General features: G+C 46.5%; 14 protein-coding genes, 4 long non-coding RNA genes and 2 pseudogenes across 27 annotated transcripts; 11 read left to right on the top strand and 9 right to left on the bottom strand.

Annotated features, from left to right (window-relative positions):
• Window positions 1-23525: 23525 nt before the first annotated feature.
• On the bottom strand, window positions 23526-52707 carry SLC2A1 (solute carrier family 2 member 1). Its single transcript, XM_003989965.6, has 10 exons — window positions 52495-52707; window positions 39845-39940; window positions 28768-28928; window positions 28379-28619; window positions 27609-27771; window positions 27327-27514; window positions 26978-27082; window positions 26419-26520; window positions 25006-25209; window positions 23526-24614 (listed from the first exon to the last, which is right to left on the bottom strand). Exons 1-10 carry the CDS (start codon window positions 52510-52512, stop codon window positions 24414-24416), a joined length of 1479 nt encoding a protein of 492 aa, XP_003990014.1. The 5' UTR covers window positions 52513-52707; the 3' UTR covers window positions 23526-24413.
• A 130-nt stretch (window positions 52708-52837) lies between these two features.
• LOC101095998 lies at window positions 52838-69296 on the top strand. 2 transcript variants are annotated; one of them, XR_006584220.1, is made up of 3 exons: window positions 52838-53451; window positions 61902-62035; window positions 67492-69296. It is a non-coding gene; the product is annotated as an uncharacterized LOC101095998 (long non-coding RNA). The 2 variants fall into 2 exon arrangements; XR_006584219.1 differs by lacking the exon at window positions 61902-62035.
• Window positions 69297-81244: 11948 nt separating this feature from the next.
• LOC123379582 lies at window positions 81245-90974 on the top strand. Its single transcript, XR_006584221.1, has 3 exons — window positions 81245-86765; window positions 87829-87912; window positions 90824-90974. It is a non-coding gene; the product is annotated as an uncharacterized LOC123379582 (long non-coding RNA).
• Window positions 90975-172251: 81277 nt separating this feature from the next.
• LOC111561629 (L-amino-acid oxidase-like) lies at window positions 172252-195518 on the bottom strand. Its single transcript, XM_045033595.1, has 8 exons — window positions 195401-195518; window positions 179165-179269; window positions 176657-176871; window positions 176057-176169; window positions 174835-175036; window positions 174247-174315; window positions 173904-174040; window positions 172252-173485 (listed from the first exon to the last, which is right to left on the bottom strand). The coding sequence occupies exons 1-8, from the start codon at window positions 195516-195518 to the stop codon at window positions 172510-172512; spliced, it is 1935 nt and encodes a 644-aa protein (XP_044889530.1). The 3' UTR covers window positions 172252-172509.
• A 320-nt stretch (window positions 195519-195838) lies between these two features.
• Window positions 195839-197490, top strand: LOC123379079 (olfactory receptor 2A12-like; the record flags this gene model as incomplete). Its single annotated transcript, XM_045033596.1, is given in 1 exon segment — window positions 195839-197490. A coding segment is annotated over 1 exon segment (981 nt), but the record flags the coding sequence as incomplete, so codon positions are not given.
• A 605-nt stretch (window positions 197491-198095) lies between these two features.
• LOC111561721 (putative olfactory receptor 2B3) lies at window positions 198096-307961 on the bottom strand. Of its 2 annotated transcripts, XM_045035654.1 has the most exons (3): window positions 307792-307961; window positions 222818-223059; window positions 198096-209419 (listed from the first exon to the last, which is right to left on the bottom strand). In XM_045035654.1, exon 3 carries the CDS (start codon window positions 203700-203702, stop codon window positions 202755-202757), a length of 948 nt encoding a protein of 315 aa, XP_044891589.1. In that variant the 5' UTR covers window positions 203703-209419; window positions 222818-223059; window positions 307792-307961; the 3' UTR covers window positions 198096-202754. The 2 variants fall into 2 exon arrangements, with proteins under 2 accessions (XP_044891589.1, XP_044891590.1); XM_045035655.1 differs by lacking the exons at window positions 222818-223059; window positions 307792-307961 and adding an exon at window positions 209991-210335.
• Window positions 215002-217329, bottom strand: LOC111561947 (annotated as a pseudogene).
• On the bottom strand, window positions 232548-235153 carry LOC101101149 (olfactory receptor 2A12-like). The gene has a single exon (XM_019836826.2). It carries the CDS (start codon window positions 235117-235119, stop codon window positions 234142-234144), a length of 978 nt encoding a protein of 325 aa, XP_019692385.2. The 5' UTR covers window positions 235120-235153; the 3' UTR covers window positions 232548-234141.
• On the top strand, window positions 248890-257415 carry LOC123379583. Its single transcript, XR_006584222.1, has 3 exons — window positions 248890-248976; window positions 255448-255812; window positions 257035-257415. It is a non-coding gene; the product is annotated as an uncharacterized LOC123379583 (long non-coding RNA).
• LOC101095757 (olfactory receptor 2A12-like) lies at window positions 249736-250875 on the top strand. Its single transcript, XM_003989967.3, has one exon. It carries the CDS (start codon window positions 249736-249738, stop codon window positions 250681-250683), a length of 948 nt encoding a protein of 315 aa, XP_003990016.1. The 3' UTR covers window positions 250684-250875.
• On the top strand, window positions 268212-270192 carry LOC111556297 (olfactory receptor 2G3-like). The gene has a single exon (XM_023258581.2). The coding sequence runs from the start codon at window positions 268518-268520 to the stop codon at window positions 269454-269456; it is 939 nt and encodes a 312-aa protein (XP_023114349.1). The 5' UTR covers window positions 268212-268517; the 3' UTR covers window positions 269457-270192.
• On the bottom strand, window positions 278157-280792 carry LOC101101398 (olfactory receptor 2A12-like). The gene has a single exon (XM_003989986.3). The coding sequence runs from the start codon at window positions 280775-280777 to the stop codon at window positions 279791-279793; it is 987 nt and encodes a 328-aa protein (XP_003990035.2). The 5' UTR covers window positions 280778-280792; the 3' UTR covers window positions 278157-279790.
• On the top strand, window positions 298967-323346 carry FAM183A (family with sequence similarity 183 member A). Of its 3 annotated transcripts, XM_045035656.1 has the most exons (8): window positions 298970-299578; window positions 305694-305872; window positions 307060-307158; window positions 307752-307877; window positions 308013-308226; window positions 311483-311542; window positions 313427-313530; window positions 323154-323346. In XM_045035656.1, exons 5-8 carry the CDS (start codon window positions 308097-308099, stop codon window positions 323262-323264), a joined length of 405 nt encoding a protein of 134 aa, XP_044891591.1. In that variant the 5' UTR covers window positions 298970-299578; window positions 305694-305872; window positions 307060-307158; window positions 307752-307877; window positions 308013-308096; the 3' UTR covers window positions 323265-323346. The 3 variants fall into 3 exon arrangements, with proteins under 3 accessions (XP_019692390.2, XP_044891591.1, XP_011282981.1); XM_019836831.3 differs by lacking the exons at window positions 307060-307158; window positions 323154-323346 and adding an exon at window positions 320915-321584 and having other exon boundaries at window positions 298967-299578; XM_011284679.4 differs by lacking the exon at window positions 307060-307158.
• Window positions 323347-328202: 4856 nt separating this feature from the next.
• EBNA1BP2 (EBNA1 binding protein 2) lies at window positions 328203-335943 on the bottom strand. Its single transcript, XM_003989970.5, has 9 exons — window positions 335807-335943; window positions 335640-335723; window positions 335271-335440; window positions 334287-334410; window positions 332926-333015; window positions 331180-331255; window positions 330852-330945; window positions 328789-328951; window positions 328203-328653 (listed from the first exon to the last, which is right to left on the bottom strand). Exons 1-9 carry the CDS (start codon window positions 335870-335872, stop codon window positions 328603-328605), a joined length of 918 nt encoding a protein of 305 aa, XP_003990019.1. The 5' UTR covers window positions 335873-335943; the 3' UTR covers window positions 328203-328602.
• On the top strand, window positions 335871-415548 carry CFAP57 (cilia and flagella associated protein 57). 3 transcript variants are annotated; one of them, XM_011284678.4, is made up of 24 exons: window positions 335871-336213; window positions 336484-336660; window positions 340715-341031; window positions 342637-342923; window positions 344794-345001; window positions 348060-348212; window positions 355579-355718; window positions 356487-356652; window positions 357381-357494; window positions 362915-363127; window positions 364931-365104; window positions 368965-369126; window positions 373129-373284; window positions 374453-374546; window positions 375170-375360; window positions 378968-379141; window positions 380050-380208; window positions 382372-382515; window positions 386972-387088; window positions 388438-388572; window positions 388655-388798; window positions 395913-396045; window positions 405973-406196; window positions 415415-415548. In XM_011284678.4, exons 1-23 carry the CDS (start codon window positions 335871-335873, stop codon window positions 406185-406187), a joined length of 4116 nt encoding a protein of 1371 aa, XP_011282980.4. In that variant the 3' UTR covers window positions 406188-406196; window positions 415415-415548. The 3 variants fall into 3 exon arrangements, with proteins under 3 accessions (XP_011282980.4, XP_023114353.2, XP_019692387.3); XM_023258585.2 differs by lacking the exon at window positions 415415-415548 and adding an exon at window positions 410152-411190 and having other exon boundaries at window positions 340715-341073; XM_019836828.3 differs by lacking the exon at window positions 415415-415548 and having other exon boundaries at window positions 340715-341073; window positions 405973-406354.
• Window positions 415549-417528: 1980 nt separating this feature from the next.
• On the top strand, window positions 417529-418774 carry TMEM125 (transmembrane protein 125). The gene has a single exon (XM_019836832.3). It carries the CDS (start codon window positions 417529-417531, stop codon window positions 418186-418188), a length of 660 nt encoding a protein of 219 aa, XP_019692391.3. The 3' UTR covers window positions 418189-418774.
• Window positions 418775-428393: 9619 nt separating this feature from the next.
• Window positions 428394-432270, bottom strand: CC1H1orf210 (chromosome C1 C1orf210 homolog). Of its 4 annotated transcripts, none has more exons than XM_019836834.3 (4): window positions 431903-432270; window positions 430313-430482; window positions 429407-429524; window positions 428394-429285 (listed from the first exon to the last, which is right to left on the bottom strand). In XM_019836834.3, the coding sequence occupies exons 3-4, from the start codon at window positions 429423-429425 to the stop codon at window positions 428966-428968; spliced, it is 339 nt and encodes a 112-aa protein (XP_019692393.2). In that variant the 5' UTR covers window positions 429426-429524; window positions 430313-430482; window positions 431903-432270; the 3' UTR covers window positions 428394-428965. The 4 variants fall into 4 exon arrangements, with proteins under 4 accessions (XP_019692393.2, XP_019692394.2, XP_003990037.3 ...); XM_019836835.3 differs by having other exon boundaries at window positions 431809-432270; XM_003989988.6 differs by having other exon boundaries at window positions 430389-430482; window positions 431903-432269.
• Window positions 432271-434246: 1976 nt separating this feature from the next.
• Window positions 434247-437717, bottom strand: LOC109503093. Its single transcript, XR_002745003.2, has 3 exons — window positions 437571-437717; window positions 437298-437375; window positions 434247-434516 (listed from the first exon to the last, which is right to left on the bottom strand). It is a non-coding gene; the product is annotated as an uncharacterized LOC109503093 (long non-coding RNA).
• A 6340-nt stretch (window positions 437718-444057) lies between these two features.
• LOC101096747 lies at window positions 444058-444841 on the top strand (annotated as a pseudogene).
• A 9756-nt stretch (window positions 444842-454597) lies between these two features.
• Window positions 454598-474795, top strand: TIE1 (tyrosine kinase with immunoglobulin like and EGF like domains 1). The gene is made up of 23 exons (XM_023258586.2): window positions 454598-454755; window positions 456966-457277; window positions 457375-457485; window positions 458859-459014; window positions 459159-459290; window positions 459443-459583; window positions 459772-459900; window positions 460687-460832; window positions 461072-461216; window positions 463558-463716; window positions 463862-463999; window positions 464200-464496; window positions 465073-465363; window positions 465611-465801; window positions 468316-468526; window positions 468689-468799; window positions 468997-469187; window positions 470159-470272; window positions 470375-470445; window positions 471614-471654; window positions 471744-471840; window positions 471925-472024; window positions 474298-474795. Exons 1-23 carry the CDS (start codon window positions 454698-454700, stop codon window positions 474367-474369), a joined length of 3414 nt encoding a protein of 1137 aa, XP_023114354.2. The 5' UTR covers window positions 454598-454697; the 3' UTR covers window positions 474370-474795.
• Window positions 474796-478391: the final 3596 nt, after the last annotated feature.

Raw genomic sequence — 478391 nt, forward strand, 5'->3', positions numbered from 1 at the left:
TGGGGAAAAACTGAGAGCTTTCCCCCTAAGTTCAGGAATATGACAGGGATGTCCGCCCTTACCACTGTTGTTCAACATAGTACTGGAAGTCCTAACCTCAGCAATCAGACAACAAAAAGAAATAAAAGGCATATAAATTGGCAAGGAAGAAGTCAAACTTTCACTCTTCTCAGGTGACATGATACTCTTTGTGGAAAACCTGAAAGACTCCACCAAAAAAACTGCTAGAACTGATACATGAATTCAGCAAAGTCACAGGGATATAAAATCAATGTACAGAAATCAGTTACATTTCTATACATCAGTAATGAAGCAGCAGAAAGAGAAATTGATCCCATTTACAAATGCATCAAAACCCATAAGATACCTAGGAATAAACCTAACCAAAGAAGTAAAAGATTTGTATGTTGAAAACTATAGAAAACTTATGAAAGAAACTGAAGAAGACATGAAGAAATGGAAAAATATTCCATGCTCATGGATTAGAAGAACAAATATTGTTAAAATGTCTATACTACCCAAAGCAATCTACACATTCAATGCAATCCATATCAAAATAACACCAGCATTCTTCACAGAGCTAGAACAAACAATTCTAAAATTTGTATGGAACCAGAAAAGATCCCAGATAGCCAAAATAATGTTAAAAAAGAAAATCAAAACTGGAGGCATCACAATTCTGAACTGTATTACAAAGCTGTAATCATCAAGACGGTATGGTACTGGCACAAAAACAGACACATAGATCAATGGAACAGAATAGAGAACCCAGAAATGAGCCCATAAATGTATGGCCAACTGATCTTCGACAAAGCAGGAAAGGGCATCTGATGTAAATAAGACAGTCTCTTCAGCATATGGTGCTGGGAAAACTGGACAGCGACATGCAGAAGAATGAACCTGGACCACTTTCTTACACCATACACAAAAATAAATTCAAAATGGATGGAAGACCTAAATATGAGACCGGAAACCATCAAAATCCTAGAGGAGAAAACAGGCAGCAAACTTTCTGACCTTGCCCACAGGAACTTCTTACTAAACATGCCTCCAGAGGCAAGGAAAACAAAAGCAAAAATGAACTATTGGGGGTCATGTGGGTGGCTCAGTCAAATAAGCATCTGACTCTTGGTTTTGGTTCAGGTCATGATCGCATGGTTTTGTGAGTTCAAGTCCCACATCAGGCTCTGTGCTGATAGTGTGGGGCCTGCTTGGGGATTCTCTCTCTCTCCTCTCTCTCCCTCCCTCTTTCTTTGCCCCTCCCCCACTCATGCTGTCTCTACCTCTCTCAGAAATAAATAAATAAACTTTAAAAAATCTTTTTAATAAACTATTGGGACCTCATCAAGATAAAAAGCTTCTGTACAGCAAAGGAAACAATCAACAAAACTAAAAGGCAACTAATGGAATGGGAGAAGATATTTGCAAATGATGTATCAGATAAAGGTTAGTATCTGAAATCTATAAAGAACTTATCAACTCAATACCCAAAAAACAAATAATCCAGTAAAGAAATGGGCAGAAGACATGAATGGACACTTTCCCAAAGAAGACATTCAGATGACTAACAGACACATGAAAAGATGCTCAACATCACTCATCATCAGGGAAATAGAAACCAAAACCACAATGAAATACCACGTCACACCTGTCAAGATGGCTAAAATTAACAACACAGGAAACAACAGATGTCAGCAAGGATGCAGAGAAAAAGGAACACTTTTGTACAGCTGGTGGGAATGCAAACTGGTGCAGCCACTCTGGAAAACAGTATGGAGGTTCCTCAAAAAATTAAAAATAGAACTACCTTGGGGCACCTGGGTGGCTCAGTTGGTTGAGTGTTCAACTTCGGCTCAGGTCATGATCTTGTGGTTTGTGGGTTCAAGCCCTGCGTCAGGCTCTGTGCTGATGTCTCAGAGCCTGGAGCCTCCTGCAGATTCTGAGTCTCCTGCTCTCTCTCTGCCCCTCCTCTGCTCGCTCTCTCTCCCTCTCTGTCAAAATAAACATTTAAAAAAGGGTCACATAATGATGAGTTACAATTTATCCAAGATATATAATAATTCTGAAGCTATGGACACCCAATAAAACTTCAAAAGTTAGAAGTGACCTTGTTACTTCTAGGTGAAAGTTCTAAAAGTCTGTATGTGTTGCTATGTGCTCTCTTTTCCCTCTGCCATAGCAATTAGGACTGTCCTAGATAGTGCCTTCTCCATTAGCCTGGGTCCCAGCATGAGGATGATGATAATACTTTTAGCCAATTCATGATGGACATGGAGCATGAGCAAAAAATAAATCTTTAATAAGTTGTTTTTGACAGCCTTATTGAGCTATAGTCGACACACAATGAATTAAACATATTTAAAGGGTCCAGTCTGATCAATTTTGACATAGGCATACACCTAGAGAGCCATCACCACAATCAAGATAATGAACATATGAGTTCCAGTCCAAGATGGCTACATAGGAAGACCCTGAACTCACCTCTCCCACAACACACCAAATCTACACCTATTTACAGAGCAATCCCTCCTCAAGGAAGAACTGAGAGCTGACCAAACAGTGTCTGCACAGCAAAGGGTAGAGAGACCACACTGAGAGAGGCAAGAAAGACAGAGACATAGTAACAAAGGAAATCCCCACTCCCAACTACTAGAATCTGAAAGATTCAGCCCTAGAACTGCGCCAAATGGCAGGAAGAGCTGCTGGAACTCTCCAGGTTGTGGGCAGTGAGCTGGATCTGGGTGCCTTGCTGGCCTGCTTGCCCACACCAATCCTGGACCCCTAGGGCACAGAAAAAAAAAGCTGTGGGTTTAAGATAGTAACTAGAATATAAAAGATCCAGGCTTAGAACCTTACCAGGCAGCAGGAGAGCTGCTGGAACTCTCTCTGTGTCGAGTGGTGAGTGCTATGGTTTATCTTCCCCTTCTACCTTGCTGGTGGGGATGGGAGTAGGGTCCAGGCACCTTAGGCAGCCTACCATCTCAGCAAGCACTGGGCCCCTAGTCCACACCAGCCCCAGATGTCCAACCAAGGCAACCCTAGCACAGTGCACACTGGGACACCCCTGGTCAGCACTCACTGTGGTTCCAGCTGCCTTGCTGAGGTGACAAAGGTGTAAAGCACCCTGGAACACTCCAAGCCCGCACCACTTTGGTTCCAAATGACTTGACAGGGCACCCCTGGAGCACAGTGTCCAGGCCTACACCTGTCTCAGTTCCAGCCTCCCTGTCAGGGGCCCCCTGTGCAGAGCATCCTGAGACACCCCCAGTTTGCACCCACTTTAGCTTCAGCTGTCCTCCCAGTGTGCCCACAATGCAGAGGAGCCCTGGGATAGCCTCAGCCCGCACTCACTTCAGTTCTGGCTATCCCACCAGGTTGGCCCCAGCATAGAGCGCTCTGGGACCCCCCAACCCACACCAGCCACAGCTCCAGCCAGCCAAAGTCATCAGTCACACACATTCTACATAGGGGATGACCATACATAAGGTCATTCCTTTCAGTTAAGGAAGTAGCTGTTCCACCTAATTCATAGAAACAAACACAGAAAGTCAAACAAGATGAAGAGACAGGAATATGTTCCAAACAAAAGAACAAGACAAACCTCAGAAAAAGAATGAAATGAAATGGAGATAAGCAATCCACCTGATAAAGAGCTGAAGGCAATCATCATAAAGATGTTCACCAGATTGGAGAGAAGAGTAGAACTTAGTGAGAACTTCAACAAAAAGATAGAAAATATTAAAAAGAACCCATCAGAGTTGAAAGTACAATAACTTAAGACTACATGACAGGGAATCAATAGTAGATGTGAGGTGCAGAAGAACGGGTTAGTGATCTGGAAGATGGTATTGCAGAGCACCCAAGATGAACAGAAAAAAAAAGAAAATAAAAGAAAGAAAAACAATGAGGATAGGTTAAGGGAGGTCTTGGACAACATCAAGCCAATGAATGTTCACATTATAGGGGTTCCAGAAAGAGAAGACAGAGAGAATGTGGCAGAAAACTTATTTGAAGAAAAAATAGCTGAAAACTTCCATAACCCGGGGAAGAAAACAGACATCCAAGATCAGGAAGCACAGAAAATTCCAAACAAGATGAACCCAAGGAGATCCATGCCACCACACATAATAATTAAAATGCCAAAGACTAATAATATTGAAAACCTTTTTATGTGCTTATTTGGCATCCATATCTCATCTTTGGTGAAGTGTCTGTTCAAACATTTCCCTATTTTTTTTATTGGGTTGTTTGTTTTCTTTTTCAACTGGAAACTTATGGTCTTTGAAAGATACTGTTAAAGAATGAAAAGATGAGCAGGGGCTGGGGCTGGGATGTGATTAGAAACAGTAGCACAAGGAGATTTTTGTGGCAAAGGAATAGTTCTGTGTCTTGATTGTGGTGGTTGTTACACAAATATGCACATGTGATAAAATAACACGTCTATACACCTACATCATACTAATGTTATGTTCCTGGTTTCGATAGTGTGTAATAATAATGTAAGCTATGATTGTGAGGTAGCAGAAAACATATATATTAGTCTGCCCCAGTTCTTGGCACAGAACTCCTAAAACTCTTGTAATTCCCTAAGTGATAAGAGCACTAGGAACATCTTTTGTTCTAATATTTGTTCTTTGGCCCTGGTTTCTGACACAGAGTTCCTAAGTCTCTGGGAATTTCTTTGTTCTAGGTGACTCTTGATGGGCCCTTGGATGAGGGCTGGTCACCAGAAAGACCAAGCCATGACTGGAAGCTTGGAATTTTCAGCCCCACCCACCCCCATTTTCTAGAGAGGAGAGAGGGGCTGGAAATGGGCTTAATAATTGATCATGCCTACGTGAGAAAGCCTGTATAAGAATCCCGATAGTCTGGGGTTCAGAGAGCATCCAGGTTGGTGAACATATCCGTATATTCGGGGAAGGGGGTGATGTACCCCTACTCCACGAGGACAGAAGACCCTGTGCTCAGTATTCTCTCGGCCCTTGCCCTATATATCTTTTCTGGCTGTTCATCTGTATCCCTTATCACATCCTTTAATAAACTGGTAAACGTAAGTGTTTCCCTGAGTGTTCTGTTCTGGTAAATAATTTAATCTGAGGGAGAGGAGGTCATGGGAACCTCTGATTTATAGTGAAGTCAGACACAAGTTGTGGGTAACTTGGGGACTTATTACTACTTGCAATTGGCATCTAAAGTAGGGGGCAGTCTTGTGGGACTGAACCCCTAACCTGTGGAATGTGCTATCTATAGGTAGATAATGTTAGAATTGAGTTAAATTGTGGGTCACCTCGCTGGTGTCATGAATAATGGCTGCTTGTCGGGAACCCCCCCCCCCCACATCTGGTGCCAGAAGTGTTGTGGATATGGTGGTGGTGTGAGATTAATGGGGAAATGCAGGTTTCCAACTCAGTAACCATTGAGGGAAACTGGTTGGAGCTGATATAAGGTCTCTCTGTACTATCTTTGAAAATACCTGTGAATGTAAAATTATTTCAAAACAAAAAACTAAAAAGCAAAAGACAGACATTCTAAAATAAATGGTGTTTGGATAATTGATTATCCATTAGGGAGAAAGTAAAATTGGATCCCTATCTTACAATATACATAAAGTCAATTCCTAGAGTTTTAAAGACCTTGATACAAACAGAAAATTATTAGAGAACATACAGGACTGACTTTGTGACTACAAGATATTTCTTTCTCTTTTTTTAAAATTTATTTCCAAGTTAGTTAACATACAGTGTAGTGTCGGCTTTAGAAGTAGAAGCATTCATCTCATACATATGACAGTGTTCATCCCCAAAAGTGCCCTCCTTAATGCCTGTCACCCATTTAACCCAGCCCTCCAGCAACCCTCAGTTTGTTTTCTGCATTTAAGAGTCTCTTATGGTTTGCCTCCCTCTCTGTTTTTATCTTATTTTTCCTTCCCTTCCCCTATGTTCATCTACTGAGTTTCTCAAATTACACGTATGAGTTAAATCATATGGTATGTCTTTCTCTGTCTTATTTCGCTTAGCATAATACCCTCCAGTTCCATCCATGTTGTTTCAAATGGCAAGATTTCATTATTTTTCATTGCTGAGTAGTATTCCATTGTGTATATATACACATCTTCTTAATCCATTCATCAGTTGATGGACATTTGGGCTCTTTCCACACTTTGGCTATTGTTAATAGCGCTGCTGTAAACATTGTGGTGCATGTGCCCCTTCAAATCAGCATTTTTTAATCCTTTGGATAAATTCCTCATAGTGCAATTTGCTGGGTAGGTCTATTTTTAATTTTTTGAGGAACATCCATAATGTTTTCCAGAGTGGACCAGTTTGTTCCCACCAGCAGTGCAAAAGAGATCTCCTTTCTCTGCATCCTCGCCAACATCTGTTGTTTCCTGTGTTGTTAATTTTAGCCATTCTGACAGGTGTAAGGTGGTATCTCATCATGGTTTTGATTTGTATTTTCCTGATGATGAGTGATGTTGAGCATCTTTTCATGTGCCTGTTAGCCATCTAGATGTCTTCTTTGGAAAAGTGTCTATCAATGTCTTTTGCCCATTTCTTCACTGGATTATTTGTTTTTTGGGTGTTGAGTTTGATAGTTCTTTATAGATTTTGGATACTAACCTTTATCTGATATGTCATTTGCAAATATCTTCTCCTATTCTGCCAGTTGCCTTTTAGTTTTGCGGTTTCCCTCACTATGCTGAAGCTTTTTATCTTGATGAAGTCCCAATAGTTCATTTTTGCTTTTGTTTCTCTTGCCTCCAGAGACACGTTCAGTAAAAAGTTGCTGCAGCCTAGGTCAAAGAGGTTGCTGCCTGTTTTCTCCTCTAGGATTTTGATGGTTTCCTGTCTCACATTTAGGTCTTTCATCCATTTTGAATTTATTTTTGTGTATGGTGTAAGAAAGTGGTCCAGTTTCGTTCTTCTGCATGTTGCTGTCCAGTTCTCTCAACACCATTTGCTTAAGAGACTGTCTTTTTTCCATTGGATACCCCTCCCTGCCTTGTCAAAGATTAGTTGGCCATACATTTGTGGGCCCATTTCTGGACTCTGGATTCTATTCCATCGATCTATGTGTCTGTTTTTGTGCTAATGTCATACTGTCTTGATGATTACAGCTTTGTAGTTCAGGTTAAAGTCTGGGATTCTGATGCCTCCAGCTTTGTTTTTCTTTTTCAATATTACTTTGGCTATTCGGGGTCTTTTGTGGTTTGATAGGAAAATATTTCTTAATTTGTTCAAAAAAGAAAAAGAAGGGGCACCTGGGCGACTCCGTCGGTTGAGGATCTGACTTCGGCTCAGGTAATGATCTCATAGTTTGTGAGTTCGAGCCCCGTGTCAGGCCTGTGGAGTCTGCTTCAAGATTCTGTGTCTCCCTCTCTCTGCCCCTCCCCTGCTCACACTCTGTCTCTGTCTCTCTCTCTCAAAAATAAATAAACATTAAAAAAATTTTTTTAAAGAAAAAGAATTAACATATTTAACTATATGAACATTAGACATTTATAGTCACATAAAGAGAGTGAAAAGATAAGCTACAAACTGAGAGAATAACTGCAACACATAAAAGTAAGTATAATTTAATATCTACAATATATGTCTATAAATCAACAAGACAACTCAATTAACAAAATGGACGAAGAAATGAACAGTGCTTTCACTCCAGAGAAAGCATAAGTAATCCATAAACATATGAACGAAATGCCAGGTTCACTTGAAATCTGGGATATGTAAGTTGAAATCACAATAAAATCCAATTTCACAACCACCAAATGTAACCGTTGAATAATACCAAATATCAGCTAGAATATATACAGCAGTGGGAGATTTTATATTGTTGCTGACAGTAGTATAAATTGGAAAAGTCCCACTACCTTAAAAAGTTGATCATGCATGTACCCTACAAGCTAGCAGTTCTACTAGGTATATATCCTAGGAAAACTTGCACGTGCACACCAAGAGACATGTAGAAAAATGTTTATAGTGGCATTGTCCATAAGAACAAAACAAAACAAACAAAAATAACAAAACTGACTGGTTTTATGGTTTTGAGATTTACCTATGTCATTACAAGAAGCTGTATTCTTTGATTTTTACTGCTCTCTTGTGTGAATACTACTGTATTAGGGAAATGCTATGACTTGTTTAATCTATTCTCTTCTTATAAAGCACTAAAGCCAGACTGTCTTGCTAAACTTTCAAGGTACAGATAATTCTTCTCCATATGCATATTATTCCAAAGGGGATAAATTATCCAACTTATTTTTAAGAGGTTAATGTATTCCTGATAACCATTTAAGGGCAGTAGAATGGATAATCTCATTTATAAATATGGATGCAAAAATTCTAATCCAACAGCAAATTTTAACATAAGGCATTACAACCAAAGTACAGCTTATTCCAGGAATTTAAGGATTTTTTGAATATTAGAAACCATCTCTGCTTTTGGCTTCCTAACCTAGTCCCACTACTTCTGAGGCAATGGCACGGGCGAGGAGAACCATCCAGGCAGTCAGCCACTACAATTACTCTGGGAGTAATTGGGACCAGGGAGTGAATGTCTGGGGCTCATTCATACAGAAAGGCTAGTAATTCCAACACACAGATAAAACAGATATGCAAGTGCAAGATTTACTAACTTACACTGACTAGACTGAAGTCACCAGTAGAAGTGGCTGTTTCATGGATCCAGAACCCAGAAGCTCTCTTGAGTATAAAGGCTCAAGATAATATTTTCTTTCATGACATCACGTGTCTTCTGCGCAAATCCCTTGTGCCTCTCCAGACCTTCCCCCCCTGAGGTAGAGCTAACTTCTCTAATTTCCATTTACTTCCTTTGCACATGGTATTATTGCCTCAGTAGATCACTACTTTACAGTCATCAGCGTAATGGATGGATTCAGGTGAGGATCATCAATGATCGCTAAAACCATTGGGTGAAAGATTGCTGCACAATAGGTTATTTAAACAGTTGCAAAGTATAACTCCATAGGTTACTTGATTAACTACAAAGAGATAAAAGTACCCTTAAAATGGAGATCTGACGAACATCACCTGAACCAAATGATCAAACTTACTATCACCAATTAGAGACAAAATGACATTACATGCTTCCTAACATGATGTAACGGGAAGTACACATCACGTATGTAGTATTTTTTTTGCCAGGAATGATTAACCTGAATCTAATAGTGGCGGGAAAGGGACCAAATCTAGATTGTGGGACATTCGAAAAGACAACTTCCCTGGACTCTTCAAAATAGTAGAGTCAAGAAGGACTATCCATATGACGTGTGCATGTGTACCATATGTGTGTGTGTGTGTGTGTGTGTGTGTGTGTGTGTGTGTGTGTGTGTGAGATTCAATATAAAGATGAAAGGATACTAAAAAAGGCTTGAGGGGCACCTGGGTGGCTCACTCAGTTCAGTGACCGGCTCTTGACCTTGGCTCAGGTCATGATCTCACAGTTCGTGGAATTGAACTCTGCATCGGACTCTGCACTGACAGCGTGGAGCCTGCGTGGGATTCTGTCTCCCTCTCTCTCTGTCCCTCCTCTGCTTATGCTCTCTTTCTCTCTCTCAAAAATAAAATAAACAAACAAAAATAAATAAACAAAAAAAGGCTTGACAACTCAGTGCAATATGGAATCCTTACTTGGAGTTTAGATCAAATAACAAAAATGTTGTAAAGGAAACATGGAGGACAACTGATGAAAATTTTAATGTTATTGTATATGAGATATTATATTCATGTTACATTTTTGGATGTGATAGTGGTGTTGCAGATATTTAGAAGAATGTTCATTTTCTTAAAGAGTTATATGCTGAAATATTGAGGCATAAAATGTCTCAATGTCTGGAACTTTCAAATGGTCCAGCAAAAAAGAAAAAATTACATAGATGGATACTTAGATAAGTAAAATGTGGCCAAATGGTGATAGTTGGTGAATCTAGGTGTTGGATAAATTAGGTGTTGGATTAATTCATTATGCTATAATTTTACCTTTCCTGGGGATTATTTTTCAAAATAAAAATTTTGCAGGAAAGTAAAAACAAAAATCTAGAAAATGCACCTAATGTGTTTTACAGAAGCAAGAGCAGCAAAGGATAAAGGAAATGCAGTACATCCATTACTAAAGCTTTAATTCTAATTGGTTAATCACCCACTGTGTTCTTGAAACCCTAACTTTTGTCATCCCCCAAATGGAAACATTCCTTAATTTTTGCTTGTTTCTCTTCTCTCTCTTCATAAGGTCTGACTGATCTGAACAGTTTCTCCTGAATTTACTGCCTTAGTTTTATTTTTTCTAGTTAACCGTATGTCTTTCTCTCCTCCTGTACATTATGTAAATTCCTGCAGGAGTGCTGACAATACTGACTCCATCTTTGGCCTGCATCTTGTTCATGCTTGCGCAATGACCTCCCTGGAGGCTAGGCGTTCCAGGCCCCATGGAGGCTAATGTATGCCCTGATATTCCCTAAAGTGGTGGACAGGAGGCGCCACGTTAGATAACTCGTAAAGATTTTGGGGCGCACAGATGGTGACCTTTAGATAGCACCGCCTTTTGACCTCACCACAATGCCCCTTGTTCTAGAAGAGCTGTGGGTTAAGATCCAGATTAGGGGGGAAATAGCTGCATGATGTTTGGATTGTCTGTTCTCCCCATTTCCTTGTCAGTAAGTTACCCTGGATAAAACTCTGTATAAACAGTAGGGAGTGGTTTGCATTGTTTTTTCCATCTCAAAGTGCTTTTTCAGTTTAAATACTTAACTGACTCTCCTCCACCTCATAACAATTTCCCTTCCTAATATCCCCTCCTTTGATCAATGCTGTCCTTTCAACAAATGGAATTCACCTTAATAGATTAAAGGAGGAAGACCATATGATCATCTCCCTTGATGCAAGGAAAACATGCAATAAAATTCAGTGCCTCCTAAAAAATGAGAAAACTTCCTTTTTAAAACAACAAAAAAAGCATCTATAGCAACATCTCTATCAAAACTCGTACTCGTAAATATCATTATGCTTCTAAACTTTAGAAGCATTTCCTTTAACATTGGTAACTAAGCAGGCCAATAAGATGGGGTACTTCTATCACCATTAATGCTCAATATGATAATGGAGGTGCTGACCAATACAGTAAGACCAGAAAATGAAGGCAGATGTATAAGGATTGGAAAGGAAGAGATTTAACTGCAGATTATCTCACCATTTGCATAAAAAATAAGAATAGCTAACATTTACTGAGCACTTAATATGTGCAGGTTCTGTTCAGTAAGCATTACATGTATAATGCCATTTAATCCTACTTTTTAAAAAACCCTAGGAGGTGGTCATAGTTATTGTCCCAATCTTACAGCTGGTGACACTAGGGCAGAGAAGGTAAGAAATTGACTTAAGACAACCAAGCAGTCTAATCCTAGGGCCTTAAGTTTTAACCACATTCTATATTATAACTTTACTGTCATTGATGCAACTTGCTTCAGCAAAGAGAGGAGTGAGAAGATCTGATGTAAGAAAATTAACGTGTCTTTAGAGCTGGAGGAGAAGCCATAAGAATGGTTCTCAACTTTGCATATTAGAATCACTTGGGAAGCTTTCTGAAAAACCCAAATGCCCACACTGCCCCAGACCGATTACATCGCAATCCTGGAAGAAGGGTGGAAAGGCCTCAGTTTCTAAAGAACAACATAATTAAAAGTGCTCTTAAGAGCACTCAAGAATTCACTCAAATTGTGATAGAAGTTTCCTTTCTTGCAACCTGGGTGAAGTTGCAAACTTCAGTCAGATGAATTACAGAAGAGTGTAATTTGAACCCAGGAGAAGGGTATAGACAAGAAGTTTCCTGTAGTTACGGTGACTATAAGAAGGGGTCACTGCATCCACAGGTGGCTCAGGTAGAATCACCTTGGAAGCCTGCAGAGCTCAGGTCCTGCTTCCCAGTGTTGAATCTCTTGCTGATAATGACCTGTGTTAATAAATTGTCAACCCAATAGCCTCTGCTTGTTTAAGATGTCAACTTCAGCCTTCCTGAGAAGATAACTATATCAGAGCCATGAACTGTTGAGCTGGTCACCTCAAGGTGGCCTCCCCTAGACGGTAACTCTATCATGGCTGTGAATTGTTGACCCAGTAATGTGATCTCCCTGGAGATGCTAGAACTTCTTTCTTAGTGATTAAGTAGCTTTCAAACCTGAAAAGGCTTAAAGTTAAATATAGTGATGACAGAGGCACCTGGGTGGTTCAGTTGGTTAAGTGACTGACTGTTGATTTCGGCTCAGTCATGATCTCACTGTTTTGTGAGTTCAAGCCCTGCGTTGGCTCCCCAGTGACAGTATGGAGCCTGCTTGGAATTCTCCATCTCCCTTTCTGCCCTTCCCCTGCTCACATACCTGTATGCACTCTCTCTCTCTCAAAATAAACATTAAAAAAATAATAAAAATATAGAGATGATAAATCAAATCTATCATATTCATACTTTTGTGTTTAAAATATATGTCTGTGTTATAATTTTGAATAATAATAATATAATTCGTCATATTGACGAATCTGGTAGATTAGTCTGTGAGGTGTAAGAAAATGTAATTAAGTTTGGAAATAGTATTGGAATACCTCACAATTATATCTACTAGATTTGTGTTACATGTACATACATAAAACAAATTTTTGTCAACTACTTGGGAAAGATTTGCTCATTAGGGATGGTAACTAAATGAAAATAGAATATATGAGATCTATAAATTTAGTTTAAAATGCTTAATTGGGGGGCACCTGGCAGCTCAGTTGTTAGAGCATGTGACTCTTGATCTCGGGGTTGTGGATTTGAAACCCAAATTGGGTGTAGAGAATATTTAAAAATAAAATCTGTAAAAAAAAATGTTAAAGGAATTACATTTTATAAGTTTTAAAAATGGGATTAATTTTTTAAGAGTTTAGATTTTTCTGCCTGTTACTTGAACAATATTAAAAGATCCCCTTAAACCTAATTAATATTTGTATATAAGTATACAAAACTTACAAATAGAATAGTATAGCTGTAAACTAAACATTTAAAGCTTAAATAAAACCAAAGTTTTGAATTTGTAAATGAATAAAGTTAATATTAACATAAAACCAAAGATGCTATAAACAGTCTTTTCTGTTCACAAAAATCTGTCCTCAGACATGAAAAAAAAAAACCACACTGATGCTATTATTATCTGGACTTAACCAGTGAAGAAGCTGAAGCTCAGAAAGGTTAAGACAGCAATCAACTCTATGCATGTCTGGCTCTAAAGCCTGGGCTTTTTTTTTTTTTTTAATTTTTTTAATTTTTTAAATGTCTATTTTTGAGAGAGAGCAAGTGGGGGAGGGGGAGAGAGAGAGACACACAGACACAGAATCCAAAGCAGGCTCCAGGCTCCGAGCTGTCAGCACAGAGCCCGATGCAGGGCTAGAACTCACAGACCATGAGATCATTACCTGAGCCTAAGTTAAAAGCTTAACTGAGTGAGCCCCCCAGGCACCCCTAAAGCCTGTGCTTCTAACCAGTTTACATGTGGCTTCCATGAGTGACCAACCCCCTAAAAAGTCAGGTGACTTTGGATCAATTAAATAAAATCTTTTGAAGTGACTTAATGTTTGCTTACGTGCATTATAGATTGACTTTATAGCAAAGCAGGCAATTTTAGCTCAAGGAAAGAGAATTTATTGGCTTATATAACTGAAAAGTCCAGCTTCTGACAGGGTTGCTAGAGACTCCAATCCTGCTTCTTTCTGCCCATCTATCTATATTAACTCCATTTAGAGACAGGCTTTCTTTCCCCTTTTGGTGCAAGATGACTGGACCTTTCCTCTGGGCTCAAGCACAGCTAAAAAACATGTGACTGCCTCTCCCAAATGTTCCCCTCAAGGAGTCATTACATCTCATTAACTCTGGGTAGCTTATGGGTCTATTCACGAACCAATCACTGTGTCTGGCAAATGTGATGCTTTAATTGGCCATGCCTGTGATTGACCCCAGAATTTGAGGTAGAGTCAACTCCATCACAAACACACAGGTTTGAAGTAGGGATTGTGCAGTGTGTGTGGGACAATATCAGACGGACCAACATATGCATTGTGGACATCCCAGAAGGGGGAGAGAAAAAGAAAGGGACAGAGAGAATATCTGAAGAAACAATGCTGAAAACTTCCCAAATCTGATGAAAGATATGAATATAAACACCTAAGAAGCTCCATGAACTCCAAGTAAGATGAACTCAAAGAGACTCACATTGAGACACATTATGACCAAACTTTGAAAAGAAAGACAAAGAGAGAATCATAAAAGCAGCAAGAGAGAAACAAATCATCAAACACAAGGGATCCTCAATAAGATCATAAGCAAATTTCTCATCAGAAACTTTGCAGGCCGGAAGGCAGCGAACCAACATATTCAATGTTCAAAGAACAAAAACTGCCAGCTAGAATCTATATGTGACAAAAATGTCTTCAAAAGGGAAGGAGAAATTAAGGCATTCTCTGATAAACAAAAGCTGAAGGAATTTGTGGCCACTCGATCTGATCTGCAAGAAATGCTCAAGGGAGTCTGGAGAGGTGAAATTAAAGGACACTAGACAGTGACTTGAAGCTATATACAGAAATAGAAATCTCAATAGAAGTAAATACATGGTAACTACAAAAGCTAGTATTATTGTAACAGTGGTTTGTAACTTTTCTGCACTTGGTGTTTTCTACTGCAGTAAAGGGAATAATATTTTAAAGAAAAAAAAAACCCTAATTATTGGTTTAAAATGTGTTATGTGTTACCATAACTTTGCTTTATAACTCCAAATTTGGTTTTTGACATAATTTAAGAGACTAATTAATTTAATTTTTTTAATGTTTATTTCTGAGAGAGAGAGAGAGAGACAGAGTGTGAGTGGGGGAGGGGCAGAGAGAGGGAGAGGGAGACACAGAATGTGAAGAGGCTCCAGGCTCTGAGCTGTCAGCACAGAGCCTGATGCGGGGCTTGAACTCACCAAATGCGAGATCATGACCTGAGCTGACGTCGGACGCTTAACCGACTGAGCCACCCAGGTGCCCCAGGAAACTAGTGAATTTAAAAGAATTATTAGTTTATGTTTTGAGGCACATGATGTATAAAGGTGTAGTTTTGCAGCATCAACAACCAAAAGGGTGGGGACAGAACTGAAAAGGAATAGGTTTTGTTTTGTTTTGTTTTTTTAAGAATGTGTATTTATTTACTTTGAGAGACAGAGAGCTTGAGCAGGGGAGGGGCAGAGAGGGAGGGAGAGAGAGAATCCCAAGCAGGCTCTGCACTGTCAGCACAGAGCCTGATATGGGGCTCAAACTCACAAAGCATGAGGTCATGACCTGAGCCAAAATCAAGAGTTGGACACTTAGCCAACTGAGCCACCCAGGCTCCCCAAGGAACAGATTTTTTGTATCTTATTGAAGTTAAATTCTTATAAATTCAAATTAGAGTGGTATAACTTTAGGATGTTAAGTGCAATCCCCATGGTAATCACAAAGAAAACAGCCACAGAAAAATCACAAACAAAAGGAAAAGAGAAAGGAATTTAAACATTTTACTACAAAACAAAAACAAAAACAAAACAAAAAACTGAACACAAAAGAAGACAGTAATGCAGAAAACATGAGACAAAAAAAGCTATGGGGTATATAGAAAATAAATAGCAAAATGACACAAGTAAATCCATTTTTATTAGTAATTACATGTAAATGGGTTAAATTCTCCAATCAAAAGACAGACTGGCAGGATGGATCCAACTAGATGCTGTCTACCAAAGACTCACTTTATTTATTATTTTTTTTGGGGGGGGGTTATTTATTGGGGCACCTGGGTGGCTCAGTTGGTTAAGCAACGGGGTCTTGATTTGGTTCAGGTCATGATCTCACAGTTTGTGAGATTGAGCCCCGGGGCAGGGTCTGTGCTGACAGCACAGAGCCTGCTTGGGATTCTCCCTCCCTCTCTCTCTCTCTCTCTGCCCCACCCCGCTCACTTCCAGGAGCTCTTTCTCTCTGTCTCTCTCTCAAAATAAATAAATAAACATTTTATTAAGTTTATTTATTTTGAGAGAGAGACAGAGAGCATGCACATACATGCATGAGTAGGGGAAGGGACAGAGAGAAAGAGAGAGAGAAAATCCTAAGCAGGCTCTACACTGTCAGCACAGAGTCCGGTGCAGGGCTCAATCTCACGACATATGAGATCATGACCTGATCCGAAATCAAGAGCTGGATGCTTAGCTGACTGAGCCACCCAGGTGCCCCCAAAGACACACTTTAGATCCAAAGACAGATAGATTGAAAGTGAAAAGATACAAGTATGTAGTCCATACAAATAGTAACCAAAGGGGAGTAATGATAGCTCTCCTAATATCAGCAAAATAGACTTTAAAACAAAAAAGTTTACAGATTACTAGGGGCATGAGCAGGAGGTAAGCATGTTAGAAAAAGCAGGCCATAGAGTACAGAGCCTTAAATGACAGGTTGGGTATTCTTTCTGCAATGTGCAGTCAACAAGGCTATCCAGGACTAAGGACTGATAATCCCAGATCTGAGTGAGAAGAACTGAAACAGTGAAGAGTATGGAGGAAGTGAACTTGGTTGAGGAGGTATTTCAGTTTACTCAGAGAACAATAAATGTTTTCCCATAAATGACTTGGCTTGAAATATCCCTTACTGAGCTAGCCTCTGAAGATACATCCCAAAGAGTCAGATGTGATTTTTGAAAGTATAAAATGAAAGACTAAAGCCTGCCTAAGCTCCAGCACCTATCGCCCAAAGAATAAAAGAACAATTTTATAGATTTTTGGCCCAGTTGCTTTGGATCTATGTGGTTTTTAAGAAATCCAGCATAAGTTGGCTATATAATAATAGTTATTATAGTAACCATTTAATGAACACTTGCTGTGAGCCAGGTACTGTAAGTCTCTTCTCATCCAATACTCACAATGACCCTGTGATGATATACGTTCAGTTATCCTCTTTTCATACTTGAAAAAACTGAGTCTAAGAGCAGCCACAGAACCAATATGCAGCATTACTCAAAGTTCTGCGCTTCCTATTTCCAAATCATGTTCTCAGCCACCACACTTCACATACATAAGCAGTTGCACTTGGTGAACAGCATATGGCACTGCCCCCGGGATTATGGGCTCACAAAAGAACTGCTTGACTTTTCTTTTTTAATGTTTTATTTATTTTTGAGGGGGGGAGGGGAAGAGAGAGAAGGGGACAAAAGATCTGAAACGGTGAGCTCATGTGGGGCTTGAACTCATGAACGGTGAGACCATGACCTGAGCCAAAGTCGGATGCTCAACTGACTGAGCCACCCAAGAGACCCAAGAACTGCTTGACTTCCTTAGGCCTCAATTTGTTCAGCAATAAATGGAAATAAAAACTGCTTCTTTATTGAGCAGGGTGATGGAAGATAAGACCAGTTTTCCCTCTTGATTGGATTTTAGAGGAAGCAGATGGAAATAGGAGGCCAGTTAAGAGGGTGTAGTTACACTGGCACCCAACTGCAGTCACCTCATCTAGACAATGGGCATAATAATAGTAATATCTACTCCCTAGGGGGTTATAAAGATCCAATGTATTAATAGAGGTCATAGATTTAGAACAGTGCTTGAGAAATAGTACTCATTATCTAGACGCCAGCTGCTATTGGTATTAAAGATAGAAACTAGGCCACCAGGGATCCTTGTGGCTGTAAATATATGTAACCTCCAAGCAGACAGAGAAGCCCACACTCACTTTGGCTGCCTCTCAGTTGGCATTTAGCTTGGAGGATTAGCTAGCTATAATCTTGGCTAATAGAAAGAGGAACACAAAGACATGACATGGATGGAGACAGAAAGTGTTGAAAAACTAGTTCCTATTTTTTATCATTTCTCTGGTCAAGCACTACATGAGGAACATACCACTGGGTCTTGTCTAATCCTCACAGATCTCCAAGGTCAGTATTCTTACCTGTGTCCTTTGTCTTAGCTTCCAACTCCCACCTCTGTAAAAAGACAATAAAAAGTGATGAGGAGCTGTGTCTGGGCAATATGCCCCATGAGCCTGTACTCCTGGCCCCTATCTTCATGCTTCTTGAGGATCTGCCACTAAGAACCAGATGTCAAGGCCAGGTGCCAACAAAGCTATGGTGTGGAGGGACTGGGACACACTGTAGATTACATCACAATCTGCACTAAAGCATGTGGAAATAAATGATAAGCTCAAAATACTTTGATATGCCTTGTTTAAAATTAGAGTAAACCCTAGGCTACAAGTATCAATGATACTTCCTGAGAAACTTTGAGGGCAGCCTATTGGCACAAGCACTTTTGAAATACAAAACACTAAAAGACCTTCTATCCTCTGCTTAGAAAGAAAGGCGGGGGGGCGGCGCCTGGGTGGCTCAGTTGGTTAAGCATCTGACTCTTGATTTTGGCTTAGATCATGATCTTGTGATTTGTGAGTTCTAGCCCCATGTCAGGCTCTATAAGTCTGCTTGGGATCCTTTCTCTTCTCCTCCCCAACTTGTGCACATGCGCACGCTCTGTCTCTCAAAATAAATAAATAAAGCTTAAGAAAGAAAGTAAGGAAAGAAGAAAGAGGAAGGGAGGGAGGGAGGAGGGAGGAAGGAAGGAAGGAAGAGGAGAGGTAAGAGAATATTTACCTATAAGTTTTTATAAAGTTTAATTAAATCTATCCTTACTCTTTATACTTATTTCTACCAGAGACAGCAATTGAATTCTGAAGCCTCCTTACTAGGAAAGGCAATGAAATTCTTGTAATGGTCAGAGGTTTGTTTTCATAATTATCTTTCATACAACTCTATTTTTATTATAGAAAACTACATATGTAGAAATGTGGAGAATTAATTGTATTGGTCCCCTCAGAGTTGTAAAATATGCCACAGGAGTTTGGATTTGCTCACCAACCCTGTGATAACTAACATGCTGACCATAACCACTGATCATAAATAACAGAAAATATGAAAATTGTGAAGTCTCTTCTTACATTTAAAAACAAAACAAAAAAGTTTTCATATGGTCTAAAGGCCCTGTGTGATATAAACACCCTTTCACATTTCTGACCTCATCTACTTGTTACCCTGGTCCCAGCTGCCCCAGCCTCCTTGCTAGTCCTCCAACACATGAGCATGGTCTCACCTTTGCACCTTAGAGCTTACTGTACCCTTGACTGACAAGGTTTTTTTCCCTCAGACGTGTGTATGATTTGCTTCCTCGCTTCACTCCAGTCTGTACTGAAATATTGCTCCCTCGGGGAAGACTTCAGGTTATCTCGTCTAAAACTGACCTATCCGCACATGCCCTCACAATCCATCAGCCTCTCTCCCAGAGTGCCTTTTACCCCACAACACAAATCACCATCTGATACATTTTTATTGATTGCTCACACTCCTGCCCCCGGCCCCCCGTTCCAGCCCCAGAATGTAAGCTCCTTGAAAGACTATCTTTCTTATCCCCAGCACTGGAATAATGCCGGACACCCAGTAGTTGGCCAGTAAATGAATGAAGCAAAATGAAAGAAAAACTCTGAGTCCCAAGACAGGAAACAGCTTGCACTGGGAATCCATCACCAGGTGGTTAACAAGATGCTGACCGTCAGAGCCAGAGATGACCTTGAGAATGGAAGCGACCCCTGGGAAATCACAGAAATCTCAGGGGTAAGTACCAGACTTTCTGAATAGAGTGGAAGGGAGAATATGGACTAATTCTAACTGATGCCAGCTTTATACATATCTTATTTCATGTTAATATCACAGGCGAGGAAACTGAAGATCAGAAAAGGGAAGTGATTTCTCCAGGGTTATTCCACCAAGTAACATGTTCTTTCCAAGACACCACACAGCTTAAGAAAAAGCTTGGCAAAGAGTGTATGCTCAGTTAAGTAACAGTTGAAGGAATGAATGGATGCTTTGTAGAGAAAGTGACAGTTAAACGGCCTTATAGAGAGAGCAAAGGCAGACCAGGAGAAAGAAGGAGATTGAACAAAAAGTTTTGGGTTAGTTAGGTGAGGAGCTGTCCAGGGAACACTGAGCACATCACTGTGGCTGGATCCTAGAGTGCTGAAGGAGTGTGTTGGGAGATAAGGGCTCCAAAGACCAGAATGTGAAAGATCTTCACTACTAAGTTAAGGAATTTGGGCTTTATCATGAGATAGTGGGGAGCATTAAACCCTAGGATAATGTCGTCAGACGCTGCTTTAGGAAGGTCATTCTGGGATGCCAGTGACAGGGTAACCAAACAGATTTGTTGTAATAGTCCCAGTGAAGGATTATCTCCAAAACAATCTATTCTCTCTGAACCCCTGAGAGGTTGAGGTTAAAACCTGCCCCAAGTGTTCACACAACAGCCACTAGTTGGCAGCAGTGTCCCAAGGAGCAGCTTCTCCCCGGACTGTGATGGGATAAGCCACCCGGTGGACAACTGGAGTAGGTGGGAAGGAGAGAACCCAAAGCCCCTAAGGCAAGGAGTATGTAAAGGTCAAAGGACAGAGTAATCAATGCCTAGAGGATGGTTCAGGTGAGGTGGTGGGGAGGAGGCAGTGGTGAAAGATGAGGCTGCCTGTGAGTGCTAGAAACTGATCCTGAATGGTCTTGAATTTCTGGACTAAGGAAGCTGGGCATTATCCAAAGGGAATTGAGGACCCAGGGAAGGTTTTAAGTAGGAGAGAGAGATGACCAGATGTGCATTTTATAAAGATTTGCAAGGGTGCCTAGCTGGCTCAGTCAGTAGAGCGTGAAACTCTTGATCTTGGGGTTGTGAGTTCAAGCCCCACATTGGGCGTAGAGACTACTTAAAAATAAAATCAGAAAAGAGAAAGAAAGAAAGAAAGAAAGAAAGAAAGAAAGAAAGAAAGAAAGAAAGAAAGAAAGAAAGAAAGAAAGAAAGAAAGAAAGAAAGAAAGAAAGAAAGAAAGAAAGATTTGAGAATAAGGGAAGGCAGAAAGCAGAGAGAACAGTGAGGAAGTGCTGCACTGATCCCTGGAGAGAGATGAGTGGCCCGCAGCCTGCAATAAACAGAACGGGTCAAATCTGTAGGTGACTTAGGAAATCAAAATCATAAGATGAGAAAGGGGGTACTGAACATACTGTTTTGACAGGAGAGAATGAACATTCTTTCCCCCTTATACATACGGTGAATTGTTGGATTTTCTGCCTAAAACTGCCCTGGAAAAAAAAAAAATCAGATTGTGGAACGTCACTGAATCTAAATTCTAGCTCATTTGGTCGCCTGACCAAATTGTGTGGTGAGATCTGAGGCCAAAGGAATGGCTCAGCAGTTGCCTCCCCAGTCTGGTGTTGGGACAGCCAACTCCCATGTAGCTGATGGAGGAAATACAGGATGCTGCGGGGTCCAGCGGGGTAACCTGATCCAGGTGTCCAGGGAGAGGAGGCTTTTGAGCAGAGGATATCCGACGAAGGAGCTCACAAACTGTCAGCGAACTTAGCTAAGCCCTGGAAAAGAAGGTGGCCGGGAGCACTCTCGTTACCTATTTACTCCTTTTCGTCAGAATGTGTAGCCGTCCCCTTATGGGCGATAGGAATCCCAGGTGGCCTAGGTTCTCCAGGTGCCGGTGCTAAGGTTCAGCGCAAAGGCACCTCCCAGAAGGCAGACCTACAAGACGCTACAGGCTCGCCGCCGGAGAAGCCAGGCTGTGATTGGTGGTGGCCTGGGGCCCGCCTCCCCGCCAGCCAACAGTGCGGCCTGATTGGCGGAGGTACTGCGTAGCCTCACCCCTCCCGCGAGGCGACCAAGGGAGCGACCGCCAGACAAGGTCCTGGAGCACCGCTGGTGGGGTCTGGGGAGGACGGCCTGTCGCCCTGGCCGTGGTGGACGCCAGGAGAAAAGGCGTCGAGGGAACGGAAGCTGTGCCTCCCACAGCATTGTGGGCCACGGCTGGGGCGGGACTGGGCGACGGGCGCCTGCGCGCACTGCGCACTTTGGGAAATGGCCGGCGCCAGGCATATAGGGGCAACCTAGTGCGGTTAGGGAACCGGGGAGGGGGTTCTCGGGCCTTTTCACACCCGGGTCTGGAGCCCTGGGCCGGGGCGGGGCTGGGGTGCTGTGGGCTGTGCCCCACTTCGGAGCCCGGGGCTCGTGGGCGCCAAGGAGCGGCGCGGTCTCTGCACGCCATGGTCTTTGCATCCTCGAGCTCCGGCCCTGGGTACGCCCCTTCCGCCCCAACCCAGCCCTGGTCTGTTAACTTGCATCCAGCGCAGCAGCCGCCGAGTGCCGCCATGAGCTTTTAAGAGCCTGGATGGAACTCACTCCTGGCATTCTGGACCCCTAACTCTCCTCTTTACACTGCCCCTTCGGGTGCCTCCTCGAAGTTTACAAAGATATCTTGCTTTCAGCGTTAGATTTTTGGAGACACACAAGGCTTTCTGCATCCCACGCAACCCATCACGTGGCCTCAACCCTTCGCGCTTTAAGCCTTCAGGCTCAGGCAGGGCATTTACTCTGAATCGCACCCCTCATTTGTGAGATGGGGATGGATAGATAACGCCTCAGATTCTTTGTAACTAATAACATACATAGACACTTCCATTTACTAAGTTCCATTTCCCTTCTCACTCCCTCCTTACAATCAATCACTCTTGGTGCCAAGGAAATTTTAGTTTTGCCTGACTGCAGTTATAAAGGCTTCTACAGGCAGATTCCCCCGATTTTCTCCTGAGTCTCTAGGGACAAATACCCTTAGTGCTTTATTTCATCAACTATTTTCCAAGCGCCTGCTGTGTGCCAAGCCTGCCTTTAGTGCTGAAGACACAGATGAACCAAATTTGACTTTCTATGACATTGATACAAGGGGAAAATTAGGAGTTGTAGATAAAGGGTGCAAGAGTACAGTGCCATAGGAAAGGAACAGAGGAGGCCCTTGAAATTCCTGGGTGGGAAAGGGGGTGAGAAGTCTTTTGAGAGGCCCCAGTAGCATGTAAGCTGGATCAGAGGGGTCATTTCCTAGTTTAAAGGTTAGAGGAAATCAGTTATGGGGTAGGGGTTGTGTAGTGTAATTGTTAAAAGTAGGGGTTCTAGCATGACTTACTTGGAGGTTTCAGGCACATAACCTCTGAGCCTTTCAAAGGCAGACATGGTACCTACCTCACATTCAAGATAATGTGTATCAAGGCTTGAGCATCAAGGTTAGCACATAGCTGTCATTTTTTGAATACCAACTATCATGTGAAGGAAAATAGGAATGTCTTGGATGCTAAGATATTTAGATTTTCTCTGGGGAATAGGGATTAGACAGATTTTTAAGCAATGGAGGGTCTCCCATCCAAGTACTAACCAGGCCCGACTCTGCTTAGCTTCTGGAGATCAGAGGAGCTCAGATGCCGTCAAGGTAGTATGACCCTAGACTAAGCAATAGTGGGTGTTCATTCCTTGGAAGGGACTGGGTTTCAAGTCACAAAGTTCAAAGTCACTATAGCCATTATTTCGCTCCCGTTCCATCTCATTCTCCCTACCCTTAACGCACAAGCATTTCAAAACCATGTTTCTAAAAACCAGCCATTTATATCTGTTTAGGTAAGTTACAGAGGAAGTAAGGTGGTGTATTTACAAGTTGGTTTGTCCAGATATACTATAACTTAGTGTCTGTATTTAATATTGACAACCAAAAAATATATATAAATATCTTCCATCTATACACAGCAGGGCAGGAGTGTCCATGTCTTCTTGAGCAGTGAGTTCTCAGTCTCCTATGGCCCTCCTCTCATGGTGATCGTCTGGCCCTCAGTGCAAAGGAGACTAGAAGCTGGCAGCCCAGTCTGGCCCTTCCCCTCTCCTCCCTGCACTCCAGTGCTCCCAACTGGTCTCAGGCAAGGCAAGATTACTTTGAGTGGTTGGGCAGGAAGGGATGGGTATGGGCGAACCCTAGTGGAGCCTAACCATTAGGGTAGGGAGATCCAGGCCTCAGAAGAGAGCGGCCACAGCTACCTCTTGGGGTAGAAGCCTCATAGTTCGTTGTTTGATTAGTATGTCCTTGGTCATAGGTCCAGCCCTACAGATTAGCGTGGCAAAGAAGGCAAGTGTCTAGGCAGGACTTGGTCCCCACCTTCAGGTACTGAGCCATTCAGAGTGAAGTCTGGGTGTAGGTACAGGAGACTCTGGCTGATAAAAAAATAATAACAAAATCAGTAATAAAAAAAATTATAAAACCTGTTGCTTGTCTGAATAGATCTGAGCAACAGTCTTGTTTTTGTTAAAATCCTGGAGCCATTAAAGTCCTAATATTCTTCTGGACATCACTGTTGGCTGAAGAAAGGAGCCCCAGGCCCGGCTCTGCTAAAATCCATCAGTTTGAAAGTCTCATCCAGCTGCCTGTGCTCCGAGAGATCCTTGGGGCTGCTGGGAGCAGGCCGGGCTGGTGGTGTGGGGCACCTCACACTTGGGAATCGGCCCCCAGGGGGTGAAACAGCTCCTCGGGTGTCTTGTCACTTTGACCGGCTCCTCCCTGCCGGAAGCCAGAAGCAATCTCATCGAAGGTCCGGCCTTTCGTCTCGGGAACTTTGAAGTAGGTGAAGATGAAGAACAGAACCAGGAGTACGGTGAAGATGATGAAAACATATGGACCACACAGTTGCTGAAAGACACACACATACACTTGGTTGGAGTACTGACCCTACATCCTGACTGTAGGACCCTGACTTATAGGACTTGATCTTTGATCTGAAAAAGGGAACAGCTACTCACGGCCCAGGCATGCTGGGATGATTAAATGAGACTGCCTGCACCTGGCATGTGATGGGCTCCAGGGAGCAGGGTCCCACCGTAGAGCAGAATAGAGACAATTTAAAGCTAAGGAAAGAACCCTGGAATTGAGGTGTTTTTAGCTGTGTGACCTGGGCTTCTGAACCTCAATTTCCTCCTCAGCAGGATTCCAATGAGAACAGCTGGGAGAGCATTTTGCAGAGCAGCACAGGGTCCTGCATGCAGGAGAGCAATGGTGAGCAGGGACAGTGCAGGGTTCTCACCTCTACATACTGGAAGCACATGCCCACAATGAAATTGGAGGTCCAGTTGGAGAAGCCAGCAACAGCAATAGCAGCTGGGCGAGGACCCTGGCTGAAGAGTTCAGCCACAATGAACCATGGGATAGGGCCAGGGCCCACTTCAAAGAAGGCCACGAAGCCAAAGATGGCCACGATGCTGAGATAGGACATCCAGGGCAGCTGTTCCTGTTGAGGACAACAGAAGGGTGGAAAGTTAGATTAGGTTGTTATGGATCCTCAGAGGAAACCAAAACTGCAGAGGTAGCCCAGGGCAGGGCTAAGAGTCCTAGGCTGGGAGGCAGTCCTGGGGGCTGATCCTGGATTTGCCACATAGCTTAGGTTCCCTCCACTGGGTCTCTGCTTCCTCATCTGAACAAAATGATCTAAGTCCTGCAGGATGGCTGTGAGCTCAAGCCTACCCTCTGGGAATGGTAATGCGGTGTGCACATGGAAGGTGCTAAGAAGAGGTCCCTGTGGTCCCCTGGCTCTAGATGCAGAGCAGTCCGCCTGAAGCAGAATGCTGTGGAAGAGCATTCCTAGGGCTAAGTGTTAAAGAGTTTGTAAGGTGCCCAGCTCAGGGCCAGCAGAGTAGGCCCAAAGCATGTGGTCCTATATCCTCATTCTCTTCGAGGAGGCCACAGCAGAAAAGGTATAGGCTTTGGGTCTGATCCCAGATCTGCCACACATCACCTGCTGCGTGCTGGACCTCTCAGCTATCACCAGACTTTCTATGCTCTGGTTAAGTTGTAAAATGAGCATACTGTTGCTTCCTTGCCCAGAGGGTAGACAAAGGAGGGTTCGTGCATGTGAAGTGCCTGGCACAGGGTTACCACAGTGGTTACAGTCACAGGCTCGGGGCCAGCAGACCTGGGGTCGATTCCTGGCTTTGTCCTTTATCTGCTGAGTTACTAACCTCAGCAGGACTAGAATTCCTCACTTGTGAAATGGGAATACTAACTACACCTGGCAGGGGTGAGAACTGAGAAAAGGCATGTTTCCATGTCTTGGTGGTAAGGAGGGGAATACTTTCTAGGGCTGTTCTAAAGATGAACTAAGGTCAGTTGAAGACTTTGGAAGGCTTAGTACTAGGCAGAGCAATTCCTGGGGAAAGGGGCCTTAGGTCCTGGGGCCAGAGGTGCTGTGGTGAGAAAGCACGGAACAGGGAGGAGCCAGTTCAAGACAGGATGTGAGTGGGTAGGAGACAATCTAGGGAGCCAGAAGGCCATACCCAGGCCCATGGGGCTGGGGAGAAGGGGGCAGAACTAGGGAGAAGGCAGCCCCTACCTGGTCTCTGGATGCTTCTGGCCAGACTGGGGCTGACACAGTCACTCGGATCAGAAGCTGTCGTGAGCTTTCCCACCAACCCCTGCTGTCTCCCAGAGCGGAGCAACTCACCAGCAGTGCCAGCGCGATGGTCATGAGCACAGCACAGCCTGCCATGCCAGCCAGGCCTATGAGGTGCAGGGTCCGCCGGCCGGCTCGTTCCACCACAAACAGCTGTGGGCAGAGACAGAGTCAGTGCCACCCCCTCCTAGTGCCTCTCTGACCACGCCCGCCCCCCATCTAGAGGCTCGTCCCAAGTGTTGAGAAAGCCAAACAGCACTGCCTCCTCCGTGGGGCTCAGCTTAAGGACCACATAGGATCTGAGGGGCAGAGAGCTGACTCCAGGCAGCAGGACAGGGGGTGAGAGCCAGCCCCAGAGAGCCAGACAGCGGAGCATCCTGGCTGTGACTTTGGGCAAGCCGCTGCCCTTCTCTGAGCATCAGTGTCATGGGCTGTTTGATATGAGTAATGAACTTGACAGGTTTGTGAGGATGAGACGACACAGCACTCAGGAAGAACCTGACACACTGCTTGGCTTGCAGTAAATGCTGCCGTTCGGTCACAAGGCCCTGGGGCCACCCTGAGCTGGACCCTGGCAGCTGACCGGCGGTGGGCAATGACGCAGACTCACCGACACGACAGTGAAGGCTGTGTTGACGATGCCGGAGCCAATGGTGGCATATACAGGCTGCTGCACCCCCGCCTTCTCGAAGATACTTGTGGAGTAATAGAAAACCTAAGGGACAGAGAATTTGTTGGGACTTGGCCAGGTGCCGTGGCTCTTTCCCCACCTCCGTCGCCGTGGGTGTGGGACACGGGTGAGTGTAGAATGAAGGGGACATGTCTGGGTTTTGGTTCTGAAGGAAAGCTGCTCCATTGGAAGGGGCTTGTCTGTTTTAAGTTTGGGATCTGTTCACAGCACACACTTGACCACGGGGTTTGGCTGGGCCCAAAGGAAAGGGTGGGTGAGGGGCACTCACAGCGTTGATGCCCGACAGCTGCTGGGACAGCTGCAGGACCACGGCGATGAGGATGGGCTGGCGGTAGGCGGGCGAGCGGAACAGCTCCAGGATGGTGACCTTCTTCTCCCGCATCATCTGCCGACTCTCCTCCTTCATCTCCTGCAGGTCGCGGGTCACGTCAGCCGTCCCGCGCAGCTTCTTCAGCACTGGGGGGACCGGAGGGAAGGTGGGGGTGGCTCAGAGCAGGAAGGAGGCCGGGGCGGGAGGGGGGCTGGGGAGAGGGCAGAGCCCCGCCCTTACCGCTCTTGGCCCGGTTCTCCTCGTTGCGGTTGATGAGCAGGAAGCGGGGGCTCTCGGGGCAGAAGGGCAGCAGGACGCACTGCAGCAGCGCCGGGACGAAGATGACGCTCAGCAGCAGGGGCCACAGCTCCTCACTGCCCATGATGGAGTCCAGGCCAAACACCTGCGGGCAGCAGGGGTGGGGAAAGCCGCCCTGAGCGCCCTAGCCCCGCCCCCACACGGGCCCCGCCCCACCCAGTGGCCTCCGTGTCAGCGGCCGCTTAACCCCAGTGTCCTCATTTGTCACATGAAGAAAGGAGGACCGACCTCACAGCATAAGTGGGAGGACAAATGGCACATGGCATAGGGGCTGTCACTCTGCGGCGGGACAATTTTGGGGAGGGGAAAGGGAAAGCCTTCTAGAGAGAGGGTAGTGTATACAAGGAAGGCCTCAAGGCCTGCAGGCAGCAGAGAACCTGGCATGTGGAGGTCCCAGGGGGCTTCCCTGTGGCTGGCTCCCCAGGGGAAGGACAGGTCACGAGGCTGGGACCAGAAGGGCCAAGTTATCTGGGACTTGCGCTCACACCAGGGAGGCCTTGGCGGAACTGTGAGTGACAAGAGTGCTCTCTGGGGCCTGTGTCTACTAGGGTGTGTGCACGAGGCTATCCCTTGCTGCGGGGCTGTGGAAGGCTGGGTGACAACTCTGATCAGGGTGTCATCTGGACACAGGAGAGCCACCAAAGCTGTGGGGTGGGGGCAGTGCTGGGCAAGGAGACCCAGCCCCAGCTTACCTGGGCGATGAGGATGCCAACAACGATGCCCAGCTGGTGCAGGGTGCCCAGGGCCCCACGGAGGGCCGTAGGGGACACCTCCCCCACATACATGGGGACGAAGCCTGTGGTCAGGCCACAGTACACACCGATGATGAAGCGGCCCAGGATCAGCATCTCAAAGGACTTGGCCAGTTTCGAGAAGCCCATGAGCATAGAGGACAGGACGGCCAGCAGGTTTATTATCAGCATTGAGTTCCGTCTGGGGGTGGGGTCACAGGTCAGGTGGGTGCCTGGATCTCCCCAGATTCCCAGGGGCTAGGTCATAGGCAACACCCTGAACAGGCAGGGACGTCTCCCCCACTCCCATCTGGTATGCCCTGGCCAGGGCCAGGACCCCTTCTGCTCACCGGCCAAAGCGGTTAACAAAAAGGCCCACAGAGAAGGAGCCAATCATGCCTCCTACAGAGAAGATGGCCACGGAGAGGGACCACAGCGTGGTGAGCGTGGTAGGCAAGATGCTCTCCCCATAGCGGTGGATCCAAGTCTGGTTGTAGAACTCTTCAATCACCTGCAGTGGGGGAAGCAGCCTGTTGAGTCGGCCGGGACCCAGCCTCCTTTTCTCCTTGCACTGCACTGCCCCCTCAAAGAGGGCCCAGCACCCGGCCAGACCCCAAACTCATTGCATGTCATTGAGCCAAGTCCCTCCCTTTTGTGGGCCTTAGTTTCCCCAGGTGAGAAACAAGGGGATGGGCTCCATCTCCAGAGTGGCACCAGCTCTCCTGCTTCCCCCAGGTGTGGTTTCCAGTGCTCTATGGTTTCATATGTTCCACAGAACTTGCTGGAGTGGACAGCAAATGACCAATGGTGGAACTTCAGGCGCAGAGCAGAGACAGGTTCAGGGAGAAAGTGCTTCTTCCCACTTGCCCCTTTTCTCTTCAAAGTGCCTAAGGTGCTAGGCTCTGGCCACCTGGGCCCTGTCCCCAAACCCCTGCTGGGAAGGAAATACAGCTGGACAGATGGTTCCACGTTTCAGACGCTCTGGGATGAAGGGAAGGCTCATGGACTTCACGCTCAGGGCCTGTTGTGACCAACCTGCACATAAGACATGCTCCAGAGACTTGTGCAAATTGCTTTCTGACCCCCAGGCCCAGCTATTTGTGGGAGTTACACCCTGAAGGACCCATGGCCTCCTCCCCTCTCCAGGGTGCCGAGCTGGGAGGCATGGGGAAAGCTAAGGACAAGGAAGCAGTTCCAGGAACTGGAAACACCTGTCCTAGAGGCCTGCCCACTACCCCCGCCCCCGCCCAATGGAGGGCCTTACCTGATCCACCGGTTCTGCCTGAGCACGTTCACCCTACTCTAAGGCAACACAGACACACACCCAGTGCCACGGGACTGGCCAGACCCACCCAGCCACATGCGTAGCTGGGCACAGGCCCAACATACCCAGAAACAGCTTTCTGTGTACATGCACCATCACACACACATACTAGTGCTCACACGATCTGAATATTCCTGGCTTCAGCCAGTCACAAACCTGGATGTCCCTCTTTCCCTTCAACCACCTGCAGCTCAAACTTGCGTAGCTAGCCCATCCTGGCACCCCTCTGCACATGCATGCTGCAAGTTCATGTGCACGCAGCAGTATGCAGCCTCTTACACAACCTGCATGCCACTGCCCTTGAACCTCTCTAATCCTCCCAAGCCCCAGGGGTCTAGCAGAAAGGATGCGGTGGGTAAGCCATAATTGCCAAGGGGAGAACGAGGCTCTTGGTCCCAGGAATGCTCATCGAGTATGCTGGGCCTGGCCGCACAGTTGCAACGGGTCCTTGGCCTCTACCTTCTTCCTGCCCTGCTGCCATGATCTGTCCCAAGTCTGGAGACACCTGACAGAGGCCGGGCTCTAGGGGGTGAGGACAGATTGACACAGGAATGGGGAGAGGAGGAAGGCAGACCTAAAGATCTTATATCCCAAGGAAGCCAGACAGAGTGTAGGGGTTAGGAACCTGGATAACAATTGAGTTCAGATCCCAGCTCCACCATTTATCTCAACTGGGACCGAGGGCAAATTATTTCATCTCAAATGGCGACATCAGCAATATCTATTTCATCATGCTGCAGGGGAGTAATGAAACGTAGAGTGCTTACATGGGTCCTGGCACGTTCACTGAGCCAAGGGACCCCACCATGTTCTGGTACTGACCCAAGGGCAGTCAGACCACTGACAAAGTACAACCAACCCTGCATCCCATCATTCAAAATCAAGGCTCCTGCCAGGTATCAGTCTGACCTCCCCACCTAACACCATCTCTACCTTTGCTCTTGGCCTCATTTTCACGCTCTTCATGGTTACTCTGCCTTGAAGGCCCATCCTGCCTTACCATGCTGAAACCTTTTGAGATCCAGCTCAAAGGCTCCCAGGAGTGTGTCCTCCCTGAGCGCAGGGACCCTAGTGGATTCACACTGGGACCTGTCCCAGAGCTGGTGCCAGGGATGCCTGGTGAGTGAATGAAGAGAGGGCCTTAGGCTCTCCTCCTGGGAGCCCCTGCTTCTGCTGGGGGCAGAAAGAAGGCCGATTTTAACAAAACAAAACAAAGTGCTGTGTTCTTCAAGGGATAAAACCAACCCCAGAGGAGGACTGGTTGGGAGCAGTAATGGTCCATTTATCAGGCCCTGCAGAGAACAAGCTGTCCTGGATAAGGGGACTGTCCAGATAAGTGACGCTTGCCCCACTAAGGACCCGTCATCAGGGTGGAAATCTTTCTCCCTTCGTCACTCTCGCTCTGCTGCCCTTGGGGCTCTCCACGGGGGCAGGAAGAGGTGTTTGCCCCAGATGGCCTTTAATTGATGCATTCTGTAGCTCTCAGGGTCTTCCTCCACACCCCTGTGGTTCAGATGCTGTCTCAAGAGAAGTCTCCACATCCAATTTAAATTTTGCCAAGAAGTCAGCTAATGGAATTGCCTGAATTGTGTGCAGAGTCAACAAGGGCTGAGTAAGGGCTTTCTACCTAAAGGAGCTTAAAGATGTGAGGCTGAGGTTTCTGTTCTGGCTGCTCGGGTCTTTAACCCTCTTCTTGGGGCTGGCTGGAGATGTTGAGGCAGCCAGTAAGAGGACCACAATCCCAGAGGTTCCCTTCCCCCAGCGAAGTGTGCTGCTTGTGGTAACAAGTGAGAGGGACCAAACCTTGTTGAGAGGTAGCTCCTCAATGGCTCATGAGCTCCCCTGCTACTCAGATCAGACCTCTTTATGGGCATGCATAACGGGGAATAGCCAGCCCCCTTCACCTTCACCTTGGCCTCAGGCTCATCCTTTCCACCCCCAGCAGCACTTCCTGGCCAAGCTGAGGCTGCACAGTGAGTTCCTGCCTTCTGATCTGGGGGTCTATGCCCCACGTGGAGCTGAACTGGCCCTTGGCCCAGGAAAGGCAGGGAGTCCCTGGAGAATGGGGAAGAACCCTACGTGGGGACAAGTTCTGGGGTCACCATCCACCGAGTCCCTGCCCTCAACATCCACCCTAGCACTGGCTGAGTGCCCCTAAGCAAAGAAGAGCCTTCTTCCTCCGAAGGATCCCACAGACCCAGTCTCCACTACACAGTCACCGGCAGCCTCCGCAACCCTGGCTCATGTTTGAGGCCTGGCTGGTGCTTCTGAAAGCTCCCACTCCCGTGCTCCCTCCCACCTCACATGCTTTTCACGAGGCTGGAAGACCCTTGATCCTGCCACCGCCCCACATCCAATCAGTCACTAGGTCCCGGTCAGTTTGCCCTCTTCATCTATCCTATTCTCTGCCTGTACAGCACCTGCCCTAGGTCTCACCCGGATTCTCCTCCTGACTCCTCCCATCCACCCAACTGATTCTGCCTCCCGTGATTAATTACTCTCCATGGAGCCCTGCACAGCAAATGCATCAGGTTTAGCCAGATCTGTCTATATCTCTGCTCCCTTCCCAACCTATTCCCAACCTCTCTACCCACCGAGGGTCTGTGTGAGTGCATGCATGCTGGGCAGAAGTGGGGGTGCTCCTAGTCAGCTTGAGGGGGGACTGCCATGGCATCAGACTCTCAGGAGTTGAGGGCTATGAAGGATCTCTGTCCAATCACCCCACATTGACCCTAGAGGGCAGATGCCTGCTTAGTGACACTGTAGGAGCCAGCGTGGTGAAGCGACCTCCTCTGGGCTGCTGAGATCCCTTAGACTGGATGGTTCCCAGTAAAACCTATTCCTCATCCCAGCAGTTCCCGAGAGGGTGGCAGTGGCGGGAGGCTTGCATCATATCTGACTCCTTGGGAATCCCCCCTCCTCCCTCTCCCCACCCGGGCAACTGTGGGAGAAGGACCACACGTCTGCCTGTCTGCAGAGGAAGTTCTGACTTCCTCTGTGTCTGGGCAGTGTCTGTAGTGAGGGCCTGGGCATGAGGCACAGTCTGCTGCCCAGCATACAGAATAAGCGGTTACTTAAGTCACTGTTGTTCTTTCAAGGAGAGAAGCTGCCATCTTCAGAGGAGCATTAAGGACAGACAGGGTTTTCCATTTTTAAAGTGCCCGAAGATATAGCATTATCCTAAGGAATTTATAGTGCAAGAAAGACCTGAAGGATCTAGGGCCCTGCCTCAAGGAGTCTTTCTTCAGACCCTGCCTGGCTGCCCCACTCATAGAGAAACCCAGCAGGTCTGCAGAGCCCCAGGGCACAGCCTTCACCTCGGGGAAGAAAAGCTTTCTAGGCTTCAGAGGAGGAGACTGTCTACCTTACAGGTAGTGAGTTCCCTGTCAGCAGGGAGCATACAAGTCAAAGTTTAGGGCAAAGATTGCTAAACATTTTATGTAAAAGGCTTGACAGAAAATATTAGGGTCTGCTGACCACATATGGCCACAGTTGCTTATTTTTTTTCCCCTGTCTCAATGTAACATAATTTTCTCCCCCCTTAAAAAACGTAAAAACCATTCTTAGCACATGAGCCATACAAAATCAGCTGCTAGCTGGACCTGGCCTCCCTGCCAAGCCTTGATCTAGAATTCTAGATTACTGCCAAGAGAAGGGGTATGCTTCAGAACCCCCGGCCGATCTCAACATCCTTCCGTATAGACTCCTCCAACCCAGGATCTTCTAGATCATCCTGTGAGGGAGAGTTAGAGCTCCCACCTCAGCTTCTCTTCTCTCTCCCAGATGTTACTGGGGGGCGAAAGGGTTAAAGAGCCACCTAAGCTCTGAGCTCCAGTTAGAAAGAGGAAAGGGCCAGCTTGTCCAGTTCAGTCCCTCAGCCCGGCCTTGACCACGATTTCCTATTCCCTGCTATCCCCTCCCCCACAGCTACCCTCCCTCAGCCCAGAGTTTATGTCTCCATAGCAATTTCAGCCACACCCCAGGGTCAGCTGAGAGTTCAGAGCAGATGCTACAGGTGGTGTTAGACAGATAGCTCCACCTGCTGGGTCCCCTGGGGCCCCTCCTTGGAGCCTGGGGAAGAGGCCCAGGCAGCCAGACGGAACTGGAAGCTGGGCCCCAAGCCCACAGGAGAGGTTCCTACCACCCATGCTGCTTCTCCAGAACAGCCCTGGCATGGTTTCTCTCTAAACCCAGGCCAGGCCTTCACCCTGGCCTCCTCACTGGTCCCTGATCTCCAGAGTCTCCCCTGCTGGCAGAGAGATCTTCATGTCCCTGCAGGAGCCCTGCTCCCAGCCCTTCTTGGCTCCCCACTGCCCCCTCCCACCCCCACACAGTGACTCCCCCATACCACCCAGGCACCCCACATTGCTGCAATTTCGCTTGTGCTGCTCCTCTGCCTTCTCCCTGGCGAGTTTCAGAGAATACACAAACACTCCTCTGGAGAGCCTTCCTGAAAGTACCCCTCCTTCTCACTGCAGTGGCTCTCAAACATGGGCAGTGTGGCTTCGCAGAGGACATCTGGCTACGTCGGGACATTTTTGGTTGTCGCGCTGGCAAGGATGCTGCTAAACATCCTACAATGCATGGGACAGCCTCCCACGGCACCAAAGAACTATCTGGCCCCAAAGGTGAATGTTGAGAAGAACCCTGCTCTGTGGGCCAGGTACCTTCTCCCTCTCCCTTCTCCACTCCCAGAGCCTGCCCATGCTTCCATCCATGCTTCTGTCCGTTGTTGCCCCAAGAGCTAACTACAGGGAAACATGTGCTCCCTCTAGACTACATTTCAACACGGGAGACATCCGATTCATCTGTGTCACTAGGTCCCAGCACAGGGCTAGGGGTAGAAAGAGTGGTCATTAATTGATAAACAAGCCATGAATTCGAGGGGCTTAAGCGATGATGTAGCTATGACAGAGCTGTAATGGTGTAAGAAAATTGTGCAACCATGTGTGGGAAACCGTTGAGATGTCTGTACGTGACTGAGCTTGACTCGGCCTGGAAGTCAGAGTAAGAGGGGGCAGCTGGGTAGCAGTTATAGGTGTGTGAAAGGGTGTTTCAGTGCCCATCTGACTGTAGTATAATTGCCATTCCTTCTACGGTGGTCAAGGATGCAGACTGGAGCCAGACTCCCTGGATTCCAGTCCCAGCTCTGCCACTTCCTGGCTGTGTGTCCTTGGTTTAGTTAGTCGCTTAACATCTTTGTGTCCCAGTTTCTTATAAAACAGGGATTACAGTGCGTACCTAACGAGGTGATTATAAGAAACAATCGAATTCTGATTTCTGTGCACTTACACAGTAAGCTGTAAGGGTCTGTATTAGTGGAGATGGGTGAAGGCCAGAGGGAACACAGAACTCTCTGGATCTTGACAGAGATAAGGAGAGGCTACCCGGAGCCTGGAGCCCAGTGCAGCCCCAGCGGGCAGAAGTCTGGGCTGAGAAGTGGGCCTCTAGTACTTTCGCTCACAAGCCGGGTCATCTCAGGCAGACTCCGCCTGCTTGCCAGGCCAAGTTCCTCCTTTGTCAAATAAGGAATGCTAAACCAGTGGACCATCAGGCCCCTTCCAGCTCTAACTCTGGCTTCTGAGGATGCTTCATTCTGAGACATGCCTGACACCGTCCCTTGGCCAGGAACTCATGGTTTCTAAATGGCCTTTAGTCATCTCTATTGGCAACTCGGCCATTTGGGGGAAGGGAGAGGCCGTTCTCTCCACCCGGTATGGTGGTCAGGATGCCTTGTTCATTTATTTGCTGTCTCTGTGGCTGGGCTTCCCTCCTCCTTCCTCCCCAGAAGGCAGGAGGCCTGGCAGGGGCGTCACAGGGATGTGGTTATCACTCCCTGGTGAAGCCTGGAGGCCAGCCGTAGCTCAGCCTCTCACTTTCCAGGTGACCTCATCAGCCTAGTTTCCTCCTTTATAAGAAGGCAAGATAACCCAGCCCCACCCACCTTGTGGGGTGGCCATGAGGAGACGATTTATGGGGAGGTGCTCTGTAAACATTTAACATAATGTTATGATTAATTAACCACTTCCAGGAGGAAGCCCTTTGGGGCCTTTTTTATGGAGGAGCCCCAGCTTCTGGCATCCTCACCATTAGTGAGGTGCAGGCTCCTCAGGAAAGCAGGCCGACCCGGCCAGCCCAGGGCAGCTTCCTAACAGTCCTAAACAGACAGGGGCTGTCGGTGTGTGGGCGCAACACTTCTGCCACCGCATGTCCCCAGTGCCTGGGCCACCTGCCCCTTGAAAGGCTGCCCCCTCCCCCTCTGCATAAGCCTGCCTTCCTCTTTCTTCAGTGGCACCCAGAAGCTCTCCATTAACTATGTTCTGGATCTTCCCAGGGGTCTCCCCTAGTGCGCAGACCTTGGCACAGCTCCACCCCTGCCCCACCTCCTACTGTCTGGGATAGAGCCTGTAGACCTTGTGGAGCGAAAGTGTCCACAGGGCTGAGGCAGGGCTGAGTCACTGTGCTCGTCACCCTTACCCTGTGTCATCCTATCCCCTCTTCGCAGCTTAAGTTTATCACATTGAACCCGCCCCTGCCTGGAAGGACTATGACCAGGCTTTCGAGAAGTGTCTGCAACACGGGGAGCCCGAGCGCACACCCTGGAAACACCACTCCATTTCAGTGTGTGCACAATCAACTGTGGCCACTCCGGGCCTCGCTGCCTGGCTCCTGAAGTGATCTCTGGACAGGTGTTCACAAATGCTCCCAGAAATGCCCTCTGTGCCGCCCACCAGGCCTGCTAGACGCCCCGGTCAGCTGCCCCTCCCATCCTTCTCAGCTGTTCTCCCCTTCCGTCTGTCTCTGATTAGGCGGGAGGCACCGAGAACCCGAGAACTTCACTGTGGGTTTGTCCGCATCTACAGCCTCAGAAGAGGCTCCCCGCCCAGTGCCACCCTGGTGCCTCTGCTCCAGCAGCCCCTGAGTCCTGAGACCTCTCCCAGCTCACCCTCACCCCCTCTGGTGATTCCTTACAGCGCAGCGCATTTAAAAATGAAGTCTTCGCATGGGAAAAAGCATCCCAGCCAGATGACCCCTGCAACCACCACCCCCTTTTCTTCTTTCTCCACTAAGTCTCTTGGAAGAGCCATCTCTAATCTTTCCCATGCCCTCCTCCCTCCTCAACCTGCTGGAGGGAGGTTTCTACCCACATGGCTTCACCCAGTCAAACTTTGGTCACCACAGGGTCACCATCCAGTCTTTGGCATTCAGCAATATGGGGCTGACTTGTCCAGGTTAACCTCTGGGGCACCTGACAGCCAGCACTCCTTCTTCACCTCATCCATCACCTCCTACTTGACTCTTCCTTCTCTTTTCATTCCAGTCTCTCCAGGACATCTTCCTCTCCTGCTATTTGGATACCAGTGACCAGCGCTCAGGTTTTCTCCAGCTGACCACATGCCCGAGAAACAGACCCCCATGTCCAAGTGCTTCCTGTACATCCCCAAATGTGTCACCTCAGTTCTGACATGTCCCACAGGCACCTATCAATTATTCCTCCCATACCTGCTCCTCCAGATCCCATATTGCCCAAGCCAGAAACCTAGAAGCCATTTTTTTTTAATGTTTTTTTATTGAGAGAGCATGGAAGGGGGAGAGGGGCAGAGACAGAGGGAGAGAATCCCAAGCAGGCTTCGCACCATCAGTGTGGAGCCTGATGTGGGGCTTGATCTCACGAACTGTGAGATCATGACCTGAGCTACAATCAAGAGTCAGGCACTTAACTGAGAGTCACCCAAGTGCCCCTAGAAGCCCCCTTTTTTTTTTTTTAACGTTTTATTTATTTTTGAGACAGAGAGGGACAGAGCATGAACGGGGGAGGGTCAGAGAGAGGGAGACACAGAATCTGCAACAGGCTCCAGGCTCTGAGCTGTCAGCACAGAGCCCGACACGGGGCTCGAACTCATGGACCGCGAGATCATGACCTGAGCTGAAGTTGGCCGGTCAACCGACTGAGCCACCCAGGCGCCCCTAGAAGCCCTTTTTAAACCCCACTCTTATCCTCACACTGAACTGATGACCAAACCCTGCCCATGCTTCCTGCATGGTGTTTGTTTTCCTATCCCTATTCCAAAGCAGCTTTCTTGCTATTTCCTGGTCTCTCATTTCCCATTCTCAGATCCCTCCCACCGCCCAGATGCCCGAATCCTTTCCCTAAAATGCAAATCTGATCATATCTGTCCTCTACAATGAGTCCCTATTGTCCTCACTCTGAAGTCCCTACTCTTAGCTTGGCCGACTCTTTGGTGCCTACGTGCCCGTCCTGATGGTGCCCTGCCATGCCAGTGGCTGAGATTTTGTAGATGAAATCTACCCACGACGCCCTTTGTAGTCAGGCCTGGGCTTACCTGTTGGCCTCCCCAGCCTTCTTTCTCCTCCCACTCACCCTACAGACACACGAGCCTCTCTCCTCTGCATACCAATCCCTGTTCTGTTTCTGGAAAACACTTCTTCTATCCTGATCTTAGAGTCCTCGTTCTCTCATTAATTCACTAGGTGATAGGTCGAGACATCACTTAATCCAGGAGCTCTGGACTTTGGACACACATTAGGATCAGCAGGGGAGCATTAAACGTTCCATACCCAAACAGCATCCCAGATCAATTACATCAGAATCGGGAGTGTCAGGAGCGTCCAGGACACCACAAGTGCAGAACTCAACCTCCCTCTAAGACTGCAGGATTTCCATCTGTAGATTCCCAAAGGGAGTCAGTGTCGAGGCACGCACCTTGGCAAGAGTTGCTCAGAGCACTTAGCTAAAGCAGGGCTTGGTGCTGTTCCAAGCATGGGAGCCATTTCAGACGAGTTTGGAAAAGTCCCGTCACCTCCGCTGCAGCTGAGCATGACTCAGCAGGCCAGGCCTTCCTGGTGACCTGCTCCCGGGCATCAGGCGTGGCCCCTCACAGCCACCCTCTGCCTATTTGGAGGAGGACAGCTCTGACTCCCAAGACTCCCAGTTCCCCCAGACAGGCCACTGGGCCTCGGGACCCAGCCACACTCACTCTCTAGCCTCCCCTTCTGCACGATGAATGTGGTCCCGACAGGACTGTCCACTCTCATTTCGTCCTCCCCAGGAAGGTACAGATTTTCCAACTGACGTGGCAACTGATCAAGAAGATAGCCTGTGGTGGTGGAAACCGAGTCTGGCTTCCGGAGCCACCATTCACTAGCTATGTGACCTTGAGCCTGTTGGTCATTTCATCTGTCCAGGGCCTCAGTCTTTGGGTCTATGAAATGGGGACTCACCACCCAACCTCATAAACATATGCAAAAGGGCTGGTATAGAGAAAGGACTCCTTATAGTATCCTGTCCTGCCCCTTGACCCCTTTCATCTTCTCTCCTTCCTGAAGCAGGTGGGCTGAGCTGGGGTGATCACGGGGGACCCTCCCAGTCCTGACATTCAAGGAACAAGTGAGGACGGATCTGGGATGTGCTGCGAGAAGAAGGAAGCAAGCCTTCCTTCCAGCAGACCCCTAATCCCTCTGGTTCCCTAGGATAAGACACCATTTTTGATGTGACTGGCGCTGGGCCTCCAGGGGAAGGAGGCTGTTTCCACGTGGAACAGGATGCTTTACGAGGGAGGGTGGTAGAAGCACCTGGTCTGGAGGGCTCCATGGCAGACTAGGGTTGGATACCAGCTCCATCCCTGCCTAGTTGGGGGGATACTGGGCAGGTTTCCTTTCTCTGGCCACTCTTCCCACCTGCAGGAGGGGAGCACTAGCCGATTGTTGCCTGCCTGCCTTATAGAGCACTGTGAGCAGCAAGTGAGGTAAGCACCACAAAGCCCTATGTAATCCCAGAGTGTTATGTAAATGGAGCATCATCACACCAAGCATTGTTTTGATTATTAGAAATGTCCGTGTGGGTGCGAGGTTGGTCAAAATGACTTATAAAGACCCCATGATTCTGCAGCCCTGAGATTCCAAGGCCAAAGCCAAGGGTTTTTAACCATTTCGGGGCCAGAATAATTGGCTGGTGGGAGCAGATGGTGAATTGATGTGAACGACTGACACCCAACAGGCAGGGTGAGCATGTGGGATGTGGGGTGTGCAGTGTGCAGCAGAGCAAGCTGGTGTTGATAATCCAAGGAAGGCATGGCACTCACCTTCTGGGGGGCATTGATGACTCCAGTGTTGTAGCCGAACTGCAGGGAGCCGAGCACTGCCCCTCCCACGGCCAGCATGAGGCGGCCGGTCAGCTTCTGCAGAGAAAAAAAACCATACTGTGACAGGCATGTCTGGGCCCAGGTTACTACAGGGCAGGACATGGGCTGGTTCCCTCGTTCAGATATCTGGCCTGACTCCTGGCACCACACCAGCCCTTCTCCCAGGAAACTCGGCCACTTCCTGATCTCAGATGCCTGAACCAGCTCCGCTGACTTCTAGACACTGGGCCGGCCAGACTCATTCCTGGGGAGAGAGGGGAATTAGGGTCTTCTTTCTTTGCAGCCAGGTCTTGGCACTCCGGAGTCTCATTCCTCTGGTGGAGCCATGCCCTGGGTCCAGGTGGCTCTAGACTGTTTGGGAAGCCCAGGAATCAACTCTCCTAAACAATGGGGGCCAAATTATGTGGGAGGAGCTGCATAGGTAGGGGGAAGCACCCTAGATTTGGACCAGAGAGTGCTGGCTTCTGATTCTAGCCCCCCCTGCTACTTGTTCTGTGAATTCCAGCAGGCTGTCGCCCATCCTCACTCCTCCCTGGACCCTCGTTTGTTTCTGTGCAAGACGGGAACAGTCATGCCAGTCAGCATTGGAGGTGGGGTCTTGCCCCTTCCTCTCCTCTCCTCCCTCCATTGACGGGGCAGGAAACTGAATCCTGAGAGGCAGAGTAAGTCCCAAATTACTCAGGAGACTGCAAAGAGCCAGACTGGAGCTCAGGGCTCCTGACTCCCTATCTCGTGCCTTTCGTGGCAACCATCTGCAGACCATGAGCTTCCCAGGGTTATTTGGACATAGATGACAACAGCAAGGAATGTGCTTTGGAAAAGTACAGGACACCAGGCAAGTAAGAGTATTGGACCAAGGTCTTTCTTTCCTTCTTTCTTTCTTTCTTTCTTTCCTTCTTTCTTTCTTTCTCTTCTTTCTTTCATATTTATTTATTTAGAGAGAGACAGAGACAGTGTGTGAGAGAGGATGGGGGGGAGGGGGAGGGAGAGAGAGAGAGAGAGAGAGAGAGAGAGAGAGAGAGAGAGAGAGAGAGAGAATCCCGAGCAGGCTTCACACTCAGTGTGGATGGAGCCGGACACTGGGCTTGATCCCATGACCCTGAGGTCATGACCTGAGCCCAAATCAAGAGTCAAACATTTAACTGACTGAACCACCCAGGTGCCCGTGGCCAAGGTGTTTCAACGGGCAAAGGTCTGGGAGAGAAAAAGGGTGGTGGGTTTTTGTCCCATGGCAGCCTGGGGCATGAAGGCCACAGGCAGGGAAGAGGCCGGCAGGACAGCCCTAGGTGAGTAAGATGCCCTTGCTGGAGAAAGGGAGAGGACTCTTCTTTTCTGGTTTATAAAATGAAACAGCCAAGGGACACCTGGGTGGCTCAGTTGGTTGAGCACCTGACTGTTGACTTTGGCTTAGGTCACGATCTCAGGGTCGTGTAGGATTGAGCCCCATGTCAGGCTCCGTGCTGAGCATGGAGCCTGCTTGAGATTCATTCTCTCCCCCTCTCTCTGCCCCTTCCCTGTGCACCTGTGTGCTCTCTATCAAAAAATAAAAATAAAAGAAGATAAAATAAAGTAAGATAAATAAAATAAAATAAAATAAAATAAAATAAAATAAAATAAAATAAAGAAGCCAAAATGTGATGTGAGGCAGGCCCTTAATTGGTTGTGAAAGAATGGAACTGGGGGAGGGGCACCAAAGCAACTGGCATTCACTGTGGGCACCACACAGGGCTGGGGGCTGGGTGCTAGGGGGAAGGTTGGGAAGCACTGAGCCACACATGTGGAGGGGAGAGCTGCTTGGCCATGGCCTTCGGCCTCAGTTTCCCCACAGAATCCCGAAGCAGCCCTGACTTCAAGATCCTCACAGAGAGCACTGGGCTTATGGTTAATCAGACAGGTTTCTAGTATGGTCTTTTCATTCCCTAGAAGCTTTCAGGCCAACGATCGCAAAAGCCAAGGTTCTCACATCAGATGCGGAGAAGGAGAAAGAGGCTTTGGCTAGCACGAGTGCACAGGCTGCGTCCATTCTTCATCAGATGAGTGCTGAGACCACCTTCCCACTGGCCCACCTGGCCCCTTCCTGGCCCAACTCTGGACATCCCTCCTATGCTGGAGCTTCCCTCATGGCAGAGGCTGGGTGGAAGAGAGACTTTTCATTTTACCCCCTTTTGTGTGTTTTTGAATTTTGAACCATGCGAATGTGTCACCTACTCAGAAGAATTTTTTGTATAAGCCCGGTGGTTTCATATTACTTAGAACAAAGCATTTAGATAAAAATATAAGTGAAAAATAATACAGATGATAACGTGGATCTGGTAAGAGCCATGCTGGTAGCACAGGAATGAATGACGCTGCAGCAGGGGCTCCGTGAGAGCTAAGTCCTCGTATTACAGACCCTGTTTTCAATCTGGCTCTGATGTTCCAGGGGTGTCTGGGCCTCTGAAGTTGTTGCTCTTAGGGCCCTGTTGGGCAGCTGTGGCCTCTGGCAGTAGGGGCTACTGGGAGCCAAAGACAAACCCCTGGGCTGGAATTGCATGGGCAGGTCAAGGTCAAACTCTACTTTAGAAAACCAGCCTACCCACGCCCTGGGTTATATCCACAGCCACCCAGGCAGGCTGCTGCACTAGGACTAATGCTCAGTGGCCCATGCTCCAGGCCCTGGATGAAAGAGGCCCCTGTCCTGACATCAAGGAAGAGGTACCCCAGCAAGTGCAGAGGCCAGAGTGGTCTGAGTTTCAACAGGGGTTTGGGGGAAGGCATTGTGGGAGCCCTGGAGGGAGAGACTTCTAATTTTTGCCTGGGGACAATCGAAAGATAGGTTCCCAGGAGGTGACATTGGAGTTGGGCCGTGAAGGACATGCAGACAGTCTGCCAAGTGGGGAAGCAGCGGCAAGACTGCATTCCAGGTAGACAGAACAGTGTGTGCAGGGGAAAGAAGAGGGGCCTGATTCCACCGGATTAAACAGGGAGCGCTCCGTGCAGCTGGGTGCAGCTGGGTGCGAGATACAGGGGGAGGAGCATCACCCGCTCCTGGGTAGGCTGCCCCCACCACATCCAGCTTGATCACGGCTGTACTGAGAATCAGGAGACCTGGGCTGAAAGTCCAAGAACTGCTTCCCTTCACTTGGGAGTTGGGATATGTGGAGGCCTATGGGCCTCGGTTTCCTCACATAGGAAATGGGGATCGGAGTTCTTTCCCTCAGGAGTTGCTGTCAAGTTCTGTATCAGTGGCCATCATGGAGCCTGGCAGGGTTCACCTGACAAGCATTTGCTTGCTGAATCAGGGAAGAATGGGAAGCCACCCTCAACTGGGCCACCAGGGCACCATCTGTCCCCACCAGCTCTGTGGCTGCAACTGAAATGCCGTGATGGAATCATTCGTTCCATGTGATTCCACAGGTATTTATTTATGTACCAAGCTGATGAACTGCTTGGTGAAAACTTAAGAGAAGGGGAACAAAGCCCACAGCTGTGGCTTTCTTGTGAGGCCTTCTTTAGGAGTGGAGGAGCAACATATTTGGGATTTGTGACCCCCAGCAGTCCATCACCGCCCTGGGGCTGAGGCTACCTTCTAGAACATCCCACACTCTTCCAGGGTTTTTGCCCTTATGTCCTCTGCAGTCTCTAGCTGTGGCTTCTAGCAGTTGGGAATACCCATTTGCTGTTCACCCACCAGTCTGGGAACTCCCTAAAAATGGGACCTGGGTCTTACCCAGCTCTGCAGCCAGAGTGCCCAGGGTCAGGCATGGCACAGAACATTTGTAAAACAGACCACTTTGGAATTTAGCTCTCAGGCAAAACAGGCTCTACGTGTATCCACTTTGCCAGAACAGTACTCATCCTAACAGATTTTAACCCGGCCATTATCGAACCTCTGATGAGTACTGGAACATCAGCTCTGAGAGGCAGAGAAACAGGCTACCAGTAACTCACAACTCCCGGGACCAGAGAGGAAAGATCTCTGAAATTAGGCAGAGTACAAATCCTGACTCTCCTAGGAGCGCCATAGACCTCTCAGGTCAGCAAATGCCCAGGCTCAGAGTCTAGCACAGAGGAGGTCCTCACCCCCTCACCCTGACCAGCCCTATCCCAGTGTGAGGGTCCCAGGGCCCACTGAGGGTTCTCCCCCTCCCAGGGTGTCAGCCTCAGGACCTCTCCTCCTACATGCCGGGATGCTAAATGGCACTGGCCGTGTCGCATCACTTGCTAAGCATTGTGGCCTTTTGACCCATGCCTGTGTGCCCTTCCTCAGCACAGTGCTCCAGCCTTGGGCTTGGCCCTTGGTCAATATTGGCAGAGGGAGGGCATGTGGCTACTGCCATTCAGAGGCAGGGCCTTCTCTGCAGGAGGAGGGTCACAGTGCTGGCACGATCCAGACATTGCTCTCATCCTGGCCTCCTCCCACAGCTTCCCCATGGTTTTCGGAGGTGCACTGAAGCCTAGGACATGGGGAGCTTGTAACGGCTTGGTCCCCAGTTCTAAGGAGGGCGGGAGGGGTTGGTGAGGGAGGGGATTATGGAATCTGTAACAGCTCCTTTTTTATTTATTTTGTGTATGGTTCTGTTTGTTTTTAATTCTGGGCATTAAAAAAGAAGCCCAAGAGGGGCGCCTGGGTGGCTTGGTCGGTTAAGTGTCCGACTTCGGCTCAGGTCATGATCTCATGGTCTGTGAGTTCGAGCCCCGCGTCGGGCTCTGTGCTGACAGTTCGGAGCCTGGAGCCTGTTTCAGATTCTGTGTCTCCCTCTCTCTGCCCCTCCCCTGTTCATGCTCTGTCTCTCTCTGTCTCAAAAATAAATAAACGTTAAAAAAAAAAAAAATTAAAAAAAAAAAAAAAAAAAGAAGCCCAAGAAATTGCAGAATTCCTGTAACACTCTTATGCGACAGATGGGGAGCCTAAGGTCAGAGGGCAGAGGCCCAGGATAGTCAGAAAACAAAAGCCAGGGCTGGGACTTGAGTTCTTTGGATTCCTTGACTGGCAGTTTACTCTCTGACCTCTTCCATCCTGCCAAGTCTTTTCACAAAGAAGAGTGATGGGTTACCCCCTCCAAAGCCTAACCTTCAGGTGACCTCAGGCATTTACTCCTCTTGCCATTTCCTTCAACGCACCCCACGGTGGCCCTGGGGACAGAAAGTACTCATCAATCTTTAAAGCAGAGGGGAGAGGAGGGAGCTGCTGCATTTATCAGTACCGGCAGCACCAGTGAGGCCCTAGGCGCCATGCCAGGGGCTCACGGGTACTGATTTAAATCACCGTGAACACACGCTGGGGGAGAGATTACTGACTTCACAGATGAGAAAATGGGAGGCTCTGAGAGGAAAAAGTGGATAATCAGAAGGTCCTCGGCTTCTGTGAAGCTTCCAGCAGGAGGTCTCTGATGCCAAATCCTATGCCCTTCCTGCTCATGTCCTCCCCCACACCTTGCTTCCGGGTACTCTCCCTGAAGGAAACAAGGTTTCTACCTGGTGCTTTCTATGTAGGTCAAATTCTATTCTACAAACTTTTGGGCCTTGGCCAGTCTGAGCCAGGACAGCCCAGGCCAGAGCTCAGAAACCTTTGGCCACTTGGGTAGATTTTGCTCTAAGCCAAGGTTGGCAAACTATGGTCTGTTGGCTAAATCTAGCTTGCCAGCTAAGAACGAAGTTTACATTTTTTTTTTTATTTAAAAAAAAAATTTTTTTTTTCAACGTTTATTTATTTTTGCGACAGAGAGAGACAGAGCATGAACGGGGGTGGGGCAGAGAGAGAGAGGCAGACACAGAATCCGAAACAGGCTCCAGGCTCTGAGCCATCAGCCCAGAGCCTGACGCGGGGCTCGAACTCCCGGACCGCGAGATCGTGACCTGGCTGAAGTCGAATGCTTAACCAACTGCGCCACCCAGGCGCCCCCGAAGTTTACATTTTTAAGTGGCTGGGAAAAAAAAGACTAATATTTTGTGGTACATGAAAATGATACCAAATTCAAATTTCAGTGACCACTAAGAACATATTATTGGAACACAGTCACACTCATTGATTTATATATTGTTTATAGCTGCTTTTGCACTACAATGGCACACAGGGACCATATGGCCCACAGAGCAGAAAAAGTTCATCAATCTCTGCCTGAAGCCCTACGTCCTCTGAACGGCTATGTGCAAACCTAACACATGAACTGCACAGGATTTTCAAAGGCTTCCAGGTAAAACCGAATCATTCTCTCTAAAAAACCAAAAAGGGGTGTGTCCTAAAATGGGATGTTAAAAGCAAACAAGCAGGGTTGTGTGCATGGGCCTTGGTCAGGCCCTGGACATCTGCAGAAACCGACACCCCTGACAGGTACCCATTCAGTAGTGAGTCGGGCACCAATTCGACCTTGATGAAATTAATTTGGTAAAACCACGGGAATATGCAGAGGTCCCTGGCAGCAGACAAGTTCAAGTCCCAGCCCCGCCCCGCCCCCCCCCCCCCCCCCCCGCCCTCGCATGACCTTGAAAAAGCCCCTTCCCTTCAGACCTCTTTTTCTCCACAAGAAAGGTTTCCTAATAATACATTACTAAGGGAAGATCATACCTGTATGCACGTTCCCAACACTATTCTAGTTGATGGGGATTCGGCAATAAACTACACCAAACCCCTGCCTGCACGGAACTTGATATTTTAGTTGGGGGCGGGCAGGCAGAAAATAAATACCTAAAATACATCAGGCGGTGAGTGGTATGAAGAAAGAAAGTGACGGGAGTGCTATGGCTTAATCACAGTGGGATATGCCTGTAATGGAATATTATGCAGCTGTTGATGAAGGGAGTGTCAGGGCAGACTGTTAAGGGAAAAAGCAAGGTGAAAAATAATGTGTAGGATATACATTTTGTGTAAGGAAGGAGAAGAAAATGAACTTGTACAATGGCACTTGGCTTGTAGGGGCAGAGCAAATACACCTGTAAATATTTACCTCTGAGGGGTGGTGGGTGAACAGGATGGGCTGCTCAGAACTACGTAGAGAGTGCGATTCAATCACATAAAAGTCACATTTATGGGCACATATGTACACATGCCCAGAAAGAGGTCTGTGAGGGTAAACACCAAACCATTACAACTGGGAGACAACATTCACTCTTTTGCTTTGTATGACTGACTCCGCCAGTTCTGTAATTTTTTAAAATCCTCAACCTGACCCAGAGAGGTGGATATGACCCCCACTGCACTTGAGAAAACAAGCTCCAACAGGAGGTGTGTAGCTTGCTTGAGGTTAAATGGTAGAGCTGTTTCTGATGGATGCCTTCCTCTGCCCCCAGCCCGACTCCCAAATGACAGTGGTGGGCCAGCCCTGGGCTAGGAAATTTGGGCAGATGTCCTGTCCAGCTGAGGCCTCAGTAGCCAAAGGTTCCATAAGCTGGGTGTGGCAAGAGGTCTCTCCCCTTTCAGGATGCTGAAGCCCCCCCCAGGGAGGCGAAAGCCAGCAAGGTATTGGTGCCGAGGTCTTAGAGAGGGTGAACTCTGCCCTCATTCTGCCCTGAGTTCAAGGCCTGGGAGCCCTGCTCAGTTACTATAAAACCCCAACATTTATGCATTAGCTACTGCCTCCCTGGCTTGGTGGCCGGATGGCAGAGCCTTGGGCTCCACTCCACCCCTCCCACGGAGGGAGGTAACAATCAGAGGTTTGTTTTGGTGGCCAGGCTTGGGCCCGCCGGCCTGGTCACAGCCTCTGGGAGCCCACGAGGCCAACCAGGAGCCTTCTCAGTCTCCACCATCCCCGGGATGCCAGTTACCCAACTGAGTGGCTTTGTCACCTGCGTGCCCAGGAGTGAGGCGGGGGAAGGGTGAGGCTGCAGGTCCCAAGCCAATGCTGCACACTTCTCCCTTTGTTCCAGGCCTCCCCAGCTCTGCCAGCCCTGGGGGAGGGGGAACTGAATGCCTGTACCCTCGGAGCCAGAGAAGAGCTCTAGGCCCTACACCTCGTGACCAGGAGGCACTGGGTAAAGCTGAGCTCCCAGAAGTCACAAGCTGATTATGGAGGATTTGGGACTGACCCAGCTCTGGGGCAAGTAGAGTTGGGTCCCCAAATGGCTCAGCATGGGACAAGGATCATCATGGATATGTTTATACTGTCCGTGCACCCAAAATGACCCAACAAAAGGTCTTCCCACCTCAACAGCCTCCCCCTTGAGGTGGGGCACTTGGCCAGTTTCACCATATCTGCCACGGGGTAGCAGGCTCCATCTCCAGGGAAGGAAATCAAGGCTCTGAGGAAAGTCACTTCCCCAAGGTCGTGTTTTTGTGAGGACATGTTTTATTTCCATTCACAGAAGGGTTTCAGCTGTCAAGTTATGTCTAATCCAACTCTTATTTATTTATTTATTCGTTTGTTTAAAAAAAATTGGGGGGGGGGAGTGCCTGCTGGCTCAGTCGGTTTTACATAAATAAAAAAAATTAGCATTAAAAAAAAAGACTTTTTTTTTTCTAAGTTTATTTACTTAGCGCACGGTTAGAGAGAACAAGCTGGGGAGGGGTAGAGAGAGAAGGGGACAGAGGATCCAAAGCAAGTTCCTTGCTGACAGCAGAGAGCTCGATGCAAACCAGGAGATCATTACCTGAGTCAAAGTTGGATGATTAAATGACTGAGCCACCCAGGCACCCAAAAAAACTGTTCTTAAAAAATTTTTTTTAATGTTTTTAAATTTATTTTGAGAGAGAGAGAGAGAGCATGCTTGAGCATGGGGGAAGGGCAGAGAGAGGGAGACAGAGAATCCCAAGCAGGCTCCCCACTGTCAGCACAGAGCCCGATGAGGGGCTTGAACTCACAAACCATGAGATCATGACCTGAGCCAAAATCAAGAGTCAGACGCTTAACTGACTGAGCCACCCGGGTGCCCCTATCTAATCCACCTTTGAAACTCCTACTGCACCCAGAAGGAGCTTGGCAAGTCCTGGAGTGTGGGAATTCTTGTTCATCTGGGGTGAATGGAGGGTTGGCACAGAACACAAGGGTGTGGAAAAAGCATCTTTTTTTTTTAATACTGTGGAACGTCACAAGTTTTTTGTGACACCCTTATCTTGGACAAGTTTTTCCTTCTCAGGCCTCATTTTCCCCATCTGTCAAACGGAGGGCTGGGTCATGCACCTAAAAGTCCCTTCCTGCTCCAACTTTCCTTTATCCTCTCATGTCTTCCTAGAAAGGCTGGCAGCATGTTTTGCAGTAGGAGGCTCAGTGTGTGACCTTGGGAAAGTCACTTTTCATTGGACGGTGATGTCAACTGTGGCTCATATCTCCCTCACAGATGAGACAGACGAGACAACGCAGCCACATTAGCTGACCCATGTCTGGGCCCGGCACTTCTAGCCAGGTGCTACCTCTGCAACCTGGCTTCCCAACAAACCCTGTTGCAGAAGAATTGGTCAGTGGGATCTTTAATGATTTACCCAACCAACCAACACTCGTGGCCTGGGGATTCTGGGGCTCCCCAAAAGCTCACATTGTCAGAACGCCAGGCTTCTGGACAGAGGCCACCACCCAGGTACAGGTCACCTGGGACCAAGGTAAGTCTAATGCATCATAGGAGTCCAAAGAAGCAAGGAACATTTATGGAGCATCTATGGGGACAGACACATTTTTTTCTGAATTCTTACAGACACTCTAATAAAAAATTACATCACTCTGCAGATGAGGGAACTGAGCTAAACTGGAATTCAAAACCACATCCACGGGACTTCTAAAGTCTAAGCTCTTCATACCACTGAGGAGCTGAGGGGCCCTGCAGATGTCTGATTTCTCCTTCATCTGGAAGGCAAGATAGCAGAGATCCCGCAGAGACCCAGGGCACCACAGGGAACTAGCCAGGAATTCTTCGCAAAGGGCTGCATGAAATGTCCCAGGGGAGGGCTCACCTGCTGCCCAAGAGGGGGCATGAGTGAACCCTTGGCTGGGAGGGGAGGCATTCAACCTGTCCCCCCATTCAGTTAAGTTCAGCCCCATGCGCAGAGGACACGACAGAACACAGGGAAGTCAGTTGAATCTATTCTCAGTGCCTAGGAGATGAAGGGGAACACACAGGAAGAACTTCAGGGGCGCCTGGCTGGCTCTGTCGGTGGAACCTGAACTTTTGACCTTGGGGTTGTGAGTCTGAGCCCCACGGTGGGTGAAGAGGCTATTTAAAAAATTTTTAAAAATTAAAAAATTAAAAAACAAAAAAACACCAAAAACTTCAGAGTCAGACACGCCTGGTTTAAAAGACCTTGGGTAAGGGCCATAACCCTTCTAGGCCTCAGTCTTAACATCCTGCACAAAAAAGGGCTGTGCTTGCTGACCAAATCAGCAGTCTCCAAAGAAAAAAAGTTTTATTCCAGAATGTACACAAATGACCTATACGGGGTTTAGGAGGGGGAAAAAAGTGTGGTTTTTTACCATAATTGTCACCTGTGTCTTTTTAAATTTCTATTTTATGTAGTCATATAGTCTACTATCGTAACAGGGCTATATACACGAATTTTTAAATAAACCACCGAGAAGGAGGTGCTCCAAAATTATTTACTGATGGGCAGACAGTCAAGTTTGGAGCGTATTGCATGAAAAACACCTACCAGCTACAGCATTGAGAACCAGCTCATACAAGGCAGCCTTTGAGAGTTTAGGCAAACTCCCTTCAGCCCAAAATTCAAGAAAGGCTGTGGTGAAAGGGAGCAGTGGAGACTGAAAGCCCTTTCTGACCAGCCTGGGTTTAGATCCAGCCCCGCCATTTACTAACTGTGTGACTTCAGGAAAATTACCTCCCTTCTCTGAACTCCAGACCTGTGAACCAGCAGGGCTATATGGAGGGTCAGTGACACCATGGTATTTTAGCCAAGAGCCTAGTAAACTGTAAGTGGCTATTGATTTTCTCCTGCACTTTTCTGTCTCTGCTCAGAATGTTCATTTATCCACTCCACAAATAAACACCCAGGTCCTGCTGAACAGGACAGTTCTTACTGTTGAGGAAGTTAAAAAAAAAAAAAGCCATTCTCTTTTACAGAAGACAAACTGAGGCTCAGAGGGGTTAAGTGGCCTATCAGAGCCCTGAGATAAAACAGCAAGTATCTGGACTTGAAGGTCTCAAGCCCTCACCACCAGCTAAAACTCACTTCTTGTTTTATTTTTATGTTGTTATATTCATATCCGAGCATAATGGCTCACCCATGAATGTGGGGTTCCCGACTCAGGGTCTCAACTCAAGCCCAAGGGCCAGGGTGGGGTGACACAAGCTGTCTGGATTCAACAGGTATGAAGGAGATCGTCTGTACCCCTTGAGAGGACAGCCCAGCGTCAGGCGCCACTCTGCCCAGGCAAGACCCGCTGGGTCCCGCTCACACCTCCACAGCCCATAGGAAGGGCAGTGTAGAGTTCAGTCCTCTCCCCGCCTTCCAGACTTTTTAAAAAAAGGGGTGTGGGGGGACGGGGGGAGACACCCTCGTGCCTCCCCCTGCCAAGAAGCTGGGAAAATTCAAGAGGGAGCTCTTCAAATTAAAAAGTCACTTGAAAGTACCCTATACAAGGGGGAAGGGAGGGAAGAAACAATGCCCTGCACACAGGAGGAGATCAACAAATATTTGTTGAAAAGGAACCGTTCTGGGAAAGTCACAAAGATCCCCTGCAGGACAAGCCTCTTTACAGACGAAAAAAAGAGATCTTATCTAGGCAGTTGTTCGCCCCCCGAGGAAGAGACCACATCTCTTCAGAGTACGGAGTGCCCGCCGGACCCCGGGCTCCTGGCGTGCGCTCCTCTCTCTCCGTGGCGGCTAGGGACCCCTTCCCGGGCCGGTCCCCAGGGGCTCGCACTCTCCCGGGTGCTCTCTCGACCCGGCCCTCGCCAGCCCCGCCCGAGCAGGGAAACGTGCCACCTTGGAGCTCCTTTCCCCGGTACTTGGCAAAGCTTTGGGGCCTGCACTACGCCGAAAGAAGGGCCTCGGAGGCCGGCTTTCCTTCTCCGCCCTGGAGCCGGGCATCCTGGAGTTGAAGCCCCGGCCTGAGAAAAGTGCCCTCCGCCTCGGAACCTCGGAGGACTGGCTCCGGGACCGCGCGAGGCCGTGTCTAGCGCCAAGCAGCAGGCCGCGCGGAGTGTGGCCCCCCGGGAAAGGGGAGCACCGGCTCGGAGCTTGCCGAGTGGGGGCGGGTCCCGCCGCCTCCGCGCGCCGGGGCCGGGGCCGGGCCGGGGGCTCGGCTCGCTCAGCCAATGGGCGCCGCGCTCGAGCCCCCTCCCCCGCCTCGGGAGGAGTCGGCGCGGGGCCTCCGCCGGGGAGATCGTGAGCGACGTGCCGCGCCAGGGCCCTGGGTGCCTTGGCCCCGCCGGGCCGCGTGGACGGCGCGGCGCCCCCGGAAGGAAGCCAGATACTCAATGCGGGCGCCAACTACGCACGCGGCGCCCTCGCGCCCGCCACATCCCGAACCCATCCGCACCCGCATCCCCTGCCCCGGCAGAGCGCGGCGCTGCAGGCCAGCGCCGAGGAAGGCTCAGAGAGGCGCGCCGCCCTCCTCGGGCGCACAGCGCGGAGGGGCGGCGGGGGAGGTTCGGGAAGGCGGAGGGTCGGAGGGGTCTGCGCCTTTGTTCCGGGCGGGAAGGGCCCGCGCCGCGAGCGAGCGACTCACCTTGCTGCTAGGCTCCATGGCCGCTCTGCGCCGGAGGCTCTGGCAGCGCTGGGTGCGCGGGCGGTGACGGGCGGACGGGCGGCGCTCTCCGGTTCAGGCTTCTGCTCCGGTTCCGAGACTCCGACTGTGATTCCGGTCGTTTGGCCTCCTGCTCCCTGGCGAGCTCGTTCCCAAGACCCTCGGCCCACGACCTCCGCGCTAGCCGGGGCTACCTCTAGCTTCTTGCCTCGAGCGCGCGGACGGTAGAGTTTATAGGACCCCAGCCATTGGCTGGCGCTGCCGGTGTGTGTGGGGTGTGTGGGCAGAGCCTGGGGGCGGGGCCTGGGGCACGTCCGGGGCGGGGCTCGCGGGGAGGGGGCCAAGGGTGGGGGAGGGGTCGGGGGATGAGGGCTGGAAGGCGCCCTGTCCGCACCTCGCTCTGGCGGCGGATCTCTCCCGCTGCCCGTGCCCTGGGTCCCAGGAAGCGCCCTCGCTGTGTGACGCTAAACAAGTGTGCACACCTCTCTGAGCCTCAGGGACTTCTAGCAAAATGGTGGAGCTGGTACCCGGCTGTACGGCAAATTGGGAGCGGCGTAGGGTAGCGCTTAAGAGCGAGGACTCTGTGGAGTCCTTACTCCGCCGCCAGATAACTTCCGTAAACTAAGGATGATAATAGTGCCACCTCATAGGTTTGTTAAGATTAAGTGAGTTAATATTTATAAAGTGTTTAGAACAGTGCCTGTTTCGTGCTAAGTGCTATTTAAGTATTTGTTAGACTAACTACAGGAGGTCTCGCTCCGAGATTTTCTCCTAACCCCCGTCCACCCCCAACATTCCTGTTTGCCAGCCAAGCCTTGCTTTCGCACGGGCTGGGCCCTCTGCCTGAAAATCCATACCCACCTTTTCTCTGGGCTTTCGCATCATTCCTTTGTGAAGTCTTCTCTACTCCTGACAGGACATGTGAGTCTATGGCAACAGGTAAGTGTGAAAAATACGAACGCTAAGAGCACAGGAGGCCTTGGGTTTAAGCCAGCTCTATTGTATACCAGCCCTAGCATGATCCCAGGCAACGTGCTGGCCTTTGAGCCTCGGTTTTCTTACGGGTAAAACGGAATTAATACCACCTTCAACCTCATGTGCTGTCGTGAGAGTTATAATTTCCAGATAAGCCCATGAAGTACTCAGCGCTTGCTGACACACAGCAAGTCCTCCTTAGGGGTAGTGGTATTACTTCACCTTCTTTCCTCTTCTAAACTGTGTCTTACTTGAGACACAGTGAAGGCAAAGACCCCCAGTCCAAAGTCCCGAGGTTAGGCAGAGCGTCCCTTTTCCTGTGGAGAGGGACAGAGAGAGGTTACTTTCAGCTGGAAAGGAGCAGGCTGAGCTGACCACATGACTCCTGGACTCGTTTCTCTGGGCTGTGTGTCCACTGCTGCAGAGGGGGCACCCTGGCTGGGCCCGGAGCTCTGGAAGGGGGAGCAGGCCCCTTCTGGACACACACCTGCCGGCGGCTTCTATTTCTGTGGTCAACCAGCTGCTCAGCCTGGAAAACTTGGGGGTACCTCTTCTTCAGGTACCAGCGGCCACCAAGTCGTGTTGATTTCAATTTCTGTACCACCCCGTCCTCCTTCCCTCCCTGCTGTCTGCAGGGCCTCTGCTCCTCTGGTCTCACCTCCATTCCTGACCTTCACTGTCATGCCCTGTGTGACTGATGCTGCCGGAGAGGGAGCAAGGCCCAGCCTGCTTAGTTTACCAGCTCTGCCTCACCTCCACACCGGCATTTTCTACATCTCTACTCTTGCTCGGGTTGTTCCCTCTGCCCGATTCCCTCCACTTCCCCCCTCAGTGTGCCAGAATGCTTCAGACTGCACAAAGTACCTCTGGAATGGGGCTTCTGGAAAGTGTCCCAGAGTCCCCCAAGAGAGAATCTTTATCTTCTTTACCCTTGGGCCCGTCTTTCTTTCTTTCTTTCTTTCTTTCTTTCTTTCTTTCTTTCTTTCTTTCTTTCTTTCTTTCTTTCTTTCTCTTCCTCCTTCTTTCCTTCTTTCTTTCTTTAAGTTTATTTATTTTGAGAGAGAGGGAGAGAGTTCATGGGGCTCAAACTCATGAATCATGAGACCATGACCCGACCCAAAATCAGGAGTAGGTCGCTCAACTGACTGAGCCACCCAGGCACCCCATACCTTTGGTGTTTCTTAGTGTGCTGCTGGTCCTTCCTATCCTCCCCTAGATGGAGCACCCTGAGGACGGCTTCTGTGGTGGAGACACATGGTGAAGGAGTGAAGGCAGGTGATAATGAACGATCATATGAGTAGCTAGTCTGCCTGTTTCCTGCCAACGCTTCTAGTATTTCCTTAAGTACCTTTTTGGTTTTGCCACTTCCCTGCTCAAATTCTCCATAGCTCCTTGTTTCCAAGCACATTCAGTCTATTGTTCATGCCTCTTCCCAGCTGTGAGTATGTCTCACTCAGCCCATGGGTCACACTCACCATCAGGCTGCCTTTCCTTCTCTAGACCAGCCCTGTGTTGGTCACTTCCCCAGGGATAGACGCATATGTGTCTGTTGCTAGCTTTATGGAGCCCCTAAACTGGAAAGGATGGAAGAGGAGAAATGGACAGCAATAATACCAAGTTGAGTGTACAGGGATAAGAATGTGCATAGGAGCAGAACTTGTACCCCAGAAGAAGGAGAGGGAGTAGAGAGCTTCAGGGAAGGGAGGGGGCATGCTGAGCAGGGTTTAGAAGGCTGAACATGAGTTCACCAGGTGGATCATAGGGAAGGCCATTCTTGCAAGAGGGAAGAACATGTGCAAAGACAGCAGGTAGAGAGAGAGTAATTGCTAAAAGGAAGAAAGAATCTCTAGACCATACTCAGAGACTGATGGTGGACCCCTGGATTCAGACTCCTGAGTCCCAGTTCTGCAATTTATTTGCCAAACATCACTGAGCAAATCCCTTCTCTCTGAGCCTCAAGACTCATATCTGTAAAATAGGTATAACAATTTCCTCCTGGATCGGCCTGAGGAAAAATGGATATGTGTAAAAGTTTATCCAAATAAACAGTACTAATTAATAATGTCAAATCAAATCCCCTTCCCGTGGTCAGGGTAGCATTAGAAGACAAAGCAGAGTGGCCAGAAAAACAGCTTTACCTTCACCCCACTTCATCATACCTGCCCAAAGAGACCCCCCGTTATCTGCTTGAAATTCCATTTCTGGGTGTTCTCTCTCTGTAAAAGTTTTATGACCCCCCCTAGAGGCTGCCTTTTAGAGGTAAATTCATGAGAAGCTATTAACTGAATCAGAGGTTAGATTCTCAGGTGGGCTAGTTTATTTTGGGGGGTGGCTGAGTCCTGGAAAACAGGATTTAACTCCAACCAGAGAGGTAACACCAGAGAAAAAGCCTAAATGGCATCTGAGCCTGCAAGTTTGGGATGTGAGGGAAGAGAGAGCATGAGCAAATGCCAGGAAGGGGTCATGAAGGTGTAGCCTAAACCACAGACCCCTCCTAGGCAGCCCCTGTGGCTGCCACGTAGGGACTTGGGAGAGAGAGGAGATCAAGTTAGGGAGAACTGGAGCTATGGAAGAGCTGGGGTCATAAAGCCCCTCAAATGCCAGGGTATAGGAGTTAAGACTTTATTCAGTGAGCGTTGGGGAGCCATGGAGGGTTTTTGAGTAGGGGAAGGACCGAAGGAAATCTCAGCTTCCCCTCAAGCCTCCCCTACCCCAAGGCTTTAACGAAGGCTGAAAAGGAGGCTGTGGAGTCCTGGTGCTCAGCTTGGAGGGACTTAGGGCCCCCTCCACTCCCCCTCAACCCCAAGCTGTGCTCACACTGGCAGCTTTGTTCCCTGGAGGCTGCCTTTAGCTCTGGAAGGAACTCGACTTTTTCTGGGTCTGATTCCAAGCAGTTCCAGCCCCAGCCAGTCGGAGGAAGGGCTCTCTGGGACTGAAGGGGCGGTGCCAGGTGGCCCAGCGGCTGCTGGCGCCGGGGTGCGTGCTTGAGAGCACGCACGTGGGCTCGGGCGGAGCTGTGCAGGGCGGTCCTAGCGGCTCCCTAGCCTCGAGTGAGTAAGGAGGCCCGGGAAGAGGTTTTTTTTTTTTTTTTTTTTTTTTTTTTTTGCCTTTTGCCTTTAAAGGCAAGCGTCCCGGAGAAAAGGCGAAAAACCGTTGCTGAGTAAGCCTCCGCTGATGCAAGGGGGGCTGGCCCTGGCTGGGACCGGGGCGCCCCTAATCCTGAGTATGTTTTGCAACTCAAATCCTCCCAGGCTGCAGGTAAACACGGTGTTGGACTCCAGGAAGGCCTGATGGGCCAAGCAGGACAGTTTTCTGTTTAGTATTTTCATTCTAATTTGCACACCTGTTCAAACCACCCGCTGTCCGAGAACTTTTCAGTTTGCCTTCTTTATCCTTTCGTGCACCCTTCCCCGGATCTCTGCAAGCGTTCTCATCGGGGCAACCACCTGCTCGCTAATGCTGGAGGACAAAGAGGGAATATATATTCCTTCTCCATTCTCTCCTGAGCGCCAGGCTTGTCTGTACAGCTGCCTCCATGAGAGCCCTTTAAATGTTCTACAGGTACCTACCTGGCACTCACTTTAACTCTAAATCCATCTTCCCCCGCCACCCACCCCCACGGTCCCCACCTCAGAGATGGCTCCTCTATCCACCAGATTGCCTAAGCCAGAGATCTAGCATCTTCCTTGACTCCTCTTTCTCTCTCATTCCTAATACCCTGTCCTAAGAACCCTGTCCTTCCAAAATATCACTGGACTCCACCCCCTCCTCTTCGTCCCCGCTGGCCCTGAGCCAGCACAGTCTAGAACCCCCGTGTATCCATGCTCCCACTTGCCACCATAGTGGTCTCTCTAAAACGCCCAGCCACCGCATCCTTCCCTTGTTTAAACATCTTTCCCAGGCATGCCACACATGGCTACATCTCGCAGACATAATGTGGAGTGAAAGAAGCCATATGCAAAAGAGTGTGATTTCATGTGTACAAAATTCAGAAACAGGCAAAACTTACCTGAGGGATTAGAAGTCTGGATAATAGTTACCCTTGGAGGGAAGGCAGTGACTATGAGGGGAGCTGATATGAGCGCTGGGACTGGTTGGTATAAGGCAGGATCAACATTACTGACATTTTCCTTTTGCCCTGAGCTTTCATATGACTCAACACGGTACCATTACTAATCCCGTCTTCATATAAAATTTAGATATTTTGTCATCATGGATTTTTTTACATTAACTTTGAGTTTTTGAAAAATACCACATTGAAACATTGTTTATCTTGATGACTGAACTTTTTGACCCCTCCCCCCACCCCGCCTTAAATTTTACTGTGGAGGTGAGCGCCTCACTTGCTATATCCTAGCCCTGACCCGGCTGGGAATGTTTTGTAATCAGGGTGTTAGTTACAGGGTGTGTCCAGTTTGTAGAAATTCACCAAGCTGTATACACTTTCAATTTTTGCACTTTTCTGTATGTACATTATGCTTCTATTAATTTTTTTCCTTTTTTTACTTAACGAAGTAAGTCCATTTGCCCTAGCATCTGTAGCACCAAGAACAGTACCTGGCACATGCTGGAACTCAGTACATAGTTGTTGAAAGAATGGATACAATATTATTCCAGTTAACTTAATTCCCACAAGAACTTGATGAGATAAATATTTTTCTCTCCCATTTTCTTTTTTAAATTTTTTTTCATGTTCATTTTTGAGACAGAGAGAGCAGGAGAGGGGCAGAGAGAGAGGGAAACACAGAATCCAAAGCAGGCTCCAGGCTCTGAGCTGTCAGCACAGAGCCCAACATAGGGCTCGAACTCATGAACCGGGAGATCATGACCTGAGCCGAAGTCAGAGGCTTAACCGACTGAGACACCCAGGTGCCCCTCTCCCATTTGTAAAAGAGACAACCGAGATTCAGGGAAGTGAAGTAATTTGACCGAGATCAGGTAGTAAGTGTGAGTTCTAGCACCTTGATGAAAAAAGTAAAAAAAACTCTGACAAGCAGCACTTGTTCAGGTACTTGGCCTAACACCAGCACAAGCATGTACCTGGGTCTGGCTCTTATCAATTAGATTACAATGATTTGAGCCTTATCTTTCCCCAGGTAATGACCTCTTTGGGGCAGGGGCTCAGGCTTCTGTCTTCTCTCTGTCCAACTAGTTGCTTAGCACAAGGAAGAGGCTGTAAATGTTTAATAAATAAATGAAGCAAAGGATGAAAGAATGAATGAGTGAGGAGTCTGTCAGTGATATGTGGTGTGGAGAGCACAGGTATTGGAGACAGATCTGCTAGCTGTGTGTCTTTGGGCATATTACGTAGGCTTTCTGAGTCTCGATTTCCCCAACTGTAAAATGAGAGGAATATTAGTACGTACCTCAAAGACCGATTGAGAATAGGAAGTGAGAAAATGATTGTCGGGTGACTGGCATATAATCAATACTTGAAAAATGATAACTGTGTTTTACATCCTCAAAGCTGGATTTACGTCAGGGTGGCAGGAATCTACCTCTTTGGATTTCCACGTGTTGTTTTCTGGGGGTCTCTGGAGTTAGAAGGAGGGGACCTGATGCAGCCATGAGGGCTTTCCTCCTCAAGCCCACAGACAGGGAGAGCACTGGAACAGTCCTGAAGTTGGCCTTATGGCTCAGCTCCATCCGGCCAGTGGTACCATCTTTGACATGTTGTGTTCTCTCTGTGAGCCTCAGTTTTGTCTCTGTAAAATGGAGCTCAGAACAGTCTTGACTCTATGGGGGCCACTGAGGAGGGTTCATCAGCTTGTCCCTGGGCCTCGTGCCCAGTAGACTCTCTGTTAAGGTTGCTTCCGAGGAATTAATCTGGCACCCTAAGGTAGGACCAGCAAGAAGACTGGAGCGTCTCAGCGACCCTGAGAAGCCCAAGGACTGATGGGAAAAACAAACAGCCCGACCGGGGTCTCTTTTGTTCTTAGAGACTTGTTTCTCCTGAAAAATAACATTGCCCTTTATACTGATGCAACTTTTTTTAAGTGTGTAAGATACCTTCCCACGCATCATTCCTTGCATCCTCCTCACACCTTGTGCTGAGGGCAAGACTAGATTTATTCAGATTTCCGCAGCGCGGTTGAGGAGACCGAGACGCGCAGGAGTCAGACGCCACACCAGATCTGGTAGCAAATCGAAGGTATGAAACCTGGGCTTCTTAATGGCCGGATACCACCGTGCGGCGATTGGGATCCAGACAGCTCATTCCCTAAGCAAGCAGCCTCGACCCAGCAGGTGTCACGCTGTGCTCACCCCCCCTCCCCCAGCCCCCACCTGGATGCCACCTGGCAGTCACACGCACATTCATCAGGAGTTGCTGGCTGACTCACACCGTTTATACCAGAGCTGACTCATGCTTTAGAAGGGGGAGAGTGAAAACCAGTTGGGCGCCCAGAGAAACCCTCCCTTCCTCCATGAGGCTTGAAATGAATGCCCCAAATCCATGGAAGTTTAGTTCTAAAAAAAGGAAAAGTGTCGTGGGCTGGCTGGAGACAGAGGACTCAGAGAGGGTTGGTGGTTCCGCCATGCTGAGCTGTGTTACAGGTCTGCTGGGTGACTTCAGGCCAGTCACTGTCCCTTTCTAAGCCTCAGTCTCTTCCATTTTGTAACGAGGAGCTTGTAACAGGTACCCTCCAAGGCCCTCCTGACTCTGGGTTGAGAGGCCTTGTCATAAGAAAAAGTCATGTGTGGGGCGCCTGGGTGGCTCAGTCGGTTAAGGGTCCAACTCTTGATTTCGGCTCAGGTCATGATCTCACGGTTTGTGGATTCGACCCCTGCATCCGGCTCTGTGCTGACAGTGTAGAGCCTGCTTGGGATTCTCTCTCTCTCTCTCTCTCTCTCTGACCCTCCCCCCACTTGCTTTCTATCTTTCTCTCAAAATAAATAAACTTAAAAAAAAAAAGAAGTCATGTGTATGGACAATTTGCTGTGTGCCAGGCGCATGGCTAAGTGCTCAGCATGGAATTATCTTCTTTAATTCTTATAACCAATCCCAGACCCACTCCATTTCACAAAGAAGTTAACCAAGGTGCATTTCTTGAGTAATGTGCCCCAGGTCAAGCAAGTAAACAAGTGGCAGATCTGAGAACTGAACCCAGTCTGTTCCTAGAACTCTCATAAACTGTGCTACACCCATTCTGTTGATCTTGCTAGACCTCATTTTTCTCGTTAAAAAAAAAAAATCGTGGTAAAATATACACAACATGAAATTTACCATTTTAGCCACTTTTAAGGTACAGTCCGGTGGCATTAAGTGCAACCATCACCACCATCCATCCCCAGAACTTTTTCATCCTCCCGAAGTGAAACTCCTTACCCATTGAACAGTCACCCCCATCACCTTACCCCCAGCCCCTGGCAACCACCATATTACTTTGGGTCTCTATGAATCTGACTGGTCTGGGTACCTCATATAAATTTTTCTCATCTTTAAAATTATGATAATAAAAGTTAGGGTAATTTGTTCCTTCTCCCAGGGGAGCACTTGGCCCCAGTTCTTCCATTCAACAGCTGTGTGCCCTCAGGCAGTTTGCTTCATCTCTCTCTCTCTCTCTCTCTCTCTCTCTCTCTCTCTCTCTCTGAGTCTCCCGTTTCCACAACCCTAAAATTGGCCTAATGAGCCCTGACTTGTGGGGCTGTTAGCAGGATTCCAGGAGACCGTGAGTGAAGGTGTTCGGAGGGTGTGATGCCACTGCTAGGGCTTGTTATATGTACCTTCTTCCTGGAGCACTGGGACCGGGACCCTGGCTTAGATTTAGGGGTATGAGAGCTGGAAAGATGTTCAGGTTGCACATGTCAACCTATGTACAGATGAGAAGACTGAGGCCCAGAGAGGTAGAAATGACTTGTCCAGAGTCGTGCACAGAACTCCACGCATCTGTGGGCATCTATGCCCTGAACGCTGTGACCTGCAGATGGCAGGTGCCCAATAGATGTTTGCTGCTGAGGCTGGAAGGTGCAGGCCATGGCATAAAGAGAGGGCCTTGACTGCTCAGCTATGGAGCCCTGCCCTCAGGCAGCTTGCATTCCATCCTGTGTACCTGGTATTGGAAGGTGGCTGGTAGAGCCTTGCTTATAGCAGGTGCTGGGGCGATATTCTTCTATCTTGGCTTGTTCTTCTTTTCACTGGTTCCCAGAGGCCTGGGAGGTCCTCTGTGCCTGAGAGTCCCATCTTTCTTATACCCTTAGAGGAATCATTGTTGGGATTTTTTGGGTGCAAGTATCAACATATTTAAGCCAACTTCAACCAACAAAGGAGAATTTATTAAAGGATACAGAGGTGCCTCACAAACCAGGGGCAGAAAGGCAGTTGGATGCTGACAAAGCTGTGCCATCAGCGAGGAGGCTGCCACAGGGATGGTCTGTGTCACTCATCCCTGCTTTATTCTTCTTTCTCTGCCCAGACAGGCATGTCTCCACAAGGCAGATTATGCCAGAATATGCGTGGGACCATTTCAACGACCCTCAGGCTGATTTGACTGTCTCCTGGTCCTGATTCTAAGTTTGTAGACAAGAGAAGCATATCAGCCCAGTTTGGGTGAGATGTTTATCTTGGGTCTGATTGGCTATAGTCAGGTGATGGGGTCATAGAGCACATACCAGGCTGGCAGGGCTCACCTCTGTGTGGGGGTGGGGCGGAGGAAGATGTGTGATTCCTGATGGAGGCACACAGGCAAATATGTGCACCCATTAAAAATGTTGTTTAGGGGCGCCTGCATGGCTCAGTCGGTTAAGCGTCCGACTTCGGCTCAGGTCACGATCTCACGGTCCGTGGGTTCGAGCCCCGCGTCGGGCTCTGTGCTGACAGTTCAGAGCCTGGAGCCCGTTTCAGATTCTGTGTCTCCCTCTCTCTCTCTGCCCCTCCCCTGTTCATGCTCTGTCTCTCTCTGTCTCAAAAAAATAAATAGACGTTAAAAAAAATTTTAAAAAAGGGGCGCCTGGGTGGCGCAGTCGGTTAAGCGTCCGACTTCAGCCAGGTCACGATCCCCCGGTCCGTGAGTTCGAGCCCCGCGTCAGGCTCTGGGCTGATGGCTCGGAGCCTGGAACCTGTTTCCGATTCTGTGTCTCCCTCTCTCTCTGCCCCTCCCCCGTTCATGCTCTGTTTCTCTCTGTCCCAAAAAAAAAAAAAAAAAATTAAAAAAAAAATGTTGTTTAATGGACATATACCGTCATTGACATGGAAAGAAAGTCAAGAGGGTTTTTTTGGATGAACAAAACAGGTTACAGAACAAGCATGTTTATACCATTTTTAAAAGTAAACATCATATGTAATGTAAATGAATCTCTATACACAAATGTAGGCTAAATATTAATTGAAATGACGAGTAGTAGACTTAGGGGTAATTTTTATTTTCTTCTTTTGTAATATCTGCATTTTTCTGATTTTTTTCCCTAAAGAATGAATATCAGTTGAGTCATAATGAAGGTGCTCTTACTTCACAGGGCTGCAGTGTGTGCTAAGACATTTATTCACTTATTCCATAAATATTTACTAACCATCTCGTACGTGATGGTGTTTGCGAAAGCCATGCAGTGATGGGCCAGTGGTAGATACTCAATTAACTGGGCTCAGCCAAGGCTCTTCTGTCAGGTGGCACACACGGGAGCTGGGTGCTCGGTCACAGGTGCTCTGTTCTATGGGTCTACATACATTTCAAAAATCTAGGAAATGAAAACACTGGGGTGCTTCCACTATCTAAGCCACTCCAAGCTGAGTGGCTTTAGACAGCAATGATATATGATTTCTCCTGATTTTGTGGATTCAGCAATTCTGCTCCCTGTGGTGCAGCTGAATTTCCTCATGCAGGTGCATTCAGCGGGATACTTGGTGCGGGCCGGTCTCTGCACGTGGTGTCACACTCTCCTCTGTCTCCAGTAGCCTGGGCTTCCTTACATCCTTGTGTCTGGGGCTAACGGGGAGTATTCCAAGTGGGCAAACCCCAATGTGGGAAAACGTATCAAGCCTGCTCGTATCAATGCAAATTGTTCTGAATATAATTTGCTTTGTTGTCTAATCTATAAGGAGCACTTTCTCAGTAAGTGAATATTCTTCCCAGCTTGACTTTTAATGGTTGACTGATAGACTATCATTGGTTTAACCAATCTCCCATTGATAAATGTTTAGGTGGCTTTCATTTGAGGGCAGTTGTAAACAACTCTATGAAGACCAACTTTGTACCAAGAACTAGGTATGAATCCTTTCAAGAGAGGGATTATGAGGTCAAAGGACAGGAATTTTTAAAGCGTTGCCAAGTCACCCGTCAAAAAACATGGTATGCATTGCACTTCTACCAGTGTAAAGGGACCTGCCCTTCTCACAGTCCTCTGCCAATACTGGGTGTGGTCTGTCTTTTTTGTCTTTGTCCATTGGATCGGTGAAAAATAGTATCTCATCGTCTTCAGAAGAGAGAAAATTAAAAGTTGCCTCACCCAGAGGCTTAAGGAGAGTTCTTGTCATTTACTCAGAAGTGGCCCTTTAGGCCCTTTTGTGTCTAAAATCAGTGGACACAAAGCCAGTGCGATGCAATGTGTTTCTGTCCGCTGACTCAGGCTGTAAAAAGGAACACAGTGCTGACAGCTGAGCTCCTGACAGTGGAGATGAGGTCACTGTGTCCCCGCTGTGCGGTCGATCGGGACAAGTGCTCTGCTTTCCGGTCTGGTGTCTGCGGGTCTTCCGGTAGTCACAGGGCACATGGCCTCACCTGCCACGCTGCCACACCCATCTTGGGTCTGGCTCTTTCCCCTCTGACCCACTCTGGAGGGCCTGATAGTTAGGTCTGGACCTGGCTGGCTATGACTAATGAGAGTTGTAAGGAGAGGCATATAAAGCGGGACCCTGCGTCCTTGGCCTTGAACAGCCAGAGCCATTCCTCATGGCCTCAAAAACTCATGAACTGGGGGACACCTTCCTGTGTGGTAGCAAGTGTCCTGGACTTGAGCCAGCAAGCAATGGAGCCTTTCTGAGCCTCAATTTCTTCATCTAGAATCTTCATCTAGAATGTGGGGGTAATAGAGCTTTAAGGATTATGTTCTTTCTCTTGCCTGATACCTGTAACTTTCACGGGATCCTCCAAGGTTGGGAGTGTCCTGCCCACTTTACAGATGTGGCAAAATGAGGCCCAGAGAAGGGAAATAACTTGCCCCCAATCGTGCAGCTAATAAATAGCAGAACTGGAAACATGAGTGTGATTTTAAAACCCTGCTGTCACCCAGCTGGACCAGTAGAGCATTCTCAGTGGGTGGGATGGCTGGGCTGGGGACCCACCACGGAGAGCCAAGTTTACTGCTGGAGTTCTCCAAAAGGGTGCTTGACTTCACAGCTATGATTCTACTTTGTTCCACTCTTCCCTCAGAAGGAGGCAGGGCCCTTCACTTAGTAACTGCTACCATTTACCTAGGGAGGTATTACGCCTGTGTTAGGCGCCCTTTATATGTACCTACTGCCTTTCCGCGTTCAATTCCCATGGTGATTCTGTGCAAAGGTCTTCTTGTGATCCCATTCATTGGATGGGGTGCTGGGGCACAGGGAAGTTCAGTGACCTGCCAGGGCAACGGTGCTGAGTTGCATGCTCACTGGAGTGAGGTACTCGGGGCTGGACCACCACCAGTATTTGCAAAGCATCTTGTCCTCTGATCACCAGAGCCTCTTCTCAGCCCTGGAAGGCAACCACTGTTTGCCTTACAGATGGAGAAACTGAGGCCCAGGGAGGGGAGGAGGCTTGTTTCCTCTACAGACTCAGCCTACTCAGTCCAGATTGCTGTATGGGGAAGTAATGGAGAAAAACTTGCCAGCAATGAACGGACTTCAGCCTGCCAGCTGAAGTGGACTCAGCCAAGGCTGGGTGTTCCTTCCAGGGAACTCAAGGTGGGGCAGGATGAATGGGAATGAGCTTAGAGGGCAGGCCAGGCCAGAAGGAGGAGAGGGCTGGTCTCTGGGGGTGTCATGGGATGAGAAAGGGAGCCTAGAATGGGGCTTGGCCTATGGATTCCTTACCAGCATGTTTAAAAAGGGGCCATGTGGGAGTGTGGAGCTCGGGAATCAGGGCTCCTGGGTGTAAATAATGTGTGTGCTACTTATGGAAATGGGGAGTTTGGAAAAAAATTATTATATATATATAAAAAAAAAAAGTGGTGAGTTTGGGGGCAATATTTCCCTGAGCCTCAGTCCTTATTTGTAAAAGGGCTGAAGTGTGGTGGGTAAGACTGTGCAATCTGGCGCGATCTGGAGCAGTGCCTGGGGTAGATCCCGGCTCTGCCACTTCCAGGGTGACCCAGGGCAAGGGCGTTTGCCTCTCTGGGTCTCAGTTTCCTCATCTGTGTGATGGGCCTGCTAGTAATAGTACCCCCCTCACCTGGCTGTTGTGAGGATTTAATGGCTTCAAGCAGGCTTTTCCCCTAATCAGTCTTTGCTTCCACTGTCATCATCATTATGATCATCATTTACCTCCAAGGATGTTTGGAAGGATTTACCAAGGCTGCTGGTGCAAACTGGCGCAGCCTTTATTAGATAATTACTGAGCAGAGTGGCAGGTGTTGTGAAATTCACAGGAAGGAGATAAAAGTTCTGCCTGGCTGGGTAGGAGAAGGGTGTGGAAGGCTTCCTGGGGAAGTGGCGTTTTCTGGGCATGAAAGGATGTACAGAAGTTCCCCAGGTAGAGGAGGGGGCAGGTAGAGAGATGAATTTGAGGAAGGGATCAGCGGTGAGAGAGCCTGAGCGTGTCTGGGAACCACAGAGCTGTTTCATTAGTTCCTATGCCTGTCGTCCATGTGACAAAATCACCCAGAATACTTTAGAAAAACACGGATTTTTGTCGTTCAACCCAGCAATATGCTGAGTAGTAGGTGTCAGGTAGGACCTAGGAATCACTGTGGTTAAGGCTCCCTAGGAAATTCTGGTGCCCAACCAGGTATGAGAACCCCCTGCTCTGCGGAGGAGGCTATCTCTAAGCAGGGATAGGCCTCACTGAAATACCAATCCCAGACCTCTAAGATCTGAGCAGAAATCTTGAGAAGGTGGGGAGGTAATACAAGCAATCCCTGACTTGGACTCCTCACGCCCTCCCCCTCTCCAAGAGAGTCCCACATTCTGATGGCCACATTTGCCACCAGGGATAGACCCCGGAGATGCTCCTCCCCTGGCCCCAAGTAGGACAACTTTCCTTCCCTCTGTCCATTCATCCATCTGTCCGTTCACCAGACACAGTTCTTGAGCTCCCTCACATGTGCCAGGCAAGGTTTTGGGTCCTGGAGGTACAGTGGTGAATAAAGCAGACACTCTGCGTTCCCCCTACAGAACTTTCCATCAGCCCCGGCTCCCTTAGCTGGCAGAGCATGGTGTGCTTCGTCATCAGGAATGTGGCTAAGTACAAGAGAACTGGGACAGGAAACCCACCCGGGGGGCTCAGACAGAGACAGCAGCAGCGCCCAGTGGCCCAGCCTCCAGACTCCGTGGCTTCCTGATTCTTCTCTCCCACAGGCCCCACCTCCTCTCCCAGATGGCTCAGGCCTTGCCTGCCCAGCTCTCAGACTCTCCCCATGGTGCCTCTGCCAGGCAGTTCCTGGTGCCCAGGGGAGGGGTGAGCTGTGCCGCCTCCACCTCACCCCCCAGCCCACAAAGAAGCCAACAGCCTTCGGTGAGTCCTGAGCAACTCTTCTCAAGGGCAGGGTCAAGGAGCATTTCCTCACAGGGGTAGCAGAAATAACAAACACGAGGAAATGACAGGGATTCTGAGGATTTCAGAGCACGCAGCCTGGGTACAGGATGGACCCACGCAGAGAGATGGGGGGAGAACCTTGTTGCAACAACTTCCTTGCCCCCCGCCAGAGCCATCTCCTTGCGTCTTCGTGCCTTTATTCAGTCCTTCTGGTTCATCACAATCCCTTGCCTGCTCCAACCCCACCCAAGCTGTCACCAGTGTGCGTGCTGCGATGTCACTGTCCCACTCACTCACTCTGCCATTCATTCGTTTCTTCCCTCATTCATTAAACATATAGGTGCCACGTGCCAGACACAGGATGAAGCCTTAGGCAGATGAGAGCCTCTCGTGGAATTGCCAGCTGAGTGGGTAAACAAACAACAATGGGACAACGGTAATATAATGTGACTATTGCCACCATGGAGTTTTGTTCAGGGTGCCAAAAACCCAGGGAGGAACCAAAGGAAGGCTGATTCTTGGTGAAGGAACAGGAACTTAAAGAGAGTGTAGCATATGGTGGGAACAGCAAGCATCAAGGCAGTGAAAGATGGTTTGCAATGGCTAGAGCACAAGGAAGTCTCATGGGACAGAGGGAGTGGAGCCTGGAGAGGTCAGAGGGGTGGTCCATGGAGGGCCTTGAATGCTGGGCTAAGGAACTAGAACTTTCCACCATAGGCAATGGGGAGCCATTGGAGGATTGTGAGCTGGGGAGGGACATGGTCAGATTTGTGTCTTAGAATGACAACGTGTGGCAGCTGGTTTGGAGGGAATGGGCTGGAGCAGGAAAGGCCAGGCAGAGCAGCCAGGAGAGGACGAGACATAGTCCAGGTGGGAGAAGCCAAGGCCTAACTAGGGCAGGACAGGTGGGTGGCTCAGCAGGTGTGAGCACCTCTGGGCATAAGAACCGAGGTCAGCGTGGGGCAGACAGGCTGCAGAGCTGGCCCCATCAGGGCGACTGGGCGATTTCAGGGCTTGAGGTCAAAGACAGGCTGAGGCAGGTAGGAGCTCTAGGAACTCTTGGCCTTTGGGCTGGGGTAGGCTCAGGGTCAGCAGATGCAGCTGGGTCTGGGTCTAGAGATTTGGGAGGTCCACAGCAGGACTCCAGCCTGCATGCAGGAATCAGGGCAAAGTCCAGCCCCGGAAAAGAGTTCCCAGGAGCCAGGCAGGGTGTCAGAGCCCTGGTCCTGAAGGAAGAGGCTACAAGGCAAAGAGCAGAGGACTCCTGCCTCCAGTTCCTTTATGTCATGAACCACTTCCCTTCTATGGCTACCTGTGAAGATGGGCTGCGGAGGCACCTGGGGCTACTTTCTTGCTCATGCTTCGTCCGTCTTCAGATGAGGCTCCCCTCAGACTCATCTTGAGTCCAATGACCATCTGCCCCCATCCTGGGGAACCGAAGTCTGCATGGGGTCTGACCTGCCCCTGGCTCCAAGCTCTGGTGAGGATGGACTCGGGCATGGCTCCACCCGCAAAGCGTGCAGTTGGAATGCCACATTGACCGCCAGGAAGTTTCTTGTAAAGATATATACACTTACATTACAATCCAGCAGTCCCACTGGTAGGTATTTACCCAACATGGAGGAGAGAGTATGTTCACCCAAAGACTTGTAGGTAAAAGGCCATAACAGCTCTATTTGTCATAGCCAAAGACTGGAAACGATCTACATGCTCACTGACAGGTGACTAAAGAAACAAATTATACAATGGGGCACTACTCAGCAACGAAAAAGCATGAGCTAGTAATGCATGCAGCAACATGGACAAATGTCAAAGCCAGTTGAATGAAAGAAGCCAGAAAAGAGAGAGAGCATACATAACACGTGTGATTCCATTTTTATGAAATTCTCGGAAATGCAAACTAATCTGTGTTGACAGAAAGCAGACCCATGGTTATCTGGGATGGAGGGTGGCGGAGGGATGACAAGGAGGATGACCAAGGGGATGAAGACCTTTCGGAGGTGATAGATAATGTGCATTATCTTGGTGGTAGCGAGAGTTTCAAGTGCGTATACATGTGTCAAAACTTGTCAGATTGTATCATTTAAGCATGTGCTGTTTCTTGTACGTCGGTTATACCTCAATAAAGCTGTTTGAAAACTCTGATGCTGGTTATGCGCGTCCAGGCTGGTCCTTACACAGCATCCGTCACCGTGTCTTCCTCCCAACCACCAGGGCACAGCGAAAGGTTGCTGTGCACCAAACTCCGTGTCCTAAATACTTCCACTAAATATATGCAGTTTGGGGCGCCTGGGTGGCTCAGTCGTTTAAGCGTATGGCTCTTGATTTCAGCTCAGGTCATGATTTCATGGTTCGTGGGATCAAACCCCATGTCAGGCTCTGCACTAACGGTACGGAGCCTGCTTGGGATTCTCTGTCTCCCTCTCTTTTTACCCCTCCCCCACTCACACTATCTCTCTCAAAATAAATAAATAAACACTTAAAAAATGTATGAATGGAGTTTTCGCTTAAGCCTCACAACAGCCTTGTGAGGTGGCGCTGTTACTATGATCTCTGTTTTACATCTGAGGAAACTGAAGCTCAGAGAAGTTAAATCACTTCTCCAAGGAAATGTCATCTCACTGAATCCCAGCCCCAGCGTTTGCTCCTAACCTAATCCAAACTCTGTTTAATTTGTTCTTATGATTATGCAAACATTGTGATATTTGTGGAGAACAGCGTTGAAACATTTAAATTGTTTTCCATCTCTTGTATATCATTAAGTATCCTAGCACATCTCATAATATTTAGTTTTTCCATATTTTTATCCATATGAAGACAGTGTTTTTACTACCGTAATTCAATATGTGCATAAACATTTGTTCCCCCTCCCCCAACCCTGCATATTTACATGTGTTCTTATACTCCTCTGAGCAAAGAACACCAAGAAAAACAGTTTTTAGGTAGGTGATTTTGGGTTCTCAGGGAAAGTCCTGAAAAGTGGAATGCAAGACACAAAGTGTTATGCTTTTTCCTCCTTATCTGGGTCTAAAAAAACACAACTCAACCTTTTTCCTGCTCAGTCTAAGCTGGAGCCTTTTGGGAGCTCTAATCTAGACATCCTTGTGACAGTTCAAACACCCATTCTCCCTCTTTGCAGGAAGTTGCTCACTCCCCAGCACCAAGAAAAGGTTCTGATTGGTTTTAGCCAGTCCATATATCCACAGCCACTGTCCACGTTTGGCCCTAAAGCACATCAGAGCCAGTGAAAAGCAAGATTTCTTCTGTTACTCCTGAGAAGGAGAAGCGGCCTCTCTTCTCCATGGGTGCTACCAGGAGACCCCCCCTTTTATGGAACACTGCAGGGAGGCACAAGGAGGCTCTTGGCAGACTGGTGGTGGGTGGTGGGAAGTTTTCAAATGGCACTGCAGACAGAGGTCAGGGCAGAGAGATAGAGAGCACCCCCTTCCCCATTCTCGCTGATGTTTGAGCCACCGGAAGCCAACTAACAGATTCCTTCTGTTTAAACCAGTTTTCATTCATCCATTTATTTGAACAACATATACTAATCTCTCCCTATGTGTTAGATACACATGTAGGAGCAATAGGAGTTAGGTTTTCCATGACCAGAACCCTAAATATAATCTTAACCCAATCCTTAGTCATAAACTACAACTCTGATCCTTTTCTAGCGAAGAGCTTTTAATGGCAAGAAACAAAGGACGGAGGGGCATTAGTATGAGAGTATGTATGGTGCGCTAAGCGAAATCCCAGGAATATTCTTTTTTACTTTTTAAGTTAATTTATTTATTTTGAGAGGGAGAGAGTGTGCAAGTGGGGAATGGGCAGAGAGAAAGGGAGAAAGAGAGAGAGAATCCCAAGCAGGCTCCACACCAGCAGTGCAGAATCCGATGTAGGGATCGGACCCACAAACTGCAAGATCATGACCTGAGCTGAAGTCGGATGCTTAACTGACTGAACCACTCAGGTGCCCCCCACGAATATTCTTACAAAGATCCTACAGTGCTGGGCCTCAGGAGGTCCAGATGGAGGTAGGTCCCTAAAGATGAGGGATGTAGCCTCTGTCTAATCAGCGGAACTTCATGTCAGGGTCTAAATATCAATCATCTGCACTCACTAACAGAGATCCTGAAATGATTTGTTCTCTGGACGGTGATCCCTTTATAGATTTTTTTTTTGAAAGAGAGAGGGCGCAAGTGAGCAAGGGACAGAAAGAGAGAGAGGGAGAGAAGTGGGGCTCACCTGGGGCTCAAGCTCACCCAAAGCGGGACTCAAACTCATGAACCATGAGATCATGACCTGAGCCGAAGTCAGATGCTTAACCAAGTGAGCCACCCAGGCGCCCCCTTTATAGATCTTTAGTAGCAATCTCCACCGGACATATACTGTAACTCATATATATGATACTGGGCAAAAATAGTAAATCCTTTCAAATGTATAATATTAGAACTCCTTTCAAATTAAAAAATTTTGCTCATGAAAGTGCTCAGTGCCTTTCCCCTTTGGCTAAACTTCCTAAGATTTCATTTGTCCTACCTTGGTGCTCTGAGGCCCCTCCTACACTGCTGACCACAAGGCCAATCTTGAAGGTGGCTTTGTGTCTAAAAAGAAGCCTGTATTTTTAAAAAAATAGGTTTTATTTAGACACAAATTACATGCAATAAAATTCTCCAGTTTCTAGTGTAAAACATGATTGACAAATGTATAGTTGCATAGCCCCCATATATATAGATACACATATATCTATACCTCGATATATGTATTGAGATAGAAAGCATTTCTATCACCCTAAAAGTTCCCTGTACCCTTTGAAGTCAATCCCTTCCCCCTCCTCTCAGCCTCTGGCAACTACTGATCTGCTTTCTGTCATCATAATTGCGAATTTCCAGGATTTCTTATAAACGGAATCATCTAATATGCATTCTCTTGTGTCTGGCTTCCGTCAGCCAGCATAATGATTTTGAGATTCATCCATATTATTGTGTATATATCACAATAGCAGTAGTATGCTGAGTAAATTCCATTCTGTGGATATACGACAGACGGTTAACCCATTTACCAGCTAATTGGCATTTGGGTTCTCTTCAGCTTTTGGCTATGGTGAACAGAGTTGCCATGGACATTCACTTATATGTCCCTCGATAAATATCTCTCGGTAAATATCTCTTGGGCAAACATGTAGGAATGGGATGGCATGGGTGTAATGTAAGTGCATATTTATTTTACAAGGAACTGCCAGACTGTTTTCCAAAGTTGGACCATTTTTCATTCCCACCAGCATTATAGGGGAGTTACAGTTGTCCACATCCTCGTTAACATTGGTGTGGTCAATTTTTCTATTTTATTTTTTTATTTTTAGTCATTCTAGTGGATATGGAGTGGCATTTCATTGTGATTTAAGTTTGGGTTTCTCTGATGACTAATGATGTCAAGATATGAGTATCTCGTTGTGTGCGTTTTGGCTGTTTATGTATCTTCTTTGGTGAAGTGTCTAATCAAATCTTTTTTCCATTAAAATAGTTGGTTGCCTTCCTGCTTTGAGTTGTCAGAACTCTTTATGTATTCTGGCTGAAAGTCCCTTATCTGATACGTGTTTTGCAAATGCTTTCCGCATTTGTGCCTTGCCTTTGCCTTTTTAATGATGTCTCTTTTTTTTTTTTAATTTTTTTTTCAACGTTTATTTATTTTTGGGACAGAGAGAGACAGAGCATGAACGGGGGAAGGGCAAAGAGAGAGGGAGACACAGAATCGGAAACAGGCTCCAGGCTCTGAGCCATCAGCCCAGAGCCCGACGCGGGGCTGGAATTCACAGAACGGGAGATCGTGACCTGGCTGAAATCGGACGCTTAACCGACTGCGCCACCCAGGCGCCCCAATGATGTCTTTTAAAGAGTAGAAGTTTTTCATTTTCTTTTATGGTTTCTGACTTTTGTGTCCTATCTAAGAAACTTTTGCTTAGCTCAGGGTTTCTTAATTCCAGTACAATTGTTATTCTGGGTCAGATAATTCTTTGTAGGGGGAGGCTGTCTGTGTATCGCAGAATATTTAGTAGCTTTCCTGCCCTTTACCCACTAACTTAGTAGCATCACCCCTCCAGTTGTGACAACCAAAAATGTCTTCAGACATTGCCAAATGTTTCGGGGGTGGGGGGAGGGGAGCCTTTCCCAGGTTAAGAAACACTGACCTAAACCAACAAAAAAAATTATTTTCTTCTACATTCTCTTCTAGAAGCTGTATAGCATAAATTCTTACAATTTCTATGACCTATTTTGAGTTGATTCTTGCATTTGATGTGATGGTCGAGATTCATTTTGTTGCATGCAGATACTTAATTGTTTTAGCCCCATTTGTTGAAAAGGCCACCTATCCTTCCCCCATTGAATTATCTTGGCCCCTTTATAAAAAATTGATTGACTACGTTAGCTGTAGGTCTATTTCTGGACTCTCTGTTTATTCCACTGATTTTTATGTCTATCCTTACATCAATACTGCACTGTCTTGATTACTGTAGCTTTATATTAATCTTGAAATCAGGTAGTATAATACTGAAACTTTGTTCTTACTTTACAAAATTGTTTTGGTTGTCTTAAGACCTTCACATTTTTGTAACTTTGGAATCAACTTGTTAATTTCTACAAAAACATCTTGCTGGTGTTTTGATTGAGATTGTATTGAATCTATAGATCAGTCTAAGATCTATACAATACCATACAGGTATTCTCATCTACAAACATACTTTATCTTTGCACAGTTTTATTCACAGTGTTTTGTTGTTTTCAATGTACTGGTTGTGGTGGTTTTAAAAATATGCTTAGGGGTGCCCGGGGGGCTCAGTCAGTTAAGTGTCTGACTCTTGACTTCAGCTCAGGTCATGATCTCACGGTTCATTGGTTTGAGCCCTGCATTGGGCTCTGCATTGACAGTGTGAAGCCTACTTGGGATTCTCTCTTCCTCTCTCTGACCCTCTCCAGTACTCTTGCACACTCTCTTTCAAAATAAATAAATAAGCTTAAAAAAATAAAAAATTAAAATTGAAAATATGTTCAGAAATTATTTGATATACCTCCGTTTCAAAATTGGAGACTAATTCTCCCCTTGAGTAAGGGCTAGATGTGATGGCTTGACTTGTTCAAATGATACAATAAGGCAGAAGTGACAGTGTGGGGCTCTGGAGACTAGGTCATAAAAAAACACTGTGGCGTTCCAATTGGATTGCCCTTTCTCTCTTAGATCATTCACACTGGGAGAAGCCAGCTGGTATGTTGTAAGCAGCCCTATGGAGAGTTCCATGTGATGAGCAACAGAGGTTTCCTGCTAACAGCCACATCAGGCCTTCAGATGACCACAGCTCTGGCCAACATCTGGGTTGCAACCTACGAGAGACACTGAGCCAGAGCCATGCAGGTAAACTGCTTTTGAATTCCTGATCCATGGAAACTGCAGTAGCAAATGTTTCCTGTTTTAAGCTACTAAGTTTGGGATAATTTGTTACACAGCAGTAGATAACTAATACATACATCTTGCATTTATTCTGTTAAATGTATCACTATTTGATTTTTTGATGCAATTTTATTTTTTAGTTTTATGTATTTTTAAGATTTTATTTCTTTATTTTAATTTTTTAAATATTTATTTATTTTTGAGAGACACAGAGAGACGGACAGACAGAGCACAAGCAGGGGAGGGGCAGAGAGAGAAAGACAGAGGATACAAAACAGGCTCTGCACTGACAGCAGGGCTCAAACTCACAAACTGTGAGACATGACCTGAGCCAAAGTTAGGTGCTTAATCAACTGAGCCGCCCAGGAGCCCCTAAGATTTTATTTTTAAGTGTCTCTGTACCCAGTGTGGGGCGTGATTTTGCAACCTCAAGATCAAGAGTCACTCTACCGACTGAACCACCCAGGCACCCCTTGATGCAATTTTAAAAGATGTTTTATTTTAATTTTTTAAGTTTAATTATTTATTTTGAGAGAGATAGAGACAGTGTGAGTTGGGGAGGAGCAGAGAGAGGGAGAGAGAGAATCCCAAGCAGGATGCATGCTGTCAGCACAGTGCCTGACGCAGGGCTCGAACTCAAGAAACTGTGAGATCGTGACCTGAGCTGAAACCAAGAGTTGGACACTTAACCTACTGAGCCACCCAGGCACCCATAAAAGACATTTTAAAACTTTCAGTTTCCAGTGGCTTATTGCTAGTATATAGAAATTTGATTGAATTGAGAACATTGGCTTTGTATCCTGTGACCTTGCTAAACTCAGTGTTAGTAGCTTAGAAGTCTATAATTTTGATGTGTTCATAAACTGATGTGATAATCCTCAATTTCCGGTTGGTGAGCATGCTGCTCTCGCTTTCCAGCAGTACACTTTAAAAAAACCAAGTTCTTACTAATTTCGAGTCTCTGATCTCACCCTCTGACACTGGGAACCTTGAGGACCACCAGCAGCAAAAGTAGGAAATGGACTTTTACATTCACATCTCAATACTAACTCCACAACTCAATTACTATCCAACTTTGCTTCACTTCATTCTGCCTGCTATTAACTCCTTTCCTTTCCTTTCCTTTTTTAGCCACTGGCTTAAACAGGTTCAGATCTCTGGACTTCAACCTACCATAATTCCTTTGCCTCCATTTTCCTACCATGTTTCCCAGGGTTCCTCACTTCAAGTTCCCAAGTGTGACGATCTGGTTTGGCCTGTCTCAACTTTTCCCTCCATGTCATTGGTTGCCTGGCAGCCCTCTAGTCAGGTCCCCCTTCTTCCTTCCAGTTGTTTCTGTCCACCGGGTCAAAATTCCAGGGTGCAAGTGTATCCATTTGGGCGTTAGGACTGGGAACAGAGTGATCCCTTGAAAGGAGTGTGACGTGGTGGGTCCTGTGATGCAATGAAACCTCTCAGACAGACCTCCAACCCTAGGCCCTACCTCCTCCTAAACCTCGAGTGACCTTAACACTGCTTGTCACCCAATCCGTGAAAGAAATGCAAATCCCATTTATAGGATTAAACATTCTTTTTTTAAATGCTTTTTTAAACGTTTATTTCTTTTTGAGAGAAAGAGTGTGTATGTGTGTGGGGGTGGGGAGGGGCAGAGAAAGGGGGACAGAGGATCTGAAGCAGGCTGTGCTCTGTCAGCACAGCACCTGATGTGGGGCTTGAACTCACAAACCGGGAGGTCATGACCCGAGCTGAAGTCAGATGCCCAACTAACTGAGCCACCCAGGGACCTCTGAACATTCTTATGCTTAACATGCATTATCTTCATCCTCTCTCCCAAACCCTCCCACCCCTTTCCTTGCTTATTCACAACCAGAACTAAAAAGGCCCAGAAAAAGCATGCACTCCAATTCGTGAATCTGACAGGTGAGAGAACTGTGGCCCGGAGAGCTAAAGCGAACTTGCCCAAAGTTATATAGAGGCAAAATGAAACCATAGGCCTCCTGATTTTCCCAAGATCCCCTCTCCCCCACTAACCAGTACTTTACTCCTTCAGACATGCCCACCTCCTCCCACTCCCTCTGGGGTCTGATGGGGCAAGAAACTGGTACTACAGTCTAATGGAGGCAGGCAGGGCCAAGAAGCAGGTGGCAGTTAGGACCCAGCTTATGTTGTGGGTTATTAGGTGTCCCACCCTACCCAGGATCAGGCTCTAGATCTTAGTGAGTGAGTGCCTGGGGGTCTAGGTCCAGGTTTGGCTAGGAGATGAGAAGTACAGAGGCAGGGGGCTGGCTGAGTTGGAGCTAGAACCAATAGACCTGTGTTGGTTTCCTGCTGGTCCTATAATTACCACAAACTGGGGAGCTTGAAACAGTAGAAACGCATTCGTTCATGGCTCTGGAGGCCAGAAATCTGAAAGCAAGTCATGAGCAGGGCTCCCCTGCCCCCAGAGACTCTGTTCCTTGCCTTTCCAGCTTCTGGTGGCTGCAGATGTTCCTGGGCTTGTGGCCACATCACTTCAGGCTCTGCCCCCATCTTCACATCTCCTTCTCCTCTCCGTGAATGCAGGTCTTCACCTCTCTGTGTCCCTCTAACTCTTTCTTATAAGGACACTTGTGATGACTTTTAGGGCCCCCTGGACAATTGAGGAGAAGCTCTTCTTCTCAAAATCCTTAGCTTAATCATGTCTTTTGCCATATAAGTAAGGTAACACTCATAAGTTCCAAGGATTTGATGTGGATATCATTTGGGGCACCTTTTTCAGCTCACCACAGACCTCATTATCCTCCTTCCAATGGCCTCTGAGCTGGGGGATGGAGTGGCAGCCTTCCTTATTCCTCCTGGGAGTCGAGGGGAAACTGGAGGTAGCCAAGAGAGAGAATAGTTATGGCCCTCCTACTTATTAGACACTACATTAGCTTGGGCTGCTGTGATAAAATACCACAGACCGGGTAACTTAAACAACAGACATTTATTTTCTCACAGTCCTGGAGGCTGGGAGTCTGAGATTAGGGTGCCAGCGTAGTTGGTCTCTGGTGAGAGCCCTTTTCCTGGCTTGTAGACAGCCGCCTTCTTGCTGTGTCCCCACAAAGCCTTTCTTCCACATGGACATAGGGGGAAGGGAAGGAGAGGGAGAGAGAGAGAGAGTGAGCTCAATCTCTCTGGTGTCTTTTCTTTTTTTTATAAAAATTTTTTTCAACGTTTATTTATTTTGGGGACAGAGAGAGACAGAGCATGAACGGGGGAGGGGCAGAGAGAGAGGGAGACACAGAATCGGAAGCAGGCTCCAGGCTCTGAGCCATCAGCCCAGAGCCTGACACGGGGCTCGAACTCCCGGACCGCGAGATCGTGACCTGGCTGAAGTCGGACGCTTAACCGACTGCGCCACCCAGGCGCCCCTCTCTGGTGTCTTTTCTTATAAGGACACTAATTCTGTCAGATCAGGATAGACCCCTCATGACCTCATTCAACCTTAATGAATTCCTTCAAGGCCCCATCCCTAAATATAGCCATCCAGGGGGTTAAGCTTCAACGTATGAATTTGTAGGAAGGGATACAAACAGTCAGACAAGAATAGACCCTTATGTTTATGTTTTTATTGAATCATCTTAACTGGGAATTAGTATTCTATTGGACAGATGAGGAAACTGAGGCTCACAGATGAAGTAACTTGTCCGAGTCACTCACCCAGCTAATGAGTGTCAAAGCCGAGATTCCAAGCCAAGCCACGCTGATTCCATTGCCCTGGGCTCAACTGGAACTCCACGGTTAAGGCTTCAGCTCTGCCCTGCACTCACAGCATCACTGCCTCTTGTGAATAGTAAGGGAGATGATTCATTTTCAGAAACACCAAATAAAAGCTGTGCTGTCTAGTTAACACTAGGTTTACAACCTACTGGAAATATGTATAACACCCCCCGCCCCTCCACAGTGGAGTCCCAAACCCTTATACACTTCACTTCCTGGTTCTGCTTCCACTCTCCGTTTCCCGGGCTTATTTTCGAGGGCTTTGTAAGGAGCGTGTGCCAAAGAACAAAGGGAGGAGGGACTGAAAGTCTCTGCATCACCTCAGGGAATATACATTTCTTCCAATCAGACTACTTTTTGCCTTATATGGGCATAGACGATGTTGGGGGTGGGGCGCTAGGCTGTAGCCTCTGTAGTACTTAGCCAATGAGGAACCAGGGGAGGGACTTGCATACTCGGAGATAAATCGTCTGCTGTAACTGCCTCAAGTGTGCCTGTTCGTCAGACATCTGCTCTTACAAGAAGGTTGATTAAGGCCTTGCTTTACTGTGCTCCGAGTCTCCACGTCCTTCTTTTGATTGGGGTCCCTCCTTTGATTGGGTCGATGGACTTATTTCTAACACTCTGCTTTTATCTGAAGTACAAACTCAAGAGTTCACAGCTTCCTTAGCTTAGCATCTTCAGCCTTCAAGAAACCAATAAGCTCATAGCTCTCAGGTGTCTTGAGGAAGGTGATCACTGAAGGAGGAAGACAAGGGTCCGTGGGCTGGGCTTCCCTGTGTCTTGGCTTGCTTGAGCCCTGTGGGGGTGGGGTCTAGATGAGAACAACCTGGGGAGGGGCCAGGGAGAAAGCCCTCCTCCCCTGGGAGTGCAGAGACTTTAGTTGAGGTCCAAGCATGACAAAGCACCCACTCCATGGGTGATCTCTGGCAGTCTCTTTCACATTCTGGACCTCGATTTCTTCATCTTCCAAATGGGGGATTCAGTTCATTTATAAGATATGTTCAAGTCCTGAACCTCTGTGACTTCAAATACTGTCATCGGACCAAAGCCGTCCGGTGAACAGAATGCTGTCGCTCATCACTACCATTCAGTGAACATTTACTTCATTGCCATGTGCTTGCCCATGTGTTGGGCAATGCTGAACAATAGAGGGCATGCAGAGGGAGGGGAGACCCAATTCCTGGCCTTGGAGAATATTAGTGCAGGTAGAAAGGCAGATATAAAGGGAGGGGAGGGTAAGAAGGTATATAGTGTGCACAGGGCCCTGGTGCTGAGGAGGTTCCTGAGGGAGAGGGGCTCAGAAGGCAGAGTAGAGCTGCGAGAGACCCCACATTCAGTAAAGCAATGAAGGCATTGTTGTCTCCATTTTACAGTTAAGGAAACTAAAAGCTCCGAGAGAGAAATGGCTGCTAAGCCACACAGCTGGGAAGTGGTCAGGCCTGCCTCCATTTCGGGTCCTTGTCTTTTGGCACAGTTTGCCCTACACTATAGGTGACACCGGGACGGGGACAGAAAGGAATCTGACCCAGACACTGAAGATGCATGTGAAAAGTTCTCAGTCTGGGGAGATGGACAATCAACACGCAGCTCTAGATTTTCAGAAAGCACAGCTTGGCCACCTTGTGGATGTCAGGCCTTGGACCCAGGAGCAGAGGGACTGAATCAAAGTGTTTCCAGGCCCTTGGGGAGCTGTAGCCTGCTGGGGCGATGACACATTCCAGGGTCAGAGCGGTGACAATCCACAAAAAGTCTCAGCCTAGGTCTGCTGAGCGTTTTCAACGCAAAGAAATTTATGGCCTCGGACATTCATTTATTCATCCACTTATTCACCTACTCATTATTCCTTTCATTCGGTCACCGCATGGTACTGAGAGCTACCTATATATCTGTTTGGGGAGCCTGTCCTCCCTCTTTGGACACCAATCCCCAGGCCTGTGCCCCTGGGCTACAGTTTCAAGTCTGCATTTGTGTAACTTGTTGCTCAGTGCCTGGAGGGGGCAGGGCACGGGCCTGGTCTCCTGCCTCTCTGGTTGACCTAGGGGAGATTGAACCAGGCTAGTTGACCTCTCTGAAGCTTCTCTCTGCTGCTCCCAGAGCTCCCTCTCCAAGGCATGAGGACTCTAGGCCAGGTTGCAAGGGAGAGGTATTTGTGAGCACAAGGGCCCCACTCCCTAAATCTGCAGATCAGGTCCAAAGCAGAACTGGAGGGGGCAGATCACAGAGCTCGGCCCTGTTCGCCACTGTACTGATAAAGCAGAGGCAACCACTGCGCCTCCCCCCAAACGGTAGGGGCCCAGCCTTTCAGTTCCCAGCTCTCCCGCTGCCTACAAATCTATCCTGGGTGGTCCCCAGGCTTTGCATTTAGCTGTTTAGATGGGGGATGGGAGGTCCCTCCTCAGAGGCTTGGCCGGTGGGTGTGGTGGGGGAGGGCAGCCGCTCCCGGTCCAGAAAACATTCCCTCTCAGTGCTTTTGATCTCCTGTGAGCCAGGCCCCATTCTTTCTCCCTATCTGCCCCTGGATTGCCCTGCGCCGAGGACAAAGTGGTGGAGGAGTGGAGGCGAGTGCGGTGAGGGTGAATTGAAGAGATGATGCAAAGGATCGTTCTGGAGTTCATTCTCTAACCCTTCTCGACAGTCGGGTATCTCTTGAGTGGCTGGTGAGGGGCACGAACCGACGCGTGCATGTGTGAGATCAGGTGTGGACAAGGGTCTGTGGGACTACACACACGTGCACGCGCATACGTGGGTACCCGTGTGTTTGCGGGACTGTGAGCAAGCACGAGGGTAGCCTGTAGGCACGAGTGCCCGCAGTGGTGGTGCTGCGGCTGGCTTGAGAAGGCGTTGGTCTCCCCACTGACCTCCATCGGCGCCACCTCTCCCCCTCCCTTTGATGCGGACAGGACTGGACAATCTGTCATAAAGGGCCCCTTGGAGACCGGTCCATCTAGGTTGGCTCCTAGATAAGACATTCCGGAGCGCAGACTTGTGTACCCGGATGTCCTTGTACACCGAATTCCACTTAGAGGCCCGAGGCGGAGTCCTCGTCCTCACACGCGGGGTGGGGGTGTGGTCGGGGCACGCGTGAGTACAGGGGAGCCCTGCCCGCGCCTCTCCTGCAAATCCCGGGACTGTACATTTCACCACCTGCTGGACCCCCGCCCGGCCGCCGGCCTCGTCTCTGCGGGCCCCGGGGCAGCCCCTCTCTTTGTCTGGGTCCAGACAGGCCTCCTGTAGCACCCCGACCCCGCCGCCTGCCTCGGGTGCAAGAGACTGCCCCGCCCCCTTTCGGTCCGCGGGGCCCCGGAGGCGCGGGCGGCCGGGCAGGTAGCGGGCAGGCGCCGCCCCGCCCGACGACAGGGCGCAGGGTCACCTGCCTGGGCGCGCCAGCAGACGAGCGCTACGTGCGCTGGCCGCGGGCCGGGCGGGGGCGGGGGGCGCGGGAGCTGCCCGGTCGGGGGCTGACGGAGGCGGCCCTCGCCCCCTTAGTCTGCCCCTTCCCGAGCGCGCCCCGCTCCTGGCTGCCGCCGAGCTTCCCAATCGGGGTTCGGGCGACCCCTCTGCCCCCCCACCCCCGCCAAGCGCAGGGCCCGCCTTCCCCGCCCCGGCCACCTGACCGCCTTGCACCCCAAGGCCCAGTTCGAAGGCTGCTTCTGGGAAGCCGCCTCTGACTCCCGGTTTTAGTCACTGTCCTCGGGGCGCCCTCCAGCTCTGATCACTCGGGTCGAGGCTTGCTTCCCCTCAACATGCAGGGCGGGCCCGCACTGCCCGGCACCGGCCCCACCGCCACACTGCCGTCTGTCCTCGGAGCGGGAGTGAATGGGCGAAGGCAGAGAGGGGCCTGAAGGAAAGCCGGGCGGGGGCCACAGCTGGAGCCGATGTGGGAGCTTCCCTGTCAGTCCCGGCACCACCGACCCTAGGGACGCCTTGGGTGCTTCATTTACGTGAACTCAGCCAGGACCCCCTAGCCTTTGCTCAAGCTGTTCCTTCTGCCTGATACACTCTCTCTTCAGCCACAGGTGCACACTGGGTCCTGGGGATCGCTCCTGGGGAAGCCATGCCTGATCCTTGGGGCCTTGTGGTGATCTGTGCACCTGACTTCCCTGCCAGCTGTTTACGCATAATGTTGCATTTCCCCCTTTTTATGACCCTGCCAGATAGTGAGGTGACAGCCTTGGAGTGACTGACCTGGGGTGTGAGCTCTGTGCTAGAAAGACATCAAACATCAAAGAGACATCAAAAATAAGCTCTTTCTCCCACCTCACACTGTGGCCTTGCTCTCCCAGGCCGTCCTCTGGGGACAACTGTTTCTCTGAACTGCTCCCCACCTCCCCTCAATCCTCCCCCCTCTCAGGCCAGAACAGGGCAGGGCTGGGATTCTTGCTCCAGGGCTAGGTCAGTCTGGGTCCTCTGTGGCTTTGGGCCTCCTTGAGGAATTTCAGGGGTGAATGTGCAGGGTGTGGAGAGGGGTGAGGTGGGAGCTGCAAGAATGTGGGGCTCCCAGAGGGAAGGCCAGCAAAAGGTGGAGAGGGCGGTGCGAGTGGGCTTTCCTGGGAAAAGGCCCTGGGAAGCAAAGGCTACTTTGAATGACAAAGGTTCCCTGGGGAGCAGAGGAAGGCTCGGGAGGGTGGGAATGTGGGAGGAAGAGGCTCAGAAGGGCGGGGAGGAAGCTGCCCAAGGGCTTCCATCCGCAGCGGCCCTTTCAAGTCCTGCTAAACCCGTAACAATGAGAGGAACTGACCTGTGGACACCAGGGGCAAAGGATGATTAACGTAATTCACCGAGGAAATACAAAAACCTTATGAAAATGTCAGAAATCCCAAAGTACAAATGAAAAGGAGATTCCGGCTTTTCTTATCTATAGAATTGGTCAAGATAAAAATAATGAAAACACCAGATGCTGGTACGATGTGGGGGAAGCCAGGGCCTTTTTTTCTGCCGAGGAGGTAAATTGTAGTATTCTGCAGGATAATTTGACAGTACGTATGAAAACTTTTAGAAGAGTAATCCTTTGAGTTAGCAATTCTGCTTCCAGGACGTGCCCTAAAATCAAAGCTGATTTATCCCAGCCTTATTTGTAATTGGGGTAAATTGGAAGTCTTCTAAATTTTCAATGACAGGGACCTGGGTAGATAGACTGTGCAGCATTCGTAGAAGGAAGGCTGTGGGGAAATTAAATATCACACTCTTGAAGAATATTAAAGAGATGAGGAAACCTCAAGATATGCTGGTAAGTGAAAAGGGGAAGTTATAAAACAGCATGACTCCAATTTTATACGATGTGTATATAAATATGCATAATAGCTGCCACGTGTAGTGCTGGGCTGGGTGCTCTACCGTGTGCTAAGGACTTCACTCAGTCTTCCATTCAACCTTCCCAGCAACCTCGCAGAGGGAGATTCTACTAACTGCATGGGAAAAAAAACTGCGAGGAAATTAACCCAGATCGGAAAGCTGGTTTGTGCTTTACCCAACAGAGGTGGGAGGTCAGCAGAGAACTTTAAACAGGTGAGCAACAGGTGAACAAGAATATCATCTAGGTGGTTGAGGAAGATCATGGTGTAGCGGTTTGGATGAGGGACTGGAGAAGCCGAGAGGTAGGGAGACCTGGCCGGAGCCTGTTGCAGGATAAGGTAAATCTGGTTTTGATTCGTGTGAGGGTCGGAGGAAGAAAAGGTGCTCTGGAAAGGGTCTGGAGAGGGTCCAAGAGGCAGAAACCCGGGATGACCCATCTCAAAGAAGCCCAGGGAGGAGAGTGAAAAAGGGAATGTGAGGAATAGTACAAGAGTGCACGCTTCTACGTGGGGCCTTGTGGTGTCTCTGCCTGCACCCAGGTAGAGGATCCCCCAGAACCTCCCTGGGCTCCCTGCCTCCTTGCCTGGGGCTTCCGTGTGTTCTTTGGTAACCCCAAGGCCTCCCCTCCCCCACCTGAGGGGCATCGTCATTCTGCTTGCCCTCGAGCAGTATTTGGAGCTTCAGATGAGAGACCAGAGACAGTGCTTTATAAACCGTCCAATGTATAATCTCTGACTCAGGCTTTTTAAGTCTCAGGCTATTCCGAGGCTAGTTGGTAATGTTTTCTCTTGTCTTTGGTGGCTGCTTGGCTCACCCTTTTCTTCTCCGACCACATCTCTGTTCTGACTTGCTTCATAGCCTGCTGTGAGTCGGCAGCTGGCCCATCCCAAGAGTTGCTGTCAGCCATTCGGCCCTGATTTATTGAGGGTGACTCTGCCCTGGGGCCTGCTCTTTGCCCCACGGCTCCTCCCTTCACTCTCCTGCGTCTTGAAGGTCTTCTTCTCTATCATCTTTTCCCCCAAGAGACCCAAGTTTCTACCATAATTTCAAAGGGGAACAAAAATTCCTCTTCTACCTACTACTTCTCCAGCTCCCTGTCCTTTTGCATTCCTTCCTCACCAAGCTTCTCCAGTAATTATCTACCTTTTTTCATCTCCCTTTTGTCCTTTTTTTTTTTTTTTTTAAATCTTCTTTCTCTCTCTCTTTGTTTTCCCTCTTTGTCTCTTCATTCTTTGCAGTCAGGCCTCTGCTCCCGCCTATCCACTGAAATTCTTGTCATGATCGCTTTTGGGTTAAGTGCTAGCCCCCACAGGATATGTCCAAATCCTAACCCCTGGAACCTTTGAAGGTGAACATATTTGGAGAAAGGGTCTTTGCAGATGTAATTAAGTTAAGAATCTCAAGATGAGATCAGCCTCGATTTAGGGAGGGTGGCAGGTGTGTTTACAAGAGAAAGCCAGGGGGATCTGAGACTGACGCAAAGAGAGGATGATGGCTCTGAGACGCAGAGGCAGGGGCCATAGTAATGCAGCCACAGCCAAGAAACACTGAGGATTCCAGGATCCCCCTGAAGCAAGGAGAGAGGCCCAGAAGAATCCAACCCGCTGATATTTTTATTTCAGACTTCTGGGCCTCTAGAACTGTGAGATGATGCATTTCTATTAATTTAAGCCATAAGTTTGCTATGATTTATTACTGCTGTCCAAGAGACTAGTTCAGTAATAATACCAGCAGCCAACGTTTATGGAGTGCCTACCCTGTGCCTGGCACGGTTCTAAGTTTTACATGCATTATTTCATGTAATGCACGATTTACATGCATTGTTTCATTTAATTCCTACCACCAACCCAATGAAGTGGACATATACAAGCAATGTCAACAAAAGCAGGTTTGGGTTTTTGTTTTGTTTTGTTTTGTTTTTATTGAGGGTTTTTCATGTCTTTGGCATTTGAAAATTGAACCGTCCACCTGAGCGGCATGTTTCATTATTTTTCTCTTTTATGCGTGAGGAGCCTGTAGACCCAAAACTTAGGTAATTGCCCAAGGTTACACAATGAGTATGTAGTGGAGCCAGGATTCCAGCCCTGGTAACTCCTGTGGGTGCCTTTAACTGCTTTGCACTTCCCAGGCTGCTGGTAGAGAGAGATCCCACGAGGCCGATGGGCCGAGTGGCCCAGGGCTGGGTATTGCAATTGCAGGGCTGGAAGTGGCCAAGCGGCCGGTGAGTTTGGGGGAAAGACTGGGGCTAGGAGAGTAAGTCGGGCTGAAGGAGGAGGAGATGGGAGGTCTTGGTGACCTCAGAGAGCATAAGCCCCTGGAGCAACAGAGCAAGAGCCTCGTCTGTGGCCCCCCCCCTGGGGACTCTGGCTTTTAAGATCCCTGAGCCGGCGCAGTTCTGAGACATGATAGGTCTAGTTGTGGCCATGGGAGTAAGTGATCAAACATCAGTGGGGCGGCAGGGGGGACAGGAGGGGTGTGGGCAGGGAGATTGTCAGTCGACTCCACTTGGTCAAGGAACCTGAGAGACAAAGATCATACCATAACTGATTGACTGCTCTGGGAGTTCAAAGCCTTGAGCCAACACCACTCTTTGTTCTTATCATGAAACAAATGGAACCTGAGCTGGTTCTTGAAAAACAGATAGGAGATGACGAATGCAAAAGCCAGCAGGGCTTCTAGGTAACAGGCACAGCAAGAACAAAGACATGGAAGGCCAATGCACAGGGCATCTAGTTTAGAGTTTAAGTTGGCTCTAGTCAAGGGTGCATGAAAGGAGACGATGGGACTGAACTTTGAAAGTGTCCTAATTTGGGTACCCTGCAAAGCAGACACTGAATCCAAGATTTAGGTGCAGGTGCTAGATTTCACAAGGTGTCCTCAGGAAGCGTAGTGAAGGAGTGGAGAAGAGACAGAGAAGGGAGAAAAGTCAATAAAAGATGAGCAAGTTGCCTCTTAGGTAACTGGGGCTCAGTCCCACAGGGGACCCTCGGATAAACTATGTGGAACACACTGCAGAAAGTGTCCCACAGAAGGACAAGGAAGCTGGAATATTTGTCTACCCGATCCAGTCAGTCCTCCGATCCTGCTGCCACAGAAGGCTCTTGGACAGAGACCAGCCACTCTTGTTACCAGTCCACGGTGAGTTAAATACTAAAATTCTGAGTAAGCATTTAGAAACATTTTGCAGCAATTTGACATTGCTTTGACATCCAAGTGCAAAATATGAAAAAAATGGCTCTGAGATGTGTTGTCGATAATTCGAGAAACGTTGCTCTATTCAGTTATTTCTTGAAGAAAGGCATGAGCGAAGGAGACCATTGTGGCACCAGTGGGTCCTCCATAGGGAGGCCCAGGTGGGCAGAATGTCCATCCCACCACTTAGATGGTGGTTTTGTCACTCTGTCAGCCAAAGGAAGCCTTCCTAGGAACCCTACCTTTAGCATAGGCTGCTACAGGTGATATGTCTCTTCTGGCTACCAGAAGGTCAGACAACGAGGATCAGGCGCAAGCAGCTCCAGTGCTCAAGGGCTCTTTGGTTCTGTTCCAGCTGGAAACTTGCAGATTCTGCCCCAGGCCTGTGGGCCTCTAGCACCTAACCCTGTGCTTCTACCCAGTGCCCTGGAAGGAGGGTGATGGCTAACAGGAGCTGTCTTCGGGAAGCCACCCTAAGACCAGACAGTTTATTGCCACCTCCCATCTTGACAATGGATCCTTGAGTTGGAGCCAAGGATGTGGCATGATTCCTACTCTTGCCTCCCCCTTGGCTGGAAACTGTCTGTCTGATCCAGGGTCTTGGGTCAACAGAGCAGATCTAGGCACGAGTATTCCTCAAAGCCAAGATGACTCAGGTTATCAAGTGTGGGCCAAAGAAAAGGCCCAGAAGCTAGTTCAGTCCTTTAAGGGAGTTTAAAGATCCTCCACCCTGGCTATGTTTTCACTTACCTGTTCTGTCGTGCCTGGTGCAGTGAAAATAGCCCTGATACCCTGGGTTGAAGCTCAGTTCTGCTGTTTTGCTGAGTAATTTGGGGCTGTTCACAAAACCTTTCTGTATCTCAATTACCACACTTGGAAAAGGATAGAACACCCACTTCACAGGCTGATTCTGAGGATGAACTGAGATAATGCTATGGAGCACCTAGTATGCGTGGGCCCTTAGAGTATGGGAGTGGATATGAGAATGTATCCTTCCCCTTCCTGGCAGCTGGGGAAACTGATAAGAATTCTGGCTTGGAGTCAGACGGACAGGTTTTTGCTCAAGCTCAGTCATCTCCAGCGTGTACCATGGGTAAGTTTCTTAGCGTCTCTGAGCCATAATGATCTCATCTATAAAGAGCAAAATACCTACTTGCCAGGTCGTCGTGAGGATTAAATGCGACCAAATGTACAGAAGAACGTGGCACCCTGTAGATGCTCACTACATGCTCGTTAATTGAACACCTACTATTATTAGTAATGCTGGAGACTGAGTCCACTAGGTCAGGCACTGGGGATACAATGGTGGGCAAAGACCCACTCTCTTGCCTAGGAATTCATCGAGGGAAACGATATTATAAGGGAAACAGATAAACGTACAGATAATCAAGTCACAACCATGGCACTACAAAGAGAGCTATAGAGTGCTAAGTAAAGATATAACAAGATAATTTGACCAACTTTGGGAAGTCAAGGAGGGCTTCCCTGAGGAAGTGGTACTTGAGCCAAGTCTGCAGCATGAGTGGGAAGAACATTCCAGATGAAGAAAAAACATGTGCAAAGTCCTGTGATGGGGGTATCCTAGGAAGTTAAAGGGACTCAAAAGAAGCCAGTGTGGTAAGAGCCCAGGGGTGGAGGGAGCATGAGGTACAGTGGGGCTGGAGAGGAGAGGGGAAGTCAGACCTCACAGGCCTTGCAGTAGAGGTCGAAAATCCAAGAGAAAGGAGGGATAATAAGAAATACAAGGCTTCTGGGAAAGAGTGAAGGGAGGGCATCAAAACCCAGGAGGAAAAATTGACCTGTGATGAGAAAATCAGCTTCCATGTTGAAATAGAAGAAAAAAGAAAAGGATGGGTATAGAGGTGTGTGTGTGTGGGGGGGTGGGTAGAATATAAGGGATGGGGTTTTCTTTCTCTGTTAAGTAGAAGATAGAATCACCACTGAGAATGAAGGCAGAAGAAGCTGGCTTGAGGACTGTGGTGAAGGTGTGACAAGGCCATTGGAGGGTGGATGATTGCTGGTCAGTGTCCAAGGCCCTTTTGAGGTGAGGGTTCCAGAGTCTTGGGAAAGTCCTCTGCCCCATGGCATGTAGCTCTTAGCAGTGTTTGGCTGCCAGGCACAGCAAGCCACAGGAAGCAAATGGGGAGAGGTTTGCCCAATCAGTCTATCAAAAAAAAAAAAAAAAAAAAACAAACCAAGGGGGGGTTGGCAAGAGAATTCATGGCATTGGCAAGACTACCATTGAAAAGTTGGACCTTCACTCTGAGCTGCAGTAAAGGAAGACATGACCCACACCTGGTAGAATGGCCATCATCCAAAAGACAAGATATAGCAAGTGTTAGTGAGGATGTGGAGAAAAGGGAACATGTATCATTGTTGGTGGGAAATGTAGATTGGTGTAACCACTATGGAAAACAGTATGGATGTTCCTCAAAAAATTAAAAATAGGACTATCACATGACTCAGCAATCCCACTCTGGGTATATAGCCAAAGGAAATGAAAACAGGATCTTAAAAAGGTATGCACACTCCTGTGTTCATTGCAGCATTATTCACAATAGCCAAGATATGGAAACAACCTAAGTGTCCATCTATTGATGAATGGATAAAGATTTGGTATGTATACAATGCAATATTATTCAATAGTGAAAAAGAAGGAAATCCTGCCATTTGTGACAACATGGATGAACTGCGAGGGCATTATGCTAATGAAGCAAGTCAGAGAAAGACAAATACTGACAGTATCACATTGTATATGGGATCTAAAAACAAAACAAAACAAAAACCTGTTAAACTCATAGAAACAGAGAGTAGAGAGGGGTTGCCTGGGGGTGGGGGTGGGGGGAAAGACTTGAGAGAAAGAAGAGGGTTGATGGGCTAGAAGAAGATAGAGGGTCAGTGGCTGGAGAAGCCAGTGTGATGGACAGTTGGAGGCGACTAAGGTGGTACATGTGGTGAAAGAGTGGAGGCTGTAGTCAGTTGGATGTTCAAGTTGTGATTTTTGAGCTGGAGCCATTATGGTTGTTGGCAGGATCCAAGGTGGGGCTGTGGGAGGTGGTGAATGATGAAGTGGGTGAATATATTTGTGGGGTCACATGAACTGTTTTCTTTCTCCAGTTAGCCCAACAGCCTCTTTTTTCTCAACCTTTAGTTTACAACAACCTTGCCCCTTCCCTCTAGACTTCTTCAAGCTTCCTTCATGTTTCAACTCAGAATGTCCCTTCCACAAGGAAGCCTTCCCTAACTCTTACCCCAAGAGGGGACCCTGTGAGAATTAAACATCCTGTGAGGTGGAGAGATGCCACACCTTAATCACCTCAGCTGTGTTCCTGAATGTTCCCTGACTGGGTGGAAACCCCACAGCAGGCACTTGTTATTATTAGTCAGCAGAAATGACAGCTCCCATCCACTGAGTGCTTATCATATGTCAGGCTCTGCGCTGAGCTTTAACACACATTTCCCCCACTCATCCCCATTTCGCAATAATTTTCTGAGTAGGTGGGACCACCACACCCTCTTTTCCAGATGAAGAAGGCTATAAGAGGGCAGGGGACTTTCCCAGGGTGTATAAGCAAATAGTGGTTTGTCTCCTTTTTGTACTTCTAGTCCCAGAGCAAAGGGGAGCCATGGGTGAGCCACAACTCACCCTGCTCAACTTCAGTTATCTGTGTCATACTTGACCCTTTGCAAGGGGTTTGCATGGGCCTCAGCTTCTCCAGAAGTACAGAATCAGATATAGAAGGGCTTTCCATGGTGAACCTAGTTCAGCTGCCCTGTTCATGCTGAAAAACCTGTTATGGACTGAATGTTTGTCCCCCTCAAATTCATATGTTGAAGCCCTAACCTCACAATGTGATGGTATTTGGAGATGGGGTATTTGTGCCGTCATTAGGTTTAGATGAGGTCACAAAGGCAGGGCCTTCATGATGGGGATAGTGCCCTGATAAGAAGAGACACCAGATGGGTCTCTCTCTCTCTCTCTCTCTCCCCCTCCCCATGATCAGGCACCAAGGAAAGGCCATGTGAGAACACAGGAAAAAGGCAACTGTCTGCAAGCCAGGAAGAGTGATCTCACCAGAAACCACATTGGCTGCCATCTTGATCTTGGACTTCCCAGCTTCCAGAACTGTGATAAATAAAGCCACTCAGTCTGTGGTGTTTTGTTTTGGCAGCCGAAGCTGACAGATATAGCCCCTTTTCCATATCCTCTCAAAGTGCTCACCTCTTTCCCCTCATAACGGGGAGCTCACTGCTTCTCTGAGGCAGCCATCCATCTTGGAAGATCTGTGCCTGTTGGCAAGGTCTTCCGTTGTTGGGGAGGAAATCTGCCCACCACGGCTTCCATACAACAATCCCAGCTCTGTCTTCTGGACCCACCCAGAACAAGGCCATTCTCTCTTCCCCACCACCCCTTCAGATATTTGCAGGCAGGGACTGTGACCATCCCACCTACTGTAGGTCCCATGGGGACAGAGGCCATGTCTGTCCTGTTTATTTCTGTGTCCCCAGCACCTTGCACAACACTTGCTCCAGAGGAGGAGCCTTATACATATTTGTTAGTTGAATGAACAAAACTAGTTCTATCCGGGTTAAGTATTTCCAGTTCCTTTAACTGTACCTCCAAGAACCTGGTTTCAAATCTTCAGTCTCTTTCTTCACCATGTCATGCTACTTTTCCAGAAACTGAATTTTTATTCCTGTAGAAGAATGAGGTCTTGGCTCTTACAGCTTGATGAATTGTCAGACATTCCTCCTCTGTCTTCCCTTTTCCTGCGCTCTTCTGTCTTCTCTATCCTTCCAGGTTACACAGACTCCCCACAAGAGGACAGTGAATGTTGTAAAAAGCAAACAAAAGGGAAAGAAAAGCTGACACTTGTTAATGTTCAGTACGAGTCTTTCCTTGCCTAGGATAGGAGAGGCAGGGTGGTGCAGGCATTAGGGAACAGAGCTCTGAACCCAGTAGGACAGAGTGCAAATCTCAGTCTTGCTCGTTGCAGAGCTGTGTGATCTGGGGTAGGTGGCAACCTCTCTGAGCCTCGGACTCCTTATCAGTGAGACACCTACCTTTCGTCCCCACCTCAGGTGGAGAGTAAATGAGATCATCAATACCTGAGACAAATCCCTTAGCAGGTTGCTCAGCACATGGTGCTACAGAACATTGATGCTAATAGAGGATGTGGAGGAAGGCAGTGGGTCCTGCAGTGGAAGGGAGACATCGTCTCTGTTGGAAGGAGCTGGGTTCAAATCCCAGCTGACTTCCTGACTCACTGGGTCACCTTGGACAAGCGGTTTTCCCTCTCTGAGCCCCCATGTTCTCATCTGCAAAAATGGAGATGCAAGGCAGTTGGAAAGACTCAGTGAAAGGGTGGCATGAAAGTCCCCAGCATGGTGACAGATCCCCAAAAGAAGTTTGCTCTCTGCCCTTTCATGTATAGTGTGAGCTCCTGTGTCTCCCTCTCAGTTAGTCATTCAGAAGGAAAGGCTGATTCTCTTGAGTAGACCCACAGCCACATCGCTGTGGAGAAAAAAGTTCAGGTACACAGGGCTGCACAGGGCCAGTCCCCAGGTGTGCTGACACCCCCCCCCCCCCACTTCCAGATGTCTTCTTCATAGTAATATTGTTCTGGACCTGCTGAACTTGCTGTTGAACAGAACTTAGAGTGGTGCCTAACACCTGCACATATAAACACTTGACTATTTATTGAGTGAATAAATGAACAGTACGGAATGAAACCCAGGTTGTTGTTTTTGTTTTTGTTTTTTTTTTGACTGGTGGACCTAAGTCACTATTCATCCTGCATTTATGAATATATTTTAATTACAAAATAATACATTTTCATTCTGGAAAAAATAATTAGAAAATACAGTTGATCAAAAATAAAAAATAAGGGGGTGCCTGGGTGGCTCAGTCGGTTAGGCGTCCGACTTCAGCCAGGTCACGATCTCACGGTCCGTGGGTTCGAGCCCCGCGTCGGGCTCTGGGCTGATGGCTCGGAGCCTGGAGCCTGTTTCCGATTCTGTGTCTCCCTCTCTCTCTGCCCCTCCCCCATTCATGCTCTGTCTCTCTCTGTCTCAAAAATAAATAAACGTTAAAAAAAATTTATAAAAAAAATAAAAAAAGAAAAGAAAAAATAAGGGGCGCCTGGGTGGCTCAGTCAGTAGAGCATGAGACTCTTGATCTTGGGGTTGTGAGTTCAAGCCGCACATTTAGGCATAGAAATTGTTTAAAAAACATAACAATCCCATGCAACCCTCTTGTCCAGCCATAACCACTAGTGTTAACAATTTGCCATTAGATCCTTCTAGGCATCCCCCTAAATATCAGTCAAGGTATATGTTTTGGGAACTGGTTTTATTTTTCTTTTCATTTAATAATGCTGTGGATGTCTCTCCATGTCATTGAAAAATTTTCTAAGACCTTTTCATTCTTTTTTTTAACATTTGCTTTTGAGAGAGAGAGAGAAACAGAGCATGAGCAGGGGAGGGGCAGAGAGAGAGGGAGACACAGAATCCGAAGCAGGCTCTAGGCTCTGAGCTGTCAGCATAGAGCCCAATGCGGAGCTCAAACTCACGAACCGTGAGATCATGACCCGAGCTGAATTTGGATGCTTAACCAACTGAGCCATCCAGGTACCCCTCTAAGACATTTTTAGATTTTACTCTTCGCTATTTTATATTTTACTATTAAGCTATACAATAGATTTACTATTATATTATTTATACGTATTTATAATTCCATTGAATGAATGTTCCATAAACCTATCTTTTGTAATTTGAAAGACAAACATTAAAAAGTCCCTCTCGAGAATTGTGTCTGCAACTCTGTCCCCCGGTATTTGATCTGTTCTTAACAAGGCTGGAAGGGCACTAACCACTCGTGGATTATATGTTGCTAATATGTAAGCCCTATGGATCCATCCTGTAGGAGCTGAGGGGTGGGCGGTGTGTGTGGTGGAGAAAAGCAGGGCTCTGATGTCTGATGCCTGTGGCTGAATGCCCAGCTCTGCCACTCCTTAATTTCCCCATCTGCAAAATGGGGATAAGAAAAGTTCCCCTCATGGAGTCACTGAGAAGATGATATGACTTACTATATGAAAAGTGCATGGTTAGCAATCAATAAATGGCAGCTAGTATTATTAATATTGTAAGGAAGATATGTTTAGCCCCAATTTATAGGTGAGGAATCACATAGCAAAGAGCTGAAGTGACTTGCCCACTGACAAAACTTTAAGAGAATCTAAACGCTGTCTGGCTCCAAAGGGAACTAGAATTTGTTAAGTTTCTGTAATACACCACATTCTACAATAGGCGTAATTTTGGGTAGTGTCACCTTACACCATTTAAGACCTAGCAAATATGGGACATAGAATATGCTAAATCATACTTTTGTGTGGATATCGTTACCCTTACTTAGTGAAAGAAAAATTGAGACCCACAGATGTTGAGCGATTTTGCCCAAACTCAGAAATCAGCAAATAGTAGGGCTGGGATCGGAACCCTTCACGCGGTGGCTGCCTGTCTCTCAAGCGAGTCTCAGAAGTTAAATGGCTGGCTCACGGTGTCACCACAGTTTCTACTTTGTCATACTACCTCCCCAAACAGCCCTGTGGAATTTTCCAGGAATCTGGGGCTGGAGGTGACCTCCGTCTATGGTCATTAGATGCTGGAGGAAAATGACCAGGACAGCAATATCCTGACCGTCAAAGGATCACACTTGGTGCCCAGGGGGCCAAGTAGGTGAAATGCAAGAATCCCAGGCTGGAGATCAGAAGTCTGTGTCTGCAACCCCCTCCTTCCCTGCCTGCCCCTTCCTTCTCCCATCGGCCCTGGCAGGAAGGAGTTGTTGCCATTAGCTTCAGGAAGCAGCTCGCACAAAGAGACAGTGCCGCACCTTACCCTGACCCCTCCTTTCCCCTCTCCTCCAAATAGTGAAAGTCGGAGTCATAATAATTATCACGACAATACTTACCACGTAGGAAGGACTTTTCATACCTTTCTTCAGCTTGGCCCACCCAGGGTTTCCTGGCCTCCTCTCGTGGTGGGGACTCTCACAAATACAGCAGGTGCTGTTGGATCCCTGAGTCCATCTTCACGATCACCTCTGAGGTTGGTGGCTGTTGTCATTCCTGGGTGACAGAAGAGGAAGCAGGCTCAAAATGGGCAAATACTTTGCTTAAAGTCCTGCAGTGAAGGTGCCGGGACTGGACCCCAAGTCTGTCTGATTGCAGAGCCCTTGATCTTAATCAGTATCCTGGACTGCAGAGTCAATGTTGGTGCTGGGCACTCTGTGGCAAAGGGACCTGGGATGCTACCACTTTGTGAGTGTACTTGGGGGGAGACGGGGTCTGGAAGCAGCACCTGAAATACGATTCTGGGCTGGGCTTCTTCCTGGCTTCCCGTATGACTGTGATGTACCTCTCTGTGCCTTCAGAGACCTCAGTACTACAGGGTGAGGCTAAGAGGCCCGTGCCCCGGCTGGGCCATGTGAGAAGGAAAACAGGAGCAGGGGGAGCACCTCTGAGCGCCAGGGAGCCATCAGCAACCCCTTGGGCCCCACCTCCGGTCTGTGGCCTCCACTCTCTGTTTGAGGATTTATCTAAAATAAAGTCTACCTCTGCCCAAAGTTAAGCTGCAGTAAAACCCAACACTGGGGGAGGGGGAAATGAATATATGAACTATTTATTTTTTTAAAAAAGGGCACTGGAAGTGGGATCAGAAAGTCTGCGTTTTGGTCTGGACCTATCATTGCCAAGGTGTGGAGCGAAGTCCAGTTTCCTCCAGCTTGAGCAGGGCTCTGGGTCCAGTTCCATCTCCTCTTTGGGCTTGGTCTTGCGATCTGTGAGACGAGGGCGTCTTTCCAATGGTCTCTCTGACACTGGTGCACTCCTATGGTGTCTACCGTCAGATTCTTGTCCCGAAGCCCCCTAGGTTCACCTTACTGTCTGGGAAGGTGCAAGGGCCTGGGACTCCGGGTTCAGGTCTCAGGGAGGACACAGGGATGGGGGCGCAGGTGGGTAGAGGACGGGAAAGGGGCACAGTGCCATGAGGACAGACCGCTCCTGGCTTGGCCCCTGTGTCTCCCCCCTGCATGGTGTGGGGGGCCTGGCCTGAGATCAGAGGTCCACCCGCGTCAGCCCTGGCTGGGCCCTCGCGTCAGGAGGCGCCTTCTCAGCACAGAACAATGCGGGCCCTTTGAAGGGTTGGGCAGCAGGGGATGGGTGTTTCTCCAAACATAGGGCCTCCTTTGCAAAACAGGCTTTGATTCCCAGGCCCGGAGGCCCCAGGTGCCTGTTGGGCGGCAGGCGGGGGCTGGGGGCTTTGTTTGGCAGGAAGAGGGGACTTGGAGACTTGGGAACAAAGCCTGGGACACAGCTGGCCAGGGCTGAAGGCTGGCCTGGGCAGGCAGGTCAGGCTGGGATGCCAGTGGGGGCAGTGGTCCTTATGTCTCGGGTCAGCACCCCTCAGCCTGGCTCCCTTGCATGGTAGGTCCTGGCTCTCTCGAGTATGTGGAAGAGGCCATTGAACTCCAGGCTATCATGGTGGTCCACCAGCTCCCCATGTCCCTGCTCAGGAGCGAAGTAGGCAAAACTGAAGTCTAGGACACAGAATCCAAGAGGTGGGGAGGAAAGAGCACTAACCAGAGCCCGCTGGCCTGCACTCAAGTGCCTAGGTCACCAAGATGAATGATGGCTCTTACCTCCTGCCAGACTCCATGTAGGACACTTGACAGGCATGTGTCACTGATTTAACCCTTGTTTTCTCTCTTGACAATGGACTATAAGACCCCATAGGGCCTCTCTGGACTCCTCTCCTGTCACTCTCCCACTCACTTGCTCCACTCCAGCTACTCTGGCCTCCTTTCGGTCCAGAACATACCAGGCACACTCTTCTCTCCACATCAGCTGTTCTCATCACCCAGAATGCTCTGGCATGGCCAACCCTTCATTCCTTTACAGGGTGGCTCACATCCTATGCTCTCAGGGAAGCCCATCTTGAACACTCTCTGCAGGACATGCCTCCCAGCCTGCTCACCTTTTTTTTTTTTTTTTTTTGTCTTTCTTTCTTTTTTTAAAGTAAGCTCTACACCCAGCATGGGGCTTGAACTCACGATCAAGAATTGCATGCTTTACCGACTGAGCCGGGCAGGCATCCCCTAGCCTGCTCATCTATCATGACCCCTTAGCCTACTTTTTCTCTCCACACTGCTTTTCGTCTCCTGCTTTATGCTGGTTATTGACTCTCTCGACTAGATTGTAAGCTCCACTACGTCAGGCACTTTTGTCAATGTTATGCACTCAGGTACCTCAAGCATCTAGAATAGTAGCTGGTATGATTTAGACATTTGCAATGTTAACTTCATGTCAACTGTCTAGGTCAGGGTACCCAGTTGTTTAGTCAAACACTAGCCTAGATGTTTCTGTGAAGGTAGTTGTAGATATGAGTCATATTTATAATTAGTTAACTCTAAGTGAAGCAGGTTACCCTTCATAATGTGTAGGTGGGCCTCATCCAATCTGTTGAAGGCCTTAAGAGCAAAAACTGAAGTTTCCTGAAGAAGAAATTCTTTTCAAGACTGCCACATAGAAACCCTGCCTGAGTTTCTTGCCTGCTGGCCTGCTAAATTTAGACTCTAGATTGCAACATCAATTCTTACCTGAATTTCCAGGTACTTACCTGAACTTCCAGCCTGCCCTGTAGATTTCAGATTTGCCAGCTCCTTAAAATGAGGTGAATTTGCCAATTCCTTAAAATCTCTCTTGCTTTTTCTGTCTCTATATATTTATAAAACCTATTGGTTCCGTTTCTCTGGAGACCCCTGACTAATACAGCACTCAAGAAATACTAGAGTTGAGCCATAAGAAATTGCTGTCTTTGTGAGCTAAAAACAAAGGGGGGGTGGTAAACATCAGCAATTTCCTATGGCTCATTCTAAAATTTGTTGAATGAATAACTGAATGAACCATAAAGCCATCATGAGGTGGGCGTTATCTTACTGACAAGAAAACACAGACTCTAAGAGATAAAGCTGATTGCTAAGAAGGGCACAGCAAACAGTGGCGGGTCTGGGATTCGAACCTCAGACTGACTCCAAAGCTCCTAACAAATGCAGCAGCTTCTGCCTTCTCTAACCAAGCAGCCCACCACAGGGAGCCCAAGCAGAGCCTATCACCATTGAGAGCCTTAGTTTGAGAAGTCAATGAAACAGTGGCCCCGAGAGTGGGCCAGTTTAGAAGCTCTCCACCTGCAAGTTCTAAAGCCACCGTGAAGGTCACTGTACCAGCGTCGGCTCCCTTCATCTTGGGCATAGCTTGGGGCTGCCGGCGGCCTTCCTTGGTCCCAGGGTCTTTCCACGGCTGCTGATAGCCTCTCTCTAAGGGAGTCTGAAGAGAGACTGATAGAAAGGCATTCTTCATTGTCTCACCAAAAATGGAGGCATCCCGTGGGGAAGGCAGCATGGCATGCTGGAGTGTGGTGGTGAAGGTGGTCTTGGCGCCAGAGTACTTGGGTCTGAAACTTGGCTCTGCCACTTAGCAGCCAGGTGACTTTGGTCCACTGATTTAATGTGTCTGAGTCTCAGGCTCCCCATATATATAAAGTAGGATAATAATGCTTTGCCCCTAGCATTATTTCAAGCACTAAATGAGATAATGCATGTAATGTACTTGGAATTCTGAGAGCTCAGTAAACAGTAGTAGTTAGCATTATCACTTTTAGCAAATAATATCACCACAAAGTTTTAGATATTGCTGGAGGCAAAGAAGAGACGTTCACAGCATCTATGTTGGGGCCCTGATTACATCGCTTTGTCCCCTCCAAGATTCCCTCCCCCTCAGTGTGATGGGCCCTTGGAAGGCCTGACTGTCATAATTTACTGTGGTTTCGCCCTGGTGAGTTTATACCGTCCAGGTGTTACCCTCTGGGGGGTATTCCTTGTTTAGACCTGAGCTTTCATTCTGGCAGAAAGCCTTTGTCTGCTGTTTAAAAAAAAAAAAAAAACAAAAAAAAAAAACAACAAAAGCAAATCACCAGCACTTCAGTCTCCTGGAAATGACACCCCATGGCAGATAATTATAGTACCTTGCATTTTTCATATAAACTAGTGTTTATGTTAAAACTGTAAGGGAGGCGTGACAGTGACAGGTACCATAATCCTGAATTTCACTGCCAGAGGAGCTTAGGTGCAGAGGAGACTCAGCTTTTCCGAAATCATCGGTGGTCATGCCAAGCTGTAAGCTCCCCATGTGCTCCACTCCTTCTTAAGCGTGAAAACAGCTCACTCTGAGGGAATGCCGTATCCAGAGAGAGGGTGTAAGACAATTCTCCACTCTAAATGCATTCTATAACAAAAGCTTTATTACTGTTTCACATAGAGGTAAACAAATGCAGTATTTAGAAATAAAATGCACACACATTGGAAACAGCACGCTTAAATGGTTTTTAACCAATAATGGTATGAGATCAAAGAGGCTTAGACACCACATCTCGGGGGAGCTGTCCTGAACTTTGGCTTTCAGGATGACTTCCTTCCTGCTCCAGGGCTCAGCTCAGGTCGGTCCCTGCAGGGGAGCAAGAGCATCATTTTTCAGACGTTGGTAGACCCTCAGCATGGTCAGAGTTGCCTTCTCGCCCCAGCTCTTGGACTGTCTGGCTCTCACTGGTGTAGGAGGTTATCGGCACCAGAGCCTTCAACAGCCTCTTCCTGTTATCAGAGCCCAAGTGTCCAAGAAGGAGTCTGAACCTCCTGCTTCTTCCCATCCTGCTGGGATACAGTCTGTCCTTGGAGCGAGAGTAAACAGAGGAGGTGACAGTGTCAATAAATGTCTCCCGTGTGGCCTTGGCTAGCATACATGCCTTTCTACTAAGGGGCACAGGTAGATTTGTGTTCGTGGCCCTTCCTATGACACACACAAGAATAAATATTAAGACAGGAAATAGTAATACAAATAAAGAAAAGAACAAAGAGGAAAAGAATGTCCCTTTGTGGACTCTGAAAGAGATCTTAAACAGCTAGTTCTGGGTAATACAAAGTACTATCTTTTGAACCTTGTCACACCGTAGGCGATGAGTAGCAAATTTGGTTAAGAGCCAACATCACCCGAAACAACGAATTTCCCAGTCACTTACAAATATACAATGAGCATGTGTCAGTTAACTCATTCATTAACGAGAGAACAAGTAATATGGTACAACTGGTCCAAAGGATAATTAAAAGAAACTCACATTTACAGGTTATAAGAATGCTGTTGTATTAAAAAATATTTACAAAACTGGTCTATCCATGGGGCAATGATCAATTGTGTTGCACAGCTTCCAATTCATTTGATTTCTATGGAAAAGAAGAATTTGCATTATTATCAATTTCGCCCAATGTAGAGAGTTGTAAAATATCTTAAGGGTAATAAGATGTGAAGTTGGCCTGGAAGAGAACTCTAGACAGGGCACCCAGTCATCTTTTATGCCACGTCAATGCCTTTCTCACAATTTTTCCCGACACCAGAAAAATAAATTTGGCAAATACATCCAAAGAAGGTCATTAAAGACTTGGTTCTATTTGAATCAAAGTGGGAGGTGAATCACTGCAGAGTTCCATCTTTGTCTACATATGGATGATTCCAGAGAAGGCGGTATACTATCGAGGTAGGAAGCAGGAGATCTGGGTTAGGTCCAACCTCACCACTCTGTAGTTGGGTGGCCTTGGGCCACTCCCTTCTCTCTGATTTAATGACTTCTGACTTTCCCATGACTTCTGACTTGCAAAATGGGGCCAATAACAACGACATTACAGAGAGGAAAGAACTGTACCAAGCCTGGTGGATAGTGGGAACTCAGGGCACAGGGGCTTCCTTCTGGCTTCTTGAAACTATTCCCAGTGGCTACTCACGTGTGTCCATCTTTTCCAGGTGCAAACGCTGCCCATTTAAGCCACCTGGCACTTCTGAGTGTGAGATCCCAAGTGGATGGAGTTTTGTCTGTGTAGAACTTTGTAGGCACCGAGCAAACGCTGTGAGAAAGGTAGCCAAAGTCTTCTTCTCTTTGGAGGAAAATAGATCCTGACCCACGGTGTCACCAGAGGGCAGGTGTCTGGGAATGTAGGGAAGGGATGAAGTCAGTGAGCCCAGTGCAGAGCTAAGAAGAAATGTTGGTTAAGAGGAATAAGCCAGGGTTTCCTACCTTTCAGGGGATGGTAAGAGACCTCTTCAAAAATAGGATGAAAACCTTACACTCACTCCCCAGAAATAGGTATATAAGCTGGCAGGGGCTGTGGCAGATAGCTCAGAGGTGCTGGGCCTGGAATGGGCACCCTCTGCAGCTCCCTCCCTTGGTGAGTGTCTCTGACTTCAGAGGAACTGGGGCCAGCCTCACAGAGAGAATGGGAGCTCCAAAGTGAGAGGTGGCAGATCAAGCTCCTTCCTTGTCACCTAAGTGGTGGGAACAGGTGAGCTGCTGTGGCCTAGATGGGGCTCAGCCCCTTAGAGCCTTTCCTATCTTATCCGGGGTCCGGGGGGAGGGCTGCCCTAAGTCTCCATCACCCCAGTCTTTGAGTCCACACAACAGAGGACCAGTGTGGGGGTGGGGGGAGTTGATGGGGTGGGAGGACTTCCAAAGGGCAAGTATGGGGCCTTAACTCCCTCCCTCCATAGTTCATGGGCTCCCTCAGGAAGGTAAAGGATGTGGGCTTTGGAGCCGACTTGGGATTTATGTCAACTGTGGAGGTGCACCCTTCAGCTCTCCCAAAAAAGAACTCGCTGTTCAGCTGTGTGGTTATTTCCTAGGGCTGCCATAACAAAATACTACACACAGTGGCTTCTGTAACAGAAATTTATTTTCTCACAGTTCTGGAGCTGAAATCAAGGAGCCAGCAGGGCCATGCTCCCTCGGAAGGTGCCAGGGAAGGACCTGCTCCATGCCTCTCTCCTGGCTTCGGCTAGCCTCAGGCATTCCTTGGCTTGTAGATGCATGATTCCAATCATCTGTCTTCACATGGTGTCTCCCTGTGTGTCTCTGTCTTCAAGGACCTTCTTCTTATAAGAATACTACCCATGTTGGATTAGGGACCCAGTCTATTCCAATATGACCTCATCTTAATTAATGATATCTGCAAGAACACAATTTCCAAATAGGGTCACATTCAGAAGTACTGGGAGTTAGGACTTCAAAACATGTGGGTTTTTTTGAAGAGGAGGAGTGGGGAGACGTATTTCAATCCCTAACAAACTACCAGGAGTGAGGGTGTGGACCCCTCTTGCTGCAGTAACTTCAGGTAGCTGCGCTTTCCCCAGGCAGCTCTCAAGCAGCGGGACACAGGCTTTATCAGACCTGCATCACCACAAGACGGCCTCCTCCTGTTCCTCCCCCTTTGTCTTCCACAAGCATTTGCTCCCAATGAGCATTTGGTACTCCTAACTTCATCACTGTCTGCTTTTTGAAGGACCAAAACTGGCATAGGCGGTAAAATGAATTTATTTACTGGATCACTTGCTGCCCAGCTGGCAGTGAAGACCCCATCCCCAGGGGTGTGTGGGGCACAATAGTCCTTGGTGCAAGGTGGCAGCTCAGTTCCTAAATCCTTCACCATTAATGACTTGGAAGAATACTCAGAGGTGCGCACACCCTGGCCGTGGTGTTTGAAAAACACGGGGCATGGGCAATGGAATTAGCTGGCTGTATTAAATTGCATAAGTTATATTGGCCCTCCAAAGAGATAATGGAGAGTTGAGAGCACTCAAAAAACAATACCTAAGTGTGAGGAGGTTTTGGGGTGTTTTATAAATAAGCCTTTATCTCCCCAGAGGGAGAGCAGAAAAAAACCTGTTATCAAAATCAGGATTTAATGGTATGGAGCTTCAAAAATGATAAAATGTTCAGCTGAGGCAAATCGGCTATGCGAAGGCCAGGGTCCTGGTTGGGAGAACTTGGGACCTGTCACAGGATGAGGACACGTGGGATGGGGACACGTGTATAGAGGGTGATGACTCCTAGAAAAGCCAGGAGCTTTACAATTTATAAATTACAATTATTGTAAAACTAGCACAGTTAAGGTGCCAGCCAGAGGAGCTTGACTGCAGAGAGGTTTGGAGATGGTTAATAGAATAAAGTTATTCCTTTAGTCCTATTGCCCTTCAGGCAAGGTAGATCGGTAACCAGCAAAGGTGTCATTAAAAGAAAGCAAGAATGTTGAAGCAGGAGGTTTAGGCTGATTATCCCAATAAAATATCAGTTCTTTGCTCAAAGTTCTCGGACTTGATCCAGTTTTTGGGTCTTTGACTCAGTAGAAGAGAGAACTTGTTGACCAAAGAGGTGACTGGGTCTCCAGGAGAAAGGACTGTGCAAGAAGATGGCAAGCATTTCCTGTAAGAGTCTTCTCGGTCCTTCCCCAAAAACACTGATAGCCATTCACTCAGAAACTGTTTCTTGAGGAAATGGGAATGCCCAGACACTCCTAGGACTATTGGACCCAAGATCTGAGTTGACATTGATACCCAGAGACCTGAAGTGTCATTGTGGACCTACCTATGAGGGCCAGCTAATAATGCCTGGAGTCTTGTCCATTGGGAATGTGAGACCACTCAGTACTCACTTCTCTGATCTCTGAATTTATGTTGACATGGTTGGCAGATAGAGTGGTTCCTATATTGGGTCCTTGCCCTGTGAGGTAAGAGCTACCACACTGGAGAAGGCCATGTGGAAGCCTTTGAATCTGTCCCCCTCTCCCTCCTTCCCTGTCTGCTCTCTGTCCTCCACACTCTCATTCCCACCAAGATAGTAAATCAAGACCAACGTTGTATCCTGGGGGTGGCGGAGATGGCAATATTAATGCTACCATTAAGGATCTCAAGATGCCTGAGTGGTGGCCCCTATCATACCTCTGTTTAATTTATCAGTCTGGTACTTGCAGAAATCGGATGGATTCTCGAGTATGACCAGAGACAACCGAGAGCTCTATCAAACAGTAGCCTCAAATGCAGCTGCCGTGCTGACCCAGGGTCTTTGCTAGAGCGGATGAATATGGCTTCAGGCCCGTGGTGTGCCACGACTGACTTGGTAAATGTGTTATTTTTCATCCCAATCAGGGGACAAGATCAGGGGCTCCTGGGTGGCTCAGTCAGTTAAGTGTCTGACCTCGGCTCGGTTCATGGTCTTGCAGGTTCGTGGATTTGAGCGCCTCATCAGGCTCTCTGCTGTCAGCGCAGAGCCCCCTTCAGATCTTTCGCCTCCCTCTCTCTCTGCCCTTCCCCGCTTGAGCTCTCTCTCTCTCTCTCTCTCTTGCTGTGTGTCTCAAAAATAAATAAACACTAAAAAAATAATAAGGAAACAAGATCATAAAGAGTTCACATTCACATGGAGTGGACAATGATATGCATTCATAGGTTTCTCCCTGGGCTATGTTCATTTTCTTGCTCCTTGTCACAATCTATCCCAAAGTGTTGTGGACTACGTGCACATCCTGTAGAACATCACATTGATCCATGTCATTGATAACATCAAAAGCTAACCAGGAAGATGAACAAGAGGTGGCTAGCACACTGGAGGCCTTGATAAGACACATGTGCGCCAGAGGGTGGGAGATAAGCCCTTATAGATTTACAAGCCTGCCATGCCAGGAAAGATTTTAGAGGTCTGGAAGTCAGGGGCGTGTTGGGACATCCTCTGCAAGGCAAAAGACAGATAGCTGCATTTTGCTTTTGCCACCATAAAGAAGGAAGCATGTGCCGGTTTGACCTTTCTGGGTCTCAGAGGTACACATTCCATATTGAGACACAGGGCTCCAGTCCATATGTGGGTGACCAGCAAGGCTCCTGGGTTTTTTAAAAAAGTATTTTTAAATGTTTATTGATTTTGTATTGAGAGAGAGAGAGAGAGAGAGAGAGAGAGAGGCAGGGAGAGAGGGAGAGAGAGAATCCCAAGCAGGCTCTGTGCTGCCAGCGCAGAGTCCGATGTGGGGTTCAAACTCGTGAACTGTGAGGTCACAACAAAGAGTCGACGCTCAATCGACTGAGCCACCCAGGTGCCCCAAGAAAAAGGCTCCTAGTTTTGAGCGGGGCCCAGAGCAGGAAAGGGCTCTCCAGGAGGGCCAGGCTGTAGCGCAGGCAGTCAGTCTTGCCATTCAGGCCATGCGATCCACCAGATCCTGGAGTTGGAGGTGCCAGTGCAGAAAAAGATGTGGTGTGAAGTTTGTGGCAAGTCTGGGAAGGAGAATCACAATGGAGGCCCTGGGATGAGGAGTGAGGGCTGGCCAAGGTGATAGCCGTGGGCAGAGGGTAGGTGCTGCTGGGGTAGACTTAGGGATCATGGAGGAGGGACATGATGAGCACTAACTGATGCTCCAAGATCAGCTGCAGGGATGGGACCTGTAGTTTGTCCCACTAACCTCCCTGTTCCAAGTCTCTTCCCTGCAGGAGGAAATCCCACTGAAAGCCTGGAGAAGTGCATCCGTGTGGGGCACAGGTGGGCTGTGGGAGCCATGGAAGGGTACCACTCAGACCTCTGTTCAGTGAAGGGCTCACCGTTCAGCTGCAAAGGGTGCAGGAGATGACAGCTTTCAGCTGCAGAGCCTTCAGGCCAAGGTCATGCTCTCTGGGCATCTGGGTCCTAGAGATCTGGTCATTTTTGCCCAGTGTGGGCCTCTTCTAATGGGAAGTCTTTGCTCAGGGGCTCCCCACTGAGTTGGCTGGATTTTCTCAGTTTTGCATCACAGTCCGACAGCAGCCGGAGCAACTTTCCGTATCTGGAATCACAGCAGGTGACCCTGGGCTTTCAGTGTCCATTGGATGGATCCAGAAAGTGAGAGTCACTCAGAGGCCCCATTGGAAGGCCACACCTTCCCCCTGACAGCCTCTGGTAGTTGAAAGGGCACAGGCTTTCGAGTCAGACATACCTGGGTTCTAATCTTAGCCTCTCCACTGACTGGTCATGGAACTTTGGTCTCTGGGCTTCCCGAAGAGGCTTCATCTTTATCGTCTTTCTCTGAGTCCTCTCTCTTTCTCTTCTCCTTTCCCTCCATACTGCATGCCCAGCCAGAATCCTGCAGGAGCAGATTCTCTGCCAGAGGCTGCCAATGCCATTGAAGAAAAGTCTCCATTTCCCTCCTCAGGATCATAGCCTCCTTTAATTACCAGAAGGAGGCCAGGCACCCAGACATGTGAGCTGAAATTTAGCAAAGTTCCTTGAGTCCCACTTTGTACCGTGTCCCAAACTGGACCCTTACCCATAATAACCTTCACAAAAACCCAACGAGGCAGGCTCTGTTGTTATACCCGTTTGATAAGTAAGCAAACTGAGGCTCAGCAGAGAAGGCTGACTCGTAACTGGGTAAGCAGGGAGACAGGCCCACAATGAATTTGGCCCGTGCTGGCTTGCGGTGTCTAAATGCTGCAGGAGGCTGCTGCAGGGACTCTTGGGGTCAGGCAAGTCATGGGCAGACCCCGAAGACAGACTCCTTGGAGAGTTTGGGATTACCAGAGCTCTTTGGATAACAGCAAAAGTCATGATAACAATATCAGTTATGATTTGTTAAATCCTTACTACATGCCAGACATGGAGGGTTAACAAACATGATCTCATATAATCCTCCCAGCAATCTGAGAGGGCGGAATTCTTATCCACAATCCCCCATCCTGGCCGATGTGACTCCAAAGCTCACACACATTCCTTGATGCAGATCCTCATCTCCCCTCGATAATAATTTCTGGCCTTCACCCAGCAGACCATGTCTTGGCCAGGCCCCTGCCCTGCTCACCAGTCCTCCTTTACTCGGGCTCCTCAGGGCTCCTCAGAGCAACTCCGAGCCTTAGCACCCTTAGCACGAGGTTTGAGGCTTAGATCACAGAAAAGATAAGCCCTTCCTAGGTGTGGCTGCATCCCACCTCCCTGACACGCCGAGACTTACCGAGGATGGAAGAGACTTTCTAAACCCCATTCAGAACAAGAGAGAAAAAAGCAGGTGTGCTCTTGATGTTTATAGGACAGAACAGAACAGAACCCCAAGGACCCTGCCTTCTCCATTAAAGAGAAAGCTCTTTAAACCAGAGAAGTAAAACAATCCCTTCTGACTAACAGGAACCAAAGGCCAGGGGGGCGCTGAGACGGGGCTGCCCCCAACTGCCATTGCTCTGTTTGAGGCCTTCCAGGCAGAGATGGGTCATTCCGGGGGCCCTTCTGGGAAGGTGAGAGGTGTCAGGAAGAAAGCCAAAAACATGTTGCCTCTATTCGAGCATGGGAAAAATGGTGCATTGAGCTTATCATAATCCTAGGCAAAATTCCAGAAGTTCCTTTCCTAAGCAGGGATTACTGGGAGCCAAGACAGGTTCACTTAGGTCAAGGCATGTCTAACTTTCCAGATTTCCCCTGTAGGAAGGGTGACCAGAACATGTTGTGGGAAAAGGGCCGCAGATATAGGCTTTAAAAATAAGACTTTGCTGTTACAAGAACTGCATTGAGGAAGAAAGGAGGGAGTTCATCAGCCAGGGTCTGGAATCTACCACACCCCAACTCCCTACATATAAAAAATTATAGGCTTCCTTTTATAGCAGAGTAGACTCAAGAGCGATGCCAAAATTTGTCTTGTGGTCAGCAATGGAGGAGGAGTCTTGGGACACACAAGAGAGAGAAAGATGAGATGCCCTGAGGCCGTGGATGTTGGCAACAGACATCTGAGAAGGCTGATAGTATTAGTCCAATAAAGCACTTAAGATCTAGAAAGGCTGCAGAATTTGTCCAGGGGAATAACACATCAGGAATGTCTTAGACTACATGACACGAATTAAGGAAGGGCTGATTTCCTCATCAAGCGCCACTGGCACCAAGGTCAATTTTGCGATTGAAATGTCTTTTTTTGAAATGCCTCTCACATGTCTCTTTGAGGGTTAATGGAGACATATGGGTCAAATCAGGGTAGCGCAACCTTCACATGGTTGTTTGAACCCCTCTACTCAGGGGAGGAGGCATTAATTGATTCTGTTCGATGGGACCCTGCTGTTTTTATGACCCAGACTAGCAGCAATGTGGTCCTTCCACTAACAATCACTGGTGTCTGCTGAGGGTGTGCCCTGTTCAGAGGAAAAGAAAGTGTGTCTGATGTATGAGAGGAAAACCCTGCTGATGCCCCCTGGTCCAGAGATTGGTCCTATGCTACCCTCTACCTGCCTGCATGGCATGACCATTTCTATTCTGACAGCCATGGAGTGGAGAGGTTCAAAATTAATGCTCTGGAGTCAGACTGCCTTCCTCCCCCACCCCATCCTATTGCAACTTAGCTCTGCCACTTACTAGTTGGGCGACCTTAGGCAAGTCATTAATTTATCTGTCTCATTTTTTTCTTGAAAATGGAGACAGTGGTGATGCCTAATTCATGGGGTTGGAGCACTGACTTTCATTTTTTGACCTGTGACTCACAGTAAGAAATACATTTTGAAAGACCTAAATGTGAGACAGGAAACCATCAAAATCCTAGAGGAGAGCACAGGCAGCAACCTCTTTGACACTGGCTGTAGCAACTTCTTAGTAGACATGTCCCAGAGGCATAGGAAATAAAAGCAAAAATGAACTATTGGGACTTCATCAAGAAAAAAGCTTCTGCACAATGAAGGAAACAATCAACAAAACTAAAAGGCAACCTTCAGAATGGGAGAAGATTTTGCAAATGACAGATCCTATAAAGGGTTAGTGTCCAAAGTCTATAAAAAGAACTTATCAAACTCAACACCCAAAAACCAAATAATTCAGTTAAGAAATGGGCAGAAAACATGAATAGGCATTTTTCCAAAGAAGACATCCAGATGGCTAACAGACACATGAAAAACTGTTCAACATCACTCATCATCAGGGAAATACAAATGAAAACCATGATAAGATACCACCTCATAGCTGTCAGAATGGCTAAAATTAACAACACAGGAAACAACAGATGTTGGCAAGGATGAGGAGAAAGTGGAACCCTCTTACACTGTTGGTGGATATGCAAACTGGTGCAGCCACTCTAGAAAACAGTATGGAAGTTCCTCAAAAAATTAAAAATAGAACTACCCAGCAATTGCACTATGAGGAATTTATCCAAAGGATTCAAAACTCCTGATTCGAAGGGGCACATGCACCCCAAAGTTTATAGCAGTGCTAGCAGCAATAGCCAAATTATGGAGAGAGCCTAATGTCCACCAAATGAATGGATAAGGTGGTATATATAGTATATATATGTATATATACACAATGGAATATTACTCAGCCATCAAAAGAATGAAATCTTGACATTTGCAATGATGTGGATGGAGCTAGAGTATATGATGCTAAGCGAAGTAAGTCAGAGAAAGACAAATACCATATCATTTCATTCATATGTGGAATTTAAGAAATAAAATAGATGAACTAGGGGAAAGAAAAAAGAAAGAGAGGCAAACCATAAGAGAGACTCTTTTTTTGTTTGTTTAATATTTATTTATTTTTGACAGAGACAGGGTGTGAGCAGGGTAGGGGCAGGGAGAGAGAGAGAGAGAGAGAGAGAGAGAGAGAGAGAGAGAGAGACAGAATCTGAAGCAGGCTCCAGGGTCTGAGCTGTCAGCACAGAGCCTGATGCCAGGCTTGAGCTTGTGAACTGCAAGATCATGACCTGAGCTAAAGTTGGACACTTAACTGACTGAGCTTCCAGGCACCCCAAGAGAGACTTTTAATGATAGAGAACAAACTGAGGGTTGATGGAGGGGGGGTGGGGTGGGGAGAGAGGCTAAATGGGTGATGGGCATTTAGGAAGGCACTTGTTGGGATGAGCACTGGGTGTTATATGTTAGTGATGAGTCACTAAATTCTACTTCTGAAACTAACATTACACTGTATGTTAACTAACTAGAATATAAATAAAAACTTGAGACATTAAAAAAAAAAGAAAAGAAATACATTTTACATCAAGATCCAATATTGATAAACTACAGTGTTTTCTCTTCTGTTCTGTTTTGTTCTATACTTTCATTAAGCCAAATGATAGTTGAGAGCCATTAAATTGATTTTTACTACTTACATGGGTCACCGCCCACAGTTTGAAAAATGCTGGGTTAAGGGGCACCTGGGTGGTTCAGTGTCCGACTTCAGCTCAGGTCATGATCTTGCAGCTGGTGAGTTCAGGCCCCATGTCCTGCTCCATGCTGTCAGCTCAGAGACCACTTCAGATCCTCTTGTCCCCCTGTCTCTGCCCACCCCAATTTATGTGCATGCACTGCTCAGTGAGTGCTCTCTCCCTCTCAAGAATAAATAAAAACATTGAAAAAAGAAAAGAAATATCCATATTAAAAAAAAAAATGCTGGGTTAAGGTTTTTCCAGAGTATTGCGTTCAGTTCCAAAAGCTACAGTTTCCTTTACCCGTTTCACCTTTTAAGAAAACTATTTTCAAGCTAGAGGGTGTCCAGAAGAGAAGGATCAGGATTGTTCTTTATCTCCTTTCCTTTTCTGCCTTCAATCCACTCCTTCACTTGATTGTTTCTTCATTTATTCATCCATTTATCATAGGTTTAGTGCCTGTTTCATCTGGAAAAGAGACTCCAGAGAGAGGTTTGCCTGTAAATCATGGGAAGGAGGAGCTAGAAAGATTCCTTGCAGTGCCCTAGGCAGAACGGGGGCCTGTGGGAGAAAGGGACAGAGAATTCTGATCATCACATAGAAGAATTTTCCAGTCTTGGGTGCTGCTGGATGATGGGTCTGGCTGCCGGTGCTACTTCTCTTTGGCATTGAGCGATCACAAGTGGGAGAGGCATTGAGAGATCACAAGTGGGAGAAGGAAAGCCATGAAGAGGCTTTCACTATTGGGTGGAAGGTGGGCTGAAGTTGGTTCTTCACCCCACGGTCCCTTGAGCCTGGGGGCCTGCTTGAGTCACTGCAGGGGTTGCTATGGGAATGGGGAGGAAGAATCTAGCTGGGGTTCTGTGCCCCTACCTGACAACCAACTTTATTTCTGGTTTATACCATGGGATTCTCTATGTGGTTTATTTTGGAAGGGGGTATTGGAGACACGTTCCATTGATTTTTTTTTTTTTTTTAAGTTTAATCCTTAAGCCAGGAGCTCATTAAATCCTTGGGAGTCTTAGAAGCAATCATTTCTAGGATTCTGGGACTCAATTTTTTCCTTATGAAAACAAGTCCATTAAAATTACAGCATAAGCCTTTGTTTTGTACTCTTAAATCCAGATATAATTGAGAGCAAGAGTTAAAGAATTACAAGTGTGGCAGGATAATAGATTGAGATGTTATTTTGGGTTGGTGGTGTCTCTTCTCCCTGGGTCCCTCCCCATCCTGCCCCTCCTCCAGCCCAGCTGGAGAGCAGGGAGCCTCGTCTTTGTGTTCCTTTGCCTCAGGGGGTGTTGGTGAAGCCGGGGCTGAAATCAGAAGTCACCAGCAGACAACTGGTCTTTCAGGCTTTTTTGATTGAAAGCCTGAGTTTATTGAGGGGATTGTGCTGAAAGAAAAGGAGGAAGGAGAGGGGGATGGGTGGGTGGGTCCTGGAAGGAACTGGCAGAATTCCAGAGGCTGCTGTGTGGTTCCCTTGGGAGTTGGGACCTCAGGCTCCCACACTCCTTCCATCCACTGAAGCTGTCGGTATCTGGGCTAGTCTGCAGTGTTTCTTAAACATTAGTGTGCACATGAATCACCTGGGAATCTGGATAAAACGCAGATTCTGATGTGATAGGCCTGGGTGGGGGTCCTGAGATTCTGCATGTCCAGCAAGCTCCCCAGGGACTCTGATATTGCTGGCCTTCAGACCTCATTTTGAGTAGCTAGGAGCTCAAAGGGTCATTCTTTCTTCCTCCTCCTCCTCCCTCCTCCTCCTCCTCCTCTTCCTCTTCTTCCCCTTCTTCTTCTTCTTCCCCTTCTTCTTCTTCTTCCCCTTCTTCTTCTTCTTCTTCTTCTTCTTCTTCTTCTTCTTCTTCTTCTTCTTCTCCTCTTCTTCTTCTTTTCTGACACAACATAAGCCTTCCAGACTCTTGTGCATCCTCAGAACAGGGAAGACCCCCCCAATAATGGAACTGGAATTTTCCACCAGTGCAGCATAAAGGGATGCACAATTAGGTTTAATTTGATTTGAAAGAACTCACACACTTGAGCTTGTGATCGCAAATTCATAGCCACTGCCCAGGTTAAGCTGCATCTCTATGGGAATTCAAAGGTTATTAACCCCCTCTGTCTTTAGGGTTGGATTCACTAAGTGGAATTCAACTGCTTGCTCTCCCTTCCCAGGGTGAGAAATTCTCTGGGTATCCAGTCCTTTGTTTCAGTTTTCCTGGGAGTAGAGGCCACTTCTCCTCCCCTCCCTTTCCCAACCCCAGGGGGTTTAAATCCCTTTAACTATCTGTTTATCATCATTTCGTTGGGTGGAATTTTATCTGTCCCTATCTTGCCCCTGCCTGGAGGCACAAATCCTTCTGTCTGGGTCCTCCCCCAAGCTGGGGATCTGAGATAAACCTCGGAGTCACAAAGGAATGGAGTGGAATGCAGCCAGCTCCCTCCCCTCTTTCGTGGTCTCTCCTTTCGGGAAGTGGTGTTAGTGGCACCTGTGTTCACTTGTTCATCTCCACTTCCTTCACTTGCTTAAAGTCCTACCTGGGAATATGCATTATTTTGTAAAGCAAAAAAGACTAACCATTCCCTCCCTGAACTAGTTCCTGCCAACCTCAGGGAACAATTCTTAAATGGGGCATTTATTTATAAAAGGAGCTCCATTTATAAAAGGAGCAATTTTTTTTACTGTTTATTGATTTTTGAGAGACAATGTGCGCGAGCGCATGGGGGAGGGGCAGAGAGAGCAGGAGAGAGAGAATCCCAGGCAGGCTCTGTGCTGTCAGGGTAGAGCAAAGAGGAGCGATTTATAAATACTCTTTGCCCAGAAAGCACAGTACTTTGCATTGCGTGGCACATTTACATTTTTCAAAGGGATCTAGCATTAATTGAGCATCTATTTGTGCTAGGGACAATTACCCTTCCCAGCAACCCCTATGAGGAGGTATTAATACCCCCTCTCCCTTTATCCACAAATATTTAAGCGAAAGAGCCTTCCTGGTTCAAGCAAAAGCTATCCAAACAAAAGCAGAAATGTTATTTGCAAGAAAGAAAAATGAAATTTAGAGAAGCAGAAAGCTGGGACTCTGCTTCCTTGACCCATGGGGGACCCATGAGGGTTATTTCACCTCTCTCTGGCTAAAAGCAAAATGTGATAGATGGGAAGTGTGAGGTGGCAGTGGTGAAGAGAGGCTCAGTTCTCAGGGAGGTGGGGAAAGTGGGTTGGGCGAGTTTCTGAATGTGCCAGTGTGCTGGGTCTGGTTTCCAAAGAAGTGAGAGAGTTAGCACCAGGCTGTGCCCAAGCTTGGAAACTAGGTGACATGTTCTGCCCAGTACCTTTGGCACCAGGAGACCTGGAGTCTAACTTAGCAGTTCCACTCACCAACCAAGGGCCGGGACCTTCCAGGTGCTAAGCCTCAGTTTTCCCTTCAGGGAAGTGGAGTTGTTGGACTGCATCCTCTCCAAGGTCTGAGATGCTCTGATCTTCCAGCTTGAGAAGGGAAATGGCTCCCTTGCCTGAGAGGCTGTGACTTGTTTGCTTTATTGGAGGGGGTGGGGAGTGGGGAACACACATATACACACACATATACACACACATACACTGGGGTCGAACTGTGTTAGGTGCTGTGGATGCATCAGTGAGTGAGACGGTGCTTTGTCCTTGCCCTCGCTGAGCAGACAGAATGTCAGAAAAGGCAGACATACTTTTTACCAGTTACTGCTTCACTGAGGGTTAGAACAGAGACCAGAGTGATAAGAAGGAGCAGGCACGTGAAGGGGAGAAGAGAGTTCCAAGCAGAAGAAACAGCATGTGCAAAGGCCTTAGGCAGGGACAGGATTACTGTATTGCTGGGGACAGAAGGAAGCCTGGGTGACACCAGGGTGAGGGGAGATGGAAGGACAGTGATGCCTCTTTCATGGTCTGGGTCAGGCTACAGAGTTCTTTTGGAGACAAGAGATTGAACTAGGTGCCCCTCTGTTTCTTGTTCCTACCTACACACACACACACACACACACACACACATACCAACTTTGGGAAGCCTTGCATAGAGCTGGGTAGGGGCTTTGTGGTAGATCATTCAAGGCAGGAAAAACTCTGTTCTTCTCCCCCCACTCCCACCGGTGGGGGGACCTTGGGGTCTCGCCCAAGGAAAGGAAGCACTGCTTCCTGGTTTATGTTGAGATGGGAAAGACTTGCCCAAGAACAATGGCGTTTTCGTAAAACACCACTTTGTTCTGGTGAGACCAGGAGGGGGTTTCCTTCGGGACCTAGCCTGGTCCCATTGCCCTGGCCTGCCAACCACAACAGCCACATGTCATTCCCTCAGACCAGCCTTTCATCTGAGATACTTGCTCACGCACAGCCCTGACCTGCTTAACCCTTGAGACCCCACCCTGCCCAGGCAGCAGCATCTCAGGGCTACAGATCCCAGGACAGGCCGGCCAGGGGAGTCTCCTGGGGGAACCAGTGGATGACATGACAGTCCCTGATGTCCCATTTGAAGGGTCTTCTGGAAAAGGGCTCAGATTTGTCCTGGGAGTTTCTCAGCTCAAAAAACCTTCATAGCCCCAGGGTCAGAAGGACACCCCTCTTCAGGTGGGGAAACTGAGGCAGAGAAAAGGAAGTGTGATCACTGAGGCCACACAGATTGTTAGTGGTAGAGCCAGGGCTAGAATGCAGGGCTCTGACTCTCAGGCCAGCACTCTTCCCACATACTGTTCTGCTCTAGAGGAGCGGAACAAAAGTTGGGGAAGGAAAGGGATTAAGTCTACACTGGACAGACAGACAGATCTACAGGGGGCCAGAATGTCTGGAGGGAGATTCGGAGGGAAGAGCGTGTGTGATGTCGGGAGCTGGACTTCTTGATGTCACAGGCAGGAGGGGGTGACTCCTATAACCACTTCTGTGTTTTTCAGGCATGCATGGCTGTTCCTCTGCGAATCGCCAAATGAACCAATTTAGCGAAACAATCAAGTCTGTCCAGAGGAGGACATTAATGGGAAGTGAGTGGGCGTATAATTGTATAGTCAGAACAATAAGTTGGAAGAACTTTGCTTTTGCTTTTCTCCAACTGTTGTTTTCGCATGCTGCCTGGCATTAGAAGCTGGCTCAGGTAACCGGCGAAGTTTCTCATCCGAAGGAGGAGGTGGAGTGGTGGCGGTGACCGTGTTGGGGGTGATGACGTGTTCATGGCGTGGGGGTATTGCCGACAGCTCCGTGGCGGCTACAGGAATGGCGGTGTAGGTGTCGGTGGCGCCATGGTTAGCAGTATTGGTCGTAGTTAGGGTGACGGTGGTATTGTTTATAGTATGGTGGTAGTGATACCGGTGGGGAGGTGGGTTTTGCTGGTGTCCAGTTGAGCAGCGTTGATTGTAGTTATGGTAATGATGGGAGCAGTAATGGAGTAGCAAATTGCCAATCATCTTGGACGGTGGTGACAGTGATGATGGGGTTGGTATAAGGGTTGGTGTAGGAGTCGGTCAAAACGACTTCAGTGATGTTCTGTGTTGGCGTTGATGGTAGTGGCATTGGGGTCAGTGCTAGCGACAGCACCATTTTTGATGGCGTCGGGGACACCTTCCTGGCTCAGGTGGTGGGACCGATGGATGAAAGTGGTGGCCTGTGGGCGCTGGCATTAGTGGTGAATTTGCTAGTAGCCTTACTATCAGACTGATGGTAGTGGCGATAAAGGTGATGGTCACAGTGATACTGGCGGTCATAGGGACACGGGGATGATAACCAAGATGGTGGTGATCACACTGAGAGAGGGACGAGTTCAGGCAGAGACCCCAACATTACAGGAGCTCTCTGGAGCTGACAGTGTGCTGGACGTGGAAAGCCTCACTACGTTACCCCCAAACACTCCTTCCCATTTGCTGCCATCCTGGTGAGGATTAGTTCTCTGTGTAGGAGGAGATGGCTGCCTTTTGGGGGTCATGGGGGATGATGCTGGAAATAACTCTGTTGCTAGGCAAGTAGACAGGGAGGGAGGCTCAGGACTGCTGAGCTGGAGAGTGCTCTAGGGGGCAGGTCAGCAGGAAACAGGCATCTGAGGGCATGCCCGTGGTGGGGGCCACATCGGGCTGGCATGGAGGCAGCCGTGGTGGCCGTGCAGGGGCTCACGTAGCTGGCAGAGCAAGGTCTGTACTTCCTGCTGACTCAGCAGAGCAGGCTGGGACTGATTCTCCTGGACTAATGTGTCTTCTCCCCAGGATTAGCTCACTCAGCTCTGGCTGGGAAAGGGGGAGGGAGGCAGCCTCTCCCATCTCCCCAGGCTTAGGGGCCCTTGGGGAAGCTGTGGGCAGACGGTGAGGCCCCAACAGGGGGCTAGCAACAGACACTGTGTGCCCTTGACCTCATTCCCAATGGGCCCCCATTTGGCTGGCAGGGAGCCAGGCTCCACAAGCGTCAACGAATCTAACAGTCCTGTCCCTCCCCCCGAAACCCACTCCATATGGCTGGTTCACCCTGTGTTCCTGTCCCAGCTCTGCTATGAGAAAGGCAGCACAGCCTGGGAGTGGGGAGAGTAAGCTCTGGAGTCAGACCAGCTCGCCTCAATTTCCAAGTTTCCCCCACATTAACTGTGTGACTCTGGGCAGTCACTTCTGCTCTCTGTGTCTCAGGTCATCGTCTGTGAGACAGAGGCAATGGCTGCTGTGACATCAGATGCATTAAGGCAGATGAAATGCTTGAAGAGTTGGCATGGAGCGGGCATTCGGTTTGTTTGCTGAAATGACACTAACTTGAGTAACTTTAAGAGACTCTTAAGCTAAGTCTGTTTTCTCACCAGCAAAATTGGGGATAATCCTTAATGTACACACTTGATTGACAATCGAAGGGGATGTAATGGGGGAAAGGGTCCATACCAAATAGAACAGTAGTTGCTACTGTCCTTGCTGTTGCTAGTACAAGGGGTGCCCCAGCGTCCCTCTGGAGTAGGGGGCTCGTGTCACTCAGGATTCTGGATCCCTGGAGCCATGCTGTCCAGGGACCCAGGACCTGGTGCCAGTTCCTGCTGTCTCCTGACACTGGGCACAACCCTTCTCATGACGGGAGGGTGTGAAGAGATCAGCAGCCCCATTTCTAGCTTCTGCCCTTTCTTCTACCCCAACCCAGGACTCACGCCAAGGGTGGGGTGGAGAAAGGAAGAGAATGTTCTGGGAGAATCTTCCCATACTGAGGCTTCTGTGGAATCTTTTCTCATACCTTCATTCTTACCTCTCTTTCTCTTCCTTCCCTTCCTCATTCTCTCATTCATTCATTCATTTCCTCATTCATTCGTTCCTCTACAAGGCATGCAAGTCTCGGGGTCTGCCTGTGTCCCAGGGCAAAACTAGTTTAGGTTTTAATCAGGGCTTCGGTAAATAATTCTGAGATGGAGAGGGACAGAGAAAGAGAAAGCATCAAATGAAAATTAAACTTTTTTTTAATTAAGGAAAACTATCAACAGTGGTGCTGTTTAGATAGCATAACATCAACACCTAAATAAAAGAACGACTGTATCACTTGTTTATCTTCTCAACTGTAAAAGTGATAAAAACGTACACGCTCACAGATTATTTTATTCTGTTTGTTTGGACCTCGGGTGCATGGAGCTGGTTACTCATACTCCTCTCTGCTAATTTAATTTCCTCCCTTCTTCCCAGATCCCTATTCTCATTCCTTACTCCCTTCCTCAATCCAGGAATCTACTCCAATATGTTTTTTTTTTTTTTTTTTTTTTTGAAGAAACCTTTATGCCCAACTTGAGGCTTGAAGTCATGACCCGGAGATCAAGAGTCACATGCTCTACCACTGAGCTAGCCAGGCACCCCTCCGATATGATTTCTAAAAAAATATGTCCTTCAAAGAGGCTCGTCTTTATAAAGTATGCGTTTTGAGGGGTTAACCAAAAAAAAAAAACAAAAAAAAAAACACTATTGCACTATAAATGTTTCTGGTCCTACTCTTCTTAACACCGTGACTTTGAGGTCTGTCCATGTGACTGTGTGCACATTGTTCTGTCCCTTCCGGCTACTGTAGAGTCTTCCATTGCAAACATCCAACATGCTCCACTCATTCATTCCCCCACATGATAGACACACCCCACCACAGCCTCATAGCCTCACTGCAAACATTACATACAAAGCCCTCAGTTCTGAGCCTGCCCCGAGCTCCCGTTCGGCAAAGTCAGCGATAATTACTGGCATGTCATTATGGCTTCTATCAGTGCTTTAGGCAACATCATTTCTATAATATTTAATAATCAGTTGCACAAGTGCTTCTTTTTACCTCATCATGATGTGGCACAATTCACTCCCTCACATACCGCTGACGTTCGCCGTAATCCGTGTCCAGTACTGTGATGTGTGTTAGGGGAGGTGGGGAGGCTGTGTTGGATGCCTGGCCGCGTGTCCCTCTTTCCCTGTACAATGGGAGGGCTGCATCTGAACCCCAGGGGCTCCCCATGCCTGTCTGGACAGCCATGTGATCCGTGTCCTCAGGACTGAAAGGATGAATTTTACAAGGCCCGATGTCCTCAAGATGCTCACAGTCTAGGGAAACAGTTCAGGTCGGGTCAGGGGTGGGACACAAAGCAGTCAGTGATCAATTCCTTTCATAAAGGGAATGGGCGAGAAACAAGAGCCAACGTTTGCTGAGTTCTTATTGTGTGCCGGGCACCATTCTCAGTGGTCGGGTAGCCACAAAACAACTGTAGCAATATATTACTACCATTCCCATTCTTCAGGAAGGGAGACAGAGGTCCAGAGAGGTCAGTCACTTGCCTGCACTCACACAGTTTATAAACGGGATACCCAAGAACTGAAGTCAAGTGCCCGGGTTCATAATCACAATGCTAGGACCTCCAAAAGATGAGGGAGGTGAGGAGGTCAGATGTGATTGCAGAAGACCTCACACGCCAGCCAAGTGGCAAGGAGGAAGGCCCAGGAGGCCCCCTAGGAGAACCCAGGTGCCGTGAGGTGAGTGTGCAAGATCACGAGAGCGTGTGAGGGTATGTGTGTGGAAAGTGTCATATATGGGTGTGTATGAATGTGTGTGTGCATCAGTATGTGCACGTGGGTGTGCTTGAGTGCATGTGGGTGTGCCAGGTACACACATGTGTGCCACAGTGCAGGTCCCATTAGGACAGTGTGTGTGTGTGTGTGTGTGTGTGAGAGAGAGAGAGAGAGAGAGAGGGAGAGAGAGAGAGAGAGAGAGAGAGAGAGAGAGACTGTTGCAGGTAAGTGTGGGAATCTCTGGCTGTGCACGGGCTTCTGCATGTGGCCGGTGGGTGTAAATGTGGGCCTTGGCATTCCTGCCACCACGGGGCCCCAGGGAAGCTGTCAGAGCCCATCAGCCTGGACTGGTGTGAAGGGCCTGGTCTCGGCCTCAGAAGCTGGATGGGCACACATCAAAGGCAGCCTGAGCCTCGTACCAGTGGGGTGGAATAATTTAATGAGGGTCCAAGAGGGAGGCTGCCGTTGGTGAAGGGTAGGCGGGCATGCCAGCTTGTGCCCAGGGCAGCTCCCAGGCTCCACAGCCAAGCATCTGCGGTCTGCATATGTGTTGGGGAGGGGGGAGGCTGTGTTGGGTGCCTGGCCATGTTTCCCTCTTTCCCTGTATAATGGGAGAGCTGCATCTGAACCCCGGGGGCTCCCCATTCCTGTCTGGACAGCAATCTAGTCCCCAGGTATCCATGAAACTTCAGGAAAACAAGAACACCAAGTCAGGCATTTTCATCTCTAAGGCCCTTCTGGCGTTTCCATGAGATGGAGCATGAAGAATCATTCCTAGATCAACTATTCTAAGCCCCTCACCTTACAGAGAACTGTGTGTGTGTGTGTGTGTGTGTGTGTGTGTGTAGATGGATGTCCTTTGTGGGGAGAGAGAAATGTGGGGGATCCAATGTACTCAGTTTTCAATGTAAGATGTGGGTGGAAAAAGGAGGATTTGGGGTCAGGAGTAGGAAAGGGGGTGAGGATGAAGATTCATGTGAGGGCAGAGTGGCCCTTACCAGGCAACAGTTTCGTGATAGGCAAAGCAGAACGCTATCCTTGTCTCCAGGGTCTTGGGCAATACATACAGCTCTACTCTGTCCAATGATCATGGTGTGAAGGCTTTCTCCTAGGAGGCTTTTGTCACAAATGTCCTTCCATGGCAAGAACCTCCCTTGGGTCTTAGGCCCATCACACAGCCACGTTCAAACTCCTTAGCCCTCTATTCAAGGCTTCCTCCAAACTCTAGGATCTAGGTTCTAGACTTTAGGACCAAGGGCTGTGAATTCACGGTCTACCACCTGAAGCCAGCCTACAAAGGAGTTTTTGGTTTTTTTGTTTTTGTTTTTTGTTTTTGGCTGCCACAGATCGACAAATATTCTTGAGCATAAAGGTTTTGGCCACGGCATAGACTATGCTGTTAGACACAGGCCCCACTGGCCTCTATTCCTTACACCTACCCATTTCACTCATCTACATCACCTGCTTGGCACCTGAAAGCACTTGGACTTGGGACTCTTGAGCTTGTGCTCTTGGAGAGACAGGCTTGTGTATTTTATGTGTCACAATCCAGCACATAGTAGGTGCCTAATAAATGTTTGATAAATGGCTGACTCCAGTTTGCCCCATTTCTTGTATTTCCAGCCTACCCTCCAGCTCTCCACCTCAGCCCACACTTAAGCTGCTCTCTGTTCCCTGAAACACAATTTTCCCTCTGAAAAGCTTCTTGGTGAACTCTGACTTGCCATTCAAGACCCAGGTCGAGTGGCCTCATCTCTGGTCCAACTTGAGAACTTTCTGCCCTGTTCTGTCACCATGTCCATCCGTCTCTGTGTTACAGTCCCGAACCCTGCGTTGTAAATGCTTATTTATTTTTGAGAGAGAGAGAGAGAGAGAGGGAACATGAGGGGGAGGGGCAGAGAAAGGGGAGAGAGAGAATATGAAGTGGGCTCTGCTGACAGCAGAGAGCACAATGCAGGGCTTAAACCCACGAACTGTGAGATCATGACCTGAGCAGAAGTCGGACGTTTAACCAACTGAGCCACCCAGGCGCCTTCAACCCCTTCGTTGTAATTATTTGTTCACGTGTCTCCAGCACAGAGCATCTGTTATTATAGAGCTGTGACAGTTGTCACTGTTTATGGGCTAGATTTTGAGATTAGTTTGTATTTGATACATACGTTGGGTTTCAGTCACTGAGAAAGACTTAAATGGACCATCTCAGAGTGTCATTCTGAAGCCTGAGTCAGATGGCTCACTAGCTTTGGCAAATCCCATTAGCAGTTATGGGTGTTTTGCCCCCAGATCCTCATCTTCGGTGGGTGTGGGAAGAGGCCTTAGGACTCAGGGTCTGGTCCTTGGAGGGAGGAGAGTCCTCTATGCAGCTCCAGGCAGAAGACAAATACTAGCTCACAAGCCAGAACTAGTCCTGCCTCCAGCCTGGCCTGGCCACTCCTGGCCCCATGACTCGGCACTTTCTGGGGCTACCTGCTGGGTTTGGCCAAGGCGAGTTGCCTGGGCCTGTGGGAACCTGCTGGCAGAGCTGACTTCCCCAGGGCTGTGGAGTGTGATGCCAGGGCACACCCATGCAATGCCATGCTGGTTCCAGGGCTGCCCCTCCTAAAGGCTCCGTGTGTGGCTCCCGCCGAGGGTCCAGCCTTAGCTGTGCAGGGTTTCTGATCAGGGTCAACTGATCCCTTTTGCATCAGGATAGTGGGTACATGTGATTTGAGAGTGAGAGAGCATGGGCGTGTGTAAGTGTGTAGGTGTGTGTAAGTAGATATGTCGGTGTCAGGATCCTGTGAGAATGAATGTCCATGAATGTGCATTGTGTGCAGCTATATATGACAGGCGTGTGTGTGTGCGTGCATGCGATGAGTAGATGTGCAATGGCATGTGTGCAGACATACAAAACAAGAAAGATTGCGTGTGGGGTGTGAATAACCATCCATGGGTGCAAGTATATGTTTGCATTCGTGGGCTCGTATGTAAGAGTCTGTGGGTAAGCTGTGTGGCATGTGGCTGTGTATACAGGTGACTCTGTGTGACAATGGACATGTGAATTTCAGTCCTGATTCTGCAATGTCTTGAAAACTTAAATCAATCCCTTCCCCTCTCTCTTTCTGTAAAATGGAATGGCATAGACACAGTGATGTCTTAAGCTCCCTTCTAGCTCTCATAGTCAGTGACTGGCTTAGGGGTTGAGCACAAGTGTGGGAAAGTTGTGTGTGCCCTTGTGCAAGTGTGTGGATGTGTGAATGTGTGTACATGCGTGCATGCAAGGGCATTGCTTTGAATTCCGATTCCACGCTGAACAGATGTGTAGTTTCAGCTTAGCCCCTCCCCCTCTCTGGGCCTCAGTTTCCTCAGCTGCAGATAGAGCTAATGATTCCTATGAAACTTTTCTGAGGACTGAGAAATATTGTTTGCAAAGTGCCTAGTTCAACATCTGGCTCAGTTCCCTTTCTGAGAGGTATACGTGTGTGTGTATGTGCATATGTGGACATTCATGTGCACAGGCTCGACTGTACAGGTTGGCCCAGAGAGCGGGGTAATTGCTCTAGATCACTCCAGAAACTGGGGTTTCTGATTTCTCTCTGCTAGGTACACAGCCACCCGGGAGAGGTAGAACTGGGCAGTCAGTCTCCAGCTACCCGCCTGGGCTCACGTGGTCCGGAGGGCTCCCCACTGCCCCAGACTGCCTGTCACATGGGTGCAATGGCCTGGAAAGGAGGATTGGTGCGGGCAGGAGACAGGCTCCCAAATCCGCTTAGTGCCCACCCCACCAGCATATTAGAGACTAAAGAGATTCTTTTTCTTCTTAAAGGGTCAACTGCCAGCCTGGGATGGTGGCTGAACTGAGCACGAGACTTTGAGGTGTCAGAGTGGGGGCCAGGAGTAGACAAGACCCTGCCCTCAGAGAGTTCCCAGCCCAGTGGAGAAGTCAGACGGGGTCGGTGGCTTCCTGGCTTCTCAGGGCAGGAAGGGGTCATGCCCTGCACCTGAAAAAGCATTGGCTCAGGGGAGCAGGTTTTCTGGAAGGAAAGAGGCTTGAGGGCTTGGGAGAGGCTGGAGGGGATAAGGAGAGACTGGGACATTCCAGGCGGGAAGATGAGAGTGGACAAAAGTGTGAGGTACGAACAAGTACAGTGCATGCGCGCAAGTGTGCGTGCCTGTGTGTGTGGTGCACGGGGGAGGACCAGGGAGACGATGGTACAGGGCCCTTGGCGAATATCAAATACAATCCTTCCACCTTCTCCGTGAGGAAACTGAAGTTAGAGAAGGGAAGGGAGGTGCCTCTGGACAGAGTGAGGTCATGACTGATTCCCAGCTTGAGTCTAGGGTCTGCCTCCAATTCCCGGGTTCTAAGAGGGACGTCAAGCTGAGCTGCAGGGGCCTTCTCTTACTGGTCTCATAGGGGTCGCAGTGAGCTGGGGCTGAGACTTAGCAGTGATGTCTGCCTTCAGGCCAATGGGAGGGTCTGGGGCTGGCTCTTAGGTTCCTGTCTAGAGGCCCCAAACAAACCCAGAGCAGCTGGTGACACTGTACCTGATCTACCAGAGCAGGTCCCAGTGCCAGACACCCAGAGAAGATCCCCAGCTCTGGATCACATACACTGTCTGGGCTTCCAACCGCCATGCCAGAGAAAGCTCCAGCAATCTGACCTGGAGGAGACCACAGCTGGACTCTAAATACCGAGAAAAGATCCCAGCTCTTGTACCAGATGCATCTGGATCGGCTTCCACTGCAAACCTAGAACAGCCTGAGTATATTCTTACAGCTTGATCCAGAACCTCAGGAAAGATCCTGACATCCAGTTGAGAACACCCAGAGAGGGTCCCAACATCTAAACTCTGAACACTGAGGGAAGATTCCAACACCTGGACCAGATCACACCTGGATTGGCTTCCAAGTCAGACTCAGATCCAGAACACCCTCCTCATTGGATCCCTACAACTTGACCCCAGAGCTGGTCCCAAAATGGAACAGACTCACACAGGCCTCCCCTCGCCCCTATCCATCCTTGGTTGACCTCATCCTGAGAGACCTCCCAAGGGGCAAGGCTTTTTTTTTTTTTTTCCAGGGAAATCTGTGGTCCTGAGTCAGGACGCGTGGGTTGGAGAGGGGGGCTGGAGGCCAGCCCTCGCCTTTCTCGGGAAGGCTTGGCTGGTGGGCTTGGCAGGTGGAGAGGGAGGGGGAGGGTGGTGCGCGGCGGCCCCCTCCAGCTGGGGCGGAAACTGGGCGCCCTGGACGCCCTGCAGCTCCCGCGTCGGGCACCCCTAAACCGCCTTCGGGGCGCGGGGCCAGGAAATCTGGCGCCGGCCCTTGAAGCGGACCGAAGTCGAGCGGGGGCGGGGTGGCCGCTGGCACCGCAGCCGCGGAGCAACGTGATGGCGGGCCCGCCGCGGCCTCGGGTCCCCACCGGGACAAGGCTGCCTCTGTGCAGACGCAGCTGATCCCTGCTCTCGGGCGGCAAATCCCTTCCGGCTGACAGCCCTCGCCGGCTGGGGCCGGGAGGCGTGGGAACCGGGAGCAGGGCTGGGGGCTGGGGGCGAGGTGGGCGTGGAGGAGGGGAGCCCTAGGGCGGGAGGCCCCCGTGGAGACCCGTCTGCTCCCAACGTTGTTATTTCAGCCCTCAAGGTAGCAAGGGGTACTCCACTTCCCAGGTAGGGAACTTGAGGCTGAGGCAGGTTGAATCACTTAGACCCAAGTGGCACAGCCCATTTCCTAGTTAAAACCAGCCTTCCGAATTAGGCCCCATGATAAACTATATATATATATATATATATATAATTGAGGGCTAGGTGGCATTATGAGTCCCATTCATAAATGAGGGAACTGAGGCTCAAAGCGCTGACGCCACCTGGCCAACGTTCTCAGACAGGCTGGGACTGGAGCCCACCTCTGCCAACTTTGACCTGAGGCAGCGGGTGCATGCCATCACACCTGCCACCAGGTAGTCATGGAATATCCAGGGGGAGGCCCTGGCAAGGATGTAAGTCACCGGGTACATCTGGTCAAGGAGTTGTGTTGCTGGGTTCTTGAGAACCAGAGAAGGTCTGGAGTTAATCTCTTGGAGGCCAGATGTGGGGCTGGAGGGGCAGGGGTGGGGAGTGGGATACAGTGAGGGAGACAGGTGTGAGGGTGGAGGGGGCAGGTGGGCTGGAGAGCAGACTGGCGGGGAAACGAACCAGGGGAAGGGTCCTGGATGCCCCTCTGCTCTGCCTCTAGCAGCTGGGGACCCAGCTGGAATCTCAGAGGCTAGAGAAAGGGTCATGGCGGGGGTGGTGCTCCAGACCAGCCTCACCCAGGCCTCTGGGAACAGGGTGGGGATTGTCCAGTGAATTCTTTGGAATGAAAAAGTGGCGCCTTCTCAGTGCTGGGGGAGCCTGGCTGGCTCCTGGGTTTTGTCTAGTTCCTTCCCGCCTCCCAGGATTGGGGCAGCTCAGGTTTTTTCTCCCCTTTCTTGACCAACGTTTGACCTACACAGGCATTACGGGCGGGGAGGGCTGCTGAGGGAGAGGGGGGAGGATGACAGGGGCCTGAATGGGGGTTGGTGTCTGCTGAGTGTGCACGTGAGCCTCGGGGTGTGAATGCGACTGTGTGTATGCATAAGATGAATATCTCTGGATCACAGTCCTATTTGTGTGTGCCTTTGCAAATGGGTCTACGTGCCTGGCAGTGTGGGCGTAGTGTATCTGCACGTGTCATTTGTGTCTGGGCACCTTTGCCTCATCGGGATCTGCGTTATCTCTCTGGCCTGGAGTTTATGGCTCTACTGATAACTGTGACTCTTTGTCTGTGTCTGGGTCTCTGCCTCCCTCCCGCCCCAACAGAGCCCTGAATGCCACTTTGCTGCCTGAGTGTGCAGAGGAATGTGGGGGGCCAGGGGAGAGGGGAGCACATGCCCTGGGCTGCAGGCCTGCTGGTTATGGAAAACTACTGAGGGCCCGGCAGGCCAAGCCGCCAGGAGCCAGGCTCATTTGCCCTTCTAGACTCCTCCCACCCCTTTCTCTGTGGGGCTGAGGACCTGCTGAGATGGGTCCTCCATCAAGTGGAGAGCACGGCCTCCCTCTCACCACTCCCACTTCCCAGATGGCTAGACAGGCCTCTGCTGCTCCCTGGGCCTCAGCATCCCTGGGGGAATGAGAGGGGGTGGGATTATATGTCCTTTGAAGTCCTTCCCAGTTCTGACATTCTCTCCATTCTGTGAATGTTAAAGGGATTCAAAGAGAGCAATTTCACCTCCATTTCGGGGACCATGAGAACATAGGGCCTGTGCTGCTAGAGCAAGGAGAGCTCCTAACGATGATCTGGTCCTACCTCTCCATCTTGCGGATGGGAAAACTGGGGCCCAGGGCCAGGGCCAGGGGCCCAGACCCCCGTTACCTTCCAGAAGGGGAATGACCAAGTTGTCAGGCCTCCTGCTTCCCAGTCACTGGCCTTTCCCCCATCACGGCTGCTTTCTGGTCCAGCCTGCGCTGCATGGAGGAAGAGGCATTTAGGATCGCTTGGGAGGAGGGCTTGAGCCAACAGGCACCAGGCAGCAAGAAGGCATGGGTTAAAGTGTAAAAGTGGGCAGGTGAGGTATACAGTCAGGAGGGCAGGCGGGTACCCATTGGGCACAGTGGGTGATAGGACTGGAAAGGTGTCTGAGCTCTATAGGAGGGTCCTCGGAGGCTGGGGAGAAGGGTGTGGACTTCATCCTAGAAGTATCTCTGGCAAAAAGACAGGTTGAGGGGGCACCTGGGTGGTTCATTTGGTTGAGCGTCTGATTCTTGATTTCAGCTCAGGTCTTGATCTCAGGGTCATGTGTTCAAGCCTGTGCTGGGCATGAAGCCTACTTAAAAAAAAAAAAAAAGGCAAATTGGCAGCGTAGCAGAATGGTTAAGGGCTGATGCTCTGTGGTCAGGTCAGATCATCTGTATTCTAGTCCTAGTTTCAAGACGTTAGCAACTATAATTATATAACCAAAAAGGGTTGCTTAAACTCTCTATACCTCACTTTTCTGAGGAGATAATAATGGACATGGAGATAATAATAATACTTCCCTCATATGGCTGTTGTGAGGAATTCATGAATAAGTGATAATATAGGTAAAGCCCTCAATGCCTGACACATAGTAAGGCTCAATCATGGTTCTGATGATGCTGATGATGTAATCTATATTTCAGTCTAGGCTGCAGGGAGCGAGTGAAAGCAAGGAGACCAGTGGGCAGCCCATGGATGCCATGCGGATGAGAGGTATGAAGGTGTGTGATGATATCCCCTGAGTGGATAAGGGAAGGGGGCGGAGTGCTCAAAAGGTCTGGGGTGTTGCCGGAAGGTGGGCAGAACTCTCCCACTGAGTGGCTGTGGGGTGTGAGTGGGAGGCAGACTTTGAGAACGGCTTCACCAGTCATGGAAGATGTGCTAGGGTCCATGTCAGGGTTTGGAGAGGAGGGATGGATTCCAGAAGTACTTGTGAGGTGACTGACAAGGACCTGGGTGGTGGTGGGAGAGGGGATGGCAGTCTGGGCTGAGCACCCATGGGCAGACAACAGACGGGGACTGGGGTTGAGTGTGGGGTGGGCCTCTACAGGACTTGTTATCAGGCTCAGAGCTCAGGAGCCAGGTCTGGGCTGGTGATGGGAGTGAGAGCCATTCGATAGGCCCATGGTGTGGGCAAGGTCAACAAGGCAGGCTAGAGATAGAGGGAAGGGCCTTGGGAGCCAGGAGCCCCTTCTGAGAAGCAGAACCTTAGAGAAGCAGCAGCCAGAAGACTGAGGAAACCCCAGTCAGCCACGGTCAGAGGGGGCGAGGGAAGAGTGTGCTTCAAGGAGGAAGGCACAACCATGAGAGCCCCTTGCTGGGAAAACTGGGAGGGATTTGGAAAGAAGAGACAGAGCTGGAGAGAAAGTGCAGAGCCGTGGCTTTTGGCCATGAGGAGGCCACCAGTGACCTTTGTAGAGTCCAGGCTGGAGAACAGGGGGCAAAACCCAAGCTATGAGGAGGTGGGGGATTAGTGAGCGGAACTGGGGGAGTGGAGACAGAGGTGGGGGTCCCATCTGCCTGGAAGCTTGGCTGAGGTGAAGGGGGAACAACAGATGGCCTCCAGGCCGGAAGGTTCTAAGACTCAGGGTGAAGGGGAGACAGGAGTTACCTCCTTACTTTTCAGGTGGAGGAACTGAGTCTTAGGAGCGTTCCAGAGCTTGTGCAAAGTAACAAGAAATTAATGTGAAGGACAGCCTGAGATCTCTGACTCTTTATGTGGTAGTTTTTAAAATAGACACTTGAAACAGTGTAACACACACACACACACACACACACACACACACACACACATACACACACACACATTGTTTTCTGATCATAGAAGTAAAACATGCTTGTTGGATACATCCAGAAACACACACACACACACACACACACACACACACACACACAAGTGCAAGGGAAAAATGTAAAAAACACCTATAATTCCACCACTCAGAGACAAGCATTTTTCCCATTGTGTTATAACCTTCCACTTTTTTCTCTGCTGATATACATAAATACATACTAGGATCACGTACCTGCAGTTCTGTAGATCCCTTGTCTCATCTAGCAATATGCTTTTCCATAGTAATATATATTCCTTGAGAATTTTTTTTCTTTGTTCACAGTCTACTGAGGGAGACCAGACTCACGGACAGGATCCTATAGCAAGCAATCTAGAGCAGATTAACGAGGCAGTGTCTTTTCAGGGTGTCTGGGGGCCATGGCTGGAATGTTGGGGGTTGGGAGTGCAGTGGGTTGGCTCATGGGGTCCTGGATTAGTCACTGGTTCACTGGATAAACTATTTGTCCTCTCTGGGCCTCAGAATCCCAGAATCTCAGACAAGTCTCTTGAGGCCAGCTGCCACCACTTGAAAAGTGGTTGAGGGAGAGACATAGAAAATGAAACTGCTGTTACCGTCGTACTTCTGCAGGTCATTAAACCAACTGAGCCTCAGTTTCTTCATCTGAAAAGTGGGAATCATGTTTACCTACTCTGGCTGTAAGGAGTCTGGTGAGAATCAAATTAGATTAACTATTAAAATGCCTAGGAGTAACTAATATTTGGGCAATGTTGTGCTGTTTACCACATTATTTCACTTACCATTCCAGCAACCTATGAAGCAGGAACTATTTTTGTACCGTTTTTTTTAGCCGAGGAACCAGGACTTGGAGAGATGAGGTTACTTGTTCAAGGTCATAGGAAGTAACTGGTAGAGTTGAGATTCAAGCCCAGGTCTCCCTGTTACCAAAGCCATGGATCTTTGTACTGCACTGTTCTGACATGGGGCGTGCAGGCCTGACTGAGGAGAAGGAGAAAGACCGGCCACCGTTTGGTTTAACTGCTGTTGGCCAAGGCACCGCCATCTGTGGGGAGTGGTCGCCCTCTGGTGTTCTAAATGTGACATGTCTGGACAGACGAGAACTAGCAATCTGCCCGTCCCAGAACAGAAGTGGGGTAGGAGGAGCTCCCAATAACCCCAACTCATCCTTTCAGAGTTTGGGGGTTCAGGGAGAGTTAGGGCACATCTCACCTGACAGTTCACCGGGCGCAAACCTGGGCCGCAGACAGCACTGGGTAGAAACTCTGAAGGAAGAGGCACAACACTTGGTTGTATTTTGGTGGTAGCACTGGCCACACTTGGAAATACTGCTTTGACCCTTTTATCAGGTGACTCAGAAAATTCCAGTTTTGACTAGGACCTTGAGAAAAGAGGGCTCTGCAGTTGATCTGCCAGCTGCCCTGCCCCTCCAGCGATTTGACTAGCAGACATGATGGTGCCCAAAGTGTCTATGGAGAATGAGGACATTGGAGTCTTTGGTAAGCTCCAATAGACAGTCTTGGGCTGACTTCTAGGTTTTATTTTTTTTTTTAAGTTTATTTATTCCTTCATTTTGAGAGAGAAAACATGAGTGGGGGAGGCACAGAGAGAGGGGGAGAGAGAGAGAATCCCAAGCAGGCTCTGCACTGTCAGTTCAGAGCCTGATGTAGGGCTCGAACTCAAGAAACCGTGAGATCATGACCTGAGCTGAAACCAAGAGTCAGCTGCTTAACCCACTGAGCCACCCAGGTTCCCCCAGACTTCTAAGTTTTAAAGCAGGGCCAGAGAAATCCTCTTTATTTGAAAAAATATCTCCGGGGCACCTGGGTGGCTCAGTGGGTTAAGTGTCCAACTTTAGCTCAGGTCATGATCCCACGGTTCGTGGGGTCAAGCCCTGTGTTGGGCTCTGTGGTGACAGCTCAGAGCCTGGACCCTGTGTTGACAACTCAGAGCCTGGATCCTGCTTCGGATTCTGTCTCTCTCTCTCTCTCTCTCTGCCCCTCCACTGCTTGCACTCTGTCTCTGTTTCCCTCAAAAATAAACATTAAAAAAAAATAAAAATAATAAAAGTTTAAAAAAAAAAGAAAAGAAAAATATCTCCTGGTTTGCTTCTGAGCCTTGGTAGAGACCAAATGCCCAACCATGTGACACCAAGAGACTTTGTGATCATAGCTGCCTGTCATGAGCTGGTATTATTGGATCACTATGGATTCATTGAGGCATGAGGCTGGGTGGACACAGCAGCAATGCCCTGTATGACGAAAGTAGTCATTCGAAAGTCATGAATAAATTATAAGAACAAGTGTGTCAGACTCCCACGTCATTTCTCCATGCAATTCACTCTATGGCTTCGCCAAGTAGTCCCTATGACCAACTGATGGAGGATGAATAGATCTGAGCTTGGTTCACAGATAGTTGAGTGTGGTTTGCTGCTGCTAGAGAGGACTGTTCCTGAGGATAGACCCTGTTAGTGATGGTCCTGAAAGACATGAGTGAAGGAAAAGGTTCCCAATGAGTCAGTCCACTTGGTCATGGATTCCCCATCAAGGGAGAAATGGTCCAAGATACCTATACATATTAATTTCCCGTTCCATGATGAACGGCTCTTCCAATTGGTCAATGGCCAAGAAGGAACAAAGACTGAGAGTCTTGGGGGAAGAGTTATGTTAATGGGCTTATGGGAGTGGCCACAAAGCATGCAGATCTGTGACTTACATTAATGTCTAGAAGAGAGCAGTCACTTAGGACACTTAAAAAAAGCACACATGCCACTTTGGTCTCTCTCCTTGGCCATCCTAGAACTTGCTCAGTGAGTCCAAAGATAATGGCCATGGTGGCATGGATGAAAATTCTGCATGGGATCAACTACATTCACTCCCTGTCACTAAGAATGACTTAATGCTTGAACTTCTAACATCAAAGAATGATGCACAGCCCATGATATGGTACCGTTCTTCGGAGAGACCTTCCAGCAAGTAGCTGGCACACATTGGATGCCTTATACCTTGGATGAGGCCACAATTTCTTCTTGCTAGAATTGATAATTTGATAGATTTTCATTCTCTGACACATCACCTTTAACAGCACCATTACCTGACATCTTACAGAATGCCTGTCCATTGTCATGGCATATCTCATATATTGTCTCAAGTCAAGGGACCTGTTTCATGGCAAAGAACATTAGACAATGAACTGATCGCTACATGAGTCACTCATGCATCACTCATATGCAAGAAGTAGATATCCTCATATCGCAAAGTAGCCTGCCTGATGTAACAGTGAAACAACTAAGTGCAAGCTCCGCTAAAGCCCCAGCTTGGGGGCAGTATCTTATGGGTGTGTGTGTGTGTGTGTGTGTGTGTGTTGTATATGTGCTGAATCAATGGCTGTGTCCCTAAATCAGGAGAATATCCAGGTCCACAAACAAAGGGATAGAATTGGGATTAGCTCTCTCATTGTCAATCCTGGCGGCCTGCTTAAGAAATTTGTGCTTCCTCATTCCTGCAGATGGAGGCTCTACCAGGCATCCTGGTTTCTGGTTATGGCGGGAAAACACTTTCTCTAGAGGACGCAGTAAATTTTTTGTTGTCTTTGACGCTGTGACTCCTACTTAGCGGTTTTAGTTTCCTCATGCTGGTGGACCAATGGTGAAGAAAAGAGATCCCAAATAGGCAGTGGTAATTGCCCTGATTCACATTAGGACTTAGGGCTGTTAGTACACAATAGGGGAGGGAGCAATATATCTGGATGCCAGGAGATTCATGGGGGTATCTCTTGGTGCTTCAGTGCCCAGTGATAACCATGAATGGGCAATTGCAACAACCATGGCCTAAAAAAGACACAGCAACTAAGGGCTAAGACCCACTGGGGATGAAGCTCTGGGTCACCCCTCTAGGCAAGGAACTGAGACCAACCGAAGTGCTAGTTCAAAGTGAAGGAAATCCAGCATGGAGTGTGGAGGAGAATGGTGACGAACATCAATTATAGCCTGAGGGTCAGCCACAGGATCAGCCACAGCTTCAGTTGCGTGGACTGGATCTTGGGTTGTTAAGCCTATTTAAGTCATTGTAGGATATTGCAACTGGCCGTTATCCTGAAGCATTGAGCTTGCACTTCTTCTCTTAGGTAAGAGGGCTTCTTGTTGTCGTATGTGTTGCAAATCTCATAAGAGGGTGTGAATAGACATGAGTGATGCAAGATGTGCACATAAGCCCAATGTATGTGCCTTCCTAGATTTGCTCATGTGCCCTTCCTAGGCCCTAACCACTTACTCGATGGTGGGACTTGTCCCCTCTTGCCATGCCTCATCTCCTGACACTTCCAACTCTCTGGCCTCTTTTAGGCTTTCTCTTGCTGTCTGTTCCATCACTTGATCTGGGGGAAGCCTGCTACTGGAATGACACGAAGACAGTCAGGCAGCCCTATGGAGAGACCTAGGTGGTGAGGAACTGAGTTCTTCTGCCAAAGAAGAACCATGTGAAGGCACCACTGGAAGCCATCCTCTGGTCCCAGTCAAGCTTTCAGATAACTGCAGCTTTCCTTGACGTCTTGACTACAACCCGGAGAGACTGTGAGCCAGAGCCACCAGTAAGAAGCTCCAGAATGTGGGACCCACAGCAACCGAGATAGTGTTTGTCATTTTAAGCCAAAGTTTTGGTGGAATTTGTTTTTCAGCAGTAGATAACAAATACGGTATCTTTATGATATCCCCAATGATTCTTGATCTTGGCGTTAGTATTATTATTCCCATCTGCAAAATGGGGATAAAAATTGTGTCTCACTCATAGAGCTGTTTGTGAGGATGTAAAATGCTCAGAATGGTGCCAAGAACAGAGTGGGGATTCAATAGATATTAATAGTAGTAGGGGTAGTAGTAATTTCAAGATTCAAAATCCCAGCAAAGAGAATCTGATCAGCCTGGCTTGGGTTATGTGCCCTCTTCTTGGGCAAGGAAGCACAGGGCGCTTTGATTGAAAGCCCACTGAGTCTATATTTACTCAAAGGAAATGAAGATGTTGCTGCCAGATGAAGGGGCAAAGGTTGCTAGGCAAGCGAAAGCAACATAGGTTACAAAGGCTGTGCGTACTTTGAAGGTTCCTTACACATAAAGCCAAGTTGCTTTCCAAACATGTATCAATATCCGCTCCTGCCAGCAGCAGGAGAGCCTCCTTTTCACCCCATCTTTGCTAACATTGCTATTATCCTGAAGAAAAAAAGAGCCAGTTTAATGACTCTTATTGTTGCTTAAGTCTGCACTTCTTTACTAGTGAAGTTGAACATGTTTCCATGTTTCAATGGCCATTTGTATTACCTGTCTGGTGAATTAAGGAACACTCATCTAAAAAGTGCAATTTAGAATTATTTTTATAGATTTATGGGAATTATGCATGTGCTAATAGTATCTAGTTAGTTTTTAAACTTTTTGCTGACAGTGTTACATTTTCAACAAGGGAAATCGATCAAGCTTTTTATTTGTTCTCTTCTTTTATGCTTGGAAAGTCTATCACGTTCCAGAAGTTAGAGAACTATCTATCTACCTGTATTCTTTTGGTGAATGGTTATTTTATTATTTTCGTTTGATTTGAATTTATGATTTTGACATATGGTATGCAATGTGGGTCTTTAAACCAGATTATTTTATTTTATTTTTTTGTGGACTTACATGTTTTAATGTCTGCTGCCCTTCTCCCACCCTCACAAGTGGAAGGGTTTGGAAGATTACCACTCAAATGTATGTTCCCAAAGTTCTCTATGTTCGAGTTCCCACTCTGAAGCTTCACAACAACCAAAGTGAGGACAGAGTGGACAGTGGGGTGTGTGTTTAAGGCCACAGAGTTTTGAGTCCTCTGGGGAGTGGCAATAAGGTACAGGAGTTCTTCGTGGAAATGGGAAAGAAATAGTGATGGGCGGCAGAGGAAAAGGCATCTCCTTCTTGAAATCCTGGTGTGGAGGCCCAAGGTTTCTTGACTCCAGCTACCAATGCTGACAACTCCTTCAAAGAGAAGAACGCATCAGCCCCTTTGCCGTGTGCTGTCATCGGAGGGGCTGATTTTGCTGGCAGTCTTGGAGGGTGGGTGATAACCTGTAAGTTTAGCTGAAAGATAAACACCAGCTTCAACTTACACCTGAAAGCCCAGAAAGCAAAGGAGTGGTCATTATTTACCACCCATTTGCCACTGGCCCTCCAGAACAAAAACTTGTGTGCTTTTCACCTTCTGCTGGATTGCCACTGCATAGGAGTCCCCCACTCCCACCCAAATTGCAGTCTATTTAAGAGGATGGTAGCTAAGAGGAGAGGGACAAAGCTGAACAGTTACAACAGGTGGGTGCTCTCGAGGCTAAGGTGCAGTGAAAGAGAGAACCGTAACAAAAGACCAGCCAGAACTCCTAAGATGATGCAACTGACCCTGAAAAAGGCTTTCCAAAACCGTGGGACAGGATTTCTGAATTTAGAGACTTGGTAGGTTGGTTAAAAAGTATGGTTGGAACTGAGAACTGAATTACCATTCTGATTGTTTAAAAAAAAATCTTATAATCCAGTATAAAAATACAAAAGAAACAGAAATCTTGAGTGGAAAAAAGTAGTTGACTCAAATGATAGATCTAGGAGGCTGAGCATGCTAATAATAGGAATTACAGAGGGTAAAAAAGGGAAAATAGATGGAGAAGTAATAATTAAAGCACGAATAGAAAAATGCAGCTTTGTCCAGTTAAGTGTGGGCTAAATTTACCATTGAAAAGCCCACGCTAATTCCAGTTCCTTGGCCTACATGTGACAAACACACACGAGTGTATATAATTAAAAGAAAAAAAAAAAGAGGGCTTATAGATGAAAACTTCCTGGAGCAAAAGAAAGGTGAGCCTTCAGATTGAAAGAACTCAAATAATCCAAGGTACCATTTTTAAAAAAGGCAAAAAGTCACTTCCATGGAAGTTTCTAAACTTCGAAGATAAAGAGAAAATCTTATAAACAGAACAGGTTACCTACAGAGGGGGAAAAAGAATCTGACTAATGTTGGCTATTTCATTGACAACAATGAGGGATAAAAGAGAGTTGGTCAATGTCTACAGACTACTGAGCACAACAGATTGTGTGATCCAATAATCCTAAATCCAGCAAGGGCATAACTCAATTGACAGCACAAAAGAAAAACATATGAAGATTCAGAGAAACTACCACACATGGACTCCACCTAAGAAAAATATTTTATCAAATTGAAAATTGAATTAAAATAGAGATTCTCAAGATTAAAGAAGCTGTCTAGTACAGGAAATGGGGGTGAGCAACAAATCTGACAACATACATAATTAAAATTGAATGGATGATATAACATGTCTGGGAATCTCAAATATTACTTGTGAAGGATTCTTGAAACAGAAGACACATGATTAGGCAAAACCCACAATAGACTGTATTCTTAGAAATCATCTTACTACCTTGTGATTCTGCTTACTATTAGATCAGAATGGGAATAAAATGTATGTAATCAGATACGAGAATGAATGTGGGATGGCAAGACCTACAATAAAAGCAAATGTCTTTGAGGGAGCCTGGCTGGCTCAGTTGGAAGAGTGTGTGACTCTTGATGTCAGGGTCATCAGTTTGAGCCCCACATTGGGTGTAGAGATTACTTTAAAAAATAGATAAATAAACTTAAAAAAAAAAAGTTCAAATGTCTTTGTATAAAAGTCAAATATAGAACAACCAGACAGAAGATAAAGCAATAGAGGACTTCATAATAACCTAACTGGATCTAACAGGCATATATACAACACTCTACCCAACAAGAGTATACACATTCTTCTCAAGAGCACTTGGTGTATTTTCCAGGACAGACCATATTTTTGGGCCACAAATTGAGTCTCGATGGATTTTAAAAGATAGATATCATAGAAAGTGTCTTCTCTGACCATGATAAGATGAAGAACATTGATTCTTGATCCCAGCTCAGGTCTCCATCTCAGGGTCATGAGTTCAGCCTCATGTTGAGCCTACTTAAAAAAAAAATAACGGAAGTAAAACTTCGAAATTCACAACTTTGTGGAAATTAAACAACACACGCTTAAAGAACCAACAGAGCAAAAGAAATCATAGGGAAATTAGAAAATACTTACACATGAATGAAAACACAATATAACAAAAGTTAAGGGATGCAGCTAAAGCAGGGCAAAGGGGGAATTTTATAGCTATAAATGCCTACATTTAAAAACAAGAAAAGTCTCAATCAACAACCTTAAAAATTTACAACTTAAGGAACTAGAAAGAGAATAACAAACTAAACCCATATAGCTAGCACAAGGAAGAAGATAATAAAGATTAGAGCAGAGATAAACAAAATAGAGAACAGAAAAACGACAGAGAAAAAGGATGAAACCAAAAGTTGGTTCTCTGAAAAGATCAACAAAGTTGGCAAACTTTTTGCTGGATGGACTAAGAAAAAAAAGAAACTCAAAGTGTTAAAATCAGAAATGAAAGTGGGGACATTGCTACTTATTCTACAGAAACAAAAAAGTTTGTAAGAGGGAGAGAGAAAAAAATGAAGTTCAACACCAATATCTGGAAACGTTTGTATGAACAATTTGACCCTGACAAGTTAACTGGTCTTAGATTATCAGTGTCAATATTTAGTATAAAAAGTTTATGTATGGAATCAAACTTTGGAATTCTACCAAAAGAGGGTGTTTCTTTAAGCATTAGAAATATACCCAAAATCAAGGTGTCTGCAGAAGTGAATGGTGTGTTTTGTTTTGTTTCCTACAACTGGAACTAAAAAATTTTCTCCTAACTTTTAGTTTTGATATAATTTTGGACTTGCAATTTCAGAAAAGCTGGGACAGAGTTGTAGCAATAATACCAAGAATCAATTGTTTACACTTTGGGATTTCTCTATGTATATATATAAATTTTCTGAATTTTCAAGAGTAAGATGACACTTTACTCCTAAATATTTCCATGTATATATCCCCTGGACAAGAGCATTCTTTTAATAACTCATTATAATGATCAAAACCAGGAAATTAACACTGACACAATCCTATTTTCTAATTTATAGACTTTATTCAGATTTTGCCAATTGTCCCAATAGAGTCCTTTATAGCAAAAGGAAATCTTTGATCAGGCATTGATTCCAGTTGTCTCTTTAGACTGAGTTCATCAGTCTTTTTTTCTTCATGACATTGAAATTTTTGAAGGTATGGATGTATTGGTTTCCTCCCGATGCTGTGACAAATTATCACAAACTTGGTGGCTTAGAACAACACAAATTTATTATCCTATAGTTGGAGGTGGGACGTCCAAAGTGGGTCATGGACTAAAATGAATGTGTTAGCAGGACTATATTCTGTTTGGAGGCTCTAGAGGATAATCCATTTCCTTGCCTTTTCTAGCTTCTAGAAGTTACCTCCTTGACCCAAGGCTTCATTGCTCCATTTTCAGAGCCAACAATGTTGACTGAGACTTTCTTAAACTGTTAGAGCCATCTATCTGGTTCTTGCTTCCTGCCTTCTTCCACTTATAAAAATCCTTGTGAATACATTAGGCCCACCTGGATAATCCAGGATAATCTCCCTATCTCAAAGTCAGCTGATTAGAGAAACCTTAATTCCCTTTGACAGGTGACCTAACATAGTCACAGGTCCTGGGGATTAGGATTGGACATCTTTTGCCTACTGCAACAGGCCAGTTATTTTCAACAATGCCCCTTAATTTTGCTTTGTCTGATGTTTCCCCCGTGATTAGATTAATCTTTGGCACTTTTGGAAGAAATACCCCAGATGTATTTTAGTCAGTCAATCGTGTGTCTGGAAACTTTGCTGAATACTTGCATTGGTTTTAGTCTTTTGATTATTTTGACTTTTCTGTGTTTGTTCATATCACTTCTGGACAGTCACAGTATACCTATTCTCTTCACATTTCTATACTTATTTTTCTCATTATATTGACCGGGATCTCTAGTATTGTGTTAAATAGTAATTAGGATAGCAGGCATCCTTTCCTTTTCTTGATATTCCTGGGAATGCATCTAAAATCCTATGCTAAGTACAATATTTGCTATAGGTTTTTTTTTTTTTAATTTTTTTTTTCAACGTTTATTTATTTTTGGGACAGAGAGAGACAGAGCATGAATGGGGGAGGGGCAGAGAGAGAGGGAGACACAGAATCGGAAACAGGCTCCAGGCTCTGAGCCATCAACCCAGAGCCCGACGCGGGGCTCGAACTCACAGACCGCGAGATCGTGACCTGGCTGAAGTCGGACGCTTAACCGACTGCGCCACCCAGGCGCCCCTAGGTTTTTTTTTTTAAGCTTATTTATTTATTTTGAGAGAGAGAGAGAGAGCGAGAGCAGGATGTGAGCATGAGTGGGGGAGGGCAGAGACAGAGGGAGAGAGAGAATCCTAAGCAGGCTTCATGCTGTCAGCACAGAGCCCAACTGGGGGCTCCAGCTTATGAACTGTGAGATCATGACCTGAGCCGAAACCAAGAGTTGGACGCTTAATCAACTGAGCCACCCAGGGACCCCTGCTATAGGTTTTTTAATTTATAGATCTTATCAAATTAAGAAAAGTCCCTTCCATTTCTAACTTCCTCAAAGATTTCATTAAAAGGTGTTGAACTATGTAGGGTTTATCTCCTCTTCTTTGAAATGCATGTGTCTTGGGGCGCCTGGGTGGCTCAGTCAGTTAAGTGTCCGACTTTGGCTCAGGTCATGATCTCGTGGTCCGTGATTTCGAGCCCCGTGTTGGGCTCTGTGCTGATGGCTCAGAGCCTGGAGCCTGTTTCCGATTCTGTGTCTCCCTCTCTCTCTGACCCTCCCCCGTTCATGCTCTGTCTCTCTCTGTCTCAAAAATAAATAAATGTTGAAATGTATGTGTCTTACCAAGGCATTCAGAGTTCTTGTCAGTTTTCCCCGATTAGGTACTATTTTTTTTTAAGTTTATTTATTTTGAGGAAAAGAGTGCATGTGAGTGTGAGCAGGGGAGGGACAGAGAGAGAGGGAGACAGAGAACCCGAAACAGGCTGTGCACTATCAGGCCAGAGCCAGACCCAGAAGCCAAAGTCTGGAGCTTAACCGACTGAGTCACCCAGGGGTCCCCGCTCATTAGGTACTATTAACATGATGTTTATTACTAAAGTGATGTTTTGTAGGATGGTCGATCAGTCAGGGACCCTTTGGGTTTGATTGTAATTCAGGACAGAAAAATCAGGATAGCCTCAAAAAATGTGACTATGTAAGCATTCTTGATTCCTGAAAAAATATACTATCTCCAAATCCAGCTCAAGGTGGGTGTTCTTCTGTATTCCTGAGGCACTATATGCTCACTCCTATCTTGGGAATTATTGTAAGAGTTAAATTTAAATGAGACAAAGATACTCAAACTTTGTTTAAATCAGAAATCCTGTAGTGTCATTTTAACTTTTTACCTCTATGCATGTATGAGAAGAGAAAAATGCCAAAGATCCTCATCTGGATTAACCAGAGAAAGTCACAAATATTTATATCTTCCAGAAAATAGGGATGTCAACAATTATTAAGGAAGATGTCCAATCATTAAAAGTCTTTTAGAGATTATGGATTATTGTCATAGGACATACCAGCAATCTCAGAAGCTCCGATGTTTTAAAGGGCTATCTTGTTAGAAATAACATTTGCGAGAACAATTGTGTGGTGCACAATAAATAGTTTCTTTCCTTTTTTAAATGTTTATTTATTTTTGAGAGAGAGAGACAGAGACAGAGACAGAGACAGAAACAGAGACAGAAACAGAGCATGAGCCAGGGAGGAGCAGAGGGAAAGACACAGAATCCGAAGCAGGCTCCAGGCTCGGAGTTGTCAGCACAGAGCCGGATACAGGGCTCAAACTCAGGAACTGCAAGATCATGACCTGAGCCAAAGTTGGATGCTCAACCGACTGAGCCACCCAGGCGCCCCCAGAATAGTTTCTGCTTATCCACAGCTGTGAAGAAGAAAGGAACATTTTCTCTTCTTACCTACCTAAGAATTCTTTCGCCAGTAGTTAGAAGGACCTATAATTTGATGGTTTAAGCATTGAAATTCCATGAATTAGCAATGAAAAAAATCTAAACACAAAACTTACCGTATGGAATAGAAAAAGACTTATTAATACATAGAATGTGGGGCATATCATGGTTGGCATCTATTAATTTGATCCATATAGAATTGCTATTTTGTATGTAAAACCAGTCAAAGATTGGCAATTTCATAAGGTCCAATCTAACACACTCTGGGGTATGACTGATGAATTATTTGTCCACCAATCCTGCTGGACTGTGAGCCCTTGGAAGGCAGGAACTATTTCTTGTTTATCTTTGAATAAAGATAGTAGTAGCACATAGTAGGCGATCAATAAATGTTAGACTTTGGTTCTTTGGCTCTTTCCTTTAATAAATGAATCCATTGAGGACATCCTTGCTGTGTTGCCATTTATTTCTAAAGCTAAACTGGCTTTCCAGTAAACATGCAAACACAGGCTTTCAGATTCTCTTCTTTGACTGTCTTCCCAGAATGATCCGTTGGTAGAGGTTCAATCGCTACTTTCCAGTCCTGAATCACCATCAAAAATTTGCTGTTCATTTAAGGAACAGATGTTTACTGTATTACTTTATTAGAAACGAGCTCCTGGGAGGATTGCACTTTTAAATTATTAAACCTCTACTTTATTATTGATACTTTCTCTTCTGATTCTGCCACTCTCTAAATTGGAGGTCCTAGTACAACCTGATGCAGCCTCTCTCTATTACCTGGGAGTTTAGGCAGGACAAGACTCCAGTTCAGAGAGGTAACTAATGCCCTGGAAAGTGTCCCGTGCTTGGATGGACTCAGGAGTGGCTTCTCTTCTGGGTTTTATCATTGGCTAGCTGAGTGACTTTGGGCAAGTTAGCAACCCCATCTAGGCCTATTTCCTCAGCCAACAAAAGCTAATGGTCATGTCAGTAAAAGCTCCTTGCATGTGAAAATGCTCTAACAAGTGAGAGATTAGTAATACTAGCAGTAGGACAAAAAGGAATTTGGTCTCCATTCAGACCAGACTTCTGTGGTAGATAAGGGAATCTGAGAGGGGTCTAAGGCTGCAAAAGAATGAAACAGATGTGTGTTCTCCTTTGGCTTTAGCTTTGATGCTAATCATCCCAGCACCAATTTGCTTTTCCATCCTTCAGCTGCCCGTGGGCAAAATGGGGATGACAAGAGCCTTACAGTACCACTGGGAAAATCTCCACTAGAGATTTGTGCCCTGATGCTATAAGGTGTCCTACTGTATGCAATGAATTAATGTCTCTACTAGGCATCTAGACTGATCTTGGCTATGTGTCATCCTTGAGGGAATTGCAAAAAGAGTCCCTTGAAATCATTTTCTGCAGGGCTTAAAACTTCCACGGAACTCTAGCTGAGAAAGGAGCATGTGAAGGCTCTTAGTGTTCCATAAAATGCAATGGAAGAAACACATGGTGATTATAATGAAGTTACTGGAATGTCATTGAGCAGGACTGGGCAAGACGTTAGGTCCAGTAGCTGCTTCACGTTGGCTGCCGGGACCTTGGGGAGGCAGTGCTCCAATGGTCAGGCTCTGGTGTACCTCTGGGCCTTGAAGGCGGAACCCACATGAAGTCTGAGGGGTGGGGTGGGGGCGGTGATGCTCCTGGGTCTACGTCTCAGCACCCTGGCTTCTCCTCGGGAACTGTGGTAAGGACTACACCTCCCAGTTTACCGAGCAGCTTCTGGGGGAGGGAGGCCAAGTGAGTGAGGCCGGCAGGTGGCTGAGTTCTGGGGTCCCGTGTCCCAGAGTGCAGAGGGGGCATTGCAGAGCTGCCTGTTGGGGGGGGGGTGCCAGGAATATTTTTGGTAAGGAGGTGGGGAGATGTGACTGTATTTTCTAAAGCTATAAACTCTGTATAGATGTAAGATGATAGGGTTATTCTTTTGAGAATGCCATTACTTGATTTTCTTTTGCTAACTTGAGGTGACAACTGGGTCTTTGAGTCATTGTACAAATCACTGATATTTAATGATGAGTGTTTCTCTTTTCTAGGAGGAGTGGAAGTATGTACATCTTGCTTAGGGGCAACTTTGTAGGGATATGATGCCTGCAAATTATTGGAACATAGACTCTGTTGGTAAGAATTCATTTCCCTCTTGGGGCACCTGGGTGATTCAGTTGGTTGAGCGTCTGACCTCAGCTCAGATCATGATCTCATGGTTCCTGGCTTGCAGCCCCACATAGGGCTCTCTGCTGTCAGTGCAGAGTCCACTTTGGTTCCTCTCCCCACCCCCCTCTGCCCGCCCCCAAATAAACATTTAAAAAATAAAAAAAATCATTTCTCTAATTAGGAACTGTAAGATTTCTTATAAGTAGACTTCCATGAGACTGGGTTTATTGGTCCTTTAGAGCCTTAAAAACTGATATGAGAGAGGACCTTCTGAACCTGTCACTGACAGAAGAGTTTCAGTATCCTAAAGTACTTGTAATTTGCTTCTCATCTGCAGGCCTTGCTAGAAAGGAAGAGAGAAAACTGTCATCTAATAGGCAAATTATTTTTCACACATCTGTTAATAAGACCCATCATTTTTCCTGAACTGCCCTGACATTATTAAAATCATTTGTGCCCAGGGGTGGGGGCAGATGATTTATATCACTCTTGCTTTTCATAACAAGAATAGGCTAATGCTAGAATATCATTTAAATTAGACTGAGATCTTTTTGAAATTGGCTGAGGCACTTATTTAAATTGGCAAATGGTTTCCTTTTATAAGAGAATTATAAACAGTATCTTGATTGATGAATTCGCTAACTGTCCTTCCTGCCTTAGACATCCATTAGCTAAACTGTATAATAACACGTGCAAAGACACACCAATGTGCTTCTAATTTAAACCCTTTTTTGGTGCTAGGAAGGCCAGTGCAGAGATCTCATTTGGAGGTCTGAGATTTCCTTTAAGTGACTTCTTTGAAAGGCCTGTTTTAGTAGCTCGTTGCCTCTATTTAATTAGGAGAATTTCAGGATGGAGATTAAATCAATCTCAAAATGTGTTTTAAAACTTTTTCTCACGCTAACTTTTCTTTTAGTTTAATTAGTTTGATTCTTTTTCTTTAAAGATTTTTTCTAATATTTCATTTTTTTTTTTTTGAAAGAGAGAGAGAGAGACAGTGCGAGCAGGGAGGGGCAGAGAGAGAGGGAGACACAGAATCTGAAGCAGGCTCAATTCTCTGAGCTATCAACACAGAGGCTGACGCGGGGCTTGAACTCATGGGCTGTGAGATCATGACCTGAGCCACAGTTGGACACAGCCAACTGAGCCACCCAGGCGCCCCTAGCTTGGTTCTTCTGGGTGTCTATTTATTCTCTATACCTTAAGCTAAGTCTCTGAGCCTCTGATCTAAAGTTCTTTTATTATTTTTTTAATTTTAAAAAATATTTTATTTTTAACTCATCTCTACACCCAATGTAGGGCTTGAATTTACAACCCTGAGATCAAGAGCCACATACTCTACTAAGCCACCCAGGTGCCCCTAAAGTCCTTTTAAAAACTGTTGATTCTTTGCCTTTGCATTCACATAGATATCACCTTTCATTTATAGCAAATAACCTATTTTTTAAAGGAAAGTTTCTAGTCTTTTTGTATTTATCATGAAAACAACGAACTTTGCTTTCTTTAATCTCTCCTCTGAATAGTCAGCCTTCATCTATTCTCGTAGGACCCTGACCTGAAATGTCTCAGTTAATGTATAGGTCACAAGAGACTTTATCCAGAATGTTTGTACATGGCTGATCCTGAGTATGTAAGCCTTATCATAGTGAAATAATAACCAGTCCTCCTCTTCTGCAAAGACTTTGCTTGACTGGTGCTGAGTCAATGACTGCGTTTACCCAGGGGTCATCTAGGTCCAAGGCCTCAGGTGGTGGAATTCTGTGTCCCGGAGTTTGGGCTCAGTCCACACATCAGAAGGCAACACTGGAGAGTAAGTGTGGATGATCTGGGATGGGCTGCAAAGCTGGTGACTCTATATAATCTTTTTGGTGGTCCTAATGAATTGGACTGCAACTAAGAGCCAACTGTCAGATTTATGTGCACATTATTTTATGTAACACCAAGAAAAAAACCTGCCAATTAAACTGAAACACAGTGCTTTCCTATCACATTGAATTTTTGTTGAACAGCTATTGAAAGAGTTCTCTTAGATTTTTATTATGTATCACTCTTGTGCACCAGCTTGGTCAAGGAATCGATCCCTTGTCTTGATGTGGTCCCTCTTCCCATCTCTTTCCTGTCCTCCTTTGCTGTTTTAGGAAAAGATTTGGGTCATGCCAGCTCATAGCTAAGACTCAGATCTTATTCTGTGCTCAGGTAAAACAAACGGGGATCAAGAGGAAGTTAGGTTCACATCTCTTTTTGAACTTCTTCAGGTACTTTGGCATTTCCTATCCCATACACATCTCTGATTCCAGCAGATACCATTTATTCAGTCATCCATTCATCCTTCCTCCCATACACTCATCCATCCATCCATCCATCCATCCATCCATCCATCCATCCATCCTTCAAACATTCATGAAGAGTTAGGTCACTGAATTTAGTTCTGTGGATACAAAGAGGAATAAGTAATTCCCTTCCCTTCACAGAGTTTGTCCTGTACCAGGATCGTTCACTCTGCTCTTACATAGTGCCACAACTCACTTCACTTTTTGATGAAAGAGCAGAGGGGGAGTTTAGCTTGAACTCTGGAGTTGGATTTTCTGAAAGTTGAGGTGAAGTTCTTAGGTGATGAATGGGCTTCAATCTTTATATTCCTTGTGGATATTTTATGGAGGCAAGACAAGGCAAGAAGAGCCTTGGCAAGTCAAAGGTTCACCACTCTCGGTTTGTTTTACTTCACACTTCCCTCACAGTCTCTCTGAGAAGCTCAAGGCAGGACTTCAGCTATGGAAAAGAGTAAGATCCTTGAATTTTCATTCATCTTCCTGTTATAATAATGTTTAATATTTCAGTAGCATTTTGTCTATTGTTTTGAAGCCATATCTGCTAGGAACTAAGGCAGATGGCACACTTTACTATTCATGAAAATGCATATTTGGACAGTCCACTAAATACTATGCCACTTAAGCTGGGCGTTTAAAAATTAGTTTGACCTCTGGGCTCTGTGCTGACAGCTTGGAGCCCGGAGGCTGCTTTGGGTTCTGTGTCTCCCTCTCTCTCTGCCCTTTACCCGCTCACATTTTGTCTCTTTGTCTCAAAGATGAATAACATTAAAAAAAATTAGTTTGATCTACTTGCTTTTTTTCTTGTTTAGTAGGTGGATTTGACAGAATGGAGAAATGAAGAGATAAACATTTTTGAGGGGGAAGGTGAAATCCAGTTGCTCTGTCCTCATTAGAAAATGCTTTATACATGAGGTGGGTGTGGATGAGGATTTTGGAAGAAGTGGGAATTGAAATTTCCATTGCTGTGCCTCTTACCTTGGGCTGCCTTTGGTGTATCCCGAATAAAGTTTGCCTGCAGCCTAATGGCCAGCAGGCACTAACTTCCTAACCAAGAGTTTCATCGGATGAAAACCTGGAGAGTTTTTCCAACCTCTACGTTGGAGGGTTTGACTTAAGACAAATATGTGTGTTTTGAAAAAGTTCCCTGTGGACTGTAGGAATTCATCCTCACCCTCTGGCCCATGAGGTCATGGGCCTGGGGAAACCACTAATTTCTCTTTGCTCCAAACTCAGAAAGGGAGAAGAATAAATATATGGCACAGAAGTAGGACCAGAGCAGGGCTAATAGTGACTTTCAGGCTTCTTCCTTTTTGATTCTTATTCCTAGACTCAGAATCCACCCATCTAGGTGGCCCAGGTTCTGCATTGACTGGAGCATATTTAAGAGGTACTAATAAATACATTTTGCTTGCTTTGTATCTGGGTAGGGAAGCCTTTGGGATGGTTCCAAAAACATGGTTTTAAATGAATTCCAGTTTGGCGTATTTGTTTTTGCTTTGTTTCATTTTGTTTTTATATGTAATACTGCTAAAATGCTTGGGCTTGCTTAGCTTGGGTCAAGAACAACTTGTTGTTGTTGTTTTTTTCCCCCTCCCAGATCTAAAGGCCACCTTTCCAAATGATATCCATTCACCCGGCAAACATGTATTGAACACCCGCTGTTCAAAAGATAGACCAATTACTGTGCTAAAGGAACCATAGCTAGAGTTCTTTATAGATATGGGAACATACTTCTCAAATTTTGTGCAACTGAATCTTCAAAGATAGGCAGCAGTGTGCCATGGCACATCTTCCTGGGCAGAAAATATTTATTTAAGAAAACAGATTTATTAATGTCGATTTCAAACTTTGCACCAAATTCTAAGATAAAATAAAAGATTTTCATGAGAACTTTGTTTATAGCAGGTGCCTTCATCTTTTTCTCCAGACCCTTTGTAGGAGTCTGTGGACATGTACATTCTACAAGTATTTCAGTGGAAAACTTTGAGAAGCACTGAAGAGTGAGGTGGGGTTGGGGAGATGGTGGAGGAAGGAGAGAGAGAAACAGAAAGTGAGAGCAAGTGAAAGAAAGAGAGAGGGTTGATTTTTCAGACAATCTTGTTTTAATTCCTTACCCCCTTTGAATTTCCCATTAACAGTCTTCAGAACCTCAAACCTAATGCTAATCTTTGGTTGGAACAAGGGACAGATTCATGGCGCTTGCATTTCCCAGAGTTCCCATGAAGAGGAGATGCCAAACAGGATACACACAGGTGAGGCCAGTCAAGATAATTCCAAGTCAAGGTGTGTAACTCAGCTCATAAGCAGTCAGATGGTAACTCTAACGGTAGTTATATAACTTCTAGTTCTGTGATCCAGGGATCTTAGGCTACTTCTATAGTTAAAGTGTGATGAATTTAGATTTTTCTTTCTCAGTATCTTTTGATTGCTGCACTGTCCTTATCTTGTACCAATGGACTATGAGATAGGCAAACAATTTCCTATTTGAATGACATGCAAAATGCTTTCCCCCTTAGAACTTTATAGGGAAAGTTGGCCAAAGGCAAAGAATATCATATCCCAGCCCTATCTTCAAGTCCTTGGCCTCACTCCTGATGACCAGTAGTATGAAGTATCTGCTCTGTGTTTAGGGTGTCTCTAGCCCCCTGTCCCCAGTCAGCTCCAGAAGCTGACTTTATCTCTGGCTTCTGAAGTTTCTGTAAGAGGCGGTCAGGAAAGTTGGTCGAGTGAGAGTGGATGTGTATGTTACAGTAATAAAAAATGTCTATGTAGACAGCACGATTTCAGAGTTTTTTTGACTGCTTGGAAGGGTAAGCAAGTTTGATAACCTTTAGTGTATTCAGTTGACTAAAGTTTGGAGGAATCTCTTATTCCATCTACTTTTTTTTTTTTTTTTAAGTTCTTGGCAGTCTGTGTATCTAAAAATTTCCCTTCCTTATGGTCTTGATTTAGAAAGCAAATAGGGGTGCCTGAGTGGCTCAGTTGGCTAAGCGTCCAACTCTTGATTCAGCTCAGGTCAGGATCTCCCAGTTTCGCGGGCTCCAGCCCCGCATTGGGCTCTGTGCTTGATAGCGCAAAAGCTGCTTAGGATTCTCTCTCCTTCTCTCTGCCCCTCCCCCACTTGCGCTGTCTCTGTCTCTGTCTCTCTCAAAACAAAAATAAAACTGAAAAAAAAAATAAAAGAAAGCAAACATGACTGAGAAAATGTGTTTAAAGATAATTTCAGTTTTTACTTAGTTTTTACATAGCAGTGCATCACATAGTGTTGCGGGTGCTGGGGGTGTAATGGCGAGAAAAGCAACATGGCTCTTGCTTTCATACAGCTTACATTTTCGTTGGGGAAGATAGACATTATCTGAAGGTTCCCATCAGAAACAAGTCCAAATGTCTCAGGGAGAGTGTTTCATCCAAGACTAAATAGTGGTAATTTGAATCCCTTGGCAGGCATGACCTTTTTCGTCTCACCTCATCCCTGATCCCTAGATCCAGCACCAGAGCTTCCGGAAGGTTGTATACAATCAGACTTAACCCTTGTCTTTCCCCAGATGCAGGAATTCCATTTTCCAAAGCTACACTGTTCTCCAGGCTAGAACAATGGGGAGAATGCTGGATCTGGAGAGAGAGAGGTGGCCACCTCAAGGAAAATGTAACCAGGTAAGAGTACAAGCAGGGGGGAAAATGAACAAACATTTCTGATTTGTAAGATATGGTAAATAAAGGCAGTTTTGCCAGTGGCCTTCCATATGGATATCCAAATTCTTTAAAACCTAGCAGCTGGCCTTGGGGTTTTCTGATTATGATCTGCACCATGTAGCGTAACTTGGGAGAATAGCGTAAATGTTTGCTCCTTGGATATTTTAGAGCAAAACTTTGATGAAATAGGAATAGAACCCGGAAGCAGAGTGGTACTTAAAAATATAGGCTCTGGAGCCCGATTCCCGGATTTGAACCTTAGCTCCACTGATAAACTCTGTGATCCCCGGGCAAGTTATTTAACTTCTCTGTGCTTTAAGTTCATGTACAGAATGAAGATAATAGTGGGACTTATGTCACAGGGTTGTTGTAAGGATTAAATATCTTGCCCATTTTACTGATTTTTTGATGGACATTTTTCCATATGTTAGACCTTTGAAAATGGAGTATTTCTCGAAGTCGATGACAGACAGCTTGCAATCTTTCTTGGCCAGGTGGCAGTAGCGATAAAATCATTAACTGTGTATTTGCAAATATCAAAAACTTACACAACAAAACTTGCAGAATGGGTGTCAGTGGGTCAGAAGGTGATCTTGGAGATAATAGAGGAGTGCTATTTTAACTCCCAGGAAGGAAATGGTTGAGCCGAGGGGTGGGGAAGACCGTAAATAAAATGTCCTCAGCAGCATTCCTGAAGAGGGAGCCACAGTAAGCCAGGTACACATAAATACTTGTAAACCTCAAGTCAAAGCCCAGAACTTTTAGATCACATAGCATCCTTTAAGACATGCTGTATTTTAGTGCTCATAATGGCATGGAAGGCAATAAATTGTAAATTGCCTGTAGATATGTAAATTGACAACCCTGAGTCAAAATGTAATTCAGAAGAGTCAGACTCTGAACATAAAGAAGTTTTAGCATCACCTTTATGTATTTATTTCACTTACTCGCTTCACAAATTTATTTCCTTTTAATGTAGGCACAGGAGTAATATATACTAAAAATCAAAGAAAACTCTTTCAATACCTGTTCGATAAAAATTTAATGTGATAAGAAAGCATGGTATTATAACTTAAATGGTATAGCGTTTTCTCTCTTAGTGCATAAAATAATGATGCATCTTAGAACTGGCGGTATCTTAGATTTGATGAAATGCGGCAATATAAACAGAGCACCTAGAAAAGAGTATGGTACACAGTTAATACTAAAAAAGTGAGCTATTGTTATTATCATTGCATTTTAGTTCTGTTTCTGGAGGACAGGGAAGAGAGCTATTTTGGGGCGGGTGCGGTGGTTAGCTAAGGACAGACACGCCTGCGAGAATGCCACATACTGAAAAATCTCACACTGTGTAAAATCAGGCACTGAAAATAACAGTGTGGGAAAAAATTGTGTATGGAGAAGTGCAACATGTGCACAATAACAACATCCTTGCCCTAATGCTGGTCACGTGGGAGCTCCTTTGTGTTACGGGAACATGCTTTGGAGTGGAACGGAGTGAACTTGACATTTTCTCCTAGTCACCTTGCCAAATAAGTGCTATTCATATTTTATAGACCAGAAAATGAGTTGAGGGGCACTGGGGTGGCTCAGGCGTTTAAGCGTCCAACTTCTGCTCAGGTCATGATCTCGCAGTTTGTGGGTTCGAGTCCTGCGTTGGGGTCTCTGCTGTCAGTGCAGAGCCTGCTTCGGATCCTCTGTCCCCCTCTCTTTCTGCCCCCCTCTCTGCCCCTTCCCCGCTCATTCCCTCTCTCTCTCTCTCAAAAAGAAATAAACGTTAAAAAAGAAAATGAGTTGAGGATCAGAAATTTACTTTGGGTCATATGGTTGTAAGCGATGATGATGGTAGGAGTCAAAGCTAGGTCTTCCTAGCTCCCGAGCCCCTGCTTTTCACACTGACGTCACAAAGCCCACTTCAGCCAGATTCCCCCATTCCTCACGTTCACTTGTCCCATCCCAGAATAATTATACCCGTTGCTGGATGAACTCTTAGCCACATCTGCCTCGGGCTAGGTTTTAGAATGTGGCAAATAACCAGAAACAAAAGATAGTTGATTTTTCCTTGAGGTATTTTCTGAATTTGCTTGGTAAGTTCGGCTCTCAAATTTCTGCCTTTAGTTGGCAACTGAATTTCCTGAGATTGTAAGGTCAGCATCTGTCTCTAGGCCAAAAAGTGCCACGGGACCTACTGTAATTCAGAGGGTTAGGTTTGCAGTTCGTGTTTTGAAGCGCTTTCAAAATTTGACTAAGTTTTAGATAAACTGTCACCAGATGGCAGCAAAATGCCTTGGGCATATGATCCGAACTATGTAACATGTCCGACTGTTTATTCCCAGTCATTCACAGAATATTCCATTCATTTACAGAAACAACTGAGTCTAAACAAAATTATTGCCTACTATATATATATATATATATATATATATGTTATTTTCAGAGCAAGCTTTTCAAACAAATGACCAAACTATCACTCTCAGAGTGATTATATATATATATGTATATATATATATATATATATATATATATATATATATATATATATATATATAATTTTAGTTTTTTAAAATTTTACATCCAAATTAGTTAGCACATAGTGCAACAATGATTTCAGGAGTAGATTCCTTAATGCCCCTTACCCACTTAACCCATCCCCACCCCTACCCCCTCCAGTAACCCTCTGTTCTCCATATTTATGAGTCTCTTATGGTTTGTCCCCCTCCCTGTTTTTATATTATTTTTGTTTCCCTTCCCTATGTTCATCTGTTTTGTCTTTTAAAGTCCTCATATGAGTGAAGTCATATGATTTTTGTCTTTCTCTGACTAATTTCACTTAGCATAATACCCTCCAGTTCCATCCACGTAGTTGCAAATGGCAAGATTTCATTCTTTTTGATTGCCGAGTAATACTCTATTGTGTATATGTATATATATATATATACATATACATATATATATACATATATATATACATATATACATACATATATACATACATATATATATGTGTATATATATATATATATATATATATACACCACATTTTCTTTATCCATTCATCCATCGATGGACATTTGGGCTCTTTCCATACTTTGGCTATTGTTGATAGTGCTGCTATAAACATGGAGGTGCATGTGTCCCTTCGAAACAGCACACCTGTATCCCTTGGATAAATACCTAGTAGTGCAGTTGCTGGGTCATAGGGTAGTTCTATTTTTAGTTTTTTGAGGAACTTCTGTACCGTTTTCCGGAGTGGCTGCACCAACTTGCATTCCCACCAACAGTGCAAAAGAGATCCTCTTTCTCCTCATCCTCGCCCACATCTGTTGTTGCCAGAGTTGTTAACGTTAGCCATTCTGACAGGTGTAAGGTGTTATCTCATGATGGTTTTGATTTGTATTTCCCTGATGATGAATGATGTTGAGCATCCTTTCATGTGTCTATTAGCCATCTGGATGTCTTCTTTAGAGAAGTGTCTATTCATGTCTTTCGCCCATTTCTTCACTGGATTATTTGTTTTTTGGGTGTTGAGTTTGAGAAGTTCTTTATAGATTTTGGATACTAACCCTTTATCTGATATGTCGTTTGCAAATATCTTCTCTCATTCTGTCGGTTGCCTTTTAGTTTTGCTGATTGTTTCCTTCACTGTGCAGATTTTTATTTTGATGAGGTCCCAGCAGTTCATTTTTGCTTTTGTTTCCCTTGCCTCCAGAGATGTGTTGAGTAAGAAGTTGCTGCGGCCAAGATCAAAGAAGTTTTTGCCTGCTCTCTCCTGGAGGATTTTTATGGCTTCCTGTCTTACATTTAGGTCTTTCATCCATTGTGAGTTTATTTTTGTGTATGGTGTAAGAAAGTGGTCCAGGTTCATTTTTCTGCATGTTGCTGTCCAGTTTTCCCAGCACCACTTGCTGAAGAGATTGTGTTTATTCCATTAGATATTCTTTCCTGCTTTGTCAAAGATTAGTTGGCCATACGTTTGTGGGTCCATTTCTGGGTTCTCTATTCGGTTCCATTGATCTGAGTGTCTGTTCTTGTGCCAGTACCATACTGTCTTGACGATTACAGCTTTGTAGTATAGCTTGAAGTCTGGGATTGTGATGTCTCCTGCTTTGGATTTCTTTTTCAAAGTTGCTTTGGCTATTTGGGGTCTTTTCTGGTTCCATACAAATTTTAGGATTATTTGTTCTAGATCTGTGAAGAATGCTGGTGTTATTTTGATATGGATTGCTTTGAATATGTAGATTGCTTTGGGTAGTATCAACATTTTAACAATATTTGTTCTTCCTATCCAGGAGCATGGAATCTTTTTCCATTTTTTTGTGTCTTCTTCAATTTATTTCATAAGCTTTCTATAGTTTTCAGTGTATAGGTTTTTCACCTCTTTGGTTAGATTTATTCCTAGGTATTTTATGGTTTTTGGTGCAACTGTAAATGGGATCGATTCCTTGATTTCTCTTTCTGTCACTTCATTGTTGGTGTATAGGAATGCAACTGATTTCTGTGCATTGATTTTATATTCTGCCACTTTGCTGAATTCATGAATCAGTTCTAGCAGTTTTTTGGTGGAATCTTTATATAGAGTATCATGTCATCTGTGAAGAGTGAAAGTTTGACCTCCTCCTGGCTGATTTGGATGCCTTTTGTTTCTTTGTGTTGTCTGATTGCAGAGGTTAAGACTTTCAATACTATGTTGAATAATGGTGGTGAGAGTGGACATCCCTGTCTTGTTCCTGACCTTAGGGGGAAAGCTCTCAGTTTTTCCCTATTGAGGATGATATTAGCGTTGGGTTGTTCATATATGGCTTTTATGATCTCGAGGTATGCTCCTTCTATCCCTACTTTCTTGAGGGTTTTTATCCAGAAAGGATGCTGTATATTATCAAATGCTTTCTCTGCATCTATTGAGAGGATCATATGGTTCTTGTCCTTTCTTTTATTGATGTGATGAATCATGTTAATTGTTTTGCGGATATTGGACCAGGCTTGCATCCCAGGTATAAATCCCACTTGATCGTGGTGAATAATTTTTTTTAATGTATTGTTGGATCCAGTTGGCTAATATCTTCATCAGGGAAATTGGTCTATAGTTCTCCTTTTTAGTGGAGTCTCTGTCTGGTTTTGGAATCAAGGTAATCCTGGCTTCATAGAAAGAGTTTGGAAGTTTTCCTTCCATTTCTATTTTTTGGAACAGTTTCAAGAGAATAGGCATTAACTCTTCCTTAAATATTTGGTAGAATTCCCCTGGAAAGCCATCTGGCCCTGGACTCTTGTTTTTTTGGCAGATTTTTGATTACTAATTCGAGTTCCTTACTGGTTATGGGTCTGTTCAAATTTTCTATTTCTTCCTGTTTCAGTTTTGGTAGTGTATATGTTGCTAGGAATTTGTCCATTTCTTCCAGATTACCCATTTTATCGGCATGTAATTGCTTATAATATTCTCTTATTATTGTTTTATTTCTGTTGTGTTGGTTGTGATCTCTCCTCTTTCATTCTTGATTTTAGTTATTTGGGTCCTTTCCTTTTTCTTCTTGATCAAACTGGCTAGTGGTTTATCAATTTTGTTAATTCTTTCAAAGAACCAGCTTCTGGTTTCATTGATCTGTTCTACCTTTTTTTTTTTTTTTTCGTTTCAATAGCATTAATTTCTGCTCCAACCTTTATTATTTACTGTCTTCTGCTCGTTTTGGGTTTTATTTGCTGTTCTTTTTCCAGATCCTTAAGGTGTAAGGTTAGGTTGTGTATCTGAGATCTTTCTTCCTTCTTTAGGAAGTCCTGGATTGCTATATACTTTCCTCTTATGACTGCCTTTGCTGCGTCCCAGAGGTTTGGGGTTGTGGTGTTATCATTTTCATTGACTTCCATATACTTTTTAATTTCATCTTTAACTGCTTGGTTAGCCCATTCATTCTTTAGTAGGATGTTCTTCAGTTCTCCAAGTATTTGTTACCTTTCCAAATTTTTTCTTGTGGTTGATTTCAAGTTTCATAGCATTGTGGTCTGAAAATATGTACGGTATGATCTCGATCTTTTTGTACTTACTTAGGGCTGGGTTGTGTCCCAGTATATGGTCTATTCTGGAGAATGTTCCATGTGCACTGGAGAAGAATGTATATTCTGCTGCTTTAGGATGAAATGTTCTGAATATATCTATTAAGTCCATCTGGTCCAGTGTGTCATTCAAAGCCATTGTTTCCTTGTTGATTTTTTGATTAGATGATCTGTTCATTGCTGTGAGTGGGGTGTTGAAGTCTCTTACTATTATGGTATTACTATCGATGAGTTTCTTTATGTTTGTGATTAACTGATTTATATATTTGGGTGCTATCACATTTGGTGCATAAATGTTTACAATTGTTAGGTCTTCTTGGTGGATAGACCCCTTGATTATGATATAATGCCCTTCTGCATCTCTTGATACAGTCTTTATTTTAAAGTCTAGATTGTCTGATATAAGTATGGCTACTCTGGCTTTCTTTTGTCGATCATTAGCATGATCGATGGTTCTCCATCCCCTTATTTTCAGTCTGAAGGTGGTTTAGGTCTAAAGTGGGTCTCTTGTAAACAGCATATAGATGGATCTTGTTTTCTTATCCATTCTGTTACCCTATGTCTTTTAATTGGAGCATTGAGTCCATTGATGTTTAGAGTGAGTACTGAAAGATATGAATTTATTGCCATTATGATGCTTGTTGGGTTGGAGTTTTTGGTGGTGTTCTCTGGTCCTTTCTAATCGTTTGTTGCTTTTGGTATTTATTTATTGATATATATATTTTTTCATCTTTTCTCCACTCAGAAAGTCCCCCTTAAAATTTCTTGCAGTGCTGGCTTAGTGGTCACAAACTCCTTTAATTTTTGTTTGTCTGGGAAACTTTTTATCTTTCCTTCTATTTTGAATGACAGCTTTGCTGGATAAAGAAGTCTTGGCTGCATATTTTTCTGATTCAGCACACTGAATATATCCTGCCACTCCTTTCTGGCCTGCCAAGTTTCTGTAGATAGGTCTGCTGCAAACCTGATCTGTCTTCCCTTGTAGGTTAGGGACTTTTTTTCCCTTGCTGCTTTCATGATTCTCTCCTTGCGTGAGTATTTTGTGAATTTGACTATGATATGCCTTGTTGATGGTCGGTTTTTGTTGAATCTAATGGAGGTCCTCTGTGCCTCCTGGATTGTGATGTCTTTGTCTATCCCCAGGTTAGGAAAGTTTTCCACTATGATTTGCTCATATAACCCTTCTACCCCTATTTCTCTCTCTTCCTCTTCTGGGACCCCCTATGATTCTGATGTTCCTTTTTAATGAGTCACTGGTTTCTCTAATTCTTAAATTGTGCTCTTTTGCCTTAATCTCCCTCCTTCATTATTCTCTATAAATTTGTCCTGTATCTCGCTTATTCTCTGTTCTGCCTCATCCATCCTTGCCGCCACTGCATCCATCTGTGATTGCATCTCAGTTTTAGCATTTTTAATCTCATTCTATTTTTTACTTCTTTTATCTCTGCAGAAAGGGATTCTAATCTATTTTCGACTCCAGCTAGTATTCTTATCATTGTGATTCTAAATTCTGGTTCAGACATCTTGCTTGTATCTGTGTTGGTTAAATCCCTGGCTGTCGTTTCTTTGTGCTCTTTCTTTTAGGGTGAATTCCTTTGTTTTGTCATTTTGAATGGAGAAAAGGAATTAATGAGGTAGAAAAATAGAAATGAAAAAAATTAAAATAAAAAAAATTAAAATAAAAAGTTAAAATTAAAAATTAAACACGCACACACACAAATCGAATAGATGATGCTAGATCCTAGGTGTGTTTTAGTTGGAGTGCTGAAAGTGGTTTGACAGATTAGACAAAAAAAAAAAGGCGGGGGGGGGGGAGGAAATCATTTGAGAATTTGAAAAAATGAATACACTGAAGTAGACTAAAATGAGATGATGGGGGTAAAATAGAATTTGAAAAAATATACACAAAAGTAAAGAATATAGTAGAAAAAAATAAAGAAAATATTTTTAATAAAAATGAAAAATAAATACGAATTTTTTCATTTTCTGTATTTAAGGAAAAAGAAAAAAACGAAAAAGAAAAAAGATTAAAAAAGAAAAAAAGAAATCATTTGAAAATTTGAAAAAGTGACTACACTGTAGTAGACTAAAATAAAATGATGGAAGTAAAATAGAATTTGAAAAAATTTACATAAAAGCAAAAAATATAGTAATAAAAATTAAATAAAATATTTTTAATAGAAATTGAAAGTAAAAATGAAGTTTTTCTCTTTCTGCATTCAAGAAAAAGAAAAGAAACAAAAAGAAAAAAGAAAAAGAAAAAAAAAGGAAACTGTTTGAAATTTGAAAAGGTGAGTACACTGAAGTAGACTAAAATAAAATGATGGAAGTAAAGTAGAATTTGAAAAAATTTACACAAAAGTAAAAAATATAGTAATAAAAATTAAAGAAATATATTTTTAATAAAAATTGAAAATAAAAATGAATTTTTTTCTTTCTGTATTCAAGAAAAAGAATTGTAAAAGAGAAAAAGGAAGAAGAAAAAAAAATTGAATAGATAAACCTGCTAACAGATTGAAGTAGGACTGAAATTGCTTCGTTTTCCCCTAGAAGGCAGTCTATGTAGCTCTTTATAGTCTTTAAATTAAGCCGGCGGTGAGATGAAGAACCAAGTTGGCCCAGTTGGGCAGGGTTCAGTGTAACAGCTCCTCTCTCCACTAGATGGCGCTGCTAGCCTACTGGGGTGGATGGTTGCGGGGGTTTGTAGGTGCGTATGCGCATGTGCAGGTGCGTTGAAAATGGTACCACCCAGCCACCCAGTCTGTTCTCCCCGATCAGCAATCGCGCACCTCTCCTCCGTCTCCAGCTCTCGTCCACTACCTGCTAGTTCACTCTGTGACCGGGCCCCAGGCAGTACCTCTCTCCCAAGTTTTGTCTCAGATGCGGCTGTTTTCCCCGGCCCCTTACTTCCGGAAGACTGCGGATTGACCTGTTCCGCCCTTCTTCAAGGGTCTCACGGAGCAGTGGCGGAATGCTGGCCGCACCCAGGAAAGTTCTCGAGACTGTGCTGCTGCCGATGTCCAGAGACCGCGGCCAGGTGCCGGCCCGCCCCAGAAAAAGTTCGCGAGATAGTGTAGCAGCAGCATTTCAGGGATTATGGAAAATCACAACACACATCTGGCACCAGGCTTCACCCTCAATGACCTTGCCCCAGCACCAGCGAATGTGGCCATTCTCTGGGGTCTGCTGGGACCAAGTGGCCTCAACAGTCTCTACGAAATGTCCTTGGATGGAACTGCTTTTCCCGTGTGGCCTGAGAACCTCCCCACTCTGTTCCTGGGGATTCACCCTTCCCACCAGAGCACCGCCAGGTATGGAGCTATGGAGTTGCAGCCTTTGCGCTCCCCTTGTTTACAGTCTTAATGGAATTTAAACCCTCTCCTTTCTCCTTTCTCCCTTTTTAGTTTAGTCCCTATAGCTGTTCCCAATTTTCCACTTTCGCTCCAGCTGCTTTTGGGGAGGGTGCTTTTCCCGTATTCTCCCCACTGTCTCTGTCCTCTCTCCACACGCAAAAGTACCACCTGCTCTTGGTGGCTTCTCTCTTCCCAAGTTCACCTCTCTGCGCCGTGTACCTGCTGAGTTCTGTGGTTCAGGATGTGCAGATTGTTGCGTTAATCCTCAGATCAGTTTTCTAGGTGTGCAGGATGGCTTAGTGGTGGTCTGGCTGTATTTCGCGGACATGAGACACACAAAAAACGTCCATGCTGTTCTGCCATCTTGGCTCCCTCTCAGAGTGATTTATATACTGAAGGCATACTATGTGACAAGCATCTTGCTAAATACTATTACATAAATTGTTTTATGATTATAATATCATAATCACTATTTTATTGATGTGGATTCTGTGGCTTAGGCTTTCTTTTTTCTTTAAAGGATGAGGGAGGAAGAGAAAGAATTGTAAGCAGACTCCGTACTCAGCACAGAGCCCAAAGTGGGGCTTGATCCCATGACCCTAAGATCATGACTTGAGCCGAAGTCAAGAGTCAGACACTCAACTGACTAAGCCACTCAGATGCCTTGCTTAGGTTTTATATGTTATTTTTGTATCAGACCATCTCACTAAATACTTGGTTTTAAGACTTGTCCTGAAATTTTTCTATTAATTCTAACAGCTTTCCTAGTGATTGTCCTGCCTCAGATTTTTCTGTCTATTCAGATTATCTGAAAATAATCTGCAAGTAAGAGAGAGAGTTTTGCCTCTTCTTTTCTTTTCTTTTTTTATGTTTATTTATTTTTGAGAGAGAGAGAGAGAGAGCAGGGGAGGGGCAGAGAGAGAGGGAGACAGAGGATCCAAAGCAGACTCCATACAGACAGCAGAGGGCCCAATATGGGGCTTCAACCCATGAACTGTGAGATCACGACCTGAGCCGAACGCTGAGCCGCCTGAGCAGCCCAGGTGCCCCTTGTTTTTGTTCTTAGAGCGCAAAAGCGGGGGGAGAGAGAAAGAATGTTAAGCAGGCTCCATGTTCAGCATGGAGGATGTTCAACCAACATCCAGGTGCCCCCATGCCCATTGTTTTAAAATTTTTTTTACACTCTGTAGATTTACAAAGTCCAGTGAACTTTTGTTGATTTACATCGTCTCCACCACTTCTTTTTAGAATTTTATTTATCTTTTTAAACATACTTCTTTACTTTTTGTTTATTTATTTATTTTTAAACATTTTTTTATTTTTTTTATTTTTGAGAGAGACCAAGTGTGAGCGGGGCAGGGGCAGAGTGAGAGGGAGACACAGAATCCGAAGCAGACTCCAGGCTCTGAGCTGTCAGCACAGAGCCTGATGCGGAGCTCAAACTTACGAGCTGTGAGATTGTGACCTGAGCCGAAGTCGATGCCTAACCGACTAAGCCACCCAGGCGCCCCTCTTCTTTACTTTTTAAAAATGTTTATTTATTTTTCAGAGAGAGAGTGTGAGCGGGGGAGGGGCAGAGAAGGAATGGGATAGAGGATCCAAAGACAGAGGTTCTGCACTGACAGCAGTGAGCCTGATACGGGGCTTGAACTCACGAACCGTGAGATCATGCCCTGAGCCAAAGTCAGTTGCTCAACCAACTGAGCCACCCAGGTGCCCCCTTTTTAGACTTCTAAATTGTAGCTAGTCTGGAGAGCATGGTTTTGATTTGCATTTCCATGATGACTACTGTGGTTAAGGATGTTTTTGGAAAAACATGTTCATTGGAAAGGATGTTTATTGGAAAATTGTGTTTCTTTATGGTATGTCTGTTCAAGTCTCTTGCTGATGTTTCTACTGGGATTTCTTTCTCTAATCATTTGAATGAGTTCTTTATATATTTTAAATACAGATCCTTTGTTATATGTATTTCAACTATTATCTCCACTCTGACTTGCATTTTACCTATCTGAGGACGCCTTTTGATAAATAGACGTTCTTACATTTAATGCTGTCTAATTTATCAACAGTTAATGCTTTTCATTTTGTGATTTTGAAATCTTTCCTTACCCTTGTGAAATGCAGATATTCTCTTACGTTACCTTCTAAAAGCTTTGTAGTTTTGTCTGAAATTGATTTGTTGTGTATGATGTGTAGTAGGAGGCAAGTTATAGCTGCACGTATATCTATTTGTGTCAATTGCATTTATTGCAAAGACCATCCATTCTCCACTTCTCTACAGTCATAAATCAACTTTTCTAGGTATTCTACTTAACTTTGTTAGTCTGTTTGCCTGTTTTGGTGTCAGTCCCATGGAGTCTTAATTACCGTAGCTTTAGCTGAAGTCATAATATCTCACAGAGCAAGTCTGCTTCTTTTGTTCCTTTTCTTCAAGGATGTGTTGTTGGCTATTCCTGGCCCCGTGCAATTCCACACACATTTTGGCATCAGCTTGTCAAATTAATTACATGCACATGCATTTACATGCACACACTTTTGGAATTTGGATTTGGAGCCCATTAACTACAAATTAATTTGGGAGAAATGCTATTTTCAGAAAACTAAGTACATTTACATATCCCTCCATTTTTTCTAGGTCTTTTAAAACTTCTCTCAATAGTGTCTTACTCTTTCTGTGTAAGGGTCTTACACAATTTCTGTCAGATTTATTCCTAGATATTTGAAATTCAACTGTAAATTATATCTTAAAAAATCCCACCTTATAATTTTTTGCTGGTATAGAAATATGATTAGTTTTTGTGTATTGCCCTATTTTCAGCAACTCTGCTAATTCTTTTTTTCTACAGCATTTTAGAGGCATTTGGTAGCACCCTTTATTTTATTTTTTTAATTTTTAAAAAAATGTTTATTTATTTTTTATGTTGAGAGAGAGATTGAGAAAGAATCCCAAGCAGGCTCCACGCTGTAAGTGCAGAGCCCAATGAGGAGCTTGAACTCACAGACTGTGAGATTATGACCTGAGCTGAAATGAAGAGTTGGACATTTAACTGACTGAGCCACCCACGCACCCTTACAACTTTGCTAATTCTAATAATTTTTAGGCGTTTATTTCCTCGTGCGGTTTGTAAACAATGATGTAATATCACATAGACAGTGATATTATCTGTGAATACTAACAGTTCTATTTCCTCCTTACCAATTCTTATAGTGTACATCTATTTTTCTTATCTTATTGCACTAGCGAAGACAACTAGAACAATGTGAAGAGAATTGGTAATTGTAAGCATTTTTGTCATATCTCTGATCTTAGGGAGGTTACATCTAATATTCCGCCATGAAGTTTAATGTTTTTGATGGGCTTTTAGGGGCTACCCTTTGGCTTGAGGAAGTTTCCTTTAACCCATATTTGCTAAGAGGTTTTGTTTGTTTTTGTTTTTTCCTATCCATGGGAAATGGATTGCTAATACATCAATGATCTTTACATCTCTTTTCATAAGTGAGATTGATCCATAGCTTTTCTTTCTTCAACTTCCTTCTGGCTTTGGTAGAAAAGTAGACTGGCCACCTAAAATGAAATTTGAGAGCATTCCCTTTGAAAACATTTTTGGAATACTTTGCATAAAGTTGGGATCATATGTCACTTGAACATTTGGCAGAAGTTAGCCTTAAAATCATCAGGGCCTTTTTTTTTTCCCCCAGGGGAACATAAGTTGTTATAAACTATTCATTCTATGTATTTAAAGGTTATAGATCAATGTAGGTTTTTAAAATTCTTTTAATTCAGTTTTGGTAAATTATATTCTTATGAAATTGCCTGTTTCATCCAAATTATATTTTTATATAAATTCATTCTTTTGATCAATTATCTATTTTCAAATTTATTGGTATAAAGTTATTCATAGCATTCTCTTTGATTAAGAAAAACTTCTATCATATCTATAGTTATTACCCTTTTAAAAGTTCTATTATTTTTTTTCCTCCTCATTGTAATACAGTTTACATAGCACTGGAATTATCTGTTTCCTGAGGGTTTGGTAGAATTATGTGAAAACATCAGGGTCTGGTGCTCTTCTTTTTTTAAGTTAATTTATTTGAGAGTGAGAGAGATGTGAGGGGTGGGCAGAGAGAGAGAATTCCAAGCAGGCTCTGTACTGTTAGTGCAGAGCCTGATGTGGGTCTTGAACTCACCAACTGTGAGGTCATGACCTGAGCTGAAACCAAGAGTGGGACGCTTAACCAACTGAGCCACCCAGGCACCCCAGAGTTTGGTGCTCTTTGAGGGAGGGTTGGCCTTTTTACATCTTTATTTATCTTCATTATTGTGATTGTTCTGTTTGAACTTTCCTGTCTATTCTAAGGCCAGTTTTGTTAATATTCATTTTCTCAGAAAATAATCTATTATATTTAAGTATCATATTTACTTTCATATCACTGGGAAAAATAGTCTAGGTATGATTCTCTTAGTTATTCCATACTAGTGATATCCCCATTTTCATTTTTTATGTTATGCATTTGTGCTTCCTCCTATTTTTTATTGGATAGGTTAGCTAATAACTTATATTTGTTATTTTATTTTATTTTAAAATATTATTTATTTATGTATTTATGTATTTATTTATTTTGAGAGAGAGAAAGTGTGTGTGTATGAGCAGAAGAGGTGCAGAGAGAGAGAGAGAGGGAGAGAGAGAATCCCAAGTACGCTCCACACTGTCAATGCAGAGCCTGGTGTGGAGCTTGATCTCATGAGCCATGAGATTATGACCTGAGCTGAAATCATGAGTCGGACACTTAACTGGCTGAGCCACCCAGGTGCCCTTATATTTGTTATTTTAAAAAGCTCTTGTGTGTATTAATTTGTATTATTTTCTAATTAGTATATTCTCAATATCTTTAGTAAATCCTTCCTTCTGTTTTCCTTACATTTATTCTATTATTTTTATTCCTAATGTTTTAAGTTGGATGCCATCTTATGGTCACAAAATGGTTACTGGAACTCTAACCATCTCATCTGAGTTGTAGACAATAAGGGACAGAGCAAGAGACAAAGGGGGAGTCCTTTCCATCTTTCCATCTGAGTCATCCCCCTTTAAGGAGCTTTTTCTAGATGCTTTACCCAAAAACGTGGTTTAAATTTCATTGGTCATGATTATCTTCAAAAGTGGCTGGGAAAAGTGGGGTTTTAGCTGGGCACATTGACATTTAAATAGTATAGGGATCTGTTACTAATGAAGAAGGGGATAATAGATATGAGTGGGTAATCTGCTGCAGAGTTTTAAATCTGAAGTTCAGTAACTCTACTAAGCCTTTATCTCGGTATGGACTATACAGTGTTACTTCCTTTACTGGGACACAATATGTTTTTTTCTCAAATCACTTTCCTCTTGACTTACAGGTTATTTTTGTCCAGGGATTTGGCTCTATCTTAAAATGTTTTACATTAAGAATTGGTCACAATTATTATGGTCTTACACTGTTGGTGTTTGTTTCGATTTACCATATGTTTACAATATTATTTGCTCACTATTCCTTTTTCCCATGTAGGCTTTCACTTTTTATATCTTCCCTTCAGAAGATCCCTCAGTGAGGTTCTGTTCATTGGAAAGCCTGTCAGTTTTGTTGCATAGAAATATTTTTTTTTCACCCTTATTATTGAAAGATAGTTTTGCTGGTTCTAGAACTCTAGGCTGACTGTTACTTTCTCGAAGCACTTTGCAGGTGTTACTCCAGTGTGTTGTGGTCTTATTGTTGCTATTGAGAAGTCAGCTGTCAGTTTACTTACCAGTTCTTTGTAGGTGATCTTTCTTTTCTGGCTGCTTTTCACATGTTTGGTTTTTGGGTTCAGCAGTTTGACCACGATGTGTCCAGGAGTGTACTTCTTTTTACTTAGCCAGCTTGGGATTTCAACCCTTACTTGATCTCTTGTGTTGTGTGTTTCATCAATTCAGGACATTTTTCAGTTATTATTTCTCCAAGTATTGCCTTTCTCCCATCCTGTTCTTTCCTGCTATCCCAAATTAGTTTTATACTGGATATTCTCCCTTTATCCTACATGGCTGTTAAGTTCTTTTTCGTATTTTTTATCTTGTGTCATCTTTTAGCTCTTTTCTTCAGTTTGCTGATTATCTTTTCAAATCAGTCTAACCTCCTATTAAATCTATTACTTGTGTTTCTAATTTCATTTATGGTTTTCACTTCTAAAGTTCTCGTTAGTTATTTTTTTTTTTTTAATTTTTTTTTCAACGTTTATTTATTTTTGGGACAGAGAGAGACAGAGCATGAACGGGGGAGGGGCAGAGAGAGAGGGAGTCACAGAATCGGAAACAGGCTCCAGGCTCTGAGCCATCAGCCCAGAGCCCGACGCGGGGGTCGAACTCACGGACCGCGAGATCGTGACCTGGCTGAAGTCGGACGCTTAACCGACTGCGCCACCCAGGCGCCCCTCGTTAGTTATTTTTAAAATCAGACTAGCGGGGCACCTGGGTGGCTCAGATGAGTGTCTGACTTCAGCTCAGGTCATGATCTCATGGTTTGTGAGTCTGAGGCCCATGTTGGGTTCTCTGCTGTCAGTATAGAGCCTGCTTTGGATCCTCTGTCTCCCTCTCTCTGCTCCTCCCCGATTGCATGTGCTCTTTCTCAAAAATAAATACACATTAAAAAAAATCAGACTAGCAAATTTTTTATATTCTCTTTTCTTTGGTCACGGTTTCAATTTCTCTGGGCTTTTCAGTTTCCGTTTATTTATTTATTTATTTATTTAAATTTTTTTTTCAACGTTTATTTATTTTTGGGACAGAGAGAGACAGAGCATGAACAGGGGAGGGGCAGAGAGAGAGGGAGACACAGAATCGGAAACAGGCTCCAGGCTCTGAGCCATCAGCCCAGAGCCTGACGCGGGGCTCGAACTCACGGACCGCGAGATCGTGACCTGGCTGAAGTCGGATGCTTAACCGACTGCGCCACCCAGGCGCCCCTATTTATTTATTTAATGTTTATTTATTTATAGAGAAAGTTAGAGAGCAAGTGGGAGAGGGGCAGAGAAAGGGAGACAGAGAATCCCAAGCAGGCTCTGCACTAATAGTGGGGCTTGAACTCTTGATCTGTGAGATTATGACCTGAGCTGAAACCAAGAGTCAGATGCTTAATTGACTGAACCACCCAGGCACCCCATCAGTTTCCTTATTTTTAAAATGGGGTCTGGGCTCCATGTTCTTTAAGGACACTTGCAATCCATAAACACTCCCTGCCTTCCTCTTGGGGTGGAGTGTGGCATGCTGGTGTTGGTGGGCTATTAGGTCAGAGCTCTCCTGTTGAATTGTCCTCCTCTACTGAGTATCTCAGGAAGCCAGGTTGGTCTAGAAGTCCTAGTCTGGTGCCACCACCCATTGGGGAGCCAGCATTTCCATTGCACTGGTTGAGCCTGAAAAGCTTCAGTCCCAGCTACTTGCTGGGTGCAGAACAGCCTTGGGGGCAGTGGCTCACTCTCACTTCTCCACTTCCGTGCCCACAGGGTGCCAACATGGGACCATTTCCAATGAAAGCAATTTCCCAATCTTCCTAGTTACACAGCTGAGAGTGCTTTCTGAAGTCAATTTGCACCTCCTTGCAGTATCACCGGAGAGCTTGATTCCTTCTCTAGCCTTGGAGAGATGGGCAGGGGGCATACCCCTTGTGTTGAATAGAAACCCTTCAGACAGCCAGAGGCTCAAAAGAGAAGCAGCAGAATTCTGGTTCTTTTGAGTTAAGTGGTTTTAAAGACAACACTAGGTCTGACTCTGGCTTGTACTGGCCATTTAATTTACATGTTACACTAAAAAGTTAAATTTGTGTAGACATGCAGGGCACCAAGCAGACACGTCTGTTTATGTAATTTAGAACAAGACAACTTTTCTAGTTCTAATTCCTTTATTTGTAAATGGAGATGATGGTAGCGTCTACTTCATAGAGTTTTTTTGTGTGGGGGGATTTGGTTAAAAAATGAACGTATGGTTCTAGCTCTACACCTGCAAAGGGAGACTGAGTAATGAAAGCTCTTCTTATTATCATCTAGCCTGAGCTCTTCCGCCTGTATGCTGGGTCAGTCTCACTGTTGGGGCCTAAATTCCTTGTCTGTCAAGCAGGAAGACTAACAGTGATGAATACAGAATGGCTTGGGAAAGGAGGATGTAGAGGGGCTGAGTTGTAGCTCCTGGCAGGGTCCACTTTCTCTTCTTCCTCCACCCCTTCTGCTTCACCCTTTTTTCTTGGGGCCAATTAGTGGGTTCTTGGCACACAAGGGCCCAGCTCCAAGTTCCAGCCCTTCTTCTTCATCTGGAGCTCTGGCATCTGACCCTTGATGTCCTCACCAGATTCTAAGAAGATGCCTGGGGGCAGGAAGAGAAGATGTTGTGCCCAGGGACTCCAAGTGAGGAGGTTTTGTTCAAGATGCTCCATGCTCCCAAGTGAGCTTCAGCCTGAAAGTATCCAAAGTTAATCCTCCAAAGGGTGGTGTCTTTTGGGAAGGCAGGGGGCATGTTTTTACCTCTTAATAGTTATTGCAGTCATTCTCAACTGCTCTTTCTGTTAAGGCTTGTTACATATACTGTTACATATGCTCCCACTTCTGTGAGTGTTCTCAGATTTTGATAAATAAGATGAAAAAGACTCTTTACCAGAATTTGTAGCAGAGACCTGTAGAGAGGCTGTTGGTTTTATGAGCTGTAGCATCACTCTTTTTTCCCTTTTCAAGAAAGCATATAGGAAAGAAGATAAGGGAGTGTAACATTCTAGGGACAACATGTCACTCAGAGAGGGGGTTCTTCCCACGCTCATCTCGGCCTTTGTGGAGCTCCTGCTCCTTTGCCTGCCTCGGCATCTGCTGGTGTGGATTTTGCTCCATCTCCTTCAGCTAGTCATTCCTCTCTCCAGTTAGACCAGCGGCATTGTGCTGTGGAAGGAGCTAGACTTCAGAGTCAGGCAGCCCTGGCTGCAAATGCTCCCCACACCAGCCACTGTCAAACCTTCAGCAAATCCCTCAGCCCTGCTGAACCTTGGTGTCCTCATCTTTAAACTGGCAATAACTTCTCTCTTAGAGCATTAGAACGCAAGGACCTACTGCATGCATTCTGTACATAAAATCTCTAGGTGCCTTTTATGCATAATCTCTAATTCCTTCACCCATGATGTAGTGTCCAGCCAAGGCTTAGAGGGTTCAATGGCTAATGTAGTAGATAGAAGTGGTCTGTGCTCCATCATCCCTTTGAACCTCGTCTTGACTTCAGCCTTATGGCTGCCAGCATCAACACCTGCTTCCTATGCTTGGGGAACCCAGCATAATAAAGTTTGTTGGAAGGCAATGCCTCAACTCCCATCTCAGAAGCCAGAATGTTGTTGGTTATTTGCTTTCCCTGACACAAAGCCAGGGAGTGGGCACTGACCTAGACTCACCCAATTGGATGCTTCCTTCTGGAAATTTGAATCTGGGGGAAATGACACAAAGAAGCAGGGGGCAGTTGAGTTTTGGCAGCCACCATCCTGTGGCTGGTCACGACAGTCCCAGCAGCCACACCCAGTGTTCAGTGGCCACAGAGCTAGCTATCAGACTGCTCCCATGGCAGGAGCTTGGCTGTAGCTCAGGCCACCCAGTCTCCTTTGGCATCTGCCCACTTCCCTTCCTGTCGATTTTTAAAAATGTTTATTCATTTATTTTGAGAGAGAAAGAGAGCATGCATGTGCATGTGAGCAGGGGAGGAGCAGAGAGAGAGAGACAGAGAATCCCAAGCAGACTCCGCTCTGTCAGCACAGAGCCTGACTAGGGGCTTAAACCCGTGAACCGTGAGATCATGACCTGAGCCGAAGTCAAGAGTTGGACACTTGACCCACTGAGCTACCCAGGTGCCCTAGCCTTCTTATCAATTTTGTGAGCTTCTTGATACTTCTCTTCGAGTTCCTCTCCAACTTAAGTCACTCAGACTTGATTTCTGTTGTTTGTAATCAAGAACTCCATGTAGAAGCTGTGTGTCCCCAATGACAGTCCTCTGGTATCTCTGAATCTTTTCATTTTCTGCCTTATACTCCCATCCAAATGCTGGGAGTCATTCGCCTCTGCTCTGTGCCAGTCTCAACCTATCAATATTGACTAGAGATGCTAAGGGGCACTTACCTGGCACCCGTGAGCTTCCCACAGACATCTCCTCTTTCCAAACCAATGCTGTGACTGGACCTACCCTTGTGGTTCTTATGATTATAAGACACATTTCAGCAACCACCATCAGGAAACTTTGACAAAATATAGATTTATTACTTACAAGACCTGGAAATAACACAACACACCTGCGCCTGGGGTTCTGCTTTTATTGGGGTCGAGGGTGGGGACCAAAGGTTTCATAGGCACACTCTTTGTTGGTGAATTTATTTTTTTTTAAGTTTTATTTATTTATTTTGGAGAGAGAGAGAGAGAGAGAGAGAGAGAGAGAGAGAGAGCACAAGCGGTGAAGTGGTAGAGAGAGAGAGAGAGGGAGACACAGAATCCAAAGCAGGCTCCAGGCTCCAAGCCATCAGCACAGAGCCCCATGAGGGGCTTGAACCCATGAACCTTGAGATCATGACCTGAGCTGAAGTCAGACACTCAACCGACTAAGTCACCCCGGTGCCCCATGGTGAATTTAAAACACAAGAGCAGGAATTTTAAAGCTCAGGGAGATAACAGACAAGTGGCTACAATGGTTAGTTATCAAGCTCGGCCAAGATCTCTAAAAAAACGGAGGTGATCTGGCTCTTTATCTAGTGTGGTTGGCAATGTGTTTGTTCGAGATAGTCCTCTCTGAAGTGGATGTCTCAGCAATCAAAGCGTTAGTCAGGGACTTGCGTTACAAAAAAGAAAAATAAAACTGTCAGGGCTTATACGATAGATTCCAGGCAATTTTTATATCTCATGGGCAGAGGCTGTTATTTCTGGTATATCTGCTGCCCCATTTTTGCCTGTGCTCCTTCTTGACTATCTTCAGGATCCTGGTCTTCCACCAAGGGGATTCATGACGAGCTCTTCCCCAGGGCCCTTGCTATCCCTAGGTCCTGCCTTCTGCTCTTTTCTGTCTACACTTCATTGGGTCGGGATTCCTCCCCTCCTCTGAGAGTCTCAAGGAAGGCATGACCTTTGTCAAGAGATTAAGGGAGTTAACAAATACAAATGGTCCCGGAGGGTTTGGAAAGTGACTTCTCCTTTGACGGAGCCAAGTGCTAGGGACTGACTAGTTTACTCTGCTTCTGGCTCTTCATGTGTTTTGTGGCTGTTTCTGGTGAACCATCTCACCCTGGGAAGGCCTAACGTAGCTGATTGAAGCCAGCTCTGGTGTGGCTCAGCAGTACCCTTAGACCAACACTGGGGTCTGGAGGAGTTGCTGTTCGTAGTGTACATCTGTCATTTTTATCTGCCCCAAATACTCTTTTTAAGAGATGGTCCTTTTGGGGTGCCTGGGTAGCTCAATGGGTTAAGTGACGGACTTCAGCTCAGGTCATGGCCTCACGGTTCATGGTTTCAAGCCCTGCATCTGGCTCTCTGCTCTCAACGCAGAGCCCGCTTCAGATCCTCTGTCTCTGTCTCTCTCTCTCCGCTCCTCCCCTGCTTGAATTCTCTCTCAAAATAAATAAACATTTGAGAAAAAAAAAACACTTTCTTAAAAAAAAAAAAAAAAAGAGATAGCCCCTTGTCCCCTTCCACTGGTGGCTGGGACTGCTGGTCACAAGACCTACTTTCTATGCTGAGGAGTGGGCCCCTCATCCAGCAGGTGGACGGGTAGTGTGAAGATATTTCTGTGTAAGTGATGAATCATGGGAATCTGCTCCCAAAGTCAAGAGCACACTGTCTACACTGTATGTTAGCTAACTTGACCATAAATTATATTTTAAAAAATGCACTGGGAGAGAACAGCCCTTTCTTTTCCTTGGATGGCAACGTATAAAGATATAACCTTGGAGTTGCCTCTGACTGCATTGCTTGCCAGAAGAAAGAAGGAATTAGGGGCACCTAGGTGGCTCAGTTGGTTTAAGCGTCTGACTCTTGGATTTGGCTCAGGTCTGATCTCGAAGTTTCGTGAGTTTGAGCCCTGCATTGGGCTCTGCCCTGGCAGCACGGACCCTGCTTGGAATTCTCTCTCTCCCCTTCCCTCTGCCCCTCCTCTGCTCACACTGTCTATGTCTCTCTCAAAATAAGTAAATAAGCTTAAAAAAAAAAAGGAATAAGAAAGAAGGAAGCTGTATTAGATTCTTTGGGCTGCCATAACAAATTAGTACACAATTAGATGGCTTAAAATAGCGTAAATGTATTTTCTCGCAGTACTCACAGAAGTTCAAAATCAAAGTGACAGTAGGGCTGGTTCCTTCTGAGGCTTCTGAGGAAGAGTCTATGCTTGTCTCCTGGCTTTTAGGAGTGTCTGGCGATCTTTAGGAATCCTTGCTTCTAGATGCATTACTCCAACCTGCCTCCATCCTCACGTGGCTGTCTTCCTTCTGTGATGGTCTCTGTTCACATTTCCCTCTTCTTATGAGTACACCAGTTATTGGATTAGGGTATACCCTTATTCAGTATGACCTCATCTTTTTTTTAAATGTTTGTTTATTTTTGAGAGACAGAGAGAGATATAGTGCAAGCAGGGGAGGGGCAGAAAGGGAGACACAGAATCTGAAGCAGGCTCCAGGCTCTGAGCTGTCAGCACAGAGCCTGACCTGGGGCTTGAACTCACAAACCATGAAGTCATGACCTAACCCAAAGTCAGATGCTTAACCCACTGAGCCACCCAGGCACCCCACGTATGGCCTCATCTTGACTTGATTACATCTGCTAAGACCCTATTTCCAAATAAGGTCATATTCACAGGTTGGGGGGGTGGATGTGAATTTTGGGGGGCATTATTTAACTCAATACAGAAGCTAAGTTAGGAAAACAGGGTCGAGAGGTAGAAAGAGAGAGAAACTTAATGAAAAATTATCAATTCTTAAGCCCAACTGATCTGGATGAAGTGTACTTCACCTGAGACTTTAAAGATATGTAAGCTAAAACATTTCCTTTCCCTTAAACTAGTTAGTGTTTGGTTTCTAGCACTTGGAACTGAAAAAGTCCTGACTAATATAGGGGTGAATGAAAAACCAGAATAAAGCAAGCTGGGATTTTAACAATAGACTAGAATGCAGTAAGAAAATGTGTTTCCTCTCTCTATTCCCTTCCTTCCAAGCAATATGCCATCTCTAGACACAACACTCCCTATAGTACTTCATCACAATGGTCTTCAGAGTCCTCCAAGGTCACCCTGGTAGGAATGTTCTCCAGGGAAAGAGCTACCACGTTATTTACTTCTTCCCTTTGCCTGATCGGGCCCAAATAACCAAGAATTTGGGATAAAAAATGACCTAATCATTGGAGGTATGGGAACACAGGTAGGGGTTTTGATTCAATTGAATAATGCTGCTCATTCTTTGTTTTTTTTTTAAGTTTATTTATTTATTTTGAGAGAGAGAGAGAGAGTGAGTATGCATGGGGAAGGGTCAGAGAGAGAGAGAGAGAGAGAGAGAGAGAGAGAGAGAGAGAGAATCCCAAGCAAGCTCTGCACCGTCAGCACAGAGCCTGATTTCGGGCTCAAACTCATGAACCATGAGATCATGATCTGAGCTAAAATTGGACACTTAACCAACTGAGCCACCCAGGCAGCCCTGCTGTTCATTCTTTGTATCTGGCACTCAGCATAGTGCCTGGCACATGGTAGATGAGAAATAAATATTTAATCAGAGAGTGAGGGAAATAACGTATATTTAAGTGTCTATGGGAAATCCACTGAGGCATACACAATATAATCCCAGCTGTTGGGGGCTCTCAGTGTAGTTGGACAGATAATATGCCCTCACAAAGTCATTACATCATAGCATAAGAAGATCCATTGTCCAAATATTTGGGACTCTAGGGAGGAAGGGTGGAGGTTGAAAAGAGAGAGAAAGATCCCTAGGCTTTGGGTATGGCAGTTAAGGGAGGATTCAGGGAGAGGGAATAAGTTATTTGGGTCTGGAAGGACAGGGCAGGTGTTAGAGAAGAGCAGGGTGAGTATGGAGAACAAGCTTGGTGTCCTCTCAGAGGGATGTATAGGCTGACAGGCAGAGGTGGGGAGAGGGTCTGGTTGGTGATGGGGAGGTAAGGGTGGAGTGGAAAAGTCTGTGGGCCAGGAGGTGTCTCTAGGAAGCCAAGATCCTGCTCTTACAGGCTCAGAAAGAACTGAGAAGAGCCCTTATCTCTTCCATCCATGTAGACTCCATGTTGGGCCAGGATTTAAGCTCCCTCCTCGCCCTGCGGAGGCACACAATGATGGGGTTTGTGTGCATTGTGAAGTGTGTGTGACTAATCTGTGGTTTAATATTGCTGTGGTTCAGGGTTTGTCTGTTCCTTTAGAAGCTTCTAGTTGTATATGACAGAAATTAAGGCATTGTTGGAACCTTTCTCTTTCGCTTTTTATTATTATGCAGCTGGAGACAGTTTCCTCACAGCTAAGGGCAGATTCTAGCGCTCACCATCCTTGATTTACTCCTTACCCTCCATCTACTCTGATTCTGTTGCTTCCCTCCTCAAGGCCTGGCAGGGGAGAGAAGGGGGTGATTCTTTGTGGACTGGCCAACTGGATTCTTTGGCGCTTTTGGATTCTTGCTTGTGGGCCGGGGGACTAATGGTGACCTCTCTCTTGGGTCTCTGCCTCCAACTCCCACCTCCCAGCCCCTTTCCTGCCGGATTTCCTCAGGGATTTCTTTCAGGGTGAGAAATGATTCTGGGTATGAGTGAGGGTCTTCTGCCTTGCGGTGGCCTCCTCGTCCACGGCAGCCTGGATATTCCTGGCTGCCCGCAGGCCGGACTTGATAGCAGTGTCTATCCAGGCGTGGGGCATGGAGGTGTGCTCGCCTGCAAAGTGGATGCGGCCCTCAGGCTGGAAGAGCTGCAGCGAATAGTCCGTAAACTGGTAGGGTGTGAACTCAGCGAAGGCGCCCATGGTGAGGGGGTCCAGAGACCAGCGCTTGAGCACAGAGGAGGGGCACATGCGCCGCAATTCATCCTTGGGTATCTGGTGCACGGCCGCCAGGTCCTCCAGGACCACATCCTCCACCTGCTCGTGCGTCATGGATATGAAGAAGAGGGAGTCATCGTCCACGGTGTAGGAGGCCAGCAGGACGCCCTTGCCGCTGGGGAGGCTGTGGCTGGGGTAGTAGATGAAGCGCGAGGGCCGGTCGGTGACAGAGACCCCACCCCGGATGCCCTCCCTCTCCCAGAAGGGCTCCTTACAGGCCAGAACCACCTTGGTGGCGCTGGTGTAATGCACCACGCGGAGCGCTTCCACCTTGTCCGGAGAGAGCGGTGGCTTAAAGGTGATGAGGCGCGTGGCCTTGGCTGAGGCCGAGATAATGACGAAGTCCGCAGTGAGGTTGTGCTTCGTGGAGCTGGGCTCACCTGCCCGGTAGGAAACCTGGACCTCAGGCCCGTCCCTCACCACTGCCTCCACCTTGGAGCCCAAGTGGATGGTGCCAGGCTTCAGGCTGGTGCTGAGGGCCCTGGGGAGCTGGTCGAAGCCACCGGTGATCTCAGAAAAGCTGCAGGGGTGAGCGGAGGGCAGGGGTGAGTGTGTGGGCACCAGGCCCCCTTGCTGGGTTTCCGGCAGCCCTCCTGGTCTGAAAAGCAAGGAAACTGGCTTCCTGCAGCCTGTGCTGGATGCTTCCTTCCATGTCCTTACTAGTCTCTGTGAGGGAGGGATGATTGTTTAATTATACTTTGGAAAACCGAACCCTGTTGAAGAGGGACTGTCCCAGGATGACATACCCCGTCTAGACCCATAGCCTGTGGATTCAGTTACCATGCAGTCCTGTGTCCCAGAAGGAGTCCCAGAAACGTGGTTTTGGATTCTGGCTCCAGCCCTCACCCCACTTAAGTGAATTTGGATGAGTCATCGAACCCCTCTGAGCCTAAGCATCCTCTCCAGTAAAATGGCTCTGAATAATAGTATCGACCTTCTAGGTGATGAAAAGTGACAATTTTTGGAAAGTGCAGATAATTGTGTCTGGCACATAGTGACCTACTCAATAATCATAGTTCTGTTTCTCTGCTCTGGGGGTTGGAGGAGGGGCAGATTCCAGCCCTGGTCCCAATTGGCCTTACTCGTCCTTTTTGGAAAAGATGAAGTCTGTCCTCAGGGACTCTAGGAGGGACTTGTAGTATCCAGAATCCTCATTCATCACAGTCCCGATCATCTTTACTGCTCCTTGGCTCAGCTCCCCTTCTTTCAGCAAGTAAGCCTGTGGGAGGTAGGAGTGCCAGATGGAGGGCCCAGCATGTAGGAATGGGCTTCAGCAGGGGCCTAGGGCAGGCAGGGGGTGGGACTGGACTCCAGGGAGGTAATGTCTTTGGCAGTGGGAAGAGAGAGTCCTGGTCAGCAGAGAACAACCCTGGTGGGCTAGGCTGAGCACAGATCTCCTCTACCCCTAACCTTTGACTCACATACCTTGGTGGAGTAGGAATCATAAAAGGACACCAGGTGGCTGCAGTTGAAATTTTTCAGATTTTGTTTGAGCTGCAGAAGGGGAGGGAGGGGAAGAAGTTTAGATGTAAGTCATAGAGCAGTGGCAGGACTCCTGGGTTCTATTGGTGTCCCTTTGAAGAGGGTGGGGGCAAGGAGGTGGGGGATAGAAAGACTAGGGGAAGTGTGTTTCCAAGAGCTCCTAAATGCTCCTCTTTCCTCCCAAATCTCCCCTTCATTTAAAGACCTTTGGAGACTAATATTTAAGGGGAAAACATTCACTGCAATCCAAGAGAATTGATTCATTACTGAGTATTGGGTTATCTGGTGATTCCCTTTCCTTCCACTGTCATCATCAAGCAGTGGGCTGTTGGATCACCAAGTACAGGAGAGTAGATGGGTCTGGGCATTAGGGTTGGGGTGACAACATTCTTAGGGGATATTAGAGGAGGGACCAATCACAAGAGTGCCAGATAGGAACCAGGCTAGCTGGGTCCATCCACAACTTTCCAGGTGATCTTGGGCCAGAACTTGTTTTTTTCCCAACCCTGGGAGGGGTGAGGCAGAAGGCACCTTGGTGATGGACTGGTTGAAGAGATTAGTAGCACCCTTGCCCTTCTCCATTGGTTTCGTGGAGTAGCCTAGGAGCTCTGGGTTGTCCTTGACATCCCTGGTGCGATAACGTTGTCCGTTGATGAGGTACCAGGTGTTACCATCATATTCTATGAACTTGTTCATCTTCAGGCCAAGCTTCTTGATGTAGGTATGAACTAGCCTGGAGCAGATACAGGTATAACATGGCACCCATCCCAGGACCTCATTCCTGCTGGCCTCACTGTAGAAGCCATTTCCAGGAAAGCCAGTTTCTTCATGTGCCCAGAGAGATCTGACTGTTTCTTCCTAACCCTGCTTCCTCTTGCTGTGGTATTAACTCTTTTTCTTCTGTTTTTTTCTTCCCCCACAAGGAAGATCATGAGGAGGGAGTTCACCCATCACCCAATAAAGGCTCTTTAAGAAATCCCAGAGTACAAGACTTAAGGAGAGGCAAAGGCCTCTTGTTTCAGACAGTATTTGAAATCCCACCTTCCATTTCTAAGTTGAGGCCAAATCTAAAGACTCCTAGTTTAGGCTGGTTCATTTTGTTTTTGTTTTGGTGGTGTTTGGAGGGAAGTCTTGGGTTCAGTTTACACATAAGGCAAAAAAGAAGTCATATTTTTGGAGGTATGTCGACACCAGGTGAGGGATCTCTTTTGTCTTTAGAAGCCACAGAACCAGGGGCTGGGTTCTGCCCCAGGAGCCAGTTACAGTTTAGGGGTCGAGCATATGTTTTTGGGCCTGTTGCCTCCTTGATTTTGAGGAGGAGCTCTGTCACTTTCTCCTGGGAGAATCTTGGGTGTGTCACTTAATACCTCTGAGCCCCGTTTCTTGATTTGTAACCAGCGTGGTGCCTGGTACATAGAGGTGCTCAAGAAATGGCAGCTAATATGATTATTAAATATTACTAGTTTGTAGCTTAATGGGGTATAATGGACACATATGAAGCTACCCATATTCAAAGTACACAATTTGATGAATTAATGCTAACTATTATTATTAGTTTGGGACCTACCATTTTCTGTGTGACCCTGGTCTCTGGGCCTCAGCCTTCCATGTCAAGTGGGAGACCAATGTTAGTCTTGACTCCACCTGAGACCGTTGATGTGAGAGGCTCTGACCCTATGGCAGCAGCCCCCCTACCCAACCCCTACCTAATTCCTCTTGCTTGCCCTTCACCCACCCCTTCCTTGGCACTTACCTGTGGGACTTTGGGATTCGCATGGGCCCCAATTCATAGTACCAGCCCTCCTCCTCATTCCTGTATGTGACAACTCGACCCCCGATGTGGTGGCTGGCTTCCAGGATGGTTACCTGGAGTCCAGAGAAGTTGTTGCTGGAGTCATGCTTTCCCTTCTTCCACCCTGTACACCCATCCCCATCCTGCCACAGGCTCTAGTCTGGAATTCCTAGCAGTAGGTCCCTGCATGTGCAGGATAACCACACGGTGGGTTGGGGGTGGTGGTGGAGGAAGTTCTTCCGGGAGGGTCCTGAGTAATGTAAGTGGGGCAGAAGTGCTCCGTGGTGGCGGGGGACCAAGTGCCTCTTGGCCTGTTCTTGTTAGCATAACCCTTCTCCGCTTTTGCTTCTGTGAGAACACAGGTGTAACTAGGGTCAAATCTCAAGGGAGCCTGGGGTTTTGAGGAACCATAACTAAGAGCTAAGAGATCAGTGCATTATAAGCAGCCATCTAAGAGCTGACTGTAGCTTCTCCCTTTTTCCTTTTCCACCCAAGGAAGCAAAGTGATTCCCCTCCTCAGACCCCAGGCAAAGGATTGAAGCCCCTTCAAGACCTGCTCACCTGGTGGCCAGCATCTTGTAGGGCCTTGGCAGCTGCCAGGCCTGACATGCCAGCTCCCACTATTACCACACGCTTGGGCAGCGGGGAGGCGTGGAGCCCCTTCTGCGCCGTGACAAGGATGGACTCGTACTCGGGGTCCTGGAAGCACTTGACCAGGTCCTCAAAGTAGCCAAGGCAGCTGGGAGTAGCCAACAGCAGCCCCAGGATTAGGATTCCTGTGGTAGAGAGGGGAATTGGGGACTGCCTGTCTGGGGCCCGGGCTCCGCACCCTGCCCTACCCAGGATGAACTTGGCCGTATGAGCGCGTGCAGGTGGTGAGGTCAGGCAGCACCCGTCAGATATGTGGTTGTAAACATGCATATTTGTGATTGTGTCTGTGTGGGGGTGATTGTGTTGTGTGGGGTGTGGACGTATGTGCGAACCGTGCTGGTGTCAGCTGTGTGGTTGTAAATACAAATGCATGTGTTCACGTGTATGCATGTGATTGGAAACCCATGAGTGTGTGCAGAACCATCTATGAATGTGAATATGCCTGCTTCTGATGGTGGGTGTGTGTGTGAGCTTGTCTGTGATGGAAGTTGCAGTGATTGTAAGTTTGTGATCATTGCCCTGTATGACTGTGCGTTGTCAGTGATTTCATAGGAGGGGGTGTGTCTGTGGGACAGTGTGGGCACCTGAGCAAATGTGTGGATGAATCTGTATGGGAGAGCAAAGTGGGTGGGTGTGGTCTGGGTCTGAAGAGTGAGGAAGGCATATATGCATGTGCTTGAGTTTGTGAGGGAAATGGGTGCTGGCATTCTTGTGTGTGATGCTGTGAGTGCGTCTGAGCGTGAGGCTGGGTGGCAGAGCCGGAGGGTGTCTGTGTTCTTTGCGAATGTGTGCTTTTGTGAGAGGATGGGTATGTGTGAAAGTGGGAGGGTGTGAGGCATGGTTCTCTTCGGGTGGAACTGTGACCAGTTTCTCAGCGATATTACCAGTGCCCCGTGGACCTTGGCAGTCCTACTTCTCCTCTCCAGCCTGACAGTAGTTTTTCAAATCCCTCCACGTTTTCTAATGTGCAGCCAAGATTGGAAACTACAGTTAATATGTAACACACAATAAGTCCAGAGTGACGTGGTGGTTTTCGTCCCCCAAATTGACTGCTCTGATGCACAGAGAAATTCACCCAGGAGGGAGTCTCCAACGAGAGACTGTGTGGTTTCCTTGGTGTTACCTGCTCTGAAGGGGACCGTCCAGGAGTGCTGATGCAATGTGCCCCCCTGCACTAGCCCTAGGATTTTTGGGTGGATGAGAATGCCCTTAGTCCAGTCTTTGTACATGCGGGATACCCGAGATGCATAGAAGGCAAGGGATCTTCAGGTGCCAACCCCTGTAGAGACTACACGCAGGGGTGACTTCTGCAGGGGTGACTTCTCCGAAAAGAAGAGGGAGTAACCAGCCACCATGGTAGAGAACCCCAAGCCTCACCCCCTCTCCTCACCATCCAAGCCTACCTCAACCCCCCGAATCCATTTTCACCCCTGACAAACTCTCCCGTCTCTCTGAGCTACCGGCATTCCTGTCTCAGTCCCCATGTCCTTCCCTCTGAATGGACCCAACCCCTAAACTCATTACCTGGACCTGGACCCATTCTCTTGACTCACTTTCAACACCTGGACCTATGCATAGCCCCCCACGTAGCCCTGACCCATCTCAGTTCCCATGTCTTTTCCTATTGCATGGCCCCATGCTCAGACTCCCTCTCTGACCCATCTCAACCCCATCCCTCCATCTCCTTTCCCTGTTTCAGAGTCCAACACTTTCTCACTCAGGTGCCTCTGTCTCAGACTTAGAGGAGGGGCCCCACTTACCCCTCATCTTGGCCTTGGCCTTACAGCTCATGCTGAGCCCAGGGCAGCTCTCTCTCTCTTTATGAGGAGCCAGCTCCACCCCAGCAGTTGCTGGCCTCTTCCCACCGGCCTGCCCCTAGGGCTGAGCCAAGCAGAGAAGCCCAGCCCTCATGGTGAAAAGACCGTGGTGACTCGGCCCCATCCTTGGCCTCATCTTCTGCCTCCTGGCCTTTCCTTCCTCCTGGCCCATCTCTCCTCCTAGGGAAATACCCTTCTCCCAGCTCAGACCCCAGCACCTGGGTACTAGTTGGGAGAAGGGGCTGTGGGAGCCAGGTGAGCCATCCCCAACCTCCCAGGAATGGGTGAGGACTGGGGCTAAGTGTCTGGGCTGGTTTGGAAGGCCAGTGTCTGGGCTCCCAGCCCAGTCAAAGCTCCCAACTGCCTCCACTAGAGAATGTTTAGTTCCACCGCTGTCCCACCATGAGCTTTCTGCTCCACTGTGAGTTTGTCCAAGGTGGGGATTCTGGCCAGGAGCTCCCATGGAAGATGTGCCCTTCCTGCCCCTCTCAGGGGCTCCCCTGGCAGGCTGGGCAGATGTCTCTGAGCTGGCCCATTTGCAGTGGGGAGGGGTTTTCCCCCTCTTCCTCTGAGTCCTCTGGGGGCTTCCTTGGACACTCACTTCTCTGGCACTGGAATTCCTTCTCCTGGGGAATCAGGCCAGCTGGCTGTGGTACCAAGACTAGTTCTTTGTTCTCTGTGTATAGTGCAGGTGGAGATAGGCTGGCTGGCGAGACAAGTGGACAGGAAGCAACATGGGCCTGGGAACGGGGGAAGCAACATGGGGCTAGGGAGAGAGGGAGTCAGTGTCAGGGGCACAGGCCTCAGATTCTGGGAACCAGGGTGGCATAAGGGAAAGGGCACCAGCAATGGAATCCAACAGAACTGGGTGCAAATCTTGCTTTATTACATCATTGCTGTGTGGCTTGGGTCATAAGGCTTATGATACTTCTCTGAACCTGGATTTCTTTACCTGTAAAATGGGCCAATAATACCTTCTTCATAGGGTGCTTCAGGATTAAATGAGATGATGTGTGTGAAGAGCCTGGCATAGTACCTTGCACTCTCTAGGTCTCTAAACTGGCTTCCTTTTTTCCTTTTGGAGATAGGGTTTGATTTGACACCAGATCACACACAATCATAGTATCTTTAAAATGGAAGTAATTCCTCCACTACAGCGTCACTGGATGAACCAAATAAAATAACACATGGGGGTTACAGTGTGAATGGCTAGCCTTTAGGCATAGATCAAGGGCTCTCTCTCTCTCTCCTGCCTCTTATGTTTTGAAATAGCTTTGTTGAAATATGATTCACATACCGTACAATTCTTCCATTTAAAAAGAGAAATTCAATGGTTTTTAGTGTCTTTTCAGAGTTGTCTACTATCACCATAATCAATTTTAAAACATTTTCATCATTCCAGAATGAAATACAGTACCCATGAACCATCCCTCCCCATCCTTCTCATTGTCCCAGCCCTAGGCACCCTAGACATTACATATATCCAGAACAGGTATCATACGATATGTAGCCTTTTGTGACTGGCTCCTTTTGCTTGCATAATGTACTCAAGATTCACCCATGTTGTCACATGTATCCGTACTCCATCCTTTTTATGGCTGAACAATTTTCCATTTATGACTGAATATTTTATTTATATCATATTCGTTTATCCATGTATCAGCTGATGGCCATTTGGGTTTTTCCCACTTTGGGGCTACTCTAAACAATGCTAAACATTCTTTTATAAGATTTTATGTGGACATAGATTTTCATTTGTCTTAAGTATATATTTTGGAAAGGAATTGCTGGGTTATATGTTAACTCTATGTTTAACCTTTTGAGGAATTGCCAGACTGGTTTACAAAGCCTGCACCATTCTACTTTCCCACTAGCAACAAATGAGATCCCCAATTTCACCCCATCTTCAACAACACTTGTCACTATCTGTTTTTGATTGCAGCTGTCCTAGTGGGTGCGAAGTGGTATCTCATTGTGCTTTTGGTTTGTATTTCCCTGTTGACTAGAGATGTTAAACATCTTTTCATGAGCTTAATGAACATTTGTAGATATTCTTTGGAGAAATGTGCATTCAGATCATTTGCCTATTTTTACATTTGGTTATTTGTCTCTTTATTGTTGACTTGTAAGAGTTTTTTATATATTGTAGATACAAGTCTCTTACCAGATATATATACACATATGTTTGTAAATATTTTCTCCCATTCTGGAGATTTTCACTTTCTTGATGATGTTTTTTTAAGCATGGAATTTTAAATTTTTGATGAGGTTCACATCATTTATTTTTTCCTTTAATTGCTGTGCTTTGAGTATCATATCTAAAATCCTATTGCCAAATCCAAGATTATGAAGATTTGCCCCTATGTTTTTTCCCAGTGGTTTTATATTTTAAACTCTACTATTTTGATCATTGGTCCATTTTGAGATAATTTTTATATATGGTGTGAGGTAGGCTTCCAACTTTATTCTTTTGCATGAGACTATCCTGTTGTCCCAGCACTATTTGTTGGAAAGACTATTCTTCTCCCCTTTGAATGATTTTGACACTCTTGTGAAAAATCAGTTGACCATGTACATGTGGTTTTATTTCTGTACTGTCATACTGTCTTGATGACCATTTTGTAGTAAGTTTTGAAATTGGGAAGTGTGTCTTCCTACCTTGTTTTCCTTTTTTTTTAAGTTTATTTATTATTTTGAGAGAGAGAGCATGCACATGCGGGCAGGGAATGGGCAGAGAGAGGGAGAGGTAGGGAGAAAGAGAGAGAATCCCAAGCAGGCTCCACGGTGCCAGCACAGAGCCCGATGTGGTGCTCAAACCCACGAACCATGAGATAGTGACCAGAGCTGAAATCAAAGAGTCAGACGCTTAACCAACTGAGCCACGCTGGTGCCCCCCTACCTTGTTTTTCTTTTTAAAAATTTGTTTGCTATTACAAGTCCCTTGAATTTCCATATGAATTTTAGAATCAGCTTGTCAATTTCTACAAAGAAGTTGGCTGGGATTCTGGTAGGGATTGCATTGAATCCATAGATCACTTTGAGAAATATTACCATTTTAACAATATTATCTTCTGGTCCATAAAGGTAGGGTGTTTTCCCACTTATTTACATAGTCTTTAATTATTTCAACAATGTTTTGAAGTTCTTGGAGTATGATTTTTGTACTTTTAAAAAAATTTTTTAATGTTTATTTATTTTTGAGAGAGACAGAGACAGAATGCGAGTAGGTTAGAGGGAGAGAGAGAGGAAGACACAGAATCTGAAGCAGGCTCCAGGCTCTGAGCTGTCAGCACAGAGCCCGATGTGGGGCTCAAACTCACGAGCTGTGAGATCATGACCTGAGCTGAAGTCAGACGCTCAACTGACTGAGCCACCCAGGTGCCCCTGATTTTTGTACTTTTTAAAGAACTTTTTTCTTACTGAGATGAAGTTCATATAACATAAAATTAACTATTTTAAAGTGTACAATTCAGTGGCACATTTGCTATGTATTTATAGCACATTCACAGTATTGTGTAACTGCCACATTTATCAAGTTCCAAACATTTTCATCACCCCAAAGGAAAACCTTGCACCCATTAACTAGCCACTCCCCGTTCCTCCCTCCCTGCATTTTCTGACCACCAGCAATTTTCTTTCTTTGTGTAAGCTTTTATCTGTTCTGGATATTTCATATAAATGGAATAATACTGTGTGTAACTTTTTGTATTTGTCTTCTTTCACTTAACATAATGTTTTGGAAGTTCACCCACATGTAGAGCGTATTAGTACTTCATTACTTTTTATGGCTGAACAATATTGTATGTATAAACCATATTTTATTGATCCATTCATTGTTGTACATTTAGGTTGTTTCCACCATTTGGCTATTGTGAACAGTGCTGCTATGAACATTTGTTTGCAAGTATTTGAGCATTTGTTTTCAATCATTTCTGTTATTCTGTTCGTTTCCTGGGGCTGCCATCACAGATTAGCACAAGAGAAACTTACTCTCTCACAGTTGTAGAGACTACATTACAACAATGTGTTGTGTGGGCCATGCTCCTTGCAAAGGTTCCAGGGACGGATCCTTTCTTGCCTCTCCCAGCTTTTGGTGACCCCAGGTGTTCTTATGTTGGGGGCTGCCTAACTCTAATCTCTGCCTTCACGTGGTCTTCCTCTTCTGTGTCTGAGTGTCTCAAATCTCTTTCTGCCTTCTCTTATAAGGACATCATTGGATTTAGGTCCCACCTTAAACCAGGATGATCTTGTCTCAAGATCTTTCATTTAATTGTGTCTGAACAGACCATTTTCCCAAATAAGGTCACATTCACATGTTCCAGAGGTTAAAGCTTGAACATATCTTTTTTGGGACCACTATTCACCTCATCGCAGTTCACCTTTTGGCCCCTCTAAATTCATGTCTGTCTCACGTGCCAAACATATTTAGCCCCAAATCCCTCAGTCTCAATCCGTTACAGTATCATCTTACTCCAAGATCTCATCTAAATATTGTCAGCTCAAAGTCCCAAACCTGATGATCTAAATCATCTAAGTCAGGTACGGGGAAGACTCTGGGTATGATTCATCCTAGGACAAAATGCCTCTCCATCTGTGGTCATCAGAACCTGACAAGTCATATGCTTTCAAAATGCAAAGGTGAACAGGCATAGAGTAAACATGCCATTGAAAAAAGGAGAATGTGGAAGAAATAGAGATGTCACAGGAGCCAAGCAAGTTTGAAATCCAGCAGGGCAAATTCCATTAGGTTTCAAGGCTGGAGAACACCCTTCTGTGGCTGGATGCTCTGCCCTGCTACCTCACCACTCCATGCTTTGGGCCTGCAGCTCTGCCCTCTGCTTCTGCTACAGGCTCGGCCTCTGCCCTTGGAGTCATTCTTTCCTGAAGGGTAGCACATGTTTGAAGACACAAAAGGCATTCAACAGAGAGAGAGAGGAGAGCAGGTTCTATGACTGAGCCTAGGTGCACACCACCTTTAAGAGGTAGAGAGATGAGGGGAACTATAAAGGAGATTGAGCAGGGGAACCATAGAGGTAGGAGGAAAACACAGGAAGTGAGGTGTACTGGAATCCATGTGAAGAATGTGTTCAAGGAAGGAGTGATCGGTTGTATGAATGCTTTCCACTAGAGTGATGATTGAGAACTGATCGTTGGTTTAACAACAGGAGCCTGATTACAGTGGATTCAAAAGAGAAGGAGAGGAGGAATTTGGGACAGTGAGTATATCAGCTTTTTTTTTTTGGAGGAAATTTGGACAGGAGAGTAAAGGATAGCAGAAAAATAAGTAGGTACGTGCAGGATGACAGGATGAAGAGTCAGAAGAGGTTTTTTGGTTTGTTTATGTTTTTGTTTTGTTTTGAACAAATCTGATTCGCAAAGATAGTATAAAGAGTTCTCACATACCCCACACCCTGTTTCCCCTGTCACCAGCATCTTTCAGTAGTATGGTACGTTTGTTGCAATTACGAACCAGCACCAATACATTACTATTAACTGAAGTCCATACTTTATTTAGATTTCCTTAGGGTTCTTTCCCCCTCCAAATGACCCTTTTCTTTCCCAAGATCATTCAAGATATCACACACTTTGAGTTGTCGTGTCTCTCGGGCTCCTCTAAATCATAACTTACAGAACACAGGTGGGTGGGGGCAGCACCCTATAATCACCCTATGATCACTCAGGCTAGGTCAGATTAGTCTCTTCCCAGGTTTTGCCTCTAAATAAGTCATGAAAGGAATTCATTTTCACAGTTTTGTTGTTTTTAGAATGAAGGAAGAGGGACTTCAGACTTCTATATTTATGATTTTTGTGCTTATGTTCATTTGTGGGGTTAGTCAATGATTTTCTCTTCTTGCATTGCCGGCATTTAGTTTTGCTGTCAAGAGTAAATTCGCTTCATAAAATGAATTGGGTAAGTCTCCCTCTCTCCACTCTTTGAAACAGAGTGACAGAGATTCTGTCCTTGGAGTTTTGTCTAAACTGCCTGACTCGATGACTGTCCTGGGGGAACAGTGGTAAGGGCATAGAAGATAATCTGAGAATGGGTTAAGTAGGTGACGGGGATTAAAAAGCCTATAGTTTTGAGTGAAGCCCAGGACAAGATGAGGTTCTGCAGCAGGTCCAGGCTGCCATGCAAGCTGCTCTGCCATTTGAACCATATGGTTCAGCAGATCTAATGGTGCCCGAAGGGTCAGTAGCAGATAGAGATGTTGTTTGGAGCCTTAGGCCATGAAAGGTGAATCACAACACAGACCTGTAGGATTTTGGAGCAAAGCCTTGTTATCCTCTGAAGATAACTACTCTCCTTTTGAGAAGCAGCTTTTGACTTGCTGTTGGGCCCTAGTAGAAACTGAACACTTGATCATGAGTCACCAAATCACCATGTGGCCTAAATTCCCATTGTAAACTTGATGTTGTCTGACTTACCAAGTTAAAAGTTGTCATGTACAGTAACAATACATCATCAAACAGAAGTGAAATGTATGCAGTTGGACTCTAGCAGTCCCTGAAGGTGCAAGCCATTTGCACTAGGAAGTGGCCCAAATGCCTATGGTCTCACGGAGGTTCCCTGTGATTAATTGATAAGGAAGAGAACAGCCAAGCCCAGTTTACAGATGGGTCTGCATGATACACAGACACCACCTGAAAGTGGACAGCTGTACTACTCTAGCTCTTTTCTGGGACATCCCTGAAGGCCTGTGGTGGAAAGAAATACTCCTAGGGGGCAGAACATCAACAAAGCACTTCATTGTTTGTTTCATCTGGAAGGGAAAACAGCCAGAGGTAAGAATCTATATTAATTAATGGACTGTAACCAGTGGGTTGGCTAGGTGGCCAGGGACTTGGAAGACAGTTGGGGAAGTGATAAAGATAGTCCTCTTTCAAGTAACACAGAATATGATGATATTTGTGTCCTGTGTGAATGCTTACCAAAGGGTGCCTTCAGCAGAAGTGGATTTCAATAGTACAGTGGATGGAATGTGGATACCTGTCAGCCTCTTTCCCCAACCACCACTAGCATTGCCCAATGGGCTCATGAACAAAATGGCCGTGGTGGCAGGGATGGAGGATATGCCTGGGCTTAGCAACTTGGACTTTGACTCACCAAGGCCAGTGTGGCTGCAAATCAGGCTTGAAGTATCTTTTTCCTCCCTTCTCGCTAAAGAGTTGGTTGTTAGACTATTAACATCCTACCACTTGTTAACACCTAGACTTTCAGTTCGTGGCTGTGGGACATTTCTCATATTACTAAATCTCTGTGACTCAGTTTCCTCATTTGCAAAATCATGACGATAACACTATCTATTTCACAGGGATGTTTTGACTATTAAGAGTGTTATTATAAGGAAAGCATTTAGAAGAATACCAGGCACACAGGAAACAACCACCTAATAAGGCTTTGCTGTTATTACTATCATTACCATCATCATTATTATTATGTTTGTAATTACTGTTATTGCTATCCCTTTTGCTTGTCTGTGTGTCTGTGTATCCTTTCATTGGCTCACACAAGATTTATAGCCTTGGGGGATACAAACACCCCAGGATTCAAGATGCTGAAGGGATGCATGGTTGGGTCCCTGTGGGTGACTCATTATTGCTGATCAGATGGACAGCTCATTCTTCAACTACCCAAAGACAATGGAATGGGCCCATGGCCAAGAGGCAGGACGTCTGGGTTCTAGTCTCCTCCGCTTAGTCATATAGGCCTCTGAATTTCCTTTTCTGGGCTTAATTTTCCTGGCTGTAAAAGAGGAGTGGGGAGCTGGACATGCTGACCTTGAAGGCCAAATCTGACTCAGCAGTAAAGTGACCAAAACCACTATCAAAGACTCCCTCAGGACCTGGCCCATGACAAGTGCTCAGCAAGTGTCTATCACCATTTTTGTCATCATCTGTAAAAAGGGGACCATAACTCCTCCCTCACAGGATTGCTAGGAGGACCTGGTGAAAAAAATACATGTGAAAGTGCTCAGTAAACTGTAAAGTGCTGTGAGCCTGTCCCAAAGCACCATTAAGATAATCTTGATCATTAGAATCATCACCACCTCCTGCTATCCCTTCAGTTCCTTCCCTAGACACAAACCCAGAAAACTTTCTGGAGCACCTGTCTTAGCAAATGAGAGCCAATTCCCACAGGGTCCCTCCCAGAGGTCTTCTCCACCTGAGGCCAATTAGACAGCCCATGGGGTTAGCACTGCATGCCCTGCCTTGCCCTTCTCCAGAGCCCACCCCCTGCTCCTTGAGGCCTGTGGGCCCCTGGGTCCAGAATCAAGCATCCAGAGTACAGCCTTCCCTCTCGTGTCAACCCCCAGTTGGTCCCACCCCCACTGGTGGCCACAATCAGCTCTCAGGGCAGTAGACAGGATTTCAGTTAGAGGTCAGGTATAGACCTTAATTTGGACTGGAGTGCTGAAGCATGTGATACTATGGACACAGACCCAGCCCAGGAGGGTTTCCATGCTGGCTGCCCCATTGTCTAACTGCTTGGTCTTGGCCAAATCCCTCAGCGTTTCTGGGCCACATTTCATTTTCTGGGACATGGAGGGTAGGACCATGCTTGGCAGTCTTTAATTCTTCATTTGAAATATCAAGGTGGCCTGAGTTTCATCCTGTCTATAATCCTAGATTGCTTCTGACCTTGGGCAAGTTACTACACCTCCCTGGGCCTCAGTTTCCCCATCCATCCAATGGGGAGATAGGCCCTCACATGGATACCTATTCACAGCTGAAGTGAGGGTACATGACAAGGACAAGGAGAGTCAGGGCCTTGGCTCAGGGCAAGGGGCACGTACCTTTTGTGTCATGGTTCTGAGGAAGAGAATTGACGAGGTACATTTTTATTTTCCTGAGTTCTGGGCCCAAACTCTCGATTCCCCTGAATCTTTCAGCCCATCGGGCTGGGCTGGAGGAAGTGGGGGGATGTGGTTGGGTACAGGGGAAGACTCCCAGGGCAGTCCTCTGAGCCTGACACAGGGCTCAAACTCACAAACTGTGAGATCACGACCCGAGCCAAAACCAGAAGTCGGATGCTCAATCAACTGAGCCACCCAGACACCCCATCCCTTTTTTCTTCATTTTGTAAGTTGATCCACCCCCCCAAAATTATTGACATATAATTGACATATAACATTATGTAAGTTTAAGGTATATAGATGTGATGATTTGATACAGGTATATATTGTGAAATGTATATTGCAATTAAGTTAGTTAACAAATCCTCGCCTAATTACCATTTTGTTGTTGCTGTGAGAACATTACAGATCTACCCTCATAGCAGCTTTCAAGCATATGATACAGTAGGGCTAACTATAGTCACAGGCTATGCTTTAGATCCCTGGAACTTACGCATCTTATAACTAGAAATTTATACCCTTGATCAGCGTTTCTCCATTCCCCCCAACCCTCAGGCTCTAGCAACCATTCTTGGTTCTGAGTTCAGTGTTTTAATTTTTTTTTAATGTTTATTTACTTTTGAGAGAGAGAGAGAGAGAGAGAGAGCGAGCCCGAGTGCGGGAGGGGCAGAGAGAGAGGGAGACAGAATCTGAAGCAGGCTCCTGGCTCTGAGCTATTAGCACAGAGCCCGATGCAGGGCTTGAGCTCACTAATCATGAGATCATGACCTGAGCTGAAGTCGGACGCTCAACCAACTGAGCCACCCAGGCGCCCCTGAGTTCAGTGTTTTTAGATTCCACAAATGAGGAAGAGCATACAGTATTTGTCTTTGATTTATTTCAGTTAGCATAATAACCTCAAGGTCTGTTGCCCTTTGTTTTAGTGTAATTTACTTAATTGTTGTTTACATAGATTGACTTTAATAATGATCTTGTTTAACAACCAGCTTATGGCACTTCTGAAAATTCAAGTTGGTTCTGTAGCCTGGGGCTGACAGGAGGGGGTCTCCAAGCTCAACTGCCTCATTCCGAATAGCTGGGGAATAGGAGGCCTCGACAGGAGGCAGGTGCAAGAACTCATAGTCATGGAGGCATGGCCAGGACTTGTGCCTGGGTTTTCAACACATTATCTCATTTAATTCTCCCAGCCATCACAGAAGGTTGGGGATAGTAAGAAATTATTATGATTTTACAGAGGAAAAGGCTGAGGCAGAATAATAGCAAGTTTAAGAGGATAGGCACTAGAACTTAATAGATCCTGCTGTGAGTTCTGGTTCTGCACTTAGAGGATGTGAGCTTTTGGGCAAGTTCCTTACTCTGCTGGACTTCAACTTCTTTATATGTATTATGGAGCTGCTCCACTTACTTTCCAGATAGTGTTTGCCAGTATCTGAGAGTGTAGCTGAGTCTGAGGAAGAGCTGATGGTTGGGGGGAGACTTGGGATCATAGCTCTCCCCACCCTGCCCCTCCCAAGAAAACTTGAAGCACCCTGGGTGCTCCTAACCCCAGGAAGGCTCGGTTCAGGGACATACAGTAGAGCAAGCTCCAGAGATGCCACGCAGGAGGGAATGTGTCACCTCCCTGCCAGGCGTGACTAGAGGAAGGGGGAGGTTAGGAAGTAGACATAGGGATGGGATTGACCTTTATTAAGTGCTTCTTCTGTGCAAGACCTGATATAGGGTAGGGGCTTCATGGTCAACTCTTAATTATCATCAGAGAGGCTGAGTAACTTGTCCAAGGCGTTGGACTGGTGGGGGGTGGGGGAGGATTGTGATTTGCCCAAAGCGGCTCAGTAAGCAATAGAGATATGACTGAAACATGGTCTAATCGACAAGTTGGGGGAACAGGGGTTTGGGAATAAGAGGGGAATCAGAGTGAGGCCTTCAGTTCTTGGCATTTCTTCAAGGTGACTGGGTGCAATCCCTTCTCCCCTGGGCTGTTCATATCCTCCAGAAGGCTAGAAAAAGAAATAGGCAGATCACTACCTTTCCCCAACCTGGGTGTTGTTTGCTGCTGCTCTGTTCCCAAAGGCCTCTTCCTTGTAGGGTTCTTGTTAACAACATTCAGGGAATACCATCTTGGCATCCTCACCAGGGACAGGGTGGAGGCAGGAGGCAGAGGGATGGTCCTTCTCCACTTCTCCTAGGGAAAGCCTGGTGAGGAGGCAGACCTATAAAGCTTCAGCAGCTTGGTCTACTGATGGGAGCCTGGGATGGCCAAGGCTCCTTTTGTCTGTGCTCCAAGACGAGACAGGCAAGGCCTTCAGCCCTGGCCGGGTGCAGTGAGCTGCACAATGGAGAGAAGGCAGGGGGTTCAGCTTCCAGCCTCTCAGAAACCTAGCGCCTTTCTGGAGACTGGGTTGCCTGGAATCCTGGTACACTGGACTCAACCGCCCAGGGGGCTTCCTGTTCAGTCTCTTTTCCTCAAGATCAAGCGATAGCCTCTTTGTGACTTGTCTCAGGGGATACCAGAGGGGTGAGATGGTCGCTGGGCTTGGGGCTGTGGGCAGGATGCGGGCATCTGTAGGGGCTGGAGGTCAGAAGTAGCCAGGTCACCTAACCCCAGGTCCTCTCTGTACCTGCCCCCCAACATACCCCCAGAACCATTTCCTCATTTGCTGGTGTTGTTTCCTCACCACTTCATACCTCATTTCTCTTCCATTCCTTCCTTCTTCCTACACCCCCTTCTTTCTCTCACTTACTCATTTGATAAATATTTGTTCATTGTTCTCCTGTGTCAGGCCATGTTCTAGGGGCTAGAAAAAGTGCAATGAGGAATATAATTTCCTGAGCCCGAAGATCTTCAAGTCTGGCTGAGAGACACAACTGTGAAAGGACAATGATGGTTATCTTGGGAGAAGCCTTCAAGAATGGCAGGGCTTTCCATGATTACCAGGACCCACCCCCATGCTCTCCCCAGGCTTGGGTACTGCCTATTAAGACAGAGTCTGCTGGGCTGACAGAATTTTAGAAGACTTTAACTAAATGATGCTCCCATCCCATGGAAACCAAGTGTTTCTTCTCTCTACAAAGATTTACTAAATTCTAGAGTGGTAATACTTTCCAAAATCCTCTCCCATTGATTCCCTCTGCTTCCCACTCAGTCCTATGGCTCCTCATACCCAGATGATGACATAGATGGAGGGAGCTTTATCATGAGAGAGAGTTCATGGCTGCAACTTTAGCCCTTTGCCCTCGGAAGATTTTGATCTGGTCCTGTCTGGTGGCTGGCTATACCTCATCAGCCACGATTCCATAGTAGATCATGCCAAACCTCAAGATCAAATTGATGTGTAGATGGGAAAGTTTGTTCTTCACCCTTCCCACTTAGGGCCTGTTTGCTGGAAGTGGTGAAGTTAATAATTAAGAGTTGGCTCTGAAGCCACGTCACCTCCATTCAAACCCCAGGTCCACTGCACAAACCAAGTTATCTGGATTGAATCATTTACTCTCTCTGTGCCTTTATTTTTTCCTCTGTAAAATAGAGGTCACTGTACTTACCTCAGTGATTTGTTGTGAGGACAAGTTAGTGTAACAATTCCTAGCACACAGAAATTATTAATTAAATATTTTATATTATTGTTATTGAAAGGGACCTTATAAATTCTCCCACATATCCACACTTTATTACAGATATTCCAATTCAGTTAGTGGGAATTAACAGGAGAGGGAGAAAGATTTCCTCAAACTGCGTATCAGAACCCCCTAGAATTGCTAGGGTGATAACTCGTTGGTAAGCATAGGGGCCTGGGAGAAATAGAGGCAGCATCTAATCGAGGTTTTGGAGTGGGAGATGGTGGTGCGGGTCAGGGGAAGCTTCTGAGCTGAGCTGAGTCCTAATGCAGGAATGGACATTGGACATGCTACAGAGAGTGTCTGGGCAGCAGGGATGCAGCTGGGGTGCTCCTCCATGCTGAAGACCTTGGAGAAGGCATGAAAGTGTGACGGAGGTAGACACATACAGGAAATTGGGCATACCTGTATGGAGCCTATGCTAGTATGGAAGGCGATGGCATGGGGAGAGGGTTGGGTGCTGAGGCTAAAGAAGTCTGCAAGGGGGCAGATGTTCAGGAAGGGCACTGTGCATCTGTCTAAAGTGATGGGGCATGGGGAAACCTTAAAGGATTTTCAGGAGGGGAAAGACAGTGCTTCCTATTATATTTATTTTGAAATTGATTTCTGGCCAATTTTATGGTAATCAGAGAATATACTTGAAATGATTTCCATCCTTTGGATTTTTGGAGCTTACATTTATGGTGCAGCATATGGTCAATTTTGATAAATGTTTCATGAAGCTACACGTTTCTTTTGGTTAGTATTTGCATGGTATATATATTTTTTTCATTCTTTCTTCCTAGTGCATCTGTGTCCTTGTATTAAGATGTGTTTCTTTCCTCCATCCCAGCCTTATTGACATATAATTGACATAACATTGTGTAACTTTAAGGTGTACAATTCATTGATTTGATCCATTGAAATATTGTAAAATGATTAAGGTACATTTCTTGTAAGCAACATGTAGGTTTTTTTTTTTTTAAATTCAGTTTGAAAACAGGACTTTTATTAAAATATGTAGTCCTTTTGCATTTAACGTAACTACCGAAATATTTAAGTTCATATTTACCCTCTTTCCACTTCTTACCTTTAAAAAAAAAAAGATTTTATTTTTAAGTAATCTTTACACCCAATATGGAACTTGAACCCACAGCCCCAAGATCAAGACATTCTCCACCACCTGAGCCAGCCAGGTGCCCCTCCACTTATTTTGTATTTGGCCCACCTGTTTTCTGTTTGATTTTTCCCTCTCTCAAAAAAGCATTATTTTGGATTAGTAAACAATTTTTATTAGTCCATTTTCTACTACTTTAGGTAATGCATGATTTATTCTTTTAATGATTTTCATAGATACCACAACATGAATCTTGACTTATCAAAGTCTAACACAAATGATTAGTTTTACCAATTTTCCAATTATGTTAAATATTTAGAACTCTGACTTTCTTTACCCCCTCCATTTCTTATGTTATTGTTGTCATGATCTTTTTTTAAAAAAATCATTTTATTTTATTAATTAATTAACTTGAGAGAGAGAGAGTGTGTGTGTGAGTGGGGGAGGGGGCAGAGAGAGACAGAGAGACAGAGAGAGAGAGAGAGAGAGCGCGAGCAAATCTTCAGCAAGCTCCACTCAGCACAAAGCTGGAGCCGGGGCTCAATCCCATGATCCTGGGATTATGACCTGAGCAGAAATCAAGAGTTGGATGCTCAACACACTGAACCACCCGGGCGCCCCACTGTGAAATTTAAAAGGAATTGAAGACAAAGATCGTGACAGGGGTGCCCGGGTGGTGGGATTGGGCCCCGAGTCCAGCTCCATGCTGACGACAGCTCAGAGCCTGCTTGGGATTCTCTCTCCCCTTCTCTCTCTCCCCTCCCCCACATGTGCTCTCTCTCTCTCTTTCTCTCTCAAAATAAATAAATAAATATTAACAAAATAAATTCCACCAGACTTTATTATTGTTTTACATTCGTTATTAATTTATACTTACCCATTCCTTGAGGACTTGTCATTCTTTTTTGCATCTTCATGTTTCTGTCACTATCTTTCTACCTGAAGAATCTTATGTTTTGTTTGTCTGAAAAAGTTATTTCACATTTAAAATTTTTTAACTTTTTTCTTTTAACAATATTTATTCATGTATTTATGTATTTATTTATTTCTGAGATAGAGAGAGAGAAAGAGAGAATCTTAAGCAGACTCCACACTTGGCATGGAGTACGACACAGGGTTTGTTCTCACGACACTGGGATTATGACCTGAGCTGAAATCAAGAGTCAGATGCTCAACCAACCAAGCTACCCAGGTGCCCCCAATTTTTTATTTTTGAAAAATTTTTTTTGAACTAACTTTAAACTTACAGAAAAACTGAAAGGATACTATAAAGAAATCCTGTATGGCCCATATCCAGATTTATTAATTTTTAACAATTTGTCATATTGCTGTTATTATAATCTCGAGAACTATTTGAGAATAATTTGCAAATATCATGTTCCTTTAGCCCTTAATACTTCAGCGAATAGTTCCCGAGAATAAAAGAATACTCTCTTATACAGTAGCTGTCAAATTCAGGGAATTTAACATGACGCATTGATCTAATCCAATTTTATCAATTGTCACAATAATGTTATTTATGACATTCCTCCCTTCCAGGATTACTTCTTGCATTAATTGTTATGCTTTTTTTTTCAGGATCCTTCCTTCTATTATAGATTCTCAGCCTTTCTTTGTCTTTCATGATGTAGATATTTTTGAAGATTAAAAGCTAGTTATTTTATATAATATCCCTCAATTTAAGTTTCTTGGATGTTTCCTTATGATTAGATTCAGGTTTTGCATTTTGGGCTGAAATAATATATAGATGCTATATTGTTAGGATTTCAAATATGGAGACACATTGTGTCTACCTGTTCCTTTAAAAAAAATTTTTTTTTTAATGTCTATTCAGTTTTGAGAGACAGAGAGAGACAGAGTGCGAGCAGGGGAGGGGCAGACAGAGGGAGACACAAAATCTGGAGCAGGCTCCAGGCTCTGAGCTATCAGCCCAGAGCCCGACACAGGGCTCGAACCTATGAACCTGGAGATCATGACCTGAGCCGAAGTTAGACACTTAACTGAGCCACCAGGAGCCTCTCTACCTGTTCCTTATTGGTGATGTTAATTGTAATTAATCACTCGGTTAAGATATTGTCCAGTTTCTCCACTGATAGGTACTACTTTTTACTTCTGTAGTTAATAAATTCTTTATGGATAGATAGCTTTAACTGTGCAACATTCTATTTCTTATCATTCCAATTTTAGTATATGTGCTGCCGAAGCGAGCACTCTATTTCTTATCAGACTCACTTGCCATAGATTTAGCGTCTATACCAGTCAGGATGTCATCAGGAGACAGCACACCAGTAATGGGAACAGGGAAAATGTAATACAAAGAATTACTAACTAGTAAAAGGTGAGTAACTACTAAAAAGGATGAAAGACATCCAGAAGTATTAAGTGAAAAAAAAAAAAGCAGTTATTACCTCATGGCTCAAGGAGAGTACACACTGAAACATTGAAGGGACTAAGGATTTAGGACATCTCTCTCTCCCTCCCCCTTCTCCTGGCACCCCCACGCAGGTAAAAAAAAAAGGGGGGGGGGCACCTGAGTGGCTCAGTCGGTTGAGCATCTGACTCTTTTTTTTTTTTAATTTTTTAGCATTTATTTATTTTTGAGAGACAGAGACAGAGTGTGAGTGGGGGAGGGGGCAGAGAGAGAGGAAGACACAGAATCCGAAGCAGGTTCCAGGCTTCAAGCTATCAGCACAGAGCCTGACGCGGGGCTGGAACCCACGAACCTGAACCTGGAGATCATGACCTGAGCTGAAGTCAGATGCTTAACTGACTGAGCCACCCAGGTGCCCCAGCATCAGGCTTTTGGTATCGGCTCACGGCTAGTGGGAGCTAGCCCCGCATCAAGCTATGCACTCAAAGCGCGGAGGCTGCTTGGGATTCTCCCTCTCCCTCTCTCTCTCTGCCCTTTCTCTGCTCTCTCTCTCTCTCTCTCTCTCTCAAAATAAATAAAGTGTAAAAAAAAAAGTTAAAAAAAAAAAAAGAAAGTTTAAATTCAGACTTTTTCAAAGATAGTGTGGCTACCATAGGAATACACTCAGCTGCTGGTGGGCAGAGGCCAGAGTTTGCATAGAAATGACAACTGGGTGGGAAGAGTGTGGGCTGAATGTACGACTGTAGCTGGTCCGTTGAGGTCATTTGAAGTGCGTACTACTGGCCCTTCCACGCACCAGCCCACTGGCTCTCAAGCTGAGTGACTGAAGCCCCAACCAAAGTACTTTCCTAGGGTTAGCACATCACAGTGCCCCTCTAGCGCCCTCTATTGACAAAGCCTCACATTGACAGCTGGCAAAAGAAGTTTGCAGAGGAGAGGCTTGTAGCAGCTCTTCTAGACAAATGGTCTCTAAGGCGGAAAGGAACTTCACCTCTAAAGGTTTGGGAGCTGGGGCTGACATGGCGTAATTGATTGCTGCTAGACATGGATAACCAGTCTGTCTGCCGAAGGATGGGGAGTAAGACAGGGGAGATTGCATATGAGCACTTTACCATTTTTTATTTTGTTAAGGTGTTATGTCAGATGCTTCATGTATATTGCCTCAACTCCTCATAAGAACCAAGAGTTGAGTATTATTAGCTACATTATACAGTTGAGGAGATTGAGGCTCAGAGATGTTAAATAACCTGTTCAAGACAGTGGCTGAGTAATGAGGCCAGAATTAAAATCCCTGCCTCCAGAGCTGACATTCTTGCTAGACTACCACACTTTGGGTGACATTTAAATGTGTGGGATTCTCTTATAGACCCAACCATATGGACACCTCCAGGACAGAACCAAAGCTGGGTTTCTGAATTTATCCTGCTTGGCTTCTCTGGCGATCCCACGTTCAACAGGATCCTCTTCATTTCCTTCCTTCTCCTTTACCTGAGCTCAGTCCTGGGCAATGGACTCATCGTCGCCCTGATCTGCCTGGACATACAGCTTCACACACCCATGTACTTCTTCCTCTGCACCCTCTCCCTGCTAGATATGGGCTGTGTCACCACTACCATGCCCCAGATGTTGGTGCATCTCCTCGCTCGCTCTCAGACCATCTCCTTTGCCAGCTGTTGGCTGCAGATGTATGTGTTTGGTGCCTTGGGCCTAACTGAGTGTATTTTCTTCGTAGTCATGGCTTATGACTGATATGTGGCCATCTGCCACCCACTGCATTATACTGTCATCCTCAGCTGGGGACTGTGCATACGACTGGCAGCTAGGACCTGGGCCTGTGGTTTCTTCTTCTCTCTGATCCATACTTTCCTCACCATGAGGCTGCCATACTGTGGGCCCAACGTGGTCAACCACTACTTCTGTGAAGGCCCCTCAGTACGAAGCCTGGCTTGCATGGATACTCACCTTATTGAGATGGTAGACCTGGTCATCAGTGTCTTCATGGTTGTTGCCCCACTCTCCCTCATTCTGGCCTCCTACATCCGTATTGGCCAGACCATTATCAAGATCAAGTCTACACAGGGCCGCTGCAAGGCTTTCTCCACCTGTGCTTCCCATGTGACCGTGGTCACACTCTTCTATGCCCCAGCCACATACATCTATATGAGGCCCAACTCCAGCTATTCCCCTGAGCAAGACAAGCAGATCTCACTCTTTTATAATGTCTTCCCTGCCTTTCTCAACCCTGTGGTCTACAGTCTGAGGAACAAAGACATCAAGGGGGCTTTTCTCAAAGTGATGGGGTGGGGTAGGGTGCCCTGGTGAATTGGGAGACAGGAGAGGCCTGAGGTAGAATGTCCAATGCTAAAGAAAGGCACAGCATTTATAAGGTATGCAAACAACATTGTGCATTGGAACCAATATAGCACTTGGTCAGTGGAACAAATATGGTACGTGAAACCAACATGACAATCTTGATGAACTTGCTACATTGTGGTACAATGACAAACAGCTGCATAATCTTAGTGGCTTACAACAGCAGAAGTTCATTGATTGCTCATCTTCCATGTCAGTTGTATGTGGACTGTGGCCTTCTGCCATTGGATTCTTGGATTCAATCTGAAAAAGGAGGCTCTATCTGGAATATCCCATTCTTATGACAGAGAGAAAGGCACATAAAAACTCTTAAAGTTTCTGCTCAGAAGTGACACAGATCTCTTTGCTGATATCCTATTGGCCAAAGCAAATGATATGGTCAAGCCCAATAGGAAAAGGACAGGAAGTATCTTCTTCCTACAGAAAAGTAACATGTTATATGGCAATGGGTATGGATATATAATTCTTCTATAGTGAGAGTGGCAATAATGGGGGTGATAACATTATCTAACACAATGGCACTGGAATGAATAGAATACATGTAATCAACATGAAACATGGTAATTGTAGGTGACATGGTACATGGACATGGTAGAAGGCCAAGATGATGTAGACAATCAAAGTGGTACATGTAACCAATGAATATCTGTAGCCAACATTGAAAATTAAGCTAATGGAAATGGAACCAAGGCTGCCCACAGGCTTGACTTGGTGCATGGAATCAATGTGGTTCATGGGTCTGATGTGGTATACTCTGCATTGTGTTGTCGAAGGACAAAGTACCTGACATTAAGCGACTTGGGTTCTAGTCCTAATCTTATAACATGTTTTATGACTTTGGGCAATTCACTTTCTTTCTCTGGATCTTACCTTACTCATCTATAAAATAAGCATGTTAAATGTAGTGGTTTCTTTCTTGCTTTTCCTTCCTTCCTTCCTTCCTTCCTTCCTTCCTTCCTTCCTTCCTTTCTTCCTTCTTTCTTTCTTTCTTTCTTTCTTTCTTTTAGAAGGACAGAAAAACAGAGCACAAGCAGGGGAGGGGCAGGAAGAGAGGGAGACACAGAATCCCAAGCAGGCTTCAGACTCTGAGCTGTTAGCACAGAGCCTGACACAGGGCTTGAACCCATGAACCACGAGATCATGGCCTGAGCTGAAGTCGGACGCTCAACTGACTGAACCACCCAGGTGCCCCATATGTAATGGTTTCTAAGATCTCTGTGTCTCTAAAATTTTAGAAGAATAGAAGTTGCTGCCATTTGTAAACTATACATACATAGCAGTGACTCTCATTCTTTCAAGGAATCTAAATGACATATGAAGTTAAGAATCCTGGCAAAGGGCCTCAGAGTTAGCATGAACATCCAACTTCATTTCAGGTTTCATTGGTGGCTCAGAGGCCTCAGGGATGAGTTGATTCAGTTCCAGTATTTCGTGAGCATCCATTATAGTCCAGCCAGTGTCAGGCCTTGGGGAAACCAAGACAGGTATATGGAGAGATTTACAGTCATGTAATTACAATCCTTCTGGAACAACCCAAGAAGATGCCACAGTAACTCTGAAGGACCAAAGACTTCACAAGAGTGAGGTTCTCTCAATGGGTGCCAGACACAGAGGACCAGACTATACCTCACCCCACTCCTATCCACCACTGCATACCTCACCACTTTGTAAGCTCTCCAGAACTTGGAGTCAGGGAGAGAGGGATGGAAACCCCAAGAAGATTAGTATTATTTCTCCCACCACTGGGATGATAACTCAAAATGGAAACTAAACTCAGTTACTGAGAAATGAAGGTATAGTTATCTCAGGAAACAAGTAGCATTCTGTGATAGAGAAAAATGGAGGAGGAAAGCCTGCTTCCCAGGGCCTTACTTGGGAAGGAATTAAGGTTTAGCTGATACCTGAGGATGAGAAGAGTCACCCGTGCAAAGAGCCAAGAAAAGGCATTTCAGGCAAAGGGATGCCAGGTACAAAAGTCCCAGGTCAGGAAAGAACTTTGTATTTTCTGCAGAGCTGGAAGAAGGCCCATGTAGTCACAATAAAGTGAGCAGAAGAGGCAGAGATGACATTGAGAAGTAGGCAGAGGACAGTCCTAATGAGCCCTGTAGATAGTGTTTACTTTTTTGCTCAGTGCAGTGGGAATGCTTGGATTCTTACTGGGGAGCAGTGCAGGTTTAGGGATGATGAGCTCCAGTGTGAGTGTGGCTTGAGGTGACCAGAAAGGAGATGGGATAAAAGGTCATCAGGATGAGCATGTCTGAGAACTCACAGGCCAAGAGTGAGAACAAAGAACTCCCTTTTAGAGAGGTAAAGAGGGTGTGGCATCCCTAGGGAGAATTCCAGGTTGAGGATCCTGGGAGGGGAGGTTGCTGAATATGGGACTAAGATGGCAAAGAGAGGGAGAACTGGGGAAAGGGAGAAGTAGGGACTTGGGCAAGTGGGGAGATGAACAGAGTCTGGGAATAATAAATGACTAGAGAGTTCCTGGCTTCTGAGGTGATAGAGATTTCGTTTCTAGTACTTAAATGTGGAGTTGGGTGCTAGTATGGTCCTAAAGCATTTACTCAGAGGTGAAACAGGGCATTTGGGTGGGTGGGTACAGCTACACCAATAGGCTCCAGTACCTGGTATGACAAAGTTCCAGGCAGAGGGATTCAGGTAGAAAGTGAAGGGTCCCATGGATTATTAAGGTATTCCTTCCCCCATCTGGGGAGGGAGTAAGGAGCTATGTGGTTGGTGGAGAGGACTTGCTAACTGATGAGAGGTTCTTCTGGCCTTGTGGGGAAGCAGGCTGCCTCAATAATGGGGGAGAAGTCTTCCTGGCTGTTGGAGTTCCTTCTAGAAGGTGGGAAGTCCACCTAGTGGCTCTTCTACAACTAGATAGTCAGGGACCAGGGTAATGGAGAGATGAGTCTTGTGGCTAAAATGTGATAAGGTTTCATTAGTTTCTCTACTAGGACAGATTGCTACCATTCATAATTCAGGGTGATAGTAGATTTTATCTTAACAATGATGAACAACCTGTATTTTTAAGCATCAAGGCTGAGGGATGGGGTGGAGGAAAGGTGGGGACACAGTATTTTCAGAAGAATGGCTTGTGAGACATAATGAGGGTTTGGGTTGAAGAGCACTTAGTGAGGGAGACCCGGGCATGGCTTGTGAAGGTGATTATAGTGGATGGTGGCAGTGAATGGGGAGATGCCAAAAGATGTGACAAGGAAAGAAGCAAGAACACTTAATGGCTTGGGTGTGTTGGTAAAACAGAGAAATCAAGGAAGCTAGCAAGGTTTTAAGCCAGCTTTACCACTGTCTCTGCTTCCCTACAGTTTATTGATGGGAGCCAGCTGATTGCCAGCTGTCATTCCCAAATCCGTGGCACTGCAGGAAGAAGTCATGGCCCTTGTCCTGCTGGAATTTGTGGGCTACAAACCAGCACAGTTCATAGGAGGCATATACGTACTTAGGGGTGGGGTTAGAAATTACTGTTGTTCAATAATTTCTCTGTTAATTTGAGTCTCAATGGGGTGGTTTTTGTGGTTTTTACTCCCTTTCCTGCTGAGTTTCCTAGAATTTTCTCTAGAGGCAACACTCTCAGATGGGCTTTTGCCTAATCACCTGGAATATTTCCCACCCTGAGCTCTAAATTTCCTGTATCCCCCTTTCTTCCAGAACTCTACCCAGTTCTCTCTAATCCTTAATCCTACAACACTGTTCTCTGGCCTAATCGAACCTCATTGTCAAGCCGTCTCTTCCCATTGTACCAGTTATTATCTAGGCGGAAAGCCTGACCAATGCCCTTCATATCTCTGCAATTCATCCTTTGCTCCTGTGATTTGGGGGCTTGATGTGTCCTGTTAATCCTTCTATGTGGTACCTGCCTGCTCTCCCCCAATGCCCAGCATCTCTCCTCAAGCCCCCTTCCTTACTACTTTCCAAAACAGGTTCAGCAAATGTCCTATAAGCGACTGTGAAATGCAAGGCCAAATATTTTCCTTCCAAATTCAAGTTACAATCACCATAACTTCCATTAATACCACAATTACTATTACTTTCTTTGCTGAGTTCAAAGCACCTTCAATGACATCTGTTTGGATTGAATCTGTACCACTTTCATTGGAGCCTTCACTGTTTTATTGAGGACTATTAGTTAATGAAGGTTCAATAACTCTGAGGTTAAAGAGGCCTGATATTAATCACAAGGAGGCCTAATAGTTTTAAATTTCCTTTGTGTTTAAAGTGAGAATCTGACAATATTTTTCCATGGCATCATTTCATTGAATGCCTATCACTTGTATCCATTAGGCGATTTAGAATTTCAAATTCAAAGTCAAATTTGAAACAGAAAAGGCTGGGATAGTTCAATGGACTGTGGGAATTCAGAATCATGACAAGGATAAAATGAATGCCAGGAACTCCTGCCTCTTTTCCCCTTTTGTTCCCTGGTGGTAGAAAGAGTGAAGGCAAAATTTGGAGGAGATTTTGTGAAGGTTGTTAGAGGCTCTGTGTGAGAGCTTACCCCTCTGATTCCAGCTTCACTGGAGTGTTGCTTACCTTTCTTGGCACTGAAGTATTGTCTGCCTTTTTTTTTGTATGATAGGCACTGTGTGGTCAGTACAGTTTGTGAGATTCTGTGGAGCAACTTTTCTGTGCCTCTTCCAAGGTGCTGGGGACTCTAGGGGGCCACAGGTATGGGTGAAGGGGTCTGGCACTGGTAAGAGAAGTCAGCCCTACTCTGATCACTATATCCTGCTGCTATACCTGTCAGTATCTTCTTGAATCAAGTACTCTAGTAACACATTATTACTCAGTTTAGATTTGAACAAATGTTTATTTTAAAAGCTCTATCATGTGAGAATATCAGTGAAAGTATCTGAGGAGTTCTGGCTGTTTGTAATCAGGTCCTCTTCATTTGGTACCTTGAAAGGGTGTCATAATTTTTCTACAGTTTTGCCAGTTCAGAGTTCATAGGTTTCTTGGTGACAGACTCAAATTCACTAAATCCACACTAGAATGAGGTATACACAAATGCCAACTTATTCATTTATAATGTTAGCTATCCCTTTCCAGAGAGCAGAATGGCCCCTCTTTTGAAGCTGAAATGATCTCAATAGTTTGCTTGGTAATGGTGGTATTAGGAAAAAGAAGTAGAGCATGACAAGAAGAACGGCAGTGTTTATGTAAAGCATGCAATGCATCAAGCACTGTTTTGAGAACTTTACCTACATTAACTTCTCACAACAATCCTACAAGGTGATGGTTTGCTGCAAAGTATGAGCTCTGCCCCAGTATGGTATGGTTTGGGTGATGTTTCATCTGTATATCAAGAGACCCTCAAAATATCTCTTCACCACAGCAGGGGCTCGCTCTGTACCCTGGGACACGCACTCCCATGAAAGTGCTGGATAGACAATGACCAATTCCTGAATCCTGTTTCTAAGGTCACTTTTCCTTTCTCTTGAGACTATGTTTCTTTAGATCTGTTCGTACTCCTGATTGAGATAAAATAAAGTCACTCATATGGGTCCTGTTAGTCTTTGTGTCCTGGCTATCCTGAGTTGATTTAATAGGCTCAATCTTCATGAGCTCATTCATTCAATCATCAAATGTTAATGATACTTTGTGCCAGACCCTTTGCTGAGCCCTGGGAAACACATAAATCAGACATAGGTCCTGACTTGGCACCCTATCTACAGTTGGGTCTCTTGATGTTTGAGGATAGCTCACCTGCTGGAACCATCAACAGCTCCCACCCAGGCACCAACCTTACATATTATCTCCCATAACTCTCAGTCAGTGATTCATGCCTATCCATAGGGTGATGGGAGGGAATAGGGTGGAACATGTGGTTTCAGGTCTGGTTGTAGCCTTCTGTGCTCCAGTGGCCTCACTCAGAGGCCTTGCTTGAACCTGTTAACTTGAGGAAAGCCCTCTTCACATCTTTGTTTCTAAGGCTATAGATGATGGGATTGAGAAAGGCAGAGATAATATTGTAGAACAGAGCCAGTTTCTTGTCCCGCTCTGGGGAGGCATTGGCCCCGGGGTTCATGTACATAAACATGGCAGGTCCACAGAACATGGTGACCACAGTGATGTGGGAGGCACAGGTGGAGAAGGCCTTGAGTCGACCCTGAGCCGAGCGGATCTTCAAGATTGTGGCAAAGATGCGGACATAAGAAGCCAGAATGAAGGAGAGGGGAACCAGGAGAAGGATGAAGCCCAGGATAAAATCTACTTGGTCATTGAGGGATGTGTCTGCACAGGCCAGCTTCAGAACAGCAGGGACCTCACAGAAGAAGTGATTGATCTCATTGGGGCCACAGTAGGGCAGGCGCATTGTGAAGACAGTGTAGACTAGGGAACAGCTGATACCCCACAGTCCACAAAAGATGGCCATTGCCCCACACAGCCATGGGGTCATGATAACCTTGTATCTGAGTGGATAACAGATGGCCACATATCTATCATAGGCCATAACAGAGAACAGCCAGCCCTCAGTGATGCCCAACACCAGAAAGATGTACATCTGGGCCACACACCCAACATAGGAGATAGTTTTCTTCTGGCAGATCAGATGCACCAACATCTGAGGCACAGTAGTGGTGACATAGCTCATGTCCAGAATGGAGAGGACACTGAGGAAGAAGTACATGGGTGTGTGGAGGCGGGAGTCCAAGTGAATCAAGGTGACAATGAGTCCATTGCCCACAAGTGTAGAGAGGTAGAGAAAGAGGAAGATGTTGAAGAGGATTGTATTAATTTGGGAATCCCTGGAGAAGCCCAGAAGGATGAATTCAGACACAGAGCTGTGGTTGTCCCAGGGAAAGTTCTGCATTCTCCTTCAGCTGCAGAAAGAGAAATGAACTGACTAGTGGCCCAGTTTAGGATGCACATTCAGGTACAATGACCATTCAGTTGCTGGCAGCTGGTGTTTATTTGGATACTATTTGGGACTAATAGAAGTTCAAAGACTGAGGTCTAGTCAGAGTGAGGCCAAATTTGAGAAGGGGAGGGAAACTTTCATGGAATTTTCTGTTTCTCAGGCCCAAATTTTTTTCAAGACCACCAGGGTCTCATTTTATTCTATCAGCCCCAGCAAGGCCACCTGTTTTCTTGTCTTTCAGGAGCTACAATCACATAATGCGTTGCTTGGGGGCTCTTCTCCCCTAGTCCTGGCTATAGAGTGGGGTAATGGTCTGAAGCTTTCCCATCCCTCTCCTTGAAAAACAAACACTCAGAACCCTTTCCTTTGGTGCTTTAACCTTCTGATCATTACAGTATAGAGGAGGTGAGTCAGAAATGTGAGAAAGATATATAACTCCAGAAACATTAAAATGTTTAGAAAAATTTTACTCAGGTCTGTGTTTCTTGAATCTTTTGGGCCTCTGGAAGCTTCCTCACATCCAATTTTATTTTAGACAAAGTTTTTCACCACTCTGCTTCATCCTGGCCTTACCCACAAATGAAGGGAAGGGTCTTCCTGCTTCACCCTAAAACTATAATAGAGGTAGAATAATAGCTATCTTTTTTTGCTTAAAGGCAGCTTTGGCATCTCTTAATCCCTCCAACCTGGTAGGAATACCCTCCCAATGATAATATATCCCTTGGAGTCCTTTCCTTTTTGCAGCTGAGATTTATGACAGGAGGGGAGACCCATTTAAAGGCTGCATGAATTTAGTTTATATCTTAAAAATTAGGGCTGATTCCTTGTTTGTGATGCCATAGGAGGTGGTGTGTTCTAGTGGAGCATGGGATTTGGAATCAGAAGACTAGACTTCAAGTTCTTGATGCTTCAACTGTGCTTCTGCTCAAGTAATTTAATCTCCTTGAGCCCCATTTCCTTTTCTGTAAAATCTACATAAAATTTACCAGAAGAGATGTCATGAGAAGTAATACATAATAGGTGTGAAGTGCTTAGCTCTGTGATTAGCACATAGCAGGAGCTCAGTAATGTTAGTTCCCATCAAATCCCCTTCCTCATGGTATCATTCATCAAATGGTCAACAAACACTGATTGAGCACCTACTACCTATCAGGCTCTATTCTAAGAGCTGAAGAGACAAGGACAAATAAGGTCTATTCCTAATTCTCAAGGAGCTTACAGTCTGGTTAGAGAGATAGAAGAGTAGAGGCACAAACCACATCCCAATGTGCTTAGCACTATGATGGAAATATGGCTAGCAGTCAAAGCTCTGTGCTAAGCACCAGGGATACAGTAATAAAAATCTCTGCCCTCAAAACGCATGCACAGAAAGGAGACAGGTAAACAATAAATGACAGTCAAATGATAAGTGCTGATGGGAGTAAGTACAGAGTGTCACAGGAGCCTGGATAGGCTGTGCTTCCTTAAAGAAGCACCTAGGTAGCCTTTGGGAGCTAGACTTCTCCAAGAAGAGGACACATAATATGAAACTTAAAAGCTGAGCAAAAATTAGCTAAGCAAAGATCCTAAGGAAGAGTTTTGCAAGAAGATGGAGTTGCAGGTGCAAAGGACCATAACTAAGGGAGAGTTTTGTACAACCATGGAGCACAAGACATAAAATCTGAGGGTAGGATAGTCTTCACAGGGCAAGAGGGAAAAGAAAAGGGTATTGTGTACTTTAATAAGGAGCATGGAGTTGATCATTTAGGCCATGACAATTTGGAGATAAGTTTTAAGCAGAAAAGTAATTCATTGAGGCTTAGGTTTTAGAAATATCACTACTTGGGTGGAAGTTAGAAGAAGGCATTGGAGGAAGACCATTTGAGGGGTATGGGAAAAAGGCAGAAGCAGCATAGCATTATAGGCAATAAAGAAGAGAAGAGATATTAGAGAGCGGTGTGGGAAATTGAATCAACAGAACTTGGTAACTGAGGGGTACATAAGATGAGAAAGAGGGAGGGGACAAAGATGAGCTTGAGGTTTCAGGTTTGGGAACCATTACAAGACAAAACCTGGATGGAGGTGGAGGAGGGAGAGATGGCGTGAGGCAGGAAATGACTGGAAGGTAATGATTAACTATGTTACAGACATAGAGCTTGGAACATGAGGCATCCTTGAAGATCTGACTATCAAAGAATAGGTCAGATTGCCTTCAAACTCAGGAAGGATATCTAAGTGGAAGATAAAAATTGGGGAGGTAATCAAGGTACATAATGGATGAGAACTAACCAGGATAGTCTAGAGAAAGAGCAAAGAATCAAAATCTGCAGCCTGGGGCATGAACACAAGAGAGATCAGCAGTAGAAGAGCTGGGGCTTGAGCAAGAGCATCAGGGAGGCAGGAAACTTGGTTCCACCAACCAAGGAAGCTAACATCTCCAAAAGGGCCTATGGTGCCAGACACTACAGAGAGAGCAGGAGGAATAAAACTTTAAAAATATAATAATGTGGAAATTATTCTTGGCTTGAAAGTGGGAAATTTTGATGAAGTGATGAAAGTAAAAATCAGACACCAGTGGGTTTTGAAGAGTGAACTGGTCTGTAAAGTGGAGTAATGAAGAGATATCTAAGATTGGGATGGACAAAAGGTGGAAAGAGTGTTTTATTTGTGTTGCTGTTTTTTAAAGATATATACACGGGGTGGGGGGAAGCCAAAAGAGAGAGAGAAAGAGGTGATATTGCAAGGTCTCTGAGGAGGCAACAGCAACGGGACTAAGTGCCCAAGTCATGATAGGCAGCTTCAGGAAAAGTACAATGGAAGGAAAGGAGGTAAGAATGAGTTGTATACAGATCTTTTACTTGTGACCACCAGAAATTTCAAGATCACCTTCCCATGGACCAGTCGGTCTCATGGGTTCTTCCTTCACAGCCTCTCATGTAGATGGTGAGGAAGACAATCTGATCCAGTGGTTGACAGTAGAATTTCAAGTCTCAAATGGTAGAACAAGAAACTAATGTCAAGAAAAGAAATGTTATAGCGTAGAGCTAAAATCCTCTGTCCCTTCCTTGGATTCAAAAAGCCAACCACAACAGTTTAGGTGGAGTAGTAGTTCATTGGGCAATAACTGAGGACCGAAAGTGGATCAGTATAAGTAAACTTTCTAAAAAGTCATCATTGAGGTGACATCATTGAGAAAGGATGCTAACGGATGACACAAGGTGTCATGGAATGTGTCTGGGGTAGCCAGACTTCATGTAGGGCATCTTTTTCAATGGTGGGTCCACATTTTAAAGGGAGTGTGGATATGTTGAAATAGGTTATAAAGAAGGGTCTAGAAACCATATCATATGAAGAAGTGTTGGAGCAATTGGGTATGTTTACCATGTGGAATAAAAGGTGAAGGGCATTCTGGAAGCTGAGGGCCAACTCTCTGAAAGGTTTTCATGTGGAAGACAGATAAGACTTGTCCGGGGTGGTCTTAAGAAGTATAGTTGGGAGTTACACTAGGGAGACAAGATCCAATGTAATACAACCAGCTGACATTAGAGAGGCCAGTCCACAGATAGAATCAACTGTCCTGAAAGGTAGTGAACTTGCTCATCCTGTGAGAGGATCAAACAAAATGTCAAAATGCATTGTTACCAACCTGATGGTAGAGAAGGAGTGTCTCTGGTCTACTCTATTTGGAAGAGTTGAAGACCTTGACATCCCTCTGGCAGCTCCACCTGGACCTGATATCTGATGCCTGGACTATTGCAGTAGGCTTTCAATAGGCCTCCCATCCCCAGTCCTTGTTACATACTCAGTGACCAGAATATGGTACAGAATTGGAGAAAAGAGGAGTATAGAAGGGAAGAGAAAGAAAGGCCAGGAATAGATTAATGGGGGCTCCAAGCCCACTGTGAGCCTTCTCTCCAGCCACCCCAGGAGGTTTAATGACAGGATATCAGTATCCTGTTTGGAAGCAATCACCTCCCTCTCCTTCCCAAATAAGAGCATTTCAGATCTTCTCAGTTCTAACATCTCCCTCCAGCTCCCACCTTCTATAACTCATCACCCCCACTTTTATCTCTCCTACCAGGGCCTCATCCTAAATCCTCCATGGAGAGCCAACTGCTTCAGTTCTGTAGCAGCAGCCTTCACTTCCTTCCATCTCTCTCCCCCTCAACTGAGGAGCACACCCAAAAGACAAATAAGGAGGGAGAGGGAGAGAGAAAGACAAAGAGACTGATCACTGTACAGAGAGAAGTCAATGAACACAGGAGGACAGAGGTCAGGAAATCGAGCAGATGCCCAGGAGGACCTATGTGGATGGAAAGGAGGCAGGCAGGCATCCAGTGAGACAGGCAGGGACAAGTGAAAAGCATCAAGCAAGGATGCCCAGGGGTGGGACTGCATGGCTCAGGCCCCTGCCTCTGCCCCTTTACTCCTTACCTGTCACTGGGCTCAGTGTGGGATGAGCCAGGGGCTTGTTGGTTCCCTCTTTCATAATCTGCTCCTGATCCTCAGGGAAGACAAATCAGGTAGCTTCTTAATGAGCTTCTGTGCCGTGGGATTCTCCAGGCCCCATCACAGCCATCCCAAGCCCTGACCACACTTCACCTCCCCGGACTGGCACTCAAAGCCTACACGCCCAGGTCCCCTGATCCTCCCAGCTCAGCACCCCTCACTCCCCATGGGCTTCTTCTTACTCTGCCTCAGAGTCCAAGGGGACAGATGTGTGGGTGTCAATTACTGTAAGTGCATTGATTGAGAAGTACAAGAGGTGAAGGCCAAGCATGCAGACCAGGGAAGGCTTCCATGAGCCATAAAGAATCCACAGGTGTTTGAGGGAAAGGGGAATGACAGAGAAGAGCTCTGCTCTGCCCTCAGTCCCCAGGACCCTGATCCACTCTCTCCATCATGCCCTGCTGGATCCTGGCCTGTTTTGTGTTCTGACATCCTGTGGTCCCCAAAGACTGTGGCTCCCTGCACTGAAGATAATATACCAACAATTGTGAGATATTTCACAGAACCTGGCTCAGGATGAAACAACTGATAAATATTCCACATGGAAGCGAAGCCCTGAGCAGTCGGAAGGCCTGAGATCAAATCCTGGTTCTTCCACTTAGTAATAGTGTAGTATTAGACAAGATAGCAGCCTTCCTGTACCTCAGTTTCCTTACCAGTAAAATGAGGCAATAACAGTATAGGGTAGCTGTGGGAATTAAATATGATTGAGTATGAAACAGATGTAGTAAAATGTGCATATCATTTATGCTTGACATAGCTCCCCAGTATATATCAGATGGTTGATCTTCTTGTCCCACAAACGTATATTTTCATAATGAGACTTAGAGTGATGAGGGACCACAACGTGTCCTTCTCAGCCACCAGCTCTGCTTCTTGCCTGGGACAGGACACACAGCAGGTACCTCCTAACTGTGGTCAGAATCCATCCCCATCATAGATGGGAGAGACAGCCCCTTGGATGACATGAAGTGAGAAGTCTGAACTTACCTTCTTTGATTTGAAATCACCATCGCTGGAGTCAAACACTTGGGCTACTCAGAGATGGTAACGGAGTCATCTTATTTTCAAACTCTGGTTGGTGGCAACTGCCTAGAACACTGGATCGAGGCAGAAACTGAGTAACCTCAGGCTCATGGAGAAGGACTGCCATGCTCGTTCAGTAACACCTGCCATGAGCACTGGAGGGAGGTTAGCGGAACATGTAGGTGTTAATATGGTGTTTCAAAAGTCCCCTTGAAGTTTTCATCATCCCTTCTATTAGCATGTGCAATGCGACTCAGTAAAGTGTGTCCCCTACTTAACACTGCCTGTGTTCATCCAGGGGAACCCTCCACTGGCTTTCATCCTTCTATCTGCAAGCTCCCCCTTTAGTTTTGTTGAAGAGAAAGAAAAAGAAGGCATTGCGTTATATGAGACAGAGCAGAGGGAGGGGAAGAAAGCACTAATTTTTTTTTTTATATTGTCTTAAAGAAAAATCACCTTCTTGTGGCCCACTTCCCTGACAGTTACCACCCATTCATTTCTTTTCTCCCCTCTGGAGGAAGTCTCCTAGGGAGGGTGGTGTGCATTTCCTGTCCTACATTCTCTCCTAAATGCACCGCAGTCAGGTTTCACTGCCATCATGTCACTATGCCTGTTGGTTTAGCAGCAGCAGCCAAGAGGCCATCTCAGCTTCTAATCAAACAGAACCAAGATTTTCTTCCCTAGTGAAAGGAATTCCCCTTTGAGCACTAGAACTTCCAAACACACCAAACCCAAAGTTGCAGAGATAGAAAGCAGAGATTTCTCTGGAGTGTTAATTCATATATTAGAGAGAGGGACCACTCGCATCACACCTGGACCTGTGTGTCCCCTCAGAGGAAGATAATACCACATAATGATTGCTGGTTTAAGTCATAAACTGCACTCTTTATGATGGCATTACAACCTTACAGGATGTTGTCTCCCATGTGGCAAGATAACTGAGACTTCAGTAGGTAATTCCTTCGTCCTATTAGGCCCAGATATTTCTGGGTGTTTGGGCACAGTGGGTGGCCATTGAGTTCTGTCCGTGTAAGGCCACTGTTATACCTTTTTTTTAATGTTTAATTTTGAGAGAGAGAGAGAGAGGGAGAGGATGGGGTGGGGGGCAGGGAGACTGAGAGAAAAGGAGGGAGAGAATCCCGCACTGTCAGCACAGAGCCCCCATGGAGCCTGATGCGGGGCTTGAACCCACAAACTGCGAGATCATGACCTGAGCTGAAATCAAGAGTCGGATGCTTAAGTGACTGAGCCACCCAGGTGCCCCTGTCATACTTTTCTCTGAGGGAAAGTGTGTTTCCTGGTCAGAGATGATACTGCATGGAATACTATGGCAATGGATAAGACACTCTATAAGACCACTGATCGTGGGTTGTCAGACATGCTGCCGGCAGGAAACCTGAATATGAGACTATCCCTGGGACGACATATTGTACCCTCTTTGTGATGGAAAGGGTCTGATGTAATTTATGTGCCACCAGGTAGCTGGCAGCTACCCCGGGGAATGGTACCACATCAGAGGCTCAGCCTCTGTCTCTGCTGCTGGGGCCTGGCACACAGCAGTGGCAATGGCTGACTCAGCCTTGATGAGGCCGAGTTCACGTGGCTGAGTCCACACATATCCTCTGTCATGCTACAGTGGCTGCTTTGTAGAGCAAGCACTTGTATGGTTAGGGAAAGAGGCTGACTGATCTACAGGTGGATCATCTAGTCCACCTGATTATCGAGAGACACCCCGCAGTGGATGCTCACTGTGTTAGCACATGATTATCCTCATATTCTGGGTCTGTGAGAGGCATATCCACATAACCTCTTCTAGACCCCTCATCATGAATCCTCTAATCTTTTTCTTCCTGGCCAATCTTCCATCCCATTAGCAACCGCCCATGAAATAATGTATAGCCACACTTGAGGGCATCTATACACATACTGTGTGATTTCATTTCTGTACGATTCTTGAAATGATGAATTAAAGTGATAGAGAACAAATAGATAGGTAATGGGGTGAGAACTGTGGGGCGGGATGGCTACAAAGGGGTAATATGTGTGGCTTTGTGGAAATGGAATAGTCTGTGATAAAATATCATAGAACTCGTACTGATTTGCTAGGGCTGCCATAGGAAAACTCTGCAGATTGGAAGAGTTAAACAAAGGACATTTATTTTCTCACGGATTTGGAAGCTGAAAGTCCAAGGTCAAGTTATTTGGTCTCTCCCGAGGCCTCTCTCCTTGGCTTGTAGACAACTGCCTTCTTGCTGTGTTCCCACATGGTCTTCTCTCTGTGTGAGCATCCCTGGTGTCTCTTGTGTGTCTCAATTTCCTCTTTTTACTAGGGTGCCAGTCAGATTGGATGAAGACCCACCCATATGACATCATTCAACTTTAATGATCTCTTTAAAGGCTCTATCTCCAACTGTAGTTATATTGCAGATTAGGGCTTCAACATATGAATTTGGTGGAAGAAAGGGGAGACACAATTCAGTTTGTAACAAAACTACCCAAAAAACTGAAGGTATATAAAAAACTTGTGGAATCTGAATAATGTCTCTAGTTTAGTATTGTAACCAATGTTCGTTTCCTACTTTTGACAATGTACTATGATTATGTAAGATGTTATCATTGAGGGAAGCTGGAATTTTAAAGGGCACACCAGAATTTTATGTACTATTCTTGCAGCTCTTTGTGCATCTTAAATTATTTCAAATAAATTATTTTAAAAATAGCTCCTGTGCCCTGCCTGGTGGATACTGAATAGCTATGAGTCACCATGTGACTTGGCAAACAAAACAGCCCATAATAAATCGTGTTACCATACCCACTGAACCATCAATTTGGTCATGCACAGAGTTCCATTATATGGGTCATGTTTTAGTGTAATGTCTAAGAAATATTTACCTAACACTAGGTCATAAAGATTTTCTCTTATCTTTTTCTGAGAGTTTTATGGTTTCGCAGTTTGCATTTAGCTCTGTGATCAATTTTAAGTTAATTTTTGAATAAGGAAGAGGTTTAAATTGAGATTTATCTTTTTCTCTATACTTCCAATAGTTCCAACACCACGGGTTAAAAACACTATCCTACCAAGGGGTGCCTGGGTGGCTCAGTTGGTTATGCGTTTGACTCTTGGTTTCAGCTTAGGTCATGATCTCACAGTTCATAAGTTCAAGCCCCACATTGGGCTCCGTGCTGACAGTGCGGAGCCTGCTTGGGATTCTCTCTGTCTCCCTCTATCTCTGCCCCTCCCCTGCTCCCTTGCTCTCTCGCTCTCAAATTAAATAAATAAACATTAAAAAAAAACACTATCCTATCCTTTCTCTATCCAATTACTTTTTCCAGTTTCATTAAATATGAATAAATACTTTTAAATACTTTTGTGACCTTTTCTCAACTCTCTGATCTATTTCACTGATATTTGTGTCTATCTGTACGAATACCAATACTGCTGATTACAAGATCTATACAAGTCTTAGAATTGAATACAGGTTCTTCTACCTTTATTCCTTTTTTCCCCAAAATTGCTTTAATCTAGTTCATTTGCCTTTTTATATAAATTTTCAGATTTACTTGTTCATATCAACAAAAAATCCTGTTGGAATTTTTATAGGAATTGTATTAAACTGCAGAATAATTTGAGGGAGAATTGGCATCTTTGCTATGTTACATTTTTCAATCCAGGACCATGAAATGTCTCTCCATTTATTTACTTCTTTGATTCTTTTCATCAGTGTTTTACAGTTCAGCACAGATACTGTACATGTTTTGTTAATTTATACCTAAAAGTATTTAATTTTTAAGAAGCTATTGTAAATAACATTATATAATTTTAGTTTCCAATTGTTCATTGTTACTATATGGAAATATAATTGCTTCCTTTGTGTTAATCTTGCATTCTGTAATGTTGTAGCTGCCATTAATTAGTTCTAAGAGTTTTAATGTAGAATCCTCACCTTTTAAAAAATGTTTATTTATTTATTTTGAGAGAGAGAGAGCACACAGTGTGAGTGGGGGAGGGGCAGAGAAACAGGGATGGGGAGAATCCCAAGCAGGATCCTTGCTGTCAGTGCAGAACTCAACACAGGGCTCTATCCCACAAACCGTGAGATCATAACCTGAGCCAAAAATCAAGAGTGGGACACTTAGGGGCGCCTGGGTGGCTCAGTCGGTTAAGCTTCTGACTTCAGCTCAGGTCACGATCTCGCGGTCCGCGAGTTCGAGCCCCGCGTCGGGCTCTGGGCTGATGGCTCAGAGCCTGGAGCCTGCTTCCGATTCTGTGTCTCCCTCTCTCTCTGCCCCTCCCCCGTTCATGCTGTGTCTCTCTCTGTCTCAAAAATAAAATAAACGTTAAAAAAAAATAAAAAAAATAAAATAAAAAGAGTGGGACACTTAATCAACTGAGCCACCCAGGTGCCCCTTTGCCCTTTTTTTTTTTTTTTACACATAGGCAACTATATTATTTGTAAATGGAGGTAGTTTTACTTCTTCCATTCTTCTCTTCTCTTTTCTTACCTTATTACACTGGCTAGGACTTCCAGTACTATTTTGAATAGGAGTTATGAAAGCAAGCATCCTTATTTTGGCACTGGTTTTGGGGGGAAAGCACTTAGTCTTTCACCATTATGTATGATGTTAACTGCAGGGTTTTAGTTAAGTGTTTCTTGTCACAGAGAGTAAATTTCTTTTTACTCCCAATTTGCTGAGATTTCATCTTGCTTTTTTTTTTTCCAATTATGAATGAGAAAAAGGACATTCCAAGCCACATGCCTTGAGTCTTATGTAAATATATTTGAATGACATGTTAGTAGTTCTTGATGTCAGAGAGACTCAAGGCCAACATAAGGGTTAGACCCTTTAAGATCTCTCCCAGCTGAGTGTTCTGTTGTAGGGCAAAGGGAAATAAAAAGCTTTCATCTAGACAGAAAGTAGTTAGGATGCTTCCTGAAGAAGAGACGTGGAGGAGAGAGCTCTCTGGGTGGATCAGCCCATGCAAAGACCTGAGGAGTCAGGACTAGCTGGAGGAGAGGGATCATGGCAGGATATGGGGGGATGATGTGGGACTGCTATGGGTTTCTATTGCTCTGAGAGCCTGAAGAAGGAAGTCCCATTAGCTCCAGCAAATGATCCTTACTTGCCACCTTTAATGACCCCAGAGCAATTTTCATAACAAGCCCCCCAGAAACATAATCATCATGTCTTGTTAAAAATTTTTTTTCTTCAGGCAGTCGAGGCTCCTTCCTCCCCAGGGCTTCTCTCCTTAGAGGCTGTGGCCTTCATGGGGGAAACCCTGGAACTACAGACCCTTCCCTCCTCACAGTTCCATATCAGTCTTAAAGCTCCCATTTCTTTCATGCTTGGGGAATGCTAAGAGCACTCTAGGCTGGCAATTCCCCTAAACTTGTCTTCTGGAAAAACCTGTTAATGAGCAAAACACACTCTTAGCATTTAGTAATCTTTTGGGCTTTCTTAACATTCAGATGATCCTTGGTTTACAAATAAAACTTGTTTCTAAGCAGCTAAGAGTAATTGGAATATTTTATTAATGGAATCCTAGTAGAAAGATATGTAGAGAGCAGCTGATTTGAAGAGATTTGTATCTTTTATTGCCTTTTGGAAAGCAGTTCAGTATTTGTCTGAATTCAGAGTGGTAGAAATTTGATTTGCTTTGATAGCATTAGAAATATTTTAGTTCCTGGTTAATATGGCAGCTGATGTTGTGATTGTGTTTCACTAACTTTGGGGTGTGTGTGTGTGTGTGTGTGTGTGTGTGTGTGTGTATGTTGAAGGCATGACTCTGTAAATGCAGTCAATTACCATCATGACTATCTAACCCATACATCCTGACCTCACAATAAGCCTGGTCTTAACATTTATAGTTGAGAAATATAAGCTACCATTAATAATGAACGTTTTCTGAGGTATCTAGCTTTAAAGGTAATGACTCTCTAATGATAATTTATATAATTATTTAAGTTTTAAGGTCTATTCCCATTTGAACTTAAAAATAATATTATGGTATAGCCAGGGTCAGATATGGCCACTATCTCCATTTTGCAGATTGGGGGGACTGAGTTCCAGGTAGATTAGGCGTTTTTTCCAAGTTCTCAACAAATTAAGGCAGGACTAAAGCTCAGGGTTCTTCCCATTGTTCCCTTGATCTCTCTGGTGGCAAATGAAATTTAAGGGTAAGTTAGTTGTAGATACCAAGGCATGCTCCTTGTGAATAAAACTCTAGGTTGCTGGAAGCCACATTTGGGGGGTAGGTATAATGAAGTGAAAGAGAGACCCATGAAAGTAAAGAGGAGCTGAAAGAAAAATTGGGGAGATGGCAGACTGAGGATAGAGGTGGGGCTTGGAAAACTCACTCAACAAACTTTTATTGAGAAGTTAATAGTTCATAGCACAATGCTATTTGCTTAGGCTACCAAATGCTAGTGAGAAAAACATAAGTATCCAATAGAACTCTAGACTTCATGGGTCTGACTCTATAGTTGTGACTTAGAATAGCAATCCTAAGTGTTTTAAATTTTCCTCAATACCGTCTCATCTGTTATCTCAGCTGATCCTAAAAGTCTCTATTAACAACTCAAGAAACAGCGTAATATAATATATAAGAGCCTGGGCTCTGGAACCGTATTACCTGGGTTCAAATCTCAATTGTGTTACTTTTTAGCTGGGTAGCACTTGACAATTTACTTAATCTTCTTGTGGTTCAGTTTCTTTATCTGTATGAAGAGGATGATAATACCTACCTCTGGAGTTGTTATAAGAATTAAAATAATAAGTGCATATAAAACACATAGTGATGTTAAAGTCAGTTATTATTACTTAAGCACAATAAATATCATGAAACACATTTTACAGATATGGAAATTAAATCCCAGAGAATTAAGGTGATTCTTCCAAAGCCAAAGAAGACCAATGATATATTTAAGCCTGAACACAATTCTCTCTGAGTCCTTCCCTAATGTGTCCAGTGGCCAAATTAATACAAAAGTGTTTTTTTTTCCTAGACATTTCCTTCATTCTGGGCTCCTCATCCAGTCTAATGACTTGAGTGGAAGTATGGATGGGATAGACAGAGATCAGAGGCACTGCAGGCTGTCCTAGTCTATGGCTGTTGAGCATCCTTACTCATTCTAATTAACTTGAAGAAAGCCCTCTTCACATCTTTGTTCCAGAGGCTATAAATGATGAGGTTGAGAAAGGCAGAAACGACATTGTAAAACAGGGCCAACTTTTGTCATCCTCTGGGGAGGCTTCAGAACCAGGCCTTATATACATGACCATGCATTGAATACAGAACATAATGACCACAGTGATGTGTGAAGCACAGGTGGCGAACACTTTGATTCATCCCTGAGTGGAATGAATCTTTAGAATAGCCATGAAAATGCAAACATATGAGGCCAGGATGAGGGATAATGGGATCAGGAGCAAGATGAAACCCAAGATAAAGTCCACTTGGTCATTGAGGGATATATCTGCACAAGCCAACTTCAAGACAGCAGGAATTTCACAAAAGAAGTGGTTGATCTCATTGGGGTCACAGTAGGGCAGATTCATTGCAAAGACTGTGTAAATGAGGACACAGGCGAGACCACAAAGGGCAGAGCTGACTACCAGAACTATACACAGGGTTTGGCTAGTCTTGGAGTGGATAGCATATGGCAACATATCTGTTATAGGCCATGGCTGCAAAAATTCAGGTCTCAGTGATTCCCAAGATCAGGAAAACATACATCTGGACCCCACACCCAATATAGGATGTGGTCTTATTCTGCTTACTAGATGGATCAACATCTGGGACGCAGTGGTGATGGCATAGCTGAGATCCAGTACAGACAGGATGCTGAGGAAGAAGTGCATGGGGGTGTGGAGGTGTGCATCTACTCTGATCAAGGTAACAATGAACCCATTGCCCAGGACTGTAAATAAGTGAAGAAAGAGGAAGAGGAAGAAAAGGATCCAGTTGGTCCAGGGATTTCTGGAGAAGCCCAGGAGGATAAACTCAGTTACAGAACTTTAATTTCTCCAGCCTTGGCTATGTATTGCCTTCCTTCTGAGGAAAGAAGAAAACATACTCCTTAATCCCTTGCAGTCTCAATGAGAGAACACCACGTGAGAGCCACAGATGCAAGGACCAAAGTCATCTCAGAGCTAAACAATCAAACTAAGATATGCACTTCTACAACCAGGGAACATTCTATTCAAGTTGGGCCAGTGTGGTACTTAGTAGAGATTCTATAAATATGAATTGGTTTGTCTAACTAACTAGCCCTGGTAAAATTTCATGGGTGTTATGGAAGGAATTGTACCAGCCGAAGTCCTATTTGGAAGGACGCGTGCACACGTGCACCTACACCCCCCCACACACACACCGTAAACCAAAATAAAGAGGCTAGAAAAATAAAAAAAAAAGTTTTACCGTAAACCAAAAAGTTCTAGAGGTCTCTATAGTTCTTAAAGTCATTCTTTCAAATATCAAGACTAAGAGGTGTTACAAAGGACAGTGTAAATGTGAAACAAACAAAAGCCCTATCTTCTTCTCTTAGCTTTCTTCCTCTCTGCTACTGTCACTTTGAAAACCCACACATAAGTTTTCAGGAAAAAAAGAGACTCTCAAATAAACTTTCTGGGGAAGAGGAATCTTTCCCTAAGAACTTTTATCCCCTTTTATATCCCCACCTTCCAGGAAGTGTATATCCTCTTTTTTATCCCCACCTTCCTATAGTGTAATCACTGTAATCACTTAATCACTATAATTGTGTTTAAAATTATAAAGAAAAAATTGAAAAGTAAAGATTGCCAGAGACTCAAGAACTGAAATCTAGAGAAAACTTTTATGCTCTTGGCATTTCTCAAGAAAATGAAGCATATTTACCTGGGAATTATGTGCCTATGCATCTGGAAGCTTTTCTTAAAAACTAGTAAAGATCCTCCAAGGCCATGTTGGTCCCAGGAGAGAGTTGGGTGGTGGGTGGGATTGGTCTTTGGTTTGACCTGGACTCAGTCCTTGATCCTTCCTGGACAGGCCTGGATGACAGAACATGTTACTGACCAGTCCATTTCTCTTAATCCTTCTGCTAGTCCCTATATGACTGCAACAGAACATGGACAGCTGGCTGTACACCTTTTCCAGACCCCAAAGAAGGAAATGGTTATTTATAGAATGGCAATCTATAAAAGCATTTTGATAAATGTAATTAGATTATCACCCCAACCCACCAAGGTCATTATCACTATTCTCATTTCATACAACCAGCTATCCAAGGTCAGACACAGAGTAGGACTCAAACCCCAAGTCCCACAACATTAAGCTGAAATGTGTCTCTCACACCATCAGATTTCATGCAGGGTTTAGCAGGTCACCAAGCACAAAAATAGGCCCACTTTAGATGGCATTGTGAGCGAAAACCAAACTGTGTAATCACACTTGTAGGGGGCAGAAAGTGCATATCGTACAGCATTGCAGATGGTCAGGTTTTTTCATAGAGAACCCTAAAACCTTGGATCAAGATTTCAATATCTGAGACATTTTTGTAGTGGTAGTGAAAAGGCAGAGAGCTGTCCATTTGAGTTAATATAATGTCATATAAAGCCATGAGCAGGACTCAGTCTCAGATGGATGAGAAAAATAATATTGATACTCATGTTGGAAGACAATGCAATAGAATGGTGGCTAGTGGGATTTGAATAATAAATCCTCACTCTGATTTGCAGATATGACCTAGGCTTTAAATACTAGAGTATGCTGGTAAATCTGAAATATATCTCCATCCTAGATGTCTTCTCTTAATTTGTCTGTCCAGTTGCCTACTTGCCACCTATCTTCATTTGGATATCTAAGGGGCATGCTAAAATTTTCTAAAGTCAAACTTCCACTTCCCTATAAACCTCCTCCTCTCACATTCAGCTCAATTAATGGCAATTCCATCCTTTGATGTGGCTAAGAGCTTTTAAAAAGCAACTCAAAGACTTTCTAACTTTTCTCTTTCTCCCATGTAACTCATCAGCAGTATTGCTATTCTCTTTGAAATATGTATCCCAAAAAAGATCACTTCTCATCCTCTACACCATTACTACCCTGGTCCAGATCATCATTTGCTCTTGCCAGGAATATTGTGATATCCCCTAACCAGTTCCAGGATTCCCATTCTCTTCCCCTACAGTCTATTCTTAGCACAGTAACTAGAGTGATCCTATTAAAGTGTAGGTCAGATTGGGGTGCCTGGGTGGCTCAGTTGGTTGAGTGTCCAACTTCGGCTCAGGTCATGATCTTGCAGTTCATGGGTTCCAGCCCCATGTCGGGCTCTGTGCTGACAGTTCAGAGCCTGGAGCCTGCTTCAGATTCTGTGTCTCCACCTCTCTCTCTCTGCACAGCCCCCTGCCCCCACCACCTAGCTTGTGCTCTGCCTCTCTCTCTCTCTCTCAAAAATAAACAAACATTAAAAAATATATAGTTCAGATCATTTAAACATCATGTAAATCCTCTTCTCAAACCCTCCAGTGGCTTCTGGTGATACCCAGAAGAGGAGCTAAGTGCCCCCCATCACATCCTGGGCTTCATCTCCTACCTCCATCTCTCACTCTGTCTGTCCAGTCATCCAGCCTTTTGCTGCTCCTCATTCAAGGCATGCTCCTACCTCAGAGCTTTTGCACTTACTGTTCTCACTGCTAGAAATTCTCTTTCCCCAGAAATCTTTACTCCATCATCTCCTTCGAGTATTTGCTCAAATGTCCATCTTTTCAGGAAAAACTTAAGTCTTTTCTGACCATCCTGCTTAAAACTGAAATATCCTCCACTCCCTATACCCATCTCCTGTTTTCTTTCTTCATAGTACTTAGCATCTTCTAATGTATGATATAATTTTTTCAACTGTCAGTTTCCCTCACAAGAATGCAGGAATTTTTATCTTCCTGATTATTGTGTGCCATCAGATTCTAGAACCATGCCTGGCACGGAGTAGGCATTATAAATGTTGGATAAATGGATGGACTGAATCCAAGCTGAGCCTCTGAGGGGGCAAGCCACTGATGCTACTCATGGTAGAACTATATTTAGTGCTGAACTTTGCTGCCAATAAAGCTAGCCATTGTGCTGAGCTCATTTTGGGCTTTCCCTTGGACATACATAGCTCTCAACATATTTCTAAACAGGAACTGGCCTAGACCATTTACAGACATCATTTATAGTCACCCCACAAGGCCACAAAGTCAATACCTGCTATTAACTACATAGAGACCAAGGGCTGCCCAGAGCAGTTTTTAATATTTGGACCTACAATTTAGAAGGGAAAATGGCAACCTAGCTTGTCTATACAGAGAAAAGAGCTTATTAGTAAAGGACCCATGAAAACATGCTACTTAGGGAAGAGTGGAAGGTACTGGGAAAGCTTAGCTTGGAGACTTATGAGGAACTGTAGAGACCTCACCAAAGATGTCATACTGAGAAAGGTGGAAACGTGTTATGTGTTCCCAAGATCAAAAAATTAGAAGTGATTGGTGAAAATTGCAGGGGGGCAAGTTTAAGCTTAGTTTAGAAAAACAAAAACAAAAACAAAGCTTCTGGTGATTGATCTTCCCAGTAATGACACATTCTGCTGGTGGGTGGTGGAGGTGGTGGTGGTGATGGTGGTGAAATGGCAAGTGCTCCATTTTCAGAAGTGTTCAAGCATAATTATAAGCCCACATCATTCAGGGGTACTATCGTTGCTTTAGAAGTGAAGTCAGAATGTACAACTTTAAAAGTCCCTTTCACCACAGACACCCTAAGGTTCTAAAGCTCAGTGACACCAAGATTCAGAGAATCTATGATTTTAGGGGGTGACTTCTCACTATGCACCCAACCTCATAACACAATTGGGAGTCAAAACAAAGTAATATGGTAATGATGAGAACCAAGGAAACCTGAAAGAAAGTGGGAATGCAGTATTAGTCAACAGTAGTGTAAAAATTTAAAGGATAATTTGAAGTTTTTATTGTTTTATTTTTTGCAAAAATGGCCCTCCCTTGGGGGTTGTCCTTGGTACCCAGGAGGGGTTACTCTCCCACCTCCTAAGCAGGGCCCACATTGGCTTTATTCAGGAAGGAGAAGGGGGACCCTGAGAAAAAGGGCAGGCTAGAAGCTAAAGGGAGAATATTGTTATAAAGCCTGGCTTAAATCTTTATGTTTTCCTGTTTAAAATAGTTCATTCTTTTTTTAAAATATAATTTATCAACAAATTGGTTTCCATACAACACCCAGTACTCTTCCCAACAAGTGCCCTCCTCAATGCCCATCACCCACTTTCCCCTCTCCCCCACCCCGCATCAAACCTCAGTTCTCAGTATCCAAGAGTCTCTTATGGTTTGCCTCCCTCCCTCTCTGTAATTTTTTCCCCCTTACCCTCCCCCATGGTCTTCTGTTAAGTTTCTTAAGGTCCTTGTCTCCTTTGAAAGAATGTTCTAAGAATCAACTCAGGGAAATATGGACTACTTAACAAGTTGTTAAGCAGCAGCTGTATTTAAATCACAAGAGGACTATACAAGATCCAAGACAAAGTGTGGACAAGAAATATCCCAAAAGAGTGTTTCCACTGATGAAGAACAAGAGCTTCTTCCCTGATCTTTCCTGTTCTAGTTTTTCTTCCATCCATCCCATCCTACACACTGCCAGAGAGACTGTTCAAAAAAGCAGAGATGGCCATGATATTCCCTTCCTTGACAGTCCTTCAAGGATTCCAGTTTTTCATGAACTAATGCCCAAAGTCCTTAGCAGGGTGCCCAATGCCCTTTGGAATCAGATCCCTATCTACCTGGCATCCTACCGTTACTTCCTATGCTTCTGCTCAGTCCTCATGCTTTCATATGGCTCTCCAGCTAGGAATGGTTTTTACATTTTAACATAGTTGAAAAAATTATTCATTGATGTCTGTGGCTGCTTTTGCCTATGACAAGAGTTGAGAAGCTGTGATAAAGACTGTATGTGTCCCGCAAAGCCTGAAGTATTTACTATCTGGCCCTTTATAGGCAAGGTTTGCTGGCTCCAGCTGAAGACAAACCAACTTGTCCACCATCCTCCAAATATTCCAGGACTTTTCACAAAGCTGTTTTCCATGAGGTGGTGTGTATCAAGGAGGTAGGAGAGGCTCTGGGATCAAAGAAAATTTGGTTTGAATCCAACTCTGCCACTTACCAACAGCACAACTGAGAGAGTCATTAATTTCACTAAACCTTCATTTCATCATTTGCAAAATTGGAAGAATAACATATACCTTGAAGGTTTTTGTGGAGATTCAGTATTATTTTAGGTATATGTAACAATATAGCAGTAAACATCTGTCATTCATATTACTTCTATTGTCAAATGACTCCTCAGTTGAAATGTCCTTCTCTGTTTCCTCCTCTTGGTAAAATCCTAATCACAGAATTGTTCTGTGATTCCCACCACACTTCTCTTGTGATTCTTACCATACTTCTGGGCTATGATAACACCTTTAATGTGCTTCTATTATTCCTCATACACAGGCTGGTATGAACACTGGTTTGTGGAGTTCCTTAATTGGAGAGCCATGTCTTACCTTTCTATCTCCAGTTCTTAGCACAGGGCATGGGTAACGATTAATAAACATTGGATTAATGACTTTGTGAAGTTATACTGATGGTTTAAGAGTGAGTTTTGTTGCAAGGATGAATTCCAGTGGTTTCTCCATCACTTCCTCTTTCAAAACCAATGTCAAGGTCTTCTTCTCTGATGACTTCTACCCAGGTTACCCACCGGTAACCTGGCACAACGAAAATCCTCTTCTTGGCAATTTGTTAGCTGAAACAAATAAAGTTAAATGAAAAAATAGGAGAAATGAAATCAGTAACGCATGAATAGTCCTTGGTATTATCTTCCTTAAATATGCACCTTTTCTAGTCTTAGTCTGTGCCACTTGAAATGGCATTAAAGTGTGGGATGAGGCAGGGATGGAACCCAGTTTCACTGAGCACTTACCACAGACCAGTTCCTTTACATCCAAGATAGGATAATTGTTAAGAGAATGACACTAGAATCAGACCTGGGTTCTAGCCCTGGCTCCATTGCTAATTTGCATAATGACCTTGGGAAAGTTATCTAAACGTTATGTGTCTCCATCCTCTTCTGGAAACTAGTGATCATAATACATTCATCTCAAAGGATTGCTCTGATGATTAGTTGAAATAGTACATGTGAAGTTGCTCAACATGTGAACTAGTACATGTGAAGTGCTTGCAGAGTAGTTAGTGCTCCAAAAAGCATAGATATTACTGGTATAGTATTTCACTCTCATGACAAGTGTTTTTCAAAAAATCTAAATTCATAGGAAAAAGGAAATTGAGACTCAGAGAAAGTAACTCTCCTGATGTTGCATGGTATTGGAGGACACAACCCAGATGTGTCTTTCGCCAAGGACCTTGTGTCACTGGGCTCTGCTGCTTCTGCACTACCTACAGATGACACTGTGCCAGAGCTAAGGCTGGCAGGGATTTGGTGGGAGTAGCCTCCTCAGGCTTCTGGGCTTGTCCTTCATGTCCTTTGACTATCCTCCCACTCTGATCCCAAGTTTAGTACTCACTGTTCCACACACATGTCCCACAACTGCCTTGGGCAGCTCCAGTATCATCACGTACTGGTCTATAAGAGGGTCTTATGTTAGCCACTTTCCAGAAGCTCTTGCATCTCAGCAGCAACCTGGGAGATACCTGGTTGGTGTTTTAATGAGGCCCATAGGTATCAGGGACCAAGGAGTCCTTAAGGGTATAGCCAAATAGATGCCAGTATCACCTCAGGAGCCTTCCAATCCTGAGGGATCCCATTACTCACAGGAAGGTTCAGCAAAGAGTGAGCAATCAGGATGCAGAGAAGGGCTATATGTGCCCCAAAGGACACCAAATATTTGGGAGAACTAGAACTACAAGAGGAGTGTGGAAATTGGTACTTTAACTCAGGCCTCCATGATTAGGGCCCGTATGTGAGTGCAGCCAGGAAGCCAACATCAGGACCCAAGTTCTAGCTGGTCTGCTGGTTTTATTTGAACTTTATTTAAGGCTTCTATAGAAAAAGAATGTCTAAACTAGAAAGCTCTTAGGTATTCCCCTCACCCCAAACCCTCATTTTAGATGTGGGGAAACTGAGGCCTAGTGATAGAAATAACTGTGGAAAGTCAGACAGAACTAGGTCTAGGAGTCAGGTATCTTGATCTCAGTAGGTAATGTTGTCTCATCTGTCCAGTGATTGTTGTGTCCCACTGAAGGCTGAGCTGGTTGCACACCTGCCTTTGGCCTTTTCCCATTTCTATGCCTGTCCCAGCCATTTTTAGCTCTCCTTTCTGGAGTCTGGAAAAATCTCTTCCCATCTTTGTGCCCATTGATTAAAGCACAAAGTGAGGATTTGAGCAAGGTGGGTGTTGGGTAGGAATGGGGAGATGGGGGAGATGAGTCTGGAGAAATTACCAGGGCCAGATCATGGAGAGTCTTGTAGACCAGCCTGAAGAGTTTATATATATCCTGAGGGCATCAAAGATCTATTGAAATTTATTATTAAAGAGTGGCGCCTGGGTGGCTCAGTCCGTTCAGTGTCTGACTTCAGCTCAGGTCATGATCTCATGGTTTGTGAGTTTGAGTCCCACATCAGGCTCTCCACTGTCAGTGCAGAGCCCTTCCAATCCTCAGTCTCCCCCTCTTTCTTCCCCTCTCCCACACTCTCTCTCTCTTAAAAATAAATAAACATTAAAAAAAAGAGAAAGAGAGTGACATGGTTTAGTGGCATTCTGTAGCTGACTTGGCTCATGAGAGCCAATTGTGCTTACTTCCTCCCAACCCTGTGTTCAGCGATATCACATTGGTAACTTGAAATTGGTCACGGTAGAAGCATTCACACCAAAGAAATTGGCAAACACAACAAATCAGAGCTTTTTATTTTCCCCAGAGAGCTGATTGTTAAATATTTACCAGCATACCATTGGATTGCCAGATTAGAGTTTTTGAAAGATTAGTAGCCAGTTTGGCTAATAAAACTGGAAGGAGGAAGACCAATTGGAGTCTATTAAAAGAGTTCAATTGAGAGATTATTAGGCTTTACTGTCCAGGAATAGAAGGGATGAAAAGAAGGGGACAAATTGGAGATAATCAAAGGGATTTAGTAGAGACTAGTTGGATGTGGGACATCAGTTGTTTTGGGCTGTTGGGTGGATGATGATGCCATTTATTCAAATGGAAAACCCATGAGAGGAACAGGTTTGAAGTAAACAGTGATGAGTTTCCTTTTGGACATGTTAAATTTGAGCTGCCTCTGAGATACTAAATTAAGATGTCAGTCAAGCAGAAGGACACAGATATGTGTTCATTAACTTTAACACTATAGAAGGCTAAGATTTACTAACCTGAATCCAAATATTCAAATGGAATTAACTTCACTTAATGATATAGGATTTTAGAACTTCCCTGCATCTTACCTCTCATCCTCCCCAGCACACATATTCCTTCTTTTTCTGACATTGAACATGAATCCGGAAACCTCTGCCCTCACCGCAAGAACTTCAGTTGCTCTGTAGTGAACAATTTTTATTTATACCCAGACATAAGGGTGAGCAGTTTTGTCCTTCCAGACAGTTCATTTTCAGAGCTATTTATACCTTCTGTCTTCTCCATAGGGGACCTCAGCTTGCCTGCCCAGGGTTACATTGGCCTATAAGGATCTATTCATTCAGTTCCATAACATTTGCTTAGGAGGAAAGGAGAAGATAAAATCTTAAGCAAGAAGCATCAAATAGAGCTGAATACTACAGAGAAGATCATCCAAAGCCAAGCCTTTTTTTTCTTTTAATATTTATTTATTTTGGTGAGAGCACAAGCTGGGGAGGGGTAGAGAGAGGAGGACAGAAGATTCGAAGCAGGCTCTGTGCTGACAGCAGCGAGCCCCGATGTGGGGATTGAACTCACAAACTGGAAGATCATGACCTGAGGCAAAGTTGGACGCTCAACCAACTAAGCTACCCAGGTGCCCCTAGAGTCAAGTCTTTTAAGCTGAAGCATACTGTACTATACCAGAAAAGAATGCTTCACATCAGTTAAAGGTTTTAACTCTGCCTACACCCAAACTCACATCAATGTAATCATTCTTAGACCTTGACATTAGTTCTCATAATGGGCTAAGGAAAATCTCAAAAAACCAAACTGAAGCAAGCTGTAGACAATTTCATTTCTATTTCAGTCTTTTTCCAAGTCATCTTTTTCATAGGCTGTCTTTTATGTGTTACTTTTTTGAGCCTGAGTCTTATTAAGATTATTTTACATATTACAGGGTGCCTGGGTGGCCCAGTCAGTTAAATGTCTGACTTTGGCTCAGGTCATGATCTCATGGTTTGAGAGTTTGAGCCCCACATCAGGCTCTGTGCTGACAGCTCAGAGCCTGGAGCCTGCTTTGGATTCTGTGTCTCCCTCTCTCTGCACCTCCCTTGCTCACACTCTGTCTCTCTCTCAAAAATAAGCAAATACTAAAAAAAAAGATTATTTTATATATTAGTGAGATAAAACTTCACACAGCCAAACACACATGCATCTTAAAATGCATAATTGTAAATGTGCATTTAGCTAATACATGAAGCAAAAACTGACAGGAATAAAGTGAAAATGGAGCAATTTCACAACTGTAGTGGCAATTGTAACACTCATGTCATAGTACTTGACAGAACAATTTGACCAAAAATCACAAGGACATAGATCTGAACAATCCTGTCAACTCTTTTAATCTAATTGGCATTTGTTAATCACTATAGCCCAAAACAGCATTCGTTTAAAGGGCACACAGAATGTTCCCCAATATAGACCATATATTGGGCTATAAAACTTCAAAATTTTGAGATCTTACAGAGTATGTTATTTGAACACAATAGAATTAAATTAATAATCAATAAAAGAAGATATCTAGAAAAGTCCCAAATATTGGAAGTTAAACAATACATTTCTTTTTTTTTAAATGTTTATTTCTGAGACAGAGAGAGACAGAGCATGAATGGGGGAGGGGCAGAGAGAGAGGGAGACACAGAATCCGAAGCAGGCTCCAGGCTCTGAGCTGTCTGCACAGAGCCTGACGTGGGACTCTAACTCACAAACCATGAGATCATGACCTGAGCCAAAGTTGGTCGCTCAAGTGACTGAGCCACCCAGGTGCCTCCAAACAATACATTTCTAAATAATTCATGTATCAAGGAAGAAATCACAAGGGAAATAAGAAACTATTCTGAACTGACTGATAACAAAAAAACCAACATATTAAAATCTGTGGCTACAACTAAACCAATTCTTAGAAAACCTATAGCTTTAAGTCCTTATGTTAGAAAAAATGAATGGTCCTTTTTAAAAAATCTCAATTTCCACCTAAATAAACTGAAAAAAAAATCAGTGAGATAGAAATGGACAAACTATAAAGAAAATCAATGAAACCAAAAGGTAATTCTTTGAACTGTTCAATAAAATTGATAGATCTCTAGGTCATTGAGGAAGAAAAAAATTAAACACAAATTATCACTATTAGAAGAGAGGAACTATCACACAGGTCTCACAGATATAAAAAGAATAATAAGGGCATGTTCTGGCCAACTTTATGTCAATGAATTCAACAACTAGATAAAATGGACAAATTCCTTGAAAAATACAGCTTACTAAAAATACAGCTTACAAAGAAATAGAAAGTCGAAATTGTTCCATGTACATTACAGAAATTAAATTTATAATAAGGTCACCTGGGTGACTCAGGTAAGCATCTGACTCTTGGTTTTGGCTTAGGTCATGATCCTGAGGCCATGGAATCAAACCCTGCATCAGGCTCCACTCTGAGCATAGAGCCTTCTTAAGATTCTCTCTCTCTCTCTCTCTCTCTCTCTCTCTCTCTCTCTCTCTCTCTCTCTCTCTCTCCCTCTGCCTCTTTCCTCTGCTCACACATACACACACTCTCTCTTAAAAAAAAAATTAAAACAAAAAAACTTTCCCACAAAGTAAAAATTAATAAACTGTATTTCACCAAAATTAAACACTTCCACTTATCAAAAATACTACTAAGGGGGAAACAAGTGAGACGAACTAAGAAACAGACTGTTAATTGTAAAGAACAAACTAATGGTTATCAGAGGGGAGGTGGGCAGAGGACAGGGGAAGTAAATGATGGGGATTAAGGAGTGCACTTGTGATGAGCACCAGGTGTTGTACAGAAGTGTTGAATCACTATTGTGCACCTGAAACTAATATTACATTGTATGTTAAAAACTGGAATTTATTTTTTATTTATCTATTTTATTTTTTAGAGAAAGCATGAGAGGGGGAGAGAGGCAGAGGAAGAGAGAAAGAGAGACAGAACCTTAAGCAGAATCCATGCTAGCAGGGAGCCCAACTTGGGGCTCAATCCCACAACCCTGGGATCCTGACCTGAGCTAAAATCAAGAGTCAGACACTCAACCAACTAAGCCATGCAAGCACCCCAACTAAGTGGAATTTAAATAAAAACTTTTAAAAACATTAAAAAATGAAAAGGCTCAAAATGGATCAAAGATTTGAACATAAGACCTGAAACCATAAAACTCCTAGGAGAAAACACAAGTGGAAACCTATTCCAGTCCAAACTAAGATACTCACTGAAAAAATAAAAATTAAAAATTCAGCTAAGGATGTATGTACAGAGATGATCATTATAGCCCTGCTTAGAAAAATACAGTAAAAATAGGAGGATGGTTAGTCATCCCCTCTAATGCTAACATCTTCATGTCATAAGGGAACACTCATGATAATCTGTGAGAAAAGGAGGACAAACAGAGAAGCTGAGCTCAGGCAATGAAAGGACAAAAATTGGATTTAAGGGGGTCTAAGGAGGCTGGCCCTGGCAAACATCAGACACTTTTAGTTGGGACTCCCAGGGGAGTGTGAGTAAAGTCCACCAGAAATATACCAATAAATACAAACACTGAAGCTCAGCTTTCAGTCAGCTCAACCCCTGAATAACCAATGGAGATTTTCCACTGCTCAGACTGCCTGTCACAGCACAAGTACATGTACTCTGAAGGGATACAGCCTCATCCAGAGCCTCAAATGATCTCTACAAGTCTTTTTTATACTTAGTGTCTGCAATTCAATAAAAAATTACCAAGCACACAAAAAGATAAGAACTCACTCAAAATTGAGAGAAAAACAGAGGCAATAAGAAATGGACCTATAGGGGCGCCTGGGTGGTGCAGTCGGTTAAGTGTCCGACTTCAGCCAGGTCATGATCTCGCGGTCCGTGAGTTCGAGCCCCGCGTCGGGCTCTGGGCTGATGGCTCAGAGCCTGGAGCCTGTTTCCGATTCTGTGTCTCCCTCTCTCTCTGCCCCTCCCCCGTTCATGCTCTGTCTCTGTCCCAAAAATAAAATAAACGTTGAAAAAAAAATTAAAAAAAAAAAAAAAGAAATGGACCTATAGGACATCTAGATAGTGGAGTGTATCAGCCATGAACTTTAAAATAACTGATTAAATAATAAGGTGGGAAATTTTGGCAGAGACTTGGAAACTAAAAAAGAATAAAAATAAAAATTTAAATATTATATATTTTAAATGTTTATTATTTTTTCCTAATTTTTTTCATTTTGTTTTTTATTTTTTAAAATTTACATCCAAATTAGTTAGCATATAGTGCAACAATGATTTCAGGAGTAGATTCCTTAGTGCCCCTTACCCATTTAGCCCATCCCCCCTCCCACACCCCCTCCAGTAACCCTCAGTTTGTTCTCCATATTTATGAGTCTCTTCTGTTTTGTCTCCCTCCCTGTTTTTATATTATTTTTGTTTCTCTTCCCTTATGTTCATCTGTTTCGTCTCTTAAAGTCCTCATATGAGTGAAGTCATATGATTTTTGTCTTTCTCTGACTAATTTCACTTAGCATAATACCTTCAAGTTCCAGCCACATAGTTGCAAATGGCAAGATTTCATTCTTTTTGATTGCCGAGTAAAACTCCATTGTATATATATACCACATCTTCTTTATCCATTCATCCATCAATGGACATTTGGGCTCTTTCCATACTTTGGCTATTGTTGATAGTGCTGCTGTAAACATGGGGGTGCATGTGTCCCTTCGAAACAGCACACCTGTATCCCTTGGATAAATGCCTAGTAGTGCAATTGCTGGGTGGTAAGGTAGTTCTATTTTTAATTTTTTGAGGAACCTCCATACTGTTTTCCAGAGTGGCTGCACCAGCTTGAATTCCCATTAAATGTTTATTTATTTATTTTTGAGAGAGAGAGTGGGAGAGAGTGTGAGCAGAGGAGGAGCAGAGAAAGAAGGAGACAGAAAATGCTAAGCAGGATCCACATGGGGCTTGACCTCTGAAATCAAGGGTTGGACACTTAACCGACTGAGACACCCAGGCACCCCCTAAAATTAAGATTTTAGAGTTAAAAATGTAATTGTTATTAAAAATACATTTCTAGGTTTCACAGCACACTAGACCCAGATGAATAGAAAAACTAGTAAACTGGAAAGCAAGTCAAAAGAAAATACAGAAACTGAAGCATGATGAAATAAAATTACGGAAAATACATGTGTGAGACACATAGGCCATGATGAAAAGCTATAGAATAATATTTACATGTGATCTCAACTGTGACAAATGGTGTATGGAGACATAAAACAATACACAAAGATATTAAGAAAGTTAAGTCTGAGGGGTGACATTGGAAGTATACTTTAGTGGCTTTATATTTTTCTGTATTTCCACCCTCAAATACATCCATGCATACAATAGCACTTCTTTTTTTATTTAAAATTTTTCTTTAATGTTTATTTATTTTTGAAGGAGATAGAGACAGAGTGTGAGTGGGGCATGGGCAGAGAGAGAGGGAGACAGAATCTGAAGCAGGCTTCAGGCTCTGAGCTGTCAGCACAGAGCCCGACATAGGGCTCGAACCCACAAACTGCGAGATCATGACCTGAACCAAAGTTGGATGCTCAACCGACTGAGCCACCCAGGTGCCCCCAATAGCACTTCTTAAAGTACACTTTTAGAAAATTCTAGTTTCTTTGACTAATAAATGTTCCAAGAGGAAAAAGCTCTGTGATCCAACAAGTTTGGTAAATATTGTGTTAAGTAGAATTAGCATAGGTGTTTTCCTGTGTTTAGTTGTTCGTCTATGTATCCATTGGTCTTCTCAGAGTCTAACATCCTATATTGTGCACTGAGAAGCATGAAGAGGAGATCAGTGTCTCTGAGGTTATTTGGACAAGAAACCTTTTCCTCACAGAATGTTTCACAGGACCAAAGTTCCAGGTAACAGTCCTTGGTAAATACTTGTCGAGAAGGGAAACTTGAAGCTCTTTACCATAGCATGCCAGGCCCTATCTGTCATATCTTCTCTCCCCTGCCTGGGTCTGGGTCCCAGCCATCTTGCCCATTCTTCATAATCCCATGTCTCTAGGCTTTCAATACCTTGTGTCCTCTGTCTGGGATCCCCTGCCCCTGCTCTCTGTTCTCTTCTCCATTTATCAAGCTTCTACTCATGCTTCCAGCACCCAGCAGAAATATGGCCTCATCACTTCCTCAGAGCTTGGAACATCACAGTTAGTACCTTATGGCATCCCTGTCTTATACTTGTCTCTCACCACTAGACTGGGACTTAGATTATCATGTCTGCACCCACAGGGCCCAGCACTGGGCTTGCCAGATAGTAAGCATCAATGAACGCTTGATGAATGAATGAATGAATGAATGGTGCCAGCGTCATAGCTAACTTTCTTTTCTCTGACAGGATAAGTATTTCTCAAGTCATCTTAATTTCTTTCCCCTATAAAGATGATATATACTGATTGTAGAAATTTTATAAAGTAGAGAAAGCAAGAAATAAAATAAAAATCACTTACTATCTTACTACCTGGGGATATCTTGTGTTAACATGTTAACATATATCCATTCAGGGTTTTATAAACGAATGTAGGAGTATTTTATAAAAGTTGGATTAACCTTATATACATAACTTTATGACTTGACTTTTTTCTACCTAACATTATATCACACTTTTCTTTCTTTTTTTTTTTTTTAAATTTTTTTTTCAACGTTTTTAATTAATTTATTTTTGGGACAGAGAGAGACAGAGCATGAATGGGGGAGGGGCAGAGAGAGAGGGAGACACAGAATCGGAAGCAGGCTCCAGGCTCCGAGCCATCAGCCCAGAGCCTGATGCGGGGCTCGAACTCACGGACCGCGAGATCGTGACCTGGCTGAAGTCGGACGCTTAACCGACTGCGCCACCCAGGCGCCCCTATATCACACTTTTCAATGTAACTAAATATTGCTTCAAAACATGATATATGGTATTGATTGAATAGCATGCAGTAGAGTTGATATATCATATTTATAGTTGTGTCCAATAGCTCTCTGATGAACATATTTTTATATCCAACTTGGTCTACATTTCTGATTTTGTTCTAAGGACAAAGTCCTAGAGTGAAATTTCTGGACTCAAGCATATAAATATTGTAAAGGTTCATGATATATATTTTTATTAAATGAATTAATTTATATATAAATTTTTCACAACTGTATTGGTACATAAATGTTTAATGCATAGAGGCATGATTATTAGTATTATACTCTCCATATAACAGATTTATTGAGTACATACTATGTAGAAGGCACTGCTCTAGAAGGGTAGAACCAAGGATAATCTTTTCAGCAATGAGTGTGCCATGTCCTTCCCAGAATTGAGTATCACCATTTTTCTTATTTTGCTAGTTTGATAGGTGGAAAATGATATCCCACTTATTCAATCCATGTTTATTAATAATGAAAGCAAACTTTTTTCCATATGATTGTAGCTGAACAACGTTACTCCTTTTCATATCCTCTCCTTTTTGTACCTGCCACTATTTCCTACATTTTGCTAGTCCTAATTCAATAACTCTAGCACTTACTGGTTTTGTCTTCCCTCTCTGGCTTTTCCTGTGAAGTGTCTATTCCTTCATTCATAAAATACCTGTTGAAGGCCAGTATGTGGGTAGCATGGGACTAGATCCTAGGGATCAACTGAATACTCATGGTCCAGCCTCATGGAAGTTGCTATCCGGCAGAGAATTCATATGTTGAACCGCATGCCTTTGTTATGAAAGAGAGGTACTGGGTGCTTTGGAACGCTCACTCTGGGAGCTCAATAAAAGACTTCTTTGAGGAGCCGCAGTTTAAGCCAAGATCTGATGGATGAACAGGAGATAATAGCATAACGGGATAGGATGGAGGTAGGGTGGAGTTAAGGGTGAGGAGAGAAAAAAGAGCATATGTGGAGCCCTGAAATGGCAAAGACAGAAGTCCAGTTGACTTGTAAGGAGGGAAGGAAGAACAGAGAGACCTGAAATAAGTCTCGGGGGAGGTCACTGGGACCAAATGCAGTTAGCCTCCAGGGATCCCAGCTTGTTTCCAATCTGCATGTCCAAAACAAGTACACCACACCCCCAAGTCACTGCAATGAAATTTACTTTATTCTTCCTTCTAGGGCCAGGAATCCTCCAATGTCAGTGCCTTTGCCCTTCCCCCCAGCTAACCTAAAACCTTGTGTGCAGTTTCTGTAGGGTAATGAAACTTTCTCAAGATTCAGCCACAGCGCATACCCCAAAGCTTATTCCTTTTGTCTTGATAATAGACTTTAATGGCTTAGGATGCCCCTTCTTTTGCTACCTGTTGAGACTTTAAAACAAAAGGAAGCTGAAAGACTGATGTATCTGGAAGATATGTCACAGTGACTAGTCTGTCAGTTAAATCATGGGCTGTCTGCCACCGGCTGTAGAGAGTTGAGATTTGGGGCCAGGGCTGTGTGTGTCCTGGTGTTGCTGGGTCATGCAAATGAATGTTTAGGGCATTGACTGTGCATCATGAGTCTTGCTTCTCTGTTCCCCAGCTGTTCCTTCCCTGGAAGGCCCTGCCCCAGCCTGTCACCTTGAGGAAAGCCCTCTGTATGTCCTTGTTCCGGAGGCTGTAGATGATGGGGTTGAGGAAAGCAGAGATAACATTGTAGAACAGGGCCAACTTCTTGTCCTCTTCCAGGGAAGCCTCAGAGCCAGGTTTCATGTACATGACCATGGCTGGCACACAGAACATAGTGACCACAGTGATGTGGGAGGCACAAGTGGAGAAGGCCTTCAGTCGCCCCTGGGCTGAACGGATCCTCAAGATGGCAATGAAGATGTTGACATAAATGACAAGAATGAGGGAGAGTGGGACCAGGATGACAGTAAAGCCAAGAATGAAGTCTACTCGGTCATTGACTGAGGTGTCTGCGCAAGCCAGCTTTAAGACTGCAGGAACTTCACAGAAGAAGTGGTTGATCTTGTTGGAGCCACAGTATGGCAGACGCATGGCAAAAACAGTGTAGACAAGAGCAGAAATGACACCCCAGAGTCCACAGAAAATGACCATTACTCCACATAACCATGGGCTCATGATGACCTTGTACCTGAGTGGGTGGCAGATGGCCACATACCTGTCTATAGACATGATGGCAAAGAGCCACGACTCCATGATGCCTAGCACCAAGAAAATGTACATTTGGGCCACACAGCTGGCAAAAGAGATGGTCTTCTTCTGGCTGGCTAGATGTGCCAACATCTGAGGCACAGTTGTAGTGGTATAGCCCACATCCAATATGGAAAGGATGCCAATAAAGAAGTACATAGGTGTGTGGAGGTGTGAATCCAGGCAGATGAGGATGGTGATTAAGCCATTTCCCAGAATAATCAGCAGGTAGGTGATCAGGAAGGCTGAGAAGAGCAGAGGAGTGGTGCTGGGGTTGAAGGAGAAGCCCAGAAGGATGAATTCAGCCACAAAGGACTGGTTAGTCTCCTGCATCATGTTCTACTTCTAAATGAAAAAGAAAGGAACCAATTCAAACAGAGAACTAGCTAAGCTATGCACCAAGGTGAGAGTTACTGATGGGGTTGTGGTAGTAGTGGTCAGTGTCCAGTTATGATTAGACACCATGACTGTCTATTTTACCTGCTCTTGGGCCACTGCCACTACTCTCAGGAGATCTATGAAGAAGAAGATGTCCTATTGAAGACATTAATTTATTTTCCACTTTAATTTTGCCTTCAGTCTGGCCTGAGCTGGGCCATCTCTCTGACTACCCACTGGCCCCTTCCCAGGCCATGGTATGTTAGAAGGCTTACTGAGTTCTAAGTCCTGGCTCTGTAGTTGACTGAGTGAATGGCATTGAGCAAGTCCTTTACCCCACACCCTTGCCCCCTTGAGACTACTTCCTCAAGTACAAAATTAGAGAGTAGTTGTCTCCTTGCTACAAGTTTGCTGCAAGAATATGATATCCATGATATATGATACCAAGGAGTGATATTTTGTCATGAAAAGCACCACACAAAAGGCCTACCATGGGGTAGGTGCATGGTGAATGTTAACTGCATTCCTGGATGGTTCTCCACACACAGGACTGAGATTCAGGTTGGAGCTATGCAAGCAAATTTCCTGAGAAGTACCCCACCATCATTGAAGCCTACAGTCAATTTTCACTGTCCCAGATGCCTACCTTCTGTCACTTCTCCCCACAACAGCCAGTATCTCATTCTTTCTTTTAGCTTCTTACTCTCAGCTCTTTCTCAACTTAACTTCCCTGAGCCTCAGCTTCTTCACAGAGAACAGGGAAAGGACAGCCTCACCAAAGTGATGTCATGTGCATCATTGGTTCTTAGGAACAGGAGTAATCTTCATGGTGTCAGTGTTTCCCTTTCCTGGCACCAATTTATCCAACCAACCCTACTTGTTCTCTAATCTTCTTATTCTCCTTTGGAGCACCATGAATCAGTCTGTACAAGAGCCTGGTATACATTCAATACATCAGATGGTTTCTTGACTTTGACCGAAGGACTGCACACACTTTGGACCTCCTATATGCTAAGCACTTTTCCAGAGTCTTCACAGACATTATTCAATAGCTGTCAGATAGCTGGAAAATGCCTATTTTTATTAAATTTCTACCTTTCATGAAAGAGTTTTTGTAAGTCACATTCTTTCCCCAGGGAAAAAAGGAATAAGGTAGAGACAGTGGGCTCTGCTTGAATCTTAGCTCTGGCTTTACTTGCTATGTGACACTGGGCTGCTAGTTTGTTTCCTAAGCCTCAGTTTCCTCACCTGTAAAACAGGAAAAAAAATACCTATCTTGTAAGCCAAATTCTTCCTGAGAGGAAGTTTCCTAAGGACCCAAGATGGGAATATTCTACCTTGGGACCAATAGTGGGAAAATGTGCTGCCATTTCTACTTCTAATTTTTTACACAAAGTTGATGAAAGGACTGACTCTTTAATAGTCTTATGTTAAAGAGTGTTTAATCTGGTTGATCCATGCAGGGAGGCTGAGGGCAACTGGAACGAGCTGTCTGTAAACCAGCAAAGTGTGCCCAAGGATACTGTCCCATAACCAGGATCTTGGGTCAGAAATGCAGGCTCCCTGAACCCCTGGTTCCCCATCATTCTTCCCCTGACTGTCTTGAGGGCAAAACATTTTTTTCCTGGGAAGAAAAATTGCCTGACTCTCAGTGATTATAACCAGAAGCCCCATGTGAGGAAGAACAAAGGCAGACATTATTATCTATCGTGATGAGACTGAGCCTGGCCTCTGTTCCACTATTTGGGTCAAAAATATAGAATTTGGATTTTGAGCTGTAGCTTACAATGTAGCTTGACATTCACTCCCTCTTTGAGCCTCACGATGACTCTGTGAGATGTATAGGATAGACGTCATTATCTCCACTTCACAGATGAGAAACTGAGGCTCAGAGAGGGAATATATGGGGAAAATGGAGTATCACTCATTCTGCAGCAGTGATCAGGTTTCCTATGTGTAGCAAAACCATAGCTAATCAGAAGCAAACTAATCTGAGTCCTCAATTTACTCAAATGTTTTCTGTTTTTGATTCTTAGGGGGAAAGGCAAAACAAAAGGCAGAGAATCTTGTGCTGGGCTTAATTTAATGTTTTGATGTATGGGTATAGATGTGTGCATGCATGAGTGCGTACACACACACACACACACACACACACACAGTGATGGCATTTTTAAGGTGAACGAAGTCATGCCAGTCAGAAACCTCGGGAAATCTCCTCAGCTCCCTTGCCATCCCTCTACATCCTTTCTGATTCCAGGTTCTATTGTTGTCACCTCCAAGATGCCTCTCACATCTACCCAACCCTCTCCTACCCCATTGCCACTGTCTGGTTCAGACACTGGCACCTGTCTCTCACCTGATTTCATCTCTGTCCTCCAGCTGGGTACTTGCCCAGCCCATACCCTACACTAGCCCTCAGAGCATTCTTCCTAAAACAAAACTCTGACTCGGCCACTTCTTCCATCCTTCAGTGGCTCCTTTGTCTACTGGGAAAAGTCTAAGATAGTTAGACAAATACCCTGGCTTCACTCCTCAAAGTCAGACTTTGTTTTGATCACCAGGCTCCAAGGCAGTTGCTGGGCTGACACTTTGAAGGGCTCTTTGGCCACTGCAGGGGTTGACGCAGAAAGCATCCCCATGGCCCAAGATGCCATGTGCAGAGAGCAGACCTAGGAAGGAGATAAATCGCAGGTCATAGTAGGAGCTTGTCACAGAGTAACTCCTGGAACCCAGCAGGTCACCTTGGAGTCTATGCTACTTCAACGTGAGCCAAAGCAAACTGGGAAATTCTGCAGGTCAGACACAGCCCCATGAGCAGCTCAGCCTCAATGCACAATGTTCCGGTTTTCCGCTGTAATCTCATTACTTAATATTGAGCCCAGCATAGTAAGACCTAATAATTGCTTGCTGAATGATCTACAGACCGAGAGACCCTGGGAAGCAGAAAAATAAAAAAGAGAAGAAAAGATTACAGGCACTGCCTCTCTCCCTACACTTTTCTTTCCAGTTTATCAGAGATCTGAAGAAAATTACCTGTGTCCGGAGTTCACGAATCTCCTTGGGAAAAATCAGGGCACAAGTAGGTTGAGGGAAAAAGATTGGGAAAGCTTGCACCAAGTGTTATGAACCTCTATTGTTTCTCTCAACTCTTATCTTAATAAATAATAAAAACCATAATATTATTTTAAATAATATAATTTAATAACTAATGTAATAACTAATAATATATATTATGTCATATATGTATATATGTACAAAACTGTGTAATAATGAATAATAATTTAATATAATAAAATATTAGTGTTGTTATTGTTTGAGCAACTCACTGTGTGACACACGCTGTAATACATGTTTTACATGCATTGTAGCTGGGGTGATAGCTGAAAGATTTAATAATAAATATTGGCACCCTCTGATCAGAACAGACACCTGCCGTAGGAAACAGGAAAAGCCACCCTGCGAGTGGGTGCTATTGCTGTGCCCATTTTACAGGTGAGGAGAGTGGAGACACAACTTGCCCAGAGTCACAGCTTCGGCCGACTCCAGAGCCTGGGTTCATAGCTTGGGCTCATAACTGCCTCTGTGAGCATTTCTGGCAAGAATGTAGTTGGACTGACCCACCTGGAAACAGATTCTGCTGTTTTCTCCTCACCAATTATTTTCTCACTTGCTTTCTCATTTCCTGCCTCCTCCATGGTGGAAGCTGAAAGGAAAGGGGACAGGAAGAGCAGAAACCATGGCCAGAAAGCAGGGTGAGTGAAGCTGGGGCAGACAGCCCTTGAGGGCAAGCAGATGCAGGGAGGCAACAATGCCAGCCATGCTCCTAAAGATGTTGCTGCCTGCTCCGCTCATAGTGACACAGCCATATAGTGACCCTGCCTGAGCCCATGCATCCCCTCTGCTCTCCTTCCCATGGTCTCTATCCTCCCAACGAGCTTTAGGAGGAGAATGAGCACCCTGATGAGAGGTCAGCAGACAGGCAGGTGATGCCAGAGCTGGCCCTTCCCCACATGTCCTCCTTCTACTGCATCAAGTAGCCTCCAGAAGCCTCCGTGCTGTATGGAAAGAGGAGAGAGCATTGCTGTGGGGCATGAGGGTAATGAGGGCCTTCTCTGAGGGCCTGGAGTCTGCTGCACCAGGGGATGGGTGGGATGAGCCATGGGAGTCTGGTGGGATCCAGAGAATCCTGAGAGACTGAAGACAGAGCAGGTGTGAGTAGGGGTCTGAAGTGGCAGCTCCTTATCTAAGGGCAGCAAGAATGGATGAGGGCATAGACCAGAGACCCAGACTGGGCATAACAGAGACGTAGAAGCAAATCAGGAAGAATCAGTGTACACAGATGGACAGACAAGGAGACAGAGGACCACAGTGGCAGGAAAGAGTATCACTAGACTGGAAAGGGATGGAAAGTGAAGACAGAATCTTCAGGTCAGAGAGGAACCTGGAGCCTGGCCTCAGGGAGCAGGTGTTGGCCCTCAGGGGTCCCTGGCAGCTGTGCCAGGAGGCTTCCACCTTCATTCACCCCCTCTTGCCAGAGCACACTGAGCATGGAAGCCAGAAACATACAGCCTCCCCAAGCACTGCTGGCAGATGCCGCCTTCAGAGTAAGACCCTGCCCCAGCCCATGGCACTCCCAAGCCTGGTCTTGCCCTCCCAGCCAGGGAGGGCAATCCCAGTCCCAGCTCAACAGGTGCCTGAAGGTGGGGTTGGGCAGGAGTCCAGAGCAAGCAGGCTCTGGGTCTTGCTATCATATGCTCTGGATTGCCAGTCCCAACCTGAGCCCTCAACAACACCCCACCGATCTGCTCTGGACAACTTCAGACATTCACCAGACCTTGGGACTGGAGGCGATCTTGGAGAATTTAATCCCTGCCAGGACACACATTTTCTCTGCAGCCTCCCTGGCAAAGGATGCTCCATCTCCTGTTCATAATCTCCCAAGGACAGGAGGCTCACTACCTTTCAAGGAAGCTTACATAGCCTTGACTGCCCTTCAGGAAATCCTTGTACTGAACTAAAAGCAAGTACTTCTGATATCAGTGTTGTGTTCTCTTAAATACCTCTTTGCCCCTCCACCCTCCTGCCTCTCACCAAGGCTCCTCTCTCCTCCAGAATCCCCCGTTTGTGTTACAGTGTGCTAGCCCTTACCTGCCCTACTTTTCCTTGTGAGGGTACGTGGGGCTGTCTGCATTGCCTTCCTTGTTCTTGATAAGCCCTCATGCTCTGATCAGCCCATTTTCCCCAAGCTGGAACCCTGTCATTCCCAGCATCTCTAATGTGGGGAGGCACCCCCAGCAGACGCTTCACACTCACAGCACAGGGAAGGCCCCACCCTTCTGCTCAGCACCTAAGGGCTCCAATGAGCAACCTCTGGGGAAGCAACTGGTGCACAGAAGACCCAGGGATTTGCAGTCAGACAGACTTAGTCACTGTGACCTGGACAAGCCACTTGGCTTCCCAGAGCCCTTGCTTCCTCTCTGTAGAATGTAGCTGTGTTCCCTAAATCATAATAATACCTGCTATTGGGTTTTGTTTGGGTATGGGTTTGTGTAGTCATTATGGACCAGACATTTGATACCTTTGCAGCATGATGATCACCATTTTACAAATACAGAAATGGAGACTCAGAGCATTAAGGAGCCTGTGTGGAGCTGGGACACTGAGCGCAGTTTTGTCTGACCACACAGGCTGTGTTCCTAAGCAGTGCTGGTCCCAGTATTGTGATCAGGCACAAGGCAGACCAGAGGCAGGAAGCGCTGAGGCATCTCAGGGGGGAAGGGCAGTCTCATGTGCAGTGGGAGGTGGTTGGCTAATGAACGTTAGACCCCAGAGCAGCACTTTTGAGGGTCGCAGGCTCTGCAGGGGCTTCTGCTAGGCATACATTCTCCTGGGGCTAGGGAAAGAAAAGGGGAAAGGGGCCAGCATTTATTAAATACCTCCTGTGTGCCCAGTATTTCACAGGCATTGTTTCATGTAATTCTCCAAGAAGCAAGTTATTTCCACTGTATCGACAAGGGCACTGAAGTTCAGAGAAGAGAAATGACTTACCCAAGGCATTGGATAAGTTGGAGGCAGCGGGATCCCAATCTAGGTCTGCCATATCGTAAAGTGCCTCTACCATACACTGCTTGGGGGTGGGGGAGGATCACAAGCCAGGACCACCCAAGTCTCTCCTCTGGGGATAGAGTCTGCCCTAAGCTTTTCTGATTCCCACAGTTTGGGCCCCAGGCTTTCCAGGAGTCCAGATTCTGAGACTTCCACAGTCAGATTCTGAGCTACAAGGTGGTAGAATCTGAGTGGGAAATAGTGATTCCTGTTCTCGGTCAAGAGGCCATTCTACTGTGGATTCCTTTATATCTGGAACAATCCCTGACAGAGTCTTCTCTGTTTTCTGAATTACAAAAGTAACCCATGTTCATCAGAGAAATTTCATAGACATAGAAAGGTAGAAAGAAGAAAATAATTACCATTCAGTTTCTTCGATGTCACTAATGGCTTCTAGATGTTTCTCTCTAATTTATTCTGTGTGTAAATGATAGTGTCTTCTTTTTTCTTATCTCATTCATATCACACTTTACATACAATTTTATTGTGACAGATGCTACTTGGTTGACTCTCCATTTCCCCCTTCTTCGCTCTCAGAACCACATTCTTGCTGCCAATGATTGTTTGAGGCAGTCAATACCTCATGAATGGTCCAAGCCCAAATGACAGCGCTATTTCTTCCTTTCCCAGAATCCCTTTTAGTGAGGTGCAGTCACATAATTTGGTCCTGTCCAGTGCAACACAAGGGAAACTCAGCTGAGGAGTTTTTGTGAAAAAATTTCTTTTCCTAACAAAAGGGATAGAATGACAGTGATACAACCCCTCCCCCTAAAACTCCCTTCCTATTGCCATGAATACAAATGCCATGTCTGCAATTGGGCAAGTCATCTTGAGACTGTAAGGAAAAGGCTCAGAGAATCACATGGGTTCTCCCACTAACACTATCCAGCTGTGAACTAATATGAGTAATGTCTTGCCTCAAGACTTCTTGTTTGGTGAAGAAAAAAAATTCCTTTATGTCTAAACCACTGTAAGTTGGGGTTTCTGGGGTTTGTATGCAAATCCTAATGGATTAAGTATCTATCTTTTAAAAAACTTAATATTATTTGCTAACCCTTTTACCATCTACCCATATATTCTTTGTAACCATTATTGTCAAGGAATTATTCACCTATTGTTGGATATGTAGTTTTAGTCCCATTTTTTTTCTATTATAGATGATACCAAACTGTATATCACCATAATATATTGGTTTCTTGGCACAAGAAATGTGTTGAGTTGAGTTAGTTACAAAGTAGAAAGACACTAGTTTAGGGGCACCTGGGTGGCTCAGTTGGTTAAGTGTCTGACTTTGGCTCAGGTCATGATCTAATGGTCTGCAAATTTGAATCCCATGTCAAGCTCTGGGCTGACAGCTTGGTGCTTGGAGCCTGCTTTAGATTCTGTATCTCCCTCTCTCCCTGTCCCTCCCTTGCTCACACTCTGTCTCTCTCTCTCAAAAATAAACATTTTTTTAAAAATTAAAAAAAAAGAGACGCCTGTTTAAGACTTTTCATTCCCAATCAAGATGAAGTAACAGAGACCAGAATTACTGTCCCACCTGTAATAACTAAAAACCTAGACAAAATACATGAAATAATGTTTTCCAAGACATTGGACGTCAGGCAACAAAGAACAGTGATTTTGACAGAGGAAAAGCAATGGGTCCAGCCCTGCAGTTGTCCCAGCTTACTGCTCACAAAGTTACCAGGCTGCCACAGGAAGCGAGGACATAGAGGAGGCTCATGGTTTCCCTGGACAGAAGAGATAGAGTTGAGAGTCTGGGTGGCTGCCATAGACTGAATGTTTGGGTACTCTCAAAGTTCATATGTTGAAATCCTAACCCCCAATAGGATGGTATCTGGAGGTGGGATCTTTGGGAAGTAATTAGGTGATGAAGGTGGAGCTCTCATGATGAGAGTAATGCCCTATTAAAAGAGAAAGAGACAGGAGATAGTTTGTGTCCACCATATCAGGACACAAGGAGAAAAGACCTATTTATAAGCCAGCAAGAGGGCTCTCACCAAGAACCCAACCATGCTAGCACCCTGATCTCAGACTTTGAGACTCCAGAACTGTGAGAAATAAATGTTTGTTGTTTAATCCACCCAGTCTATGCTACTCAGTTATAGCTGTCCAAACTGAGTGAGATGGAGGCCAAGGTGGCTAGAGTTCACAGAGCAGAGTACTAGGAAAAAGAGAGAGAGCTCTGGAGGTCTACATAGGGTCCTGTGCAAGTCTCAGATGAGCACTGATTAGTGTATATGTGTGAAGAAAGCATCAGAGGATGGGGAAGGGGGAAGACAAATGGAAAGGCTAGATGGAACCATTCTCAGAGCTCTCTCAGGGCCAGAGATATTTCCTGTTCTCATTTGCTGGACTAAGTGCTGCTCTGGTCTTGCCCAACAAAACTTAAAACCAAAATTCAAGAGAATCAAACTGTCTACAAGTAACTTAACTACATTCTAGAAAAGCAGCCTGAGAATATTCATCAGGAATTCAAAAATATCTGACACTCAGTAAGGTAAGATTCAAAATGTCTGGCATCGGGGCGCCTGGGTGGCACAGTCGGTTAAGCGTCCGACTTCAGCCAGGTCACGATCTCGCGGTCCGTGAGTTCGAGCCCCGCGTCGGGCTCTGGGCTGATGGCTCAGAGCCTGGAGCCTGTTTCCGATTCTGTGTCTCCCTCTCTCTCTGCCCCTCACCCGTTCATGCTCTGTCTCTCTCTGTCCCAAAAATAAATAAACGTTGAAAAAAAAAATTAAAAAACAAACAAACAAAAAAACCCAAAATGTCTGGCATCCAATAAAAAGTTACCAGGAATGTAATGAACTGAGAAGATATGAACCACCATGAGAAAAATCACGCAGTTAAAACCGACTGAGAAGTAACACCGATGATGGAATAAGTAGTCACGGACATTAAAAAGTTATATCTAGGGGCACCTGGGTGGCTCAGTGGGTTAAGCATTTGACTTTGGCTCAGGTCATGATATCATGGTTCATGGGTTTAAGCCTGATGTCTGGCTCTGTGCTGACAGCTTGGAGCCTGGAGCCTGCTTTGGATTCTGTGTCTCCTCCTCTCTCTGTCCCTCCCCCACTTGCACTCTGTCTCTTTCTCAAAATCCAATACACATTAAAAATTGTTTTAACTTATATCTATATTCCATGTGTTTATAAAGCTACAGGAAAGACTGAGCATATTAAGGAGAAATGAGAAAGATATAAATCTAACTTCTACAGATGAAGACGATAATATGTTACATGAGAAAAGCACTGGATGGGATTACAAAGATTAGTAAACTTGATAACATGACCATAAAAACTAAGAAATCTCATATCGATGACTTCTACCTTAAGCAGCTAAGTAAAGAAGAGCAAATTAAACTCAAAGTAAGCAAAAAAGGGGAAATAATAAAGATCAGGAAACCCATGAAACAGAACACAGAAAACAATGAAGAAAATCAATAAAACCAAAAGCTGGTTTGTTGGTTTTTAGAGAAGATGAATAATATTGGTAATGGTCTGATAGACTAATCAGGAAAAAGAAGATAAAACACAGATTTCCAACGTCATATATGAGAAAGGTAACACCAGTACAGACTCCATAGATATTAAAAAGATTCTGTAGACATTGCGAACAACTTTATTCCAATAAATTAAATAACTTACATAAAATGGACAGATTTGTTGAAAGACATTAACGAACCAAAGCTCATCGGAAAAGAAGTAGGTAAGCTGATAACCACATGTCCATTTTATTTTATTTATTTTTTCAACGTTTTTATTTATTTTTGGGACAGAGAGAGACAGAGCATGAATGGGGGAGGGGCAGAGAGAGAGGGAGACACAGAATCGGAAACAGGCTCCAGGCTCCGAGCCATCTGCCCAGAGCCTGACGCGGGGCTCGAACTCACGGACCGTGAGATCATGACCTGGCTGAAGTCGGACGCTTAACCGACTGCGCCACCCAGGCGCCCCAGAAAATTCCAGAACTAGATGGATTCACTTGTGAATTCCACCAATCCTTTAAGGAAAGAATAATTCCAAGTCTGCACTAACTTTTCTAGAAAATACAAGAGGAGGGAATAGTGCCCAACTTACTGTAAAGCCAGCATCATCCTGATATGAAAGCCAAACAAAAATATTACAAGAAAAGAAAACTACAGAACCATATCCTTCATGAACACAGATGCAAAATTTTTTCACAAAATTTCAACAAATGCAAGCCAACAATACATCATGGCCAAGTATCAGGTGAAAAGAGACTAAGTTGAGAGGCAGGAAGTGTACTGGAAGGAACAGGTGCCAGAGGGGCATGGGTCTGGACTCCAGCCCCATGTAGACCACTTTGCAGCTGTTGGCTTAAGAGGAACAGTAATGATCATGATCATGATGACAATGACTTCTCCCATCCCTCGATCACATGCTATGTTCATGGTGTCAGGTGCTTAAACACTTCATCTCACTTAGTCCTCAGAAAAAACATGTGAAGTTCATATTATTATCCAAATTTTACAGCTTAAGAAACTGAAGCTTAAAAAGGTTAAATGACTTGCCTGAGTTACTAGTAGAGAGAAGACTGGGATTTGAACCACAACCAGGATTGAATGAGACAACCATTAAGCGGTTGGCACAGCACTGCCTGGCACATTAGACAAACTCCCTTACCTGCTTAGTCATTTATGGATGTGCAGTCCCCTCTTGAACGTTGAGCTTCAGGTCCCAAGAATCCCAGATTCCAAAGGTTCATCCTTTGGAAATTACCACTACACAGGCACCATTCCCTCCCTCTTTCTTGAGAAGTGTGATGTGGGCAGGGGCCTCCATTCTGCTTGTAGGCATCTGGGCTCCTGGCCCCGCTACAGGTGTTCTGGCCCCCAGCTGGGTAAGATCTAACCTGACTCTTCATACTACTCACTTATTGCTGTCAGGATGGGATCTGCCACTGACTGAGCCCCTTCTGTGTACCCAAACCTGTGCTCCTCCTTAACCCTCAGAGTATTACCATGTACCTCCTTAACCCTCAGAGTATTGCTTTCTGTTCCAAATATGATGAAAATGAGGCTCGGATAGAGGAAGTGATTTTCCCAAGGCCATGTGGCTAGAGAGTGGTAGAGACAGCCTTCAACCACCAATCTGTTTGGCCTTCTTTCCCCCTGTGTTACACAACAAACATTGGCTCTGTGTCTTCTGGGATTTCAGAACCTAAGCCTGGGGAAGGGAATGATGTAGGGATAAATAGTCATGAGAGAAAATACATCAAAATCTATGACTATACCGTGCAACATCTGCTTCCTGTGCCCTGGGTATGGCTGCCCCATGTCAGGCCCCTAATCTAGGAGACCACATAAAGCCCAAAGTCAGACACATTTTGAGAGTAAAACGGAGTGTTTAAAATAATGAAAGGAGTTAATTGATCTACAACAGGAGTAAACCAGAACTGTTCTGTGAAAATGAGTATATGAGATCACCCTACCCAATCCCATCTTTGCCTGACCTATCTCCCCACCAATGGAGCCCAGCACTGTAACTGAGACTTGTTGGCCCTAAAAATCCATGCTGTTTGGATAAATGTGCTGCATCTCTAGGAACCCAAACAATAGATCTGAGATAACATCCAGTTTTGTTCAGCTGCTGGCTTGTCCAACTTTGTGCTCTAAATATATTAACAAGACTTCTTTGGTCTTGGCCTTGAGAACCTGTCCTTTAGGGGGACTTGCTCTTTTTGGGACCCATCCCAGTTACCAGGCCCCATCCAGTTCTGCCCCTCAGTTCTCATCCAGTGTCCTGTAGACAGACATCCTTGACCTCTAAGTATCACTTGACCTGGATTCCTCATCACTGTCTTCTAGCAAGATAAAGGCATTCCCCATTGGCCTCAAGTCCCCCAGTGCCCAAACTGGATTTGGCTTTGCCCTGAACTTCACCTTCATTGCTGCACCCCTCAGAATTTGAATTATACCTTGCTGGACTACACCATCTGCCATAGTTGGTCAGTGCCTCCCATCCATGAGGCATGTTCCTTTCAAGTGAGCCTTGTCCTGCACGACTTAATGAGGCTAAGCCAGTCTTCTGCCTTTCTCTCCTGGAATTCTAGATGGACCCAAGAGAGAACTTAGTTGGAGAGTATCTTCCAAGTGGATCTGAGAAAGACTATACATCTGTCCTGGCCTTTGACCACCTGGCTCCTACATCCAGCCTTATAGACACTCTACAGCCTGACTGTACACACCCTGTAAACCAGAACTTCACCTTGGTCATAGAGATGCTACAGTAGAATGATTTGGAATTTGGCAGATCTAGGTTAAAATTCAGACTATGTAATTTATCTACTAGGAGGTATGAGCAAGCCACTTCTCTTATACTCCTACTATCAAATGGCTTACTGACCTTGTTGTGAAGACTAGTTAGATTATGTGTAGTGCCCAGTGTACCATCTGATAAAAGTGAGTGTTCAGTAGTAGGCAATTATTGCTACAGTAATAGGGTTGGTAGCATTTACACAACAAGGAGATCTGTGGCATTGGATTATAGTAGAGTTCAATAAATGGCAGTGACAAGGACACTAGGAGGTATTAGCAGCATTTATGTTATCCACACCCAAGCCTTAGGCATGCGGCTGTGGATAAGATGCTTGAGGACATAAAGACACACACACATGCTTTGGAAGGAAACAAACACATCTTATGAGTACTATCGCTGTGTCATACAAAGATGTGGCAGCTCAGCCATAGGACTCCTCCCTCCTCTGAGTCTCAGTTGGGGGAAGTTTCAGTCCCCAGTGGAAACTTAAGAAGGATGCCCAGCTCACTAGCTCCAGGGGCCACACCCAAAGTGTCTTGTGGCATTGAACTCCCTGGCTGAGGCTTTTATCCAGCCCAGGGGCTCTGTGCTGCATTTACCAGCATGGACAGACAATCCTCAGGGCTTACTAGGGATCAGAAATCCACTCTCCAACCCATGCTAATGCAAAGAGGACCTCTGTGTCTGCCAGCTGGAAGAACCTCCCTCCAGGACTGCTCTGTATTCAGCACACTTAAGAGAGGACGAGGTGTCCTCTGAAGGGCCACAGTGCTAAGGTGAAGGAGTGAACTGCTTCTATACTGTATGAGACCAAGAGAAAGCAGGCTGTTGGGGCCACAGGAGTGAAGGAGGCTACTCAAGCAGAAGAACAGGGTGCTGGTCATTTGTACTTGGGACTAAAGGAAGGGTTGGAGGGTTTCCTTCCATGGGCACCCCCAAGAATGACAAAGGAGCCCAGTCTTCTCTGTCCAGCTCACTGGGTGAGAAGTGTAGGGAGCGCCTGCCCCCACTCAGTTGGTTGAGGTCTGACTCTTGATTTTGGCTCAGGTCATGATCTCAGGGTTGTGGGATTGAGCCTTACCTCAGGCTCCACACAGAGTATGGAGCCTGCTTAAGATTCTCTCTCATTCTCTCTCTGCTCCCCCGTTTCTCTCTCTCTAAATAAAAATAAAAATAAATGGGGCTATGAACATAGCAAATCCAGGACAGAGTTAGGACCAGCCCTTTGTTCTTCTGATTTCCAGACTCACTCCACTTATACTAACCCCTTTACTTGTCTAGTGTTTTATATTTTGCCAAATGTCTTGACATACAGAATCTTATATGCTCCTTGCCATTACTCTGTACCACAGATGTTTCATCTCTAACAGGTGGGATGACTGAGGCCAATGGAAGTGAAGGTACTTGCCCAAGGTCACACAGCTGGGTAAGTGACAACCCTGGGACATTCAAGAAGAGCTGAATTTAAAATGTGGTCATGGGGTAGTAATTGTAAGGATTCAACAGAAAATCCCACAGGTATCCAAGCACAGGAAACAAAGGGGGAACTGGAGGTAGCAAGTCAGGAGCCAGAGTCATGCTCTCAGTGACTGGGGTCTCTTCTCTGTGAGGTCTCTTCTCTGCTGCCCAGCATGTCTACTCTTTATCATTTCTGCAAGATGTCCACTTTTTTTTCTCTATAGTGTCGACTCCCCTGTAACTTTGGCTACCACCACACCGACTCTGGTTGTTAGTACCTCAGGCACCCACAGCTCACTGACATAGATTTCTAGTGTTGTCATTTTGAATTCTCAGAGAATTGCCCTCCAGACTGGGGCAGGTGTACACCCTTGATAGAATTCAGCAGTGGCCAGGGGTTGGCTAGGTCCCCTGCTACAAACATGGCTACCTAATGCCTTGCCTTCTATGGGTGAGGATAGTTTCCAGAGAAGGACTGGTGGGCAGTCAGGCATCCTATATAATATTACAGGTATGAATCCAGATCTCCTGACTTACTTGCCAGTGACAGAGCTGCCCATCTTTCTTTCCCTTCGTATCCAACTCAACAAAGGTTTGATGAAATCCATGTAAGCTACTGTGCAAGGTGCCATGTGTGTATGACTCAGCTTCTGTCAACTCTGTCCTCCTTCCCCCAAGGCCAAGGACAGAACAGGGAAGTCCTTGTCTCCTTAATAGACAGATCACTATGCAGAGCCTCGGCAAGGAGAACCACAGCTTTGTATCTGAGTTCATCCTCCTTGGCTTCTCCAGTGAGTCACAGGTCAGAATAGCCCTGTTCTCCTTCTTCCTTCTCCTCTACCTCATCATTCTTCTGGGCAATGGACTCATCATCACCCTGATCTACATGGACTCACACCTCCACACACCCATGTACTTCTTTCTCAGCATCCTCTCCTTGGTGGACATGAGCTATGTCACTACCACCATGCCCCAGATGTTGATTAATATGGTGTGTCCAAAGAAAACCATCTCCTGGGGAGCTTGTGTAGCCCAAATGTTCATCTTCTTGGTCCTGGGCATTGCTGAGTGTGTGCTCTATGCCATTATGGCCTATGACAGGTATGTGGCCATTTGCTTCCCCCTTCACTATCCCTTGCTCATGGGCCGCTCCATTTGTATCAAGATGGTCACAGGCTGTTGGGCCATTAGCATAGCTGGGGCCCTGATCTACACTGTCTTCACCATGCGTCTGCCTTATTGTGGCCCCTACAAGATAAACCACTTCTTTTGTGAGGTCCCTGCTGTCCTAAAGTTGGCCTGTGCAGACACATCCTTCAATGACCATTTGGACTTCATCTTGGGTTTCACCCTGCTCTTGGTTCCATTCTCCCTCATCCTGGTCTCTTATGTCTGCATCTTTGCCTCCATCTTAAGAATCCACTCATCCCACGGGAGGCTCAAGTCTTTCTCCACATGTGCCTCCCACATTACTGTGGTCATTATGTTCTATGGGCCAGCCATGATAATGTACATGAGGCCTGGCTCCTGGTATGACCCAAAGCGGGACAAGAAGCTAGCTCTGTTCTACAATGTTGTCTCTGCCTTCCTCAACCCCATCATCTACAGCCTCCGGAACAAAGATGTAAAGGGGGCCTTTCTGAATGTATTTGGTAACAGAAGGGCATCTCAGTGACCCAGGATGTTTCAGAGTTGCCCAGAGTCATGTACAACAATGACTATGTCATGGTTCAAGGCCATCGCTTTATTGCTTTTCCTGGATTCTCTCTTCACCCTCTGGAAGTTTCTGTCAGTTCAATCAGATCACAGTCAAATGTTTAACATGCACACATGCTTTTCTACAGTGTAGAGGATTTGGGATAAAAATCATGTAAAGAGTAGACAGATTATACGGAATCACAGTCTTGCATTACTGTCTGACATGCACTTACAAGTAATAATTAACATTGTTTTTTGCACTAGGAGCTATAAATTCCAAGCTAGAACTATTTTACACACATCTGTGTAACAATGTGGCTAATAATTGATTTGACCTGGACTCAGCTTCTGATACTCTTACCTGATTTTACTATTTAAATCTCACTTTTATTTTGAAAAAATAAATACTGTATGTATTTCATAAAATAAAAACGTGTATATGTACCTCTATATATCTGTATGCATATTTCTACCTCTATATAGAGAGAAAGGGAGAGAAAGAGGCAGAGACTCACAAAGAGAAGTAATAGAAATAAAATAACAAAGGCCCCATTTTTCCAAATCCCAAATAAACACTTGTTGGGGTGCCTGGGTGGCTCAGTAAGCTAACCATCTGACTCTTGATTTTGGCTCAGGTCATGATCTCATGGTTTGTGGCATCAAGCCCTGTGTTGGGTTCAGGGCTGAGTGTGGAGCCCGCTTGGGATTCTCTCTCTCTCTCTCTCTCTCTCTCTTTCTAATTAAATAAATCTAAAAAAATATGTGCCCTTTGAATATTCTCAGCTCCTCTGGGTCAACCACTATCATTAAACTGAGGTCTACTCCATGTAGTTTTAAACTTTAAACTTTTGCTTACAGACAATTGCATCCATAAGCAACACATAGAATTGTTCTTGCATGAATTTTTAAAAATTTTTTTTTCAACGTTTATTTATTTTTGGGACAGAGAGAGACAGAGCATGAACGGGGGAGGGGCAGAGAGAGAGGGAGACACAGAATCGGAAACAGGCTCCAGGCTCTGAGCCATCAGCCCAGAGCCTGACGCGGGGCTCGAACTCCCGGACCGCGAGATCGTGACCTGGCTGAAGTCGGACGCTTAACCGACTGCGCCACCCAGGCGCCCCTGTTCTTGCATGAATTTGAAAATTTATAATGGTAGCATGATATCCATATTATTCTGAAAACACTATAATTCAACATCCTGTTTCTGACATCTACCCATTCAATATACACAAGCCTAATTCATTCTTTGCAGTGAGCATTTAAATATAACACTTCTCATTTACCTAATCCTATATTGTTGAACATTTATTTTCCAATTTTTCTTTGAACATTTCTCCATTGTAAGTACTGTTTTCCTAGGATTTGTATATAGTGATGGACTTGGCATTATAGATTGTAGATCAAAGCAATTTCAAGTTTACTAGATACTCCTAAATTATTCTTCCAAATAATTATACGGATACACACCTCCAGTTCTCATCAACACTTGATACTACTTATCTATCTCAAACATCCTAAACTTGCTACCTATCTCATGGATGGAAAGTGGTAAAAATCATTTTTTTGTTTCATTTGTAATTCCCTGATTGCTAATGAATTTAGCATTTTTTCATAAGATTCTTGGTAGTTCTGGGTAGTAAGTTCTGGACTCAGACTACTGTGTTCTAATCCCAGCCCTACCCTTTACTAACTCAGTGGTGATGGGCAAGGTACCTAACTTCTCTGAATCTCAGTTTCCTCATCTGTTAATAGGAAGAAAATAGTAGAGACATCAGAAGTTTGTTGGAAGGATTAAATGAGACAATACATGTCAAGCACTTGTCATAGTGAAAAACAAATTGTAAATGTTCAGTGAATATGAGATACTGTTTGCCTTTTCTTTGTTTGATTTGTAGTTTATTATATATTTTGGGTATTGCTTCTTTGTTACATGCATTGAAGATATCTTTTCCTCAGTTTGTTGCTTGTTTTCTTTATTGGAAAAGTAATATAATATTTATTCTTAAACTTTTATAAAACAGATGCAAACAAAAAGAAGACAATGAGGGGGGTGCCTGGGTGGGTGTCTGACTCTTGATCTCTGTGTAGGTCTTGATCTCAGGGTTGTAAGTTTAAGCCCCATGTTGGGCTCTACGTTGGGTGTGAAGTCTACTTATCTCCTTAGACCTGGAGATAATTACTGTTAACAAACATCTCAATGTCTATATTTTAGGGTTTAAAAGATTTTAAATTGTTTTTATTAATATTTTAAAGAAATACAATTATTAAACTATTATGTTTATGATTTCTTAAAAGGTTTTAACATTCATTTTTGGTCATATTCTCATTTTATTTTATTTTTTAGAATAGTTGACACACGACATAGTTTCAGGTTTACAACATAGTGATTCAACATCTCTACACATTATGTTGTGCTTGCCACAAGTGTAGCTACCTCTGTCACCATAGGACACTATTACAATATCATTGACTATGTTTCTCATGCTATACCTTTTATTCCCATGACTTATTCATTCCATAACTGGAAGTCTGCGTCTCCATAACTGGAAGTCTGCGTCTCCCACTTCCCTTTGTCCATTTTGCCCATCCCCCCCACCTCCCTACCCTCTGGCGACCATCAGTTTGTTCTCTGTATTTATAGGTCAGATTCTGCTTTTTTGTTGTATGTTTATTCTTTTGTGTTTTAGATTCCATGTATGAATGAAATCATATGCTATTTGTCTTTCTCAGCCTGACTTATTTTACTTAGCATAATACCCTCTAAGTGGTCCATCCATGTTGTCACAAATGGCAAGATCTCATCCCTTTTTATGGATACGTAGTGATTTTTTAAATTGAATTATACAATATATATTTTCCTGTAACTTGATGTATTCACTCAATAATAGGTTTTGACATTTATCATGTTGATTTGTTTTCATTGCTAAAGAGTATTCTTTTCTTTTTATTCTGATGAATAGAATAATGACTTTTAATAAATAGAATTTTTAATAAACTTATGAATCTTTTCCTTTATGGCTTTTCTTAAATGAACATGTATCAAAGATTTCACTGAGCTCATTAATTCATGAAGGAACTAGTAAGATGTTAGGACTGGGCCAAAGTATATTCTCTACTGGAAAAATTTCATTTGCATTTCTACGAATAGGAATTATTTGCATTGTTATAGACAGAAATCATTTTTCTTTCTACCAGTTTTCTAGAATTTAACAGTTACATCTGTAGAGCTATAAAACATCCAAGGCCATAGAAAATCAATTAAAATAGTACACCCTTATAAAGTCAGATAATCTTCAGAGGGTCTACTAAACAACATCTGGCACTGTACCAAGAGGACACCAAGAAATCCCTTTTGCCTTTTTGCAAGTCTCAGATGATTTTCTTTTCTTACAACACCCATCCTTGTGATATTAAATAATCTTTAAAAATTATCTTGATTAAAAAAATACCGGTCTCATTATGTCTGGCCTCGTTGTTTATATAGGTGTAACACGCAGAATGTTAGCCACATGGACCATCTGTAGTTTGCTTTGCAAATCTAGGGACATGTAGTATTGAGTCACTTCTAAAGTCACAGAATTAATTTCTGCCTGTAAGTTTTCATATGGAAATCTCACATTGGACTTTTAAAATTCTCTATTATTTGTTATGCTAAGGCTGGAAAACCAATCCCAAGAAATTAACTCCTTCAAATTTTCCCATAGTACCTATAAATTTGGGGTGAATTCCTTTCTTATGAAGGCTCTGAAATTTGCTTAAGTTTTCTGCTGGCCAGTGGGTGACATTTCTTAACATCTATAAGGTTGGGACCTTATAAGCCAGATAACAGGTTAGTTTTTCTGGGAGAGCTTTATAGAGATTGAATTCACAAGTCAACTCAACCCTTGCTACTTAATAATAGCTCAGCATGCTTGCTTAAGAGGTAATAATTCTTAAATATAATCTTTGTTAAACAATCAGTTTGACCAAGTATATCCTGGGTAAAAAGAAGACATAATTATTGAATGTATGCTAATAAGTAAAGAGACTAATTTAAGTGTCTGAATTGTGGTAAGTTAATAAAAATCAGGTTATCAGTTAAAAATGTTTCACTGCAGTTCAAAAACAGTGAATCTACTAAATCAAGTATTAGAGACAGCTTGAGGGGAAAGAGGAAAGGTTTTCTCATATATCCAAAACACCCCGAACATTAAAAACAATAGCAACAATGATCTGAACAAATAATCTCATTGGTTAATTCCACTCCATGTGATTAACTCTTGCTCTGCAGAATCTTGGACCAGCAGCTAGTATCACAAAGTCACGCGGTTGTTGGCAAGAGTCAGCTCCTCATTGGCTATTGCACTGAGGGTCTCAGTTCCGTGTTGTCCATTGGCCAGCGGCCACCTCTGTTCCTTGCCACATGGACTTCCCCATAGAGCAGCTCACAAGAAGCCAACTTACTTTATCAGAGCAAAAGCTGAGAAGAGCCAGAGAGAGAGAGTTCAAGCAAAATGGAAGTCAGTCTTTTATTACCAAATCTCAGAAGTAATTATCTCATTGCTTTTGCCCTATTTTCCATTAAAAGGAAAATGCTGGGTTCCAAGCACACTCAAGTGGTGGGGATTACACAAAGGTGTGACTACCAGGAGGTAGGCATCACTAGGGGCTACCTTAGAAAGCTGCCTACCTGAGAGGCACCTGAATGAAGATCAGACAGGAAATGGCAGTTGGTAATCTTGCATAATTTTTCCCACAGGTTGGAACCATTGAAGGTTCTTGAGCAGGGGAGGAACCAAATCAGAGCTGAAGGTTAGCTGAAGATGACTTTAGGAGCTATGTGAACACTTACTGCCTACAGAGCCTGTGTGATATTGTGATTTATAATAAGAAATATATATACAGTCTTATGGTTCCTGGCACAGAGCTCCTAAGAACCTTGGAATTTCCTAAGTGATGAGAGCCATAAAGGTGTCTTTGTTGTGTCAACGAGGTGACTTTTGAACAACCAGTGGAGCCAACCATGTGATTAGAGAACTTTCAGTCTCATCCTCAACCTTCTGGGAGAAGAGAGGAGCTGGAGCTCAAGCACCAATGCCCAGTGATTTAATCAATCACAACTAGGTAATGAAGCCACCATAAAAACCCAAAAGGTTGGGTTCAGAGAGCTTCTGGGTTGGTGAACACCTGGATGTGCTGGGAGGGCAGTGCACCTGGAGAAGGCATAGATGCCCCATGCCCCTTCCCACATACCTTGCTCTGTGCATCTCTTCCATCTGGCTACTCCTAAGTTACATCCTTTTACAACAAACTGGCAATACAGTAAGTAAATGTCCCTCTGAGTTCTATAAGCCATTAGCAAATTAATTGAACCCAAGGAAGGGTCCGATGCACAGGTGACAGCTTGGGCTTCTGATTGGTGTCTGAAGTAAGAGAGTGGGAAAAGTCTTGTAGGACTGAGCCCTTAACCTGTGGGATCTGACTCTATCTCCAGGCAGACTGTGTGAGAATTAAGGTGGCTTGTAGGCACCAGGTAGTATGGCAAAGCTGCTTGGCCATGTGGAGAAGAACCCACGTTGGAATTTGGTATCAGCGTTATCACCCTGCCAGTTGAGGAAGGAGGTGGATCACACACCTACAGTCCCTGAGTGCTTGGGGTGGCCAGTCAGGAAGAGGGCATTCCAGGCTGGGCCAGGGAAATGCTGGGAAAGAAACAGCCTCCAGGGGTGTGAGGAGGTCTCTGGGGCGGGAGCTTCCCTGTGGGGCAGGCAAAGGCCTCCAGCCTTGAGGGTCTCAAAGGGAGCTGAAGTCAGATTTAGCTGGTTGTGGACCCCACCAAATCCTGAGCTTCCCTCAAAAGAGCAAGAGGCCTCTGTGGCTTGGTCAGTGCTGCAGTGGACTCCCTGTGGGAGTCAGGTTCAGGAGAGCAGGGAATAGGAGAGAGACCCTGTCACCGAGGAGGAAGCACCCGGCCCTCGGTGTGGCTACAGGAGAGAGAGGGGACTTCATCCAGGGAGTACAGGGCACAGTGAGGCTCCAGGGCTCCCAGCCCTGGCTTCCCACACCCTACAGCACCCAAGAGGCAGCCGAATATGAGCTGAGTGTCCCAGCCTGAGGAGCCCTCCTGTCCCAGAAGCCAGGCTCTTGGGCTCAGCTCTCAGTGGCCTCTCCCTCATGGAGATCTCAACTAAATCATACCTATGTAATGAAGCCAAACCCCAGTCTGGCTCCTGGGGGCATATTGGGCCAAGTTCCAAATGCGATGCCAGCCCCCTGGGCCATCTGTGAGCAACTGGCCTTCTCCTGCCCAGAAAGGATAGAGTCTGAAGTTTCTTTTGCCCTCCAGGCAGGACTGATCTCCTCCTCACCCTTTGGCCAAAGACATCAAAAGAGGAGGCTCCAAGGTCTTTGCTGCTGCCTCAAAATTGCAGGATGTAAGTTCTTTCTGTCACCTGTCTTTAGCACTTATTGCTACAGTTCTAGCCCCTTCTCTCTTGCTCTACTCTCCACCAAGAAGAAAAAAAGCTTCTCACAAGTGATTTGAAATGCCAGAACACACTCTCAAAGGGCAGAGGCCTGAGAGCCACTGAGCAGTTTAAGACCTCCATGGGCACCGTCTTTATAAGACACATGAGGAAATGTACCCATGTCCCACATTAAACATAATTAATGTAGGGGCGCCTGGGTGGCTCAGTCAGTTGAGTGTCGACTTTGGCTCAGGTCATGATCTCACAGCTCGTGGGTTTGAGCCCCGCGTCGAGCTCTGTGCTGACAGCTCAGAGACTGGAGCCTGCTTCGGATTCTGTGTCTCCCTCTCTCTCTGCCCCTAACCCACTCACATCCTGTCTCTGTCTCTCCCAAAAATAAATAAACATTAAGAAAAAAAATTTTTAAAGACATTATTAATGTATCACTTACTATGTAACTATGTAAAAGTTGAATGAGCTCACACTAACTTGATAAAATGTTATATTAAAAGTCATTTAAATATTTACTAATTTTTATTTTGTGAGATCTCTGTTTTTCAGCAAATATTCTTTGCTTTAGGGTCTCTGACACATCTGTAGATTATGAAAGCCCAAAGACCCTAGACACTTTGTCTGCAGTACCAAATGGATGAAACAGCCCTGGGGATGCCACTTGGCAGGGGGAGGGGACAATTTCTTGGCCTCCATCACCTTAGACCTCCCAGGGTGCCTTATTTTTTTTTCCCCCTGGGAAAGGAGGGATAGCTGAGAAAAGACCTGCCCTCAGGGCACTGTCTGAGCCCCACACACACCCTCCCCAGCATCCGCAACGCCACCCCTGGCTGGGCTTCATCTCTCCTAGCCAGACCTGGGCCTCCAGAAGGCACGGCCTGAGGTCCCTGGGGGGTGACACCCTTTAGTGGGAGCCTGGGCTAGAGGCTGCAGAGACTGTCCTGACTAGGGCCCCATGGACACATGCCACTCTGGAGTGGCCCCTGAGTCTGAAGGAGTCCTGCCCACAACCCCCTTCTCCGCAGGATTATAAGCTTAGGACAGCATGCCCCCAACCATCCTGGGGAAAAGCGAGGCTACTGGCTGTCTGCCTCCCCCAGCCTTGCAGCGAGGCCGGGTAGGAACCCAGCCTGATCTGCAGTCCTGCTCACCAGCTGCCTGTCTCTTTCCCCACGTCTGTGTGAGTGTGCGCACGACTGTCTGTCTGCCTGTCTTTCTCCGGCGTGCGATCTTCTGTCTCTGCCTCTCTTTCTCTGTCTTGCTTTCCATCCCTTTCTGCCCATCTCTTTCTGCCTCTGTTTCTGCTTGCTGCTCTGTTTCTCTGCCTCCAAGTGTCTGTCTCTCTGCCCCTCCTCCTGCAGCTCTGGCTCGGCTGTGCTGACTGATCTTCAGCACTCTGCCCCTCTTGCCCTGTTGACTATGTGTATTGCTCCCCGGACCACAGCATGAGTCTGCGGCAAGGCCTCTCTCTACCCATCCCTGGTCCTCCTCTTCTCTGCCTCTGCTGTCTCCGTGATTCACATGGATCTCCCCCCTGGGTTTCCCTGGGTCTCCCCCTTGAACCTGACCCTTGGCCCAATCGCTCCTTCACCTTCCTGCCATCTCAGCCTCCACTCCTCTGTCACTGTCTGGTCTGCACTCGCCCACCTTCTTGCTCTCCACCTCCAGCTCCTTATCTCTCCTCTCTCCACACCCCTGCCCTACGGCGTCTGTCCCTCTCCTCCCCGTTTGGTCTCCACCAGCTCTCTGAGGTGCAGTGGCCCTCCCTGGGCAGCCCTCCTGCAGTTCCCACCCCACCTTCCCAGCACTGCAGACCATCACCTGTCTCTCCTTGGCTCCCACCTCTTTCCCTTCTGTGTCTTCTCCTCATTCTGTCCCTCTGACCCTCTCCCCATGGGTCTCCACCGTCCCACGGCTCTTTCCTTCAGTCCTTTCTCCTCTTCCTTCGGAAAGAGAAGAATGACCATTCTTCCACTTTCTTCCTCCTTCAGTGCTGGTCTTTTCTCTCTCCTGTCAGTGCCCCTCACATTCTGGTTCTCTGTGCCTCTCTGCCTCCTTATCACTTGTATGCGAGTCTCTTTTTCCCTCCCAGAGCCTCTCTCTCTTTTCCCATTATTTTTTCTGCGTTTGTTGCTTTCTGGGTCAAGTTTCCTATTTCTCTGGGTCATGCTTAGCACCTGCAGGTCAACATTGATACTGGGGGAGGGTGTACGTGTGTGTGACAGGGGAAAGGGCTGGAGAAAGGAAAAGGGAGGAGAAACCATATATCTTCAGAACCTGACAGAATTAAATATTACTGTAATCAACCTCCATTTTTACGGATAAGAAATAATTACTGGCTCTGAGTCATGGCAGTAAATAGCAACAGTGAAAACCTAAAACTCTCGGGCCTTTCATCTCCTAGCTGTGCTGCAGAAGAGTAGATATGAGAGGAGGAGATAAATATAAGGGTCCAAGTGAAGAAGCAAACAATTTTCCTCTAATTTCTATTACATCCTAACAAGGGCCCAAGGCTGGCACCCCCAGCCCCAAGCCACAGACAACCTGGGGATTAGACAACCTGGGCCCCTTACCAGGACCTTGCAATCAGACAACCCTTTCCTGTCCTCTCACTGGTACAGGTCATCATCAAACCTGGCTGTGGGAGAGTCAGAACCTGAGGTTCAGAGAGGCCAAGCAACTGACCCTGAGACACACAGCAAACCAGCCAAGGAAAGTGAGAGAAGAAATCAGTCCCTAGGCTGCACTCTGGACAAAGACAAATTCATCAAAGGCCAAGGAGTCCTGGGGGCAGAGGTCCACCACCCACATTTTCTCTGCTTCCTCTGTCCTCAGTCTGCAGGCACAAGTCGGAGGTAAGACCCGGGCAGCCTCTCATCACTATGGCCCTTGTTTAAGGACCTCCATCTCTCAGGAGCTGAGAGAAAACGTAGTTTGCAGCATCAGGTTCCCCTTGTCCCTAAGTCCCATTCCTGGCCCGTGGCTCATCTCTGAGAGCAACACTTGGCAGTTCAAGAGCCTGGACTAGGGCTCAAGCCATGTGAGTGCTCATACTTGAGACACTCTTGCTGTGTGACCTTGGGCCAGTCACTTCCCCTCTCTGGGCTTTGGTAAAACAAGGAGATTGTACTAGTGGTTATAAAATTGAGTTTCAAGTCTGTAACTATTAAGAGGAGCCACCAGCAGTCACGTGTGTCTGGGTGAGGAGGTTGTGAATGGAGTAGGTTCTGAGCTCCTGCAGAAGTCTGTCTTTGACAAAGCCTGAAAATGCATAGCTCGGGAACTGTAAGACTCCATGACCTGCTCCCCAACACCTCAGTGGCAACATCCATTTTCAATTCTGTTGTCAGGGAACGGCCCATCTAGAGGACGGTGTCCCCTCAGTCACACATGCCTCCCCTGCTGTCTCAGCTTCAAGTATCTTCCATGGAGGACATTTAAGTGTCATCTAGCCTAGACACCGAGGAGGCATGGAATTGTGGGGCCCTGGCACCCCCTGCTCTATCTCTCCAGCCTCTGGCCCCAGTTGCCTCCAAATCCAGGCATAAGTAGAAAAGCATCAAGTGTCTGTCCTAGAGGAACCATTACAGATTATCCACCACCCTCCTTTTATAGATGAGATCATGAGAGCCAGAAGGCTGGGCAACTTCCCAAAGCCATGCAGCCAACTAGTGCTCCAGTGAGCAGGAGGGCTCGGCTCTTATAGGACGCAGAGGGACAATGACCGGGGAAGTTGGCTGGGCCCAAATGTGAAGGCCTATGTGCACGCTAAGAATTCTGGTCTCTTTTATTGTTAATAATGAGCAATGGCCTTCTTGCCCTAGCTGGAGGGTGGACAGGGGGGTCGGGGGAACAGGGTGGGGTGTAGGCTGGGGGTACTGGGCAGCCTTATTCTGGTCTTCTGCCATGCTGAAGACCTACAGCTGGAGGTGAGCCTCTTTGGTGGGAACACGTATGTATCTCTGGGCCGGGATCGGGAGTGGCCAGAGCTCAGAGCACCTGCCCCAGGGCAAGTTGGGTTCCTCCTCTCGTGAGCTGGAGCATTCTCTGGACTCTCGTGGTGGTTCAGGAAGCAGAGATGTGTCTGCTTTATGTCCCCACCTCCCGTGCTGGCTCAGGCAGAGACACCAACACCAATCCCTCAGGTGTTTTTGGCATTTATTTGCCACCTCTTTTGTTCACTGGCATAAACCCAGGACTATCTTCACCCAACCTCCAACCATCTTGCAGAGTTCCCACTGTACAGACGAAGCTGCTCAGGTTCAGAGAGGTGAAGTAATTTGCACGGGTTACACAGCAAGAACAGTAAGCTACTCCTGGAGCCCAGGTGTGCCCAACTCCAAATCCAGGGCTCTGCCTTGTCCTCAGATCTAGCCTCACTTCTCCTAGTTTTGCAGTCCCAGAGGTCTAGTGCCCTGAAGAATCTGGAATCTCAGCTCATCTTCCTTTTTCCTGTGTGATCACACTTCCCGCTTCTGCGAGCTGGTCTGGTCTCATCCCACATTGGGATGGGGTTACCATTCTGTCTCCCAATCTGACTTCTCCACTTATGGGGAGTCAACCTGGGTTTTCACCTCCCAAGTCATCTCCTATCCAAACACGTTTACCCTAACCAAGATGTGTATGTGCATTAAACTGCATAAGCTGGGGCACCTGGGTGGCTCAGTTGGTTAAATGTCCGACTTTGGCTCAGGTCATGATCTCGCAGTTGGGGAGTTGGAGCCCCGCTCTGAGCTGTCAGCACAGAGCTGGGAGCCTGCTTTGGAATCTGTGACTCCTTCTTTCTCTGCCCTTCTCCTGCTCATGCTATGTCTCTCTCTGTCTCTCATAGAATAAATAAATGTTAAAAAAAATTATAAATAAATAAATAAATAAACAAATAAACTGCATAAGCTAATTCCAGGTGCAGCCCAGTGGAGGAGATGAGCTAGGACAGCAGGAGGGGCTCTCTCTTCCATTCCCTCTGGCCCTTCTCTAGTCCTTGCATCTCTCTCCATCTGCCATCTTCCTCTCTGTACCCACCCTTTGATCTAAACTGAAAGAAGAAGCCAAACCCCTAGGTATTCTAACTTCAAAGTATTTTGAATTTATTCCTTATTTTTTTAATGTTCATTTATTTTGTGAGAGAGAAGGAGGGACAGCGTCAGCAGGGGAGGTGCAGAGAGAGACAGGGACAGAGGATCCAAAGCAGGCTTCATGCTGACAGCAGAGAGCTCAAACTCACAAACTGTGAGATCATGACCTCACAGCCAAAGTCTGATGCTTAACCGACCGAGCCATCCAGGTGCCCCAAACTTTATTCCTTATTATAAAATGAATTCATGTTTGTTGTGAAGAATTTATAAAGTTCAAAGAACTTTAACAAATAATATCAGCTATAAATCTAAGCACCAGAAATGACCAGTTAACATTTTGGTACATTCCTTTCCAATTTTTTTGTGTATGCCTGTAAATCTTTACACTATTAGGATTGGGTCATATAGTTTCACATTCTGTTTCCTTAACTTAACAATCTATTGGAGCATTTCCCTACAACATGAAGTAGTCTCCAAAATATGATTTTAAAGGCTGTACAGTATTCAATCATATCAATATACCATAATTTATTTAGCCCAGTCCCTTATTATAGGACATTTATGTTGTTTCCAGTTTTCCCTGTTAGAAATAATATTGCAGTGAACACCCTTGATGAAATCTCTCCCCACATCCCTGATGTTTTTCCCTATGTGAAATTCTTAAAAGTGAAATTGCATACTGTCACATCATCCTGCAGAAAGAAAGGTATAGTAATTTATTTCCCATAACAATACATTATGAGAATTCCTGTTTTATTGTAAACTGGCCAGTGCCAGGCATTATCATTTTAAAGTAGTTTTTGCCAATTTTATGGGTTGAAAACGTACTTCATTGAGGTCTTAAGGTGTGATCTTTAACCATTAACAACAGTTAAACTTTTCTGTGGGTTCATTGGCCACTTGATCTCTTCTTTTGTGAATTAATTTTTCACATTTCATTCTCAGTTGCTAGAGTTTTTCTTTATGTTTTAGAAGATATATTCTAATGACACTTGTTTTCCACATATATCACAAATATCATTAGTGTTTTTAACTTAAAGAAAATTATATCACCAAAAATATTTGTCTTTTCCTTTACCATTTTGTTTTTGTGTTTATGTGAAAGGAAAAAATACTGGCATTTAGGCACGGGGAATGTGAGTAGATTGGGCATAATATGGACACAGGGAAATTGAAAGAAAGAGAGTCAACTTTCTCTGCACAGTTAAGTGGATCAGTGGTTCTCAGAGTGTGGCCCCACCAACAGGCAGTGTGAGCATTCCCTGGGAGCTTGTTACAAATGCAAATTTTGGGGCTCCACTCCAGACCTACTGAATTTTGGGGAAACTCTGGGTGTGAAGCACAGTAGTGTGTAACAAGCCTTCCAGATGCTTCTGATACACGAAGCAGGGAGATAGGGAAGTGGGGTTTATGGCTGGCTGCTCAGGTGACAGGAATAAGGAGTCCTAGAAGGGAGACAAGGGGAGATGAGACAAGGTTCCAAGAAGGAACCCAGACCCCCATATGACATAATGGTTGTCTCGGGACTAGAGGAAGAAAAACTGTTGCATGGAGGGTCTAGGGACTTTATGGAATTAAATATTCAATTTTAAATTGTGCTTCCTTATAACACATCTTTGTCTTACAACACCTTCAGAACAAGTCTGAGGACAACCTTGTGTTGGGGAGGTTTGGGGCATAAAGGTGAAAGAGAATAGGGATGAGCCATGGAAGAGGTCCATCCCAACCCGAGGAAGGCAGGGGGCCAAGGGTTCAGTGAGAGGAGAAATTTTGAAAACAAAGTAACCAGGGATACACAAGGAACCCTCAAAACTACTAAAAAACTAAGAAGGGGAAAGAATCTGGCTTCTCACAGCAGGTGGGATGAGGAGCTTTGTTGCCTTGTGTACTTATAAAAGGAAGAGTTATCACCACGAGGCTGAACGACTCCGAACATTCAGGTTATGCTATAAAGGTCTCTCTTTGTCTCATCATAAAATAAACATTCACCCATATATTTTCCCCTAGGATGCTTTATAGTTTTTGCTTTTTGCATTTGACTGTTTCACGTAGTTAGAATTTATCTTGGTAGGCGGCATAAAAGAACTTTCTCTACCCAGATCATCAACTGGTTGAGCAACATTTGTTAAATAACTTCCTGCCCTCTGATTTATAATCACCTCTTCATCCCTGGCTGAGGTCCATTTCCAGGCTCTCTGTTCTGTCCCATCCATCTGTGTAGCTGTCTCTGAGCTCACACTACATTTTTGTGGTATATATACCACACACACACACATATACATACATACATAAATATATGGTATTATGTTTACTCCTTTGGAAGAGGGTCACAAATAAAATCCAGGATAACCAGTTAAATTTGAATTTCAGATTTATTTTTATTTGCTAAATCTGACAACTTGACTCCCTCTTCATTGTCCCTTTTTTCCTTCAGTATTTCCTTGACTATTCCCACCTGTTTATTATTTTTTTGTATTTTTTAATTAATTGATTTTTTTGTTTACATCCAAGTTAGTTAGCATATCGTGCAACAATGATTTCAGGAGTGGATTCCTTAATGCCCCTTACCCATTTAGCCCATCCCCCCTCCCAAAACCCCTCCAGTAACCCTCTGTTCTCTATATTTAAGAGTCTCTTATGTTTTGTCCCCCTTCCTGTTTTTATATTATTTTTCTTCCCTTCCTTTATGTTCATCTGTTTTGTCTCTTAAATTCCTCATATGAGTGAAGTCATATGATATTTGTCTTCCTCTGACTGGCTAATTTCACTTAGCATAATACCATCTAGTGCCAGCCACGTAGTTACAAATGGCAAGATTTCATTCTTTTTGATTGCCGAGTAATACTCCATTGTATATATATACCACATCTTCTTTATCCATTCATCCGTTGATGGACATTTGGGCTCTTCCCATACTTTGGCTATTGTAGATAGCACTGCTAGAAACATTGGGGTGCATGTGTTCCTTTGAAACAGCATACCAGTATCCCTTGGATAGGTACCTAGTAGTGCAATTTCTGGGTCATAGGGTAGTTCTATTTTTAGTGTTTTGAGGACCCTCCATACTGTTTTCCAGAGTGGCTGCACCAGTTTGCATTCCCACTAGCAATGCAAAAGGGATCTTCTTTCTCTGCATCCTCATCAACATCCGTTGTTGCCTGAGTTGTTAATGTCAGCGTTTCTGACACCCACCTATTTATTCTTTCATGAGCTTCTGAATCACATTATCAAGTTCTTATAAAATCATTCTATTGGTTTTAATTAGATTTGCATAACATATAAATAAATTTGGAGATAAAGGTTTGGTTTTGGTTTTTGTGGTTTTGGGGGAGGTTTGTTTTGGTTTTTTTTGGGTTTTTTTTTTTGTTTTTTTTTTTTTTTGGCCAAGTTTAGTTTTTCTGTGCAGAAATATGGTATATCCCTGAACTTGATCGAAGCTTCCTTTATGTCTTTCAGAAAAGTTCTAAGGAATCTTCTGTTTGTTTTGTCATCATTCATATTGCTCTCATAGGTCCTGAACATTTCTTGTGAGGCTCATCCTTAGGTATTTGTATATTTTTGTTTATTTGCTGCTTTTATAAATCTTTTTTTCCCAATATGTTTCTAAATTTTTTTCCGGTATAAAACATTTCTACGTTTTGGGGTATTTCTTAGTTTTTTAATGATTAAAAAAATACACATACTCATTGTAGAAAAATAGCAAATAGGACAGAAATGGAAAAAGAAAAAGAAAAGGAACTTCATTTATCGCTAGCTGCTCTCTCACCACTATGGTAAATCTTAGTCCTCAATGATAAAAAAAATCTGACAAGTCTGTGTATAATGAGCCGCCATTTTCTATGCATCTGATATGTGATGTAAAATACATTTTTTAAAAATGTGTGTGCATGCGCATCTCTGTACACATGAGATCTTACTATGCATATAGTTCTTCAAATCTTTTTTTCCCTTTTTAAAAATATTTAATTCAGTTCCTTGGGGCTATGCCAGGACGCAGGGAGGAACCGGGCCTGGGGAGACCCACTGGGCAGCTGGCTGCTGGGCAGTGTCAGTGCCTGGGGAGACCCAGCAGGAGAGGTGTCAGGGCCCAGCTGCTGGTGTTGCACAGGCTCCAGGGTCCCCAATTTTTTTCATATTAACCCAACTCAACCAAACTCTTTCATTAGCTCTAGAACTGTATTAGTTGGTTCTCTTGGATTTCTACAAGAGACAAGTATGATATTTCCAAATCATTATAATTTTCTGATCTTTATAATATTATTTCCTCACCTTAAGCTATTTCTGTGGCTACACCTTTCTGAATAATCTTACACACTAGCAGTAATAGTAGCAAACACTTTGCACACCACCAGAACAGGGATCAAAAATTCAAATGCATGGCTGGGGTGTGGCAAGCAGGCAGTGTAACTCAGTAAAACTAGTCTATGAAAAATAATAAGGAAGGACAAGGAATATGGTGAACTGGTGGGTTCACACTCCATCCAAAGGGAAACCACATGCTCACCTCCTGCTGGTTGGAGGAACAGGGGCCCATTATTGCCAGGTCTAGCTTTTGATGCTAAAAATCTACTTTTTTATGTGTAAGCTCAACTTTTAAAAATATTGACAATTCAACTTTTAAAAACTATACAAGCCAAACAAAATATATCTGTGGGTTATACTTGGCCTTCAGGTGACCATTAAGTGACCTCTATGCTATAGTGTTAGCAGTAAGCATGATGCTGGCTCTTTGTAACACACATTCTTTATAATATCAAAGGAGTTTTTGGAGAGGCCATATTAAATGTCTCTGTGAGAGTTCACAAAACAGAAAGTTGAGAGCAATCTATGAAGCCATAGGAACAAAGGGTGTACAAGTCAGAAATGGATAAGGAGGTGGGCTGGGGTACCCACGTGGGCAGAGTGCATGTGCTTAGTAAACCCTTCCCAACAAATTGTAACCACTCTCAACAAATTTCTCTTTCACAAAACTCTGGGTTTTGTGGATTTACTTCTGAACATTTTCTTATAATCACTAGAATTTTTAATATATTCAGAATAAAATAAAAGTTTTTCTGAATCATAAGACCAAACAGACAATGAATATTGAAAGATGGACCAGCCACAGGGAAAATTTTTAAATCTCAGTATGTTCACTGTCTCCAACAAAGCAAAACCAATTTATTGGCACCATATGGACAGTGTGAAGGAAGGCATCTTTGAAGAGTTTCCAATTAAGGAGGTATGATAAATGAAGAGTAATTGTACAATATACACATTGTTAAGATTATATCCTCTTTGCATGATGTGTTGGTGTTATTCTTTTTATTTTAGTAACTCTAAAAATTGTTTATGGAACTATACTCACTTTACTCATGACCTTTCCTTAACTATAAAATATCCCTTATATTTTGGAAGACAATGTTTCAGTAAGCATTTGGTAAAAATTTGTTGAATGAATGACATAATTAATGAACACTGGTGAAGTCTTATTCACCAGAAAAGGCTATATCTTAAATATTAACTCTAATTTTTATTGTGCATAGTATTGGTTTTAATCCCCAATTCTAACCCTAGTCCCAATCCTAATAGTGATTTTTAAAAAAGATAAACCTTAACCCAAATAATGAGTATAATAGTCCTACCTTGATCCTAATCTGAAACCAAGTATTAGCAACCCCTGTAGTTCCAAGAGAAAACAGAAAATAAGATGAATAGAAAAGCAAGGCTCTGGGGCACCTGCGTGGTTCAGTTGGTTAAGCATCTGACTTTGGCTCAAGTCATGATCTCAGAGTTCATGAGTTCAGGTCCCACGTTGGGCTCTGTGCTGACAGCTCAGAGCCTGGAGCCTTCTTCAGATTCTGTGTCTCCCTCTCTCTCTGCCCCTCCCCTGCTTGCTCTCTCTCTCTCTCTCTCTCTCTCTCTCTCTCTCTCTCTCTCTTTCTCTCTCTCAAAAATAAATAAACATTAAAAAAAAAGAAAGAAAGAAAGAAAAGCAAGGCTGTGTCAGAAGGAAAAACAGATACCTATAGGCCAGAATGGAAACAGCATATAGCGCTTCCCTGATTTGGTGTTCACCATTTTCATCCCCATATTCCTCAACTAAATCCTGAACCCAACCCCAATACCACCCAAGCTACTATGGGGACATATCTCACAGTGCTTCCATCTGCCAATCCAAACTGCCCATTAAGAAACATAAATGAAACAATGAGTGTGAAAATTCCTTACACACCCTTGGCATAGACACTCAATAAATTACATACCCTCAAAACTCTTTAAACAGGCAGATCACAATGCAAGAACTCAACCAGTCCTCTGTGACAGAATTCATTCTATTGGGTTTTGCTCCCAACCCTAGGACCAACCCTCTGCTCTTCACCTTCTTTCTCACCTTTTACCTGCTAATCCTCATAAGCAACAGCCTCCTCATCACCCTTATTCACCAGGATTCTCGTCTCCACACACCCATGTACTTTTTCATCAGTGTCCTCTCCACGCTGGACGTGTGCTACACAACCACTACCGTGCCCCAGATGCTTGTGCATATTCTCAGTGAGAAGAGGACCATCTCTTTTGCTAGATGTGTGGCCCAGATGTACATCTTCCTCCTCTTTGGGGTCACTGAGTCGTGGCTTTTCTCTATCATGTCTGTGGACAGGTACGTGGCCATCTGCCATCCTCTCCGGTATAAGATCATCATGAGCCATTGGATGTGCCTCCTCATGGTGGGCATCTGTGCAGCCTATGGTGTGGTGGGTGGCCTGTGCTATACCTTCTTTGCTATGAATCTGCCCTACTGTGGCCCTAATGAAATTGACCACTACTTCTGTGAGGTCCCTGCTGTCCTAAAGCTGGCCTGTGCAGACACATCCCTCAATGACTTGGTGGACTTCATCACGGGCTTCAATGTCATTGTGGTCCCACTGTCCCTGGTTGTCATAGTCTATGCCAATATCTTTGCTACCATCATGAAGATCCGCTCAGCCCAGGGACGAGTCAAAGCCTTCTCCACCTGTGCCTCCCACATCACTGTGGTCACCATGTTCGCCATTCCATGCATCATTATGTACATGAGCCCTGGCTCTGACTCTTTGTCAAACAATGGCAAGAAAATGGCCCTTTTTTATAACATTGCCACGGCCTTCCTCAACCCTGTCATCTACAGTCTGAGGAACAAGGACGTGAAAAAGGCTTTCCTCAAATTGATGGGATGGAGCAGGGCCCCACAGTGAGGCCTTAAAGCTGAAGACCTGGGGAGCCAAACAAAGCAGGACTCACACCCACAACCCCTCAAAGACTCTTCCATGAGACCTGGGAGGGCTGTACTCCATAAAGCTAACCCTTCACCCTGGCCTAGGGAGAAGGAACTGAGTACTCAGACAACCACAGCATCTGTGGTGACCTGGTTTGGGACAGAGGTGATTGTGAAGGTAGAGCACAGTGGTCAAGAGCCAAGATGACAGACTTTATTTTAGCCATTAGCAGGACATATGAATTTTTGCAAGCCATTTAACTTCTCTAAGGTTTATATTTATCTCTTCCTCACAGGGAGGTTGTAATGATGATGTGAGATTCTATGTGAAAAGTATTTAGTACGAGACTAGCAATAGTCAGCTTTCAACAGATACTAGCTTTAATGTTTAAAATTTATTTCTTAGGAATGAACTGTCAACCTTGAACTAGCCAATGATCTTCTTCTGGGCTGTGGAAGTAACTGGAGCCCTAGAGAGTAAAGGAAAAAAGGCAGGGAGTGGGAGTATTAAAAACTCAAAAACTGAGAAGTGAAGAATCTTAGGGTGAGAGACTTGAGTATGAGGAAGTGAGTCCTTATCTCCCATCCACAAATTGTGCACCTTGAACTCATCTTCTACCTTTGTATTGTAGCCATTCGTTCTTATGCTTTTGTATCTTTACACCTCTTGATTTTCCTTTGCCCCTTGTTCTAATAAAGTCCATTTTGGAAAACTACAGCCTGTCTTGGGTGATCTCAAGGAAGAGAGACTCTGTCCACTTGAAGGTGAGCAAAATTAGGGAGGGAGTGGGTATAACGTTCCCCCCAGATGCAAAAGTTAGGCAGTCCAGGAGAGGTTAAAATCTCCAGGGGGAGTTTCTCTTCTGCTCCCTCTTGCTTAGAGAGACCTTCCCTGAAACTCTTCCTATGCCTCATAGAATCTTTACAAACATAAATTGTTTTTTCCCAAATTTCATTAATCTGCAGGGTCATGTTACTGGGCATCACTGTATTTACTGGTTTTGCCTCTGTTTGCTGCTACAGGAACTCCAGCACCCAACAAAGCAATACATGTTCCATAGGCTAACAGGCAACACCTTCAGGTTGTTCTTTCCTACCCCCTTGCTGATGTACAGTGACTATGAAACTCCTTGCAAAAAAAAAAAATCAGCTGGACTGGCCGGAAAATTCAACATGAATGCCTATGTCCTCCATGGGTTACCAGGGTCCATGCCAAAGGTGTAGGTCTCTATGTCCTCAAAAATATTGCCCTATGCCACCACACAGGAGCCAGAGTGTCACATAAATAATGAATCAAAATTAAAAGGCAGATAACAAAACAGGGCATATCATTGCAACATACTTACAGACATGTTGATAATGACATGAACATAGAAAGAGCTCTTACAAATTGGTAAGAAAAATACAAACACCCCAGGAAACTGGCAACAGATCTGAACAGTTCATAAAAAAAGACATTCAAATCATCAATAGATGTGTGGGAAAATTCTATCACAGTAGGCACCAAAGAAATGCAAATTTAAGTATCAATGAGATATCACTTTTTCACCTTTGAAATGGCGAAGAGTTTTTAAACAATGGAGTCAGAGGTGGCTCCATTGAAACATGGACTCTCGTACATGGCCAGTGTACCCATCTTTTTGCAAGGTGATTTGGCTTTATGTATCAAGAACCTTACATATGTCCATAATTTCCTACCCAATACTTCTATTTTCAGGACATTTTAGGAAATAGACATCAAAAGGGCAGGAAAAGTAACATAACCATTTTCATTGTGTTACTTACATAGGAAAAAATTGGAACCAACAGAAAACATCTGTCATCGTGAGTGATTTAAATATATTACGGTATAATGGTGTACTCTATAGTCATTGAAAATGTATTTTATAAGAATATTTAATGATATGACTGCTCACAAGATGCTAAGTGAATAAAAGCAAGAAACAGCTGGTGAACAGCATGTTATGATCACACCATTAATAGTCGTAAATACCCTTTCACCCTTGAAGTCACACATTAAAGCTTAGAATAGTAGAGAGTACCACTGAGTCATACTTTTGTACACACTTGTGCACACCCACACACACACACAGCCACACTCCCCACCTTTTCAAATTAATGAATTAATAAACTGATTAAGGCAGCTTACCTTATCTGTGTTTTCACATTCGTTCTCATGCTCCTCTCTCACCCCAATTTAATTTCACCCCCAATCACAGTATGTCCAGACATCTGGCAAGTAGAGGCTTTCAATGGCCCAATCCACTCTATGAGCCTCTTCTCTTAAATTCACACAGCAGGGATGAAATCATGGACTCCCAGGAAATTCCAGTGAACACAGACACCCAGTTTGCCTTGATAGAGTCTCTGACATTGTTACAGACACTTTATTTTTTTTTTCCAAATAGGGCAAATCTCTTCCATTTCTGGAACAAGCTTTCCCACTGAGCCATCCCAGCTAGTTCCATTGAGAAAATCTCAAACTTCTCTAACCAGAGTTCTGACCATGTCTGTCCCCTGTAGCATGTAAACTAACCCCTCTTCCAAAGAGCTTCTGGTGATTTACTATTTCCGTTTCCTCCTCCTGCTTCAATCAATGTTGGCAATTTAAATTTTTCTTGAAAATTGTCCATTTTGGGGCGCCTGGGTGGCGCAGTCGGTTAAGCGTCCGACTTCAGCCAGGTCACGATCTCGCGGTCCGTGAGTTCGAGCCCTGCGTCAGGCTCTGGGCTGATGGCTCAGAGCCTGGAGCCTGTTTCCGATTCTGTGTCTCCCTCTCTCCCTGCCCCTCCCCCGTTCATGCTCTGTCTCTCTCTGTCCCAAAAATAAATAAACGTTGAAAAAAAAAAAAAAAAGAAAATTGTCCATTTTATCTTGGTGTTCAAGTTTACCGGCATCAAACTTTTTTTTAAGTTTGTTGTATGTGTAGCTCTGTATCCCCCTTTTTAAATTCTTAATATGTATCTTAATATGTACAAATTCTTAATATGTATCCCTTTATTCTTTGATCAATCTTGCCAGAGGAGCATCTATTTTGTATTTTCAAAGAAACAGATTTTGGCTTTGTTAATTAACCTTCTACAAATTGATTTCTGCTTTTGTTTTTATTATCTCCCTCCTGCTCTCTTTATATTTACTCTAGTAAACAGAATGGGAACGACTAGCTCAGTATTTTCAGTCTTTCTCGTTTTGTAATAAATACCTATAGAGCTATAAATGTCCATCTAAACACTGCCTTCACTGCTTCCTACAAAGTTTTGTATGTGATGGTTCTTTCAGTCCTAATCTTGATCTTTTCTGCTACAGTGCACATTATCATGAGTGGGATACCTCAAGTCAATCAACAAATAGGGGAGTAATGTCATTATAGTGAAAAATCCCATTGGTTCATACCCACTTTTTTTTTCCCAAACACATTCATATTTTGCACAACCAAGTACTAGCGATCAGTCCAGATCCTGATTGTATGGCAGCCAGAACTTTCTCAAAGTCCATGCTGTGGCCAGAGCATTGCAGAAAAAAAAAAAAAATCTTTATTTCTATGCAGCCAGCCATGTTCATACTCTATGTTTTAACAGCTTAGTATGAACATGTGGTCAAACAGAATGTGAGTCAAGTACTCATGTTCAGAAGCAGGCTGCCAAATGAGGTAGTAGAAGTGGTCGCTTACTCTGAGCCTGGTCAGAAAGACCACAGAGATGAGGCTTGCAGAGCCCAGGAGGCCAACCCGGGTAACCTCTGACATCGCTTCCTGTTCTGAGATTCGTGATTACTAGAGATTTGCAGAGCAGGGGTGCCAGGCACATTACTCCTTCCTGCATTACTTTCCTCTTACAAGGGGTCCTGATGAAATGTTCTGTCCCAGTCTGTTCCCAGAGTGGTACCTATCAGACTTGGGTTGCAGTGACAGATTCCTTGGTGTCTCTACTGGGGCTCATTTGGCTCTCCTGGCTGCTACAGCTGATGGGATGGTGACCAGAGAAGCACAAAGGTCTTTTTCTGATAGACACAAAGGATGCTGTGTCCATGACAAAGTGCCACTAGTACTAAGTGGTGTTTCATGGCCAGTCTTTTATGGCCTGCAGGGTCCAGCCCCAACCAGCTCCTTCATCTAACGGTCAAAGTCATTTTGCAGGATCAGAGGCATTACCGTTTTGATTAAATGTTAAATGTAAAGCTATGAAACTTATTTTAAAAAATAGGAGAAAATCTTTAAGACCTAGATTTAGGCAACAATTTCGTAGATGTTTATACTAAAATGTAATCCATAAATTCAAAAACTGATAAACTGGACTTCACCAAAATGGAAAACTTTTGCTCTGAAAAAGATCCTGTTAAAAGATGAAAAGACAGGCCATATACTGGGAGAAAATATTCTCAAGTCCCATATCTGACAAAGAACTTGTATCTAGAATATATATAATACTCTCTAAGCTTGACTGTAAGAAAATAAAGAATCCTGTTAGAAAATGGACAAGATTTTGAACAAACACTTCAACAGAGGTTATACAGATGGCAAATAAATGCAATTAAGCACATGAAAAGATTTTCAATATCATGAACTGTTAGTCAAATACAGACGACAGCCATGAGGAGGTGTCACTATACTCTTACACTATTTAGCCTGTTATACTGGCTTACATGAAAAATACTGACAACACTCAAGGCTAGGAAGCATGCAGAGCAACAGGATCATAGCTAGTGGGAATGCAAAATTGGATAGCCTCTCTGTAGAACAGTTTGGTGTATGCTTTTGTAAAACAGCTGCATTGAGATATAACTTATATACCATAAAACTCACCCACTGGCCCTGTGCAAATTCAATGGTTTTTATTATATTCACAGAACCATATAACTAACACCACAATCTAATTCTGGAACATTTCATCACCCCAAAAGGAAATTCCATACTGATTAGCAATCACTCCTTCTCCTCCACTCTTATCCCCAGGTCTACCCAACTACTACTAATTTACTTTCTGCCTATAGATTTACCTATTCTAGACATTTTCTATAAGTGAAACCCTATAAAATGCAGACTTTTCTGACTGGCTTTTTTTCACTGATTTCAAGGGTCATCATTTAGCATGTATTATTACTTCATTCCTTTTTATTGCAAAGTAGCATTTCATTGTATGGATATACCATATTTTTTTATCCATTTAGTTGATGGACATTTGAATTGATTCCACTTCTTGGCTATTATGAATAATGATGCTAGGAATATTGATATACAAGCTTTTGTGTAAACATATGTCTTCATTTCTCTTATATATCTAGGACTGAAATTGATGGCTCATATGATAACTCTGTGTTTAACATTTTGAGGAACTATTATTTCCCAAAGCAGCAGTACCATTTTATGTTCTTACCACCGATGTGTAAGAGTTCCAGTTTCTCCACATCCTCACCAATACTTGTTAATGTAGTATTTTAAGCTATAGCCATCCTAATAGGTAAAGTGGTATCTCATTGTGGTTTGGGTTAGAATATTACTATAAGCATACACATATCATACAACCCCAGCAAACACATTCCTGAGAATTTGTTCTAGAAAAAAAATAACTTGTTTTTTTATCTTTACACAAATATTCATAGCAGATTTATTCATAAAAGTCAAGAACTAAAAACAATCTGAATGTACTTCAACAGGTGAATGGATAAACTGTGGTACCTTCATACAAGAGAATACTACTCAGCAATACAAAGGAACAAACCATTGATATGTACAACAATCTAGATGGATCTCAAAGACATCAGGCTGGGTTTTTTGGTTTTTTTTTTTTTATTAGTCTCAAAAAGTTACATTCTGTATGATTCCATTTATGTAACATTTTATTTTTTAATGTTTGTTTATTTTAGAGAGAGAGCACAGGTCAGGGAGGAGGGGCAGAGGGGGTGAGAGAGAGAGAGAGAGAGAGAGAGAGAGAGAGAGAGAAACCCTTAAGTAGGCTCCATGCTCAGCGCAGAGCCCTGGGCAGGGCTTGATCCTTCAACCATGAGATCATGACCCGAGTCAGCTAAAATCAAGAGTCGGATGTTTAACCAACTAAGTTACCCACTCACTCCTGTTTGTGTAACATTTTCAGTTAAAGTGACAAAATAGATCATAGACAATCAGTGCCAGCCCTCTTTGTGGTAATGGAACAATGTTGTATCCTTATTGTGGTTACATGAAGCTATGAATGTAAAAATTTTTCTTAAAACCATATATCCCCCCAAATGGGTACATGTAATACAGGGTGAAATTGTAATAACATCTGTAGTTTCATTAGTAGTGGTATACTGATGTCAGTTTACTGGATATGATAATGCAGGGAAGCTGGATAAAGGATACACAAGAGCTCAATTCACTATTTCTGCAACTTCTTGTGAATCGTAAATTATTTCAAAATACAATGTTGTTGTTGTTGGTTTTTTTTTTCATAGATCTCATGCCCTGGTAGAAGCTGAAAATCTTACTGCGGGTCACCCACCACATGACTAGGCAAATAAAATAGCCCATCATAAACTGTGTTATCATATCCACTGAACCATCAAGTCAGACACACACAGAAATAGCTTTCAAGAGAAGTTTTGCTTCCTGTCCCTACAACTTTGAGTTTGTGCTCAAAGGAGGAATTCATTCATTAGGGACGAGATCTATGGTTCTATTAGATGCTGAGATTGCCTGCTGGCCACTCTTGTAAACCAAATGGAGGAGAGGGGCACTATATTGCCTGGTTCCTGTTACCAGGGGAAATTGGTTTGCAAGAGGGCAAGGGAATATATATCTTGTACTCCCTTGACCAGTAGAAATTGTCACTGACAAGTGTGGTGCCCAATCAAGAAACTTGCAATGAGTAAATAGAGATCTAATGCACAGTATAGTGAATATGGACAACAGTGTTGCATTATAATAACTAAACGTACTAAGAGTCTAGATCTTAGTTATGCTAATCACAAAAAAGAAATGATAATTATGTGGTGTGATAATGGTGCAAACTATCATTACAATGGTAATCATATTACCATATATAAATATCTCAAATCAACAAGTTGCATGTCTTGAATGTATACAGTATTATATGTCAAATATATTTCAATAGAAAAATAAAGTTTTTAAAACCTCTCTTTAAAAAAAAAGGCGTCCAGCAGTCAGGCCCTACAGGAATGCAGGCTTGAGACACCTCCCCAAGTGAAGCGTCCTATCCAGATGAGGTGTTGGTCAAGGATAATAACATGGAATGGGGACACCTGGGTGTCTCAGTCAGTTAAGCATCTGACTTTGCATAAGGTCATGATCTCATGGTTTGTGAGTTCAAGCCTGGCATCAGGCTCTGCACTGACAGTGCAGAGTCTGCCTGGGATTCTCTCTCTCTCCCTCTCTCTCTCTCTGCCCCTCCCCTGATCACTCATTCCCTCTCTCTCTCCCTCTCTCTCTCAAAATAAATAGATAAGCTTTAAAAACAAAAGATTCCACTTTAAAAAACAAAAACCAAAAAAAAAGAACATGGAGGGGCGCCTGAATGGCTCAGTCAGTTAAGTGTCTGACTTCAGCTCAGGTCATGATTTTGCTATTTGTGAGTTCGAGCCCCATGTTGGGCTCTGTGCTGACAGCTCGGAGCCTGGGGCCTGCTTCGGACTCTGTGTTTCCTTCTCTCTCTGCCCCTCCCCCACTTGTGCTCGGTCTCTCTCTATCAAAAATAAATAAACATTAAAAAATTTAAAAAAATTAAAAGGTCAAGAAGAAGAGAAACTAGAAAAAGGAGACTAAGAAGTACTGGCCATTAAATAAGGGGTGTGGAGTTTTGGAAGCAAGTCAAGTAAGTGCTTCAAGTAGGAAAGAGAGATCAAATATGTCAAATGACGCTGAAGGTTGTATACAAGGACTGAGAAGTGACCAGTGCAGTGAACAATGTGAGGGTCAACAGTTACCTTCACATAAGTGGTGGTGGAGGAAATACTAGTAGTGTCACAAGAATGAAACCTGACAGGTGTGTTTCAGAGAAAATTGTAAGACAAGAGTTAGAGACAGAACTGTAGACAACTGTTTCCTGGAAATTTTCTCCAAAAGCAAAGAAAGGACTGATGGCTGGCAGGGAAAATCAGGACTGAAAAAAAGGTTATTTTTCTTTGAGATTAAATAATAATAAAATATTAGTACTCGATTCCCTTTTCCTTTCTTCCAATTCAAGAGGACTGTATCGTCCTCCTTTTCATTCTCAACAAAAATAAGGTGAGAGCCTGCATATAAGGAAGCCAAGAGCTGAGTTCAGGTTTTCTTCAAGATAAGCACAGTGTTAGGAGGCTCACTAGAGATGGGAAAGGAGCTCACGATGAAGCCACAGAGCCAAGAGAATGTTATGTCAATCTTACCAGAAACCTGGAGCCACACCTGTGTTGAGGAAATTTCAGTTTCTCCCCTTGAGTTTTCCAAAAGCTTCATTCACTATTGAGCTTAACTTTTTTTAAAAAAAAAAATTTTTTTTTCCAACGTTTATTTATTTTTCAGACAGAGAGAGACAGAGCATGAACGGGGGAGGGGCAGAGAGAGAGGGAGACACAGAATCGGAAACAGGCTCCAGGCTCTGAGCCATCAGCCCAGAGCCCGACGCGGGGCTCGAACTCACGGACCGCGAGATCGTGACCTGGCTGAAGTCGGACGCTTAACCGACTGCGCCACCCAGGCGCCCCGAGTTTAACTTTTTTAAAAATTTAATTTAAAAAGGCTGTAGTTTATACTACACAGGTGGTGTGATATGGTCCTTGCAGTGTTGGCTAAATTGTTGTTCTCAAACTTAGAAGTGTGTAGGAATCACCTGTAGAATCTTTTAAAATGCAAATGTTGTTTCCTTAGGTGTGGAAATACCAAAATTCTGCATTTCTTAACAACTCCTGAATGATGTTGGTGATGCTAATCCCCAGACCACTCCTTGATCAGTAAGAGTCTAAATAGTTTTGCATGAATCAATAACCCCTGCACTCAGGTATTCACACTCTTGAGTCATCCCCTCCCCTTGAGTCTGGGCAGGACCTAGTAGTTTACTTCTCGTGAATATCCCACAAGTGATGGGAAATCACTTTCAAGAGTAGGTTACAGAAGGCCCTGGCTCCACCCTGCTCACAATCTCTCTGATGAAGCCAACTGCCAGGTGGAGAGCTGCTCCGAGGAGAGGCCTACATGGAAGAAACTGATGGATGCTCTGTACAGCTGTCAGGAAAGACCCTCAGTCTAAAAGCCCACCAGAAACTGAACCCTGGTGACAATCAAGTGAGCTTGGAAGCAGATCCTTCCCCAGTCAAGTGGTAGGATTTCTGTAGCTGATTCCTTGATTACAGCCTTCTGAGACTCCCTAATCTGAGGATCCAGCTAAACTTTGCTCAGATTCCTAACCCACAGAAAAAATAAATGTTTATTGTTTTAAACCACAAAATTTGGGGGTAATTTGTCACACACCAATAGATAACTAACACAAAGGAACTGCAAAGAGTCACAAGGAAACTTTGGGGGTTGATGATAATGATCTTGATTATGGTGGTGTTTTCATAAGTATATATACACATTTCAAAACTCATCAAATTGTATACTTTCAATATCTACAGTTCCCCATATGTCAATGTATTTCAATAAAGTTAAAAATGCATTATGAAAGTGTCTGGGTGGGAGGAGATTTTCCCAATTGCTAGGAGATTCTGCTCTCCCCTGAAAATACCACTTCACTAAGACAGAGCTCCTTACTTTAGATACATGAGGGTTTATGTGCCCTAAATGAATACTCTCCTAATAGTATTGAATGAGAAATGACCTGTGACCTATATTACTTTCCTGAACCCTATTTTATATGATTACAATAGATTTTCTTAAATTGTTCTGTGGTTCAGACCTTGTCAAATCCCTGACTGAGCTTTAATGGTGTTACTGACCATTAGTCAGTAACTAGTAACTGACCATTAGTCAGTCACTGACCAGAAGTCATCTTATGCCCATCAATTTGAACTTATTTCATGAATCCAGAGATCAAGCACTCAGGTGCATGTTCACTCAGTAATAGGAAACATGAATATTGGTGCCAATTCTATGCCAGGTCTTGTAAACTGGTGGTACAGAAGTGAATCAAATATAGGCGTGCCTTCATGGAGTTCCCTGTCAGGTGTCTTTATGCTTGAGGGACACCTATTGCCATAACCTCCTGGGTGTTCTGAGATATGATCTTACTGAGACTAACCCATTAATACATCATGTGTGCCCATTGGATGTTGGAAAGAATTTAGATGGAGAAGTCATGTAGGCTGTGTCCCGGGTTTGTTGCTGGTACCCATGCTTCTGTGACTTCATTCTGTTGCTTTACCCCAGCCTGTCACTTTGAGGAAAGCTCTCTTCACATCTTTGTTCCTAAGACTATAGATGATAGGATTGAGGAAGGCAGAGATGATGTTGTAGAATAGAGCCAACTTCTTATCTTCTTCTGGGGAAGATTCAGAACCAGGTCTCATGTACATAACCATACATGGTATAGAGAACATAGTGACAACAGTAATGTGGGAGGCACAGGTGGAAAAGGCCTTGAGCTGCCCTTGGGCTGAGCGAATTCTCAAGATGGCAGCAAAAATATTGATATAGACAATGATGATGAGGGAGAGTGGGACCAACAGAAGAATGAAGCCCAAGATGAAGTCCACCTGATCATTGAGAGATGTGTCTGCACAGGCCAACTTCAAGACTGCAGGTACTTCACAGAAGAAGTGATTGATCTCATTAGGACCACAATAGGGAAGGATCATAGTAGAGGCAGTGTATATCAGGGCACAGCTGATACCCCAGAATCCACAGAAGGCCACCATTGACCCACATAGCAAAGGGCTCATAATGACTTTATACCTCAGGGGATGGCAAATGGCCACATACCTGTCATAAGCCATGATTGCAAAAAGCCAAGACTCAGTGATTCCTAGCATCAGGAAGATGTACATCTGCGCCACACATCCAATGTAGGAGATGGTCTTCTCCTTGCAAACCAGGTGTACCAGCATCTGGGGCACTGTGGTGGTGACATAGCCCATATCCATAATGGATAGGACACTGAGGAAAAAGTACATGGGTGTGTGGAGGCGGGAGTCCATGCGTATCAAGGTGATAATAAGCCCATTGCCCAGAAGAGTGATGAGGTAGAGGAAGAGGAAGACACTGAATAGAATAACATTTATCTCTGTGTTACGAGAGAATCCTAAAAGAATAAACTCAGTAAGAGAGCTATGGTTTCCCCAGCGTAAGTCTTGCATCCTTCTCCTGGTATAGAGAAAGAACAGAGCCATAATCATTCATAAAATAAAGTCTTCAGATTCAAACCCTGATGCTACTCTTTTATTAGGAGGGCCAAATATAAGTAGCAAAGTAGGTTCTCATTAGGACACCCACAAAGCTGGGAACCAAATTTTTTAAAAAAGAATTTCCATTTTATATGAAACATCATGTTAATATTGTATTACTTAATCCTAGTTTATTCTGAGACTACAGATAATAAATTTCACATTTCAAAATGTAGAACTTGCAAAAAGGAGTGTCCAAAACTGTGTCCTGCACTTCCTGAACTCGCCATAGTTCATGGAGCTTATAAAAGATTTCAAAGCAGTCAAAAAAATAATTGGATATTTGAGATTACAGCATCTGTTGTGAGTGTCATACCAAATGGAGATTTCTACCCCTCCTTGGAAGCTTTTATCAAAGTGGGCTTCAGTGGGACTACTTGAGTAGCCTAACAGGTACTCTGGAATTTTAGAGACATAGTTATTGGATATATGACTTACTCCAGAAGACAACTATCATTTGGAAATAAATTCAGCTTCATGACAAGTCAAAGTCATGTATTTCCATGGACCAGAGGTGGGTAATACATGAGAGAGAGAGAAAGAGAGAGAGAGAGAGAGAGAGAGAGAGAGAGAGAGAGAGAGAGAGAGAAAGAGAAAGAGAAAGAGAAAGAGAGAGAAGGAAGGAAGGAAGGAACAAGAGACGGAGGGAAAGAAACTACCATGCTAGGATACTATACTCAACAAATATATCCATAAGGAATGAAAGCTGTTTGCTCTCCAAGAACCCGATAATCAATTACCAAAAGACTCACAGTAAAAGAAATATTAAAGAGCTTCTTTAGGCTAAAGGCAAATGGTCCCTGATGGAAGTATGCAATTGAAAGAGAAAATTAACACCAGAAATCATAAATGTGTGTGTAAATATCATAGAATATTGTTTAAAGCAACAAAAATAGCGACACCTTGTTGGAGCTTTAAATATACACATAGAAGTTGAATATGTGACAAAAATGGTCTAACAAGCAGGAGGAGGAAATGGACTTAAACTGTTGTTAGATTTTGCATTGTTTGGAAAATGGCACTTTAAGTGAGACTATAAGCCAAAGATGCATATTTTAGTCTCTAGCTCAGGTGTCAAGACACTTTTTCACGTAAGGAGTCAGACAATAAATAGTTTAGGCTTTGCACAGAATATACAGTCACTGTAGCATATTTTTATTTGTTTTTTAAAAACCCTTTTAAAAATATAAGGTTTACCAATCAATCCCTGTTGTAGAATAACAAAAGAATAATTTAAAAAAATAGTAAAACTCAAAATACAGTACAGAATGTAAAGGGAATAATTAAAAGTTTTTGATTAATTCAAAAGAAGGCAGGAAAAGTGGAATAAAGAAAAAAAGAACACTTGGAACAAGTAGGAAACAAGTATTAAAATGATAGACTCAAACCTAATTACAATAGTAACTACATTCAATGTATATTAGTAAGCAAGCCTACTGAAAGACAAAGATTATCAGACTGGATTTTCAAAAACTGGTAGCAATGCTGGGGCACTTGGGTGGCTCAGTTGGTTGAGTGTCCAACTCTTGATTTTGGCTCAGGTCATAATCCCAGGGTTATGGGCTTGAGCCCCATGTTGGGCTCTGTGCTGAGCGTGGAGTCCGCTCAAGATCCTCTCTCCCTCTCTCTCTCTGTCTAGTCTAGTCCCTGCTAGACTAAAAATAGTCTTCCCTCTCTCTAAACTAAAAATAAAAAAAAAAATTTAATAAAAAAAATAAAATAGAATAAAATAAAATAAAAACTAGTGGCAATGAAAGAATTCCATAAAGAAAGGAATAATCTTTAAAAACCAGAGAAGAACAAGAATACAATTTTTAGATTATCAAGATAGTACCAGTCAACTCAGGACTGTCTTGCCCCTCACCTCATCTCTCTCTTACTGCAAGCCTGGCAGTGGCTAAAGCCACTGGGAATTGGGATGAGGAATTGACAAACTAAAAGGTAAAGAAACATAACATACTTCCTCCTTGCTACTTGCAACTTGCTGCAGCAAGCCTAACTCAATCTGAAGAATTATAGAAGACATCCTGCAGGAGGTAAGAGTCAAGCTGGTCGTTGAAGAGTGGGTAGACGCTAACTACAGGGAAAGTGCAGGAAAGGATATACCAGGGAGAGAAAGTCATCTGTGTGAAGTCATGAAGCATTAGCGAGCCAGAGAGTGATGGGAGATGGGGTAAAGAGGTAGGCAAGGACAGACCATGGAGGACCTATAAAGCCCTACAAAATGGTCTAATGAGGGTGGATTTTATAGAAAGGAACATAAGGATCCACCAAATAGGCATGACATCAGGCTTATGTCTGGCAACAATCACACTGGCTGCAGTGTGGAGACTGCAGCAATTCAGGGAGGAAAGGATGAGAGTGGGAGCAAATATTGATATGAAAGGTAGGTATTCAACAAGAGTCTTTAGGAGGTGAGTCTATGGATGTAGGTAAGTGATTAAGGAGTGGTGAGAAAGAAAGATGGGTCAAGGATGGATTCCAAGTTTGAGTAAATGGATGGGGGTGATGGTGTCATTCACTGAGGTTGGGTACATGGGAGTGGAAAGTTTGGGAAGGAGGGAAGAAGGACACATGATGAGTCTAGTTTTGGAGTTGGGGAGTTTGTGGGACTCCCAGTATCTGTTTGGCTGATGGTTGAGAGCTGAAAAGAAAGCTCTAGAGACAGGAATCTGAGCGTCCTCAGCACTTCTATAGGAACTGAAGCCATCGGAAGAGATGAGATCACCTGGGGAGAGCGTGTAGAGGGAGAAGACAGCTGAAAGCAGCACTCTGAGAAGCCACACTCTAAGGGTTGGCTTCAAGGAGAGAATCCAGAGAAGATGGTGTCGAGAGGCCAAAGATGGATGACATGTGACACAGAAACCCAAGGAGAGACAAGGTCTACAAGGAGAGGATGGTCTTTGTGGTCAAATATGGATAGATACCAAGTGAGATGAGAACCAAAAGTGTCTGAAGCCAGCCCATCTCCTGCCTTAAATACATCTCCATATTTATATCTCTTGCCTGGATGGTCCCCCTATATTCCTTGTGTCCAACTGCCTACTTGAACTCTGCCTGTTGATGTTTAACTTCTCAAACTTCTCACATCCAAGACTGAACTCCTAATTTTTACTACATGCTCTAGCTCTTGGATCTCATCTCCCATTACTGTCCCCTTGTCTCATTCCACAAAAACCACACTGTCACTGTTACCCTTTCGAGTCCAATAACTGCCAACTAGACTTTCACCTAAAGACTTTTGCCACAACATCCAGTACTTATGCTCTCTTCTACCAGATCTCTTTAGGAAGGAGTTCTTCTACTTCCTTCAGTTCCCTGCCCAACTGTCACTCATCAGAGAGCCCATTCTTCACCATCCTGTCTGAAATGCAGCCATCCTTCACTGTCTCCTTAGTCAGCTTTACTTTCTTTATTGTACTTCTCACTTCTTAAAAAACTTACCTATTTATCTGATTATTGTCTGTTGTCCCCAAGTAGGTTGTAAAAGCAGAAACTTTGTTTTGTTCACTAGTATATCTCTAGTGTCAATCATTGTGCTGGGCACATGGTAGCAATCAATTAATATTTATTAAATTGTTAAAGCAGGGATGCCTGTCTTAGATTCCATCCTAGAAGCTATATTGGCAGGATAAATAGAGGTGATTGATACCTGCCCTCTCCAGTGGGGCAAACATATTTGGAATGTAGAATTTACACCTGTGACCAAAGTCTTAAGGAGATACGTGGACGAGTTGTGGCTTGTAGAAAGATATATTATGATGGTACAAAAACAAATCTAAGCAACTGGTGATTTTTCTCTGCAGAAATTTAAGCTAGGGAGGATGCTGAGGTCTGTCTACAGAAGTATCTAAAGGGCTGCATTAAGGAAGATGAATAAGAATTGCCCTGCATAGTCCCAAATTTAGAATTACTATAAATTTTACTAGGACACCAAGCTTCAGATTGACTACAGAAAAGTTCCAACATCCAGAGATATTCATAGACAGAAAAGACTGTCCTGAGAAGCAATGAGCTCCCTGTTTCTGTTGAGAGGTTCAGGCTGAATCTAGCTGACCATATGTCAGGGACACAGTGGGATCAACCCGGACTTAGAGGTGGAGCAGGAGGACTGCTGAGGTCCATTCCATCCGGAGGAGTTAAGGTCTTTTCCATCTTCTCTGTCCTCTTTACTATCTATCTTCACCTGTTTCCCAATGCCTAATACCTGGAGCACTGTAGCAGCCTCTCACTGTGACTCTCATCCCCCAGTCCCACCCACTCACTCAGTCCTACAGCATTTTCTAGGAGCAATCTAAATAAAAGAGCATTTTCAGTGTGGCCTTTGTCCACTCATTCTACTGGTGCAGAATGTATGGAGGAAGGAGCATTGGGTAGGTAGAAGAGAAAAAGAGGGAATAGAGATGGGGGATAGCTCCAGAACTCCAGAAGCACTCTCAGTCCCACAATTTTGGACAACAGTGACAGGGAGCATCACTGAACTATAAGTATCTTGGCGGGAAGCATCTGCCTTGCTCCCTGCTCCTCAATAAGAGATCCTTAGAGCAATTTCCAATGTCAGAGTGGTCCTCCAAATCCTTGCCTCCCCTGAGATCTCCTTGCAGCCTCCCTCCTCCTCTCCCATATCCTAGTGCTGTCCTATCAACCTTCCCCACCTCTCACCTGCATCCCTTGACTTGCCCACTTCCAAGGGTCCCCCTGATTGGGACAGACACATGGGAGAGCCCCGCTGCCTCAGCCTCCCCAGCAACAGCCCCTCCTCCTTCTCTTTGTCTTCATTGGCAACTGAAGGCCAAATGTCTTAAGGGAGATGTGCATACTCAGTCAGAGGGAAAAGAAAGGTAGTTGGATAGAGAGCAAGTCAGAGTTGGGGAAGAAGAAGTGGACAAAGGATAGGACAGAGCAAAGAGCACAGGCATGAAGGGACCTGCAGATGTGCAGATTTGTAGAAAGTCGAGAGAACCAGAGCAGAGAAAGGATGCCTCAGAGGAGCAGACACCCAAGCCATGGGCCACCGTCCCCACTCCCACTGCTCTTTACCTGCTCTCAGGCTCTGTGTGAGGGATGGGCCAGAAGCCTGAGGAGCTCTCCTTTGAAACTGTGCTCACGGGGGCCCCAGTTCCCAGGAGGACAAATCCAATGACTTCCAACGAACTCTCTGTGCCTTAAATCCCCCAGGGACTGAGTATCAAGTCTGCACTCCCATCACCTAGTACTCAAGACCCCCTGACTGGAGCCCCAACTACTCCCCAGAGGTCCATGCCCTCCTGTGCCACATATTTTCTCTGGGTTAGCGGTAGACTGCATATGTTCAATCCCTAGTGTCACAGTTACCAGCTGTGACTTTGGGCAAGTTTCAGAAACCTTTCCAGGCCTCCAGGCCTTTTATCAGGAAACTAGAACCTGCTCCATAGAGTTGTAGGGAGGGTAAAAGGAGTTCACAAATAGAAAGCTTTTAAGACTGTGCCAAGTGTATAGGAAGTAAGTCACCTGTACATTTATTATTCTCCCTCATTTGCACCTTCTATGCTCTCCACCTGAAGACCCTCTTCCCTTGTGTCTTTAAGTCTGCCCTAAATTTCAGGTCCACCCCCTCAGGAAGGCAGCCATGACTGACCTCCTGTTACCCTCACTCTCCATTATTGTTCCTGGGAGTTCTGTGTGATCTGTGAGGGCCCTGAGGAGGGAAGGAAGGCAGAGCAAGTGCAAAGGTTTTGTCTACTATTGGAATTAAGTTTCAACATGTGGAAATTAAATAATACACTCTAATGCAACCAATAGGTCAAAGGAGAAATCACAAGGGAAAACAGAAGATACTTGAGAGGAATGAACACAAAAAACAGAGCACTTCAAAATTCACAGAACGCAAAAAAAAAGTTTATTTAAAAATAAGAAAGATCTCAAATCACCTCATTCACCGTAAGTTACAGAAGAGGGGGGCATCTGGCTGGCCTTAGCCCAGTGGGTACAGCATGCAACTCTTGATCTCAGGGTGTGAGTTCAAACCCCACATTGGGTGTGGAGCCTACTTAAAAAGAATAAATAAAATAAAAATTAAAAAATTAAAAAATTAAAAAGAAACTAGAAGACCTTGGTTGTACTAGAAGAGAACTAGCTTGACAGTAGTAACCACTATCAGAACATCACATTGTAGACCTTAAATATATGCAATGTTTATTTGTCAACCATACTTCAATAAAGCTGGGAGAAAAGGGGTGCCTGGGTGGCTCAGTGAGTGAAGTGTCTGACTTAGGTTCAGGTCATAATTTCACGGTTTGTGGGTTCAAGCCCCGTGTGGGGCTCTGTGCTGACAGCTCAGAGTCTGGAGCCTGCTTCAGATTCTGTGTCTCCTTCTCTTTCTCTCCCTTCCCCACTCATGCTCTGTCTCTCTGTCTCTCAAAAAACTTTAAAAAATATTTTTAAAAAATTGTTTTAAATTAAAAAGCCAGGAGAAAAGAAATATTATATTATATTTTAGTAAATGTTTTTTCTGCAACTATTCAAGTGGCCATATATTTTTTTCTTCTTTCTTCCTTTAGGGCATTTTTCAGTTCATTTACCCAATTTCCCCAAATTGTCAAAAGTCATATGATGAAATTGTTAACAATATATCTTTACCATGTATTTTGATTTTTGCAGATTTAAGGGGACTAGTCTTGAAGAGAGAATCAAAGGGAACTTCTCTTTATCTGTATTGTTTAAATGTTTATAATGAATATATCGATGTTCACTTGTATAATTAAAGTAAAAAGAAATTACAAACAGTAGCAGTAAAAGTACTTGAGAGATTCCTGATGCAATTGGGCTATCACTGTCCCCCATAAGGCTAACAGCAGTGATCTTCAGTGACTGACTTACATGTCAAGGCTAGTTCAAGGTGGAGAGAAGCTTCTTAGGCAGCATATGCCCGCTGAGTCTGGAGGCCTGCTTAGGGACTGGGTGCGTGACTTCCCAAACGTAATCATAGGCTCCAGACATTGAGCTACTGAGAATTCCCCACCAGCTCTGCATTAGCCTGACGTTTCCCAGGAGGATATAAGAACTGTTGGTTATACAGAGTTAAACTTTTCTCATCTCAATTAAGCCAAAAGTAATGTCTTGATTGCTCTTCCTCTTTCCCCCTCCTGCTGTGAGTCTCCAACTTTGTTCCCCAGTTCCTGGGAGCCACCCCTGGGTCCCTCTGCCCCAGGAGTCCTTCTTCCTGGTTGTGGTCTGGCTAAGCCACAGCGGAGTTGCTCTGACATAAGAAGTCCTGGGGGAGCTTGTTAAATTCAGTGTTTAAGAACATGGAAGGAACACCATTAAGAAGTTCAGCTCATTAGACAGCTGGGCCAGCCACAGCAGCTACGCAGCAAGATCAGAGGTGACCCAGTGTCCCTCAGAGGCATCTGAAGAAACCTGCTTTAACTTCAACCTGACTTTATCCTGAGCATGTACACCAGCCAACAAGCACCTGCCCAAATCACCTTCCCCTCCACCACCACCATCACCTGTTTTTTTCATCAGACATTACCTTACCACAGCCACATCGCCCTGTTAGTATTCACCTCCACATTCATTTGGCATCCCTCCCAAAATGTCACCCTTTCCCCAGTGCATCATTGCCCTCAGCATTATCACTCAACTCATCATCTCCCCACCACCAACATCAGGGTCATCATCATCCTGTTGTGGTGCAAACACCCTCATTAACTCTGCCACTCTGTCAGTCCATCAAGGCCAGCACTTCCAGGGCCAGCGCCCCAGTGTGTATCTGCAGCTCATGAGAAGAGAGCGGTGGCCCAGAGCTTCAGAGGAAAAGCCTGTATTTGGAAAGGCAAATATTTTTAAATAGCTGTTCTGTGATTTCAGTCAAGTACAAAAGGACAAAGCAGACCATGTGAAGATAACAGACTGAAGGAAGAATGCATTTAAGCCAACAAAGTACATTTACCACAGTAGTCAAATATAGCCTGAAGTAGAGACAGTAAATGGCACAATGGGCCTTGCATAAAAATTAAAGTATTCGCGGGACACAGGGAAGAAGAAAGAAAATTAGGATAATTACGGAATGAAGATGAGTTACAAAGATCTGTCTGCAAGTATTAAAGAGTTTCTACAGAAGAAACAGTAAAACAGAGGCAATATTCAGAAGTACAATATAAGAAACCTTTCTGGATCTCAAAAAGAAACACCCTGAAGATCAACATGCCCCCACTATATTCCAGGGAAAATTCATGAAGGAGGTCTACACCTGGACACATCCACCTGACAATTTGCTCTCCACACCACAGCCAGAATGATCCATTCAACAACCAAGGAGCAAAGTCAAGTTTCATTGCATTATCTGAATCGGTAGGATGTACCTGCAGCATCCACACATATCTTTGCAACACCAAATGGGAATGCAGGCCTCGCCGCTACCCTGTCTGCTCTCCCTGCCTTCAGGGGCCTCTCTGGCCAGCCTCTTGCCTTAAGTATTCCCCAGGTGGGAAGGAGACACTAGTCTCACTCATCCCCCAAACTTGAGGGACACATGTCAATCTCCCAGTCGCTCCTGGAGCACCTGTCTGATTGCATCCTCAGGCCAGGGCAGGGAGGCCTAGAATTGCTTCAGCTCAGCACAAATCTCTCTGTGTGGCCTCTCTGACTGTTCTCCTAGAGCTTCTTCCACTTGACAGGTGAGGGGCTAGGGAGAACCCATTCCCACTGAGAGGGGAAGAGCACATTACTCTCTCCTGGCATGAAGCCTACACTAAACAATGAACTCTCCAATGTAATGAACGTCCTTTCCATGTCTCAATTCTTTTCAAACAGTCTACAAGTGCATGGTGATGGAGTGATGAACACAGGACTGGGTTGTGTCTGGCAACTCATTGAGGCTCTTGCAGAAAGTGGAGCTTCTCGCCAAACTTTTGATACAACAGGAAAAGCCTCAGTCAACATTGTGTTATGACTACATTCCTGAAAAGTTGGGAGAATATGAGAAGGGAATCAACCATAATCCCACTTCTCTAAAACCAAAGCCATCTTCTTGTTAGTGTTTTTTCTCCATTATCTTATCAACTACAAGGTTTTGTGTAAATTTGTATTTATCGTATGCCGGTCCTTTTGTAGACTGTTTTTATTGACTTCATGTTCTTTTTTTAAGTTTAAAAAAATTTTTTTAAGTTTATTTGTTTCCTTTGAGAGAGAGACAGAGATAGCAAGTGGGGGAGGGGTAGTGAGAAAGGGAGAGAGAGAATCTCAAGATTCTCAGATCGTGACCTGAGCCAAAACCAAGAGTTGGACGCTTAACTGACTGAGCCACCCAGGCGCCCCATCCACTTCATGTTATAGCATATGCATTGTCCCAAGTTGTGCTACATTCAAAATATCATCTTAAGTGAATGCATAATGACATACACATTTTCACAAATCCTTTTATAAGCAATACTGAAATGAATATCTTTACACATGTAGACTTCATTCTTGGACTGATTCCTTAGGAGTGTTAGCTAAAATCGGTGTCATAGACTACGCTGGTCACCTGATTTTTCTGGCCAGTATCCATTCTCATTGCTTCTACTGATAGTTCCCTGAAGCTTTTCTCCATAAAAGAGAAAATTTGGGTATGTTGTGTTTTCATATTCATCCAGTTCAAAATACTTTCTAATTTTCCTTGTTCATTTCTTCTTTGGTCCATGGGTTATTTAGAAGCCTGCTATTTAATTTCCAGATATTTGTAGATTTTTTAGAAATCTTTGTTACAGGTTCCTAATTTAATTTCACTGTGACCAGAGAACACACTCTCCATGACTTGAATACTTTCTAGTTTATTGAGACTTGTTTAATAGCCCAGAACATTGACGGTATGGATCAAATAACCCCTGTAATTGAAAGAAATGTTTATTCTGCTGTCATTGGATGGAGTGTTTTATAAGTGCCAATTAGGTCAATTAGGTCAAGTTGCTAGTGTTGTTGAAGTCTGCTATATCTCTGTGGATTTTGTATGTACTTGTCTTATTGATTATTGAGAAAGGGGTCTTGAGATTTCCAAAAATAATTGTGAATCTGTCTATTTCTCCTTGGAGATCTCTACATTTTTGCTTCACATATGGTGAACTCTTACCAGGATAGCTTTCCTGGCCCCTCCTAGAGCAACTTCATCACCAACCCACCCACCCCTACCCCAAAACCAACAGGGGAGAGGAAGATCCAGAGTGCAGCAGGCACTCTGTGTGTACAGTTAGGAGCACTGGTAGACCAGCCTGCCAGACTCACCCTATAGCCCCCAAATTAGTAGTTTCTATTATTATTTTAGTCACATGGTGCTTGTTTAGATTTACCTATGTTTACCAGTTTCTTTGTTCATTCATTGCCATGCCAGTTACCAATTCATTGCCTGTTGCCCCAAACCAACCGCGCGCATTGTCTCATTTTGTGCTCCTGGAGCTGGACCCTGAAACATTTTTTCCTTTACCCGCTGACACGTTGTAATGTTAAACTGTGTCAGTAGAGAGCACCAGAGATTCACTGCAGGAGGAAGGGGCTTTTCTTTCTGTTTCCAGTGTGTTTGACTTCTTGTCACTTCTACAGCCAAGGGAACTGCCAGCAATGTGCATTCAGCCTGCAACAAGTTTTGCTGTCGCTGGTGGAAAGGCTTCCTATTTACCAATCCTAGCTCATAGTCCTCTACTCTGTTGTTACTTCTTGCATTTCCTACTTCCTGGGATCAAATTTTCTTCTTATCCTTTGGCTTTTCTTTGAATAAGAGCTTATTAGTGGTAAATTCTCCTTGTTCAGCACTTGGTCTTATATGATGGACATGTCTTATATGTCTTATATGTCAGTCATGAATGATAATTTGGCTGGGTATGAAATTCTAGATTCATAGTTGTTTTCTTTTGACACTTAGAAAGTAACAACAACTTAGAAAATTCACAACATACTCAGGTAAGGAAAAAATCATGAAAGCAGCAAGGGAAAAAGTCCTTAACCTACAAGGGAAGAGAGATCAGGTGTGCAGCAGACCTATCCACAGAAACTTGGCAGGCCAGAAAAGAGTGGCAGGATATATTCAATGTGCTGAAGTGGAACAATATGCAGACAAGATGTCTTTATCCAGCAAGGCTGTCATTCAAAATTGAAAGAGAGATTAAAAGTTTCCCAGACAAACAAAAATTAAGGGAGTTAATAACCACTAAACCAGCCCTGCAAGGAATTTTAAGGAGGACTCTCTGAGGAGAGAAAAGACAAAAAATAAATAAATAAAAACCAAAAGCAACAAAGACTAGAAAGGACCAGAGAACATCACTAGACATTCCAATTCTACAAGAAACATAATGACGATAAATTCATATCTTTCAGTACTCACTCTAAATGTCAATGGACTCAGTCCTCCAATCAAAAGACATACAGTAACATAAAGGATAAGAAAACAAGATCCATCTTTATGCTGTTTACAAGAGACCCACTTTGGACCTAGAGACACCTTCAGATTGAAAGTAAGGGGATGGAGAACCATCTATCATGCTAATGGTCGACAAAAGAAAGCTGGAGTAGCCATACTTATACCAGGCAATCTAGATTTTAAAATAAAGACTGTAACAAGAGATGAATAAGGGCATTATATCATAATTAAGGGGTCTATCCACCAAGAAGACCTAACAACTGTAAACATTTAGGCTGAAAATGTGGTAGCACCCAAATATATAAATCAATTAATCACAAACATACAGAAAATCATTGATAATAATACCATAATACTAGGAGACTTCAATTTTTTCACCCCACTTATAGCAATGGACAGGTCATCTGATCAGAAAATCAACAAGGAAACAATGGCTTTGAATGACACACTGGACCAGATGGACTTAACAGATATATTCAGAACATTTCATCCTAAAGCAGTGGAGTATACATTCTTCTCCAGTACACATGGAACATCCTCCAGAATAGATCACTTACTGGAACACAAATTAGCCCTCAACAAGTACAAAAAGATCGAGATCAGGGGTGCCTGGGTGGCTCAGTCGGTTGAATGTCTGACTTTGGCTCAGGTCATGATCTCATGGTTTGTGGTTCCAGCCCCGCATCAGGCTCTGTGCTGATGGCTCGGAGCCTGGAGCCTGCTTCTGATTCTGTGTCTCCCTCTCTCTCTGCCCTTCCCCTGCTCACACTCTGTCTCACTCTCTCTCAAAAATAAATAAACATTTAAAAAAATAATTAATTAATTTAAAAAAAAGATCGAGATCATACTGTGCATATTTTCAGACCACAACTCTATGAAACTCGAAATCAACCAACCACAAGAAAAAATTTGGAAGGATAACAAATACTTGGACACTAAAGAACATCCTACTAAAGGATGAATGGGCTAACAAATAAGTTAAAGAGGAAATTACAAAGTACATGGAAGCCAATGAAAATGATAATACCACAGCCCCAGACCTCTGGGACACAGCAAAGCGGTCATAAGAGTAAAGAATATAGCAATCTAGGCCTTCCTAAAGAAGGAAGAAAGGTCTCAGATACACACCTACGCTTTCACCTTAAAGAGCTGATAAAAGAACAGTAAATAAAACCCTAAACCAGCAGAAGAAAGGAAATAATAAAGATTAGAGCATAAATCAATGCTATCAAAATAAAAAAAAAAAAAAACAGTAGAACAGATCAATGAAACCAGAAGCTGGTTCTTTGAAAGAATTAAAAAAATTGATAAACCACTGGCCAGTGTGATAAAAAAAAAAAAAAGGAAAAGACCCAAATAAATAAAATCAAGAATGAAAGAGGAGAAATCACAACCAACACAGCAGAAATACAAACAATAATAAGAGAATATTATGAGAAATTATATACCAATAAAATGTGCAATCTGGGAGAAATGGACAAATTCCTAGAAACATAAACCACCAAAACTGAAACAGAAAGGAATAGAAAATTTTAACAGACCCATACCCAGTAAAGAAATCGAATTAGTAATCAAAAATCTCCCAAAAAACAAGCGTCTAGGGCCAGATGGTTTTCCAGGGGAATTCTACCAAACATTTAAGGAAAAGTTAACACCTATTCTCTTGAAGCTGTTCCAAAAAATAGAAATGGAAGGAAAACTTCCAAACTCTTTCTATGAAGTCAGCATTACCTTGACTTCAAAACCAAAGACCCCGCTAAAAAGGAGAACTATAGACCAATTTCCCTGATGAACATGGATGCAAAAATCCTCAACAAGATATTAGCCAACTGGATCCAACAATACATTAAAAAAATTATTCACCACAACCAAGTGGGATTTATACCTGGGATGCAGGGCTTGTTCAATATCTGCAAAACAATCAATGTGATTCACCACCTCAATAAAAGAAAGGACAAGAACCACATGACCCTCTTAATAGATGCAGAGAAAGCATTTGACAAAACACAGCATCGTTTCTTGGGTTCCTACTCCCAAGAAAGTAGGGATAGGAGGATCATAACTCAAGATCATAAAAGCCATATATGAAAGACCCAACACTAATACCATCCTCAATGGGGGAAAACTGAGAGCTTTCCCCCTTAAGGTCAGGAACAAGACAAGGATGTCCACTCTCACCACTGTTATTCAACATAGTATTGGAAGTCTTAGCCTCAGTAATCAGACAACACAAAGAAATAAAAGGCATCCAAATCAGCCAGGAGCAGGTCAAACTTCCACTCTTCGCAGGTGATATGATATTCTATATGAAAACCCCAAAAGATTCCACAAAAAAACTGCTAGAACTGATCCATGAATTCAGCAAAGTTGCAGGATATAAAATCAGTGCACAGATATTGGTTGCATTCCTACACACCAACAGTGAAGCAACAGAAAGAGAAATCAAGGAATCAATCCCATTCACAATTGCACCAAAACTATAAAATACCTTGGAATAATTTTAACCAAAGAGGTGAAAAATCTGTACACTGAAAACTATAGAGAGCTTATGAAAGAAATTGAAGAAGACACAAAAAAATGCAAAAAGATTCCATGCTCTTGGATAGGAAGAACAAATATTGTTAAAATGTTGATACTACCCAAAGCAACCTACATATTCAATGTAATACCTATCAAAACAACACCATCATTCTTCACAGAGCTAGAACAATCCTAAAATTTGTATGGAACCAGAAAAGACCCCGAATAGCCAAAGCAATCTTGAAAAAGAAAACCAAAGCAGGAGGCATCACAATCCCAGACTTCAAGCTGTATTACAAAGCTGTAATCATCAAGACAGTATGGTACTGGCACAAGAACAGACACTCAGATCAATGGAACAGAATAGAGAACCCAGAAATGGACTCACAAACGTATGGCCAACTAATCTTTGACAAAGCCGGAAAGAATATCCAATGGAATAAACACAGTCTCTTCAGCAAGTGGTGCTGGGAAAACTGGACAGCGACATGCAGAAGAATGAACCTGGGTCACTTTCTTACACCATACACAAAAATACACTCAAAATGGATTAAAGACCTAAATGTAAGACAGGAAGACATCAAAATCCTCGAGGAGAAAGCAGGCAAAAACCTCTTTGATCTTGACTGCAGCAACTTCTTTTTAAAAAAATTTTTTTTCAACGTTTATTTATTTTTGGGACAGAGAGAGACAGAGCATGAACGGGGGAGGGCCAGAGAGAGAGGGAGACACAGAATCGGAAACAGGCTCCAGGCTCTGAGCCATCAGCCCAGAGCCTGACACGGGGCTCGAACTCACGGACCGCGAGATCGTGACCTGGCTGAAGTCGGACGCTTAACCGACTGCGCCACCCAGGCGCCCCTTGACTGCAGCAACTTCTTATTCAACGTGTCTCCAGAAGCAAGGGAAACAAAAGCAAAAATGAACTATTGGGACCTCATCAAAATAAAATCTTCTGTGCAGCGAAGGAAACAATCGGCAAAATTAAAAGAAACCAATGGAATGGGAGAAGATATTTGCAGATGACATATCAGATAAAGGGTTGGTATCCAAAATCTATAAAGAACCTATCAAACTCAACACTCAAAAAACAAATAATCCAGTGAAGAAATGGGCAAAAGACACGAGTAGACACTTCTCCAAAGAAGACATCCAGATGTCTAACAGACACATGAAAAACTGCTCAACATCACTCATCATTAGGGAAATACAAATCAAAACCACAATGAGATACCACCTCACACCTGTCAGAATGGCTAATATTAACAACTCAGGCAACAACGGATGTTGGTGAGAATGTGGAGAGAGAGGATCTCTTTTGCACTGCTGGTGGGAACGCAACTGGTGCAGCCACTCTGGAAAACAGTATGGAAGTTCCTCAAAAAACTAAAAATAGAACTATCCTACGACCCAGCAATTGAACTACTTGGTATTTATCCAAGGGATACAGGTATGCTGTTTCAAAGGGGCACATGCCCCAATGTTTATAGCAGCGCTATCAACAATAGCCAAAGTATGGAAAGAGCCCAAATGTCCATTGGTGGATGAATGGATAAAGAAGATGTGGTATATATACAATGGAGTATTACTTGGCAATCAAAAAGAATGAAGTTTTGTCATTTGCAACTACGTGGATGGAACTAGAGAGTATTATGCTAAACAAAATTAGTCAGTCAGAGAAAGACACAAATCATATGACTTCACTCATAGACGACTTTAAGACACAGAACAGACAAACATAAGGGAAGGGAAGCAAAAATAATATAAAAACAGGGAGGGGCTCTTTAAGAGCCTCTTAAATATGGACTCTTTAAGAGTCTCTTAAGTTAAGAGACTCTTAAATATGGAGAACAGAGGGTTACTGGAGGGTTTGTGGGAGGGGGGATGGGCTAAATGGGTAAGGGGCCTTAAAGAATCTACTCCTGAAATCATTGTTGCACTATATGGTAACTAACTTGGATTTGCAAGTAACTAACTTGGACTAACTAAATTTAAAAAATAAAATAAAATACAACATGAAAAAATAAATAGATAAATAAATAAACATAAAAAAATTTTTAAGAAAAAGAGAGAAAATCATTGAAATTATGAATCATAGAGTCTGAAGTGGGTAAGGACAAAAATAAAGATAACATAGGAATCAGAATTAATGAAAAGAAAGAGCCAGTGGCTGTAGGCCCCAGTGAAGGGGAGCAATTGAGTGATTACACTGTAAGTTGAGGAAGTAGTGGTCAGAAAATGGAATGTCTGGGGCTCTTGGGTGGCTCAGTTGGTTGAGTGTCCAACTTCAACTTTGGCTCAGGTCATGATCTCTCAGTTCATGAGTTTGAGCCCCACATCTGGCATGCTGCTGTCAGCCTGTCAACAGAAAGCCCACTTCAGATCCTCTGTCCACCTCTCTCTGCCCTCCCCCTTCTTATGCACTCCCCAAAATAAATAAATATTAAAAAAAAAAAAAAGAAAGAAAATGGAGGTGGGATAATTCTTTGGCAATAGAAAAGACCAGGTATGGCTATGGCTAAAGTAGAATGTATCAATAAAATTCCTTTATTGATAAAGGAATGAAAGAAAGGAGGTCAGACCACTGAATGGGGTCATCTATATGGGCACTGAAGTCACTCAAGATGATGTACTCAAGACTAAGACTTTGAGACAAGTGCAAAATTTTCATAGAAAAAAAATTATCCACGAGTCTGAAGGTAACAATGCCAAGGAAATGGTAAGTAGCAAAAACTTCTAAGGAGTGAGTGATTTTTCTAATAGGAAGAGAAGAATAATGGCTTGAAAGGAGACAGAAGGAACAAGGAAAATACACCACATTCCCCCTGAAGAATTGCAGAGTTTGAGAGAAGGAGACATATGCAAGGGAAGCAGTGTCCTGTAGGAAAATCCAGGTTACAGTTAAAGCCAGGGGATTCAAGGGACAGGAAATAAAGAAACAGTCTGAGGAAACAGAAGGTTTTCCAGTCATGTTGCTGGACTTCCGAAGAATACAGCTGATAGTTTTGTGAAGTATGCAAGAGCATGGATGTTAGACCAAAGGAGAAAACTGAGCATATTATGGTGTTAGGAGTACAGAAGAGAATTGGGGCACCTGGGTAGTTCAGTCCATTAAGTCTCTGACTTTAGCTCAGGTCAAGATCTCATGGTTTGTGAGTTTGAGCCCCACATTGTGCTCTGTGCTGACAACTCAGAGCCTGGAGCTTACTTTGGATTCTGTTTCCCTATCTCCCCCTCCCCAGCTCGCTCTCTCTCTCTCTCTCTCTCTCTCTCTCTCTCAAAAATAAATAAACATTAAAAAATTTTTAAAGAATACAGAAGAGAATATAGGACCAAAGGAGCTTATGATTTGGGTGATGATCAAAGAAACCAAGAATGATAAGCAGACAGAATTGCTACATCAGACAAGAGGAAGAGAAGGGGAAGGGTATAGTAGCCTCCTAAATCATCTGACATGCAGCTGGACGTCTCAGGTAGTAAGCAAGAAAGTCCAAATCGAATTATTAGGCACTCAAGAGTTCTTGGCTTCAGTCCTATGTTCCTGGCTCCAGGCAAGGGTCAGGCAACAAACCAAGGGACCCCAGGGACCAAGAGGAAAGCTGCACTGTAAAGTTCTGTTCTGAAACAACCCTACAAGATCCTGTCCAGAAACATGGGAGATGGTCATGCTGACTGACAGTGCTCTGTGCTATTTTGTGCCCCCGCCTGCATGCCCCCCTATACCTCAAGTTTTGGTTTAAGTTTCAGTCACACCTGCTTTGTCACCCACTGCCTGTCCATATAGCTCCCTGCCTGGCCTACAGTATCTTTATTGGTAAAATGGACATACTATCTCTGATCACCTGTTATTCACGGAGAGATATAAATGATGTGAAAGGGCTTTGGAAAATGTAGTCAGTTAAGTAGCTGGAGGCACTGTGACTTCTCCTCACTTTGCCCACTCCTGATTCAGATCCGTTCTCTTGGTCCCCAGTCCCTCGCTGTGTCATAGCCCTTTGGTCCATCTTGGCGTAGTGAAGGGCAAAGCTACATGTTATCCCAAGGAACACAGACTAATACTACAGCCCCATTTCTTCTCTCTGCTATTTCCTGTGATCAATTCTCCAACCTAGCAACTGGGGCCATTTCCCTGGCTGGTGAGCATGCTGACTTAACCAAAGGGAGGGGGACACACATGCCATAATGGGCATTGAGCCATGGGATGATGTGATGGCTGGTTTGTGAGATAAATGCTGGGGTAGGTCTGAGCTTGTGCCCAGTTGCTCATTTTGCCAAGACAAGTAGCTAGAGAAACGCCATTTGGAAAAATGACAAGAAAGCTGCCCCCGATTTCTTCATCTCAGCCCCAGCCTACAACTTCCCGCTCTGTCCCCTCATACTCTCGTTTCCCAACGCATCTTCCTCCCCTGCCTCCGAAAACTTCTGGCTGTCAGACTGTTCCCCAGTGCCGTCCACTTCCCTCAGTTTACAGCCCTACCTCTTTCCCACCTCTGACTAGAGCCATCCCTTCTTGCTACCCTACCTTACCAGTTTCCCTGCCCAGCTCTTCCTCTGTTCCTTCCAGACCACCCCCTCGCCGCTCTGTTCATCTCACACCTCTTTCCTGTTACTGTTTTGTCTTGGCTCCTACTCCCCCTCCTAGCCCTTCTTTCTAGATCCTTGGAGTCGGGTTCTCCCCAGCACTCCAACCAGCCCCAACCAGACCTCCATGATTCACAAATCTCATCCTGGAGGAATGGTTTCCCAGCAAGTGGGACAGTTCTGGTACAGTCCATAGGTGCTAGGACTGTGGATCCCCAGGAGCCTGACCTGATGAACATCGGGAATTTGAGAGAATGGCCAGCCAACATCCATTTTGCAGGGTAAGCTCAGTTATTTACAGGACCCCTTTTCCATGATGGTGTTTTTCAGCCATAACCTGAACATCTTACTACTGTCTGTATTTTGCCTTCATCCTTGTCAATCCTCTTCAGATGCCAAAGACACGTTTAATAGGATCCTTTTTCTAGAGAATCTGTTACTTTCCTCTCTTATCTGATAAGCCAGCCTGAGTGAGCTTTTACATTTGTAACTTGCTTCTCCATAGAACTTGGTCTGTGACCATGGAGCAAATAGCAAGACCAGAGACAGAAAGTAGAGAAGAGTGAGTGGAAAACACCTAATCTGATCTCTAGGAGGTAAATCCTATTGATCTGCCCTAGATTGAAGTGAATGCAAGAATGGGTGACCCCCTAAGAACTCACACACAGAACACAAGGCCCCTATTATAGATATATGGGGGATTAAGGTTTTTGGTCTGGTTCCTCCAAGACTCTATTTCTCCACATACTCGGACTGTAGAAACTTGCCAGGGACTTTGTGCCTTTGAGAAATGCCTCCTGCAAGAAGATGATGGGTGTGTCAGGGGGCGGGGCTCCATTGTGTTCTCATCCAAACTCTGAAGGCTGAACCTCTATACCCCAGAATATGGCAGGTAGCAGAGCCTAGAAGGCAAGGACACGTCCAGATCCTACCCAGATGAGAGCATCAGATGAACAGATGATATATTTTCTTTTTTTTTTTTAATTTTTTTTAACATTTATTTATTTTTGAGACAGAGAGAGAGAGAGAGAGCATGAACAGGGGAGGGTCAGAGGAAGAGGGAGACATAGAATCCGAAACAGGCTCCAGGCTCTGAGCTGTCAGCACAGAACCTGACGCGGGGCTCGAACCCACAGACTGCGAGATCATGACCTGAGCCGAAGCGCTTAACCAACTGAGCCACCCAGGCGCCCCTGATATATTTTCTTAAAAGTGCTCTTCTCAAACTAATCATAGATTCAGTGCATTCACAACCAAAATCCTAACAAACATTTTTAGGGAACTTGACAAGCTGATTATAATTTGGATGGATTATAATTTGGATGGCAAAAGGGCCAAGAATAGCCAAGACTCTCTTAAGAACTGGTAGGAACAATTTTCCTACCAGATATCAGGACTTATCACAAAAATAGTAATTAAGATAGTATAGCAGTAGTACAAGCATAAACCAATAGACAAGAGGCATAGAAAAGAATCCAGAAACGGGTTTACACATATGTGGACACTTGACTTAAGATAAAAGTATAGGACTATCTTTTCAATAAATTGGTTCTTGGTCTATTGGATAGTCAAACGGAAAAAACTAAGCTAGATTCCTATCACATACTATGACAAAAATCAATTTCAGGTAAAAGATCATCTAAATATTAAAGAGTAAAAATAAATCATGTAGAATTGTTCTGTCACGCATGGCCATTGAGCATGTGAGATGTGCTATTGAGTATGAAAGGTGCACTGGATTTTAAACACTTAGTATGAAAGAACAATAAAATATCTCAATAGTTTCTAAATTAAGATGTTGAAATGAGAATGTGGATATACTGGGCTAAATAAAACATCTTTCAAATTAATTGAATTCTTTTTGCTCTTTTATTAAAAAAAATTTTTTTAATGTTTATTTATTTTTGAGAGAGACAGAGACAGAGACAGAATGTGAGTGGGTTGGGGTAGAGAGAAAGGGAGACACAGAATCCGAAGCAGGCTTCAGGCTCCGCGCTGTCAGCACAGAGCCTGACGCAGGGCTCGAACTCACGAGCTGTGACATCATGACCTGAGTCGAAGTCGGATGCTCAACCAACTGAGCCACCCAGGTGCCCCTTTGATCTTTTATTTTTAAAAAATTTTCTTAATGTTTCTTTATTCTTGAAAGACAGTGTGAGCAGGGAAGGGACAGAGAGAGAGGGAGACACAGAATCCAAAGCAGGCTCCAGGCTCCAGGTTCCAAGCTGTCAGCACAGAGCCTGATGCAGGGCTCGAACCCACAAACCACGAGATCATGACCTGAGCCAAAGTCGGACGCTTAACCCACTGAGCTACCCAGGTGCCCCTGTTTTTGTTCTTTTAATTAGATACTAGAAAATTTTAAATTACTTGTGTGGCTTGCCTCAGAGTTTTATTGGACAGTCCTGATTTGAAGGTTATATAAGAAAATATCTTCACAGCATCAGGTAGAAAAAAATGTCTCCAATGGCAATTAGAAAGCACTAATCATAAAGGGAAAAACTGATATATTTGACCATATTTAAATTTTAAGAAGATACTACAAAGTGTCTTTCAAGTTATCAAAACAACATTAAGAGACTAAAAAGGCAAACGGTACAGCGGGAAAAGAATTTGTAGAACATACAACTCCCAAAAGGTTTATATCATTAATACATGATGACATCCAACAAACTGATAAAGAGAAGACAAATAATCCAAAAGAAAAATAGAATAAGATTTGTAATAGGAACTTCATAAAGAGGATGTCCAAATGACCAATAAGCATACCAAAAAAGTTGGCCAATCCCCTTAGTCAGTAGAAAGATGCAAATTAAAACCATAATGGGATGGACTCCTAAGTATATGGCCAACAAAATGTTGGTACATGTGCACCAAGAGACATCTATAACAAATGTGCACACAAGGGGCGCCCAGGCGGCTCAGTGGATTGAGCTTCCGACTTCGGCTCAGGTCATGATCTCACGGTCTGTGAGTTTGAGCCCCGTGTCGGGCTCTGTGCTGACAGCTCAGAGCCTGGAGCCTGCCTCAGATTCTGTGTCTCCCTCTCTCTCTGACTCTTCCCCATTCATGCTCTGTCTCAAAAATAAATAAACATTAAAAAGAATTTTTTTAATAAATTAAAAAATGTTCACACAGCATTATTTGTAAGAGTCCATATTGAAACAGCCCAATGTCCATCAGGAGTAGAATGAGTAAATAAATTGTGGTATAGTCACAAAACTGAACAGTACACAGCAATGAAATCACAGCTACACACAACAGCATAGATGAATTTCACAAACATAATGTTGAGCAAAAGAAGTCAAACACAAAGGTATGTGTACCATATGATTCCATTTATATAACGTGAAAAACAGGGCAAGTAATCTTTGGTGTTCCACATCAGGATAGTGGTTACCTTTGAGGAGAACAGGGAAGACAGTGTTCAGGGGGTGGGGGGTGGTGTGAGAGAGGCCTCTGGGATGGTGTTAGTGTTCTAGTGTCAGCTTCTGAGATGGTTACACGGATGTACTTTGTGCTGAATCAGTACGAGCTGCCCCTTTTGGAGGAAAGCACTTTGCTATGTACGTGCAATGTTTCACCATAAAAAGGTTTTGTTTTGATTTTGAAACATGAGTGCTTATCGAGAATCCCTAACTTGTAACTGAGTTCTGATGTCCTGGTGTCAGGCAGGAGGTGCAAGGGGCTCCCACAAAGGACCCAGAGGCTCTCTCCTTTTGTCTTCCCTCCCCATCTACCAAATGTAGAGAGGGCATCATATGGTCTTTCTCTTTTATTTGTTAATATGGTGAATTGATATTTCCAAATATTACACCAACCTTACGTCTCTTCAACAAACCCCACTTGGCTATGGTATATTATTCTTTTCATATATTGCTGGATACAATTTTCTAATACTTAGTTAAGGATTTTTACATCTATGCTCATGAGGGTTATTTACCTTTAGTCTTGCTTTTTGTAATAATTTGCCTGGTTTCAGTGTTGATATAATGCTGACCTCACAATGAGTTAGGAAATGGGACACCCAGCTGGCATGCAGTTCTTGATCACAGGGTCGTGAGTTCGAGCCCCACCTTGGGGGGGTGTGGCACTTACTTAACATTTTTCAGTTAAAAAAATTAAAATAGCACATAAAAAAAATGAGTTGGGAAATGCTTCTTCCACTTCTGTTTTCTGAAAGAGTTTGTGTAGGAATGGTATTTTCTGCATATGTTTGACAGGCTGACCAGAGAAGCCATCTGGGCCATGTGGGGAATTTTTCAATTACAAACTGAATTTTTAAAAATAGATATAAAGCAATGCAGATTTTCCATTTCTTCTCTTTTCCTTTTTTTTTTTTCTATCTCTGTCAGTTCTAGAAATCTATGCCTTCACAGAAGTTATCCATTTCATCTAAGTTTTCAAATTTCTGTTTGTTGCTTTTTCTCCTGGCTCTGGGTCACATTTTCCTACTTCTTAACTGTCTGCTTTTCTAATACTTTTCTATTGGTGCTGCCCCCTGGGAATGATACATTGTTGAGTGCTGGATTTTGTCGTCTTTTTTTTTTTTTTAAGTTTTATTTACTAATTTTGAGAGAGAGAGAGAGCGTGAGCAAGGGAGGGTAAGAAAGAGGGAGAGAGAGAATCCCAAGCAGGCTCCATGCTATCAGTGTGGAGCCCCACGCAGAGCTTGAACTCCAGAACCTTGAGATCATGACCCGAGCCAAAATCAAGAGTCAGATGCTTAACCGACTGAGCCACCCAGACACCGCTGTTGTTTTCTTTAAAAGGTATTGGAAATCTTTCTGGCAGGCCACTTGGCCATTTGTGGATCCATTTGGTACTTTCAGAGCTTGTTTGTGAACTTTGTTGGGGAAAGGCTAGACCAACGTTTTCTCTAAAGCTAGCTTAGTCCTATTACTAAAGTGTAAACTTCCGGGGGCCTCTACCGAACACCTTCAACTAGGACTTTCTACCCTATGTGGCCAGAACTCACTCTTCTCTCCATCCTATATGAGCTCTGGGTGGTGTTGGGCTCACAGCTCCCCAGTCACTTCACTGAGTTTCGCCCTTCTTAGTATCAGGCAAGACTCAAGGGGTTTCCATGCACATCTTTGGCTCTCCTTCCCTCTCTCCCCCACTCCTCCCTCCAATTTCCTGCTCCACAAATTGTCAGCTGCCTCACACTCCTGAACCTCAGTCTGTGTCTCCCCAACCAGCCAGTATCACCTGCTCAGCTTGGGATTCCCTTCCCTGCATATTTCAGAAAGTGTCTCCAGAGAGAAATGTGGAGCGACTGTAGGGTTCATCTCACTTGTCCCCCTTCTCTCGAGGAATCACAGTCCAGCGCCACTCGGTGCCCAGGGTCTGCATTTGCCTAGTTGTTTGCAGCAGGAGAGCAAGCCCAGAAGGAAAAGTCTTGTTTTCTTATTTTACCCTCTGTTTTGCCTCTCCAATCTCCTACATTCACTCTGTACCATGTAGACTCCATCTTGTACCATATAGAGTTGGTCTGTTTGTAGTTTTAAGTAATAGGATTATACTTTAAACCTTAGCCTTTTTTTAAATATGAAATTTATTGTCAAATTGGTTTCCATACAACACCCAGTGCTCATTCCAACAGGTACCCTCTTCAATACCCATCACCCGCCCTCCCCTCCCTGCCATCCGCCATCAACCCTCAGTTTGTTCTCAGTTTTTAAGAGTCTCTTATGTTTTGGCTCCCTCCCTCTCTAACCTTTTTTTTTTTCTTCCCCTCCCCCATGGTCTTCTGTTAAGTTTCTCAGGATCCACATAAGAGTGAAAACATACAGTATCTGTCTTTCTCTGTATGACTTATTTCACTTAGCATAACACTCTCCAGTTCCATCCACGTTGCTACAAAAGGCCAGATTTCATTCTTTCTCATTGCCACGTAGTATTCCATTGTGTATATAAACCACAATTTCTTTATCCATTCATCAGTTGATGGACATTTAGGCTCTTTCCATAATTTGGCTGTTGTTGAAAGTGCTGCTATAAACATTGGGGTACAAGTGCCCCTATGCATCAGCACTCTTATATCCCTTGGGTAAATTCCTAGGAGTGCTATTGCTGGGTCATAGGGTAGATCTATTTGTAATTTTTTGAGGAACCTCCACACTTAAACCTTAGCCTTTGATAGTTTTTTCAATGAGCCCTGTTTTAAGGTCTGCCTTACCGCTGTAGTGATCTAATTTGTGGTTCTAACTGCTGCATAGCAGCTCACCAGCATACAACGTATAGCTCTTTATTTATTAAGACATTTTGTGTGATAGGGATACCTATTTTTACTTTTTTTCTTCATAAAAGTTTCATGCATTCTTTGTTAGGTTAACTGCTAGATAATTCAATTTGTTGCTAATGTGAATGGCATTTTCTATTATATTTTTCTAGTTGGTTTCCGTGACCTAGGTCTCTGCATCTGCTTCCAATTGAGATGGTAACACAGAGATTTCAAGAGAAATCTGCAACCTCAGACACTGGATGAGAAACTAGAGGGCCAGTCCTCTTCAGCTTTTTCAATACATAGTTGGGGAGTTTAGAAGCACACTGATGGCTTGGAATGGCCCAAGGTAAGCAGAAGGTAGCCCCAGAGAGTCACTGGGCTAGACTGTAGTGGGCTGGGCTGTGATGTGCTCAGAATCCATATCAGGGCACCTGGGAAACATAATAATGTGAGACTGGAGTGGAGAGGAGATAAAGTTACAGTGACTCCCACCTCTCCTCCTTCTGAACCTCTCCCTAGCCCTAACCTTGTATGGAGGAACGGATGCTGGACCACTGGGTCCAAGCTGAAGAAAGGTCAGTTTAGCAGGGGACAAATACTTCTAGAATGATGGTTCATCTCTACTTAGGCTTAGGAAGGTAGTGAAAACTTTTTTTAAAAGTTATTTGTTTATTTTGAGAGACACAGAGATAGTGTGAGTGGAGGAGGGGCAGAGAGAGAGGGAGACAGAGACCCCCAAGCAGGCTCCCTGCTGTAGCACAGAGCCCAATGTGGGGCTCAAACCCATGAAATTGTGAGATCGCGACCAGAGCCGAAACCAAAAGCCAGATGCTTAATCAACTGAGCCACCCAGGCACCCTGGTAGTGAAATCTTTAGAAGGCTGTTTGAGCCTTTGCTAGAAAAAGGGATCCAGGGGCACCTGGGTGGCTCAGTTATAAGTGTCCAACTTCAGCTCAGGTCATGATCTCATGGTTCATGAGTTTGAGCCCCCATTGGGCTCTGTGCTAGCAGCTCAGACCCCGGAGACTGCTTCGGATTCTGTGTCTCCCTCTCTCTCTGCCCCTCCCCCACTGGTTCCCTCTCTCTCTCTCTCAAAAATAAGTAAAACATTAAAAGAAAAAGAAAAAGGGACCCAGGTGTGGCTCACGATGATGAGTAACAAAGGCTTCTTTGGCTCAGCCATGGTGTGATAAAGTGTGCTTGTGCTTCTTTATCATGTAAGGGTTTATGTAATGATGTAAGCAGAAGATCACAGTACTAACTGATCAGACATCCAATCAGTTAGCAAACATTTACCAAACACCTATATCTGTCCACACTATGCCAGGTACTGGCAGTACAGAGATGGCCCAGATATATTTCTTATTCTCGAGTAACTTACCTATAAACAAAGAAGCTTAGTAAAGTATTCCAGGAACTACAGATTGAGAGTAGAACATGGCACAGAAAAAAAAATTGGACTAGGGGCTATAGAGTCCAGAAAGGTTTCTGAAAGATTACATGTGAGCTCATTATAAACACGTGTTCTCCAGACAGACAAGGGGGAAAGAACCTTCCAGGACAAGGGCAAGGAGCAGCAGGAGCTAAAACAAGGAGCCATTAAGTAGCTGGCTGGGCTCAGGAAACTGCAGGTGTGTCATATAACTGATGTGTTCAACACTGGGTCCCAGACCTAAACACATCCTGGACCACACTGTGTCCTGAATGGATGGATGGATAGATGGATGGATGGATGGATGGATAGATCAATGCATGAAGCACTTAGCTGAAAAGTGCATGGGCTGGCAAACTGTATTATAGAAGGTATCTAGAGTTGTCATATTCATAGAAAAAGAAAGTAAAATGGTAGTTGCCAGAGGCTAGGGGGAGGGCGACATGGGGAGTTGCTTAATGGCTGTGAAATAATTCTGGAAATTGGTTTCACATAATGTGAACCGCTAAACTAACACTAAACTATATCCTTGAAAATGCTTCTGGTGGTAAATTTTATGTTATGTGTATTTTATCACAATTAAATTTTTAAACGAAATAAACTATAAAGTCCCCCAAATTATTTATATTAGGAAAGAATTCTTGTCTGTATCACATGGGTGATAAGGGCCAGAATAACTTGTCAGACTTGAACTTCCTCTGTTTTGTGAGATAGACCTTTATCTGTTTTGTGAGTCTAGGCATCTGCTTTAAAAGGAGAGAGGTTTCTGACTCCTCCCAAAATCTTTTTTAGGAAATGACTGTCCAAGGTGAGGATCAATCAAGCCCATTACCTCCGGGGTCTGCCGCTGGACGGCATCCTTTCCTGACGGTATGCAGGGGCGGTCCTAGTACCCAGGGTCTTGAGAAGCTGGGGAAGGTGAGTCGAGCTTAGTGGTTCTTCGGAAGGAAGTGGGGCAAAGTATAAGATTGGGGGAAGGGAGATGGGCGGGCGGGAGGGGGTCCGAGGGAGGCGATGCCGTTGCCTGGAGACAGCGTGGGACGCCGTTGCCAGGAGATGGCAGTCTCCCCGCACCTGCAAGCCATCCAGGGCAGTGAGAAGTAGTTGGACGGATCTGATCGGAGCCCCGCCACAGTCATGGCCGGTCGCCAAAAGGAGGTGATCATCGATGAGGTCCATCAGAACCAGATCCTGCGCGAATTGTACCTCAAAGAGCTTAGAACCCAGAAACTCTACACAGAGTACCACGTGAATCCCCTCCGCAAGGGTGAGAGGCGCTTGGGGCAGAGAAAGGGGACAGGGGAGGGGCAGGAAGGAGGGGCCTTGAGGGTGCGGGGCAGAAGTGCGGGGTGCAGCACAGTAGGAGACGCCTTCTCTGACCTCACCCCCCTTCCTAGATTTCAGGACTCTTGATTGTTGGGGGTGAGGGTTATCTCCGCATCCCATCAAATACATTAATATGTTAAAATGCACACGCACCGCGATTAAATAGTATTTTTTGTGTTGCAAACTGGTGCAGCCACTCTGGGAAACAGTGTGGAGTTTCCTCAAAAGGTTAAAAATAGAACTACCCTACCACCCAGCAATTGCACTACTAGGTATTTATCCAAAGGATACATGAGTGCTGATTCGAAAGGGCACATACACCCCAATGTTTATAGCAGCGCTATCGATAATAGCCAAGGTATGGAAAGAGCCCAAATGTCCATCCACAGATGAATGGATAGAGAAGATGTGTTATATATATATATATACAATGGAGTATTACTTGGCAATCAAAAAGAATGAAATCCTGCCATTTGCAACTACGTGGATGGAACTGGAGGATATTATGCTGAGTGAAATTAGTCAGAGAAAGACAAATATCATGACTTCATTCATATGAAGACTTTAAGAGACAAAACAGCTGAACATAAGGGAAGGGAAACAAAAATAAGATAAAAACAGGGAGGCAGACAAAGCATAAGAGACTCATAAATATGGAGAACAAACAGAGGGTTACTGGAGGGGCTGTAGGATTTTATGTTTTGTCTTGCTCTGTGTTTTGGTTTGTTGTTAATAAGCTAGTTGTTTGTTTGTTTGTTTGTTTGTTTTCTCCAGGCTTCTAGTAATGTCTTAGCCCTTCAGAAAGTTCAGGGATGGTGGACTCAGGGCCCATAGCGTCCCCCGATAAAACAGCCCTGCCCCTACTCTTCTCACTTGTTACATTCTTTGGGTGCTTGCATCTGGTCTGGTAACATCAGCTGCCTCTGAATGACTCTGGGTCTCAAAAGGAGCCCCAGACCCATGAACCCAACCACTGCCCAGCTCTCTTTCCCTGGACAACCCATGGGTACCTCAGACTCACCAGCTGGAAAACTGGGGGCATCCACACCTCTCCCCCACCTGCTGCTACTCCAGAATATCTTGTTTGAGCAAAAGTTACCACAACCCACGTTAGTAGCCTAGAAGTCATCCTCAGTCTCTCTCTCCCTCACTCCAAACACGTGGAAGTGGTCACATCTCTCTCACCTGACCCTTCCGGGTTCTTACCTCAGCAAAAGACTGGGGTGCATGTGGAGGCATTTCTACTTCGCTCTAATTAGGGCCTGAGGCCACCTCTCCAGCCTCTTCCCCCCCACCCCCAAGCCTCCTCACTTCCATCCGCACTGAGAGAGAGAGAGAGAGAGAGATAACTACCCTCTTCCTCCAAGCCCTCCTGACCCCACACCCCCACCCCTCCATCCTCCTGGAGCTACACTAAAAGTGAGTTCCATCCCACCATTCCCTCTGTAAAATCCTCAGTGGCCCCACAGCTTCTGAATTGAGGTTTAAACCAGTCAGTACAGAAGACCCCTGTGATTCTGGCTCTGCTGCCCACCCAGCCCCATTGGGACTCCCCTCCCCAGCCACACACTACTCCTTTAATAAATAGTTTAGTGCCCACTCTGTACCAGCCACACACTCCCTTCTGTCCCACCATGTCTAAATAGAATGGATTTCCTAAATACATCACGCTATTCCCCCACTTCGGTACCATTGTTTCTTCTTCCAGAATTTCTCCCCCAACTTTCGGGCCTAATTAACAGTAGTCCACTGCAGCTCAGCTCTGCAGAGAAAATGTAATGTGATTCTCTAAACAAAAATTGCATATATTTAAGATGTACAACATGGTGTTTTGATATACATATACAGAGTGAGATGATTACAACGGTCAAGCTAAACTGCATACCCATCTCCTCAGTTACCGTGTGTGTGTGTGTGTGTGTGTGTGTGTGTGTGTGTGGTGAGAGTACAGAAAACGTAATGTCTTCATTTTGCTCATAACTAATCTAGTTTTCCTCTGGAGCTCCCAACCACTAATTTCAGGAATGCAAATTAACTGTCCAATTCTGTTTAAACTTGTTCCATTTCCCACAATTTAAATAATCCCTTCAGGCAACACTCAGGCTTTCTAGATCTCCTGGCTCTTGTCCCTTGGGCACGTGATTCATATGATCCACTGGGACAAACTCAGGAAATATTAGAACTTGTATTTGTGCTAGAACTTGTATTTATGTTTACTTTTAGGCGTAAAGAAAAATTATACTGCTCATAGTATATAGAGACTATATAAATGTACATGTATTAGGCGCATGCTCGGAAGGTTTTACTGGTAGGAGTCTGAGGTAAAAAATCACTTGGGAGACTACTGGTTCCTTCTGGCCTCTGCTCATTTCCTACTGCCCTCCACCTAACTCACTGCACTGCAGTACTCTGGCCTTCTTGATGTTTCTCAAACTCACCAAGCTCACTCTCAGATTCTTCCCACCTGTCCTCACACAGCACATTCCCTCTCTTTGTTTGAAATTTTGCTCTAATATGTCTCCTTAGAGACGAGACACCCTCACCCCCCATCCCACCATCAACTCTCTACCCGTGTAAAATACTTTACTGTTCTACATCTCACTTATTTTGGCCCAAATATTTATTTGTTTACTGTCTGCCACCACAAATAGAAGATCAGCACAGGAACTTTCTCTGTTTATAGCCCTGTCTCCAGTGCACAGTAATTATGGGTTGAACGGATGTCTGTGGATTCTGCACCTCTGTTTTCACATAGTCTTCTGATATATCAGTGCGTGTCCAACCTTGTTTGGCTGCCTGGTATGTCTACATCCCTGTAGACCACTGCTGTTTGAGAGAACCTTCTGTAATGATGAAAACGTTCTATATCTATGCTGCCCAAAATGGTAGCCATTAGCCCCCTGTGGCTACTGAGCCCTTGAAATGTGGCTAGTGTGCCCATGGAATGGATTTCTAATTGGTATTTAATTTCAAATATTCAAATTCAAGTAGCTACATGTGACTGGCGGCCACTATGCTGGACAGTGCCTCTCTGGATTGTGAGGTCCTTGCGGGCCTTATTCCCTGGTGCCCAGCACAATACCTGACATGCAGCAAACACTCAGAAAATGCTCAGCAGGTGTCTGGCCTAGGGTGGGTCGTCGAGACGGCAGGGTGTGAATGTTTTAACATGAGCTTGTGATGCTGTTTTTCTCTAGTTCACACAATCACCAGAAAGCCCATGTCTTGGCATGATAACCTGGAGGAACCTGAAGATGGTAAGTCCCAGGGCTTATGAACACCATTGAGATAGAGCACAGATACGCAGCTGGCTAGGGAGGCCTCTTGGGATAGCGGTACCTTAGGGCAACACTTTGATCATCTGAAAATTGGGCTCATGCTCATGAAGCTCACTGGAGATTGGCATACTCAACCATACAGCAGGTTCATTAACTGCCAAGCCAAGAAAAATGCTCCTAATGGCTTTGACACTGTATCCATTCATCCACTCACCAAACATCTTTGCTGTTACAAGCAGAGGTTCTGAAGTCATACTGAGTTCAAATCCTGATTCTGCCCCTCGTTAGCTGTGACTTTGGGCAGATTTGTTAACTTCTCAGAACCTATCTCTCAGGGTTGTTGTGAGAATAACAAAGTAATGCAAGTACTTAGAACAGTATCTGCGGGGTAGAGACCTCATACCATAGTGAAGGAGACAGATGAGGAAATTGAGAGTAAAAGTGAGGTGGCAACAACATAGAAAACAGGTGCCCTAGTCCAACAGTGGAGTTCTAGGAAGTCTTCTTGGAGGAGGTGGTAACATGGTGAGGTGGAGTAGGTCAGGTAAAGGAGACTGAAAGGACATTCTGAGTTATATGGAAAGGCACAGAAATGAGAGACTCCAGCACGGCCCAAGACCTGCGGGTAGTTTGGCGTGGCTGCAATATACAAGTGGGCGGGGCCACACTCAGGCAGGATGGAAGAGAATTTGATGGAAAGCCTAATCCTTCCTGGCAAGCTCTCCTCCTCCCCTCTACCTTCTTAGAGTAGAATTTGATGGAGGAAAGACGCAAGGTTTATGTAGGAGGTCAGGGTAGGAAGGTGGGGGTGGGTAGGAGGAGGGAGGATCTCGTATCATAGTGAGACAGACAAGAGACTAATAGAGCAGCAGCAGAGGAATTACGCGTGCTATCTGTAGCCCAGCTAGAGGAAAGGAGAGGAGCTGGGGGCTTGCAGCAATAAGGAAAAGAGCAGGTGGTGAGGGGCCTGAGAGCCAAGCAGCAGTTGATCGCTAACTGCTTATATTAAGGATAAGCTCAGCCCGATGCCAGCCCTTAATTAACATTCCTTCATCCATCCTCAGTCATCTTGCTGGGGTAGATATTTGCCTTCCATCTTACAGATGAGCAAAGTGAGGCCTGGAAAAGTTAAACCGCCTGTCAGGCCAGTAGTGGAAGGGCCAGGAATGCCTGACTACGAAGCCCAGGTTCTTCCCACGGTCAAACCGCCTCTCTCAAATTGAGACTTAGTAGGGTAGAAATGGAAAAATGAAACTTTTAAAGTGCTCAAGCTGTGGAGTTACAAATACGTGTGGGGGTGGTGGCCACATATATCACCGTGCGAAGGATCTGACCTTCTTACAAGCCGCCTCCTCTCTCCACCACGGCCACATTGGCCCAGCTTGCTCGTGCCCCAGTGCCTTTGTTCTTGCTGCCTGTAGTGTGGTTTTCCTCTGCCGCTCCCTCAGGGCCGGCTCCTGCTTGGCATCTAGAGAGACCTCCCCTCACCATCCTGTCTAAAGTAGCCACCCGTGCCTCTGCGTGCCCCTTCGCCTCCCCCCTTCTACACAGCTAGCATCACTATAACCATCCGGTTTATTTGTCCCCTTGTGTATTGGGTCCCCTATCCCCCCACCTAGACCACAAGCTCTGGGAGAACGCGAACTATAACTGTCACACTGCTCTACCTCTGGGGTCCAGAACAGTGCCTGGCACAGAGTTTGTGCTCAACAAATACTTGCTGAAAGATGAGTTTTGCAAGGCCTTGGCAGGCCCCTGAGGCCATGTGCCGTATCTCCCAGGAAGGATGTGGCCAGGGTAAAGAGCATGGGAGCTCTTGGACCCAAAGCCTGCCTCCTTCATAACTCATGCCTCATCTCCCAGCCAGGTTTCTAAATCTTCTTCACCATGCTGCCCTGGGGCCAAGGAAGAAATACCCAGAGACACAGACTGAAAGCCAAGAAATCGGATGGGACTCAGAGCCCTTGGTAAGTGTGGCTCTTACCAAGTTTACTTCGGGAGCCCAAAGGCAACAGAGGTGGTGGCTAAAAGAGCAGTATATGAAGCCAGACTGGCTGGGTTTCCACTCTGGCTACCACTTCCTAGCTGTGTGACCTTGGGTAAGTGACTAAACTCTTTCCTGACTCTGTTCCCTCACTGTAGAATGGAGATATTACAGATAACACCTCATAAGTTTGCTATGAGGATTAAAGGAGGTTGTATTTGTAAGGTGCCTTAAACGGTGCCTAACACATAGCAACTGCCGTGTAAGTGTTGACCAAAGTTGCCGGTGACTGCCTGAGTTTGCTGTACCAGTTTTTACTAGGGCGATCTTGGGCACGTAACATCACAGGGTTCCACTCCCTTATCTGTAAAATGGGAATGCTAGTAACACACACCTCATTTGATTGGAAGGGGACCAGGAGCTGCGAGGAGCCCAGGAAATGTAATCGTCAGCACATTGTCACCCAACATGAGCTGGGGCTTCTGTTACTGAGGAAGAAAAGCAGGGTTTCGAACAGAGAACTTGAAGAACTTCCCGCCACATTTGTCTTTGAACTTGCTCGTGTCTTTTGTCACTTAGAAAGTTTTAGTTTTTAAGTAGTCAAATGCGCCAGCCTTTTCCCTCACAGTTTCTGGGGTTTGTGCCTTGCTTAGGAAAACACCTTCACTGTCCAGAGTTGCAAAATGACTAGCTTTCCTTTTAGATTTCCCCCCAAGTTGTTGTGTCTTTTTAACACTTGGCTCTTAGTCCATCTGTATATTTCACGCCTGATGTGAAGCTGGAGACACTGTTCCTCAGCTCTGACGGAGCTTCCTTCATTACCTCAAAGGCACCAAGGTCTTGCACACCCTGTATCCTTAGTTTACTGCTCCTGCAGCCTGCCTGCTGATCCCTAGCCTGTACTCCTTGGGGAGTTCTACTCAGCCTTCAGGACCACTCAGGAGGCACCTCATTATAAAGTCTCATTAAGGGATGTGGGCCCCCCCACTCCCCACCAGGTAGAGTTGGGCACCTTCCTGGTACGTTTCTGTAGCACCACATGTCTCCTGCTCCTGCACCATTCAGCTCAATTCCGTGCAACAACGTAACATGGTGGCTCTGGTGCCAGCGGCTGGAGTTCAAATCCCAGCTCCACCACTTTCTAGCTGTGGAAACTGAACCTCTCAACTTCCATTTACCCACCTTAAAATGGGGTTAATAATATGGACACTTGAAGGTTTGTTGTGGGAATTAACTGAGACAATGTATATAAACTGCTTAGGGCAGTACCCAGCACATAGTAAGTGTTCAATAAATGGGGGCTGCTATGATGTGGGTTAGGAGGAATAGAAAGGAGAGCTTGTAGCCCAACCAAGGACCGATGGGGTGCTTCTCCTGGCCCCTTGGCTTGATCCCAGATGTCTTCCTCTACTGAGTAATTTTCTAGTGTGCACCTTCCCAAGAACTGCCTACACACTGTAGTTCTTGAATTTCTGCCGCGGGCCTGGTCTTCTCGCCTATTTATACGGCTCTAGTCTGGGACGTGTGGTTCTGCTGAGGCGCTACAATGGGGAGATTGGAGTAAACGGCTGAGTAATAATGAATGAATGAGTGAATGAATGAAGGACTTAGCAAATAGCTGCAACGGCTCCTCCTCAGAGGTGGGGCATTGTCCTAGAGAGAGGAGACTGGGAGATAAGAAGTGGGTCCAGCAGGAGCCTCCCACCTTCACAAGGGGACTGAATCCAGGAGAGCAGTGCTCAAAGGGACAGAGGAGGAGGAGGGGTGGGGGACTAACATACAGTGTATAAGGACAGGGACAGGGAGTTGTGAAGGTAAACTATCCAAGGTAGATAATTAAGCAACTTTAAAAATATTACGAAGCACAAGTAATTTAGCTTGTTAGTCTTCCTTTTCTTAAAGACAAAAGGCCTGGCTCCCGTGGGTACAAAGTATGCATGTGGAAATGCATCTGTTTTTTGTATTTCCTTTTCTAAAATGTATTTATCTATTTTTAATTTACCTCCAAGTTAGTTAGCATATAGTGCAATAATGATTTCAGGAGTAGATTCCTTAATGCCCCTTACCCATTTAGCCCATTCCCCTCCCACAGCCCCTCTGGCAACCCTCAGTTTGTTCTCTGTATTTGAGTCTCTTATGTTTTGTCCCCTTCCTTGTTTTTATGTTATTTTTGCTTCCCTTCCCTTATGTTCATCTGTTTTGTATCTTAAATTCCACCTATCAATGAAGTCATATAATATTTGTCTTTCTCTGACTTATTTCCCTTAGCATAATACCCTCTAGTTCCATCCACGTTGTTGCAAATGGCAAGATTTCATTCTTTTTGGTTGCCGAGAAATATTCCATTACATATATATACATATATACCACATCTTTACCCATTCATCTGTGGATGGACATTTGGGCTCTTTCCATACTTTGGCTATTGTCGATAGCGCTGCTATAAACATGGGGGTGCATGTGCCCCTTCGGAACAGCACACCTGTATCCCTTGGATAAATACCTAGTAGTGCAATTGCTGGGTCGTAGTTCTATTTTTAACTTTTTGAGGAACCTCCATAACGTTTTCCAGAGTGGCTGCACCAGTTTGCATTCTCACCAGCAGTGCAAAAGAGATCCTCTCTCTCCGCATCCTCGCCAACATCTGTTGTTGCCTGAATTGTTAATGTTAGCCATTCTGACAGGTGTGAGGTGGTATCTCATTGTGGTTTTGATTTGTATTTCCCTGATGATGAGTGATGTTGAGCAGTTTTTCATGTGTCTGTTAGACATCTGGATGTCTTCTTTGGAGAAGTGTCTACTCGTGTCTTTTGCCCGTTTCTTCACTGGATTATTTGTCTTTTGAGTGTTGAGTTTGATAGGTTCTTTATAGATTTTGGATACCAACCCTTTATCTGATATGTCATCTGCAAATATCTTCTCCTATTCCATTGGTTGCCTTTTAGTTTTGCTGATTGTTTCCTTCACTGCACAGACGCTTTTTATTTTGATGAGGTCCCAATAGTTCATTTTTGCTTTTGTTTCCCTTGCCTCTGGAGATGTGTTGAGTAAGAAGTTGCTGTGGCCAGGGTCAAAGAGGTTTTTGCCTGCTTTCTCCTCGAGGATTTTGATGGCTTCCTGTCTTACATTTAGGTCTTAACTCCATTTTGAGTTTATTTTTGTGTATGGTGTAAGAAAGTGGTCCAGGTTCATTTTTCTGCATGTCGCTGTCCAGTTCTCCCGGCACCACTTGCTGAAGAGACTGTCTTTATTCCATTGGATATTCTTTCCTGCTTTGTCAAAGATTAGCTGGCCAGACGTTTGTGAGTCCATTTCTGGGTTCTCTATTCTGTTCCATTGATCTGAGTGTCTGTTCTTGTGCCAGTACCATACTGTCTTGATGATTACAGCTTTGTAATATAGCTTGAAGTCTGGGATTGTGATGCCTCCTGCTTTGGTTTTCTTTTTCAAGATTGCTTTGGCTACTTGGGGTCTTTTCTGGTTCCATACAAATTTTAGGATTGTTTGTTCTAGCTCTGTGAAGAATGATGGTGTTGTTTTAATAGGTATTGCATTGAATATGTAGATTGCTTTGGGTAGTATTGACATTTTAACAGTATTTGTTCTTCCAAGCCAGGAACATGGAACATTTTTCCTTTTTTGTGTGTTTCCTTCAATTTCTTTCATAAGCTCTCTATAGTTTTCAGTGTATAGATTTTTCACCTCTTTGGTTAGATTTATTCCTAGGTATTTTATGGGTTTTGGTGCAATTGTGAATGGGATCAATTCCTTGATTTCTCTTTCTGTTGCTTCATTGTTGGTGTGTAGGAATGCAACTGACTTCTGTGCATTGATTTTATATCCTGTGACTTTGCTGAATTTATGGATAAATTCTAGCAATGTTTTGGTGGAATCTTTGGGGTTTTCCATAAAGAGTATCATCATCTGTGAAGAGTAAAAGTTTGACTTCCTCCTTGCCGATTTTGGATACCTTTTATTTCTTTATGTTGTTTGATTACTAAGGCTAGGACTTCCAATACTATGTTGACTAACAGTGGCAAGAGTGGACATCCTTGTCTTGTTCCTGACCTTAAGGGGGAAAGCTCTCAGTTTTTCCCCATTGAGGATGATATGGGGTGGGTCTTTCATATATGGCTTTAATGATCCTGAGTTATGATCCTCCTATCCCTACTTTCTTGGGGTTTTTTATCAAGAAACAATGCTGTATTTTGTCAAATGCTTTCTCTGCATCTATTCAGAGGATCATGTGGTTCTTGTTCTTTCTTTTATTGATGTGATGAATCACATTGTTTGTTTTGCAGATATTGAACCAGATCTGCATCCCAGGTATGAATCCCACTTGATCATGGTGAATAATTTTTTTAATGTATTGTTGGATCCGGTTGGCTAATATATTGTTGAGGATTTTTGCATCCATGTTCATCAGGGAAATTGGTGTGTAGTTCTCCTTTTTAGTGGGGTCTTTGTCTGGTTTTGGAGTCAAGGTAATGCTGGCTTCACAGAAAGAGTTTGGAAATTTTCCTTCCATTTATATTTTTTTTGAACAGCTTCAAAAGAATAGGTGTTAACTCTTCTTTAAATGTTTGGTCGAATATTTCTGGAAAGCCATCCAGCCCTGGACTCGTATTTTGAGAGATTTTTGATAACTAATTCGATTTCTTTATTGGTATGGGTCTGTTCAAATTTTCTGTTTCTTCTTGTTTCAGTTTTGGTAGTTTAAATGTTTCTAGGAATTTTTCCATTTCTTCCAGATATTGGCATATAATTGCTCATGATATTCTCTTATTATTGTTTATATTTCTTCAGTGTTGGTTGTGATTGCTCCTCTTTCATTCTTGATATTATTTATTTGGGTCCTTTCCTTTTTCTTTTTGATCAAACTGGCTAGAGATTAATCAATTTTGTTAATTCTTCCAAAGAACCAGCTTCTGGTTTCGTTGATCTGTTCTACTGTTTTGTTTTGTTTTTTTGAATAGCACTGATTTCTGCTCCAATCTTTATTATTTCCCATCTTCTGCTGGTTTCTGCTTTTATTTGCTGTTGTTTTTCCAGCTGTTTAAGGTTTAAGGTTAGGTTGTGTATCTGAGACCTTTCTTCCTTCTTTAGGAAGGCCTGGGTTGCTATATAGTTTCCTTTTATGACAACCTTTGCTGTGTCCCAGAGGTTTCCGGCTGTGGTGTTACCATTTTCACCAGCTTCCATGTACTTTTGTATTTCCTCTTTAACAATGTGGTTAGCCCATTCATCCTTTAGTAGGATGTTCTTTAGTCTCCAAGTATTTGTTAACTTTCCAAATCTTTTCTTGTGGTTGATTTCGAGTTTCATAGTGTTGTGGTCTGAAAATATGCACGTTATGATTTCCATCTTTTTGTACTCGTTGAGGGCTGATTTGTGTCCCAGTAGGTGATCCATTCTGGAGAATGTTCCATGTGCACTGGAGAAGAATGTATATTCTGCTGCTTTAGGATGAAATGTTCTGAATATATCTGTTAAGTCCATCTGGTCCAGTGTGTCATTCAAAGCCACTGTTTCCTTGTTGATTTTTTGATTAGATGATCTGTCCATTGCTGTGAGTGGGGTGTTGAAGACCCCTACTATTATGGTATTATTATCAATGAATTTCTGTATGTTTGTGATTAATTGATTTATATATTTCAGTGTGCCATGATGGGAGCATAGATGTTTACATTTTTTAGGTCTTCTTGGTGGATAGACCCCTTAATTATGATATAATGCCCTTATTCATCTCTTGTTACAGTCTTTATTTTAAAATCTAGGTTGTCTGATACAAGTATAGCTACTCCAGCTTTCTTTTGGTGATCATTAGCATGATAGATGGTTCTCCATTCCCTTACTTTCAATCTAAACATGTCTTTAGGTCTAAAGTGGGTCTCTTGTAAACAGCATAAAGATGGATCTTGTTTTCTTATCCATTCTGTTACCCTATATCTTTTGTTTGGAGCGTTTAGTCCATTGACATTTAGAGTGAGCACTGAAAGATATGAATTTATTGTCATTGTGTTGCCTGTAGAGTTGTAGTGTCTGGTGGTATTTTCTGGTCCTTTCTAGTCTTGGTTGCTTTTGGTCTCTTTTGTTTTGTTTCATCTTTTCTCCCCTAAGAGGGTCCTCCTTAAAATTTCTTACAGGGCTGGTTTAGTGGTCATGAACTCCTTTAGTTTTTGTTTGTCTGGGAAACTTTATCTCTCCTTCTATTTTGAATGACAGCCTTGCTGGATAAAGAATTCTTGGCTGCATATTCTTGCTGCACTTCAGCACATTGAATATATCCTGCCATTCCTTTCTGGCCTGCCAAGTGTCTGTGGCTAGGTCTCCTGTGAACCTGATCTGTCTTTCCTTGTAGGTTAAGGACTTTTTTTCCCTTGCTGCTTTCATAATTCTTTCCTTTGTTTTGTGAATTTGGCTATGACATGCCTTGTTGATGGTCGGCTTTTGTTGAATTTAATGGGAGTTTTCTGTGCTTCCTGGATTTTGATGTCTGTGTCTTTCCCCTGGTTAGGAAAGTTTTCCAGTATGATTTGCTCACATAAACCTTCTACCCCTTTTTCTCTCTCTTCATCTTCTGGGACCCCTATCATTTGGATGTTATTCTTTTTTTTTTTTTTTTTTTGGATGTTATTCCTTTTTAATGAGTCACTGAGTTCTCTAATTCTCATTTGAGTTCTCTAATGCTCTTTTGCCTCAGTTTCCCTCTTTTTTTTCCTGCTTTATTTTTCTCCACAAGTTTGTTCTCTATATCACTGATTCGCTGCTCTGCCTCATCTGTCCTTGCTGCTGTGGCATCCCTTTGAGATTGCATCTCAGTTATAGCATTTTTAATTTCGTCCTGACTGATTTTCTTTTATCTTTGCAGAAAGGGATTCTATGCTTTTTCCAACCCACGCTACTATTCTTACTATTGTGACTCTAAATTCTGGTTCAGACATCTTGCTGTGTCTCTGTTGATTAAGTACCTGGTTGTCATTTCTTTCTGTTCTTTCTTCTGGGGTGAATTCCTTTGTTTCATCATTTTGGAGGAAGAAAAAAAATTAATAAAATAAAAATTAAAAGTTAAAAACAACACAAAAAAATCAAATAAAGGATGCTAGATCCTAGGTGTGTTTTGGTCTGGTTGTTGAAAGGACCTTGATAGAATAAAGAAAAAGGGAAAGAAAAGAAAAAAAAAGAAAACACTTGAAAATTTTAAAAAATGAATACAATAAAACAGAATAAAGTGAAATGATGAAAGTAAAATATAATAAAAAATTACAAAAAAAAAAAACCCTGGAAAACATAGTAGAAAATTTTAAAGAAAAATCTTTTTATAAAAACAGAAAATAAAAATAATTTTTTCTCTTTCTGTATTCAAGAATAAGAAAAGAAAAAGAAAAAAGTGGAATAGATGGACAGGCAAACAGAAAGGAATACGATGGAAATTACATCCAGTTTCCCGTAAAGTCAAACTATGAAGTACTTTATAGTCTGTACCTAAGCAGGTGGAGAGACTTGTGTTCCTCTAGAGCACAGTTGGTGAGTTCGCCAGGGGTTGGTGTAACAACTCCATTTCTCCACTAGATGGTGCTGCTTAGCTTACTGGGGTGGATTGTTGTGGCACGTGTGTATATGCATGTGCAGGAGCAGTGAAAATTGTGTCACCCAGCTACCCAGTCTCTAGTATCAGAACTCTGTGCTCGCCCACTGGCAATCAAGCACCCCTCCTTTGTCTCCAGCCTCCACCCACTCCCCACTACTTCCCTGTCCTTAACCAAGTCGTCAGCCTACCAGGCGGCACCTCCATCCTGAGTTTTATCTCGATGGGGCTGTGTTTCCAAACCCCTCACTTCTGAGGGCCCTGTGGTTTTGACCCATTCAGACCCTCTGGGGGAGGGTCTCACAGAGTAGTGGCCAAGTGCTGGCCACCCCTCGGAATGCTCACATGACCGTGCCACTGCATTTGCCCAGAGACGGCGGCTGGGTGCCAGCCGCCCCAGGAAAAGTTCACACAGTTGTGTAGCAGCAGCATTTCAGGGTTTATGGAAAATCACAACACACATTTGGCACCAGGCTTCACCACCTCAACGTCCTTGTTCCAGCACCAGCAAATGTGGCTGTTCTCTGGGGTCTGCTGGAACCTTTGCCTGTGGGGAGGCTGCACAACCTCTACCAAATGTCCTCCCAGCTGGGGAACTGCCTCTCCCCATGTGGCCCAAGGACCCCTCATATCTCGCTGTCTGTTCCTGGGGATTCGCCCTTCCCACCAGAGGTCTATCAGGTATTGAGCTGCAGAGTTTCAGACTCTGTGCTCCCCCTGTTTATAGAGTCTTAATGAAATTTAAATCCTCTCCTTTCTCCTTTTATTGTTAATTACCTTATGGGTGTTTCCACTCTTTCTCTTTCTCTCCAGATGCTTTCAGGAGGAGTGCCTTTCCTCTATTCTACCCCATGTCTCCATCCTCTCTCCAAGCAAAAAACAGCTCCTTGCCCTCTGAGGCTTCTCTCTCCCCCAGTTAACCTCTCTTCACCACATACCTGTCAAGTTTGTGGCTTAAGTTATGCAGCTTGTTGAGTTAATCCTCAGATCAATTTTCTAGGTGTGCAAGATGATTTGGTGTTGATCTAGCTGCATTTCAGGGACAAGAGACACAAAAAACTTCCATATTGCTCTGCCATCTCGGACCTTCCCCCAGAAATGCATCTTTGACCAGCACATATCATGGCAGGCTCACCCGGCCATGACAGGAAGCACAAGTATGGCTGTCCCGGCCAGGGGGACCCTCCTAGGCCTCACAGATCACCAACTGTGCATGCCAGATCAGCCATCACTGTGGAGTTGCAAAGGGTCTGCAAATAGGTCAAGCCTGTTCATCATTACAATGCCATCAGATGGCACTGCTGGCATAATAAGAAAGTATTCCTCCCAAAAGTTAGATCCAGGTGTTTTGCAACCATAAAAGGCAATTAAGCCAGAGTTCCAGAGTGATACATTTGGGGGCAGAAGAATTGATCAGGCCTAACTTACCTTAGGGCTGGCTCCCTACCCCCTAGCAGGGCCTGACCCTACACTAGCAGTGAACCCCAATCCCAATAGTAGGACACTGGGGAAGCCATCCTCGAATACCTCTCAGCTTCTGCTCTCCTAGTAACATTTGATGAAAATGTATCCTTTCAGTTAATTGCATAAGTTGATCTTCTAGCTTCTGTAAGATTTATGTCAGAGTGCTTGCTCTTAGTTCCCTGTGTGACTGCTTCAACAACATCCACTCCTTCATTCAACAGATGTGTACTGAATCCCTAGTGCATGCTGGATACTGTTCTAGGTGCTGGGGATAAGCAGTGAGTGCCCACCCTCGTGGAGCATACATTCCAGCAGTCCACAGGCGTGGCCTCCAACTCAAGCCTGGGAAAGGCAAGAGCAGCCACATTGCATATAGGTACTCTTCATTCAGTCCTACGACTGTTTTGATGCAATTGCTGTCATCTCCTTTTCCCAAACAAGGCTGAGCAAGGAGAAGCCTCCAGTGCTTTTGGGGCCCGGGTCCATCCAACTACGGACCCACGTCATCCCCCCTCTCCAGAAGCTTCCTCTGACACCCGTGTTCTCCTCTTTAGGTCAGCCCCGAACGTGGTGACCGCAGGCTGAACCACTTCAGGGTCTACAATGACATCACTCTGTACAAGGCTAAAATGTGGAGCCTGGGAGAGGATGATCGCCACAAGTAGTGTCCCAGCGATGACAGCAGCCCTGTCTTTAATACCCAATGTGTGTGGTGCCTGGATAACTAAAGATTATTTTGAAGCCTCAGTCTGACTTTTCCTATTTGGAGTCTCACATTTCTCCTTTCTGCCCAAGTCCACCGGTTCATATCCTTAATCTTAAAACTGGCGGCAGAATTCCAGTTTAAGATGCATACAATATTTCCTCTGCCTCCCCGGATCCCAATAAGGGATAATAAAAGGACAAAAAAGGTATGGATGCACAACAGAGAGAATGAGAGAGGAACATCAGCTACCAAGAAGACTGAAGACATATTTAGAAGATGGGAAGCTGATGGAGGAAGGTGAGGAAATCACAAATGGGACACCTCTGACTCAGAGAGACAGGGGTGTGAGGCGGGGAAATGAAAATGGACATTGGTAGGAAGACCCTTCCCCCCCCCCCCCAACACACACACCAGCCAGACACGTAACACCTCATACAGTGGAGGTCTACTCCTAGGGAAATGGGAAAAGCCCAAGGATCCCGGACACAAAGTAAAACACAGGGCAGGAGTAAGGTGTGACACCACCAAGGAAAATCGGTGAAAGTAAGATTGAACCCCTAGTCCACACATATATTGCGCTTTTACCCCAGGTTTGAAGCTGGAAGGTTCCTCTCTGGAAAAATGAAATGGCTCTAAAGACCCCCACGTAGTACCACTTGAAGTCCTATCGGAAAAGTGCCGGTGGGGGAGGGGCGCCTGAATGGCTCAGTCAGTTGAGTGTCTTTTGGCTCAGGTCATGATCCCAAGGTTGTGGGACTGAGTCCCGTATTGGAGCCTGCTTAGGATTCCCTCTCTCTCTTCCCTGTCTCACCCACTTTCTATCAAAAAAAAAAAAAAAAAAAAAAAAAAAAAGCCAGAGAACTCCAGGCTGGTGAACACATGGAGGGTGTGGGAGGGGGCGTGCCCAAGAGGGCACGGCAGCCCCACATCGTCCCTCCGATACCTTGCTCCATGTATCTCTTCCATTAGGCCCTTCTTGAGTTATGCCTGAAAGGCAAAGCCATCTGTTGCTGAGATCACTCCTGCTTTTGGAACCTGACAGATCAAACTGCAGATCAAGACTGCAAATCCAAGTGGCCTTCCCCTGGGAGACATTTTCATACAATGCAATGATGACTAATTAGTAATGACTACTTGGGCATCTAGAAATGTGCCAGTATCTCTTAACTATTATAATTGTTTTGCTGGAATGGAACCAGGAGGTGACCTGTGATGTTACAGAAAGATAGATGTCTTTGTCCCCTGTTCCTGACGTAGAGTTCCTAAATCCCTTGTATTTCCTGAGAGATGTGATAGGGCCATCGTTTATACTTTGTAAAAATTTTTAATGTTTATTTTCGAGAGAGAGCACGAGCAGGGGAGGGGCAGAGAGAGGAGGACAGAAGAACCAAAGCAGGCTCTGTGCTGTCAACACAGAGCCTGATGTGGGGCTCGACTCACAAACCCTGAGATCATGACCTGAGCTGAAGTTGGACGCTTAACCAACTGAGCCATCCAGGCACCCCACATTTTATTCAAATGAGGAACTCTTGGCAGCTTCTAGATAGCTGCAGAATGGGGGCTGCTTATCAGAAAGACCAAGGCTTGATTAGAAACTTGGAACTTTAGCCCTACCCCCAACCTCTGGGGAGGGAAGAGGGACAAGAGGTGAACCATCACCAATGGTCAGTGATTTCATCAATCATGCCTACGCAGTAAAACCCCATTAAAAAAAAAAAAGAAAAAAAAAGAACAAAACAAACCCAAACTGTAGGATTGGGAGAGCTTCCAGTTGGTGAGCACATCAAGGTGCTGGGGTGGGGGGGTGTGCCCAGAGAGGGGGTGAAAGCTCCAAGCACCCTCCCTACCCCCATAGCTGCAAGCAGCTCATTTTAACAGTCCTGCACTGCTGTGCAAAGTGAGGATTGCCTGGGTACAGAGTAACAGCTTTCTTTTTGTTTTGTTTTGTTCTTGGTGACATTGAAAAGGAATTGAACATGCTGTATTTAAAGGAACAGACTTGTAGGAGCACAACGACCACTTTCAGAGCTGACAATTTTGTGACGAAAAAGAACCAGGGACCTGATCTATCTTATAATTTACACTAGATCAGAAAATTAGACTCACGTTTCTGCCTATCAACTGTCTACCTTTTATGCTTCTCTCAAAATACAACATCCATGATGATGAATACATTTTTTAAAGTTCGTCAAAGTATTAAAAACTTCTATTGTTAAATGCAATGAAAAAAATAGTATAATATTTGGTAGACTGTAACTTAAAACATTAAAATCACTGAGAATCAAGTGTTTCATTTGTGAAAAAAAAAAAACAAAACAGTGCTTGCCTTTTTTCCTTGTATGACACAGAGCAAGCTTCCTTCCTACACCTTGGCAAGTTGTCTGACTCCCCAAGCTTGGATTCACCTCCAACACTTTATCATTTGGCCTTTCAATGTTACAAAATACCTCCAGGAGTCCCTTTAACGTGAAGTTTGCTACCAGTGTCCCCTCCTCTGGGACATCTCCATCTTTTTCCTCATCGTGTCTATAAGCTCGCTTTTGCTCCTCTGGCTGCGTATCCAGTCTCCAGAAAGCAAGTGTCACCATTCTCTCGTCACCTGTTTCTCCTGCGGCTCCACTCGCATCCTATTCAAACGTCACTTCCAACCTTATCACGGTCGCTTATTTGTTGAACTTTCCTCTTTGTTGCTTGATCCTCCTCTGTCTACGTTTGTAAAATGTCATGTGGGTTTATCCCTGGGAGGCTAAGAGGCAACACAAGTGCACCCTTGGCCACCTGTGCGTGAACTGAGATGTGCCACCACCCACCACCAGACTTTCAGTGACAGTTGGTCACTAAGTATCGTGTAGGGATTTGTGGACAGGAGAGCTGGCAGCAAAGTTGCTACTTCCTGCCATTACTCACAGTTAACACTTTTAGTAACTGAACTGTGGACAGTGTTGCTGAGGAACAGCTACCTTGAGCACTGAAATCCAGGCATAGCAAGAACGGCCCTTACAAACGAAATCCACACATGGCAAGAAAAGCCTGCACTTGGCACTGAGAACTGCCAGGTCCCCACCTATCCCTCCGTGCATGGGGCTGCAATTTAATGCAATATGAGGGATGCTACTGCCTGCACCCTGGTGATCCTTTGAGGGCTGAAACAGCAGAGGAAGTGACTTAAATGACTTCTATGAAGTACACCTCTGAAATTGATTCCATTCGCTATATAAGAAAAAAAAAGGGGGGGGGGGAGGTAGCAACATAGTTTCAAATCCTGTACAACTACTAGCAGTAATGACTTACTTTTGGCCTTTGCAGTGGAAACTACTGCTAACCTGTGTTCTCCTTTCTTAAAACTCTCAATTATGTTCCACACATAATTCAAAGTCTTTAATGGATACATTACTCCATCCGCTAATATTGTAGATTGTCAAAAATAGGTCAGGGTAAAACATTTTGGTCTTCTGAAAACAGGACCTGTTTGCTCAGAATTTTGTTAATCGAAATGAGTTTACAAAAACTAAATTTCATTCTTTTTGTACTGGAAAGTATCATAAAACCAGAAATGTCCTTTTTTGGACAATGATCCCACAAGGAAACAATGTAAAAATGAATTTTTTTTCCTGCTTAAGACTACACAGTTCTCAGTTTTCTAGCCTCCTTAAAATACAGTTTCTAAACTGGAACGGAGAGATGGAGGACAGGTAAACTTCCCTATCAACACGGAGTAAAACCCAACATGCAACGTGGCCCGCCCACCCACGTCCAACCTATGCGTAGCTTCCAGGCAGCATCTGAGCACCTCTCAAGTATGTACCACCAAGGCTGACGTGAAGAAACTCCCCCCAGCAAAATAATTCTAAGCAGGTATAAGCTCCCTATCATATGGCAGGCAACAGTCTAAGCATTGACATATATTAACTCACTTCATGCTGACATTTGGGTAGATATTATTCTCATGTATATAAAAAGATGACAAAGCACAGAAAAATTAATGTGCCCAGGGTCAAACAACAAGTGAGCAGCAGAAACAGGTGTCAAACCCAGCAGTCTGGCCCAAGTCTGTGCTCTTGACCCACACGGCTCAACATGAAAAAGGGGGACCATAATGCACAGGTGGGGCAGGGGAAAACCCAAGGAAACAGAATGAAGGGAACAGAAGAAAAGCCTTAAAAAAACCAAAACTATAATTCACATTATGAGATAAAAGAACAAAGAATGCTTAGAATAAAATGGAAAAGGAAAGCTAAAATAAATACTCGATAAATGATTAGACAAAGAATCAAAAGAATCTTTCCCCTAAAGTAGAACGAAAATACAAACTTAGAAGATCACTGGAAGGGTTTCACAATCTAACAAAAATTCCAGAATTAGAACAAAGAAAATAGGGAGAACTTATCAAATAAAATTTGCCAGAACTGAAGAACCTGCATCCTTCTAAATACCCTAAGTAAAGAATAAAAACAGGCCCACACCAAGGCATGTTATCATGGAATTTCAGATCGTTGGGTGAAGAAAAGCTTCCAGAAAGAAGGAAAGAGAAGGGCAGGGACTTTTCAGTGGGGAGAGGAGGCAGCAAAACAGAGAAGCAATGCCTACAACATTGTCGGGACAATACCCATCAGCCAAACTAAAGGCAACTGCAGAAATGTAGGAAGTTCTCCAGTTCCCCTTCCTTAGAAGATACCAGAAGACGGTACACACCAAAGGAAGGCATAAGCTAAGATGTAGCTATGATGTAGATGGTATAGAAGACACAAGGTGACAGCTGCATGACAGATCTAGGTTGGAGCAGAAAAGTATAAGCTGGTTAAAATGACATAGGTCTAAGGAAAAATAAAGATATACAAGGAAAATTAGGCACACAGGAAAATAAGGGTGATAATCAACTCAAGGAAAACCCAAAAGCTGTATCACAAAGGAAATTTTATCAGAGTACAACTAGTTTGACAGTGATTGGTATTTTAACAATCATAATGTATAAACACTGATTCTTGATTTATCTAAACCCATGATACAATTACCTGGAAGGATGAGGCAGGTATACATTAAATCTCCAATTATCATAAAAGGAAGGCAATTTGGGCTCAAAGTCTAAATTATCATCAATAAACAGCAATCTTAATACATAAAAGTAACTTCTCAATCCTTTAGTCCTGAGTTTTTAACCAAGAGGATGTGTTTCTTTGAAAATTTTTTAGTTTATGAAAGAATTTTTTACAAAAAGAAACCAAAAGATGATCCAACTGTATTGTGAAATCCCAAGTCTGCATCCCTTTCTCTTGGTTCCTCATATACAAAGATGCTGCTTAGCGTGTTCTGCTCTTCATTTTCTCTCTTGTTCGTTTTCCAGGTCTCTTCTATGGAACAAGAAAATACTGCATGTGGTCACACAGCAGCCTGATCTTCTGCCCCAGGGAAAGGAAGGGAGCGGGTAGGTGTGGGATGGGAGAGGAGGTGATCCAGCCCCTCATGTGACCCCTTGGCTCACTTACATTTGATCCTTTCTTTCCAGGCCTCTTCAGGCCCTTGCCATGAGCTGTCTTGGCCCGGAAGCTGGATACATCATCGTAGCTCTCACGAGTGTTCCACTTGGAGCCTTTCTTCTTTCCACCAAAACCAAACTTCTGGTTTTTATAGCGTCGCTTAGCATTGGGCCTGGAAAAATGCCGGCTTACAGGTCACCCACAGCACTGCAAATCCTGATGAGTCTTACGGCCTACGACTACCCCTAGTTTCCTGTCTAAGCAAAATCTCTTAGATACTACTGTTACCCAGAATCTTATCATTGGCCCTACATTCTTACTCTAAAAATCCCGCAGGCAAGCTCATCTACTTATGGTGTTAACTATTAGAGCAAGGAAACAAAGCAAGAACTAGGAAGGGTTTCACATACATTTTGTGGCTCACCTCTTCTCTCTGAAGAGTTTTCTATTTTAACTAATTTTTGCTAGATCATCCTCAGTTGTTTCTATTCCCTTCAAGGATAGTACATGCAATTAACATTCAAATATAATAAATTTTAAAACTGGTCTTCCTGCAGGAAATCTCAAATTCAACATATCCCAAAATCACATGCCATCTCCCTTCCTAGACTGGTTTCACCTCCTGTATATAGGCAATGACTTGGTGGGGCACCTGGTTGGCTCAGTCAGTAAAGCATGCGACCCTTCATCTCTGGGTTATTCGTTCCAGCCCCACGTTGGGTGTGGAGCCTACTTAAAAAAAAAAAAAGAAAAAAAAGCGTGACTTGAGGCTGGTGGAACTACATCTTTTCAGCCACCAGGCTAGAAACCTGGGAGCCAGCCTTGATTATTCATTCCTTCGTTCACTCTCTACACCCAACACAATTACTGAGTGCTGCTAGTTTAACTTCTTGAATATTTCTTCAATCGGTTTTCTCTTCTCTGCCCCCGTTACCCCTTTTGGGTCATTATTGCTCTCCGGACTTTTGTAATAGCCCCCTAATCAATTATCCTGCCCCCCTCAAGTCCATCCTTTATACGAGTACACTTAATTTTTCAAAAACATGAATATGACCTACTCATAATTTTGAGTAAAGCCCTCAATGTCTCCCCAGTGCCTACTGGATAAAACCCAAGTTTCTCAACAAGGCAAACACTGTCTCTGTGACTTGGCCCAGGGCCCCCTCCAGCTACACTTCACCCCTCCTTGCCCCACACCGCACTCCCAGTGGCACCAAATGCTTGCTCTTCCCTCATACACAAACTGCTGTTCTCACCTCTATGCTTCCACTCTCTCGTGTTCTTCCTTCTTGCCAAAACCAATGTCTCTCCTATTCTCCTGGTTCTTACTCATCCTTCAGACTAAGCTCAGGTGGCACCCTCCTCCAGGGAGCCATCCTCACGCCCTCATCACCAGACCAGGTCAGCTATTTCTAAAATGTGCTTCCACACTACTCCCTCAAATGCCTTGATCACAGCATTCATATATTCTACAGAAATTATCATTTCCCCCAGGCCTGGGGTCCAGGGATGTATAAAGGTGAACTAAGAAGAAAATAATAATCTTTGCCATTAACCCTTTTAATCTGCAAAATGGTATAAGGTGCATACAATTTTCTCATTTTCATAGATGAGGAAACAAATATTCAGAAAGGTCAAGTAAAACTTGCTCAAAGCTGCCCAAAGTGGCAGGCTCTGGACCTGAACCTTCAGTCTACGCTGTGAGCAACTTTTACTGAGCATCCACTTAAAATGTGCCAAATTCTTAAATCACCCTACTTTAGTTTTTTTGGGTTTTAGTTAATTAATTTTTTAAAGCAAGCTCTACACCCAATGTGGGGCTTGAACTCATGACCCCCAGGTCAAGAGTCCAATGCTCTACTGACTGTGCCAGCCAGGTGCCCCCTAAACCACCCTACTTTAATCTCCCAAGACTGATACGGCTAAAAGGACCCATCACATGGGCCGGTAAGCCCCGGCCGCAGGCAGCGCTGTGCTCTCTCAACTCGAGGCCACTCCTGTGGAACTCGCTGCCGTGCCCGTGACTCGCTTGCCCAGCACCCATCACAAAACCAAACAAAAACCCTTCATACCCCTTCTTCATCTGTTGGCCTTTGGCTCCTTCCTTTGTTTTCCGTGCAGCAGCTTTCTGATCCCCCTCAAGGAAATCCAGTTTATCAGAAAAGCCTGGGAGGGAAGAGGTACTTTGATCGGCACTGACACATTCATTTTAAGAAGAGCTTGAGCTTCGAAAGAAGGTTGTTACTTGCTAAATTAACTTTAAGAGATACATCTTGTTCCCCACACCGTCCCCAAACCTTAGGCCCTGTGGCTGCAAATCAATCAAGGCTCCAGAGCAGTATGTGTTCAAATTAGCAGCTACCCCTGCTCCCTATATCCTTAGGACAGAGATATACTGACCTTTCTGATATTTCTTAATGGCGTTCATCATATGTGTTTTCTCTCGCTGCCTCTTCTGAAGAACCTCTGTTTGCACCTGGACATGAACACAGGGCCGTCATACCCACTCCAGACCACCGCTGTAAGCGCCTACATGCTTCGGTAACAACGATGTGCTAACACCACCACCGCACATTTACGTGTGCCAGAACTACGCTAAGGCTCTAAGCATATTCTTACTTTATCTTCCCAACCACCCAGTGAAGTAGAAATCCCTATCACCCCTGAAACTGAAGCACAGAAAAGTTAAGCAGCTTGCCTGAGTCACACAGTGGGAAAGTACGCAGCTGAATTCACACCCAGGCAGTCTGCACTCTTACCCCATTCCACCATCCTGCCTACAAAATCACGGCAAATCACGTCTAGGTCTACACCCAATTCTCTCCGTTCGTTATATGTGAGCAGATTAAGTGTCAAACCCACTCCGTTATGAGGCATGAAAGTACCAACAGAAACAATCTCCCAAAAAACATAAAAAAGGCTGTGAGGACAAAAGAAGATGCCAATACTCAAAGGCAGGGTTTCTCAATCTCCATACTACTGATAGCTCGAACAGGAATCACTCCGTGTTGGGGGGTGGACAGCCTGCCCAGCGCGCTGTGGTATCTTTAGCAGCCTCCCTGCCCTCCGCCCACTAGATGCCAGTAGCACACTCCCCATGAAGATGTGACACTAAAAATGTCTCCAGATGTTGCCGGATGTTGCCTGGTAAGCAAAATTATCCCCAGTTGAGAATCGCTGCTATGAGGTTTCTTCAAGTTAGCAACGGTGAACAGGCCCCAGTGACGTTTTCTTTGGCTCTGACAAATTAGATTCTGTTACACCAAATGCCCGTGTCTTTGAGCTGGCCTCGGCCATCGACCACCAGATCAATCCAATAAATACGCAGCTGCCCTTCCGCACAGGACAGGACATTCATCTACTCTTACTCTGCTGAGGATCCGGCAGTGAAGTGACTCCCAATGTGGACAGCAGCTCGGCACCCCGATCACAAGCGTTTATGTCCAAAACGCGGACAAGGTCCAAACACTTCTGCTGACCCTCCTCACACTCCCTTCTTCCCACAACCCTGACTTCAATTCCTGTCATCGTGTTTCCTAAATAACCATGAAATAACAAAGAAAAACCAAAGAGTTTCATGGTATGCCTGCCCTTTTTTACCTGAGGTTTTTTTCATGTTAGAACTCAGACGTTCATAGTTCAAGCACACGGGTGCCATTTTTCCCTCTCAGTTGGATCACAATAATATGGTTCTTTCAAGGACTTCACATCATCTAGGCCAGTGATTCTCAAAGCAGGATGCATTTCAGAATCATCTGAGAAGTTGGGGCGTGACGGGGAAGGGAAGAAAAAACACCCGGATTCCCAGACATTCTGAAGCCCAGAGATCTGTTCTGAAAACCCCCCCCCAGGTGATTTTGCTGTGGTCACGTTGGGACTCCACTGACCTGGACTCCCCTCTTCACTGTACAGATGAGCAAATGGGGCCCAGTGGAATGAATGAATCGCCTACAGTTACCATGCTACCTCCGGTGAGACCCTGGTGTCAAGGGAAGATTGTGCTCGTGGATACGAGCACATACTCCTCACGGTGAGATAATAAACACAAGACAGAGCACACACAGGGCACGGAAGCAGACCTGACCCAGTCACCCCAGCCTGACAAACACTCGGCCTCATCCTGTGCGCCCACATCTTCCTCCTTACCTTCTTCCCGTATTTCCTAAGCGCTCGCAGTTGCTTAGCCTTTTCAGACTTTTCCATGGCGGCCTGTTTAGCCTGCAGCTTCTGCCGAATCTGAAACACAAAATATCGTCAGCTCATGTTAAGTGAATCTGGGCTGGCCACCACGTAGGGTGTGCTGGAGCAGGGAGCACATCTTCCCGGTTCTGCAAACTGGAGCTCAAAGGAATCTTGTAAGTCCTGTTTCATACATGAGGACAAGAGGCCCAGAGGTTGAGCACTTTGTCCAGGATACCAAAAGTATCCATGGTGGACCTGAAAAGTGACCTCCCCACTCCCAGTGTGCTGTCCCAGTGTGCTGTTTGTTCTGCTATGCAAAAGTGCCTGCTTGCCATTCTCCCAGGAGAAACCAACTTTTCCCCAACCCAACTGTCTGCAGACTAAGGTCAAACCAGCATGCAGCCTCAGTCCCCTTCTCCGATACACCACATACACATTAAAAACTCAAGCAGGTACCAGGTACCTCTTCTTTTCTATCAGACACACACATTTCAGTCAAGGGGTAAGCACGTGTCAGTGTGAGTGTACAGAGGGGTGTCCGAGCTCATCTCTAGATTAGCTTCCCCAAGTACCACTGAAACAAGAGCTCCCTAAAATCCAGCTGGAGACCCAACAGGACTATCGGAATATATCTTGGGATTAAATTTTGACAATTCTCTTCCTCCCAGAGTTAAATGAGGATCAAGTTCTATGTAACCCTAAATTATACTACATCTGAGCTACATGTTAATCCCTCATCTACAGAAAACTGATGCCCAGAGAAAAATAATTGTTTACAAGTTAGAGCACTGCCCCTTGGCAATGGCTGGACAAGAAGTGTGTTTTCTCTATATGCCATGCCATGACCACGCCAGCTAAGAAATGCAAAAGGCCATCTTGATCTCGGGACCACAGTTCTTACAGTACTTCTCCTCCCCTTAAATGCTTAAACTAGGAAAAAATCATCCTATTTATCTAACTGGTGGTGACTAGCATGAGTCTGAAGTAGGCAATCAAGATGATAATTGTCCTCTGACAACCAATTCCCTATTATTGGGCTTAGTTCTTTTTATTTTCTTCTAAAGCTCATTTATTTATTTTGAGAAAGAGGGGAAGAGAATCTCCAAGAGAGGGAGGGAGAGAGAGAATCCCAAGCAGTCAACCCAGGGCTTAAACTCAGAACTGTGAGATCATGACCTGAGCCGAAATCAAGAGTCAGACACTTAACCCACTGAACCACCCAGCAACACTGTGGGCTTAGTCTGTTTTAAATTACAGGAGATAAGCCAGCTGACTACACTTAAGTATAAAACCTTGGCTTTCCAGAGAAAACCTTTGTTTCTTACCTTCTGCATCTGCTGATCAGACTTGGCCATCTCTGCAAAATAGTCAGTGGGCCTCTTGGTAGGGACTTTGAGCTGATGGAGCCGGGGTAATATGGAAAGCACAGCGGCCTGGGCTTGCCGGTAGCTGAGGACGTAGGACAAAATGTGAAATAAGCGAAGGGAGAGAGACCTTCCACTCCCTCTCACTTGCCTTATCCATCGAGGATGACCTTGGAGTTATCCAGGGGCAGAAAAATGCTCAACATCTGACCTCCACCAGCAAGAACACACACACACTAATGAAAATGTAATAAAGCTTCATTAACTTGGTATCTAGGAGAGATTTAACTGTACACTCTTTAAAGAGGAAGGGGAGTTCTGCTAAAAATAAATTAGTTTAAGACAGTGACTACACTAAAAGTACCCCTTAACTTAAAAACTAATACCAACTGGGGCACCTGGGTGGCTCAGTCAGTTGAGCGTCCGACTTCAGCACAGGTCTTGATCTCACACTCTGTGAGTTTGAGCCCTGCGTCGGGCTCTGTGCTCAGGGCCTGGAGCCCGCTTGGGATTCTGCGTCTCCGAGCCCTCTCTCTGCCCCTCCCCTGCTCATGCTCTGTCTCTGTCTCAAAAATAAATAAAAACATTAAAAAAAAACTAATACCAATCATGAATTCTTATGTAGTCCTTCAAAAAGGTCATGTAAGAACCTTCTGAGGCAAGTTTCTGTTTAACTGAAAACACACAAAAAACTTTAAAACTGAATACCTCAAAATAAAATTTAAAAATAAAATAAATTAGACTTTGGATTCTAACCGGTGGACCAAAGGGCTCTTTTCTCAACCAGGAACAATCTTCTAGAGCTTTTTAGTAAAAAAAGAAGCCTTCCTACTCTCAGGCTTATGACAATTTCTGAGGACTGCAGGCTCACTGCTTCTCCCACCTCCCCCCTTTCTCGAACAAGGCCACCCCCCCCCCTTCTCCCACACTTGAAAACAAACATACAAACTCATCTCCCGCTGGAAGTCATCTTCCGGATCAAAGGCTTTCTGATCCTTGTTCTGAGGGGTTGACTGAGGTCCACTGATTTCCGGCACGGGACCCAGGGTCACATCAAGCCTTTCAACCCATTCCAGATCCCGCTTGAATTCAGCCAAACACTGCTTCAGGCCACTCTAGGAAATTCATCAGACACTGAGCCTGTATGAAGGACACAGGCCAACGGACAAAGCACTAAATAAACCCCAACATCCGGACCTCCTGACAATGCCCAGGCTGCGTCTTCCCTGGGACAAGAGCTCAGTCCGCCAAGCACAACTGTGCCTTGGGAGCATCCCGTGTCCTAGGACCCCCCGACCAGGCGCCCGAGCTCACCACGTCGTTCACAGCTTTCTTCGGCCCCTCTAGCACCACATTGAGGCCTGGCTTCAGGAGCCCTCTGGAAAACGCATCCTGCAACTGCAGGGTACAATCGGCAGTCAGCACCGGGGGAATGAGGACCCTCTCCCGCGCCCAGCCCCGCGAGCCCGGCCGACACCTACCTCCCTGTCGGTGACCAGAGAATCATCAGAATCCGAGTCCGAACCTGACAGCGGGGGGGTGTCCATGTCGCAGCGAACGTGCACGTCCGCTCTAGTCGAGGGAGCCGGGTGGCCTGAGGCCCGCGCGGCCGGAAAGGGGCGCCACTCGCTGCTGCTGCCTGCCCCCCGCCCCCTGCTCGCACGCCGCGGCCCCACGTGGACCCGAGCCCCACCAACGCCGACTGCCGGGTGCCTCGGCAGAACTTTCCCACCGGGACTTCCGCTTCCGGCCGCATACTCACACTTCCGGTTTGCCGTTGCTATAGGAACCGCTCCGGCGTCCGAAAGAGCCGGGTTGCTCGGGACCCATAGGGGTTCTACTCCTGGATACACGCGTGGTCTGGTGACCCAAAGAGAAGACGCCAAAGGTGTGAGCGCGTAGTTGGGGGTCCTCTGGAGAAGCAAGAAGCCTCGAGGGAGCGAAGGAAAGGGGAGAAACAGCTGCCGCGGCGGAAGGGGGTGTGGGGGCCGCTGGGGGCCGGGGGGGGGGGGGCGGAAACGGAGGAAGGCTCTGGGGGCGGGGCCAGGGGCGTGCGCGGGGCGGGGCGGGGCGTGCGCGGGGCGGGGCGGGGCGGGGCGGGGCGGGGCGGGGCGGGGCGTTGCGCGCCGCCACGCTCACCGCTGCGCTCCTTGTTCAGCAAACTCTTTGCCGGGTACCATGTCGACCGTGGTGGCTCAGTCGCTGCATGTTTTTGGTCTTCGATCCCACGTGGCCAACAATATCTTTTTCTTCGATGAACAAATCATTATATTTCCTTCAGGAAATCACTGTGTGAAGTACAATGTGGATCAGAAGTGGCAAAAATTCATTCCAGGTAAAAAAACCTTTCCATCCCTACGCATGCGTTTGACCGTGCCAACTATAACCCCATAATCCCGACAAGACTATAGAAAGTTAAGTATTTTGGCCAACTTAAATATACGTATAGTTTTATAAAGGTAGAAGGAGTACACGTCCACCTGCATTAACAGAGTAACCACACATACATCGTTAAAATCACATGTAAAATGATGTTAATTTAAAAGTACTTTTTTTCCCCACTGATTTAATGGAAAAAAAATTTATTTTAGAGTCTCTTTTCATGCCTCTGCAATATCATTGTCTTTGTCATCTCCAGGGCCACTTTTTGAGTTGTTTAGCACAGCTTTCCAGAGTTCAGTACCTTCATTACATCACGTTTTGGAACCGTGTATGATGAAGGCCCTGGAGGTTTAATCGCAAATCACAAATAACCGTTTGTATAATGTTACATTTGTGTTTGTTCACACTGGTCCTGTTAATGTTATACCTGATTTCCACAACTCAGTCACTCTTTTTCCAGTCTTTATTGCATTCAAAATGTTTGATCTTGACACATGCCTACAAAATAGTGTTCACTGCATATATCTAATATCTAAAGAACTATAATAAAGCGAAGGTCCATGAACGCACCACGCAGGGTAGGAAATAGAACATTGCCAGCTCCAGTGTTTCTCCCTGATTTCGTTCTCACCACGCATACTCACACCCCATCCTGGATATTGTAATTACTCCCTTATTTCTTTATATACTTTTACCATGTATATGTGTGGCCTTATAGAAAATAGATCTTTGTTTTTGCTATTTACCAAGTTTTATAAGTTTAATCATGGTTATACATATGCCAAGACCTTCTTTTGTTTGACATCATGCTTTTGAGACTCATACGTCTTAGTATATATTAACTGAGTCATTTTATTGCTATATGGTGTTCCATCATATGAATGGAATGCCCTAAATATATTTATCCATTCTAGTGTGGATGGACATTTGGGAAACAACAGTTTTTTGCTTTACAAAGCATCCTGCTGTAAAGTTTCTTGCATGTATGTACACTCATCCACTTGTGTGGTTCTCCAGGGCACATGGCCAGGACTAAAATTACCGGGTAATTTTGCTTATGGAAAGATTTTTGTTTTTTCCTTATGGAAAGAGAAGCCTCGGTGTCACGACTCTCTGTGCAAGAATCCTGCTACAGTATGGGGTGCCTGGGTGGCTCAGTTGGTTAATTGTCCAACTTCGGCTCAGGTCATGATCTCACGGTTCGTGAGTTCAAGTCCCGCGTCAGGTTCTGTGCTGACAGCTCCGAGCCTGGAGCCTGCTTCGGACTCTGTGTCTCCCTCTCTCTCTGCTCCTTCCCTGCTGACACTCTGTCTCTCTCTTTCAAAAATAAATAAAGATTAAAAAAAATAATAATAAAAAAAGAACCAAAAGATAGGAGGAGACTCATGCACGAGGTGAACTTGTTTCAAGGAGGTGGCCGTCATCAACTAGGTGTGCAAAGGCATTTTACAAGCTCTGCAATCAGCCAGCATATATGAAGCACCCATTTGGTGCCAGTCACTGGTGATTGAATGAGTGGATTGCATGAGTGAATGGATAAAGAAAACCACGGCCTGTGCTCTCTAGAAGCTCTCAGTATTGCCGTGGAGACAAGTGTGTTTTCAAAGGAGCAGGACTTGGAAATGACCAGGAGAGATGCTATGCCAGCTACAACCCAGGCACGAAAGCACAAAGGGAAAGAGGGAGAAGTTTTCCTTTGCCTCCCCCAGGCAATCTCATCTATGCCCCCAGTTTCAACTTCCCACGGTGACTCTTAACCTCACGTCTGCATTTTCAGTCCCAACCTCTCCTCCGAGCCTTAGAATCATATCCAGTTGTCCACTAAATCTCTCTACCTAAACGTCCCACAGTATGCACCTCACACACAATATATCCAGAACTGAATTTGTCATTTCCTTTTCTTCCCTCTCTTCCTTAAGACCCTACCTCGCCAGATTGTCAAATGCATGATAAAGCTACAATTACAAAAATAATGTAGTGCTGGTATAAATATCCCCAAAACCCAGTTATATATATGTAGATATGTAAATGAATTGAATATATCATAAAGGTAGCATTAGGAGGAATCTGTGCTGGGACAACTAGTTAGGTATTTGGGAAACAGGAATCAATCTAAGTCCTTACTTCATGCCCCGAGATGAAGTAAAGACTTTAGTGTAAAAAAAAAAAAAAAAAAAAATGAGGGGCGCCTGGGTGGCGCAGTCGGTTAAGCGTCCGACTTCAGCCAGGTCACGATCTCGCGGTCCGGGAGTTCGAGCCCCGCGTCGGGCTCTGGGCTGATGGCTCAGAGCCTGGAGCCTGTTTCCGATTCTGTGTCTCCCTCTCTCTCTGCCCCTCCCCCGTTCATGCTGTGTCTCTCTCTGTCCCAAAAATAAATAAACGTTGAAAAAAAAAATGAAAAAAAAAATGAAATCAGAAAAAACTAGAACCAAATAAACATGAGTAAAAGTAAAATCTTTGGATGGGCTGTTTTCCATAAAAAACAATGGACATACTCTTCGCCATGACCCCTAACTCCCTCGCCCTATGTTCCTTCCCAGCTGTCACCCCTACTCCCAGTCACCAGACGTCAATCATTGCTTGTTCCTCTCCTTCCCCTGCCTCACCCAGGCAGCCACTGGGTCCTACTTGGCATCTCTCTCATCTCCCCATCCCAGCCTTCATACCGCCTGTCACTGCCATCCTGTTTTTGAAATTATCTGCCCACTGGTTTCCTTCCCTCAAGGTCTGTCTTCCACACAGTTGCCAGAGGGATTTTTCTACAACATGCGTCTGACCCTTCCAAAAATTCCTCTGTGGCTTTTCATTTGCCGCTGTGATAAACTCCAAACTCTCGTGGCTTTTCATTTGCCTCTGTGATAAACTCCAAACTCTCATGCAAGGTCTCCAGCGACCCCAAACCTAGGGTCTTTTCCAAGGCACGGTCACTTCCTGAAGCCCTTCCACAGAGGTCCTGCTGCTGGACAGACTCCCTTCAGCTTGCTGGGAAAGACTGCACAGGGCCCAGGGCATCACTTTCTAGCACTTCTCCGCTGCCTTGCTCACCGTCCCTGCCCTGGGCTTGAATCAGGGCGGACTTTTGCACAAGGCACAGTAGGCACAGAGCCCAGGGCCCATGATACTTTTAGAGACCCAAGAAAATGAGTATAATAACACTAAGTCCAGTCTGGATTATATTCTTTATACTAATGCAGTCGTAAGATACAATTTTTACCAGCTTATTTTTTAAACCACTTTATTAATTTTTACTGTTAATGGAAGAAGGGACCCACGAAAATCATAATGTGGGCCTGATTTCTTCTCCCAAATAAAGTTCTTGCCCCTTCATCTTTGCCTCAGCCTTTGCTTTCTAGACCACAACTTTTATTCTCGTGCTTGCTACCTCATGGTTGCAAGATGACTGCTCTATCTCCAGGTACCACTGACACATTCCAGGAAAAGTCGGGGTAGAATGCATCCGTCTCTGGTTTTCGAGAGAACACAAGCTTTACTGTAAAGCCAGTCCAGCAGACTGGCCAGATTCACACAGATGACCTAACTGTGAGACAGCCTGGGGCCCCCAGCAGTTGGTGTCTCAGCCTCGAAAATAGAGGGGCGCTGCCTGCTGGCCGCTCAGGGCATGGAGGCCCACCCTCTTCCACCCGTCTACACCCACCTGTGGTTTCCCCGGGCTCACGTGCGATGCCCCAGCCACACTGTACCCTTTTTCACATGCACACCTCTGCTCTTCCTGCCACCTGCCCCACCCTGCACTCTATCCCACCTGTCCTCCCTCTGGCATCGTTCCTTGACTTCTCCTCCCACCTCAGCCTCTGCGAGGTACCCGTCCTAGCCATTTTCCTAATACCCCGGATATGGCAGGGCCAAGGGACTGCAGGGATTGACAGTTACCTGTTTCTGTGCCTTTTCTCCCATGTGTCAACCTTGCCACCACTGTGCCCGGTACATGTCGAGTCACGGTGAAAGCATGATCTGCCCTCATTATCCCCCTTTACCTCTGTTCGCAGGCTCAGACAAGAGTCAGGGCATGCTGGCCTTGTCCATCAGTCCCAATCGGCGATACCTCGCCATCTCCGAGATCGTGCAAGAAAAACCCGTCATCACCATTTACGAACTGTCATCCATCCCTTGCCGGAAGCGCAAAATCCTTAATAATTTTGACTTCCCCGTTCAGAGATTTATTAGCATGGCTTTTTCTCCAGACTCCAAATACCTGTTGACTCAGACATCACCTCCGGAGTCGAACCTTGTCTATTGGCTGTGGGAAAAACAGAAAGTAATGGCTATCATTAGAACGGACTCTCAGAACAATGCTGTCTACCAGGTACCTCCCAACATAACAAGTATCGTGCAAGTTTTAAAACTAGTAAGAGCCGTCTTTTGTTGAATGCTTTCTGTGTGCCAGGAACACTGCCAGTTTCTTAACATGCATTTTTTTTTGAAAAGTTCTTTTTTTTTTTTTTCAAGTTTATTTATTTGTTTTGAGAGAGAGCATGAGTGGGGAAGGGGCAGAGAGAGAGAGAAAGAGAGAATCTCCAAACGGATAGTGCAGAGCCTGTTGCGGGGCTCGAAATCATAAACTGCGGGATCACGACGTGAGCCCAAACCAAGAGCTGGATGCTTAACCGACTGAGCCACCCAGGCGCCCCTCGTAATATGCATTTTTAAATTAATCTCTCAACAACCATATATGGTCTGCATAATTATTATCCTTGTTTTATAGATGAGACAACTGAGGCTCCAAGAGGTTGAGTCACCCACCCGAGTATCACACAGGTAGTGAGTGGCAGGGTCAGGAGTCTCAGACTCCAGTACCCCTCTTCTTTACCCTGGCCCAGAACTGCTTTCACAGGCCCAGCCGATGAATTGATAACTCACTTTGTCTTGCTGGTCCTGTCTTCTTCCTAACAGCAGTGCTGGGCAGTGGGTAGATTTCAGGAACGTGACATGAAGTGGTTGATCTTGAGGAACGTGTCAACAAAATCGCAGTTACGTGGGGAACAGAATTTTCCATTGTTGTTTGGGGGCAAAATGAAGAGGACCCATGAGGAGGCTGGTTGACTGCTCAGGCAGTGGGTCCCAGGGAGGTTTTACCTTGGTGTGGTCATCCCAGTCTGGGATCTGGTACTCAGCTTTACAAGTTCAGGAACTCAGCTCTGCTCATGTTCAGAGATATTAGCTAGCCAGCGTCTCAGGAACAGACTCCCTTATTCTCACCAGAGGCCAGTGAATAACCCAGCATGTGACTACGAGAACACTCACATTATTTATCTGGTATATTTCCTCCCTAGTAATAGAGAAGCGGGGAGGTGAAATTAGTAATCAGAGGTTGCTTGGTGATCGCAGAATCAGACCAGAGGCAGAGAGAGCCGGAAGATTATTTTGTCTCGGCCTTGGTGAGGCCGAGTCCAGCATCCCTATTCAGAGCAGAGTACACACATCCTCCCTAACAGATTCAGCTGGATGCCCACTATGAACCCCGCATCGGGAATACAGAGATGCAGGTGTTACAGCCCGTCAGTTGCTCACCATCTAGTAGGGGTGTGAGTTGACTGCCCTTACTGTACCTCCCAGTTGGTAGGAGACTCCCTTTCCCCCGGACCCACCAGATCCTCCTTTTTCTGCGTTTCCAGCTGAGTCTTCATGTCACTTTGTTGGCCCAGAGTTTAGCTGTTGTCAAGAACCGCTTATCCTCTTTTTGGCCTTTGTAAAATGATTTTTGTAGGTTTCCTGGTCTAAGATGCATGGGCCCCACAAATACAATGAATCTGTGCTCTTATCAAATGTGCTATCAAAATTTATCATGCCCTAGTGATGTTTAAAGGATACTCTGAGCTACCTGAAACAAGTATTCATTAGTAGAATGAGAAGTAATTCCACCAAGATTAGTTTTATAAGTAGTTTTCTTTTATCCTTTTACATTTTACAGGTGAGCTTCAATCCCCAGGATAACACTCAGGTCTGTGTCACTGGCAATGGGATGTTTAAGCTTCTCCGCTTTGCCGAGGGCACCCTGAAGCAAACCAATTTTCAGAGGGGAGAACCCCAAAACTATCTAGCCCACACGTGGGTGTCTGAAGACAAGATCATTGTCGGCACGGATACAGGCAGGCTCTTCCTCTTTGAATCTGGAGATCAACGCTGGGAGACCAGTATAATGGTCAAGGAGCCCACCAGCGAGACCAGGAACCTGGAGGTGATCCGGGAATCGGAGAGGTAATGGCGCCCCTCTGGGCTGGTGCTCTTGTGAAAATATGTTCATCATACCAATAGCGTTGTGCCAAAAACGGGATTCTTTAAAAGTCACTCAGAACCCCGCCACCTTCAAGTCAACTCTTTTCATTTTCCCTCTGCCTTTCTCATGTTCATCTATATTCAAGCACAAATTGGACAGTTGTGACCACAGCCTACAACAATTCTTTTGTTTACATGCATTTTATAAGCCTTTTAGCACGACTAGTCTTCAAAACTCCAGATCTTTTAAAATGTATTTTCTAATGGCTGCCTAATTTATTGATTCAATTACATAAATGGCCACCGAGCTCTTGCCGTGTGCAGGGCACCTTGCTAGATGCTGGGGACACGTGTCCTCAAAGACTTTGCAGTTTGGAAGGAGCCAGCAGACCAACAAAGAAGCTCAGGGAAGTGTTATTGGTGTAAATATGACAAAAGAATATGAGGTAAAGTGGGGGCTCAGGTCAATTTTACCTCTACTTCAGGCAATAATGGTCATCTCTCACACGTATTGAAATATACCGTTGTATCACTAGACTCTGCTTCAAGCACTTTATGTGTATTCTTACTTGAGTCTTACCCCATATAGTACATATTATCATGCCCATTTTATAGAACAGGACACTGAGGCTCAAATAGGTTAAGTGACTCACCCAAGATCATAGCCCTGTCTGCCTGGCTCTGGAGCCTGAGCCCTCAACACATGGCATTTTGTAGATTCTTCTTCCTCGGTAACTTTCAGTCTGTCATTTCTCACCAACCCCCACACCCATGACACCTCCTTTTTCTCTCACGATTCTCTTAAGAGCTTCCTAGTAAGTCCCTCTGCCCTCCAGTTTGCCATGTTCCTAATCCTGCAGTGAGTCCAGTGCTCTAAGAATAAAACCCAGGGGCACCTGGGTGGCTCAGTTGGTTAAGTGTCCAACTCTTGGTTTCGGCTCAGGTCATGATCTCATGGTTCGTGAGTTTGTGCTTAGGATTCTCTCTCTCCTCCTCTTTCTGCCCGTCCTCAGCTTATGTGCTCTGTCTCTGTCTCTCTCAAAAATAAATAAACTTGAAACAAAATAGAATAAAACCCAGACTCCTGAACCTGGCCCACCCATCTTCTTTCCATCTGGAGCATCAGCTTCTGCCTCTGTCTACCACACACATCTTGCGCACTCTTACTTCTGAGTTTGGTCATGTGTGGGTCCACCTACCCCACTCCTCTGGACACACTCACATACCCACATACTCCTGTTTGTTCTTCAGACCAGCTGGGAGTTCTCAGCTTCTGCTCATCTCAGATGGGTGCACCTCTCCTTAACTGTCCTCAGAAAGTCCTGCTTCCATCCCACCCAGCTGCCACCTAATGGTCCTTAGCACTTGCCCCTAGACTCTAAGCTTCAAGGGACAGGAACTGTGTCAGTCTTACTTACCATTGTTTCATAGGGTTGTTGACACAGTATAATTCCAATAAATATTTGTTATGTGGAAGAAAGGAGGGAAGAAAGGAAGGGAGGAAGGGAGGGAGGCAAGATTCAAATCTCAGGCCTTCCACTTACTAGTCGTGTGATCCTAGAAAACTCTCTGAGCCACTTTTTCCTAAACAAAAGAGGGATAATAATGCTAGCAACAACCACAACAATAATGGCGACCACACAGGGTGGTGAGACTACCAAATAAATGTATAACCTTCCAGTCTTTCTCTGGACTTTGTATAGCAGGCCAAAGGGTGGCGTTTGGGCCTGGGGAACAGAATTGCAATGGGCGATTTCTCCCGCACCCAACGACAGCCCTTCATTCTCATCCCTAGCTGAGCTCCTCTCCTTGGGATTGCCCGTAAACTTTACATGCTGTTTTCTTTTTCTAGCCTGATCGAATTTCCGACAATCAGTTCTCCGGTCCCTTCCTATGAGCAGGTCATGATGGCCAGTAACAACAGCCAGCTGGCCATGCCCCAGGTGTTCGCCATTGCAGCCTATTCAAAGGGATTCGCCTGTGCCGCTGGGCCGGGGAGAGTTCTCCTGTTTGAGAAGATGGAAGAGAAGGATATTTACCGGGAGAGCAGGGAAATCCGGGTAAGGAGGGGAGAACTGGGGTCCCCCTGGCACGTGTCGTCCAGCAGCAGAGCACTGACAGGGAGTTTGGAGGAAGGAGAGGCCTGTAGCGCTGAGTGGAAATGGGGACTTGAGCCATTTGTCCTGAGGGAAGTTTGGGGATGGAGCAGACAGAACAGGGGTTAACATTGGGAAGATCTGGATTTGAATTCTGGCAGAGAACTTTGGCAAGTTATATTTGCACTTTGAAGCTTAGCGTTCCCGTAAGAATGGTGTTAGGATATATATTGATATTTAATGTCAAGCACACACTGTCTGGCACCTTGAAAGCATTCGGTAAATGTTTGTGGAATAAGTGATACAAAGTGCTGTGGAGAGAGATCGTCTGCGGTTGGGGAAGAACCAGGAAGGCTCTCGGCGGCGTGTGGTGGCAATCTTTGAGGAGGGGTCCCAGAGGAGGGGTAACAGTTGACAGGAGGGAACAGGTTAGGAGTTGCACGTGGAAGGAACAGGTGGAACAAAGGCACTGCGGAGGGGGGAGCAGGTGGTTTGTCTGGGAGATACTCTGCTCCCCAGTGGAGACGAGCTGAAATCACTTGAAAGGGAAAGCCAGGAGCTGAGGCTGTTGAAAGATCTCAAATGCCAGCCCGAGGACCATGTGTGTAATCCCACAGCCAGCCTGTTTCTGAGCGGAGAAGCATGACGCTTAAGAAAAGCAATCTGCCTGCCGTGGGGATGGGGCGGGGGATCCGGAGGCCCTGGACGTGAGGCAGCTACACGCACTCTGAATGAGCCAGGCTTGACTCTGCCCTTATTGGCTGAGTAACTTGAGATGAGTTGCTGAATCCAGCAAAACCTCTGTTTCTTCTCTGAGAAAGTAGCCCCTCGCCCTGCTGGTTATCAGAAGGATGACACAACACCTGTGTAAATCACGTGTGAAATGCTTGGTGCTCAATAAGTGATAGCCGTTATTATCTCCGCATGAAGAATCAGGCTTTGCTACTGAAGCCAAGAGGTGGTGAGATGTAGTCACCACAGTGAATAGCAGGGAAAATGGGAAGGGAGAGAGCCTTTGCGGAGGTTAAGCCTATAGAACTTGCCCTGAGTAGAGGTGGGTGACCAGAGGTAAGGAGCTCGTAGAGATGCCGCCTTGGCCTTGAGACTGGCTGTCTGGGGAAAGATGCCACAGGTAGGAAAGTTGGGGGTAAGAGCAAAGTGAGTGGGAACCAAGGGGGACTTTTAATTAAAAAAAAATGTTTTGTTAATTTTAATTTTTTAAAAAAATTTTTAATTTTTAACAATTCTTTGTTCCATTTGTTTATTCATTTAATAAATATGTATTGAGGGTTTACTATGTGCCAGGCTCTGTGCTAGGGGCTGGGGATGCAGGAGGGGAAGCACACACGAGCCTGTCCTTAGAACAAACAGATGTGAACAGATTGTCACATGGGGCTCAACACTGTGAAGAAGATAAAGCCAGGAGAAGGACAGGGAGCCAGAGGGGGTTCTGTTCTAGAGAGAGTGGCTCGGGGAGGCCTCGCTGAGGAAGTTGATGTTTGACCAGACACTGGAATAAAGCGAATCCGTTGGAAATGTGGTTTTAGACTTTGGGAGTGGGATCAATGTACACACACACAAAACACACACACACACACACACACACACAGTGCTTAGCTTGTGTCTGGCACAGAATTGATGCTTTATTTTTACGGTTTCAAAGAATTTATCATTGTGATTATTTTCACTACTGTTGCTTTCACCGAAACCCTCATTTTGGACAAAATCACTGACAGAACAAAAAAAGGAGGAGGACTGAGGACAAACCTTACATTTCCTAATTTAGAGTCTGAGACAGAACGAGAGCCCAGCAGAGGACACTGAGATGTGGTGGTCATTCACTCACTCGTCTAACAAATGGCTGTCTCATACCTGCCACGGGCCAGGCTCCAGGCCTGGTTGCCTGAGCTAGAGGCGTCGGCCACGGCCACTTCCCCCAAGGACCCCACCACCTCCGGAGGAGAGCAGCGAGGCCACACTTACTCTTTCGCTGAGCTCTGCTGTGTGCTAGATGCTGCCGAGCGCTGGCACACAGCAGCGGGACACAGGCAAGGCCCTCGGTCTGTAGGCTCCCAATCCGCTTACGCAGTGTGATGAATGTGGCGGCAGACGGACGCTCCCTGGTGAGCACACTGAGATGATATTAGGGCTCACCCAACCCCGGGCGGGGTGGGGTGGGACTTTCCTCTCTCCCAGAGCCCTCAGTGTGCTGGCAGAGCAGGGGGAGATGACGGCGGGAAGGAGTCGGGGGTATACGGGGGAAGACACAACTCCAGGCCACGGGAGGGAAACATGAGAGCTCGGTGTCCTGGGCCCCCCAGAGGCAGGTGCTGCCATCACCGCTACAGGATCTAGGAAAGCCCAGAAGATGAGGACTGAGCAGGGGCCTCTGGCATTTCTAAGGTTGATGAGGACATTTCAGTACATGACACAGTGGAAGGAATGAAGAACCGAGTGGACGTGGTATGGGCGGGCCTTTCGAGAAGTGTGATGGTTAGCAGGTGAAGAGCAGTGGTGGGGAAAGGAAATCTAAGGTGAGGTCTGCTTGGCAACTCCAGGCCCTCTCAGAGGCTGCTGGCAGGGCCGCCGTGTGACCCCTTGTCTTTTCTCTGCCCTGTCACCCACCCCACGTGGAAGAGGGGCTGTCACCTTCCCCTCCACTGCCCCAGAGCGCACACTGGCATGCTTGACGAGGTGGCACCCGCACTGGGCTTCTGACAGGTGGGCGGGAGCGGGATTTAAACTAACACTTGTTTTCGGAGGGGATCTCAAATTCCGATGTAGAGAGTGATCCTTTTTACGGCTGCTGCTGTCTCTTAGCCACTAATCACTTAAGGGTGAACACAAATCCCACAGAAACAGAGGTGACTCAAGCCCTCCCTTGTCCACATCTGAGGGGGATCCTTGGCCGCATGCCGGTCTGGGTATCTGTAAGCTGAAAGTATCTGCGAGGACTCCGAAAGCCCAAGGACACGCGGACAACGTGGGAACATGACTGACGGTTGTGTTGCATCTTGGGCAGATTCCGACGGACCCACAGAGCAATGAGCGGAGTCAGTCGGACAAACAGGACATCCTCTGCATGTGCTTCAGCCCCTCAGAGGAAACCCTGGTCGTCAGCACCAGCAAGAACCAACTGTACAGCATCACCATGTCCCTGACGGAGATTAGCAAGGTGAGTCTTTCCCAGCAGCGCTTCCTTCCGGCCCAGGGACCGCCTACCACGTGGGCAGGTTTGAATCCAGACTTTCTGAGCAGGGGCTCATTTAGCCCCTTCCTAAGAGCAGAAGAAACTCTAATCTTGGGGCACCTGGGTGGCTCAGTCGATTGAGCGGCCGACTTCGGCTCAGGCCGTGATCTCGCAATTTGTGAGGTCGAGCCCAGCATCAGGCTCTGTGCTGACAGCTCAGAGCCTGGAGCCTGCTTCAGATTCTGTGTCTCCCTCTCTCTCTGTCCCTTCCCTGCTCACACTCTGGGTCGGGTCTCTCTCTCTCTCTCAAATAAATAAAAATTAAAAAAATTTTTTTTTGGAGAAAGAAGAACCTCGAATCTTAAGGTGCCCCGTAGAAGCACTCGGCTACTCTCAGTGGGGTTGCAACTGCTGGGGCCCCTTTCGAGGACCCCTTGGAGTTGGCTGTCAAGTCTAAATTGTACATATCCTTTAACCCTGCCATTATACTTCAGAGAATTCCTCATACTGCTGCACGTGCCGCTCTACCTGCTCATGTGCACAAACATGCATGTGTATGAAGAAGTTGATTGTTTTTTTGTTTTTAAGTAACAAAACTAGCATAAATACACTGCAGATACTGCAAGAAAAAAGCACCTTAAAGATAAAGAGGGTCACTTTGTACTTCTAAAAGGGTCACTTCATCAAGAGGATATTATGGTTTTAAACTTTATGCACTTGATAGCATGCATTCAAAATATATAAAGCAAAATTTGACAGAACAATGAGGAAAATAGACCATCAATAATCATAGGAGGAGATTTTAACATATCTTTCTTGGTAATGGTGGGTTTTTTTAAAATAACAGTTTTATTGGGTATTGATTGGTATTTATTCACATGCCCTGCAATTCACATATTTACAGTGTACAATTCAGTGGTCTTGAACGTGCTCACAGAGTTGTTGCAACCATTACCACGGTCAGCTTTAGAACATTTTCATTGCTTCGGGTTCTTTTTGTTTGTCCCTGTGGATTTGAATTATCATCTGAAGTCACTTCCTTAGCCCGATACGTATTTGCTCCCGCCCACCATCTTTGTGCTATTATTGGCAAATACACTTCCATGAGCCCAATGATGCATAATATGCGTATTTTTTATATAGTTGCTTTCTCAATAAGGTGAAAGAAAAGTGGGGATGAGATATGTATTTATATTTTTTATAATGTAATACATTTACTGGTATTCTTTGTGTTTTTTGGTGGATTCAAATTACTGTCTGGGGTCACTTACTTCAACCTGAAGAATCTCCTTCAGTATTACATGGCAGGCAGGTCTGTGAGCAACAAACTCTTTATTCTTGTTAGGAATTTATTATTATTATTATTATTTTAATATTTATTTTTGACAGAGAGACAGAGCATGCGTGGGGGAGGGGCAGGGAGAGGGAGACACAGAATCCAAAACAGGCTTCAGGCTCTGAGCTGTCAGCATAGAGCCCGACGCAGGGCTCGAACTCATAGACAGCGGGATCACGACCTGAGCCGAAATTGGATGCTCAACCGACTGAGGCACCCAGGCGCCCCATTGTTAGGAATATTTTTATGTTTCATTTTTAAGAGACAGCTTTGCTGGATATAGAATTTTTTTTTTAAGTTTATTTATTGGGTGGCTCAGTTGGTTAAGCATCTGACTTTGGCTCAGGTCATAATCTCACAGTTCATGAGTTTGAGTCCTGCATCGGGTGAGCACAGCGCTGCCTCTCTGTCTCTGTTTCTCTCTCTCTCCCCCCTCATGGGATTCTCTCTCACTCTCACTCTCTCCCTCCCTCTCTCTCTCTGCCCCTCACTCACTTATGCCCTCTCTCAAAAAAAAAAAATAAAGTGTATTTATTTTGAGAGAGACAGAAGCAGTGTGAGTGGGGGAGGAGCAGAGAGAGAAGGAGAGAGAGAGAGAATCCCAAGCATGCTCTGCATTGCAGAGCCCGATGCAGGACTCAAACTTACGAACTGTGAGATCATGATCTGAGCCAAAACCAAGAGTCGGATGCTTAACCAGCTGAACCATCCAGGAGCCCCTGGATATACAATTCTTGATCGACAGTTTTTTCTTTGAGTATTTTGAACATGTTATCCCACTCCCTCTTGGCTTTTATTATTTTTGCTGAGAAATCTGCTGTCACCTTGTTGGACTTCCTTGTAACTGATCAATCATCTTCCGCTTGCTGCTTTCAAGGTTTTTTCTTTGTCTTCAGTTTTCAATATTTTTACTATCATGTGTCTGTGGATCTCTTTGTGTTTCAGCTTCATGGATGTGTGCATCAATACTTTCCAATAAATGTGGGGAATTTTGTCCATTATTTATTCAAATATTTTTTTCTGCTCCTTTCTGTCTCCTCTCCTCCTGGTACTCCCACTGTACACGTGTTGGTGTGTTTAGTGGAGTCCCACATTTACCTGCGGTTCTGTTCATTTTTCTTCATTTTTCTGTTTTCCATATTGCATAATCTTTCTTGATCTGCCTTTAACTTCACTGATTCTTTCTTCCGCTAGTTCAGATCTGCTTTTGAGTGCCTCTAGTGTATTTTTCATTTCTGCTATTGTACTTTTTACCTACAGAATTTGCTTTTTTTTTAAACAATGATGTTCTCTATTTGATGTGACATTGTTATCAAAAGTTTCTTTCCTTCTTTAATCATGGTTTTTTTTAGTTCTTTGAACAGATCTGTAATAGCCACTGTGAAGTCGTCATCCATTAAATCCAATACCTGGCCACTCTCACAGGCAATGTCTGTTGCCTATGCACAGCAAAATGCAAATTAAAACAAGTCTGAGATGCCTCTTTTTTTTTTTCCAGTGACACTTTCCCTCGCTTTAATATTTTTGTCTTTTTCTGCTTTTGAAATGAGCTTTCAATTACAAAATACCAAACCCCTTAAAAATGCCAGCCATCGGCACACCGTGGAGAAGCCCCCAAGTAAGGATAGATAGTAGTGGCAGTTGGCAAGAGGTGGGAAGTGATTGAAGCAGTGGTTACAGATGTTCACAGGAAGCTAAAACTATCCAGCAGGTTGTGTCTTAATGTTAACACAGGTTAAACTAGTCACTACCTTGGTGAGTGGCCTCAGTGTTTGGGTTCAGGTTCTACACGGCGGTCCAATTTCTTCCAGTTAAGAGTTCTTGGCTTGCACCAATCACAGGGTGGCCAGAGGGCACAGGACCAGTCTATTCATTTTTCAAAATGCTGCCATAGGCCTGCTACATGTGTTGAGAGACTTCAGGAGCCCTACCCTTCAGCGACTGTGTGTAATTTGGGTTTCCTGTCTGGACATGTAGCTCAGCCAAAATCCAGAGGCCATTTGTGAGTTTCAGGGATTGGTACAGAATGTCTTGCCCTTCTACATTCCTCTTGGCATTAGTACAGACATTGTTGTTTTGCAATTTGCTGGAAAGTCTCAGCATTTAAGTGACATTCCTTAATCTGAAACTGAAGTTCATTTTCACTGGGACCATCCTTTCCTTCGCAAGGAATACCTGGTGCTCCATTTTGCCATCTTCTACAAAAAGCACCGTTGAGTGGGACGTAGCAGCTGAAGTGGCCTCAGGGCAACGTACTGCATGTCTGGCTCCCCAGACAGCAAAGACAGGTGGAGGGGCCACCTTCTACTACTTACTACATTGTAGTAGTCAGAGTCGTTGGGTAACAACTCTAGAAACTTCCTTAGGACTTTTACCGCTGAAAGCACCACCGCTGAGTTGGCGTGAGATTGCCGGGGAGTTACACGTTCCCAGATGTTCTGAGCCTCCCGGCCATCTTTAGGGTTGTAATTAGGGAGTTCAAGATGAAAATCTGGCCCAGTCAGTGCACTCATTTGGGGCCATCAGCCGCTTATTAATGTTCTGTGGGTTCAGATCGAGTAAGTTGCTATTTAGGTGAGATTCGCTGATTTCAGAAAATGCTGCTACAGCATTAGCCACCACCATTGGATGTAAATCTGCAATGAGATCCCACAGAGTATCCAGAAATCCCTGATCTTCCACCATTTGGGCATCGATCTCATGGAATTTTGCCACACAGACTGCCGCTGTCTTCCTAACGTAGGGATCTTCATCCTCCAAGTACTTGCAGAGCTATTCTGTCATCTTGTCCACCTGGATGCACCCCTGGCCCTGCCTGCCAAGGCCTGAATTAGAGAATTGGGATCCTCACAGTCCTTCACAAAGCTATGGACAGCCATGATGGCCACGTCTGGCTGACTCTTGGTGAGGTTCATCAAATAGAGATACGCAAGCTTCTTTAATTTCAGATGGTCAGTGTGTGTGTAGTTTCTTACATCTGGAAAGAGAGAACTGACATCCTGCCCCCTGGTCATGGCAGCAATCGCTTTCTGCCCAGCCTCCTTCCTCTTTTTCTTTCTTTTCATTGTTGAGTTCAGCCTCTAATTCAAAGATTGCTCCTTTTTTATTGATTGTGAAGTCGCGTGGAGTCAGTCGTGGTTTGGGATCTTTAATGTGCACCAGAGGCAAGGCTGGGGGCGCCAGCAGCCCAGAGAGCCTGGCCTGAGCAGTGGTATAATTGTTTCCTGCATTAGCCAAAATTAGAAAGTCAGATATCACCCGAAATTTCTGAGAGCAAAAGAGAATGGGAATCCTTATGGGATGGTGAGGGGATGTAAACTGGTATAGACATTCTAGAGAGCAGTCTGATAGTTCCTGGTCGAATGGAGAATGCATATATCTTGTTACCCAGTGGTCTGCTCCTGGATGCATACCAGGAATTACATCACGCCGGTCCGTTAGAGAGCACATACAAAGACGTTCACCTTCGTGTTCGTAGCAATGGAGAGTCGAAGACAGCCCAGCTGTCCGTCCCCAAAGAGCTGGATGCATACCACAGAATACCAAATCTCTGGTAGAAGCAATAATTATATACATGACAACATAGATGGTTGAGAGAAAAAAGTAAAACTGAAGAATGCAGTCTGAAGGATGGTGCCATGTATAGAAATATCCAAGAACATGGGGGCTCCTGGGTGGCTCAGTCAGTTGAGCGTCCGACTTCAGCTCAGGTCATGATCTCCCGTTTTGTGGGTTTGAGTCCCGCATCGGGCTCTGTGCTGACAGCTCAGAGCCTGGAGCCTGCTTCCGATTCTGTGTCTCTTCTCTCTGCCCTTCCCCCACTCATGCTCTGTCTCTCAAAAATAAATAAACGTTAAGAAAAAAAAAAGAATTTTCCAAGGACACAAATGAGACACATTAATTGGTGCCTTTGATAAGGGAGGAACAAGAGTGAAAATTAAAAGAGGAAGGGAATGAAATATAAAATAAAAATTGGCCGTACGTGAATTATGACAGTCTGTAACTCTGCGCCTGAGCTACAGAATGAAGAAAGTAAAGATACAAAATCAAGGAAATATGAGGCAAGGTCATCAGACAAGTTTTGGGGCTGGGAGAAAGAGGAAGAGAGTCTGAAGGCCTGGAAAGAGAATAAATGGCATGAAATCAGTATCTTGGAGATTCAGAAAGTGAACTTACTGAAAAACACGGAGTTATCGGTCCGTTGGAGGCTTGTGGTCATGAATGTCAAGTGAAATCAGTAAGCCTGCTTGTCTGATTCTCCATCATCGTACAACTTCTTAGGCAGAAGTGCAGAGAAAGGACGAAAGAGGATTACTGTTGTGTTTAAGGTAAGAGAGGTGTGAGTGTATTCAAAAGCTGATGGGAATGTGCCAGTAGAGACAGGGAGGTTGAAGATATTGGAGAAAGAAAGGGTAAGGGATGGAGAGGGGGAATACTCTGTCCTGCCCCCCACCCCAGCACAGCACAGCACCTTTTCTTCCGAGATAGTAGGGAAGGTTGAGTGGATGCAGCTGAGTTTATAAGTGAGAAAGGGCCAGAATTTGAAGGAATCCCCATCTCAGCCTTTGGTTTGCTTGTGAATGGGCCTAAAATGCGTGCACCTAATTGAATTTCCCAGCCATCACTCCTCATTCAGGTGTCCCAGGTATAAGGCCTCCGAAAACAGAACAATGTGAAGCCTGTACAACCAGTGTCACAGGAAGCATCTCTGTGTGAAATCATTCACCCCAGCTCTCACTGCTGCTGGTGGCGGAATGATGCCATTTCTCTGGAGAGAAGTCTGGCAGGGCCTCTGAAGGTCTTTAGAGTCGTTCATGCCATTTCCCCCAGTATTCCCCTTCTAGAAACGTACCCGTTGCGTCCGACCCAGCCTATTGGTAGTGATGCTCTTGGCTAGGAATGCCCGCGGCACTTTGCCCAGGCCCATATTACTCATAGCAAACCCCCAGACGTTTCTCCCACCACGGCCAGAGTTGTGGCTGGACCGGACCTTTTCCTTCTTAGCATCATTGCAGGAGGCACTTCAGCACAAAACACCAGGGAACTTAGGGGAACAGATTTGTTACTCACATGCTCTGGAGGGTACAGAGCACACGTGAAGGCCGCACAGCAAGGTCATGGGGAGAGAAAGGGCATGGGCTTTGCCTTTACTGGAGTGTGGGGGGTGGGATGTCTAGGATTTTGTGGGTTTGCTCTTTATTGGCTAATTTAAAACCTAAGAGCACAGGAAGGAAGAAGTGGGATCACTCAAGCAGCCAGTTATCCAAGTTATCCAGGGCATTATGAGAAAGGGACTAACATGGGCAGCAGGGGGAGCAGCCTCATTCCTCATCTGGTTGTTTTGCTGGTAACTGTGTCACACAGCTGGTACTATGTTTCTTTAAGATGGATGTCTTTTGAAATGGATGCGTCCGCATTCAAAAGCTTAGTGTTGGTTACTTCCACTGAAGGAAGTCATCAGAGAGGTACAAAGACTTAACCCGCAAGGATGTTTAGTCTAATGTTATTCCTAAATAACAAATGATGGAATCCACTGAAATGTTCCCATAGTAGAGGAGTGGCTATATTAAATTCTGGTATACCTATAGAACAAAGTTCTGAGGCGCCTGGGTCACTTAAGCATCTGACTTTGGCTCAGGTCATGATCTCACGGTTCGTGAGCTCGAGCCCCGCTTCGGGTGAACCCCGCTTCTCTCTCCCCCATCTTCTCTCTCTCTATCCCTCATGGGATTCTCGCTCTCTCTCCCTCTCTCTCTCCACCCTCCCTCATTTGTGCCATCTCGCTCTCAAAAAAAAAAAAATCCTTAAAAAAATTTTTTTAATTGCCATTTTTTGTCATTTTAAATTGCTTTTAAAATAATAGCATTGGAAAATATGCATAATATTAAAGCAGTCTTCCCACGGCCATTATCTGCGCACCCAGGCTAACTAACATTCGTAGGTGGTAATGGAGCTGAAGTATACAGCCAGCCCTTTGCTTACTCTGCCAGATCTCACTCTGTGTGATTTCTCCAGGGGGAGCCTGCTCACTTCGAGTATCTGATGTACCCCTTGCACTCCGCAGCCATCACCGGGCTAGCCACGTGCATCCGCAAACCCTTCATTGCCACCTGCTCTCTGGATCGATCCGTTCGCATCTGGAATTATGAATCAAAGTAAGGATGAAAGGCTTCGCGACTGCAGCGTGCAGGATCCCAGTTGTTACATTTGTTCATGTAAATTATTTTAATTAGAGAGTTTTCAAATGTAATTACTTGAAGCTCTCAGTTGGAAAAGGTGTTTTGTTTTGTTTTTTTAATCAAGTCTGTCAACTTACCTGTTTCTCTTCCCTTTTTGCTCATGCTCGGGCTAGAACATGGCTTTGTGTTTTATTAAGTGCTTCACCACACGCCAGACACCATGCTAGACAATGGGGACATAAAGATAACACTCCGCCTTCTTAAGTAATCTCCTGTGTTCTTCCAGTTTTCCTCTCTCCCTCCAGATGTACTTTTCGTCACATGGGACTCTCCAGACCACTACATCTCTCTCCTCATCACTGCCCCCGACCATCCTTAACTCCCTAGTGACTTTTTCTCCCTGACATGGATTCCCTGAGGATCCCCAGCCTAGAGTGGCCCTCCACTGTAATTTCTCTGTCCTTTGTGTATAGCCACTGGGCTGCCGAAAAGAAACCATGCGGTCCTTCCAACTCAGGGGATCCAAATGGAGCTGTGCCTTCAGCATCGCTAGAGAATTCGTTGATCGCTTTCCCTATTTCCCATATTCATTGCCGGACACTCTCCTCAAATAACCAAGACCTGGGGAAAAGAGGAACCAAAATGTCAAGCGACAAAGTATCTCCTATGCTATGATAGAAATATGTGCCAGATACAATGGAGGGCTCAAGGGAGTTTCTTAGAATTCCATAATCTTGTTCACAGCACTCTGGAGCTATTTAAGGAATACCAGGAAGAGGCTTATACAATCAGCCTTCATCCATCGGGGCACTTTGTTGTCGTAGGATTTGCTGACAAACTACGCCTTATGAATCTACTCATTGATGATATACGTTCTTTCAAAGAATATTCTGTCAGAGGATGCAGAGAGGTAAGATGCTGGAGATAAAGGTTCAGTTTCTTGGAAAACCGGGGGTTGAAGTATCAAGAACTAACACACTCTGGCAAAGTGGGACCAAAGTCTGCTTAGAGAACATCGGTGGCTTTACAAGAAGAAAAGGCAAGAGATCGGGTTCTCCTCTCCCCAAACTTCTTGAGCATACGGCTCTATCCCATTTCTCTCTTGCTCATCAAGATATTTCACTGAACCCCAAGCCTTGTGAGATCCCACGTGTGATTAACTCTCTCTCTGATTGCCGAGTAACAAAAAGTGTCAAAAAGGGAAGTCATCTCAGAATCGGAGCGCCAGCCAGTCGGGAAGGTGAAGTTGGAGATTGGAAGGGGCCTGGGAATAGAAGCGTCACCAGGGAGAGGCAGTAGGCCGCCCATCACACTTCCCCCTGAGGTGACCGCAGAAACCAGATAGTGATTTCGGGAGTTGCTTCCCCACTCTGACACTTCTACAAACAACGAATGCTGCACTCTATCATCCAAGCAGCGTCATGGTCCGTGCACACACCAGTGGCAGCATCTTGGCCAGTATGAGCTACAGGAATAGCCAAGATGCCGGCTGGTCCTCAGTCCCTCTGCACCTTTCCCCCCGATTCCCACTTCCACACCTGCTTTCAGCCTGAACTCTTTAGGAAAAAGAGCTCTTGACTGTAATGTCCAGAAGGCTCATTTCTCTTATTCTTGCTCTCTTGCTTTGTTTCTTTGTAGTGTTCCTTTAGCAATGGAGGTCACCTGTTTGCTGCGGTCAGTGGAAATGTGATTCACATTTTTGCCACTACCAGCCTGGAGAACATCTCGAACCTGAAAGGACACACCGGGAAGGTAAGTGAGTGAGCAGTGTCCAAGGACACGGGAGGCACAGAGCCAAGCATTATGCTTGCCGAGTGAACAAAAGGGAAGCAATGTGTTTCCTCTTGGAGTTCACGGTCTACTTGGGAAAAGAGACGATAAAAGCACAGGGTAATTACTAATTGCAATAAATGCAATGAAAGAAAAACATGGGGTGTTATGAGAGTAAATAATGAAAGAGTTGGCATAATTTAGAGTGGGGTGTTCATAAAGGCTGGGTCCTAAAGGAGTAGGAAGGAATTAACCAGATAGAGCTTCAGAGGAGCTGAAGAGTCTGTGGGGCTGGAACCGTAGATGTCAGGACAAAACGGGACCCAGCTGAGATTGGTGGGATTAGCAGAGGCCCAAGTGCATGGAACCTTGCAGGCCTCCTAAGTATAAAAAAACTATAAAAAAGATATCCTCCTTGTGCCTTGAAATCATTGAAGATTTTCAGAGGAGGGAATGATATGACCAGATTCGCATTTTAGACTACTTTGGCTGCAGAAAGAAGAATGTATTGAAAGGGTGGAAATGGTAAAGAGACTATTGTGGATGTCTACACCATTTTGGACCATAAAGGAGATGGTACAGATAGGGAGAAGGAGGTGGATTCAAAAGATACTTAGCAAGCAAAACCAGTAGTTTTCAGACAGAGTGGAGATGGGGCATGAAGACAAGGGAGGGGCCAAAGGTGGAAAGACTTAAGAAGTCGGTGAAAGAATTTGGACAGAAAAAGCACTTGAAAGGCATGCTAGGCAGAGGACCTATTAGAGATGATGGAACTGGAGTATAAAATAGGGTGGTGGTTTGAGGTACACATGGCTGGAACGTTGGGCACATTCCAGCAGTGGTGGAGGGAGCCAGAGAGGTTGGCTACATCCCACTGTGTGCACCATGCCAAGGAATTAGACTTTACTCTGTAGGTGATGAGAGGCAACTGAAAGGATTCAGGAAAGGAAGTAATGGGGTTAGAAAGGTACTTCTCCAAACAGTATTGACGATGGATTAGACGAGAGGGAACTTGGAGGGATGGAGACCAGCTAAGAAGTGAGGGTGAAAGATGAGTCGGAAAATAAACCATGGCTTTGGTAGTAGAGACAGAGAGAAGCACGACATTAAGTTCCATTTTATATATGTTATGTGCCATGTGTCCAAGAACTATGGTACTCAGGCATGGGGGTCAGGAAAGAAGTCAAGGCTGAAAATGAAGATTCACGGGATTAGGTGGTAGTGCAAGTCAGAGGCATAGATTACATCACCAAGGGCCTGGAATTTGAGAAGAATCTTGGGCAGAGATAGGTGACCGACATTTCAGGGACTGGTTAAAGAGAAGGACTGCAAATGAAGGCACAGGAGAACTTGGAATCAAGGAATTGTATCAGAGAAGCGAAGGGATTCTTCCAAGATAAAGTAGTTGGTGGTATTAAAGGTCAGAGAGAGGGGCGCCTGGGTGGCTCAGTTGGTTGAATGTCCAACTCTTGATTTCAGCTCAGGTCATGATCTCATGGTATGGTATATGGGATGGAGCCCTGCATTGGGCTGACAGCATGGAGCCTGCCTGGGATTCTCTCTCTCCCTCTGTGCCCCTCCCCTGCTCGCTGTCTCTCTCTCTCTCTCTCTCTCTCTCTCTCTCTCTCTCTCTCTCTCAAAAATAAATCAACATTTACAAAAATAAGTAAAGGTCAGAGAGAGGTCCTGTAAAGACTAAAAACTAACCACTGAGTGTGGCAAATAACAGGTGCATAAGTGCGGGAACTGTGAAAACACTGAGCTTTCCCGGTTTCAACAATGCGATTGGTCTTCAAGTGACTGTGGAGGTGCAGATGAAAGCATGCCGGGTGATTCTGATGCTCTTTCTAGAACCATGTGCATCTCCTTGGGAGGCCCTCCCTGACCAGTCCAGGAAAGCAGCCCTTTGTTGCATCCCTTTGCAAGTATTTATAACACTGGTTTCTAACCAGGGTTGTATGTTAGACTTACATCTGCAGTATTAAAAATATACATATACAGATGGAGGATACAATAAAGCCATGCACATGGAAATTTATAACCTTAAATACATATATTAGGAATATAAAAAGATAAAAATCAGTGATATAATCATCTAAAGAAGTTAGAAAAGGAACAGCAAATTAAATTCAAAGAAGATAAAAGGAAGGAAATAGTAAGGATAAGAGCAGAAGTTAATGAAATAGAAAACAGACACAATAGAAGATCATCAAAGCCAAAGCATGGTTTTGGGGTTTTGGGTTGTTTTTTTTTAAATGTATGTTTGTTTTGAGAGACGGGGGGAGGGGAGAGAGATAATCTAAGCAGGCTCCGCACCATCAGCACAGAGCCCGATATGAGGCTCTCATGAACCATGAGATCATGACCTGAGCCAAAATCAAGAGTTGGACATTTAACCAATTGAGCCACCCAGGCAATCCAGGTTTTTTTAAGTAATCTCTACTCCCAATGTGGGGCTCAAACTCAGAACCTTGAGATCCAGAGTTGCATGCTGTACCAACTGAGCCAGTCAGGTGTCCCCAAAACTTAGCATTTTGAAAATGCAAAATGGATAAGCCTTTAACATGACTGATTACGAGAGGAGAATAAAAGGAGGGAAGGTAAATAACCAGTATGAGGAATGAAAAGGGGATATCAGTACAGATCCTATATAATAAAAAAAGATCATGAGGGGATATTATGAACAACTTTATGAAAATAAATTTGAATAATATAGAGGAAACAAATTCCTAGAAAAATTGAGTCTATCATTTAAAAACCTTCCTATAAAGAAAACTCTAGGCCCAGAGCATATCACTGGAGAATTATATCAACTTGTAAGCAAAAAAAAAAAAAAAAATGACACTAATAATATTGAAGAAACTCTTGCAAAGTGTAGAGAAAAGAGCAAATACTTCCCAATATTGTTCTGTGAGGCCAGCATAATCATGATACCAAAACCTGTCAAAGACATCACAAGGAAGAAATGCTAAGCTGGTCTTTTTTGTGACCATAGAAATAAAATATTATCAAGCCAATCCATCAATATATAAAAAGGAGAACACAACATGACCAAGTTGGATTTATTCCAGGAATACAAGATTGTTTTACAACTTGAAATCAATTAATGTGGTACACCACGTTAGCATAATAAGGATGAAAAAATCATATGTTTATCTCCATAAATGCAGATATAATAAAATTGATAGCATTTAATATCCATTCACGATTTTAAAAAACAACACTTGGGGCACCTGGGTGGCTCAGTAGGTTAGGCATCCGACTTCAGCTCAGGTCATGATCTTGTGGTTTGTGAGTTCGAGCCCCACGTCGGGCTCTGTGCTGACAGCTCAGAGCCTGGAGCCCATTTCGGATTCTGTGTCTCCCTCTCTCTCTGCCCCTACCCTGCTCACGCTCTGTCTCTCCTTCAAAAGTAAATAAATATTTTTAAAATTTTAAATAATACAAAAATAAAAAAACAACAAACTAAAAAATAATGGAACTTCTATTATAAAAATCTTATGCAAGATATTTAAGAAAACCTACGACAAACAGCATACTTGATCCTAAAATTATGAAAGCATTCCCTCTGAGATAGGGAACAAAAGACAATGCCTTCTGTTAGCCTGGTACTGAGTCCTAACCAGTGCAATAAGACAAGAAAAGGAAATATGTCTTAGTCCATGAGTCTGCCATAACAAAACAGCACAGACTGGGTAGCTCATAAAGAACAGAAAAGTTTCCTCACAGTTTGGAGGGCAAGAAGTCCAAGACTCAGGTGCCAGCATGGGTAGGTGAGGGCCCTCTTCCTGGCTGCAGATTTCTCATATCCTCACATGGTAGAAGGGGTGAGCTAGCTCTCTGGGGCATCTTTCATAAGGACACTTACTGATTCCATTCATGAGGGCTCTACCGTCATGACCTAATCACCTGTCAAAGGGCCCCACCTCCCTATACCATCATCTTCTCGGGTAAGGATTTCAACATACGAACTGGGGGGTGCAGGGCGGAGTAAGAGACAGAAACATTCAGACCAAAGCAAAATAAAAAGCGTAGAAATTGGAAAGGAATAAATAGATCCTCACAGACAACATGACTGAGTATGTAGGAAATTCAAAGAGTTTTCAGAGAAACTATTAAAATTAGTGAATCTAGGCATAGTGTTGGAAATAGCGTCACTATATTTTTTCAAGGGTATTTGTACATAATAGTAACAAACAGAGAATCCAATTTAAGAGGTGGAAGTGGAGCTGAGGAGGTGGTTAAGGAGGTGCCCCACAGGGTTGCAGTCATGGAAATACCAAAAGAGGTGGCCAGTGGGTCAGCAGGTTGGTTCCTTATGAGAAAATAAGCAAATATATTGAAGATAATGGGAGCCAGGACTCTCACTATTGGAGAAGGGAGTTATAAATATGACAAGGGGAAGATCTAGAAAGTTGTTGTTGTTGTTTGTTTCTTTGTTTAGTGAGCTGGCTGAACGAATCCTGAGAAGTCTTTCTTTCCCCTGCAGTGTGCAGCCTTGATGTCCCTGCTCAGATTTTTGTTCTTTTTTTTATCTTTTCTCTGGTTGCCCCTGCGTTGACCTGAGCCACTCATTAGTCACAGATTGGGCTTAGCCCCCTTAGCCAGTTACACTTTCAACCCTTACCATTGGATCTGTGTGGCTGGGAGGCGGCTATCACAGTTCACAGAGTTCACGTTTTTTTGCTCCTTGTTCAGCCCGGTTCTAGTAGTTTGGAGGTTCTCTCTCTGTACCTGAGAGAGTGCAGCCCTAGCCATGCACACAGTCTTCCAGGCTGCCAGGGATAAGTGTGATTTTATTTCTAAGCCTGGCTTCCTGGGAGATGCCCGTGGACCAGAGGAGATTATTATTCCGTTAGGGTTTGGTCAGATACTATGTTTAAACCCCTTGTGCTAGTGAGGCGTCTGCCCTGTGTTGATGGGTGGTCCCTGTGCAGCTCAGAAGACGCTTTCGAGTTTTCCCCATATCCTGCTCCGATTGCTCTTGAGTGGGGCGGCTTAGCACATGCGCACAGCCTTCCCGACCCCCGGAGTTGTCTATGATTGCAGAAGGTCTCTCCTTGACCGTGTCTTTCCCTCGTTCTATTAAAATTGTCATGCTCTGCTATTTGCTCATATTGTGGACCTGCCAGCCCTTTCTTAATCGCACTACACCGATACCTCCATCATTTTAGACAATGCCCAGAGGGTAGACTTGTTCATGCTCTGTTCCAAATAAAGCCAGTTTTGGGTTTGCTGAAGGGCACGCGCCAGGAAAGGACATTCTGCCTCAGTCTAGTGGAACACGTGAGGAGTTCATCCTCCTTTCCCTAATGAGGCGTCTGTGTGTGTGTGTGTGTGTGCACGCGTGTACACAGGGACATATTCACGCTTTTAACTGGGTACGCCTTCATCCCCTGTAGGTTCGCTCGGTTGTGTGGAACGCGGATGACAGCAAACTGATCTCTTGCGGCACAGACGGTGCTGTCTATGAATGGAATCTGTCCTCAGGAAAGAGAGAGACAGAATGCGTTCTCAAGTCCTGCAGTTACAACTGTGTTACTGTCTCCCCCGATGCCAAAATTATCTTTGCAGTTGGATCAGACCAGACCCTCAAGGAGATTGCAGACTCTTCGGTGAGTCTGCCCCGGCCCCACCTCCGGGCTGTCCGCTGGTCTGCAGAAGACAGCCTCCACGGGCGCAGCAGGAAGTGTGACGGGAAGAGGGCTCGTCAGAACAGGGTCCCTTCGGGGCGCCTGGGTGGTGCAGTCGGTTAAGCGTCCGACTTCAGCCAGGTCACGATCTCATGGTCCGGGAGTTCGAGCCCCGCGTCAGGCTCTGGGCTGATGGCTCAGAGCCTGGAGCCTGTTGCCAATTCTGTGTCTCCCTCTCTCTCTGCCCCTCCCCCGTTCATGCTCTGTCTCTCTCTGTCCCAAAAATAAATAAACGTTGGGAAAAAAAAATTAAAAAAAAGAACAGGGTCCCTTCTTCATGGGACGACCCTCTGGGTCATTCCGTTATTGATACTTCTGGGATTTCCTGCCCGGCGCCCTACCTGACTGGTTAAACCGTGGGGCCCCTTTCTCCTTCTGTTTTGCTGGCTGGCTACAGGTCTCTTCCACCCTCCAGGCCCGCAGGTCAGCAGCATCTCCAAACTGCATGCTTACCCTGGGGTAGAGACGGAAGTATAGTTACCGCTGTCGCCTCGGCTCGGCCACCACATTTGTTCGAGACCTCCAAACTCTGAAATTTAGGAATTACCACATTTGGCTCCAAATAGCTGAGGGAGGAGAGAAGAGTGCAGCAGAGACACTTCGCACAAACGTGGTTGGATCCTTCTCCAGGCGCCAGCGACAGCCGATCTTCTTTGGTGCTCGTCACCCTCCTGGCGCTGGGGCCGGAAAGCGCACAGACACCACGGCAGCAGACTGACCCGAGACGGGTTTCGCCATGATTGGAGCCCAGCTGAGAGGAGGGGTCTCTCCACTGTGCCCCCAAGTAGCTTAGTCCTAATTGTGTGGTGGCTTTTACAGTGCTGAACCGGAACAAGCCCCTTCAGGCCAGGCCCGCAATTCTCGCCTCTTGCTGTCCCTACTAGCCGGCGCACGCTGCATGACCCACACAAACATTCCCTCAATGTTTGGTGGGAGGGTGGGTGGGTGATTGGATGGAGGGAAGGCACGGTGAGTGAATTCACGAAAAACAAAATGAGTTTCCTGATAGTATAGTTTTGTTTGTGTAACGGGCATTAATAACTGTTTGCTGAATGGCTGTATGATCCATCACGCATTCTGAGTGTGAGATGTGAGGTAGCCTAGCAGTCATGAGCAGAGACACTCAGGCCTGACTGCCACTTCCTAGGTGGGTGCTGTCTGTGTGGCTCTGTTTCGTCATCTTAAAATAGGGGTAACGGTAACTACCCCCAAAGGGTTTTTGTGAGGATCAAATGAGTTACAACATGCAAAAGCCTTAAAATGGGGCTTGGCTTCCTTGTAAAAAAATTTTTTTTAATGTTTATTTAGTTTTGAGAGAGACAGAGACAGAGTGTGAGTGGGGGAGAGACAGAGAGAGAGGGAGACACAGAATCCGAAGCAGACTGAGCTGTCAGCACAGAGCCTGACACGGGGCTCGAACCCACGAACTGTGAGATCCTGACCTGAGCCGAAGTCGAATGCTTAACCGACTGAGCCACCCAGGCGCCCCTTGGCTTCCTTTTATTAACGTTAATCCTAACTCCCAGAATACTTGTTCACCAATCAGGCAGCCAGGATACACTGAAATCAGTGCCTTTTATGCGTAGGCACCATGCCAGGTGCTGTAAGGAATAGAGAAACATTTTTCAGTACAGAACTTGCCCAAGTGTTGCTATTACAGGAGAGGAGGGAATGACATGGGGCCACAGCTGAGCCCCTCACCCTGAACACCTGTCTGTGTTCCAGATCCTTCGAGAGATATCAGCCTTTGATGTCGTCTACACAGCCATCGTCATCTCGCATTCTGGGCGCATGATGTTTGTGGGCACCTCGGTGGGAACCATCCGTGCGATGAAGTACCCGCTGCCTCTGCAGAAAGAATTCAATGAGTACCAGGCCCATGCGGGTCCTATCACCAAGGTGAGAAGGGACCCTCTCTTTAGGGGCCCATTCCCAGAACTAGCTCTCCATGGATCCATCTGATCCTGCCCTCCACACCCCTGCTTCATCCTTGCAACCCCTCTCTGTGTCTCCTCTCCCCTTATTCCTCTCTCCCTCTTTATTTATCCAATCACGCATTCAATGAGCCCTTATTGGCTACTAATACTCTTTGTTTCAACTACTCCCACGAATATATCTTAGGAGATCATCAGAGGTACACCTAAAGATTCATGTACAAGGTTGTTCACCATAATACCATGCATAATAATGGGCCATTTGAGAGAAGCTGTATGCCACCCACCCAGATCTCCCATCTGCTGAGTGCTGGCTGCCGCATCTGGCTCTCCTCCCCCACGGAAGTGCCCTGGACCAAAAAGAGTCAAAGCCCAGGAGATGAACCCCTCCGTCCCCCTGCAGACACAAAACATGAACACACATTTGTAAATTGTCCCTCCAACAACACCAACACCCAAGGCTTTGAACTATGTCCCAAACTCTACACTGCCTTGCCCGCAGACAGTATCCTTATGAAGAAAGGATTTTTCATTATCAGCTGGAACATTCCCGTATTGAGCCTGGGTCTTGCACTCAAAGTAAACTGAAAACTCCCCCTCTTCTCTTCATAGCTGTGAAGTTTTGTGGATAAGGTATTTATTTTTCTGATTATGAAAGCAACACGTATGCACTTTATAAACAAAAATCCCTATAGTATCCTCATTAATGTTTTGATGCCTTTTCTCATACTCTTCTGTGTACTTTTGTGTGCATTTTAAATAAATAGAGATTATACTGTATGTACTTTTGTAGGCTGCTTTTTTTTTTTTACTTAATGCTATTATAAGCATTTTTTTCATATAAATAGGTGTTCCTCAAAAACATGATTTTAGTAACTACACAAATATCCCAGCAAATGATGGACCGTAACTTAATTCTTCTCTTACAACTAGGCTTTTTTAAAAATTTTTATTTATTTTATTTATTTTTATTTTTATTTTTTTTATTTTTTCAGTTTATATATTTATTTTGAAAGAGGGAGAATGAGCTGGGGAGGAGCAGAGGGAGAAGGGGACAGAGGATCTGAAGCAGACTCTGTGCGGACAACAGAGAGCCCGATGTGGGGCTTGAGAACATGAGCCGTGAGATCATGACCTGAGCTGAAGTTGGACACTTAACCGACTGAGCCACCGAGGCTCCCCTACAACTAGACATTTATTTTTATTTTTTTAATGAGAGGCTTTTTTACTGTTTATTTATTTATTTTGAGAGATAGAGAAAGAGAGAGAGAATCCCAAGTAGACTCCACACTCAGCACAGAGCCCAAGGCAGGGCTTGATCCCACAACTATGAGATCACGACCTGAGCTGATCAAGAGTCAGATGCTTAATTGACTGAGCCACCCAGGTGCCCTGAGACTTTTTTTTTTTTTTAAGTTTTTTAAATTTATTCTGAGAGAGAGCGTGCACATGTGCGAGTGCAAGCAGGGGTGGGGCAGAAAGAGAGAATCTTAAGCAGGCTCTGTGGTGTTATTGCAGAGCCCAACTCAGAGCTCAGTCTCACAAACCATGAGATCATGACCTGAGCTGAAATCAAGAGTCAGATGCTTAACTGACTGAGCCACTCAGGTACCCCGGCATTTATTTTTATTTTTTTTATTTTAAAGAGAGAGAGAGAGAAAAAACATGAGCAGGGGAGGGGCAGAGGGAAAGAGAGAGAGAATTTCAAGCAGACTCCGTGCCCAGTATAAGGTCGACACGGGGCTCAATCCCACAACTGTGAGATCATGACCTGAGCCGAAATCAAGAGTTGGATGTTGAACCGACTGAGCCACCCAAACGCCCCTAAAACTGGGCATTTAAATGACCTTATGAACTCTAATATTCTGCTCTACAGATTTCTGTGGGCATCTCTGATTATTTTAAAGGCTAAATTGCTAGACAGGGGTAAAAGCCCCAAGTGAAAGAACATTGCCATTTGTAAGGTTTTTTTTTTTTTAATTTTGTTTAACGTTCATTCATTTTTTGAGAGGCAGAGAGACAGAGCATGAGTGGGGGAGGAGCAGAGACAGAGGGAGACACAGAATCCGAAGCAGGCTCCAGGCTCTGAACTGAGAGCACAGAGCCTGATGCGGGGCTCGAACTCACAAACCGTGAGATCATGACCTGAGCCAAAGTCGGACACTCAACCGACTGAGCCACCCGGGCGCCCCCATTTGTAAGGTTTTGACGCACATTCCTGATGGTGAGAAGGCATCTTCATAGTTGATTCTTTTGCTTTCACTTTTTACTTTGAGATGATTATAAATTCATAGGCATGTAAAGATGGCATAGGTCCAGTGTACCCTTCTCCCAGTTTCCCCCAATAATTGTATCTACTGTAACTATAGTATGATATCACCCCAGAAAATTGACGTTGGCACAATATGTGTGTGTGTTTCGCTGCCGTTCTATCACGTGTATAGATTCCTGTAACCAGCACTGCAGTCAGGGCACAGAACTGCTTCATGGCCACAAAGAGCCCCCTCGGGCTACCTTTGATAGTGACACCCACCCACCCCTCACCCGCCTCCCTCCCTAGTCCTATGCAAACACTTGTTGGTTCTCCAGTTCCATAATTTGTCATTTTATTTATTTGTTTATTTATTCAGAGAGAGAACATGCCATGCATCCTCCATAATTTGTCATTTTAAGAATTTTATATAGGTGGCTCAGTCAGTTAAGCGTCCAACTCTTGATTTGGGCTCAGGTCATGAGCTCATGGTTCACGAGCCCCGCATCAGGCTCCGCGCTGACAGCGCAGAGCCTGCTTGGGATTCTCTTTCTCTCTCTCTCTCTCTCTCTCTCTCTCTGCCCCTCCCCCACTTGTACACACACACACACACACACACACACACACACACACACACACTCTCTCTCTCTCTCTCTCTCTCTCAAAATAAATACACCTTTAATAAAAAAGAATTTTATTTATTTTTCCCGCACGCCCTAAGAATTTTATATAAATAGAATGGTACAGTATGTGACCTTTTGACAGTGGCTTTTTTCGCCCAGTGCATGCCCTCGAGCTCCATCTAAGTTTTCTCATGTATCAATACCTCATTTCTTCCATGGCAGGAATGCACCATCATCTGTTTAGCCATCTGCCTATTGCAAGATAGTTTACTGTTTTCCCAGTTTTGGGCTATTACAAATAAAGCTGCTATGACCAATCACGTACAGGCTTCTGTGTGGACCTTCCTTTCTCTGGGGTAAATGCCCAGGGGAATGATTGCTGGATCATGTGATACATTTATGTTTAGTTTTTTTTAAGAAACTGCCAAGCTATTTTCCATTCCCACCAGCAATGGGTGCAAGATCCAGTTTCTCCACATCATTGCCAGCATTTGGTATTGTCACTGTTTCTCATTTTAGCTGTTCTAACACGTGTGTAGTAATATCTCCCCATAGTTTTAATATGCATTTCCCTAATGACTAATCGTGGTGAACATCTTCTTGTGTGCCTCTTTGCCATCTGGATACCTCTTTGGTGAAACGTCTCCATATTTCTTGCCCACCCTCTAGTTGGTTTGGGTTTTTTACTGCCGAGTGTTGAGAGTTCTTTTTATAATCTAGATAATAATTAACTCTTCAGATTCCAAATCCACAGAGGACATGACCCAGTCTTGCTTCTTTTATTTATGAACAGAAGCTTGTGAGATGTATCTCATTCTTACCCAGGATCCTGTCTTCCTTCCCGTGAGGATGTGCCCAGGTTGCCTGAATGGAGGCCCTGCACACAGCCAGCTCAGTTCTGGTCACCCACGACCTCCGAAAGCTTCCCCTCCATGCTCTTTCTCTCCTCAGATGTTGCTCACCTTTGATGACCAATTCCTGCTGACTGTTGCTGAAGATGGCTGCCTGTTTACCTGGAAGGTCTTTGATAAGGATGGTCGAGGAATCAAGCGAGAGAGGGAGGTGGGCTTTGCCGAAGAGGTGCTCATTACTAAAACAGACATGGAAGAGAAGGTAAGAATTGGGTCTAACGAAGAGAGATGTGGAAATTCCTTACCAGACTGTGTCCAAACTCCTGGGACTGGCATTCGAGGGCCTGTGTAGCCTGGCTACCCCCCACTGCCCAGCACAGATCCCCACCCCCCCCCCCGGCTCCTTGCACATCCCCTGCCCCCACCATCATGCTGCCCTCCTCACTGCGGCTACATCTCTTCCCACCCCCACCCTGCCCATCATCCTGCCACGTGGTCATCTTGACTTACACTCTGCTCCACTTGTAGCCTGTGAAACTACCTTTCATCTTCCTACTCTTTGAGGACAGTAGCCATGACATGCAGTTCCCTTGGGTGACCAGCAGTTTCTAGCCCATGCTAGACACGTGAAGACAGTCGATCAGTATTTACAGAATTGAACTGACAAGCTAACTATACCCGTTGTATCTGGGAAACTTAATAATTGCTAGTAGAGCCTTCTTTATATAAAAAAAAAGTTATTTAGAAAACGTCCCTGAAAACCAGTTCTCTTCATAATAAAACAGTAAAGGTAATAATAACCAGCATATTTTTTTTAGGTTTTCTACAAACCAGGCACTGCACTAATTACTCTATAAGTATTTTCTTATTTAAATCTTATATCATCTCTGTGAGGAAGATACTGTTACTCTCCCCATGTTTTAAGAAGTGACTCTGGAAGAGTGAAGTGAAGTGTAGTAGGACCAGAGTTCTGACCGAGATTTAATCTAGAGCCCACTCTCTTCATCACTACCCCAAAGGGCCCTCCCTGCTGTAAATGCATTAAACACTCTGGGAAGACGTGTTTTGAGAGCTCTGTGCCACGCTCCCTAAGGGAGATGCCAAAGGGATGGGAAAGTCACGAGGCTTACAGAGAATGGCAGAGCTATGCATTCATTGCTGTTCATCCAGGATCTAGAGTGCATTTATTGACTACCTACTGTTTGCTAGGTACTGCGGATGCATGTATAAAAAGACAGGCAGGGCCCTGTGATCAGGAAACACAGTCAAGTAGAGATGAGAAAACCATCAGAGCAGCAAGGCAAAATGGCCCCAAAGCAGGATGATGAGACCCAGGTATTCCCAGAGATCCCTACCAGAGCTCCCTGGAACTTTCTGCAGGAAAGGAAAAGTGGGAGGAAAGGATAAGGGAGAGCCTATGAGAGTCAGGATCTGACCTCCTGCAGGAAGGCAAGCACGTCTTCTGTTCCTCCTCCTCTCTGTTTTCTCCCCCATTCTACCCCAAGGGTAGGGGAAAAGAACAACTAGGAGACACCAGGCTGTGCCAAAGGCCTGAGGTGTCTGGGCTGACTCCTGAGCCAGCCCCCAGCTTGGCCTTGTTCTGCTCACCTCCTGGAGCCCCTTCTATCTCTGCATGTGAGAGACCGCAGTCTTACTCCCTGTAAACCTCCCTGTCCTTCCCAGCTCCCCCCTCCTTGCTCTCTCTCCACCTGTCCTCTAAAAGTCACATTTCTCAGAATTCCCAGCTCTCTTTTTCTTCTTGAGACTCTATGATATTCTATGTTACTATCTCTCACAACATGATTTACCTACTCATTCGTTCATCCAACCACTACTTACAGAGGTGCCCTGTTATGTGCCAGGCACCATACTAAGGTCTAGGATGACAGAAATGAAAGACGTGTGGGGGCCTTGAGCTCATAGCCTGGAAGGAGGTATAGGTAAAATTAAAAAAGGAAACTAAGTGTGTTACAGGTGTTATGAAGGAACGATGCTCTGGGGTCACAGGGGAAGGGACCCTGACCCAAGCCAGGTGGTACCAGAGGAAGTAAGTGAGCCTTGGACGGAGCCTTCCTGAACAGATGGGAAAGGTTCTTCCACACCAAGGGGTGAGTGTGCAGAAGGATGAGACAGGTGCTCCGGGGAAGATGCTAGGTGGGGCCAGAGGTGAGAGGGTGTGCGGAGCTGGAGGGTCTTTTTACACCCAAAGTGTTTCCAAAGTGTTTCAGACTTTGGAAATTGTTCCTAAGGACCCACTGATAGATGTAAGTTAGGGAATGACCTCAGGAGAGCCTCGTCTGCGGCCAGGCGCACGGATTGAGGAAGGATGATGAACATGTGGCCCAGATACAACGTGTCAGAAACCAGCATCGCCATCACTAAATGTATTCCATAGTCCGAGGCAGACCCCGGGGTGACCCACTCATCTGATAAACATTCACTTAATGCTATGTTGCTGGCCCTGTGCTAGGCACCCAGGAGAAGGCAGTGAATCAGGAGAGGCCAAGTGCCACTCGTAGGGAGCATCCTACCAAGGAGACCATCTTCATCCGTGGCCGCGTCCCCTTCACCCCACACCCCGCCAGGCACCATGTTCCCTCAAATCTGTCTCTTAAATCTCTCCATTCCACCATCCTGCCCATCCCCTGCCTGTACTATGTGGTACCCCCTCCCCACCAATCCCTCTGTCTTAGTGCTTGAATCTAGCCTGGGCTACACACTGCCATCAGAGAGGTCTTTCTGAGACCAGAGTGAGCTCAATCAGGTTGGACAAGGGCCTTTAGAGGACCACTAGGAGAAAATCCTAATTTCTTATCATGGCCGGCAACGACCTTGATGGTCTGACTCCATCTCGGCCTCCTCTCCCTCTGCCTCCCACCTGCACCGCATCACACACAGCGCTTTGACCAGGCGTCCTCACTCTTATCCCTGACTTTGCACATGCAACCTGTGTTCATCCCTCATCTCAGTACTTCCTGTGTGCCAGGGCCACACTTGTCCTCTGGGCAGGAATGCAGAAATGAGCATCACACATTCATTATTCTCTAATTGTCCATGGCTATGGGGGATATAGACCAGAAAAGATGAGACAGGGATGCATGGGGGGGAGGGGGGGGTGATCATGGATGAGTGAGAGGAAAACACCTGTGTGCTCACCATCTCTGTCATTAACATTAACTTTTTCAGGAAATGAAGGGTGTGTGCATCACAGTATTTTTAGAAAACTTTGACATCAGCGAATGCAACAGATTGAAAGAAATCACTAGATGTAGGAACAAGCAAGACAGGACAAGTTAGGACCTAAATTAATGTTAGTGAGGCCAGAAGAGGCATAACAGACATTGAGAGGGACAGATTGACAGTCCTGGGAAGCTGCCTGGCTCTGGGTGCTCATCACAATTTGTAATGATGTGTTTATTTGGCTTCCTCGGTAGATGATAGAGTCGATGGGGGCAGGAATCACAGTTAACACTGTTTTTCAAGTACCTACTATGTGTTAGGCACTCTTCTGGGTACTAGGCATGTATCAGTATACAAAGCCAACAAAGATTTCAGCCTTCCTGGAGCTTAAATTCTTTTTTTAAATGTTTATTTATTTTTGAGAGGGGGGGAGAGCAAGTGGAGTGGGGAGAGGGGCAGAGAGAGAGGGAGACAGAGAATCCGAAGCAGGCTCCAGGCTCTGAACTGTCAACACAGAGCCCAACGCGGGGCTCGAATCCACGAACCGTGAGATCAGGACCTGAGCTGAAGTTGGATGCTTAACCAACTGAGCCACCCAGGCGCCCCTTGGAGCTTGAATTCTAATGAGGAAGAAGACAAAGGACAATAAATTCATAAGTAAATTATATTAGAAAGTGCCTAGATCTAAGAAAATAATAAAAAATGAGCAGAGTGAGCAGGGTCGTGAGTGCCGGGAACGGGAAGGGAAGGGTCGCAGGATTAACTAGTGTGGCCCAAGTAGACCTCATTTAACAGGTGACATTAACACGTATTTGAAGATGAGAGAATTATTAGCGGCATGCCTAGCACCCAGTAGGGCTCACTGAATGGATGTTGTGAGGGCAGAGGAGGAAGCCCCTATGTTATATGTTTCCTCGTTTTTAGCCCGTGGGTCTTGTGGGGAAAAGATGACAGGGTCTAGTTGAGACACATGAGTCTGAGGCTGAGCAGAACCGCAGATCTCAGAGAGCTCAAGGCCCCGGGTTAAATATTCCCCTTCACCCCCACCATGAATGTTCTTGACTCTGATGTCCTTCTCCCAAAGGCTCAGATCATGCTGGAGCTGAAGACTCGTGTGGAAGAGTTAAAAATGGAGAATGAGTATCAGCTGCGACTGAAGGATATGAACTATTCTGAGAAGATTAAGGAGCTAACAGATAAGTTCCTGCAGGAAATGGAGTCCTTGAAAACGAAAAACCAGGTCTGTCTGAGAGACTGAGCCAACAGCCACAAATAATGAGACATTGCCAGTTTACTCCAGAAGGAACTGCCCTCCCTTACCCAAGCCAAGCCCAAACAATGAACTATATGATACCGTGTGGTTTTTAAGCATAGTTGCTAACATCAGAAAAGCTTACGGCAGAGTGCGAAGTGGAACAAAGAAGAATACAAAACCGTAGTGCATGGTATTAATTAGGTAAAATAAATACACATAGAACAGTTCATAAGAAAATAGCCAGCAATGTGATTACTTCAGGAAGTTGAGCTTCTGGGTAACTTAAATTTTGTTCTCTCTACTTTTCTGTGTTTTGCAAATCACCTACAATGAGAATATATTATCTCTGTGATCAAGAGAAACTTACTTAAAAACAAAATGAAAAAGGTAACAAGAAAAGCAAAGTGTAGAAAAAGAAGAGCTACCAGAATATTGACTTCGGGGTTGTCCGTAGTTTAAATAAAATTAGTCTAAATGGTCCCTCCTGTAGTCAGATTTGATCTACAGGGCTTCCCAGGATAACCCCCTTTGTTCACAAATCTGTCTTGCCCTTCATCTAAAGCCCCGGGCTTAGAGGGTATTTGTTCTTTTATGTGATCGCCATGGGCCAGAGAGTTTAGCTAAAAGGAAAAAAAAAAAAAAGCCCCTGGCTGTCAGTTTTATTATTTTATTCCTTTGTCAACAAATACTGACGTGGGGCCCTCCACAAGCTCAACTCGAAGTTACTCCTGGGAGCGCCCCTCTGCCTGCAAGGAGCTTTCCTGCTCGATGAAAGAAAACACTTCTTAGAAGCTGACACATTAACACATCCCAGGATTTAGTTGACGGCACTGTTCAGACAGCAGAGAATTCAAATGAATCCTTACTTTTTCCACCTCAAAATCCATCTGCTACGTGTCCAAAACTGAACCCATCATTGACAAGACCCATTTAGTGGGAAGGATATAAATAAAGCCTGGAACTTACAGAGCAGAATGTAATGTAAATAAAAAGCGATAGCTGGCTCGTGGCTCACAGAACAGTGCCTGGTGCAAAATGACAGGCTTGAGAAACGTTTGTAAGTGAAGGAGGATGTCACTTATAAAATGTGTTGTTGCCCTGGGGTGATTTCAGCAGATGCGTGGAAATGAGAACAGCTGACTCTGTGTTTTAGGTTTTAAAAACAGAAAAAGAAAAGCAGGATGTGTTCCATCGCGAACGCATCGACGACCTCCTAGACAAACAGAGCCAGGAACTGCAGGACCTGGGTGAGTCCCGAGGTAGAGGCCACGTGGTAGCGTGGGGACAAAAGTCTGAGAGTGTCCCCCCGCCCCCACCACCGTTGGGACCGAACAGAAGTCCCAGGTAATCTGGCTTTGTCTGTAAACAGGCTGCATTTATCCCCTGGACCTCACTGTGGATTTTACTCCTGTGCATTTCCTTGTTCATTACACACGTATTACCGCATGCCAGTAGGAGTTACAGAAAAGTGCAGGTCTGGAGCCTGATAGACTGCCTTGAGTCCCAGACTCACCACATACTTTCTGGGTATTCTAAGGAGTCACCAAACCTCACCTAGCCTCAGTTTTCACTCGTCTTCTGTAAGAAGAGGTGCTGATAACTGTTTTGCATATTCAGGACATTCTTCTTGGCCCTGGTTCCCTAAAACACCCCTCAGCCCTTTCCTGGAAACCTTCTGCCTAGCCAACAAGGGGAGGGAGTTTGGCTGCCTGACCAGCTAATGGGGTGAGGGCAGGTGAGAAAGAGCTGGGCAGGTATTTGAGTCTCAGCTGGTGCTGGTAGGTGGGTGGGAGGGCACCAAAGGCTCCTGGGTGGCCCTGAGGTGGGTGCTCCTGTCCAGTGTGAAATAACCTTCCTTGCTTCTCTCCAGAGTGTTGCAACAACCAAAAGTTGCTTCTAGAATATGAGAAGTACCAGGAATTGCAGCTCAAGTCCCAGAGGATGCAGGAGGAGTATGAGAAACAGCTTCGGGATAATGATGAGACCAAGAGCCAGGCCCTGGAGGAGCTGACGGAGTTTTATGAGGCCAAACTTCAGGAAAAAACTACCCTTCTGGAAGAGGTACTCACCGGAAGCTGAGCCGTACCTCCCTTTTGCTGTGCATCCTGCAGGCCTGGCCTGTGAACAGTCCAAAGAGCTGTGGGAAAGCTCACTTCGACTCCTTTCCCTCCCACTCCCTGCTTTTAGCATCCGCCCTTGTGTTAGGCCCTTCACCGTTTGTTTCCCCTAGACCAGCGGGCCCAGTGAGCTGGGAGGTGCTCCGTGTTAGGGACTGAAATTCTAAGTTCGTATCTGTTGTCCTAGCCTAACTGTACCTTCAAGCCTTAAGGACTGTAGAGACCTCTTTATTTTTATTTTTTAATATTTATTTACTTTGAGAGGGAGAGAGAGACAGACTGAGCATGAGGGGGTGGGGGACGGGCGGGCAGAAAGAGAGGGAGACACAGAATCCAAAGCAGGCTCCATGCTCTGAGCTGTCAGCACAGCGCCTGATGCGGGGCTCGACCTCACAGACCCATGGGATCATGACCTGAGCCGAAGTCAGACGCCCAACTGCCTGCGCCACCCAGGCGCCCCTAGAGAGACCTTTTTAGAAGCCCGTAGGACCTGGAGAGGAACGAGGGCCCTAAACAATGGGGAAGGTGGTTGCCTGAAACCCTTTAGCAACTTCTTATGCCTTACAAGATGAAATCCCTCCTCCACTGATTTGACAAACACAGATGGTCTCTTCTTGGTTTCGAACTCAGCTTGAGTGCTGGGTGACCAAGAGAAAAACCGGGGCCTGGTTTTCAGTCATGTGAGAGAGGCGGCCACACAGGTGGATACTCAAGAGAGGGCTGCACAGGGTAGCTGGGGGATGCAGACCTCCCTGAGAGGCCAGAGAAGGCTTGCAGGAGCTAATGAGACCCAGGAAGAATAAGAGTTAGAATTAACAGGAGATGGGGAAATGCAGGAGGGAAGGGGAGGCAGGCAAAGTCATGGAATGTTCAAGCGGTTTGGGTTGCCAAAATAGCTAGTTTCCCAAGATGAAGAGAAAACCGAGAAGAGCCAGATGGCCGCCTTTTCTGCATGAAATTGCAACAGATGGCGTACTGTAGGTGAGGGGGCGGGAGAGTCCTGAAGGTGTGGAATGAGTTTGGAAGGGAATGAGGAAGGGAATGACCGAGAAGACGTCTGGCAGGTGTGCAGCTGAGAGCCCAGCTGAGGTTGTAAACGTGAGTCCCAGCAGCATTAATCCACCAGGCCGTGCGCTTTTCCCCAGCAGGGCTCGGCAAGCAGGTGTGTGAGCGAGGGGGACGCAGAGCAGCCCTGATTCACAGCTGGGGTGTGACCGAGTTGTGCCGCCTAGAAATACAGGTGGTCTGCTGAACAGCCATCCGGTCCAGGCCAGAGAGGGGTAAAGAACCGAGAGCCTGGAAGATAGTGGAGGAATCAAGACAGGGCCAGGGGACGTGGTGAGCCTGAGAGCTGGGCCTGCATACCTGGGGGGCCAACAGAGAAGTCACCTGTGCTGAGAGCAGGGCCTGGATTTTCAGGCTTCCGAGGTGGCACCATTCTGGGGATGGACCTGAGAGTGGGTGGCTCAGGTAGAGGCGAGGTAAAGGTCAAAGCACCCTGGACATTATAGGACCCTCTCTAACCACCCCCAGTTACGGCAAGGAGGACTGAGGTGGCACCCAGAAGTCCACAGTGAGCTGGGAAGTGAGCAGGCAGTGGGGGATAAGCAAGGTGAGAGGTGGAGGGTGGAGGTCTCCTGACAGCATGGGCCTCAGACAGAGCAGGCTGAGCTCCAACAGCCAGTGGGGATGTTCCCTGGCACAGCCACCCCGCCTTGGCCCTGCCCACCTCCCCAGCCCCGTGTCCTGCTGCCCCGTCCGGTTTCTTCCCACCCAACGACGTGGGATGGCCACGTTTCCCACACAACCTCTGAGCCTCTGCCCTGGATGATTCTCTTCACCTGGCAGCTCGTCCCCACCCTTACAGAGACTCAGGACAGGAGCCAACTCCTGGAGGAGTTCTTCGCTAACCCTTGTCCCCTCCCACAGGGCTGAGCAAGCCTCCCTTTGTGTGCTCAGGCCCTCAGACCCCTTTCTCTTACGGCCTACACGGTAGCGTCCTGTGTTAATATCTCTTTCTCCAGGGGAACTTCTCAAGGGCAAGGACTATGGCTCACCCATCACTGATTTTCAAACCAGGGCCCCCCGGCACATCCTAGATGCTCCAGAAATGTTTGTTGACCTCCAGTAAACTGATCTGAGCTTGGCCTTGGGGGCCGAGGTGGAGGGAATGAATGTGCCCTGAGGGGAGAGAGGCTGGCCTTCCTCCCAGGACCCACACTGTGATCACAACCATTTCTTCTTCTGAGTCAAAGATTTCAACTCAGAGCTTCCCTAGGGAGCTTCCACCTGGCATGCCTTCTCGCCAACCTGGCTGGCCTACTCTCCTTTTTAGCGACATCTACCAGAGCAAGAGCAGTGGCTGGCGGGCGACTCTGGGACACAGAGCACACCTTGCCAGGCTTCCGTCCAGCAAGGGCCTGATGATGTGTGGTGGGGAAAGAGAGAAGCCTTTCTTGGGGACCCAGTTTGAAAACCATCTTGTCTCTTTTCACCCCTGAAACACTCACTCCAGGGATGGTACATGCAGTTTGGGAGAATGCCAGGGTCAGTATGAGAGAAAAAGGATCTGTAACTTGCACCACTTGGGGGCAGTAAGCAAAGAGGAGTCACACCTGAGTCACTTCTCAGAGTCCACCAGGCAGAGGTGGTTCTTCCAGCGTCCGGGCTCCAGGCTTGCATTCATTCATCGCCAGTGACGTGCCAGCTGCTGTGCAGGGTGTTCCCGGTGGTGAGCAGAGAGATGTGGCCCTGCCATCAAGGAGCTTCCAGGAGCCTGTCCAACAGGCAATTGCAATATAACACAACGTGATGGGGGACGTGCAGGTGATTGGATTAAGGAGCAGGAGGGCAGAGTTAAAGGTTCACTCTTTTGGGGCGCCTGGGTGGCTCGGCCAGTTGAGCGACCAACTCTTGATTTTGGCTCAGGTCATGATCCCGGGGTCATGGGATCGAGCCCCACGTCAGGCTCTGTGCTGAGCATGGAGCCTGCTTGAGATTCTCCTTCTCCCCCTCTCTCTTGCTCTTCCCTCCTCCCCCACTCGTGCTTTTTCTCTCTCAAAAAGATTTTTTTTAAGGCTTCACTCTTTTATTCAGGTATTGAGTACCAACTGTGGGCCCGTGCTGGTTGTACCCTGGGAACTCAGTGGTGGGCACGATAGACCAGGTTTCCTTCCTCGAGGAGCTTACATCTAATGGAAAAGGCAATCAAGTACTTCCCAAATATAAAATTACAACTGTCACAGGTTCAGTGGAGGAAAGATAGAGGAAGCGTGGGTGTCAGTATAAAGAAGACCAGAGATGGAACAGGTCTGGGGGTGTTGGGAGGGCGGTCACTGAAGGGGAGCCTGCAGCCACATCTGGTAGGAAGAGAAGGGAAGGCAGAGGACAGACAGGAGAGTGGAAGGTCAGGGGACCCAGGGCCTTGGTTCCCATTTCTGTAATAGCACTCTGTCTCCCACTCCCCAGGATAGGCCCCACATTCTCATCTCACCCCGCGCCCTCTCAGCACAAAAGGGTCGAGTGCCTTTTCTCCCCCTTCCCTGAACCAGGCACAGGAAGACGTCAGGCAGCAGCTGCGAGAGTTTGAAGAGACCAAGAAACAGATCGAAGAAGATGAAGACCGAGAAATCCAAGATATCAAAACCAAGTATGAGAAAAAGCTTCGGGATGAAAAGGAATCAAACCTGCGACTCAAAGGAGAAACCGGCATCATGAGGAAGAAGGTATCGCACGTGTGGTTCCCCGACAGGCCTGGGCACAGGCGAGGGCTGTATTACCAATGTCTCTGAACCGCCAGGCAGATGCACCCTTAACATCTCTCTGTGGCACTGTCCCTTCTCTGTCCTTTTCACCGGAATAGTGGCATATGCCCCAACACCGGATGGACACCCCAGACTTTGATTTATGGGCTAGTAGGATTTAGTCAGTTTTCAGAGTTAAACATCGGGTAGAAACGGAGATGAAGGTCAAGTCCCCGCCGGAGGTGTCATCGGGGTCTCAGTGCAGGGAGCTGTGGGCAGGAGAAGGACTGGGGTGTGGGATGCTTGGTTTATAAGGCAAGACACATGTTTATTGTCACTGGTGGTTGGGGTGAAGTGGGATTCAATTCGCAGATCCTTGTGGAGTTGCCACAGTTTCCCCAAAATGTTCAGCCTTAGAGAAGCCAAGTTCAAAGCAAACTCACATTCCTTCCTATTAGAAATCACCCTACTTAATCCAGGGAACCAGGGACAATGTCTTCTTCCTTTCTTAGACATGGCCAAGGTGGCTCATCAGTTACAGTATCTGTGACCTTAATGGGGCATGGATCCCAACCTTTCAAGGTTGGCAAGGTCCTGGAAAACTCTGGGTCCACTCAGGGACCCCGACAGCCCATCCTCACGGAAGGGGATGGGACTGGATCTCATCAGACAGAATGCTACATCACTCGTGCTGCCAGGGAAATCCCCAAACTGTCCCAAATCTCCAAAACTTCACTCCTAAAATCCCAGAAATGTTGGGTACTAGACATGTTTTCAGGTCACAGGTCGGTGATGTGTTGGGGACCTCTTTAAGTTCACCGGCATTTGGGAGGCAGGGAGGGAAGCACAAAGACTTTGGTGATCTCTGTTGCTGCCATTTGTGTCTGCAGTTCAGCAGCCTGCAGAAGGAGGTTGAAGAGCGAACCAATGACATTGAGAGCCTGAAGAGGGAGCAGGTGAAGCTGCAAGGGGTCATTCAGTCCCTGGAGAAGGACATCCTGGGCCTCAAGCGGGAAATCCAGGAAAGAGATGAGACGATTCAAGATAAGGTGAAGGCTCACCTCTGCCCTCCTTCAACCACCACCCAGATGGATGGACCCAGGGGAGGAGAACCAAGCTCCGGAGAGAGGGTCCCTGAATGCTTGAAACACATTCATTTAACCTGATAGGGATGAGTGGTCTGTGAAGTGCCTACTGGGTGCTGGGTGCTGGGCCGATTGCTGTAAACACACCACACTCAGTTCTCCCGGCCACCCCAGGGGCCATGAGGGACCCCCTGTAGAGCTCAGGAAACCGAGCTCCAGGTGGTTTGGTATCTTGCCCAAGGTAATCCAGTCGATAGGCGACAGACTTGGGATAAGAATCTAAGTCGGCTGACTGCAGGGCCCCTGCTCGCCACGGCTCCAGGTGTCCTCGGGTGACCGTCCCCACAGACGTTGCACACTCCCTGCGGTTGACCTACAACTGCCAGGCTCCCCAGAAAGCTGGGATCCCTTTTCAGAATGCCTTTCTCACAAAACACTTAGAAGACAGACACATCACATTTTGTGAGGCTTACCCAAATTTCGTAGCCCCCTGCTAAGCAAATCCAGGATGTGTGCCCTCCTGCCTCTCTCCTCGCCATTCCTGCCTCGGGTAGGCAGAATTCTCCAGGGGTTGAGACGGTGGGCTTTAGCCCTGGCTAATTGGGTTCCAGCACAGGCTTTGCCATTTATCTGCCACAGGATCTTGGGCAATTTCTCTAAGCCTTGTTTTCTCACCTGTGAAGTGGGCCCCCTCGGGATCTGATAAGGGGAAACGCATGAAATTTCTGCATGTGCGTGTTTGTGTGTGTACCTGGGTGTTTGTGTAGGGAAGGTCCAAAGCTCTCTTCAGATTCTCAAAGGGGGGTGTTGATAAGAAGGAGGTTAAGGCCTCCTGACCTAAAATTGCAACAGTCTCCTAACCAGTCTAACGGACTTCCTTCCCACTTCCTCCCCCCGCTCCCTGCCACCATACTCTGTAATCGTGTCACTCTTCCCTTTAGAACTCTGCCATAGCTCCCCATTGCCTGTGGCAGGGACAGCAAAGTTTTTTCTGTAAAGGCATAGGTAGTAAATATTTCGTCTTTGCACACAGCGTGGCTTCTGTCGCACTACTCAGCTCTGCCACTGTGTTGTAAAATCAGCCATACACAATGCATGAATGAGTTTATGAAAACAGGCCAAATTTGATCCAAAGGCCATAGCTTGCCAACTCTAGGCTCCTGGATACATTCTGAATCCCCTTTAAGCCAACAGGCAAGACCCTGGCCACTTAGTGGTACAAAACAACAACTCTTGGGGCGCCTGGGTGGCTCAGTCGGTTAAGCATCCGCTCTTGATCTCAGCTCAGGTCTTGATCTCAGGGTTGCGAGTTCGAGCCCCACGTCGGGCTCCGTGCTGGATGTGGAGCCTACTTAAGAAAAACAAAACAAAAGAACAGTAACAGCTGTTTTATTCTCTCAGGTTCTGTGGGGCTGGCATTTGGACAGCCTACAACAAGATGGCCTATCTTTGTCCCTGATGGCAGGGGCCTTGCTGGGCTTCAGTCAGGGATGACACAAATAGCTGGGCGTAGAAGATCATCATGCAAGGTGGCTTCTTCATTCATACTTCCCAGGGTGGCTGGGAGGCTGGGCTCCACGGGGACTGTCACCCAGAGTGCCATTGTGCTCCTCAGCCGGGGATTCTCAGTGTAGGGGAACTTTCTCCATAGCAGATGGCCTCCCTCAGAGCACAAGTTCTAAGAAAACCAGGTAGAAGCTGCTTAGCCTTTTCTCAGCTAGACCAGAAGCCACACAGCATCACTTGAGCAGCGTTCTTTGGGTTACAAGCAAACCGTTAAGTCCAGCCAGATGCAAGAGAAAGGAATTAGATCTTCCCTCCTGATGGAGAAGCATATGGTCACGTTGCAGAGAGCCTGTGGGATGGGAGATGCTGCTGAGGCCAGCTTTAGAAAATGCAGTCGCCTACAAGCTATATTTGAATGAGTGAATGAATGCTGAGTCCCGGCACAGAAGCCAAGGAGTCAGTGCTACGGCCCTAGTGGGGGAGCCAGCCTCTGTTCCCCCAGCCGGGAGGGCAGCCTGTGGCCTCCTCTGTCAGGTCACAGGATTTATGTCCTTTCCCTAAAGGGTTTCCATATACCGGAGCCTCCTGCCATCTCTTACTTCTCTCTCATCTCGCCCACAGGAGAAGCGCATCTATGATCTGAAAAAGAAAAACCAAGAACTGGAGAAATTCAAGTTTGTACTCGACTACAAAATAAAGGAGCTGAAGAAGCAAATAGAACCACGAGAGGATGAGATCAAGGTGATGAAGGAACAGATTCAGGAGGTGAGAACCATCTGAACCACTCTGGCCTCCTGGACTACTGTCGCCTCCCCAACGGTTCCTGGCTGGGGTAGCAAGGGGGTGGGGGGGGTGGGGGGCGATAAGAAAAACCCCTCCTCCCAATCCCTGCCTTGTCCCAGGGTATGCGGGCCTCCACTCTGTAGAGGATGTCACAGGAGAGGCCCAGCGGGGACTCAGTTGTGCAGGAGTGAATGCTTTAAGATTTGGCATGCGGCCAGACCTTAGGTTGTGCTCGGGCCCTCCGAGGGAAACCGCGGCTGTTGGGCCTTCAGCCACCAGGGGGCGGTGTGTACTCAGCCACCAGCCCGTCGCATCTGAAAGCACCCTCCTCCAAATGAACCTTTTTTTCTCAGTCTGGAAATGTTGGTGGGGGCGTATGCAAAGCTGCAGTGTTTGGACTCCATCTGAGGAGGAATAGGAAGTCATGCGAAGTCTCTTGAGCAGGAGAGTGGCAGCCTTAAGTATGTGTTCTGGGAAGCAGACAGGAGGAAGGTAGAGAAGAGAGATTAAAAGCAAGATCAACAGGACAAGGGCTCCTGAGATTCCATCGAGGTACAAGTGGCCCCCGTTGGTCCCTCCACCCCATTCACAGTGCATCTCCTTAAGCCGACTGCAGCCGTGAGGTCCATGGTTGATCGAAAACCAAATTCCTGCCTTCCCCTCCCTTCTGTTTCCTGTTTCCCAGTAAGTTACCACAATCCACCCACGTGCTTAAGGTACAAGTGTAGAGTCTTCTTGATTCTTCCCGCCCCCCCCCCAATGGTCGTATCCAATGATTGCCAGTGCCTATCTGATGGTCTTTCCAGAGACCTCTCAAATCTAGCCCTCTTTCCTCTCTGCTGCCTCACCTGGGTGCAAGCCTCTGTCATCCCTCATCTGGACTTGAGTCTAGCCTCCAGTCTGATCTCTCCACACGGAGGCCACAGCGAACCCCTAATGGTGTCCCATCTCACCTAGAATAAAATCCACACCCCCTACTAGGGCCCTGCATGATTCAGCCGCTACCCGTCTCCAATCTTGTCTCCAGGTTCCCTCCCCCAGCGCCAGCCCAAAGGCTTTCTGACAGTTCTGAGGCTACGCCAAGGTTTTCCCATCTTGGACCTTTACAGTGCTGCTCCCTCTGCCCAGAAGTGCTCAGATTATGACTGGCGGCTTCTCCGTATCTTCCATGTGGAGGCTCCTTTGTCACCTCTTCAGGGAAGCCTTCCCAGGCTACCCTATCCAAAATGGCCTCCCACTCCCCATCCACGTTCGTTCATTGTGCTCAGCAAGGATACAAGTAAAGTGTGTCAGAGAGCATCGATGGCCCAAGTAGAATTGGATACCCAGGAGCTCTGGTGTCGAAAAGCAAAGCCTTTTCTCTAGGAGGCCCAGGAAAGAAGCCAGGTGGTAGGATCAGTCCAGGGCTAGAGTGTCCAGAGATGGTTTGTCATTGTGCCAGTGACTTTCTCCTGGCCTCTGGAGAAAAGCAGGATGTTCCCAGCCAACCACAGAGCTGCCTCATCTGGGCCCCCTGCCATTCTTGAGTGACCTCAGGGCCCAAAAATGGCAGCCCAGAAAAGAGCAGAGGCCCCACTTGCCTGGAAAGTCAGTGTACTGCCAGCCCCTGGAAATCACCATCCCATGGGCCCCCTCCTCATTTGTCAAGTGGATTTACAGTTGGGTCGGTTACTATCCGCCCCAACACACCTGAAGGATTATTCACTTTCCCGTCAGTAACTGGGCCGACCACGGCATTGACCCTCAGCAGGGAATACGCCTGCACCTTGAGAGTGATTCAAACAGGGCCCCTCCTACGCCACGCCAGTTACCACCAGGGCTGAAGTCCGGACCTGATTCCTCCCCTGGAGGCCTCTGACCTTGGAGCTTCCTTCAGGAGGTCAGAGGCGCATTTGGCCCACCCGCTGTGGATCTCGTGTGAAGTTCTTTTTCCTCCAAGAAGGAAGCTGTGAACCCTCCTCCGTGGATGAAAATCTAATACTTCCTTGATTCGGTACCTCCCTGCACATATACTTTTCCAGCTTCTCTTCAGTGCGATGGGACTATCTGCTTCCTAGGGAGTGTTCAGAACCTTATCGTTTTACTTCACACCCTTGTTTTTTCATCTAGTGCGAGGTTTTCTCATTTTAACATCTTGGGGCGGTTGTTCTTTGTCACAGGGAGTCCCATGCACTAGAAGATATTTAGCAACATCCCTGGTCTCTGCCCACTAGATGCCTGTAGCAACCCTCCCCTCCCCCGAGTTGTAACAACCAAAAATGTCTCCAGATGTTGGCAAATATCCTCTGGGGGTAAAATACCTGTTTCCTGCCCCCACCCCCACCGAGAGTCACTGAGTGTGAGGAGAACACATGGAAAAGTAGATGGGGCTTTTCCACCAGGAAAAGGATACTTGTTCCCACATACTGGCTAGTTTCCTAGCTGCCCGGCCAGCTATTTAAACTCAGCACATTTCACAATTTTTCTGTGAAACACGTTATTTTTGTTCTCAGTGGCTTTTGAGGCTTTGCCCGTATTACTTCCTTTCTAACCTAATCTGTCATTGCTGGCTTCGAGACCATGGAAAAAGAGGCACAGCCAGCTGTAGGCACTCAGACGTGACCTTGGAGAACCGCCTTGCTCTCTTTCTGCCACCATTCCCTTGGTCTGGGCCCCATCTCACCCCTGACCGGTGTGCCCGGCTCCAGTCGTGCTGTCTCCGGTAGGACCTCCGCATCAGGCCTTCTAAGGCGCAAACCATGCCACCCCTTGGGTAAAACCTGCCAGGGCTCTGAGATTTCAGGATAATGGCCAAACTTCTGGGCGGCATGAAGGCACAACTTCTCCCCACATGAGCCTCTGCCCCCTGGGTCCTGAATGATCCAGCTCAGCCGACCTCTCCAGCCCCTCTCTCCCTCCCTCACATGCAGCCCCCTGGACCACCTGTAGCCGGCAGAGAGGCACCCGGCTGCCCATGGCCCTGGGCCTCTCTGTGCGTGGCCTGCTCTCTCCGCCTGGAACTCCCCTTCTCCACTTTGTCCTCTAGTACCGATTTGTCTTGTGGAACTTGACTGAACATCCCTTTTCCGGGCACTGCCTCCCCGCGTCCTCTGCACGCAGAGGGTACTTTCTACCTGGATCTTCCCTCTTATTCCTCTAGACCTCACGGCTTCTTGCAGACGGACGCTCCGTCTTCATCAGTTCTGTATCCCCGTGCCGGTAGTGGCCGCCAGCCCTCTCCAGTGGACACGTTCGTTCTTTAGCCGCGCACGTCCCCACACCCCCTGTGTCCTGCACAAGGTGGTTTGATGTAGCACCAGCGTGGCACGTTTACCTTTTCATTCCTCTTCCAGAAGGCAGGCTATTTCAAGCACCCCTCTCTTCCCTCACCGTGGCTCCGCTTCGCCTTCTACACTGGCCGCGCATTCACTCGTTCAGATGAATACTGAGTGCTGACTTCATGCCAGGCGCTGAGCCAAAGGGCTATTCTGTCTATCCAGATTCTTCCAATAAGTTTGATAACATTCTCCTGCAAGCTGCGCCTTCGTGTCCAGAACGTGAATGTGGTGCATCGGGGCTTTCCGATACCCCCAAAGATGGTCAGGAACCTTGAAATCTGACCAAAGGGCCTGGGATAGGTTAGAGGAGCTACTCCATCCAGCCACTAAAGAACCCAGTGACCTGTCCCATCCCCCCAAAATAGCGCCCCTCTCTATTAACAGGAATACTAGTGTCCACCAGATACGGTGTGTCAAGCAAACCTCACCCCCTTGGCTTTTGGCAGAAATCGGATCAACTGAGAATTCACCTCCACCTGCTCTCGTCCTAATCAGAAGCTCCAGTTGTCATTCATGCGTCTTTGGTTAATACAAATGCAACAACGAATAAAAATCTTTCAGAAGCTCATTGGTGGCTTCTTCCTTCTCTTTGGAAGATGAGATAGTCTCCTCAGCTGTACTTTTACAACCTTTTCAACAGAGTGATGAGACGGAGGTTCCTTAGGCTGGGGACGCCTACCTGCTGGTCCCTTAAAACGTTGTGCTTTGGGATCGACTCTGATGGCTTGCGGCCCCAAAGCGTCGAGATTCACTCACACAGTTTCATAAAGTAGGCAAGGAAGGTGCTTCTGTGCAGAACCCTGCCTCAGTTTCCAGGTCCCAGTACATGAGAGTCAAGAAAAGAAGTTCATCAGCGTGGCCGAAGGAACGGAAACTCGGAGGGGGCAGTTCTGAGGCTGGCTATAGAAACACATGATCTGGGTTAATACACCCACCAAGGGATGGGGGCCTACCGGGGTGGCCAGGAGTTAGGAAAATGGTTTCGTTCCAGACGACATAGGTGGGAGCTAGAAATGTCCTGGTAGCTGGGGACACGTTCCCACCGATAGGCTTCAGTCCCCAAATATTGTTTGTATTCGCTTACTTTCTTATTCTTGACTTTATCCCCTTGTTCTCCGTAGATGGAAGCAGAATTGGAGCGTTTCCATAAGCAGAACACGCAGCTGGAGCTGAACATCACGGAACTGTGGCAGAAACTAAGAGCCACTGATCAGGAGATGCGCAGAGAGAGACAGAAGGTGTGAGGATTTTCAGAGTCTGGCGGATCTTGGATTTAGGATCTGGCACCTGTCTGCAAGGGGCAGCTGGCTTCTGAGAGACGGCGCCAGCCCATTGCTAAGATACGTTCCCATTTTAACTCTCCCCTCACTTGCTCACAGCCCTGCCTGGTTTCAGGCCCATGCAAATCTACATGACTGAGACTAAGATGACTTTGGGTGAAGTGCTCAAAGGGAGCGGGCCCGGTTTCATAAGGATGCTTGCAGCATTGGCTTGTTTGGCCCGGGGAAGGAATATGCTCGAGAGGTCATTGTAGTCCGTGGCAAAAGGTTTTGACTACCAAAAGAAGGAAAGAAACAAACAAAAAACACGCTGAGGCAAGGAGGGCCTCGGAAATTGTCTAGTCCAGTCTCTTTAGGTAATAAATAAGGTAGATAAGGCCAGAGAGATGAGAAGGTTAAGAAAAGTCACCCGGTGCCCATAGCTAAGTGGTGTACTGAGAGTCAGCCCTGGGAAGGAACTAGGTCTTCTGGTCCCGGGCTGGGACGTGGCTGCACCGCCACTCCCTAGCACAGGGCACCCCATCGTGTTTGTGGAATCAGATGGATTTTTCTCCGTTCCCCACATGAAGCACCGACTCTGGGCTAGGTGACAGTAGAAGCCACAGAGCAACCAACGTGACACAGGTCCTGCCCTTTACAACCCGAACAGGTTGCTAGGGGATCTGCGGTGTGTGCATATTAATTGTAATGCAAGATGAAGGGTTATGATAGCTGAACAAAGGGCCGTGGGAGCGAAGAGGGAGGAGAGACCCTCCAGGTCAGGGGTAGAGGAGGATGGGTATCAGCGAGAGGAGGGTGGGAGAACGAGCCTCTGGCCCAAGTTTGCAGCTGGACCGATCTGCCCAATCTGGTCAAGTTTCCACTACTCGCCCACAGCAGCCCTCCTGACTGTCTGGAAGAATAAACCCTGGGTGAGCTAAGAAGGGGGACATGGGAGCTCTGGCCCAAGGACCACTAGAGAGAAGCAATACGATCCGTCTTGGCTCAGGAAGGAATCGGGTGACCACTCACGCTGCCTTTCATCTTTTAAGGTGTGGTCCTGAAAGGGACCCAGAGGCAATCCAGGAGTTGGCCGTGCGGCCTTTTAAACATGAGGCTGTCCAGGCAGCCGCCCCCGAGTTTTAGCACGTCTGTCTTTCGGCTACACACCTGCCTAGGTGTCTGTGTCCACTGCGGGCCCTGGCGGTCAACTGTTGAGTCCCAGATGAGGTGTCTTTTGTCTTCCTGCTGCCATGTGCCTCTGCCTGCGCCCTTGCCCGCTCCCTGCAGAGCCCCTGTGGTGCCAGACTAAGTTCTTCTGATTGCAGGAGCGGGACCTGGAGGCGCTGGTCAGACGGTTTAAGACAGACCTTCACAACTGCGTAGCGTACATCCAGGAACCCCGGCTCCTGAAGGAGAAGGTCCGAGCTCTCTTCGAGAAGTACGTGCAGCGGGCAGACATGGTGAGCTCTGCCTCCCTTTCCCCAACCCCCCTTCTCTCCCGGGTCCCCGCTCTCTCCTTAAGAAGCCCGGCTGGCCCATCAGGTGGAGATCGCAGGGCTGAACACGGACCTGCAGCAGGAGTACGCCCGTCAGCGGGAGCACCTGGAGAGAAACCTGGCCACTCTCAGGAAAAAGGTGGTCAAGGAGAGTGAGCTGCGCCGCACCGATTATGTCCGCATCATGCAGGTACCTGCGCATCCCCCAGATGTAGCTTTCTCTACACCTTTCTCTTTGAGCCCTCTCCTCTGACCTCCCGGAGCCTGACCTGGCTGTGACCATGGCCAAGAGCCTCTCCATGTTTTTTCTAGGTGTTTCCATGCCCACCCCTACCCCGCCAATACCCGTTCACTTCTATCACCCTTCCCCCCGACCACTTCACCAGGCACCCGTTCCTTTTTTCCACCCCTCTTTATCCAAAGTGTTCTTGTGTCCTGCACCCCCCACCCCTGCCCCACTCCGGCCCTCCATCCAGCTCTCCAGAGTCACTCTCTCCTCTTTTCTGTGGTTTCCAACTCTTATTTCACCTGATTTTCCTTTGCTGCTTTTTATTCTGCTGCTTGTATTTCGAGACACACCCATCTTCACACCTCTTCTACCTTTTCTGGGCCTCAGGTCCCTTCCCTTATCTCTTGGGTCCGAAGCCAACCACACCCACCTCTCGTGTTGGCCTCACTGTGTCTACACCCACCTCCCCGGGGATCCTTCGTCAGGCTCTCCAGAGAGCCTGACCCCATTACTGCCGCCTCCACTGATCAGCACTGCCGATCAGGATTCTTCTGCCAGATTTCTGTTTGAGTATCAGTATCGTCTGAGGCAATTAATGCGATTTAATATCAAAAGAGAACATCAGAATCACATTTATAAGGCACGTACTTTTTTATGTTTATATTGCTTTAATGCCATAATTAAAATACCGGGATGGGGATGGGCCGCAGATTGAAACAAACCAGTTCCCAGCTCAGCCAGTCCTGCACTGTGATTCAGGCCGGTGGGACCCAGGCGTGGTGGGTCTGTGCCGTCCATCCCACAACCAGCCCCTGACACCATCAGACCACTGTCCTGCTCCTGGCCGCGAGAGCGTTTAGAAGCCCGGAGAGAGGAGCGCATCCATTTGGTGGCACCCTTTTGGCACCAGCAGCTGGTGCACTGAGCCCTGGCTGGCGGTGTCAAGGCCCCCCAGGCATGGAGAGCCCACTGGAGCCCCGGAGTGCAGCATGCTGGGCAGTGGGACCAGGGCGACTACAGGAGCAGGTGACAGCCGGTGGCGTCGCTGTGCCTTCGTCTGCGCCCTGCCAGCAGAGCACAGGCCTGAAGGGTTCTCCAGGGGTGGGGTCCCTCTCTCCACGCCAAGCGGATTTGGGTAAAGCAAATGTCAGTCCCTGGAGAAGGAAAAGGAAAGTGAAGACCACAGGCCAGCCAGGCAGAGGGTGCAAGCATTGGCACGAGGCCACTCAGGTCAGGCATAGGTCTTTGGCTCCCAGGTACCCCAGAGGCCACGTGCCCGCTCCTGTGAAGCAGGGTGAGATGGTAGAAGGGGCAAGGAGACACAGCAGGGCCCCTGCCCAGCCCTACTGCTCCCTGAGGGCTGGTGGAGGGAGCCAACAGCCAGGGGAATCCCCAGAAGAGTGTTTTCTGGAGCAGCATGGTAAACTCGTGTGCTGTGGAGCCCTGTGGACCATAAACATACCCCAGGTAACTGCATGGAGCAAGACAGGATCAGCAGGCAGGGTTCTGGGTCCCCACCCCTTAACCAAGGAGACTCCTTGCTTATCATAGTGGGCTCTGGGTCAGAGTTTGTTTGGAAGAAAGGAAGGGAAGGAGGGTGGAAAGAAAAGAAAGGAAAGCAAAGGAGAGGAGAAAAGAGGGAGAAGGAGAGAGAGGAAGGAAGGAAGGAAGGAAGGAAGGGAGGGAGGGAGGGAGGAAGGAAGGAAGGAAGGAAGGAAGGAAGGAAGGAAGGGAGACAGACTTTGAAAGCTACTCTTTTTACTTACAAAAATTGTTTCCTTCTTTGATCTTAAGTTGAAGGAGAGGGTCCAGGCCAGGACCAGGCAAGGTGTCAGGGCAAGAGAAACAAGAATGGACACTGTCTAAACCCGGTTCATCCTGCCTCAACCACTCTTACTGGGAGACTTTGGGGGAATTCCTTAACTTCTCCAGGAACCTCCTTTCCTGTCTATCAAATGGGGAAGAAAGTACCAGCCTCAGCGAGTTACTGCGAGGACTGAATGAGAGAACTAATGTAAAGCATTAGGCACTGGCCTGGTATGGAATAGGTGCTCCAAAATGCTGTCTCCCTTCCTGTCCTCCAACCTAAAGACCTACTGAAGAACCAAGGCAGAAATCAGTGGGAGAGCCTGGAAGGCCATCACAGCTTGGACCAGGCAGGTGGCCTGGGGACCTGATGCCTTGCTCTGTGTTGGTAAGGACCTGTATCCGCAGGTACCAAGGCCCTGGGGCTTCAGTCCAAAGAGGTCAAGGAAGGCCAAGGCAGATACTCATTAGAAAACGCAGAAAATGAGGTCACTGTCTCATTTATGTGTTCATACAGGAGAGCAGGGCCTCTCCACTCGTTCTCCAGCATGCTTGCCGATAAGAAAATAAGAGTTGCTTTGAATACAAACAACTGGGACACACATTCATTCAGGACACAATATTGAGGGCTTCTTACGCGCCACACTCTGTGCCGGCCATGGAAGATTCCAAGATGAATGGGGTAGTACGCCTGCCCTCAGCAGTTCGTGGTAGGAAACTGAAACCAGATACAGATAAGCACTGCTAGGATGGTATATCCAGTGCTGTGTGCCCCTCACAGAGGCAGGCTTCAATTAGGGGAAGAGGCATTTGAGCTGTGCCTTGAACAGGAAGTAGAAACAGCAGGGAGCAAGTGGGGGGAAGAGGCTTCCAGGCAGACAGAACACCTGAGAACAGACAGGGAAGAGTGAGGCCTGTGGGGTGTCTGGGGACCCGGGCGTCCAGACCCTCCTTTATTGCAGAACACCGGGGCAAGAAGAAAAAGCCCACTGGAGAGTGAGTAGCTTAGGGTCCCCGGAGAGGGCTTTCCTTGCCACACCAAGAAGCAGCAAGTTTATCTTAGAAGCAGTTGCCACCCAAGGTTGAAGCAGGTAGCGGGGTAGGCAGGGTGGACAGGCTGCTGGCCCAAGGCAGGAGGCGGGGCACCCCATTTGGAGATGACTGTCTGTTCAGCGGAGATGAGAAGACCTCAGAAGGGGTAAGTTGTGATATCAAAAAACAACTCAGAGTAGAAGTGGGATGTGAGAGGAAGACTGAAAGAGGAGCAGAGAGATGCCTCATCTGGGCGGTTAGGCAGATGTCTGCCCCACCAACTGTGGGTTCCGGAAGGACACCACTGACGCAGGGCTTCCGAGGCCACGGAGCACATCTGTTGCGTGCTGCTTCCACACAGGCAGGCCCTGCCAACATAGGTAAGGCCAGTAGGGGGTGCTATAGGTATTCCCTTCCTTCTCCTTTCTGGGCCGAAGGCTCCGTCAGGGTCAGTTCCTGCCAGGGCTCTCTGTGTAGCTCCTTTGTTTAGAAGGTTGTCTATAGAAATGGACTTAGCATTCCCTAGCCAGTCACTCTTACAGACCCCAAGACCTGGCATGTGATGGACGCCAGGTCACATTTTTCCCGCAGCAGAGGAGCTGGGTGGGGGGCTGGAGGGTTGGAGGGGCTTTTGTCGGTGGTCCTGACCAAGGAGGGATCAAGAACAGAAGACTCAGCAAACCTGTTGCGTCCACATTTTAAACTCACACAGCTACCCAAGGCATATACAGTGGACCTCAGTGTGATCTCTGGATTCTCCAGAACACAGACCACCCCAGAAAGCACTTTAGGGAGCCCAACTTGTACTTTTTGAGGGCTCCCATGGTCGTCATCCGACGTGAGGTGTTGGAATGGGGTGACGTCCATGACAGGTGGAAAGGAGTGTCCGGGAGACAACAGTTGTAGAGGAGCAAGCACTCAGAGGCAGACACGACCAGATTCAAATGCCAGCTCTACTACCACTGAAGCACTGCCTCGGCCTCAGTTTCCTCATAGGGAAATGAGTCTAATAACACCTTCTTCGTAAGGTTGTCCTGGGGATTAGATGAGTTATTGCATGCAAAATGTTTGCCGTGGTGCAGGGATCCGGTCACCTCTTGAAGTTATGATTTCTCTTGTTACCAGCAGCAGCAGCATCCAGCATTTACTGCCCCGAATCCTGCTTGCTCCCTCTTGGTTCCAGGCCTGAAACAGTCTTCTCTCTCTCCCCCACCTCCCCAGGAAGTCCTTCTCCCACTGGGTGTGCGCCCCTCTTCAGACTCTCATGGCCTCTCTAAGCATTGCATCCAAGCTGGACCTCCTTTGCCCGGCACAGCGACCAGTGCATAGTAGGCTTTCAGAGTCAGTGAATGAATGAACGAGTGAAAACAATGAGTGAACAGAATGGGGAACCGGGCTGCATTAACTCATGGGTCTTGATCACACTCTAGTGGGAACTGGGTCTTATCCTAAAGGCCCATTAGGGTGGCAGGCATCATGGAGGCAGTGGGTTAGAAACAGGCATTCACACCAAAAAGTACTGGGAGCCAAGTCCCAAGCAGGACTGTCAAGGATGGGGGGGGGGGGGGAGAGACACTAGGGCAAGGCTCCACTTGGGGCCATTATGGTAATGGAGGGGAGAGATGCTGAGAGCTGGGTTACAAATGGACAGCAAGAAAGGTGAACACGAGATCCAGTTCAGACACAGAATTGACAGGACTTAGTGATAAAATGGATGAATATGATGCAGAAGTACCTCAAGACCTGGCCAGAGAGGACTGGACAAATGGTACCTTCAGTCTCTAATCTTCAATCTGATTACTGTTACTTTGCCGAATGAGGCAAGAGAAGGGAAAGCTAAGTGATGCCCATGAAGTAGGGGAGTGGACAGAGCCCCGAGCCAGAGGAAGTTTGCCTGAGTTCCCTGAGGGCCCTCCTGTGTCTCCCGTCTGTCTCTTCTCCCCTACACAACCTTTACCCCCTGGTTTGTAATTTCCTTGTTAGTAAGAATCTCATCTTATTCGGCTTGATATTGCTGCATTAGTTATTCATTTGCTATCCGTTCCACAAATATTTATTGAGCGCCTCTTACGTGCAAGGTAGGGTCCAAGGTCTTGGAACCAAATACATACATATTTAATCGATCACGTCATGACAGAAAGTCAGCGCAGAGAGGTTTCAGGGGAGGAAACTGGCAGAGAGTTTTGCTGGAGAGCATCTGGAAAGGAAGTGTGGGAGATTCATCACTAAAGCCTGGGTTGGTTAAAATAGTAAAAGATCAGATGGAGAAATCTGCTGACTTTATAGAAAAAAAGGCACAAAGCCCAGCCTGAAAACGAGGGATCAGCAATAATTGGGCATCTCATCCAAGAGGGAGAGAATTTTTTTTTTTTTTAACGAGGAATACTGAAATTAAGTGATATACTGAAAATCTGAAGGTATATCTGACATGCTCAGATAAAGGGGCTCTGGAGGGAAAGAATATGTTAGGGTCTCCCCAGTTCAGGCCCTGCTCCCACTTGGGCTCCACAGGCATATCCCCGTAACAAAAAAGTGGTTGTCATGGCTCACAGACAATAGTGCTTGGGGTCACCCTGTTTTCTGGGCTGACTCCATGCTTACCGCTATGGAGACAGCGTCCAAAGTGGTGGTTGTTCCTGGCACAGGTCCGTTTTATGTGGCCTGCATTGGCCTTTTTTGGCATTCCAACCCTCAGTGGCCTTGCTACCCATGGATTGCCTGGCCCTCAGGCCAGCCGCAGCCTCTCTTAGGAGCTGGCTCCAAACTTAGAATCTCAGGATCAGCCCCAAGTCTACCGAGTCAGAAGCCACATTTAACAGGATCCTTAAGTGATTCGTTTGCACTGTCACATGAGAGGCACTGCTGAAGACAAGCCGAGCAAAGAGTACTCTTAAAAGCAAAGTAGCCAGTCCCTCTCTGGACCCATGATGACAAGGACATCTCCATGGAGCCGCCCTCGATGCCCTCAGGCTGAGTGTGAAAAGGAAGGCAGATTTGAGGTGTGAGGAGGAAAGAGAGAAGAGACTGCTTGGTCCCAGGTGCAGAGCGCTCACCACAGGCCCCCAGCAGGTTCCACATCCTCACTCCTCTGCACCCGCCTCTCACTTTGTGTCCGGGATACAGAACCACCGCAGGTCCCCCCACACCAGCCGTGTCCTACTTCTGTGCCTTTCTCTTGCTGCTCCAGTTGTGTGCGACCCCCTCTACCCTCTCCTTGGTAGCTCCTTCAAGCCTCAGCCCAGGGGTCAATTCCTAGGACTCTGCCCTGGTCATTCAGGCAGAGCTCTGTGCCCCACCCCTCCATTGCATCAAGGTGGCTGCCACGCTCAATTACGCCTAGATCCCCCGCTAAGCCCTAAGCTCCTCAAGAGCAGAGGCCAGGTCTTAACTTTCTGTATACCTCAGATCAGCACAGTGCAGCATAGTAAGTACTCAGTAAATATTGGATGGATGGATGGATGGATGGATGGATGGATGGATGGATATTTGTCAAACACAAGAGAAGTGAACTATCAATGGATATAGCAAATGTTAATTATTCATTTGCTTTTCTGTGCTCCTCAGTAAACAGTGTGCTGCTGAAGGCAAAAACCATTTCTTATTTCTATCTTCATCCCAGGGCCATAGCAAATACCATATAAATTTAGGTTCAACAAGGGTGCCTGGGTGGCTCAGTCAGTTAAGCGGCTGGCTCTTGGTTTTGGCTCAGGTCATGATCTCACAGTTTCGTGGGTTCGAGCCCTTATCAGGCTCCGCACGGACACTGCAGAGCCTTTTGGGATTCTCTGTCTCCCTCTCTCTGCCCCTCCCTCACTCACACTGTGTTTGTCTCTCTCTCTCTCTCTCAAAAACAAAAAAAACAAACAAAAAAAAAACTTTAAAAAAAAAGTGTAGATTCAACAAATGAATGGGGAAAGATGAATAAAGGATAGCACAGTATTTTAAGAGCTCAGAGTTCTGGAGCCAGACTGTCCGAGTCAGAATCCTGGCTCTGCCACCTGCTCTCTATGTAATTTGGGCACATTACATAACCTCTCTATGCCTCAGTTTCCTCTTCTATAAAATTGTGATTATAATAGAATCTCTTCATAGGGTTATTATGATACTTCAATGCATTTAAATTCATATGAAGTGCTTAGAAAAGCATCGTTGATGCTGGAAAGGGTCTAGATGCAGGCCCTGGGCCCATTCATCACTCATCCATCCATACTCACTCTCTCTTCTTTCTTTTCTACAGGAAAATGTCTCCCTGATCAAGGAGATCAATGAGCTCCGTAGGGAGCTGAAGTTCACCCGCTCCCAAGTCTATGACCTTGAAGCAGCTTTGAAACTGACCAAGAAAATCCGACCACAAGATGTTCCAGAGACAGGTAACGTCACCAGTGGCCAAGGGAGATGAACTTGGGAATCAAGGGACCAATGGCAGCCACAAGCAGATCTCCGTTTGGCTTCTACAGCTGCCTGTCCACAGTGTCCTCCTGTATCAGGTCACATCTACCCCATGGCCTACTGGGAACCTCTCTATGCCGCACACCTGCTGTCCAAAAGATCTTTGAGGCCCTTGCCACATTCAAACATGTGCACAACCAAAATCCTTGGGGTTAGTTCTGGTTTTAGAATTCAGAATCTTTCCAATTTTAGAAAGAGCTTACTATCTACTGCATATTATATAACATCCCTAGAGGAGTCTGAGGCAGGTCCCTGAAATCAAACACATTCGTATTTCTGTAGTGAAACATGAATATTCACACTGAACTTCATAAATTTTAAAATGTTCTACATATTTAGAGCTTTTGGCGCTTGAGAATTGCAGATAAGGGATTGTGGACCTGTACAGTTAAAATAAAGACAAGAAGAAATATTAGAAACTACTTAAATGGAAAGAGGAAAGAATGACATTAGAAATGTTAAATGAGTTAATTACTGCAATCATATCCTAAAGTTCCTCTGAATTTCTGACAGCTGAGGCAAAAAGAGAAACAAAGAAATATGAGAGTTTACGTAGTCCTCATTTATGGCAAAAGAAGGTTTTTGGCTTTTTTCCTAGGGAAGACAAACCTTACATTTTGTAAGAAACTTATCACATGGATCCTTATAAAACGGATGTTGAATAACACAATGGACAGCCTTTAACTGTAGGTCTTCAGACAATAAGAAATCATTCTTCACAGGGCGCCTGGGTGGCTCAGTCAGTGAGACATCTGATGTTGGCTCAGGTCACGATCTCACAGGTCACGAGTTCAAGCCCCGCATCAGATTCTGTGCTGACAGCTCAGAGCCTGGAGCCTGCTTCGGATTCTGTGTCTCCCTCTCTCTCTGACCCTCCCCCACTCATGCGCTCTTTCTCTCTCTCTCTCTCTCTCTCTCTCTCTCTCTCTCTCTCTCTCTCTCTCTCAAAAATAACAAACATAAAATTTTTTTTAAATCATTCTTCAGGTATGCATTTCTTATCTGGACAGTTGATAAAAACCAAGAGTATAAGGCATTTCTATGGAAAATTAAGTCAATGCAGTTCAAGTATATTGTTTTCTGGTGGCTTACACTCAGGAATAGAGCTTAGAAACCTAAGCTCAGTGAATGGACACCTCCCATGGCTGTGGACTGAGTCTCTCCAATGTCAGTCACCTCGTGTACTGTGGCCACCTAAGAGGTTATCGCTGGGAGAAGGTGACTCAAGGACACGCAAGAACCCCCTGTACCATTTTTGTAATTTCTTGGCAGTCTTAAACTATCACAAAATTATACATATAATTGTGTTGTCTCATCTGCCCTTTTTGTTAGAGCCAAGGAGATAGTTGAGACAAGAGTAAACTCTCTGAGTAGCACCTGAAGTGGCAATATCAGGTCTAAAAAACTGACATGACAGCACAGTATGTGTTACAAAGTCTAAGATACTTCTTAGAGATGAAACCATGACCTCACGGTTCACGGGTTCAAGCCCCATGTCGGGTCAGAGAGAGGGAGACACAGAATCTGAAGCAGGCTCCAGGCTCTGAGCTGTCAGCACAGAGCCCGACATGGGGCTTGAACCCGTGAACCGTGAGGTCATGACCTGAGCAGAAGTCAGACGCTCAACTGACTGAGCCACCCAGGCGCCCCTGTGAAGCTTCTGTTTAAAAAATATTTCAAATATGCCCAAGCATCCTAGCAAACAATCAACTGGGACCTCCTCAGGATACTGTCTGATATAGCCAAGTCTTATTACTATTGTGGAAATTTTCAGACATATGCAAAAAAAAATGAGAGACAAGCCTAATGAATTCCCATGAATCCATTCCCTGACTTCAACAAGTATCAGCTCCTGCCACTCTGGCTTCATCGGGATCCATAGTTCCCAGTTACTGCTATTTCCTCTCACATCACCTTGGATTATTCTGAAACAAACCCAACATCATATCATCTGTGTGATACAGTTTTACTCAAGGAAGATTTCATTTGTAACAGTTGAAGACAAGTATTACCAACTGTCTGATTTGATCATGAAGAACCTGTCTGACTTCTAATTTTGAACATGGGCCTCCAAGACAAGTCAGCTCAAGATATGCATGCTCAAGTTGTTTAAGACTGACCAATTCAGTTAGTTTTTAAGAACTCTATCTGAACAGGACACGTTCCCATCCCCAAACCACTTTTTTAGCTTTAGCAGCATTTATATTAAGTTTTCATTCACATAACAATGAACTAGCAGGTCTAATAGACAAACCTGCATGCTTTTCAATTACTAAAACCACATAATTAGAACTTCTAAATAAAGATGGCTCATTAGAAACCTACTAAAATGGCATAAGTAAGCCATAAGATCAAAGAAAACACAAAAGGAAAGAGATAACAAAATTTTGAAAGCTGGAAAACAGATAGATGAGTGGTAACTGACTTCATAGACTTGTAAGCCAGAAGTGGGGAACCTAAAAGAAACGTAATGTACATCACAGAACCCCACGAAGGCTCAGGAATTAGCAGAAGCAGGTATCTCAGGAAATGGGGGTAAAGGTATGACTGAAAAGGAGGGAGTCTTTAAGAAGCTGTTAGATCTACCTGGTATCCAATACAGTGGCTAAAAAGTAGATGGATCAGGTCCATCATCATTAAGTTCTTAAAGACCAAAGAACAGAAGAAAAAATCCTTCAAGCTTCTAAAGAGGATAGAGGGAGGTTTCGTGCAAAAGATAAAAAATTCCAGTTGCAGGATACAAAATCAGTACACAAAAATCGGTCGCATTTTTATACACTAACAATGAGCAATCCAAGAAGGAAATTAAGAAAACAGTTGCATTTATATTAACATCAAAAAGCATAAAATACTCAGGAATAAACTTAACCAAGCAGGCAAAAGATCTGTTCACTGAAAACTGCAAAACATTGCTGAAAAAATTAGGTCACCAGTAAATGGAAAAACACCTCCTGTTTGGAAGATTCAGTATTGCTAAGCTGTCAATACTACCCAAAGCAATCTGCTGATAGTACAATCGCTGTCTCAATGATATTTCTTTGCAGAAATAGAAAATCCATTCTAAAATTCATATGGAATCTCAAGGTATCCCAAACAGCCAAAACCATTTTGGAAAAGAAGAACAAAATTGGAGGTCTCACACCTCCTGATTTCAAAACTTACTGCAAACTATAGTAGTCAAAACAGTGTGGTACTGGCATAAAGACAGACTTACAGACCAATGGAATAGAGTAGAGAGCCCAGAAATAAACCCTCACATAGATGGTCAAATTATTTTCATCAGGCATGCCAAGACCACTCAATGGGGAAAGGACAATTTTTTCAGCAAATGGTGCTGGGAAAACAGGATACCCACGTGCAAAAAAAAGAAGAAGAAAAAAAAAAGGAAGTTGGACCCTTACTTTATATCATATACAAAAATTAACTCAAAATGGACCAAAGACCTAAATGTAAGAGCTAAAACTATAAAATTCATAGAAGAAATGTAGGCGAAAAGCTTTATGACATTGGATCTGGCAATGACTTCTTAAATATGACATCAAAAGCACAGGCAACAAAAGGAAAAATAAATACATTGGACTACATCAAAATTTAAAACTTTCATGCATCAAAGAACACTATCAGCAAGCGTGAAAAAGCAATCCACACAATGGGAGAAAAATACTTGCAAGTCATATATCTGATAAAGGACTGATACCTAGAATAAATAAAGAACTCCTACAACTGAATAATAACCACAAAAAACTTTTTTTAACGAGCAAAAGACTTGAATAGATATTTATCCAAAGAAAATACATAAATGTCTAATAAGCATATGAAACGATGCTCAACATTACAAATCATTAGAAATATGCAAATTGAAACCACAATGAGATGCTACTTCAGGTCCATTATGATGCTTACTATCAAACAACAAGTGTTGGTGAGGATGTTGAGAGGGAAAGGAAGGAAGGGAGGGAGGGAAAAAGGAAGAAATGGATTCAAATCAATATAGAATGAATTGGGAGGGGCACCTGGGTGGCTCAGTCGGTTGAGTGTCCGACTTCGGCTCAGGTCATGATCTCACAGTCTGTGAGTTCAAGCCCCGCATTGGGCTCTGTGCTGATGGCTCAGAGCCTGGAGCCTGCTTCCGATTCTGTGTCTCCCTCTCTCTCTGCCCCTTCCCTGCTCATGCTCTGTCTCTCTCTGTCTCAAAAATAAATAAAAACATTAAAAAAAAAAAAGAATGAATTGGGAAACTATAGGCTAACTAGAGGGGGAAACCTACCGCACAGAGGGAGATATATGAGATTAGTATCTGTCAGTCTTAGCTCTAGATGAAGGAAAGGAAAAACAAGAGAAAAGATCTCACCCTGAGAACTCCTAAACAAAAGCCCAAACTCAGGCAGGTTTAAGTCCAGAATTTACACATAATTTACAAGGTTGCTCAAAGCAACCTTGGCTGAAAGTTTAGTTTAACTTGTAGTGTCCCCAGGCCCCAAGCAGAAGCAAATGCAAATTTTCTATGCAAGAATACATTTTAAACCTAGTTGCCAAAGAATTCCCATAGATAACATTCTAAGGAACATGAACTCACAATAAAAAATCACTAAATACATGAAGAAATAAATCACCATGAGTGAAAAAGTATCAAACAGAATAAAATCAACAAAGATATTTAAGGATATTTAACATGTTTAAAGAAATAAAAGAAATTTGAAAATAAGACAAACTAAGAGTCTCCCAAAATTGGCTAGGTAGATTTGAAAAAGAACCAAAAATACTCCTAGAAATAAAAACTGCAGGTTGTAATTAGACTCAGTGTTCAGACTGAACAATAGGTTAGATATATCTGAAAGGAGACTTTGTGAACTAAAGGAATGAAAAAATGACCCAAATTGCAGCCCAGAGGGACAAAAGGTATAGTTGGGATGGGATAACCCAACTCACGTCCAACTGAAGTGTGAGAAAGAGAGAATGGGGAAAGGCAACAACATGATAAAAGCTGGAGGCTTTTCAGAATTGATGAGAGATGCCAATCATCAGGTCCAGGAAGCCCAGTGGAGCTGAAGCACTATAAATAAAAAGAAATCTGTATCTGAACTATAGAAAACCGAAGACAGAGATATTAAAAGCAGTGAGAGAACAGACAGATTGCATATAAAGACTAACAATTCAATTGATGCATGACTTCCCAGCAGCAACAATGTAAACCGTGTAGACGTTGTGAAATAGTGTCTTCAAAGTGCTAATAGGTAATAACTGCCCCCTAGAGTTATATAACCAGTGAAACAGAAGGAAAAAAAATTTTCCAACAAACAAAAACTGAGAGAATTTGTCACCAATGAAACCTCATTAAAGGAACTTTTAAAGAATATATATCAGGAAAAAAATTACTCCAGAGGGACGTCTGAATGCAAGAAGAAATGATGGGTGAAGAAAAGGTAAATATGTACAGTCTAAACAACTGTATAGAACAATATGAGCAATGTCCAAATTATGAATTGAAACACCAAGATAGAACTAAAATACTGAGCATTTAACAAGGGGGCCCGGAGCTAAAGCATTCTAAGTCTTGCATTGTTTTGCAAGAAGGTAAAGACACTGAGTTACTTTGGACCCTTTGAAGTTGAATGTGCTTGTTAAACTTTTTAGGATAACTATTGAAAAAGAAAGAGAGAGTGTGTATATCTTCCAAACCAGTAAGGGGGGGGGGGGGGTGGAACTAAATTTTGAAAAGACAAAAAAGGAAAGGAAAAAGTGACACAAACATAAAATGCATAGAAATGAGTAGAAATGAATGCAAATGTATTAGTAATCACGTTCTTATTTTTCCATCATTTAAAATCAGAACTTGATCTCCCAAAGGAAGCTTGTGGGCAGGATGCAGAGAGGAGACTGTCCAGCTCTGGTAGATGGCAGGGTCAGAGCAGAGCACAGACCAAGGGGATTTGGGGGGATGTGAGGAGCGAGGTGGGGGTGGGGCCCATGAGGAGAGAGCTAACGACGCACAGCCATGGAGGAGGACAGGAGGGTTTACACACCACAGCACGTGGAAGGACCATCCAAGGAGGACCCTGTAAGACTGAACCGAATCTGATGAGCAGGCAGGTCATTATCAAAGGGATGGGAGAGATTTGGGGCAGTGAAGAGAAGAGACAGGAAAAGCCCAGCCCATGCCCTCAAGATGCTCACAGACCAAGGAAGGAGACAGGGGCCAAAGCCCCACATTGAGCCCACTGAACCATTTTCCATGTGAACTGGTCTCAAGAGGCAGAGCTGCACCCCTGGGAACATTCATGGGACAGTGTCACCCAAATCGGGCATGTTTCTGGAGACAACTGCGTCTGGCAGCCAGCCACCAGCCAGCAGCTATGTCAACCCCGAGCTGTCCTGTACATGTGCAGTACATCCCAGTGTCCAACCTCTGAGGTCCATTGACCTCACCCGGTGACTGCCCAGCCTAGAGGACCTCAAAGCTACCATCTGCATCAAGATCCTTAGAACACCTGGAGAGGCACTGGGGCAAAGAGAGGATGGTGTGGCGAGTGGCAGGGCAGAGTAAGGAAAATGCAAAGTGCTGGCATATTTCCGGGTTCTGTCTGGTGTGTGTCTTCAGAACCGTGGCCTCATGAACACAGGTCTCCCTGGGCAATAAGATGGTAACTGAGTAAGTAGCTGGGCCTAAAGGCCAATGGGAAGGGCATAGAGCTTAGTCCAAAGACTATGCTGGTAACCAGGTTAGAGGGAGCAGGTGGAGAGGGAAACAGAAACTAGGCAGAGGCAAGTGACACAGACAGATGGGCTTGAAGGCCTGGGTGTGCTATGCCTTCCCAGGGATGCTGCTCTCTCAGGGCTAGTCCACAGCTTGACTGACAGGATGGTGATCAGGGTCAACCAGTAGCAACAAGAGGATGAAGGTCAAGAGCTAGAAAAAGAAGAAATAGTAAAAGATCAAGAGCCTGGGAATTGCCAAAAGAAGAAGAGTCAAGGAGCAAAGGCAAAAAGAGAAGGGCCTAGACTTCTCTTGGGAAGAGTGGGATGCGTGGAGCACTCTGAATGCCAGCCCCATCATCAGACCACAGAGAAGTAAGGCGAGGCTGGCCACTGGCCATTGCTGACAGCTTTCTTCTTGAAATGCCCTCTTCCTTGGCTCCCAACAGGTGTCCTTTTCTAGTGTGCAGGAAAGAGGTTGGCAGTGGATAGGAAAGAGACCCCTCTTCTGCTGAGAGAAGCTTGATGGCGGTCAGGGAGTTGGAGACACAGACCGTCAGTGAAGTCGGTGGCAATGTCATCTGTTAAGAGTGGAGAGGACAGGGGCGCCGGGGTGGCTCAGTTGGTTAAGCGTCCAACTCTCAGTTTCAGCTCAGGTCATGATCTCACGGTTTCATGAATTCAAACCACACGTCAGGCTCTGTGCCAACAACACGGAACCTGCTTGGGATTCTCCCTTCTCTCTCTTTCTCTCTCTCTCTCTCTCTCTCTCTCTCTCTCTCTCTCTCTCTCTGCTCCTCTCTACTCATGCTCTGTCTCTCTCAAAATAAATAAACTCAAAAAAAAAAGTGGAGGAGAGGATGGATTTGGCAATAATTTCTGGGATGTGACACCAATGCACAGACAACAAAGGACAAAAATAGACTACATAAAAATTGAAAACTCACATGCATCAAACTGTAGGATGGAAGAGAATATTTGCAAATCATATATGTGATAAGGAGTTAATGACCAGAATTTGTAACAACTTCCCACAACTCAACAGTCACAACAACAAAACAACCAGATTAAAAACTGGGCAAAAGACTTGAATAGACATTTCTCCAAAGAAGATACACAAACGGTCAGCAAGCACATGAAAAGATGCTCAACCTCACTAATCGTCAGAGAAATGAGATCAAAACCACAATGAGATACCACCTCACAACATTAGGATGACTGCTCTCAAAACAAAGAGAAAAGTGTCGGCAAGCATCTGGAGAAACTGGAACCGTAGTGCACTGTTGGTGGGGACATAAAATGGTGCAGCCACACTGTATGGCACTTCCTCAAGAAATTGAAAGTAGAATTACCACAGGATCCAGAAATTCCACTTCTGGGCACGTACCCAAAATAACTGAGGGTAGGGTCTCAAAGAGATATTTGTACACCCATATCCATAGCAACATTATTCACAGTAGCCAAAAGGCGGGAGCAACCCAACACCCATCACCGGATGAATGGATAAACAAAATGTGATGTATACATGCAAACAAATATTACTCAGCCTTAAAGTGGAAGGATCGGACACATGCTGCAACGTAGTTGGACCTGGAGGACATCATGCTAAGTGAAATAAGCCAGACCCAAAAAAGACAAATACTGTGTGATTCTGCTTATCTGAGGTTCCCAGGGCATTCGAAGTCTTAGAGACGGAAAGCAGAATGCTGGCATAAGTGTTCTTACAAGAGTTCTGCAGATTGATTGTACAACAATGTAAATTGTACTTAACACGGCTAAACTCTATACTTGAGAATGGTAAGATGTACTCTTAACGATAGAGAACTAAGTGAGTGTTGATGGAGGGAGGCGGATGGGGGATGGGCTAGGTGGGTGTTGGGTATTGAAAAGGGCACTTGTGATGAGCACTGCATGTCGTATGTAAGCGATGAATCACTGAATTCTCCTGAAACTAGCATTGCACTGTATGTTAACTAAAATTTTAATTAATTAATTAATTAATTAGAATGGTAAGATGATAAATTTTAAGTTACATTGGACCATAATTTTCTTTAAAGAGTGAGGACAAGGAATTAGAGACCAAAGTTCAAAAGCCCAGGGTGGCAGGTGGGTTGGGGCGGTGGGAGGGAGGGGTCACTGAGAGTTTGCTGACTATGGACAGGAAGTCCATCTGGGGATGGAAACCGAGAATTTGAATCTCATATGTTACTTTTTTCAGTAGCACGCAACAGGCCAGGTGTTAATGGAGACAATGGATGGTTGAGCCATCTCGGGTTTGGGCTGTGCAGGGCGTATGGGGCAGAAGGACAAGGCATCTCGAGTATCGAGGCTGCTGTCAAGAAAATGGCAGAAGAAACTCACAGTGGGTCTAACTGGATAGAAAAGGGAGTGGGTCTAAAAGGAACCCATTTGGTAGGTCAAAAATGGAGCTGTCCAGGAAGAAGACATCTACATTCAGTCAGAGAGCAGGTATCTTAAGGAGAAGGCTGTCAGAGGGGTGGTAATGGTTGATGGGCTACTAGAGTAGAGACGTCAAAGTGCGGGGTCCTGGGCGTGATGAGGGAGGGGAAGCACAGAATGGGTGTTGACGTGGCGTGGAGGCCGGAGGACACAAATGCTGAGATTCAGCCTGTGGGGGCCAGGGAACGGGACGCGCCACGGACCCTTGCGGACGTCAGCATCACATAAGATGATGGCAGCACCTGAGACAGGAGGATGGGGGTGGGGAGTCCTCAAGGAGCAGGAGTGAGTGGCCAGCCCAAGAGGTGCCAAGAGTCTGGCTCCTGGCACAGGAGTTTTATGTGAGGAGGAGGACTGGGGGCTTGGAAGCCAACCTAGGTCAGCAAGAGAGCACCACCCTGCTTGGGGAGTGGGGAACAGGGGAATGAGCGGGGGCCACTGGGGGGGCTCAGGAGCCAGACTGGGCTGAGGTGTTGCCCAGCATTTGTGTCTCACTCTGAAATGTGTCTCTTCACTCCTCCATGTCTGCTACACGGTGAAATGGCCCATCTCTACCCCTGGCATCTGGGACTGTCTGTCCCTTAATAAGTGCTCATAACTATTTGAGGAGACAGGAGAAGAAAGAGGGATACGCTGGTTTCAAAAGAGCTTTGTGGCAGCCCAGGCCCACATTAGTCCTGCTCTATCCCTTCCAGTGCCCAGCGAGGCCATGCCCAGCATCGCTCCCACCATGAGACTGAATGAGCAAGAAGAAACTGGGAGAATCATCGAAATGCAACGCCTAGAAATCCAGCGCCTCCGAGAGCAGATCCAAGAGCAAGAGCAGATCCCGGGCTTCCACCCGCTCTCTGTCGTCCGGCTTCCTTCCCTCCTTGAGTCAGAAGTGGACTTTGAGGTGCAGACCAAGTGACCCCCTCTGGTAAGCCATCTGCAGTTGCATCAGAGGAAGCCCTGTGCCTCTGTCCCCCGGCCGGCTCTGGGCTGGCCCTGCAGTCCCTGCAGCACTGGCCACACCAGCCTCTTTCTCCTGCCCTGGGGAACTTGGGACGTGGTCAGAATAAAGATGTTTGCCCACAACCAGGTCCAACTCTCTGCTTAGTCAAGGAGCCAGGGAGCGAATAGAGAGAGAGAGGACCCTGAGGAAGTGAGGGGGCAGGGGGCTCAACTCATCCCAAGCCATCGCTGCTTGTCCCGGTCCAGGCACAGGGCTGCCTGTCACTGCGGAGATCACACTGGACTTGGGCCCGGCCTCCTGCTGCCCCTCTGTCCTCTCTGGACCCCCGGGATGGGGCTGCCTGCTCCTACCCTAAGTATCACTGCCTGCCGCTTCTGACCTGGCTTCCTCCCCTGGCAGCCCAGTCAGGACCAGACAAAGCCACCGACGTTTTCTTCTCCTTTATGAAGCATAGTAAGATTTTCTGGGGATTTGTACATGTGTGCAAAGATGACAGTAAAGTAATGAACATGGCAAAGTGACTAGAGTTCCCCCAGGCCTTCCATCCCCTGCTGACCCTGTGGTGAGGACTGTAAGCAGAGCTCTATTTACAGAGGGTTCTCTTACACCCATGCACTCTGTGCACTCTACACTGGTCATTCTTGTTCTGCAGGGCCCTGCCCTGCTCCTCCATTTGAATGGAGGTGGGGGGAGGGTACCTCTTCCCCTAGGCCACCGTACTGGGCGCCCCAGTCACACATACCAGGAAAAGTGACATTTTATGCACTCAAGCAAAAGAACATAACCCAGATGTCCTTGTCTTCTCCCACCTTCAGAAGCCAGACACCCTTCTAATATCCAAATAGCAAACATTTAAGCCCCTGGTCTCTGCTGGTCCCTGCTGGCTGTCTTACACCTGGCATCTCCAAGACATTTCCCCATCTTCCCCAATCTGCTTTACCCCAGCTCTGGGCACTGCTCTTGGGTTAGTTTTCACAGCGAGAGCTGAGACGTAGCTGTCACGCCTGGCAAAGCTCTCCTGAAGCCTGGGGAGATCAGAAGGAAGGCTCACAGCAGAGGCTACCAAGCAGTCGACGTGGGACTCGCTCCTTAGCAACTCCCTGACCTCCACCCCTAGCCCACACCCTGTCACAGTGGCCAGCTCCTCCCCTCCAGACCACTGTGTACGCAGCATGTCCTCTGCTCTAGGAGACCAGGCTCAGGGAGTAGGGAAAGATTCAGACACCCTCTAATTGATTCAACCACAGAGACGACAGCCCATTACATTATCATGCCCGGCAGGTGGGCCCCTCTGGGACACAGATTTCATTCCGAACTAGCATATTGGCTTTACCTTTGCAGAAGAAACTGACTTGAAATGAGATCAGGGAGGTCAGCGGGGCTAGGTGCTGCAGGGTTTAAAGGTGCATTACAGATATGACTCTGTCCACAGGCCAGCACAAAGCCACCGAGAGCCACTGCCCTCCACTTCCAGGCTCTTGCCACACTGGCCTCCTTCCAGTTCTTATAAAAGTTCAAGTTCTTCCTTGCCTCTGGGTCATTCCACATACTGTTTTCTCTGCCTGAAATGTTCTTGTACCCACACCTCACTCAGTGAACTTCATCCTTCAGATGGTAGCTGAAATGTCACTTGCTCACAAAGGTAGTCCCTGATCCCTCCTTCCCCATGTAGATTACACGTACCGTATTGTTTTCCTTCAGAACCCTCACTCTAACATACCCATTTGATGGTGTGATGCTGCCTCTCTTCCTAGGCTCTCGGTTCCATGACTGTGTCTGTGTTTAAAGCTGTCTTGGGTGTTTGGGTGGAGCATTGATGAAGGGACCCGACAGTGGAGGCAGGGGGCTGTCGGGAAGACGCCATGGCTAACTACAAGTAAGAGGACAGCTTCTGGGACCCAGATGGTGGCAGCAGAGATGCAGAGATGTGAATTTTTTTTTTTTTTTTAAGTTTATTTATTTAGAGAGAGAGAGAGCTAGTCAGGGAGGAGCAGAGAGAGAGGGAGACAGGATCTGAAGAGGGCTCTGTGCTGATAGCAGAGAGCCCGACGCGGGGCTCGAACTCACAAACCATGAGATCATGACCTGAACCGAAGTCGGATACTCGATTGACTAAGCCACCAGGTGCCCTTGAGAAGTGAATTCTTCTGACTTCAGGACTGAGGGAGTTCGCCCAGCACAGGGAGAGGGAGGAAGACTCGGGAAGAAGGCACCTGCAGAGAAAACTGGTTGCTCTTCAGCCAGAAGGAAATTCACTGTGGCTGGATGCAGCAACATTCAAATGACAGAGTTTTCAACCTAAAAATGCCTTAGAATCAAGTCATCACATTTCACCTACAAGATGGGCCTTAGGGGAGGCGCCTGGGTGGCTCAGTCGGTTAAGCCTCCGACTTTGGCTCAGGTCACGATCTCGCAGTTTGTGAGTTTCAGCCCCGCGTCAGGCTCTGTGCTGACAGCTCAGAGCCTGGAGCCTACTTTTGATTCTGTGTCTCCCTCTCTCTCTGCCCTGCCCCTACTTGCGCGTGCTCTCCCTCGGTCTCTGTCTCTCTCTCTCTCTCAAAAATAAATAAACATTAAAAAAAAAAAAAAAGATGTGTTAGGTTACAGATGAGGAAATCAAAGCCAGGAAGAGTGAAATAGTTGGTACAGCGTCATCCCAGCAGGGCCAGACTCACAGCCCAGGCTGTCCATGGCCTCCACATCCCAACCACGTTAAGCCTGTTCTGGAGAAGCACCAGACAGAACCTGGACCAGGTGTGGAGGTCATAGGAGTGTGAGGCTCCACAAGTCTAACCCAGAAGTAGAGGGAGCTGATGCCTAGGCTCCCCTGAGTCCAGTGGCCAAGAAGGAGGTGAAGGCAGAAGGAAACGGAGAGCCCCATCCCAGCAAAGCCTGGCACTTGGGCCAGCAGGTCAACAGGGTGTTTCCTCACTTGCCTGGGGGGCAGGCAGATGGCCTCTTGTTGGCAAATTTGCAGCCAGAGGTACAACCTTGCTGTTTGATGCCAGTCTCAGCCTATCAATAACCAACGTTGTGGCTAGACTCACCCTTGTGGTTCTTACTATGATCCCAAGACACCCTTCAGCAACCACCATCAGGAAACTTTGAAAAAAATAAAGCTTTATTACTTACAGGGCCTGGAAATGGTACATCTCACCTGGGGCCACACAGCAAGGTCGTGGGGAAGGAGGGAGGGATAGGAGGAAGGGAGGAAGAGAGAGAGAGCCATCTCACAGGCCTGGGATTCTGCTTTATTGGGGTCAAGTGTGAGGCCTAGCGTTTTGTGGGCTCACTGTTTAAAACATAAGAGTGGGAATTTGAAGGGTAGGGAGGGGGGCGGGGAAAGTGGCTCAAACGGTCAGTTATTAAAATCAACCAAGATCTCAGAAACAAAGAAACCTCAGTGGCTGCCAGTGTGTTTTTTTGAGATAGTCCTCTGTGAAGTGGATGCCTCAGAGATCAAAGGAGAAGTCAGGCTCTCATGTTACAAATAGAAAAGTCACTGTCAGGGTTTAGCTACTCCAGTTTGCCTCCCATAGTCTATCCTGTGCGTTCCCACCTCAAGCTGTTGGGTGGCCCTGACTGGGGTGGCCGCTGCACTGAGACCTCCCTTCACTTTGCCTATCCTGACTCTAGGGGAGGTTCTCACCCTACTGGTGAACCTCCCCCTTCACAGGGTCCCTAGAGCCAGTTGACCCCCTCATTGACAGAGTGGGCCTGGCAGTCACCTCCTCCTACAGGACTCTACTGTCACCCAGGTGGCTAGGCATCGGCATACGAACTCCACTCTTGTTCCTCTGCTTGCGGTCCATTGTTAACCTAGGGAGTCATTCATTTATGGTGGGACAGCTGGTGCTTTTGGATGACTATCCTCTTTCTGAGCCCCAGACACCCATTGGCTCCCCTGTCCTTCTTCTAGACCATTCGCATCGGCTGTGGCCAGACGGGGTGAGCTCCCAAGCAAGCCTCCCCTCGCCATCCTGTTCTCCTGGCACTGAGGACCCTGCCTCACAGGAGGTCCTAGCATCAGCATCTACCTTTCCCCACTGCTTTTTACACAAGGCATGACCAGTCCTTACCCGACAGCTGCTCCCAGGAGGTGCCTGAGGAGCCCCGGTGGGCCTGGGAATATGTGTGTGTCCAGGTAGGACTCCCTTGCCATCACTGTTCTGGATTTGGAAAGATCAGAGAGAAGGATGTCCGGACCAGGGGTGGGGTTCCTTCCCCCGGAGCTGTGTAGGGGCGAGCTCCTCTAGACCATTGGAGGTTCAAGATCCACTTATGCTTTGAGCACACCTAAGATACCGACTCCCCTGAGCTGAACTGGAATGGGAGCCGATGTACGAGGAGGTGACCCTGCTGTGTGCCAGGCAGCAGGAAGAACTAACATTCCCGATCCCCCACGATGACCAGTCAGATACAGGAATGTGTACCTGTTGTTCATGTGGGATTTGGCAGGGGTGCTGGGTGTCCACTAGGACTTAACCTAGCCCCTACTGTGTGTACTGATGTAATAAATGTATTAAAAGTGGGACTGGGAGAGTCCAGTTCTGAACAGAAGAACTATGGATGCCCTTCTTTAGTTACAAGTAGCAAAACCCAACTCCAGCCAGTTTAAGCCACTAGGGAAATCACTGGGCTGGGGGCGAGAAGGGGGGGCGGTCTTAGGGAATCTCAAGGCAGAGATACAATCAGGCCTCAAAAGAAACTTGCACCAGGGCCTGGCTGGACCACCCCTCCTTCTCTTGTCCTTCCCCCTTCTCTGCAGACCACTTTCCATCCCCAGTTCAGGTGGGGCTAGGTACTTCAGCATCTCATTAGTACATGCCCCAAAGCTGAAATGGAATCTCTAGTCTGATTTTAAAATGCCAAAAGCAGGGGCGCCTGGATGGCTCGGTCGGTTGACCGTCCGACTCCAGCTCAGGTCGTGATCCCACAGTCTGTGAGTTCGAGCCCTGCATTGGGCTCTGTGCCAACAGCTCAGAGCCTGGAGCCTGTTTCAGATTCTGTGAATCCCTCACTCTCTGACCTCCCCCATTCATGCTCTGTCTCTCTCTGTCTCAAAAAAATAAATAAACGTTAAAAAAAAATGTTTTTTAAATGCCAAAAGCAGGGGGAGAGCCTGGGTGGCTCAGTCGGTTACCATCCGACTTCAGCTCGGGTCATGATCTCAACAGTTCATGGGTTTGAGCCCTGCGTCGGACTCTGCTGACAGCTCAGAGCCTGGAGCCTGCTTCGGATTCTGTGTCTCCCTCTCTCTGCCCCTCCCCTGCTAGCACTCTCTCTCTCAAAAATAAATAAACATTAAAAAAGAAGAATTGATTACATTATTTAATCACACACACAACTAAGTACTATTGTCCCCGTTTTACAACCGAAGAGAATGAATGTTTCTAAGGTTACGGAACTGGAGCTGGGGCTTGACACTTCAAGGTCAATCTAGCTCCAAAACCAATGTTCTGTTCCAACATGCATTCAACATGCATTCCCTGAGCACCTGTTATATGCCAAGCCCATTCTAGGAGCAGGGAAGATACCATGAGTCAGACTCAAATCCCTTCCCTCATGAAGCTTACATTTTCGGGGAGTAGAGAGCCAACGTTCCAGACAGGTAAGAAAAATATATAGCATACAGGGCAGTGAGAAGTGCTACAGAGAAACAAAAGAGAACAAAGGAAATAAAATAAGGGAAAGGGATAGGAAGTATGGGGAAGGCTGTGATTTTAGACAGAGTTGCCTGGAAGGCCTTCTCCCTGAGAAGGTGCTGTTCAAGCACATTCCTGAAGGAAGGTGCAGGAAGGAGTCTTGGGGAGAAAAGCATTCCAGGCAGAGGGAATAGCCTGTGCAAAGTCTCTGAGCATGAGCAAGCCAGGGAGGGAACTCAGAGAGGGTCTTAGGATGGGGGAGGACTGTTTCTCTGCAGAAGAGGACCACTGGAGGCTTGCAAGCACAGTAATGACATTACCCGCTCTGCCTTAGAACAGGGTCACTCCAGAGACCAGGTTGACAGTAGCCTTCGGTGGGAATGTGGCAGAGGCAGGGAGACTGGGCCACAGGGCCTCTCTTTTGAGAGGCAGGCCTCTCAGAACTCCCACCATCTAATGAACCAGCTAGAACCCACATTTTGCACTCTGTGCCCATGGCCACCTCCTACTCTTGGCTTTCACTGTTGCCCATCTGAGCTGCCCCCACAGCCTCTGCTTTGGGGACACGGTTCAAAAGCCCTGCAAGGAGCCTGCCTGTCCGCTTGAACTCCAAGTTACTTGATAAGACCCAGAATGAAAACAAAGACACACAATCCACGTTTAAGCTGAGGAAGTTTTAGGCTTTGTTACCCCTACCCGACAAGTTTTTTTCAAACTTCCCAGGGGAAAGGGAGGGAAAATTTCATGAGTCCCCCTGCCCCAGCTCCTTCCAGGACAGCTAGACCATGGCTGGCTGGCTGGGCTAACCCCTCCTTGGGACCAGAAGGATAAATAATTGCTAGACATGAGCAAGAGGAGTACACAGAGGTGAGCCCTACCCGGCCCCCCTCCCCCCACCCCACTTCCCAGCTCCTCCCAGGGCAAAGGACACCTTTACAATGCTTCACAAAGTGACACAGTCACATGGCTGTCCCTGAGATCCAGCCTGCCCCAACTTTTCCTTGAGGGGAAGAACCATCTAGATCTGCACTGTCCAGGAAGGGAGCTGCGAGCCACATGTGGTGATTGAGCATTTGCAGCGTAGCTAGTCTGAACTGAGATGCACAAAATAACGGACTGAAATAGCTCCTTAATCATTTGTATATTAAAATGCAGGGGCGCCTGGGTGGCGCAGTCGGTTAAGCGTCCGACTTCAGCCAGGTCACCATCTCGCGGTCTGTGAGTTCGAGCCCCGCGTCGGGCTCTGGGCTGATGGCTCAGAGCCTGGAGCCTGTTTCCGTTTCTGTGTCTCCCTCTCTCTCTGCCCCTCGCCCGTTCATGCTCTGTCTCTCTCTGTCCCAAAAATAAATAAACGTTGAAAAAAAAAAAAAAAGATGGCAGATTCCTGGCCTCACTTAATCTCCACCAAATTCATTGCCTGAAGGGGAACCTGGGAAAATGCAATTAAAAAAAAAAGAAAAAAAAAGAAAAAAAATGCAAATATTTGGGGGTTGAACAAAAATTGTAAGATATTATTTTCACCTTTTTTTCCCTACCTTTTTAAAGTGGCTACTAGAAGATTTTAAATTACACATGTAGCTCATGTTCTATTTCTATTTGACAGTGCTGCTCTAAGGTTGTGACTGGCTCCCCCATCATCTCCACAGAACGAAGCTAAGACGGGTCAAGAATAATTATTTTGTTGGGGCACTTGGGTGGCTCAGCCGGTTAAGCATCCGACTTCAGCTCAGATTATGATCTCGCGGTTCATGAGTTTGAGCCCCGAGTCAGGCTCAGTGCTGACAGCTCAGAGCCTGGAGCCTGCTTCGGATTCTGTGTCTCCCTCTCTCTCTGTCCCTCCCCTACTTACAATCTGTCTCTCTCTCTCTCTCAAAACAAGTAAACATTAAAAAAAATTTTTTTTAAGAATTATTTTGTGAGCTGAGAATGGGAAGAAGACTTTGATTTTGTTTTTCTTGTCTATTCCATCCATATCAGAAGGAGAGAGAATAAGGGGTGTTACAAGGGGCTCCACCCAGGAGACGGGGGACAGTCTACAACCACCTCCGAGCAGGCACCCTTTCCCCACCCAAAGCATGTGCGGTGGGTGGTGCTGGATTCCCTATTAGAAGCAGAGCCCTGGCCACGTCTCTGGTATATTTCGGAATCCTCCAGGGGCACCGCAAGTGAGTCCAGAGCCTTACCATGGCGTCTACGTCCCTGTGCAACCCGCCAAACTTGCCCTTCCAGCATTGTGTTACACGCTCCCTGCATCTATCACCTCACACATTCATTTCTCCAGCAAATATTTATTGGTTACCTCCCACGTGCCAGGCAAAATGCTGGCTTCTAAGGTCATGATGGTTAGCAAAACGGACACTAAGGCCACCGTGTGGGTGCGGGGGGTGTGGGGGGGTGACCAGTAAGTAAATAGGGGCAATTACAGCACATGCACCAAGAGCAGCTGTGGGGGAAGCACAGGGGCCATGGTGCACCAGAGAAACCTAAACCGGCCTCAAAGTCCGAGAGGGCTTCCTGGAGGAGGTGACATCACAGTTAAAGAATTCGAGTTGGCCACACGGAGCCTGGGTGGCAGGATGTACCCCATGCAGGGGAACTCTGAGTTCAAAAACCAACCAGAAGGGCAAAACAGTGGACAGAGCATGCAGAACTGAATGACATGACATGCAATCTGGCTGGATGGCAGGGGGCCAGTGGCAAATGACTGGTCTGGTTGTAGATGGCAGGGGCTGTGTGAGCCCTGCAAAGGAGTGTGGCATATATCCTGAAGTGTTGATTCTGCAAGAGTTTTAAGCAGGGGAGCTCTGGTGTACTCCTGAAAAGCCTTTACCCCTCCTCCTCCTCCTCCCCCTCCTCCTTCTCCTCCCTACCTCCTCCTCTTCCTCCTCCCCCCCTTCTTCCTCTCCCTCCTCCTCCTCGGGGGGGGGGGGGGGGGGCTCCCATCCCACCTCCCCCAGCAGGAACCACATCCAGGAGGCAAGCCTACTGCAGTCACATACTTGGGGCTTTAAGGAGACTGATCAAGGGGCTCGTAGGGACTCCAATCCAGGGATGAGTGTACTGGGACTGGGTTTGGGGATCAGCTGGTGTTGGAATTTGGGGCCGAGGCAGGATTTTAGTTAGGGGCTGGGACTTGGGGGCTGAATTGAGGGACAAGAGTCAAGGTTGTGGTCTAGGACCTAATTCCAGAATTTGGAGCTGGGGTTGGGGTGAGGAACTGGAACGAGGTTTCAAGCCAGATTTGGGGTCAGGATCTGGAGTTGGGATTGGAATTGGATTTGGAAATGGGGCTGGGGGTTGGGGCTGAGATGTGGGGGAGGGGTTGCAGCCGGAGCTAGGAATTCTAGTTAGGGTTTGAAACTGCAGCTGGGGTCGGGGTTAGGTTTAGGCTGGAATGAAAGTTAAGCTGGGCTTGGAGCCAGGGGATGGGTTAGGGTCCAGACTCTGGGGCAGACAGACAACATTCCTCCAGCTACCCAGATCTGGGAATTGTGTTCGAGCCCTAACAGCAGTTGACAGAAGCCCCTCCCTTCCCAGGAATGCCTCGGCCCAGCCGAAGGAGCTTTGCCACGTCAGCCAATCGGCTCAAGCCCTGCCTTGGAAACACCTGTTGATCCCCCTCCCCCCCCCACACACACCCGAGAGGCTCACCTGGACGCAGGTTAGGCAGGTGAAGCGCCTCCCCGGAAACGAAGCTGGAGCGCCCCACCTGCCTGGCCCAGCCCGCTCTGGTCGGATCCAGCACTTCCAGGTTTCTTGTGAGTGCCCCATGGTCCCCTGACCCCCACCGCCCCCACTCTCTCCCACTGGCGCTTCCTGACAACCTCCACCCCCCCCCCCCCCCCCCCCCCCCCCGGCCTGGCCCCCGCTGTCCCAGCACACCTGTGCCAGCACTTTCCGACCCCGTGAAGTCACAGCCCTGAGGAATGCCGGGACTGACTCCAGGTCCCCTCCCACGGCCCCTCCCCCACCTCCCTTGGGGGCATCTGCACCTGCTCCTCCCACCTCAAGTGCTAGGCAGCCCCTGGAGTGGGGTTGCGAAGGACCAGTAACCTCATCAGAGGTGTAACCCATGCACAGCCACATTAATCATATTCCGGGACCGATCCAGGACCTGCATCCTATATGAAGCAGGAGTCCTCTCCTAAATTAAAGAGGAGAACATTGTGTTCTCTGATTCAAAAAGCACGCTTTGGGCATCTGTGCGGGCCCAAGAATTCCCACTGGAAATTTGAAATGGCTGTGTCAACTGACTCGTCCCCGTCCTTCAAGAAAATGTTCCTGTCCTCACTTCTCAGATAAGGAGACTGAGGCTCTAAGAGGTGAAGTCATCCGGGGCTTCTCTGACCTTCCCCTGAGCCCCTCTTCTGACTAACCCACACCCAGCATTTATCACATACACACACCTGCTGTAAACTCGGGCTCCTTGAGGGCAGAGACCACAGCTGCTTTATTTCACCCAGTTTGAGTCATGCTGACTGGTCTCTAGAGGACATATTAAAAGAGTGACCACCGTCAGGTCCCTTGCCCAAGTCCCATGGGTGGTAAGAACAGCAGCTGGGGTTCCAGCACAGAGCCCTCCTTCTCCCTTTGCGCCACTTTAGAGAAATCGTGGAGGAGGATGTCATGGGGGATTGGTGATGGAGAGAACAGAGAAGAGTGGGAGGCAGGAAGACGGGTGTGGAAGAGGGTGATGAGGCAGGAGCCATGGGGATGGAAACAGGGACTGGATGGAGAGAGGTTTGCAGGTGGCTTCCCTGGGATTACACTCCACAAGGAAGTAAGGAACGTGAGAGGGGGAGGAGGTCTGGGCTAAGAGCCTGGGATGCGACCCGTTGCATCAGAGGTGACTATGGAACATCCAGGTGACAATTGGCTTCGGGGTCTGGAGCTCAGGAAGGAGATCCAGGTTTGAGGGAGAAAGCAATTAGGGCACCAGCGGCTGTGGATGGAAATCAGATGAGATGTTGGGGAAGGAGAGATCTAGGGGTTAGATCCTGACCCACAAGAGAAGTAGCCGCAGCCCTGAGAGAGAGAGAGAAGATTCAGGGTCAGGCTGCTGGTTCCAGAAGAGTTAAGTCATTAGCCCCCTCCCTCCCCACAGCCCTCCCCCCAGGAGCCAGTGGTGACAGCTGAGGCCATGTGAGTCGGATCCTGAATGAGGCTTTATCTCTGCTCTTGGTCCCATCATCCACTGTGGCACCAGTTCCTTCGCCAGCCGGGATGGGACAGACAACTGAGAGAGCCCGGAGAGGTCAGGGGCCGGGCCAGGGGCTTCCCTGGAGGGGTGGGAGGTGTGCTACGTGGGGGAAGTCCCGGGGGTCATTGGAGAAGCATTCCCAAGTGGCAGTGGGGGGGGCGGTGGGGGGAGGCGGCGGGGGGAGGCCGTCGGGGGACACTGGGGTGGATTCCCTGGGATCATCCCCAAGGCTCCCAGAAGAGACCATAAAGGCGGAGCAGGCTGGGGAGGTGACAAGTGCGATTCCCCCCCCCCCCCCCGCCCCCCCGCAGGTGATGGTGGCCATACCCTGGACTGGGAGAGGAACAGGACTCTGGGCCTCTAGCTGCCGAGCTGGTGGGTGGGGCTCTAGGCCATGACCCGCACCCTCTGACCCCTGATACTGACCTCTGTCCTCTGCCCCGCCCCCTCTATGCCGGAAGGAGAGGCTCAAGCCCCGCCGGGCGGGGGGCCGCCCCCAGACGCGCTGGCGGAGCAGGTAGAGCTGTGGTGGTCCCAGCAGCCCCGGCGCTCGGCGCTCTGCTTCGCCGTGGCCGTGGCGCTCGTGGCGGGCTGCGGGGCGGGTGGCGTGGCGCTGCTGTCCTCCACCAGCAGCCGCTCGGGCGAGTGGCGGCTGGCGACGGGCACCGTGCTGTGCCTGCTGGCCCTGCTGGTCCTGGTCAAGCAGCTGATGAGCTCCGCCGTGCAGGACATGAACTGCCTCCGCCAGCCCCACCACGTGGCCCTGCTGCGGAGCGGCGGCGGGGTGGACGCCCTGGTCGTGCTGCTCAGCGGCCTGGTGGTGCTGGTCACCGGCCTGACTCTGGCTGGGCTGGCCGCCGCCCCGGCCCCGGCCCGGCCCCTGGCCGCCATGCTGTCTGTGGGCATCGGCCTGGCCGCCTCGGGTGCGCTCTTGCTGCTGGGCTTGCTGCTCTATCAGGTGGGCGTCAGTGGACACTGTCCGCCTCTCCGTGCGGCCGCCCCCTCCACCCACGCCCACCACGGTGGCGACGGCAGCATCTTCAGCATCTCGGGACAGTTTTCTGCCGGGCGGCGTCATGAGACCACGTCCAGCATCGCCAGCCTCATCTGACCGAGCCCGAGTTCCCCTGCCCGCGACCTGCCTCAGCGTCCACGGCGCCGTGCCAGGGTGGGAGTGGGTGTGAGTGTGTGCTTGCACGCGCACGTGAGTGCGTAGGTGTCCCCAGGACCGTCCGGCCCTCCGTGGGATTGCGTGACGCGTGTACCCACACGTCCATGCCACAGGAAGGTGGAACTGGGGGCTTGTGGCCGTGGAACTGTCAGAGTCTACCCGTCTCGACCTGGGGCCCCTGAAGATTCTTGGCCCCTGTTCCCAGCCCCCCTCAAATCCAACCCTGCCTTGGAACACCTATCAGAGATTTCCGGGAGCGACTGTCCTACCCCAGAGACCATACCGGCGACTTCACTGAGGAGAGTACCCGGTGACAAAGTGCAAAGAACGCGGGCTCCACAATGTGACAGGACTGGACTGGAATCCCCCACCCGCTGGGGGGCCTTGGGCAAGTGACTTAACCTCTCTGAGCCTCAGTTTCCAGAGAGTCACGGTCGTGGTCGTGGTAATCGATTCTGAGGACCACATCGTATACGGAAGGACTGGGCACGTGGCAGGTGTGCAATAAAACTGGTGGCCATTGTCACTGTCGCTGTCGGTACCTCACCATCTCCCCTCCCCCTCGGCTTTCCCCTCCCCGACAATTACCGCTTCTAGGGTGCACACTGCCTACCTCAAGCCAACAAAAGGTACCCTGACGTGTCCCCTATCAGGCCTGTGATTTCTCCTCACAGGTATGAGGAAGCTGGAGGGGAGAGGGGTTGAGGGAAGAGGGGTGGGGAGGAGCGTGGCCTGAGTCCTTCACATTTGCTCCTGTGCTGGTTCAAGATGAAGTCTTAAGTGCCGGGGTTTTATCAGCTAGTTTCTCTGGAGGTTGCCACTCCCTACCCCACCTCTGGAATCGGATCGTCCTGGCCTATGTAGTAGCTGCACCTGCTGGCCTTCCTCCGGGCCCTCCCGCCCCCACCCCGGATATGGGAGGGTTGTTTGAAACCCCCCTGGGGGGTAAGAGTCACTGCCAGCTTGGGGTCAGCCCCAGGATCTCCCATCTACGGTGCAGAACGGCCTATGTGGCACCCAGCACCTTCCACCAGGACAGGAGCTACGGTTAGTTTCATCACTCCCTGCTTCTCGAGGTCAGATGCCATGCAGCCCCGCCAGGGCACCAAGATGGGCTGGGAAACCAGACAGGCCTCCAGGGGGCCCCAAGTGTGGAGATACAGGTTCTCCAACAGGAGGAAATTGCTTTCAGGAGTCAAGACCTAGGGGGCCTCCTGGAGAAAATGCCGCCGAGCAGATGGATGAGGGAAGGGTGTTGCCAGCCAAGGAGGGAGCAAGGTGAGTGGGAAGAAGAGGGCACGTCCAGGAGGACGGTGGAACCTCTCCCCAGGACCCGTGGCATCTCAGACCCCACGTATTCAACATCGGATCCCCCTCCTCATCCTGAACCAGCTCCTTGTCCCACCCAGAGGGGGCAGTGGGGGGCACCCTTCACCCAGCACCTGGGTTAGAAAGCTCGGTTGTGGTCCCAGACGGCACCCTGCCTCCCTCCTTATCCTGTGTCCAGTGAACATCACCTGCGGACTTCCCCACAGATGTGTGTGCGGTGCTCAACCCTCCACACTCACCCCCCCAGCGCCCTCTCCATCTCTGCCTCATTTGTGCAGCCTCCCGCCTGGGGTCCCTACTTTTGCTTTTTTTTTTTTTTTTAATGTTGGTTTATTCCTGAGAGAGAGTGTGAGCAGAGAGAGAGGGAGACAAGAGGATCCAAAGATCTGTGCTGCCAGCAGAGAGCCTGATGCAGGGCTTGAACTCACAAACCATGAGATCATGACCTGAGCTGAAGTCAGACGTTTAACTGACTGAGCCACCCAGGCGCCCCTCTTTTCTTCTTCAGTTCACCCCTCTCCCAAGCCCAACACATACACCTGAACCACAGTGACTGTTAGGGAGGTATTGGCGGGCAGAGGGGTGGGGTGGGAGGACATGACCACCTGTTCACCCATGAGCTGGACCCAGGTGATGGGAGGCTCCTCACCCCTTCCCCTGCCCTTGGAATGTGTGTCCCACTTGCCTTTCTGGCTCCGAGAAGCTGCCCCAAGGATAGAGCCTTGAGACAATGATACAGCATTGAGACTATCTGGACTGTACATGAGATGGAACCCAGTTAAGGCCTCTATATAAACTTTTAAGATATGAGAGGCAGATGCAGCGGTCTCCTCGGCTTGTGGCCACTCAAGACAAGCCTCTAAGGGAGTTTCCTTGCCTGTTACACCTGCCAGTCACCACTCTGGAGTGGCCTGTCTCTGTCTTCGGCCTCTGTCTGACCTCCATGTACCGGGGCCAGCTTCAGATTACACCCGGGAAGCTCCAAGTTGCAACCCAGCACTGTCCTAAAACAAAAGTCCTTCCCGGTGCCCCCACCACACGCAGGCTACTGTGCAGGATCCCCGACATGATTCGGCCTCCCTCACACCTCCAAGCACCCCATGAGCCAGCCTCACGGAACTGTTGTGACCTCCGCATAATCTCACTTCTCGCAGCCTTTGTGTGCTCTCTCCTCCTTTCCTCCATACCCTTCAAGACCCGGTTCTTCAGGCCTCTTCCCCAACCCTCTCCTCCTAACCTGACGAGTTGTCCGTTTTCTGTGCCTGTTCTTGCGATTGTAGACACCAGTCTGCAATTCTTTCTCTGTGTGCCTGTCTCCTTAATCAGGTGGTTGGCTCCTCCTGGGGGGATTTGGCTCTTGCCCATCTGCGCACCCCTTGTTCCCAAGGTGGGCCTGACACATAGCAGGTGCTTTGCTGCATGGATGAAGGACTCAGCTTGGTTGGAAGGCAATGTGTATGCAAAGATCAGGGAAAGACCCACCTAGAATAGGAATGGGTAGGAAACTTAGGCCACTGTCCCCGCTGTTGGCCCTGAATCTTTCTGCCTCCCCACAAATTCTCACCCTTCCAGGGTTCCCAAGAGGAATCTATCATTATCACCAGCTACAGGGCCACCAGAGAACCCCACACTGCCTCTCTATCCTATAATATGGGGTGAAATGTGATTTCTTTTCAGCTAAGACAGGGTTACTCTTTCAACATATTTGCTTTAGAAAACTAAAGGAAGGAGCACCTGGCTGGCTCAGTTGGTGGAGCATGCAACTCTTGATCTCGGGGTTGTGAGTTTGAGCCCCATGCTGGGCATAGAGATTACTTAAAAAAAATAAAAATAAAAAATAAAATAAAATAAAATAAAATAAAATAAATAGAGCGCTTTAAAAAAAACCTTAACAAAAAACAAAACACCTAAAGGAAAACAGAAATGCAGACGCCTAGAGAAGGGGGAAGGGACGGGTTACATCACACAAATGTCTAGATCAGCAGCTACTGCAGGCAGGGCCTTTGTTGAGCTTTCCTGGGAAAGATGCCAGATGAAGAATATGGCCCGTGGCCCCAGAGGGCTGTTCCAAAGGGCAGTGGAAGTCAGCACCCACACACCCAGCTATAACATGGGTCTGGGTGAGAGCGAGGTCCAGGTACAGGCAGGGCAGAAATGCTACTACTTCCGGGATCTCTAAAGCAGACTTCCCACAACCTCCGACCTCAAGCTTGTTTGCTCAAAGCATCTCACTGAATCCCCTCTTGGTCTACATTGCAACTAGCCATCTACTGCCCCCTCTGCTCTCTCTCCCTCTCAAGCTGTCCCCTCCTGTCTTCATCTCCCTTCTGGTTAAAATCCCATCGCCCAACGTTTCACCCACTCCTTCACAGAGTCCCCAACCCCTTAGCGCCCCGCTCCTTTGAAGTTCACCCAGCTGCTTTTGCCACACCTACTGCCTCCCAGTGACCAGGTATGAGGCCAGGCCGCCTGGTGTCACCACGAATTCCTCATCACCCATCTCGACTGGTCTGCAATTCTGCTCATCGGTTACGCTGCATTTCCCCGGTCAGCTCCTGCTTTCACAGCGGGGGGGCCCCCCAAGTTCTCTCCACTCCCCTCACACCTCAGCATCACCCCCTGCAGATGGTGTGACCTCCCCTGTCAGGAGAAAACGAGGGTCATGTGGTGGGAGGCCTTCACCTTGCTCCCCTCAAATCGCTCCTCCTTCACTCCTGTCTGCGGAATGGCCCCGTCAGCCCAGCTGAGGAATCTGGACTTTGTCCTCGGGACAATGAGAAACATGGAAAGCTTTTAATTAGGGAAGTACTTTGGCCAGAATAGGATTTGGGGCCAGCTGGCTGCAGCGTAGAGCCAGGAATGGGCCTTAGGAGAAAAAGAATCAGAAGAAACGTCCAATCAGGCCCAGAAGTGCCATTGCTGCCGGCCCCTGAGGGATGAGAAGCAGCTGGCCAAGCTAGAGAGGTTGAGAAGAAAGAGTGCCGGAAAGAAGAGCAGAAGGGTCCAGAGAGGAGAGGACTTGGCTCCTGCGAGGAAACACACAGGGTTTGCGTGGCTGGAACTGGAGCATTCACTGGCAGGAGGCAGGAGGTGCAGCCGGGGAGGAGCCCCGGGCCACGCTTTCAGAGGCTCTGCACAGGCGGCACCATTTACGGTCAAGAGGGAGCCAGGGAAGGATTTGAAGCAGAGGCCAAATTGGGTTTTAGGACAGCCATTCCCCCTGCAGCACAGAGAATTAACTGGAAGAGGTAAAAACAGAGGCAGGGGAATCGGTTGGTTGATGAATGCCATCGGCAGATGCACAGTGACGGGGGCCAAAGGGCTGGCTGTTGGGACAGAGTGAAACACAACAGATTCGATGGACGTTCAGAGGGTGGGACCAACATGTCTTCGTGACTCAGGAGCTTTTTAAGATGGGAGAGGTGTGAAGGGGTGACAGAATGTTGATAGAAAGACAGGTTTAGGACACAAGGCAGAGAAGAGGCTGTTCTTAAAGTCCCTGAACTGAGAGGCAGGGAGGGTGCCTCCAGGGCACAAGATGGTGGCATTGGGCTTACGGTGCCACTTTGACAGGAGAGAAGGAAGAACGTGGACACAGGTAAGTTTGTGGGGTCTGTAGCAGGAAGTTGAGGGAGGCCCTGACCAACAGCTATTTTCTCTGTGATGCAGAGGCCATTTTAAAGAGCTGCTATGGAGAATGAGAGAGGAAGTGGAGTGATCCGGGCCTAGATAGAGGTCCGCACTGGGCAGCAGGGGAGGTAGAGAGAGGCATTTGCCACATGTTCCTCCTGGGCTCAACACATTCCAGATTCTCAGCTGTGTCACCTGGACCCCTGGATATTGGAGAACATGTTCCAGAAACTTCTGATCTGTTCCAATCTGGGTGGTCTTTACATCATATCCAGTCACATCTCCCATGAGACCTCAGGCCTTCTGGGGACACTCAGGTTTCTGGAGGAGCTTCCTCTGGGCCTCAGGGGACCAACACATGCCCCCTCATACTCAGTTTTCTGCATGCTGACAGGGGCTGCCTTCTTCACTGTTCCTCGGGACCTGAGAGGCTCCCTGGACATGGCCATGGAAGTCAGCCCCAGCGACCGGGACAGCCCAGCCAAGGATGGAACGTACCACTTCCACCCTCACGGCCTGCCCTCCCAAACCGGGAGCTTGTGCCCTAAAAATGCTCAGCTCCCATTCACTCAGGGGAGAGGGTGTCGGCCCAGGCAGGGTGGGAGCAATTCCAACCACCAAAGGTCCCCTCTCTGGATCTGTTTCATCGTTACTTTGGGGTGAGATCACGGCGTTGTTGTGAAGTGAAGCAGCCGAGTTGCAGTTAACTTGTTTGAGCGTCAACTTCTCTGTCTATAAAACGGGGGTGCCTGCCCAGCAGAGCCGTGTAAGGAAGGGCTAGAGCATCGGTGCTATTATGGCTGATTTTGTTCTTGCTGTGACTATATTCTACAGTAGCCAAGATTCTAATTCAAGGCCTTTGCTGCCCCCACCAGATCTTCTGACCTGAGTCCTGGGAAACAGACACATTCAAATCCCCAGCCCAGAGTGAATGAGGAGGGAGGAGGCTTGGCAAGCTCCTCCTTCAGGATTAAGACTGCCCCCTGCTGTAGGGAGCTAGCCCTGAGGGTACCCATAGGTTTGTAGCTAACACTTGCTGTGTTTACTTTACATACTAACATTTAATCCTTCTAACAACCATATGATGTAAGCACTATTATCATCCCCATTTTACTGAGAAGAAATTGGAGCCCTGAGACAGTAAGCAATTTGCCCAAGGTCACACAGCAAGTCAGTGAGAGCTGGGACTTGAATCCAAGTAGTCTGCTCTCAGCTCACTTTGCTGCTCTGCTGAGCTTCTGAAACGTCATGCCTGTGGCTTGTGTGAACCCATCGTTGGCCTCCATACAAGGAAGAGGGATGTGGCCTTGCTTTGGGGGCAGTGGGACAAGACAGCTGGGAAGCTGAATTGTCCTTCACAGTCAGGTCTGTCTGGGTCAGGCTCTCAGGACAGAGAAGGTGCTGGCAGCTGCTGAGGGCGCAGGACAGGGTACAGGGCTAGGAACAGAGGCAGGCTGGGGCCAGGGCCTGAAGCCAGAGGAGGGAGGACCAGAGAGAGGTCTGGCTGAGTCCCAGGTATCCCACAAAGTCTAGGATCCCTCAGCTTTGAACCTGTGGGCCCAAATCATGCTCCCTCTTTGTGCTTGGGCTCAAGCACTCAGAGCGCAGTGGAAATCACTCCTCAGAGGAATCTAAGAAGGCCTCTTAGGACAGGGTCCAAGGTCCTACTCAGGGGCCTGCTCAGCCAGGCATGATGCCCACAGTGGGTTCCTAGAAGAAGCCCTCCCTGCTGACCCTGGCTGGGTGCTGGGCTCAGGGAAAGCAAGCCCTTCCCTTGCCTGGATCCCTCAGAGGCTCTGACTCGGGTCCCAAAGAATACATGACAACGGGGACAGCTGAGCTGCTTCCAGGCCCGGAACTGCAGGCAGGACAGTGTCCGCCCCGCACCCCGCCCCCTCCCCAGGTGGGCACTGAGGGAGTGTAAAGTTTCCAGCAGCTGAGTTTCCAGCAGCTCCTCCCTTGTTCAACACATGCCCTCCACCCCTTAGTTCTGCTCCTCAACGTCCTCCTCAAGGTCTTGGGCTGGGGCAGCCTATGCTGCTGTCCCAGACACAGGAACTTGCCAGACCTGCAAGAGTCAGACTGTCTCTGGACTCAGGAACAACTGCTGGGGTTGGGAACATGGGCTCTAGGCTCTGCCACGTCCTCCACAGCTGACAAGCCCTTAGATGTCAGTGTTTCCCTGTTTAGTCCTCAGAACCTCCTCAACTCCACCCAGGCTCCTGATCTTCTTCACTCCTGGCTCTTGGTGACCCCACTGCCAACTAGTCCCAAACACACACTCTGCAGACCAGAGTCCTCCCGGGTGCACCCAGCTGTCCCCAGACTTCTCCCCCTGGAAATTGCACGTCAGGCATTGAATCCTTGTTCCCGCAAAGCCTGCCCCTCCTCAGGGTGCCCAGCCCCCCACCCAGAAACCAGGGCAGCCTCGTTGCCTCCTTTCTACTTCCCACGGCCAGCAGCCAGCAAGCCCACCAACCCTGCCTCCCTCGTGTCTCTGGAATCTCTCTGTTCCCTGCCTCAGCTTAGGCAGGTCTTATCACCTCTCTCTGGGTGTCTCCCCTCCAACCCATTGGCACAGCATCCAGAATGACTTTTCTATCATGATTACCTCACTCCCTGGCCAAAAACATCCACAGATGAGCCTCAGATGTTCTCATGTTGAAGTGCAAGCTATCTTGGCATGATGGCCCTGGCTGATCTGGTCCACCCTTCAACTTCACCACTGCCGAGGGCATCCCTTGACCCTCCACTGCAGCCCCCCTTGACCTCCTGCCTTTTTCTCGAGCTCCTCCCTGTATCAGTCCTGCCCTCACCCTCCTTCTCCGCTGGCTCTTTCCTCAGAGGCTGACGTTGCATTCAGTGAGCATGTGTGGGGTGGCCGCCTGGTTCCTGATGACTTCCCCTTGTCTGGGAATGACCTGAAACCAACAGGCAGCCTCCCCAAATCACATTTGCACTATAGAAGCCTGCTACTGGTCACAGTGGGTTGGACCAGTGGTGGATATTCGGCCCAAACTGGGCCGATGAGACTCTGTCACCGGAGTATTTGAAACTTGCCATCGAGAACTCAGGAGTCCCATGCATGGAGTGTCATTAACGCCCACAAGTGACAGAGCACAAAAGGTACCATTCCTGTCCTCAGGCTGCTAGAGCCACCTGTTTCCTGCCCTCCTGAGTCAGCTGTCCCTTCAATTCTCCTCCCATTGCTAGCAACTGAAAAGAAGCTTAACTTTGTCCCTTCTTAAAACTGCCTCCCTTGCTTGGATTATTTGGTTTTTTTGGTGTTGAGTTGTAGTTCTTTATATATTTTGGATGCCAACCCTGTATCAGATATGTCATTTGCAAATCTCTCCTCCCACTCAGGTGTCTTTTAGTTTTGCACAAGACATGAACAGACATTCGTCCGTAGAAGACCGACAGAGGGCCAATAGACACATGAAAAGATGCTCAACACCACTCATCATCAGGGAAATGCGAATCAAAACCACAATGAGATGCCACCTCACACCTGTAAGAATGGCTAAAATAAAAAACACAGGGACATCTGGATGGCTCAGTTGGTTAAGTGTCCGACTTCAGCTCATGATCTCACAGTTCGTGAGTTTGAGCCCCACATTGGGCTCGCTGTTGTCAGTGCAGAGCCTGCTTCAGATCCTCTGCCTCTCTCGCTCTCAAAATAAATTTTAAAAATTAAAAAATAAAATCAGGGCCCCTGGGTGACTCAATCAGTTAAGTGTCCGACTTTGGCTCAGGTCATGATCTCGTGGTCCGTGAGTTCGAGCCCCGTGTGGGGCTCTGTGCTGACAGCTCAGACCCTGGAGCCTGCTTCAGATTCTGTGTCTCCCTCTCTCTCTGCCTCTGCCCCACTCGTGCTCTCTCTCACTCTCTCTCTCTCAAAGAAGGAATAAACATTAAAAAATATAAAATAACAAAATAAAAAATGCAAGAAACAAGTGTTGGCAAGGATATGGAGAAAAAGGAACCCTTGTGCACTGTTGGTAGGAACGTGATATGGTGCAGCCACTATGGAGATTCCTCAAAAAGTTAAAAATAGAATTACCCTATGGTCCAGTAATTCCACTCCTGACTATTTACCCAAAGAATTTGAAAGAAGGTGTGCATCGCTATGTTTATTGCAGCATTATTTACAGTAGCCAAAACATGGAAGCAGCCCAAGTGTCCATCAATAGATGAATGGATAAGAAGATGGTATATACACACAAGGGAATATTACTCAGCCATCAAAAAGAATGAAATATTGCCATCTGCAATGACATGGATGGAGGTAGAGAGTATAATGCCAAGTGACATAAGTCAGTCACAGAAAGACAGATAGCATGTGCTTTCACTCATGTGGAATTTAAGAGAAAAATGAACAAAGGGGGAAAAAAAGGAAACCCAGAAACAGACTTTTAACTACGGATAACAAACAGATGGTTGCCAGAGGGGAGGTGGGTGGGGAGTGTGTGAAATAGGGAACGGGGATTAGGATACAACTATCAGTACATGAACACTGACTAATGCATGGAACTGTTGAATCACACACAAACAAAACAAAAAAACACAAAGCTGCCTCCCTCGTCCCAATCTCCCCAACAGCAAGGATGACCCAGCCCTCCTCCTCTTCATCCATTCTTGACCAAGTCTTCCACGGTCACCTCACTCCCTCACCTTTCATCTACTCATTCCTCAGCCTGCAGTAATTAAACAAACTTGACCAATACTTACTTAGCATCTGCCATGCGCAAGAATGAGAACACAGAATGAGGCACAGCCTGTGTCTTCAGAGAGGTCACAGTCTGTGGGGACGGGCACGGTAAGGGGTAGGTGCAAATTGCAATACAGATTAAAATAAACCGTGGCAAAAAGAATAATAAATAAAAAAGATAAATAAAATAAAATTAAAATAAAATAAAATAAAATATAAAATAAAATATAAAATAAAATAAAATAATATAAACCATGACAAGAGAATAGTAGAGAAACTCACGGGGTGTTATGAGACGGAGGGGCTCACAAAAGGCATCCCCCGGAGGAGGGGACATCCGAGCAGTTCTATCCAGCTATGAGAAGGAATGCTTTTATGCACAGGTTCCAACCCAGGAAAACTGAGAAGCAGGGACTCCTTTTTACTTTTGTTTAAAATGAAAATAGATTTATTAATACCCGTGAAAAGTATAATATACTGTAACCGTTTAGATGACTCACTTTATTGATAGGGAAAATTTTCAACAAGAAAGTTGGCACACTGCTTGGCACCTGCTAAAATGTTCTCATCGGGCTCATTTGAAATGCTGGCAGGTAGACGGGCTACAGGGAGTCGATGGACCAGGGACTTTCATCACAGTCATGGAGGATTGGCAAGAACAGAAGGGCAGTATAGGCCGGGGAGAGAGTGTGACCAAAAAGTGCATGGAGAAACACCATGTAGGAGAGAAGGAAAAACAAATAATTACTTTAGCAGGGAGTGGTGTTGGGAAAGGCAAGAAAGGGAACCAAGAGGCTGACAGAGGCCTTATTTCCCTAGCCCGGCCCTTGGTAGCTGTCCTGAGAACAGCAGGGAGTCATCGAGGGTGATTGAGCAAGAGAAAGTTTGTCACTCGAGCAGCAGCAGTGTCAGGGAAGGGAGGACTGCTCTACCCCTGGTGAGCCCTTACGCCCTAGACACCTCCGTCCCTGAGGCTCACGGTCCCCTTGTGGTATCCACTATCCTTCAGCTGTCAGGTATGGGTGGGGGGTGACCAAAGATGGGGGCTCAGAAGGAAAAGTGGTCCCTGCCGCCCTCTGTCCCCAGCCCGCCGGCCCCAGGCTGAATGTAATTGTCCTCGATGAAGCCATCGTCATCTTCTTCACCCACCTCCGGACAGACACCCTTCCCGGTCCCGGGCAGCGGGCGGTGCTGGTAGCTGGCACGGTATTTGCGGCAGAGGTGGCATTTGGCAGCAAGCGCGATGAGGAGAGAGAGGACCACAGCCCCCAGCACGACGCCCACCAGCACAGGCCATGCCCGGGCCCCAGTGCCCAGCCCAGGGGAGATGGCTGATGCCGTGGAGAGCTCTGAGGGCCCCACAGTGGCTGCAGAGAAACGGACAGCATTATGCATGGGGCCCCAGATGGGTTCCCTGGGGAGACCGAAAGGTGTGGGGACAGGGTCCTTCTCCCAACCCCCTCCCCAGCCCCCTTCCCATTCACTCACTTTGGTTTGCCTCACTCATGAAGGGGCCTGGAGACACCGGTGAGCCTCAGCTTCTGCCAGAAGAGCCGTAGCTCCAAGGAGACCCCCCAGATGCCAGGCAGCCCTGGAGCACAGAGTCCTAGAACATATACACCACGTGCGGGTGTCGTGGGAGGCCACAGGTACACATTCCAGGGCAGACTCACAGCCATGTTAGGGCGCTGCACCAACTCTGGGCACTGGACAATTAACCATAACCGATTGTGCACGCAAGAGAAGCTGAGCACCTGGAAATTGGCTGTTTGTAAGGGAAGACTGTAGGGTCCAGCTCAGAAAGCAGCTGAAACAAATAAATCAATGCCGGAACTTGCTAAGCACTACGTATGATTCAGGCACCGGGCGGGATGTCCTCACAGAACACTGTAAGGTGGGTATAAACATTATCCTCTCTCTGTAGATGAGGACTCCGAGGCCCAGAGGGGTGAACCAACTCGGACAAAAGTCCCGGGACTTGAACCCAGGTCTCTGACACCGGGGCCCAGAGCCCAATCTGCTACACTGCCTGATAGGCTGAGGTTGGGAAGATAGGACAGAGGCAGTTCTGGCTCCCAGGGGTCAGACAACAGCAATGGCTGAGAACTAATGAACAAAAGTAGAGACCACATGTGGAGGATGGTGCCTGTCCCTACCCAGGCAGGGGGCCCCTCTCCTCCTCAGGCAGGAGCCCCTGCCACCCCACCTTGACCCTCAGCTCTTCAGACACATCCCTTGTCCATCCACCTCTGCCCAGAGGGAAGCAGTTTCAGCGAGTAGCCAAATGCAGATCATCTGGATCAGGAAATTACCTAGGTAAGAACCACTAGGGCTAGGGAGGAGAACCTGAATTAAGGGAGTATCTGGAAGAAGACCATCTAGGCATGGGAATACCTGTAGGAGGAGCAGCTGAGTCAGAGGAATGTCTGGAGGAGCAACACCCGAATCTGAGGAGTACTTGGGGAAGTACCTGTCAGAGGAACAGCTAGGACTGGAGATTATTGCAGGTGGACCACCTCAATCAGAGGAGTACCTGGGGAGGAGGATCCAGGCTAGGAAAGCACCTAGGAGAGAAGCATCTGGTTTAGGGGAGTACCTGCCATATATTCTTTAATACTGATATCTTAATGATACCCTCCCTCCTCACCTCCAACCTGTCACCAAGCCCCATCAGTTCTTCCTGGAACTAAGTATCTCCGGAATGGCTCTGTCCCTCCTCTGCACCCAGCCACTGCCCCAGTCCAAGCCACCTTCATCTTGTACCTTGACTCTTACAATGCCTCCCTGCCATCCTGTCTTTCCCCACCTGTAGTCCACTCCCCAGAGTGGTGGACCTAAAGCCCAAATCTGATCCCATCACTCTCCCGCTTAAAAATCCTTCCAGAGCTCCCCAGGCCCTCGGGGCTATACGCAGATCCTTCGGCATGTTCTTCAAGGCTCCACAATCTAGCACACGGCCCTGCAGCCGATCTTGTCTTCCCCACAGTCCCCACCACCCCCCACCATGCTCCACCCACACATACCTCCCACCTCACCCACTCTCTTGTTTCCCAGACACCCCTCCTCGGTATTTTGAGTTCCCCATCCCCCAAGGCCAAATCAAACCACACCTGCCTATGAGATTGTCCCTTGACCCCTCAGATGACCCCTTCACTGGCCTACCCAGTCAACCACCCATCAGGATTGGCCAGTTACTGGATGGGCAGCTGCCTGGGGGCAAGGACAGAGCCGATTAAAATGTGCCCGGGCTCTGGCAGACAGCTTGGCGCTCAGCAGCTCAGTCTGGGTGAGAGGTGAGTATGGGCGAGCTGGAGAGTGAAGCGGGTATTAGGAGAGCTAAGGCCGCCTGGGTAACTCCGTCGGCTAAACATCCAACTCTTGATTTCAGTTCAGGTCATAATCTCTCAACAAGCTCCACGCTGACAGTGCAGAGGCTGCTTGGGATTCTCTTTCTCCCTCTCTCTCCCCCTCTCTCTCCTCCTCCCCCACCCTCAAAATAAATAAATAAACTTTTTTTTTTTTTTTTGTAAAGAAAGGCGAGCTAAAGCACTCATTCACTCATTGGATGCCTACTCTGGGCCCCACGCTAGGCACTGGATCCCCCCAAAATAAGATTTTGTTAACTGGAAGTGAATTGTATTCCCTTCGAGGTCTGTAAGATTTAACCCTACTCCTTCTCCTGCCTGCTCTGTCCCTGTGAATTCTTCCCAAGGACACGGGCTGTCACCCTACCCCCACGTCTCTTCCACCGACAAACACACACCCTCTGATCTCACAGATACACACACCCCACTCTGATTTTGTGGTTCCTTTTCTGCTCCCAGGAGCCCTCAGGAATCTGTGGGATCCCCCTCCCAGGCCCCCCAAGGTCTTCCCCTTCTGCTCCCCACCTGTAGGAACTGTGCACAGTCCTTGGATGAAGCTTCCGGCTGGGGCGGGCAGAACCAGAACAGGTGGGTGGGCCAAAGCCACCACCTGACTCACCTGGGGACGCAGCCGGCAGGCGGGGCTGAATCCGCAGGGAGGGCGGAGGGCTGGGCTGCAGGCAACGCCTCCAATCAGGACGACTAATGACACTTCACCCCAAGCTTTTGCGGTGAACCTTCTGGCGCACGCCCCACCCGCACCCCCAGCGCCGGGTGCAGAAAGTGGGGGAGGGGAGGGGTGTTGGTGCAGCTGGGATCCAGAGAGGGGTCCTGCGGGCCCTAGAACGGGCGAGCAGACACCTCAGCAGGCAACTGCCCGGGCTGACGGCCCTGATAAGCTAGTGAATTTCCCGTGACGGGTACAAAGTCCAGAGTTGGAAGAGGAAGATTTGCAGGCCTGGGAAGCTGTGGGCCGGAAGTGGAGGGGAGGAGGTGGGAATTTTTCCCTGGCAAAGCCGCGGGGACCGAGGACGCTCAAAGTTGCCTGCAAAAATGTGTGTGAGCCTGTGCAGGAGTTGAGGGGAGGATGGGGGGGGGGGCGGATACAGGGGTGTGGAGGTAAATGGGGAGTGTATCTGTGCCCTTGGGGAGTTATTGCGTGCGAGAGTGTTTACCGGGATGGAGCCGTCCAGCCTTCATCTGGATCTCAGAGGATACTGGGAGTTCAGAGAGCCCCTCTGAAGAGAGGCTCTCTGAACCTCTCCCTTTTTACTCCTCCTCCCCAGGCCTAGTGCCTCCTTGTCATTTAAGACCGAGCTCAATGGGGCACCTGGGTGGCTCAGTCGGTTAAGTGTTGGACTTCAGCTCAGGCCATGATCTCATTGTTCTGTGGGTTCGAGCGCCCCCACCCCATGTCGGGGCTCTGCGCTGACAGCTGGGAGCCTGCTTCAGATTCTGTGTCTCCTTCTCTCTCTGCCCCTCCCCAGCTCGTGTTCTGTCTCTCTCTCAAAAATAAACACTTATAAAAATTAAAAATAAAAATAAATAAATAAACCCAGCTCAAGAGTCACCTTCGTGAGCTCCCAGTCCTCCCAGACTAGCACCGCCTTCCCCCCCCCCCCCCCCCCGCAAGCCCCACCTTCTTGTCCTGAGCACCCCCTGTGCTGCCTCTTCTTTTTGTGGAGTGAAAGTGGAGCCAGGTTTTGACATCTCTGGGTTCCCTGCACCTGGCACAGGGCAGTTCTCAGTAAATATTTAAAGGAGAAAGTGTTATGAGGACGAGTTAAACCATGCAGGCACAAGAATTCACAGGGACCCACAGGGCACAGCCAGAGCAAGGGCTACAGTCAGGGGTTTGCAAGTGCAGCCTGGTAGAACGGAGCCTGGAAAGGTGAAGGTCAGTTCATGCAGGACCTTGAATATCTTAGCACGGAGTTGAAGTCCTACTGCCCTTGGCCCCTTCCGAACTCTCCTGCCTTGTCTGTTCCCTGCCCAGCTCCAGTCCGAACTCTTCTCTATTCCTAGGACCCACCGTGCCCCCAACCTCCCTAGGAACCAGTAAACACGGGGTGGGTCTGTGTCCGTCCTGTTCCTCTCCACATCCCCAATGTCTAAAAGGGCAGTAATAAATGCTTCTGAAGTGAATGAATGAGAGGAAAGTGATTATTACCCCGGATGGGGCAGTGAGGGGCCAAGGAAGGTTTGGGCTCTCGCTTTGACTTTGAATCCAGGAAATCCTAGGATCCAAAAGATAATCGTTGAACACCTACCAGTCCCCACCTGCTGGTTCTTTTTTATTTATTTATTTAATTTTTTTTTAATGTTTATTTTTGAGAGAGAGAGATCGACAGAGCACCAGCAGGGGAGGAGCAGAGGGAGAGGGAGGCACAGAATCCGAAACAGGCTCCAGGCTCTGAGCTGTCAGCACAGAGTCCCAACTCGGGCCTCAAACTCACAAACTGTGAGATCATGACCTGAGCCGAAGTCGGTCACTCGACTGACTGAGCCACCCAGGCGCCCCGCCCTTGGTTCTTTTTTAAATTGAGGTATTCGTGTAACATAACCCAATTCCCATGGAAAGCATTCACCATTTTAGTCATTTAAAGGGCACACTTCGGTGGCATTTAGTACATTCAGAATGTTGCGGAAGCACAGCTATCTAGTTGTAAAACACTCTCATCACACCAGAACGGCACCCCATTAAGCAGTCACTCCTCATTTTCCCATCCCACCAGCCTGCAGCAGCCACTAAGCTGTTTTCTGTCTCTGCGGATTTGCCTGTTCTGGGTATTCCCACAAATCCCACTTGTGCCAGATTTTTAATAAACTATTTCATTTAAACCTCATAGCTGTACTATGAGATAGATGTTAATTATCCCTTTAACAGATGATGAAAATAAGGCTCTGAGAAGGTAATTTGCGTGAAGCCCTACAGAAGGAGACAGCGTCTGCACATCCATCAGTCATATATTCAATGAATATTTATTGAACACCCATCACAGAGCCACAACCAGCCCATACAGCACACATTGCAAAATAGCAGAAGGCAACTTGCTGGATGCCCCCCGTGCATGGAGAGCAGAGAACAGGCCAGATGTCAGCGCCCACTCCCCAGCCAGGAGCTCTGATGCAGTGAACAACCTTTACAACCTTCCATGGCATCCCTGGCAACCATGTGGTAGGCTCAGTGCTAGCACTGAGGACGAAGTTCCCACCACCATTCAGCTTTCATTCTGGTTGGGAAGACAGACAATACCCACGTAAAGAAATAAATTAATTCAGATAGTGGTGAGTGCTATGAAAAGTAAAATAGCTTAGGGGCACCTGAGTGGCTCAGTCAGTTAAGCGTCCGACTTCGGCTCAGGTCATGATCTCACAGTTCGTGGGTTCAAGCCCGGTGTCAGGCTCTGTGCCGACAGCTCAGAGCCTGGAGCCTGTTTCAGATTCTGTGTCTCCCTCTCTCTCGGCCCCTCCCCTGCTCGCACTCTGTCTCTCTCTCTGTCTCAAAAATCAACATTAAAACAAAAAAAGTCAAATAGCTTCATGTGATAGGGAGCTGTAGAGGTGACTGCTACTGCACAGTAGACAGTCAGGAAAAGAGGAGACTCACTGAAGAGGGAATGTTCGAGCTGAGATCTAAGAGTGAGATGGCAACCATGCCAATATCTGGGGGAAGAGCGTTCCAGAAAGAGGGAAGAGCCAGAACAAAGCCCAAGAGGTGGGAGCCTGGCTGGCTTATTCAAGCCACGGAACAGAGGCCAGCTGGAGGGAGTGCAGTCAGTGGGGAGGAACAGAAGGAGCTGCATGAGGGGCGTGTGGGGCCAGCTCATGTGGGGCCCCATCCTTCCCTCCCTGGGTGAGAGGGGCTGACTTCTTTCACTCTATGTGAAGGAGGGACTAGAGGAGGGCAGGGTAGCAGCAGGGAGACCAGCCGGGAGGTTATTTCTATCAAGCAGGAGAGAGGCAATGTGGCGTCAGAGTAGTCGGTAGAAACGGGGAGGGTCTCCTGGGTGGCTCAGTCGGTCAAGCGTCTGACTTCAGCTCAGGTGATGGTCTCGCGGTTCATGGGTTTGAGCCCTGCCTCCTGCTCTGTATTGACAGCTCAGAGCCTGGAGCCTGCTTCGGGTTCTGTGTCTCCCTCTTCTCTCTCCACCTCTCCCCCATTCATTCTCTCTCGCTCTCTCTCTCACACACACATACACACACACACACACACACACAAACATTAAAATAATTTTTTAAATAAAAGAAATGAGAAGTGCTCAGACTCTAGACATATTCTGAAGTTGACATGATTTTTCTGACTGGATGTGAGGTTTGAGGGGTAAAAAAAAAAAAAAAAAAGGAATGAGGAATCACTCCAAAGTTTTGACCTGAGCAACTAGTAGGAGGATGGAGTTGTCATCGACTGAAATGAGACTCTGGAAGGAACAGGTTTGGGAGGGCGGTCAGGACCTCAGTGGTGGACGTGTTTGTTGTGAGACGCCCGTGACACATCCAGGTCGTGTCCTAGGTAGGCGGTACCACAAACTATCCTGAACTCAGCAGGAAGGTAAGGTCTGGACATACGTATTTCAGAACCAGCAAAATGTGGATGATTTTTAAAGTCAGTCGTCTAGATGAGATCCCCAAAGGGAAGTGTGGAAAGAGAAGAGGGCCAAGGGCTGAGCCTTGGAGCATGCAGGGAACAGAGGTCAAAGAGGGGAGCAGAAGCAAGGAAGGAGGATAGGAGTGGCCAGCATGGTAGGAGGCAGACATGGGGGGCGGGGGGGGGGGTCCTGGGAAACTGGAGAAGAAAGCATTTCAAGGGCAGGAGCTTGGTTGGCTACGGCAGATGCTGATGATAGGCCAGTTAATCTCTGGACTGAGAGCTGACTTTGAAATGGGTCATGTGGCAGTCACTGGCCACCTTGACAAGAGCAATTTCACAGCATGGTGGGGACAAAGGCCCAGCTGGGCATGATGTGTGGTGCATGAGCGATGCATGAGTGTGGGAGCAGACGAAGACAAGACAACTCCTTCAAGGAATCTTGCTGCAAAAGGAGCAGAGAAGTGGGACAGACTCTGGAGAAAGGTGTGGGATCCAGGGAGGACTTTTTTTTTTTTTTAAGGCTAGGGGCTTTTAGACCATATGTGTATGCTGATAGGAATAATCCAGGAGAGAGAGAAAATTGATGACACAGAGAGAAGGGACAATGGGAGTGAGAGTCCTTAAGGCATCAAAGGGTGTGGGGTCAAGTGTACAGGTGGAGGGTTGGGGTTGGACAGGAGCTGGGAGAGTCTCTGGGACGAAGTGAAGTGTACTGGTGAAATGATGGGAGCCTTAGGCAGTTTCCTTCTGATGGCTTCTGTTTTTCCAGAGAAACAGGAAGCAATGTCATCAGCTCAGAGTGAAGAGCGCGGGTGGCGGTGCTGGTTCCGGGGTTTGAGAGGGTGTTAATTCGTCATCCTGGGGCTCAAGGACGGAGAATTGGTCTGGCCGGGATTGGGGATTTGCCTGGCAAAACTGATAAAGTCAGAGAGGGGCAAGGGAGCCGAGCCGTAGGCAAGGGAGTGGTTGCCATGATGGCCCGTGCAATCCGGGCAGGGTAAAGAGGGAAGTGAGGACCAGGCACGGGAGGTGTGAGGAGCCCTGGAAAAGTGGGAGGACACATGGATTTTAGGAGCAATTGCTGCTGTGCCAGAGAGAGTGGGTTGAAAAAATAGGATGCGGCCAGCATGTGGCACATGGAAGTGAGGGCTGCCCAGAGGATGCCGGTCTTAATACAGATGCACCCTAGGACGTGAACCGTGGAGTGATCCTCGGGGGGGGGGGGGCACAGACCACTGGTGGTTTCACTGTTCCCTGAAGCATGTTAACTCAACCTGCTAGGCAGAGGTCTATAATAACATGCTAATAGCTCTATTAGTAAATGGAAGAGACAGGATTCGAACCCAGGTCTTCGGGCTCCAAGTCCAGCACCTTTCCAGTTATACCCCAACTAGATCCCTCTGTTCCTGTGAGTACAACTTACCATCAAGGGCTCCTTTGTAGTGACAGACAACCGTCATTTCAAAGATTTGATTGTATCTCCCAAAGGGAACTGAGGGTGCTAATAGAACAGGGAACAGATGCTGAGCAAGCAAAGAATAAGGTGTCCTGCTCCCCACCTGAACCCACTCCCTTGTGCATCTGACCCAGCCCCTCCCTGGGGCAGACCCAGGGGTCTTCGCCTTGGGATAGTTGCGGTCCCTCTTCAAGAAGCTGATGAGAGCAGGAAAGTGCTCGCAGTCACAAATGTGCTTACAGGTCTGCGTGTAGTAGGTGTTCCATAAAAGCTTGGCAGAGGGCACCGGGATGGCTCCGTGTGCTAAGCTTCTGACTCTTGATCTCAGCTCACGTCTTGATCTCAGGGTTTGAGCCCAGCCTTGAGAAGCCGACTTAAAAAAAGAAAAGAAAACAAAAACTTGTCAGGTGGATGAATAGCTGGAATTCCTGGGGGGCTCACGGGGCCTTTCCAGGTTAAGAATTGGTGTTAACCCTTCGCCCTCTGTATGCAGGAACCTGTTCTATTGTGAACAGATGGCCCCTTTAAATAGGTAGAGGACCCCTTCTTCTTGCAAGCCCCTGGAGGTGGAGTTAGCACCTCCTTAGGACCACCCTCCATTCAACCTCCACCTTTCCTGAGGCTGACCTCCTGGACATGGCCCAGCGTTCAGAGCATCCCTGAAGTAGTCCCAAGTCTCAAGTGGGGAATGGGCTTAAAGCGAAGCTCGGTGGAACAAATCCTCTGACCTGGCCATCATTAAGAAGTCACACTTCACTCAAGTAAGCTCAAAGGCTATATCCCGGCAGAACTTTCCACATCCAGAGCTGAGACCAGGGAAACACTGGAGATGGATGGGACCTTCCAAAGTTGCCTCACTTCCTCAAGGCGGACAAGCCTGTCCAGGGCCACGGTATTCCACGAAACCCTGAGGGAGAGCTTTACCAAGCTTCTTATAGCCCCAACCACACCACCCTGGAACTCCAGTATAATTACCTCGGATGGTTGCCACATCAATCCCACATCTTCTTCTTCCCAAGTCGCCAGCCCCATCTTGCCTCATTTGATATATAGAGATCATACGTGCCCAGTGTAAGGAGATAGCAGTCTGCAGCCCCCACCTCCACCCCCCGTGATCCGTTATCCCTGGAATAACCGGGTCCAGGAGGACAGAACTCAGCAGAGGACACCCCTGCCAGGGATGACATGTGGCGAGAGGTGGCAGACCAGCTGTACAGAGCGGCCCCATCTTGCTGTCCCCTCCCAGCCCCGCCTCCCCAGGCAGTCGGGGGGAGCAATCATCTCTCCCACAGTCCCGCTTTCTCATGGGGCTCTGGTAAGAAAGGGGGAGGGAGGAAAGCTGGAGCCCTCCTGAGACACCCAGGAGTACTGGGGCAGTCCCGTGTGGAAATCCTCTGGTGGCAGGTGCCACTTAAGGCTGAAAGGAGGCGTGTCGCCCCATGTTGCCCCATGTTGCTGTACCAGCGTCCCTTCCTCAGGATGGAGCTGGCAAAGCACCGATGGGCCTTCAGGGGGAAAGCGTGTCAAGAAAAGGGTGGGAGTCGGGGCCCTGCCTTCAGACGTTTCCTTGACACCCCTGTGTCACCACCAATGAATCATGCGAGCTAATGGCCTTGTGCCGTCATTACCTCTTATCCTCAAACAATATTCGAAATGAGATCGAACAAGCGGGAAGCAGCCCCATCACTGGCCCAGGCTGTGGATTCTGTGGGATGCGTGGCTGTGGCCCCTGGTGGCAGCTTTCTCTCATAAAACGTGCTTTGTAATCTAAGGAGGCGTGCTATTGTTTGAGGCAGAAGGACAACAGTCTTTTGTGTTGTGTGCTCTTGGTGCTAGGGTTTCAGGGCGAGGAGGGTGAAACCAGGTCCTGTGTACCCTCAAGGCCAGACACCCTGAGAAGTCGTGCCCGCCCATCTCTGTCGGGCCCCCTCTTGATCATAACCCAGCACAGCCCTGAATTCATTTTTCCAGAGTAAAACCCCTAATGCTTTCAGAGTACACAAGGGTTGGCTTTTCTTACATCGTTTTTAGGAGTTTGGGGGTGACACGGGCCCCCGGGAGCAGCCTCCCGGCGAATGCTGCCGGGGACTTCAACCTGCCTGCTCTCTAGTAGGACAGTCCAGCAGGCCTGGTACAGAGTTAAGCTCTCTGGCTAATGTGAAGGAGCATCCATTTCCTCGCGGGAAAAATGGGGATAACAATCAGGAAACCTACCGCAAAGGCAGAGAGCTCCTGAGAAGGCGTCAGCACCTCCACCAGCACCTGTAAATGTTTAATAACTGTTAGTCATGGTGATGGAGGTCTGTCCGTGTTCCACAGAAGGCTGCTGCTTGTGTTACTGGGCCATTTTCATTCTGACCGAGGTCAGTAAACGTCTGTTACATTTTAAGTAAGTCCTGAGCTTTGAACTGTCTGAACCCTCTGTGGGGTGTTGATTCCGGCTTCTGGCCTCATAGGGTTTCTCGGGGTAGGGGTGGGGGCCAATGGCCTTCGTGAAGCAGTTTGCATGAAAGGGACTTCATTCAAAGCCTTGTTGGATTAACTGGGGCTTCCTTTAAATAAGGGCTTGTTCTCAGAAGCTTTCTTTCTCCAACAAGGAGAAAGAATACAATGGACAGTCCTCATCACAGCTTGTCACAAACACCTGGCACATCTTTTCAGCCCAGAGTGAAAACACACACACACATTCACTTGCTAACTCCAGGAACACAGCCTCAGCCTGACATTCCAGAAGCATTTGCTGACAAACTTCCTCCCAAGTACAGTTATTTCCTGGAAGAACAGCAAAACCTGTTTTTGAATTGACAACACGGCTTCAGTTGCTGCTGAAGTTAAGTGAAGTTACTATTGTTTCCACCGATTGACCTAAAAAAAAAAAAATCTTAAAAGAATGACTTTTTTTTTTCTTTGCGTATCAACATGGAGACTGATTTATTGGTTAAGTCGATTTCAGGCAAAGACGGACTTAGGAATTGGGTGAACATGTTGCTTCTTTCAACCGAAAGAAAACTTCGTAAGTTGCTTAGGCAACATTTTACTTGGTTCTTCAAAAAGCAATTGTGACAAAGAGGAGAGAGAGATAAAGCACTTATGGAATATATAAAAACAGCAGCATTTGGGGTTGCACATAACAAAGAAATATCTTAAATACTTTTCAAAATATTCTAGGAGCCAATACACAAGGGCATGCTTCAGGAGAACGTAGGAATGCGAAGGGGAGGGCAGGGTGGAAACTACCCATTTCCTTTAACATCAGTGCAGAAAACAAAGCGACATTCAACTTCACATACTGACTTCACACAGTTTGTAGATAACAGCCTGACTTACATCCAAGAAGCAAAGATGGAACCCTCACGCTGCGTATTTTCAGAAGTAATTGCATGGACACCAGGTGATGTACCCTTGTCTGGCAGATTTCCTTGGGAGGAGTCTCTGCGACTTACGAGAAGGCCGATCGGACACTTACTCCAGTGGCCTTGATGTCAGTTTTGAGGGGCAACTTGGAAGGATTCGTCTTCTTTACCCTCTGTCGACCCACCCAGCCCTAAATTTCACGAATAGTGTTTTGTGTGTAATTTGCATAACAATCTCACCCAGATGGGTCTCCATCCCACCACCTTTTCTGCAAGAAGACTGTGGAACGTGTCTACATAGAAAATGAAGTCGAATTCATAGGCGTTTTCAAAGGAGCCTGTCAGATGTTTCTGCAAATACATGCAATCTAAAACCCTTAGTGCAGGTTAAGAAGCCACGTGGAACACCATGGAAGACCATGGAAGGGGCTTAAATCAGCGTGTTGTCTCAATGACCTGTTAAGGGAGGTGGTGGACCTTGGAGAGTTGGGCTTTTCTGTCCCTCTTGAACATGAGGGTCACTTGGACAATGGTGGGCCCAACTCCTTGGGATGACCGCAGGAAATGGGACCTTAACTTTCCTAAAATAAAAGTCAAGAAAAGAATGCTTTGGTTGGTTTACAGCTGAGCACTGCCTCTAATGTGGTACTTAATACCACAACCAGACATTCATGCTCCTCAGTTGTCTCATGTATAGTAGAATGCTTTTCGCCTTTTTTTCAAATTGAGGAAATAAATATGAAGAGCTGGATTCCTTTATGTCACGTGAATTTTACTTTATTCTCAAATAGGCAATGTGGATCGGAGATCAGAAAAATGGAAAAGGCAGACGGTGATGATGCTTGCTCCCAGCCCCCTGCTCCCAACTACCTCATTCTGCTCACCCCAAGTACTTACTTTTATGAATTTCTGGGATGTCCTTCCAGTTTCTTTATGCAAATACAAGCACTATGAATATGCACACTTATTTTCTCCTCTCGTACGCGAAAGCCAACATATTGCACACACTGTTTGGCGTCTTATTTTTTTTCACTAGTGTGTTGTGGAGAGCCTCATATAGACTTAAAGTTTCTTCAACCATTTTTATAGCCACAGAATATTCCATCATATGGCTTCCTCAAAATCTATCGGCCCAGTCCCATGCTGACTGACACTTGGGTGTTTGCCGATCTTCTGCCGTTACATACAGCGCTGTAAGGATTAGATCCCAAGAATGGGTGTCGGAGAGTCAACGTGTTTGGGATTTTGACAGATATTTCCAAATTGCCCTCCGTGGGAGCTATTCCAACGTGTATTGTATGTGAGCATACCTACTTCCCCACAGCCTTGTCAAGATTGTTTTTGCCAAACTGATGGATGAAAACGGTACTTAGAAGAGTTTTACTTTGAATTATTCTTTTTACAAGTAAGGCTGAGCACATTTTTATATTTTAAAGGGCCATTTGTATTTAATTTTCTATAAACTTTTCATAATCATGAAATTGTGAGTTAACATATTATCTTTTTTTATAGTCCTTGCCCATTTAGCTATTGGATTTTATGTGTTTTTGATTTCTAATCTGCAATGTGAATTACAAATATTTTTGATATTTGCCTCCTTTTTTTTTATTTTGCCTTTCAGGTTTTTCTTATATACAGTAAATTTGATTAATCTTTTAAGGTCTGTGGATTTTGAGGCTTAGTTAGAAAGGTTGCCCAATCCAAAGTCAGAAGGGAATCCACCCACATTTTCTTCTAATTCTTTTGTGGGCTTGAATTTTAACATTTAAATCTTAGACTATTTGGAGTTTGTCTTGATATATGATGTATAGATCCAACTTCATTTTTTTACAGACAGCTACCATTTGTTGCAACACCCATTATTAGAAAGGCCAACTTTTCCCACCGATTTGAAATACCACTTTTTAATCTATGCTAAGTTCCTGTATGTATTTGGGTCGATTTCTGGATTTTCTCTTCCATTGGTCTGTTTGTGTCCCAGTTCCATGTTATTTTAATTACTAATTTTAATTTACTTTTGTATGTAATATGTTTTCCATCCCGGCAAATATTGCTGTGAAGTAAACCACCCCAAAACTTGGTCATTCCAAATAAAATTGTTGTATTATATCTCCCAGTCTCTGTAAGTCAGGAATTGAGGAAAGTCACAGCTGGATGGTTTATGAGACAGTTAGGTTACCAGACAGTAACTACAAGTAGGAAAGTGTTAGAGGAGAGAAGCTGGAGCAGCTAGGGGCTGGCCAGCCATCTCTTTCTCATCAGGTGACTTCAAGGTTTCTGTACGCGGACTCTCTACAGGAGCTGGTTTGGGCTTCCTCACAGCATGGTGGCTTCAGAGAAGCGGGAAGGTTTACATGGCAGCTCAGAGTGACAGTGCAAGTGCTCCCAGGAACTAGAAGCTGTCTAGTCTTTCTGACCCAGGCAGCATCCCATCCTCTGCGTTTGTCTTACTGCCGATGACTCCATCCCCTCCAAGGCCAAGAAGAGGAAACATGACCCCACCTCCCCCAGGAGGGCAAATGTCAAGGTCACATTGTAAGAAAAACACGTGGGGTAGGAGATACCGCTGCTGCCAGTGTGGGAGAATACAACCTGCCACGTGTTCTGATTGGGCTGGAACACCCTTCATTGGTCTTCGGTTTCAGTTTTCCTGACTGTTCTTACCAGGAGAAGTCTTTCAAGTAGGCTTCTTACAAATCTGACACTTGAGGTGAATTCACTGATAATCGTGGGTTAACCTTTTATCTTTCTCATAAAGTGCATTTGGTTCTCGTTATGGACAATCTCTCACTATCAGATGTGATTCGTTTCTGAAAAATAGGCTTTTAACAAATCAAGCAATAGGGATGAATGTTGGGTTTGGCAGGGGAGGGGGTGGTTCTGAGACAAAAAGCACTGCCCCCACCCATGTAGTAATGGATTCGAGTTGGAGACATCCTATGAACTCACGTTTAGCTTAATATAAATACAAATCGTTAAATATAGAAATACTTATAGATATGTGTATATGCACAAGTTGGTATAAACACACAGACTTCCTTGCTCTGTTGGCTGAGAGGGTCTAGCAGCAATATCCCAGGAGCAATGAGCATACCTGGTGCCCAGCTTTTGGTTTCTAAAGTCATTCTCAAGTAAAAGAAAGCACAGCTCCTCAGAAATGGCTGATACCAGGGGCACCCGGGTGGCTCAGTCTGTTGAGCATCTGACTCGGGCTCAGGTCATGATCTCAGGTTTTGTGAGTTCGAGCCCCACGTCGGGCTCTGTGCTGACAGCTCAGAGCCTGGAGCCTGCTTTGGATTTTCTGTCTCCCTCTCTCTCTGCCCCTCCCCTGCTTGTGCTCGCTGTCTCTCAAAAATAAATAAACATAGACCACAATGAAGCTGAACATCTCTTTCCCAGCCACTGGCTGCCAGAAACTCATTGAAGTGGACCATGAACGCAAACTTCGTAACTTTTGTGGTACGAATGGCCACAGAAGTTGCTGCTGATGCTGTAGGGGAAGAATGGAAGGGTTACGTGGTCCGAATCAGTGGTGGCAATGACAAACAAGGCTTCCCCATGAAGCAGGGTGTCTTGACCCATGGCCCTGTCTGCCTACTGCTGAGTAAGGGGCATTCCTGCTACCGACCATGGAAGACTGGAGAAAGAAAGCGCAAATCTGCTCGGGGTTGCATCATGGATGCCAATCTCAGTGTTCTCAACTTGGTCATCGTGAAAAAAGGGGAGAAGGATATTCCTGGACTCACTGATACCACCGTGCCTCATCGCCTGGGGCCCAAGAGAGCTAGCAGAATCCGCAAGCTTGTCAGTCTCTCGAAGGAAGATGATATCCGCCAGTATGTTGTGAGAAAGCCCCTAAACAAAGAAGGTAAGAAACCTTGAACCAAAGCACCCAAAGCATCTTGTTACGCCACGTGTCCTCCAACACAAACTTCGTCGGCGCATTGCTTTGAAGAAGCAGCGCACGAAGAAAAACAAGGAAGAGGCTCAGAAGATGCTAAGCTTTTGGCCAGAATGAAGGAGGCCAAAGAAAAGCGCCAGGGACAGATTGCCAAGAGACGGAGGCTGTCTTCTCTGACAGCCTCTACCTCAAAGTCTGAGTCCAGTCAAAAATGAGACTGTTGTAAGAGGAACAAATAAATAAGATCAGACATCAAACCACCTTTATTGCTTTTCTTCATTCAGAAGAAACAGACAAATGGAGAGAAACTCCGGTCACAGGAAAGGGAGTATTGTCCATCTGATGGCGTATGAAGCGTGCGGGAGATCCCGTCAAGTGGAGGGGCTGAGACCACACCGGGACAGTGGTAGAGATGGCCAGGATGGCGTTCTGGGGGGCGAGGGGGGGGAATGGGAGGATAGGTCAGGAAAGGATTCTGAGCAGAATGTCCGTTGCTTTTTCAGTGAGTCATGGAACAACTTGGGGGAAATAAAGGACAGACTATTAAATAAATAAATAAATAAATAAATGCCCAGACAAAGAAGTGGAAGGGAAGAGAGACATATCTCCCTTTCAGAAGAATTCTGAATACTTTATGTAAAGTCTCAAGAAGAAGGAGCAGAAGTCCCCCCTCCTTAAGTGTGGGCTGTATATAGTGACTTCGGAGAGGACAGTGCAGAAAGGTGGGAAAAGAAGTGACAATTCAACGGGACAACCTGACAAATAGCACCTCAGCTAGGTGCTCGGAGTCAATATCAACAGTGATAAATCTGTAACCCCAGCCAACTTGGGAGAAAAAAATCAGACAGATTCCCATAGAGGGACATCCTGCAAAATACTTGACCAGTACTGATCAAAATTATCAAGGTCATCAAAAACAGGAAGCCAGAAAAACAGTCACACCAAGAAGAGCCTAAGGAGTCAGGGTAACTAAATGTAATGTGGTATCGTGGATGGAATGCTGGAACAGAAAAAAGGCCTAAACTAAATCTAATAAACTATGGACTTTGATTAATAACAATGTATCGATATTGGCTCATTACTTATGGTAAATATATCATACTAATGTAAGATGTTAATAGTAGGGGAGAAACTAAGTGTGGCATACATGGGAACTCTGTACTATCCTCTCCATTTTTCTGTAAATCTAACATGGTTTTTTTTTTCAACGTTTTTTTTGTTTTTTTTGTTTTTTTTTTTTTTTTTTATTTTTGGGACAGAGAGAGACATAGCATGAACGGGGTAGGGGCAGAGAGAGAGGGAGACACAGAATCGGAAACAGGCTCCAGGCTCTGAGCCATCAGCCCAGAGCCTGATGCGGGGCTCGAACTCACGGACCGTGAGATCGTGACCTGGCTGAAGTCGGACGCCCAACCGACTGCGCCACCCAGGCGCCCCAATCTAACATGGTTTTAAGAAGTACAATTCATTCAAACAAACAAAGCACTGCCTCCTCCAGCTCGGGAGAACAAGAGTCACGAGAGCCTTTGGGCTGCGGTTATAGGCAGTGTCAGCATTTCCCATAGTTCTGAGGCTGAGGAAGCCCAGCCAGGTGCCACCAGCCCCATCCCTGACTTCTTCACAGGGTCAAGGTGAAAGGTCAGGTAGTCTCTTGATTTAAACCTAAGATGAGGGAAAAGGATATTTTCCCCAAGACCACCACCATCTGAAGTACAATCTAAGTGGGACCTTGACCAGCCAGCCAGCCCTCGTCCCTAAGACTAAGCTCCCACCCAGCCTCCTGCCCACTACCCAACGTGGTCTACTGCTCCCTATTTTTCCCCACTTCCTCCCCTTCCCTGCCCCACCCCCACGACCTCCATTCACAGAAGAGAATGGAAGACGGGAGATGGACCAACTTGGAGAAAAGCAGTCCCCAGCCCCAAATAAGCAAATACAGCAGGTCTCCCATGGTCTGGAGTCCTCTGAGCACCATGGGGTCAAGTAGGACGCTCATTGGTCATACTTGGCCAAGGAGACCAACATGGCCAACTCAACCCCCATCATTTGGAGGAGGTCTGTCCTTCCCATCACACCCCAAGAGAACTTTGAACCGCTGTGTAAGAAGGACAGAATTCCATCTTGAAATAGTTTAAGACTCTTGATGTCTTACAGTCAAGACAGAGGTGGTACACAAATCAGGAAGGACTGTGTTGGAAACGCCCAGTGCAGAGTCTTTATATGTCTGTTTTATGTAAAGATACAGTATGTTCTGAACAGTGAGGGGAAAAAAAGGAGCATATCTTTACAGGTGACCCTTCCATACCCCTGTTGGACTTCCTTCTATCTTGTGGCCCTCACTTCCTTGCCACTCACACAGTCACACTATAGACGCTGTCATACCCCAGAAATGCTATAATCAAAACAAATTCGGACCTCGGCTCTGACCCCAGCCACCTATCCCCCTAACCCTCTTCGTCTGTTACCCCACTAGACTAGTGTGTCACAAGAGACAAGGGCAAAAAGCAAGAGTAAGCATTCGGGAATATTTCTAACAATCTGATGTTGCTGCGAGACATCAGAGCGCTCTACCTGTGGGCACGGGGAGACCACATCGGGTGTTAAAGAATCCACACGGCAAACAGCGCGGGCTGCCTATCAGGCATGCGCAGTAGGAGGACACATTGGTCCCGTGATTTGACAAGCTGCCTAGTCTACTCCTCCACCTCGCCTATCTTCAACCTTGAAGCAGGTATTTCTTGCTGCTCCTATAACTCACTCGTGGAGAACAAATTCTTCTCTGAGAGAAACACCTCAGAGTCCAGGCATTCACCTCTTCCCTTCCGGTTTCACTTCTTTCTCAACCCCACGTGGATCCCAGAGAGAACCTCCATGAACATTCACACCATTCAGTGCGTCCCCCGGTCTCCACCAGAGTGACTCCATTTCCGATTCAGGCTGCTGATTTGGTGCCGGGTTCCTGTGAGAGGACCACCCTTTGTGGGGTGATGGAAACTGGAAATTCCCTCCACGGAAGACCCAGCCCCTCCCCACGCCTTTCCCTGTTATAATACAACATGACAAACACACATTTATTACAAGGAAGTTGAAGTTCGTGTATCAGAGGTGCAGGAGGCCATGAAAGAGTACAGCTGTCGCTGAAGAAGTACACACATGCTGTAGCCAGGCGGTAGCTGGGCATTGTGTGTGTGTGTGTGTGTGTGTGTGTGTGTGGAGAGAGGTGGTCGGTGGGGGGAGGGGGACGTTAATTATGTCCCTCTGGTCAAAATGGAAAAGACAGCTTCTCTTATCGTTTTTCTCAGACTGAGCAATTATTAGCGCCTGCAGGAAAGAAAGTAGCACAATCAGGGATGGGCATTCTCAGGGCCAAATCGGATCCTACGGTTCTGCAGCGGTTACTCTGGAACCTAGCCTCCCCACAAGAGAAACATCATTCCAAAGGAACCTCAGTATGGATCAGACATCACTACATGTGTCACTGAATCAAACACTGAGCCTCTAATAGGAACCCCAGTAAAACATGGGCCTTGCCCCAAAGAGTGGGTTGGTTCCCGTTCTTCAGACAAACGGCCTGAAGCTTCAAGTCTTGTGGTTTCTGCCATGAAAGGATCTCTGCTGCCTTTGAGGCTACACATTTCAAAGCATGAGGTTTGTCCTTGCGGTTGGCTGCCTCCTCAGCATGTGGCCCAGGGTCTGGCACACGGGAGGGGGCTTGGAAGGCAAGTGGATGCAGGCATGGGTTCCTGTGAAGCTATTGCCCTGTCCCCATCTTGGTTTCATTAACCTGCTCCTGGAGAAGGACTGTGCTGTCTATGATCTGAATGTTTCCGTTCCCCCCCCCCCCCGCCCCCAAAAAAATTCATGTTGAAATCCTCATGCCCAACGGGTGTTAGGAGGTGGGGCTTTGGAGGTGATTGGGCCATGGCCAGCAGAGCCCGCATGAATGGGATTAATACCTTTATTAAAAAGGTCTAGGGGCGCCTGGGTGGCGCAGTCAGTTAAGCGTCCGACTTCAGCCAGGTCACGATCTCGCGGTGCATGAGCTCGAGCCCCGCGTCAGGCTCTGGGCTGATGGCTCAGAGCCTGGAGCCTGTTTCCGATTCTGTGTCTCCCTCTCTCTCTGCCCCTCCCCCGTTCATGCTCTGTCTCTCTCTGTCCCAAAAATAAATAAAAACGTTGAAAAAAAATTTAAAAAAAAAAGGTCTGGGAGGGACACCTGAGCGGCTCAGTCAGTTAAGCATCCCGTCAGTTCAGGTCATGATCTCTCGGTTCGTGAGTTCGAGCCCCACATCAGGCTCTGTGCTGACAGCTCAGAGCTTGGAGCCTGCTTTGGATTCTGTGTCTCCTTCTCTCTCTGCCCCTACTCCCGCTCACACTGTCTCTGTCTCTCTCTCTAAACGTTAAAAAAAAAAAAGTTCTGCAAGACCTCCCTGTCCCCTCCTGCCCTGTGAGGGACTGTGACCTGGAAGACAGCCCTCACCTTGATAGTGCTGGCACCTGATCTCCAACTTCTAGGCTCCCAAACGGTAAGAAATGTTGTTTATAAGTCACCCAATCTGAGGTATTTTGTTATGGCAACCCGAAAGGACCAAGGGAGACTACTTCTCCAAAAGCAGCAGCCCCAAATCTAGATCCGCTATGAAAAATACACAGTGATTTTCACGATCGCTGGAAATAACTGACCCTACTGAGCACATGCAGACCTATTTTTTTTTAATTTTTCTATCACATTTCTTTATTTTTGAGAGGCAGAGAAAGAGCACAAGTGGGAGAGGGGCAGAGTGAGAGGGAGACACAGAATCCGAAGTAGGCTCCAGGCTCTGAGCTGTCAGCACAGAGCCTGATGAGGGGCTTGAACCCACGAACCGCGAGATCATGACCTGAGCTGAGGCTGGACGCTCAACCAACTGAGCCACCCAGGTGCCCCACTTGCAGACCTATTGAGCTCCACAGTCTACCGTGGAGCATGAGGCTGCCCCACTGGGTCTTGAGAGCTCCAAAAACACAAGTCCATTTTTCAGTTGTTAGGGGCAAATGATAGTTCATTTCATTTCCCTTTCCTTTCTGGCCCAACTATGGTCTCTTACCGGTAACGCTGCAATTGTAGGGCCCAAACACTTGGCGTTTGGAAACTAAAATTGGCACATAGAGTTTAAAAGTCTCAATGTAAACGGCACTAAAATCTCCACTTTTCAGCTTTCCACTAGGAAGCCCAGCTGCCCTGAACCCCCTGGCAACATGACAACACTCCTGGATGTGCCCCCATGCCAACAGCTGGAATCCCCACCTTTCCAAGGCAGGCAGCTTTGTCAACAGTGAATTATCAGCCTTGTGTGGGGCTGGCCATGCTGCTATTCCTGTGCTTTAAAAAAAACTATCTTTAGTTTAGCTCTTTCGTCATCAGTTTAGTTTGTTTGGGTTCAAGGCTCGACCTTTCAATGTGTAGAGCTGCATATGTGCGTTAACATTGTTTCTAGTCTAGGACTTCCCAGCAGCTGAGGCTTGAAGATGTGCATTATGGTTTTAGGTATGCCTATTGCAACAGCAGATCCACGTACAACAACATACTCAAAACGTGTCTGTGCAGGGATATTTCATGAGTGACTCGCTGTCTATAAATCGGTGCTGTTTAAATTACTTGCAGCAATGCTCCCTGGGGCAACACGTGCACTAAATTCTCCGCAACGTGATTTCAAGACCTGTAAAAATACACTTTTCCACTTCCAGGACATTGTTGTATAACACAAGTCTTTGTAAATGAAGTCCACACCACTTGTGCTGCATTAATCTACAGATCTTTACTGCTGAGTGTGTTTCCCAGCTGAAAAGCCCACGGGGGGGGGGGGGGGGGGGGGGCAGATGGGCCCGGAGCCTTGACACATGTCACAGGCTCAAACTTCTCCATTCGGAGCAGACACTTGTGCTAGTATCTGTGTCACTTTCCAGAAGAACAGATGCTGCCAGAACATTCTCCACACATTTGCAACATGCTATCAGGCCCACCAGGTTTTCCCAGAACCGAGGGAGATGTTCCACGAAAGTGACCCGTGCCTACAACCTGCCAAAGTGCTCCTCCGGCATTCCCTGGCAACTTTCTCATGCCAGATTCAAAGACCTTGGCACCAAGATGAACTGAAGACTCGTCAGAGGCATCAACCACCTCACTCCCGCCCTGAGACTCATCCAAAGTTCCTCCTTCCCAGCCTCGCACCTAGGAAAGCAGGGTCTACGGGCCTATGAGGTAGGGGGATCTTCCCTGATCTTTTCATGCTACAGCAGCAAAGTCTCTCCTGAAGTTCTCTCTCAGAAGTTCAAGTCCCAGCCTTGCCACAACCTCAGAGTGCCCCCAAACCATGCGGGCCTCACTTTTCCCATCTGTAAAATGAGAAAACTATATGAAGGGAAGCAAAATATATCACCCTGAAATCTATCTCGTTGGCATATCGATTATTGAAGCTGGTCGGGTTTTTTTCTTTTTAGTTTTTTTTTTTTTAACGTTTATTTATTTTTGAGACAGAGAGAGACAGAGCATGAACAGGAGAGGAGCAGAGAGAGAGGGAGACACAGAATCGGAAGCAGGCTCCAGGCTCCGAGCTGTCAGCCCAGAGCCCGACGCGGGGCTCGAACTCACGGACCGCGAGGTCGTGACCTGAGTTGAAGTCGGACGCTTAACCGACTGAGCCACCCAGGCGTCCCAAAGCTGGTCGTTTTTAAGAAACAGAAGACACAGGTGAAGTTCTAAAAACTAAGTAAAAATTCCTTTTAGTAGGAGATTAACATTGATAAGGAAAATCTCCACTTATAAGAGTGTCTCCCTCTTATTGTACCAGGAATAAGGGAATGACTCAATCTCTAGAATGTCTTATCAACAGAGGGCAAAAACTTACATCTGTACAACCACCCTACCCATGTTTACGGTGCTTTTCTCGTAGTCTCCCATAACTGACTTGCCACCCCCAGCATCCTCTTCTGTCTTTAGCTGAAGGGTTTTTATTTTTTAAACGTCCATTCATTTTTGAGAGACAGAGAGAGACACAGCATGAGCGGGGGAGCTGTCAGCACAGAGCCTGATGCGGGGCTCGAACTCACGGACCGCGCGATCATGACCTGAGCCGAAGTTGGACGCTTAACCCGACTGAGCCACCCAGGCGACCCTGAAGATGGTATTTGGCTTTGGCCATTTCTAGGAGTTACTCATTTTTCCTGGGTCCCTCCTGCGGAGGTGGAAAATTTTTTTCCCTTTTAGGTCCTTTAGCTCGTCGAATAATTAAATTGACATAAACCAAATTAATAGGAGAAAAACAAATTTACTTACATATGTATGGGAGCCCTGTAAAATATGAGACCCAAAGAACAGCCAGGTAGCTGAAGTTTATATAACATCCTGAGCTAAGGCAAGGTTGGGATACAAAGAGGAGGTGGGCATTTGCAGGAAGGCAGAAGAGATGAATGAAAAACAAAGATTTCCCCATTATGTGCACAGTGAAGGAAACCATCGACAAAATGAAAAGGCAACCTACTGAATAGGAGAAGAGATTTGCAAATAATGGACCCAATAAGTGGTTGATACCTAAACTATAAAAAGAAATTCTACACCACCAAAAACACCTCACAAAGAATCTTATTTAAAAAATGAGAAGCCCTGAATAGATATTCTTCCAAAGAAGATACACAGATGGCCAACAGACATATGAAAAGATGTTCAATATCACAAGTCATTAGGGAAATGCAAATCAAAACCACAATGAGATACCATTGTGTCAGAAAGGCTAAAATCAAAAAGACAAGAAAGAACAAGTGTTGGTGAGCATGTGGAGAAAAAGGAACCCTCGGAACATAGTTGGTAGGAATGTAAATTGGTGCGGCCATTGTAGGAAATAGCATGGAGCTTCCTCCATACTACCATATGATCCAGTATTTGTCCTGCTGGGTATTAACCACCCCCCCCCCAAAAAGCGAAAACGCTAATTTGAAAAAATATATACACCCCTATTTTTTTCTGCAGCATTGTTTACAACAGCCAAGATATGGAAGCAACCTAAGTGTCCACCAACAGATGAATGGATAAGGAGGATGTGGTGTAAATATACAACGATATGTCACCCAGCCATAAAAAAAAAAAAAAAAAAAAAAATGCGATCTTTAGGTCATGATCAACGGTTCGTGGGATCCAGCCCGATGTCAGGCTCTGCGCTGACAGTGTGGAGCCTGTTTGGGATTCTCTCTCTCCCTTCTTCTCTCCCCCTCCTCCTCGTGCACTCTCTCCCAATCCCTCTCCCTCCCTTTCTCTCAAAATAAATAAGCTTAAAAAAAAAAAAGATCTCGCCATTTGCAACAACATGAATGGACCCAGAGGGTATTATGCTAAGTGAATTAAGTCACACAAAAACAAACACCATAAGATTTGCCTTATATGTGGAGTCTAAAAAACAAAACAAACAAACAAGAAACAGACTCAAATGCATAGAACAAAGTGGCTGTTGCCAGAGGGGATGGATAAAATAGATAAAGGGGATTAAGAGGTACAAACGTCCGGTTATAAACAAAAAGTCACAGGGAGTAAAAGTACAGCATGGGGAATATAGTCAACAATATTATAATAATGTTGTCTGGTGACAATCTACACAGATCGTGAGGAGCACTGAATAATGTATAAAATTGTTGAATCATTATGTTGTACATCTGAAACCAACATAACACTGTACATTAATTATAACTCAAATTTTAAAAAAAGGGTGGCCTGGGGGCGCCTGGGTGGCGCAGTCGGTTAAGCTTCCGACTTCAGCCAGGTCACAATCTCGCGGTCCGTGGGTTCGAGCCCCGTGTCAGGCTCTGGGCTGATGGCTCGGAGCCTGGAGCCTGTTTCCGATTCTGTGTCTCCCTCTCTCTCTGCCCCTCCCCCGTTCATGCTCTGTCTCTCTCTGTCCCAAAAATAAATAAACGTTGATAAAAAAAAAAAAAAAAAAGGGTGGCCTGTTATGCAGTTAAGTTTCTTAGGCAAAAAGGAATCTCTGCCGGGGCGCCTGGGTGGCTCAGTTGGTTAAGCATTTGGCTGCAACCCAGGTCATGATCTCGCGGTCCGTGAGTTCGAGCCCCGTGTCGGGTCCTGTGCTGACAGCTCAGAGCCTGGAGCCTGCTTCGGATTCTGTGTCTCCTCTCTCTCTCCCTGCTCACCTTCTCTCTCTCTCTCTCTCAAAAATAAACATTAAAAATAAAGAAAAAATGAATCTCTGCGAGCAGCTTTCTTCCTGGTACAGGCACCCTTTCCAATATAAATTCAGGCAGTTGAAAGGGAGCTATCTGAATCTGCTGGGTCTTAAATATTTTTAGCTCAAAATAATCTTCATGCCAAGGAGGCACACTGCAGGAAGACTTGTTCTGAACCCCTTCACTCCTGTGTATACAAGAGCTATCCATGTTATTAAACTTTTTTGTCCCGTTAATCTGTCTCACATCAATTATTAGAACAGCCAAAGAACCTGGAAGGAAAAACTCGTCCACCCTACATACACAAGATAGAGTCGAAGCGCCTTTCTTGCCCTGAGTGGGAGTTCTTGTGTTCCTTTGTCCACTTTTACACCTGTGAACGGCTCTCCGGAACACCCATGTAACTGTGTCCTGGGCACATACATGAGGAATTGCCTGGGCTGTATTGTGTGTATGTGCTGGGGAGGAGGGGAGACCCTAGAACAATATCCTCCCCCCATCCCTCCTCAATAGGCGGAAGCCACTGGCTTCCTCCCTTTCCTGCCTCCTGCCTCCTGCCTGCTTACAAGACTGAGGACCAGAGGGAGAAGAGGAGATGGGAAATCGGTCCAACAGTCCCTAGGTCTGTCCTTACAACTCTCCCCCACCTCAAGTGACCCCATTCCAGGGCCTTCCAGGCCACACCCATCCCCAGCCTTGGGGGGGCCGGACTGGGGGGGGGGAGGTGTGCAGAAGCAGGATAAGTCCTCCCCACCCCTCCCCTGCCATCCCTCCCACCCAAGCCACCTCATTTCCTCTTCCTCCCCAGCACCAACACAAACTAATCAGTACAGGCTGACCAGCCAGACCCAGAATAGCTGACCGGAGGCCCCGCGTGTCCTGGCCGACCTGGTCAGCCTCCAGAGTATGGTCTGGCTGGGGCCCCTTTTGCTGCTCCCCAACCTCTTTCTGGCTTCTCATGTTGGTAAGTCTCCCCCAAGCCACCCCACGCCCCCCAGCCCCCAAAGCCCTGATTTTCCCCTAGGAAACCTTATCGTCACTGTCATCACCTTCATCCGCTCCCCAATCAGCTAGAAAGTGGGATCAAGGCCTCTAAAACCCAGGCACTAGAAACCATTGTAGCCTAGAATTGGGAGTACAGCAGCTATTGACTGAGTTAGATTTTAGGATCAGTAAAGAGCAGCAGGGCCGATGGGGGCCTGCAGTTTTCAGTGGGTGCTCATATGTTGCTTCAGTGTGTTGGAGTCATTCAATTATTCATTTGGCAAACATTTATCTAGCACCAACAATATTCCAGGAGCTGTGCTATGGGCCATTGGTTGAAAGGCAGACAGCTTCCAGGTCTATACAACAGATTATATGATGCTGACCTCCTATGGCTGTCATGGGGTTTAAATGAGGTAATTTATGCACAGCGTCCAATGCCCAGTTGTTAGGTAAGGACTTCTGAATAAGTAGTAGCTGATTCCTTCATTTATGGCCAAAGAGCATTAGAATGCAAAGACTATCTTTGAGTGGTAGTTGGGGATGTGGGACATGGGGTGAAGGATAGAGACAGACACAAGTAGCTCCACAGAAGCACTGAGAAGGGAGTCAGCTACTCTGCTTGAGGGCAACAGATGACAAGGGAGTCCACAAAGCCTTCACTAAGAGCGGTGGCCTTCACTCCAGGCAGCCAGAACAGTAGCTGCAAGTCTCAGAGATATGGAAGTGCATGCGAGAGAAGTTTCGTGGAGGGAACTCAGCAGGAGGGGCAGAGTGTGAGCAAAGAGGGGCTCAAGGGCATGCCCTGTATCCTGAGAGCAATGGGGAGCCGTGGGAGGGTTGCAGACCAGGCAGTCACAAGGTCTTAGATGGATCACTTTAGAGGATGAGCTGGGGAAGGAGGAGTATAGCTATTGGGATGATCCGGGTCAGTATGGGTGAGGGCTAAACAAGGGTGGGCTTAGAGACGGGGGTGAAATCAAGAGGCTTTAAGGAAATGGAATCTGCAGAATCTTGCGACTGATTGCGGCAGCCAGCATCCCGCTTAGAGGTGTGGAGTTTACAGTCAGGCAGCCTGGCTCTGCCAGTTATTAATTGTATGCCCTTGGGCAAGTGGCGTCTCTGAGGCTTCGTTCACTGGCTATAAAAGTGGAGTAATAACACCCATGACCCACAATAGTTGTGATAAAATGAGAGAACATGAAATGCCTGGCATATAATTGGCCTCCAATAAGCATTATCGTGAAAGTAAGGACATGAGAGGACTCCACAAAGTTCGTGTCTCAGGTGATTGGTGCCGTCTGTTGAGTCAGGGAGCACGAGGGAGAAGCAGTATTGGGGGAGAGCTGACAGAAACGCAGGCCCAAGCGGACAGGCTGTCCCAGGGTTGTTGACTCAGAGGTGATAGTTACAGCCAGGGGAGGAGATGAGCTTGCTCATCTACAGGAAGCCTGTAGAATAATTACCATTACCCTCGTCTGTAAATGGAAAGACATCAATTTCACCGGGGGATGTGAAGATCCAATGGGAAACAGGTGCTCCGGCATATGGTGGGCGGTCAGTAAATACTAACTCCATTTATTCGTAGTAGGCTTTGGAAGAATATTAATTGATAAGCTAAGTGGCATTTAAACTAGCTAATTACTTGGCAGTTACCAGGCAGGGGCCGAAAAGGAGGGGCTCCCTTCCTTTCTGCCCCGCAACCACCCGGCTGCAGAAGTCCACCTCTCTCTTAGACCCCACCTTAAAGCCCAGCCCCACAAGCCTGTCTAGATGTCTGCAGAGGAAGGGAGGGCTTTCTCCAAGGCGATTCTGTTCTCCATGGCTCTCCTGGCCCGCACCCTCTGGTGGGGGGCAGGGAGAGCGGCTGCCCTCCGCGGAACAGCTTGAGGCAGGTCCGGACTCAAGGGGGCTGCCAGGGAATTAAAAAGTGAGGAAACGGAGACAGAGAGCATAGATCATTCTTTCCGAAGCTGGGCCGCAAAGGGCAGCCATCTGGCAGGAGAAGGTGGGGGCACGAGGAGGCCAGAGAAGAGGCTTTGTTTCGATTTTAGGACGAAGAGACCTGGGGGCGGGGGAAGGGGCCAGTGCGCCGGCGGGAAAGAGGAAGGGAGGGGAGGGAAACGCTCGGCGGCGCGCGGGGCGGGCCGGGGACCCCGTCGGACCGAGGACTTGGCGTCCGCGCCGCAGGCGCCGCGGTGGACCTGACGCTGCTGGCCGACCTGCGCCTCGTCGAGCCCCGGCGCTTCTTCCTGACCTGCGTGTCCGGGGAGGCCGGCCCGGGCCGGGGTGCCGACGCCTGGGCCCCCCCTCTGCTGCTGGAGAAGGACGACCGCATCGTGCGCACGCCGCGGCCCGCGCAGCCCCCGCACCTGGTGCGCAACGGCTCGCGCCGCATCACGCTGCGCGGCTTCTCGCAGCCCTCCGACCTGGTGGGCGTCTTCTCGTGCGTGGGCGGCGCGGGGCGCACGCGCGTCCTCTACGTGCACAACAGCCCCGGAGGTGAGTCGGGCCCCGTGGGGCGGGGGCGGGGGCGGGGACGGGGACGGGATGGGGGGGGGGGCGCCGTTGACCTCTGACCTCACCCTCCACCCCGCAGCGCACCTGCTCCCGGACAAGGTCACACACACGGTGAACAAAGGCGACACGGCCGTGCTTGCCGCACTTGTGCACAAGGAGAAGCAGACAGATGTGATTTGGAAGAGCAACGGTGAGAGGGGTGTCTGAACGGGTTGGGCAGGTAAACCTACCTGCCCGAACACCTCCATGCCCTCAGCCTTCCCAGCGTTAGCCACTTACACAGCTTTCAGCATGAAACACCTGTTACCCTCTCCCCCACCAACCTCTGCCCTGGATCAGGTCCTTGATAAGCACCTGCGCCCATCTCTTTGGCTCTGGGCTATTCTCCTCCTCTTGCACCCAGAGGACTAGCAGCCTTGGGGTTGGCTGCCTTCTTCCCTGTTACACCCAAATCAGCATTGTGTTAAATCCTCACCTTTGACTCTCCCCGGGGAGTTAGCAGATGCTGTCACATTGCTCACCTGGCAGGGAGCAGCAATCCCCAAGGGGAAGAAGAGAACTGGTAACTCGGCCCAGGATTGCGCCCACCCTGGTCCTATCAGGCCCTCTGGCCACCCCATGGGAGGAAGCCGATATTCTGTGTGGCCCCAAAGACTTAGCCCTCAGACCCACAGCCCTTTGGCTGCCTTTTGCCTCCCTGGGCTCCTGAGGGAAGAGGACCCTTCCCTTGGGCCAAGGGGTTTGCCTCCTGAGCGCCAGGCCCCCTAAACTAATGAGAGGTCTGAGAGAGTCAAGTAGACCTGGGCTCCCTACAGTCCAGTCCTGGGCAAAGAGCAAAACGGAGGTGGGACAGGGAGAGGGATTCTAGTATTTGGGTCTGCAGGTCCTGGAGGAAGAGGCTTCTGGGAGAAGTCTCTAAGTAGATAACCTTTGAACTGTGCCTAGAAGGAGACATGAGAATTAGCCACACAAAGGAGGAGGGAAGGACATTCCAGGAGGAGGACTGGCTAAGAGCAAAGGCAGGAAGTGCCAAGATACCATAGTGTTTCTAGGAGAGAAACCAGCAGTTCCAGAACTCAGGAATGTTAGGAATCAGGCAGGGTGTGGAGAGGTATGAGGCCAAAGGGCCAAGCGGTGGCCAGACTGGTGAACACCATGTGCTAAGGAGCCAATAACCAGGGAGGAGTCTGAGCAGGGGGTGCTGCAGAGGCTTCTGTTGGGGAAAATCTGGCTGCTGAGTGAAGGATGACTAGGAAAGCGGGGGGCGGGGATGGAGGCAGAGAGACTGCCTGGAAGGCCGTGGTGGTGGTGGTGGTGGCCTTGAGTGTGGAAAGAACTGGACTGCTTTAGGAGATGAGGAGGAGCCAGACTGAGCAGGACCTGGTGACTTACTGGGGGTTGGTAGAGCATAGAGCAGACGATGTATGCCAACTTTCTGGCTTGGGGACAGATCCTGGCTGGTGCCTCGGCCCAGTTCTGGCCACTTGTACGAGGTTCACACTGATGTGTCCTGGGCACTGGCTGTCACCGGCGCTGAAGCCCCTGACCCATTTATGCCTCCAGGATCCTACTTCTATACCCTGGACTGGCATGAGGCCCAAGATGGGCGGTTCCTGCTGCAGCTCCCAAATGTGCAGCCACCGTCGAGCGGCATCTACAGTGCCACCTACCTGGAAGCCAGCCCCCTAGGCAGCGCCTTCTTCCGGCTCATCGTGCGGGGTTAGGAGCAGAGGGCAGAGGTGGTGGGTGGCATGGGAGGCTGGGAGCCCCGTGGGCACTTCCTGTGGGCCGCCAGGGCTGCCTCAGTCCTCGGCAGCACCGGTAGGTGGGTGACAGCAACCGGCTGAGAGCACATTCCTTCAGGCTGTGGGGCAGGGCGCTGGGGACCAGACTGTACCAAGGAATGCCCAGGCTGCCTGCATGGAGGTGTCTGCCATGACCTGGATGGCGAGTGTGTGTGCCCCCCTGGATTCACGGGTACCCGCTGTGAGCAAGGTAAGGAGGATGGGGAGCTAGGACCTCGGCAGGAGAGGGTGCCTGGCTGGGGGAAGATTCTTGAACCAAGAGCATGGGTGGTGAGAATGCCCGGCAGGACCTGGACTTTGAGGCCCGACAGTGGGCCCCGTGCCCACACGTCTGGTTTCTAGCCTGCAGAGAAGGCCGTTTTGGGCAGAGCTGCCAGGAGCAGTGTCCAGGCACATCGGGCTGCCGGGGTCTCACCTTCTGCCTCCCAGACCCTTATGGCTGTTCTTGTGGATCTGGCTGGAGAGGACACCAGTGCCAGGAAGGTATGGGCTGACCAGCCAGCCACAGTCCCTGACTCGGAGAGCCAACCACATACTAGACCTGGACCCTCCCCTTTGGCTCTCGTTGACCCACCCGTGCCCTCTCCACCCAGCCTGGCATCACCCAGGCCCCAGCTGTGTCCTCATTGCCCCTGACCTATGTCCCTCAACCACAACCCCTCTGTTCCCAGCCTGTACCCCTGGCCACTTTGGGGCAGATTGCCGCCTCCAGTGCCAGTGTCAGAATGGCGGGACCTGTGACCGCTTCAGCGGCTGCGTGTGCCCCTCCGGATGGCATGGAATGCACTGTGAGAAATCCGGTATGATCCGTCAAAACAAGTCAACCTTCACCAGACATCTCTCCCTGGCTCAAGGTCCCGCCCTCAGGAAGCTCACGGTCCAGGAAAAGTTCTCAGTGCCCAGCCCACATCACCCACACGGGGATGGGCTGCAGCCGAGACTTGGGGGGAGGGCCAAGAGGAGGCCCCTGGCCAGGCTGAGTTTCGGAGGGGGCTTCGGGGAAGAGGCGAGATCTGAGATGGGGTGTAAGGATGAGAGCCACATGGCTGGGGAAGGAGCACGGGCAAAGGCCTGGGGGCTGAAGACTCAGGGTCGGGTACCAGGACGGTGGAGTACGGGGGGGGGGGGGGGTTTGGGGGAGTGATCAGAGGAGTCAAGCCTCGGGGACTTGGAACGGCAGGCTACCATGACAGGGGCAGGAGGGAATTGCTGAAGAAGCAGAAGACAGTCAGCTTGCTGTGAGAGAGGACCCAGGCAGCTGGGTGGGGAGTGGAGGCAGGAGACCCCAGAGGGTCTGTAACAGAGCCCAGAAGCGAGTGAGGCCTGAACCGGTGTTCGGGCTGTGAGGCCGGCGAAGGGCCTGCTTTGGCTGAAAGAGGATATCAGGTCGGGGGTGCAGGAGGTAGACCCTGCGGCTGACCAGAGGTGGGGTGCCAGGGCCCTGTAGGACTCTGCTGGCAGACAGCCTTGAGCGACCGAGGCGATGGTGATGCCTCTGCCAAGATGCAGGTCACACGACCAGGGGCACCCTGGTGGTCGGCGTCTGCCTCGCAGGGGGCTCCAGCATGTGTCCTTCCTCTCCCTAGACCGGATCCCCCAGATCCTGGATGTGGCCTCGGAGCTGGAGTTCAACTTGGAGACGACGCCCCGGATCAACTGTGCGGCCGCAGGGAACCCCTTCCCGGTGCGGGGCAGCATGGAGCTCCGAAAGCCGGACGGCACAGTCCTCCTGGTCAGCCCCCCGCCCTTGACCCCAGGCCCCCCATCCCGCCAGCCTCACGGTTGCTCCCTCAGACCCCTGACCCCTCAGGGCTTTCTCTAGGCGCTACCTGCTGGCCCGACCACAGGTCAGATGGGGTCAAGCTAGTTGCTGAGAAACTACCACTGGTCTTCTGTCCCCTCATCCGTCCCCACATCTGTCACATGGGTGCACATTCTCTATGATCTGCCCCCTTTCCCTGTCTCTCTCAGTCCACCAAGGCCATTGTGGAGCCAAATAGGACCACAGCTGAGTTCGAGGTGCCTCGCTTGGCCCTCGGGGACAGTGGGCTCTGGGAGTGCCGTGTGTCTACGTCTGGTGGCCAAGACAGCCGACGTTTCAGGGTTAACGTCAAAGGTCAGTGATGTCCCGGGGCCATGGAGGATGGGCAGTGGGCAGAGTGGGCACTAGGCGATGCCGCTAAGACTGGGCATTGTAGAAGAAAGGGAGAGGACATCTAAGGTCACAGCCCAGGACCAAGCAAAGAAGAGGTCTGGGCTGGGCAGTGTCAGAGCAGGAGCACAGCTCAGTGCTATCTGGAAAGGACATCCCATGCCCTAGAAACGGGATACCCTCCTGCCTGGCCATGCTGGCCCTCTCCACCTCTTCACAGCCCCTGCATGCAGCATCCCTTTAGCTCTGCCTCTGGGATGCTGCTTCCTGCTCTGAGTCATACCCCAGGGCTCTCAGTTCTGGGACAGGGGAGCACATGTGACGCCTAAGCTCAGAGGGTAACCTGCTGCCCAGAGGAGCTGCATAGGGTTTCCCCAGTGAGTAGGGAGGGAGTGCCCAGGATGGCCCAGAGTGGAGCCATCCAGCCCAGCTCAGGTGTCTCTTCACCTTCTCCAGCATCATAAACCCTGGCTTCTCTTTTCTTTTTTTTAATTTATTTATTTTGAGAGAGGTGGGGAGAGGCAGAGAGACAGGGAGAGAGAGAATCCCCAGTAGGCCCTGTGCTGTCAGTGCAGAGCCCGATGCGGGGCTCAAAGGGGCTCAGTCTCACGAATCGTGAGATCACGACCTGAGCCGAAATCGAGAGTCAGACAGACACTTAACTGACTGAGCCACCCAGGTGTCCCCTGGCTCCTCTTGCCCTCTGCTCCTGACAGCCCACCCCCATGACAGAAGCCCAGACCTCCCTCATCTTCCTCTTCCTTCCCACTGGCTCACCGCCACCCCTCCCACAACTTTGTGGCTGCCCCACCAGCAGGAAACATCAGTGTGGCCAGGCTCCACCTTCAGCCTGTGTCTTCTCCCCAGGCATCTGACCTAGGCAACATGGGTTCAAATCTTCCCCACAAATCTCTGGCTCCGTTGCCTTCAGCCAGCTGCTTAGTCCCTCACTGCTTATTTCTCTCTACAGTGAGGACATCAGCATTACACTAGCTAGGATTGCTGTGAAGCAAGTTAGATGATACCTTTAATGCATTTAAGTTGCATTTAAGTTAGATGATGCGTTTAAGCCCTTAGCACAGTGCCTAACACAAGGCCTGTGCTGGATAAATGTTGGCATTTATTGTCATGATTCTTATAGGGTCCTCTCCCAAGTTTCAGCTGTTCTCTGGCAATGCCCAGGCTTGATCTGCAGGCCAGACCACTCTCCTGAGCTCCAGACCTATTTGGTGGGACCTCCAGAAGTGGGGTTCTGGCTCTGAAGTCAGCGTGGAAGTTCCCTGGTGTATGATTCAAGGGTCCACTTCATCTCCATCCACCTCCTGGACAGCCCTAGGCACAGGGGGCTCCACAGATCCAAACCCGACCTTCATCTCACCTCCTCATGATGTGCTCATTTCTGTCAGACACCACCGTTCCTCCCCGCCCACTGAGCTCTCAACCCCGCATCCTCTGCCCTGCCTCCTGCCCTCCCTCGCTTCCATCTACCCATTCCCCCATCCTTCCATCCTGCTTAGAAAAATCAGTGTGGAAAATGTTTGAAAGTGGCGAGGGAATCAGTCATGGCATTGATCTACTGATCTGGTAAGAAAAGGTAAGGCCAGGACAAGGGTGTCATGGCCATGGAATGAGGAAGCCAGGCAGGAACACAAAAGCTATTTGCAGTAGAATTGGCTGATTCTAGGTGGCCTGACCGACAGACCAAGTTCAAACACTGGTTGTACTTCCTGCTGGCTGCATGTCCTTAGGCAAGGTAGATGTCTCCGAACTTCAGTTTCTTCGCTCATAACCCAGGGTGAGAGCCCCATCTGAAAAGTAGCTGTGAGAAGTAGAGATTATACCTAGGAAGCATCTGGGATAGAGCAGGTGCTTCACCACTGGCTACCTTTTTTTCCCCCCAATTAAGAGAGTGACAAACGATAGGGGGAGGGGCAGAGAGTAGGCTGATCCCATGTTATCTCCCTGCCTTGGGTTTCAGCCCCCTCTGTCTCCCCTACACTGCGTGGACAGCATACCCTCCCCCAAACCCATCTAGCCATATCAGACCTCTTTTAATGTCTCTGGGGATACTCTCACATCCTCATTGCCAGATCTGTGTGCCCCGAGCTGCTTAGGGGGCAGAATGCTATCCTGCTTGAATGCTGGCCATTCCGGTCATCTGTTGAACTTGGTCTCTCCCCAGCCTAGAGGGGGCCCTGATCCAAACCAAGACCCAGAGATCTCTTTGGCCAGAGTAGAGTCCTCTTATTTTTCTGAGGACTGGGCAGGCTGTCTGGGCCCTGCCTTACCTTGGGTCTCCTGGCAGTGCCCCCAGTGCCCCTGACTGCTCCGCGGCTCCTGGCCAAGCAGAGCCGCCAGCTCGTGGTCTCCCCACTGGTCTCCTTCTCCGGGGACGGACCCATCGCCTCCGTCCGCCTGCACTACCGGCCCCAGGACAGCACCATGGCCTGGTCCGCCATTGTGGGTGAGCAGGGAGACAGCTGGGGGCGGGAGGGGGGCTGGGGCAGGACAGGGGTGTTGGGTAACAATGAGAAAGGACAGAACGAAAAGGGGGGAAGACAGCAGCTTCTGGAAAAGGTAGGGGGCTGAATGATGTGTCCTGTCCCCAGTGGACCCCAGTGAGAATGTGACTTTAATGAACCTGAGGCCGAAGACAGGATACAGTGTCCGTGTACAGCTGAGCCGGCCAGGAGAAGGCGGGGAGGGGGCCTGGGGGCCTCCCACCCTCATGACCACAGACTGTCCTGGTGAGAGGCCAAGAGTCATCCCTTCCTGTCCCCCCAGGAGTTACTGTTCCTATGCACTCAGCAGTTGTCATGTCTTGTCCACCCCCAGGGGCCCCTGCCTTTCCCGCTGGAGTTTGTCCCACCCTGTCCTCTGGGGAGCACTATCCTGTCCAGCCCCAAGGACCCGCTGGACGGTTCTGACCCCTGACCTCCGGTCCCAGAGCCCTTGCTGCAGCCATGGCTGGAGGGCTGGCACGTGGAGGGCCCTGACCGGTTGCGAGTGAGCTGGTCCTTACCCTCGGTGCCTGGGCCACTGGTGGGCGATGGTTTCCTGCTGCGCCTGTGGGATGGGGCACGGGGACAGGAGCGGCGGGAGAACGTCTCGTCCCCCCAGGCCCGCACCGCCCTCCTGGCTGGACTCACGCCTGGCACCCACTACCAGCTGGATGTGCGGCTCTACCACTGCACCCTCCTGGGCCCTGCCTCGCCCCCTGCACGCGTGCTTCTGCCCCCCACTGGTATGCTCAGGAAGGGGGTTATGGGCTCGGGATGAGGGGAGGACATGGGACACAGGAAACGCCAGACCCGTAAGGACAGGGGAGGTTACAGGAGAGCGGACAGACCTAGAACACAAGACGTGTGGAAAACGTGGGCATAAGGGAGAAGCAGGATATCAGACAGACGTGAACACAGGGAGGATGTGGGGTGGGCAGATATTGGAGGCTGGTGGGGACGTAGGTCAGCAGGAGCATGTGGGATGGGGAAGGATGGGGAGGTCATGGTTTACGGGGAGAACAAGGTCATGGGGAGGATATGGTGTACCAGGAGGACATAGGGATCGGGGGAGCACAAGGCACATGGGGAAGGCCCAGCACCCTGGGAGGATCCAGGACACCAGGACGGCCTGGCACAGAAGGAGAATGAGGGGAAGCAGAAGCTTGGGGATGAAGGGAGGGAGCCATAGGGAGAGGATGGCAGGGTGGCTCCCATTCTGGGGTTCACCGAGCAGGGGACACAGCTAGAATGGATCTGACCCCAGAACTACATACCCTGCTCTTGCCTGAGCCCCGCCTTCCCCGCCCCCGCCTCCCCAGGGCCCCCAGCCCCCCGACACCTCCATGCCCAGGCCCTCTCAGACTCTGAGATCCAGCTGACATGGCAGCGGCCAGAGGCTTCGGCTGGGCCTATATCCAAGTACATCGTGGAGGTGCAGGTGGCTGGGGGCTCAGGCGACCCCCTGTGGATGGATGTGGACAGGCCCGAGGAGACAAGCACCATTGTCCGTGGCCTCAACGCCAGCACACGCTACCTCTTCCGTGTGCGGGCCAGTATCCAGGGTCCCGGAGACTGGAGCAGCGTCGTGGAGGAGTCTACCCTGGGTAACGGTAGGAGCTCGTGGCTTGGGAGCTAGGACACCCAAGGCCCTTCCCGACAAGTGACGAGAGTCCTAGTACTGGGGACCCTGACCCTTCCCTTCTTAGGACCCATTGTCCTAGTGCTAGGAAAATCCTGTCACTCCAGTGGACCGTTGGCCCTCGGCCTGACACCCCTCGTCCCTCCTGGTACTGGGATCTCTGACCTCTCCCTCCCTGACCCAGGCTTCCCACGATCTGCCCCTCTTATTGTGTCCAGGGCTGCAGAGTGAGGGCCCGGTCCAAGAGGTCCAAGCGGCTGCAGAGGGCCTAGATCAGCAGCTGGTACTGGCCGTAATGGGTTCTGTGTCTGCCACCTGCCTGACCATCCTGGCTGCCCTCCTGACCCTGGTGTGCATCCGCAAAAGCTGCCCGCACCGCAGACGCACCTTCACCTACCAGTCAGGATCGGTCAGTCCCCTGTACCCACCCACGTGCGCACACCCCCATCTACGTTTGCGCACACACAGTACCCGTACACCCGAGTGCGTGTGTGTATGCACGCGCGTGTGTGTTTGTGTTGCAGCCATGGGACTGCACTCAGCAGTGCTCTAGGGCACAAAACATAATTGTCTTTATTTTTCTAGAACTGAACTGCGTTCATAAGTCAATTTATGTTACTGGTGAATATCGCCGGTTCAAAATAACTCTGTTCTGTCCGTGTTTCACCACGGTTAATTCAGAATCCTCCCGCTTCTCACTGGAGGTGCCGTAAGCCTGGGTGGCGTGGTGCTGACATGGGGTGGGAAGGGGGGCAGGGGCACACCTGGGCCTCATGCTGGCATCCATCCTAGCGGACCCTCCTGGACATGGGAGCCAGCCTCCATCTGCACACATTTGTGGCTGATGCCCTTAGCCCTTCTGTGGCCTCCTGCCAACAGGCCGCTCGTACTGTGAGTTCCTGGTCCCAGCCTCCATGTCTGCGAGTGTCAGGGCCAGCTCCAGGAGACTTCAGAGCCCTGAGGTGCTCCCTGTGCCCTGCGAGCATGTTCTGTGGCCCTCATACCCTTTGTCACGACCCCTGTCACAGTCGTTCCTACTGCTCCAGAGTTGTGCCAGCTCAAGGCTCACCTGTTGCTGCCGGGGAAAGGCGGTGATGCCTCCTCTCTTCCTGGCCTCGCCATAAACCTGTCTGTTCTCGGTCTGTGCCCCTCCAGCCTGCGGGCCCATACTTGGGGTGGGGGTGCGGGGCAGTGCTGGCTTCTCTTTAGGGACCCAGCATCACCCCCTCTTGTCACCACCTCCCATCCCTCTCTCCCACCTGCCCGTCCCCCACTGCTGTCCCTGATGATCCAAACTCTGCCCTTGGTCCTCCGTGCCTGGGCTCTTGATAGTTACAGCCAAGCCCTGGCATTTCAAAAAAAAAAACAAAAACAAAAACCACCACCAACAAAAAAACCCTCTTCTGTCTCAAGGGCTGATCCTTGTGATAGAAAGTCTAGTGTCCAAGGCTATTGTCTCTGCCATGCCTTTAAAAACTCCCTTCAGAGATTCAATTGGCTTCTTTGTTCCAGGCTGCTCCCTCTGAGGTCAGTGCACACAGAAAGCCAGCCGCTGCTAAGGTGGGGGAAGGGTAACGAATACAGATGTGGAGGAAAGGAGGTGGGAAAGCAGAGTTTTAACACACATATATATATAATCCTAGTTTCGAGATCTGCCCTGCCACATGTGCCTGCGTGAAGGTGTGTGGGAGCGCCACACAGGAGTACCTGTGTGCATCCACTTGTGGGCACCCCCACCTGTGTATGCGTGTGTCCCCGTGCTTGTGCTCCTCCGTGGGATGGGTACGTGTGCATGCACATGCCTACATATGGTGCCGCTGCTGGGCCACATGTGCGCCCTCAGCGGTTGATGGCTTCAGGTGAATCCACGTGCCCCGTGTCCTTTGCCCTCGCCCGTGGATCCGAGCTTCAGCTCACTTAGGGAGCCCCGCCACCAGGTCTGTGTTAACCCCCTTCCAGTCCTCATAGCGGCAGTGCCCTTGGTCCCGTTCAGCTGTTTCGTTTTCCTGCCATCCGCCCTGCCCAGGTGGCCCAGCTCCTACACAGTTGGGGGAAGTGGATGTTCCTCTTTGTGACAGTCTTTCTATCTTCAGCTCCTGGGTGGTTTTAGAGCTATAAACGGATGCCAAGTGGGTCTGCTTCTGCCACTGTGGAGAAAACCCCTCCACTGACTGCCAGCAGCTTGGGGCTTAGCCTGTAGTAGGTGCTCAATAAATGTATCCTAGCCCACTGCCCAAGGCTAGAATCCTCTCCAGAGTATCCTTGATGGCAGAAAAGCCTGGCTGTGACATCAGCACAATGGGAAGCTCACCACTTCCCATCACAGCTCACTCCAGTTCTTTCCTGTTCTAAATGTTAGAGATGTAGGGGCACCTGGGTGGCTCAGTCAGTTAAGCACCCGACTCTGGATTTCAGCTCAGGTCACGATCTCATGGTTCATGAGTTTGAGCCCCGCATCAGGCCTGGCGGCGGGCTCCACACTCTCAGTGTGGAGCCTGCTTGGGATTCTCTCTCTCCATCTCTTTCTGCCCCTCCCCAGTTCTCTCTCTCAAAGTAAATAAATAAACTTAAAAACTTTTTAGAAATATCCTCTTTCCATTGACTCATGGTTTCATGGCTTCTAGCAACCCTAAGCCCCCCACACCTGTTTTTCCAGAGCCCCGCATACCTACCTGCTCCCCAGGCTGTGGCCTCTCCATCTCTCTTCTTGGACATTTGTCCACCCAGCAGCCCCACTGATGGCTTCGTCTTCTATGATACTCAGTATGTGTCTTCTGAATGTCTGTTCCTGGCTGACCACCAGAGTGCCCTCTGCGTGGGTCTCTTTCCATTTGTCTAGCTATTCTTTGATGCCTGTCTGTGCCTTTTGCCGGCCCCGTGTCTGCTGCATGGACTGTCTGCCCATTTGTCCCATCCTATGAAGGGTGAAGAAACCATCCTCCAGTTCAGCTCAGGCACCCTGACGCTAACCCGGCGGCCAAAACCACAGCCCGAGCCCCTGAGTTATCCAGTGCTGGAGTGGGAAGACATCACTTTTGAGGACCTCATTGGGGAGGGGAACTTTGGCCAGGTCATCCGGGCCATGATCAAGAAGGATGGGCTCAAGATGAACGCGGCCATCAAGATGCTGAAAGGTTCCCTGGGAGTGACCCCTGACCCCAGGCCTGCCCCCCTCCTTTGTCCCACAGATCCCAGGCCCTACCTGGCCCCCTCCCACAACTGACCCCAGCCCTCTCTAGCCATGCCTCTTCTCCAGAATTATTTCTGGCAAAAGTGATGTTGGCTTCTTTCCACAGAGTATGCCTCTGAAAATGACCATCGTGACTTTGCGGGAGAATTGGAAGTTCTGTGCAAACTGGGACATCACCCCAATATCATCAACCTCTTGGGGGCTTGTGAAAACCGAGGTGAGCCCCCAGCTCATCACCTGCCCCTTCTTCCAAAGCCCCGTCGACAGCCATCACCTCTGTCCACGTCACTAGCTTGGCGGAGCTTCGGGCTCCTTGTCTGCCACCGTTGGGTGCCTGCTGTCCACAGGGTGCCTGCTGTCCACAGGCTGCCTGCATAGAAATCTTCACCCTGTACCTGTCTCCTTCCCTCTCAGGTTACTTGTACATCGCTATTGAATACGCCCCCTACGGGAACCTGCTAGACTTTTTGCGGAAGAGCCGGGTCCTGGAGACAGACCCAGCCTTTGCCCGGGAACACGGAACTGCCTCCACTCTCAGCTCCCGGCAGCTGCTGCGCTTTGCCAGTGATGCTGCCAACGGCATGCAGTACCTGAGCGAGAAGCAGGTGAGTGTGGGGAGGGAAGGCGTGCCAGAGGGGGCACTGGGTCAACTGCAGGAGGTAGAGTCAGCAGGCTGTCATTGGATGTGGGGTCGAGGAGCACAGGGAAGGATGTGACCCTGAGCTGCTGGCCTGGCTAAGTACGCGAGAGCACAAGGCGAGAAGCAGGCCTGGAGGAGGTGTTGCGTTTGAAGCATTGGAGGAACATCTTGGTGGAGATGTTGAGTCGGCGGTTACAGATGCCGGCCTAGAACTCGGGAGAAAGAGCTAGGCCAGAAACAACAATCTGGAAGCTGTCATCCCACAGATGGTGGATGAATTTCATGGTGAGGGAGTGGGTGAGACCCCCCAGGACAGGGTAGAGGTGGAGCAGGGAGTGGAGGCCCGAGCCCCAGGGTGAGGACATCCCGCTTGAATGGAAGGAAGGAGGGGACAGTAGCAGAAGGCGAGCATGATGCCGAGGAAGGACATTTTAAAGTTAGTGGAGTTTTGAGGGTCTTTGAAGCAGAGGAGTAGGGGCCAGTGAGAGGGAGGGTTTGATGGAGAGAAGTCTCTGAGGAGGTTGGAGGACCTTGTGGGGAAGACTTGGGACTCAAGGGAAAGGTCACTCTGGGCAAGAGGAGGGCCTTCCCCACTTTCCTCAATGAGGGGAGAGGAAAACGGGGCGGGGCGGGAAGGGAGCAAGTGAAGAGAAGGAGATGCGGTGTGGTCACCAAGGACAAGCCCGCCCTTGTCCCAGGAAGAGGGATGCAGCCTGAGCTTGGCCATGGGCAGCTCATAGGGAGGAAGGGACAACCAGCAGTGTGACTTTTCTAAGGCAGGAGTCGCTGGTCCAGGATAAGGCCTGGTTGACTGGGAAGAAGGGTGAGGGCTCTTACAGGGATGGAGGGCCAGCTGTGGGGCCAGACTCCTCACTGGTCAAGGAGTCCTGGCCTTTCTCATCCCCAGTCTTCCCTGACTTCTGACCGTGCCTGCAGTTCATCCACAGGGACCTGGCTGCCCGAAATGTGCTGGTTGGGGAGAACCTGGCCTCCAAGATTGCCGACTTTGGCCTTTCTCGGGGGGAGGAAGTTTATGTGAAGAAGACGATGGTAAGTCTTAGTCCCCCCGCCTCAGGTTCCATGCCTGCCCCCCAGAGCCCCACACACCGGTCCCTCCTCCTCGCCGAACCCCTCAAACCCACTCTCTCCCAGGGGCGTCTCCCCGTGCGCTGGATGGCCATTGAGTCTCTGAACTACAGCGTCTACACTACCAAGAGTGATGTGTGAGTATGGGGCTCAGAAGGAGCAGAGCTTATGGTCCCGCAGGGATGCACACAGACATAACGTAGACACGCCTCAGACACGTCTCAGATAGTGCAAGGCACGATTGGGACATTCCCAACGTATATTCCACGTGTGACACAGGTGTGACACAAGTGTGCCTTGGATATACCTTGGCGATGCTCAGCATCTTAGTGGGAAGGCGGAGGGGGGTGGGGGGCGGTGCTAGTTAGAAGGAGGTGTGGTCTTGGAAGGTGTTTCAGTGGTAGGATTGGGGTAGGGAAGTTTAGGGCTGTGCTCATCTAAGAGACTGGGAGATACCTTGGAGAGGTTTGGGAATGTGGGTGGATAATGCCTAGGTGGATGGAAAGACCACCCCAGGAATGTTCTCACCTTCGTCTCTGAAGGGTGGTATCATCCCCACCTGAGGACCTAACCAGACCATAACCCCCAAGACCCCCTCTTTGTGCTCCTCACCCCCATGTGACCATCGTGGCCCACCTCTGCTCCTCTTTCCAGGGAACCTGGCCTGCCCATCCCTCCAGCTCTGGCTCTGCCCATTTGCCACCAGCCCTTTGGCCTGGCCTGCCTTGCTCACTGTCCATCACACCAACCGCCCCTCTGACCACCACTCAACTGCTTCCTGCTTCTGCCCCCAAACCCCCTAGGTCCCCTCCCCCTGACTAGAACTCCCACCCTGGTCTCACCTGCATGGAGGTTGCAACAGCATAAGAGGCAGTTAAAAGCAAGGGCTTTGGAATCAAGTTGTCAGGGTTTGATTCCAGTTATACCATTTACTAGCTGTGTGACCTTGGGAAAGCTAGCTAATCTCTCAGTACCTCAGTGTCTCCATCTATAGAATGGGGAGAATGATAGTACCTATATCATAAGGTTGGTGTGAGGGTTAAATGAATTAACATATATGTTAAATGATGAGTGCCTGGCCCATAGTAAGTGTGTGATACAAATGTTACCTATGATGATGTTGAGCCTGGGAGTGGCTATGAAGGACTTTGAGTGGACAGAGACAGCAGCTGGCCAAGGCAGACACTTGCAGAGTAGACACACGCAGGGGGCGGGAGGGGCGGCACCCTTGGGGTAGGTAGATGGACACTGAACTGCTGGGCCCCGGGGTCTAGAAGATCACTAAGTACATCCTTCTCATTTCAGTTGGTCCTTTGGGGTCCTCCTCTGGGAGATCGTGAGCCTTGGTGAGTCCCTGACCCTCACCCCCCCAGAGTGCCCTCTCCTTACCCCCACCTCGGTCCCTGGGCTGAGAGAGTTTTGTCCTCTCCTGCAGGGGGCACGCCATACTGTGGCATGACCTGTGCCGAGCTGTATGAGAAGCTGCCTCAGGGCTACCGCATGGAACAGCCTCGTAACTGTGACGATGAAGTGTGAGTCTACTCAGCCTGGAGCCCCGTGACCCCATCACCCCAGCTAGCCCTGACCCCTCATCTCAGCAATGCCCCCATCTGCAGGTACGAGCTGATGCGTCAGTGCTGGCGGGACCGTCCATACGAGCGACCCCCCTTTGCCCAGATTGCACTGCAGCTGGGCCGGATGCTGGAAGCCAGGAAGGTGAGGAGGCTGGGGTGACAGGGACTAGGGCTCATCAGGCTCCAGGGGTGCCCTCTCATACGAGCCAGAGAGCAGCAGCCTCTATGTCCTTGTCCCCACCACTTGCTGCAGGACAGCTAGGCGGGACCTCTGGATGCCACCCCCCCTTTCCAGTGCCCCATGGGTTGGACACGAGGCTCTCCTAACTCTTCTGAGGCCCCAGCAGCAAATCCCTCCCCTAGCTCCCAACTGTTTACCCATCTTCCTCTGCTGGGGCTATCAGCCCATTCTCCTCTGGGCCACCTCTCCTCACCTGGCACAGAGCCAGAGTGACAACGCATGAACGGCCAACCAACCAAATGGGCGGATGGAGGAATGAATGATACAGTAAGTGAATGAATAGAAAGAATTAGTGGATGGATGATGTAATAAACATATGAATAAATACATAAATAACTGACTCTAGTAACCATGTGGATAAATAAATTATCAGATAAATATAAATGAAGAAACCTATCAGAGTAAATGCAAAAAGAGTTCTTCGTTTAAACTAATGACTGAATAGCTATAGGAATTCGCAAACTGTCTCAAGAATAAAGGAATGATCAGGAGCACCTGGCTGGCTCAGTTGGTGGAGCATTCTTGATCTCAAAGTTGTGAGTTCGAGCCCCATGTTGGGTATACAGATTACTCAAAAATAAAATATTTTTAAAAAACAAGCAGAAAGTAAGGAATGACCAAATAACCACATAAATGGCTAAATCACCAAAAATACCCTGATGAATAAATAAGTGAATGAACAAAAAATTCACTTGTTGAGTGCATTAAAAAAAAACTAAGATGTAGGATACGAAAGATGAGATATATGCAGTGGACCCTTGAACAATGTATGACTAAGGGGTACCGATCCCTTATGTAGTCAAAAATCTGCATATAACTTTTGCCTTTCCCAAAACTTAATTACTAATAGCTGAACTTTTGACTGGAAGCCTTACTGATGACATAAACGGTCAACTAACATGTATTTTGTATATGTATTATACATTGTATTCTTATACTAAAGTAAGCTAGAGAAAAGAAAAAGATCATGAAGAAGAGAAAATACACTGACAGCCCTGTACCACATTTATTGAAAAAAATCTGGTATAAGTGGACCCATACAGTTAAAATCCATGTTGGTCAAGAGTCAATTATGTATACAATGGACTATTACCCAGCTATAAAGAGAATGAAATCAAGGGGTGCCTGGGTAGCTCAGTCGGTTAAGCATCTGACTCTTGATTTCAGAGTCTCATGGTTCATGAGTTCAAGCCCCGCATCAGGCTCTGTACTGACAGCATGGAGTCTGCTTGGGATTCTTTGTCTCCTTCTTTCTCTCTCTGCCCCTCCCCAACTCACACTTTCCAATAGTTTTTTTTTAATATTTGTTTGTTTTTGAGAGAGCACGAGCCGGGGAGGGGCAGAGAAGGAGGGAGACAGAATCCAAATCAGGCTCTGAGGTTGTCTGTGCTGTCAGCACAGAGCCGGGCATGGGGCTCAAACTCACAGACCACAAGGTCATGACCTGAGCTGAAGTCAGACACTTAACCAACTGAGCCACCCCGGCGCCTCTACAACTCTCCCCCCCCCCCCACCCCCGCCTCTCTCTCTCTCAAAAATAAATAAAAAAATAATAAAAAGAATGAAATCTTGCCATTCACAACAATGTGGATGCATCTAGAGAGTACTATGCTAAGTAAAATAAGAGAGAGACAAATACCATAGGACTTTACTTATGTGTGGAATCTAAAAAATAAATAAAACAGAAATTCATAAATACAGAGAACAAACTAGTGGTTGCTCGAAGGGGGAAGGGGGGCAAAATCGGTGAAGATTAAGAGGTACAAACTTCCACTTATACGATAAATAAGTCACAGGGCTGAGAAAGTACAGCATAGGGAACAGAGCCAATGATACTGTAATAACTTTGTGCGATGACAGATGGTAACTGTCAAATCACTATGTTGTACACCTGAACCTAATACGATATCGTACGCCCACTACACTTCAGCGAAAAAGTTTTTTAAAAGAAGGAAAAAGAAAAAAAATTCCTGTGGAACAATTGTGTCAAGGGCCTCTCACCTGGATGCCGAGCTGTGGTCTATCCTGGCTGGTGAGGGCTGCCCTCAGCCATAGGGCCATCTTGAATCTAGTTCAGTGTCTCTTCAAGTACCCCCAGCACCTGGAAGTCAGGGAGCTCCAGGCCAGAGTCGCCCGCATCCCTGGCCCCCACTAAAGCTTGCTCTGCCCCCCAGGCCTATGTGAACATGTCGCTGTTTGAGAACTTCACTTACGCGGGCATCGACGCCACAGCTGAGGAGGCCTGAGCTGCTGTCGAGCCAGAACCGGGCTCTGCTGGCCAGAGCAAGCTCCGCTGTCCACCCTGTGACTTCGGATCCTCGCAGCCTCTGACCTGAACTCCCTCAAGCAATTTTTTTTTTTAACTTAAGAAAAGAAGGGACCCTGGGGTGGGGTGGGCGTAGGGGCCTTGGGTCCTCATCCCTCGCAGCTGCTCCCAGGCCACGTGCAGCTACTCTTACAGCCACCCTTCACACCCTTCCTTCTAGTTGAGCTGCTCCACGAGTGTATCCCTCTTCTGCCACTCCCCACGCTCAACCACCCCCCCCCCGCAGCTCCTCCACCCAAGCCGGCACCCACACCACTAACATTCCCCTTTAGGCTACGTCCCCGCCCCCCACCCCCAGCCCCCAGCTTTGTAATCCCAAAACGAATAAATGCTCTGAGAAACTCCAGCCCACGTCTTCGACTGCTGGCCAGTCCCAAGGAAAAGTCAAACTGGAGGGCAACTGGACTAAGAAAAGAAACGCTGTCCCGAGTTGCACAGTCGCAGGCCCAAACCCTCTGTTGGGGTCACCTCTCCATGATGGGGGTGCTGTGGAAGACCCATTTTACGCAGACCCCACCACCCACGTGTCTGTGCTATGAGAAGCCGTTTCCCCATCACCAGCAGGGCTCCCTACATCTTGCCGTAGCTGCCAGTCTAGGAGTCTATGCTGGGTCCAAACTGCACGCCAGGGGTGACCTCAGACTGACGCCTTGGCGCCACACAGGTTCCGACTTCTCCTTACGTCTCCAGGTGGCCTACCCTGGTAGGAAGGCTTGGTAGCCACCTTACTGGCCGGCCTGTGGGCCCCAAAGGAGGAAGGCAGAGGTCACTTCGAACTTCAGCCAGCCACAGTAGGATTCCTTTGCCTTCCTCAGGGTCTTATAGTGTGCCGGGAGGCGCCCTTGTCCTCCGAGCTAGGCCCGCATCTCTCCCTCAGGCTGGGTGGCCCTCAGGTTTGCTTCTCCTTTGGATTTGCCACTGCTGTCCTCAGATTTCTCTCCCACTGGTCCTTAAGAAACAAGACTTGTCTTGGGGGCACCTGGATGGCTCGGTCAGTTAAGCGTCCAACTTCAGTTCAGGTCATGATCTCACAGTTTGTGAGTTCGAGCCCTGTGTCGGGCTCTGTGCTGACAGAGCCTGGAGCCTGCTTTGGAGTCTGTGTCTCCCTCTCTCTGCCCACCCCTATTCGCTCTCTCTCTCTCCTTCTCTCTCAAAAACAAAAAAGAAACAAGACTTGTCCTGCTGCACCCTTTTTTTTTTTTTCCAGTGAATCAGATGAAATCAAAGAAGGCATAGCACAGTGTGGCATTGCTTAAGAGCACGATTCTGGAATCCCACAGACCCATGTCCACCTTCCTGCTATATCACCTACTGTCTGTGTGACCTTGGTGGAGTCACTTAACCTCTCTGAGCTTCATTTTTCTTCTCTGAAAAATGGGGTTAGTAATAGCTGCCTCACTGTTGTTAGCACTGAGATCACGCGGGCACGGGCTGCATTGAGGCTGGTACATAGTAAGTACTCAGTAAGTGTCAGCTGATGTTATGTACAAATGCAGGGAGTTTGGAAGGGGTGGTTGTGATGATCAGAATCTGTATTCCAAGAAGACCTGAATGGTTGGAGCTTAGGGCTGAAGTTAAGAAGAAATGAACTGGAGTAATTGGGAGGCTATGCAGGACAGGGGAGGTAGAATTTGCTACAATGAAATTCAGATCTTCATGGATATCTTGAGGTCCAGGATGTAGGGATTCAAAAGCTGTTCTTGAAGGTGCCTGGCTGGCTCAGTCAGTAGAACATGCAACTCTTGATCTTGGGGTCGTGAGTTCAAACCTCATGCTGGGCATGGAGCCTACTTAAAAAAAAAAAAAGTCCTTGATGGAGACCAATATATAAACAAAGGTGACCCTGTGGGGTGACAGGTATATAAACAATGAAATAGAGCAGTGTAAATAGAGCAGTTGTCAGAGAGGGAGGGGGCCTGGGAAACACATAGAAGGGAGGTAGAGTCAGAAAACTTTTCCAGAGAAAGTGACTTCTTAATTTAGGCCACGAAGAAAAAGGAGTTTGCCAGGCGGTAAGATCCTGGCGGAGGAAACAGCACCTGTGACGTGATATGTTCAAGAGCTGCAAAGAGTTCTGTGTCACTGGAGCAAAGGGAGAACATAGCTCTGTGAAGGGACCCATGCTGGGCCTTCCAGGCAGCGTCAAGGAGGGGGGCGGTCTTTATCCTCAGGGCAGAGAGCAGCCACAGAAGAGCTGAATAGCCGGGTGTGCCCTGATCAGATCTGCATCTTTTAAAAGACCACCCAGGCCACTGTGTGGAGAATGGATTACAGAGGAGCAAAGAGTGAAGGTGAAGGTATGCCCATAAAGGTAAATACCTTAGATGAAACGGACAAATTCCTAGAAAGAAAAGAACTACCAAAATTGACCCAAGAAAAAATAAGGCAATCTGAATAGGCTTATAACAAGCGAGGAGATTAAATTGCTAATTTTAAAACTACCATCAAAGAAAAACTCACACTCAGGTGGCTTCACTGGGGAATTCTACCAAACATTTAAAGAAGAATAAATACTGGGCCGCCTGGGTGGCTCAGTCGCTTAAGGGCCAGACTTCGGCTCAGGTCATGACCTCACAGTTCATGGGTTCAAGCCCCGCGTTGGGCTCTGTGCTGACAGCTCAGAGCCTGGAGCCTGCTTCGGATTCTGTGTCTCCCTCTCTCTCTGCCCCTTCTTGGCTCACACTCTGTCTCTCTCTCTCTCTCTCTCTCTGAAAAATAAATAGACATTTAAAAAAAATAGAGTAAATATTAATTCTTCACAAACTTGTCCAAAAACTAGGAAAGAATAGTTTTCAATTCATTCTGTGAAGCCGGCATCATTACCCTGATAGTTAGAGCATAGACATCACAAGAAAACATCAGATTGGTATAGCTTATGAATGTGGATATGAAGAATATTTCTTATTTCTCAAGAAAATACAGTTAACTCTTGAACAACATGGGTTTGAACTGCATGGGGTCCACTTATATGCAGACTTTTTTCAATAATTTATAGTACTAGAAATGTATTTTATTTTCCTTATGGTTTTCTTAACCTTTTTTTTCTCTAGCTTACTTTAGTGAAAAAATACTGTATATGATACATATAACCTACAAAATATGTGTTAATCAACTGTTATCAGTAAAACTTCTGGTCAACAATAGGCTATCAGTAGTTAAAGTGGAAGGTTATATGCAGATTTTTGACTGTGTGGGAGGCTGGTGCCCCCTAATCCCCACATTGTACAAGGGCCATCTGTATTAACAAACAGAATCCAGAAACATATAAAAAGGATTATATACCAAATGGGATCTATCTCAGGAATGCAAGGTTGGTTTAACATTCAAAAACCAATTAAGGTGGGGCGCCTGGGTGGCTCAGTCAGGCGTCCAACTCTTGACTTCAGCTCAGGTCATGATCTTACAGTTCATGAGTTTGAGCCCTACATTGGGCTCTGTGCTGACAGTGCAGAGCCTTCTTGGGATTTTCTGCCTCTGTCTCTCTCTGCCTCCCTTAAGCTCTCTGCCCCTCTCCCACTCTCTCTCTCTCTCTCAAAATAAATAAACTTAAAAACATTTAATGTAATATATCATATCAATAGAATAAAAAATTTCAAGCTACAAAGATCATCTCAAAACAGAAAAACCATTTGACAAAACCCAGTACCCTTTTATGATTAAAACACAAGCTAGGAATCAAAGGAAACTTCGCCAACCTGACATAGAGCATTTCAAAAACCCACAGATAACATCATATTTAGTAGTGGAAGCCTGAACGCTTTCCCCCTAAGATCAGCAACATGACAAGGATATCTGTTCTCCCGACTTCTATTCAATGTTGTACTGGAGATTCAAGCCAAAGCACCTAGGCAAGAAAAAGAAATAAACAGCACCCAGACTGGAAAGGAAGAAGTAAAACTATCTCTATTTGCAGATGACATGATTGTGTATATCAGAAATCTA

The sequence above is a fragment of the Felis catus genome, chromosome C1, assembly GCF_018350175.1.
Source record: "Felis catus isolate Fca126 chromosome C1, F.catus_Fca126_mat1.0, whole genome shotgun sequence".
Classification (NCBI taxonomy): domain Eukaryota; kingdom Metazoa; phylum Chordata; class Mammalia; order Carnivora; family Felidae; genus Felis; species Felis catus.

Bases quoted from the DNA above. Each gene is read 5' to 3' on its own strand.
- CFAP57 (XM_023258585.2), top strand. From the start codon at position 335,871: ATGTCGCAGCGAACGTGCACGTCCGCTCTAGTCGAGGGAGCCGGGTGG. The intron at 336,661-340,714 runs GTAAAAAAACCT...CTCTGTTCGCAG, and splicing joins GTGGCAAAAATTCATTCCAG to GCTCAGACAAGAGTCAGGGC. The intron at 375,361-378,967 runs GTACTCACCGGA...TCCCTGAACCAG, and splicing joins AAACTACCCTTCTGGAAGAG to GCACAGGAAGACGTCAGGCA.
- FAM183A (XM_045035656.1), top strand. From the start codon at position 308,097: ATGGCCGGTCGCCAAAAGGAGGTGATCATCGATGAGGTCCATCAGAAC. The intron at 308,227-311,482 runs GTGAGAGGCGCT...GTTTTTCTCTAG, and splicing joins CGTGAATCCCCTCCGCAAGG to TTCACACAATCACCAGAAAG. The intron at 311,543-313,426 runs GTAAGTCCCAGG...CTCATCTCCCAG, and splicing joins CCTGGAGGAACCTGAAGATG to CCAGGTTTCTAAATCTTCTT.
- LOC101101149 (XM_019836826.2), bottom strand. From the start codon at position 235,119: ATGATGCAGGAGACTAACCAGTCCTTTGTGGCTGAATTCATCCTTCTG.
- EBNA1BP2 (XM_003989970.5), bottom strand. From the start codon at position 335,872: ATGGACACCCCCCCGCTGTCAGGTTCGGACTCGGATTCTGATGATTCT. The intron at 335,724-335,806 runs GTAGGTGTCGGC...TGTACCCTGCAG, and splicing joins CTCTGGTCACCGACAGGGAG to TTGCAGGATGCGTTTTCCAG. The intron at 330,946-331,179 runs GTCAGTATATCT...CTTCCCTCCCAG, and splicing joins CATTAAGAAATATCAGAAAG to GCTTTTCTGATAAACTGGAT.
- SLC2A1 (XM_003989965.6), bottom strand. The intron at 27,083-27,326 runs GTGAGTGCCCCT...TCTGTCCCTTAG, and splicing joins AGCTGTCGGGCATCAACGCT to GTTTTCTATTACTCCACAAG. The intron at 26,521-26,977 runs GTGAGTCTGCGT...CTCTGCCCACAG, and splicing joins CAGCCTTCACTGTCGTGTCG to CTGTTTGTGGTGGAACGAGC.
- LOC111561721 (XM_045035654.1), bottom strand. From the start codon at position 203,702: ATGCAGAACTTTCCCTGGGACAACCACAGCTCTGTGTCTGAATTCATC.
- LOC101095757 (XM_003989967.3), top strand. From the start codon at position 249,736: ATGCAGAGCCTCGGCAAGGAGAACCACAGCTTTGTATCTGAGTTCATC.
- LOC111556297 (XM_023258581.2), top strand. From the start codon at position 268,518: ATGCAAGAACTCAACCAGTCCTCTGTGACAGAATTCATTCTATTGGGT.
- LOC111561629 (XM_045033595.1), bottom strand. From the start codon at position 195,518: ATGTCAGCCCCAGCTCCCAAACCTTTAGAGGTGAAGTTCCTTTCCGCC. The intron at 174,316-174,834 runs GTGCCTTCTGCC...CCCCTTCTGCAG, and splicing joins TCAACCAGTCCATCACCAAG to CTCAAACAAAATCTGAAAAA. The intron at 173,486-173,903 runs GTAAGGCCAATT...TCCCTCACAGAG, and splicing joins ATCTTTTCCAAAAAGGACGA to ACTAGTAAGGACATGGAAGG.
- LOC101101398 (XM_003989986.3), bottom strand. From the start codon at position 280,777: ATGATTATGGCTCTGTTCTTTCTCTATACCAGGAGAAGGATGCAAGAC.
- TMEM125 (XM_019836832.3), top strand. From the start codon at position 417,529: ATGCCGGAAGGAGAGGCTCAAGCCCCGCCGGGCGGGGGGCCGCCCCCA.
- TIE1 (XM_023258586.2), top strand. From the start codon at position 454,698: ATGGTCTGGCTGGGGCCCCTTTTGCTGCTCCCCAACCTCTTTCTGGCT. The intron at 464,000-464,199 runs GTGAGAGGCCAA...CTCCGGTCCCAG, and splicing joins CATGACCACAGACTGTCCTG to AGCCCTTGCTGCAGCCATGG. The intron at 468,527-468,688 runs GTTCCCTGGGAG...TTCTTTCCACAG, and splicing joins GGCCATCAAGATGCTGAAAG to AGTATGCCTCTGAAAATGAC.